This window comes from Phacochoerus africanus, chromosome 8, assembly GCF_016906955.1.
Source record: "Phacochoerus africanus isolate WHEZ1 chromosome 8, ROS_Pafr_v1, whole genome shotgun sequence".
Classification (NCBI taxonomy): domain Eukaryota; kingdom Metazoa; phylum Chordata; class Mammalia; order Artiodactyla; family Suidae; genus Phacochoerus; species Phacochoerus africanus.
The window spans coordinates 64184976-64681479 of NC_062551.1; the positions used below are offsets into that span (position 1 = coordinate 64184976).

The 496504-nt window shown below is 61.2% G+C and overlaps 3 protein-coding genes across 6 annotated transcripts; 2 read left to right on the plus strand and 1 right to left on the minus strand.

The window, feature by feature from the left end:
* The first annotated feature begins 135249 nt into the window (after positions 1 to 135249).
* On the plus strand, positions 135250 to 136636 carry ACTRT2 (actin related protein T2). Its single transcript, XM_047793248.1, has one exon. The coding sequence runs from the start codon at positions 135435 to 135437 to the stop codon at positions 136566 to 136568; it is 1134 nt and encodes a 377-aa protein (XP_047649204.1). The 5' UTR covers positions 135250 to 135434; the 3' UTR covers positions 136569 to 136636.
* A 28770-nt stretch (positions 136637 to 165406) lies between these two features.
* LOC125133314 (protein transport protein sec31-like) lies at positions 165407 to 173560 on the minus strand. Its single transcript, XM_047791423.1, has 6 exons — positions 173350 to 173560; positions 172876 to 173028; positions 172243 to 172341; positions 169378 to 169853; positions 167314 to 167450; positions 165407 to 165812 (listed from the first exon to the last, which is right to left on the minus strand). Exons 1-6 carry the CDS (start codon positions 173558 to 173560, stop codon positions 165752 to 165754), a joined length of 1137 nt encoding a protein of 378 aa, XP_047647379.1. The 3' UTR covers positions 165407 to 165751.
* A 1354-nt stretch (positions 173561 to 174914) lies between these two features.
* On the plus strand, positions 174915 to 482609 carry PRDM16 (PR/SET domain 16). Of its 4 annotated transcripts, none has more exons than XM_047791184.1 (17): positions 174915 to 175179; positions 273774 to 274123; positions 329342 to 329392; positions 437760 to 437894; positions 447907 to 448009; positions 454137 to 454350; positions 456093 to 456240; positions 456706 to 456859; positions 461105 to 462521; positions 465174 to 465261; positions 467852 to 468021; positions 468548 to 468625; positions 473571 to 473740; positions 474122 to 474296; positions 477803 to 478042; positions 478905 to 479079; positions 480273 to 482609. In XM_047791184.1, exons 1-17 carry the CDS (start codon positions 175143 to 175145, stop codon positions 480405 to 480407), a joined length of 3840 nt encoding a protein of 1279 aa, XP_047647140.1. In that variant the 5' UTR covers positions 174915 to 175142; the 3' UTR covers positions 480408 to 482609. The 4 variants fall into 4 exon arrangements, with proteins under 4 accessions (XP_047647140.1, XP_047647141.1, XP_047647143.1 ...); XM_047791185.1 differs by having other exon boundaries at positions 465177 to 465261; XM_047791187.1 differs by lacking the exon at positions 478905 to 479079 and having other exon boundaries at positions 480273 to 480416.
* Positions 482610 to 496504: the final 13895 nt, after the last annotated feature.

The window sequence follows — 496504 nt, forward strand, 5'->3', positions numbered from 1 at the left end:
TTTATGTGAACTTGTTTTGTGTGGATGTATGTTTTCATTGCCCTTGGATAGATATCTGGGAGTGGAATTAGGTCAGGTGTTTGTCTCTGTCTAACTTTTTAAGGAGCCGTTGGCCTTTATTTTTTGTCGTTTTCTCTTGTGCTAGATTTCTAATTTGGCATTATTTTATCTCTGGGCTTTGTAGCACTGATGTTGTCCTCTGACTTCTATCATTTCTGTTAAGAAGTCTGCTGCCAGGAGTTCCCGTTGTGGCTCAGTGGTTAACAAACCCGACTAGGAACCATGAGGCTGTGGGTTCAATCCCTGGCCTTGCTCAGTGTGTTAAGGATCCGGCATTGCTGTGAGCTGTGGTGTAGGTCACAGATGTGGCTCGGATCCCATGTTGCTGTGGCTCTGGCATAGGCCAGTGGCTACAGCTCTGATTGGACCCCTAGCCTGGGAACCTCCATATACCACAGGAGCAGCCCAAGACATGGCAAAAAGACAAAAAAAAAAAAAAAAAAAGAAGTCTGCTGCCAGTCCTAATAGTTTTCCTTTGAAGGCCTTTTTTTTTTTTTTTTTTTTTTTTTTCAGTTCTAGAATGTCCATAAATGATTTTTTTATAGATTCCAAATATTTGGTGAAATTTTTCCTTTTCTCAAATAGTCCTTTGTTAAGCCTTTTCTGATAACTCCAACATCTGGATCACCAGTGGATCTGTTTCTATTGCCTGTTTTAACTTTTGATCTCTTGGTTAGCCTAGTGTATTGGTTTCCCCAGGCTTTGTAACAGATCACCACATGCTGGTGTGGGGAGTTTACTTAAAACAGTAGTATCTTACTCTTTCACAGTTTGGGAGGCCAGGAGTTCAAAATTAGAGTGGTGACAGGTCTGTACTCCCTTCAGAAACTCTAGGGGAGGGTTTATCCTGGCCTCTTTTGGCTTCTGGTGGGTTTTTTGGCCTGTGACTCCTCTCCAGGCTGTGTGTCCTTGGTCACATGGCATGCTCCTCTTCTTGTGTGTCTGGAATATATGTAGTCCAGAGATTAAAGCTATACTATCAGGAGAGTTTTCTGCTGCAAGCTACAGCAGGAGGGGAAATGTGTGATGCTTATAATAAATGGAAACTTGAAATTATTTTCATCCTGGGCATGAAGTAGTTATTTCTTGGCAAAATTGAACTGTGGCACAAGTGATTCAACTACCAAAACTTGATTGTTTCTGTTTTCTCTAATTTTTTGAGAAGTAAGTTGATGGCAAATCATGAGCATATTTTAGAACTATGTCTTAAGTCTGCAGGGGAACATGGAGACACACTTTGAGAGCTGCATGACCCTGAGGAGTGACTGGGAATTCTCTGGCCTTGACTTCTTCATCTAACTACTTCACTTGCTCTTTCCAAGGTCATGTACAACATGGCAAGATGCACATTCGTGCTATCAGCAGGTGTCCTGGGCCCCAGATGCCTCTGTCCAAGTCATGGCTGCCCTCACAACTCACCTGTGCCTCAGTTTCCTTTACTCTCAACTGGGGATGTTAATACACCTGCTCACAGGGGATTGTGGGGTTGAAATATGGGCAGAACCTTAGGAGAGCAGGGTCTGAATACATGGTAACCAGCCAGGAAAAGCTAGCAAACAGTTTCTGCATAATTCCAGGTCCTCTTTTTTCCAGACATCCAGAATTTCCCTTCAGAACTGCCAAACCCATCTATGTCATTCCTGATGACCTGCCGTGTGAAAAGGAACCCATAATTTTTTTTTTTTTTTAGCTGTACCCAAGGCATGCAAAATTTCTGAGGCCGGGGATTGAACCCATGCCACAGCAGTGACAATACTAGATCCTTAAGCCACTGAGGCTCCAGGGAGCTCCCGGACTTCGATAATAATGGAAAGAGTTAGAAAAGACAAAAGGCATGTAAGCACCAGCCGGGTTGCTGGCTTGGGAAGGCTCCAGCCACTTCCACCACCTGCCTGGCTGCCATCCAGGCTGCCAATCCGTGGTGATGTGCCCTCGACTGGTAACCCCCTCCCCAGCTGCCCTCCCCCAGGCGGCTAATTACTTCACCCTCCCTAATCGGTCTATCTTAGCGGTGATTTTAACCACAGGAGATCTTCAAGGTGTGTACATGGACTCAATCAGCGTCCATCAGGAGATCAGAGCTGAAACGAGAGCCCCAGAGAGTCCCAGGTGGAGCCTGGTTTTCAGCTCCCACAGGCCAGTTTCTTTCTTTTTGGCCTGAACTTGGGGTCCCCAGATTCTCAGAAACACCCAGGATGGGGGTGAGGCCAGCAAGGCATTGAGGGTCTCATTTTAGAGACGGCTGGGGACAATCACTGGACATGCAAAGGCCCAGTCTGTGTATGTGTCAGGACTGCTGGGCTATCTGAGGATTAAAAAGTAAGCCCTAAATTCTCCCCATAGCACAGCAGGGGTGTGTTTCTGGCTCAATCACTGTCCCTGGGGGCTCCTGAGTGGGAGTCCCAGGTGGCCTTGGGGACCCAGGCTCCTCCTTGTGCAACATATCACCTGGGGGCTTTGCTTCTGCTACATGAACCAGAGGAGGGAGCAGGGGAGCCGGGGGCCTCGGCTACCCCACCCCAATCCTCTCTCCTCCCCTCCCCCACCTGGATTGCTATTGGTGGGACCCAGTCACGTGACCCACCACAGCTTCCTGGATTGGGAGGTTGGAGGGCACAGGCTGGGGTGCTTGGGGTGAAAAATAGATTCTGCCTCTGTTTGCTTTGTGCTTTTAATAGGAAAGACCTGCTGTTCAGACCTTGAGGACGTAAATGTGGGGCAGCCAGTTGGGGAGAGGCTGGGCGTCCAGGTTCCCAAAGAAGGAGAAAAGCCTGAACCAACCAGAAATGGGCGGAACTCTGTCCACCTCCGAATTCTTAAGTTGAAGCCCTGGACCCCAGTATCTCAGGATGTGGCCATATCTGGAAGGGGGGTGTTCATAGAGATGCATAGTGTGTTAAATGAGGCCGTTAGGGTGGGTCCTGATCCAAAGTGACTGGTGTCCTTTTAGGAAGAGGCGATGAGGACGCAGACACACGCAGAGGGATGGCCCTCTGGGGACACATGGAGAAGAAGGTGTCTGCAAGCCAAGGAGAGAGGCCTCGGGCGGAACCAACCTGCCAGCACCTTGCTCTCGGGCTCAAGAATTATGAGAGTCGATGCCTGCTGTTCCAGCCACCTTTGCCGCTGTGCTTTGCTATGGCAGCCTGAGCAGTTGAAACACGGTCGAGCTGTCAAAAGGCTGAGCCCGCTGCCCCCATTGTGAAATGTGTGTCCTGCTCAGGTCCGCTACACACTTGAAAAAACCAGCCGCTCTTCCTTCGGACGGAGAGTTTAAAAGAGGACCCCGAGCTCACGGATGTGGGTTTAAAAGAGGACCCCGAGCCCACGGATGTGATGCGTAAATGGCACCACCTCCTGGAGAGAGTGCCCTCAGCCTGGTGAAAAACAGGTGTCCTCCAGTTTATGTGTCTCACCTTGGGGGCTGCTTGTTGTTCGTAAGATCAGGAAGCGGATCCCTGCAGGTGCTTTCACGTGACTGGGGGAGAGTCATCAGGCCGCTCTGCCATTCTGCCTAAGCTCCCCTGGCCACGCAGCATCCCCAGCTGCGCCTGGCCCAGCCCTGGCGCCCACCCAGCCCAGTGCCTGGCTCTGCTCCATCTTAGAGCTTAGGAAGGGGCCTGTACATGGTCACGTCCCTGTGGCATTTGCTGCCTGGATGAAAGAGTCACACACAGTGTTCCTGACCCCAGACTTTTCTCCCTCCACCCTGGTTCCCAGTGATCCCATTGTCCAACCACAGAGCTGGCTGGCTGGGACCAGCAGCATCTCTGTCCAGGGAGAAAAGTGTCTGGGGCAGGGGCTTGGGCCCAACCCCTGATCCTCAGGACGCAGCCACGTCCTCCCTGGAGCCTGGTTCTTGCTCTGCCCCCGCCTCTGCCCCGGGACTGCCCAGAATCCAGTCTTCTTTGTTTGTACCCAGTGGCCTTTTGAGGACTGAAGAAAACTGCATATCCCCCACTCAGGGCCACCAGGACTGTGCCAGTATCCAAAGGCAAAGCCCTGCCTCCCGGAGACCCCTCAGTCCTGGGCATGTCGGGTGGGCCGGTCACTCTGCATCAGCTTCTCCGGCTCATTGACCCACAGGCTGTGGGCTGGGCCCCTTCACGTCCTGTCCTCTTATCTCTGGACACGTTCTGGAGCCCAGAGCAGCCCCAGGCACTCGGGGGGGGCCGTCCCTGTCCTGGGCTCTGAGGAGGGAAGAAGCCTTTGTGTGGCTGGCTCCTTCCTTCCTTTGGGTCCAGCTAGACATCACCTCCTCAGAGTGAAGCTGGCCCATTATTCTCTCACCAAACTCTGCTCATTTCCCTCTCAGACTTAGTACAACACATGCAAAGTAGCTTTATTCTCTTCACTGCCTCATCTTCAATCTTATTTCATGACTGTGGGCTCCATCGTTCTGTTTTTCCAGCACTCTCGCCAGCACGGAGTGTGGGGCTGGTGTTCCAGCAGTATCTGTGGAGTGGGGGCATGAACTCTGCTCTGCCTTGGGTGACCGTGATCTGGGTTTGGCTTCTCAGGAAAAGGCATCACCCCAATCAAGTTCTAGCACATTGCCATCTCCCTGGAAAGTTCTCTCCTTCCTTTGCCGGCAATCTTCCCCACCCTCCAGCCCTGGCAACTCTGGATGGGATTCCTGTCACCACAGATGAGGGTTGATTCTTCTAGGGTTTTACACAAGCAGAGAACAAGGATGGGCTCATTTGGTCTGACTTCTTTCTCTCAGCATAATTGTTTTGTGATTCATCTAGGTTGCAGCGGGTATAAATAGTTCACCCTTTCCACTGCTGGGTAGTGGTTGTGTGTATCCAGACATCATTCCATCCTATACATGGATCCACTGTATCAGCGGATGTTCATTATGCTTAGATACTTTGTATTCACTCTATGTATCCAGCAATGTATCCATTGTCTATAACCATCCATTGTATCCATTGTATGTATCACCCCATAGCCATTCACATAGTTACTGTATTCATTGTTTGTTTGCATTCATTGTATATATATCCATCCAGATGCACTGTATGTGCCCGGTTGATTGTATCTCTGGCATGTATCTACCATATCCTCACCTGTTATATCCACTGCATGTATCCATCGCATGGATGGAACCCAGGGCTTCTTCCAGTCCCTGTGGATGGACTTGTGGGTGGCTTCCATGCAGGGCTGCTAGGAATACAGTGACCTGGAACACTCCGCTACTATGTCTGTGGGTAGACACATGTTTTCATTTCCCTGGTAAATAACTTAGGAGGGGAAGAGCTGGGTCCTAGGGTAAGTTTAGGTTTAACATGAACGGAAACTTCCAGCCTCTTCCAGAATGTCTGCGCCGCGTTAGCTGGGTTCTGGTTGCCCCACATTCCCATCAGGGCTTCGTGTCCTCAGAATCTTTGATTTTAGCCATGCCGATGTTTCATTTTATTTGGTGTTCATTGTTTTTCTCATCTGCTTTTGAGCAGGATCTGAGTCTCCTTGTCCTTCTTCATTGGCCTCCTCGCCCCACACACCTGCTGGCCAGCAAAGTGCCTGGCTGCGTGGAGGTGATATCAGCGGGAGGAAGGGGCTGGCCCTGCTGTTGGGGGCTCCCTCCCCACCAGGAGCTGAGGCTCGCATTCAGGAGGTGACGCCTGGGACCGTCAGTAGGCCTCCTGCATGGAGGAGGCAGGGATGATGCTGAGCCCAGAGGCCACAAAAGACTGACGGATAATGGGAGGAGGGGACCGACTTTGGTGGGGAACCCGTGTGTCCTGCCCAGGCCCAGGGCCAGGCGGGGTTGTGCTAGACAGTCTCTGACCCGGTTCTCACCTTTCCTCAGCGGGGAAGTACAGCTCCAAGGTCCAGGTGACAAAGGCAGCCTCGGAGCAGATCATCTCGCTGGTCCGCGGCCTCGTCCATGGGTACAGCGTGTGGACGCAGGAGACAATGAGGAGGGCACGAGCCGGCCTGGGCAGGGCCCGGCTGGGGCGCCATCTCACTTGGCCCAGGACTCCGGGGCTTCGATGGATTGGCTCAGAGTAGCCTGTGGGCCGGGCTCTGCTTCCTGCCCTGAAGGGTGTAGAGGCTTCTAGGGGAGCGGGTCTGGGGGGTCCCGCCCAGGGGGATCTTGGGGCTTTCCTGGGGGAGGTCTTCCCACTCCATGGACCATTCTAGAGAAGCTGTGGCTGCCAGGCTGTGTGTGCCCTGGGGGTGGGGGTTGGTGAGCGAGTCACGCACCTGTAGCTTTATGCCCCAACTGGAAGCAGGCCATGAGCCAAGGTCAAGAACAGCAGACCTTCACCAAAGACCCTGCAAAGCAGGGGGCGAATTTGGGCCTCTGCTCGGAGTTTCATGTCTGCGGTTTAGCCCAGGCCCCAAGCTAATCCCTAACCACAGGGGCCCATCTCTCCTGCCCCACCCCCCCCAAAACCGGGTCCCCAGCCGCGTGGCCATTTCATCGTTTCTCTCTCCTAGACCCTGGGTCTGGGGACTTGCCTTCATTAAGTAATGATGATTTCAGTTTCTCTTTCAAAAAAAACTAATCAGAGACATCCCAGCTGCCAACGGAGGTCTGATCGGCCGCGATAACCAGCGTGCCCACACGGCGGTGATAGGATTCCAGCCCCGAGCACGGAAACTTGACATTCTCGACAGCCTGGAAATGGAGGATTTCCGTTCGGCTTGTGGTAACACCAGGGCCAGCTCCAGAGACCCCCGTCTCCTGCTTTGCAGCAGCCCCACTGTCGGGGGCCAGCTGCGGCCGAGCAGCCTCAGCAGTGGGGAGTCCTGCCCTCTGGGGCGGGCTCAGTCTCCCTTTCCCCTCCGCCCCTCCAGGAAGCTTCCAGAACCCCCCTTGACTCTGACCCTCGGGCGGTAGGCAGGAGAGCCTGGGCCCCAGGCCAGCCTCCTCTGCTCCCCCTTCGCCCGGGGAACTCACTGGTTCTGAGCTATCATGCCCTCTATCGCCTTTGTGTGAAACGTAATCCAGAAAATGCTTTCGTGGTAACCTTATCCATCGCAGCCCGCGATAGCATCTCGCGGCCCCGTGACAGGCAGGAACTCGCAAGCATGGAGTTAATAATGCAGACTTTCCAAAAAGGAGGCTGGCAGAGGGAGAGCCGGCCGGGAATAAAGGCGGCCGATGTGGCTGTAATTGGGACCATGTGAACTTCTCGGAGGAGGATTAGGGGGAAGAGACAGGCCTTGCCCGCGAAGATTAGTTTCAATTAGACGGGCTGGAGGCGAAAGGCCGGGCTCGATGGAAGATTAAAACAAGAAGGGGAAAGTTTCCGCGGCGGTGGCTCCGGGCCTGCAGCGGCCCGCGAGCTCCGCTAATTGAAGGCAAAGCATGCAGGGCGTTCGGAAGAACTCGCGTTAATTGATTCGATGCTGGCTCTGCTTCGAGGCCTTTCCCCCGCTTGCCCCACCCCCTCGCCCTTTGCAGATCTTCATTTGTGCAAACCACTTGGGGTGCTTGGGCTGCTGTGCCTGGCCGTCAGGGGGAGAGTGGAGGGCTGGGGTCCTCAGGCCACCCTGGCCTGATACCGCCCATCGCTCGGGGCTCCGTTCTGGCCGGCAGCCTCAATGCCAGGACCCAGAGGGCAAGGAGGGTGTGTTCCTCCCTTCCCTCCCTTTTTCTTTCCTTCCAAGAGAGGCAGAGGTCCCCAGACTGACTCTGTGCTCCCCAGAGGATCCTATGCACGGTGTCCCGCATCCTGGCCGGGAACCGGGTGTGGCCGGGGTGCCCGCCTGCATGTCGGGGGAGGGCCAGCTGCCTCCTGGCACTTCTCCGGGTGCTGTCCTCAGGTCTTCCAGTGTGTAGTGTGCGTGTGTGTTTTATAAATCCTTCCCATTGTAATGACAGCTAAATTATGGAAAATGCATTTTCACAGCTGGCGAGAAAAGCCATTAGCATTAATCAAGGACCCAGGCTCGTTGGGGATTTGCGGCCGAGTGTGTTGGTGAAGTTACGGACATGCTAAACAGTCATTAATGGGATTCGCTGGAGAGGGAGCTGATCGTTCATCTCACATGGCACTTGGGAGCCTCCTTGCTCGGGGCCGAGGGCTGAGTTCACTGTGGGGCACCTGGAGGTCAAGGTCCCCCACTTGTTTCTTGGGTGAGGGCTTCTGATTGTGGGGGGCCCACCCACAGCGAAGGGTCCCCTTTGTGTTAGGAGCAGGGGATGTCATCCCAGTGACGTCTGTGGCCATCCTGGTCCCCAGCAGGTGTCAGTGGAGGCCATCCCTGTCCTGGGGTCCGTGGGGCCCACTCGCCGGATATGAGGCCAGGAGCCTCAGGGTCCTGTAGGTCCTGGCCTCCCAGTTCTTACAGCCTCGGACCTCAGTGCCCCCGAGAGCCCGGCCCCCGGGCACACGGAAGGTGCTTGGAAACACCAGGGATGAATCGGTCTAGGCAGGCCATTGGCAACTTCTAGATTCTTGAGTATTGGCTACATTAAGGCACTGTGCTGGATTGACTTTGCCTTTTTTTTTTTTTTTTTTCTGTTTTGGCTGCCCGGCAGCGTACGGGGGTCCTTGGGCCAGAGATCAGCTCTGAGCCGCAATTGTGACCTAAGCTGCAGAGGCAGCATTGCCGGATCCTTTAACCCACTGTGCCAGGCCAAGCATAGAACCTGCATCCTGGCACTGCAGAGAGGCTGCTGATCCCGTTGTGCCACAGTAGGAGCTCCTGGGAAGATTTAAAAAAATTTTAATTTTGGAAAAATTTCTATTAGCAGAAAAGTTCTATAGAGTGCAGAGTTCTTCTCTCCACCTCCTTCAGGACCCTCCCTCAAACTCAGCCCTCCAGAGTGACTGCCAGAGAGACATCGGAGGACCCTGGCCGGGTCTCCTGGAGACTGTCTCGGCCGTCCCACGTGCCCCTCTGCTGCGTGTGAGCAGACGTTACTGGCAGACCCTGGCAGGGCTCGGCACCGGGCCCCTCCTGACTCCGCTCGGAGTTACCAGTCATCATCCTCCCTCTGTCTCAGCAAAGGGGGGGATGGGCCATGCGACATCAGGGGGCTGTTGACCTGGAGCCCCTGGTTGCTTAAATGCTGTCCTCCAGGTGTATCCTCTGGAAGGTCAGCAGCCGGGGCATGGGGAGTGGTTACTAAGTTCCATTTCTTGTGTGGGAGGTGTCAACACGTGGCGTTTCTCAGCCAGAAAGATCGATCCCTCCCCCTCCTTCCTTCCTTCCTCCCTTCTCTCTCTCTTTCTTTCTTATTCATGTGCATCAGCAGGAACTTGTGGGTCTATTTTATACTCTGTTAAAATGCAACATCATGTTGCTTCTATTGTGGCTCAAGTTTTCCAGCTTCGGCTGTTGGAAGCTTATTCAGCTGAGCCCTGTGTTTCTCTGACATGCCCAGCACTTTGTCCGAGGCCCAAACGTTTGTCTTCCTTCTTCTTCTCTGCCCTGTGGGTGCGCCAGGTACATCTTGCGTTTTTCTCCATCCCAGACTTATAACCGTCCAGTTCTCCAAAGATCCCTGGTTCCTTTATTGGAAAATGAATTAGAAAAACCAAGATCTGGATGCTGAGGTGCTTGCAGCCGATGGGGTGTCACTGCCGTGCCTCCGGGCAGACGGAACCAGGTTCATCACCCGTATGCCCAGCTGTGTGTCCCTGTGCAGGTGTGCTAACCCATGTATTCACACCCCGGACACCAACCCATGCATCCATGTGTGTGCTCCCCTGTGAGCACGTGTGCATATAGAGCCAGCAGGTACATATGTGTGTGCGCTAACACTGTGTGCACATGCTGATTCATGGTTAAATGTGTGTGCGCTAACCTGTGCATACATGTGTGCTCCAATTCATGCATACGCAGGCCTGCATATGAACCTGTGTAGACACATGATGTATGTTAACCCTCGTATGCATGTGTGTGGACGAATTCATGAATACACACACATCCAGAGCTGCCATGGTGGTGTTTAAAGGGCCGTGGAGAGATTTGGGTTCGCCCTGAGAGAGCTGGGGACGGGCGCAGTCTGGTACAGTAAGGGACTGAGGGTGGAGCACCCCACTGGGTCAGGGAGATGGGGGTCTAAGCTGCACCTTACAGGTGCAGAGGAAGAGGTGAGTGTGATGGCAGGGGGCAGGGGGAGGCTCTGAGCAGGGAGGGCCAGGACCAGGAAGACCCTTTCGGGGGTCCGTGAGAGGACCCGTTTAATCTTATGAATGAGGGTTGAGCGCATGGTCTCAGGGAGGTGTCCTGGGTCCTCTGAAGCATGTCCCGCCCTGGAGGCTGCCCTGGCCTGGGGGGCAGGCTCGAGGGGACACTGAGGCAGGTGGGGTCTGCTGCTCACCTGCCCTAGAAGAAGAGGGACTGGAAGAGCAGGCTTCCAGCAGAGACAGAGGATCAGACTCGGCCTACAGGCTGCCCAGAGGTGGGGGGCTAGGTCCTTGGTGCTTGGGTTTCCCCCTGGGTCCCCCAGGACCTGGCAGAGGCTCAAGGGGTAGCAACCTCCACTTCTGGGGTAGCCAGCTTCTGCCTTCTGCTGTGCTCCATGGGGTGAGGATGGGGGCAGTGTTGGGGCACAAAGCCTGCTCTGGGTGCTGGTTCCTGTGGGAGGGGCTGCACCCTGAAATCCTGGGTCTGGGAGGATCCCAAGTACCCCTGGAACTCAGGATCATCTTGAAAGCCGGGCTGGGGGTAGGGGGCAGGTGCCTGAGTTGGGGCCGCCCCTGCTCCCTGGGTGGCCTTGGACAAGCTGTTGGATGTCTTTTGCCTCCATTTCCTCAAGTTGGGGGGGGGGGTGTAAGTCTCCCACCAAGCCGCCCGCTTGCAAGGGGGCGGGAGGGGGCAGAACCAGGTGGTGTGAAGAGCCTGCAAGCTGGTGATGGCTCAGTTTTCTCTCACCACGAGGAGTTCTGCAAAGGCCTGGAGGTGTGTCCTAGCTCCATCTGGCTGGGGAAGGAGGAGAGGGTCCCCCAGGGCTGGCTGGTTCCCACGTCCCCATCACCTGGCCCCGGGGGGGCCTGGGATGGCAGTCACATCTGGGGAGGTGGGTGTCGAGCCTCAGCTGCCCCACCAGGCCGCCCCCTCCCAGCACTGCGGGATCTGGATGGGACACAGCCGAATGCACAGGGATGGCTGCAGGCTTGCCTGTGGGTTCGGGAGGTCGCTAGGCCCACGTCTCCCGTGGGGACACTTCTTCCCTCCTGGGCGGTGAGGTGGGGACGGCATGGAGGAGGAGGTGGCAGGCAGGCACGGGTCGGCTGATGGCTGTGAGCTGCATTGAGGCCCTGGGCATGGGCTGGAGTCAAGGAGACCCCAACATGAGGCAGGGGAGAGCGGCATGACCTCTACAGGCGGGGCCCCTCCCTGGAACACTGCCCCCATCGTGCTGACTAAAGAGGGTTTCTCCGGGTTTTGTTTCTTCCTCACAATCTTCTAAAATCCAGCAAAACCAGACCAGTCACACAGGGCTCCTTCCCATGTTTTGGGCACAGACAGGCGCAGAGAGGGCTACCGGCTCTTGTCACCACTGGCACAGGTATTGTTTCTGTGCTAGGAGCCGTTTCCCACCCCAGGAGTGCTGGGAATGGGCTCAGGTGGGCAGGAGGCCAGGGGCCCCAAGGGGGACCCCTCCATCTGCAGGAGGAGATGAGGGTGGGGGCATGGGGAGGGCTCACAAGGTGCCCACCTGTCCTGGGCCAGGCATCCTAGCTGGGAGGTGTGGGGAGCTGGCCCTGCTGGGTCCAGATGTCTTGGCTTTTAGTGATGTGGCCCTTTCTTCTGGGCTGGCACTCACCCAGGGGCTCTGGCTCAGAGAGCTTTCTTGGGCCAAAGACACCCCCTCCCTCCAAGAGTCAAAGTAGACCCCCCTGACCCAGCCTTCCAGGGAGCTGTGGAGGGAGCCCCTGGTCTTGGTGGGCCTGCCAACTGGGGCTGGGGCTGCCCAGAGCCCTCAGCACAGCCTCTCTGTACCGGCCCCCCCTGTCTCCTGCCAGCTTGGCTGCGGCAGGCAGGGCCTGTCCCCTGAGCACCTGGCTGTCCTCCACGTACCCCATCCCCCACCTGCCAAGGGACCATCTTGCTGGAGCTGAACCCGCTGGGGAGGGTGACCCCGCAGGAAACCCCCCCGCCCCATGAGCACCTCCCTGACCGCTTGCCCAGAGCCCGGAAGGTGAGGACCCCCCCACACACACACACTTGGAGCCTGGAGGTTGCGGGGAGCAGGGGGCCCCGTATCTGTGCACAGGGTCAGAGCACGTGGGCGGGTCCGACCTGTGGGACAGGTGTTTTCTGGGGCAACGATCGCCCCGGTCTGACTCTCCATAAACTTGGGAGGTGAGAGCCGGCTGGCCTGGGGGAGCATTGATTTTTTTATCAGGCAAGAGTGAGATAGGAGGCTCTGCCGGTGCTGACGCCCGCCCACCTCTGGACCCCCGCGTGGGGGAGGGTCGAGGCCCCTCACCCGTGTGCACGAGGCCAGGAGCAGATTTCATTTGCTAAATTTAGTGTAAACTTTCAGGCGCAATTGATCAGGGATTTTAAAGGTTCTGTTCATTCGGTGCTAAAACAACAGCGTGTCAAGCTCCAAGCTGCAAATTCTTCAAAGTAAATGCCGCAATGATGAGCTTGTTAGCCAGAGCCGCAATAAATCCCTGCTCCCGGGCTGCGAGCCGCTCCGGGTGCTGTGGATGCAGCTGATGGCTGGGTAGGGGTTGTGGCCTGGCAGCCACCGCTTCCCCAGGCGGTGTGCCCTTCAGCCTTGGGATGAGGTGGCAGAGCTGGGGTCCCCACCAGGGCCCCACGAAGCACTTCCCAGCGAGGGGAAGCCCCGCGCGCGAGAGGGCTTTGGAAAACCCGTTTCTTGTGGGCTGGGGCCCAGACCCTTGGGGAGGTGAGGCCAAGCCTTCCTTCTGTGGGTGGGTATGGGGGTGCTGCTTGGTGGGGGGACGGCCAGCAGGCAAGCCTTCCGGCCGAGACAGGCCACCTGGTGGCCACAAAGGGGCAATTGCCGGGGCTTTGGTCTCAGGGCATCTGGGGCCTGCAGGCCCTCGATGGGGCGCCTTTACCCTGGGGCCTGTATCTGACTGCAGACCTGGGCAGGGTTCCCCACTTCTCTGCTGCCCCCCATCCCACATGGCCCCCAGCTCCCCGAAGTTTTGATGAAGTTCGTGACGTGGGCAGAGGACTGTTTGGGTGGGAGAGGGAAGGGGAAGCCAGGGTCCCGGGCAGTGAGGGCCAGCCCAGCTGCGCTGCAGTGGCCGGCTAGGGGCCCTCAGGGGTCACAGAAACAAGCCGGAAAAGTAGCACCGTGGTGACAAACCCAAACCAGAGGCACCCCTGGCTGTCTGCTCCGCCTCGAATCTGCGCTGGGAACCAGGAAGGACGGGGGTCTTCCTGGGGGCGGCCCACACCATTCCCTGGGCCCCCAGTTGTGAGTCCTGGATCCCCAACCCCGAAGGAGGCACTGAGGATGCTCGAAGCCCAGATCCATGTCTCTTCAGACACAGGCTATAGGGAGGGTAGCTGGGAAGTGGGAGGGGGCCGGGAGGGGGCCGGGAGGGGGCCGGGAGGGGCTGGAACAGAGCCGGCGCCGTGTCCGGGCAGTGGGATCTGAAACCGCACCTAAGGACAAGAGCCCAGGAGCCGGGGCCGCCCAGGTGCTGCAGGCACAGGGTGGGGGGCACCGAGGCTGAGCTAGGCTCCATTCGAGGGGCAAACCCCGGATCCCACCGGAGCCTTTCTGGCTCCTCTCCGAGGCCCCAGCAGCAGCCCAGCTCTGAGCCCATGGGGTGGGGGCAGCTCTGGGGGCTGGGCTGCTGATTCCGGCCTGTTTCCCCAGGAAGGGAACGGATATCAACAAACTTCCATCCCAAGATCAAACCGCTTCCTCCCCCGGCCCCCGGCCCCCTCCCCACCAGTATCCGTCTCCCTCCTCCTCCCCCCACCCCCAAGCCCCCTCCCCCCAGGCCCCCTCCCCCTGCCTCAGCACCCCTCTTGCCCTCCCCCCACCCCCAAGCCCCCTCCCCCCCAGGCCCCCTCCCCCTGCCTCAGCACCCCTCTTGCCCTCCCCCCTCCCCCGTGTACTGGTGGGGGAGCTCAGGAGTAAGGAGGGGGGTTTGAAGGTGTGGGGAGCCAGGCTTGCCTGATGGGCTAGGGGCTGCCCAGGGCCTGCAGTGCCCTCAGCCAAGGCCATGCCCCCCAGGAGCCCCTGAAAACCCCATCCAGCAGAGGCCTGGCTGAATGGGGCTGGACTCTGAGTTCCCATCCTCAGGGCTGGGCGGCCCTGTGGGGCTTGGCAATGACCTCATGGCGGTGCCTTCTGCCTGTGAGGGTCACAGTCACGGGCCACTTGGCACAAACTGCTGGATCCTGAAGCTGGTGACGGGGATCCTCTCCTTAAAGCTTGCCTCCTGGACGCGCCCCCCTCCTTCGGGTGGGGGTGGGGGCAGACTCTATCATCTCCCTTGCTGGTCTTTCGGAGACCCCCAGAGGGAAAAGTCAGGGCCGGGAGGGCGTCCAGGCACCCCTGACCTGAGACTTTACTAACCATGGGACCAGAAAACGCTCAGTGTGAGGGCTGCCCACGGAGGCTGGCTGCTCCGTGGGCAGCCACTGGAGCCTTGGTGCCGCTGGCACTCCTTTCCTCTCCAAGGGCCAGCGGAGGGGCCCAGAGCTGCACCAGGGACCTGTGGCTTAGCCCCTCCATGAATGTGCTCCTGGGGGAGCTTGTGCCTGGTGATGCCCAGGTGATGGGCACCAGGCAGTCCAGACCCAGAAGAAGCCTCCGCCGGGCCTCTTCCTGGGTGGTGTCCTGTTTGCCAAAGCCAGACCCTACCCTCTGCACGCTCCGGGCACAGGGCGGGGGCCCCAGGAGGCTGCGCGACCCCTTTGGGGCTCAGGTTCTGAGCAGGACTGAGGCACACTTGTCATCGCAGTGGGTAGAGCCACGCACTCCCAGCTGAGGGGCCATGGACAGGCCGGGGTGGGCAAGGGGTGAGTGTGTGTTGGGGCCCTGGGAGGACGCAGACCTGGGCACCTCTGCTCCTGGTCCTGCCAGGGGGCTGTGTCCACAGGAGGCCCTGAAGGCCTCTTCACAGCTCTGTCTGCCCAGGGCCACAAGGGCACTGGTGCCAGGCTGGGCTTCAGACCTAGTGGGCTGGGCCTTGATGGAGTAAGGGAAGTGGGGGCAGGGCTGTGATGTGGGGGTGCTGGAGAGGGAGGCTGGGAGGAGGAGAGAGACAGAGACATTCGGAGAGAGGTAAATAGACACACAGAGAGACAGAGACACCCGGAGAGAGACAGACAGACAGGGAGAGAGAGACAGACAGGGAGAGAGAGACGGACAGTGACAGAGGGCGGGCAGGGCAGGGCAGGTGCCAGTGGTGGACCCGCCCTCAGGGTAGGCCAGCCCCTGGGGCTCTCCCTACCCCCCTTGTTCTGGGGCTGGGGCTCTGGAGGCTTCCCTAGAGAGGTCGCTGCAGACAGCTCAAAACCTGAGTGCCAGGGAGCCTGGAAGGCAAGGGGTAGTGGCGTGGGGGGGTTGGTTGGCCAGCCCCTTGTGCCCCAGGCCTGAGTCCGGCTGGCTGTCTGGCCCTGGTTCCTTGAGGCAGTGACCACTGCGACAGTGACCTCAGCCACACCTCCTTAGAGGGAAACTCCACTGGGAGCTCGGGATCTCCATCCCCGCCCTGTCTCTCACCCCCACCCTCCCGGGATGTTCTGAGCCCCCCTGCAGAGGAAGCCCAGGCTCTGCGGGGGTGTGGGGGGAGAACCCTCCCAGGACCTCCTCACTCCTCAGTGACACAGCGCTGGCTGAGTCCCCACACCAAGCCTGCGTCCCCTGCACATCACAGGGGCTGTGGGTCCAGCTGAGTGGGCATTGCCGTGGGGGGCTCACAGGCCCACGGCCCCTGGGCCCAAGGCCGTCGCCTGCCCGCAGGTTGACGGATTAGCCTGGCTGCCCGGCCCCTTCCTATGCCGGGAAGAGACGGCTAGCTCTGTTTATTTAGACTTTTCCTAAAGCTGACAGCTTGAATCAGGCTAATTTACCTGAAGTATACCAACCGACCTTATATTTATTTTACGATATTTCACCAGCGTAACCCAATCCCCACCCTCTCCTGCCTTGTTTACCGCGGCCCAGGGCGCATCTGTCTCCCATACTGCCCCACGGCCCTTTGCTTCAAGGGCGCGGAGAGGTTTCCAAATGGGGGTGCTGGGGCGGCAGGCTGGCGGCCATGGCGGGGGAGGGGCTGTGCGCCTCTGGACTCAGGTGTCTGGGCGCCTTGTGAGCAGGGGGAGGGGACCAGCATCGCTCCCGAGTGTCCTGCTGTGCATGGGGCTCTGGGGTGAGCGCTCCACTGCCCTGGGGTGGACCCATTTTGCAGAAAGGAAAGTCCCTCACCCAGAGTCAGGCATAGGCCACCCCAGAGCCAGATGCCAGCCCATGCCAGGCTGCCCTGGAAGAGCTGGCTGGCTCATGGAGTCCCACTGTCCAGGCTCAGGGCCCTGGCCAGCAGGCTGGCATGGTTCCTGAGGAAGAGGGTGCCCCAGGGCAGGGGCCAGTCCTGGGAGCGCCAACTCAGGACACGGCTCTGCAGAAGCAGAGAGGTCCACGCAGAGATCCTTGTCACGGGGAGATCCTGCTGGGGGCAGGGACGGGGACCAGGTCCCTCCACCCCCACGACATGGCCAAGGCCAGAGAGCCGGCGGAGGGGAGGGGCCAGGCCCTGGTGGCTGCCGTGCGCTCTGTGCACTCCCCCCGGGAGGGGCCACGGCGGCTCCAGGTCATACATCTCTGTCAAAATCTCTATGAATAAATTAACCTTTTTAAAGATTAGTGCACTCTAATACTTCAGGGGTTTTTAAACAGAACAAATGCTAAAAATATTTTGACAGAGCTTGCCGCGTTCGCACACAGCCCATCAGCAGAGGCCGGACCCCAGGCCCCCTCCAGGGGCTCGTCGCCCAGCGGAGCAGAGCGGGGAGGGTGCTAACCCCAGGGGCTGAGAGGGATGGGCTTCTCACGGCGGGAGCACCTGTCGGGGTCTCTGTGAGGACGGGAGGGCCAGCACTGCTGCCATGGGCCTCGTGGTCCTGGCTGGCCAGGCTCTTCTCGCGGGCCCGGAAGAGGCAGCTTGCATCTCCCCCTGCGGCTGAGGTCAGGGGCGGCCCAGGCTGCGCCCAGCGTGTGCAAAGGCCTGGAGCTGGGAGACCGGCTTGGGGGGCATGGGTGGGGACTGGGTGTGGGCTGTGGGTGTCTGTGAGCGGAGGTGGGTGGGGTGGCTGAGCCGGGGAGCAGAGCAGCTGGGTGTAGGTTGGGGAGTCTGGCTCTCGGCTGGAGCCCAGGGGAGCCATCGAAGCCTGTGCAGGACGGGAGGACAGGACAGAGCCAGGGGGAGGAGGCCTGGGGAGAGCAGAAGCCCAGGCGGTCCAGGCGAGGCCACGAGGCCTGCTTTGGGAGCAGCGGCGGGTGGCGGGGGGAGGATGCCCTGACCTCGAGGCCTCTTTTTGATCCATGGACATCTTGCTTTTTCTCTGCGGGTCCTCGGCGCCCAGAGCCAGGCTGGCCCACAACAGGTGCTCAGGGGTTAATACCGGGGTCAGAGTGGGCTGGGCCCACGTCCCCTGGAGCCAGGGTCCTCTGCCCCCAAGCCCCCCTGCCAGGGTCCCAGGACCCTAGGGCTCCCAAAGGCCCTGGGATGTGGAGCTGGGTCCTTGCTCAGATGGGCACGGGGAGGGGCTGCTGGCTGGCAGGAGTGTCCACCCGCCCCCCCCTTCCTCTGTGGGCTGGGGGCTGGGAGGGCTCAGGGGACTGGGTCCTCTCCTCACTGCCAAGGATGCTGCCCAAGGACTGGGCTGGGTGGGCGGTGGGGGGCGGCTCTGGCCTCATGCCTGCACCATGGGGGAGTGGCCTCTGCCCTCAGGAGCCTGAGGACCCCTGAGGGCCCTCCTCCTGCCAGTGAAGCCTCCCGGGCTCTGCCGCCTGCATTTCAGTCCAGCTCAGCCCCGTCCTGACATGGTCATGACCCTCTTGCAGAGGAAGTGAGGCTCTGGGCCTCACCTGCTGGGGGGCAGTGGGCTTGGCCTGGGTCCCCCTGTCCCCCACCTCATGGCCCTGGTGCTGGCCCTTCCTGGGTTTGGGGGTCTTCTGGAGACCGATGGTCCTCCCCACACCGCCCCTCACCCCTGCACACCCACTTAGCTCTTCTGCCTTCATGGCCATGCCTCTTCCTCCAGGAAGCCTGCCCTGGTGCCCCAAGGCTGAGTTCGTTCTGCTATACCTTGAGGACTTCCAGGCCTTCCTCTTGGAAGACTCCTGTCCTGGGCGTGTGTTCTGGAGGGAAGCCTTGGGTCTGGTCACTACCCAGGGCTCCTCTGGCTACAGTGAAGGACATCCGTCCGGAGTAGCCGGCCAGAGCAGTCACGCGCCTGACCTCCGCGGGGAGGGAAGGAGGCACCGTGGGGTGGAGGGCTTGGCCTTCCTCCTGGAAGTGTCAAGTGTTTGGCTTGGGGAAGATTCCTGGGCTTTGCCAGGTCCCTGGGCAGTAGTCCAAGGAACCACTCCCCGGCGCTGAAAGGCCACCTTGCTGGGAACTTGACCTTGTGTGAGATGCCCCAGGCTCCGCCCTAGGGAGGTTTTTTGAAAAACATGGTACTCCAAACAGCTGCTTTATTTACAAGGTGACGTGAAATCAGGGAACACAGTTTCCGGGCTGCTCCAGGGACTCTCCAGCCCCCGATACCTGATCATCCCCCGCTGCTCGGACACAGCCCAGGAGTGGCCTTGAACCTGTGTCTGTCTGTCTGCCTTCTGGTCCGTCATCTGGGGCAGAGCCTGGGGTTGGGTTCCTCCCTTCTCTGCAGGTGCCCCCAGGGGCCCTCAGAGTTCCCTCCTCCAGGATCCTTGTCCGTGTGGGTGCCAGCCCTGCCCACTCTCCCAATCCCACCTCCTTTAGGAAGTCCTCCAGGGAGCCTGAGGCCAGAGCGGAGCTCCTCTCCGAGTCCCTGCACTGCTCGGGGGCTGCTGACCTCTCTGTGACCCCTCCATGCCCCTCCTCGGCTGCACCCCCCGAGAGGATGGCCACTTTCCTCTGGCCCCCAGCCTTGACCCAGACCGGGACAGAACGGGGACCCTGGTTCAAGGATGGGGGTGCTGGGGCGGAGTTCCCGTCGTGGCGCAGTGGTTAACGAGTCTGACTAGGAACCATAAGGTTGCGGGTTCGGTCCCTGCCCTTGCTCAGTGGGTTAAGGATCCGGCGTTGCCGTGAGCTGTGGTGTAGGTTGCAGACACGGCTCAGATCCAGCGTTGCTGTGGCCCTGGTGTAGGCCGGCAGCTTCAGCTCTGATTAGACCCCTAGCCTGGGAACTTCCATATGCCGTGGGAGCAGCCCAAGAAATGGCAAAAAGACAAAAAAAAAAAAAAAAGGATGGGGGTGCTGGGGGGATGCCCGCCTATGATCACTTAAGGTCAGCCCTCGACACCCACGCCCACAACACTGCCCTTATATTTGTGCTGCCTGTGGAGTTGGGGCCTGCAAGCCAGATCATGGGCTGTGCTGGGCTATGCCAGTCCGTGCCGGCCTGTGCCTGGCAGTGCTGGGCTGTGCCGGGCTGTGCCAGGCTGTGCTGGGTTGTGATGGGCTGTGCTGGGCTGTGCTGGGTTGTGATGGGCTGTGCCAGGCTGTGCTGGGCTGTGCTGGGCTGTTCGGGGTTGTGATGGGCTGTGCCGGGCTGTGCTGGGCGGTTCTGGGTTGTGATGGGCTGTGCCGGGTGGTGCTGGGTGGTGCCGGGTGGTGCTGAGTGGTGCTGGAGTGTTCTCTTGGCTCCCTGGCTTCTCAGCTCTGCCTGGGGTGACAGTCGCTCCATGCTGGGGTGATGTAGGCTTAGCAACACCTGTAAAGGGCCCGCATGGAGGCTTCATTTGTGACAAACACAAAAATAATTTCATCCTGAGTTTTTATTTTATTTTATTTTAAAAATGTATCAGGGAGTTCCTGTTGTGGCTCAGCAGAAACCAACCTGACTAGTATTCATGAGGACGTGGGTTCAATCCCTGGCCTCACTGGTATTAGGATCTGGTGTTGCTGTGGCTGTGGTGTAGGCCGACAGCTGCAGCTATGATTCAACCCTTAGCTGGGGAACCTCCATATGCAGCACCTGCAGCCCTAAAAACAAACAAACAAACGAACAAACAAACAAACAAACAATGCATCAAATACTTTCATATGAAAAATGACCAGAATCCTCTGGACGGGCCTTTGGTGCCAGGGACTGGGGGTGGAGGGTTTGTGGTGACTGCAGTGGGGCCGGCAGAAGGAACAAATGAAGAAAAGCACAGACGGCAGCCCTGAACAGCTCAGAGCAGGAGGGAGCAGCCAGGGTGGAGGTTAAACCAAGGAGGCTTCTTGGAGGAGGCAGCTTTTATGCTCAGGAGCAGCTAGAGTTTTCGTCTTCTTATCTCTGCTGCCGTCTCCTTCCTCCAGGATGTTTCAGGCCCAGGATGCAGAGGGAGAGCCCTCGGCTGCCCTTGTGGCCAGAGATGCAGATGAGGACCGAGGGAGGTGGACAGTCTGGCTGAGGAGGTCAAAGGCACCGCAGGTCAGGACAGGGCACAGGACAGGGGACAGGACGGGGGTCCCCGAGGGCCAGTGGGTGTCCATGAGGGGCGGCCAAGAGATTCTTGGGTCCTGAGGTTTCTGCTCCTGTGATGTCATGGTTTGGGCTCTGTGGGCGCATGTTAGAGTGACCAGTGAGTGTGAGCTTCCTGCCAGCAGTGTCCTGCCCACTCAGCATTCCAGAGATGGGGACACTTTGTATCTCAGGCCCTCGGGGCATAGGGCAGCGTTTCTTCTCTCAGGGGCCCAGGGATTTTCCGCTGTTCATGTTCGTAGGATGGGGATATGGTCTGGGGGATTCTGGGTCAGGGAATGTCTGGCTGGTTCTGCTCAGGCCGCCCCGGGTCCGTCCCAGGCTGATGGAAGCTCTGCGTCCTGTGCCTGGAGGCAGGACCGCATTTTCCTGACCCATGGGCTCTGGGTGGCTGCCTGGGACCCTTCTAGAAGGAAGAGCGTGGTGGGTCCCACAGGGTGGGGTTCATGGGGGGTCCGGCTGGCAGCCCTTTCACCCAGCCCGCCACCCCCCAGGACTGACACAGACGCATGAAGTTCTCACAGAAGGTACTTCCACAAACTTTGGACCAAATCCGGCCATTCGCCTACAAGGACCTTTGTTTACAGAGCCTCCCTCTCTGGGGCTGGTCAGGGGTCCACACACTTTCTAGAGTTTATAGGTCTATTATTAAATTTAGAGCTGGCTGCAGTTTTAATACAGAGTGAGAGCAGCCCCCCGTGGCAGGGGGAGTCACAGAATTCGTTTGAGGGTGACTGCCAGCCACAGTTTGCAGCAGTCGCCCCCAGAGATGGTGGGCTTTCCAGAACTCTCTTGAAAAGCCGCTCGGCAGCTTCCTCTCTCCCGCGGCATCTGCCGTCCTGCGCACAGCCTCTAGGTTCCTGAGACTGAATCTGGGAGCTCTCGGGAGTTTCATTCCCAGATGCTCTTGGCTTTCGTCGTTGCGTTTGGGCCAAGCTGCCCCATGACTGGCCTCCTTGTCCTCGTGCTGTGGCCTGGCGGCTGAGAGGTGGCCGTGACCCTCTGGGGACAGGGCAGCCGGTGGGCTCTGACCACCCTGTCCCCACGTAGATCTCTGTGGAAATGTGACTGTGGTTCTAAGTCAGGACCCATCAGATCTTTGCAGTGTGGGTGAGCCCTGGGCGCGCGTGGCCATAGGAAGGGGCTCGAGGGGGCCCAGGCCGTGCTGGTCTCGAGTGACGGCTGAGCACTGTCTGCTCCCTGTACGGCCCACATCCAAGCCCCCTGGGGAGCTGCCTGACTTGGGGTGGTGGGCGGAAGGCGGAGCGTGGCTGGAGAGGCGGGTGGACAGCGGGAGCGCTCCATCGGGCGCTGGCCAGTGCTGCTGGACGCTGGGCCCAGAATGCCGACCCCCAGGACCGGGCTGCAGCCACAGCACCTCACAGCAGGGAGGAGCGTGGCGGGACCGGCTCCCGGCCAGTAGGGGGTGTTCCCCGCCTGCTTTCCCGGCACCTCCGCTCAGCCTGCAGCCCGCCGCCCGCACCTCGGCGCAAGCTGGGCACATCTGGAAATGTTTGATTTGATAGAGTGTCGCTTTACATTGCAGAAATGAGCGTAAGCGGTTTTTTGACCCACCAAGTGAGAAATGTGATCTGGGTTTTACTGCCGACCCTTTAAATAAAAAACAGATCGCTTATTAAACCATTATCTATCGGGGATGAGGAGGGGCCAGCGTGGACATGTGGGGTGCACGGGGAAACGGATGAGGCTCTGTCTCCCGGCTGGGCGGGTGAGTGGGCGGGCACAGGCCACGCAGGTCACTCCCCGGGGATGGGGTTGTGGGGTGCTGGCACCCACTGCCTGCCCGTCGGCCCCTGTGCCAGCTGCTGGCGGAGGTTTGCCCGTTTTCGTGATGGAGGATTATGGCCTGGCTACCACTTACAGGATCCAAAATTGATGCCCCCTCCAGGCAGGAGGGGCTGATGGGCCTCTGTGGCTTGTTCCCAGCCCAGGAGTCCCCATGGCCCGGGCAGAGGGCTTGGGCCTGGCTGTGCCCAGGGGCCCCTCAGAGCCACGCCTGCTACTGAAATGGGCAGACACAGGCCCTTCCACTCCTGTGGGGTCTCCCAGGGATCTTGGCCCTTGAGCGCTTTGCTCTCAGGGAACCGTTGTCATATCTGGGTTGTGGGGAGGGGCGCACAGGTGGCCAAGGCCCTTCCAGGCTGCAGGCATGTCTTAACAGTGGGCACCTGTCCCCTCCCCTGCGTGCTCAAGCTGGGGGTCCTGCCCCACCCGCCGTGGTCCTCGCTTCATGGGCCCCATGTTTGCAGACTTGGAGCCAGAGGCGGCATCAGGGAGACGGTCAGGCTGGCTGGTCGGGGGGCCAGGGTGACACAGGGAGGACAGCGCTGGCTTGTCTGGAGAGCCAAGGCCCAGGGGACCGCAAGAGATCAGGTCCAGGGAGACAGGGCTGACCAGGTGAAGTCGGGGGCAAGGTCTGAAGACAGAGGCCGCAGGAAATGTGGAAGAGGCCAGCTGGGCACTGCCCCAGGGTCTGCTATGTGGCAGTTCTGTAGGGGTCTGGCAAATCCTGGGCCTGGGCACAGGCCCCATGGACCACTGGGGACAGAAGAACGTGAGATGACGCCTCAGCCATGGGCTGTGGGACCCTGACGCTGAGAGCTGCCTTGGTGGGGGGGAGGGTGGACTCACTGAGAGGGCAACCCCCGGGGCTGGCTGGGTGACGGGGGCGCATGGCTGACGCCTGGGAGTGCTGCTGGCTAATTACTTGGGGTGCAGAGCCTGGAGCTTGGGGAGTCTCAGAGAAGCAGGAGGGAGCCACGCTCTAACCTGGGGACAATGCTGCCCTGGGGAGGCTGGAGTCGGGGATCCAGGGTGGCCAGGGCTTGGTCTCAGGATCAGGCAGGTGGGCAAGACAGGAAAGGAAGTGGGCCGAGGGCGTCGAGAGGCCCTGCAGTCTGGACCGTGGGGGGTGGTGCTTGGCACAGGTCAGCCCCCGTGGGGAGTGTTTATCCAGCTCCTGGCTTGGGCGCTACCGGTCAGCGGGGGTGTTCACGCAGTCTGGCCTCCAGGCCAGCGGCCTCGGTGGGACACACATGCAGAGGAGGAAAGGGAGGCCCCCAGAGGTCAGCGACTGTCCCAGGGTTGCCCAGCCAGCAAGTGACAACCTAAAACTTGGAGCCACAGGGGTAGGGGCTGGGCAGGATCTCAGGGGTCAGGCATCCACACTCAGGGGCTGAGTCCCACCCCGAACAGTGTCACTGCTGGGGCAGGAGGGCAGCAGGGAGGAAGTGGCCTCTGTTGGGGGTGGGGGGCAAGGTCACAGGCACCGCCTTGGGGTCGTGGGGTCCTCAGCGCCGCAGTGCCTGCATCCATGGGCTGCGCCTGCCTCGCCACGGCCTGCTGCCCACAGTGGATTGGCCAGGCTAGATTTATCTCTGCTGTCAAGGCCAATAGACAGATGGCGCTGCCCTGTTGCTGTGTCGTTAGAGTGACAGCGTGCTTGGGCACACCCCTGATGTATGGGCCGACACTGCAAGTGGCCGGATGCACGGCCGTCCCCGCCCCAGACCTCGGGCCGCTCTTGACCTTGAGCGGGGTCTCCGGCTGCAGCGGGGTGGGTGAGGGCTGCCTCTTGGCGGCCTGGGGGGGCCTCCAGGCTGGCGGCAGCCGCAACTCCGGGTCTCCGGGTGTCAGTCGGGATGTGGGGCTGCACCTGACTCAGCTGGAGGTGGGGTCCTAGCTTGGGGGCTGCTGGGTCCCTGGGCTCCGTCCTGTCCTCCGCAACCCCCCCTCCCCCTAGCCTGCCCTGGCTCGACCCATGTGCAGGGTTAAGCCCTGCAGCAGAGTCAGGGTGGATTATTCCAATCAGAGTGTGTCCATGTGGAGAGAACTTGTGTCCAGGGGCTTCCAGGCCCTGTTTGGAGACGTCTCACTCCTTAAGGATGGAAACAGGAGACACCAGGGGGTTTTGGTTGAGAGAATCCTGGTGAGGCTGGTGAGGGGCCATGCAACAGCTTGTTCAGCATCCGTATCAGGAGGGAGAGCGGGCATCACAGGGCAGCAGCGGGGGGGTGGGCGGTGGACAGCCTGGCAGAGCGGCCCCAGGCCAGGCAGGGGGCAAGGACACATGAGAGGCCTCCCCCCTAGGGCGGGGGAAGCAGAAGCAGCTGAGAGACCAAAAAGTCCCCAGGGGGCTCTCACTGCACAACAGCCCCCCCCATCCCCCCTTCCCCATGGGCCCAGGCAACCCTGGACCATCCTGGGGCCCGAAAAGGCTGAGCCCAGAGGGAAATCCCAGCTCCGCACTGGGCAGGGCCTGGCGACGCTGGGCAGCAGGGGGCTCTGGGGTAATTCTGGGATGTGCAGGAAAGGCCCGGCCCCGGCCTGATATCTGCCCCTGGGAAGCCTCTGCTGGAGCCACATTGCTGCAGCCTTTTTGGGACTGGAGTTGCCAAGGCTCCGGGGGAACAGACCCTGCCCCGTCTTGCTGCAAGGGCCGGGCCCCCGGGGGCCACACAGGCCCTGTACCAGGACCACGGCCCAGCTTCTCTCAGCCAGCCCAGGAGGCTGGGCCTAGGATGGGGCCCAGACAGGGTCCCTGCAGCCCCTCTGTCTTGCCGAGCCCGGGCCGTACAGCCGCCCAAGAAGCCCGTGTTGAATGGAAGCTCATCTTCCTTCCATGTGTGAAGAGGCCCCAAGATCTGGGGGCTGAGCCTGCAGAGACTGGATCCCAAACCAGGCAGTGCCGTCGGCGGGCCAGCGCTGTGAGCTCCGAGGGCACTTGACACGCGGCTTCCACCCTCCAGTCTCACGGGGGGACCTGGGGACGTGGGGCATAGCCGGCTGCGTGGGCCCTGGCTCTGCCCTGTCCTGCCCGGTGCAGCTGTCTCGTGGCCCCAGCACTGGTGGGTCCTGCCCCAAAGCACCTCCCGCCCTCCCCGCCCTCCCTGCCCAGCAGCCCTGGGTTTCATTACCCCTCAGCCCCGCCAGCCCCGGAAAACCCCCCAAATGCAGCCCATCCCTGCGGTGTGATCCTATCAGGCCTCGCTTCCTTCATCTGGTTTCCATACTTCACAGCTATGCGGGCAGGAGTCGGAGTCAAGTGGACGCCATGCAGCCTGACCCTCCCCTCGCCAGACCAGGGACAGCTGGCCGGGTGCTGCCGGGCAAGGAGCCCCGGGGCCCAATGCCCCCGCCCCCCTGCATCACTGCGGACCTGGTGCCTGCGGAAGAGACAGCGATGGGGCGGGGGTGCGGGCGGCCTTCCTTGAGCCTCTTGGGCCACGTGTACAGCTGAGCTGGACATACATCACCAGCCGGCCCGAAAGGGGCTCGGGTCGGCCGCCCAGATCACAGCTCCCGTCACCCGGGCTGGGGGGGCACCTTGGGTCAGGCATTCCCACCCGTCCGCCGTGGGCACCTTGATTTACTCTCCCTGCCCCTTTAACGGCCTCCTCGGGCTGGGCTGTGCTCCCCTCCCTGCCCTGCGCTGCCCCGTGCGGCTGAGCTTGGGAAAATCTATTACCGCCGAGTCATTAATCTGGGGCTGCCGCCGCGGGCGCTTGCGGGCCCTCGATTTAATGGGCTACTTCCTGAGCTCCGGAGCCGTGCTGCTCGCCTCTCTTGATCAGCTTTGTTTAATTATCAAAATATTTGATGCAGAAAATTGACATTAGTTCTGAAGGCTCTGCCCTCCTCCCCCCGGCCGGCTCCTGGCGACACTGAGTGCCTCAGCTGCTGAGCCCCTCGCCTCAAAATAGCAAGGGGGCCGCCCACTCCACGTTGGGTCAGGTGGCCGGGGAGCTGCCCCCAGAGGCGGGGCGCGGGTGGGGGGCCGCCTGGCCCTGCCAGGACCCTGCTCTGGGTGCTGGGGCTGCTCTCGGCCGAGCCCCACACCCCTCCCCCCGTTTCTGCCGAGTCCTGGGTGGCAGGGGGCCAGGGTGGGCACTCCCAGAGCCAGGGGCAGCCATGGGGAGCGCTGGGGCTGGGACATGCGTTCATGCTTTCCTGGGCCATCGTGGGAGCCCCTGTCCGCTTCTGTGCTAGAGCTGCCACGGCACACCTGAGCCGGGTCCCTGCCCAGGGCTGCTCCTCATCGTGAACAGCAAGTGGCCCCGAGTGCGAGGCGGATGGTGGCACTGGGTGCCCACCGGTGTGTCCTGCTGTCCGGGTTGTGTCAGCCCATTGGCGGAACCCCGTGGGCACCTCCTGGGCAGAGGTCAGGTCTCCTCGAGAGCAGAGCTCCTCCTTGAGCGCCAGGAAGGTCCTCTTGCCCAGCCGTGTGGGCATGAGCCTGAGGTCTCCGGGCTCACGCACCATCTGTTGGCTGTTTCGCCCCTTGGAGGCTCAGGCTCTTCCCTGGCACACTCTGAGCCCAGAGGTTAAAGGCTTCTGGGGCGGCCGGAGGTGTCCTCTGCATATTTTTCATCTGCGTTCCAGCCCCCATGAGCAGTTCTGTGCCTCGTGTGTACCACACGCTCAAGTGAGCCCCCTGTGCGTGCCTGCGGGAGTCCTTGTATGTGCCTTCCTCTTGTGTGCATGTGTGCCTGTGTCCTGGGCACATGCACAGAGGGTGCCCACACGCTCCCATCCCGGGCTGACCCAGGGCGGTTAACGCCATCCTCAGGGAAGCCCAGTCCTTGGATTCCCATGGCCCCACCCCCACTGCCTGCTTCCTGGGTTAGGGTCCATTTGTCTGTCTGTGTGGGTCTTTGCTTCCAGGGGGCATTGGCCACTGGATCTGGCTTCCTGGTCCAAGTGGTCACGCTTAGGAATCTGCACTCGGTGTGGGGGTGGCGGGAGCCGCGACGAACTTTGAGCAGGGGCTGGCGTACCAACAGGCAGGGGGCAGCTGTGCTGGTCCAGCCTGGCCCACAACCAGGTCAGCAGACCTGAAACTCATTTCTTTGCTCATGGTCCCTCGGTCTTGGGTACACCGGCCAGCATTTGTGCTTGAAGACGGCTTATTTTCCGATGTCAGATTATTTTCAGAGCAGAAAGCAGTTTCAAGGTTGAGAAGATACCATTATAGAAAACAAGTGGCAGTCAAGCTCAGACCGTGGGCTTCACGTGCGATCGATGTCCCCCGGCGAGGCCCAGGGCGGGGGCTGCGTTGCTGGGAGGTGGCGTGGTGATGGCTCAGGCCCACTGGCAGCACATCCAGGACCGTGTGGCTAAGAGCCAGGGACCAGGAAGGGCAGGGCAGCTGACTCAGGGGGCCCGGCCCCTCGGGTAAAGCCCCTCAGGCGGGTGTTTGCACCAACGGGCTGATGGAAGCTGAGGAAGAGCTGGTGTCATTTCCCGCCAGGAGTCGGAACGATGCTGTCGTCTGCCTTCCCTGGCACCAGCTGGTGGTGCCCACTTTCTGGGTCTCCCGGCAGGAATCATGCCCCTGCCTTCACCACTGCCACGTGTAGCCCTGCCGCCCATCAGCCTGAGACCAGATGCCATGTGTCCTTGGCCGCCTGCACACCGGGGGCTCCAGGCAGGTGTTTCCAGGAGGAGCCCCGTTCCCTGGGCTCTGGGGACAGGATTGAGGAAGAGCCCATTTTCTGCACCGAGCGGACGATCTTTTTAAGTTGATTGAAGTATAGATGAACAAGGTGTGACACTTTCTGCCGTACAAAAAAGTGACTCAGTCACACACACATACCCATTTTCCCTCAGAGTCCCTTCTGCGTGGACAATTTTTCATTAAAATATTTCTGGGGGTTTTTGCTGACTTCTGCGTGATGGGGGTAGTGGGTTTAGGGGAGCCCTGATGCTGTGGGCATTCGGCGGGGGGAACAGAGCCAAACTGGACCATGAAGGTGCACAAGGAGCCTGGGGCGATGCCTGGACACGCTTGGGACTCATTTCCTGAGCTACCAGGACGCAGCACCACAGGGCGGGGGCTCAAAATGAGGGAAACGGATTCTCACAGCCTGAAAGGAGGGTGTGGCCAGGGCTGGGCTCCCTCAGAGGCTCCGGGCCAGGGGGTCCTCCTTTGGCCACCTCTGGGGCTCTAGGTGTCCCTGGCTTGTGGCTGCCTCCCCCCAGCCCCTGCCTCTGTTGTCACGGGGTTGTTGCCCCGTGTCTGCTCCTCCTCTTATGGGACACCAGCCATTGGAACAGGGCTCATCCTAAATGCAGGCTAACTGTGTTGTAGGATCCTTAACTAATTGCCCCTGTGACACCTGGTTCCCAAGCAAGGCTGTATTCCTGGGGGTCAGGTGGACATGGGCTCGGGGGACACTGTTCAATATGCCACATGTGGGCAGCTGTTTCCTTGTTTTTAGGGAGGAGTCTGGCAGGAAGGGCAGTCTGTGTGTTGACTGGCCTGGAGCAACAGAGCTGCCAGCAGAAGTGCCAGGCTTGGTGCCACTGCTGCCTGCCGAGGGCCCAGGGCCCACGGGGGCTGTCTCCAGTGCTGAGAGATGCGGGGTCTGTGGGGGCCAGGAGGGGTCATGTATCTGGACGCCTGGCAGGGGCATCTACTATATTCACACACAGAGCCCACGCTTAGCTCTTGGTTGACCTGGGTGGGGGAGGTTGAATGGACCAAGGGAGGAATAAGCATGGTGACGACCTGCCATCCCCACCCCCGGCCCCGCAGTCTCTGACCTCATTATTCTGCACGAGCTTGGGGGCGGAGGGCAGGCAACCGTGGAAATGCCCACAGGGGCTCTACATTTTCCCTGCTGGCCTGGCGGGGGTGGGGCGGCATTTCCACAAGAAGGGCACCTGCCCCCATCCCCCCCCAAGCTTCTCTCTCCAGCTCCCAGAGCGACACCCCAGTGGCCAGGACAGTTCGGCCCCTCCCGGGAGCAGAGGCAGGGGGCCGCTGCCCTGGGCTGGGTGTGGGGGGTCTTTGGGTGAGGCAGTGGGGTGCCTGGGAGTCTGTGCTTGTCTGTCCTGGGGAGGGATGGCCTCTGTGGCCACCTAGGGGAGGGCCGGTGGACAGTGCTGCCCTGATGGTCTGGATCCACGGAGCCAACTTCCCCTCACGCCAGCGCTGGTGCCCAGGGTGATGGTTTTCGTGTGTGTTTGTTTGTGGGCGGATGTCGTCACAGACCAGGGCGGAAGTTGTCACAGACCAGGGTGGATGACACAGACCAGGGCTGCAGGACCTGGACCTTCCCTGACACTCACGTTACTGCTGCCTGGGGACTCATTTTCTGTGTGGCCACCTGCTGACCCGGCCAAATACCAGTTTCAGCTGTCATGCCACTGCCAGCCCCTTGCTGTCCTTTTCCCAAGGTCCCACCCTGGACCAAAGCCACCACCGCCCCCACCCCAGGGCCTGTCGTGCAGCCTGGGGTGGCCCAGCGCCCTCTGCGCTCCCCTGGACCCATCCTTGGAGGTGCTGTGGTTTCCCCACTCCCCTGTGCCCTGGTGTGGGTGTAACCCTCACCCCCCGGCAGACCCACTGACCCCACAGACCCTGCCTCTCAGGCTAGAAATGAGTTTCCTGGGTAGCGTTACACGGGGGGGGGGGGGGGGGGGGGGTAGAGAGTGGGGGAAGGGGGACCCGGCACACCTGGTCCCCCACAGTCCTGTGCCCCCACAGCTGGCACCCCCTGGGATGGCACCCCGGGGGCGGTGGCCTGCCCTCACCCCCAGTCCCTTGTGCCAGTTTGAGGGGCAGGGGTGGCATGGCCAAGGCTGCCTCCTGGCTGCTGTGTCCTTGAGGTCAGTGTTGGCCTTGGTCCTGGCCCAAGAGTCCTCAGTCCTTCCCCCAGGCCTCGGGAAGCCAGTGAACAGACCCTCTGGGCCCCCGCGCCCTCCCACCTCTGCATGGGGCTCTGAACACTCACGGCTGGGGGAGGGGCAGTCAGGTGGAGCTCTCCCCCCCCACCCCCGTTCTCTGTCCCCTCAGCTCCGGGTGTGTCCTCCTCTTGGGACGCTCTGACAGGTCCAGTGAAAGAGCCTCATGTCAAAAATAAATAAATACATAAACAAATACAAAATAAAAGCAAAAATGGGAGTTCCCATTGTGGTGCAGCAGTAACGAACCCGACTAGTATCTATGAGAATGCAGGTTCGATCCCTGGTCTCGCTCAGTGGGTTAAGGATCCCGCGTAGCCATGAGCCGTGGTGTAGGTCACAGACGAGGCTCGGATCTGGCTTCGCTGTGGCTGTGGTATAGGTCGACAGCTGCAGCTCCGATTCGACCCCTAGCCTGGGAACTTCCATATGCTGAGAGTGCAGCCTTAAAAAAAGAAAAAAAAAAAATACAGAGACCTATGTCCCTTCAACAGAAGACTTGGGGTGAGAGGCACTCTGCTTATTCCACTAGCCCATGGGTAGCTCCCCCTTTCCCCATGTGCTGTGGGTTCCAGGGAGAGGAGCTAGAGCCACCGCCCAGGGGTCAGGGTGACCGTGCTGCAGTGGGGAGTCACCCCTTCTGGGTTCCAAGCTACTCCTCTCCAGCCGCACCTCTTCCCTCTGTGACATTTCTTTCCTTTGTTTTTTGTCTTTTGCGGGCCTCACCCGTGGCACATGGAGGTTCCCGTGCTATGGGTTGAATCAGAGCTGCAGCTGCCGGCCTACACCACAGCCACAGCCACAGCTGCTCGGGATCCGAGCCCCATCTGTGACCTACACCACAGCTCACGGCAACGCAGGATCCTTAACCCACTGAGCGAGGCCAGGAATCGAACCTGTGTCCCCATGGATACTAGTCAGATTCGTCTCCAGTGAGTCACGAACAGAACTCCTGTGGGACATTTCTTTACCCCAAATACCGCTATTTCTCACCTGAGGTCGTGACCCTTACTGGTGACCCTGTGGAAGGACCCTGACTCATCTCTCCCTCCGTCCTGTGAGCCCCGCAACGCCCCCCATATCCCAGGATTGCCCCTGCCCCAAACGCCCCTCAAGACCTTCCCGAATTCTTGGTAGGCCCCCACCCTGGAGCCTGGCACAGGGGTCTCCATCCCTACCCTCCCCCCTTGCATTAGCTGAGGCCACAAGTCCCTCTCGCTGCTAGCCCGCTATCCAGCTGTCATCTCCCCAGGCCCCCTCCCCAGACCACTGCTGGCAGAGTCCCCTGTGTAGCTGCCACCTCACTCGACCCTGTGGGACGCTTAGCTGTCCACACTGACTGGCAGGGCTCAGGAGGATGCCAGCCTCCACTCAGCTGGGCTCCGGGGGCTCCATGGGGCCCCAGCTGTCTCACGGGCTGATGGGCCAGCCTGGCGGATGGCAGTCTGTCCTGGCTGCCCACGGCTCTGCCGGGCACAGCTCCACCCTCCTGGCATAGCTTTACTCCCTGCTCAGATGCTGCTCCTGAGCGGGATGACCTGGGCGCCCTGCTCTGCCCTTAAGCCCCCTGTGCACGCGCTCACCAGCTGGCCTGCGGGGTGGGCCCTTATGCGCGAGGACTCTGTGCACCCCATGTGCAGGCCCACCCAGCCGCTGAGGCAGGTGCTGTGTGAAGGAAGCCCCGGGACCAGAAATGACAGCATCCAGACGGGTCCCATGGGAGGGGCAGCCCTTTCCAAGGGGCAGCAGGAGAGCAGGTGTCCCGAGGGAGGGTGGTGGGTGTCCAGCCCAGGTGGGGCTGGGGCAGCCTGGCCGGCAGGGATGGTCTGCTCATGTTTCCTGCTCAGCAGAGCGTGTGAGCTGCCCTGGGATTTGATGAGAAGCGGGTGTGAGCAGAGGCTGGGGTCTGCCCCTCTGGGGGCGGCGGGTCTGGGCTCTGGGACCCTGTCTAGTTTTGCTGCACCAGGTGCTCACCCAGAGAACCCACTCCTTGCCTGTCCCTGTGCCTTGAGGCCCAAGGGGTCGCTCATCTGTGCTGTGTGCAGAGCGCCCCACACTTAGCTCGGAACAACACAGGCCGAGGGCCTCGGTTTTCCGAGGTCAGGAATCCAGGCTTGGCTGGTCTAGGCTCGGGGTCTGTCCAGGCTGTGCGCTCATCCAGGGTCTTGACTGGGACGAGCTGCTCCCCGCTCCTTCCAGGCTCTGATGGCCTTTACTTCCTTGCTGCTACAGGACGGATGGAGGTCCCTGTCTTCCTGCTGCCTGCGACCAGGGGCCACTCCCTGCTCCTAGAGGCCGCTCGCAGCCCTGGCCCGCGGGCCTCTCTCATGGCGGCTCACGTCTCCAAGGCCAGCGGGCTTAGTTGGGTCTTCCTTACCTAATGTCACCTCACAAGGGAGTGGCTCCTGTCGCCTCTGCCATATTTTATTGGCCAGAAGCAAGTCACAGTTCTGTTTGCTCTCAAGGAGAGGGGGTAGCGCCAGGATGTGACTTTGGGTCTGTCAGCCACCCCAGCAGCATCCCCAGAGGCCAGACGAGTGAGGAAGCCCTCTCTCACCGAAGCTGCATCCTGGGAACAACAGCCAGAGGGTCGGGGGGAGGCGGGACTGGACCCAGAGATGATGGGTCAGAGGTGGGAGGGCAGCCCCCAGGCTCCTGCCTCTTCTTGCACCAGATGGCCCCTCCCCTGAGGTCAGATGTCACCTGTGTCCCCAGCCCCCAGGACACAGCAGGGCTGTCATCAGTGCAGAGTGGGGACAGTGCCAGACCTTGTTCCAGGCAGGTTGGCCGTGGTGTCTGAGGCACGGTCTCTGCCTGCCGCAAGAGGCCGTGACCGTGAGGCCTCCAGGGCTTGGGAGCCTTCTCTTGGCCCCCCCACTTTGAGGCACGGTGGGAGGCGGTGTGGGGGCCCATCTATGCCCTGAGTCAGGGGCAGGGCTTCCTGTTTGGCCGCCCTGTCAGGCTCTCTCTCAAGCCTCCAAGTCCGTCTCGGGCTGAGACGAGGGGTTGTTTCCAGCTGAGGGTCAGGACACCTGGGAGGTCCCGGGGGCTGTCGGGTTCAGGGTCCCGAGGGCTCCTTTGGGGAAAGTGTTTTTTAGGCAGCCTTGGGGGCCTGCACAGGGAGGAGGGCAGGTGGGTGCTGCCGATAAGGTATGGGGATATCCCAAATCGGGCAGACAGGGGGGCCTTCCTGTCACCTGCCCCTGCCCTGAAGGCAGTGTTGGGGGGGGTCTACCCTGACTGGTGTGGATGGTGCAGGCCGCAGCCCTGACCTTAGGCCCAGCAGGTAGGTACCCAATGCAGAGGTCGCACTGGCCGTCAGGGCTCGGGTGGGTGGTGGGTCCTGGATGCTTGAGGTCACCCCAGTGGGTGGCTTTGAAGCTGAGCCCCTGCGAGCTCTCGGTGTGGGTGAAGAAGGCACGCGTGTGGGCCCTTGGGACCCCACGTGGAGATGGCAGGGGCATAGGGACCGAGGAAGGGACCTGGGAGGGTCGGCCGGGACAAGAGGGGAGGGCAGGAAGCCATGGGAGCTGGGGGCCAGGCTGCGAGAGTCAAGGCTGTGTCAGAGGCTGCAGCAGTCGAGGCTGTGACAGTCGGGGCTGTGGCAGTCGAGGCTGCGGCAGAGGCTGCCATGGGGTTGCCAGAGGAGGGAGAGGTGGTGGTGGGACTGGTGCGGGAGGCCCCCATCAGCCCTGCCAGGGCGGTTCTGGGCTGGTGCTTCTCCCATTCAAGTGCTAACCAGGCCCGACCCTGCTTAGCTTCCGAGCTCAGACGAGACCGGGCACGTTCAGGGTGGTACGGCCGTAGACCCGGGCTGGTGGTTCTGAAGGCCCGGCTGGAGGCTGGGGAGGGTGGCGGGCAGGGCCGGGGGCCGTGAGGGACCCTGCCGTGAGGAGTCGTCCTTAGCCCTTTCTGGGTGAGGCACTAATGGTCCAGGAGGGACGGTCCCCTGTGTGTGGTTGGGGTAGGGGTGGACCCCTGCCCCCAGCAGCTTTAACTGGGAGCCCGCCTGAGGCTTGCACCCCAGGCCAAGGGGGTGGGGACCAAGGGTCTGAGCCCCCAGCACAGGAGCAGCACCCTGTCCTCTGGGGGCGGGGGCTTCTTTGAACGGGACCTCAAAGGGCTTCAGGGGGGTGGGAGGGGTGCGTCTACCCCCCACAGGGACATATGCCCCCCACAGGGACATGGGGCTGGTGGGGCAGCTCCCCAGAGGTTTATGCAGGGACTTCCGGCCGTGGAAGGGGCTCCCTGGCCCAACTGGGCCTGGGTTTCCGCTCTTGGAGCTTGCTTTGATTTCTACTTAAAGTGTCACTGCGTGGAGCCCCTGGGGGGCTGTCCCCTATGCTAATAGGGCCATGCATATTCCATGAACATGTCAGAGGGAGGCTGGCTGGTGGGTAATGAGCCCGGCAGGGGTCCCAGGCTGCCCACGATCCGTCACTGTCCAGCTGGGCGGGAGCCACGGGTGTTGTTTCTGGACTTCAGAGCTGCCCCAGGGACCCGGATAGACACCTGAGCAGACCCGCCCCACCTGGGCAGCGGCTGGGACCGGCCTTGGTCCAGGAAGCCAACCTGGTTCCACTCCCAATACAGCCTCCCTGGCCATGTGACTCACAGCTGCTCAACCCCTGAGCTTCCACGGTCTGCAACAACTCGTGCCCCACAGGTGGGCTGCGAGGAGGAAATCGGGTCCACCTCCAGGCTCAGTCCAGCCCTGGCATGAGGAGGGGGCACGAAACGGTGCTATCTGCACTGCCTGCGGAACCCCCAGTGTTCCAAGGAACACAGTTCGGGAAGCACTGTCCACATGCCTGATCCCCTGCAAAGCGGAGAGGAGATGGCCTCCGGGAGAGGCAGCTTGGAGCCACAGGGACACACGGCCATGGTCCTGGCGGGGCCTGGGGGCGCCTGGCGGGGCCTGGCAGGGCAGCCCCTCTCTGGGCCTCTGAGCATTTCCTGTGGGCTCCCTGCCCTTTCCTATGAAGACAGACCGGGAACCTCTTCTGTCTCAGGTGAGTCTTGGGCGAGGGCAGCAGGGGCCCCGGGTGAGGGCTGGTCTGTGGGAGGGACCAGGGCTGGTCCCTGCTGGTCCTCCAAGCAGGTGCATCCTGTGAACAGCGATGTCGTGGTTGGTGGCTCAGGACGCTGGCAGGGTCTCCAGCCAAGGGCCGTGGGTCCCCTCCAGGTCGGCCGGCCTGGACCCGCACCCATCCGCTCTAGCCTGGGTGCCCAGGGCCAGGCCTGGGTGCCCTCCGCTGCCTCTCTGTGCCCCATCCATCCTTAGTGCGTCTGTGCTGCTCTGTCCCTGGGCTCCTGGGACTGTGTTCCTGCCCTGACCCCTGCGATCCTCACCTCTGGGAAGCGTGGCACGCTGGCCAGACCAGAGCTGGGGCTTGGGGTGGTCTTGGGCAGCGGTGGGTGCTCCCAGCACCCCCGGGGCCCAGCAATGACCAGGGCATCTGGGCTCCACCCTGCTGTGCCCTGACGCCAGGCCAGGCACCGAGGCTCCCTTCCCCCAACCTCCATACCCGGCTGGTGTGTGTGGGGTGAGCTCAACGACGAGACTGGGTGGGGGCCTCTGGGGGCCCTGGGGTGTGGTGGGTCCTTCTCCGTCTTTTTAGGCCCGAGTGTCCTGACGTTTGGGATGCGAGAAGATGGGAATCTGCTTGGTTCCTCCTGTCTGCAGAGAAGGCTCCGCGGCAGGAGGGCAGCACGAGAGGGTGGCGGGGGCTCTGGGTCCGGCCGTGGGCGCTTCTTGGAGGGCAGGAGTCGGGGTGCTCTCGGCCTCGGGGCATTATGGGGAGAACCGGCCACATGCTGCCCTTCAGGAACCTGTCCACTGAGGCCGGGATGCGGGAGGAGAAGCAGGTTCCTCCCTAGAGTCTGGGGTGCATGCCCTCCCCTCTCTTCCAGAAGTTCTGACACGGGGGGGGGGTCCAGGGATCTAAGACGAGGGAGCAGCTGGACTTTGGGTAAACGTGAGTCGCTTGGGGTATGAGGCTGCTTGCAGGGCTGCGTGGGACGCAGTTAATTGACGTGTGCCGTCAGCCTGGGTTTTATCTGCCACCTGAGTTGGGACAGTGCCCTTGGGCCGCTGTGACCCTGGTCCAGCTGCCTGCATTCACACTGGGCCCGTGTGAGAGGCGCCCCCTTGGCAGCGAGTGGCCGCCATCCCTGGGGAGGCTCTACCCCTTCTCCTGGAGGGTCCCGTGGAAGGAGGGCCTGTGCATCCCCTGCTTGGGCCGGAGGTACAGGAGGCCTTCTACGCGGGTCCAGGTAAGGGTGTTGGGGGCGGGGGGCGGGGGGCTGCAGAGCTGGAGGCTGGGGCAGCCGCACGGGCTAGGAGGGCTCAGAACCACACTAACCGCTCCTGCTCGGCCCCTCCCTGCAGCCTCATGCCAGTGACTGGGTCCCCACAGGCCTGGAGTCAGGTGGGTCCCCTCCCCTGACCCACGGTTCCCAGTAGGGGGCAGGGAGGCCTGGGCTGGGTGTGCTGGAGGCACCAGCCCATTGAGAGCTGGCTGGTTCATATCCCCTCGTAAAGGGGACCCGTGGGCTGGCCTGGGCCCTGCTCCCTGGGCCACCCGCTGCCCAGCGGAGGGGCTGGGCGTGGGCAGGACAAGGGGCAGCCCACCCACCGGCCTGCCCGGCAGGGCCTCAGTGCAGGCGCCACGAAAACGCCTCGGCTGCTGCCGATGGGGATCAGAGTGGAGCTGGGTTCCTGAAGCCCTTGCAGCTGATCCGTGGAGGCCAAACGTCTCCGGGAGAGAAATATGGAAACAATTACTCTGAGAGCCGTCGTTTGAGTAATTCCCAGAGAGACACCAGGGCCAGTGCCTTTCCAAGCCTGGTGCACGGCGCCCTAATGAAGCAATTAAGGCAAGGGTCCTCCGACTTTGATCTCGATGGGGTAATTTTTACAAAAACATCACGGAGTGATAGATACCCATAACTCAGGGTCCTTAATTGTACTTAATTTGTTTGGAATACGAATGTGCATTTAATTAAACCCCAGCTCGGCCCGCATGCTTCAAGCAGGGCTGTCAAGGAAAATTAAGACCCAGTTTGCTTTCAAAGTTACTGGTTTTTATCAGGCAAGGACAGCGGTCTTCGAACAGAAGGTTAGAGATAATTAGGCCGAGAGCTGCAGCCGAGGAACGAGGAGAGAAGGCACCACGGCCAGGGGTGCGGGGGGTGGGGAGGGGAGGCTGGTGGGCAGCAGGGACCCTGCACGCTCCAGACCCCGAGGGCAGGGAGTCAGGGCTCTCCGGGAGGTGGGCAGCATCCACAGCGGGGTCTGCCCAGGGAAAGGCCTGCAGGGCGTCTGCTCCCCAGCGTCCTGTCACATGCGAGACCTGGAACATGGCTCTGGAAGGCCTGGAAGACCCAGCCTGTCTCCCTCAGATAAGGTGGGGAGGCCTAGAGCCAGTGAGAGCCTGGTGTCCCCCACGGCCCCCCAGGATGGTGGTGCTGGCCCTTCCCCTCCCGTCCGTTCCCGCTCCTGCCTGCTGTCCGTTGCGCCCTGTCCCCAAGTGTCGCCTCGCCTGGCCTTGCCTGAGTGAGTGGCCCCGCCTTCCCTGGGGAAGGTGTCGCGGGCATTCTGAGCCTGGTGCTCCGTCTTCAGCGTCGCCCCTGGGCTGAGGTGCAGACGAGAGAGGAGAGAGGGTGGCTTGACGGCTCCGGCCAGAGAACCTTGGCCGCAGCTGCTGACAGGGAGCGAGGCCTCAAGGGACCCTGGTCTGTCACCGTGCTGCTCCCACTCTGCCGCTGCCTCCAAGAGAGGGGGGGGGGGTTACATCAGGGGCCCCTGAAGAGCCAGCCCCCGCTCCAAGTCCCTGGGAAGGTCGCCCTGCTTTGCTGGCGGGCAAGAGGCTGGGCTTGGTATGGTCACTCTTACGGACGCCTCGGGCTCCAGGCACGGGCCTCCAAGGGCCAGGGGCCCATCCTGCCGTGAGGCTCACCCAGAGCCCTCGCCTCTCCAGTGGACCTTCATGGTCAAGGTGCTGATGCCTGTCGGGGGCACCTGTCTGTCAGGAGCGAGGGTCCGGCTAACGGTGAGCCTGCAGACCCGCAGCGACCCCGGAACCTGGCCACAGTGATGCCGCAGCACCGACGGGGCACTGTGTGTGGAGTGTCCAGGCCTGTCACTCAACACCTCGGCCGGGGCTCGGGCTCGGACGGCAGGGAGGCGGGAAGCCTGAGATCCAGGTGTCCCAGGGCTGGTTCCTCCTGAGCAGGCGAGCGAGGACCTGCCCAGGCCTCTCCCCTGGGCTCTGGGGTGCTGGTGACCTTGGGTCTCCTTGGCCTGTGGACACATCACCCAGCTCTGCGTCCCCTTCTCACGGCGTCTCCCTGTGTGTGTCTGTGTAAAATCCACTTTTTGGAAGGTACCGGTCAGGCAGGATTCGGGTCGGCCGAGCCAGTGGCATGTCATCTTTAACGGTACCTGTCATGCCCCCAGTCCCCAGTGAAGAAGGTCACGTTCTGAGGCCCGGGAGGTGGACTTTGACATGGATTTGGGACCCGGTTCAGCCCATCACAGTGTCCACAGGGGTGGCCGGGGGATCACGCGGGCTGCTGCGTTTCCCGGGAGGCACACGGAAAGTTCATTGGAAGCGTTTCTCCTCTGCCAGGCATCTTGGCACTTACGTCTGTGTAACCACGTAATTCTGCCCCAGGCTGAGCCCGGGGTCCTGCTCCCCTGGGGTCCAGCCAGAAGCACAGACCCGGGGGCTGTAAGGTAGGTGTCGGTTCCAGAGTGCTGAGGGCTCCGCAGGGGCCTTTTGTGCGACCCAGGAGCTGCAGGAAGACCAGAGTGGGTCATCAGACCTCAGGAGCTTGGACTGGAGCCCACGGGCCCGGGTGCATCTCTCTTTTGAGCAGTGGGTACTGTCCCAGTGCCAGCTGCCAGCCTCAGCTTTGTTTGTGGAACGACTGTTAGGTCGCCGGGAGCATCTGAACTGGCAGAGTCCAAGGTTGCACGCCCGGGAAGCGAAGGTCCTGGGTCAGCGGGTGTGGATGTGAGAAGAAGCTCTTCTCTTTTTGCCTCGTGGTTCCTGGACCTGGAGTCTGGCCTCCGAAGGAGCAGCCCTGTGCCTTGCCTGTTGATTTAAGACATGTCACCTTTCAGGGTGAGGCAGTGCAACTGGCCCCGTGATGGAGGCGTCACCAGGCTTGAGGTGGCGGGGCCCAAGAAGGGGAGGCAGAGCCACTGCCTCTCTGCTTTGTGGGCCCCCTGCCTGGGCCAGGGGTTGCTGGGCGGGGCTACGATGGCCAAGGGGCCTCAGGGCACCTGCATGGCCAGCTCCGAGGCGTTGTCGGCGAGGAGGCAAACCCCGATCCAGTGAGGTCCATTTGCTGCTCCGCTGCAAGGGAAGAGGGGTCCAGGGTGAGCACCAGATGCCAGCGGGTGGCACGAATTCCCAGGAAAATGCGCCACACGGGGCCCTGGGTGTGGCTTCTGCTTCAGGCAGGTAAGTCTCACGGCCGAGGTGGTGAGGTTAACCTTGGCCTGAAGCCCGCATCGCAGAACCCGCGCATCCTCCCGGTTGTGGCGGTCGCCGTGGGAAAGTGCCCCACACTGGAGGCTCAGAGCAACAGTCTGGAGGCCGGAAGTTGGAAGTCAAGGTGCTGCAGGGCCAGACTCTCTCCTAAGCTCCTGGGGAGGGTCTGTCCTGCCTCGCCCTGCCTCAGTGGCCCCAGGTCTGCCTGGGCTCGTGGCTGCGTCACTTTAGTCTCCCCCTTGTCATCACCTGGCATTTTCTTCTTCTTACAAGGTCACTGGCGTGTTGATTAGGGCTCAGCCTGATGACCTCAGCATGGTTACCTCTGCAAGGACCGGCCCTTAAACCATCAGAGTCACAGGTCCTGGGTGTTGGGGCTTGCACGTATCTTTGGAGGGGACGCATTTAGACCCACAACGGTCACCCTTCCTGCCCCATGGCCACCCTGTGAGGGACCCTGAGCCAGCGCCCACGAGGCTGGGACACGGCCCCAGTGGTTCTGTCTGCCTGGATTCTGAGCGCTTCCTCTTTGGCAGGTGCCCTCTGGAGTCCCTGCTGGGCATAGGCACCTGCACGCCCTGTGCTCGCTCCCTCTGGGCCCCCATACCCTCCTTCTGCCTCCATGACACCATCTTCCTGTTTCTAAGCCCAGGTTGTGCCAGGCGGCCACTGGCCCATCTCCGGAGTGGGCGCACATCCTGCCTCTGGCCGCCTCTCTGTCTCAGTAACTTGGCCTGTCACACGCGACGCCGGTGTTGGCAGCAGGATGGCCTCCCCTCTCCGTTCAGGACAATCCCAGCAAGAGCCTCATCGCCCCAATGGACGTCCAGCCGGTGAGAGAAAATAGCTCAGAACCCCCTGTAAGCCTAACTAGTGTTTTGTCTTCCATCAATAGTCATGAGCAAATCCTCGTGAAGCCGTGGGTGTGGGGCCACATCACAGGTCAGGGAAGCACCCAGCAGGGGTCCGACCGTCTCTCCTCTCCACGTCTCTGTGCCTCCCTGACCAGCTCTCGCTCCCAGACGGCTTCCCACGTGGTGGCTGGCTGGCGACGCTGTGCCTGATGTGCTAACACCCGGTGCCTCTGAGGTTGGTGGCCAGCCGTCGGGTCTGGGGCGCAGCAGGGGCCAGGCGCTCTTCCTCAAAAGGGGACTGGCTCCTCCTGGTGGGGGGCTCTTTGCACCCTGACACCCTGCTCCGGCTTCTTGGGGAGTCCAGGCAGCCTCTCTATTTGCTATGATACTTCTGAAGCTGTGGGAGCCCCCACGAGCTGAGGTCAGCGGAACTGTGTGTGCTGCAGCCCGGGGCCCACAGCCCTTGCCTTGGGCCCCGCTCAAACCTGGAAGGCTTCAGGGTGGCCCTCAAGGCAGGGGCAGCCACAGCGATGGGGGTGCGGCTTCCTCCCCACATGACGCTTCTCTCCCCAGGCTCAGACAGCACCTGGCCAGTGGCTTCTGCCTCGCTTTGCAGGACAGCGCTCTAGCCCAGGGACCCCAGAAACCTCACTGCGTGCCTGACCCTACGTTTTCCTGAGGTGGGCACCTACCCTCTGCTGCACGCTGGGCTTATTCGTTCATTCAGGACTTTAGCTAACTTCCCATCACCAGGGTCAGCGGACACCGTGTCACGGTGCCGGTGGACCTCGGGGGGCCGAGATCTCTGTGGACCAGATTATGCAGCAGGTGGGAGGTTAACGTGGGTTCACAGTGGGATTGTAAAGGGGCCATCCCCGCTGCCGGGTGGGAGCAAACGCTCGGGGACACGAGGACATCGTGTTGACCTCATCAAGAGCGCGCCGTCTGGGCTTTGTTGATTTCCTCAGTAGCGCGTCCACATCTGGGACATGCGGCCGGCTCGTCACGGGACTGAACTGAGGATCCGGAGCAGAGGTTCTCAGGCGGGGCGACCCTCCTCTGAGGGACATCTGGCAGCGTCTGGAGTCATTTTTGGTTGTCACAACTGGTGGGGGGAACTCTGGCACTTAGTGGGGTAGGAGCCAGGATGCTGCCAAATGCCCTGCAAGGCCCAGGACGGCCCCTCCGTGGGGAATGGACACAGCTGTGGCTGGGAGTTTGCCACCTGCTTGTCGGGCATCCTTCTCCGAGACGGGCTGTCCCCCAGCCCCTGAGGTCCATAGATCCCACTTGGAGTGGACGTGGGCTGGCTCTTCTGTGCCTCCTGGGCCTTTGGATGGTGGGTATGGTGGTGTTTAGGGTCCCCAGGAGCCTGGCGTGTCTGTGGGCCTGTTTGCTGGGCATAGCCCACCTGCTGGCAGCCTGCAGGTAGGTCTCCGGGGGCAGGTGTGGGGGAGGTTCAGGGTTTGCTCTTGTGATGGTATTCCTGGATGCTTCCTCAAGGTGCCCGCCTGCCCTCAACCTGGAGATCAGATTGCGCATTGACCTCAGGGGACGTGGTGACACCTCGACCCTTTGGTGACGACTCAGGTCAGAGAGATGTCCACGTGTGGGGATTGAGTCCCATTTCCTCAGACCGTCCACTGCTCTGTCCCTAGAGACGCCGGGACAAAGCAGCCGTGACGAAGGGCACTAAGCATCCTCATCATCACTCAGTCCCCGGCCCAGAACCTTGTCCTTCTCACCAGAATTGGGACCCCGCCTCAGGGAGCGTGGCCGGCTGGAGGGACCCCTCCCCAGAGAGCTCCAGGTCCTCACCCTGGGACCTGGGGACGTGGCCTTTCTGGCAAAATCTTTGCAGATTAGCCCTTCCTGTTGTGGCGCAAAGGAAACGAATCCGACTAGTAACCATGAGGTTGCGGGTTCGATTCCTGGCTTCCCTCACTGGGTTAAGGATCTGGCATTGCTGTGAGCTGTGGTGTAGGTCACAGCTATGGCTTGGACCTATCCTTGCTGTGGCTATGACATAGGTTGGCAGGTGTAGCTCTGATTCAACCCCTAGCCTGGGAACTTCCATACGCCACAGGTGCGGCCCTAAAAGAAGAAGAAGAAAAAATCTTTGCAGATGGGATTGAGGTCAGGTTTTTTTCGCTTTTTTTTTTTTTTGCCATTTTGGGGGCCGCTCCCGTGGCATATGGAGGTTCCCAGGCTAGGGGTCGAATCGGAGCTGTAGTCGCCAGCCTACACCACAGCCACAGCAACACGGGATCCGAGCCGCGTCTGCGACCCACACCACAGCTCACGGCAACGCCGGATCGTTAACCCACTGAGCAAGGGCAGGGATCGAACCTACAACCTCATGGTTCCTAGTCGGATTTGTTGACCGCTGTGCCATGATGGGAACTCCGAGGTCAGGTTTTTGACGCCAGAGACCACCCTGGACTATCTGGGTCCCCCCAAACGTGTCCTTAGAAGAGGGAAGATGGGTATTTGATACGCGGAGGAGGCGGCCCCGTGAAAATGAGCGAGCCCCCCTCCCGCCGCCAACCTGTGTCTTCCCCAGGCAGCCCCGGCTGCGTGGGGTGTGGGCTGCAGCGGATTCTCAGCTGGGCTGCTGGCTGCATCGAGACCACATCTGTCCACCAGTCACCAACCTCATGAGGCTGCTTCGGCCACCACAGCAAGTCCACGTCCCAGGCAAGAGAAACTTTCTCAGGAAGAGGCTGAATCAGCATCGCAGCCCGTCTCTGGAACAGCGCCTGAGCAACTGGCTCTGATTCCCTTGAGGGTTTGTAGCAGCTCCTTCCTCCTCTTTGGGCGTTTCGGTCAGGAGGGGTCAAGACCCACCTCAGGTGGGACCCAGGCACGGGTGGGGGTGCGGCTGGACCTCGAGGAGACCGGCGACAACTCGCGAAGCCACGCCCCACGAGTGTCCCGGGTCTCCCACGACAGAGCGGCTTCTCTGGCAGAAGGTGGGTTCTTTTCCTGAGACGCAGGGGCCGAGAACTCTGTCCACGTCCATCCAATCGTCCTGGCTCCACTCCTAGGGCCCCGATCTTTCCCAAGGAATTCTGGGATCTTCCTAGAAGAGGCTCAGTGAACCCTGGCATCTGTTAGCAGAGTCTTCCGTGTGTTCATAAATGTGGGTTGTTTGCTGGGCTTCATCCCTGGATTTAAAAGAAGTGAGATTATGTCCGGCCAAGGGGAACCGGAGCTCCTGGCTGGCGCCCCAGACCTCGGGCAACTGATCCCAGCTCTGCCCACTCTCTGCAGCGGCCACGCCTTCCTTCAAGGTCAAGTGAGGCCACCCCTTGGTCCCCAAGGCACCGGCTTCAAAAGGAACTGAGTCATCATGAGATACAGGTGACAATTTCATCAGCTCAGAGGCCACGGAGGGGCACCAGCCGCTAGGGGCCCGTTATCCTCGGCAAGGACCCGGCCACGCTCTCCCAGAACCCCCGCGATGGCAGTTAGGGCCCTCAGGTCACTCCTGGCTCTGTGTCCAGGCAGGAAGAGGGAACCGCCCTGTGTATTTCAGCAGAAGGTGACATGGGGCTGGTCCTCTGAATAGGCTGAGGAGGGCAAAGGCAGGAAGCAGCCCCGCCCCGGGACCCAGGTGGTCTTGGTGCGGGGGGCTGGGGTATTGCGGGTCCGTGGGCCAGGCCGTCGCGGGGGGGTGCCTGCATGACCTCCCCCTGCCCCCGTGCCAGCCTGGCTCTTGCTCCAGGCTTTGCGGGCTGGTCCTTCTTGCTGTTCAGAGTCCGGTGGTGCCTTGTCCTCAGGGCGGGCTTCCCTGACCGGCCACCCCGCCCAGCCCGTCTGACCCCAGCCCGCTTGTGTTCACCTTCCTCCCTTTCTCTTGTTATTGTCTGGGTCGAATCTGCACGAAGCACCTGTTCCCCCCCCCCGCCCCCGAAGGCGGTGTAGGACACCCCACAGTCACCTCCCTGATCGCTTTGCCCTCATTTACGCTCCAGGGCCTGCGGGATGCTGCCCCCCCACCTCTGCCCCGCAGAGCGCTGTCCGCCCGCGGGTGTGCTTCTTTCTCGTGTGCTGGGAGAGTCCTTGGTCTCTGGCCGCTGGAGGGAAGGCTCTGTGACTGCCGAGCCCTGTCTGCCTGGTTCTCTGCAGCACCCCCAGGACCTGCCTCTGCGCCTGGGGCCTGGCCTGTGCTGCGGGTGGTGTTTGCTGAATGCGCGGATGTGTGGGGATGGGAAGAGGAGGAGTGTGCGTCCGGCAAGACTTTGGCCAATGAGGTCAGAGGGCAGGAGAGAGGCCGTTTCCTCCTCAGCGCCCCCCCCCCCCGCCACCGCTGGGGGGTGACCAGGCTGTTGCTATTTCCCTATCTCCTTATGGCTGCTGGCCCTCAGCCCTGCCGCCCCCCGTACACGGCCCCACATAGCCTCCTCTCCCTGTCCCTCTCCCGCAGGCCTGGGCCACCTCTGTCCTGACTCATCAAGGTGGGTTTGGGGGTGGCTCCCAGGCCACAGCTGACCCTGTGAGGCTGGAGGGGCTCTCATAGGGGAGGCAGGGAGGAAGCCGCCCGGGGGGGACCCCACCTCTCCCAGGTGCTCACGGAGGATTCTTGGACTGGAGGGGTTGGACGGTGCCCCAGCCTGAAGCCGGGTGGGCCCTGGGTCCAGGGGGGCAGACGAGCTCCCGTCTTGGGGCACCGGCCGCGGGGAGGGGAGGCTGCGTGGGAGTGTCTGTCTCTGCCCGGGGCTCTCCCGGGGCTGAGCCCTCACACCGTAATCCAGGGATTTTCCTGGCGTGTCGTCCTTAATAGATGCTATTACGCCTAGAGTCTGATCTGCTGGTAATTACCTTCGTGGGCTTCGTCCTGAGCCCTGGCGATGCTGTAGGGCTCCACTTGGGAGACTTAAAACAGTGATTACTGGCAGCGAGCGTTGCTCAACTGCTGAGTCCCGGTCCCGGGAGTACGGGCGGGACCCTGGGAATCCCACGTCTACCGCGCTGGCTCCGCGAAGGACTCGGGCTCAGGCCTCGGCGGGGGCACTGCAGACCGGGTCCAAACGTCGCGTGCCAGGGCTGTGTCCGGCCGGGCCCAGGGCCCACGGGCTGGACATGCACCAAGAGCCCACCCTGGACCCAGTGATGCTGCAGGTGAGAGCAGGTTTCCTGACTGTCACAAATGCACCCTCTGCTGGGGGTGTTGATGGCAGGGAGGCGGGGGGAGTGGCAGGGGACGCGGGAACTCTGTACCTTCCCCTCAACTTTGCTGTAAACCTAAAACTGCTCTTTTTTTTTTTTTTGGGCCGCACCCGTGGCATATGGAGGTTCCCAGGCTAGGGGTCCAATTGGAGCTACAGCTGCCAGCCTACACCAGAGCCACAGCAACGCAGGCTCCAAGCTGCGTCTGCGACCTGCAGCAACACTCACAGCAACACCGGATCCTTAACCCACTGAGTGGGCCAGGGATCGAACTTGCGTCCTCATGGATGCTAGTCAGATTCGTCAACCGCTGAGCCATGGCAGAAACTCCTAAAACTGCTCTTTAAAAGTTTATTTTTAGGAAGACTATCTTGGGGTCACGAGGCCTGTTTGTCAACCATGAGTCTGGCAAAGTCTCGGTGAGCTAGCAGCCGAGTGGCCGCCTGACTCAGGTCTGGGGACAGAGGAGCTGTTCCTGCAGAACTGGCCCGGAGGCAGGGGGGCATCGAGGAGCCAGGCGTCCACCGGGCAGCTCATGACGCTGCGCCAGCAGCGCCGCCCTACCCTGCAGGCCGCCCTGGCGGGGGAACAGGCAGGAGCCACACTCTGCCCCCGCCAGCTGCTCCCCTACCCACGACTCCAGGGTGAGGGCACGAAAAGAAGTCCCCAGGGGCAGCGTCGTGGCTCTCAGAGTCCAGGGTCGCTGTGGAATCTTTGTTAGTGGTGGGGCATACATCTTTTAAATTATAAATCGATAAATAGTTAATTCAATAATAGAACTCTCTTGAATATTTCATGCAGCCGCGCACCGCAGCGCTCGGCCTGGATATTGATGGAGCGGCGGCGAGGAGTCGGGGTCGAACTTCCCCCAAAGTCCGACCTGCGCGGCGGGTGAGGGCCCCTCCCCCGCCTGTGATGGCGCGGCGTGTGTGTGACGCCTGCAAGTGACCCTTGGGCGGCTGGGCTTCATCCCCCACAAACCAGCCGCCCAGAGGATGGATGGGGTTCAAGGAAAAGGAGGTGCTCTGGGTGTTGAGTCTCCCCGAAATTTATGTTGATGCACTGAGGCCTCGTGCCTCAGAACGTGGCTGCACCTGCGTCTTTAGGGAGATAATTAAGATAAAATGAGGTTCCCCTGGGGTGGGTCTTAATTTCACAGGACTGATACCCTTGCAAGAAAAAGAGATTAGGACACAGACACACACAGAGGGATGGCCATGCAGGGATACAGTTCGAGGAGAGAGGCCTTGGGAGGAACCAGCAGGACTGGGAGGCGGTAAACGCCTGCCGTTTGAGCCGTCTGGTCTGTGATACTCTTACGGCAGCTGCAGGACGCTGATGAGGGGGCGCTGAGGCCCCTCTCGGCAGCCCCACCTCTGTCTGCAGTGCTCAGCCTGGACCATGTCCCCTAGGAGACCAGGCCGAGGTCCAGGGAGTGATATCCCCGCCCCCGGGGATCAGTGGAGAGTCTCAGCCCGCCTGCCTGCCCGCATCCCCGTCGCGTCCTTGCCCAGACTGTTCCTGGGTGGCCCGGGCTGGCTGAGGACAGAAAGTAACCGCCGGACACAGAACAACTTTGAGGGTCAGAAAACCAGCGTCGACGCCAGGCTCGTCTGTGTTGAAGGGTGCCCGCTGCCCCTGGGCGGTGTGGCTTGGGGCCACCTCTGAACGGCAGGATCCTCTTCTGTAAAACGTGCCTTCACCACGTGCGGCATGAGCGTGGGCTGCATGGCTGTGGGTTGGGGTTGTTTCTACTGTCACGGTTGTCCTGGGGTCCTCCTGCCTGGACCGTGGTCTGGGGGTGGGCTTCAGCCAGGAGGAACGAGACCCATGGGGCCTGAGCCATGAGCGTGTGGTTCTGGCCCGACGATGCTCTTTGTAAGTCCTGGTGCCAACGTGGCCCCAAGGACCAGGTCTGCTGGACCTGGGCTTTGCCCTGAACGGAGTGCATGGGGCGTGGAGGGACCAGTGCTGTAGGTTGGGTGACTTTCCAGAGAAGGCCAGAGGCCCTGGGTCAGCCTTTCTGGGCCCCGTGCTCTGAGCCCCTCACAGCTGTGATGCTTGGGGTCCCGGGCACCTTGCGATGAGACCTCGTTGGCTTTTGCTCACACACTCATTTATTGCCTGCATCCCCACAAAGCTAGGCAGCCCCGGGGCGGGGGAGGGGGGGCAGGCCTGGCCAGAGCCTGGGACATCCTGTGTGTCCTGTAAGCTAAGAAGTGGGCGGCCACTCTCTGCAGACGACCACGCTGGCTGGAATTTGGCCTTTTGTCCAGTCAACATCTCTGGCTACTGGCCTTCCTGGGTCCTTTGCCCACATGGTTTGGGTGGGGCTGGATGGCCCCCCAGCTCAGGCTCAGAGCACCAGACAGTGTGCCTACCCCTCGAGCTGGGCTCTGGCTCCTTGGGGAGGAGGGAGAGGGCGGGGATGCTCAGGGGGCTTCTGCTGAGCAGACTGGACCGTGGCTGGGTGCGCTGGTCCAGGCTGGCCTCGGGTGGCTTCGTGGAGACACCCAGGCCTGGCTGCTGATGTGGGGGCAGGGCCCTGACCCTGCTGTGGGGCACGGGGGTTGGTGCAGGCCAGGAGCTGGGGACAGCCTGCTCTGGGCACTGAAGCCCTGGACCCGCCCTGCTGCCCTCTGTGTGTACCCCCTTCACTCCCCCACGCTGTGTCCTCCCCGGTCCCAGGGAGCTGGGTTGGTACGGTATTCAGTAGGTGCCACATCACTGCCCGGTGCATCTCCTCCAGAGCGTCCTGGATCAGCGGGGTCTGAGCACTGGCCCAAGGCCTGCAGGGAGCCAGCATCTCCCCTGCCGGCCTGAGCCCCAGGAGCCCACAGAGCTGCTTCTGCTAAATTACCGTGGCATTTGCTGGGCTCCCTCGTCCCTGTGGCCAGTGGGGACCCGATCCTGGTGGCAGATGTGACCCTTTCTCTGTGCACACGGAGAACAAACACAGCACAGGACCCGGGAGGCCTTGGGTCCACAGCCTCGTCCTCTGGCCCCAGGGCTGTGATTGCCCGGGGACCTGTCGTGTCCCCAGAGATGGTGGCAACCCTCCCAGGTGCGGGTGGCCTGGAGCGGATCCGTGTGCTGCGCAGCCACCGCGTGCTGTCACCCCCGAGGCAGCCCTGCCTCTGCGGCCTGTTAGCGCTGCTGACAGAGCTGGAACAGTGACAGTAGATTAATATCTCTTTAATCAGCCAAAATGAACATGGCACGCTGGTGACAGTCCAATTTTCTGCTAACAGATTGTAGCCCATCGAAACCCAGCGCTCAGCTGATTCTTATTTCTGCTGGAGATGATTCAGTGAGGGAGGGCCCGCCAGCGCCGGCCCCGCCGCCGCCTCGCTGTCCAATAAATCTCGCTGCCGCGGCTTCCTCACCCACCTGTCAGGCGCCCGCCGCCTGGGGACAGCACGCGCCTTGGCGGCCGCTGGCATTTAGAGGCCGTGGCAGAGCTGGGAGGCGGGCAGGCTGGCCTGATGGCCTTTTCCCCGAGTGTCTCAGAGGCCCCAGGGGGGCGGGAGCACTGGGCCGTGGGAGCCTGTGCCCGCCTGTGGGGTCCAGGACCTTGTGTGACGCTCCAGCTCGTGTGACTCTCCAGCTGCCCCTCCCAGAATGTGGGAAGTCCCTTCTTGTCCCTGTTTTCTCTGCAGCAGGTGGAGAGCAGCTCTTGCCACGACAGCTCGTCAGGGAGGGTCTGGCGGCGTGGAGGGTGGCTGCTGGGCGGGGCAGGCAGCACCAGAGCCAGCCTCCTGGGGACGTGACCCTGGGGGGCCAATGGCTGCTTCTGGTGGCGCCTCCCAGCGGCAGTGTTCACCCCGGCGGAGGCAGCGCTTCGCTGAGTGTGATGGTGTCTCTGGCGTGGTCCCCATACCCGCCGGCCGCCCCTCGAAGGGCAGCTGGGCACACACAGCCAGTCCTGGAGGCCGTGCGTTGCTTCGTTCGCCTCAAGACCAGGTTCCCGGCAGGTGGTGGCGGCTGTAAACGCCCTCCTGGTGGCCAGGACCGCGGAGCTTCCCAGTGTTCATGTCTTAATTACACACTTCCTCTGCAGCCCTGGGTGGGGAAGGGAGGGGGTCTCCTGGGGGCTGGATCCAGGCCTGAGTCACAGGGAGCCCTCGCAAGGGGCTGGCACCATTCAGAGCCCAGCAAACGCCCCCTTCAGAGCCTTGCCGCTGCCATGAAGACTTTCTTAAAAAACAAGACAAAGCAAAACAAAATGGAATATGAAAATAATAATTAGAGGTCCCACTTCCCGCATTTCTCAGTGAAGCTGAAGTGGAAGATGCTGGTACCCACACCCGTGGGCACAGGCAGAGGGGACGATGGTGCCCCGGGCTCCACCCTGCCCACCCCAAGCAGCCCTGGGTCCAGCCTAGGGATCACCCCTGTCCGCCTGAGGCAGCCCAGCCTCTGCTTCTCTTGTGCAGCATTGTCCTGCTGCTCTGGGGCTGGGAGGACGGGGCAGGCTGGGTTCTGCCCATAGATCCACGGGGCAGTCTGGACCTGCTCACCAGACCTCGGCTGACCAGGGAGGGCAAGGGAGATGGAGCTCTGGCAGCTGCTCAGGCGCCTCCCAGACCCCTGCTCCTTTCATTTCCTTGGCGGACACTCCCTGAGGCCACCTGGGCTGCTGTCTTCAACCACGTCGCCCTCCAGCATGGTGGGGAGACAACACAGGAAGAGTGACCTCCCGGCCATCTGTCCTGAGCATGCACAGCAGAGGCCATCAGGGCAGAGAAGGCCAGAGGGAGGCACTCATACCATTATCACCCCTTCCCATGTCCAGGGCAGACATCACTAATCAAATGCCACACCCCTTTTCCTTGAGGAGCAGAGTCGCTCCCTCCCCTTGGGTGAATCGTTTTCCAGGATGGCTCTCGCTGGGTCCTGCTGGACAACCTGCCCTGTGTGGCATCCCTGGCACCCAGCTGGGCCCTCCCTCCTTCAGAAGCCCAGAGCTTGATGCTACAGCTCTGTTTCCTCTGCCCAGCAGGCTATGGGTCCACACGGGGCAGCACATCACACCATCAAACCCAGACCTCAGGGCACTAGGCAGCATGTCTATGTGGCCCACTGGCTGGTGGACAGCAGCCCCCACACCACACGGGCCCCACCACGGCTCTCCCACCGCCCCTCCAGGCCATGACGTCCTGCCCCAGCAGGGTCAGGGGTTTGCCAGGATCACTCGTCTTGCCCACCCTGTCCTTGAGGCCCCGCCTCCCTTTACAAGCTGAGGTCTGGGGACGAGGGACCCCGACGGCCTTTCGGGCCTCCTCCTCCCTGAGATCCTGGAGGGTGAAGGGTGTCCCTGGTCACCCCTGCATGGCTGCCAACGGGACAGAGCTGGCTCTGCCAGGGGGCGGTCTCATGGCAGCTAGGCCCCACTTGGGGCTCCCTTGGCCAGGGCTGTGGGTGGGACCAGGGACAGGTGGAGGGGGAGTGCCCAGCCCCTGGCACTGAGACACCCAGTGCACTGGCCTCCAGCCTCCTGGGACCACTGCCTTCCTCAGACTCGGGGCTCAGGGTCTTAGCAGGGCCCAGACCTGGTAGGACTTGATGCGGGCAGCTCAGGACCCCCAGCCAGAAGGGTGAGAGCAGGAGAGAAGCCGGCGCTGGAAGACGAAGCCATGGCACCGTCATCAGAGGCGCCGGGGCCTGGGGTCGGGGCGACGCCTGGGGTGAAGGGGGGGGACACACCTCCCTGCTTCATGTGCCCCTCCCGATTCACCGGCATGGGCTCCCCTGGGTGGACCTTCCAGAAGCCAGAGACACAAGTGCCACCGCTGCTATCTGCACCCATGCAGGGGACAGGGAGCTGGAGCACGGGCCCATGGCTGCTTCCTCTGATGGACAGAGAGCCTCGTAAATGGTTCTAGGCCTTTCTGGCTGTGGCTGGCAGTGGCTCTCCTCCTGCCCCCCAGGGCCTCCCCCAGGAAAACCAACCAGGAAGAGCCTCAGGCCAGCCTGAGACCCTCTGCTTTTGCTGCCTGTCCCCTCCCGGCCCCGTCCCAGCCCCCTGCCTGCCTGAAGCATGTTCTCTCTGGTGTCAGGCCATCTGCTCCAGGACACCAGGCCGCCCTCCTCCCAGGCCAGCGTCTTGTTCCCACTCCAGCTGTGTCTGCTGGGCTCCTCCGGGAAAGCTTCCCTGAACTCAATGTTTCCAGCATCCAAGGGTCTTTCCCCGGGGGCAGGCGGCTCAGGTGGCCGGGAGTGACCGGGAGTGACCAGGGGGTGGGGGGGTCCTTCCACACCCTTTATCTCGCCTGAGGATTTATTCTGCGCAGGAGGCGATGGGTCCTCTGGCCGGGGAAGCCCTTTCCAGGAGCCGGACAGAGGGGTGAGAAGGACAAGCCCCAGCGCACGGCACAGGGACACAGACACCATTCACGGGCATGGCTATGCAGCCATGTACACACGTGTGCACACACACATGCGCATGTACAGATGAGAGCATTCACAGGCACACTTGTGCTCCTGTTCTCAGATGTGTACACGCATTCACACATGTGCACACACATGGAGGGCCGTCTGACCCTCAGGCAGACCGCATGCCCAGGCCCCCAGGCTGTCGGCCCGGGCAGGGCGGGGACAGGGGCGGGGGGCTTGCTTGAGGGGCAGTCTCGGCCCATGCGTGGGTGTGAGGGGCCCCAGCTCCGTACATTTGCGTGTGAGTGCGGTGTGTGGGGAACCACAGCCCTGCTTTGGGCGTGCACGCTGCACACGGCTACGTGTGGCATTTAGTCACCTGCGTCCACACCTGTGCTCAGGTCCCAGAGGTGGCACTGAGGCCACGGCCACCCTTGGCTGGCAGGTGGCGGGTCGGGGCTCTGTGGGCCTGAGTCCCTCTGCGGCCGTGGCCCCGAGTCACCTCGGAGACGGGCCTCTCCCCACCCCACCCTGATCGGGGGCGGCAGGGGCCGCGTTCTCAAGGCCGATCCTGACCCCAGGGCCGCCTGCATTTCCTCGGCCCCGTCGCGCGGCTGACAGGCTGGCATTTCCCGTCCTGTTTGCTCTTTTTTTCTCCCTGTCATGTCGACAAGCACAACCGTGTTCTCTGACAGACGGAAATATCAGCTCTCCAGCTTGGGGACAAAGCAGCCTTTAAACTTTAACGAGAGGCGTTAATGGAAATAAAATGTAAAACGCCCCTTCGAAGGTGGGGTTTCTGTTTTATCAGAGAAAAAGTGCCCTAAATAATAAATAAACGACGTGTGTTTTCGTTCTTTTACATGCGTGAATATTTAAAACACGCAAAAATGTGGAGGCCGCATTTTCTGGGAACAAAAGGAAACATTTCTTTAATTCCCAAAATGAATAAGTAAAGACACCGTGGCGGGGGGCGGGGGGATGCATATTTAACGGCTAGCTGGGGTGAGGGCTGCAGGCTGGCCCACTTCTTGGCGTTCAGCGTCCGGTCCAGCCTGGATGGTGGCCCATGGGGTGGTCCCTGGGGTCAGGCCCAGCCCCCCGACAGCCGTGGAGCTCTGGCTGCAGTGCCTGCTCCCCAAAGACCGCGGGTGCCTCCTGCTCACTGTCTGCTCATCTACTCATTGCATGTTTTGAAGCCCCAGACACACTCCCTCCGGCCTCCTTCTGGCCTGGCCGTCTGTGTTTCAGGAGCACTGGACACCCCTCGTCTGTCCAGTGTCTACTGCCTACTTGAGTGTCGGGTCATATGAGTTTCGGGAGGTGGCCGGCACGACACAGCCTGGCAGCTGGGACCTTAAAACAGCAGAGGTTTGCTCTTTGCCGGCCGTGAGCCCAGAAGTTGGAAATCGAGGTGTCCGAAGGGCCACGCTCCCCGCAGAGGCCCCAAGGGTGGAGCCTTCTTGCCTCTTCCAGGTTTCAGTGCGTCCGGACGTCCCAGGGCTGTGGCCGTGTCACCCCAATCTCTGCCTCCATTGTCACTTGGCCGTTTCCCCCGTGACTGTCCCCTCTTCCTGCAAGGACACTGGTCCTATTAAAGCCAGGCACACCCTGCCCTCATCTTGAGCGGACTGTGTCTGCAAAGACCCTGTCTCCAAATCCAATTGCAGGGATTTGGAACGGGGCGGGGGAGGGGAGGGCATCCCCACACTGTTTGTGGGGACAGAGTTCAGCCCCCGACACCAGTGCTGGTGAACCCTTCTGGAACCCCTCACGAGCAGGGAGCCTGAGGCCAAGGGGACAAAGAGAGTTGCCTGAGGTCCCACTGCCCAAGGGTGGGCTGTGGGGTCAGAAGGCTGAGGTCTCTGCAGGGGGGCTTGCCTGGGATCTATTTCCATTATGTGGACACCCCGTATCCTGCGTCTCGGAAGCGGGGGCTAGGGAAGCGGGATCTTGGAAGCTCTAGGGAATCCATTTGCAGGACCTCGTCCTGCTTCCTGGCGCCCTTGTTATGACCGGGACGTGCTGAGGGGCCGCCCTGCTCCCGGCCTTTGCAGAGACGTCCAGGCCGATGAAACAGACGTGTCCACGTTCATCTCAACATTCTAGTCTTTGCGACTCCCAACAGCAGGTGGCGGGAGCAGCGGGGACAAACCTGGCTTGTTTTGTGCCCTTGTCCTCGCTGGGTGACCTGGGGAAGCAGGGCGGGTTCTGACCCACTTTTCTCGTCTGAACACTGCTCCCTGCCCACCACCAGTGGCCGTCTCTGGGTAAAGGGGAGTTGGGCTGACAGACCCACGTTCTGAAGTTAATGTGGGCTCTGTCAGCATCCCTTGGATCTTTCCAGAAGACAGGGGCATTGTCCTGGCGCAGTGCAGACCTTGTGCCGCTGCTGAGACTGGCAATCCCACCTGGACGCTAGCGCCTCGGCCATCTGGTTCCTGTGGTGACTGCAGGAGAGGGAGCCCAATGGTCCCTGTCCTGTAGAAGCCGACGGCAGGGCAGAGCCGGTTGGGCCCTTGGCCAGTGCGACCCTCGCTCCATCCCAGGTCCTTCTGGGGTCATCCGGGGCCTGTTGACCTGCATGTCTGCTCTGCTCTGGGACCCACAGCCCCCGAGCCCCAGAGCTGCTTTTAGCGATGATTCCTTTTGCTTCCCGTGCGGAGGTTTCACGTTGTGGCCACTCAATTATTCATGGTCGCAGCCTCCGCGGGACGGCGAGGCGGCGGGAAGGTTCCTGGTCTGGAGAAGCCTTTCTGACGTCCAGGCATTAATTTTTAAAGCTGCTCACGGGGGTGCAGCCTGAGCTGCAGCCCTTTCAGCCCATGGGGAAAGTCCGGCCAAAGGGACAGTGTGGTCCGGGTCTTTGTGACAGAGGTGGCCCAGGCGCCATCGTCCCAGGTCAGAGAGAAGGCCAGGCTCCTGGGAGGAAGATGATTCCAGATGCGAAGCAAACTGGTTGGAGTGGGAATTCCCAGCCAAGGGGCTGCTCAGCCAAGGCGGGAACGTGTCCCCGATTGTCACATGTGCTGCCCCCCCCCTGCCCCCTCAAGGCAGGAGAGAGCGGGGTCGAAGGGTCCCAAGCCGGGAAAGGAGGTGTGTCCTGATGGGGTCGCCCTCCGAGAGGCTTTCTCAGGACGTCGCTGGGTCTGAGGCCTGGCCAGGCCCCCGGGCAGCGGACAGCGGCTCCTCAGTGACCCTGGCGAGCAGGCCGGCGCAGAAGCTGCCTGGACGGCGGGGAGGCAGGCCCAGACCGTTCTCATTACGGCCAGAGAGAACCCTGTGCAGCTGTAACACTGACGACGCCATTTATTTCAGCAACACTGGGGCAAAACACCTTTACAATGTTGTTTTATGTGCTACGCATGCACCATAAATATTTCCATAAAAACATGTATTAAAATATAAAAGTAGGCCCCTGGTATGAAAGGCAGGAGGGAAAAAACCCACAGCAAAGCCCACGTGACTGCGGCTCAGGGAGCAGCTGCGGTGGGGTCTTCCCTGCGGTGGGTGCGGAGTGAGCCCCCCACTCGGCCTTGGCCTCCCTCCCACCATGTCTGGCTCTCCCTGTGCTCAGGGTCGGGGGACATCCCCCAGCCCTCACAATACCTGGCTCCGCCTGGCCTCTGCTCACAGCTGCCCTCCTCAGGCCCCCGAGGAGGCTCCCTCACGCCAGCCTTCCCATCACGGGGGCGGGAGGGGGTACTGTGGCCGGACTCAGGGGTCCCCCAGACCATGTCCATCCACAGAGCCTGGGCCTCTGCACGAGGCATGGCTCTACCAGCTGTAAGCACACTGGTTAACTCACTCCACAGCCACCCTACCTGGAAAGTTGGCACAGAGAGGTTAAGCAACTCTCCCAAGGTCACACAGCCAGGAAATGTGGGAGCTGGGATTTGAACCTGGCTCCTGACCTCTAAGGCCCCTGCGGACCCATTATTGCCAGAGACGTGGCCCCTCCGGTCCAGCTCTGACCCCGGCAGGTGTCCCTCCTGTCCCCACGAGAGGGTCTGTGCCGTCACTGCTGCCCTCTTCCTGACTGTCCCCTGGCTCCAGGCCCCTGGTGAGTCCCGAGGGGCCGCGTTTCTCTGCCTGGGGGCTGGGCTCCTGCCCGTGGCCGTGAGGCATTGCCCACAGGTTTCTGGAAGGGAGGCTTGGACTGTGGCCATGTTAGATGCATTTTTGGGGGTGAGATGGGGGCGGCTGATGGAGGGAGGGGTGCTGACCTTCCCTCGCTGTCCTCTGGGCCCTGGCTTTGGCATTGGAGAGCTGAGGGTGACTTTTGCGCTGGAGCCCAAGGTGGGAGCAGAGGAGCCTGGGGTCCAGGAAGAGGGACGAGGACAACCAGATGCTGAGGGGAGCGCGTGTCCCCAGTGGCTGGGGATCCGTGGAGGGAGGGGAGGGCTGGTCGCCCACGACGGGGACAGCTGAGGTCACCAAGTTCTTGGCAGTAACAGACTCAAACCCATTTAGAAACAGGACAGAATAAAGAGTAGATGTGGGGGTACCGCCATGCCCCCGCTCCCGGTTCTGTTTCTTGACCGGGGCCGACTCAGCCTCACAGTCGAGGCCCAGCTGTGGACCTCGAGCTGGTGCCGCAGCCTCAGGAGCAGGGGCAGAGCTGGCTCTGCAGGGAGCGTCCGGGCCTCCTGACCCCGGCCCTGTCCCCGGGGCCCAGCGTCCCCTGGAGCCCCCTGGTGGTGAGTGGCCGCCTCTGCAGCCGTCTGCGGAGTCCACCCCAGGGACCCTCCGGGAGCTGCACTCCCTGGGCTCCTCCAGACGGGGTGGCCAGATTTAGCACTTACAGACCCAGGACCTCAGTAAAATCAGAGTTTAGGCTAACGAGGAATGCTCCACTCTAAGTCTGTCTGTATAATATTGGGACATAGTTACACAAAAATTTTAAGTGTTGCTGATCTGAAATTTGGAAATATCTGGCAACCCTAGGGTGAGTGTCCAAGGAAAGAGTGGTGAGAAGAGTCCTGGACCCGCCCCGGAGACCCGTGAGGGAGCGCCCAGGCGGCGCCGCCACCCAGGGCCAGGCGGGGGTGGGGAGACAGGCTCTAGGCCGCCGGCTCCCCCGCTGACCCCCGTCCCCTGCCCTTGGGGCTTCACCTGGGCTGAGGGAAGGACCCCTGGCCTGAGCCCCCCCGAGGAGGGTCTTCCTCTTCCTGAGCCAGAGCTCAGCCGACAGCCCCGGGATGACATGGAAGACAAGCTGCCCACGGGGACCCCTCACCCCCAGGGCCGGGCCCTCTTCCTACAGGAGTTCTCCTGGGCCTCGGCGTCCTCACCTGCCAATGAGGTGGCCATTGTCCCCGCCGTGGAGTCGAGGGGACTCTTGGCTTGCACGGCAGCTTGGAGTGACCCAAGTCGTCCATCTGGCTGGGAGCCTGTTATTTTAGGGTGGGAAATGTCACACAGGGCCTTACATCATCAATCTCTTTGTTCATTTATAGAATTATTTCATGCGCTTCTCTTCTTGGGGCAGGTTAGTGGCTAAACATGCTGTAAATGGGAGCCTGGGATTATATCTAGGTTTTAAAAGCTCATATGGAGTTAGATCTCACGCATAACTTTTTAATTTGGGGGGTGTGAGAGCTGCGTTTCCTTCCAGGGGACCTGGTGGTGACACGGAGCCCGTGTCTCGGCACAACCCCAAGTGCATGGCGGCAAGGAATTTGGGGGGCCCCCCAGATGGCAGGATTCCCAGGTGAGGGCGGAGCTGCTGCTCCTGGGGGTGGGGGGCGGGCTCCTGTGGGGCCACGGGATTGAGGACGGGTTGCCCCAGAAGCCCCGCCCTCAGGTCCAGGAAGAGGGCACCCTTGGCCCCCGCAGGGCACTGGCCTGTCTGGGTGGCAGGGGTTTCAGGGGGACAGAGTCTGCTGTGAGACCTGCGGCAGCCACGCCCCTGGACCCCTCCTGATGTCACAGGGGCTCTTTCCCAGGACGACAGTGAAGTGCGGTCCTCAGTGGGCAGCATCTGTGCTTGTTGAGCGTTTTCTCTGCCGGGCACGAGGGGAAGGGGCCGGCCAGTCCCAGGCGCCACGTAGCCATGGAGCAGCCCCCCCCTCATGGGAATGTCCTGGGGACAGGCGGGGCTTGGCACACGATGCCAGGGGTTGTCCATGTGAGGCTGGAGGCTGGGGCTGTGCCTGGGGCGCGGGGGTGTTCCCTGGCCACCCTAGAGGAAACAGCTCCCCAGAAGCAGCTCGCTGTGTCTGTGCCGTGGGGTTTCAGCCTCGAAGGGAGGGAATCCTGGTCCCGATGTTAAACGCACGAAGGGGCATCCCAGCACCTGATTTAACGAAAGGTGAACGTGCCCCTCGCTCCCATCTGAGACGGGGGCCCCCGGAAGGGGGGTCTGGCTCCAGCTGTGGGGCTCGCCTCTGGGGCAGGGGCGCGCCTCACCTTCTCGGCACGTCCACGAGCTGTCCCGTCCCTCCCCACGAGGACGCAGCAGCACGAGTGTCTCTGATTGCACGATCCCGCCCCCTTTAAGGACAGGAAAACGCAGTCTCTCCTTTTTGCGCCAAACCCCGACTCACGCTCAGGCGCCCGTCCCCTGCTACCTAATTTATAAAAGTGACCTTGCTGAGAGGAAGCCACACACCGTCCTGGGCCACGCAGCATCCCGGCCCCGCCGGCCGGGCTGCGACGGGCGGGGGCCGGATGGCGCGGTGCCCTCTGCGCACCCCGGTGTCGAGAGCGATTCGCCACGCCGAGTAAACCTTCTTAGGGCCGTTACGTTTCCTGGACTGTTTTACAGCAAAAGGCGGTGTCAATGTTATGCTTTGAAACATTTAAGAAACAACAGTTTACGGTCTCAGATCGTCACGGTTTGGAAGAGACCAAACACTGCCCGCGCCTCGGCCAAATTGATGTTTGAAATTCAGGAGAAGCCCCATCATGTTACAACAGGAGAGAATGTCCCGTGAAGAAAGAGCCCAAATCACTCCAAGATGTTTCGGGTTTCACGTCTCCCGCTCTCTGCGGAAACGCGTCCGTGTTCTCAGGCGTGGAGTCAAAATACACAGAAAGGGGATATTTTTAGACAAGCACATTCGGAATCAGATCGCCGACTGCGGGGCTCACGGCCGTCTCCGGGGGTGGATGCAGCCGTGCTTCCCCCGGGGTCCCGAGGGTGGGTGCCTGGCGGCGGGGCTGGGCAGGAGCCTGGCTGGGCGGCCCGGCCCTGTGGTGACACGGGGTCCTTCCTCTCTGGCCGTAGAAGCGTTTCTTGCCATCTGTGTCCAGAGAGGCTCGCTCTGCTCCGGGGGGCCCCTGTCCCACCCACCTGTGTGCCCCGCGTGTGGGGAGCCCCGAGGAGCACGTGCACACCTGTGTGCAGGTCCGGTGTGGGGAGGGTCTGCATTTGAGTCGGGCTGCCCAGCAGGGTCCCGTGGCGACTTGCTCGGCCGGGGGGAGGTGGGGACGCAGCTGGACGTTGCCACTAATGCACCGGCTTTGCGGTGCTGCCGGTGAGACAGACCGTGTTTTCGTTCATAATCGGAACAAACACGGCGTGAAAATCATCAAGAGAGTATAAATACGGCCCCCGAGCTGTCCTCACGGAAACACTGCTGCTTTAATTACTGCGGTAATTAATTTGAGCCCCACGGCAGAGATTGGAGGCTGAGACCAGAGCACTGCTGGCTGGTGCAGGAACACATTGCCGCTTCCAGGGGGTCGGCCCATGATGGGGGGCAGCCCCGCGCCCCGCCCTCCATCTCTCCTCCAGGGGCCACATGCTCCACGTCGTTCCAGGGAGAATTCCAGCCAACGCCGCCTTTGTGGGCTGGATCGCTGCTCCGTGCAGGTGTCTGGCCCCAGACGGCTCTCCCCAGACCCCCAGGACGCCTGCTTGGAGCCCACAGCCAGCATCTGTCCCCAGCTCAGGGAAAACCTAGGTGAACACAGAGCCCCGAGACCCCACCCTGAAGCTTGGGGGTGGGGGTGTCGATCTTTACATTCTAGGCACGTGGCTCGGGGACAGACCAAGGGTCGGTGAGGGACAGCCTGCCCCACGTGGTGGCCCTGGCCGTCAGGCTTGAGGCCACAGCTTGTAGCCCAGGGTGAGACTTTGTCCCCAGCCCTGAGCAGTGGGTCACAGGAAGGCTTGCACTGGACACAGGGACATCTCTGGTGACCACTGAGGAGAAGGTTCTGACCTGCCACCAGGAGAGGGGTGGGGAGGTGCCAGTTCAATGCTCAATGTAAAGACAAGACAGGCGACCTCTGGGTGCAACTCTGCGTATTAGCGCTCGAGGCCGGCACCACAAGCCCCGCAGGTGGGCGCCTCAAACGGCAGGATTCGCTTTCTCTGGGCTCTGGAGGCAGAACGTCTGGGGTCCAGGGGTGGGCGGGCTGGTTCCTCCCGAGGCCTCTCTCCTTGGCTCGGAGATGCTGGCTCCCCCGTGTGAGCCCAGCTCTCCCTTTGTGTACGGACGCCTGTCAGATGAGACCAGGACCCGTGCTAGAGACGCACTTCAGCTTGATCACCGCTGTAAAGACCCATCTTCAAATACGGTCGCAGAAAGTGAGGTCCTGGGGGTTAGGACTCTAACATCTCCCTGGGGACACGAGTCAACCAGAACAATGCCTGCTGTGTGACACTTGACGTGGGCTTGGGCTGCCAGTTGCTCCTTGCTGATCTAAAATCCAAACGTCGCTGTGCCTCCTGCATTTCTTTGCCCTTGGAGCCCGGCCTGGGCCCTCGCTCCCACCGGTGGCCCCCCCACGATGCATATCATGCCCTGAGGGGTGGGGGGGCGTGGACCCTAAAACCCCTGGGGCAGGCAAGGCCAGACCTGGCTTCCTTGAGGGGAGCTGAACCCCTTTATCTGGGAGGAGCCGTAGCTGGAGAAAGAATGAGGTGACTTCTGCAGGTCTGCCCTTGACCCCGGCCCCCAGCACACACACACACACACACACACACACACACACACACATGAGCACATGAACACACACCAGCACACACGAGCATGCGTGTGCCTGCAGGGCCTTGAGGAGCTCCCGGGAGGATCTCGGGGGCGCAGATGAGCTGCTCCAGGGCCCTAGGGAGACGTGGCCCCACAGGTCGGATTTTGGATTTTGGTGAGGGGAGCGAGGGCCAGTTCTGGGTATGGTTTAGGGAAAACACAGGGTCCAGGCTCCAGTTCACAAGGCAGAGGTGGAGCCGGGGGGTGGGGCTGGGCCCCGTTTCCCCACGTTCCTCAGGGAACCCAGCCTGGCGTCGACTAGGGCTGACCACGAGGCTGGAGCCCTGCGTGGGGTCGCGGCTGCGGGGCACGGGGTGGCCCGCTGGTGACGGGATGACTGTGGGTCGGGGCCCTAATGGCATGGTGTAAATGGGTGTGAGTGTCACGGGGCCCAGGGGGGCCCCCCTGGCTGCGGCTGCCCCGCCCCCCAGCCGGCAGGTTGGAAAGCTTCAATGCCAGAGCGCTTTTCAGCTGAAAAACCTCCGACGTATTAACTCTGCTCCAGAGCCAATGCGTCTGTTATTTATGCTACTTTGATCTAGAAAGCTGTTTGTTTACATTTTATTGCGTTATAAATCCTGGGTAAGCAGGCATGATATTTTTATGACGCCCACTGGGGGCTGCCTTGTGTGAGCATCCAGGGTGGGGAGCCTCAGCTCTGCTACCAGGGTCTTCCCTCGCAGCTCCTGTTTCTGCGGATCCTCTGCACGCATGCGGCCCACAGATGTGTCTCCCGCAGAACATCTGGGCTGGGGGCGGCGCTGTCTGCAGACGTGGCCCAGGAGCCCCGCGGGCCTCAGCAGCCTGCACAGGCCTGGATGGAGGCCGGTCACCTGCAGGGCGGCTGCAGGACAGGTCCGGGCGGGGGCTGCAGGCCACCACTGGGTGGCTTGGGTGGGGCCGTCTTCGTGGCTCCTGGACGGGCATGGAGCAGGGAGATTGGGCTTTCGGCTCCAGCTCAAGGGCATCCATCTCCTGAAGCAGAGATGGGCAGCAGAGCCCCCTGGGTGCCCGTGGGCAGGAGGCAGCCACGGCTGTTCACACCCAGTGGACACTGGGTGCCTGCTGCAGCCCAGGCCTGCACTCGGCTGCAGATGCTACGCCTTCCACCACTTGCAGACCAGTGTGGGGGGCACAGAGCAGCCTGGGGGCACCTGGGCTGATCTGGGGCCAGTGGGACCCTGCAGAGGCAGGATATGAGGCCAGGCGTGGAAGAGTGAGTGGGCTTCCCCTGGGGGAGGGCAGGGACCCACGGGTGTGAGGGCTGTGGACAGTTTGGGAAGGTAAGGGCCCCCTGGGGCTGGGACCCCAAGGAGGGAGGGCAAGAGGGAAGGTCCCTCCTGGTTCTTTGGTGTTGGTGGTGGTGGTGGTTTTAGGGACGCAACCGAGGCACATGGAGGTTCCCAGGCAAGGGGTCTAATAGGAGCTGTAGCCGCCGGCCTACACCACAGCCACAGGAAGGCCAGATCCTTCACCCCCGAGTGAGGCCAGGGATCGAAACTGTGTCTTCATGGATGCTAGTTGGGTCTGATACTGTTGAGCCACAACAGAAATCCTTGTCCTGGTCTTTTCTTCACTTTACTTCAAAACATTTTTTTATTGAAATATACTTGATTTACAATATTGTGTTAATTTCTGCTGAACAGCAGGCGATTCAGTTACAGGTGTACACACATGTATACACGCATTCAGTCACACACATGTCACATTCAGTTATAGACCTACACACACCCTTTTTTTGTGTTTTGGCCCTGATGGCTTCTCACAGGACGTTAGATGCAGTCCCCTGTGCGGTTCAGCCCTCCTGCCACTTTGTTCTGGGCGGTTGGCAGTCTGGGGGCAGAGGCGCGGGGACAGGCCTGAGGGCTGCTGGGTGCTCACCCGCCTGTGGTCTTTTGGGGGGGTGGCCGGCTTTGTTGCTGGACTGTAAATCCCCCGAGGACCCGGGCTCCATCCCGTCCAGTCCCCAGGACTTAGCTGTCAGACCCGCCCTTGGGGCCGCGTCGAGGCAGCAGCAGCAGCCAGCAGGTGAGCGTGTGGAAAGAAGTTGTTGGTGGGTTAGTGCTTCGGTGCTGGCAGTTAGAGAGTGGCCGACGGGGCCTGCTGAACGTGAGGCCGTCAAAGCCGATGCTATAAACCGCTCACCCAGGGAGGGCATGGCTCGGGGCTGGGCGTCCTCCACCCCAGGGGCTGCTGCTTCCTCCGAAGGCCCCCGCAGCCTAAACACGAGCTTCCTGTTGGCTCCTTGCTGATCCTGGTCCCCGACCCCAACCTCTGCCTTGGGCTGGCCTGGCCTCTGCGTGCCCCCGTCTCCCCATTCCACGTGCCAGCTGCTCAAAGCTGGTCTGCCCTGTGCTCTGAATCAAATCTCAAGACCCACTGCCCGGGAAACGGGACTGAACAGCCCTGGAGGCTGGAGGCCGAGGTCAGGTGTGGGTGGCAGTTCCTCCAGAGGCCTCTCTCCTCTGCGCGCAGACACAGTCTTCTCCCCAGGTGCCCGCAGGCTGTCCCTCGGTGCGTGTCCCTCCTGGACCTGAGAAAGGTCTGGACTCTACTCTCCACCATGTGCGGGGATGCGGGGCATCGTCACAGGACTGGGGAACACAGGAAGGACTGGGGACACAGGACATGGGGCCCTGGGGCAGGAGTGGAGGATGACTGGGGAGGGAGGGCCCCCGGGTTGTCCTGTGGGATTCCAGGCCTGAGGGCACACAGGTCACCCAGCTAGCTACTCCTGTGGGTCTGTGGCTTGGTTCAGTCCCCGAGCCCAGGCAGAGGGCAGTGTGGGCACCCCAGGCCAGCTCTTAGCATGAGCAGGGCCACTGCAGGACTGGGACAGCTCTGGGGCGTCAGAGGCTGGTGTTGGGGGCGCAGGGGGGTGTTGGGGGAGGTGGGCAGAGAAGGGCAGGTCTGGATCTTTTTGGACGGCAGGGCCCTGGACTCCAGCAGGCCCACTGCGGGTGAGGGCGCCGGGGCCGGGGCCTCCGTCCAGGGCTCTCCTGGGCAGCTGGGCTCTCCTGTCAGGTCCTCCAACCTCCACTGGGGCGGCTGGGGCTCGGGCAGGGGGCCGCCTTCTGTGCCTTAAAAGATTAATAGACATGACTTTTCGGTTTTTGACCTGCAGGAAAAGGAGCAGATAGTGTGGCACCTACACCACCCACTGGCTGCCCCCTGCAGCATGAGCTGAGTTTGTCACCACATGGATGCCTGGTTACCCCCCATTCCCTGAGGGTCCCTCGCTCCCTGGGTTTGCAGAGGCATCCGATCTGTCCCGAACCCGCCAATCCAGGGTCACAGGGAAGGGTCTTGCTGCCTTAGACATGCCTGCCCTGCCCAGATGCAGGTTTGTCTTGTCACGCCCGCTGTCCCCCTCTGAGGGCCTGGCATCCAGCTGAACCCCAGCCTGCAATCCTGACTGGGCAGGGAGTCCTGGGCCACGACACCACCCGCCTCCCCGTCTCCCCCGCCCGCGGTGCTGAGCCTGCCGGTTTCCCACAGCTGCCCAGGGCCTTCTGGGAACTTGGGGTCAGGGTGCAGGTGAATTTGAGGGCTGGCGACCGGGGGGTGAGTGCTGACCTGCCCTTGCTTCATTTTTGTTTGTTCTTGTTTTCTTTTTTGGCTGCACGGGGCTCCTGGGCCAGGGATCAGATCCCAGCCCCCGTTTCTGCCTACGCTGCAGCTGTGACAATGCCAGCTCCTTGAACCCACTGTGCCGCGTGGGGACTGACCCTGCATCCTGGCCCCGCAGAGGCATCACCGATCCTTTTGTCTACAGCAGGAACTCGCCGACCTGCCCGCGTTTTAGTCAGTTGGGAGACACGTGCCAGGCACTTCCCTCCCCTGGACTCAGGGTCCACCGGCTCCCAGGACTCTGCAGAGGAATCGCCAAGGTCAGGTGTGCAGACGGGCTCAGCCTCTTCCTCCCCCCGCTGCCGCTGCCTCCGTTCTCAGATGCTCTTCGCTTCTGTGGAGCCACGAGCTGGGGTGTTTGCTTCCTGAAAAGGGGGAGCTTGTTCTTCTGGGCTCCGGGGTCCCTGATCCCCGGCAGAGGCCTCTCCTGGGGGCCGTGGTTCTGGAAGCTGCTGGGGCAGTGACGACCCTGGGGCAGAGAAAGCGGAGACCGTCTAAGCCTTCTCAGAGCAGAGGGAGGCGGGCACGAGGTCCTCCACCAGCAGCAGACATGGGCCCGGCCCCCAGGTCTGGATTCCTTTGGCGGGGGGGTCTGTTCCACACTTGACCTTCTGGAGGGAGGTTAAACCACAGCCAGCCCCAGGGGGACCCTCTCTTCATCTTTTATGCTGGAAGATTTTCAGGTAGAAGAGACAGATAAACCCAACAGGGTGGGTAATGAAAAAGAGGATGGCCTGGGTGGCACATGTGTCTGTGACCTGGGACCGGAGCTGCGCACGTGCTCATTGCATGCGGGGCGGCTGCAGGCGCCGGGCTCCGACGTGTCCTCGGCTTTCAGGAAACTAGGACCTCAGAGCAGGTATCGGATGAGCTGCTAATGCCAGAGGAGAAGCGGAAAGCATGCTCAGGGTCTCTGTTTTACGGCTGCTCTCAAAGTCGGAATTGGCCACTGTAACCCAATGCCATCTCATCAAAGGCGCTTCCAGGATGGCCGGGGTGAGTGAAAGTCCAGACAGATTTGGCTGCGGGGGCTGCAGGCAGCGGCCCTGCACCGGCCCTCCCGGGAGGAGCGGCAGCGTGACCCGGCGGGGCTGTACGGTCGCAGGCGGCCGGGGCCCCCATGCCGGCCGTGGTCCTCGGGACCGCTCCCCATGCAGAGGCCCCCTCCCTGTGGCTCTGGGGCAAAAGCCTTGTGACACTCTGGGTGGGCCTGGCTCTGTCACTGGCACCCTTCCAAGGGGACCCTGGCTGGGCTCCTTGTGGGGATGGGGCCTTCCTGTGCCAGGGCATCCCTGGCATCTGCCATGGGCTGCATTGCAGCCCCCCAGTGTGTACCTTGAAGTACCTTAGAATGTGGTCTTCCCTGGAAAGAGGGGCTTTGCAGATGAGCCAGGGAACATGGGATCTTGGGGTCCTCACCCAGTAGGACTGGCGGCCTCGTAAGAGACATTCTGGACACAGACACACACAGGGAGACGCCGGGATAAGGGGACGCAGAGCTGGGTGATGCGTCCTCAGGCCAAGGAGACCCAAGGTCACCAGCACCCCAGAGTCCAGGGGAGAGGCCTGGGCGGGTCCTCGCTCACCAGCTCAGGAGGAACCAGCCCCGGGACACCTGGATCTCAGGCTTCCGGCCTCCCTGCCGTCCAAGCCCTGGCCGCGGTGCTGTGTGATGGCCTGGACACTCCGTGCACAGCGCCCCTTCGGAGCTGGCTGCTGCTGTCACTCCTCAGGGCCACTGAACAAGGTCCGAGGGGCCATTCAGGGCAGCATCTTGGGCCCAGTCCCGGGAGGGTGTTGGGAGTGCCCAGCCTGGGGTGGGGGATCCCCACTTAATTTGCTGCGTTTCCTGGCTTTATGACACTGGCCCTGCCCTGGTCATCCAGTAGGGGCTGACCCCATGCATCCCACCCTAGCTCAGAGGTCAGACTGGGCTCTGGGCACACGGCCAGCAGCTGACACCCCCTTGCTATGGCTGTTGCTTTGCCGAAGGGGCACTGCTCCTGAGAAGATGGGGGGGGCATCATGGTCCCCACCCCCCACCCTCGTCCCCACCTTCTTGGTACCTGGGCGCCTGAGGGGGTGGGCAGTGGGCACTGAGTGCCTGGAGTTGGCCACAGGCTCTCGGATCTGCTGCTGGTTGGGTTTGGCCGCCAGGCGTCACTGCAGGTCTCAGCTTCTCTCGCTGGCCACCTGTGGGTGCTGTGTCCCCTCCCTGTGCCAGCCTCCTGGCCTGGCCCCCCGGTCGCCCCCTGTGAAGAACCTCCTCATCCAGCCCTGCCCATCTCCCACGTGACCTAGTGGCTGGTCTTCCTCGACTCACCCCACGAGTGAGCCACCCGCTTTCCGCGGGGCCACTCTCCGCCGCCCGCCCTGGCACCTCAGTCCCCACCCTCTGCTGCAAACCCGGGCAGGGCTATTAGGGGACCTCATGATCTTCCAGATTTTGCCACAGACACAAAAGCGTTCAGCGTTCATGCGATGGGGGTGACATCATGACACATCAGCTGATGGGGACCCTGCCCCCAGTCTTATCACCTAGCGGGGGGCAGGGCACGCACCCATGGCCAAGGTGCAGTTTACAGAAAAGAGGGTGGCGCTGGCAGAGGGGCGGGGAGGCCACTGCAGGCAGAGGGGCTCTCATGGCCAGGGAGTCAGAGGAAGCAGGCCATGGACACGTGCCAGTCTAGAGCCAGCGGCTCAAACCCAAAGCACGGTCTGGGACTAAATCACCTGAACTCTGAAATGGCCTTGTCCTTCCAGAACCGACGATTGAACGAGATTTGCTGAAAGACAGCTTCACGGCTCTGCCCACCTGACGTTTCCTTGGCCTGACTCTTGTGCCCAGTGATCCGTCTACACCTTCTGATGGGGGAGGGGCGGCCGTAACCGCAGGCCCGGAATCTGAGCAAAGCCATCGCTGTGTTAACCCAGGTGGAAGATTAAGCGGCCGGGAGCGTGTTCGGGAGGGGACAGAGCCCCCTCTCTTCCTGCCCCGCACTTTGCGCTGCACCTCCTGCGAGCCTGGATTCATTCCCCAGGAAACGTGCCACGCGGGGGGCCGCCCCGGTCACGTGTTTTTACAATTAGCTTTTCTCTGTACACCTGGGCTGGGGCCTCCAGAGGGGCAGAGGGGCCAGGAGAGGGGTGGGGGTCCTGTGGGCAGAGCACACACCCTCCTCGCAGGGCAAGAAAGGCGGGGAGGGAAACCCCAGTTTGGAACAACAGGCCAAAGGCACCCCCTGCCTCCAGCCCCGGCCTTCATCCCCCTGCCTCCGGCCCCAGGCTCTGTCCCCCTGCCTCCGTCCCTCAGCCACTGGGGGTAATTCCTGATCGGGCAGGTCCGCAGGGCTGGCTCCTGTGTGAATCGGACCTTTATGCGCGCACAGCGCTTGCCAGGGAGATTCATGGGCCCGGCGCCCTTGGACTCCAGGTTATGAATGGGGCTCAGCCATTTCCTTCTCATTTAATTTATCATCGGTGCCGTCTTTCAACGCCAGGCCCAGGCTAGCGATATTGGAATGTGGGCCTGCACAGAAATACTTCTGCAGCAGGACTCAGCAGAGGACAGGAAAGGAAGCTCAGCGCCAGCTGCCTCCCCGGGCAGGCTGCTGCGCAGGGCGCTGGGCAGGCCGCTCCGAGCCCACTGCATGGGGCAGAGGTGGCATGGGGAGCAGAGGTGCCCGGAGAGCCGGTGCCCCCTCCCCGCCCGCGCTCACTCAGAGCCTCGGAGCAAAGCCCCACAGGTGCCAGTTTCCGAGAGCGCCACCACTGTCCTCTGGCTTCCTGCCGGGCAGACGCACCACCGTCGCAGGACGCGCATGGCTGTGCTTCGCGCGTGTCCCCTGGGCTTGAGTGTCCCTGCTGGTTCGGGTTTCAGAAGATTGGAATTCCCGCTGTGACAGAGACGTGGAGGAGGAAGAAAGGGCCACGTCCGGCTGGAGGGGAGCACTTCGGCCTCTGGGAGAGGCGGGGCTGTTCAGAGACCCCGCGAAGGGACTCTCGGACTCAGGCAGGTCCGGGCTCGCCCCTCGGCGTTGGTGGCAGTGAACGCTCAGGTGACGGGACCCGACGTGAGGATGAGAAGGAGCCTCAGGTCCCTGGATTTCCATCTCACCATTTCCGCCTGGTCCTGACCCTCCGTCAGCAGCTCTGGGGGCACTGCCCATGCATGGAAATATTGTGTAAAATTACACCTGTGCATAGACCAAGCTAACAAGGGGCACACAGGACGCTCCCCGTCTCACCAGCCCTCTGATTTCTGCCGCCCGGAAGAGCCATTTCCGCTCCTCAGACTTATATCTGCATTGGCCTTTATTTATTTTTTCCTTTTTTCGAGCACTCCCACGGCATTGCAGAAGTTCAGGGGCCAGGGATCGAACCCACAACACAGCAGCGACAACACCGCATCCCTAGCTGCTGGGCCACAGAGAAGCCCCCCATGTACCGTAATTTATGGTTTACACGGACACGTCTGAACCTTCTATCACACAGCGAACGCTTCAATTTTACTAATGTCTTGTTGCCCTTGTGCTGTCACAGGATGAAGCCTTAACCCTCTCCACACCCCCTGTCAGCCGAGCCCCTCCACGAGTTTTCACCACATCGGCGGTCAGGATTTACTTTCTCAGGAACGTTTGAATCATATTCTTTGCCAAGCCACATAAGGAACTATGATTTCATTTCCTTTCTTTTTTCTTTTTCTTTCTTTTTTTGTATTTTTAAGGCCATACCCGCGGCATATGGAGGTTCCCAGGCGAGGGGTCTAATTGGAGCTGTGGCCGCCGGCCTATACCACAGCTGCAGCCACGCAGGATCCGAGCTGCATCTTTGACCTACACCACAGCTTATGGCCACATGCCAGATCCTTAACCCCCTGAGCGAGGCCAGGGATCGAAACCGAAACCTCATGGTTCCTCGTCGGGTTCATTTCCGTTGCGCCACGACAGGCACGCCTCCTCGCTTTCTTTCTTAAGCAGCATTTTAACTTGCCTGCATTAGCAATGGCCTTATATTTTCATTTGCATGGATTTCTGTGCAGCCGTCCCTAACGAAAGATCCATAACGTCTCTCTAAAGACGGCCAAATGCGTCCACTCTCTCTGCGTTTCCCTGACGTGTTCATCTGTCCTGGAGCTTCCTGGATCCTCTTTGCTCTCCTCTCATGTGGTTTTGGTTGCTCGTTTCTTATTGTTTTACATGGGCCACGTTGGGGAGTGAAAACGGTGTCATTACCTCTGCTGGGAGACAGGGGTCAGTCAGGACTGTCCTATTTCACCAGGACACAAGTTCACCTCCTCTTGAGTCCACCCGTGCCGTGGTTGTCATGGGATGTGCTGTGGCCATCTTGGGTCACATTCTGGCCTGGGAATTTCTCTGCTTCTCCCTGGTTATAAATTCCTTGTTTCCTGGATCCCATTCCATCTTTTTGTTTGTTTGTTTGTTTGTTTGTTTTTTTTTTTGGTTTCTGCCCTTGATTTACTGGAGCTAATCCTCAAGCAGCTTTCTGAGAAAAGGCTCAAGGAAAGTACATTTTTGAAGACTTTTAGCCTTTGAAATTGTCTTTGTTCCATCAACACGTTTGATGGTGTGTTGGCCTGGATCCTGGATCCTAGACTGAATGCTTTCCTTCAGAATTGGCAGAGCTTTGCTCCACTGGTGCCATCTCCCCCAATCCTTTGTATGTGCTCTGCTTTCCCTCTCCCGCCACGATGACCGCTGCTGATGCTCTGTCCCGGGCAGCGGAATCCTCAGCCCCGGCCCCTCCCTGCTTGCTTGGTTTGACCGCCTGATCCGAGGCTGGACTCCTGACTGAGCTTCCAGATTTTAATCCTGTCTCCCTCTTTCCCAGGAGGAGGAGTGTGGGCTCCTGGTTCCATGCCTCTGACTTAACTGTATGACCTTCGGCCAGTCACTCTAATGCTGTGTGCCTCAGTCTTCTCACCTGTAAAATGGGTAGTGGACAGGGCTCCCCTCTCAGGGCTCTTGGGGGTTAATGGAGCTGGTCTGTGCGATGATGATGATTTGAAGTGGGCTTTCCCTCAAATTGTTCCCTCAAGGCACTTGGATATTTTTTGTCTTTTTAGGGCAGCACCTGAGGCATATGGAGATTCCCAGTCTAGAGGCTGAATCAGAGCTTCAGTTGCCAGCCTACACCACAGCCACAGCAACGTGGGATCTGAGCCGAGTCTGCGACCTACACCACAGCTCATGGCAACGCTGGATCCTTAACCCACTAAGTGAGGCCAAGGATCGAACCTGCAGCCTCATGGATACTAGTTGGATTCATTTCCACTGAGCCATGATAGGAACTCCCAAGGCATTTGGATATTAAGATGACCCCAAAGGAGGGAAACTGCGGGGGCAGGGCAGGTGGACCTCCTTCTCCGGAGTCACTGTCACTGCTGGTGGCAGGGCCCCCCAGCTGCTGCCTTCCTGGCTATGCCACGCACCTGTGACCCAGCCCCAGTGCAGAGCAGACTCACCCTGGGGCTGCTCTGCTGGCTCCCTGGCTGGGGCCGTGCGCCCACATGTCTTGGGCTGCGTCGGGGGCCGAGGTCTTCCCCGGGGCTACCCAGCGAGTTCGGGCGAGTCGCCTCCCTGCTGGCCTTGGTTTCCCCGTTCAGGATGGGAAAGGCATGACTTGCTGACCCCCGAGGGCCCTCTCACCTCTGCCCTCTGGATCGGGCGCCCTGTGGGCCGTGGTCACAGCAAGGGTCCCTCCAAGGTGGGCCCTTTCTCTCCCCGAGGACACTCCCTCGTCATCACAGACTTCCTGGCCCCACCGACCACGATGTCTCTGCACAGACAAACCTCACCTATTTCTCTCCGTCCTGCCACTGCCGCTCCCGAGCCACCCTGAATGCGGGGCCGCTATGCTGGTGCCCTCCTCACCCCGCTCTCGCCTTGGTAGGGCACCAGCCTTGAAAGTTCCTGATTTATTGTCTTCGAAATGACCCACAGCTGGGGCTGCATCTGCTGGCCTCGCACAGACCGCCTCCTGCCCTGGGTTTGGGACGGGCAGCCACGCGCACTGGGCTGGTCCTGTGGAGGCTCCCGGGGGCCGCTGAGCCGTGGGGCCCATCCGTGGGACCATTATCTTATGGGGAGACATGAGGATGGGCTGACCGACAGCTCAAGCCTGGACGTGGACTCTAATGCCCCCCTGACTCTGGACATCCACTCTCACGGGCCCTTAGGACACCAGTGTGGGAGCCACTGGCTTCCATCTGGGGCAGGGTGCCAGCTCTGGAAAGGAAATGCAATCCACAGTGAGACAGGGACGCGGAAAGAGACAGCACCTACGTGTAGCCACCATGAAGTCCCCAGGTGGTGTGGGGCTTGTGGTGACAGCCCCCTCTGGCTGTCCCAGGCCACACTGGGCACTGCAGCACCTCGTGGCTGATGCTGCTGGGCCAAGACCGCCCCTTGCAGACACGCCTCGGATCTCGCTGAGTGAAAGTGACCCATTAAACAAATAAATGCTTCTTATTTACAGACCCATCCCTCTGGGACCTCCGTTCTGTGCTGGGCCTGTGTGCCCCTTGGTTGGCCCTGTCTGGAGAAGCTCTGGGGAGTGGCATCTGCCTCCAGGAGAGCAGGGGCACCTGCACCGCCGGGCCGTCCACACCCACTGATGCCCACTTCTGTCACTCCTTCTACAGAGTCAAGGGACACTTCGTCCCCATCCAAGCCCCAGGGGGCCCTGCAGAGGGGACCTCAAGACCCCCAGCTGGGGCCTTCACAAGCAGGATCAGAGCTGAGCACAGCCCTTGGCCTTCGGAACAGGAGCTAGAACTTGGCAGATATAAAAGTTCTTTTGGAGTTTCCGTGTGGCTCAGTGGGTTCAGAATTGGACATAGAGGTGGTGAGGATGCGGGTTGGATCCCTGGCCTCCTTCAGTGTAGGTGGCAGATAGGGCGCAGATCTCATGTTGCTGTGGCTGTGGTGTAGGCTGGCAGCTGCAGCTCGGATTCCACCCTTGCCTGGGAACCTCCATATGCTGCAGGTGTGGCCCTAACAGAAAAAAAAAAGAAAAAAAAATTCTTTCTTTCTTTTTTTTTTGGCCTTGTCACAGCATGTGGAGGTTCCTGGGCCAGGGATCGAACCTGCACCATAGCAGTTACCCGAGCTGCTGCAGTGACAACACTGGATCCTGCTGCTTCACAGAACTCCTAAAATGCCTTTTTAGTGTCTTCCAATCAAGGGTGCGTGTGTGGAAGCAGGTGAGTGTGCGAGTGTGAGGGTTTTGTCAGCGTGTGTGTTCCTGTTGGTGTGACTTAGTGCATGTTAGTGTGTGTGTGTGTGTGTGTGTGTGTGTGTGAGAGAGAGAGAGAGAGAGAGAGAGTTACCCTGGGCGGCACCTGGCTCTCCCCCAGGGACCCCTCTTGGCACAGACTGGTCCGGGGTGTGTCCCGGGCGCTCTCTGCCAGGCCAGGGGAGCGGGTTATCTTAGAGGCAATCTGGGGAAAGCATCTCTGCCGATATCTGACATCTGAACACCTTAGCTGAAGCCTTAATAACCGCATAAAAGGCCTATATTTTCTCTTAAGACTTATTTTCTTATGAAAAAGAACGTGTGTATTCCCACCAGTGCGCAGAAGGGCCTGGCCTGGGAGGCCAGCTGTGAACCCACGGCCCCCGTGAAGCCTGTGGTCGGGATGGGGCTGGGGAGGGAAGGGGTCCAGGGCCGGGGAGTGACCAGCTCCCAGGCGGCTCAGGAAGGCTGCTGCCCCAGAGCTTGGGCCCCCGACAAGCACAGGGGTAGAGGGCCCGTCCATCCCTCTCAGGTGGGCCGCCCCCTCTGCAAAGTGCAGGCCCAGACCCCCGGCTCCCCTTCCAGCCTGGCCCCCGGTTGGGGAGCAGCCCAGGCCAAGGAGGCGGTCATTCCTGGCAGGTCACCCCCACGGGCACCCCTGGAGGGTGGGAAGCGGGTGGAGACCTGGGATGAGTGGAGGATCACGCGGAGGGTTGGAGCCCGGGAGACACGGAAAGTGCCGTGTTGGGCACGTGGGAGGAGCGGGCTGGGAGGCAGGGCCGGACCTCGCCTGTGGCCGTTCCCTCTGCAGGGCCGGCCCCAAGGACCAGATGGGACCCTCCCTGAGTCACCCGGGCAGTTTGAGACCACAGAGCAGCCCGGAGGGCTGTGTGGCTAGACGGTCATTAAGAAGGCGTCCACGCCTACAAGCAAGAGGCCCCCAGACAACCAAATGAAGCCCAAGTGAGGTGCCTGCCGGGGGGCTGAGATTCATTTCCTGGCCAGAACGAGGAGGCAATGGGACAGAGCTGGAAACTGGTCCTTTCCTGGCGGGGCTGTGGCCTCAGATCCCTGCGTCCCCTTGGGCTCCCTCACCCTTGGGGACAAAAGCGAGGAACACCTGACCAGGACAGCGGCTGCCCTGCTGCTGCCCACTGACCGGTCTTCAGGGGGCCCTGGAACCCCCCGTGGGCGGGACGGGCCCAGGGCTCTGCCACCTGGGGCAACTCTGGTGGCTGTGAGTCACCGCTCCCGGAGTTGGACTAACGCGGGGGCGGCGGGGGGGGGGGTGGACCTATAGGGCAGCCGTGGCTTCTGTTTCTGATAGAGCCCTGGGCACCTCGATTTAATGGATTAGTTAAAATGATGTGAAAAAATGGATCTCTGATTTATGACCTGCAATTTTTTGCTGACTGCGGCCTGTTTTTCCAAGCCCTGCGTTTTACAGTCTTGGGCACATAAGGCCTTTGTTGTTTCTCTGATTTTGCCCTCAGGGCTCATCCTCGCACCCTTTGCCCAAGGCCTCTCCAGACCTTTAAAACAGGAAGTTTAATTTTATAGAATTAAAAAAGAGAAAACGGTACTTAATTATCTGGCTGTGAAACAGCACTGCCCTTTCTTAATTTTAGGAGCTAATAAAATACCGTTCCTGGAGTTAACTACCTCTGGTCCAAGCACCTACAATTCTGGCTCTTTGGATAGAATATTTTATGAACTGTTATATATTGCACTACGGTTCTTAAGCTCTGCTATGACATATTTCGCTCAAGATTTATTAGGAATTTTTATTTAAAACAATATATTAAATAGGGGAGAAAAAGTAATCTTAGGTAAAATTCAAATATTAGCAAAACATCACATGGACCAAAAGCTCTTTTGTTGGAAGTTGTTCCCCTTCCGCTCCCCCCACAACAGAAACCCCCCCCCCCCCGCCCACTCCCTGCCATAAAACACAGTTTGGGACACAAGGGCCAACAGCTGCATCATTAATTCAACATGGCCTCCAACCTGACCCCAGCCTGGGTCAATGTCAAGGTCGGCTGCTACTTAAGTGACTTTATGGGACCAGAACAATGAACGGGGCCCACCAAGACCCCCGGAGCCTTCCTGGTTTCCAGCAGACTCTGATGATGTCCACAGGCCTGTGCTGGGCCCCCCAAGGTCCCCTGAGACCCCCGCCCAGAGGCTGACCCTCAGCCTTCCACCCCAGAGGCCATGAACTCGGGGACCACCTGCTCTGTGTGTCCTCAGCCACAATCTCACTGGGCGTCTTCTGTGCTCTTGGGGTCAAGTCGTCTCTCCCCTGAGTGGCTCTCCCTCACCCACAGAGGCCCTGCTGTGTGTTAGCTCCAGAGTCCAGGTTTGGTGAGGCTCAGCCTTGTCCATGGGAAGGGGGCCTGGGCAGAGCCAGGGCCCCAGGGGCAGGGGGCTGAGACCCCTCGGGGAGCAAGCCTCCAGCGTCCTGCACCCATTCAGCCGAAATTCAAAGGCAGCATGTAAGAAGGGCTCCACGGGCAGCCCTTCTGAGCCTGGGTCCCCCAGGCCCCACCCTGACACCAGCCCTGAGTGGGGTGGGTCTCTCTGGGAGAAGGCCACATGGGGGCTTAGAGCAGCATCCAGGCCACTGGAGGCTCAGCCCGCACCCGACAGCCCTCAGGGGCAAAGCAGCCTCTCACTCCCTGGGCGTCCTGGCAGGGGTGGGGATACTTCCCAGGCTCCGGCCTGCGCTCTCTGCTCTCCAGGCAGCTGTCCACTCAGCACCAGCCACTTGCTCAGGATTGAGGGCCAGCCGGGGGCGGGGACGGACGAGCCCCCTCCCCCGTGGACTGGACAAAAAGCCTGATCTTTACAGCTTGTGGTTAAACGTGATGAAGGGAACCAAGCTGGGGGCAACAAGCGGGGGGTCCGTAGGGGGCCTTGACTGGGGCCTGGATGCCTCGGACAGGTAGGTATTTATGTTGAGACCCCACGGTGGCCCCGGGGGGAGATGACCAGATTGTGGGGGAACCTGAGAGTGCAGAGGCCAGGAGGCAGGTGTTGGCTGGGGCTGAGGGTTTGGGGGTCAGAAGAGCCCCCGGGGCAGGTGTCTAGGTAGCCCCGCCTCCAGCGGGGCCCTTCCCAGGAAGGCAGCCTTGTTTGCAGACAGGCGGCCCCGGACGGCACCTGCTCCCCCTCCATGGTCACCAGGTGACGGGGCAGGCACTCAGCCACTGCCCAACCCACCTGAACGCTGGCAATTAAAAGCAATCATTGTCCTCAATTACGGAGATCGATGCTTCCGAGACGGCCTCCTTGCCAGCCGTGTGCCTACCTGTGAGCCGTGTGGAGTCAGCTCATTTGTGGGCATTTGGGAGTTTGAGCAAATAGCAGTCTTGAGCCTTATGGGTCCCCTCGAATCTGTCTGCGAGTTTTATTGGCCTCTCACCAGCCTGCTCAGACTCAGCGTGTTGCTGCATATTTCATAAACACCAGCAGGGCCATCTCTGTACAGCTGGGTGTGGCGCTGGCTGGAAAGCGGCCCCAGCTGCAGGGCCGGCTGGGCTCCACTGGGGCTGGCGCTGGTGGGCACAGGAGCAGGGCTTCCATGCTGTCCATGCCAGGCTGCACCCCGCTGGGTCCCTATCCCTGCCAGGCACACTCAGCCAGGGACGCCCTGCCCGTGAGCCCGGTGGCCCCTCTCCTCTTATACCCATTGCTCTGGGACGGAATCTAAGCGCTAAACCGGCCATGCTCCCAGGACTGGCAGGCACAGCAGGTGTGTCAGCCGTGGGGCTGGGACCTGGGGGACATCTGAATGCAGGTGGTTCCTGTCCTGGGATGGATGCGGTTCCCCCCATTCACGTCCACCCAGAACCTCAGAATGTGACCTTATTTGAGTTGGAAATCAGGGCTTTGCTGATGTAATTTGGATGCGGTCCTGTTGGATCGGGGTCCCCCAGTCCATGAGAGGGTGCATGACGAGGCGGCGGGGATTGGGATGACATGGCCACAAGCCCAGGGACGCCCAGGCCTGCCAGCGGTCACCTGAAGCTGCAGAGAGACGAGGCAGGGGCCTCCCTGGGGCCTCCAGAGGGAGCAGAGCCTACGCCTCCCCAGTACCTTGCCTGGGGGTTTCTGGCTTTCAGGGCCGGGAGAGAATTCATTTCTGTTGTCTGCAGTGACTAGGTTTGCAGTACTTTGTCACGGCCGCTCCAGGGACCGATCAGAACTCCACACAGACTCAGAGCAGGTGCCGGTCTTAGCGCACACATTTTTGTGATCTACTTTTGTTTCATTTTGCAAAAGAGGAGCAGGTGATTCCCCCAACCTTGAAGTAGAACTCTGCTGTCTGTCCATGAACCACTGGCCCCTGGCTCGCTGCCCGTGCCCCAGGGGTGCCCAGGGCTGTGGCACAGGAGTGATCAGAAGAGGCTCTGCAGTCACCCAGGCTGGGCTCGACTCCCAGCCCCACTGCTCTCCATCCTGAGCAGAACCTGCGCTTCCCTGGGGCCTCCCCGAGGGGCCACCTGCTTCAGGGTGCTGGGAGCACCCGAAAACTTGGGCTTGCTGCAGAGCCCGCCTCCACAGGCGTATCATCCGTGGGCTCCTGCTTTTGGAGGCCGGAGGGTCATCTGGGCTGGATTCGTCAGCAGGGGGCGGGTGTGAGCTCCTCCTTGAGGAAGACACTGGATGGGGGGGGGTGGGGAGAGCAGGAGTGGGGGCCTGGGGGAGACACCGGCAGGGCAGGGTAGGGAGCAGTGCGGAGGGGGAGGCAGCTGGATGGCAGAGGAGGAGGCTGCACACCCCCCCACACACCCCCGGCAGCCCCCACACACCCCCGGCAGCCAACACAGGGCAGCTCTGGCTGCCCCACCTGAGAGGGTTCCCCGCCCAGAGAGCGGGGGGCTCCCATTACCGCCGAAGTGCTCGGCAGGCCTGCCCACCAGCCGGAGGGACCCGCAGGCCTCAGTCAGAGCTCCACCTCGTTTGGGGGCAATGACGGAGGCTGGTTTTGATTTCACTACAACCAGCTCCCCAGAGTCTCCCCGATCTATTTAGGGCGACCTGAGCCGAGACGTGCCTGTGGGCTGAGACAAGCCGCTGGTGATGCCCTGGAGGCCATCTTCAAAGTCCAGCTCGGATGGAAACAGGACCCGTGACCCCAGGCAGGGTGGGCGGAAGGAGCAGGGTTAGTGCCATCGGGGGCCCTTAGCGAGGGGTGAGGAGGAAGGAGGGTAGCAATAGGGGAGGGGGCGGCGGGGGCGACTCTCTGCCCTTCGGCGGAGGAGCCGAGGGTCCGGGGGTATCATCCTGCCTCAGAGATGTGCGGAGGCAATCACAGCGCAGCCGCGGAAACACGGCTCGGCCGGATCTCGCTGCTGGCTGCCTGCTTCCGTCAAGGTCAAATTCGTGGATGGGAGGGGAGGTGGTGAGGTGGGAGCTTGACGCGGGGCTTGGAGCTGTGGGCAGGGAGATACCTGAGTGGGGGCTGTTCATGGCCCTGAGCTGCGGACACCCACCAGCAGGAAGAGCTTCTGGGCGCCCCCAGCGAAGCCCCCAGGACCCCCCTCCCCGCCCCCGCCCAGCATCTGGAATGTGCTCTGTGGTCCAGAATGTCAGTGCAGCTGGGAGCTGGCAATGAGACCAGCAGCCGATGGCGGCCATGTCAAAGCCCATATGGAGATCATTACTGCCCACGAAGCTTGTTTGGGGCCTGAGTGTCGGAGGTGACAGCCTGTACTGCCCAGGGTGTGGGGGATGGTGCGGGGGAGGGCCGCTGCAGGCAAGGGCGAGGCTGGGCAGGAGCTCCACCAAAGCCTGGGCAGAACCCCGGCTCCCATGGGATGGGGTTTCCCTCGGAGCTCCTGGGCTGCAGCGCTGGGTGCCTGAAGCTGGGCGCGTGTGAATAGGAAGGAAGGAGAGGGGACTGTGGGGGGGTGGGGGCAGCCCCTTCCGAGGCAGTGGGGTGCACGTGGCCCTGCTCCACCTCTGGGCCAGGCTTCCTCCAGGCCTTCTTTTCTCTGTCCACGCTTCTACCCACGTTGTGCTCCTCTGCCTCCCAGCTCCGCCTCTGCAGCCCAGCCTTCTCTGCCTCCCCTCTGCCTCTCTACCCGTTTCCTCCCTCTTTTCCTCTCTCCCCCTCCACCTGCCCCTTGCCTCTCTCTGTCCCCACAGCTGTGAGGCAGGTGACCAGGGTCCATGAGCAGGTGGCCTTGGGCAGCCAGCATTGCTGCAGCTGTGGCAGGCCCGGTGGGATGGAGCGGGAGCTGCCGAGGGGCAGACGTTCCTGCCAGGGGAAATCCTTGTGCCCAGAGTCTGCCGAATCCCCTGGCTCTTGCTGGTGGGGCTCACAGTGCTAGGCTCACCCTCCGGTCTCTCCTCCAGCGTCTGTCAGTACCTCAGGCCTCATAGCTTTGTGTCTATGCCTCAGGGAGTGAAAGGCAGATAGGAGAAGGGCTTCTGCCTACAATAATGGCAGATAGATAATCCAGACCAACCGTCCCACTGAAGACAAGAACAACCAGCTTAAATCAGGTCTAGGTGGCTGTGAGAACTAGTGGGACACAAGTGGGAGCCAGTCAAGGGGAGCCCAGCACAGCTTCTCCCTTTGGGGCATCTTACTGGGAGCTTTTGCTCGTCATCTCATTGCCAGAAACTGGACGAAGATCCTGGGCTACAGTGTCTCCTCCTTCTTGTCAGACACAAATATCTGTCCTCTGGAGGAAGATAATGTAATCCTAAGCCTCAGATTATTTTTAGTTATTTTGTAAAATTCACAACAGTTTGGTAAGCAACAAAGAGGAAACTAGATACAGGTGGAGATAAAACAATTAAGTGAAACCCAAGAAAATGACAGGAAATGTCAACAGACCCCCCCCCCAGGAGCTCCACATATTGAGAGTAGCAGACCCAAACATTAAACTGTCTATGATCGCTGTGTTCTAGGAGATACATGGGTTAAAACTTTATCAGAAAGTTAAAAACCACAAAAAAAGGAACCAAATGGGAAATCAAGAACTTAAAAATATGATCATTAAAATTAAGTCCTGGATATGTCAGACCACAAATTAGACACAGATGGAGAGAGAATTAAAGAACTGGAAGACGGATCAGGAGAAGAAATAGTCTGCAGCTGGGAGAGAGAAAACCGTGGAAGATGCAGATGAGAATTTCAGACGCGTAGGGGATAAGCAGACTTCTACAGACTTCTAGCTGAATCCAAGAGGAAGGGGAGAGAGAGAAAGAACAGAGAACAGAGAAGAAGCGATATTTGCTCAGGTGATGACAGAATTTTCTAAAATTGACAAAATAATCCAATCACAGATTCAGGGAGTTCGACAAGCTCCAAACAGGTCTAGGCAAGTTGAGGTTGTGGATGTGGGGGAGGGTGGTGGAAAGATGGTGGAGCAATCATCATGGGTGGGGTACCCTCTCCATCGACCTGCTCCAGAACGAGATTGCCTTTCTCCCTCTCTGTCTTCCCTGGACCGTCTTAGGACACCACCAAAAAACAAAGAACAAGAGAAATCAATAGATACGTGTATAACTGATTGCCTTTGCTGTACACCCGCAATGAACACAGCTTCGTAGGTCAACTGCATGCCAATGAACTTTATTTAAAAAGAAAACAACAAAAATAAAAACGAAAAAGAGAAACATCTGGAGGGAAATCAAGAACAAAGAGAAATCTTAAAAAAAAAAAACAAACGAACAGAAAATAAGACCCATTGCTCTCAAAGGAGCCACGATTAGACCTAAAGCTAGCCAGCAGACGCAATAGAAGCCAGAAGACAATGAAATAATGCCTTAGCACTTTGAAGCAATATGGCTGTCTATCTAGAATTATCTGCACCGCAAAAGGATATTTCAGGAAAGAAAGCCAGTAAAGACTGTTCTAGACAAGCAAAATTTGAGAACTTGTCACCAGTAGATGCTCACTAGAGGGAAACTGAAAGCTTCAAAAAGAATGCTGTAAATTGTAAACCTATGGCTGAGTTTATATATGAATACTGACCATATAAACATACATATTATGTGTATGATTAAGATACATAATATCAAAACCTATAAGGGGCGGGTGTGAAATGGAGCTAAACTCTTCTATCCCTGGGTTGCCCTAGAAGGGGGTAAAATGCCACGTAACATTCCACATTCCAGTTTGCTCGGCCAAAACGGATGCTGTAATCGCTTTCGTTAACTGCTCAGTGCATCGAAATATATGATGACTAATGAGAGGGACGGAGTAAATTAAAAAACCAGATCAATCTGGAAGAATCAAGAAAGGGGAAGAAAAGGCGCATAGATTCTTCAGCCAATAGAAAGTAAATGGAAAGATATATTTACCTCGAAATAGATCATTTCTTTCCTTAAACGGAAATGGATTAAATGCTTTAATCAAAAGACGAGGCTCATCATGCTCAGTAAGAACAGCACCCCAATGCAGCTTGTCTTATCCCGGTGCATTTTTGCAAAAGAGCTACACAAACAAAATCCAAGTATAAATGGCTTATAAAAGCCATAGTCCAGAGGTGAGGCTACGAGCAGGTCGACGTTAAAAGTGGAAAAAAGACATGCCAGAAGTACGGACCTTAGGAAACTGGAACAGCCACACCGAGATCAGATAGAACAGCCTTCAAGGCAGAGAGCATTACCAGAGAGGGAGATGGGCATTTTATTTTGGCAAAATGTTCAATTCAGGAGTTCCCATTGTGGCTTAGTGGGTAACCAAGCCAACTAGCATCCCTAAGGATGCAGGTTTAATCCCTGGCCCTCCTCAGTGAGTTAAGGATCCGGCATTGCCGGGAGCTGTGGTGTAGGTTGCAGACGCGGCTTGGATCCGGTGTTGCTGGGGCTGTGGTGTAGGCCGGCGGCTACAGCTCCGATGCGACCCCAAGCCTGGGAACTTCCGTGTGCCGCAGGTGTGGCCCTAGAAGTAAACAAACAAACAAAAGTTTGATTGACTCTGAAGATATGTGGATTCTTAGAGCTTATCCACCTATAGTAACATCGTTCTGTAATAACTAAAGCAAGAACTGATGGAATTAAAAGAAGAAATGGACAGATTTACAAATAGAGCGGATCCTGACACAAATCTCTCAGTAACTAATTGAACATGTAGGCAAAATATCCTGAAGGATGCATGGAAGATTTCAGCACCATCAGTAGCTTAACCGAATGGATGTGGGTTAAACCATGCCCTCCAAATGCCTTTATGTGTAGACATAAATTACACACGAAACATGTAAATATTAAGTTTATGCTGGCCCATGACTCAAGTTTCAAAACATTTCAGAGGACCAGAATCATGTGGATTTAAATTAGAAATAAAAAACAGGGAGTTCCCGTCGTGGCTCAGTCGTGGTTCCAACTAGGATCCATGAGGATGCATGTTCGATCCCTGGCCTTGCTCAGGGGGTTAAGGATCTGGCATTGCCGTGAGCTTGTGTGTTGGTCACAGATGCGGCTTGGATCCTGCGGTGCTGGGGCTATGATGTAGGCCTGTGGCTGCGGCTCCGATTCAACCCCTAGCCTGGGAACCTGCATATGCTGCGGGTGTGGCCCTAAAATAGCAAAAGAAATAAAAAATAAAAAATTTTAAGAATCCTAAAAAACATTCATCCAGTCAAAATCATCCATGTATAAAAATAATGTAACTTGACTAAGCTTAGATTTTTTTTCTATGCGTGAAAAATTGGGTTAATATTGTTAAAATTAATCAATGTATTAAGCGGATAAATGGAATAGAGTGAAAATCAGCAAAAGCCTATGACAAAATAATATCCACCCACAATTTTGAAAAAATTAGCAAACTAGGAAATGAAGACACCTTTCTATTTTTTTTCCTTTTTAAAAAATTTTTATTTATTTATTTTTGTCTTTTTAGGGCTGTACCCACGGCAGTTGGAGGTTCCCAGGCTAGGGGTCCAGTTGGAGCTGCAGCTGCCAGCCTACATCAGAGCCACGGCAACTCGGGATCAGAGCTGCATCTGCAGCCTACACCACAGCTCACGACAATGCCGGATCCTTCATCCACTGAGCAAGGCCCGGGATCGAACCTGTGTCCTCATGGATGCTATTCGTTTCGCCTGAGCTGCGATGGGAACTCCGAAGGCACCTTTCTTAACCAAAGCAAATATGCAAAACCTCCAGCAGATATCACCCGTGACATTGAATTGTTGAAAGGTTTCAAAGATTGGAAAAAAGATAAGAATGGCTGTGACTACAAGTTCTATTACATCTGGCCAGTGCAGTAACACAGGGAAAGTGATTTACGTTATAACTACTAGAAAGGAAGATGTATTTTTGCCATAATTTACTGGTGATAAGATTATGCAAATGAAAATTCTCTAGATTTATTATGAATATTAATAAGCTTAAAAACATTTCTCTAGACATGAACAACAAACAGAAAATTTTAAAGTTGTGAAGTTCCCCTTTATGATCTTAGCAAAAATAACAAATGCCGCGTGATGAATATCGTGAAAGATACGCAAACTTTATCACAGGACACCGTGCACCTTCAGAGGAATTAAGGAAAACATGAATTAATTAAGGGACGGATCAGATTCATGCCCTGGAACACGCAGGTGGAGGCTAGGCACCTATAGATTAATTTGCATAGTCAATACAACCCTGGTAAAAGCCCGCCCATTTCTCTGTGGAATTGTATAGCCTAACTTTAAAATTTGTAGGAAAAGAAATCAATGAACTTGGAAGAGCCAAGCCGCTTGTGAAGAACAAAGCTGGCGTTGTGGCCCCGCAGGTAAAGAAGCCTCACCAAGCGCAGTCATTAAAGCATGGGGTGTCGTCGTAAGGACAAGCGGGTGAGTGTCAGAGCACGGACACAGAGCCGCCCCCGGTGTGGACACCACCCATACACAATACGTGGCACAGTCCTAGGACCCTGAGCCGGGTCAGGAGAGAGGAGGTGCGGTGCACGAGGAGGGCAGCGCCCGCACCCCCCCGGACGGCTTCCCACGGGCAGCCGAATGGGAGACGGGACTGGACACAGCACTGCTTCCTCATGTCCATCCCTGGGCAGCCGCGTGGGCTGGAGCCCAGTGGGGGGATGCTGCCCCCACCCCACCATGAAAGCTCACGAACTGCAGCATCTTCCGCCCCCGGTGGGGGGATCCGCCGAGTCAGGAGACTCGTGACTGCTGTCTGCCGGAAGCACGGCCGGCCATGAACAGGCACATGTCCTGTGACAAACATGTATGTGGTGTCCCCGGAGCTGTGTGCTGGCCAGAACCCAAGGGCACAGTCCACTCTCCCCCTGGGAGTGCAACACAGCCAGGCCCCGTGGGCCACCCTCTGCCCTCTCCCAGGGGGACTGTCTCCATCCCAGCCAAGCGGGGTCGCCATGGGGATCACTGGGCAGAGAAGGACGCTGGGTCCTGGGACTGACGTGGTGAAGGGCAGGCCAGGGCGATTCGAGAGTCCCGAATGGCCAGCGTGTCACAGCAGCATCCCCGGGTCAGCAGGAGGGGCCACGCACGGGCTGCTTTTTTGCGTGGGGCCGAGGAGTTGACCAGTTGGCTGGCAGGGAAATACATTATGGAAGAAATTCACTTGAGAAATATCAAGCTTGTGGCCATTGCAGTTGCTCGTTCTGCTTTAGGAAGAGTTGAGCAGAGATGTCAGAAAGAAGGAGGTGCCAGTGGTGGTTAGTGAGCAGGTCCAGGAAAGTCAGATGAGGGGGGACAGATTTCCTCTCCGGCTGGAGGATCCATCCGAGTGTCTGAGAGATGCCCGAGGGACCGCCATGGGCTGTGCTGCAGGGCCCACCTGCCGCCCCGCGGCCCCGTGAAGCCCGGGGGGTCCCCCGCCCGGTTGGGACACTCAGGGCAGGTGAGGTCAGCCGTCCAAGGCCCCTGGGCTGGAGGGGCCCCAGCGGACTCAAAGGGAGACGTGGACACTGTGTTTGGGTGTTTTCATTCTTTTGGATTTTGCTCTAAGTGACACATACCAGATGGGACATTTCATTAGAAATCACTGAGCCCGAACCTACTAACCAGTGTTCAGTTAAAAACATCAGGGAACGTGATGAAATTTTAAACCCACAGCTATGAAGGAGGGGACCGCGCCTTCCCTGACCAAGCCTTAGCGGGGCTGGGCAGAGTCTCCCAGGCCAGCCTGGGTGCCTGACCTCACAGAGGGCATGCCAGCAGCCAGGCGTCTGTGAGCGGAGGCCTGTGAGTGCCGGCAAGTGGGCAAGTGGGAGAGGCTGGCGCGTGGATCCCTGTGCAGGGGAAGCTTGCAGGTGGAGGCGGAGCTGCATCACGGCCAGCCCTCGGATGGACCCTGGCTGCCCTCCCCCGGCACCTGGGGTGGGGGATAGCTGCTTCCTGGAACTGCTGCAGGTGACAAGATGGGGTTGCCACTAAGACTTCTGCCAAAGAAACATCACTCCCCTCCTTCTCACTGGCCATTCCACCTGGCCGAGTGGGTGCCAGCAAGGACCCCCAAAAGGCCCCTCAGCAGACCTGCGTTCCAGGGCATCTGTGCCACATGGGCTTCCCCTCTCGGCTGTGGCAGGTGCTGGTGTTGGCACTGGAGTTGCAGCTGCCCGTGGGGTCCACAGGCTCTGAGCGGAGCCAGAGAACCTGCACACGTCGGCCTCATCATCACGGTGACAGAATCAGGAGGAGGGAACAGCAGGAGGGTCGAAGGATCCCAGGCGAATGGGGGGCTGGGCCACCAAGGGTCACCTGCCACCCATCTCCTGGGGCCTGGGGTGACCCGCCTGTGAGCTCCTGCAGGACATCCCTGTTCGGTATAAATGAGGTTTCCAGAGAGACCCAACCCCCTAACCCCTTTTTATGTCAGGTAGTCTGCAACATGCCTGGTCAGCATGTGCCCAGTGCGTGCCGTCCCTTCCCTGTCTGTGGGACACTGGCCTTGGGTTTGGGCCCCAGGTCCTGGGTGTCTGTGGACATCCTCCTTCCTGGTCTGTTTGGGGCAAGAACCCCCGTCCGGGGCTGGGGCGCCGGTGCCCGTGTCTGTTGAGCTTCTCTCTGTGAATCTCGAACTGCCGTCCAGGCGTCTCTGCGCGGAGGAGGCTGGGTTGGCAGCCGTGGTGTGAGCACGTGCTTGTGACCTCCAAGGAACTGCGCTGCCGAGACACGAACATCATGACCCAGGGGGACGACTGGCGTTTCAGGGACTGCAGGTACCAGAGGGACCGGCACACAGGCAGCTGGGCCCCGGCTCTGCCCCGCGTCTCACCAGATGCCACTGTGGTGGCTCCCACGGCCCGAGCCGCTGGAGGCTCTGGAGGCCTGGCTGGGCTGTGATCCTTGGAGACCTCCCAGCCCTGTTTCAGAGGACAGCGCCCCCCCCCTTCAGCGAGCTCCCATGTTAGGTGCTGAGCAGCATCCCCCTGAGTTTATGTGTTGAAGCCCTAAACCCCAGGACCTCTGAGCGTGACCGTGTTTGGAAATGGGGTTGATGCTGGGAAAGTGAGGTCCACGGGTGGCCCCTCACTCCGGGACTGGGGTCCTTGTCAGAAGAGACCGGGACACAGACACACACGGCGGGGCGGGGGGTGGGGGGAGGATGCAGGGAGAAGGTGCTGTCTGTGCGTCCAGGAGTGAGGCCTGGGGAGGGACCAGCCCCGCCCTCGCAGCCCAGCCTCCAGGGCTGGGAAAGGACCAAAGTCTTGGCTGGAGCCCCGTCCACGATGCTTGTGGGGGCAGCTGGCCGGGGCGTCCCGGGCTTGGTATCTCTCTGCTCGCTCCTCCAGCACAGCCGCAGGAGGAGGCTGGGGAGAAACGGGGCAATAAGGTCATGTAATGGGAGGAAAGACATCTGGGTGTCACTGTCGCCGAACAAATATTTGCTCAGCACTTTCTAGAGGCAAACGGCAGGGACGCAGCCCTCGGCCGGCGGAGTCCCGGGCTATTAATGGAATTAATAGTCACTTAGAGAAACTAACGAGAACACATGTGACAGTTTGGATTGTTGCTTAGCAAGCACTCCCCCTCCCTCTCCTGCAGTGAACGCTGGGCCGCGCCCTGTGACTCCTCTGGCCACGTGATTTGAGCAGAGCCCTCCTGCTCGCCTGCTGGACACATGCCCTGATGAGCACGGGTCCGGGGTTCACGGGTCCTGCAGCCCGGGCCCCAGAAGGCACCTTGCCTGGGCCTGGCCGCAGCCCTGGGCAGAGCTGCCCAGCTGGACCCAGTGGGGCTGAGCCTGACCTCTCCAGCTGCTGACTGGCCATGAGCATGGGTGCCCGGAGCTGGGAGAGACGGCTTTGGGGCGCTTGGTTCCACAGCCTGAATATGGCCATTGCTAACCAAAACCGGTCTGCCGTGATTTTGACCTTGGGCAGGAAAGGCGACGTGGGGGACGGAATCTGCCCCGGGTCTATCGGATCCCGAGTCACTTGCAGAATGAGCACATGCATCTTCACCACATCGTAGGATGTTACAGGGAAAGGAAGCGGCCTTGCTCTGGGCTGTGTACTGGCCAATGACAGCTGATAGACCCAATCCGGCCTCTGCTCTCTGTTCGGGAATGGACCGTGATCCAAGAATAATTTTTACATTTTTAAAAGGCTGCAAAGGGAGTTCCGTTTGTGGCACAGCAGAGACGAATCCTTCTAGGAACCATGAGGTTGCTGGTTCCATCCCTGGCCTCGCTCAGTGGGTTAAGAATCCCGTGTTGCTGTGGCTGTGGTGCAGGCCGGCAGCTGTAGCTCTCACTCGACCCCTAGCCTGGGAACTTCCATATGCCGCAAGTGTGGCCCTAAAAAGCAAAAAATAAATAAAATAAAATAAAAGTCTGAAAAGAATGCAGAATAGTTCACGATGCATGAGCTTCACATGAACTTCGAGCGTGTGTCCATAAAGTTTTATTGGAACAGCCACACCCACTTGCTGGGCACCACCTGACACGACAGCCAAGTCAAGTCATTCAGGCTCACACAGCCTAAGCTGCCACTTTCTGGCCCTTTATGGGAAAACCGTTTGACCCTGAAGAAGAGGAAGTCTTAGGGTGAAAACCCAAAATGTGTCATCTTACCCACGGGGAGCACAGCTGTATCGTGACCCCGGAGCAGAGCGAAGAGGGGCTGAAGGGTGTCTTTCACCAATGTGCTCAGGCAGCTGGTGTCTGAGGCGGCTCCCTGCCCAGCTCAGTGGAGTCACAGCTGTTCCAGCCCCAGGAGGCGAGTGCAGGCTTGATGCCCGTGCTTGTTTCTGTCACCTTGGCATGAGGGTCCAAACCTTCCTACTTACCCACTGTGTTCCTTCTTTCCATGTCCTCCATCAACCACGCACTCCCTAGACACCTTCCTTGTGCTGTGGTCTGTGCCAGACCGGAGAGGCAACACTGAGTAAGGCGGTTATCCACTCACACACCCATCCACCCATCCACCCATCCATCTATCCATCCATCCATTAGTGCATCCATATACTCATCTATCCATTGACCCACCTGTCCATCCATTTATCCATCGTCTACCATCCACTATCCATCCACCCCTCCGTCTATCAACTCCTCTATCCTCTCATCCATCTACCCCCTCAGCCACGCAGCCACTCATCTGTCCATCTACCTGTCCTCCGATCCATCCACCCCTCCAACCACCCACCTACCCACCCCCCCATCCATCATCCAACCAACCATCCATCCATCATCCATCCTTCCACAGCTTCATTCAGTGACAATTTACCCAGAGGCCATTTACCAAGTGCCATGTTGGCTCAGGGATATGGTGGTGAACAAGCAGATGAGTCTGTGCCTTCATGGAGCTCATGTCTTGCAGGAACAGAAATAACCTAGTCTATCGTTACAAAGTATGGTGAGAGAACAAGGGAAAAGGAGCAGGAAGTTCCGAGGATGCAAAGGGAAGAGGCCATTCTGGGAGGGGCTATCAGCCCAAGATGTGCAGTTGAGGAGCAGAAGGACGCTTGGGGGATGAGAGCTGGCCATGGGGTCCTGTGGGGGAGGGAAAGCAAGCAGGGGGACTCTGGAGGGGGCCTGCAGTAAGACAAATCCCCCCAGTGCCTGTGCTCCGAGCCCCTGCTGTGGGGCGTGGAGGCTGGGGACATGGCTGACCCAAGAGTGCCCCCAAGTTCACGGGGACCAGAATCTGTGAACGTGGGCTTATTAGCACATACGGTCTGCAAGGACGTCCTGAAGTTCAGATGAGGGCGTCGGGCTGGCCCTGACCCGGTGATGGCTGACCTTATAAGAGGGACAGTCAGGCCCACATGTCGCACACAGTAGGACGACGTGAGGAAGCAGGGATCACGCGGCCCCGCCGACCCTTTGACTCCAGACGTCTGGTTCCAGAGCCCTGAGGGAAGACATTTTCGGTTTGCAGTGGTTTGTCACAGCAGCGCCCGGACGCGAACCCACCCCCGGCCAGGCCCAGCCTACCGACACTCCCGCCTTCCAGTCTTCTAAGAAAATCTGCTCCTGGGGGGCCCTTCCCCCACCGTGACCCTGCAGCCCACCCTCGAGGCCCTGCCAGGCCTGGCCAGCAGGTGGGCGGATGAGGGCTCCCTCTGGACAGGAAATTCCCCAATGGAGGAGTGGACACGTGGGTAGCATTCGGGTTCCCACTCGAGGGGGGTGGCGTGTAAGATGATTAGAGGCCGGAGAGCTTGCTGGAAAGCAGGCGCTGGACAAAACCGCTTATCAGAAAATTCGAAGTGGCCTCCTGTGACGGCTACACGGCCCCGTGATCTTTCCCGGCCTGGGGACTTCCTGGCCAGCCCCTGCCCAGCTGCTACCTGGTCCTGGTGGGGCTGAGGGGCGAGTGGATGGGTGGGCAGCTGCGTGGTCATCGTCACGGAGCCTCTGCCACCGGGAAGCATGGCCGCAAGCAGAGACCTGACATTCTGGGTGGGCGTCTGACTCACGGGCCGGTGTCTCAGGGTTTGGCCTGCCGTGGACCCCTCATGGCCGCGGAGGGAGGGGACCAGTGTTATTGGAGCAAGTCCCCCGCCTCGTGGGCCGTCGGGGAGGCCTGGAGCCTGGAGGAGCCACGGCTGTGTCTCCATGGGGCAGAAGGGTGACCGCCAGGCTGTCCTTGGCCAGGCCCTCTGGCAGTGAATGCCCAGGTGGAGCCAGCCCCTCCCTCCAGACGCACAGCCGGGCGGGGCTCACGCTCCCTCTGAGGGACCACCCAGGGACCAGCCCCGCAGCCGAAAGGCAGGAGAGCCCAGGGCCCCGGGGTCCAGCGGCAGGCAGTGGCCGTCTCGGGGTTCTGGAGCTGTTCTCTCGCTCTGGGGGCTTCCTCCTCCTGCGTGTCCCCGTGTGAACAACATCTGCTCTTGGGATGGGAATTAGTGAGGCTTTAGCACCTCTGGCGGGTCCAGGCCCACTTCAGGTTTGGGAAGAAAGCTCGGACCCGTGTGGTGTGTTCACTCTGGGCTGCACCCCAGGATCCGGGGTTCCTTAAGGAAACGGGGCAGGTCAGGTGGCAGGGGCACCTGCGCAGCCCGGGGTGGCACTGACCGGGCTCAGAGGCCCTGCAGGGGCCCCCTGGCTGGATCCCGCCACCCCGAGCCGCCTGCGAGGTCATGCTGCTCCCGTCTGGAGGGCCACGTGCTTGACCCGGGTGCAGAAATAATTTCATGTACTACCCGCGTCACACACGATGCTGCGAAAAGGAGGCTGCTTGGAAACCCCTCCCCGGACCCTCCTACGCCAGGTGAAAGTCTCGGTTTGGAAGGAGGATGTTTTTTCTTGGCACGAGGCACTTTCTCGGAGCGGCGAGGAGGCCCAGCCGCCCTTATCTTTGAAGCCTGTGTACTTCACGCTTATTAAAATCCATACCGTCCATTAGCCGGTCACGTTTCCATTTTAATCAGCTATTGATATACGGCCTGTGCTTTTATAGGAGCAAACACATTTCCGCTCTCCGTGCCCCTTTGCAGCCCGGGGGCAGGCGGGTGCGCGCGGCCGCGGGACGTAAATGTTTATTTACTGCCTGCTTCCTGATTGAGAACATGCCTGGTCCACGGGCCTCAGATGGTTTCACACGGGAGACGACGGCCGCTTCCTGTTTTCCAGACACAGCGCACTGGTTTTAAGGGGCGTAATGAATGCGAGGTATTGTGGGCGTCATCGCCGCCCGTGCCCAGCCGCTCGGGGGGCAGCGCGGGGCCTGCAGGCTTTCTCGTCTATTCGTGACTTCGTTCCTTTCCGGGGGCAGGGTGCTTGTCACTGCTGGGCTGTGTCCCCCGCTATCTTCCGGCTAGGAAGGATTCCTGTCCCATGGGCTTGTGCCTGGGGCAAGGGAGGCAGGACAGGTGACCTCCGAGGTGTCCATACCCGGGAGGCTTCCGGGACAGGGGCCCCAGGGGTTGCTGCCTCTGTCCCGTGGGTCCCTGCCCCCGGAGGCCTGGAAGCATCGGGGATGGGGGCCCGGCCCCTCCCCCCTCCTCGCCGCCTACCTGCCCGCCGCCCAGCAGCCTCAGCCCCGGCCGGGCCCCACCGCTGACTTGCTTAGAGCCGCAATTGACCCACGCCCTTGGCAGCGGCTCTGCGTAAGGCACGGGGAGAAGGAGACCGATGAACCCGCTCTGGCCCCTCACCGTCGCGGTGTGGACGGGGCTCCTGGAGGCCAATAACGGGGTCCGCGTTTGGTGGCTGCGGAGGAGCCCTGGTCACGTGGAGGGTCTCTGCCGTCCATGCTTGGGTGGCCAACCCTGACTGTGGTCCATGCCCCAGGAGGCTCTGGCCGCATAAGTGGAGGGACCAGGGCCTCTCCGTCCACCTGTGCCCCGGTCGCCCAGCTCCTTCGTGCTGAAATCCTGCTTGTCTGGACATTTCTTGGCAGGAATTAGCCTCGGCTACAAGCGGGCTTGGCTCCAGCCATCCCTGGGAGGTGATACCCCCCCATTTGTAAACAGTGGCTTCACGAGTGGGGTCCAGGGTGACGCGCGCTTGGGCGGCTCGGAGGAGGGGACTCAGGTGACACACTGAGGGGACGTGGGCTGAGCTGGCGAGGCTGAGGGGCCCGAGGCTGGCTGGCAGGGCCTAGACCTGGAGGCACACAGGCCTCTGCACCCAAATGGCTTCCGGCCATGTCCCGACCTCCGGGAACCTGGGATGCCCCGCGGCCTCAGGGGTGGCAAGGCTGGCTGAGTTTTACTTCTGCAGAACCAGCTTCGTTTCGGCCCTAAGTTTGTTTCTACACTACTTGGTGGTTTGTGGGCACACAGAGTCCTGCTGCTGAAACAAGTCCGAAGTCCGGGTCTGCTCCCCATGGGGGACCTGGGCTCACTTGGGATCACACAGCAGAGGGAAGGGACCCCGACTGCCAGTCTGGGGTCCGACTCCGTGGGGGTCAGGGAGGGCAGGGGCTGGGTGCAGGGACCCCCTCTGGGCACTGGGGTGGGCAGACAGGCCCACGGGCACCCCCCTGGCCACCCAGCGCACGACACCAGGACCGGGGAGCCCCGGCCGCGGGTCGGGCCTGAGTCTGTGACGGGAGCTCCATAAAACGCCTTCTAATGAAAGTAACACGGGGCGGAGGGAGCGGGCAGCCCTCACGCGGGGCTGCGTGGTGGACAAATGTGCTTGTGAAACCTGTAATGAGAGACATAACAAACCCCCAATCCTGAGCAAAGCTGTCGTTAAACCCCTTAATGACAGCGGTCTTTTCTCTGGTGCACCACACGGGGCTTTATGAAGCCTTGGCGTGGCGGGAGGGGGCAGGGCAGAGGGGCAGGCACAGGGGTCTGGAAGGGGCCTTTCCCGGGCCGAGACCCCAGAGCCGCTGGTGCTGGTGGCTTTGTCTGAGCCCTGAGCCGCGGACCCTGGAAGGCAGACCTGCAGCCCCCGGGCCGGCAACCCGTCTGGTGGGTGCTGGACCGTCACTTGCAATCGAGAGCCCTAATTAACGCTCTCGGAGTCTTGGGGGCAAAGGCCCCTCCCTGGCCGCCTTCCTGAGTGGAGGCACACCCGTGGGCAGGCCCAGCAGAGGCTCAAGCCCTCCTGGGGGTGAAACTCCTGCCCCGTTGGCTTTGACCTCTCTAAGGCTGGAGCTGGGGTCACAGAGCTCCCCTGAAAGAGCAGCCCCCCAAAGTGCTGCCTCCCTGGGTTGTCCCCAAGCCCTGCTGGTTCTAGGTGGTTCTAGGTTTGGAGGGGCTGTCTGGGGGTGCTCCTCGTGCTCCTTGTCCCCAACATAGGGCTGGGTTCTGGTTATGCCATCCCAGCTGTGTGACCTTGAATGACTCCCTTGCGCATGCATGGAAGTCTGCAAAAGTGCTTCGTGTTCACTGTCCCCCTGACCCAGGGCCTGGGACAGGGCTCGTGGTCCAGTGGTGACGGCTGGGGCAAACCTCACCGCCACGGTCCACCAGACCACAGCCCAGCCTCGTGGGCTCCAGGGCCGGCCCTCCTCCCCTCCCCTTCCGAGGTGATGCCCTGCTTTCTCACCAAAGCACATGTGTGCCTGTGTGAGGCTGTAGCCTGTGCTCACACACGCATGCATGACACACACACACACGCACGCACGCACGACACACGGATGTGCAGGCACACGTCACACATCCTGTGGGTGGCCATGTCCCGCTCCCCGTGCTCACGTCCACCGTCCCTGAAGCCCTGCTCTCCAGTTTGGGTTTGAGGGGCTGAGGGCTGAGAGGTGGGAGGGTCCCGGGCCAGGCTGGACCACAAGCATCCCTCACTCTGGCCACAGACCACAGACGTGACTGAACTTGACCTTGGAGGCAGAGGCCACCTGCTGAACGCCTGAGGAGGTGCCGCCTCTGGATTTGTCCTTCTTCTATGTGGTGGTGGGAGGGGTGTGGGGGTATGGGGCCACCAGAAGCCTCCCCCCCCACCTCCCCACCTGGAGCAGCGGGGCATTGAGGCCGTGGGGCCAGGAGAGCAGCACCTGCCCCACAGGTCCTGGGAACAGCCGGCCTCCATCAGCATCTTCCCCGCGGATGCCTGGAAACCAAGCCTCCCAAAGACCCGACAGATGCTCACAGGTGGCCCCACAGGAAGGGGGTCTCTCCTGGGGCTGGGACACACGGGCTGGCGCGTCGGGGTTTCCCACCTGGTGGGGTGGGGTTGGAGTCATGGGTCCTGGGCCTCCCAACCCCACTGAGCACAGAGGTTCAGGGGAATGTGGTGGGCAGGCTGCCGCCTGTGGCCCCACAGATGCCCTGGATGTGGGCTCCTTCCGACCGGCAGCTGGAAAGAGCCCGCACCTAGGGGTCACGGAGGGCTCTCCCATGGGCTCAGGGGCCCCGAGGACGCGTCCCCCCAACCCTGCCAGAGCCTGAGGCTGAGCTGGCGGGAGCGGAGCAGCAGGCAGCCCCGGCCCAGATGACTGGCCTCCCTACCAGGCATCGTAACACAGACGGAGGGACCCAGGTGCGGAGAGTTTAACGGTCTGTGACCTGCCGCCCACTCTCGGCTGGGTGTTAATGGCCAAATGTTTTGCAAGTAAATTACCAGAAAGAATTATTCCTGAGAGGCAGAGGTTTGTGGGAAGGTGTGAGGGGAGTGGACAAATGGCCAATGTTTGTGCCCTCCTGCCACTCCTCCTGGCAGAGGGCACGAGGCCCGGCCTGCTGCTGTGGCCCCAGGGGAGGCGGGGGGTGGTGAGAGGGCGGCGAGTCTCCCTGAGGACCCCACCCCAGGACCCTTCCTCCCTCCCTCCGGGGAGGCCTGGAGTGAGCAGCCGGTGGCCTTGAGCCCTCCCACGTCCTCCCTTGGCGGTGCTGGGCAGAACCCAGCCCGGCTCCCTTGGAGGTGGTCCCGGAGCAGTGAGGGCAGGGGGCTGCCGTCTTGACCCAGCACGTGCTCTGACTGCATTTTAAGCATTGTGTGAAGAGCCCCCCCAGGTGACGCAGGGGTTAAGGATCCGGCGTTGTCACCGCTGTGATGCAGGTTCGATCCCTGGCCATGGAACTTCTACATGCTGCAGGTGCACCCCCCCCCAAAAAAAAGAAAGAGAAAAAGAATTACATGGAGGAGAAGGTCTGGGCCCCACCCCCACTCGCCCTGAAGAAAAGCTATAGCTGCAGGTGGTGTAGATGCAGCCGAAGACCTCAGGAAAGCCAGGGGCGCTGTCAGGACGGACTGGCTCTCCTCGGGGCCCTTGGAGGTGGCCTACAAGCCCTGGACCCGGCCTGAGAGCAGGGTGCTCAGGCCCGAGGCTCCCACACGGAGGCTCCCAGGGGGCGCGGGGCCGGGGGCAGACTTGGCCAGCGAGTGTCTGTGACCTAATTCTGGACACCCTGACCCCGGGGATGGCTGGTGGGCAGCCTGTATGAGCTGCCACCCAGAGGCCATCCCGAGAGCGGTAACCAGCCCTGGGCTGCCGCTGTCACGAAGTCCCTCCTGGTCACCCAACCTGCCCCCTCCATGCCCAGGGAGTGTGGCCGCCAGCGCTATTTCCCTCCCAGGCTCCACAGCCCACGCTCCGTCCTTGGAGCCTGAGACCCCGTGGGAGGGCTGGGACCTATCGCCCGCCTAAACTCTGGGAGGGTGGGGTATGGGTCATAGAGGGAGCGCCAGCTGCCCGGGTCCTGGGCCCCCCGGGCTCTCAGCAGTTCTGAGCCTTGTTGCTCCCATCTGTGACGTGGGGGGGGCACCGCTCTAGTAAGTGAGTAGCAAATGACATCTGATGAGAGCCCCTCGCCGGGTGTTACATGAGGGCCAGTCTGAGCATAGCGCCCATGTGTGTTGTCAAGGGGCTGTCCCCAGAGGCCAGGTCCCCGAAGGCTACCTCGGAGCTCTCTAGAGCTGGGCACCCTCCCTGGGCCTAGATGGGAGGGGGCATTGCTGCGGCGCTTGGAGGAGGTGGTGCTCTGGCTACTGCAGCACCGGGGCCACCAGGCGACGCCCAGCCCTGGGGTTGGGGTCACGGTCCTCTGTGTGCCCAGGAGAGAAGCTGGCCCTGCAGGAGACGGGCAGTGGGGTCAGATGGCTGAGAGCCCCGAGGCCTCTCTATAAGCTTTCCCCAGACCCTGCACCCTCTGCGGCAGCCTCGCCTGTGTCTTTAAGACGCTAATGGGCCCTCTTAAAAAAAATGACAGTTCGCTTGCACACTCACAGGTTCTCGTCCGACACCAGCAGGGACTCAAAGATATTTTATTATTTGGAAACTCCATATAGGGAAGGCAGCCTTGAAAGTCTGTCATTGCTCCAAAACCCACACCTCCCCTGGGAGTTAATTATTTTCTTAAAATGCAACTTGTACTGTTAGTTTAAAACATTCCAACTGTGTTCACACTCTTTAAATCTTCAGTAAACCTTAGAGTTTAAATCACTTGCAGATAAGAGTAATTCTATTAGGGAGAGGGGTCGGACGCTCGGAGGAGGTGAAATCGAATGGAATAAAAAGGCCATTGACTGTGGGCACCACAGGGCGCCTGCTGCCCTTGCCCAGCCCAGACCCGGCTGCCCAGTGCCCTGGCCAGACCCCTCGCGAGGGCAGAACACAGGCCCTCGGGGCTGGACCGGCGGTGGCGGGGGGGGGCTCCTGCTGGCTGAGGCGGGGCCGCTTCTGCGGTGGAGCAGGACACTCGCCTGGATGGGGAAGAGCCACAGATCTCTGCATGGCCCTGGGGTCCCATGTGGGGCCGGCCGTCTGGGGTGGGCGGCCAGGGGGTCCGCTCTGGCTCCGTCCCCACCCACCAGCGCCTCTGGTTGGAGGAAGCCTCTGCTGCCCGGGGCTTGGCAGCCGGCTGGATTATTACCGGGGACCCGTTCTCTTTGCCAAGGCCTGGCTTGAGCTCGGAGACACTCAGATGACAACGCACCCAGAGGCCTCCTGCCAGGCAGCGTGACAGGCCCTTTCTTCACTCTGGAGGCCTCCAGAATTCTGAGGGGTCTCGGGGACCCCCTGGGCTCTCGCTGCCCCTCTGTCCTCCCAAGCCAGGACCCGTGTCCCGCTCAGAGACGCTGCCCATCACATGAGCTGCCCAGACAGTCACCAAATCCTCCTGCAATCCTTCCTCCTCTGCCAGCCACGCACCATGAGGATTTGGGGCCTCCTCTTCCTCCCAAGCCCTGTCCGTCCCTGTCCCAGCCCTGGCCACACTAGACCATTGCTGCCGGGCCACTGGTCACCTCTCCGCTGTACTGAGACCCGACCCCAGGTGGGCTAAGCCGCGCCATCCTCAGGCCCCCAGGCCCCGCACAGAGCAGGCCCCGAGCAGAAAATGCAGCATGTGCTGGTGGAAGGTGGGTGCCCAGGAGCTGGAGGGGACAGTGAGCTGAGCAGTGTGGGCATTTGCGTTGGGCTGGGAGGTCCATACACAACTCAGGGTGGCTGCGGCTGGTGGGGTCCACAGATACCGCCCCCTTCAGTCGTTGAATCCCTGGGCTGCTGTGGGGAGGCCGGGAGCACTGGGAGGGCATGGCAGGGTCTCCCTGGTTCCTCTGGAGGTCTGCCTGGCAGGAAAAGAGACCAGAACCTGCCCAGATGCCCCCCTACATCCCCCCCAGGGCCTCCCACCCAGTGCCCCCCACTTTGCTCCCAGAACCAAAAGGACCACGAAGAGGCAGAACGGCCTAGGGCTGGACACACAGTGACCAATGGGCTCTGAGAGGGAGGAGCTGGGAGCTGTGGGGGGGCAGGAGCCACAGGCCTTAGTGTGTGCGCATCAGCCAGGGTGTTGAGTGTCTGAGGGGGAGTGTGTGTGTGTGGACAGAACAGAGGTGCTCACTCCTGCCTGAGCCTGGTCCCCACTGCAGTGTCCGGGTGTCTAGCCAGGCCGGAGAAGGAAGGACAAGGCCATGCCCAGGGGACAAGGGGCCGCCCTGACCTTCCACTGTTGCTCAGGCCTCTGTGGGGCCCACGCTTCTGTCTGCCTGGCCCTTCTCCCCACCAGCGCCACGCAGAAGGCCCGGGAGCTGAGTTTCCCAGACCTGCCCCGCCCGGCGCCGCACCCCCACCCCCGGCCCCTGATTCTCCTGCACCCCTTTTCCAGCAGCTTTGCAGCTGCTTCAGGACAGGGGTGTGTTGGCACCTGGCTGACTCGGGCTCCGGCCTTGAACCCTTGAGGCCCATCCTTCTGGTTGGGGAGGATGCGTGTGCTGGCTGCTCTCCGGCTTGCACACCGACTGGACTGCTCCCGGCGAAGGAAGGTCGGGCCGAATTCTCACGCCGCAGAGGGCATGTTCCACAATGGACACGCTGCTCTGGGCGCCTGGCTGGGGAAACTGGCTGCCCAGCAGCAATGGCCTTGGGCAGAGGTGTCCACCCCCTGGGCTCGGTCTGGGGACTCTGAGGCCAGGCTCAGGCTGGGCCATGGCGGACACCACCTCCCCTGCTTCCTGGGGACGTCCCCTGTCCCCCGTCTCAGGTTGGGGGGGGTTGTAGGGCAAGTTACATGGCCTCCACGCCCACCTTGTGGTCCTCAGACCACCTCACCTCAGAGCTGGGGGCTGGGCTGAACTTGGGCTGCAGGATCCACGTTCTAAGACCCTTGAACACTGGATGAAACGGGGTTCACTCTGGCTGTCAAGGGCCAGCACTTTGCCCCCATGGGATTCTCCCCGGGCCCCCCAGGAAGGAGGCAGCTCTGTGCGACGAGACACCGTCACTGCTCCACGTGCCCATCCAGGGTAGACCTGGCGTGTCTGGCCAGCCCGTGCAGCCCTGCTGGACACCCACTCGGGAGGCACCCGTGGTCTGGTCTCGCTCTTACCAAATAGCAGTTTGATGAGTTAAGTGTGAGAGAATTAAAAACAACCCGATTAAATTTCCTTTATAAATACACATGGGTTTGAAAATCAAGGAGAAAGCGGCTTTGGGCTAATAAAGTGCCGCACGCGTTTTCCCACAAGTGTGAGGGGAAGGTGGCTGACAGGTCCTCAGAGCCCCGCCGTCCAGGCCCAGGGTCCACAGCGAGTCTAACCTTTCCCCCAGCCTGGAGGTGGTGCAGACGCGGGGCTGGGGGAGCCCCCCGCCCACTAACAGCCACAAGAACGCCAACGCCCCTGGGCGCCCCCTCCACCGGACCACCTCCTCCAAGGCCAGCAGCTGTGGCACTGGGGACACAGGAGAGCAGGCGAAGGCAGGGACAGGGGTGTGCAGGGGGCCTCCTGGCCTGCAGGAGGGAGGGGGAGGGGCAGCTGGGCACACGGCGCGGGGGTGGGGTCCCGGCCTTGGAACGTTTGAGGTCATTGGAAAGGCAAACAGAATCGTTAACAGCTCCAAAAATAACCCATCAAGAGTGAGGTTCCCGGGGCTCCTCCCAGCAGTGGAGGGAGGATAAGGGGGGGGGCCTCTACTGGGGTGCCCTGGGCAGGGCCTGGGGCTGGCCTTGGGGACGCCCAGGCTCCAGCACATATCCCCTGGCCTGCCTGGGCTCCATCCATGAAAAGGGCCCGCTTGAGAGCCGGTGGGCGGCATGCTCATCCGTTCACGTGGTTGCTTCCTATGGGAGAGGTTTGGGGGCTGTGCACTGCCACATGTCAGGCACTGTCCCAGGTTCTTTTATAACAGATTTGGGGGCTCCATCAGGTGCAGCTGACATGGGAGGAGCTTCACTATGTAAAGCTGGTGATTGGTCAGCTTTGACACAGGTGTGCGCCTGCGAAACCGTCACCCTAACCAAGACCGAACTCAGCATCACCCCAAAGTCCCCTGTGCCCCACGGTCCCCTCCCCTCCTCGCCAGCCCCAAGCCCAAGCTCTGATGTGGGTCCTGTCCCCCCCGGGTAGCTGGTGTTTCCTCGAGCTTCATACAAATGGAACCACGCAGGACGGATTCTCCTCAAATTGGAGGCGTGTTTCTGGAGCCGTCCTGTTGTGTTTGTCAGCCGTTCAGTCCCCTTCATGTTTCTCCAAGTGTGAGGGCCCGTGACAAATTCAGCTTTCCTTCCTTCCTTTCTTGCTTTTCTGCTTTTTAGGGCTGCACCAGCGGTATATGGAAGTTCCCAGGCTATGGGTCAAATCAGAGCTGCAGCCCAGGGACAACGCCAGACCCTTAACCCACGGAGTGAGGCCAGGGATTGAACCTGCTAGTATCCTCATGGATACTAGCCAGGTTTGCAACCCACTGAGCTTCAACAAAACTCCGAATTCAGCTTTTTTTGCTTTTTTTCTTTCTTTCTTTCTTCTTCTTCTTTTTTTTTTAATGGCCCCACCTGCTACATATGGAAGCTCCGAGGCCAGGAGTAGGAATTGGAGCTGCAGCTGAGGCCTCTGCCACAGCTATGGCAACACCAGGTCTGAGCTGGATCCATAACCTACACCACAGCCACAGCCACAGCAATACCACTGAGTGAAGCCAGGGATCAAACCTGCGTCTTCACAGAGGAAATGTCGGGTCTTTAAACCACTGAGCTGCAGCAGGGACTCCTGACGAGTCTCCATCTCCCTTTCGCCTTTTGCAAAGGCATCTTCCCTGCGGGTGGAATCCTAAGCTCATGGCGGGTTTTCCTCCAGGACCTTCTCCACCGTCCTCTCGCTGGCATTGTTTCTGATGGGGACTCTGCCATCACCCTCGTTGCTGTGATTCTGTGTTTCCACAGGCAGCGTGCCTTTTCCAAACATCTCCTCACTTGCGACTTTTCAAAGGTCCCGGTGTGCCTGGTTTTGAATATATTCTCTTCCTGTGTGTTAGATGATCAGACGTTACAACCTCTGTCTTCCAAATGAAACGTACATTGTTAAGAGAGGCAAAGGAAATCCCATCCCGTTCCACTGTCCCTTGCCTGGCTCGCAGGTGTCACAGACACAACCTGGACCATTGCCACCTAGGTCCAGTGCCTGAGCCCACAGCTGTGGTGCCAGCCCCAGCCAACATCATCCCACTTTGGGGCAGCAAGAGAGTGTGTCCCCTTGGCCCTGACTACAGACGAGCAGGCCTGTTGGGCCCACTGCTGTCTGTGCAGCACATGCATGTGGACAATTTCTAGCTTTTATGGTGAGATTTTCTCTGCTCTTGCGTCCTTTCAGCACCACCGTCTGCTGAGACTGAGCTGGACAGAGGTGCGGCCATGGTGACAGCCCTCTGGGGAGAGTCAGAGTGACACTGGCAACCAGCACCAGCCCGACCAGACAGCCTGCCCCACCTTTGGGCCACAGGGCTGGAGAGATGAGGGCAGAGGGCCTGGGCCCTCTGCTTGCAAGGCAGCCTGGTGGGCAGGCGAGGCCAGCTCTGCCCTCCTGGGCTCACCTGCTTGGACACCCTGGGGCCCACGCAGGTGGACAGTGGTGAGCAGACCCCTAAGGGAGGCTACAGAGCCTGGATGCTGCCGGGATGCAGGTGAAGTTAGGGACAGCCTCATCTGGGTCTTTGATGGTCAGCCCCTGTCTGGGGGCTGGTCCAGGGGGGCTGGGAGAAGACCCACTGCAGATGGGGGCTCCACTGCTGGGTGGGCAGAGGCCAGCCTCTGGGGGGGGGCGGCTGGGACGAGATGCTCTAAGCCCCCTGAAGGCAGCGCCAGCCTGGTGGATGCCCCCCTGCCCCCGGCCCAAGTCTTGCTTTTCCTTGTTGAAGCCTCGCCTACCTGGGCCAGCCCGGCCCAGCCCTGGAGAATCCACCCCAGCCAACCCCACGAGCAGCCTCTGTGTGAGCACGAAGCCTTTTTTTGGGGCTGAGCGGACTGCCCCTCCCCGACCCGCTGGGTCCCTTCCAGAGACGGCGAATATATGAGCCTGCAAGTGAAGAGGCATCTTTGTTTCGTTAATTTTGCCCGTTGGAAAACTCCGGTATTAATATTTATGAGAAATGACCTAATATCCACACCGCCTGCTGTGTGTTTGCTTAACATATTTAATGTGATTTGGGGGCCGTGTTTACTTTTTAACTGCCTCGGTGAGGGGGGCCTGACCTCCCCACCCCGGCCCCCCGGCCACAGAGGGAAGGCAACGTATTCCCTCCCAGGCCACCAGGGATCACCTTTCAAGGGCCTTGGAGAGGCGTCCTGGGGACCCCGCTCAGCCTGGCCCTCGGCCCTCAGGAGGGGCCCCGTGGAACAGACGTGTGATGGGGGGCGTCCAGTGGGCTCTGCAGACGCGCCATCCCAGCCTAAGCGAGGCACACGAGGGAAGGTGGATTTCTCCAGGAAAAGAAGAAAAAAAGGTTGAACGCGTTCTGAAAATAGCTCCTCGGGCTGTTCTAAGACAGCAATTTAAATAAGTGCTTTTTTCTCCCTGTTTCTCTTGAACGTGAAGGTAACTGTCCCCGCCCTGAAATAGACGCCAGATGTATCACAAATTGATTTTTTCATAACTTCCTTTGTGTCCTGCATTAGCTAATGCAGTGCGTTGGGCCAGCCCCATGGGGCTGCAGGGGACCACGTGCCTGGCTTGGGCCTTTCGATCTGACGCCAGGAAGGATGGGTTTGGGGAAGAAAGTGGGCCTGCGTGGCCCGAGTCCCAGCTCTGCTGCTTGAAAGCTGTGTGACTTTGGACAGGCCGCTTTACCTCTCTGAGCCCCAGGTCCCAGGGTGGGGATGAGAACAAGAAGGATTTCGGGCCCCGGGAGTTGTCGTGAGGGTGAGAAACTGCACCTGGCCCTTCTGCCAGGTGGTCAGACTTGTTTCCAAGTGGCTGTGGGGACGCGGGTCCAGTTTCTAGCAACGTTGCTCAGAAATCCCTAATGGGTGCTCACAGGGGCCGGTGGTGGCCGTCCATCCTCACTGGCCAGCCTGGGAGATGCGTCCAGGCAGAGGCTGATGCCTGGGTTCAGCCGGCCAATCGCCCTGGAGAGACCAAGAGACAGATGAAGTGGGGCTCTGGGCAGCGAGTGGCCACCATGGTGTGGCCACACTGGGGTGGGCCCACACTTCCAAGGTTGCAGACGACAGATTTGCCGGGGGCCACATGGGAGCTCCAGGCACGGAGGTCTCTGCAGAGAGATTCTGGGTACTCTCGCTGGGAGACCCCCGTCCTGAATGCTGGCCTGATGAAAGTAACAGGGGGCCCCTGGAGCAACCCCTCCCATGTCATGAGGGGCTGGGCACAGGCCATACTCAGTGAGGGTACAGAAATGACGCTGGAGGGTCAGGGGAGGGGTCCACGACCAGGTGGGAGATGCACAAACCCACCAGCGTCAGAGGCTGAAGTCCTATCCCAAGGGCCCAGGCAGGACCCTTCCCGGGTCCAGGCGTAGACCTGTGCTCTCGTGCTGTTTCCGAGAGCACTGAGGCTTGGAGGAGTTACCCAGGTGGCGCCCAAACTCCCAGGCTCGCAGATGCACCTGCTCGTGACGTGGCCTCAGATGGAAAGCAGACGGGACTCCCCATTCCTGTCTGGGAAGGACCCTGCTCCAGCGTGTTGGTGAAGGTTCTGCCCAACTCCCCACCCACATCCGGCCACAGCCGTCCTGACGCCCCGCCCGGCTTGGCCTGTGGGGGAAGCGCAGCAATGGGAGCCCACCCAGAGGGCCAGGCTGAGAGGAGAGGTGGGGGGACTCTGACGGGGGGGGGTGCTCCAGATGCCAACCCTGGGCACTTGTCTGAACGTGGCCCCCACGCTCTTCCGCAGAGTTGTGCCTGTGGCCTGAAGACATGGCTCTTGCCCTACGCATGTGAGAGGCACGGCCAGCTGTGTGGGCCTGGCCCCAGGGCCTCCCGGGAGAGGACACAGCACGCGTGATCAATCAGTCCGGCGCTTCCCGACATGCTTCTCGAGTTACACGCCACAGGGGTGATGTCATAACGGCCGCCAGCCGGAGTCAGAGGAGAAAGGGGCCCCTCTCTTCCAGACCCGAGCGCCAGCCCAGGCCAGCTTCTCCGTGCATCTCAGCTCCTCCCCTTGGCCTCAGAAAGGAGGGCCAGTCCTGGGACCTTTAAGTCAGATTACGGAAATGAGGTGTGCTTGCGATAGAGAATGACAATGCTTAGAATAGCAAAAAGAAATAGAAAATAATCAGAACCCCACTCCATTATACTGGCTGCTAGAATCTTCCATCACATAGCTCTATTTACCCACCCAGCTGCTCCTCATCCATTTGTGCAATGCTCCATGCACCCACCCATCCAAACATGCACCCATCCGTCTGTCCTTCCTCCTGTTCATCCATCCATCAGACATCCAGAAATTCACTCCCATTCATCCATCCACTCCCGCATCCTTTCTTCCATCTGTCCATCCATCCACCCACCACCCATCCATTTATTCATCCACCACCCATTTATCCATCCATCCAACATCTGTCCATCCAATATCCACCCATCCATCTATCCATCCATCCAATATCCACCCATCCACCCATCCACTGTCCATCCATCTATCCATCCATCCATCCATCCATCCACCCATCCACTATCCATCCATCCATCCACTATCCATCCACCCATCCATCCACCCATCCACTATCCATCCATCCAGCCCGCCAGCCAGCCATCCACTGTCCATACATCCACTATCCATCCAGCCATCTATCCACCCATCCATCCATTCATCCACCCATCCATCTATCCATCCATCCATCCACCCATCCACTATCCATCCATCCATCCATCCAGCCATCTATCCACCCATCCACTATCCATCCATCCACCCATCCACTATCCATCCAGCCATCCACTATCCATCCATCTATCCATCCATCCATCCATCCATCCACCCATCCACTATCCATCCATCCATCCACCCATCCACTATCCATCCATCCATCCATCCATCCACTATCCATCCATCCATCCAGCCAGCCAGCCATCCAGCCATCTATCCACCCATCCACTATCCATCCATCCACCCATCCACTATCCATCCAGCCATCCACTATCCATCCATCTATCCATCCATCCATCCATCCATCCACCCATCCAATATCCATCCATCCATCCACTATCCATCCATCTATCCATCCAGCCATCCATCCAGCCAGCCAGCCATCCACTGTCCATCCAGCCATACCTTGGTTCATCCATCTACTTATCTCTTCACACAACCTTTCTTCCATCCATCCGTTCATTTATCCATTCATCTTTTCAAACACCCTTTCTTCTTGACTGGACCCCTAGTTTGCTCAGACATGTTTTCATAGATTTGGCATTTAAGCAGGAAAAAAAGCCAATCACAAAATAACGTGCCAGCACTGGGGATGACAGTGGGGACAGTGGGGCACCTGCAGTTTTGTATTCACGGCTGTATGTGAGTGTGTGTTTGTGAAAGCATGTGAATGAGACTGCAAGAGAGCGTGTGTGAACGTGCACAAGCATGTTCGTGTGCGATCAGGGAGGGGGCTTGTGCCGTGACCTTGGCAGACATAGGCATGAACTCTGCCTGGGCCTCCCATGGGCACGCTTGGTGCCACCTTCGCCTGGGCCTCCACCTGTCAGGACCCCTGGGAGCTGCCCACTCCCTGCTCCGGCCTCCTTGCTCGGGCGTGGGGCATATCCAGGGTGAAGGCGGAGGATGGAGTCTGTGCTCTTCACAGGGTCCGCTCGCCCACACATGGTCCATGTTAGCTGCCCCCCCATCTTGTGTCCATGAAGCGTCTGGCCCTGGTGGTCAGTTCCCACCCCCACCGCCAGCCCACCTCCACTTCTAATTGGGCCGCAAAGCCATTTAATGGTGTCTGCGCGGCTGCAGGGCTGCTCGGGGCAGACAATGCGCTATTCATGTCCAAACAGAACACTAGCGATTGGGCTAATATCTTTAAGCTGAAAAGCAAGGCTTAATTGGAACAGATGCTGCAAATTCCAGTGTAAGAGGCCAGCTCCTATGTGATCAAAACCAGGTATGTGCCAGGAGTTCATTTTAATAGTGGCTTTTATTTTTTTATTGACATATACAAAACTCACTAATACTCTGCACCAAGACGGCAATGGCCTCGTAGAAAACCTCACGGGTGAGAGGCCCTTGCTGCAGAAAAGATGACCCACGGTTTGGCCTGCCATGTCCTGATGGACGCTCCCTCCTCTCTTCCCTGGGCTGAGGTTTCAGGCCTTTCCAGACCTTGGGGTCCACCCCCTACCCCCCCGAGCATCTGCCTAGTCTGCTCCAAGGCCACGGGTCCTGCAGATGTGCCTCCCCGTCCAGATACTGGCTCTTTCCCAATCCTGCACAGCTGCCCTGCAAACCCCTGCCTTTGCTCGACAGTTGTAGCTATTTCAAGAGGCCTTCTGCTTTTAATATCTTAGCTGAGTCTTCAAGTCCAGGAGAACTTTCCTGAACCAAGGATGACAGGCTCACACTCAGCTTCCGCTCCGCTGCCGAGCAGATGGGCTTTATTTGCCGTGCCTTCAGCTTTTGCAGCGAAAGATGGCAGTCTCAAGGCTCCCAGCTCCTCCTGGGACTTGGGCAAAGCCCATCTCCCTGCTGGGCTGAGGAGACTTCGCCTGCCCCATCCCACCAGGGAGACAGCTGAAGGCGAAGAGTGAGGCTCAGACCAAGGCTGGAGCCGCCCAGCCCTGTCCAGAGCCTGCCTGACCTGGCTTATCCAGCTCCGGAGACTGCCTCAGGTCCTTACTACGCATTCCCATTGTAAAAGCTAAAATGAGTAGGACGTCCTGGCCAGCATGGGCTCGCATTTGCGGGCACTTCCCAGGCCTCACGGGAGCAGTTGGCAGGATTTTTCTGAACAAATGTCTCAGGAAGAAAACTTGACTTCAGGTAGAACCCAAGCCTGCAGACCCTGCCATCCACCCACACACCTACCCATTTATCCATCCATCCACCCACCTACCCAACCATCCATCTACCCATCCATCCACCCTCCATCCATCATCCACCTACCCACCTATCCACCTACACAACTATCCACCCAACACCCACCCATCCACCCACCCATCCATCTACCAATCTATCTACCAATCCGTCCACCCATCCAAACACCACCCACTCATCCATCCATCTGCCCACCCACCCATCCATCCATTCATCCACCCATCCATCCATCTACCTACCCACCCATCCATTCTTCCGCCCACCCACCCATCCATCCATCTACCCCATCCACCCATATATCCACCCCATCCACCCATTGAAACACCACCCACCCATCCATCCACCCATCCATCCATCTAAAATCTACCCATTCAGTCAGTACTCACTCAGCTCTCACTAAGTGTCCAGCCGGTGCATGGGCACATGGGGCAGTTTTTCTTGGGCTGGTGCTCAGGCTACAGGGTGGTTGGGTGGCCAGTGGCTGGTGGTTCAGTGGAAGCCAGAAGGACCAGGAAGTCCGTGGGTAAACTTTGTGTGCGCACAGAGGCGAGATGAAGAAGGGTCTTCCGTCTGGGGCTGGGGCCGGCCCCTGAGGCCCTTCCTACAAGAAAGGCTCTCCCCATCCCAAGCAAATCCCCCAAGAAATCCCTGGTCGGACTCAGGGCTCTGGAAAACCTCCAGGTAATTAGTGGGCAGAGAGGAGAGGAGCTTAACACCCGGGGAAGTGAGAGTCAGGGACCATTAACTGGGGTGGCCCAGCCTTCCTTCCCTGCCCTCTCCATAGCCCCCGGCCAGGGAAATGCAGGTCAAGCAAGACACCGGCCCTCCCGTGACCCCCACCCCCACCCCCTTAGGTTCCTGCTGTGGGAACCTGGGCCCAGCACTTGGAGAGCTGCAGGGTCCTGCTGCCAGGCCCTCCCTCCTGCCTAGGGTCATGGCAAAGAGGGGGCATGTCGCCATGACCACCGCCCATGTGGCCCACCCTCGGTCTGGCTGAGTGACAGCTCTTTAGCTCGGGAGGCCTGGCAGAGCCGTCCTGGGCCAGCTCGCCCTCTGCATGCCCGGCAGCAGGGATCCCTGGGGTGCAGGCAGTGAGAGGGACCTGGGAAGTCCCTGCAGACTGGGGAGCAACGGCCCATGGATCTGGGTCAGCATCCAGGTCCCTTCCTCTCCAGACACAGGTCGTCCCCATGGAAGGCACCACAGGACACAGCCTGGGGCAATGAGCACATGGTGTCCCAGAGGCTGCGACCCCAGGGGTGAACCCTGGAAGGGGTCTGGAGGCGGCTGCCTGGAGAGGTGTGGCCTCAGTCAGGCTGAGAGCATGGGGGAGTGGGCTCCGGGGAGGGATCTGGGGCTTTCCTAGGTCTTCGGTCCCCTCCAGGCACCTCCAAGGATTTTCAGAATCGCGGACTCTTTCCAGCGTGGAAAAATGTATGAGAAAGACAAGCCAATGCCCCCCATGCACACCACCACGGCCTCTGTCACACTTGTCCCACAGGCCGCTCCAGTTCTGTCTCCGTGTGTGCGTACCCTCTGGGGCCAGGTTTGCCTCCCACACCCCTGTCCAGCTTCCTGCTGCCTGGGGGGGCGTGAGCTGGTGTTGCTCCCCTGCAGGAGGGAGGCGCTGGGCTGCAGTTGCGCTGCCGGGTGACAGCTGTCCTGTTTGGTGGGTGTGAGCCCCCAGCCCCCGCACTGGGCTCACCCTCTCTCCTGGGCAGACCTGGGACCTCCCAAGACTCCGTGCTGTGAACGGAGCTGACACAGAACCTTCTCGCAACGGTTCCTTGACACATATGCATGAGCTTTTAAGGGCGTGGCTGCGGGCAGGTGCATCCTCACCCAGGGAACTGCCAAGTCGCCTGAGGATGTGGCACCAACACCAGTGTTTCCAGCCACCTGTGTTGTCCCCAAGGTCACCAGCACGGTGTCTACCTTAGCGGGAGGGAGGTGGTCGCTGCACGTGTGTGTTGGGGGGCAGCTGTCACTCCTGCTTTGACGAGCAGCTCCCTCAGGGCTGGTAATTTGGAGCATTTCTGCCTGGGGTTCCTGCCGCTGTAAGAGCCCCTTTACCCCATTTTCCATTGGAAGGCTTTGCCTTGTACACTTTTTGCTGTGTTTTTAATATTTATGTATTTACTTTTTACGGCTGCACCTGCAGCATATGGAAGGTCCCGGGCTAGGGGTGGAATCCGAGCTGCAGCTGCCGGCCGGCACCACGGCCACAGCAACACCAGGTCCCAGCCACATCTGTGATCTAGGACGGATCCTTAACCCACTGAGCAAGGCCAGGGATCTCACCCGCATCCTCAGGGACATTATGTTGGCTTCTTAACCTGCTAAGCCACAACGGGAACTCCTGGTTGCATTTTTTTTTTTAATGACCATTTTATTAAAAGACAACATACGTAACAGAAAAAACACAAAAGCCATTACATGTGCAATTGTGTGAATTTTCACCAGGCTGGCTCACATAGGTATTCAGCATCTGGATGGAGAAACAGAACGTTCTGGAACCTCCCGAGCCCCCTTGGGTCCTTCCGGTCCCCAGCCCACTTCCGGCACCAAACATAGCGTCCATCCTGACTTTACCTCAGGGGATTCCTTCTGCGTTTCTGAACTTCCCACTCCAGGAGTCAGGCGGTGTGTTCTGTGCGTGAGAAGCAGCTTCCTTCCTTCCTGGTTTCCTGCAGGAAGTGACCTCTGGTGGGTCCTGGTCCCTCCGAAGCATCTTCTTGTTTAAATGAGTGGTTTGCTGAGTCGTCTGCAGTCTTATCCACATCCTGGATGCGCCTGGGGACACTCCTGTGTGCCACCTCTATTGGCGTCAACCTGCAGTGACCTTCGAGCCAGGTGTGTTTCTGGTTCTGTGGCTTTTTTCCGCGGTCCCTCAAAGCCTCTGGCCCAACATGGGCCCCCCTGGCATGCGGGGGCGTCCCTGTCGCTCCCCAATCTGCCAGCACTTGCCTTGTCCTTCTTTCCAATTTAGCCAAAAGCTGGGAGAGCGCTCTGTGGTCTGAATTTGCATTTTCCTGAGGACTGAGAAGCCGGGGACAGCTTCGCACCCCTCGGCTCTCTGCTCCTCTGCTCTGAGACATGCTATGTTTCTGCGAGTGTGCCTTCGAGCCTCCCTGGTTTGTGCCCGTTCCTTGTGATTCCAGAGGATTCCTTTCATCAGCTCGTTGCTGCAGGGGTCCCGCCCCAGGCTCCAGCATCTCTTTCCTCTCATCATCATGTTCACTGTTCGGTTTATTAACCTTTTCCTCCTGGTCAGTACCCTCGCTGCCCTGTTCAAAGTCTTGGCCTGACGAGTCACCAACATTTTCCATGAGACCCTCGAGAAGCTGTGTTATTTTTCCTCTCTTAGTTAGAGCTGCCCTCCTGTTAGACTACACATATTTTTGCATGGTCTGAGGAAGGACCAAGTTCCTCCTCTTCCGTCCTTTCTTTCTTTTTCTTTCTTTCCTTTCTTCCTTCTTTCTTTCTTTCTTTCTTTCTCTCTTTGTCTCTCTGTTTCTTTCTCTCTCTCTCTTTTTTTCTCTCCTCTCTTTCCCTCTTTCTCTCTCTCTCCCTTTCTCTCCTTCTCTCTCTTTCTCTCCTTCTCTCTCTCTTTCTCTCTCTATTTCTCTCCTTCTCTCTCTCCTTCTCTCTCTCCTTCTCTCTCTCTTTCTCTCCTTCTCTTTCTCTTTCTCTCTCTCTTTCTCTCCTTCTCTCCTCTTTCTTTCTTTCCTGCCTGACTATCCAGCTGACCCAGGACCACTGATCAACCGCCCCCCCCCCTTTCTGCAACCTCATCTTTTTCTGAAGCAGGTGTCTATAGGTGCAGCTTCTGTGTCCGAACTCTGCTCTGCACCACGAGCCTGTGAAGGTTCGGATGAAACCAGCAGGGGCCAGTCCACTGTGAACAGCGACGGTGAGTGAGTCAGGTCCTGGGCTGTGGAACCAAGACCACACACTCGTGGCTGAGAACACCCCGCTATCTCCGACCTGCTGTGGGTCAGGAATTGGGTGCAGCCTGGCCGTTCTCCGTCCAGGGTCTTTCTGACACTGTCGTCAAGGCATCGGCTGGACGGCGCTCCTGGCTGAGGCTTGAAATCCTCTCTGGACCTCGTGGTTGTTGGCAGAGGTCAGGTCCCTGTGGTCCCCTGTGGTAAGGACTTTGCTTTCTTGCTGGCGGGCTGCCGGGGTCTGGTCTCAGCGCTGAGCCATCGCCACGTGGCCCCTCCATCCTCAAAGGCACGATAGAGACTGTCCTTCACGTCTGGTGTCTCTCATCCACCAGAACGACCTGCTCCCCACGAGGGCTCACGCGAGGTGGTGAGGCCCCTGGAGGACGGCGCTGCTGCCTGGGGATTGGGCTCCTCCATCATCGCTGCGTTGAGTTCCCATTGGCATCGCATGGGTAGGATGTGCTGGGGGCGGATGACGGGCCTTCTGCCGCTCCCCGGACCCGGGAGGGACCCACGTGGCTGACGGCCTGGGCTCTGAGGTACATAGGGAGCATCAGTAAAGTCTCATGCACGGGGAGATCCATCCGTCCTCGCAGCAGTGGAATTGCCTGCTGGCAGCTCAGCCACCGATGCCCAGGCGTTACCGCCCAGCCACCTGCGGCCGGTGTGGCCACAGGGTCTACGGACGGGTCAGCCCGGAGGTGAGAGGACAGCTTCTGAACCATGTGCTCCAGCACCTTCTAATCTTCCTCATGGCCTCTGTCCTGCGTAGACGCGTGGTTCTGATTGCTCGGGTCCCGCCCTGGGGGTGGGGAGGACAGAATAGAAAGAGCCTGACTCCCCACCTCGCCCCCCAAGGGGAATGGCCTCTCCATCCGAGGGAGGTTAAGCCTGCTGTGTTCACACGCTGCGTGTTTGACTTTTTTGTCAAACGCTTTAAACCGAAGCCTAAATCACACTTGGGGTAACTGACAGGAATTAAACTTTCCAGTGGTACACGACTTGCACTGCTCCGACAAATCCAGTCAGGTGATGAGATCTGGGTTTTTATTTTGCTTTGCTGGACTTAATTTTCGGCTGTATTATTTGCGTTTTTGTTTTTGTTTTTTTTTAAATTCTGATCATCAGTGGATTTAGCCTAGAATTTTCCCTTCTTGTCCTTTTCAGAGCTTGACTATCGAGGTGATTTTAGTGTAATCCAGTGACTTTGGAAGGGTGTTTCTTTGTTAATATTTTTGGAAATTGTTTAGAATTTGAATTGGATTGAATATCCCGGTGACTATTTTCTAAAATGCTATGATTCTGATGGTGTGTTTCATGGCTGCACCTGTGGCATGTGGAAGTTGCTGGCCGGGGATTGAATTTGAGCTGCTGCTGTGGCAACACTGTACGTTTTAATCCCCGCGCTGGGCCAGGGATTGAACCTGCACCTCTACAGCAAGCCAAGCCTCCGCCGTCGGAATCTTAACCCACTGTGCCACACTGGGAACTCCTTATGTGCGTATTTGGAATTATCTTAATTTAATGATAAAAGGTTTTAGTTTTGTCTTTTTGCCATTTCTGGGGCCGCTCCCGTGGCATATAGAGGTTCCCAGGCTAGGGGTCTAATCGGAGCTGTAGCTGCCAGCCTACACCACAGCTCACGGCAACGCCGGATCGTTAACCCACTGAGCAAGGGCAGGGATCGAACCCGCAACCTCATGATTCCTAGTCGGATTCGTTAACCACTGCGCCACGATGGGAACTCCCCAGATAAAATTTTTTGAAGATATTTACATCTCTTGTTTGGTAAGTTTCTTTCTTCTTTTTTTAAACCCAAGTTCTGGCCTGCTTTGGATTTGCCAGCATTCCCACCAACGTGCTTTTTCTCTTCCAGGATTCAAGCCACTGCCGTTGGCTGGCACGTCTTCCTCTTCTTCTCTAGCCTGTGACACCCTTGCCATTCAGACTGTGACACTTCAGATGGGCACAACTTGGGGATTTTGAAGACTGTCTGCCAACTTGGGTTTGCTTTGTTTTCTCGTGATTTTCTGTTTAAAACATTTGAGGGGAAATACTTCGAGGCTATACCAGTATCCTGTTTGTCCTTAAACTTTTACCTACCTACTAATTTTAGCTTTTACAGGTAGAACCTGCCCATAGCAATTATTTCTGTGGTTTTCTAATGGGGATTTTTAAATTTCCGTCCCTTCGTTTGACTTGTATTCACTGAAATGTGTCTGCAAGGAAGAGGTGCCTGTTCCCCACGTGCAGTTATCTCTTTAATCATTTGTATAGGAACCCACGGATATCTTGCCCGCTGAGCTTTAATCTAATGCCATTGCTGTTTATTATATCCTCAAATTGTTCCAAGTTTGGCCATCGAAACCTCTTTGGATTGGCTCCTGTGTCCTTTAGGGATGCGTGCCCCTCCCCATTTCTTCAAGATTGTTTTGACTATGCTGGCTCCTTTGCTTTTGCACGTGAATTTTAGGATGAGATTATCAATTGCTGTTTAAAAAAAGCCAACTGGGCGCTCCCGTCGTGGCTCAGTGGTTAACTAATCCAACTAGGAACCATGAGATTGCGGGTTCGATCCTTGGCCTCACTCAGTGGGTTAAGGATCCGGCGTGAGCTGTGGTGGAGGTCACAGATGTGGCTTGGATCCTGCGTTGCTGTGGTGGTGGGATCCAGTGGCTCCAATGAGACCCCTAGCCTGGGAACCTCCAAATGCCGCAGGAGCAGCCCTAGAAAAGACATAGAAATAAAAATAAAAACCATTTAAAAAACCAACTGGGAATTTGATAGATTTCATTGCATCTCTGGATCAATGAGGGGAACTTTGCTATTTTCACAGCGTTAAGTCTTCTGATCCGTGAACATGAATCTTTCCATTATTTAGCTCCTTAGTTTTTTCTAATGATGTTTTGGAATTTTTTTTCTTTTTACTGCCAAGCCAGCGGCATACGGACATTCCTGGGCTAGGCATCAAATAGGAGCTGCAGGCTTATGGTGCAGCCACAGCCACACCAGATCCAACCTGCATCTGGGACTTACACCAAATCCTTAACCCACTGATCGAGGCCAGGAATCGAACCCACATCCTCACGGATGCTATGTTAGGTTCTTAACCCGCGGAGCCACGTGGGAACTCCAGCCATGTTTTAGGCTTTTCCGTGTGCGTGCCGTGAACATCTTCTGTTCAGTTTATCCCTCAGGACTTTGTTCTTTTGGAAGCTATTATAAATGAAATGACTTTCTTGGCTTCACTTTCCGATAGGTCATTGCCCGTGTATATATAGAAATAGAACTGCTTTTTGTATGTTGATCTTGTATCCAGCAACCTGTTCAGTTTGTGTCTTAGCTCTAAGAGATCATTTATTCCTTAGGATTTTCTGTATATAAGACCATGTGAGTAAAAGTGTTTTGCTTCTTCTCCAAACTGGATGCTTTTTTCTTTTTCTTGCCTAACTGCCCTGGCAGCTGAATAGAAGTGATAAGAGCTGCCCTCCCTGTCTTGGTCCTGATGTGAGGGAAAGCTCGCAGGGTTTCAGCATTTAGTGCGAGATCAGCCATGGATTTTTCATAGATGTCCTTTATCAGCTTCCGGGTAAAACACACATTTTCCAGTGCGCCAATTTAATTCGCGTGTCGCTTCATTTACTGTACGGCCTTAGTATTTCTCTGAGGATGACAACAGCATCTTAAATGATTACAAACCAGTTAGGATTAATATCAACTTCATCCCCCCCCCTTTTTTTTTGTCTTTTTGCCATTTCTTGGGCCACTCCCAAGGCATATGGAGGTTCCCGGGCTGGGGGTCAAAGCGGAGCTGTAGCCACCGGCCTACGCCAGAGCCACAGCAACGCAGGATCCCAGCCGCCTCTGCAACCTACACCACAGCTCATGGCAACGCCGGATCCTTAACCCACCGAGCAAGGGCAGGGATCGAACCCGCAACCTCATGGTTCCTAGTCGGATTCGTTAACTGCTGCGCCACGACGGGAACTCCAACTTCATTTCTATAGTCTATATAAAGTGTGTTTTCTTATATGGTTCTGTTCCCTCCCCCATTTTGTGCCATATTGTCATAAAAATTATTGTTGTATAAAGTTTTCTCCTTAATCAAATAGAAAAAGAAAATAGTTACAAACAAAAAATACATTTATACCATCTTTTATATTGATCTTTGTCATTTTCTTTATAGGTACTTTTAATTTCTTGATATGGATTCAATTTACTGTATAGTGTCCTTTCATTTCAACCTGAAGAACTTCCTTTAGTGTTTCCTGTAGGGCAGATCTGCCAGTTATAATTTGCTTCACTCTGTGTATCTTAGCGTGTCTGAAGTTCTTCAATTTTTTTTACATTTTAAAATTTATTTTTAATTAAAGTGTAGTTGATATACAATGTGCCGATTTCTGCTGTACAGTAAAATGACTTAGTTATATATATTATAAATACAACATATATAGTATATAGTTCTATATATACACTCCTTTTCCATGTATATATAGAACCATATAAACATTTTCCTTTTCTTATATTATCTTCGATTGCGGTCTATCCCAAGAGGCTGGATTCAGTTCCCTGTGCGGTACAGTAGGACCGAATTTCTCGTCCATCCTATAACTGTAGCAGTTGGCATCTACTAACTCAAACTCCCAGCCTTCTTCCTTTTCGGAGGCAGCTGTTCTGGATACAGACTCCTGGATGGTAGTCTGTTTCTTTCGGTGTTTTGACTTCAAGTTTCTGATGGAAATTCAGCTGCTGGAAATTTCTCCTGGAGAGTCAGCTTTTCTCTTGCTGCTCTAACTTGGCATCTGTCCCTGTTTTCAGCAGTTTGATTGTGACGTGTCTGAGGGTGGAACTCTCGGAGTGTGTTCTACCTGGAGCTCATGTAACCTCTTTGATGTGCAGATTAATGTTTTTCATCAAATTTGGGACCATGGTGGCCATAGTTTCTTCAAATTTCCTTCCGTCCCTTTGTCCCTCTCCTTCTGGGATTTTCTGTATATGTATGCGGAGATGCTTGACGGTATCCTATGGATAGCTGGGGCTCGGTTTGTTCCTTTAATTCTTTTTTCTTTCTGTTCTTCAGAATTAATCATCTTAATTTATCTAAGTTCGAGTTCGTGTTTGTTTGTTTGTTTTCTGCCATCACTAATCTGCTGTTGGTCCCGTGTAGTGATTTTTTTTTCATTTCAGTTACTATAAATTCAACCCCAGAATTTCTGTTTGATTGTTTTTTTAAATAATTTTACCTCTTTGTTGATATTTTCCATCTAGTGAGCTGTCATTCTCATGCTTTCCTTTAGTTCTTTATACACGAATCCCTTTAGTTCTTTGAACAATTAATGGTAGCTGATTCAAGTCTTTGTCTAGTAAGGCCAATGCTTGGGCTTCCTCAGGGGAAGTTTCTACTGACTGCTTTTTTTTCTTCTTCTTCTTTTTTTCCCCCACACTGTGCAGTTTCTTTGCATGTCTTATAATTTTTTTTTTGTCAAAAAACGAACATTTTAGATATAATGTGGCAATTCTGGAAATCAGATTCCCATCCCTCTGGAGTTTTTGCTGTTTCTTTATTTAGTGGCTTTACTGAACAAATTCTTTTTTTGGGGGGGGATCTTTTTGCCATTTCTAGGGCCACTCCTGCAGCATATGGAGGTTCCCAAGCTAGGGGTCTAATCGGAGCTGTAGCTGCCAGCCTACACCACAGCTCATGGTAATGCTGGATCCTTAACCCACTGAGCAAGGCCAGGGATCAAAATGGACAGCTCATGGATACTAGTCGGATTCATTAACCACTGAGTCATGATGGGAACTCCCTGAACAAATTCTATAAAATCTGTACTCTTTGTCACATGTGGTTACTGAAGTGTCTGCTTGCTTTGCTTAGTGGTCAGCGAATAGCTGGACAATTTGGACAGAGATTTCCTTGAATAAGTCAAGGAAACAATAAGTCTCTCAGACTTTGCTGAAAGGGCATCAGGGCTCCCTTCAACTCTGCCTTGGCCTTCAATTCCTCCTTGTACAGAGTTCAAGGTCAGCCCGAGGTTAGGGGTTAGGGCCTTCTCAGACTTTTCCTGGGTGTGTGCCCACCCTTGTGCATACACGTGGCTTTCTAGATTCCCAGCAGTGAGCTAACACTTCCTGCTCTGGTGCCTGTCAAGTTGCTGTTTTTCATGGCTATTGCGACCGGCATGCACTGATTTTCAGGCCACTACGCTGTTGGGAGGAGGGATGGAGTAGGCAAGTTAAGATACTGTAAAGCTCCCGGTTCCAAGGACTCAGCCATTTGATTGAACTAACTATTTTCAAATTGTTGGAGGCCTTAGATGAATTTCCAGAGTTCTAAAAAAAAGGTGGGTTTTGACACGTTCTGCAAGCATTCTTGCTTTTGTGGAGCAGCAGGGTTCGGAAGATCCTAACTCCACCATCCCGGGAAATGCTTTTCTTCAGTCTTTAAAAATTTCTCTCTCAGTTGAAGTAAAACCTGACAACCTTCCTTGCAATTCTGTGAGCTGCTGGGTGGGTTTTGTTCGCATCTGTTCCCTTCAGTGAGGGTGTGTGGGGACCACAGCTTTATGCAGAAGTGTCGGTCCAAACACGTGCCCCTTAGGTGCCTACAGGCTTCCCCGCTCCTGGGAGCCCATTTTGAGGCCCTTTACACCAAGACCAGCATCTGGGAGCCAGCCCCGGGGCCGCCCCAGCGTTAGCTCACTTCGGTGACCATCTGGGGTTGTGTTGCTCATCTGGGGGCCCCTGAAAATTTCCACTACTCCTCTGCAAGCTCAGCTCTCCATCTAAAAGGTGTGCATCTTACGTGCCTGGCATTTCTAAGCTGTCTTCTTTTGTCTTTTTTTTTTTAAGCAGGAGTGTTCTCAGGTTATCATGATTGGACTCTTCCCGGGAAAAAGGGACACCCTCTAGGTAAACACTCACATAAACACACACGTCTAGCTAACGGAACGCAACAGGGAGAAGCAGGGACCACCCAGAAGCTGTGGTGAAGACTGACAGCATGAGGGTCTTGCAAGCAGAGGAGCGAGTCTGACCTGGGCCCACGGGTCTCCAGGACTGCTTTGTCCACCTCTGGCCCCCACTGGAGGCTTAATGTGGGGGAGGGAGTGTTGAGGGTGCAGCTACAGCCAGGGCTAAGGGACCCTCTGTAAGCCCAGACTCTCTGTCCACCCACGCAGGGACCTAGTCTTCCTGCAGCAGAAGCCAGGAGCCTCCGGGACATTCTAAGGCCCCAGGAACCTCCTCCTGGCAGCACTCAGAACTAGTAGCAGGTGCATAGACCAAAGTTCCGTGGGAAGAATGTCTGCTCACTACAGCAGGTGCCAGGAGATGTTCAAGGAAGAGTTAGAGACTGAATGTTTGTCCCCCGGCCCCAACCCAAAGCAGCATATGGTGGGATCCGAAACCCCCTGGGACGGCATCAGGACGCGAGGTCTCTGGGAGGTCATGAGGTCATGAGGGTGGAGCCTCGGGAATGGGATTAGTGCCCTTATCTGAGGGACCCCAGGCGTTGCCACGGCGGCTCCGGGGGTTAAGAGCCCAGTGTCGTCTCTGTGAGGGTAGGGGCTTCATCCCTGGCCTCGCTCCGCGGGTTAAGGATCTGATTGCCGCAGGCTGTGGCACAGGTTGAAGGTGCAGCTCGGATCCGGTGTTGCTGTGGCTGTAGTGTAGGACCGCAGCGGTAGCTCCGATTCAACCCCTAGCCCGGGAACTTCCTATGCCACAGGCGCAGCCATAAACATTTTTAAAAAGGGGACTCCAGAGAGCTCTCCCACTTCCTCCTCCATGTGAGGGCGCAGTGAGAAGGCGGTCTGTGACCCAGGCGGTGTGTCCTCACCCGACACCGAGTCTGCGGACACCTTGACCTCGGCCTCAGACTGTGCAGAGTAAGTGTCTGTTCTTTACAAGCACCCTCCCCCCAGCCCCCCAAGGCTGTGGCCTTCTGCCAAGTGGTTCAAGCTAAGAAAGAGGGGGTGTCCTGGGAGAGATCAGGAGGAGGCTGGGACCCTGGAAGCCAATCTACCTGTATAAGGGACTCTGGGAGCTGGCGGTGAGGGCGACCACTAGAGGGGATGGCCGAGGTCACGCCTTTGGTGAAAAGATTGAATCTCTCATGGGTTCATAATCAAGCGGGGAGAGAGGTGTAGACCAAGGCCAGGATGGGGGCTTGTTCAGAGGTTGAGGTTTTCTTAGGGAAAATATTTGGAGATACCCAGTCATCAGGATGTAATATCTCCCTCAAATCCCAGCATTTGAGTGTGTGTGTGCGCATGTGTGTGAATATATATATATATATTCACATAATTCCACTTTTCTCTTTTTTCCCCTGCTTTTCCACCACTTAGTAATTTTTACAGAAAGCAGGAAAGTGGCTGGGATTAAGCTCCAGGCGTTGAGGTGACTGGGGCCCTATCTTCACTCAAGTCTGATTGTGAGAGCGATTGCTCAGAGGACGGCGGCGGAATCGCTGGCGCCCAACTTCCCCCTCATTATCAGGGCATCAGCAGGGACCACAAGGCCCTGAGCACTTACCCACGAGCAGGTGTCTTACTTAGTGCTTCCTGGGCACCGTATCGTGTCATTTAGACCTTTCAGCCTCCTGGGGTTCCCATTATTCTCAACACTTTGCAAGGAGCGGAAGTTAAAGAGGACAGGAGCACGCAGCTCCTGGCCCAGGGCCACTCAGTTGAAGATCCGGGATTTGAACCTAGGGTTTTCTCTCTGAGGTGCACGGTGGAATCAACAGAGCTTTTCCTGACACATTTTTCACGGGGACATTCCAGTCACCCAGTCACCCAGCGGCAAGGATCTATCTGCCCACGGGTTCTGTGCATCTGTTCCCCAGACAGGCGCTGTGGCTTTACCAGGGACCATTGGTCTTTATCAGGGACTCTTCATGAGCAAAGCCTGCGGTGGAAGAGCAGAAGCAGGGCAGGGAAAGTGCCTGTCCCTTGAGGTCTCGGCAGAGTCTGGCAGCAGAAGGGCTTGGGCTCCGGAAGGTAAAGTGCGCGGCGGAGACCCAGCTCTGCCCTTTTCTGCCTCTGCAGTTGCTGGCCAGGAGGCTCCCTGGACGGTACATGAAGTCAAGGGCAACTGGAAGCAATTCTCTGGAGAAGGAGGTACCGGAACCCCTTAGCACCCAACACGCAGGCCACAGGGAGATGGCGCCATCGATCCAGGAAAGAGGCTTCGAGTGGGGCCCCCACAGCGCCCCCTCCATTCCACCCCCTCCAGCTCAGCGTCGCCTGCTGGGTACAGTCAGCTCACCTTATCCGGCCCCAGGTTCTTCACGCCCTGGTCTGAACGTGTGGCAGTGTCTAGAAGAAGGTCAGAGAAGTCGACCCAGCCCCACAGCCACAGGGGGTCTCAGGGCTACAACGGACAGGCGCCCCCTTGCTCTGGATTTCCTCCCTTAAGCCGGGGCCCCTCCTGGTCCAGCTGACTTGACTAGTGAGGGGATCCACTAGACGTCTGGGGCCTGGCTCCTATGCCTTTCAAGGTCATCGATACCTTACTTGCCCATTCACAGTTAAAAGTGGACGTTGGGGAGCTCCTGTGGTGGCGCAGTGGAAACGAATCCAACTGGGAACCATGAGGTTGCAGGTTCGATCCCTAGCCTCGCTCAGTGGGTTAAGGATCCGGCGTTGCTGTCAGCTGTGGTGTAGGCCAGCAGCTATAGATCCGATTAGACCCCTAGCCTGGGAACCTCCATAGGCCGTGGGAGCAGCCCTCAAAAGACAAAATAAAATAAAATAAAAATAATAGAAAAATAAAAAATAAATAAAAGTGGATGTTGGAAGACCAAAGCTCATACCAAAGATCTCCAGGGTCATGTGAGTGCCGGGCAGGTCCCTGCCTACCCCGCTGCATAACAGCAACCCCCCCGCTGCCCCGCCCCCGCCCCCGCCCAGGACCAGGACCAATGATTTCTGCTGGTCCAATGGTGCGCTTCCGTGTCTGCTGGTCTCCTGGTACAAGGAGGGGAGAATAACCAGACGGAACTGTCCTCGATTCCTTGGGGCCCTGGTGGAAATGTGTCCTCCTGGCCACCACAAAGCCAAAGGTGTGGGGGCTGGAAACTCCATCCGAAAGTGAGTCACGGGTGATGGTGAGAGGGACGCTGCGTGGCTCCTTGGCTCTGAGGCCCCTGGGTGCGACTAGCTGTGGCTGCAGCAATGCAGTTGTTGGCAGCTTAAGGAGACCCCATAAATGAAGGAAGGACGAGCCCTCCATGTTCACAGAATGTCACCTCTGAGCCAGTATCTAAGCTGCATCACAGGGCCGCCTTCCGCCCCCAGGCTGCCGGGATCTGGATGGTGTGTCACGTGGGAGGACCGGAGGATCCATGGTCAGAGGCGACGTGGTCCACGACTCCTTAGTGAGTGAGACACTCTGAGTGCTTGTGCCTGAATGGGTTGACATGCAGGAAAAGCCAGCTCCTACCTGGAACACGTGTCATCCCAGCAGGATGAATCCTGGGCCTCCCAGCACGAAACGGTTCCCTGTAAACAACTGGCCACTGAGGGATGCTGGGGTGCCGTGACAGGGACTTAGGGTCCGTCCTGATACCAAGAGGTGGACACAGAGCAAAGGCAGAAATAAGGAGTCCTTGGGGTAGCTTCAAACTCTGTCTCCATGGCTACGCCCTGTGAGCCCAGCGCCCCGAGCAGAGGTGGTGGACGGAGGCTGCCTGAGGACCGGCCACGCCTCCTGTCCACGTGGCTGCTCCATGCCCCTGAGCCCATTGCCAGGTCTGTCACCTGCCCTGTCCCCAGAACTCCTTGTCCCATCGTGAGCTGTTTCCTCCCTCGACTCTGAGCAGCTGACACAGCCACTCTCCACTGCCTGCGAGTCTGTGCAGATCCCTGGACCACGCCTCTCTGCACCCAAAGCTCTGCCCACGAGGAAGCCCCTCCCCATGCCCTCCTGTGCCACCTCTGAGTGGGGCAACACCACAGCAGCAATTCCTCTGCAGCTGGCACTGTGCTAAACGCTGTGTTGCGTCCCCCAATTCCCGAGTGGAAGCCATAACTCCTACTCAGGTGGTGATATCGGGTGGGGGGGGGGCGCGGCAGGTGAGCAGATTCAGGAGGTCATGAGGGTGGACCGCCTGATAAGAGGATGGGGAAACCAGGGCACCTGTCCCCCCACTCCGGTCCCCACCTGCCATGGGGGGCGGGGGGAAACACTGCAAGAAGGCAGGCTGCACTGAGGCAGGAGGTTCAAAGTGGGGGTCTGACCCAGGAATCTCCCTGCCAGGATTTGATCGCAAGGAGCAGGTGCAAAGACGTATGTACCGGGATGCCCACCGCAGCGCTGGCCGTCACTGCAGGAAGTTACCCACTCTCCGGAGGCCAAGTGGATCACTTCAGGTAAGCCCACGCTCAGAAAACCCCGCATTTGCCCATCATTCTGCGGAGATGTTCGCGGGCTCCTGCGAGGTGACAGTGAATCCGGAGGGTGTTCGCGTGGGGTCCTGCCGCCTGGCTCCCTTCCAGCTCAGCCACAGGTCGGGGGCCCGAGCCAGGGCATTAGAGCCACCTGACAAAGCTGCAGACCTTGGGCTGTTTCAGAGGGGCCCCTGGGCTTTCCGGGGGCATCAAGCTTTCCCTGTGCCCCGTCTCCAGCAGCCACTCGGCCACAATCTGGTGGGAGGACCCCGGCTGTGGCTGCATGCACAGGGCGGGGGCTGAAGGCGAGGGGACCTGAGCCCTGGCGCTTGGCCCATAGCTCAGTCTCCCAGCTGCCCCCACCCAGTGACCCCAAGCCTGCCACCTGCAACCGCATCCCCTGGCGGTGGGTGTGCTGCTCCCCACCCATCCCCCACGCAGACCTCTGTAATCGACCAGGTCGAGGCTGAGGGGGAAATGCCGCAAGTCAGAGAGCCAGTGTGTGGGGTGAGCAGACAACTGGGGGGTGACATGGCTCCTGTCCCAGGGCCCCCGCTCCATGCTGCTCCCTCCCCGCGCCATGCTGGAACCTGCTGCCTTGTCCCTGGGGTCTCAGCTCACTGGTGACACCCTGACCATGGGATTTAACCCGTCCTTCAGCCCAGTCTGTCCATTTCTTCACAGCACACTCCTGCTCTGACACCCTCTGGACGGGTAGTTGTCATCTCCCCCCCTCAGTGTCCCCAGCTCACTCAGCCCCACTGGAGACTCGGGAGAGTTGGGGGATGGTGGGGAGGGTGTGGGAGACCACGGCCTCGCCCCCACTGTCTTTTCAACAACATCCCTGAGGCCTCGGCCACTGGAGGACACGGGCAGGGAAGGAGGTTAGTCCCGCGCTGTGGGCCAAATGGGGAGCAGTGCTGTCCCTGCGTGCGGACCCGGTCCTGGGCGCCCGGCCTCCGCCTCGCTCCCGGGCCTCTCGGTCGGCGTGGCTGGCTAACCGAGCTTGCTGATAGCTTGGGAACGTGGTGATAAGGGCTGAGCAGGGGGAATGGTTACCTCCTGGCTCTTGTGAGAATCACCAGGGTGGCTGTTTCAAGTGTCTGCCCCCGATTTTCCAGCGGTCCCTCCCTTGGGAGTCTGGGCAGACAGGCAGGGGCGTGGCGGCGAAGGGGGCCGCTTTCCATTTTTAGGTTGAATTCCTTTCTGGAAAGCTGCAGGCATGTCTCTGGCATGAGTGCCCCGGGGCTGGGGGTGTGCAGCACTCTCCCTGGCCAGGCCCCCCGTGGCTCACGTTCCTCCTTGTCTGCCTCCTTCAGCCGGGAACGGGTGAGTGCCTGGACCCCAGGGTGCCCTGCGTTTGAGGCTCCCATGAGGGAAACACCAGCCACGAACATCCCACACCACGGAGCTCAGGACCGCCAGCAAGTGCCTGAGGTGGGCGCACACAGGTGGGATGGCTGGGTTCGCAAACGCAAAATCAGGATGCCCAGTGAGATCTGAATTTCAGAGAAACGGGGAGTGCTTCGTGCCAGCGAGCCCCCCGGCGTGCGCAGCCCCGCCTCGCCAGCGGAGGCTGATGTCAGAGAAGCTGCCCCTGGGCACGCTGGGTAAGTGGCCACATGGGTGAACGCTGGGGGGCAAGCTCAGGGGATGCCCCCAAAGGCGTGGCTCTAGACGCACTGTCCAGAGACCGCCATGGGCGCCAGCCTGAACCCGCAAGTCCAGCCACGCAGCCACCAGCCGCATGTGGCTACTGCCCACTGGCCTGGGGCACTGAGCCTTTCATTCTACTGTGTGTCAGGGAACATGGTCACAGGAGGCTGTGGCCATGCCACTGGACAGCACAGGTATAGGGGTGGTCCCGGAGGCCCCTCTGAGCTTTTGTGCAGACATCTGGAAATCTGGAGGAAATTATCTCCCAACTGGGGAGATGAAGCCCCCCCCCCAACCCTGAGGAACGGGGGGAAGGCCGGTGCTGGGACCAGGGGGCAGGGGAGGGAGATAGGAGGGGACAGCAGGCAGGTCCAGCCCCCCTCAGGCCACTGGACACAGTCTGGACGTGCATTCTATTCCTAGTAATGGGTCAAGCGGTAACTCCACCAGCTGTTCTGGGCATTTTCACCGTCCTTCCGGCTGTGGCTTCACCCTGCCCGTCTGGGGCAGTGGGTTTGATTGACTGCTTGCTGTGCCCACCGACCCGGCTGCCGTGTCCTGATCCCCGAGATGGTCGTCAGCCTGAAAGTCCCAGAGAAGGGGACTTGGGGAGGAGGTTTCTTGGCACCAGGCCAGGAAACCCCAGGGGTGGGAGGCACCAGGCTCTCTGCTCAGACTCCCCCCCTCCCGCCCCCCGCCCCCCGCCCCCCGCCAGACTGCAGACCCTCCATTCTGCTCTACGCTGGGCGGCTTCTCCCAGGTACCCTGGAAGGTCTCCTTCTTGACAGGGTGACAGCGGTTAAATCTCGTCCCCAGCCTGACACCCTGTATCTGTTGCCAGTTACCCAGGATCTGACGCTGCTGGGGGACAGTGAGTCGATGCAATGAGTCCGAGAGACAGCCTCCCTCCCAGCCCAGGATGCTGCAAGGCCTCTGCCACCCGAGCCGGGGGTGGACTCTGAAACGAGACGTGGCCTCTTTGAAAAGGAAGTTCTTTAAATTCTCTTAAAAAGAAAAAAAAAAAAGTCAGGACAGAAAGATGGCTCATTTAAGAAGTCAAACTGGTGGGTGTGTTTCAGCCCCACGGACGTTTGGAGGCGGCGGGAAAGCTGGTGTGTCTGCGGGCTCAGAGTGCGCGGGGGCCGACTCAAAGCATCTCCAGGAAGGGATACAGCTGAAGAGATGCCTTTTTTTTTTTTTTTTTTTTTTTTTTTTTGCTGTGCCCATGGCTCATGGAAGCTCCCGGGGCCAGGGATCAAACCCGCACCATAGCAGAACCGGAGCTGCTGCAGTGGAAACTCCAGGTCCTTAACCTGCTGAGCCATGCGGGAATGCCTTTGTCACCCACCAGGGCATGTGTGTTTACACAGTGTCAACAGATGGACGCATGTTGTAGCCACGTAGCTCAGACCTCTGACTGTTATTCCGTGAGGCTTCCTGGGGCTGTTGTAACAAAAACACCACAGCTGGGGGCCTTAAAACAACAGGTATCTGTTCTCTCACGGTCTGATGAGAGCCAGAAGCCTGAAATCCAGGCTTGGGCAGGGCTGGTCCCCTGGAGGATGGGAGGCCGAGTCTGCTGCAGGCCTCTCCCCAGGCCGGGGCTGCCCGCAATTCCGGCTCGCCAACGCCTCACCCCAACCCCAGCTTCCATCATGTGGCCCCTCCCTGCGCAGCTCTGTTTCTACGTCTTGTGAGGACACATCACAGGACGCAGGGCCCATCCTAAGCCAGTACGACCTCCTCTCAACTCATCCAATTGCATCTGCAATGACCGTATTTCCAAATGGGGTCACGTTCTGAGGTTCTGGGGGGTCGCGAATCTTGGGGTGATGCTGTTCATGCCACAGCCCACAGGTTCACACGTCCTCCAAAGGAGCACAGGTTTGCAGTGACTCCAGTCTCTCGGGATCCATCTCCTGGAGGTCTCTGTCGCCTTCCTGACACAGGGATCGGGCTGGAGGGGGGGCGAGACTGGCGGATAGGGGGCTCCCTCCCTGGATGGACCCTGGCCACACCCTGAAGGGGCCAGCAGAAAGAGTGCAGCGGCCGGGCGGTGTCTGAATCCGGATCCCTCTGTCCGGACAGCCCAGTGGTCTGTGAGCCCCTCCGCTTGGGCTGTGGTCCTGGGAGGGAAGCCAGCTCGCCCTGGACAAAAGCCCCTCGCCTGGAGGGGAGATCCACGGAGATGATAAATCACATTCCCCCACGTCTGGCTTTCGGGGACCCATGCCTGCCCCTTAGAGCCAGAAAAATGTCCAGAGCTGGCTGGAAGCAGCACGTGGTAAGAAGGTTCGTCCCCGAACCCTGGGCTGGCAGCCTATCACCCTGCCCCCACCCCGAACACAAAGCCTTTTCTTTCTCCAGCTGGAAACGCGCACAGCCCATGAATGCAAAGAGCTCTTTCAACATTAGATTTTAAATTATTTGAATTAAATCTGGGATCCTTCCGGGCCCCGTGCTCTCCTGGTTATTTATCACCGGCTAAATGCACAGGTCTGCCGAGCACCTCCGGGGACTGCCCTCACTTAGACGCTGCCTCTGAAATGTTATAAACTATTTAAAACCGAAAGCTGGGCCGCGGCCGGCAAGGGGGGGTGGGGGGCGCACACTTCACCCCTCCCAGCTCTTCAGGAAAACAGCGACCCACCACTCTGCACACTTGTTCATTTGCTCCGCTTTTCCTCTGGGTAATCACTTTAATACACTTGAAAATAAACCTTGTCCCCACTGAGGCAGGGTGATTTTTTTCCCTATTTAGCAAACATTGATTTTTTTCCTCCTCCGGTGTCCTGCCTGCCCGAAACTAACAAGCCTCCTTTGTTCCCGCGCCCCAGCCCCGCCCCCGCCGCCCCCGCCGCCCCCGATCCCCCCGGCGGTTCCAGCGGGGCGCCAGCAGGGGGCGGGAGGCCTCTTTTTCGAGGGCCACGCGGACGGAGAGGGGGATCGGAGGGGGCTCGGAGGAGGGTCGGGGAGGCTCCGAGACCCCTGCAGAGCCTCACATGGTGCAGGGGGCGAGGGCACCCACGATGTCCAGGGTGTCCTGGGGCAGGGCGCAGCATCTCGAAGCAATAGGAACCTGCCGCACTAGTGCTCCGGGTGGCCCCGGCTGGCCCAGGGAGGGTGCTAACGCCCATGTCCCCCTCCCCGATCTCCCCAGAGGGCCACCCTCCCCCCACCCACCCCGAGCCCCCCTTAAACTCCAGCAGCGCCCTGAGCCCCAAGCAGAAGTCCCCGTTCCTTCTGAGCTGAGGAAAACGGGGCCAGGGTGGTTGTGCTGGGGTCCAAGCTGCCACTCGTGACCCTCCACCCAAGGTCAGTGCCCATGTGGGCAGCCTCCAGGACGGCCCCTGATAACTGCACCTCCGGGCACCTGCGCCTTTAAGTAACCCCTCCCTTCGTCCGTGCTCAGAGGACTCGGGTCTGACCAATAGGAAGCGGCAGAGTTGAGGCGCCGCCCTGCAGAGATTAGGTTATAAAAGAAGCTCCTGTGGGGGTGTTTCCACCCCCCCCCCTTGCTCTCTCTAGGGGACCATAGCCCCCACGTCGTGAGGCTTCACGGGTGTGTGTAGAGGTGCTCGTGGTAAGGACCCCGGGCCTGCTGGCAGCCACATGTGTGCCCTCCTCTCCCCTCCAGCCTGCAGATGAGACCGTGGCCCTGGACCAGCTTGACCCCACCCTCCAGGGAGGGGCCAGCTGCACAGATTCCAGACCAGAGAGGCCATGAGATAAAACGTGTGTGTGTCGTGCAAGGGCCTCCGTGGGGGGTGGGGGTGGGGTCCCCGTGTGTGTGTGGGGGGGGCGGGGGGGGGGGGAAATCCCTGGTGTGGAGTCCTCCCCAGGGAGCCCAAGGAGACAGGTACAGCAGGTATTGCAGTTCTAGCCACGCCTCCCCTGAGTTTCCACACCGTGGTTTTATGACACCTGGAAAGGAGGCAGACCCTTTAGGACATGCTCCATCCTTCAAGAATGGGGTCTCGGACCCCAGCATGTTGTAAACCTATGCATCCTTCCCGGTGTGGTCCTGAGTCAGAGTCCCGCCCCACCACACACCACGCAGGTGTCAAGGGATGTGCAGCTTCGTTTGTGACTGTTTAGAAAAAAATCTGAAAAACCTCAATAACTGAACAATTGTTCAATGGAAGAACCTCGGTAGGATTGTTTAGATGACTTAGGTCATGGAGCAGCCCTGAGAAGTCAAGGCCATGCTCCACGGGCTGAGGGACAAGGGCCCCCGGAGGGCAGGGCAGAGCACAGGGCTGCATCCACTCTGCAGAAAGACCTGTTTCTGGATGTGTCCCTGGGTACATGCGCCTGGAGCCCGTCTGGAAGTCTCAGACCCAGCAGTGACTGTGGCCCCACCTGCAGAAGCCTCAGCGGAGTGGGGAGGGGGAGGGGTCTTCTCCATCACAGTTTGTTGCCTTGCTGCTTCCCGTCCAAAGCCTATTCCCATTGGAACAAAGTCAGAAGCGTGAAAGCAAGAGGAATGGCATGTGCGAGGGCCGTCACTCTCCTGCCCCAACTGATGGAGCCCCTTGGGCTCGTCCAGCGGTGGCCAGAGGCCAGATCCAGGGCTGCCTCCAGTCTGGCCCCCTCTACTGCCCCCACCCCGATGCGCCCACTGTACATGTGCATCATCTGAGAAGCAGACGTGACCCCAAGTTTTCCAAGTCCAGGAGGGAGGACACTGCCCGTGAGCCTGTCCCCTGGCCTCTGGAGGTAGGTGAAGACCCTGGACGTCCGGCCCTCTGGCCACCTCGCCCTCCTCCCTCCTGGGTGGCCTGGATCTTGGCGCACCTGGCTCTCTCCCCCTCTTGTGCGTCCAGGCTGTGGGCGAGGCTGAGGCTGAGACCCCGCCAGTGGAGCGAGTGCTGAGCCATGCGTGGCGTGGCAACCTTGCCCGTGGGGTCACGCTCCCGGTCTCTTCCGTCCAGGGACAGACAGCCCTGCTACAGGCTGTGTTTGTGTCTCCCTCAGCTCCTGTGCTGAGGCTCTGGCCCAGGCGACGGCACCTGGAGGCCAGGCCTTAAGTCACAAGGGGCTGTGATGAGATTTTTGCCCTTGAAACCTGAGGAAGAGACGCCAGTGCTCGTCCTCTCTGCCCATGAGGACGCAGCGGGAGGGTGGCCTCTTCCGCCCAGAAGCAGGACTGCTCCAGGAGCTGACCCTGACTGACCTTGGATGTTCAGCCTCCAAGGCTGCGAGGCGTAAGCACCTGCTGTGTGAGCTCGCAGGGCGGCCGAGCTGCCCAGCGCGCCCCTGGTCTTTAGACCATGCTGCCGGGGCATCGGGCGGATGCTCTGGCCTGTCTGGACCACGCCGGGCTGTGCCGGGCAGGCCAGCCAACGCGCCTCTGTACCCAGGAGGAGGGATTGGAGCCCATGGCTAGCTGTCCTGATGGCCGACACCCACCCGACATCCCTGTCAGGTGAGGGGTCCTGGGGGGCTGCCTTTCGCAGCCTGCTGTGGTCAGTGGCCCCTCACACAGCCTTGGAGCCGCTGCTGGGAGCCCTGTCCTGTTGGATCCAGAACCTGGGGCCCCAGAACCTCAGTCTTGGGGTTCCAGCCACACCTGTCCCAGGTGAGGGACCACCTCTCTGCCCAGCACGTGCCCGGGGGCTCATCGCCTGTCCAGGGAGGCCTGCTATGTCTCCTGCAGGTGGGGGGCTGGGCCATGCTGAGCCCCCTCCCCCCACCACAGAGTGTGTGTCCTCCAGAGCTGCGATCGGCCTCCGTGGCATCGCGGCCTAGACGCTCATGCAGCTGGATGGCCAGCCCATCACAGCACCTTAGGCCCTGGGTGCCCCTGCTGCCGGCCGCGGCCCCCCCGCCCCCAGCCAGATAGTAAGCAGAAACACGGGAGAGGGCCCGGAAGGGGGCTCCACCCAAGGCTTCAGCAGGCAGGACAAAGGCCAGTTGTTACTTTGGAAGGCAGTGACTTGGACCTGTCATAGCACCTTCAGGAGGTGAGGTGCAGGCAGGGGACAGGGGAACAGGGAAGGTGGGGATAGGTGGGGCCGGTGCTGGGGGACTAGGGTGCGAGAGGCTGACAGCTAGGGCAGGGACCCTCTGACTCCCACCTCATGGACCTGCAGTGAACAGTGGCTGCGCTTTTGCCCCCCTGCGAGGGGGACCCCTGACCTCTAGGCTCCTGGAGCCCCCAGGGAAATGCTGGCATCCTGGGCGGGTCCTGGGCTGGGGGCAGCAGCAGGAGGCTGTAGTCCCGCAGGGTGCCTCTGTGGGGGAGCCGCCCTGCCTGGCTGACCTCCGCTGAGGCATCCAGTTGGGGCCTCAAGAGTTCCCTCTTAGAAGGGAGAGGGGAGGGGAGCTCCTCATTCTCCCACCATCACTGCCCACCCCCACCAGCTCCCACCCAGAGGAGTATGAACGAGGCAGATCGGGGGCCCCACTGAGACAGGTGGGGGGGATCAGCCTTAGATCCTCTTCGGACCAGCCCTGGGGGCACATGGCCCCTGAGCCACCAGCACCCCCGCAGTCTAGCGTTTGACCAGGAGCCCCTGGAATGCAAGAGAAACCTGCCATCAACCAGCAGTGCCCGCCCAGGATCCAAATGCAGGGCTCCGCCCAGCCCCTTCCCAGCTGCCCGAGCAGCTGTGACCCTGGAAAGTAAGGCAGGCAAGGTGCAGCCGTGGGCAGGCGGGGTGGGACAGGGAGGGTTGTAGGTCCCACCGTGGAAGCACAGATCCAGCAGGAGAAACCGTGGGAGAAGTCCAGGTGCACCTGCAGGATGTGGAGATGTGACAGATACGGGCGGTCTGGACACGGCGCTGCGCGAAAAAAGTGAGAGGTCAGACGTGGGTAGAGCACGTCCCCATTTGATTTTGGAACTGAAAACCCCCAAGGAGCGTTCCAAGAGAGCAGGTGGGGTCCAGGGTACTTTTGGTCTGCTTTGTAATGCTTTTCTTGTGCTTTCCAATTGTCTCCAACAAGCAGCTATTTTTAAAAGTTTGAGAGTTCTTGCTGTGGCATCTTGGGATCGGTGGCGGTGTCCCTGCAGCACCAGGATGCAGGTTCCATCCCCGGTTTGTCACAGTGGATTGAAAGGGTTCAGCATGGCTGTAGCTGTGGCCTTAGGTCACACCTGACAGGATGTGATCCATGGACCGGGAACTTGGCTATGGGGCAACCAAAAAGGACAAAAACCAAAACAGAAGAAAAAACATCCCTGACATTTTGTCAGTGCTCAAGACCAGGGTCCCGCGAGAGGGAGGGACAAAAGGCAGGGGTGGCGGTAGCTGGTGGTCTGGCCTCGGGCTGCCCCGCCCCCCAAAACAGGCCTGCCTCACTCAACCACATGGTGGGCCTGCGCCAAGCGATGCTGAACCAAGGACAGCGGCACCAAGGCCGCCCTACTAAGCGCCCCAGGGCAGGTCGGCTCGGTTCTGATTCCTTCCTCTGTGCCACAAACACGGACTTGCACAGGCTGGCCAGAGTGGTCCAGGCCTGCCCCGTCCAGTCCAGTTCAGGGGGCCAACCTCTTGGGAGGCGGAGAGAGGAGTGACCCAGCTGGCTGGAAGGGAAAAACAGAGCCGCCAGGACTCGCGGGTGCCATGCTGACAACTATGGGGACCCAAAATGCGCTGCTGAGGCTCAAAGGTCACCACAAAAGGAGGTGGACAGAGAGGAGAGAGGATTTGCAGTCCAGCTGCTGAGATGGGCACAGAGGATGGAAGGGTGGGAGGGGGAGGGAAGATAATTAAGTAGGAAGTTGGATGGAGAGATGGGGGTGAATGAGTGTGTGGGTGGATAGCAGGGTGGGTATATGGACGGATGGAGGGAGGGGCGGAGGGATGGAGGGAGGGATGGAGGGATGGATAAATGGATGGATGGGTGGATGGGTGGATAGAGGGATGGGTGGATGGGTTGTGGATGGAGGAATGAACCGGTGAATGGGTAGCTGGGTGGATGGGTGGGTAGATGGATGGGTGGATGGTTGGGTGGATGAGTCGTGGATGGATGGACGAACAGGTGGATGGGTGGATGGGTGGATGGATGGACGGATGAATGGTGGATGGAAAAACGGATGGGTAGGTAGGTAATACAAGTTCCACCTCACAGATGCAAAGGGGCTAGCTCCCAGGAAGAGTGCTCCTCTGGGAATGCCTGGAAAGAGAGGTGGAAGAGAAGCCATTACTGGGGGCCTCCCTGAAAGCACCCACAGCCTCTGGACTCCCACAAGTTCCCTCCAACACAACCACCATTCTCTGGCTTGCTAAGCTGTGCCATCTTGCCTTCTATTGAGTCGCCCTGTTCCTTCAGGCTATTGGCCAACACTGGACCAGGCCCTCAGCAAGCAGGATCTGGCCACCAGATGTCAGCCAGCACTAGTGAGCCCAGTCTGCTGGGCACTGCTTGGCTGAGGCTCCAGGCGCCAGTGACAGATGGGAGGAAGGACGGCGGGACAGACTGGGCAGCCCCGGCCCAGCACGTGGCCCCGGCTCAGTAGCCAGGGCAGTGGAAGCAGGGCTAGCCACTCCCAAGTCCAGGGCTGCCCAGCAGCTGTCCAGCTCCCACTGAGGGCGTGGAGCTGGGGAGGCTCTGCGGGGCGCGGCTGCTGGAGAAGAAGCAGAGGGAGAGCCTTCCCGCGCAGGACACAGGCGATGCCCTTCGGAGGGATCATGGCGTGAGCTTTGCCCACGGAGGGAGATGGCGTTGCAGCCGGTACTCCCATAAATTTATTCAAGCAATTTACGAGGCGAGGCCGCATGGTGTGGGGGCGGGGCAGCCCCAGGGAGGCTCCTAACAGGTCTGGGAGAGGGGGACGTCCCCCTGTGTTAACAGCCACACGCCCCTCCCAGTGAATGCTCAACAGCAGAGCGACTCTGTCACGCGAAACCTCACATCCACTGAAGTGGCAAGGACAGCTGTGGCCGCTGACGGGGACGGGGACCTCGCCGAGCTACACGTGGCCCCTCCCAGACGTCCAGACGCAGGTGGCTGGAGGGATGGAGGCGTTTCTGCATCCCTCTGGCCAGAGAGTAGGGACGAGGGCTGGGGAGGGGCTCCTGGGCAGCCAAGCGCCACAGCGGTGGAATTTCTGTCTTGCGCTGGGAGGGCGGAGCTTGAAACCAGCACACATGGAGTAGCTTACAAACCCATGGATTTTCTCAGTGGCCACATGGTGTCACCCCCAGAGTACCCCCACTTAGTTGCGGGTGGGGTCTTCAGAGACTTCCTGCCTCTGTCCAGGGGATGGACAATCCGCCAGTCGGACCAGACCCTTAACGCTGGGCCAGAAGTTTTCCCGGCAGCAAACCCAGAGGTGCAGCAAACCCAGAGGTGCAGCAAACCCAGAGGTGCAGCCGGGGAGCTGTGTTCCTGGCTGGGGTCCTTTCTCCCAAGTGCACCGAGAGGAGCAAAGTCGTGTTCGCTTCCTGGGGCCGCTCTGCCAGGCACATGGTACCCCATGGCCACACTATGTGGGCGGTCGGGAGGGGCTGGGGTCCCCGACCCGGGCAAAGGCTGCGCATCTCCAGACTCAGCAGCAAGAGTGAAACACTGGGAGGGAAAGAGGTCCTTGGATGGCTTTGATCGGAACCACGGCCCTGACGGCCACCGGCTTTCACGGCTCTGTCCACTAGGGTCTGAGCTTGTCTGGGACAGGCAGGGGTCACAGAGGGACAGAGAGCTGCAGGTCTGGCGGTTGGTGGAAGGACCTGGACCTAACCTGCAGGCCATTGAGCACACGGGCCTGCAGAGAACAGGGATGAGGCAGCGTGTTCTGGTGGGACATGCAGGGCGGGATAGGGGGGCGCTGGCCGCGGGACATGGGACATTGCTATTGCGTGTGGTCACAGCAGCGGGGGGCAGTGTGGCCTCAACACCACCACCCCACTGGTCAGTCCAAGCCTCGTGTAGCGTTTGCCCCCTCCCCTTCCCCGTCCCCCCGTGGATGCCCCAACCCCGGCCGGCCCCGGGCCCCTGGGACACTCCAGTGCCCCAACCCAGAGTCTGACCGCTCCACCCATGTGGGCCCCTTTGGGCCCAGATCTAGAAACCTGGAGGTCTCGTTCCTCCTGATTCAGCCTGGAGTGTTTGGCAACAATGAGAAAGTTCTAGCAAAGCCCAAGAGCCTGAATGCCTAGGCCTCACGCAGTGCAGGTGGGCCAGAACCCCCGAGACACCACGTTCCACTTAGCCTTTCATCCAGCAGCCTCCGGGCACGCACACTCCCCTAAATGTGGGACCCACCCTGCGTCTCGGAGGTTCCCACGGCACGCTGTGGTTCTGGGCCGTGCAAACCGGGGTGCGGGCCGTGGCCCCAGGGTCCATGTCACCCCACTTCTGTCTGCAGGTGGCCTTTGGGGAGAATTGCAACAACGCCCAGTCCTTACTGATGCCCCCAGGCTCAGCCCGGGGTGGGGGGCGCCACAGAGCTGCCATCACGCGTCTACACCACACGTCTATAGCGCACGCCCATACCGCGCCTCCGCACGACACCACTAGCACACGATCGCTTTTTGCTGGTGGGATTAAAAGGGTCAGCAGCACATGCAGGGGGCGGGGGGGAGCTGGAAGGGAGTGAGCCCTCTGGGAGAACGTTCTGGAGGGAGGGAGGAGCTGGCCTGGGGGGGTGATTTTGGATGGGCCGAGAGGGGAAGAATTTCAGGTTAGTGTCTTATTCTCCAAGACCAGACCCACCCTCCTTGAGAGGAAAAGTATCCCTGGCTCCCAGGCAGGTCCACCCGCTCGCCTCCCTTCTCCCAGCTGGAAACCAGCCCAGGGGGTGTGTATGGGAGGCTGGAGTGGGCACCTCTGCCTGGCCCCTGGTCGGCTTGGCTCAACCACAGCCCCACCAGCCCCCTGGCCTCGCTCTCGGCCTCAGCCCTGGTGACCAGCAGTGGGCTTGGCCGACTGTGTGACAGCCAGAGACAGAGATGCCTGGGCACCGGTTGGGGCTGCCCCCTCACGCCCCTGCCCCGTGAAAACTTGGATCCCCGTCCTCACAAGCCATTGTGTCCCCAACCCCGCAGACCGCTGGGTGTTGCTCATGCCAGCACTTCTGGGGCTACACGGAGCAGTGAGGGGCCCTGACCTCAAAGCCAGAGCAGGGACACGTGTGCCCAGAGACAGAGCCAGCAGGCCCAGAGGGCCCCTGCTTATCTACCCCATGAGACGGAGTCCGGGCTCATGGGGTAAAGAGAAATCCCTGAGGGCTTCCTGGAGGAGTCTGCCTTCAAACGTTCTACGTGCCTGCTGTGCTGGAGCAGTGGGCATTGCCCCTCCAACCTGGACCTGTGCCCGGTGAGCAAAGGGAAGCGTGTTTGTCCTCCTCCAAACAGCAGTTCCCTCCAGACAGGGCCAGAGATGCCAGATTCACAGGCTGGCCCAGGCTGGCCTTTTTCTCCCTCTCTAAGGCTAGTAGGCCTCAGGCTGGCAGGCTCACCAACACTGCCCACAGGAACTGCTTGCCCTCCCCGTGGGGAGGTCCAGAGGCACCGGCGCCCAGCCCCTAAGGGCTTCTGATGCCCTGGGCACAATCGTTGCCTTGGCTGGATTGTTACATAGGGGAGGTCCGCCCTGAAAAGGCCCAGACGCCCGGGCTTCCTGAGGGGAGTGGGTCTCTGCGTGAGGATGGAGAGCTCCCGGGGCCCAGCCGTCTGCTAGCCCTGCCCAGGAGGCTCCCAAGAACTGTGGAACCCTGTGCCCTCGAGACTTCCAGAGCAGCCCCGTGTGTCACAGAGCGGCCCGCGAGGCTTCCGTCTTTGCTTGGCTGAGTGCAGATGAGGATGCTGCAGACATGTTTAACCCTCACGTGTTAGATTCTCCAGCCGTGATTTTTGACAATGGTTCCGGGCTCTGCAAGGCGGGGCTGTCTGGAGAGATCGGTCCCCGCCACGTGGTCAGCTCCGTCGTGGGGCACCCCAAGTTCAAGATGCCTTCGACGGGAGCCAATCAGAAGAAGTACTTTGTGGGGGAAGAGGCCCTGCACAGGTACGAGGTCTTGCACCTGCACTACCCCATTGAACGAGGCCTGATCACGGGCTGGGATGACATGGAGAAGCTCTGGAAGCACCTCTTCGAGTGGGAGCTGGGGGTCAAGGCCAGCGACCGGCCAGTGCTCATGACCGAGCCCTCGCTGAACCCCAGAGAGACCCGCGAGAAGATGGCCGAAGTCATGTTCGAGGGCTTCGCCGTGCCCGCCTTCTACCTGTCGGACCAGGCGGTGCTGGCCCTCTACGCCTCGGCCTGCGTCACGGGCCTGGTGGTGGACAGCGGGGACGGGGTCACCTGCACTGTCCCCATCTTCGAGGGCTACTCCCTGCCCCACGCCGTCACCAAGCTCTACGTGGCGGGGAGGGACATCACGGAGCACCTCATGCGGCTGCTGCTGGCCAGCGGCAGGGCCTTCCCCTGCGTGCTGGACAAGGCGCTGGTGGATGACCTCAAGGAGAAGTTGTGCTATGTGGCCTTGGAGCCGGACAAGGAGCTGTCGCGGAGGTCGGAGGACGTGCTGCGGGAGTACAAGCTGCCGGACGGGAACATCGTCCCCATCGGGGACCAGCTCTACCAGGCGCCCGAGGCCCTGTTCTCGCCCGACCAGCTGGGCATCCAAAACCCGGGCCTCTCCAAGATGGCCTCGTGCAGCATCACCAAGTGCGACGCCGACATCCAGAAGACGCTTTTCGGGGAGATTGTGCTGTCCGGGGGGACCACCCTGTTCCAGGGGCTGGACGACCGGCTTCTCAAGGAGCTGGAGCAGCTGGCTCCCAAAGGGACCCCCATCAAGATCACGGCGCCGCCCGACCGGTGGTTCTCCACCTGGATTGGCGCCTCCATCGTCACCTCCCTGAGCAGCTTCAGGCAGATGTGGGTCACCTCCGCAGACTTCAAGGAGTTCGGGACGTCCGTGGTCCAGAGAAGGTGCTTCTGAGGGGCCCCACGCGTGGGGCGGCTGCGGTGGGAAGCGAGCTCGCGGCTCGGCCTCTGCAGGATGTTCAATAAAAGGCAGAAGGGTGCAGCCTTTGGCCTTGTCGGGCTTGGTTCTTTCTTGGTGGCACTGGCATGATTTCTGGCTGGGGCTGGGGGGTGCCTCTCTTTGCAGTGGTCTGCCCCTCCACCCCCCACGCTCCCCACACCCTCAGCCTCTTTCTCCGGAGAAAGCCCTGGGCTGTGACTTGAGCGTCCAGCTGCAGTCTGTGGCCAGAGCAGGGCCTGCCCAGAGTGCGATCCCACAGCCGGGAATCTGCCCTTAGACGGGTGGGGCGGGGGTGGGGGACGCAGCCCTGTCCTGAAAGTCGTGAAATCCCCCCGCCCCGGGAAAGCATCGGTGGGCATCTGCCTCTGTGGGGCCAGGGAGCCGAGGGGGATGACTCCCGCCCTGAGGGGATGGCCGAGGGCTGGAGCAGAAGGTGCCGAGGGCTGGGGGCCCTGCTCCCCCGGGGGAGTTCAAGACTCACTGGTGATTATGGCGGTGTTTCTGTTGGCTTGTACTTTCAAAGACGCCGATGGCGTTGTTGCGGGGGGAGAATACTGGAGGCAGAGTTATCGGCCATCAGTGAAGTCACATTTGAATAAATTAGGCAGAGGGAATTTTCACACATGATGGGGTGGGATTCTCTGAAAATGTTATTGGGGGAATGTCCAGAGATTCCTTTATGAAACGAATCCCCTTTTCTGTTAAAGAAAGCAGCGGCTCTTTCTCGCGTACGTGTCTATGTACACATATGTGAACACATGTTTTTACGGGGTCTGAAGCACGTAGAAAGAAGCCACTGCGGGTTGGTGGGGGAGGAGGGGATAAGAGGTCATGGGAGGGGGGGGGGTCTTTTTAGAAAATTGTACTAAAGAAATGCAGCCTGAATGAAATAAACCCGTCTGTCTGAATGGCGTGTGCCTGTGTGTATTTGATGTTTTTGCCCTGGTAGGTCCTTTCCCAGCCTTTTGCCCTCAAAGTCCCTGTGCCATGTTTGCAACGCATATACTGTTATTGAAAGGTAGCAGAGTGTTGAGTTTTTTAAACAATTTTTTTTAATTTCTGTGTTTCATCGGCATATGTAGACCGTTTAGGTTTAAGGGAGTATACGCCATTCTGCTGTTTTGTTCTCTCTGTTTCTTTTGTCTTACTTTTGAAACCATGCCCTACGGGGCGCACAGAAACTGGAACATCCTGAGCTTGCCTTACGGCTCGTGGAAAAGCTCTCCGCTGGAAGCGGCCTGCACTGAGTGAGCTCACTTAACCGTCTTGTTGCCAATTGCATCTCCATAAGCTCACGAAGCCCAAACTGTAGGAGGTTTGCCAGAGTAGTTTGCAGGAACCTGGAGTCAGCTGGGTCTGGTTGAGGGGAGCCTGCTCACCCTGGCTGGGCCCGCCCACCCGAAAACTGCCCCGAGCAGGTGTCCTGCCAGTGGCTTTTAATGTCCAAAAACTGCCCCCTGATCACGCGTCCCAGGAGGAAGCAAAGACTCAGATACGCCTGCCCTCCCTTTTCTCAGCCCTCCAATCACCTTTCCCCACGCGTGAGACACCCTGCTTCTTTTTATTTTTTGTCTTTTTAGGCCCACACCCGCTGCATATGGAGGTTCCCAGGCTAGGGGTCAAACAGGAGCTGCAGCTGCTGGCCTCCACCACAGCCACAGCCATGCCAGACCCGAGCCGTGTCTGCGACCTACACCACAGCTCACGGCAACGCCGGATCCTTAACCCACAGAGCGAGCCCAGGGATCGAACCCATGTCCCCATGGATACCAGTTGGGTTTGTTATGCTGAGCCACTATGGGAACTCCGACACCCTGCTTATTTACCCTTGGCCTCCAGGAAGGCGGATCTGAGATTGGCTCTCCCACCTCCCGGATCGGCTGCCTTGTGAATAAAACTTTATTTGCTGCACGTTTCAATGACTCAGCATTGGGCTTGCCATGTGTTGGGCAAGCCACCCCGGCTCTGTAAACCCTTCCTGCGGGTTCCCCGAGCATTTTTTAGGATTCCCGCTTCATTTATTGATAGGATTTTGAGTGTATTGCTTTGCACTGATTTCTTGGTGATGGCTCTGGGTGAATACCACCGGCCGCTGGCGATAACGTTCTTAGCACTTGGAATGAAGGGTGTTTGCCTCCCTTTCCCCTCCCAACTCCGACACAGAATGGTCTTACGTTCTTCCTTCCACTCTCGAGGGATTTCAGAAACTCATGGCACGAGAGGGGGATGTGACTAACCCGTGTCATCTTGCCAGTTCTGGAGTTCCGAGCTGCCTCTGGCAAAGCTTTCCTTTTTGTCTAGAGAATGTCCCTTGGAGATTCTTTAAGGGTAGGTTTGCCGGCAACAGATTCTCCTCATCTTCCACCGTTTGAAGGTGTCTTTACTTCCCCGTCATTCTTGAAGGATATTTCCACTGGACATAGAGTCCAGTTCCCCATTTTCTTTGAGGACATGAAGAGCGTGGTGCTGGTTCCTCGCCGTGGCCTCTGTGGTCTCAGGTCAGAAATCTTATTATTCCATTGATGTTTCCCTAGAGGGAATGTGTTCTCTCTCCCTGGTGGCGTTTAAGAGTTTTTCATGGTCTTCAGTTTTTAGAAGTTTAATCGTGATGTGTCTTGGGATAGATTTCTTTGGGTTTATCCTATTTGGGATTCTCCAGCCTCTAAAACCTGTTGACATGTCTTTTGTGAAACGGGGGAAAGTCTGTGCTATTCTTTCTTCCTATGTTTTTAAGGTGCACTCTCTTTTCTCTCCTCCGGGGTCTCTCAGGATACAGAAGTTTGTGATTTTTTCTCACAGGCCCCTAGGACTTTGTTCATTTTCCAATCTGCTTTCTCAGTTTTGGGGTTGGGTAAATTCTAGTCACCTGTCCTAGAGGCTGCTGGTTCTGTCCTCTGTCATTACACTCTGTCTTTGAGTCTCTCCAACACATTTTTTTTTTGAGTTGTATTTTTCAGTTTGATAACTTCCACCTGGTTTTTCTTTTTAATAACTTCTAATTCTTTGCTGAGCGTTTCCACTTTTGCTTTTGCCTCAAGGGAAGTCATAATTGCTTGCCGAAAACATTTTTATGTTGGCTGCTTAAAAGCCTTTACCCAGATATTTCCAGCAGCTGATTCACCTCCATCTGCTCCAACAATCACATCTGCTGATTGTCTTTTCTCATTCACGTTATGATTTTCCTGCTTTTTGGTATGACGAGTGATTTTCTATTTTACTGTGGACACTGCAGATACCTTGAAATTTTGCATCCTGTTTAATCTTTCTGTGGCAGGCAGTCTCCCCCATTGAGGTGGTGCATGAGGGCTGGTTGCGTGGGTGGGTGTGTTCAGTTTTCTGATGGGCCCCTGACCCCTCCCCAGCAGCAAGGCTCTACTCAGGCCCACTAACCCTTCCTGAAGAAAGTGGGCCCCGACTAACACAGCCTCAACACCTCTGACTGGGGGTGAGTTATGCTCTGCTCCCCCATGACAGCAGAGGAGGGAGTGTCACCCGGACCCACCCACTGCCACCTTCCACCTTGTTCATGCTGGGTGGGGCCAAGGGTCAGGTCCCCGCTGGGCCCCACAGACTCAAGGACAGGGGTGAGGTGGTGCTGACAAGACTCTGCTCATACCGCCTCACCCAGTCTCACTGCTGGTGGTAGCACTGGGGCTCAGTTCCTCTCTGGACCAACACAAACCCAGCAGGGAAATGGGGGCCCCTGGAGGTGGGCCATGGGCTGGGGCTGGGGTAGAGTGCTGAGTTAGATCAGCTCCTCACCCTGCCCACTGAGGCCACAGGGGTGGCTGTGGTATTTGGCTGTTGGCTGGAGGAGGGAGGCCATCCCCCAAGGACACTGCTAGGGGGCCCTGGCCCCAGTGGGAGCAGAAGTCACCTGGACTGTTCTGTCCAGTCCAGGACAGAGAGTTGGGGTCTGCGCCTGTAGGGGCTCTGTGGGGTGTACGTGGGAGACGGTAAGTCCGGGGGTGCCCCAGGCCCCGGCCCAGCAGCCCGCCTCCTTCCCACCTTCCAAGCGTCCCCGTTTGCTTGTCGGGTCACTCCCAGGGCTTCAGTTAAGGGAGGACCTGGACGTGGCTCCCAAGGAAGATCTTCGTCTCCTCCCATTGGACCAAAGGCCGCGGGGCTTAGAAGGGCCTGCCCCCCACACCCTCCTCACAGGGCCACACCTGCGGCATGCAGAAGTTCCCAGACAAGGACCGAACCTGCGCCACAGCTGTGATCCAGCCGTGACAGCACTGGATCCTTAACCTGCTGAGCCACTAGGGAACTCTCAGGGTCACCATTTTGCAGGAGAAAATGTCAAGGCTCAGGGGCTGTGACCATCCAAAGCCACACGGGGTGAGAGCACAGCCCGGCCCAGCCTGGTTCCCAGCCCAGGGTTCTTCCCCTTTGCACACTTCATCTCCACCAAGACTGTGGGCCCAGGGGGTCCTGGCCTTGACCCCCATGTGGGGTTGGCAGAGCACCCACCAGGAGTGACCCCGAGCCCCCTGTGCACACTGCCCACCCTGGCGTCACGGTTTCCGCTGTGAGGGTCTCCTAGGCCAGCCCTGGACGAGCCTCAGTGTCCCAAGCGGGTGAGCATGTGGGGCATTAGCCATTTGGAGGGTCTGCGGCCACTAGAGGTGTGCCTGGAGTGCCAGCCCTCTCCTGGACAGTGTCCAGGCACAAAGCTGACCCTCCATAAGCCAATGTGGTGCCACACAGCACTGTCCCCTGGCCTGGGCCCAGTCCCGCTGTCCTGGGAGGCAGATGTCACTCCAGGGTCACAGCTGGCTGGGCTGCACTGGGCCGGTGGAAGCTTGTGTGGCCCCAGAAAAGCCATGTGGCTGCTCTGAGCGTCAGCGCTCCTGTCTGTAATGGGGTGATGTCACCCCTTCTTCTGGGGCTCACAGCTGCCCTCCTGCACCAGCCTCAACATGGGGACCATGGGAAACAGGTACTGGTCCCAGGGGAGCCCCTTGAAGGAGTGGGGGTGGGGCAGGAGCTTCTGCTTGTAGGAACAGGGTGCCCGGCCCCAGGGAGGGAGGGAGGCCCAAAAGAGCGGGGCAGTCCTCGCAATCACAGCATCTCTGCAAATGCCAACCGCCTCCCAAGTCCAGGAGCGGAAGACCAGTTGTCCTCCCCCGCCCCCCCTGCCCCCCCAACCCCTATCACCCCCCAGCCCCCCAGCCCCCCCCCCCCCACCGTCAGGGCAGGCCTAGCGGACCAGGCCGAGGCTCCTGCTCAGTGAAACACAGACACATGGGGCTGGGGGAGCCCGGTCCACCTCCCCTCCCCAGGAAGGACCCTGTGCAGCAGGAGCGGGAGCTTTGTCCTAAGGTGCTTCCCTCAAGCAGGGAGGCCGGCCCCACAGCTGGGACCAGAGTGCTCACGTATTCACCCCACAGGCCCTCCGAGTTCCAGGCAGGCTCCGTGTGCTATGGCCCTACAGGGAGGGGCCACGCGTCCTGTCCCCAGGGCTGTCCACGGCTGCCGAGGAGAGGAGGGGCCGTGAGCAGATGGTGAACCCGCGGCCCCATCATGTGCTGTGAGGGGCCCCTCAGTGTCCAGGTGCCAGACCAAGGCAGAGCAGGGTTTCCAAGTCCACCACCAGTGGGCCCAGCACAAGGACAGCCCACCCCGAAGCGTCAGTGACCCGGAGTCAGGAGCGGTTTCCACTGTGTGCAGTCGCCGAGTACCCGTGCAGACCAGGGCCTGTCCAGCTTGTGGGTGCTGCTGAGCCCCCGCTGCCAAAGGCCCTGCCCACCCCAGACTCTGCCCTGAGGTTTGAGTACTCGCCTGGGACGCTCTGCCTGGGCCTTCAGGCAGAGGGCCTGCCTGGAAGGGCCACTGGCTCCCTGCCCCGCAGGAGGCCAGCAGACCAGGACAGGCGGAGCCTCCACGTGGCCCTTCTCCCAGGTGGGGCCAGGCCTGAGGCCAGACGCCAACAGCTGAGTCAGGGGGCTGGGGGTCGCCTTACCTGCCACCCCCGTGCTCCCCCCACCCCTGCCCTTCCCGACGTGGGGATGGGGCTCCTCTGGCCCCAGGACAGCGGGATCCCAGGCCTCCTGCCAGCACAGGAACTTGTAAATAAACGAGGTACATGACTGTGGACAGTTTGGATATTATGTGGCTCGCCGACTTCCACACGGGAGGAATTTACGGGCGCTTAAGGGTTTAGCCTCGCTCTCCAGGAATCCGACACAGACAGCGAGAGAATCAGGGCTGCTGGTGGAGCCGGTGCTGCTGGGAGCGGGGCTGGGGACAGACACACAGAGCCAGGACCCTCTCCCGGGTGGGCCATCCTGAACCCTCCCCCCCCCCCCAGAAGGCACAGGAGGCGGGAAGTTCTCTGATGGGGGCATAGCCGCCCTTGGAACTGGGCCTTCGGGGGTGGAGAAGGCACCTGTGGGCAGAGGGGCTGACGCCCTTGACCCTAAACAGGTGTGTGCTTGACTCTCAGGCTGCTGGAGGCCCAGCGAAGAAAGATTCACGTGGCGCCCGGTCCCGGGCACGTGCATCTCTATGTGGGTGCAGGTCCGTGCATGCGGCCCCAGGGCCCTGGCCCAGAGGGAAGGCAATGGGGTGGGGTGCTGCGGGGGGGCCAGGCTGGGAGTCCACTCGTCCCCCCAGGGGCCGAGGTCATGGGGGATGCTCGTGGGCTGCACAGAGCCTGCCTGGTGCTTTGGGAGATGACGCAGAACCGAGGTGCTGGGGGCAGCGAGCCTGGGGGTTCAGGCAGGAGCTGGGAGCCGGCCAGGTGTCAGCCCAGAGAGGCCGAGCTCTGAGGAACCGTGTCCGCTGCAGCCCCCGCGACCATGTCCTGGGCTCAGGGCTGAGCGGGCGCCTGTCCCGGGAGAGCAGGAGTGTTTGAAGCTGCAAAGAGGAAGCGGGGCCCAGCGGCCAGGGCTCAGGGCAGTGCCAGCAGGACCTGAGAGCCACGCTCCCCGGCCCCCCACCTCCTGCCCACCTGGCCTAAAGCAGGACAGACAGAGGCAGGGCCAGGCCAGGCCGACCAGGGCTATGTTCTGCTCTTTCCATTGTCCTGTCTGCTGCGGGCGGGGGGGTCAGTCTGCAGAACGATAGGCATGCACTTGGCTGGTTGGGATTTGATGGTGGGCTTCCAGGTATGGCACCCTGTCCTGGCCAGGTCCCAGGGGCTCTGGTGGCCGGCGTGCTCATGCAGGGGCAGTGGCTGCAAGCAGGGACCTGGCGCCCTGGGAGATCATCACTCTTGGTTTCCTGGGTGCCAGTTCTGATCCCAAGAGGTGACCTTTAAGGCAGGTCCCAAACTCAGGGAAACCAGGGGGGCCAGGTCTGGTTCCAGCCTCGTGGTTTTGCTAAAACTGCCCTCCTCCAAGGGCCCCCCCAGGTCCCCCCGCAGGCCCCGTCACAGCCACCTTTGCAGCCAGGGGCAGCACTGTTGCCTGCCATGTCGTTTTGTCAGCAGGCACACCTCCCCCCCCCCACCCCCCCCTGCTTTCAGCCTGGCCTCAGCTCCCATCTTGCTGGCAATGCCCAGAGCTGCATGGTCCAGTTTCCCGTGTGCACCGATCCCGTGGGGGGGGGCTCTGTCACCCGGTGACAAGGCCTGACGTGGGGACAGTGCACGTATTGTATGGCCAGCCCTGGCTCCGCCCTTGGAAACTTTAGATGCCGCATCCCTGGTTATCGCGCTCACGGCGCAGGGCTGGGCTCTGGCTCACACAGAGACATGATCATTTTCTCGCATCACTCAGATCTCCCATTCCCCTTGCCCCACCTTTTGGCGGCAGCAGCCAGAGGGAGAGGGAGGCTGGGCTGTAAGGACCCAGGACCCAGGCCGCTGGGGCGTGTCCGGGGCCCACGGGGCTGCAGCCAGGGCACCAGGCGCTGCTCAGGAGGGACCTGGCTGGGGACATGGACACAGAGTCAAGCATTTCCAGGATCTGCTCCCCCCACAGTTGTCTCCCGACCCGAGGCCACAGTGCTGGCCAGGGATGACGCTGGACAGAGATGCAGTCAGAGGGTGGAGGCAACCCCACGGCCCGCCGCCACCCCCGCTGGCCAACTCTGCTCAGAGGTGACTGTCCTGGCCCCGGCGTGGGGGGCTCCATCCGCCGCCGCCGCCAGCCTGCCCACGGGGTCAAGGGCCACGAGAGGGACTCCACCCCGTGCCCCGTAGGGAGGGGTGCTGGAGGCCAGTGCACCCTCCGCGGCCCCGCTTCAGGCCTTGCTGAGAGGCGTCAGCCCGCGTAAGCGGATACCTCCCAGTTATGCAACCCGGGGTCGGCGAGGATGGGCTGCACTCGGCCAGCCAAAACAAGCACCGTCCCGGCTCCAGAGTGTGAAATTGTTGGGCCGAATTAAAGGGAGGCCAGGGAGGCGGGGCGGGGGCCGGACAAGGATTCCAGCCTCCAGGAGACAGGCCTGTGCGGTGAGGTCCCGCCTGCCCTGCCCGGGCCAGCCTGCCCCTGAGGCCACCCCAACGCCCTGGGGGAGAATGGGGTGGGCTTCCAGAGTCTTGTCCCCTCCCCCGCCAGACCAGGACGTTTCACACACAGCCTTGCGTGGGGTGGGCGGGGAGATCTGGCCTCCCTTTCTGAGCCCTAGCAGCCCTCGGAGTGCAGTCCGTTTACACAACACTTGCTCATCCAGCAGCCGCTCAGCGCCGGGCCAAGTGGGCTCTGGAGGCTCTGATAGGAGCCAGGCGGCCCTGAGTCCGGGTTCCCAGCTGGGGGGGTGGGGGCTGGAAATGCACAACAGTCAGGTGCCACCTGCGATGGAGGGAGGACAGAGACCCTGCTGCCCTTGCCAGCAGGTGCTCTGAGCTCCACTGGGGCCTGGAGCACGGAGGGCCCCAAAACAGGCCTCATGAGGACAATGTGGGGGCACCCAGCTGCCGTGGGGGAGGGGGCCCAGCCCAGGCTTTGGGTGAGAGGATGATGGGGAAGGCCCGGGAGGGGGGCAGACAAGAGGGAGCACGTACCTCGTTCAGGGCCGCCTTTGCGTGGGGACAGCACCCCCTTTCTGGCCAATGGTGCTGCAGGCCGAGGAGGAGGCATTGCTTCCCCCAGGGTGGGGGCGGCGCCTGCAGGGTCAGCAGACGGAAGGGGAGGTCAGGGCACCTCCTGTGGCCCCCCCACCCAGGCTGGAGCCCCCCAACCCAGGCTGGAGTCCCAGGATGAAGTGGTCCCGGCCACAAGTGGAGCCACGAGCCTGCACCTCCGTGGGAGCGGGCGGGTCGGGAAGCGGAGCTCTCTGAAGACAGAAGAGGGAGGGCGGGCCCGTCCAGTGGCCGGAGGGTGGGCCTTTTGTCTCATGGGAGCTGGGAGAATGTTTCCCATAAAACTCAGCCCCAGGAGCAGCCGTCGGAAAGTGGAAGTCAGACTACAAAGACCTGGACCTACTGGCTGCGGCCCGTGCTTGGGGCCGCGGTGAGGCGCTTGACCAGGAAAACCTGTGCACCAGCGGGCGCTCGTTTCTAAGGCCCGTGGCGAGGGAGGGGCAGGGACCTGCCGGGACCACTGAGACCCCCGCCCAGGAGGTCCCCGCCTGCGTTACTCCCGCCCTGATGACCGAAGTTCCGCGAGGAGCCCGGGACGCCCCACGAGCCCCACCAGCACCCCCGCTTCACTGTCCACCCAGGCCTCTCGGCTCCAGGCCCGACCACAGGGGACAGACAGACCACAGGGGACAGAGGACCACAGCTAATCACTCCCTCCCCGGTCTCCACGGCCCGGGCACTCAGAGTCCAGCACCAGCCTCTCTTCAGGGAGCAGACTGGCGAGTGGCCCAAGCAACCTCTGTTGTTTTGGCAGAAAGAGGGGCGCCCAGAGCACAGGCCCCTCCTGGACCTGCAGCTGTGGGCGAGGGGCAGAAACGCACCCACATCCTGGTGTCCCGCAGGAAGTGACGCGGCCTGTGACACACTTCCCACGTGTCTGCAGGAGTCCTGACGGCCCAGCTGGGTCCACTTGCCGAGGCCGCAGCACCTGAGCTCAGGTCCCACCCTGGCGTGGACGTCACTGTGAGCATTTTGTAATGAGGCCGACCCGGAGTAAAGGGCCCCATGGTGGGCCGCGCCCGATCAGTCGAAGGCCTGCCAAGAACCAAGGGGAGAGGGCGGGAGGGCATCCTGCTGGCAGACCACCCGTGGGCCCAAGCTGCCCAGTTCCCAGGTCTCTCCACACGCAGACTCCACACACACACACACACTTAACCACACACACACACACACCCCACACACACACCCCGCTTGCGTTTCTCTGCAGGACCCTGACCAATCAGATCGCAGTGGAAAATGTTTATGATGTTCGGTTCAACGTGCCTTCTGCTCAAAATCCCCCCTGCTGTCAAGCACGCCCCACAGGGCAGCGGTGCCAGGGATGACCTGGGCGAGCCCAGGGCCTGAGCCAGCAGGGCTGCCGGCCCTTGCTCGGAAGTGGGAGCCTGCGTGTGGCGGTCAGGCAGGGGTGGGGGCGGGGGCTGGGGGCAGGGCTTCACTGAACGCCGCTCGCCCACCTTCCACCTGCTTCACTCGCCACTTCGGGTGGCATCCTAGCTGCGGGCATTGAAGACACATGGCCTCGTCCCTCCCCGGCCCAAACCCTCCCATCTGCACACAGATCTCTGAGGGCGCCTGTGCCTGAGGGTGATACACCCGGAAAGTGGCGTCCGGCCCCCAAGGAGTCCAGGGAGGGGGCTGGGCCTCCCCAGGACCGTGGAAGCCCATCGGGTGCCTCCCAGCCCCCATGGCCCAGTGCCCACAACTTGGATGCAAACCTCACACCACAGGGGGTGGTCCCTGCTTCAAGATATAGGAGAGCCCTCGCTGTTCTGAGAACAGTATGAAGTGTCAAGCCTGCGGAACGCAGAAACAGACCTTAAATTTCCACAACAAAACCGCAGCAAAGCCAGATGCGGGGCCATCCCTGACGCTGTTGGAAGCAGCCCATGGAACAGAACTTGCTGGGGGCTGGGCGAGCAGCTGAGCTGGGCAACTGCTTTGCCTGGTGGCTCTTCAGGGACCTGTGGCTGGGCCATGACTCCGGCTCAGTGCCTCTGAGGACCCAGTGGCTCCTGCCCCCGAGCCCCAGTCCTCTCCGCCACCTCCTGCCTTTCGAGGGTCCACCAGACAGGAGTGGGTGTGCGCTGTAGGCTGCGGGACCACATACACAGATGCACATGCAGACACACGCATGTGCACACATGCGATGTGCATGTACACACATGTGCACACCCAGAGAGACGTGTGCACACAGCACGCCTGCAAACATGCAGAGGCGCACACACACACACACACACACACTCAGGTGCACACACACCGAGTGGGCCCTGCAACAAGTCGCCTCCACAACCAAGTCGGCCCGGACTCCGCCAGGCCCGTGACCGCTGTGTCCTGCCAGGCAGGTGAAGGGCCTGAGGTTTGCAGGCCAGAGACACGTGACGAGCTGGTGACACTGCAAACACGACTCCTTGGCCTGAGCCTTCTGCAGAGGCAGGGTTTCCAAGCAAGCCTGGGGCAGGACCGGGCCATGGGCATCAGAGCAGCATGGGGGCCCCCAAGCTGACGCAGCGGCCCCTCCCATCTGGCCCTGAGCACACGGTGGGGTTCCCAAGCGTCAGCAGGTCAGGTCAGGGATGGGAGCCCACGGAGGAGACAGCAGACTTATTCCGACCTGATCACGGGTTCCCACCCCGGCTGCCAGGGAGGAGCGGGCGGCGGGAGGGCTGCTGGCTTGGATGAGGGCAGGAGAGGCCGGGAGAGGAGGGGGACAGGTGCTCATCCTGTGAAGGTGGAGGGGCTGCGGGGCCGCAGGGGGACCAGGAAGAACCGTGTCAGGAGCAGTAAGCATGGCCCCTGCTTTGTTTTTCTTCCATCGAAAGTTTCCAGGAGAGAGGAGCTTGGCACAAGGTCTCTCCTCGAGCTGGGTGTCGGGGTTGAGCTGGGGCGCCTGCCCGGGCTTCCTGCCCAGGATCTGAAGGGGAGCGTCCCTGCGCGTCTCCCTTTGGCCCATCCAGTGGGGCTGCTCGTGGCCACGCGAGGGGGCTGAGCCGTGGTCGAGCCGTGGTAGAGCGGGGCTCCCAGGCCCTGAGCCGCCCCGGCGGGACGGGGGTGGCCTTCCCATTTCACCACTCAGACCACTCAGGAGGCATCAGGAGCCTCCCGTCCAGAAGCTACGTGCAAAGACGGAAAAGAAACCCAAGGCCGACAGGGGGAAGTGACGCTGGGACTTTGCCGTCCTGTGGGCTCTCTCTAACCCCGTCCAGCCGGCCCCTCACCCACCGAATCTGAGTGCGGCCAAGTCGGCGACGACTCCAGCATCTCTGCTGGGGATTACGCGAAACCAACATCCTTCTCTCCGCAAGGATTAGGCAACCGCTTTTATTTAAATGCTTCTCTCTGTGTGTCCTGAGCATAAGGAAACCTTTGGCGCCAAACCTTTGGCTGGAGGACAGAGGCCTTTTCACAGGCTAGAGCCAAGGGGCCAGATGAAGCCCCTGTCCAGCACCGGCCCCCAGATTAGGGTCCTCACTGGGCAGCTCCCGGTCTGGGGTGGGGTGGGGGGAGCCGATCGGCTTCTGGAAGCTCAGGTGGGTCAAGGAAAGGTCGCAGGGCTATCTCCTGGTGACGCGCTGCAGGGGCTGGACCTGGGGCCCCAACGAGGGCCAAGGAGCCCCTCGGGGGCTTTGGCCACACCCGGCAGCGCAAAGCATAGGGAGCGCCCAGAAACCACGCAGAGGCGGCTGAGGGCCTGGGGGCGATGGCACTTCTGGCTGCCTCTGAGTGGGGGCTGGTTGTGTGTGCCTGGGGTCCCTCGAGGTCGCATCCCAGAGAAGCTGGACTCGGGCAGCCTGGCTGGGAGCCTGCAGCCAGCAGGACTCAAGGGGATGCTTCCGGCTCTTGGGTGGCCGGACACCCTGCATGGGGCGTCTGGGGCTGAGGGAGGACAGGGAGACCAGCCCCCGGCAGCTCCAGGTCTCAGCAAGACTGATCCCAAGGGCCTTCCCCCGAGTGGGGAGGACCTGGCCCCAGGCAGAGAAGGGAGTCCTCACCCTGCCCATCCCAGTGTTAGAGGGAGTCCCCCCTCGACACCTAATCAAGTCCCCTTTGTACCTTCCATCCACGGACCTGCTCTCCTGCCCACTGCCTAGAACCTCAGCCACCCTGCTGTGCTGGGTCAGGTCTGTACTGAAGTCTCTCCCTGGGGGGGCCACAGAGAGACTGTCCTGCTGGTAAGTGTCAGAGGCCATTTCTCTGTGACCCCTCAGGCCCCAGCCTGGAGTGAGCATCTCAGCAGAGGGCACGGGGCCATTGGGGCCTCCTGGTTCCCCGCACGAGCAGTCTTCCCCGCTCCCTGGGCACAACAGCTGCATGTAAATGGGTCCCCTCTATGCTGTGATGCAGTCTTTCTGGGGACCGGCCCTCACTCAGCCTTCGTCACTCTTGCTCTTGTTCCAGGTACATTAGTGACGCAGTCAGGAGCCCAGGTCCGAGGCCATCTCCTCGGGCTCAAGGCCACCTGGACCCTCAGTGGCACACGATGGAGAGGCCAGCTGGGCTCTCAGCTCCGTGTTTCCTCATCAGCCCAGCGGAAGCCCTGGGACCACCTCTGGCCCTGGACCGAGAGACACGCTGCCCGTTGAGTGCTGGGCACAGGCTGCCTGTGGTCATCACCACCGTGGTGCCCCCAGCCAGAGGACAAGACTCGCAGGAATGCAGGACCCCGCCCGCCGGGCTTGTATGCAGTGAGGGAGCGGGGATTGACCCAAGACTCACTGAGCTCAGATGCATGGCTTTGCAATGGGTGTGTGTGTGTGTGTGTGCATGTGCATGAGAGGTGCCAGGAAAAACCATAGCTCTGAGCCACTTGGAGCTGGGCAGAAACCTTGCTGGAAGCGCCCTCCGTGGCATGGCCTGGCAGAGCCCCCCCGGCTCAGCAGAACCTTGGGGTCCGTGCCTTCTGCTGGCTCGGAGCTGCCCCGCAACCCTGTAGGTTGTAGGAAAGAGCAAGTCCTGGGCTCTTGCCCGTCGAGGCGAGTGGGTGTCACCCAGTGGAGTTGCCAGGGGCTCGCACCCTGCAGCGCAAACCCTGCACCTTCAGCTCACGTTCCTGGGCGCCGGCAATGGTGCCCGTGCTCAGGACTGGCCCTCGAACCAGCTGTCATACCTACTGTTTCCTCCAAAGATGAACAGACAGGTCAATCACTGACCACATCGAGCCCGTGTTTGTCTCAGACGCACAGTTTTACCAGTAAGACATGATTCCCTGCCGAGAGAGTCATCTGGGAGGGCGGCCCCAAGGCAGTGACAGCTGAGCTGAGTCGAGGAAGAAAAGCAGGAGGTGACAAAGTGACGGGGGCAGGGGGGAGGAAAGTGCCCGAGGCCGAGGGAACACCTGACTGGCCGGAGTCTCACCTGAGTCTGCTTCTCTCTGTGCAGCCTGGCCCAGAGTCTGCGCCCACCCCGGGCCCCTACCTTGGTCTGTGAGCCTGTGACCCTGGCTTCCTCACGGCCGCCGATGGCTGGGCCGCCAGAGACCCCAGTGTCTCCTCTCTGTCCCTGTGGGCCCCCCCTTGGCCCACTGTCCAGGTGGCTGAGAGCAGCTAAGACCCAGGTAGTCAGGGGTCCAGCCCTTACCAGCTCTGTGATGGCATGAAGGTGACCTGGTCGCCCTGAGACTCTGCTTCCTCTTCTGTAAGATGTGGAAAATCCAGACAGTATAAGAAACTGGCTGAGAGACAGGCTGGGGGCTCAGACGGGAGAGGGCGAGGGTGGAAGCCCATTTTACTGCTGGTAACAGTGGGGCTTGCGTCTTCTGCACTTGTTGGAACAGCCCCACGAGGGCTAGTCTGAGCCCCAGTTAGCAGAGTTCGAGAGTGTGGGTCCCTCATGGTTCAAGGCCACTGCCCCTGGCATCTCCCCAGTGTTCAAAGCCTGGAGAGGCCAGCAGCCAGGGGCCCTGGGCTCCGTCTGCGAGGGGAGTCAGGGTTGGAACAGGGGGATGGAGAGGAAGCAGGGGGAGTCTTCTCACGGTCTGGGACCAAGCTGGCACCAGCTGAGACTCCCTGGGGCCGCCCGGTCCCTTCAGCAGCTCCACCTGTGAGACCCCAGGGGCGCGTGTGCCTCGACAGCCCCCAGGCTCCAGCCCCTGTGCTGCGCAGGGCGTGTATATGTGTGTACGTGTCCAGTGCGTATACACATTGTGTGTTTAATTTGCTCCTGTGCTGTGGGTCTCACGCGGCTTCACGTACTTTTTCATCAAAAGCAGGTTTTTAAAGACCTGTCCACCTGGCAGGGCCAGTACTCAGACCGTCGTCTCTGGCTGTTCCATGGCTTTTCCTCCCTGCACCCCAGGTGCCATCCACTGTCCCCCAAGACGGCATCCTGCTGGACCTGGGGGCAGATCTATGGAAAGAGTGACCGATAAGAGAGCGAGTCCACTAAGCTCTGCCAGTTCCGCTCTCCCCTTGCAGGACGGGGGTCCCTGTCCCCCCCAACACACACCTTCCCCCACACCCTCCCCCCCACACCCTCATCTTCACCCATACCCACCCCCACACATGGAACTATTTGACTTCCAAATGTCTGCAGATTGGCTGGGGGGGGGTGTCTTAAATTTGCATTTGTCTGATTCCCATCAAGTCTGAAAAATCTCCCTGTGTCCCAGCTGCTGAAGTTCGGCCTCCTTGGAAACGTTTCGGCGGAAGCCCGTCCTTTCTACTCAGAACGCATCACCCAGTCGTCTTAGCTGCTCAGGCTTCTCCCTCCATGCTCGAGCCTTCCCCGCCGCGGCCTTCCCTAGAGAGACAGCTTCGGTTTGGATTTTTACATCTGTTTAAATCTTTAATTCCGATGGAGCCAAACCCCTCGTTCCAGCTACAGCGAAAGATACCGGGTCCAGCGTAAGAAGGTCTTTATGCCTTAAGACGACAATGTCGCCTCCAGCCTCCTTCCATGAATAAAACCGTTGTAAGAGTTCCCACTGTTGTAAGAGTCCGACCACAGGAGTTCCCGTCGTGGGGCAGCAGAAACGAATCCAACCAGGAGCCGCGAGGTTGCGGGTTCGATCCCTGGCCTTGCTCAGTGGGTTAAGGATCCAGCATTGCTGTAGCTGTGGTGTGGGCTGGCAGCTACAGCTCTCATTCAACCCCTAGCCTGGGAACCTCCATATGCCATGGGTGCGGCCCTAAAAAGACAGACAAAAAAAAAAAAATAGAACCTGACTACAGCTGCTCAGGTCACCGTGGAGGCACGGGTTCAACCCCCAGCCCAGCCCAGTGGAGGGTAGGATCTGGTGTTGCTGCAGCTACCGTGTAGGTCACACATCTGCAGCTCGGATTTAATCCCTGGCCTGGGGACTTCCACATGCCATGGGTATAGCCATACAAAAATCGTAAAAAGCAAAGAAAACGCAGTTTTCTCGCTCACACCTAGGGCGGATCCCCTGGTTATTTCGTTATTCTTGAGGTTGTTTCTGTGGATGGACATTAGCCGGCTGCCCGTCGTTCTTTTTCTTTTTCTGTTGTCTTATTCTATTTTTGTTCTTACAAATAGAGGTAGGTCAAGTCCCTCCTTGCCCTGTTTGGGTGCCTTATTTCTTGTTGCGTCTGACTGAGGAGGCAGGACTCTTGAACCCCACTGAGCAGGAGCCGAGGGGCAGCTCTCCCTGTGAGGGACCTGATGGCCAGGAGGAGGCTTCCAACGCCATGAGCTGAGAACCCTGCTCCAGGTCACTTGAAGACCCCCTTCCCAAGTTAAGAAAGCTCCTTCTCACTCCTAGTTCTCAGAGAGACTTTAGGAAGATGGGGCGTGCTACATCTCCACCAAATTCTCTTTCTGCTCCTGCTAACTTTTTCCTTAGTCCATCAGTGTGTGTTGATCAATTCTGAATTTCAAGCGTCTTTGCATTCCAGGGATAAACCATATTGGATCATGATGTATCTTTCTCCACGTTTTATTACAACAGTGTTCAAATACATAAAAAAGCTGAACGTCAGCATGAACAGCTACACGGCCACCATTTAGATGAAAATTTAAATGATAAAATGTACTGAGATCTTATACCATTTCCACTAACATTTTACTCAGTTGCTTTATCACGTATCCATCGATTGGTCCATCCCTCTATCCATGCAATAATTAATTTTATTTTTTTGATGCATTTCAAGGTAAGTCGCAAACTTCAGCTCACTTTCCCCTAAATACTTCAGCAGGGATATCCTTAACTAGAGTTGAAATTCCTGCAAGGTCCTTTTTATTTCTTTTGCAGTAAAATTTACATACAAAAACTTTGCCAAATGCACCCACCCGTGTGACCCAATCCCAGCAGGTATAGAAATCTCCGCGAGCGCCACCCCAGATGTAAACGGAGCTCTGATTTCTGTCACCCAAATCGCTTTTCCTTGCTCCGGGACCTCACATAAGCTGAGTTACGTGGTGGGTACCCTTTTGTGTCTGGATTCTTTCAGGTGAGGCGAAGGTTTGGGGGTTCACCGTGTCTTTGGTTGGATGGGCAGTCCAGCTGCAAGGACCCCAGTGGCCAACATGCCAGGGTTTGATCACCCATCTTCCCACTGATGGGCATTGGAGATGGTTTCACATCTCAGTGTTATGACTCAAATTGCTGCGAACATTCTTGTGTAAGACATTCTGTGGACACGTTTCCTTTCTTTGGGCGGACCCAGAAGTGGGATTTCTGGGTCACGGGTGGTTGTGTGTGGGAAGAAAACACCCGATCTTTCCCCACACACCCCATCCGCACCGGGATTTCTGGCTGCTGCTGCTTCTCGCCAACATCTGAGGTTCAGTTTGTGCAGCTTCAGCCACTTTGGCCCGTGTGTATTTGAAAACCACGGTTGGATCCAAGCAGCTGATATTTCAGTCAAGACTTTCCTCTCTGTGTTTCTGGGGGGGGATGGGCACTCCCCTCCTTTCCCTTTGTTGCCCTGACCCTTTGGAGAACCAAACCAACACCTGCCTCTCAAAATGAAACAAGTCGTCCTACCCTTTCTGCTATTTTCCAGAGAAATTGATAAGAATTATCTGTCTCTTGAAATAACACTGTCAACTGTTGGCATCAGGCTCTTTTTTGAGAAGGGTAAGAACTTTGATGCCCATTTTTGATCTATTTAAGTTTTCTCTTTCTTGGGCCAGGCATGGCCTTTTGAATGTTCTCAGAAACATGCCCACTTTGTCTCAAAATCTTCCTTAAATTCCTTGCTGGATATCTCAGCTAGACATAAAGAAAGACCTGGAACTCACCAGGGCCAGAAGATCAGAGTCCAGAGTGGCACAGCAGTGGGCAGGAGGCCTCCCAGGAAGGGGCAAGTCTGGGGTGGGCTCTGAGCTCCAGGACGCCCCCCACCCCCAGTGCTCTGCCCTCTCCCCAAAGTTGGAATAACTGAAGGGGGGGGCAGTTTCCCCCAGAGGGAAGGTCAGAAAGACACCTGCTCTTGGTAGCTCTGAGGTCAGTGTGAACCCCTAAAAGCCTCCTTGGGGGCCTCACCTAGGGAATGGGTATGTCAATACCTGTCTCAGGTGTGTGCAGAGCACAAGGTGGACTGGTACCTGCCACGGCTATGTGCAGGGGACAGGGTAGATTGTGACACCTGCCTCAGGGGTGTTCTGGAGACAAGGCAGATTCAGGGAGAGGCAGGTGAACATCATACCTCGCAGCAGGTGTGTGTTCCATCATTTATTTCCTGCCTTCCTCCCTCGGGAAATACAGTAGTAGGGAGGTTGTAAGGCTTTCATTCCTTTTTTTTTTTGTCTTTTTGCTATTTCTTGGGCCGCTCCTGCAGCATATGGAGGTCCCCAGGCTAGGGGTCGAATCAGAGCTGTGGCCACTGGCCTGCGCCAGAGCCACAGCAACGTGGGATCTGAGCCGCGTCTGCAACCTACACCACAGCTCACAGCAACGCCGGATCGTTAACCCACTGAGCAAGCGCAGGGATCGAACCCGCAACCTCATGGTTCCTAGTCGGATTCGTTAACCACTGCGCCACCACGGGAACTCCTCATTCCTCTTTTTAAAGTACAAAGGGGCAAGTCTCTGGTCATAGAATTCGACACCAGGGGGCCCTGAGTGGGAGGCCACTGGGAGCCTCACGGTACTTCTCAAAATGGACCACCTGCCCCAGACAGGTGTGAGGCACTGTGTCTCTCCGAGGCTGTAACAGGTGTGAGCACTGTGTCTCTCCGGGGCTGTAACAGGTGCATAACTCCTCTTGGCCCATGAGGGCCCCGGTTCTCTGTCTGGAGAGAGTTTCCAGGCTGCAGCACAGGGACGGGAAACTGAACGGAGCCCAGAATTCCTGGTGAGTGGAGTTGGGTTCAGCATCTCCCACTTTTGCACAACTGGTGAAATTCAAATGAGGTACATAGAGTCGCCAAGAGCCTTGTATCAAGACGAACTTCCCAGCTTGCATAATTGTGCCCAGGTCATGTATAGTGGCAAACACTATGACAAGGGGAGCAAAGAGTTACTGAAACTCTGTGGGCTCCTCTGCAGCTTTTTGAGGCATGAAATACAAGGAAGCAGGACGGTATGCCCCAGGACCAAGAGAAAACCCAATGACTAAGAATAGACTCAGAAATGATGTACGTGATAGAAAAAGAACAAATGAATGTTAAAGCAACGGTTGCAAGTATAACCCGTCATAAAAGGACAAATCATAAATATGGGGAGGAGGAAAGTAGAAGAGAGAGACAAAACCCCAAATAAAATTTGCTTCTTTCAGATATGAAAAAATACATTGTCTGAAATGGAAAAATATCCTGAATGGGATGAAGAGCAGATTAGATGCTGTGGAAATTTTTTTTAAAGGAAAAAATATCAATGGGCTCTTTTAAAAGAGCAATAGAAATTATCCAAAGTTATACGCAGAAAATAACGACTGAAAAAATGAACAGGGTTGGGGTGGGAAATAAATTAGAAGTTTGGGATTAAAGACACACGCTACTATATACAAAATACATAAACAATGAGGCCCTACTGTGTAGCACGGGGCACTATAATCGATATCTTTTTTTATGCTACACCTGAGGCATATGGAATTTCCTGGGCCAGGGAACAAACTCACACCTCTGCAGTGACCCAAGCCACTGCACCATGACTGGAACACCCCAATATCTTTTTTTGTTGTAGTCCTTTGTCTCTTTAGGGCTGCCCTGCAATATATGAAGGTTACCAGGCTAGGGGTCGAATTGGAGCTGTAGCCATTGGGCTACACCACTGTCACAGCAGCGTGGGATCCAAGCCACCTCTGGGACCTACACTACAGCTCACAGCAACACCGGATCCTAAACCCATTGAGTGAGGCCAGGGATCAAACCCATGTCCTCATGGGTACTAGTTGGGGTCATGGATACTAGTTGGGGTCATTAACCACTAAGCCACAACGGGAACTCCTCGACATCTTGTAATAACCTGTAAAAGAAAAGAATCTTTAAAACAATGCGTGTGTGGGTCTGACTCACCTTGCTGTGCATCTGAAACTAACGCAACCTTGTGAATCAGCTGCATTTCAATTTAAACAAATGAACAGAGCAACAGTAATCAGGGGGTAATAAGCAGCAGTCTAACAAATATGTCATCAGTGTCTGATGAGGAGAAAAAGATGAACAGGAAAATATTTAAAGAAATTACTGCTGAAAATATGGTTAAAACAACAATGGTGTTGTAAACTCACATATCCAAGGATATCAATAGACCCAAGCAGAGAAGAACCAGGAAGAAAACCATATCAAGTGTGTCATAATCGAATTGCTAAGAGACAAAGGGGAAACCTTACGAGCAGCCAGAGACTAAAAGCTGTATAATGTACAAATGAACGAAGACGTATTTCTCAGAAACTACGCAAGCCAGAAGACAATGCAGAGTCCTTCGAAGCACTGAAGGAAGAAAACGCTCAGCCTAGAATTCTGTACCCAATAAAAATGTCTTTCAGATAAAGGCAAAACAACTACTATCCAGGTAAAAACTAAAATTGAGGGAATTTATGGCCAGCAGACCAGCACTACAATAAATATTAAATCACATTCTTCACACAAAAGGAAAGTTATGCCAGATGGAAATATAAACCTACACAGAGAAGACTATTAGAAATGATACATATAAAAGAGTGCTTAATTTACATTTTAAATTAATTTAAAAACTGGAGTTCCCGAAGTGGCTCAGTGGTTAACGAATCCGACTAGGAACCCTGAGGTTGCGGGTTTGATCCCTGGACTCGCTCTGTGGGTTAAGGATCCGGCGTTGCCATGAGCTGTGGTGTAGGTTGAAGATGCAGCTCAGATCCTGCATTGCTGTAGCTGTGGTGCAGGCCGGTGGCTACAGCTCCGATTCGACCCCTAGCCTGGGAACCTCCATATGCTGCGGGAGCGGCCCAAGAAATGGCAAAAAGACAAAAAGACAAAAAAGAAAGAAAGAAATACATTTCACAATAAAGAAATCAGTTCTTCAAGAGGACATGACGACCTTTTTTTTTTTTTTTTTTTTGCTTTTTAGGGCCGCACCTGTGGCATATGGAGATTCCCAGGCTAGGGGTTGAATCAGAGCAGTAGCTGCCAGCCTATGCTATAGCCACAGCAATGCGGGATCCGAATCGTGTCTGCGACCTGCACCATGGCTCACGGCAACGCTGGATCCTTAACCCATGGAGCGAGGCCAGGAATTGAACCCGCAACTTCATGGATGCCCGTCATTTGTTTCCGCTGCGCCACAACGGGAACTCCGAGAGGACATGCTGATTTTAAATGTGTGTGTACCTAACAGCAGTAAATACGCATTCATTCCACATGCACATAAAACAGTCACCAAGAGACAGTATTCTGGCCAAAAACAAGTCCCACTACATTTAACAATATTAAAATCATATAAAGTATGTTTTCTGACTACAAGAGAATTAAACTAGAAGTAATAGCAGATGATATCTGGAAATCCCCAAATACTTGGAAATTAACCAACAGACTTTCAAATAACTCATGTGTCCAAAAATAAATCACAGGGAGGTCCCGTCACGGCTCAGCAGAAACGAATCTGACGAGCATCCATGAGGATGCAGGTTCAATCCCTGGCCTTGCTCAGTGGGTTAAGGATCTGGTGTTGCCAGGAGCTGTGGTGTAGGTGGGTCCTATGTTGCTGTGGCTGTGGTGTGGGCCGGCAGCTACAGCTCCAATTTGACCCTTAACCTGGGAGCCTCCGTATACCATGGGTGTGGCCTTAAAAAGACAGATAAATCAATCAATCACAGAAGAAATTAGAAAATATTTTAAACTGAATAAAAGTAAAAACAATGTTTTAAAACTTGTGGGATGCAGTTAAGCAGTTTTGGAGGAAAACTTGTAACATTAAATTTTTATATCAGAAAAGAAGAAAATGTTCAAGCTTAATGTATGCTCCCTCTGCAAGAACTATAAAGAGAAGAAAAAAAGTGAAATCCAAAGTAAGGAGAAAGAAATACTAAAGTTAAGAGAGAAAAGCAAGAGTTCCCGTCGTGGCGCAGTGGTTAATGAATCTGACTAGGAACCATGAGTTTGTGGGTTTGATCCCTGCTCTTGCTCAGTGGGTTAAGGATCCAGCGTTGCCATGAGCTGTGGTGTAGGTTGCAGACGTGGCTTGGGTCCCACGTTGCTGTGGCTCTGGCGTAGGCTGGCAGCTACTGCTCTGATTCGACCCCTAGCCTGGGAACCTTCATATGCTGCGGGAGTGGCCCAAGAAATGGCAAAAAAAAAAAGAGAGAGAGAGAGAGAGGAAATCAGTGAAATAGAAAGCAGAAAACAATAGGAAGAATCAATAAAATCAATAAAAAAATAAACACCCAATAAAACCCGTTCTTGAAAAGGTCTGACCAAACTTGTCAGGAAGAAAAAAAGACACAAATTATCAATGCCTGAAATAAAAGAGAGGACATCACCACTAAGCCTACAGACAATAAAAGAATCATAAAGGAAAGCTTTGAACAACTTTATGCCAATACATTTGAAAACTAAGGTGAAAAGTACAAATTTATTAAAAAACACACTGCTGCTCACTTAAGAAGAAACAGGTGCAGTTAACATATTTATCTACATAGAAAATCTAAAGGAAACTACGAAAAATCTCCAAGAACAAATAAGTGAGTGTAGCAAGATCGCAATGCATGAAAGATCAATGTACAAATATTAATTGGACTTCCACATACTAACAATTAACAGCTGGAAACTGAAATTTTAAAAAATTACAGAAGAATAAAAAAATGACGTATTTCTCAATCAATTGACCCAAAGGAGAAAAAAAGTGTAAGGCTCATATCCTGAAAACTACCAAAGAGGGAAATAAATTAAAGAGGGTCTAAGTTAGTAGAGAGATATATACCATGTTCATGGATTGGAAGGGTCGGTATTGTCAGAATGATGGTTTCCTGAAATTGATGGATCTAAGGATTCAATGCAGTACCAGTGGGGGAGAAAATCCCAGAATGATTTCTCATAGAATTGACCAACTAGTTTCAACGGTTATGTGGAAACACAATGCACCTGAAGTAACCTAATTAATTTTGTTAAGAGTTGGAAGACTTGTCCGACATCCTGAGGCTCGTTGTAAACCTAGAGGAAGCAGGACGGTGTAGTACTGGCGAAAGAATGGATATATACAGATCGATGGAACAGATCCATGCATATTTGGTCAATTAACTTTTGACAAAGTTGCAGAGGCAATTCCATGGGGAAATCCTAGACTTTTCCCCAAATGATGCTGGAAGAGTTGGACACTCACATGCAAAGAAGTGAACTTTAACCCTCACTACACACCACACACACACACACACACACACACACACTCAAGACATATCCCAGAACTAAATGGAAGAACGGAAACTATAAAACTTTGAGAGAATACACAGTAGAATATCTTGGTAGCCTTGGTTTGGGCAAAGGTTTTTTTAAACATGACAAGAACAAAAGTACAAATGATACATTTAAAAACTTTTAATTTTAATTTACTGAAATGAAGAGATTTATTGTTCAAAAATACTGGTGAGAAAATGAAAAGGCAAGTCAAATCCTGGGAGAACATATTGATGGGTCATATGTCTGGGGAGGAGATGCTGGATGATAAAATATCTGGGGAAACAGATGCAAGGCTCCTGCCAAGGAGGAGGATGCTCGCGGGCTGGTACCCAAGCCGGGTGTTCTGACCCAGCACAGCTGAGTGTTCTGAAGTTGTACTAAGCACAGTCTAATCTTTTAGTGCCTTCTCACCTTCCAAGTGTCCAAGCCTCTCAACAGACATGCTCAGTGGCCAGGGGGTGCTATCTGGGCTGGACCGCCCTCTCTCCAAGCTCTCCCATCACAGGCGGCAAGGTCTCTGATCACCACCGAGAGACAAAGGGGGCAGGTGAGCCCATGGCCCCTCCCTCCCACCTACCTGAGCAGGTCAGCCTGTCTGCCAGCCCATGGACCCCACCGTGCTGGACCCCTGTCCCCTGGTCTCCCGGTGCCACCCACCAGGAGTGCCTCCGGGAGGGGGGTCTCTCCCCTTGCTGGGCAGGGCTGGGATGAGAGGCAGCTGGACCAGTGGTTGAGGTGCCTTTGGAAGAAATCCACTTTCCAGGCTATGTGGTTATTCTGGCAGAATCTGGAGAAAAAAAATAACCGTTGCCTTTATAAGTGAGTCAGCTGATCATTTTACAATTCTTCCCCAAACCGACTAAGCCATTTTCACAACAAAAAATGAGCAAAAAATGTAATTATTTCAAGGTGTCCTTCACCTCGAACTCACGGGAGGCTCACAGCTTAGGGGTTTTAAAAAATGCATATATTTAAAGCAAATATTATTGCAAATGACTACTCTGTAATTTGGATTAATTGCTTTTGGTTTTTTCTGGAAATAAAATCTTTAAGGCAAGCCCATAAAAACCCTGGAGCCCCAGGCAGTTGCTCCCTGCAGTGCCTCGTTTACAGAGAGCCTGAGGCCACCCCCAGGGGACTTTGCTGGGTCACGGAGTCCCCTCTCAGGCCACAGAGCCTGAAGGAGACTATGCCCGCCCCGCAGAGCCCGCAGCCCAGGACACCCCTGGCCCACATCACAGTGCCTGGTTGCACAGGCTGAGATGACAGCCTGTGAGCCTCAGGGATGGTTCCAGCACCCTATCCCGGGACGCTCCCAGAAGGGCCCGGCCAGGTTCATGGTTACTCTCTCTGCAGGGGGAGGTCAGAAGTCCAACCAGGCCCTGCTGGGTCAGCTTCAGGGACATACAGGGACAAGGTGCCAATGTGAGGCTGGGAGGGGCCGGACTTGGGTTGTGCCCATGGCCGGGGCCGCATGACCCGAGTGGCTGTGTGCCGGGCGGGAGGAGGGAGGCTGTGCAGGCAAGGGGACAGATGGGAGACTCTCGCACCCCAGTGCCCCTCCCCAGGGCTTCCTGCCCACCTTGGAGCATTCTTGGACTCCAGGCTTTTCCCGACACAGGAGCCCATCACAGGGAGGGATCTCAGCAAGGCTGTGGGTCAGGGGAGGGGGGGGAGTATCCATTTTTAGGAGAGAGTTGGCAGAGCATGTGCAACGCTGGAGGGACACCAGGAGGATGGAGCAGGGGCCACCCAGAGGTCCCTGAAGACCCTCGAGAGCAGTTTCAGCCAAATGAAGGGCAAATGGGCAGAGTGTCTGGGGGAGCAGGGCGCGGGTGTCACATGGTCCCCGAAAGCCCATCCTCTTGTTCTGAGCAGCCACCCTGAGGTGGGCGCCACCTTCCCTGTTCTGGGTCCTGCCCCCGGGGTGTCACGGCCAGGGGAACAGACGGGAACCTGTGCGTCCTGCAAGTGCCGGTGGCCAGAGGGCAGGAGAGCAGGTCCTCTGTAAACAGCCCGGGGGTGGAAACAACAGAGGGTCCATCCAGGGCCGGAGGGAGGGGCGAACGAGGCGTGTCCACCGCGCTCCGGGGTACCGGGCATCCCGACGAAGAAGAGCGACACAGGCCACGGTGCTCCGTGCAAAAGCCAGACGCGGAAGGACACACCGTGTCTGAGGCCACTCATGGCAGGTCCCTGGCGACGTCAAATCCACGGAGACAGAGAGCACAGGGTGGGGGCCGGGCTGGGGGAGGGCCTAGGGAGTGTCTGAGGGGGGCAGGGCTTCAGTCTGCGAAGAAGAGAACCTTCTGGAGTTGGATGGTGGGGGATGGTGGCACAACGGCATGGTGCTTGGTGCCCCTGAGTTGTGCCCTTGAAGGGGCTGCGATGGCGACTTTTACGTGGAGAATCCTCAGCCCTTGACACCCATCGGCCACCTTCACCCCAGCGGGGGGCGCTCTTCTCACATTTGCGGGTGAGGACCCTGGGGCCCACACAGGTGTGAGCAGCGCAAGGGCACAGGGAGGCCCTGTGGGAGCCGGGCCGCCAGGCTGCTCTCCACCCCACCCCCCAGCCTCGGGTGTGGAGCCCAGAACCAGAGCCCCCCACATATGAACCAACCAGGAAACTGAGTCACAAGCTCAGAGTGTGTCCTAGTCCCATAACCTGAGAGAAAGAAGCTTAGACTCAGAAACCACACTGATATTTAGAAAATAAAGTGTTTTATTTTGTTTGTTTGCGTTTGTCTTTCTAGGGCCCCACCGGTAGCATATGGAGGTTCCCAGGCGAGGGGTCAGATCAGTGCTGTAGCCGCTGGCCTACACCACAACTGCAGCAACACCAAATCGGAGCCACATCCGCGACCTACACCACAGCTCACGGCCACGCTGGATCTTTAACCCACTGAGCGAGGCCAGGGATCAAACCTGCGTCCTCATGGATACTAGCTGGGTTGGTTTCCCCTGAGCCACGACAGGAACTCCTAGAAAATGGAGTTTAATTTAATGCCCATCTCACACATGCAGCGTGACCAGGAGAGGCTCCAGGGAGGTAGTGACGGCTGATCTGGCTCTTGAAAGACAGATAGGAATTCGTTCTTGATTTGAAATATTGTCACAATTACACAGCTAATATACACCCCCTGGAGAAAAATTGAAACACAGATAGGCATAACAGAGGAAGAAGTTATACTATCCTGAAATCCCATCACTTGGAAAACTGCTATTAATATTTCAGTTTGCATTCCTGAAGCCCCAGCCCTCATTTCAGGGACAAAGAGGCATCGGGTCTGCAGTCTACACAGCCGCCCATTGTGCGGAACCAACAGACTTCATGCATCAGGTCTTTTTTTGCTGGGATCTTCCGTGCAGGAGGCTGAGGGGAACTCACTGGCCAGGACCCAGGGACACCTTGCTCGGAGAGGCTGGACCCCATGTGGTACCAGGCCTGGACCTAAGAGTGGACACAGCCTTTCTAAAATAGCCACAAAAGCCCCTGGTTAAGATGGCAGATTAAACAAACGGAACAGTGCTCGCGCTGCAGACCCCAATTCGACCACAACGGAGAGACGTAAAAAAGATGCCCACGAGGCGGGGATGAAGGGGGACCCATGGTAACTGCTCATGGACGAGAGAGAAGCGGCCCTACAGGGCGAGTGAGAAAGGTGAGATTTTTCCAGATTGGGCACAGAGAGACCCCCTCCCATCTCAGGATCAGCCACAGAAGCAGCCCTGGACAGGGGCGCACGAGTGACGGTGAGGAAGAGGCTGCTGTGAAACAGGTCAGTCGGGAAGTTTGAGTCCTAGGTCCCCCCACCGCCCCCCCCCCCGCCCGCCACCAGCTGCCCCTCCCCCAGAGCTCTGCCCCCTGGAACGCAGGCAGCCTTGACCCCGTGCCGGTGGCCGAGATCCCTGTCTTGACCCCAACGTGGTCCCCAGAAGACTGGCAGCCAGACCCTTGCCTCCATCCCTGGGAGTGGATCGGTCCCTAAGGATGGAGTCACCCAGGGTTCCCAGGATCACCCTTCTCAAGGTGAATCTCAAGGGCATCCAGGACTTCCAGCTGAGAGTCTCCCACGAGCACCCAGGCCCAGAGCCGGTCTGCGGGCTGGCTCTCCTCTCTTCGCCTGCCGAGATGTCACGGCTTTTCCACAGCTGGACAGCCACCCGTCTGTGCTCTGTCCCTCTGGATCTGCCTATTCTGGTCACTTTCTCTCAACAGCAGCAGACGGCATGTGGCCTTCTGGCTTCTCTCCCTGGGTGCCATGTTTTCGAGGCCGTGGCAGGTGTGGGGCCTTCATTCCTTTCGGGGGCTGCGTAACAGGCCAGAGTTTGGATTGGCCACATTTCCCAGAGCCGCCGCTGGTGATTTTAATGCTCTGTGCTCATTTCAGTTTGAGGAAAGCGTCCACAGAGAGACTCACATTTCTAGGGCTAGTAGGTGTCCGGGAGATGGTTCACACCAAAACCTGGGGGGTGGTTTTCCGGGCTGGTTGGAAGGGGGTGCAGCTAGGGGAGGGGCCACACAGAGGGCTCTGAAGAAAGTGGTCGCGTGCGCAGGCTTCACACAGGAGCTGGGGCCAGAGCTCACGTTTTTCCCTCCCAGGTGTGCACATGTGGCTTATACACTCACCCATCTGTATGTTCATTTCACAACCGAAAACGCTTTACAGAGTTCCCACTGTGACTCAGCAGGTTAAGAACCCAACATAGTGTCCATGAGGATTTGGGTTCAACCCCTGGCCTCCCTCAGAGGGTTAAGGATCTGGCGTTGCTGCAAGCTGCAGCGTAGATCACAGATGTGGCTCGGATCTGGTGTTGCTGTGGCTGTGGTGTAAACTGGTGGCTGTAGCGTAGGCCGGCAGCAGCAGCTCTAATTTGACCCCTAGCCCAGGAACTTCCATATGCCACAGGTAGGTCCATAAAAATTAAAAGAAAAGAAAAGAAAAAGCTTTAACATGAAGATAAAGATTTTTAAAGTACATATTCAGTAGTGATTTTTAAATAATGGATTTATTGAGATACAGTTCACGTAGCATGACTTTCCCTGTTTTAAAGTGGGCTTTAGGCGTTCCCGTCGTGGTGCAGCAGAAACGAATCCGACTAGGAACTATGAGGTTGCAGGTTTGATCCCTGGCCTCGCTCAGTGGGTTAAGGATCCGGTGTTGCCATGAGCTGTGGTGTAGGTCGCAGAGGCCTTCAACTTCTGCTGCTTTGAACAAATTCTTCAGGAAGCTTTAAGAGTCAAGTCAGAACCTGCGTCTCGAAAGCAAAGGCTTGAAATGCAGTCTGTGGAGCTGAACCTGTGGTCACCGTCACGACGTGGGGAGAGACCTTTCTCAAGTCCTGGGCTGGGCAGAGAAAACGAGCAACGAGGATGCCAGGTCGGCTTTTCTTACTCTGCCAAAAGCACACACACAAAAGGAAAGTCACGAACCACTGATTTGATTGGGAAGGCAGCCTTCAGCAAATGACATCATGTGAAGTACATAAATCTTGGTTTGTATGATTTATTTATGTTAAGAAATCCACATATGATGCTGAGTTTTCAATGGCTTTGTTTAAGTGATAGTTTTTCCTTTTTGGTGAAAGTTAGATCGATGATAAACAGCCCCAGCTGTAAAAATTAAAGGCGGAGGTGAAGCCAAGGTGATTATTACACAAAAAATCCGAAGGGGGGGAGCTTGGCCCCTCTCTCTTCTAAAATGAAAATTACCCTCTGCCACAACGTGCCACGAACAATTACCTGCTGTTTATTAATTAACCTCTTTTTAAAGTGCCGCATTTCTGCTCGAAACTGCTATTTCTCTAATGTGAAAACGGGCTCAGTCGTGTTTATTAGAACAACTGTATATCCCATGTGGTCCAGGCTCAGTGCACATGTTACTGACACGTATATTTGTTCAAATGACACATTTCATGATTGGAAATTTCTTCCCAGAAGCCCGGATTCTGAGCCTGGCTTGCTTGACACGTTGGCCCCAGACGGTGCCCCAAAGGCACAGCCTCCCTGGGGACAGTGCTGGGATGGTCACGGCCTGAGAGGGCCCTGACCCCAGCGACAGCTGGACTCTGAGGCTGTCTTTCGGGACACAGGAAATAAACGCCTTGGTGGTTGGCAGGAGCATGTGGGGACCCAAAGGCCGGAGCCCCCTGCGGAGCTCACACCCCTGGTATCGAACCACACGGAACCGGGAAGGTCCCAGGTGCACTGGGATGCGGCCCAGAGGTGGGGGTGAGCTGGGTGACAGCCAGCACCCCGCCTGGCACAGGAGGGTGCCAGGCTCCATCATAGGCAGGGAACCCCACGGAGAGGCCCATCTCTCCAGGGGGCGCTCTTTCTGCCACCGGCCCTGCCCCCATCGTCCTGCTGAGCCCCACCACCAGAGCAAATCAGCTTTCCTTTTCCAAATCCTGTGCCACACAGCAGGGGACCTGGGTGGCTTGCTGGCTGCTGCATCCCTGCCACTTAGGTGCTGCCTGCTGAACGGAGGGCCGCCCTTTGTGAGTCAGGACAAATGAAGGACACGGCGCTCAGGGCCAGGCCTGGAAGGTGGCCGCCGCCCCCTCAGTCTTCCCCTGACAGTCTCTTTCTCTCTTTTTTTTTTTTTTGCTTTTTGTTTTTTTAGGGCCGCACCCGCAGCATATGGAGGTTCCCAGGCTAGGGATCCAATCAGAGCTACAGCTGCCGGCCTGCACCACAGCCTCAGCAACACAAATCTGAGCCGCGTCTGTGACCCACACCACAGCTCATGGCAACGCCCGATCCTTAACCTGCTGAGCAAGGACAGGGATCAAACCCGCAACCTCATGGTTCCTAGTCGGATTCGTTTTCTCTGCGCCACAATGGCAACTCCCCGCCTCCCCCCCCCCACCCCGACCCAGGTCACTTTCTACTTACTCAGCCTCTTCATTCATTATTCCTTCCCTGAGCACCAAACACACTCCCAGCCTTGGGCAGAGCATGGGGCCCTTGGTGCGGAGGTGGGTGGGGCGGGGCCATGAGATGCCCTGGAAGCCGCAGGTCTTCACGCTCTGCTGCTCCCGTGTGGAAGGAACGAATGATGTTAGGTCTACAGCAAGATCTAAGGGCCCTGGCCTCTCAGTGGGCAGACGCTGGCCCCGTGAGAAGTCCTGCTGGCAGATGCCAGGAGACCAGCCGGCCCTTGGACAGCCTCCAGTCTGACCAGGTCAGGAGGGTGGGGCCCGACTCTGGGAGGTTGGGATCTGCAGAGGAACGGGACACACAGCTCCCAGGAGCCCCGTCCTCCTTCCTGGCCCGACTTGCCTCTGTGTCCTACAGGGAAGCAGGGGGCTGCCCTCCAGGCAAGGGGCCTTGCTTCCAAGAGAGGAGGGGTCAGAGGTCCTGGGACCCCCTGCCTCGGTGTGTGTGGGGGTTCGTCCCCACTTTAACAACCCACAGAGCTCCTAGGAGGTGCCAGGCCCTGCATCTGCAGGCAGCTGTCCCCACCAAAGCTGCTAGTCTACCTCTGGATTATATAAAAGGAAATGGGGGTGCCTAGGAAGCTGGGGTGGGAGGCTGACGGAGGGCCCCAGGTGAATGGGGAAGCAGTGGGCTCTGACTAGGCTCAATTCCTCCTGTCCCCTCCCCCCAACCCCCAAACCATCTGCCTGCCTGGGGTGGGGAGCAGGGGAGGGATGCTGTGCGAGTGGGCACAGTGCCCTTCAAGCCCTCTGCCGCCCCCCACCCGACACGCCCCCTCACTGTAATTCATCATCAGAAGGGCTGCCCAGGACAGAACTGCCAGCATTGCCCTTGCCCGCCGTCCCTGCACACGGTCGGTCCTCAGTGAGGTCCCTTGACCTGCCTGAGCTGCAGGGCCCTGTGTAGGTGAGTCCCTGCCACTCTCATCACTGGCCTGTCACCTGGGAACCTTGCCTGATGAGAGAGGGAGGGTGGGGGATGGGGGAGGGAGCCCCGCCGTCCGGAGGTGGCAAAGCCCTGGCAGCAGAGCCCAGAACTGCCTATGCCCTGCTCCCTCTGATAGCCCCAGAGTTGTGGGCTGGGCGCTGGGAACAGGAGCAGGTGGCCTTGCCCCAGGGGACAGGAACCCCTGACTGATTCCATCAGCTTCGGGTCACTCAACACAAGAGGTAATTTCTTCCCTGCCTGGGGCGGTCTGGTCTCTGCCCTTTCTTGCTGGTTCAGAAAGCCACCTCCATTACTGGTTCAGGAGCAAGTAAAGGGACCTGGGGAGGGTGTGTCCACTTGGCACTCCACCCCCCCCCCCCCCCCCCCCCCCCCCCCCCCCCCCGCGCAATGATTCTCCTCCCGTTGGTCGGGCCCAGAAGCAGAGGGCAGCCTGGATGGTGTGAATAGGCCGTGCCCCTCCCCTGGCTCCCCCATCCCCTCCTCACCACCCAGGGGGGCAGTTTCAGGTGGTCTCTAAGCTCAGGGTCAAGCCCCAGGGCCCCTCCCCAGGGCCCCGCCCAGGCATGCCCCCCACCCCGGCTGGAAGCTTGGGGAGGAGAAGGGCGGGGCCCATTCCCTTCCTGGGGCCCAGCTGGAACCCGGGCTTCTGTGGCCTGCCTGTCCCCCCTCCCAGCTCAGGCACCCACCCTCTGAGAGATGTGGGGTGCCGGTGGTGCCACCCCGAGAGCTGGGGCGTGTTGCGTTAAACCTCCCTCCTCAGTGCCCCAGTGGAACCTGAGACAAGAGCCCGAGGCCAGCAAAAGCCCGTCCTGGGGCGGAGAGGCCCTGGGCGCCAATCTGGACCCTCGCACCTCCTTCCCCACGCTCCCTCCAGGGTTGGGTGGGGGAAGGGCAGGGAGGGTGGTGATGGCTCAGGAGCAGCTTTGGGCCCCTTCTGGTCTGGGCACCACCTCTGAGCCCCGCCTGCACGATGGGGCCCGAAAGGTGGGCAGCGCTGGCTCTGTCGGGCATTCCCCATCGTCCCCTCTCCCAGCCAAGCCCCCATCAACCCTGAGCGGGGCTCAGCAGTACCTGGCCCTGTTCACAGATGGGCAAGTTGAGGCTTGGAGCGGAAACCCTCCGTGGTAGCTTCTCCACGGCGACCCCTGCGGAGGAGCCGGCGGGACCAAAAACGAAATTTGGTTTCCGAACTAAGGGGGTCGGCGGGGTGGGGACCGGAACCAAGTCCCAAGGACGCGGCAGAGGAGGTGTGGATCCGAAGGCGAGCTGGTGTGGGGAGTCCGCTCGGTTCCCGGGCGGCCTGGCGGTGTGCTCCGCTCTGGCGCCCCTGGGGACCGGGAGGGCGAGCTCCCACCCAGAGATCCCTGGGACTCGGAAGCCGGGGAGGCGAGGCGGCTCGCCGTGTTCGTTGTTGTCGGGGACCCGCCGGCCGGGAGCCGGAACCGGGAGCGGGCGGAGACGGTCGCGTCCACGCGGGCGGCGTTCCGGAGCGACCACGATGCCACCTCTGCCGCGCGGAGCCCTGCCCAGGCCGCGGGGCCAGGATGCTCAGGGGAACGAAGTTGCTCCCCGAGTGCGCGGGCGGGTGGCAGGGAGTGCGGGCGGCTGAGGGTCCCCTCCCCGGGCGGCCCTGGCGACTGGGGCACCGCGTGAACGCCAGGCTCAAGAGGGGCGCAAACTGGGCGCCGGACTTCGTGAGCGGGTTTTAAAAGGTTCGGGGAGGGAGAGGGACAGCGTGGGAAACCGATTCCGTTTGCTTCTCTCCGCGGCTGGATCCCGCGCGTGGCTGCTGTAACCGCGACTCAGCCGCTGAGCCCGGGCCACTGTTCCCGAGGCCTGGGAAGGGCTTGCTGGACTTTCCTGCGCTTCCCGGGGTGCTGGTTCCGCTGGGATATGGGGGCCAACTCTCACCTGGCTCAAAGGAGGGAGTTCAAGCCCCCCACCTCAATCTCTTAAATTAAAAAAAGAAAACAACACTCACGATTACACCCCCACCCCCACCCCAAGCACGCGCGGCCCCCAAGTGCGGACTCACAGGTACCTGTGCTCCTGGGAGACGGGCGCGGCCCAGCCAGGATGCAGATTCGGGCAGAGAAGTCACCGGCCCTCCCAGGAGGCTGCCCGCTCAGGAGAGTGCTTCCTCCCGCCCAGAAGGAAGGAGGCTTTCCTACATCTGGGGTTTGTGCGACATTGGCTACACGGTTCGCATTCCTGGGGAGTCGTGGTCGGGAGCGTCCCCAAGCCTCTCTTGAAGCCACTCGAGAACCCAGGCAGGGGTGTGGGTGTGGGAAGGCCTTCACTCTGATCTGCGTAGGGAGCAGCCTTGCCACGTGGCCTCTGAACTCGCTGGGCCAGAAATGAGGGCCTGCGTCCTTTTGTCCTCCAAAGGTATCTGGGTCACCGTGAGTGTCGCTGGGCCTGGGGTAGGATGAGGGGCAAAAGGGGGCCTGAAATATTAACCCCAGAGTCCAGCGAGGCTCCTGTGACCGGGTCCAGAGCTGCGGCATGGTGTGGGGGGCAGCAGCGGCTGTGGGCCAGAGCAGAGGCCAGGATGGGGAGGAGAGGGCTCTGCGGGTTGTCTGCGCCCCCACCCCTTGCGAGACCGAACCCTGCTGTTCACCCCAGGCTGGAGACCTCCGCCGTCCCTCGTCCCCGCTGGCTCCAAGGCTGGGCGCTGGGACCATCTCCCTGTCCCTCTCTGTGCGGTAGGAACCAAGCCGGCTTGTCCCCAAGCATCCCTCGGGGTCTCCTTCTGTTGCTCTGCTGGGAGCCACATCCACCTAGTTCAGGGCAGAATCTGCCCGCAGAGGGAGACCCTTGTCCCCACCTGACTCAGGCCCCAAGTTGGGGGTGGGACAAGGACTGGTGGTCTGGACCTGCTCCGGGCCTCTCCGGGCCTCAGAGAGGAGCCCTGGGGTAAACTAAGGGAGCTTTTATTCTCTTAACTACTCCTTTCTGAGCAGGAACTGGAGGGTGAACAAAATTCGACCAGGAATCCTGCAGAGTGGGAGACTGAGTGCCCGAAGCCGGTGGCCAAGGGGGCGCAGCGGGGGAGAGGGGCAGCGGGAAGCCGCCCAGTGGGTCAGTGCGTCTGGCCCATCGGCTGCCTGCTCCCACCTCCCCGCCTGGAAGTTCACAGAGGGGCTCCCTGGATCCGAGGGCCTGGGCGGGGCAGCTGGAGGGCTCTGACCCTGCACCCCTTCCTGGCGAGCAAAGGGACCCTCTAGCCCTGCAGTGTGGACATGGGGAGTGCACGATGTCTCTGTGTGGTTCCTCGGGAGCCTCTGGGCTGGGGACCAACCCGATGCCCTCAGGGAGGCTTATCACAGCTCCCCCCGCCCCCGAAGGACCAACCTCACTCTCTCTCTCTCCTGAGCCCAGCCCTTTCCCAAAGGAGTTCATCTGATCTTGGGTCTCCTGCTGCAGCTCCCTGCTTGCAGGAAAGGCTGGGAGTGGGCTGAGCTCCGAGCTGAAGTGGTGGTGAAAGGCCCCTTTCCCATCTGTCTGTCTCCCAAACCCCAGCGGCAAGTCTGTCCCCAAACCCCACAGCATGTAGAGCACCTCTGTGCAGTCAGCCCACGCCTCCGCAGCCTCGGCCGACCTGACAGAGCCAGGAGCCCCGAGGAGGGCAACAGGGACGGGGCAACCTGACCCCCTAGCAGTGCAGGGTTCCCCAGCTCGGCCTCTACTGGCCACACGAATCCCCAAAGCTTTGCTCAGCTTGAAAAATGCCTTTAAACCTTTCGGGACCATTGAAACGAAAACAGTCGCTGATTCTCCCTGCGCCCAGCCTGTTTCCCCAAATCTCCAGATACTGGGGGCGGGGCGGGATCAGGGCTGGGCGCCCAGGAGGACCTGGTCTGTGGTCCCCCTGTGTGCTTTTGCTCCTCAGGACTTCCTGAGGCCGGACCGCTCTTCGTCAGGTCTAAGTCTCACCACGCGGGGGCAGGGCCTGGCCAGGCCAGGACCCAGCCTTGGCCAGGGCCATGGCCTTGGGGACAGCTTTCCCCCTTCCCCCTTCGCCAGCTGCTGGGGCTGTTCCGAGAGAGGGTCCTGGGTGTGTGGGCCCCTCAGCTGTCTCCCTGGTAATCTTTGATCTCTAGTCTACCCCTCCCTGGCAGGCCCTGAGCTGTAGGCCTCCCACCCCCCAGGGCCCCGGGGAATGGCAGAGAGGAGACAGTATGGCCAGGCCCTCTCCCCCAAGGCACCTGCCCTCCTTTCCCAGGCCCTGGCAAGCGTGCAGTCCCAGAGTGTGTAGGGTGTCCTGGCCCAGCAGGGGCCAGGGTTCCGTGATGTTAATCACCTCTGGAGCTGAGAGAGGGAGCGTGGTGGGGGCCTGAGGGCCTGAGGGAGCTGGGGTAGCCCCCACCCCCCCACCCCCGAGGCTGGGCCTTTCTCACCTTGGGTCCCTGGCAGCCTCCAGGCTGGAGTGGGGGTTGGGAAGGGGCTGTACCTGCAGCTGGGGCTGCTTGGTGGGGGTCATGGTAACCCCCAGGCTTCCGCCCTGACCCGGCTGGACTGGGAGGATCCTGGCAAGGGGTTCGAGGGGTTCCGAGGCCTGAGCGCGACCTTGTGTTGGTGTTTCTCTGGCCAGCACCGCAGCCTGGATCTGGTCCCTGCTGGAGCCTGCCTTGGCTGCTTTAGGTGACAGGTCCAGCGCCAGGGGCTCCAGCTCCCACTGCTCCTCTCCAGCCGCCCCCCACTCGCAGCGCCCGCCCTCCCCTACCCGGCATGAGGGGCTGCTCAGCCCATCAGGACCTGCAGCCATGTCCTAGTACCCCCGCGGGGACGCCTCTCCAAGCCACCTGAGAGCCTGGCAGTAAGGCCCAGGGACCCTCCGAGGCCAGCGGCAGTCCCTGAGGAAACAGCTTCAGGATGGGGGACTGGGCGAGGGGGAGGGGGCGGGCGACCGGCCCTCGAAGGGCCGCGGGTCGCAGGACGGAGCCCCCAGGGAAATCGGTGCAGACACGGCGGGCAACACTCACACAGGGCAGGAAACAGCAGAGGCCGCGGGCCGTGGGAACCAGGGCGGGCAGGGCGCGCCTTCTCCGCCGGGGGCGGCGAGCGGGTGCAAGACTGGACACCCCTCGAGCAATGGGGGTAACATCCGGGTTCTAATCCCGGCCGGGAAGCGGCTGCTGACTTCGGAGAGGCGAGGGCGGAAGGCCCGGCTCACGGCCGCCGCTGGCTTCAGCGAGCCCAGCTCCGTCGGGCTTTTCCTCCGCGGCAGCGTCGGCCACGCGCCGCTCGCCATCGGGGGGCCTCGGGGTCAGCTCCTCGGCCACCGCCAGCTCACCTCTTTTGCGGCAAGGGCGCGGGGCTCCGGACGTGGGTCCCCGCGGAGCGCTGCTGGTCTCCCAGCATAACAAAGGGGAGGGGCGCGGCCCGGAGCCCACCCGGGGCGGCGGAGACCCCGCGCGGCACGTACGACCTCTCCCCGACTCGGGCTGAACCCGCGGCGGCGCCAGGTCCCGCAGCCTGGCAGCACCCTGGTACTTGAAAGGGCGAGGGGGTCAGCGCCTCCGTTTGCTTCCAAGTCCTTCTCGAATCCCAGACATACTCACAGAAGCAGCGATTCTCACAGTCCCCGCCAGGCCCCTGGGCCCGGACGCCCTGCCTGCGCCCAGCCCGCCCCTCCGCGGCCGCACCTCCGAACGTGAGGGCTTCGGAGCAGAAGAAACACCCAGCAGCCTCCCACCGGCGCTGCTCCACCTGCTCTTCAGGCTCTCCCGCCCCGGGACGCACCTGGGCCTCGAGAGGCGAGGGGGGAAGTTTCCCCAAGAGGCTCGTGTCGCTCCAGGTGGCCCAGCTCGGAGGCTCGCGCGCCACGGGGTACTCACCTGGGGCCGCGGAAGCAGGAGGGCGCCGGCCGGCCCAGAGGGCGGCGAGGGACCGGTCGGCCGGCGATCGAACGGCTACCCCGGCGCCGCCTCCCCGGGGCCCGGTGCGCTGCTCCCTGCGGCTCCGCGAGGGACCGAGGGCGGCGGGTCCGAGTCTCGCCCGCCGGCCGGGGCAGTGGAGGAGCGCAGAGCTGGCGGCGCTGCCACTGTTGTTTTTGAGCCGCGGAGCCCGAAGCGAGAGCGGTTGGGTGGGGGCGAAGGGGAGGGGGCGGGGGCCAGGGAGGCCCGCGGGGGGCGCGGGGCCCAGAGGGGGCTTCGGAGGAGCCGGGTTCGGGCGATCGCGGGCCAGGGGCGGGGGCGGAGGGGAGAGACGGGAGGAAAGCAGGCTGGAGCGACGGTGAACGCACAGCTTTTTAATGAGCACTGAAATGCCCTAAAACGAAGCAAACCCAGCCAGACCCGCGTCGGAACTGTCGGCGCGTTTGCCCCCAAATCCAAGCAAGTCTCGAGGACAAACGCAGCCGCCGCTCCATCTTCGGCCCCAGCTGGGGCGGGAGCAGCAGCGCGACGCGACGCAGGGGAAGGGGGGCATAGTCACCTCGCCTCCGGGGCCACCTGGGTCCTTTTAAAGTGTCCGGGGTGCGGGCCCCGGGCGGGAGCGCCGAGCACGGAATGTTTTCTTAAAGGGCCAGTTCCGAGCTGCGCCGAAAAGGGGGGGGGAGGGGGCGGGGGGGGGGAGATAAGTGAGGCGAGGACCGAGAAGGCCGCGGAGAGCCCCCCAATCCCGCGCCGGGGCGGCGGCGGCGGCGGCGGCGGCGCGACGATGAGGATGATGAATACATTGCAAAGTTTTTTTGGCCCCGGCGAGGGGTGTCAGATTGAGTGCTCTGTGCGCATGTGCGAAGGTGTCCAAACTGACAATGCTGGGGAGATGAAGATAGTGTGTAGCTGCTTCTGGACTCAAGGAGGAGGAGAGAGATTCCGCGAGCCGACACCATGCGATCCAAGGCGAGGGCGAGGAAGCTAGCCAAAAGTAAGTCTCCCGCGCTCGGCCGCGCCGCGCCGCCGGGCCCGGGCCGCGGGGCCGAGGCGCCCGGGCCAGGGGTGCGCGTCGGGGCGCGGCCGGCGCGCCTCCGGCTCTCGGCCCCCGGATCGGCCGCGCGGCGGCCCGGGGGCTGCTCCGCCTCCCGCGCTCCGGGGCGGCCGGGCCCGGCGCGGAGGCTCGGGGCGCCCGGGCGGCGCGCTCCCCGAAGGCGCCGGCCCCCTCCTCGCCGAACCCCCTCCCCCCCCCCGTGTCAGGCGCTCGGGCCCGGGAACCCGAGGCGCGCGGTGGGGGCCGGGGAGGGGGGCGGAGGGGGAGGGCCGGGGGTGGAGGGAGCGAAAAGCGAAAGTTAGCGAAAAGTTGACGCGAGGGGAGAGCAACTTTTTCCTCCTCGCTCGCTCTCTCCCTCTCTCCCCGAGTGGCTCTCAGTCCTGGTCAAATCATATTCCGGGCTTTTGAAATAGTGGGCGCTAGAGCACCGCCTTTGGCGTCCGCCAGCCGGGCGCAGAGGAGGGAGACCCCGAGCCAGGGAGGGGGCGGAGGAGGGGGCGCGGGCCGGCGCCCACCCGGCCCCGCGGGCGCGAGGGCAGGGCTGCCGATGGCAGGACAGCCACCGCCACTGGCGGAGCAAAATGGAGACGCTTTCCTGGGCTCGGAACTGTGCTCGCGAAGTTCCTTCCCCACTGGTGGCCCGTGCGGCGGGCGGCAGGCGCTCCCCCGCGACTCGGGGAGCCCGCGCGGCAGCCCGGCGCCGGTGCCTCGGCAGAAGGGTCCCTACCGGGCCGCCTTCCTCCCCGCCGCCGCCGCCGCCGCCCCGGCCCCGCTCGGACCCTCCCGCCGCCGCTCGCCTGGCACAGCCCCGAGGCCTGACGGGGACGCGGCTGCCCCGGCGAGACTGCCCGGTCCCCGCTCTTACTTTCTCTTTCGCTCCGTCTCGGGCCGAGCCCCGGGCTCCGCGCACCCAGCCCGCCGCCGGCCGGGTCCTCGCCGCCGGCCGGGCGCGCGGGCCGCCCGCACCACCGCCCGCCGCCCGCCGCCGCCGCCGCAGCGCCTGGGGCTGCCCGCGCGCCCTCCGCGTCCCGGCCACCGGCGCCAGCCGCTGCGAGGCCCGCGGGCCCAGGGCTGCGGCGCGAGAGGCGGGCAGGTGGGGGCGGCGGCGGCGGCGGCGCCGCGGCCCGGCGAGCGCGGCTCCCGAAGCCCGGCCGCGGCCCGGCTGCAGCGAAGCGGCGAGCGCCGCCCCGGAGCGTGGTCGGCGCCTCCGGCTCCCGCCGCCCCCTCCTCCGCGGCCGCCGCGCACCCGTACGAGGGGCGCCCGGCAGCTCCCCTTGGGAAGCCCCGCGGGCCCCCCGGCGGATCCGTCCGCGCCTCCCGGGCCCGGCCCGGCCCGGCCTCGCAGCGCCCGGGGCTGAGCCCCCGAGCGGGAGCCCGATGGGCGCGAAACTCGCGGCAGTTTTCCGCAGAAGGTCTCCCGTGTGGGCTCGGTGCGCAGCCGACTCGGCCCGACAGCAGCCCCCGCAGTCGTAGGCCGCGCGGCGGGCCCGCCGGGGAAAAGCAGCTCCCGGCGCCCGCAGGGCCGCCCCGCACGCCGTCCGGGGCCGTTCAGGGCCCCTCGTGGAAGCTCCCGTTTGCAGCCAGGCTCCTCTGCCCCGTGCTCTTGGCCTAGGCCTCCCCTGGCTCCTGTGACCTCTGGCCCCTCTTGGTGCGAACGAGGCCCCGCGTTTGGTGGCTGGAGCGGCGGGCTGGGAGCGCCGCTACCTGCCTGCCGGCGGGCACGCTGTGCTGTCTGCGTGCGGGTGTGCGTGTTCGGGTCTGTTTGTGCACCGAGCATCGGTCAGGGTCTCGCTGAGGCAGGGCCCAAAGCTGGAGCGGGAAAGCGGAAAGCGGCCGGATTCTTGCTGGGCCTTCGCTGCAAGCGAGAGGCCAGCTCGGTGAGCTCAGCAGGGCTGGCGAAACGTCTGGGCGCCCCATGCCCAGCGGCTGCCCATCTGGCCCTCAGCTCTGTGTGCCCCACCCGAATCAGGTGGGGAAGGTCACCCGCAGGCCACGCTCAGGCCCTCGAACGGGTGCCTGGCAGCGACCTGCAGCCTAGCGCAGAGGCCAGAGAACTGGAGCCCAGGGTAGGGCAGAGCCCAGGGCTCCTTTTCCTGGGAGTCCTCACTGAGAAAAAGCCAGTGTCGAGCAGGTCCTTCAGGCCCAGGCCCAGCTGGAGCCCACGCTGGGCCCCACAGCTAGGACAGCTGCTCCCCAAGAAGGTGGCCCAGGCCAGCACAGGAGACCTTCGGCCTGCCTAACACAGAGCACAGGAGCCACTGAGGAGTTTCCTGTCATTGGACAACATTTTAGGCAGATGGGGACTCGACTCTGTTACCTGGATCTGAGGCAGCAGAGCAGCCCCAGTGCCACCAACGGTCCCTCCCTCTCCAGGCTACATCCCCCCGCAGGGTCAGAAGGCTGCTGCGGGAAGGGAAAGCGGGCATGGTTACCAGGCCGGGGTGCAGGACTGGGCTGTGCATGCAGCATGTGCCCAGAGTGGAAAGCCAGGTGGGGGGCTGTGACCTCCTGACTCAGAGCTTGGGGGGCTGCCCCAGACGGTGCCTCTGGGGCTCTGATTTCGTTTGTGTTTCCCCAGGACCTCGCTCCAACGGGGGGGTGGTCTCTCCTGCTGAGTCTGTGTGCTGGCATAGCTGGGAGCACCTTGGGGTCCACACTGGGGGCTGGGAGTTGAGCTTGGAAGAGCAGAGGCCGCCGGGGTGCTGGGGCCAGGGCTCCACATCAGCTGCTGGGAAACCCCATCTCAAGCTGAGCCTGGGAAGCCTGAGCAGAAGGAGGACGGGGTCGGGGCCAGGGTCCCCTCAGGGGGCTGAGCATTGCTGGCTTGTGGGGCGTGGGCCGCCCCTGCCCTACATGTAAAAATGAAATGCCACACAAAAGCTTTGTGTTTCTGCCTGTGTCGGGGGCCGGGAGGACAGGTAGAGGTCAGCACAGCCATGGCGCCCTCCTGACCTCACCACCCAGCCGGGGTCCCCGAAGGAGGAGGACGTGCCCCGGGAACCCTGTCCTTCCCAGAGCCCTGCGGGAGTGCCCGCAAGCCCTGATCCCCGTGGAGGTGACGGACCTGACTCCTGGACACCACATATTTCAGGCCCAGGGAGAGTTTCCTCCAGACAGCTGCCAACTGCCACCTAGCCCCGGGGTAGGGTGGGAGCACTCTGTCGGGGGAAGTGGTGTGTGTGACAGGGCGAGTGTGGGAGCCTGGCTGCAGGCTGTGCTCCTGCTCCCCTTCTGGGCCTTCTCCCCAGCAGAAGCAGGCCAGGCTCCTGCTCTTCTGGGCCCTGCCCTTCTCCTACTGGGGGGGCGCCTGCCCCTTCCACCAGCCCTCTTCCCAGCGCCAGGACAGAAGCCTCCAATCTGGACGCCTGGTAGGGCAGCAGCGCCAGGAAATGTCCAGCGGGAGTTTGGCGACTCGCCCCGCTTCGGGCGAAAACGCGGAGGCTGCAGTGGAGGGGCGGGGTGCAGGGCTGGCGGCCAAGGCCAGGTGCCCCGCGGCGCTGCTCGATGGCCCGCTGACTCTGCCTTGCCTTGGGCCCCGCGGGTGTGCCTGGGCGCTGAGGCCTGCGGGAGGGGGAGATGCCAGGTCCTGTCCACGGAGGGACCTCCAGCTGGGCTCCCTGGGAAAAGCACTCGCTGCGCCCCAGGGTCCCCTGTCACCCCAAACCAGCTCTGAGCCGCCCTGTCCCTCCTGTTGCCCAAGGCGGGAGCAGGTGTGGCCCGGGCTTCCTTCCCGACCCTCCCAGCCAGCGGCTCCTGAGCACGGGGTGTCTGCTTCTGGGCAGAGCGCAGGGCTGGGGACCCAGGTCCCCGTTTTTGCTGAGCCGTCTGGTGCAGGCGGTGCTCCGGCCAGGGCCTCCCTCCACGAGCCCCCGGAGGAGGTGCGCCAGCTCGCTGGGCCGGTGGGCACCATTAGCCCCCTGTTTTATTCAATTAGGAGGCAATTAGGGATCCTTGGGGGCTGGGCTATTAATTAAGGTGACGTATAATTAGAGTTTCAACAAAAATTATCCAGGATTAAAAATCTTTTGAATAATTTCGTTTAAAATTTTCAAATAGTGTCGAATACAATTTATCAGGTTTTGAATCAAACCCGTGTAACAAGTCTTGGACGCTGCAGCCCACGTAGCAGGCGCGGGAGGACAAGGGACAGCTCGGCCGCTGTCGCCGCGGGAAAGAAACTTCGCGAGGCGGAGGGAGCCGGCCGGGCTTCGCTGCGGGGCGCAGACGGCGCGGGCCGGGGCGCGGGGCCTGGGAACCCCGGGCTGAGCCGATGGTTGTCGCGGCTCGGGGGTTCTCCGCACAAAGTCGCGCCCAACTACAGCGCGGCGAGAGCAGCGCCCGCGTCTACACCGCGCAGCTGGTCCGTGGAGGTGGCTGCGCCCTAATCTCAGCGCAGGCTTCCTCTCCAGGGCCGCAGTCCGAGCCCAAGGGTCTCCGCCTGCCCCTCTTGGCTTCCTGGACGGAGAAGGTTGGGCTCCGCACTGCAGCCGCTGACCTAGCCAGGCCCCCGTGCCGATCGAGGTTGCTTCGCGGACCTGGGCCCCAGGGGACGCGGGAGCGCGCCCACCTGGGAAGCTGGGTCTAGGTCGGGGCGGTGCAGGGTGGGGGTGGGGGTGGGGGGGTGCAGAACCGAGACCTGGGCGGGGGCGGCGGTTTGGCTTTCTGGGAGCGACCGACCCGTAAGCTTGGCGCTGGGGCCGGTGCATTGGCCCACGCACCTGCGGGGAGGCCCGGAGCGGGCTGCAGCCTGAGCCGCTCCCATGTTTCTGTCCCCCCCGCAGCCTCCGGAGGTGCCGGAAGGCGCTCACGGTCCATCTGGGAGACATGACCCCACGCCCTTTCACTGACCCTGAGAAAGATAAAGTGGTTAGCTGGCACATTTTTCCGGGTAAGAAACCCAGGGCACAGAGAGGTCAAATAACCCTACAATGTCACACAGCAGGCTAATGGTGAAACTGAAGGGTACTTCAATGTAGCCCTCCAGGGCTTCTTGTTAAGCACACCCCTACCCCCCAGGGCACTGCAGGCTGCAATTAATTCCGAGGATTTTCTTTTTCTTTTTTTAAATGCTCAGGGTTTAGGCATTTTCCCAGGGCCAATGGTCAGCTGGTAACAGGTCTGTTCTTTAAAAGCAAATAAGACATCACTGTGCTTAGAGCTGGTGAATGCAACTGGCTAACTTGTGCACTCAGCCCCCTCCAGACGGGGTTCCTCTTTGCCAGGGACTGCTCTGCCCACATGGGCTGGCCGGGCAGGTGTAGGACGGCTGCAGTGTTGGCCAGGGTCGGCTTGCCTGCACCCCCTCACGCTTGTCCCCTGAGCAAATGCAGGAGGCAGGCGGTGTGGGGACCTGCCGGCTTGCCCTCCCCACCCCCCCAAATCCGGAGGGAAGGATCCCCGCCCCTCCCCTAGGCAGTCAGGCTCAGGTGGACCGACCAGCAGGGTGGAGGGGCTGGCGGCGGCAGTCCCAAGTTCAGCCTGAACCGGCTGCCGAACCTCTAGTCTGGGCACCTCACAGGCGGTTGCAGGGCCTCGGTGGCCATTCTGGGCCAGGCCAGGGCCCTCCCGGGTCCCCGGAGCAATGGCGTGTGGCCTCTTCCGCTGCGACCCTCTCCGTTCTCAGCGTTTCAAATCCAGCCTTCCTGGGTCTGGAGGTGCTCTGGCCAGGCCGGTGGCCTCTCCCCAGACTCAGAGAAACAATGCCTGGGACCACAGAGAGGGAGTGTGCAACGGCCTGAGATACATGTTTGTTTAATAGTTAACATTCTGCAAAAAAAAAGAAGAAGAAGGAAAGTCAGATTCTGGTGAAGGCTTTGCTTATTTTATATCCACGAGAACTATTTCTGTCCATGAAAATTGGCTTAATTATATCAATGGAATGTTTCTTTTTCAATTCTGTATGCAATTAGTCCATCTTGCCGGCTGCAATTTATTTTAATAAAAAAATAAACCAGTGGTGTGTTCAGTTCCTCGTCCCCTGGGGACAAATGCGATTGGTGTGTTTAATTTCATTAACTACAATGCGGCCTACTGGAAAAATGTATAAAATCAGCTTTATACAGCTTAAACACTGGCATTTGAAACAAATCATTATTGCATTAGCTGTCACACTGGTAATTCTAGAATCTAAGGAAAAAAAATATATTATGGCTGTTTTTATAACCCTTTGCAAATGCACTGTTAAAATAATTTATAATCATTTTAAAACATAGCTGGGTCCTGGTGAATATTTTATCTCCTCCAAATAAGGCTCCGAATTACGCCAGGCGCATTTTCCATCTGACACGGGTGCCATTTCCAACCCCAAACACGCATCTTGCAGGGCGGGGGCGGTGGAGCCTCGCTTTAGACAAACCTGAGGGCTGTGGGGTCACGTTTTCATCCTGGGCTGACCGGGCTCTTGAGCTGGAGGAGTTGAACTTCGCCTTGGGACAGGGGGACCTCAAGAGGCTGGTGCTGCAGAGCCCAGAGGGCACCCAGCCTTCCCCCTCCCCTCGCCCCCCAGGTGGGAGGGGGGCCCACGAGCAGGCATTACAGGCACAGGAACAAAGCCACCGCTGGACGGTGCTCCTGGGCTCAGGCCTGGGGACGTGAGGCCAGGAAAGCTGGGGAACCAGGCCTTCCAGACCCGTGTTCTGAACCTGCGTGAGGATTCTAGAAAGGGAACTCGGTCAGGAAATTCACCAGGCTCGGGCCGCTTCTTGGGGAGGGTGTCTGCGCCCCGAGTCCAGCGAGGGGGCGTGAGGAGGGTGTGCCCCCCCCACCCGGTGTGTGTTGGGGTCTGTGTTGCCCGAGCAAGGTCAGGCCCAGCCTGAGGTGGGTGGCAGGGGCTTGTCCTCACTCCCGCAGGTGTGTGTGGCTAGAGACACTCAGAAGGATCCGCCGGGAGGGATGCGGGCAAAGCCCAGGGCTCCCCGCCTGGCAGACCCTGACGTGAGACGAGCTTCGAGGAGATCTGGGTGGTGCCCATGTTGCCTAGCGGGGGCGGGGTTAGGGAATGCATCTGGCTGTTAAGGGGCAGGACACACGGGCTCTGCCTCTGAGCCTGCTGTCACTGTCCCTCTGCTGGCACCGTGGGCTTCTGGGGGGCTGTGTCCCTCCCACCTCCAGGTAGTGCCAAGGGGCACGGACCGGAAGAGAAGACCGCAGGCAGCTTGGTTTGAGGCCGGGGACCAGGGCTGCTGTTCTGCCAAAGTGGGGAGGAGAGGTTCCCAGACCCGGGGGGGCTCTGGCCACATCCAGACCCATGCGCCCCCTCCCCCTGCCCTTTAGCCTCCTGACTCACCCGGGCAGATTTAGGTAGATTTGACTTTGAACGTGAAGTTGATGTTCCGTCATGAGTCTTCATGTGGGGTGAAGGCGAGGCGTGAGGGGGGCACGGGCACCTGCTCTTGGGGTCTGAGGTCCCCTCCTGTTTCTCCTGGGGCAGCTGGAGGGGCGAGGGGAGGGCCAGGCCGGGTCTCTCCAGAGCCAGGAGTCTGGGGATCAGACAGCGCTGCTGTGACTCCAGGAGCCCAGGGTGGTTATCGGGCGGGAGGTCTGCTTTCCATCCAGCTGAGGAACAAGTGGCTTTGTCCCCTTTCCTCCTTCAGAAAGGATGACAGAGCTGAAGGCCACGTGCCAATATCAAGGCCGTGCCCGCGGCCCCTGGACGCTGCTCCCGAGGCTGCACGGGGCCCTCGCCCTGGAGTCGGCAGGTGGTTCTCAGGCCCAGAACCCATGCTCTGTTCCTGCCAGCTCCGGGCTGTGCTGTGACCTCCTGCCACACCCACCTCAGCTCGTGGCCACCGGATCCTTGCCTTTGAAGCCAGGGAAGGGGGGCCTTCTGGGAGAGTGAAAGTGAGTTGTGACTCTGGGGAGGGGCTGCGGAGTGTGGACGTGCGGGTATTGATTGCGCCTCGTGTGTTTCTTCTGCAGCTGCAAGCAGGGGTGCCTGCACAGAAGGTTCTGGAAGGGAGTGTGGTGTTTAGGGAGGTGATTCTGCCTGGGAGGTGAGGGCCTGGGGCCGGGGAGGGGGTTGGGCGCCAAATCGGATCTCTTACAGAGCCTTGGTGGTGCCTCCTGGGCCTGCTGGGGGAGCCTCTGCGTTGGTCTTTAGCCTCCCGTCTCGGGGAGCAGGGAGGCTGCAGAAAGGGTCCACTCCGATGTTTCGACTTCAGCCGTCCAGCTCCGCCACAAAACAAAATGCACACAGTCCTTCGCTCTTGCTTTTATTTTCAAACTGGGGAGAGCAGGCTTGGGGTCTGGGCGTACAGCCGGGGGCTCGCAGGGAAAAGGCCAGTCCCTCCCCCAGTCGCCTTCCCGGCCCCTCAGCCAGGCTCGCAGCTACCTTCGGGGTTTCAGCAGCTGTTGGCATCTGCCGGCTCTTTTCTCATCAGAGGCCTCCCCCGTCCTGCAGGGCTCAGGTCTCCTGTTTGTTTTGGCTGTTCTGTTCCATCCGTCTGGTCGTCTCTGCACCTCGTCCGTGGGTCTACCCTATGCCCGGCCCTGAGACATGCTGAGGGTCCCTGGCAGCTGTGGGGGCTCGCCTGGGGCCACCCATGGGGAGGGAGGTGGGGTCCACGCCGCTGGCCATGCGGTGAGCCTGGGCGGTCACAGACCCCCTTGGGCTTCACTGGCGAGCAAGTCCTGCCCTCGTCTGGGCCTCTGGGTGCAAACTGTTCAGGAGGAGAGGGGCGGCAGGCCGTCCACCAGCACCCATGGAGACCCCCAGCTCTCAGGCCTCGTCCCTTGCCTCTGTGCTGATGTGGGGGTCGCTGGGCCCACAAGGACCTTCTCTACGTCCGATTGGAAAGGCCAGGCGGGGCATGGGGAGGGAGGGATGCGAGAGAGGAGGTCTCCGTGTCCGTCTGCTTTGGGGAGAGCCCCTCCCCCAAATTCCGTGGCTGAGATGACGTGGCCGCAGTGTCGCTCTGGTCCTGGTGCAGACAGGCCCCCCACCCCGGCTTTCAGCACCAGAGTGAAACTTTTGGGTCCCCCTGGGATGGGCGGGGACCGAGTGTGACGGGGACCCTTTAATCCCACATCGGTGTTCTGATGCGGGCAGTCAATACGCCGAAATACGGGTTTTCATAACAGGCCCCCAGCTAGCTGCTCCTTCTAGCTGTGTCTCTGAGCATTGAAAAGTGAGCATGTAAACATTTGTATCTGCTCAACCGGCTGTTGCCGGCTTCTTCGGATCTGCTGGGTCGCATCGGTCCCTAAAACATCTAAACAAAGCCTGAAGCTCTTGCTTGCAGAAGGAGCCCCAGTGATGACCCCACGGCAGAGCTGCCGAATCCCGGAGGCGCCCTGGGGTCCCCCACCCGCCCCGCAGCAGCCCCGCCAGGGCCCCTGGGGCTCCCCGGCACCTTTTCACCCTCGGATGCTGCTTGCTCACGAAGTTTCCGAACGAGGCCGTGAATGGCCCAGAATTCATATTTTTGCCACGCAGGCTGCTTCCACCCTCGGTTCCGGGAAAGAGATCTGATTGGGTCCTCGCTGGGCTGGAATCAGCACTCCCGCTTGTGCTGCCCTGACAGCCATGCCCAGCCCCCAAGTTCGGACGTGGCGGCCGCTCGCCCCTCCCCCCACTCGCAGCCCTGTGCTCGGCAGGGTGACGGACAAGAGTGGTCCTGGGTGCTCTTTGTGGGGTGTCGGTGAGGAGGGGCGTGCCCTGCTGCCCTCAGGCCCGGGGTCCCTTTCGGAAGGGAGCTGGGGACACAGAGAAGGGCTATTGCTCGGTGAAAATCGAGCTGTTTCAGGCTGTGCCACCTTCCTCTTCGCTGCCACCTGCTCGCCCCGAGATGCCTCCGTGGGAAGCCTGGCCTTCTGTGCGGATCACGCTCAGACCTTGCTCCTGCAGGAGCCCATGTGTTCCTGAACGGCCGGAAAGCCGGGGAGCGCGGGGCTGCCAGAGCCCACACTGCTCGAGGGAGACTCGGCCCCGGACCCACATCCTTCCTGGGGGCAACACGCGGAGACGGTCTCGGGGAGGCTGCGGACACGCCCAAGCCTACGCGTGTGCTGTGCGGGCACACTTCCGCGGCGCCCGTGTGCACGCCTGGCTCCGCCGTTGCCACGGGATGCTCCCTCAGGCCGCCTGTTGCGTTGTCAGCGACGGCGCATCTCCCCGTGCCCTGGGGCTTTGCCCCCGCTTCTGCCGCCCCCCCCCCCCCGCCCCCGGCCCCTCAACTCCCCACGGCGTCTGGAACGGGCTGCGGCAGCCGGCCTGGCCTGGCCCAGAGCCGCTTGCAGCTGGTGGTTTTGTGAGAAGAGACGGGGAGAAGTTCAAAGGTGCAGCGAGGGGTGAGCTGCGAGCACTTCCCTGCGGCTTATGAGGCCCCAGAAGAAACAAAGCGGAGCGGGGGCTGTTTAGATAATACCCCGGGCCCTGGTGCTCACATTTAGAAAAATTAGGCCCTCTTGAAAAATGACAGAATTATGCTGCCAGTGTCAGGTTCCGAGATAATGATGTGTCTGTGTGTGAAAATATTAAATTGCAATAACACGCCTGCGAGTCCCTCTCTGAATAGAGTGTTCAGTTCCCAGCGGGGGCAGAACACGCAGCTTGTGACTGACGGATACAGACGATGTCCTAAACCTGGGGAGGGGCTTCGCAGGCTCGTCTTCTCGGTCGGCGGCTCGGTCTCAGCGCATCCGGCCATCCTTTCCTTTCATGCAACAGCCCGATGCTGTGGCTCGTTATGTCTTTATCACGTGAGCAGGAGGAAACGCGCTCAGAGGCAGCTCCGTGTCCCTCTGGAAGGGACTTGACGCGACTCTAAAAATCAGCCCCACCCCGGGCTGCCCTCCGACCTCCTAGCATCCCCGCCGTCCGGCCTGCTGACGCCCGGTTGGAGAGCACCCTCCGCCGCTCCTCCACCAGGCCTGGGCCGTGCTGCCCAGCCGGTGGGCGGCAGCGGGCGGGCGGGGGGGGGATGTTCTCGCAGGTCCCTATCCAGGGAATTGGGGTCTGCGGGGTTCTCCAGTGAAACCAGAACAGCAACAAGGACAGCCGGGCCGAGGGCAGGGCCTCCTGGGTCCCCAGAGCCCGTGGCGATGTGGCGTCTCTGACCGCGAGCCGGGCGGTGGTGCGGCGGCCAGCGAGGCTGGGGCTCCCGTGCGTGCGTGGGGGCCTCCCGCGGGGAGGGGTGGGGTGTCGGTGGCCGCACGTCTGGCAGGGCGTCCTCACGAACAAAAGGGCTGGAAAACCCGTGGAAAGTAAGAGCGCTCAGAAATTCCGGGCAGATCGCGGGCCCAAGGGGGGCTCTCGTTTCACGGCCGGGAGGGGCCCCCCCGGCTTAACTTTCTCTCCATCGAAGGTGTTACTCTCACCCCTCCGCCCCCCGAGGTTAGATAAAGCCCCTCCAGGCGGCTGGTGCTTATTGAATGTCATCTGCTAATGACGGGCGGCTTGGGCCAGGCCCATCGTGGCCGCACCGCTGGTCCCTGCAGCCGGCAGCCCCCGGAGAAGGAACCAGCCTTCGTTCCAAGCTGGGTCTCCGTTTACCCGGGGTTTTAGGTTCTCTCTCGATCTGGTTCCAAGGGGAGGGGCGGATGGCCGCGGCGGGGCGAGAAGCCCGTTACGGCAGCCCAGGGCCTTGCTGCTCCCCCGGGAGATCCCCTTGGCCCCACGGACGCGGCGTGGCCAGGGGAGGGGCAGGAGGGACGCAGCCTTGAGTTTCCGGACAAAGAGCCCCTGACTCTTTATCCAGCGGACAGAGATGAACGCTTGGCCTTGCCTGCAGGGCCTGCAGCCGGGGAGAGGTGCAGAGAAGCCCTGGGTCTCGAGGCCCCCCGTGGCTTGGTGGGACTTGGGCCTCCTGGGAAACCGTGGCCGCAATGCCGCTTTCCCTCCTGGGGTGGTGGTTGCCAGCAAGTGGGCACAGAGTGGTCGTGGGGTGTGTGGAGGGGCACCGCCGGGGTCAGGGCCATGGTGACTTGTCTCTTCAGGAGGCCCTGACCTGCCCTGAATTTGGGAAAAGCACCACTCAGCCGAAGCAACCCCTCCCTGCCTGGTCCAGGGATGGAACAGGGGCGACAAGGCCAGGGTGTCCGGGGGTGGAGCAGACACCCCAGTGAGTATCTCCAGGCCCATCCCCGCAGCTCCTCAGACTCAGAGCTGAGCGCCACCAGCCCCAGGCCTGGGGAGGGGTCGTGGTTTCACTCCCCCGATCTGGGGGGACGAGGGGCTCCCTCACCTCAGTGGGCCACCCTGTGGGCCGGGCGTTGGCACTTAAGTGGGAAGGCTTAGGCCACCGGGCACAGGGAAGGTGGGCAGGGCTCTGGGGAGCGTGGTGGGAGCCTGTGGGGCCTGCCGTCTCCAGGAGCAGGACCCCGTGGGTGCAGGATGGCACCTCCAGGCCAGCCGGACCCACGACAGGGACCACGGCCCGTTGGCTCTGGAGTCACCCTTGGCCACAGCTGAGATGGGCGGGAGGTTCCCCATAAGCAGGGGCCTGGGGGCGAGCAGACCCCAACTTGTTGAAGGGGGGAGGGCTGGGGTAGCAGGAGCCGGTCTCTTGAACCTGGTATCGTTACTGCTGATATTCTCTGCAGGAGGGAGGCAGTCCTTACTAGAGGCTACTCTGGGTTTCTGGAATTTTCTTGCACCCAGCAGAAGGCAGATTTGGGGGAGGGTGGAGTAGTCTCCCCTGAGCCTCTGGACATGACTTGCGATGAGAAAGCTCCTCCAAATGACATGGTGACGAGTGGGGAGCTGTGAGGGCAGGTCTCCACGCTGTGCGGTGACCGGGCCTGGACGGAGGCGCTGGGCCGCCATCGAGCAGAGGGTGGTGGATTGTCTGTGGTGGCTTGCGACGCTCTGCTCTGTGTGGCCCGGGCGGGTATCTCTGTTGGGCTTGGGGGCCCTGCCACCCACTTTCTGGAGGAGAAGAGCCAGAGGCTGCGGCAGGCCTCCGCTGCGGGCCACCCCGAGGACTTACTCAGGGAACTACGGGGTCCTGGGGCTTTGCGGCAATCCGTGTGTGCACACACTGGCACAGATGCACGTGCACACGCGTGTGAGGCACATGTTGTACCTTGCGTGTATGTAGCCCACGTGCGACACAAGGGCCCGAGTATGCACGAGTGCACACATGTTACATGTGCACCTAGGTACGTGTGGCTGACACACACACAGATGCACTTGCACACGTCACGTAATACAGTGCATACACGCAGCACGTGCACACACACGCACCCAAGCACAGACAGTTCTGAGCCCGAAGGCACAAGTGCAGGCACTGACTCGGTTTTCAGTCTCGGGTGATTCGGGAGACGGATGCCTCGATGTGCAAGATGAGGGTCCACATTCAGGGGCCGGGCCTGTAGCCGGAGCCAGAGCTGCGGGAGGCGGGACACGGAGTCCAGACACTAGCCGTGGGCTCCCTGCAGGAGAGGGGGTCTGGCATCTGCCGACGGCGGCGGGGTGACGGGCCTCTCCCTCCTCTCCGTGGGCCCTGGGGTGTGGGGGACCTTCCCCCAGGGGTGGGACGGGCAGTGGCCTCCAAAAGCTCGGCCCAGACGGGCTGGATCTGGTGTCACGCAGGCCCAGGAGCAGGGGCGCAGGGTCCCCTCTGGCCCTTTCAAAGGGACATTTGATCTGAACCCTGGGGCCCAGTAAGGAGATTCCTGCGAACCCCGCGCTGATGGAGTGGAGAGCGCTGAGCGGCTGGAGAAAGAGGCGGCTCTGGCATGGGGCCCTCTGCGGGATTATCTGCCCCCCGGGAGGCGTGGAATGCCGGGGGCGCGGGGCCACGGCCAGAGAGCGCTCCCGCAGGCCGCCGATAGAGCTGGCTGCTTTCAGCAGCTCTTCTGTCGCCGAAATTTGAGGTGCGGCCCCAGAGTGGAGGCCGCTGGCCCGGGACATTTGAGCCAGGGAGGCTCCGTCCCGCTGCCCTTCCCCTGGAGAAATGGAGTCCAGAACACGTCTGCAGCTGCCTGTAGCTGGGGCTCCTGCCGGCTTCAAAAAACTGGGTCTGGAGAGACCAGGCAGCATCTTACTCCCAGACAGGGCTGTGCACAGGCCTCCCCCGGGATGGCCCGCAGCTGCTGTGGGGGCGGCGGGAGGCACCTCACCAGGCCACCGGGCCAGTAGCTCTCGGGTGCCTGTTCTCGAGCTGCTTGGGAGGCCTGCGGGATCCCGCTGCAGGTGCCAGCCAGGCTGTGGGAAGCTTGGGGTTCGTTTCCACCCGGCACCCAGCCCCCTTTCCTGCCCCGTTTCTCTGCAGTCATCCCCGTCTTTGTCCGTGGACGTGGCACAACCAGCTTGGGCTGGTGCCCAGGACCCACTCCTGACTCTAGAAGGTCGGTCCAGGGAGCACTGCGGCACAGAGCACACTGGTGCGGGGGTGCAGCCACCCGAGGGACGTGGGCGCCCTGGTGGGACCCTGTGCTGGGGACTGAGGGTGTTCTGAAGCCGGGGCCAGGGGCATCTCTGACTCAGTGAGTGGGAATCACCCGCAACCCAAGGATGCACTTGGCCTTGCTGCAGGGCGGGGCCTGGGAGGAGCAAGGGTCAGGTGCACCTCGCTGTACGGGCTCCAGACGGCTCCCAGATGTGGGGAGGGAGGAGGGGCTGACCAGGGCAGGCGCTGGACGGCTCCTTCCTGACTCTAGAACCGGGTCGGGCTGTCAGGGCTAGGCAGCATGGACTTGGGGCTCCCGGGACCCCTCCTGAACTCCTGTCCCCACCTTCCACCAGCTGTGACCTGAACTATTTAGCCTCTCTGAGCCCAGCGTTTTGACCTGTCACTTCTGGGGCTGTGGTTGAATCAAGAACCAGCCTGCCTGTCCCTCCTGGAACTTGCCTCCTGACCCTGCTTTTGCTTGGACCCCAGCGCCACGGCAGGAGCCATGGCAGGTGTTTTCTGTGGATCTGCAGGAGCCTTGTCAGGACCCCTGCCCCCCCACCAAACCTGTGGGGCCCCAGGTGGGCACAGGGCCCGAGCTTGGTGCTCTGGACACGTGGCTTGACACATGTGGGCTGTCATGTCTCTGGGGCTCTGAGGCTTTCTGCACCTGGCCACAAACCTGCGAGTCTGGGCACGGAGCCGGTACTTCCCGTTAGCCCGATCCAGGGGGGTTAGAAGTGTCCAGAGGCACTACTGAAGGGGGGCCTGGGGTGGCCAGGCAGCCACCTACTTTGGCCCCTTGTTTCTGCACTTTGGATCCCTTTCTCGCAGGGAGGACCTCCAGGGAAACTGAGACAGGCTCAGGGAATGCTCATGCACACGGGGTCTTTGTAAACTGTATGGCGCTTGCCCGGCCAGGCCCGCGTGCAGGGTGTCACCACCAGGGCAGCTAGCCTGGACTCCAAGGTTGCTGCTTCTGACCCCCCGGCTCAGCATCCTTTCAGCCTGGAGTTGTTGCTGCAGCCGAGGTGTCTCGCTGCTGCAGGGATTGGGCCTCCCTGTCAGGAAGGCTTCCCCAGGCCCAGGCCACCCCCTCAGCCGTCTCCCACACCCTGGGCCCTGCATACCCTCGGAGCAGAGGCACCGGAGCCCAGAGAGCGAGCCTGGCTCCTGCCCGCCGGCCTGCTGCCTGTCCTCCTCCCCAGGCTGCATTTTTATCCGGACACGCCGGTCCTGGTTGGAAGCAGGAGGCCCGAGGATTGGAACCCGCGAGAGCAGGGCCTGGAGCCTGGGCCCAGCAGCCCGTCCCATCTGGGGCCCCAAACCAGCCCCGGCCACCGCCGTCCTCTCCCCACAGTCTTCTGGGGGGAGGTTTTGCCAGGGTCTTGCGTGGTTGGGGCTTCCTTTTGGAGCTAATGGAGGGTTCTTGGCGTAACTGTCAGAGCCTGCCTTCCTTATTTATTTATTTTTATGAAGTATGCTGTTAATTAGGCGAAAGATCTGCACAAATGCGCTCGCGCCTGGAGATTTCTGAGAAAAACGAGAACCCTCCTGAAATTTCCAGTAGTGAAGCAATTAAGTGACGGAATTCCGCAATCCAAACACTGCATCCCTCACCTCCGAGGAAAGGCGGGGGCGCGGGGAAGAGCAGAGGGAAGCGGAAGCCGAGGTCCGGCCGATGGCAGTTCTCAGACCTGCACCCTGTGTTTGCAGGTGGGACTGGCCCCCCGCGGCGGCCGGGGGTGGCGAGGTGGGGAGTCCTGCCCGGGCGCGCCCCCCCCCCCCCGGAAGCACCGGCTCCTGTGGAGGTAAAGGCAGGGTGAGGTTTGCTTCTTAAAGAAGCCGCCCTGGTTGGCCTCCCCCCGTGCGTGTGGGGGCCCACCCGTGGGGGCTGGGGCCGCAGGGCAGGTGTCTTCCCACAATGAAGGTGGATGGGGAGGGGGCTTCACGATGTGTGGCCCGGCCTCAGCAGAAGGAGACCCGGCTCAGGTGCTGGGGGTGCCCTCTGGGGCTCGGCTGTCTGGGTCAGTGTGCCATTCACACAGGGGGGTGGGGGGCCCAGCAGGGAGCCGCTGTCCACATTGGGGTCAGGTCAAGGGCCCTTCCTGCACTTGGCAGGCAGCTCGGCCCCAAATGAGGAAATTCACATTTTTGGGGTTTGTGGGAGGGAGTTTTTAGATCACAGGAGATTAGCCAACTTTGATTTGGGTTTGGATTTTTTTTTTTTTTTTTTGGCACGTGAAAGCTTAGGCAGGAATGCCCCCGGGGCTGTGCCCTCCCTCAGATGTTACACATCCGACCTCCCCGGGCCCCCTGTCCAGAGAGGCCTGCAGCCCAGCCGGGGCTGGACCACTGCTTTCAGAAACGCTGGCTGGGTCGCGCGTGCCGCTGCACATGGTTTTTAGCAGGACTTTTTTTTTTATTTAAAAACAACCTTGAGATGCCTTTGGACGAGGCTCTGGTTGTTGACGAATCAGTTTCCCGGGGAGGAGGCGGGTGTCTGCTGGCGGCGCTGGGGTCCGGCCTCCCGCGTGCGGTGGAGCCAGGATGAGACTGACTTTCTCGGTGAGCCGCTTCCTCTGCCCCCCGCGAGCCCCCCGCACCTTGGCCTTCGTGCTGCCGTCTCTTCCTCCCCTCGCCTCGCTTTGTGCCGGCCTCTCACCTTCTCAAGCCAGCGGCCAGCTCCTCGCAGGACCGGCTCCTCCGCCCCTTCTCTGCCACTCCAGCCGCTTGACCTTGGCCGCTGCTCCCGGGCAGAGCGAACGCGCGGCTTTTGCTCGGTGGGAGGCCAGGCTCTGGTGTTTCTGCTGCATTAAATCAGGGACCCGTGCCGGGCGGCGGGCCGAGTCGCTGAGGATGGGGCAGAAACACCCCTTGTGGCCTGGGCCCCACCTGTGTTCCTATGTGTTTGAATAAACTGAACACTGGCCTGTGGTTCACGTCGGAGCAAGTGGAGCTACGAGGGGCATTTTCGGGTGTTCCCCCATCCCCCCCTCCTCCGGCGGGTGCCTCCTCCTCTGGGTGAGAATGTGGACAGGGCAGTTTTGGCCAGAAGACGTGGAGGCCATGGCCGGCGGTGCCCCAACACTGGTTTCCAAGGCCCGGCTTCCGTGCTGCCCACTCATCACGTGGGTGCCCCCAGGCCCCCTCTCCCCACGTACACCTGGAAGACAGGTGTTTCTAGGCTGCATGGCACCCAGTCACTTGTCATCACACCCGCCCTCCCGCTGTGGGGCTGTGGCCTGCGGGAATTTCACAGGGGTGGTCCCACCGCGGCCCGATGAAGGTGACCTGCATGGCGCGGCCCCTGTAGTTCTCTGCACCCCTGACCCCTGCGCCCTGGCACCCGCCTAAGAGCCCAGCCGAGCATCAGGTTCTGAAGGGTGTGGGCTCCGGGCCTCCCCTGTCCAGCCCTGGGTCCCTGCCTGCCAAAGCCACCTCTGCCTGGGCCCTTATCCTCTGGGAGCTGGTCCATCGGCCTGGAGCATTGCCATGGGGGGTGGGGAGGTGGCGGGAAGCCCTCCGAGCACAGCCGCTGCCCACTTCTGGTCCAGGAAGAGCAAGATGCCCAGGGCCCTAAACCGCACGCTGTGCAACTGGCCTTTTTACACGACTTCCAGTCATCGAAGCAGAAGTGCAGACCGGACGCCCCTCGCCTGTGTGTTCGGGGCAGCTCTTCGCCGTGTCGAACCCGAATGCCACCTTCATCCCGGGGCCCCAGTCCCCTCCTCGGGGTTTCTCCTGACACAGAGGAAGCAGGAACATGTGCGCATGGGCTTCCCACAGCAGCCCGGCGCCTGGAGAGCATCCGCGGACGAGGACTTGATCCGGACACCCAGTCAGTTCTTCAGCGACGATGGCCGAGCTCCCTGGAGGCGACGTCCAGAAGCCAGCCTTCCGGGCATTCGTGGTCTAACCAGGCCAGCGAGATAGGAGCAGCCCCCAATTCTAGCCTGGGGTTCAGGGAGTCCGGGCTCCCTTGTGTGGACAGACAGTTAGGGACCTGGACCTGTGCCAGACGGGCCTGGGTTCAAATCCCACTCTGCCACCTCCCGGGGACCTCTGGGCCTGGCGTCCTCGGCTCTCAAGTCGTCGGCTCTCAAGGAGGCTCTCAAGCCTCCTTCCGAGAGGCTGTGGATGCACTTACCGGCCTTAGGATGGCCCAGAGACCTCACTGCCATGGGGGCGGGGGGACCCAGGACAGCCCGCGTAACAGTGGAAGCACCTCGGGAAGAAGTGGTTTTGCCCAAAGGAGCCAGGCCAGACCCCTGTGCTGCCTCCCCGCAGGCACGCGTCCCCCGGAGAGGCAGGCCAGGTGTGCACCCTGCTGGGGCTTCTATGCCAGTGACACTCTTCCTGGGCTGTGCCACAGGGCGGCCTTTGGCGACCCCCGGCTTTGGGGGCCTGGCCGCTCCCTGCTCCCTCCCAGGCTAAAAGCCCCCCTAACGTTGGCCTCTGGCTGAAGGACTCTGATTGAAATGAAAGGATCTCTCCCTGTAGCTGCATCTTGGGGGCAGCTGGGGCATCTGACACCCGTTTCCAGGAGCAGCAGCAACGTCCCTGCTGGATGGGGGCGGGGGGCACAGTGCAAACAAGGCTTCGGGATGCTCCCCAGTCCGGGGGTGCCTGCCTCTCTGCTCCCAGACGGAGCAGCCTCCCAGGCTTCCTCCTGAGCCCCGGCTCCCAGACTCCCAGGCCTGGGCTCTCAGGAAAGGCCCACACCACACTGGCAGTGGCAGCCTCTTGTGCATGGATGTCTGGGGTGGGGGTAGGTGCGGGTCAAGGAGGCCTGGACATGGCCGGGCGCAGGGTGTAGTTGCAGGACTCTGGCCCCACCCACACCCGCCCTGCAGTCTGGGTTCAGGCGGGGTGCTGGTCACGGGACTCGGGGTAGATGGGAGGCCAAGGCCCAGGACGAGGACAGTGGGAGGCGGAAATCGTTGGGGATGTGGCAGCGCTGGACATCTCACGGCAGGGGGCGGGGGGGACCACGACGCCTGCCTCCCCATCTTTGAAGCCCCTCTCCCTGTCTCCTCCACTTTCAGAATTGCTCAGACAGGTGTGGGAGCCGCTGAGAGAGGCTGGGGCCATGGCCGAGTGTCCTCCCACTCATCCGCTCACGGGGCCACGTGCCACGCTATCCCTGAGAGAGCCTGCCGATGCCCCCCAGTGTCCAGGGGCCAGCAAGGGGCTGGGGGGGCCTGGACGCCCCCAGAGAGGGGCCCAGGAGCACTTACCAGCCCTGGATCCTTCGCGCCCCTCCCTGTCGTCCCTGCTGTGGACACGAGGGCCGTGTGGTCCCTTCTGCAGACACAGGGGATGGTGCCTTCCCTGCTGTGGACACAGGGCAGGGGCTAGGGCTGCTCCTGCTCTCAGGGGTCACAGGTCTATGGAGCCACCACGTGCCACTGCTGTCTGAGCCCTGCGATCAGGGCAGGAGAGGAAGGGCTGGTCCTTGGGGACCTGCCTTTGGGGTGAGCGTGCTGCGAGGTGGTCAGATAGACGGCAACTCAGATGTGAGAACAGCCCAGAAACTCTCAGGCCATGAGGAGCGGGGAGAGCTGCTTTGGGCAGGTGGTCTGAGAAGGCCTTCTGGGGAGGGGGCGTGGGTCCTGACTTACAGGACCAGACTGAGGCCCTGCAGGCCCTGGCAGGCGGTCCCAGGCCCTGCAGGGCTGTGTGTGCGGCGTCCCCTGGAGTCAAGGACCCCAGGCCCAGAGGCCATGCCAACAATGAGCAACGGGTGGTTCAGTCATTCATCCCGTGGTTCTGGAGCCGGGTGCAGACCCTAAGGGCACAGGAGAGGTGGCCCAGTGGAGACGGTGTGCTGTGAACCCCGAGGCGGGGATGCTGTGTGCACCTGGGGTTCAGCCGCCAGGAGCAAAGGTGCCGACTTGTCCCAGGGCACATCCTAAGCCTGTCCATCACCCCCCGCACCTGTGGACCCCAAGCTGGCCCCCGGCAGCCCAGGCTCTGTGGTCCTGGGCCAGGAGCTGTCTGGGAGCTTCGTCCAGAGTTCCCTTTTCATTCCCGGGGTAAAAAGGTGCCGATTAGTTTTAGAAAAGCCTGACGCTCACCAGCTGTGGTCAGCGAGTGGGAACTAGACACGGAATCAGGACGGCTGAGCCCCCACCCGGGGCTTCTGCCCATGGTTCTAGAGGAGTTTCATGTTGGCTGCTGCCTGGCGGGGACCTCCCTGTCCCCCAGGCAGCCCCCTGCCCAGGCTCTGCACCGTGAGGTGGGGGCCTATGCATTTTGGGATCCCAGGCTGTCTCCAGTTGTCTCGAGGGGGCTGTTCTGTCTCTGGGCAAAACCTTCAGAACTCAAGGAAGGTGGCTCAGGGTTGCAGGTGTCACCGTCTCGGCAGCACCTTTGAAGTGGGTGATCAGCGTGATGCAGCGTGGGGTGGGGGGTGGGGGGTGGCTAGAAGTCGTGGCCGACAGGGTCTTTTTGGATTCTCAGAGGGAATTTTCCTGCCTCTGGAACTGACTGCTTGGCCCTGTGACAGCCCGGAACCAGGAGTGAGCCATGGTGACGGCCCCACTGGTGACTCCCCTGGGACGGCTCCTGCCTGGGGGGCAGGCCGGGGGGGATTCTCACTCACCCACGGTCCCTTCCAGGGCCCTGGTGAGCCTGGCATCAGAGGCGGGCAGCGTTAGATGCGGTCGAATCTTGGGGCACATGTCAGCTCTGCCTGGACCCTAGTGGAGTAACAGCCAGTGCCAACGAGCTTCAACACCGAGGGTGGGGGCTGCGGTGGGGTGAGGAGGCAGGCAGGGCCCCCCCAACCTGCCTAATCAGGTGGCTCAAGGTAGGAGTTCTTGGTAACTTTCCCTAAGCGTTGAGAATTTTTAAAAGTCACCACGGAATGTGGACTTCTGTGATTCTGCGGTCAGGCCGCTGTGTTCCAGGAAGTGCCAGACAGAAGTGGTGACTCTGGCTGGTGACCTTGGTCTGGGGAAAAGCAGTGACCACAACCAGTGTGGTCTGTGGCTGCTGGTGACCTAGAAACCCAAGTCTGAGTGCTCCGGGCAGGAGGAACTCACAGCGCCAGGGCTGGGAGCCGCGGGGAGCCGTGGGGCACTCCTGGGGGAGAACTGAACAGTGGGGGTCCCAGCCTGCCCTTCCACATCTCCAGGGCAGCTGGGATTTTCAGAAGGGACCGTGTCCTAGAAGCACCTCCCCGTTAAGCAAATGGGGGGCTGCAATCTCGCATCTCAGATGCTGAGTCCATGCATTAGCGGGCGGCTTGGGGAAGCGAGGGCAGCCATGCCCAGGAGGGTCAGGGCTGGGGGGACCCTGCAGAGTGCTGTCACCCCCGGGGGCCCCGAGTGGCGATGGGGAGGTGACTCTCATGCTGGAACCATCCACTCGTTGGCGTGAACAGACTGGTTTAGTGGTAAACACGGTCCCTGCTGAGCCCAGCTGACAAGGAGCACCGCGCCTTCCGACACAGGGGCCGATGGCTCCTGCCCACTCCTTCCCATGGAAACCTGCTGGCTGGTGCTGTCGCTGCAGGGGCTCTATTCCCCCCTCCCCCAGAACCCCACAGGCCAGGAAGGGCACAGGGGACGGGTCTGCCAGCAAAGCCTGTGTCCTGCTCTGCCCCTGGGTGGGCAGTGCCAAGGTACAGAACCTGTGGTGTCTTACGTCAGCATGGGGAATTTTCTGCCAGGACCGGGGCGAGAGGGGGCCTGGGGTCTCTGGGACCCCTCTGCCTCTCCAGGCCCTTCCCACAGCCTCATGTTGCTGTGCACAAGTGGCCGGGCCCCACTCGCTGCCCCTTCGGGCCCAGGGAAGTGAGGGCCCCAGGGGCCCCCAAGGGTCACCCTTCCTGGGCGCTGGCCAGGGTGCTGGCAGGTGGTCTGGGGTCTCCCACTGCCCTGTCTGCCCATTCCTGGTGAGGCGGCAGCAGCCCTGGTCCCTGCAGCAGGTCAGCGTGGCCTGAGCACCATGGCTACCCCTCAGAAGAGGCCCGGGCTTGCCTCGCGTTTGCAGGGGAAGCGGGTAATTGAGAGTTGGGGTATTTTCGGGAGTTGGGGTGTGTGGGGGACAGCGGTGGCCAGGTCTCAGCTGGCCAGGTCTTCAGTACCCAGTCCCCTCACATGGCTCGAGGGCTCCGGCCTCCCTAAGCTAGAGACTCCCCAGCAAAGCAGATCCGGGAGGACCTGGAGTCGGGGAATGGGCGGTGGTTTCTGGACAATGACAAGGCCCTGAGGCCAAGCGGGAGCTCTGGGGAGGGAGGATGGATCCCGGACCCTCCCGTGGGTAGAACGGGACTGGCCCGTATGGTCACCGTGGCCCCGTCTGCTGCTCGGCAGGTACATTTTGGACCAAGGCCGGGCTCGTCTTCTTTGTCCAGACAGGCCTGGGGGACCCTGTGTCCCCTTGAGACTGGGCCGGCCCTGCAGGTGCCCTGGGCAGCGGGGGCTGGGGTGGGGAGGTGACTTGGGGGTGTGGACTCACCGCTGGTGGTGTCCAGGGGCTGCCTGGCACTGTTGCCCACTCCAAGGTCCCTTCATCTCAGCAGAAGGGACCTGGTGGCAGGCATGAGGGGTCCAGATGGAACCAGGTCAGGGAGGAGGCGGCCAACCCCCTCGCTGCTCGCTTTACAGTCACCCACTGACCCCGGTCCCTGGACGGTCCCACATCCCTGCCAAGCCCAGAGCCTGCCCTTCCTCCCCACCTGGGCCAGCGTGGCCTGCGGCATCTCAGCAACTGTGCCCCTGGACCCGTCCATTGTTGGGGGCTGTGGACCTGGCCCTACAGTGCCTGGACCAGGCTCGGGTGCCTGGACCAGGCTCGGGACCGGCTCCGCCGGCTCGGGCTACATGGGGTCCCTTGCTGCTGCGCCCCCCCCGCCCCGTGTCCTGGCTGAGTCGGACCACCAGCCAGGAAGGCGTGGGGTCGTGGGAGGGGCTGTGGGCTCAGGGAGGAGAGGGGTCTGCTCTCAGAGCCCACCCCTCGCCAAGGCCGAGCCGCGCACCTGGCCGGGCTTCCCCTCTGGGCCCGGCCCCTTCCTCTTTCGCCAGCGGCGGGCACCTTCCCAGCCCCCTCAGTCCCATCCCTGCCTTCACGCCCACGGCAGCCTCCCTCTCCTGCTGCTGGACCAGGAAGGAGGCTTGGGCCCAGGGCCGGGGAGCCTCGGAAGCTTCTGGAACAGGCAGCTTGGCCTCCGAGCCGGTGAGTAGGCGGAGAGGCGGGTGTGCTGTGGGGCCTGGCCTCCTCGGTCCCCGCTGGCCTCCGCTGTGGGCTTCCCGGCCGGTCGCCCTGGGAGAGGGCCGCCGTCGCCTTGAGACCCGTGGCTCCTGTTTGCTGGTTATCCGGCGCTGCCTTTTAGAAGGGCCCCCAGGTCCCCTGCGTGCTCCTCCGCCGGCCGCCTCTCCACGCTGCCCCCAGCCCTTCCTTGGCAGAGATGCGCCCACTCCCTTCCCAAAGAGGAGCAGCCTGCGTGCCGCATGTCTGCCCGTGGGCGCCGGGTGTGTGTCCCTGGGGACCGTGAGGCCGGGCTGGGGTCAAGGAGAGAGGTCAAGGCCGGGTCGCCAGAGCCTCTGGAAGTGTCAAAACACAGGGTCTGGCTCGGCTGGAAAACCTCAGGATTCGGACGGGTCTTTCCTGGGCTGTGTGACCTTGGGCAAAGTTTCCGACCTCTATGAGTCTCCTTCCTCATCCACAGGGCAGACGCGAGGATGCTTACTGGGCAGGGTGGCCATGAGCTGCAGGCTCCCCTGGGCCCTGGCGCGCCAGCCTCCACAGCGGGGCGGGGCTGCCCTCTCTGCCCCCCGCCGGCACCCCCCTCCCCCCACCCCTGAGTTAGTAAGCGGGTAGGAGCCGGGCAGGGTCCTCCCACCTCACAGATGGTGATGTCAAAGCCATCAGCCTCCCTACCCACCCCCGCTGCCGCCCCCCAGCGGACCCCCCTCCTGGCGCTGCTGCCCCAGGAGAATTTCTGGGGTTCCTAGTGACCTGGTTGCTAAGCCTTGCTGGGGCGGGGGGCGGGGGCAGCCGCCACAGGCCCAGTGGCAGGTGGAGTGGGGGTTTGAGAAAGTTCCTCTGAGCAGCCAGGGACCACCAGGGAGGGAAGTACATGTGCCTGCCCCCCCCCACTGGCAGAGGTGCCCGGAGTGGTCGAGGCACATGGCTCCCAGGGAAGAGGGCAAGCAAGGACGTTTGCCCACTCTGGGTCTGCTGCAGCCACCATGGCAGCGTGGGGCTGCGGGAAGACCTGGGCGGGGGTCCTGCTGCATCCGCCCCAGGGCCTTCTTCTCGGGGCCCGTCCTTGTGAGACGCAGGGGGGGGTGTTCACCCCCAACTCTGTCCAAGCAAGACCTCGGATTCCCCAGGGAGGGCTCTGACCTGGTCCTCCCGCCACCAGGTCTCAGGAACGCCCCCCCTCCCCCCACCGGGTCCCCCCGGCCCTGGAGGTTTAGAAACTGGCCTGGCCTCCTTCACTGCCTGTGCTCGCCGCGTGGGCGGGGGTTTCAATGAAGCCAGGGGTCCTTCGGGCTGGCGTGGGGGACAGGAGGCTCTGGGGGAGTGAGGCTGCGACAGCCCCACACAGGGTATTTTTATCACTGCTGCTTTTACAGGACAAAGTGTTTTGGTCACAGCGTGGTGATAAGCCAGCACGATCGTGGTTTCTCAGTTCATTTCTTTAGCTTTAAAACTATTTCTAGGAGTTCCCACTGTGGCTCAGTGGGTTCAGGACCCGGCGTGGCCGCAGGCTGCATAGTAGGTCATAGATGCAGTTCAGGTCCTGTGTCGCTGTGGCTGTGGCTAGGCCGGCAGCTGCAGCTCCAATTCCACCCTGAGCTTGGGAACTTCATGTGCTGCAGGTGTGGCCCTTAAAAGAAAAGAAAAACCAAAACCAAAACCAAACCAAAAAACTATTCCCTATAAAAAAGAAACTCCCGTACTCATAACCTTTACACTCAGAGCTGCCAGCCTCTGCCACTGGACATTTCATGGTTTTAAGATTTTAGATTCAGAGGGGATCCCCAGGTGGTCAGGGGAATGGGGCGGGGGGGGGCTCCCGAGGCTCCTCCCCCCTCACAGGTGTGGTCAGTGCTGGGTACAGTGGCGAGTGGAGGGCAGGCAGGGCCACGCCCGCCCGCCTCGAGTCCCGCGTGCATCTTGCCCTCAGGACGGGTGTGCAGGTGCAGAGGGTTCTCCACGCAGAGCACGTGGTCGGAAGGCGCGGAAACTTCCAGGCACCTTAGTCTAACCGTGCCACTGAGTTCTGGGGGACACTGGGGACCAACAGTCCCCGGGGAGGGGCACCGCCCCAGCCGTTGGGAAGGCTGCCTGCAGTGGTAATAAAACCCAATGGCGATCGGCTTCTTCTGTGACTGTTTTAAGTTCTCTGCCTGTGTCCCTTCTTGCGGGGCCGAGGCTGGGCTGCCCCCACCTCCCTGAACCTTGTGTCTGGGACCTGGGCTGTTGGGCCATGAGGGCACTGCGTGTGCGCTGAGAGAGCTGGGGGCAGGCGTGGTGACCGGGGTGCGTGGTAACTTTGTGCCGTGGGGCGGGGCCACCTCTGCAGAGACAGGCTCTCTGGGATAGCACAGGTCCCTGTGGGCCACCTGCCCTGCTCCCTGAGGCTTCTCTCTCATGGAAAGGGGCCCTGGGACAAGAAAGTGGGGATGGGGGAAGGGAGACGGTGCCCATTGAGGCAGGGACGGCGGGGGGAGCTCTGTTGCTGGTTCTGGAAGAAGACCCCAGGGCTGGCTCCTGTTGGGGACCCCTGGGGGCCAGGGGCAGAGGGCAGGGGGTGGGTGAGGGGAGCCAGAGACCTGGGCCCTGGCGTGTAGTGGGCCATACAAGGAGCCAGCGAAGCAAGGAAGTGGCTGCTCTCGCCCCTCAGCTCCCCCAGGCCTGTGGTTCTCGCCACGAGAGCTGGCCCGAAGCAGCACCCTCACTGGGGTCCAGGGACGCCCCACAGACGTCCATCGTCCTTGGTGGATGGGTGCCTCCTGGGAGGTGTCCCACAGGCCTGGAGAAGCAAACAGGGTGGCTCTTCTGGGGCAGGTGCTCTGAGACCCCCCAGCTGCCCCGGGAGCCCCCGCTCACCCTGCAGGCTCAGGGAGCACCCTTATACCATTCCCCAGAGGGGGAGAGAGGCCCGCCTGGGTCATTTTCAGAGGGCGGGGTGGGGGAGGGAGGGAGGTCCTGGCACCTGTGTCCCAGCACCTGCCGGCTTGGGCTGATGGGCGAGGAAGGTGACAGGTAAACGTGGTCCCCGCCCTCCGAGGGGCTTGGTTGGGAAGGGGAGAGGCCACCAGTGGTGCGCGTGTTGGGCTGGAGCCCCTCCCAGAGGCGAAGAATGAGGCTGAGCCTCGGAAGGGGAGGAGGAGCTTGCTTCAAGGTGACCTCAGGCACTTTGTCACATGCTGACATTCTGGCCCAGAGCTTCCAGGAGGGGGGCGGGGAGCATGAACCACAGGGCCCTCAAAGGGCTGGGACCTGGGCCAGAGTCCAATGGGAGCGACCACCCTGAGTGGAGGGGCTGCCCCATTGGCGGGGGATGTGATCAGAGCAGAAGGTGCCTCCTGCTCAGGGGCTTGTGCACCTGGGCACCTGGGCAGGCCGCTGAGGGAAGCCCCTGGTCGTGCCCCTTTGGCTGAGGAAACGGAGGCTGTGCCTGATGAGCCCAGCCCTCCCCTCCCCGCTGGCCAGGACGAGGCGCCGACACACTTCCGAGAGGTGGTGCTTCCAGCCAGCGCACCTCGGCTAATCACCAGCATCGTGGGAAAAGCCTGCGCCGAGGGCCGAGCGGCAGTGCATTGTCTGGGGGAGATTAGAGCTCCAGCGCGGCATTGTCTGGGCAGGGGATAAATCTTCGCGCTGTCACTCAGATGCTGAATTAAATCCCCCCGCGCTGCTGAAGGGGCTTATCTGTGCTGAATGGTGGCCACACCGCAGCGTGAGCGGACGTGTTCGCGAGCCCTGTCCTGGGCACCTTCGGAGCCGGTGCCACCGGGGAGGGGCAGTGCTGGGAGCGAGGGCTCTGCCCGAGGGCCCTTTTCACCACGGGACTCGCGCCTCACCCACCGGCAGAGGAGGGCTGGAGCCCTGGGGTCCCCGGCAGAGCCGTCCAGGGAGGGGCCCCGAGAGGCTGCATGCTCGGCCAGGTCAGGGGGTGAGCCGGTGGCAGGAGAGGAGCTGGGGGGTCCTCAGGGCAGCTGGGGCTGAGAAGGCATTGACCGAAGCCCCCCAGAACTTTCAAGCGAAGCCACCACACCCCCGGCCCTCCCAAGGCCCCACAGCCTGCATTAACCTAGCGGTGGCACCCTCGGCAGGAGCAGGGACCCCCAGCTGGGTGACATCTTCAAAGTACAGTGGCCCTGCTGCCCTGTCTGCACCCGTCACCCGAGGCAAGAGGGCAGGACCGAGGGACAGTTTCCAAACACCTTTAGTCACTGGGCTCATTTTAACCTGAACCTCACGGGGCCCCAATTTCCAAAACAGCTCTTTGGGGGAGGGGCGAGCGCGCTTCCCGGGGTCCCCAGAGGCCTTGGGGACCTCCCGGGCCACAGTGCTGTCAGCCCCCCCAGGGTGATGCCCAGCTGACAGACACAGAACTGCCCTGGGCAGTATGTCCAGGCCCCCAGGCAATGGTGAGCTGCCCACAGCCCATCCTCCTGCAGGGCGGGGAGAGCACTTGCTCTCCCCCGGGCCCCTCCTCGTGGTCTCGGATTCTCCGCCGGGCCAGCTGCACACAGAGCAGTCGGAGAGGTGGTCATGGAATGAAGCAGTGCCAGGAGGGAGGCTGGCCCTGCGGGCACCTCTGGGCAAGGGCGTCGGTGGAGAGTGCCTGCCGTCAGCCCCCAGGACCTGTCCCCGGCTGCATCCAGCTGGCGGAGATGCGCTGGCACCCGTCCTGGAGGGCACTGTCAGATTCAAAGCACCCTGCGTGTTGGTCTCGCGTGTTGGTCTCCCGTTTTGGAGGAAGTGCCGATAAGTCCCCTGTGCTGAGCGTGACGCCCCATGTCCTGGCGCTTCGAGGCTCTGTCGCAGGGGTTTCGGGATGTGATCCCCTCCTGGGCGGAGGGCCTCAGCCATCGCCTGAGCAGGCAGGCTGGTGCCTGCTGCAGAATGGCCTGCGCTGAGAGCAGAGCAGGGCCCGTGCAGCAGGCCCACCTGCAGAGCACAGCTGAGTCTGACGCATGCAGAGTGTTCTAGAACGTTCTTTCCCACCGGCTCCTCCCCTTCTTACTTTAGATGAGGTCCTGCCCCACTGACCAGTAACTGTGGACGTCGTGGTAGCCTGGGCTTCTGAAGCCCACAGCGAACTGGCGTGTGCACCCGATACGCTGTGTCCTTCAGAAGAGAAGCCACCGGTCATGTCTGTGTGGAGGTGACACCCTTGCGGGGTCTGGATGGGTTTGTTCCACCCGTCTTCCCTGATGCCAGGGGCTGGGGCTGCAGCAGGACTGCTGGGTGGCTCCGCCCCCTGCCCCCGAGCCCACTCCAGCTTCCTGGGGCCCTCTAGAGCACAGCACGGGGGCACAGGGGCACGGGGGCGCGAGGTGGGGGGTGTGGCGGCTTAACCCTCCAACTGTCATAGTCCCCCCAGCACTGGAGGCTGGAATCTGAGATCCAGGGCCGGTTCCTCCACGCCCCCTCTCGTGGGTGCTCACACAGCTGTCATCTCCCATGTCCCCACCTGCTCGTCGTCCCCTGCATGTGTCTGTGTCCTGATCTCGCCTGACAAGGACACCTGTCGGGTGGGGTTAGGGCCACCCACATGACTCCATTTCCCTTAGCCACCTCTGTAAAGGCCCCAGCGTCCAGTGCGGTCACACTCTGAGGGCCTGGGGTCTCGGCTCCCGCACACACACTTGGGGTCATGGTTTGCCCCCACGTGATGCCCTTCCCTCTGTGCCCACCTGAGGCTGTACTTCCTTGGCCTCTTGGGCACCATCACCTGTGACAATATTGATAATATCCCCTCTCACCCGAGACCAGATTGCAAAGGGACCCTGCATCTCGCAGGCCCCTGGCAGGGGGTGAGGCACGAACCCCACACTTGGGGGTGTCCCAGACGCAGGGTCCAAAGCGGCTGGGCCCCTGGGCAGCCCCGCGAACAGATGTTCCAGGAAGGGGCAAGAAATCTTCAATTAGCACAAATGCGGCTTTTTGAAAGGCCAAGTGCGCTTAAAAGAGGCCTTGAACCTGAGAAACGTCCATGGAAATCAGGGCTTGACTGGAGAGCACAATTTTTCTCATTTTTATGGGGTTGAGCCTTTTCAATAAGATTTCAAGGGAATAAAATCAACAGGCCCCAGGAAATTTGCATACGGCTACTTAACATCAATTCTGTATTTTTTTTTTTTTTTAAGAAATAAACACATCCTCGAACCTCCCCATCCGCAGGGCGGGACTTGCCCTGGGAGTTAACGTTCAAACCTTTACAATTTTTCAAAACCCAACAGCTTTCCATAACAAAGGGCAAAATTCACAAACAAATTGCCTTCCTCCTCTCCCGAGGCTGCTCCTTGGCCGGGTGAAGGCGTGTTGACAACACACAGCTCCTTGGGTCACCGCTGAATGGCGGATCCCACGGAGACAGAGTCCCCTGAGGGCTGCTGAGAACAGCGCGGCTCGGGGCCGAGTGCAGCTCTCCCCTGGGTCTTTTCAGAAGATCAGCTAACGAGTGGCATTGTGGGGACCTGGGAGGTGGCCTCCGGGAGGCCAGCCGGGCTGTGCAGTCAGCTGGAGATGGGTCCTTGCGGGAGGGCATCAGGGTTGCCCTTCTCGAGGCCCGTGTTTGCTGCGAGCGCGTGAGCCATCCCAGTACCGGGGGTCCGACGGACAGCTCCGGAGGGGCCGGGACAGTGAGGGTGCCTCCCGCAGGTGGGCCCCCCCAAACAAGGCCTGGGATAGAGCCCTGGGGACAGCGGGGGCGGGGGCGAGGATGGGAGAAAAATGCCTCTCTCCTGGGCCAGCCCACCTGTCCAGGGGTCCAGAAGGGTGAGATGGCCCAGCCGACCTCAGAAACCCTCAGCCCTGTGAGGAGAGGGAGGCAGGATCAGAGCAGGGGAGACGTGCCGGCTGTGCCCCCCCGTGGGTACCTGGTGCTGGCCTGCCGACCCCTCCCTCACATTCGTGGGCACAAACTGGCGGCCTCTCCCAGAGCTGCTTTCTCTCCTCTGCTCCTGAATCCTGGCTTCTCCTCTTGCCGGCGGACACCTGTCCTAAAGTCTTCCTCGGAGCCCATGCTCCCCTCCCTACGTGTGACCGTGACCTAGCAGGTGCATTTCTAGGCTGTGGACCCCCTCCCCCCATGGCTTCTTGTTCCTCCTGCCACCTAGCAGCTCCCGGTATTCAGCAGGTGCTCAGGACATGCTCCTGGAAGGCATGGATGAGCGATGGGGCGGGTTTCAGGGTGAGGGCAGTGGAAGGAAAGGCAGAGGCTGTGCAGGGTGGGGGCAGGGCGGACTGTTCTGGAGCGCTGGCCCCGGAGTCCTTGGCTCAGGATTCCCTGGGCGGGACAGGCTGCTCGCCTCCCCAGCCAGCCCCCCAGCACGGAGAGCAGGAGGCCACTGTGGGGGCCACAGGCTCTCCACGGTGGAGCGGGACCCCGCGGAAGCCACCATGCACTGGGTCCCGGGGGCTCTGCCCTGGAGAAGGCCACTCTCCCTCACCTGCCGACCTCCCCAGCCCAGGCGTCCAGGCCCACCCCGTCCCCAGGGTAAAGCCGCATCCCGTGTCTCTGTGTACTGGCGGGCCAGCGCCCACTGCCGCTGCCCTGCCCCCTGCACAGCCCTGCCCGGTGCGGGGGCCTGGCTGCTCACCTCTGGCCTCAACACCCCATGTGCCCACTGTCCTTTCAAAGACAGACAGGCGCCCTGGTGGGCAGCGCATCCCAGGAGGCTCTGGGTGCTGTCTGGGCCAGCAGCCGGTCCACAGACTCTTCTGGAAGCACAGTGGTGGGCAGTGTGCTTGGGCCCGACTCGGGGCGGAGTGGGCCCTCCCACGGCCACTGGTCTGGGCCCCAAAGGGTTAAGGCGCAAGTGCGGGGGCTTTGTTCCGGCTTCTCATCAGTGTCACCCGCGGCCTGTCCCCAATCCCTTCCTCATGACCATGATTAGGCCGCACTGGGATGAATAGGCCAGGCGATTCCTATGGAAACCTTCAAAATGCATTCCTGGGCGGGCTCGGCCTCCTCAGTAATTACATTCCTAGCTCGGCCCACAAACAGCATGCTAATTAGCCCCTCCAAGGGGCTGCAGGTCCCTTCCTGAGAAAAGGGCAGGAGCCACTTCTGTCCCAGCCCTGCCCTGCCCCTCCTCTTCCTCGGAAGGGACGGAAATGGAAGATGCTGGGCGGAAGGTCCAGGAGGGGGGCCTGCCAGCCCCCCAGCCCTGCCTGCCCTGCCTTCTGTGTTTCCTCAGGGAGCCCCCCTCTGCCCCCATGGTGGGGGGGTGGCCTGCGTGGAGCTGCTGTCCCCAGGTTTCCCCTGGCGGGGTGGGGGCAGGACCCATCCCGGAGGAAAGCCCAGTCAGCCCCTTGCGTGGACAGAGCCGTCCTGGGGGCACGGGGAGCGGGGAGGGGGGAGCCACCACCAGCGGGCAGGGCACCAGGCTGTGTGTGCCTGCGGGATGATGACCCGTTCAATGCCTGGAACTGCTGGGCTCTCTGGGCAAAGGGGGTGCGACACAGAGCCTGGGGGAGACAGGCTGGGAGGGGCTTGGCGCTGGGCATTGGTGCCCTGGAGAAGCAGGATGGGCCATCAGGCCACAAGAGGGGCTGGGAGACAAGGGCCTGCCGGTGGGGGGGCTGCATGAGGGTGGCAGCTGCCCTGGTGGCTTCCAGGAGGAGAAACCCGAGCCTGGTCCTGGCTGTCAGATCACCTGGGCCCGGGACAGAGAGTGGAGGGGCCAAGTAGGTGCAGGGGAGGGGCTCCCGGGGGGCAGCGGGGAGGAGCAAGGGCAGGCAAAGTGGGGGCTGGGGTGCAGGAGCTGCTACAGGGCTGCTGTGGGGTGTGGGCCGGGGGACCCCCCCAGCTTTCTGTTCTGAGCCGCCATTCACTTAGCTGGGCCCATACAGAGGAATAGGTCCCAGCCCGCTGCCTCCGAGTCCACAGGGTAGGTAGAACTGTCACTGGACTGGCCCCCGTGGGCCCCACTGAGCTGGGCCTGCAGGTCCAACATGACCGGTGGGGCAGGCTTGGCCCCTGACAGCTTGTTCCTGTGGCCGGCTGAGCCCTGCCAGCCTGGCCGATGGGAGCAGACTGGGCACGAATCCCTGTCCCAGCCCTGGTCAGAGGGGTGGGATGGCTGAGTGGTCGGGGGGTGGGCCCTGGGTCAGGTGGCCCGGGGTCAAGCCTGGCAGTGTGGCCTGGAGCGGGCAGCTCAGACCTCTGAAAGTCGCAGCCGCGGGGGCGCTAATGGACCCTGCAGCTCTAGCCTTGGGGGTGTGGGGGGCCCAGGAAGCAGGGCCGTTTCTCAGGGCCTTGGGGTGCGTGGGGGCTTGGCCGAGTACCACCTTGTGCTTAAGAGCAAAGCGCTCCTTGTCTCTTGGGGGGCCGGGTCGTCCTGTGAGCTCCACAGACCCCCTGCTGGGAGGGTCCCCGCTCTGCTGGGCTGGGGGTTGCCGACTGGCTTTGACCCCAGCCTGGCCAGTGGGCAAGGCACAGGGCTGGGTGCAGGCAGCTGGCCCCGGGGAGGCTCTGGCTCGCGGGTCTGGGCCCAGGTGGTTTAGAGGGTGAGGCTTACGCCGGATTACCGGCCAGGATTTGGTGTCAGTCTGCTGGACTAATTCTAATGTAAATAGAGCAATCCTTTAAGTATGTATCATTTTAGGCGCATGGAGCTGCCGATATCCTTCCCGCCAGCCACTCAAATGCCTGCTGGGTCCAAGTCTCTGGTCTCAGCCCATTTCCCCATGGGCTGTGCTTGTGGTCAGCCCTCTGGGGATCAGGATAATTATGGGACGCAGCCTGGGTGGATTTTCATCCCCTATTGTCCTCCTGCTGGACTGACACCTCAGAACCACCTTCCCTTGTCAGGGACACACATGATCCCCGGGAGCGCTGCTGGCCAGACCCCACGTGCTTCGCCAGGGCGCACAGCCCCCGGCCGCTGGCCAAGCGCCAGCCCATGGCCACGCCGCCCCGTGCCTGTGGCTCCTGTGCTCGGAGGCGGGAATGTCTGCCGGAGCCACAGAGGCACGGGTCCCACCGAGGTGGCCTGTGAAAAGGAGTCCAGGAGCCGCCGAGCGTGTTCCTTGTTGGGGATGCACGCACGGCATGCAGGGTGCTCGCAGAAGGGCAGGATCCCGGAGGCCACGGCCAGCGAGCGGTCTTGCCTCCATGCTCCGGACGTTGGTGTCTCAGTGAACAAGCCCTTCTCTCTCCACGACCCCCCTTCCCTCCCTAAAGTTTGGCGGCAGCTTATCTGTCTGTCAGGCCCAGTCCTTCTCCCGGGGGTTTTGTGGACGGTGTGAGGTTGGGATCCAAGTTCACGTGACGTGTGGCCTGGGGGCCACTCTCCGAGGCCGGGTGTGGAGGGACTGTGTTAGACTCTGTGGTCTGAGATGTGACCTGCAGGGTCACCCCTGCGACAGGCTGAGAGTCTGTACCTGTGCGGGTCTGTAGGAGCGCCTGGCCTGTCCAGGGGTCAGCCGGCCCCTGTGCAGCCGATGCTTAGTGCCTGGCGGGACTGCTGCTGTAACCGCTGCAAGCCAGTAACAGGCGTGAGGGTGGGAGTTGACTTTGTGTGGGGCCCTGAGTCCACCCTGGGACGGCAGGGTGGCCAGAGGGTAGCAAGGCACAGAGAGGTTGTACGGCCCAGTGTCGTCACACAGCCTCACTGCACTCACAGACCTAGAAGCTACAGGGCCTCCAGGGCAGCTGCTCCAGGCCGGACTGAGCTGCCAGGAAGCTGGGGGCTGGGTCGAAGATGCCATTTCCCTAAGGAGAGGGGCAGCTTGAACAAGAGAGTCAGAGGCCCGCAACCCCTCATCACCCCAGGATGACCACACATTGTTCCAAAAGCTGAAAGACATATTTTTATTTTTTTATTTTTTGTCTTTTTAGGGCCGCACCAATGGCAGATGGAAGGTCCCAGGCCAGGTGTTGAACTGGAGCTGCGGCTGCCCGCCCACGCCACAGCCACAGCCACCGTGGGACCCGAACCGCATCTGTCACCTACACCACAGCTCACGGCGATGCCGGATCCTTAACCCCCTGAGCGAGGCCAGGGCTCGGACCCGCATCCTCATGGTTCCTAGTCGGGTTCATTACCGCTGAGCCAGGATGGGAACTCCAGGAAAAACTTTAAATTGAGTAAAATAAACTCCAGTGTGTTGAAAATGCAGGTGCGTGCCTTGAGGCTCCCCAGAAAGGCTGGGGGACTTCGCCCTCTCTCCGGCTGGCCCAGCTCTTCCTCGTCGAGCGGCCGCATTTACTGACCTCATCCGTGTTTGTGGGTGGGTGGGTTACCAGCTTTACCCAGATGGCGTGCTGTGGGCACGAACTTGGATGTGTTACTGTTATTGTTATTGTTTTCCCGTTGGCCAAGGGACGGCCCCCGGGGGAGCAGCCACGTCCACGAAGCCACCAGGGCCGCAGGGCCGCGATTTCCTGCCTCCACGGCGCCAGCGCTCAGTGAGCCTCTCCAAACAGCTGCTCAAATGATCCGCTCCACGGAGCTCCCAGAAGTCAACTGTCTTTTAATAACTGTCTGATACTTAACGCTCCCGGGGGCCTAGTGACGCCTCATAAGCCATTAGACGGGGCCTCGGCCAAGGATTAATTGAGCGGCAATTAGGGGAATGGCTGCACATCGGGCGGAAACTGCTCATCAATGAACACGTGGCATTCACGGGGGCGGGGGGGGGCGGGGGGGGGGGCGGGGGGGCTCCCCGTCTGAGGTCCTGAAGTCAGTCTCCAAAGCCGAGCATCCCTCAATACCATCCTCGGGGTCGGGGGCATCTGTGATGGGAACCGGAGCTTTCAGGGGAGGCTCGTTGTCTCGGAAATGGGCTCCCGTGCACAAGGCAGTGGCATCGCCGGGTCCAGGCGCAGGCGCAGCCCCCAGACTCATCCGTTTCCGGGGTGGGTGCCCGAGATGGTGGCCTTCTCTCCCTGCTGCTGACCTGGCGCACACGGCACTGTCTGCACGGTGGTGACGCCTGCGGGACCTCCGGGCAGCTTTTCTTCACTCCTCACCTCATCACCCGCCTCCCCCCCCGCCCGCCCCGGGTGAAGGATGGCTGGGGAGGGCATGGCTGACCGGCCCGTGGGCACGCGGGCACGTGGCTTGTGCTGGGCAGGGTCAGGCTGTAAATGTGGTCGGTCCCACCCGGGGCCCAGGTCCTGGCTGGAGCCCACGGACGTGCCTGATGACACCCAGGGCCTCTGCCCCCCTCGATCCGGCCTCTTCTTCTGCTCTTCCGAGAGGCCCCTATGCCCCAGGAGCCCCTGAGTTGGAGTCAGGGGACCCAGAGAAGCCAGAGCTGCTGGTGCTCAGCTGAGAAGGGAGGCCCACACCCCAAACTCTGCAGCTTCTTCTCACCCTGGGAACCCTGAGGTCCCCCAGCCATCCCGGGTGGCCCCGAGCACAGGGGTTATCAGCCTTTGCCAGGCCAGTCCACCCTCCGTCTAGCCCGGAACCCACAGGCGAGGCAGCCCCCACCCCCACCCCCACCCCGCCCCAGGTTTCTGCTGGGCAGCAAGCACCTGCCGCCTGGGCCCTGTCCTTCCCTGATGACACCCAGGCCAGGGCCACTGGCCAGGGAGGGGACACCAGTGTCCCCTCAGAGCATGACTCTGTGCTGGGTCCTGGGCCTCCTCAAGGCCCAGCCTCCACCACCTCCACACCTCCTCCCAGGTGCCCCAGAGCTGTGCCGACCGAGCCTGGGGGGTGAGGGGGGGTGTTCTGGGGCCCCCCGCCAGGAGTTCCTCTGACCCACCTAAGGCTCTCTGGTCTCCATCACATTCGAATTAGCATATTTCAGTGGACAACTTTGGATCTAAAGTTGCCTCTTCTCAAAGAGTCCTGCGAATTGACATTCAAGGGAGATGGCTCATTTTTGTTAGGGTGTCGCAGTGAGCTTGGTGTGAGTTCTCCTTCCTCTGGAGGGGTATATCTGAGCTGTGGGGGTGCCTGTGGTCCTGGGGGAAGGTTCCAGACACAGCAGGCTTAGCACCGCTTTAACTGGGAGCCTGAGCTCCAAGCAAGGCAGGTCTAGGCACCATCACTTCCAGAGAAGAACCTGGGGGTGGGCTGTGTGGGAGGCGCAGGCCAGGAGTTGGGCACAGGGGGGTCAGGGGACAAGAGTGGCTGCCCGGTCCTTGCCCTTTTGAGGCTCCGGGGGGAAGATGCATCAAATAAGGAGTGGCCAGAGATTGATGGTGTCTGGGCAGGAGGGTGGCAGTGGACTGGCCAGGAGGTGACCTGGGCCAGCAGGTCTGCTGCCTGTGTGCTGGCCAGGGGGCACTTGGATGGGGCTGGCTGTGCCCCGGAGGGTCCTGAGCATCTGAAGGGCAACCATCCCGCCGTGTTCCCCCCCAGCCCTGGGCCCCGCTGGCTGCAGCGGGAACCCTGTGCCTGCGCTCACAGCCTGCCCTGCCTAATCCCCAGGACAGGTGGATGGTGGAGGCGGGTCTGCACAGGCGCGGGGTGGGGGGCAGGACAGAGGAGGTTCTCCCTGGGGAGGGAGGGGGCGCTGAGGGGAGGAATCTGCACACAGGGCAGGGTTATTGCTGAGAGAGCTGAGAGCGGCAGGGCAGGGACCTGAGTGCGGGACCTGGGGAGGGTGGGGGTGGGGGGAAGAAGAGAGGAGGCGGAGGGGGAGGGAGGAGGGAGGGAGGGGGGAGGGAGAGAGGCAGGAGGAGGGAGGAGGGGAGAGGCAGGAGGAGGGAGGAAGAGGAGGCAGAGGAGGAGGAGGGTGCTGAGGCTGAGGCCGTGGAGCCCCGCAGAGGAGGCGGGGCGGGTGCGGGGCGCACCCCCTCGGGGCGGCGGGGTCCGGCTTTCAGGTGCGGCCTTTTGTCTGCGGGCCCCGAGCTCGCCTGTCAGCCCCGCCGTCAGAGGCCTAATCTTTTCTTCTTCGCGGGCTGAAAAGGCCCAGCATCACATCAGGCAACATACTGCTGCCTATTCTCCTTCCCCACGGAACCCAATCACCGGACAGCGCCGCTGCGATTCGCTCCCCAGCCCGCCCTTTGTGGAGGTGGCCGCCTCGGCGCGGCTCGCCCAGCGAGATAAATCATGTACTCGAAATTAACTTGCATTGAAAGGGAGGCCGGGGAGAAAGGCTGGTGGCCGGCGCGGGCGGAGCGCGGCCTTGATAAATGTCAGCGCCGGCGATTTGGGGGCTGTGATTACGATCTTATCTGGGCGGGAAGAAAATAGAAGGGACTTTAATAAAACTCCGGCCCCGTGCGTGGTCCCCAACTCGGGACGTGCCTTTATTTCCTTGTCATTTCTTCCCCCCGTGTTTTTGGGGTGGATCAGAAGGGAATTCCAAAAAGGCCTTCGTGAAAGGCCAAGTGGGCGCCGGGGCATCACTTGAAAGGATTAAGCAGCCCTCGGGAAGCCAGCGTTTCTCCTCCGGCGACAAAGGGCCGCGAGGGCCCCCTTTGTTTGCAAGTTCCCTGGCGCAGGAAACGCGGCCCTAGCGCGAGCGAGGCTGTCGTCCTCGGGGTCACCTCCTGGCCTCCACCCTCTGCTGCTCCGCAGGCCGCAGCGCCCTTTAGCTGCGGGCCAAGTTCTTCTCACATAAAACGAAAGTGAGCCCCGCGTGCGGCTGGGCCGGGAGGCGGCTCGTAAACGCCCTGTGCTCGCGGCTGCTCGGGAGCCGGGAGCCACGCTGCCCGCTTTTATGGACCTGGCCCCTCGGGCTCAGTGTTTATTTTTGCTACCGATGACTTGAGGGCCGGCTGCTCAGACCCTACGCCCGGGGCTCTGGCCGCCGACCGTCCACACTGCTGGCCCCCACAGGCACGTCCCTGGAGGCAGGGCCGGCGGTGCCGCCCCTCCCCTGCGCCTGGGGGGCTTGGAGAAATCACGCTTTATTGATGAACCCCTCTGAGGTCCGCGAGACCCCTAACGAGTCCTACAGGGAGGCGAAGGGCGGGGCGTTGTCCTCCGTGGGGACCAGGGTGGCCGGCAGGGCCTGCTGCGGGAAGGGACCCTGGGGGCTGTGAGGTCCGGCTCAGCTCCGCTCAGGGCCCACTGCTGGCTCCAGGCTCAGCAAATCGTTAAGAAGCTGGGGACGCTGCCCAGCTTCCAGGTGGCTTTCCAGAACCAGGCGTACCTTCCCTGGTGCCCTGAGCCCTCGGTGCCTGGCTCCCGGGGGTTCGTCTGCACAGTTGCACCCATTCCAAGGCCAGAGGCCCCTGGAGAGGGTCTGGGTGTCTGAATTGAAGAGCAGAGTCGGCTGCGCCTCCCGGGGTCCGGCCTTGGGCGGACGGAGGGAGGCCGGGCGGGGGCTGAGTGGAGGGCAGGGCGGAAGGGGGGATGCCAAGATGCAGGCTCTGTCCCTGGTCTGCTCACCGCCTCCCACCCTGCGTCTGAGCCACAGAGAGAGACTCAGCCCTGGGCACACACTAGGTGCGCAGTAAAGGCTGTGGGAAGAAGGGAAACGAGGGAGGGAGGTGGGAGCAGATGGGCGGGTCTCAAGGCGGGCGGCTCACCCCACGCCACTTGGTTCACGAAGATTCCTTGTTCTGTGTGTTGTGGGCCCTGAGTAGCATCCTGCTCCCCACGGGGCAGCACCGCCCCGCCCCCCCGTGCGGATGCCCAGCGCCCTGTGCACTGCGGTGCCCCCGCCCAGGGCGAGGTGGTCTGCGCTGCGCCCAGCAGTCCCCGAGCTCAGGGGCCCGGGAGCTAAGGAGTTATATTTTGACTGGAGACTATTTCCTTCTCTCCTCCTTTTATTTTAAACACTCTGGATGCACAGGGACAAACTCTGGAGTAGTCCCTCCGCCTGCCAATGTTTTGTTTGATTTTGTTTTTAAATCTCAAGTAATGTGTGGAGGAGGCGCAGTAACAAGTTTGCCAGGTTTTTAAAATGTAGATTGGCTTTTAGATGTTCCTTCGAAATGTCAGAGTGTCGGTGTTGTTTTTCTACAGCAGCGTTTACGCCCACGCGAGGGCACACGCACACACATACACACACGCACGCTCACGCGTGCAGACACTACCATGCATGTACACACTGACATGAGTATGCTCCCGTGTGCAGACCCTAACATCCACGTGTGCAGACTCACACACATGCTCACACGTGCAGACACTACCATGCATGTACACACTCGTACACACCCACGCTCACACTTGCAGACACTAACACACATGTACACACTCACACACACATGCTTACACGTGCAGACACTAACGTGTGTACACACACACACAAGTATGCTCACGTGTGCAGACACTAACATACACATATGCACATTCTGACACGCATGCTCACACGTGCAGACACTAACATGCGTGCACACACACACAGGTTCTTACAACCACACTCAGGGAAAACTGGCTGCCTTCTGTCCCTGGACACACGGCCCCCACTCAGCGCCTGTCCCCAAGCCTCGCCTCACCAATCAGGCACCATTCCCGCCTCCGAATCCCAGGGGACAAGAGGCAGAGCCCAGATGTCAGGAGTGGAGAGAGGGGGGGCTTCTGCAGACCCTGAGAGGCTGGGTGGGCGGCACAGCCCCCAGGTGAGACGAGGAGCCCTCTGCACAGCTGGCACCGGCCCCTCCCTCCTCTGTCGCCCCTGCGAGGTTGGCGGCAGCAACCCTGTGCCTGGGGCGTGGCCTTCACAGTCCAAGGCCTTGGGTTCTCAACCCCAGCAGGGCCCTTCCTTGCTGTGTGGCCCTGGGTCCGTGCACCCCTGCATGGGCTGGGGCTGGGGGTCGAGGGTCGGGGGTGAGGAGGGTGGTGGGAGTGGCCTCCTTGAGCAACTGGGGAGACGTGGTGGGGAGCATGCGGCTAACGGGACCCTGGTGGGAAGGCTCAGAGCCCCACGCAGCCATCCCGGGCGGGGCAGAGGGCTGTGAGAACGCAGTGTAGACACCCGTGGAGGGTGGGGGTGGGGGGGAGGAAAGTGGCAGATAAAGCAAATACCCCAGCTCCTAAACAAACCCAGCAGGCCAGGGCAGATGACAAATGACGGGATTGTGTCAGCTTGAGAGCAGATTGGACTAATGGCATGCCGGCCTCTGCTCTCCGAGGATCAATATTCCATCAGGCCGGCCGTGTGAGTCGCGCTCCTGAGGACAAAGGGGGCGACCAGCGGTCACCTGCACACGCTGCCCCCAGCGCCCCCTTCGCCCTGAGCCCACACTGGGGGGGGGACGGGGACCCCACCCCCAGCCTGAGCAGGGCCAGCTGCCCAGGGATCCAGGCCTGCCTGCCCCTCCTGGCTGCCCAGCGTGCTGGAGGGGCGCCTGGGCTGCTTCACTGCCCCCCCCCCCTCCTAGGCAGAGGCTTCCAGAAAGCTCCACCTGCCTCTTCTGTGGCCTTTCCACCTTGTGTCCAGCGCTGGGGAGCCACTGTCCTAGCTGGTCTTCCTCAAGGGCTTTCCAGCAGCCTCCCTGCCCTGTGGCTCCCGGGAGGTTGGATCCAACTCAGATGCTAACTCCAGACAGGTGTGTGGCCGGCCCCCCACCAGAGGACACCAGGCCAAGTCCTTCTCGGGAGCCGTGCAAGGGCCGGTCCCAGGCCTCAGGGCACCCTTGTTCTCTAGAACGTCACCCCAGAGAGGCCCGCTCCCTGCGTCCCTCCCACCCGTATTGAGTACCTACTGTATACAATTCAAAATCAAAGCCAAGGACGGAGGTTCGTGCCAGCCGTGTGGGTGGGGCCGTGCGGGGGCAGGGAAGGATGGGCCGTCTGTTTCCCTGGTCTCATCCTGTGCAAATTTTACCAAGATGATGGCTCTCCTGGAAGCCACCGATCCCGCTCCTGGGCAGCAGGCCCTGGTCTGGGCTTGGTCCCTCTGGAGCAAGGGCCCTCGTCTTTCCTGGCCAGGCCGCCCCTGCTGCCTGGGACAGAGGCTGCCTGTGGGGCCTCAGCCCTGGCTCTGGTTACAGACACCGCGTGGGCCCACCTACCTCAGGTCGTCCCAAGCCGAGGCCAGATCTGACGGGGGTCTCCTGGGCAGGGGGCTGACCTGGGGCGGGGCAGGTCAGGTCAGAGCAGCTTCTCCCGGCCCAGTTGTGTTGTCCAGCTCTGCCTGGGGATCAGGCCCTGGCAGGTCACTCGGCTTAGGGTTTGGACCCCATGGGCTGCCCCCCTCAGTCCCAGGGAAGGTCAGCATTGCTTCGACTGGCTCTTACACAGCTCGGCACCAGATGCTTCAGAACAAACGTGTGGTCTGGGAGCTCGGCCACCCATAGCCAGGGCCCAGGCCATGGCCTGGACGCCACTCCCGCCTGGGCCCATTGGTGTTCTGAGCGTGGGAACAGCGCGCATCTGTGCCGGGGTGGGGTGGCGGGGGAGACGGCGCCTCGATGTGTTTCTGCCCTTAGCTCCTGTGGCCTGGGCTCTGCTCTAACCCTCCTGGCATAACCGCTGCTGGTCTTTCCATCGTCTCACCCACCTCTGTGAGGGGGGCCCGGGCAGCAAGGTTAAGGCCATTTCAACTACGCTTGTGGCCCAGGGGTGCGCAGGGCTGGCCCGGGGTTCCTGCGGTCGTGGCCGAGGCCGTCCTCAGGAGAAGGAAATCAGATTGGACCGTGCAGGCCCGGGGCCCACTGGAAACATGGGGAGGCTGGGGAGCCAGAGCAGGGCCAGCCCCCAGTCCTGCTCCAGCATCGCCGGTCCCTCCAGGGCAGCGAGGGACAGCCGCAGGTCTGGGGTAAGCGTGAGGGCCCAGGTGGGCAGGGTGCTTGGTGTCACCTTGTCGCCGGCTGCCACACGGGCCGTTCCACGATCTCTTTTCCAGCCTCTCGGGTGTGATTCGTTGAGTTATCCAGACCAGAGAAGCCCGCTTTTTCTCCCTCCTCCGCGCGGGCATCTCCAGCCTGGGGCCCAGGGCTGGGGGCACGGGGAGCTCCCGGGTGATCTGGACGCACATGGGTTTGGGCCTGGGCAGGGCTGGCATCGGGGAGCTACAGACCAGCCACTCCGACTCCTTGGGGGGCTCATAAACCCGAGGAGCTCATAAACCCTGGTCCTCGGGAGCTGGAAGCACATTCCTGAGCTTTCCTTCAAAAACCAGGAGGGTCCAGGTTGTAGCGTGGTGGCCTCGGACCCCCCCCCCATGGGAACGCAGCCTTCCAGCCGTGCTCGGATGTTCCTAATTGCTTTGTGGCCTGTGTCTGGGCCACTCACTCGCTGAGGCCGACCGACAGGCCGCGAGCTGTCCCGGGGACCTCAGGGCTCACGTGGTCTCAGCCGCTGGGCAGGAGAACTCGAGGGCCAGGGCGCTGAGGGACACGAGCACCAGGCCCCCAGGGCAGGGCTCGGCTGGGTCACGCATGCACACCTGTGTGTGTGGGAGCGTGTGCGTGCACTGTGTGAATGTGCACGTGGGCATGTGCAGGGGTGCAGGCAGGAGGGCACGAGCAGCAGCTCTGTGGCCGCGTGGCACAGAGGACGCCCTCAAAAGAGAAGCCCTGGGAGCCCCGCTGGGCCTGCCCGGGGCTTGGAACCCCTGAGTTTGCTCAGCTCTCAGCAAAGGCGAGGCCGACGGGACGGGCTCCGGCTGCACGCTTGGTCGGCCTAGGAGCGCGGGGGGTGGGGGGCAGACAGCCCTCGGCCGCCCCTGCTCTGTTCCTGGTGCCTCTCTCGGGCTGAGGGCCTTGGAGGCCACGCACGCTGCCCTTGTGACTTTGCCTCTTTGCCCATCGATCGGCAGGGCCGGCGTGGACGCCCTGCCCGGCAGAACCTCTCTCAGCAGCCGGCCGCCTCTCTCGCCCACAGCAGGGCTTCCTTTCGAGGTGCGGGTAGAGGAGAGTGAGCTGCCCCTGCCTCTCGGCTGGGCGTGGAGCGCCGAGCTCGGCCTGGCGTGGCACAGTGGTGGCTCTTTGTGTGGCCAGGCAGGTGACCCGGCCGAAGGCTCAGCCCTCTGGGGTCTGGTTAATTACCTTCCTCCAGACCCTGGCTTGGAAAGTCACTTCTCTGAAAGGACACAGGGAGGGGGGGCTCTGGGCTGGCCCGGCCTCCCTGTGGGCATGGGCCAGGCTGGGGCGGGGGTCGCAAAGCCTTGGCTCAGTGGTCGCAGAGGCAGGTCCCTAGCTCCTGTGCCCTGGGTCCTCTCTGCATCCCCTGGTGGGACTGGGCCGGCCTGCGTGTTGGGGACGGGGTCCTGGAAGCCCGGGGCCACGCAACCAGGCTGGCAGGAGGCTGAGGCTTGGCGCTCAGGGACCCCGCAGGAGCGGAGGGGGTGCCAGGTTTTCGCGCCTGCACAGTGAGGCTCTGATGACTGATCCTTTCCCTTAATGTAAGCCGTGGAGTTAAGTGTTTGAAAATTGTTCCAGAAGCTGAGAAAGGCCTGCCCTCTGGTCACGCTGGATCGTCTCTTACTTAGCAGCTGACAGGCCCATCTGCAGACCGCGGGGGAGGGCGAAGGCTGGGGGTGGGGCTGCACCCCCATCCCGGCAGCCCCCAGAGCTACGGGATGGAAGGACCCCTGCCCTGCCTGGTGGTCTCGGCTCCTGTCCAATCTCTGGGAAGGGGAGCAGGGGGCCCACCTTCCTGGAATCTGAGCCCCACCAGACGGTTGGGGCTGGTGGCCCCTCCCCCAGGGCTGGGGGACCAGGGGCACGGCCCCCGTGCAGGCTGGCTGGGGGCTCACAGGGGCTTGCAGCCCTCCATCAGCCGTCCTTGGCCTGGGCTCACACGTTCTTCCCTGAGCCTCTGGGAAGATGAGGCCGGCCAGCCCCTGCCGCCCGGCTCTTATCAGTTCACAGCTTGAAATCCAAGTCCCTAGGAGGATGGATTAAATCTGTAGGACGTCTCTCGCTGGCCCTGTATCGTGTTGATCCACGAAGATCGTGTGTCCCCCCCCCCCAAGTCTGGAGGCTGCCCCTCCCTGAGACCTGGACGGTTCCAGGGACGTGTCTGACGCTCTCAGGCTGTGTTCAGGGCTCCAGTGTCCCTGTCCAGCCCCAGCTGCCAGGAGGTGGACACAAAGTCTAGCAGCGAGGAGCCGTGTGGAATTCTGCAGGCGTCCAGGGCACCTGCCTGGCCGGGGGTGTGGCGGGAGGGTGGGACGGATGGGAGCCGAAGGGCAGCTGGGTTTGTTCACCAATGGAGGGGCTGTCACACTCACCAAACCCCCCCCCCCGCCCCGGGGGATCCTTGTCCTCTGCTGCTCATGAGTGACCCCACAGGGCTGTCGCCGTCCCCTCGCAGCCCGAGGAAGGCCAGCTCGCTGTCAGCTGGAGGGGCCACCGGACGGCCCGAGTGTCACCCAGACCTCTGACCACCAGCCCCTTCTCCTCGAGCCCCGCAGACCCCTCGGAGGACGGGGCGGGCTGGGGCCTCCGGAGCCCTCAGTGGGAAGAGCCCGGGTCGACGCTGGAGGCTCTCCAGGAGCCGTGGGCCTCGTGGGGCTGACCCCAGGTGGGCCGAGCCGGGGGCCCTGGGCAGCGGGCCGAGCCTGGGCCGGAGCAAAGGGAGGCCACGGCCCCGGAGACCGTTAGGGCTGACTTCCCACTTCTGCGGAGAACTCGTTCTGTGTTTAGATTAGAAACAGGATATAATAAACTTGTTAACATGTCAGAATCTCGTGTTGGGACAACATAAGTGGGTGTTTTCTCCTCTTTCTTTCTGTTGTGCAGGAAAATGCTGCAATTAGTGCCCGGGCTCTGGAGGCCGGGCTGGGGGTGGTGGAGGCTGCGAGCCGAGGGCCCGGGGCCCGGCCTCCCGCCAAGCCCACTGGCCCCGGGGCCTCCGCTTGCGGGACCCGTTGTCCCTGGAGCCCACCTTCCAGCAGGGCCCGGGGGCAACAGTAGCTCCAGCACCAGCATCTGCCCAGGAAAGTGACCCTGGGGGTGGCGGGAGGACGTTATTTGTTTTTAAGAAAGCCTTTTATTTTAAAAGCTGTAGGTCCTGGAGGAAAGCAACATGGAGCTATTTTCAGGAATGGGCTCAAAAAAAGATCAGCTCTTAATTAAAACAAAACACAGTCAGATCAGGCTGTAGCCCAGAGGCCCCCAACCGGAACAAAACCATTTCTGTGGGGACCTGTGGGGATCTTGTGGCCGCTGGCCTGCAGGCCCCGCTGCCCGCCGCGTGCAGCTCCCAGGCCTCGGCTGGGACCGGGGCGCGGGGACAAAGGGCAGCAGTGAAGAATGACCGGGGCCTGCGAATGCCGAGAAACAGATGTGAGTCTGGACGGGCCCGGGGACGGGGCTGGGTGGGGACCAGAGCAGGACCGAGCACAGCCACATAGCCTCGGGGACGGCGGCCCAGCCCGGGTAGCGCCCAAAGGCCACCCGGAGGCCAGGTCCTGTCCCCACGGCGCTGGAGACCCCTGGAAGGCGAGGGCAGGCGGGACGCGGAGGGAGGAGGGGCTGCAGCCACGTCAGTAACCTCAGTGATGTAGTGAGTGAAACATCGTGAAAAATGAAAGCAAATCCCGCTCTAATCTCCCCGAACAAAGGCCTTTCAGTGGGACCAGAGCTGTGCGGGCGGTGGGTGTCTCCAGATCTTTCATATTAAACATGCACCCAGCGGAATATGGATCCTATTAGGGGAGCCTGCTCACCGCGAGCCCCTTCCCTGCGCATGCAGAGGCGGGCCGGGGCCGGGGCTGCGGCCAGGAGGGTGGCACGGGTAGCACTGCCCACCTGCTCACCTCGCCCGCCCACCGCTCCACGCAGGGTTTGGATCCAACTCCTGACCCCTCGAGCCCGACACTCTCTTTGCCGATCGTGGTCCGTATCTCATGGCACATCCTCGGGCCCCCGGGGGTGCGGGGACCGCAGAGGCCCCGAGCCCAGCACATCGAGGGTCGGCCGGGTTCTTTGGGAGGGTCAGCTGTCTGGCCGGAGGAGTGACCTGCTTACATCTTCAAGAAGTCTCGACCGTCCCAGGGCGAGGGGGCCTCTCAGAGGAGCCGCCGAGCCCAGGACCCCTTGGCCGTGCTGAGCAGCGTGTGGAAGCGTCACGGGTTTGGGCAAAATAAACACCACTCAAGAGCCGGCCGCGGAAAGAAAGGATCATTATACGAGTGAAAAAAATGAACCATCTTGACTCAACAAACACCACAGTCCCGCCTTCTTCCAGACTCAGACCCTCGCCACCAAAAACAGCCCAGGAAAGGAAATCAAATTTAGGGGTTTCCCTTACTGGCCAGCATTTTTAATTTAATAAGGGTGGAGCGATGCTGTTGTATTTTATTTTATGTCTACTTTGAACAGGTTGAATCTTCCTGCAGGGCCCTTGACGGCGGCTGCTGGGAATGAGAACCATCCCTGGCCTTTTGCAAATTCAAACCAGGCCCCCCGCGTCCCAGACGCTGGAGCCAGGGGGGCCTCTGGAAGGAGGGGGAGGCAGGAGAGCCTGCGGGGCGTCGGGGCCTGGGAGGGTGCAGGGTGGGCCGAGCCCTGGCAGTGAACCACGTGAAGGAGGAATCCGCCCTTCGGCCCCTCGTCTTCGCTGCCTCAGCCATGCGAGGAGGGGGTCCGCCCGGGGTTCGTGCGTCGGCTGTGGCTGCTGCCCACATACGGTCAGGGCTCCCCAGGTCTGCCGCCTCCTCGCCTGCAGGTCCCAGCCCTGCATCTCTTACCTCGAAGCTGGGCCTCGGCCCGCAGCCCTGCTCTGGGCGCCAAGCGCCTCCCCTCCCACCTGGAGCCGGGGCTCTGCGATGTTACCTTGCCCCGTTCCAGGACCCCGTGGGCCTCCATCGCAGGGGAGCCCGGGAGAGCTGGCAGGACGGTCATGGGAGACTGTGGTGGGTGGAGGGGCTGAGAAGAGTGTGCCTTGAAGCACCTGGCAGATCCAAAAATCCCCAGGCCAGGTGTGGGTGGAAGGCTGGGCAGGGGGTCTTCCTGGAGGAAGTGCCTCTCTGTGGCACAAGCTCCCACCTTTCTGTCTACGGCCCTTCTGTTCAGAGGGCAGCATCTGGCCCCCTGGGGAGGCAGGCTCAAAGTGTCCCTAGGCCATGCGGATGCGGCTAGAACAGGGTCAGCCCAGTCCAGGCCCTGCCACGCACTCGATGGGGCGTTGGAGGCCACACGTCCAGTTCGGCCAGGATCCGGGGACGAGGCTGCTTCGGAGTGGATTAACTCCCCCGCCTCTCCTCATTTGGGGGCAAGAAAAGAACTCACGTCCTCAGCAGACGGAACAAGGCAGCATCTGTGAAACGCTCACCCAGTGTGGGCACCTGGTCACGGCCATGGTCACGGCCACAGTCATGGCCGAGGAGCCCCTGCCTCCAGGGCGGGCACGGCTCAGCCTCCCTGGGCTCCTTTATGGGACTTGGTCTCTGAGGCGGCCTTTGGTGCCCAGGCTGGGGCCGGGGCGGGGGGCCGGGGGGGGGGGCTGTCTTAGCATCAGCTGCGGGCCCCGCCCCCTGGGGCTGGCTGCAGGGGCCGGACCCTCTCTGGGGAGCATCTTCACGGGTGACCGCTGTCCTGAAATAGACAGCAGACCAGGCAAGACAGAGCCAGCGGCCACAGCTGAGCCCTTGGGCCAAGGCCGCCCCAGTGCCCTTTATCAGGGAGGAAGCGGCTGGCTGTATTCCAGGCCCAGGCAGGCCACACCCGTGGGCAGGGGAGGAGGCCTGAGGGTGGAGGTAGCGGGCAGACCAGGCGTGTGCCCCTGCTTGGCCTCGTGGCACCACGGTGATCCTTTCAACCCTGGGGGGACCCTCGCTGGCTGAAGCGCCAGCCCCCAGATCCCCATCCCCGTCCCCAGACGGACCTGCAGGAACAGAAGGAGCCCTGGAGGGAGGCGGCACTGCCCACGCGCCCGCCAGCATCCCCACCTGCGCTCAGGCCCGCCAGCGTCCCCTTCCCCAGGGCCCGGCCCCTGGCGTTCGCTGCAGCTCTTTCTGGAAAAACCTGCTCAGAGACCAAACCAAACACAGCCCTGCCGAGCTCTCCTTGGCCAATGGCTCTGACATGTCTGCCTGGCTCGAGCACCTCAGCAGCCAAAGGCAACAGGGCCCGTGATGGGAGCCTCCTGGCCCCGCACCTCCTTGGGGAGGCCCGCTCCCCCCACCCCACCCCCAGCCAGCAGATCCCTGGGGCCAAGTCCAGGCTCTTACCACCCAGCCTGGGCCGGGGGTCGTGCGCCTGAGAGGCCCCCAGAGCTGACCAGGAGCCCAAGCCTGCTGCCCACGGACGAGGGTGGAGGGAGAGGGTGGTTGCCCTCGGCGTCATCTCTGGCAGGGTCTGTTCAGCCCCCCGGGTCCCCTGGGCCCCCTGAGGTGTGCACCGCCAACACCAGCTCAGCGGAGACTGAGGCCCCAGAGGTGAGGCCACTGGCTCCAGGCCACTCAGCTGCTGCCCGAGGCGCCGAAGGGCAGAGTGGCCTGCGCGGCCAGACACCTGCTGGGGAGCCTCAGACCCATACCGCCTGTGGCAGGTGCTTGAGGTTTCAGGGAGCTGCGCGATTTAGGGAGCCGTCCTGTGGGTGCCCTGGACCAGGCAGGCTTTTGCGGGAAGAATCGAGCAAGGCTCTCCGGGTGCCTCCCCTGGGGTATGAGTCCCGGCGGGCCTGGCATTCGTGCTGCGCTGGGTGGACGTGAGGGGCACTGACCCCTCCGTAGCGGGCCCCTCAAGCAGGCAGGGCACCCAGGCGAGGCGCGGCCGAGGCGCAGGGTCCCAGCTCTGGCCACTCGTTAGGGGCTGAGCCCCTTTGTGGGCCCCCAGCCCCAGGCCCGTTGCTGTCAGCGGCTGTTAGGGGCATAATGGCGAGTGTTAGAGCCCCAGAGCAATTAACAGGCTGCTTAATTAGCAGGAGGAATTTAGAGTCCGAGTGGCTGATCTTCGCTTAAAGCCGTGCAGGCGGGCAGTTATCTGATTATGCATTGATCGCTGGCTCCCTCCCGAGGCCACCCTCTCCCCTCGTTGCATCTGTGAATGTACAACTGTTTGAATGTTCTCACTCAACTGTCTCAATCAACAGGGAGGAGCGGGCCCATTGTGGCCGCCCTTCCCGGCCCAGCGCCTCCGGCCGGTGGAGGCAGCAGCCGGTCCCCGGCCCTCACCCGGACAGCCTGGCTGTGCCTGGCAACAAGGTCGGCCCGGCCGGGCCCCAGCTGCCAGCATGTGTCCTTCTCCAAGGGCCTCTACTGGGGCCAGGCGGCTCAGCTGCTCCCTGGGCTGTGGGCACAGGCCCGAGGAGACCCATTGTGCAGATGGACATGGTGAGGCCTGAGGGTCCAATTTCAGCTTCACAGTGAGTGACAGGCCTGCACCCTGCAGGCAGCATTCAGATTCTCTTGCCTTCATGTAGGGGGGCGTTCGGAAACGAGGCGACCTGGTACCCGGTGTGGCCTTGAAGTCCCCAGGTGGGCCTTGGGAGGACAGGGTGCTGGTTGGCACGCTCTTTGGGAGACGGAGGGTTGCGGGGGCAGACCAGTGGCCCCAGCCCTGGGCCGCAGTGCGGACCCTGTGCTGTCGGGAAGATGTTTCTGGAGGGGGGAGGAGGTGAAGCTCCCGGCCCAGATGGTGTGGGTACAGCACGTGCCAACGCCCAGAGGCATGGGGTACAAAGAAAACCGTGTGGCTGGTGCCTAGGTCGGGTGGAGCGCAGGTCCTCCCATGTCAGGCCCAACACCTGCTAACAGCCCCCAGAGCCCCCACCACCACCACCGCCCCGCCGTGTGCCCTGGCTGTCTCTGGGGGGCTGGGAGCTCAGAGACCCCGGGAATCCCTGGCGCTGCAAGCGGGCAGCATGGCAAGTGGGCCCTGTGCACGGCCTCCGGGACTCTGTCCTGCACCTCCGCTCAGCGCAGCCAGGGCCGGAGCTGGAGTTTGGCCGTGGGAACAGGGCCGGGCGCTGGTTCCAAAATGCAGAGCAAAGGCGGGCGGAAAGAGAGATGGAGGGAGACAGGCCCGGTGGCCTCTTCGTTTGCAAAACTCAAAATAGATTTCAGCTTCGTGCTTTTTAAAGACAAATCTCTGTGCTCCTCTGCGGTCCTCGCCTGACCCTCCTGGTTTCTGGCAGGGAGCCTCCTGCGATTTGGCATTGGGAGGTTTAGGATGCATAACAGCGGTGCACACACTTGGCCAAAAGCGGATCTGTGCTGGCTTCGTGAACTTTGCTTTTCTTGTTTGCTACATCGGATATCATCTAACCCAGACGATGCCCCGTGAGATAGACACCCCCCTCCCCCGCCAGCGCTGGGGGTGCAGCCGAGGACTTGGCTCTGCTGCTGGCAGGATCTCTGTGTCTGGGGAGAGAGGATGCTGGGTTCCAGCTCCGAGCAATCCGGCTTCCTGGGCGCTTGGGGAATCTTCGTCAAGCTCAAGTGATTAGACCTGGTGTCTGGTTTCATTTTGGAAGACTTGCTGCTGAGCAGATGCATTCCGCCTGTGCAGTGGTACAGGTGCTCCAGGCCGCTGCTGTCCCTCTGTGCTGCGGACCCTGCCCCTTCGCAGGCCAGGGGCAGTAAGCGGGACGTGGGTCAGGGCTGGCCGGCTCCACTGGGCAGAAGCGGGCTCGCCTCTGTGAGGGTGGACGCAGCCGGGAGGTCCAGGGAGGCTGCTCGGCCCTGGCTGTCCTCCTAGGAGCCCAGAAAGCTGGATGGGGTGGTCGCAGGGAGGGGACCCTGCGCCGAGGGTCAGGCTCTGGACCTGGCCCTTATCGGGAGCCTCCCGGCATCTGGGGTGCTTCCCCCGGCTTCCTGCCTAAATTGCTAATTCCTGAGCAAAGGGCTGGTATGTTTCCGTCCACTTCAGACGGTGCTTGAATAAAAGCCTCCTGTCCCTCTGGTCAGCCCCACCGCTGAGGGATCAAGTCCACGTTTCATCTGAGAAAAAAGCCCTTCTGAGTGGTTTAACACTGAAAGAAAGATCGGTCTGTCTGCCGAGCTTGCTCGGCGTTCGGTGGAAGAATTGTCCTTGGAGAAAAGGGAGGCGAAGCCCACCCAGCAGGACAGACGGCGATCCGTTCACTGCCCCCGACCCTGGGCGCCTGGTGCTGGGAAACTCGGGGCCATGAAGCCCACTTTGGTTCCCATTTTGTCCTGTGAAACAGACTTGAGGCCATCCTGGGCTTCCTCTTTATTCTTTCTCTCGGATCGTGAAAGTACACGTGTGCTTTGGAAAATGAAAGCCACAGCTTAGAGGCATATGAGGATCCTGTGGCCCGGCCTAGTGACATTCCGCCGTGGTGACGTTCCGTCCTGCAGTGGGGGTGGCAGGCTCAGGCCGGGGCGGGGGGGAGGGGGTGGCCCGCTCTGGGACGCAAAGGCAACAGGCCACATAGTCTGGGGGGAGCAGGGGGCAAAAGGCAGTGTCCTTTGAGGTGGTGAAGGTCAGCACATCTGGGAACTCACGGGTTAAGCAACGGGTTGGTCAAACGCCTGTGGTCGTGCGCCCGTGTGCGCAGGCCCGCGTGTCTGTGCTGGGGACCCCGTGTGAGCACAGACCCGCCAGCCCCTCATCCCCCAAAGGCCTCCCTTGCCAGTAACAGTTATCTCGCCGGAAGCTGGTCCCCCGCCCGGCCGCACCCTCTCTGGTGCGCGTCTGCAGGTGCAGGGCTGGCTGGGCCTCCCGATCCCCGGCTGGGGAGGGTACCAGGAGGCCGAGAGCCCTGGGGTTCTGATTCCCAGGCTGAGCTCATCCCCAGCCTGGCCGAGGCCAGACGAGGCTGCCTCCCCCACCTTGCTGTCAGCGAGCCCACAGTGGTACGATGGTATTTTCTGAGCAGTGATGGTACCCGGCTGGCCTTGGTTCCCGAGTTGGGCTCCGGGGGAAGGAGCTGGACAGACAGAGGCCGTGTTTGTCCAGAAAATGCCCTGTGGGGAATTGGGGCTCTGCTTGGCCTCCACTTAGACCCAGGAGGAAATGACCGCCCAGCCTAGCCTGGGAGTCACGGCCATTGCTGCCAGCCTGGTGCCCTGGTCTGGAAAGTGGGAGGGCATGTGAAATGAGAGGGGGGTGGCTGTTATTACCCCTGCTACTTCCTTCTTGGCGTGGGGGCCGTCTCTGTGACCTGGCGGGGCAGGGGGGCACGCGCGCACGTGTGCGTGGGTGTGTGACAAGTGCAGAGCAGCAGGTTCAGTGCACCGATGTTTTTGAAACACGTGTAGACCCGTCCTGATGCCCAGGGCCTTAGTGGCAGATTCCCTGTCTCTCCTCGGCCCTGGCAGGACCCAGAGGCCATCTGTGCAGCTTGGGGAGGGGGGCTAGGGGCGGGGAGGGGCAAAGGGGCGGGACGGCTCTGCAGGCACTGGGTCCCAAACCCTGCAGAACGAAAACTCCTGGAAGAAAGGAAAAATTTGGTTTAGATTTGTCCTGCCCCGAGCTGGTGAATATCTCCTCACTCTGTGCTGTGTGTACCATGTACAGTATACGTGTGTACGTACGGTTTGTTCTGTTCCAATGCATGGAATTTATTTAACATAATACGTGGCATTATCGTTGGGAATTAAGGATCATTATTCTGTGAAAACAATGACCAGGGAGAAAGACAAGCCGGCCAGCGGAAGAGGGAGCCAGGCCCGGGCTCGCGGAGCGCCTGCCGTGCCCTGGCCTTAGGGCCCTGGGCGGGCAGCACCCATCTGCACCCACCAAGGGCCAGTGGGGCTCACGTACAGAGAACCTGCTCTGGCAAAAGTGTTTCCAGAACGACTGGAAGAGAGACTGAAGGCAGGGCGACCCCAAACCACACCTGCTGCTGCCGCTTCTCTGAATCGCAGGGTCCCTGGGGCCCGTGGACAGCCAGGCTCTCCCCGGAGGCCCCAAGGGTCAGTCCACACCTGCCTATGCCCACCTGTCAGTGTGTCCTGGGCAAACCGCAGACAAACGCCAGACGCAACATCAACCATCCCGGTCCCGGGAACAGGGGGCTGAGTCCCTGCACGGTCAAGAGCTGGGCACATGCTCAGGCTTGGAAACCGAGCCACCTCGCCCCCTATAGCCACCCCAGGGGTCATTGTCCAGTGTCCAGCCCCCCACTGCTGATGAATGCCCGCGTCTGGGACTTGACATTCACTGTCCCTCCCCTGCCTGTCCCCCGCCAGCCTGCCCCTGAGGACCCTCATCGGCAGCATCTGAATCTTCGAGAGCCCGTTACAGGCAGGTCCCCCCTCCCTTGTGTCGGGAGCCAGGGGCCTGGGGTGCAGCACTTTCGCAGTTCACGGCAGCTTGTGGCTCTCACGCAGCTGGGCCCCTCAGCCCCCTTCACCCCCTCAGCCGTGCATGAGGTTATGCAAATCTTCTCGTGTGCTTCTTTCCAGCCTTTCCCTGGATTCCTTGGGGGTGCTCAGAACTGGCTGACACATGGGGCCGGGGGAAGGTGTGTGGCGCCGGGGGTGGGGGGCTCGTCCTGCTGGGAGGCAGCAGGGACGCTCTGTCCCTCCAGACCACCTGCTCCGTGTGTCTGCACCGCTCCGGGCTCCTGCCACCCGCGCCCACCCCAAAATTCTCAACAGCTGCATGTGTGTCTGTCTTCTCTGCCCCACAGAGCAAATACTCCAGCTCATCCTCTTTTAAACGTGTCATTGTCACTGTCCAGTTTTCTCCCGCCTTCCCCAACCTGGGGAAAAGCTTCGGAGTCACTTTTTTCCAGTTAAAAAACCAAAGCTTTATTTTGTAATCTGTTCCATTTTTTGGTGATGGTTAAAGGGATGGGAAAATGTTATGGTTTTTTACATCCTTCTCATTAGAAATGTGGTGTCTCTCCATGCAGTCAAGGTTTCCCTTTTTCTTTTTAAGGTTTTTCCCTAAAATTTTGTTGTTTTTCTAGCGTCCCGACCCACTTCCTATTCGGTTTATTTCAAAGATTTTTTTTCACGTGAAATAAAACTGTTCCCAGTGAAAATAATTCGACCTCTTACATCCCTCTTCTGCTTCCCAGGCAGAAAGTAAATGTAATGACAGTTCTGGAAATAAGAAGCCGAGATTCGATATTCGGGAGCCCTGGGACAAGGGCTGGCTTCCTGCCCCACGCTCCGTGCCCTGCTCCTCGCGGCCCGTGCCGCATGTGAGCGCCGTGGGGCCGTGGCTGCGGCGGGTGTAGCTCCCAGCCATGCAGGTGCCTCGGGAGGCCCTTGGCCCTGAGCTCTGTCCCCCAGCAGGCCGGCAGCCCTGGGGTTCTGGGCGGTTCTGGGCCCTCCCTTCCTGGTGAGAGCATGGCCCTTCCTGCTGCAGGAACGAAGGCCCTCCCCCTCCAGCCTCGCCCCTGTGGCCCACGTCCTAGATAAGCCTGTTAAATTAGCCCCATAATACTTAAAATGCTAGTCCATTTCATATGTAAACAATGACAATTTTTTTTTCAAAGGGTTTAGGGTTTAAATTAGTTTTTTTAAAAAACCCAATTACTGCCATTTAATTTGGAGGAGAGAGTTCTTTATGTGCTAATTATATAGTTGGGGAATGAGCAATCAGGGCACAATGGGGCATTAAGGGCACTTTTTAAAGGTTTAAACTTATTTATCCGACTTTGGGGCTGGGTCTCCGCAGCCCGAGCAGCCCAGGAGGCGGGCGCATGGAGGGTGAATTTTGGAACCAGGACGAAGGGCCACAGGGCCACGCAGGGGAGACAAGCACCCAGCCGTCGTGGCCTCTTACTATTTCGACCGTGTTTGCGAGGCGTTAGAACCTGGACCGGGGCCCTGGTCCCGGCCCAGATGGGTCTGCGTCCAGCAGGCAGAGGCGAGGAGGCTGCTGAGTGAGGGCTGGACAGGAAACCTGGGCCTGGTCTCCGCAGCAGCCTGGGCCCCGAGGGGCTTGCTACCAGACGCCCTCCTGGTACATTCTAGAACCTTCCACGGCGGCGGGGTGGGGACGACACACACACCCTTGCATCGTGCATGGGTCACCACCTTGGACCCCACATGCTGGGAAAGCATGGGGGAGCTTCTCCACCTGCCCCCATCACAAGCCCTGCCTGCCTGGCAGATCTGGCCTCCCTGGTGCCAACTCGAGCCCGGAAGGTTCTAGACCCCATCGTAACTGCTCCTACGAAGGGGAGGTTGGTTCTTTCTCAACGGAGTTTATCTTTGAAGCAAAGCATCCTCTGCCCATTTCCTGGTGGGACGGGCAGGTACATCAGCGTGGGAACTCCCTCCTGAAAGCTTTGACGGGGCTGCCCAGCCAGCCACGCTCCCGGGGTCCCTGCCTCCCGCAAGCGCTGAACACTGTGCCTCTGCCCCAAATTTATGCAAAAACAGGCCTGTGATTAGCACCGAGCTGGGCTGAACTGCCTGGGGAGGGTGGTTGTTTACAGAAGACACCACATGCGCCCTCCCGAGGGGCTGGGCAGTGGTGATCGGAGGCCCTCGTGTGTCCGACCGGTGGGCGGGCAGGCCGCCACGAGGCTCCAGGATGGCAGCCGTGGTGGCCCTCCCCGCACAGACCACCGGGGCACCCTGACTAGGTGCTGGAGGCGAAAGGCCCTGAGTGCTTTGCAGGCCTGGCTTTCCTCGGCTCTTGGTACTCGGCCCTCGGGTGGGAGCCGCTGGGCCTCCCCAGAGTGGGGCTTTGCTAAGGCTGGTGCGAGGGTGGGGTGGGGGGATCCTTCCACTGAAGACACACAGGGCAGAGCCCTCCTTAGTCCTGCGCAGCACCCAGTATGCCAGGTCCCTGGGAAGCCCCAGCCGTTGCCTTTGACACCCTGTAATTTCCACAGCACCCACAATCCCTGCACTTGCTGACTCCACGTCGCAGAGAGGCTGGCAGCTCCCTGAGCTCTTCCAGCCCGTGACCCCACATCCAAGGGGCCAGCACCCCGGCCCTCGAGGGCCTGCATCAGGCCGCGGTGGGAGAGGACTTGCCGGCCAGGGAAGCCCAGACCCAGAATCTTCCCAAATGATGGGAATTGTGTGGGAAGGGCCAAGGAGGCCAGCAGCGGGGGAGGAGGCTGGCAGTCAAGCAGGCTCCCGGGAACATGGCACGCCTCCTGATTCTTAAAGATGAGGGCTTGGCTGGCAGAAGGGCTGCTGGCAGAGGGCACAGCCTGAGCAGCGGCTGGGAGGTGGCAAAGACGCACGGATGGTTGGGGCTGAGGGGCAGTGCTCTAAGGGACCCCCGGACAGGACCTGGGGTTGGGGGAGGCTCATCCCAGCCGAGGCCAATGTCAAGGGCGGCTGGGCTGTGCCGCCCACCCCTCCCCTGCCCCGGCCCGCGCGGCGGGAGGGGCAGGACCTGGACCTAATTGGCCCGACGAACTCAGCATTGGCACCTAGAGTGTCCAAACAGGGAAGATTAAACTTAAAGCGATTAGAACTTACTTTCTTTTTCAAGACATTAGCTGGTCAAAAATGACAAAAATGTCCTTAAGCCGAGATGAGGCAGAGGCAGGGGACAGGCGGCCTTTTGTTCCGTGGAGGGCCTGACCGCGCAGCCTGCGTGGGGGTGCCCAGACCCACCTCCCCGCACGCTGGTGGGGGGATCGGTCGAATTAACGGGGGATTAGACGGCCGAGCTGCCAGGCGCAGGGGAGCTGCCGGCCACCCACCGGCCAGGGCCTGGGTCCTGTGTCCACCCTGGAGCCTCCCGCCGGGTCATGGGGGAAGGGAGGATGGGCGTCTTCCGGGCAGGGCTGGGTTGCCCGTGTGTTTGGGGGGATGCAGAGCACCCCAGAAATCTGGGTGGGGCCCCCAGAGCTCTGGCTCCGCCCTGCCCAGGAAGGAGCCCTAGAGCCTGAGTCCCTGAGTCCTGTCGTCCCCAAGTTGCCTCCGAGGACCCCCACCCAGCCGGGCCAGGGAGTGCAGGTGGGGACCCTGGGGAGGGGACCTGGGGGCAGGGTGGCCCGAGAGCGGCCCTTTTCCTGCGCCCGGCTCTTCCTGTCTTGCAGACACCGTCCTTGGGCCCGGCATTTTCTCAAGAAAAGAAAACATGGCCCCCATCTCTTATCTGAGGACAAACAATGAGATCGCGCCGCCGGGAAGGGGCTGTCCCAGTGCGTCCAGGGCGCCAGGAGCCCAGCAGCCACTGCCAAGGGCCGCAGGGCCCAGCCCGGCGGGCTCTGCACTCCAGCCGCGCCCTCCCCCTCCGCGCGGGCAGGTGACACACCAGCTGCGAGCCCGGTAACCGGAGCCCACCTGATGCAATGCGCCCGGCGTGGCGTGACAATTGAAGGGTCTCGTCCCTGGCCTCCTTCCGAGCACTGGCATTGTGGCCCCAGCACCCCCCGCCCCGCCGGGGCTCCGCGTAATTGCAGGGTTGGGTTACCCCAGGAAACAGGGTGGGCCTTGTTCAGTCCAGCCTGGAGCCCCGTGCCGCCCAGCCCTTCTCTGCTCTCCCCCTGCCCCCCCTTTCTGGGACCCTCCTCAGTGCCCTCCATGGGCCCAGGCAGGACGGGACCTGGGGAGGGGCAGGGGCCCTCTTGGGGTCCTGGGGGGTGAGCCTTGAGCACGAGCGTCCGGGCATCACCTCTCATTTTCCAGCAGCTGAAACGAGACGTCCAGGTGCAATGAGGTTGTTTTGCTTGTATTGTCCTGTATTGTCCGGGAGCCACAGGACACCGGCGGGGCGGGGCAGGGGAGTGACGAGGGCTGGACAGGTGGAGGTGCTGAGCACCGCTCCCTAGGGGTCACGCACCGTCTCATGCACTCAGCAGGCCGGGGACCTCAGCTCTGGTGGCACCCATCTTACAGACAGGAAGTGGAGGGCCAGGCATTTGAACCCAGGCCTGGCGTGTCCAGGAGCCCCACCTCCCATGGCTTTATTATCACTGTTCCGCAGGGTGGCATACTGGGGAGAAGCCAGTGCCAAGTTTGGGGCATGGGGATCGCCACCTCTGCGAGTCCGCAAGCTCTGGTGGGCCAGCTCTGAGGACCTCGAGGGGCCCCAGGCCATAGACACTGGTTTCTCTGTGCAGTGGCTCCGGTACTGGGTGTGGACAGAAGAACAGGCCTATCGGGCACCACGCACTCCTGGCAAGCACACTGCGGCCACCTTGGGCAGCCCGCCACTTGTACCCCAGACTGTCGCGTGTTAGGTGTGGGGCAGCCCTGGCGTGGGGGGTGCTGGGGCTTGTTCACGGCCCTCCCCCTGGCCCCAGTCATCTGGGGAGGTCTGCGCTGGGGCTGTTGCAGGGGCGGCCCTGACTCGAGGGCCCTTCCCCAGGGCTGGTCAGCAGGCAGATGCAGCTGGGAGGCCCAGGGGAAGGAGTTTATCCCATTTTACAGACGAGGAAACCGAGTCAGAGAGAGGCTGCTGGGCAGCACAGGCGCAGGGAGCCCAGCCCAGCCTGGGACATGTGGCTCAGACCCGGGACGGCACCTGCTGCTCGCGGCTCCCAGCCCAGGCGCCCAGGGCCCGGCGGCAGGCCCGTATCTCAGCCGCACCCTCGGGGCCCCCGGGCCCCTCTCCCCTCTCTCTGACCTCGCAGCCGCCCTGCCCGAGAGCCAGTGTGTGGGGTGGGTCACACGGTGCAGATTTAGACGCGAGCCTGTCGTGAAGGGAGTGAGGAATGCGAAGCTGGCCCTCCCTCCTGCAAAGCCTCATCATGTGTGAGATAAGTTCTCGGGACAGTGGTGGCCGCCCAGAGGACACTACTGGTGCTGTCCCAACCACCCAGGCAGTGTCCTTAGGCTGTTTCTCTCAAAGGTCCCAGAATGTTCTAGCAATGAAGCCCCTCCCTCGAGCACCTGGCCCACTAAGCCAGGGAGGTGCTACAAGTCAGCTGAGTCCAGGAGGGGCATCTAGGAGGGCTCCCTGGAGGAGGTGGCTTTGTGTGGCTGGAGGAGGGTGGAGATTTCCTGTGACAAACGAAGACTCTCTGGGAATCAGGTTTCCTGCAAAGTGGGTCCATGGAAACATCCCCAACACAGACGCAAACCCCGCTCCACAGCAGCCCCTCCAGCTCTCCTGCTGCGAGCAAAGCCACCAGCCTGGGGCGCAGCACCCCAGCTTTTCTGGTGTGGGCAGCTCTGCTGGTCTCTGGGCTGAGCCGTTCTCAGGGCGCTTGGGGGGCAGGGGCTGCTGGCCAGGTGGGCAGCGGGAAGGCTGGAGCCTGACGGGCCTCAGTGTGTCCAGGGCAGCGGGTTTGGGTTCTTAAACCTCTTTCCCAGTAAATCTGCCCCCCCCATCCTCTACATCAGGAAACCCATAATCCGGGGCGTGGGGAGAAAACAGGCTGAGGCCGTGTCCCTCCCGGTTTTGAGCAGAAACCAGAGGCCCTGCTGTGGCTCCTCGGGGTGGGGGGAGACTTTAGGTCCTCTTGCCTCGTCGCTAAGGGGACTGAGGGCCAGGCCGTGAAAGCCATTTGCCGAGCCAGCCCTGAGGTCCTGGGCCATCGGGCTGCCCGGTGAAGGTTTGGCCTGAGGCTGGCCCCCAGGAATGCTGGCCAGGACCCCTTCCCCCATCCCGTGTCGCGCTGAACCAGGGCTGCGTTCCCAGCGCTACCCGTGCCCTGGACCGGCTGTCCCGCATCCGCAGGGCGCAAGCGCCCCCGCAGCGTCTCCTTGAAGGTGTGACGTCCCTCCCCGCCAGCAAGCCCACACCGGCCTTTGCGGCATCCCCCGCTGCTCTGTGGGGCCTGCGCTCAGACGCACGGAAGCCGGGGGCAAAATACGGTGGGAGAGCGGCCAAGGGGGCCTGACCTCCTGTCACAGCCCTTCCTTTCAGAAAACACCCCTCGGGAGGTGGGAAAGGCGCAGCCTGGAATGTTCTGGAATGTTCTGAAGGCTTTCCTCCTGGCCCAGCAGGTGCCAAGACTTCCAGCTCCATGTTGGGTGTGGGGGGGATGTGGCTGCTGGTTGCTCCCTCGGGACACCTTGGGCTGAGCGAGCCCGGGTTGGGGCTGGCTGGTGGCTTTGGGATGTTCCTCTCTTGCTTTTTCCTGGCCCTCTTGTGAGGCGCAGGCGGGACGGGGGCCCTCCCTTGTGTTGCCCTCTTACCTCCCCCTCGGCCAGTTTTCCCGGTGCTGTGGGCGTTCAACTTTGACCTTTGGGATGAGATAATGGGGCTTCTGTTCCCGGGCGGCTTCGGAGCCGGCGCCCAGAGACGCGCGTCCCCCGGCGGCGAATCCGAAGACCGCGCCTTCGCGTTTCTCTGCATGTCTGTGGGGGGCTGACTGGCACGCGGGGGTGGGAGGACACAGCCACCCCTTGCCTCCTCTGCTTGGCACCACGGCTGGCATCCTGGGCCCTGACCTCAGTACCGGGGACTCTCCCCCTGCCCCACTGCAGCCCTCCCCGCCCCCCGCCCTCGCCCAGCAGCCCATCCATTTCCGTGAGGACCCTGGAAGAACAGGGCCAGGACGCCCTCAGTGACCCTGGGGTGTGGGACTGATGTTTAAATCATGAATCACCTGCCCCTTTGCCCAAAGCAGGCAGCAGATTGATGGCAGACGGCTTGCTGTGCAAATACCGTCACCCAGCCAGGCGATGGAGGGGACGAGCAGTTAGCCAGGGGTGTGGGGGGGTGTCCCGCTGGGGCCCCAGACCTGCCTGACCGCCTCCTGGGGCAAGTCCCACAGCACTGGGTGTTGGGAGCACCCAGGGGAGGGCCAGCTCGCGGTCACCGTTTACGCCGTGGCGATGGCGGTCCTGGAGGTCAGCGGCTCTGCCGTGGTTCACGTCATCCCTGCTGGGCTATGATTTCCCTGGTTGATGTGAGCAGAGGACCTTTTCTGAAGCGACCACCACCCCCCACCCCAGCCCCCCGCCGCCCCCACCGCCGCTGCCGCCGCCCCTGGTATTAACGGGAGCTGTCCCCATCACAGGACAGAGCTCCTGGGCTGAGTGTGGTCGGGCAGCGGGTGGACGTGGGTCGGCTGCCCAGGGCCCAGCAGGAAGCCTGCCAGGATGCCCGTGCCTCCCACGCCCCGTCCCCTCCACCGAGGAGCCCGCGCCTGACTTCGAGCCCCAGGGTCCGCCCTTAATTACACGGGCTCCAGGCCCCTCCAGGAGGCCTGCCCGGGAGTCTCCCTCCGAGAAAGACCGTGGGCTGCTTGTTTTTGACAAAGTCATTAGCAAGACCAGAGTTTGGGGCCGCATGTTAGGAAGGAGGCTCTCGGAGGTGGTTCTCTTATTTTAGAGCCCACGTAGGCAGCACCCGAAGTGTCCCCCTCGGGCGGGTGAGTCTCCGGATGGCGCTCCGGCCTTCTAGCTTTGTTTAGGAACCTGGTTTTTATTAAATTTAATTGCTTCCTTTTCTGGCCTTAAATCAAGGGTGGCCTCAAAGCAGGGACAGCATCAATTTAATTTAATTACTCTGCACTGCGGCCTTCCGAGCAGAAACGTGGCTACTGGGGGCTCCCACTGGGCCCCCAAGTTGGGATGAGCTGGGCAGCCTTGGGGGGGTGCGGGAGAGGGCTGGGTGTGGACCCCAACCTCCACGACCCCCGCCCGTCTCTGCTGAGCACCGGCCGGGACTGCCGTTTTCACTCACTTATTGGTGTGTTTATTTTTCATTTGCCATTAAAACCACGTCGGCTCTCTAACTCAGGGGCAATTCATTAAGGGCCATTTATCTTTCGCAGCGATATTTCACCAGCACAGCCCAGCTCGGGGCTGTAAAAATCGAGCTGGCGTGGACTCTCTCTGAGGCCGTGAAGCATGCTTGCTGCTCACACACGCCCGGAGTGGGTGGGGGCCACACCGGCCACCTCTCCCGCATCCCGAAGCCCTGCAGCCCATCCGGTCCCCGCCTCAGGTTCGGGAGCTCAGGGGCGGCTGCATGATGGGGCGGCCTGAGCGAGGCTCGTCCGACTCCATCGCTGCAGAGAAAGCCTCCTGGCTTCAGGGGGCAAAGCCGAGCAGCACCACTTGTGCTTCTGCTCTGATTTTCACCCCTGTCCTGGAAATCTGGCGACAAAGGCGGCCTCGGCGGCCGTCTCGGGGTTGGGGCGAGCGCGCAGCGCGACGGGTCCTGCAGGAGGGGCTCCCCGGAACCGAAGCAAAAACACTGGAATTATTAAGATGATTTGTTAAATAATAGAAAATGTTTTTCATTTCCCAATTTCCAGCTCTTGCTAAAACCATCCTCCAGCTGCCTGCTTCTCATTCTTTAATATTTAGACTTATGGGCCAATTTGAGGGTATTTCCTCTTTCTGCCATGATTAATGCTTCCATGAAACAATGTCATCACAAGTCACCTACCTACCCTGTCAGCCCGGCATCAATCTCGCTGGGCTGGGCGGTAATTTACGACTGGTGCCAGCAATTTGCAAACCTAATGGGAGGGGGGACGGGGAGGAGGGACGGGGAGCCAGCTCCCAGCTCTGCTGTGCCGTCTGCGGCTCGTCAGAGCCCCCCCATTAGCAGAACAAATGGTATAGAGACCAGACATCGTCTCCAAGGCTCGATAAATATTTTATCAGCCGTAATGGAAATTGTCAAATTGATCTAATTGTACAATACGTTATCAGTGAGCTATCAGGGCCGGCCTGGCCTCTCCCCGAGCCCTCCCCCCGCCCCCCATCTCTGAGAATGCAAGTCAGGAAGTGGAGGGAGGATCCGACACGGTGTAAATAACACCCTGGCCACTGTGGCCCTTTAAGGGGATGATAAATTTTGTGGAAATAAATAGCCTTCCTCTGCTGTGCTTGGCTAGTCCTGATTTTGGAGAGCTGGAGGGAGGCAGGGAGAAATAGAGGAGCCCGAAAGACAGAGGTGGCAGGACTTATCTGAACTTTCCCGAGACCTGGGATCCACTCCCACCCTCTTCCCTCTGGGGTGGCGATGGCCCTTGGAAGGGGGTCACGCATCAGCCGAGCAGAGACCCCGCCTGGCCCCAGGCGGCCTGTGAGGAAGCGTGTGGCACGGTGGAAGGGGCCGTGTTTTCCTGGCCCTGGGGAGCCGAGAGGTGGCCCTTGGGCCCAAGGGACATGCAGTTCCTTAAATCCGGGGGGTCACACTGTGCACTCATCACCTGGGGGGGGCAGGCATGCACACCTTCAGCCTGCAGGAGCAGGAGCGGGGGCAGGGAGCACATTGCAAGGCAAGCTCAGAGGAAACCGAAAGCCTTGGCAACCCCACCCTGGCGCATTCGTGGGTCCCGTCCTCCAGGAAAGGGGTGGCGGGGGTGGGGTGGGGTGGAACTCGGGCGGGTGGCGGTCAGGCGTCTTCACAGCCAGGCCAGACCTTCTGATTTCTAGAACAAACAGCAATGTCTTAGACCTGCAGCCCATTTGCAAAAGCGAGTGAAAACATGTGTGAGCAAGCGAAGGACTCACTGCCCAGCTGAGCGTGGGAGCCCTGCCCGGGGCGCTGGGCTCGGGGCCGGCCTGGCCGCAGCCCCTCCACGGCTTCCCACGTCCCGCATCTCACTTTCAAAACCGCGCCCGGAGGTTCGCGTAATTATCTGCCAGCCGAGCTGCAGCCACGGATGGCATGCGGAGGAAACGGCCTTGGTGGGCGGGCCCTGGGTTGTCTCCTCCAGTGAGGGTCGATCGGGCGCGGGTGGCGGCGCCAGACCCCGAGCCGCCGTGCGCGGGCGCCACCCTGCAGCACATGCTGCGGCCGGCCGGCTGCGGGCCTCCTTGGCGGCCCCCACTCCATCGGTAGCAGCTTCTACGTTGGGGAGTCCTAAACACCTTCCCGGATGCAGGCTCCGGCTATGTTTCTCATTAGATCACACGCGCACGCACGCGGAAGCCTGCACTCTGTCTTTTCAGCCGCCTGTCATTTTAAATAAAAATAAAAAGAGCGGTGTCACGGGCCTTGCGGGGCCCCGGCTGGGGTGAGGCCCTTTCCGGACAGGTCAGGGTCAGCCCCTGTGGCCCGTGGGCTCCGGTTGCACCCACCGTCGGGTCCTTGGGGGAGGAGCGGGCCTAGGGCTGGGCATGGGGCTTCCCTGCCCGATGGCCAGGGCATCAGGACGGGGTGGCAGTGGCGTGGCTGCCTCCTCTGCTGGCTGGCGTCAGCCCATCCCTCCACCCCCCTTCTTCTCGTGGAAGAAAAGGGCAATGGTGTTTGAAACCATTTTTGATTCTTTCTTTGTGTGAACAGCGAAGTCCGGGGCAAGGGCGGCCACCCAGGGCTCTGAAGCAGTGAGTCTGCGTGGCGGTGGGGGACGGCTGCTGCGCTGTGTCCCCAGGTGTCGGCCCAGGTCCTCACGGAGACATCAGCCAGTCTGTTGTAGGGACGGGTCTCTCCCAACAGGTTTGAAGACGAGGGCTTCCTCCCTCACTCTTTGGCTCCCCCCCAAACTCGCCAGGACCCCTCCTTGCACTGCAGGCCTCTGCCCACTGTGGTCCCAGACCGTGGACCCACCAGGCTGTGTCACTGTGGGAAGGTCGCCTGAGCCCTGGCTGCTGGGTCCACCTTCCTGTGACCTGCAGGAGAGGCCTGGCGGCCACTGCCCTCAGAGGAAGGTGCAGCGGCCGAGTCCCTTCCAGATGGGTGGGTGCTGTGCCATCACGGGGTCAGCCTGCGCTGACCGGCGGTCCTTGTTGGATTTCTGCTTGTTGGATGGCAGCGGCCAGGCCAGACCAAGGGCTCTGGGGAGGCCTGTGGGGGAGCCTGGCAGACGGCCTGGGGAGCCGAGGCCCCAAGGCTGGTGGTCAGAGGTGGCGTGAGGCCCTGGCCTGTTGGCCACCCCTGCCAGGTGGCTTTGCTGTGCTCTCACTTACAGATGGGGAGGCCGAGGCCCTTCACCGCAGGGTCCTATCCACATGCCCGGGCAGCTCCCAGCAAAGGGCACTTTCCTTTACCCAGATTTTGTGAGTTCCGGGAGGCGCCGGGACGGTCAGGCCCACGCGGGTGTGTCTGGGTCTCCCAGGTCAGGTGTCTGCTTAGGGGGAAGGCAGGGCAACCTCTTGTCGCTGAGTGCTCTCACCTGGGTCTTGGCCCGAGGAAGGCGACCCCCTGGAGGACTGGCAGTCTCCACATCAGACACTTGTGGAGCTGGGGCCCCCGGGACCCCACGCCCCCTAGCCTGCCGTCCTGCAGCTTCTCCCCAGGTCTCCTCTCCCCAGGGTCACGTGAATCTGGCCACGTTCGGGGCGCCCTTCCTCTTGGTGGCAGAGTCAAGGCATCGAAGGCCCTCAGGGCAAAGCCTGAGGCCTGCCACCCCCTCCCCCGCAGGTGTTGCTGGCAGTGTCCCTGGCGGTCAGGTCCGAGGCAGGAGGGGGCTTCACCCTGCGCTCCAGCCCATCCCCCCCTTATGTCGCACCTGCCCCCTCCGGAAGGTAGATCTGGAGGCAGGGCCGGAGCCTTGAGCTGACCAGACCGGGAACCGGCTGCAAGGGCATGGGTCTCAGCCACGCAGGGCTCCCGGTCACCTCATTAAGAAAGTGCAATCCGTCTCACCGGGGCCAGTCAATGATCTAATTTGTCTGAGTCCCTGTTCCCTGTCGCCCAGCATGCGGGCCGCCCCGTCCCCCAGGGGTCGGGCTGCCATCCACATGGTCTCCAGCACCCCCCTGGCCCCCCCGGGTTGGGGAGGATTGACCACTTCCTGGGGGCCTCCTGGGCCCCCAAGGATGGGGCGGGACAAGGATGCAGGCTTCTGAGTGACAGGGTTTGGTGGGGGGCCATTCAGACCCCCCCAATACACACACCGAGGGGAGTCCTGCCCTTACTGTCCTGCCCCACCCCTCACCCTCTTCACCTCCTGGGGCAGGCACCGATTTTGTTCTGAGTCAGGGGGCCCCTTGGCCGCTGCCCCCCGCTCTCTGAAAGAGGCCCCCGGGATCCTCAAGAGCTACATCTGCCGATTCCACCAACCAGGGATTGCAAAGCTTTGAGAAAAAATCCCCGAAAGTTCCAAAGAGCGAAGCTTGACTCTGCCGCCCTCTAAGCACGTCCATGTCTCAGGCGCCACCCGTAACTGGGAGGCGACTCAGGCGGTCTGGGCACATCCACACCCTTTTATGTGAAGGACCTGAGCGCCCGCCGAGCTTGCTGTTCACGCGGTTCCTGGATCCAGTCCTCCGCGGGCACGTGGGTCATTCGAGAACATCCTCCTGCAGGACGGCTCCGCTTTACCGCCGTGTGAGGTCTGCTGGGGAGGACGGTGCGCGTGTGTCGACATGTGGGCGTGTGCACGCGTGCGTGTGGGCGGCGGGAGGCCGCATGGCCACACCAGAGAGTCCCGGACCGGCGAAGGAAAGGAAGCGCCTGTGCCTGGGGTGACATCGCTGCTGTCGCTGCTCCAGCAGCGAGATTCGGGCCAACTCGGAAATGCACAGGGAGACCTGGGGCCTCCAGGCGAGGGCCGGCCCACACGAGGGTACCAGGAGCCAAGGGTCACCTGGACGTCCCTCCCTTCCTGGTCTTTGCTGTCCTGTCCCTGTCCCTATGAGCACTGGGCTGCAAGTGCTGGCATCGGTCGCTAGGACCCTGCTGTATCCTGGTGAGGGGTGAGACCCAAGTCCGACCTTGGGTGAGGCTGCCCAGGCGCGTCTGGGTTCACAGGACCACACTGCTGCCTGGTGGGCTGCCGGCCATCGGAGGCTGGGCCCCAGGCTATGGGCAGTTCCTCGGCACGCGAGGGGTCCAGGCGGGCCACTGCCTTGGTTTCTGTCTTTGAGCCCCGGGCATGGGCCAGGAGCAGAGGCCTGAGGTTCGAGGATCCTCCAGCCAGAGCCAGTGGGTGTTTACATGGATGCAGTGGTTCTGCTTCCTGTTCCATTTGTATGATTCCTCTGTTCAGACGCTGATTACCTGGCCAGACTCTGGGCACAGTCCCCTGCCGCCCCGAGGGTCCCCGATGCTGGGCTGGCCCGACCCCGCTCTGCGAAACCGATCTTCTGCTCGCCTTCTGAGCCCCCAGTGGAGAGACCCAGACGGGCAGCCCTGGCCTCCGGCCTTTGAGCGGGTTCTCCCTCCGCCCTCATCCCTCGCCCTCCCAGCTCCAACTGCCTTCACACAGGCCCAGCATCGCGTCCTGCAGTTCATGCAGTTGTGGGGCGGAGGGCAGCGCGGCTTCACAGAGGGGGAGCCCCAGGGACATGAAGGGGTGACAGGGTGACCTCAGGGCCCTGGGAGTGGGCCAGGTGCCAGAACAGAGCAGTGTCCCAGATGGAGGCCCGATGGGGTTTCCCTCTCGGGGTGACCCTCACCAGGCAGCCCTGTAAAGCCAGCCCCCGCCCCAGCAGGCGGCCCCCCTCTTTGGACCTCCCCTCCCCTTTCCAAAGGGCTCTGAGTGTAGCATTCTGGATCTGGGTCTAGGAGCTGCCCCCTGCCCTCTAGTGTGCTGGCTCTTTCCTGGGCCTCCGAGGCACCTGTGGATGCAGGTCTGCAAGCTCAGGTGGGCTGTGGTGTGTCCTGGCCCAGCCCGCCCAGAGTTCTGGAAGTCTCTTTCTGCTCAGAGCATCCTCTCCAAAGGGCTCAGTGACCCGCGTTTGTTGGGACATGTGGGGGGCGGAGGGGCAGCTCCAGGCCTGGCTGCTCGGGAAGGCGGGCAGGTGCAGGCCTGCCCAGCTCTGCCGGGCGCCAGCCATCAGGACGGGCACCCCTGCCCTTGCCAGCTGCCACCAAGGAGCCTGCAGCCTCCTGACACCCCCTTGTCCTGAGTCACCCCCCTGCCTGGTGGCTGGGCAGGAAGGTGGCCGCACGTGGTAGAAGGCCCCTGTCTCTGGGACACCAGCAGTGTGCCTGGGCCTACCAGCGCTGGGGAGGACGGGCCAGGCAGGGCGGGCTTGGGGCGGGTCCGCCATCATGTGCTCTGTGGGCCCCACGTGCTGCATTTGCGTTCTGCTTCCAAGTTCGTTCAGCAGCTGTGGGGACAGGGGCACAGGGGTGTACACTTTTGCCCACTGAGGGAAGACCCCGCCAGCCCTGGCCCCACCCACCCGCAGGCCTCCATGGCAGACTTCCCTCTTCTCCCTCTGAGCCTCCCTTCCTTCGGATTTAAACCCCAGATGAAAGTGCCTCGTAGGCTTAACATTCCCTGAAAGCTTAAGAAGCACCTCTGGGGTCACTGTAAGTGCCAGGTTGTTGGGGACCGTTTTGAAGCGGTGCCATCTACTGACCTGAACTCTGGGGACATTCTTCCCCTGGTTCCCCACCTGACAAATTGCTCTTGGGGGTTCAGTGTGTGGTGGGCGGTGGGAAAGTCAGGACCCACGAGGGGGTTCGCCGTGATGACCACGGAGCAGCTGGAACATTCAGTTCATATGTGAGCATCCAAAGCAGCCCCTGGGGCTTCTAGAAGCGTCTGAGGCAGCTCTGAGGGCAGAAACCCGCTTTCCCATCAGAGCAGGAAGCTTCTAGGGCCGCTGGGTGCAATGACCTTGAATGTCCTTGAAAGGGCCAGGCTTCTGCGGACAGGTCCCTCTGTCTGGGTCAAAGACGTCACGTGTGAGATGGAGTTTTCCAGGAGAATCCTGAGGCGGGTCCTCCCTGGGCAGCAGGGGAGCTGTGGAAAAGGGGCGGCCGAGGGTCTGGGGGCTCCCTGCTCCCAGGGCTCGGCCCTGCCCGAGGCCCCACGGCCCGGCTCCCCCACCCCGGCTGCCTGGCTCACCTAGAGTCCTTCCTCCAGAAACACCAGGAACTGGCTTCCCTGAGTCCTGTTTCCAGTGGCCTTGGAGCACCGAGGGGTTTTGAATGCTCCACTTAGGTTTGGTCTGTGAACCCGACCTGGAGCCGGCCCACGTATCTTGCCATCTCTTCTGTGGCCAGTGGGGGGCATGTCTGAGTGATTCTGGGTTTCGTAGCGTAGTGACCCCCTGAGAAACGAGCGCCACCCGATTCCTCTGGGTTTGGAACCGACACACGTTTGGGGCTGCACCACCAGCAAAGAAGGTCACACTGGGTCTGATCACCTGGGTGACTCCAGCAGGTGCTCATACCTGGAGGCCAAGTGGCCCGCGGGGTGGGGGTGTTTTCTGGGGCTGGGCCTGTTCTCGCGAGGCCCGCAATGTCCACCCCTTGACCTGCCCATGCATCAGTCTATCCAGAGAGGGGTCACCTGAGAGCAGGCTCCACCTGGACGCCAGGTGGCCAATAACCCCCTCAGCTGAGCTCCTTCCTGCCCAGCATCCCCTCCTGCCCTGGCACCCAGAGGGGTCTTGGCTGAGCACCCGCTGCTCACGGGACTCTGGGGATCCTTGCCCACTGCCCTGATCTCCTGCGACACCAGCGCCCGCAGCGTCTCCAAGTCCACCTGCCTTACTCACCGCTGGTCCAAGGCCTCTAGAAGCATTTAGATGTTTTTCAATCACTGGGGGGGTCATGACGCTCCCCCATGGGCTCTCCCTTGTGGATAAAGCATTGGCTTAGGGGCCAGTAGGAAAGGACTTTCATTGGACTCTGCTGGCATTTGGGACGTCCCTTAAGCCTTCCACACTGGGTCCCCTTTGGGCCATTGGGTCTCCCGAGGTTCCAAAGTCCTGGTGTCACTTGCCCCCAATGGTCTGTGTCTGTGAGTCCCAGGGTGCAGGGACACTGTGGGGTAGGAGGGTCAAGAACGCGGCCTGGCCAACGTCACAGCCCCTCTGGGGGGAGTCTGGATGCTCCCAGCCAGTGGGGCTGCATGCTATCCAAGGTTGTGCCCACAGCCTCGAGGTCCAGGCTGTTGGCATGGAACTCCACTTTATGCCAAGACGTTGTGGGATTTTGTTTCACCAGGAAGGGAGAAACTGCCAATTCATATAAATTAACAACTGGTCCAACTTAATTGCTGAGGAGGGAGAGTCCTGCCTGGGGCAGCAAGGCTGACCCTGCAGCTCTGGAGACCTGTGCTCTTCAAAATGTGCTCCGCCCGGTCCCCTCGGAAGGCAGTTCTAGTTCCCGCGGGGCCAGGGCAGACCGATGCTGGGGATTGGCCGGCGTTGGTCCTTGGCGTTGGCCTAGCGCTCTGCAGGGCCAGGAGCCCACCTGCTTCCTGGGCTCGGCCGCAGGTGGATGAGATGCATGTGGGGGAGGGGCCTGCATGGCAGGGGTGGGGGGTATGTCCCCTCTAGACGCTCAGCACCCAGGCTCCCCCGGCCTACATCCCCCAAGGGATGGGAGCCCCTGAAAGAAGACAACACACCCCAGACAGCCCTCCCACAGCTGCAGAATTGAGCGCCTCACCGCGCAGGCAATGTCTGCAGCCCCGGGAGAGCATTATCTAAGGGAGGGGCTTTGGGGGAGCCAAGGAAGCTCCCTGAACTTGTCTCCTCGTCTGGTCTGGACACACAGCCCCAGGCTATATGGGAAGGAGGCCTGTACCCTCTGGCCCCTGCAAACGCCCTCAGGGAGCCTGGGCACCCTTGCCCTCTGCCCCCAGGGGCTCTGGGCACTGCCCCCACCCCCCGGACTTGAACTCACACACATGGGAGAAAAAGGCTGGTGAAAGGCAGCTCACAATCATGATGATTCAGCTGGAGCTGGACCTTGCTCTCTAACCCCCGGGGCATGTGAGGCCGTGGGAGAGGCTGCCCTCGGGCGGGAGCTGTGACTGTGTGGGAGTCAACCCTTCACCTACTTGTGGTGCCATCGTCACCAGAGCCTTGGGCTGCTTGACACAGCAGATGGGGCTGTAATGTAGTTCCCCCACCAGGCACTGGGCTCAGGGCCCCGGGCACCCTGTCCCCCTGTTGGGTCTGGAGAAGATGGCCGTGATCTAAACCTCTCCAGAGTCTGGGCAGCAGGGACCAGAGCAGGGGCCTTTCGGAGTGATTCTGTCTTACCCATCCAAACTTTCACTCGTCTCCCTAGCCATCCATCCATCCACCATCCACCCACCTACCCACCCACCCACCCATCCATCCACCACCCACCCACCCATCATCCATCCAACCACCATCCACCCACCCATCCATCCACCCACCTACCCACCTAACCATCCATCCACCCACCATCACCCACTCACCCAACCACCCACCCATCCATCCACCATCCACCCACCCATCCATCCATCTATCCATCCACCCATCCATCCATCCTCCCGTCTTTCTGTCCTTCAGTCCATCCGTTTGCCCACCTTTTACCCATCACCCATTCCTCTACCACACATCCTTCGCTCCATCTTCTCTTCTGTCCATTCACTCTTGGCTCCATCCACCCATCCATCCGCCCATCTCTCTTTCTCCCCATCCATCCATCCTTCTTCCCATGCGCTCACCCTTCCATCTTCCCACTGAGAAGTGCTGAGGGCCTTAACCTGCTCCAGCTTGTTAACCCTCTAGACAGGCACCATTTGTCCCCATCTCTTGGAAAGAAACAGAGGCTCAGAGGGTCAAGGAGCAGCTGGGAGTCCTGCCTCGACTGCTCTTTCTCCAGCGGGCACTTGCTGTGCTGCCTTCTGTGGCCTGGGGCACACTTATTGATGGAGCCACGTTTCCCCATGGGGCCTCGGAGAGCAAGGACCAGGGGCCTCCAGGGCTGTGCGGTTTGTGGCCCACCTGCCCCCTAACCCCTTGGACCAGGCCCCCTGCAAAGAGACCCCCCAGGTCAACAGGGCTCAGCAAGAGTGCCAAGGCCACAGTCCTGAGAAAGGGCCGCCACTCCCAGGAGGAAGAGGCTCAGGCCTGTCCTCTGTGTCCCCTTTCCTCCTGTGTCCCCTCTGTCCCCTGCCAAGCCCAGGGCTGAGCAAGGTACCGGGAGCTGCCGCCAGGAGAGGCCCCAGTGGAGGCTGTTTCTAAAGGGTATGTAGTCAGGAGGGGCCCGGAAATGCCAGGTCAGAGGGGCTGACCAGGCGGCCTGAGGCTGATGGCCAGGCCAGGCCAGTCCAGAGCTGCTCCCGGGGCAGGGCTCGAGTCTGCCTCTTCTCTTCCGAGGGGGCGAGGGCAGCGTCCCCTCCCCAGGCCTTGCCTGTCAGGGCTGCAGGCCCACCTTCTCTTCCCACCTCCCCTCCTGGCCTGCACACCCTGCTGCTCGCAGGAGGGGCAGAGCCGAGGGTGGAGGCTGTGGGTGGCCCGGGGCCCGTGGGGACAGGGAGTGAGGAGCCGGGATGGGAGCGAAGCCAGAAGCAGGGCGGGTGCCAGACTGTGTGTGCACACGTGTGGGTGGACGTGCATGCATGTGGCCACGTGTGTTCACGGATGTGCACGTGTCCAGGCTGCACTATGCCAGGCATGTGGCCCGTGTTCAGGGGAACAGAACGCACAGCTGTCACCACGGCTGGCTCTCCTGGCCCGGAGGCTGCACTCCCTCGCGCGACGTGGTCACCGGGCTGGACCAGCGCGGGGCTCACGTGGGAACCGCGTCATTGGCTATGGAGGACACACACAAGAGAAGGCCCTCGTGTCGCTTGGAGGCCGGTCCTCGGCGCTGGCAACAGCTTCTCTCACTGCTGTTGGGTCCCAGAGAGGCTGATTCACCCTCCGGAAGAGGCAGTCCTGTTTGGATCGAAAAATAATTAGCAGGGCTTTAAGTGGGGGTTTCAAGTACACATTTAATTTACGCTGATTAACAGTCATATGCTAAGTAAACACCAGCTGAATATTAAACTGTCACCGCTGAGAAGCGTGGAATGCATGGTTAGAGAGAAAACTGTAAGTCTACCGTTTCTATAACTGGCAATTATATTAATAACATATGCAACCCCTGTCTCACAAAATTCAAATTAATACGTGCGCGTCTGCGTGGAGATCCACACTCCACGCTTCGGGCTTCACATGCTGCCGGGGAGTCTTCCTTCCCCAGCTCCGCGGCGAAGAAAGTCACAGCTTCCGAAGCAATTAGGCTGATGAACAACATATAAAATCCGCCACGCGATTCCGCGCCCGTTCCGATCCCGTCTCTGGACCTGGGGGCCCTTTGTGTGTCTCTGATGTCAGGGCCCCGCGTCCCACGACGGGTCCCTCGAGCCCCTGTGCTCGGCCCGGGACCCGCCAGGGCTTCGCCTGTGCTGAGTCCCTAGGACTTGCCCGGCCATCCACTGCGGTGTCCCTCAACGGGCCGATGGGGGCCGTCACTGCAGGCTGGCGCCCCCTCCCTCAGGGGACGGACTTTCTGGGGGATGCTGTTGTCCCTAGAGGGCTGGCATTCATGGGAGGGGACAGAGCCTTCTGTGCTTTCTGCAGAAGCATTTTGACCCTCAGGGAGAGAGGCCACAGCTCCAGGATGGGCAACCCCCCAACCCCGTGACCCCCTGGCTCCAGCCTCCGGCGGCTGACAGGGGCTTTGGCCCCCTGCCCCAATTCGTCCCTCTGGGTCCCAGCTGAGCCTTCCTCGTTCTCAAGTCCTCTAGCACCTACCCACTGCGGGGTCCCCCTTTCACCTACGTGGGGCCATCTCAGTGCCTGCCGAGGCCGAGGGGTCACACAGAGCAGGTACAGACGCGCCCCCCAGCTGACACCCGAGGGGACTGGTGTGGGTGATGATGGCCAGGCGGGGCTGGGGAGGGGCTCTTATGAAAACTGCTGGAAAATTGGTCCTGGCAAAAGGAAAAGGAACCCAAATTCTGGCTTTAGAAAGCCCCTCAAATGCCCCAAATGAGTCTCTCATTGGAGTGGGCGGATGGCGGTCCTTCCGACTCTGCCATCCCTCATAGAAACACTGCTCCTCCCCGACCCCACCCCGAGGGCCCCCATGGCCCACGCGAGTCGGCCTGGCTCTGCGGCAGGTGGGCCCGGCATGCTGGGCTGCCGCCGACCCCGCAAATTTCCCAGGAGGGGCCCCAGGAGAGCCTGCGGCTGGGCTTCTGGGCTCTAGCTCAGCGGCCAGCCCAGCCGGGGCAGGTGGTGGGCTGGGGGCCTGCGGCTCCTTTCTTGGAGGGTTTTAAAGGAAAGTGCACAGGAGACGGACACGCAGGCTGCAGGCCTTGGCCATGGCTGCTCCGCCTGCCGCCCTGATTAGCATCTCCTCTGGGGCCCTCCAGCTTTGGGCTCTCGGATGGCGCCCAGGTTTCTCAGTGATGCCGTCCTGGCTCCGCCGTCGTTGTGACCGCAAGCACCTCCACGCGTGTCCCTCCCCGCTCCTGCCAGAAAGGCGCAGCCCCTCCTGGACCCACCGGTCCCCCCGCGGGCCCCTTCCTAGGGCCTGAAGAATGAGGTCACTGCAAGCCGCATGGTCTCCCACTTTGAGGAGCTGTGCTGGCTTTGGGGGTGGTAGGGGGGGAGCAAACGGTTGTCCTTTATTTTACTAAAACCTCGGCGACCCGGGGATTCGGTGAGAGACCAGCCGGGCCTGGGCTGCCCGGGACCAAACGGGGTTGGGGGGGGCGTTCTTTCCGTCCTCTGAGCCTCGTGGTGAGGAGCGCTGCCGCCTTATCCCTGTCTTCCTCTTCAGAGGCGGTTGGCGTAATGGACTCCCTTAAATTAATAATGCGTAGAAGGAGATTTACAACACATTGCTAAAATATTGTCTCTGCCTTTTATTCATGCGTTTGTCACTGTGGCCTCTGATGGAGGGGCGCAGAGGCGGGATGAATAATGACAGAGAAAACGCTCTGTCATAATCCAGGACCATTTGCAAATTCATCACCAATATTCCTGGAGCAGGAAGACAGAGGGATGACAAATACCCCGAGGGGCTAATAGATCTCCTGGGCTCCCCCCCACCATTTATTCAGGGAACCCATGATCGACCTGGGCCGCCATGGAACCAGGGCTCCAGGGCGACGGCTGTGCCGCCCCCGTCCGGCAGGGGCCGATTTGAATGTTAACTGTGATCAGTTTGCTTCGGGGTGACTGGGAGGAGAAGTGGGGGAGATGATTTCTGCAGCAAATCCCCCGAAGTCTGTCTTTGCAGAGAGGGAGACACAGCAAAGGAAACGTTGCTTCTATTTTGGTGGCTGGGTCTGCCTAGGGCAGTGACCACTCTTAAAAGAAGAATTGGCCCAAACTCAAATCCCTCCCCACAAAGAGGCACAGAATGTGCTTCTGTCTTGGAGGGGCTTGCCTGCTGCTGTCTCTCTCCTCCCGGCCAGGGCCTGAGCTCTGCCCTTGGGTGGGTTTTGACTGATGGGAACGGGGCTGCAGGAAAGGATGCGTCTGGGGAGGTTTTTCTCCCACCAGGCAGGGTGGGACCCGTGCAGAGCCCCAGTGCTTCCGCCATCGTGGGACCCATCACTTCAGCTCCTCCCAGCCCCAGGGGACAGCAAGCGTTGGGGGGCAGAGGAGTCTCAGGTCAGAGCCATGTCTGTGTGGGCGTCTGTCCCATACACGTGGCCTCAGGGACCCCAGGGGTAGGAGTCAGCTCTGGGTCAGTCTCCAGCTGGTTCCGAGTGTCCGGAGCAGGACCAGTGAGACTTGGGGGTCTGATGCCGTGGGGTCTGCACGTCCCTGCGTCTCCAGCAGTGACGGGGGCTGGGGGTAGGCAGCCCAGGGCTCTGAGAGGCAACTGCCCCCATCCCCAGAGCTGGCCATGGTCACCCAATCTCCCAGGCTGAGGTTCCGCTCAGGACAGCTTCCCAGTCAGCAATGGCTGAGCCCCCGCAAACACTGGACCCCCACCCCCGGGCGGGGGGGTGGCTACAGTTGGCAGATGGAGAACTGGGATCCCCAGTCACATTTGAATTCCAGACAAACAGCACACAATCTTTCAGTGGACGCACGCCCGAGCCCTGCCTGCATTGTAAGATATTTATTGCATTTTGTATACTGTATTTACAGTGTTTTATCCGGCAGCCCTACCCCCAGGCTCCAGGCCCTGCTGCGACGCCACTTGAAATAGACTGATGTGGGGAGGGGGTCTGCTTCCCACTGACCCCAGACTCGGCCGCTTGAAGGGACCAGGTGCACCTGTGCAAAAGAGAGAGGCTGGATGACAGGTAGAGAACGAGAGTGCAGGGCAGTCTCGGCCTGGGGGCTGCAGAAAAACCCGTGGTTTGGGGGCATCTTGGGCCTATTCCATGGGCAGAATACTATGGCCCCACCAGACTCCTCCCGAGAAGTCCCCAAGTTTGATGGCGTGGGACACCCAGGGGGCAGCCTCCGGGATGGTGGCCCTGCAGAACACTCCCAGGGCCTCTGGGGGCCCATCAGCTTCTGCACTCTCCCATACAGATGTTACCATCAGTTGCAACATGTTTTTAAAACATGAGGTGGTCCCGTCGTGGTGCAGCAGAAACAAATCCAACTAGGAACCGTGAGGTTGCGGGTTCGACCCCTGGCCTCGCTCAAGGGTTAAGGATCCGGCATTGCCGTGAGCGGTGGTGTAGGTCGCAGACACGTTTTGGATCCTGCGTTGCTCGGATCCTGTGGTGTAGGCTGGCAGTGGTAGCTCTGATTTGACCCTTGGCCTGGGAACTTCCATACGCCATGGGTACGGCCCTAAAAAGCAAAAAATAAAGAAATAAAACCATGAAATTACACATTATGAACATAATGAATACTTACTGCAGAGAACACTGAGACATAGTTGGAAAGGAAAGTCGCACATCCCACGGCATGGAGATAGCACTTGGATACGTTTTCAACCCTGTGTGTGCGTTTGTCTTTTATAACTAGATTTATGCACATAATTCTATAATGTACCTAAGTTACGTAATGTATGTGTGTGTCTGTGTGTGTGCATGAGTACACAGAAACACACACGTAAATTCCCTCATAGACATAACGTATCACCTGGGATGGTAATTCCCCCAAATCTTTGGCATCTAAACGTGGCTGTTCTGTGTCAGTGACAGCCACCAGCAGCCAGACGGAGAAGGCGCCTCCTCTCCATGTATGGATCCACCTTCTCTACCCGCGGACTCCATCACGCGCCCTGAACACACAAGACACAGTAAAACTTGTCCTCAGGGGGCCCTTTTTCCAGAAGAGGGAACCAGACCCAATTTGGATCTTGAAACCTGTCTCTGTTGAAAATGTACGATGATTATTTAAATGAGAGGCATTTAAAATTTTTTTCAGGTTTGTGTTTTTTTTCCTCCTGTACCTAAGATTCATCCAATCTAATACTTTAGATTTGGGGCTGAGTCAGTTGGACTTTAAAAAACCGACGTCTTCCGGGAGTTCCCATCGTGGCTCAGTGGTTGATGAATCCGACCAGGAATCATGGGGTTGTGGGTTCAATCCCTGGCCTTGCTCAGTGGGTTGGGGATCCGGCGTTGCCATGAGCTGTGGTCTGGGTTGCAGATGTGGCTCGGATCCTGCGTTGCTGTGGCTGTGGTGTAGGCTGGCGGCTACAGCTCCAATTGGACCCCTAGCCTGGGAACCTCCACGCGCCACGGGAGCGGCCCTAGAAGTGGCAAAAAAGACAAAAAAATAAAAAAAATAAAAAGTTAAAAACCAACATTTTCCTTAAAAGCTCAGAAGGCACCTGCCACTCCGGTCTGGGGAAGCAACAGCCTGGCCACATGATGGGACGGGCGCCCAGTGTCTGGGGGGCGGGGGTGTCAGCGTAAGGGTTTGTTAGATGCTTTTCTTTAAACATCGCAGGAAGTTAGCCCTCTGGCCTGCAGGAACTGGGTCCCAGGCTGCAGCCCTCGCCACCGCCTCAGAACAGGACACACTTAGACTGAAGACTTGTCTGTTGTTTATCTGAAACTCAGGGCTGACTGGGGTCCTTTATCCACTGAGACGCCCCCTCCCCAGGCTGGCAGCCCCCTCCTGCAGCTGAAGGTCTCACCCAGCACCCGGGCTGGGGGCCCGCCGGGGTCAGCCCCCAGGTGAGGCTCCGGACCCTGCCTTCGGGGCCCCTGGGCAGGTGGGAGGCAGCGCGTGCTCGGGGTCCTGGGCTCCTGCCTTCAGCCCATCTCAAAATCAACTGCTGATGGGTCGGCCTGAGACGCCACATCACACACCCTCCCTCCCCTGACGAGACCCCCGACCATCATGCATCCGCGAAGTGCCTACTGTGTGCACAGCCACCCGAGGCCTCTCAGAGGACGCGAAGGGGCCCTCGAGGATTCCCCCGCCCTCCCTGAGTAAAGAAGGCTGGAAGGAAGGAGGCAGAGAGCCACCTGGGGCCCAGCAAGCAAATAGCATCCACCTTCCAGATGCCCAATGGCAGGGGACGCACCAGACAGAGCTGGGTCAGGACGCCCATCCTGGTCAGTGTACCCCTGGGGGACGGCAGATGACCGCTCAATAGTTACTGACGACCAAAGAGGCCCCTCTGCAGGAATCGCCGATAGAATTCGCCCGCCTCTACTCCCGGGGTTAGGGTTTGGGTGAGCTGAGCTCAGAGAGGTCAGTCTCCTGCCCGAGGCCACACAGCCAGGACGAGGCAGCCCCCGGGGGGCTGTGGCTTTCCCGCTTCCCTTTTCCTCTCCCCGGGATGGTGTTTCCCTCCCATTTCTGAGGCCCTCAACGGGAGAGAAAACGCCGTGATAGGGCAGCCGCGTTCCCATCCCTGACGACCCAGAGGGGGCGAGGGAGTGGACTTGGTGGGTTGGGATTGGGGTCGGGGTCGGGGCTAGGGTGAGGGTTGGGGGCCCCCGAACCCTCGGGGGCCTTTTCTGTCCCAAGAAGCACAGGGGTTAGTGGGGCCCCGCGACAGGTGAGGGAGGCACGCGGGCGGGGGGCCGGCAGGGAAAGTTCCAGCAGAATCGGGTGGCTTTCAGTTTCTCAAAAGACGGCGAAGGCTGGCTTCAGCTCGAGCCAGAAACACACACCAAGTGCCCGAAGGGCTGGGGGGAAGCTTAGTGGAAACTTGGCCGCGGGGCCGGCGAGGGCGTTTTGTTTGCCGGTCACAGGCGCGCAGAGCGCAGACCCAGGGTTTCCCACATCTTGTCAAAGGGCCGCGTTTCCTCCCTGCTTTCGCCTCGGCTGATTAGCCGCTCGGCAATGGCGTGAGGACATGTGGGGGGTAGGAAAATGGGGGTCCCTTTGGAAAACCTCTTTGTGGATGGGTCGGGGATGGGGAGAAAATGAATAGTTATAAGCTCATTTCCATAGAAACTGTCTCATTATCATGCTGGCCGCCCGCTGGAGCACGCAGGGCTTCCTGCCAGCAAACGGGGCCACAGTTAAGTGTCCCCGGTCCGCCCGGCTGCCAGGGAGGCCGGGCAGAGAGATGGTCCCCAAGCCCGCCGGCGCAGCCGGCGGCGGCCGTCAGCGGCTCTGCTTTCTTGAGAGAGCAGACGTCTGCGTGCGGGTCTTTCCGGGCGTCTTCGGAACCTTCGCCCCGCCCCGGGTCCCCAGCAGAGGCAGGTCCGTTACCAGGTCACCGAGGTGGCCCCGTGGTTGTCCCTGGATGCGGCGTGAGCGGGCCTGCCAGGCGCCCTGAACAAAAGACGTGGGAACTATTGGGTTCAAAATCACTTCCCGGGCTGTGCCTTTGGTCCCCTCGCTCAGAGGGCACTTTGTCAAGGAGCTCCCGGGCAGCAGACCTACCCCGCGGCCGTGGATGGGGTCCCGCCTCCTCAAGGGGTGCGGAGGGGCCGCCCTGGGCCTGCAGCCGACCTGGCCACGCCTGTCTTTGCCTCCGGTCTGTCCTGCACGCGGTCCCCCTGTGCACGTGCGTGTGTGTCGCTGGGGCTGGAAGGGGCGGGGGGGTGGGTGGGGGGAAGCAAGTCCCTGACTTGCTGGGTTTCCTCCCAAGGAGCCCGGCGGGGAGATGGCGAAGGGGGGGGGGGGCTTGGGGAGCCACGTCCCCCACACGGGCTTGTTTGTTCTGTTCGGTTGTGATGCACTAGCGACACCCGTGTCGTTTTAACCACCATCGGTGCGCAGTGCGCCGTGTCCAGCCCACTCCACGGGCGGAGCCGTCCCCGCCGTCTGTTCCAGAACCTTCCCATCGTCTCCAACAAAACCTCGGTCCCATGCACCACCTCCCCCCACCCCCCGTCCCCTCCACCCCCGCTCCGTCTCTTCTGCTTCCTGTCGTTGAGGATGTGCTGGCTCCTCTCGAAGATGAAACCGCGGCGACGACCTGAACCCGCCGAGTCGCCGCCCGGGCCACCGTCTCTACGTTTATTCCTGGTTTTGTGAGCGGTCTGTTCGGACAGAAATCACCCTGCCCCTGGGAAGGGGGTCATTTAGGGCCAACAGTGGACACTGGAAGGCCAGCTGCGCGGGAGGACGCACACCTGCCCAGGAGACACGAGACGAATAATGAGGAAGGTGTAGACGCGGCCGGCTTGGGTCTGAGCCCGCTGCCCGCTAACGCCAGGGCCAGGGAGAGGTCCAGGCTGGTCAGGGACTGGCCTGGGTGTCTAGTCCTTCAGGGTTTGTAGTTCTGGACCCCCCGGCAGTGGGAGGTCAAGGGTCAAGGGTCAATACAGCAGGGCCTCGGGTTCTGTAAACACAGCTTCTAGGAGGAGGCAGGGGCACGCGCGGGAGCCCTGAGCGCCGGGCCACCGGTGGTTTTCGGCTTCGTCAGCTCTGCTCAGCCCCTGCCGGCAGCTTCCTCAGCACAGCCCCTGCGTGTCCAAGCCTCGCGTCCACCCCTGGCCTGAGCAAGCCCCTTGACCGCGGTGCCCAGTGGGGGCTCAGCTAAACACGTGAGGCAGAGTCTGTCGGTGAGATTCCCGAGCAGCTTATTTCCCCACGTGCCCCAGACGGGCCGGGGCGTCAGGGAGCAGCCCTCCTCATCCGGAGGCCGGGAGTCCGAGATCCAGGATCCCAGGCCTGGTTGCTGTGGACCTGGGAGGGGGAGGGTCTGCCCAGGCCTCTCCCCTGGGCTCCGGGTTGCTGGTCACCCTGAGGCCCCGTGGCGGGCGGACGCATCAGCCAGCCCTGCATCGTCCTCACCTGGCGCCTCCCCGCGCGCGTGTCCGAATCCTGCCTTTGATAAAGACGCCAGGCCTGTGGGACAAGGGCCACCCGAAACCTCAGCTTAATTTGCCTAATTGCATCTGCGATGACCCAGTCGCCCCACAACGTCACGCTCTGCGAGGCGGGGGCTTAGGAGTCTGGTGTGGGAACTGGGGGGACACGGTCGGATCCACAGCAATAGATGCCCGGTGCATCCTGCATGCACCTGTGCTCCCTGGGGGCCTCGGGGAGCGGCCTGCCCGCCCGGCCCTGGCTCCTGCCGCCTGAGCACGTTGCGGGCGCCTGGGTGTCCCCATTCCTGTGCAGCCAGCTCGCCGTCCCCTCTGACACAGCTGTGGGGGGCGATTCATCTGTGAGTGTGACACTCTCCCACCATACCTGCCCCCCCCATGTCGCCTACAGACTCCAGAGGCCGCCCCTCCCCCAGAGAACTCTGTGCTGGCCAGCAGCTCAAGTACAATGTGCGACTAACACAGGCGATCGTTCTGTCCCGTGGTTTCTAAGGTTTGAAAAGTGATTTGGAATAATGTTAGGTTGTCCCGGGATTGGCACACAGTGTGATAGGAATTCGAAGAGACAGAGCTCTTTAAATGGAAGGATTTTGCTGCCTTGCTTCTAATGTTTAGAAACACGATCAGTGTCGGCCACGGAGGAGGCCCACAGCTTCCCGGAGGATGTCTGCGCACAGGCTGTCAGGGCCTCGAGGGTCAGGGCTGCGGAGCCGTGGCTGCTGTGCCACCAGAGAAAGGCTTCCAATCTGCAAAGTGCACACCTGCCCTCGGCCTCCCTTTGGCCAACCCGTGATCCCGCGAGCAGTCTGCTGATCGGACAGAAAACTTCTCCTGTGTGTAGTCGGTTAAGGGTGTCTGGAAAGGGTGGCTTTAAAACATGAGGAATTGCAAGCTAAGTGCTGGTGGCAGTCGGTGGCCTGGATGGGGGCGGGGTGAGTGCAGTGGCCTGCAAGAGAAATGAGGTCACGGCCCAGTGTTGGTGGTGCAGGCCTGGCCGTGTGGACAGCGTGAGAGGCAGGGGAGCCATTCCAGAGGAGGGGCTGTGAGGGGGGCCCTGAGGAATGGGCCCTGGGACCTGCCTTCACCCTCTGGTGGGCTGCCCAGCTCCCAGGGGGGTCGGTTGGGTGGGGTGGGGGACAGGTCAGCCCCCATCTTAGGGACCCTGAGGGGTCTGCTCTCCCTACCTGGTGTGTTGGGCCACGGGCACAGGTCTGCTCCCCAGCCATGCAGGGCGGGGCCTCTGCCCTCCCGATGCCACCCCCTCAGCCCTCGTACCTGTGACACAGGGAAGAGCTCTGTCCCTGCCAAGCCGCTGGGTGCATGAGGAAACGCTCGACATTGCTCGAGGCCTCCTGGGGTCTGTGGAGAAGCTCAAGGGTCTCTTCTCTGCTCAGCCCTTCCCGGAGGCGGGTGGGTAATATAGAGCCCCTTGCGGGGGCACCCACCTGGGCTCAGAGGTGGGACTCGCCTGGACTCAGGGATGGGGACCCACCTGGGCTCAGGGGTGGGGCCTCACCTGGACTCAGGGATGGGGGCCCACCTGGGCTCAGGGGTGGGACTCAGCTGGACTCAGGGGTGGGGGCTCACCTGGACTCAGGATGGGGACCCCGCTTCCTTTTCCTGTGGCTATGCCACAGGTGTGTGGAACACTCAGCAAAATGCAAGCTGAGGAGAGCCTGCAGAGGGGCTGCAGGGGCTTTCGGGGGAGGGGCAGGATGGCAGGATGGAGCCCCTTAGCCCCTGGTCCTTCCTGTGTCTGGATCTGAGGCTTCCATGGAGCCTCACCTTGCTTTCCGTTTGGCTGAAATTCATTAACTGCCAGGAAATCATGGATTTCCAAACCCAGCTCTTTCCGTAGCCTTCCGCTTAGCAGAGAAAATCAAATTGATGCAAAGCAAGTAACAAGAAACAGCTCTCCGAGAGCTCGGCTGAGAAGCCGGCCGTCTGCTCTCCCCATGTGGCTGGTGGCGGACGTTCCGGGGTTGCTTTGCAGGCACCCTGGGGTCCACGCCCAGGGTGTGACAGTCACTCTGCGCTTCCTAAGAGCACCTGTGGGTAATTCTTAAAAAGAGAGTGAGTCCCAGGCTCGTGGTGGGCCTGGCTGCCGTTAATTAAAGGGGGCGTTCACAGGGATAGAGCCCAGAGAGATGGTGTCACGGTGGCCTGTGGCCTCTCCTCAAATGAGCATGTGCCCCTGGGGTGGAAGCCCCTGCGCATCACCAGGAACTGGGGGCTCTGCTGGGGGCGGGAGCTGGGCAGAGCCTCCCCGAGGGTTGGCCGGAGGAGGTAGAAGGAGGTGGTTGCCCTGGGCCAGGTTCTTGATCTCAGGGACCTCAGGTCTCCCCGCGAAGTGGGACAGTCACCAGGCCAGCCGTCTTGGGTGCTAGCTCTCCCGGCGTGCTTAGACGCCCCCGGCCTGGGTGAGTTCCTTCCCACCCCTCCCCATGGTGACCCTGTGAAGCAGGTGCCGTCATTACAGTGCCTTACAGATGCTGCCAGAGGCCCAGAGACTTGAAGTCACCTGCCTGAAAACACACAGCCCAATGCAGTAAGTCAGGTCAGACACTCTCTAACCCCGGCTCCATCCGGCTCTACTGCTTCCCTCCTCGGGGAGGCTCACAGAGAGCTGAGGGCAGGTGAGAGAGCCTGGTTGGCGCTGGTCTACACCACACAACTACTACTACCAGCAGCGAGCTTAAGAAGGAGGTGTTCCAAGGATCAGACAAAAGGAGACTCCCCCAGTCCTCCCCCCACCCACCCGGGGGCCTCCATTCTGCATGAGAAGCCCTTGCGTCCTCTTTGTCGAAAGGAATTTCCAAGGACAGCCCATCCAAAGCCAGCCACCCCTTGGCTGCTCCCAGGGGTCCAGCGGGTTGAGAGACAGGCCCTGGGGATGTGGTCAGAGGCGGAAGGAGATGGGTCAGGTGCTTGTCCCCAAGGGGTCACATTAGTGCTGGGGGGGGCGGTCCAGATGATCCGATGGAGGCACAGAGGGGATCTGTGGGCTTTTGGGGGGGGGCAGAATGGCAGGATGGAGCCCCTCTTTGCGCCTCCGTGGAACCTCCCCACCGCCCCCGCCCCGCGTCTGCTAGGAGCTGGCACCCCCCTCACACAAGTGAACACAGGGCTCTTCCAACCTCGCAGGTGCCACGATGGAAGGAACAGGTGGAGAGATGGTTGAGGCTTGTGAATTAGTTGCTAATGAGGAAAATTAGGAAATTTGCCGAAGCATAAAAAATGAGAAGTTCAGAGAAAGAAGACAAATGGGTCGGAGTTATTCCCGCCCCGCCCCCAGCCCTACCCCGTGCCTTCGAACTCTGATTTAGACCAGGCCAAGGTACAGAGCGGACGGCTGGGTTAATGGGAAGAAATTGGCTTAAAATGTAGAGATGATTAATTGGATTAATGCGCAAAAATGGTTCAGGTGGTGTCAGGGAGGGAGGCGTGGGCAGTGTTTCCTGGGCCACCTGTCACCCGCTCCTCCCGGGTCCAGTGCCCTGCAGACGTCGTGTCCCTGCGCCCCCTCGGCCTCTGACAGGTGGGCCCCGCCGATCCCCTCTGCAGAGAGGCTACGGAGAGGGGGTGTCTTCGGGCCAACGCAGAGCCTGGGGACCTGCCCTGGTCCTCTTCCCATTCCGCCCCCCCCCCCCCCGCCCCGTGGGCCAACCCCCCAGGATCAAGAACCTGGAATAGGACCATTGTGGGGAAACTTAAGGCTGCTGCGGGTGGGGCCAAGCTGGTCTTGTAAGAAGGGAACCGCACAACTGCCGTGCGAGGCCCCGTGAAGGGCTCCCGGCCCCACCGTGCCGGCCCCCACCCCCTTTGGACGCGCCTCTCCCGGCCTCACTGGCCCCTAATCCAAGTGGGGACGTCCATACCACACTCGGGGCTTTTCTGCTTCTCTTTATCCATGAAACCCACGGAGCGCGTGAGCTGCAGGAAAATCAGACTGCAAGGCCCCATGTGGCTCAGAGGGTTCAGCACCCAACATGGCGTCCCTCAGGAGGCGGGTCCAATCCCTGGCCTTACTCTGGGGGTTAAGGAGCCTGGTGGCCGCCAGCCATGGTGTAGGTCGCAGGCTGGGCTCGGATCTGGCATCGCCGTGGCTGTGGCCGGCAGCTGCAGCTCTGATGCGACCCCTAGCCTGGAAACGTCTGTACGCTGCAGCTGTGGCCCTAAAAAAGAAAAAAGAGACTAACGCAGTTGAAAGCAAAAAAAAAAAAAAAAATCAGATTTCTAAGGTGTGTCCACATAGTCCCGCCATTCTGAGTACGTGTGATTAGAAAATATTCTTGTAAAGCTTCAACCGCACCAGCCTCACTGAAGGTGCCTCCCCGCCAGCCGTCTTAGGGGCATCGGGGACCTTTGCAGGGGGTCAGAGCCAGCGCAGAGGCCCATTAGGCCCAGAGCTTGGGCCTGGCTCCGCCCTGCAGGCCAGTCCTGGCTTCTCAGGGTGTCTGCTTCCTCATCCACAGACGGAGCGGGGGGGTGGGGGGGATGCTGGGCCCCAAAGCTGGGCTGCATCTGGGGAACGAGTAAGGTCACTGCTGTGAACGTCCTGGCTGGCCCCCCTAGGCCAGGAGGGCGACAGAGCAGAACCACAGCCGGGGAAGAAAACCCTGCCTGGGCCCTTGGGCCGGCCCCGAGGACCCCGGGGATGGGAGGGAAGGGCCGGGTGCCTGCTCCAGCCGCGGGCGCCGCTGCTCGGGCTGCGGGTCCCGGGCTGGCCCCGCTCGGGTCAGCAGCGCGCTCAGGCCTTTGTCAGGGTGATTAATAGTGCCGGGGCCTGTCGTTAATTCCAGGCCTAATGACTGCGGCCGGCGCGCTCCGAGTAATCGGGTGATGTATGTGGGGTGCGCCCACCTCATGGCAGAGGTGAAAATCATTTCGACAAGTCAAATATTGTCACAGGGAACAAATGGCTCTCCCTGTTAATAAAAATTAATGAATTTTTTTTCGCGCTCTCTTTTTTTCTCGCCACTGGCCTGCTAAATGAAGCTGCAGCGAGCGGAGCTGGGGGACGGGCTTGGCCGAGTCAAGCGCCTTATTTGATGGTTAAAAGTATAAACGTCTTTATTAGGGCAGAAAGCGGCCGGAGGGCCAGGGGGGTTGGGCGGTGGCCGGAGCTGGAGGCTCCAAGGGGGGGGCAGTGGGGGCAGGTGAGCAGCCCCCAGGGGGTGCCGCTGGCCTCCCTGGCACAGAGGATGGGCGCCCCCAGCCGATCCCCCCCCCACCCCCGCCGCCATCAGAGCCCATCACTGCCCAGGCAGCACCAGGAAGGAGAGCAGAGCAAGTCGGGCACAGGTGACAAATCGAGGGGCTTCCTGGACCCTGAGAGCCGGGGCACAGGAAGGCACCCCATGCCCACGGGGGAGCCCGGTGGCCCTGAACCCCGGTCACCCCTCGAGGGGGCTTAGCCTGAGCAGCTCCCCGCCCCTGGTTGGGGCCAGCACAGGGCAGGGAGCCTCGAGGGTCGGGGAGCAGGGGTGGAGGGCCCTCATCCACCACCGGCCACCCCCTCTTCAGGGCTGGAGGCAGATGCCCACAGAGGACGCCTCCTCCTCCCAGTTATCACTCTGAGCAGCCAGAGCTGCTGTGAGGCCGCACACAGACGTCCAGGAGGAAAGGGCTTTGCCTCCTGAACGTCTGACCAACGGCGTCTCTAAGCAGGGCCGTCCCCTCCCCTCCCACCTGGCCCAGAGCCCGGCCTGCACCCCGACGGGAGCCCAGTCCCACCGGGACTGCAGGAGGCGGAGGGAGGCACTGGACAGCTCTCGTCCTCCGGCCCCTCTGTCTGGGGTGACACTTGTCCCCGTGCGTGGCCTGTGAATGGAGCCGCCGGCCGGTCGTTGGGAACTCAGGTGACAAATGGATCTATACAGCGTGTGGTGGCCGCCGGCTCAGCCTGAACCCGTTCCTCCTCTGTGGCTCCACCCAGACGAGAGGGAGACACAGCGGAGCATGGACACCGCCCGCCCGGGGGCACCCTCTTCCCTCCATGTGCCCTGTGATGGCTCCCGGGACGGCAGCCCCAGCCCCCCAAACCCTCTGCACCCCCCTGGCCCGCGGTGAGCAGAGGGCTGTCCAGGCCCAGGTGACCGTCCCCACCTCGGCCCTTGGTGTTGGGTGCCATCCCCACCCACCCGGCCGCCTGCTGCCCCCCACCCCCTGCGCCTGAGTCCCCTCTGGGTTCCTCCTCCCTTCCTCCTCCTGGAGCAAACCTGGCTGAGCGGGGGGCACCTGAGGACCCTCCAGCACAGAGGCGCCCCCTGCCCCACAGCCGCCAGGTCCTGCTGCCGGCGTAACCTCTGAAGCCCAGCGTGGTTGAGCTCCCCTCCACCCACAGCTGGCCCCCAGCCCCAGAGAATGAAGTCTTATTTGCTGGGGGCCTCCGAGGCCAGCGTCCAACAGAATGGGGTCCCCGTTGTCTGAGGAGGGCATGGAGGGATGCTTGAGGGGCCGGAGCCCCGTGGTGCCGAGGTCCTGCTGGACCGGTGCATCCCTGTCAAGTGCCGGGCCCCTGACGATCCTGCAGTGACGGTGCTGAGCTCGGCGTTCCCCGTGGGGGGCATGCTGGCATTTTGAACCTCCAGGCAGAGGCTCAACTGTGGGGGTGGGGCTGAGGCCCAGAAAGCCCCCGAGGGTGTCCTGGAACCAGAGTGCGTCTGTGTTTGTAGGACCCAAGGCCAGCCGGGCGGGCGAGCAGGGAGCTGGGGTCTGGGTGAGGAGCTGACAGCGGGGGGCAGCCTGAGACCCTTCTCTCCTGGGGGTGCACGTGCTCAGAGCGTGCTGCGGACTCAGGGCCTGGCGTGCCCATGTTCCCGGTCACAGAAAAGATGGAAGCAGCCCCAGTGCCATGTCAGGTGATGGATGGACGTGGTCTGGCCCAGGCACACCGTGGAGCACAGTTCAGCCTTGAAAGGGAGGAGACTCGGGCGCCCGCTGCCACGTGAGGAATCTCGGGGACGGTGCTCAGCGGATCAGCCAGACCCAGAAGCACAAGGTCCTGTGTGGCCCCTCTTCTGAGAGGTCCCCAGAGGACTCAGACCACAGAGACAGAAAGAAGGGGGCGCAAGGAGAGGGGTGCGGGGGAGTATTCACTGGGACAGAGTTTCAGTTTGGGGAGATGAGAAAATTCTGGAGGCAACGGACACCCAGTGGCCTGAGTGTGCTTAGTGGACCGTGCACTTAAAAATCACGACGGTGGGAAATTTTACGTCGTGCCTTCACTTCCGTCTTTAAAAATGCGCACTGCGGTGTCCCCGGATGCAGAGCCCACCTCCCTCGATGTTTGGGGGGATTGGGGCCCGGGACCCTCTAGCGCATTAGTGACAGGGGAGGTGACGGGCAGGGGACCCCCCCTGCTCTGCCTCGGCTCACACGGTGCTTAGCGCGGGGGCCAGGGGGAGCCGGCTGTGATTTAGAAGACAAACAGTGTGATTCCAGCAATCCGTGGGCTACCTCGCTGCCCCCAGGGCTCGGGGAAGTGGTGTATTAACCAGGAGTAAAGGAAAGGAAGAAAAAAAGGCCAAATCACATCTCTCTGAAACAAAGAGGCTTTTTACCAGGAACAAGCCTTGATAAAAATTACAGTGGCATCGCGAGGCATTCAGAGCCTGCCCGGGGCGATGGAGGCAGCGAGGGGGGAACGGGGATGCGGGGCCTGAAACAGGCGGGCTGGCGTCCCCCGAGCATTGCGCGGATAAATAATCGTCTTCGAATAATGCACCGGCTTTAAGTAGGGCCAGGTGGTCCGGGCGGCGGGCAGAGCCCCCGCAGCCCTGTGTCAGCCCGGCTGGAGCTGGGCGTGCAGGCTGGGATGTCCACAGGCTCCGGGAGCTGGCTCTGTACTGGGCCGGCTGGGCTGCATGCTCTCAGAGCTGCGGGCGGCCTGGGAGGTGAACGTGACCTTGCACTAGGCTGAGCTCGGCAGCAGCTGGAGGACCGTGAGGGGACCTGCTGCCTCCTGGGCTCAGGCTCCACTCCCAGCAAGGGCCCCTCCTGGGCCTTCCTCCTCCGGGCCTCACTTTCTTCCTCTGCACAGTGGGTAGCCGGTGCTGTGGCCAAACAGAACAAGGGGCAGGCAGGGGCTCCGTCAGGTGGGCAGCGCCCAGGGTCACATTCCGTGGCTGGTCGGGGTCCTCCAGCCTCGCTCTCCTCTCCTTTGTGTCTGTGACAACGCACCTTAAACCGAGGCCTGAAACAGCAGACTGTTTCCTCACCTGGCTGTCTTCCCCCACGCCTTCCATCTGTGTGTCTCTCCACGTGCCTCTGTCCCCTCGTCTCAAGGGGACACCCGCCGCCTGATCAGGGCCCACCCTGATGCCCTCATCCTGACTCAGTTACATCTGCAAAGGCCCGTTTCCCAAAGCAGGTCCCATTCACAGGGACCAAGGGTTGAAACAGCAACCTATCTTTGGGCGGGGGGGGAACACCGTTCGAGCCACAACAGTCGTGGAGCTGTGCCAGCCACCCCGATCCGCCGAGTCCGAGACCTGGCTCTGCCGATGCCAGCTCGGTGTTTGAGACAAAAGAAGTGCCTGCCTGTGACAGTGGCCAGGAAAGCGGCTGCGGTCCTGTCAGGACGGAGGAGGAGGAAGGCAGCTCTGTCGGGGAGTTCCCGACCTGGCGTCCTCACGGGAGTGGCCGGGCCGGAGCGACGAGCATCCCAGGCCCTGGTGACAGCTCACGCTGTCGGCCCCGCCGACGGGTCTCGCTGCTGAATGGCCCTCCCTTCCTCGTGGGCCGGGCCCCGGGTGTGGGCTGGGACTCTGAACGGCGACCGATGGTTATTAATATTTAGCGTGTCTGCAGGACCATCTTTCCCCCGTGCTGTTGATATGCTCCGCTAGGAACAGTCCCGCCCTCCTCTCTGGGCCAGCGGGAGGCAAAGGTGCCCGCGGTGGCCACGGCCCCGGGTGGCTGGGTCAGGGGGCAGGACCCCGGGTGGCAGTGGCTCTGGCAGGGGCATTCCCGGAGTCAGGGCTCTGTTCCTGTCTTCGAGCCGGGGTTGCTGCAGTGCCTGGGGCTGATGAAAAGCTTGACGACAATAGCAAGACTGAGCCTGTCAACTGGTGAGTTTCTAGCAAACTGTGTCCACTCGTGGGGCTGCAGCCGAGAACACGATGCTTCCGCTGAGGAGCGGCTCCCCCCGCCCGCCTGTTGCACTTGAAAAGGTGGCTGCACAGAATCCGCGTTAGAAAGAAGGGCCACCCAGTGGCTTCTGTAGACTTGGCTCATTGGAGTGTGCTCGTCCCTCTGTCCCTCTGTCCCTCCCCAGCAGTGGGTGAGGTGGCCCTCGGGACAGTCCCAGGTCTGGGGATTATACGCTCGGGGGCCGGGGAAGCTTTCTAGTCTCTGAAGGCATTTCTCTCCGCTTGAGTCAGGAAGTAAAAGAATATGACAACCAAACTCACCTTGTTTCTCCAGAAAGGCTCAGGTGGAACGTGAGAGGGCTGGTGGGTCTGCAGCTGAACCCCAGAATCACAAACTGCCCGCCCCCACCCCCCCACAGGCTGGACCAAGCAGGCCAGCCCACGCGGCGGGGGCGGGGGGGACAGAAGCCCTGAAGGAGCAGCAAGAAATCCGGCCTCCCTCCACGAGGTGGGGGCTGGGCCGAGCAAGCCCAGGTCTTGTCTCAGATTGACTGATCAGACCCATGCTTCCTGTTCACCGAGCTTCATCCCCAGGGAGGAAAAGTCAAGAGTTGGGGGGAATGGGTTCTTGCCTTCCTCCTGCCACATTTCGAATTGTCCTCAAGGCTGGAGTTCCCGTCGTGGCTCAGTGGTTAATGAATCTGACTAGGAACCACGAGGTTGTGGGTTCGCTCCCTGGCCTCGCTCAGTGGGTTAAGGATCCGGCGTTGCCGTGAGCTGTGGTGTGGGCTGCAGACACAGCTCAGATCCCATGTTGCTGTGGCCGTGGCGTAGGCTGGTGGCTACAGCTCTGACCGGACCCCTAGCCTGGGAACCTCCGCATGCCGCGAGTGCAGCCCTAGAAAAGACAAAATAAATAAACAAATTGTCCTCGAGGTTTCCTCGCCCCATCCACTTATCTGTCCATCCATCCATCCACCACTATCCACTATCCTTCCAGCCACGTACTGATCCACTACCCACCATCATCTGCCAGGCACCATTTCCATCCATCACCCCCCAGCTACCCATTTATCCATCTCCTTACTTGTCTTTCCCTCCACATTCCCCTCCATTCTTCCCTGTATCTATTCCTCTCTGAACCCCTCTATCCATCTGTCCACCCGCTTAGCCACTCGTCTGCCCGTCCACCGACCCATCCATCCACCCATAAATTTACCCATTCCTTTCCTGTGTGTCTTCTGTGGACACGAGGAAGGCCGTCCCTCAGTGCTGGACACTTTTCTCACTGCAGTGAGAATGTTGAGTCGTGTCACACGGGGTCTGAGAGCTTTAGATCAAGTCATCGTGTGAGTGACCTGTGGTGCCCCAGTGGCTTCTGCAGCCTCTCCTGGACGGTTTTAGAGGTGCGTGGCCTTGTGGCCGACCAGGGGTGTGTCCCAAAGTCCCAGTGCTGTGACGGGCACTGTCCCTTCTCCACCACCACAATCCTCTTAGAAGCTGAAGTCAACAGTAGCTTGTAAATACTGCTTTTTTTTTTTTCCTTTTGGCCATGCCTATAGCATGCAGAAGTTCCAGGGCCAGTGGTGGAACCCGCTCCCTAGTAATGACACTGACCACCGCAGTAACGATGCTGGGTCCCGAATCACTAGGCCACCGGGGAGTGCTTTATAAATGCTGCTTTGATAGCCCTGGTGAAGTTGATGGTACCTGGTCAGTAAAACCTCCAGGTGGCCTTGGGGAGGTGTGCCAGGTCCCAGCTGGCCTCTCCCTAGGAGCAGCCTCTGTCAGGGGTCCCTGCTGTTGGCTTGTATGTTGCGGACTTCAACCCTAGCCCCACACAGATCCTGGAGGGGGGGGGTCACCTCCTGAAGATGTGTGGCCCCATGTCTGGTGGCCTCTATGTAGAAGGCTTGCGTTGAAAAGGCTTGAGAGGTCTGGCCAGGCCTGGCCTCACCAAGACACAACAAAGCATTTCCTGGACAGTCAGTGGGTCCCCTCTGCTGACAACGCCAGGGGAGAGAAATGCTGGGGGATGCTATGGCAACTTCACCCCCAAAAAACTTAATAAAAGCGAGCAGCTCGGGTCTGGGGCTGCCCCATGGAGGCCACTCTGCAGGCTGGGCAAGGACTCTCCCATCCTTGGGAGCCCTTGGCAAACCCGTACGGAGGCGGCGGTGGCCCTGGGTCCGTGTGCAGATGCAGCCGGTGTGCAAGGTGGAATGAATGCAGCTTGGGCCCAGCTCTGCCGGACGCCGCCTCTTTAACAGAGATGCCTTCCTTCAGGTGTTTCTGATGGAGAACAAGCAGGTGCAGGACGAGCTGGAGTCACGCACACATGAGGGTCAGGCTCGCCTGAGGATGGCCGCTCTGCTCCGTGTACTAAGTGGTGCATTTTTCTACTCCTTGCAACAGGTCAGGGATGCGTGAGGCTGGCTGTGTGGGTGGACTCTGGTTTCCAGGGTGAGCTCTGGGAGGCTGTAAGGGGACCTGCCCCCCCGGCCAGGTGCAGGGTCAGGGCTGCCCCCTGCCGAACCCCCACACCGAGCCCCTGCCATGGTCCTCACTCTGGCTTGTCCAGCCCTCTGGGGTGCAGGTGGAGCTGCCTGGGGGTGGGGGTATCGTCGTGCCCAGGGACCCCACTCAGAGAGCCCCCAAGCCCCGGAATCCAAGCTGCTCAGTCCCCCAGCCCGGCCCTCTCAGCTGGCCTCCGTCCAGGAACCCGCAGCTTTGCACTGTGGCTGCCCTGCTTCGGGGGCCTGTCCCCTGCTGCCCAGGACGTACCCTTCAGACTGGACTTACCCCTCAGGACAGTGCTCTGGGGTGGCTGGACTGTGTCCCGTGGGCAGTTCTGGGTGTGGAGCTCCCTGGACACCTGGGCCTGACCTGCAGCCAGACGCAGTCTGGCCCCATCTCCAGAACACTCCCGTGTCCGCCTCTGACTCCCAACATCCTGGGCTCCTTCAGACAAGGGGCCGCACTGCAGATCAGTTTCCAGCTCAGTTCAGCATCGTCCTTACTCTGTTTGACTCACGAGGTGTCCCCTCAGTGCCCAGTCCCCCCATGTCCTCGGGTCTGGCATCGTCGACTCTGGTCACGTCTTTGCCAGGCAGGCCGCGGGTCTCCCTCAAGAAGCCCCACTCTTCTGAGAGGTTCAGGGGTCACCAGGTGCAGGATTGCCGGGGAGCTCCTGGTCCTGGGCCTTGTGGGTCTCCAGGAAGGGGACAGCTTGCAAAATGAGAGCGACCCCACCCAACCTGGGCCCGTCCCAGACTGAGGAAGCGGTGCTCTTGGAGAGAGATGTGGGCGGCCAGGGGCTCTGGGGAGCAAAGAAGCAGGAGGCCACCAGACGAGGCGCAGTTGGCCTGCCTGGCCTCACAGGGAAGGGCTGAGCATCCCAGGTCCATAGCGTGTGGGCATGGGCCAAGAGCAGACAGGAGCCGACCTTGCCAGCACGGAGGCAGGGGGGGCCCAGATCCCCTCCCCGAGCAGCTCGGCTTGTGGGGCTGGGGTCCCTCTTCTCCTCTCTCTTCTAAGGAACACTTCCGCCCTGTTTGGGGGCAGGAGCATCAAGCTGACTAAGCACAATCTCCTTGGGACCCAGCACCCCGGGGTGATTGCTGGGTGAGCCCTCACTATGGGAAAGGGGCGTCAGGTTTACAAGTCAGACGGCCTCGTCCCGCACCCTGCATGTCCCCCCATCCCAGCCACATGTCATCCCGCAGGAGCCTCTGCAGCCACTCTGCCCTTGTGTGATGCTCACACACCCACTTCCGTCTCTAACCTCAAATGATGAGGGTGAGACGCAGTGTAACCAGAACGGAACTTCGGGCCTGGATGCATTTCAGTTTTACCCTCAAATGCTGCCCCTGTGCTTTGTGTGGCAGGTGTTTCTCTTTCGGGAGGAAAGGGGGGTCTCGGGGGCACGGGCCGGGGGAGGCAGCTGTGCCTGGCCATGTGGGCAAAGCCCGGCTGACAGCGGGCAGAGCTCACCTCTGGGCCCAGACAGCTTCCTCCGAGCACACTGCCCTGTCCCTGGCCCCTCTGCCCTGGTGGCTGTGGGGTGACGTGTGGCACCCCCACCCCAGGTGAGAGGCTCCAGCTGGATGAAGAAGGGACCAGGGGGCGCCTGCAGGCCAGGGCTTGGGGTTGGGCACCAGCACCCCCAGCTTGACGCCTCCTGGATTCCTCCGTCAGGTTTCAGGGTCCCAGCAGCCCGGTGGAGCCTCCCAGGAACGCCCAGGTTTGGGTGGCTTGAGAGACCATCTTTAGCCCCCACTCCCCACCCGGGGTCTGCACTCTTGACAGCCTCCCTAAGGGGCGGGGGTCAGCACCCAACCTGCTGGGAGGGCAGCATGCCGGCTTTTTAGGAAGGAACATGGGGAGTTCCTGTCGTGACGCAGTGGTTAACGAACCCGACTAGGAACCATGAGGTTGCAGGTTCGATCCCTGAGGCCTTGCTCAGTGGGTTAAGGATCCGGCGTTGCCATGGGCTGTGTTGTGGGTTGCAGACGCGGCTTGGATCCCGCGTGGCTGTGGCTCTGGTGTAGGCTAGCGGCTACAGGTCCGATTGGACCCCTAGCCTGGGAACCTCCATATGCCGCGGGTACAACCCTAGAAAAGGCGAAAAAAGAAAAAAGAAAAAAAGGAAGGAAAGAACACGGAAGCATTTTCTTCAGAAACAGCCAGTCTTCTGAGAAAGACGCGATGTCGCGTCCACCCCAACCCTTGCCGTCTCCGCAGGCTGCCTTAGGACACCCCAGGTGATGGCCCCACAGGGGGGCTTGCTTCTCCTTGTCCCCGGGGGTCTCGGGGCGAGATGAGGGATGCCCTCCCTGCCCACGGGGCCGTGGAGGCAGCGGGCTGGACGCGGACCTGCCGTCAGGGTCATTGCCTCCACTTGCACACACTCACACACCCAGACACGGGCTCTCGTGCACTCACACACTCACACGTGATCGCACTCACACCCAGACATGGGCTCACATGCACACTCGTGCTCACACACACCTGGACATGTACTCACGTACACAATGCGTTCACACGTGATCACACTCACACACCCACTCATTCCTGGGTCCTGCAGGCAGCCCATCAGCTCCCCAGGGCCTGGAATGCTCTAAGCCTTCTCCTACCCGCCCCCAACTAAGGAGAAACTGGAACAAAACACATATTGTGGCTCAGAGAAGCCCCTCATGCCCCCCCCCCCCATGGATCCAGGCTGAAATCTGCCCCGTTACAGGGTTAGGAGCAGCCAGGAACTGGAGCTTCAGGGAAGCGAGGTCTCTACACCCCCTCAGCATCCGCCTCGCAGACTGCTGCTGGCTCAGCCACGGCAGGGCCGCCAGCCCGTGGGGACCATGCTCGACGGACCCTCCACTACCAGCCGGCTGGGCACAAAGGTGCTACCTGGGGGCCTCCCCTCTCTGCAGACCCCGAAATCCTGGCTGTACGTTTGCTGTTGCGGGGGGGGGCAGAGAGGTGGCTCCAGTTCAGGGAGCTGGGCCACAGAGGGCAGAGGCTGCCACCGTGCAGCTGGAGGAGACCCAGCCCTAAACTAAAGGTTGGGGGGGCAGCGCAGGTGAGGGCGAAGGTCAGACCTGGGTATAGCTGCGTCTGTTCACTTCCCGGACCCGTTTATGAGACCAAGAAACCAGCACTCCCACGTCAAATGGGGTGTGACAAGCCTCCAAATGAGGTTTTGGCATGAGGTCCATAAGAGCCCCGGCAGGGACGTGGCAGCTGGAACAGGTGCGCTGTGGCCTGAGCACCATGGCTGTGGCTTGGGTGGCTCTGCGGCTCTCCTACTCCTCCCGCCGCCACCTGCACCCTCCTCCCCTGCTTGTGTTCCTTGGGTTGGTCTCCCAGAAGAAGTCTGGGAAATGACAGGCTCGGTCGTGACCCCCAAGCCTGACACGAGCACAAAATCCCAAAGCAGAACCTCGGTGTCCTGACGTCCTGACGAGTAAATCACAGCGCGGCACAGCCTGCGTTTCCAAGGTCATAAAAAGCTCCTGTTCTTGGCGCTGCATTCTGACTTTCCAGAGAGTTCTGGCTGGGAAGGTGCTGCTGGGCGCAGGCCTGGGGGGCCCCGGCCGGGCGCTGACACCCCCTCCCTGGGAATACCCACCAGCTCAGGGCCCGGGGGCTCCTGCTGGACCACAGGGCTGCGGGATGTTCTTTCATCCAGCCTCTCTGTGGCTCAGGGACCCGGGGCGGGGGGAGGGGGTTGGGGGGACAGTTTGCACGGGCTCCAGCCTTCTGCTTTCTCTGGAGCCGTGGGGGCTGCTCACCGCACCTCATTTTCTCCGAATGTTTTCCGCACCCTCACGGGCCTCCTCTGAAAGAAGACCCTTCCCCCCTTGGCCCCGGCCCTGGGGGCTGTGAGTGAGACTTAGGTTTTCCTGGCGGCTTCAGGCAATCACTTAACCCCCGACGACCGGCGACCGCGGCGGGTGGGAGGCAGGGCGGCCCGCAGCCTTCCTTTAATCAGCAGGAAACACCACCTTTCTCTCCGAAGCAGTTTGCTTGGCCAGTAAATTAAACATGCCCTTCAAGCGTTGATTTTCCTCCAGCAGACGAGGAGTTTGGGGAAGTAGAATTCAAACAGAAAAAAACAAAAAGCCGAGACCGGGGCCCTGCGGTGGATGCAGCCGGGATAGGGCGCGCCCCCTCCTCTGCCCAGCAGCCCTGCCCAGCAGCCCTGGGCTCCGGGTCGTCCCCGGGGCAAAGGCATCAGACCCTGGAAGGGTCAGGGAAGCTCTGCTCAGTCACCAGGTCACGTGGTAAGGTGGTAAGGTGGCGGGTTCATCGCCCACCCTACCCGCAGCTCTGGGAAGGGAAGGGCCCCGCTACCCGGCTCTTTCAAACCGAAACAGCCTCGGGTCTTGAGGACGGAGCTGCAACAGCTGCCATTCTGCTGCTGCAGTTTTGAAAGTATCCTACGAGTCAATTAAAAAAGGAACCGCTGGCCTCTTAAAACAGAATAATTACTTCTGTGAATGCTGCTACATGAAACCAGTGTTATCCCTGTGATTCTTTCTCCAAGACTTCGGTTTCCTTTGAAAGAAAACATTTTGTTACTTCTCGAAGGGCTCTGTCTGCCAGCGGCAGGGGGACTGAGGCTTGTCCTCCTCCAGCGTTCTGTCTCCCTGGAGACGGCCTTTCACCAGGCGACGTCAGGGAGCAGCGGGCGGGCTGGCGAGAAGTGGGCCAAAGTGACCACAGCGTTTGGGTCACTTTCTAAGGTTTTCAGGCCAGTGCGGAAGGAGGCCGGGGCGGAAGCCTCTGGACCAGAGGTCAGCAGGCCCCTGCTGGGAGCTCCCCGGCCCCGCCCCACCGGCCCCGCCCCTCCGCCCCTCTCCTTCCGCAACTGCATTGAGATGGAATTCACGTCGCAGGAACATTCACCGTTTCAATATGCATACGTCCGTGGCGTGGGGCACCCTCACCACCTCTCAAGTTCCAGCACCTTCTCTTCCCCCAAGGGAGACCCTGTGCCCCCCTCCCCCAGCCCCCGCCAGGATGGATGCCCCTCGTTTGCCTTTTCTGGAGTTTCCATGCAGACGCACAGGACACGTGGCCTTCTGTGTTGGGCTTCCTGCACTCACCCTGAGGTCGGCAAGGCTCGCAGTGCAGCAGCCCAAGTCACATTCTGTTGTGTGGACGGACCAGGTCGTGGGACGGGTTTCTCTCCTCTGTGGAGGGACCCTGGGTTGTTCCCACCTCGGGGGGCACGAGGGTCACACGGCCGGGAATGAGCTCCCAGAGGCCCCTCTGTTTTCAGCTCTCGGGGCTGATGGCCGGGAGAGGAGCCGATCTCCTGGCCGTGGGCCTGCTTGTCCCCCTCCCCCATCCACTTTCGTTACCTCCTAAGAGGGATTCTCCAAGGCACTGTCTTGGCACCGACTGCCTCCTAGGCTGGACCCCGGGGAAAGGCCCGTACTGCACAGACAAGCCGGGGCCCCTGTACTCAGCCCCGTGACCTGCTACCCCTCTCACGTGCAAACGACCCCGTAATAATGACCTCAGGGGGCCTCCGTCCTGACCTACCATGAGGTCGTCGGGACCTTCCAGGACCTCTCCCCAGGGCCCACCCGGCCCCACTCAGCCCCAGAGAGCAGCCCAGGCGTTGGGGCAAGTCCCACAGAAAGCCGGTTCTGAGTCCTCCCACCAACCTGGGGCTCGTCCCTCTCCTAGTTTCCAGGGCTGCAGACGCCAGCGGGAATGGGCCCAGAACAAACGAGTTGGTGCCCTGTGTGGGCTCCTCAGCTGCCCCCACTGCCTTTCCTCCTGGCCCACGACGGAACGGGCCCGTGTGTCCTTGGCCGCCGCCTGGGGCCCCAGGAGCCCCAGGGTTCCCCACTGTCCCCAGAGCGCCAGCTGGAAGGGTCCCTTAGGAGCCCCCGGCAGGGAGTGAGGGCCGCCCGGTGAGGATGAGCAGAGGCCGTGTGCCCCGGGCAGGGGTGGTGGCCCGGCAGCCCCTGGGCCTCTGGCGCCTCCGTTCTCTCCCGTCCCTCGTCACCTGGTCCCCGAGCCTGGAGCCTGACACTGCGTTGTTTCCCCAGGTGACGGCGACCTCGTCAATAACATGTACGGCCCGGACCCCGACCTGCTGGCCGGCGAGAGCGCGGAGGACGAGACCGAGGACAGCATCATGTCCCCCATCCCCATGGGGCCGCCGTCCCCCTTCCCCACCAGCGAGGACTTCACCCCCAAGGAAGGCTCGCCCTATGAGGCCCCCGTCTACATCCCCGAGGACATCCCCATCCCGCCGGACTTCGAGCTCCGGGAGTCCTCCATCCCGGGGGCCGGCCTGGGCATCTGGGCCCGGAAGAAGATGGGGGTCGGGGAGCGGTTCGGCCCGTACATGGTGGCGCCGCGGGCCACGCTGAAGGAGGCGGACTTCGGATGGGAGGTGAGCGGCGCGCGGGCGTGATTGATCGCGGCCATTTAGCTGGCGTGCAGGCTGTTTATAAAGCCAGGGTGAGCCGGGCTGCCCGAGGCAGGAGGCTGGGTCGGAGAGAGCGCTCGAATGTCGCGTTTCCCAGGCTTGTTTTATCCTGCAGCTTACACGACGCGGCTGCGAAAACAGCAAAGGGCCTCGTGAACGCCTGGCAGCCCCCGGCGGCTGCGCCCGCGCTCTTCCCGGAAATGTGTCTTTAATGAGCTCATGTCTTCAAACGCCCCGCGTTTCCCGTCTGGATCTCGGGCGCTAAGGCCGCAGTCTCGGCAGAGCCTCGGAGCTTAATGGCCTCTCCCGGGAAAGGACAGCTCCCGAGGTGGGGGCCCGGCCCGGCAGGGGCAGCTCGTAAAACATGCCCGGTGGCCACGCAGCTACCAGACGCCCCGTGCACGTCCACGCCAGGGCCTCCTCCCAGAGGGCCCGGGCAGCCAGCTCCCCGAGAGGAGCCCCACGTCTCAGATTGGGGGTGCAGAGGGGGGGGGCGTCGCGTGGTTTAGATTCCCCTGAGGGTCTTGGCCTGGCTCGGTGGTCCTGGGGCCCATGTGAGGCTGGTTAGGAGGGGTGCTTGGTCCCCAAAGATGGCCCTCCCCCGGGAGGCATCCTGCTCCAGCCGCAAGGGACACTGGGCCCCAGTTTGGAGGGCTCTCAAGGTGGTCTCATGAGGACCACAGGCCCCACGAAAGTGCCTTCCTCTCTGGCCTGGCCTTTCTGCCGGCCCCACACAACCGATGCTTAGTGGTGTTTTTGGCAGGGACCCTGCCTGGCCAGAAAATGCAAATGCAAACCCAGATTCCTTCTGGGTATTTCACAGCTGCCAAAAGTGCTTGGATGGGGGTCAGTCTCGGATGGGGCGAGCCATCCAAGGAGGGAAGGGGACCCCGTGTGGCTGACAGCCGTTTTCCCAACGGCAGGCCAGGGCCGTGAGGGTCGGGGGCACCAGCTCCCCCACCTGCTCCGTGGCCTTAGAGAATTTTCCAAATGGTGCGTGCCGCTGTGTTCTATGCCCAGCAAGGGGCGAACTGGGGTCTGTCTGCTCCCTCACAAGTCCCTACAGTTTGGAAGGCTGTACTTTGTGCTCCCACTGCTCCCTAGAGACCCCTGGACCCCGGGCAGCCCTTGAGCCTCTCCCCCAGTCCTGTCGGCTTTTGAAACACTGGCCGAGTCGGTGGGGGACAGGTGCGTCCTACACGTCGGGCACCCCGACTCTCCAGCAGGCAGGTGGAGTGTGGTGTGTGGTAGCACACGGCCGGTGGACACCGGGGAACACAGATGCCCCCATCGGGGGCCCAGCTAAAGCCCAGACTCTCTAGCCAGCTTCAAAGCGTAGGTGGAGGGCGGGTTGACCAGATGGACAAAGGAACAGGGTCCTGGAATTGACCACAGAATGGGGGGGGCAGTGTGTCCCTGCTGTCCCCAAGCGGCTGACGTGGCGCGGGTGCCTCTCAAAGTGGGGTCACCTGCAGAACGGGCTGGCCTGCTGGGGCGGGTCGCGTGCTCTTGGGAGACATGCAGGGCCCCGGGGCGTGTTTCCAGGTAGGCGGTTTGGGCTGTGCGGTGGCTTTGTGAGGACAACCAGTCCTGCACTTCCCGCCGGGCTGTGCCGGAGGAATTTAGGCGCGTTTGTGTGACGTGCCAGAAAGGCCTGGACTGTTTAGTTAGGGAGGTGGCTTTAGGTGATGGAGGGAGCGTGGTGGTGACCTCCAGGCTCTTGGCTCCCGTCTGCTCTTACGCGGCCCCTGTTTGCTCAGTTTTTAAAGAAACAGCCCCTATCACCGTGCCCCGCAGGGCAGGGCCTGGTACCGCCGCGGCTGTTATCTGCCCGTGACTGTTGACTTGGCTGTTATTCGTCCCCCGAGGACATTTGGGAACACGCCCCCATGGCACCTCCGGCCTCCGCCGTGGCTCCATCCCGGGGCTGCCACCTGGCCGCCGCCTTTCCGGCCAGCACTTGGCGGCATCTGCCCACTGTCCCATGTCTTCCAGTCGTGTTCCAGACACACAGGCCTTGTCTCTCTGACTGTTTCCTTGGCGAGTTCAGGCCCCCGCCACGGACCCTGGGAGGGTCTCTGGGCTTCGTGTCCTGCTGTCCTGTCCACCATGGTCGGAATAGCCGTCTGTGTCACCATGTGCATGGTCGTGGTCGAGCACTGAGGGCAAAATCCAGCGGGAAGGAGGGGGAGGAGGAAGCAGGCACCCCGGAAATTCCAGGGGAACCCAATTCTGCCTGACATAGATCCGAGGTGGAGCAGGTGTCTTTCTAGCTCCTTGGACCCCGGCAGCGGAAGTCAAACGGCCTTACTCGTATCCTGAAGCAGACTCTGCTGTATCACTTTCTTTCTGTGCCCTCCCCGAGTGTGACAGCGTCCAGGAGCGTGGCCATGGCTGTCCCTTCCCGGGCAGGCCTGCCCTCGCCGGTGCTCTGCCTGCAAACAGGGCCTAAGATCAGGAGCGGGAACCCTGGCTCCAGAGGCCGGATCTGTCTGTGGTTCTGGAGAGTGGAGGGGCCTCGAGGGAACCCGGGTCCCCGGGGAGGCAGCTGGACCGCGTCCGGCGCCCCTCGTGCCGGCCCTCTCTGCAGTTTGCGTGGCCTCCGGTTACTGACGCAGGCAGCAAATGGCATTTTAGCAAAGACGGCCCCTGAAGGAGGACCCCGGCCGGCTTTGGGCTCCAGGGCGGAGGGGGGCAGGGGCGGCTTCGTGCCCTGGCTGGGCTCTGGAGCGTGCTTGCTCCCCTGGGGCCTGGGGTGGGGTCCAGCGGGAGAGGGGGACCCAGGGGGACACCCTTGCGGGCACAGAACCAGGGTCCCGCTGGGGGGGGGGCGTCCAAACCGAGGTCACACCGTTATTCTTACGGTCATCTCACGACACCGCGAAAGTAATTTCCTTCCCACTTGGAGAAGAGAACTCCTCTCCTAGACCATTCCACTGAAATAAAATCAAAAGGTCCATCTCTTTTTCTCTTTCTTGGGGTGGGCACGGCACGGTTCTGGCGCGGTTCTGGTGACTCGAACCTCTGGCAAAAGGGCTCCTGTCCCCGGCTGGGGCAGGTGACCTACCGCCTTTAGGGTCAAGGTGGTAGGAGCATCCTTTTCTCAGGTAGAGTGTGCGTCTGGAACATTCACGGACTCTGCCCCCCACCCTGGGTGCTTTGGGGCCAGGGAGTGATTCTCTGTCATTTTGGAAGGACGCACACCCGTGTCAGACGTGTCCCCCAAAACCCCGGACCCGGCAGCCATGTCCCTGGGGACAGATGGCGCATGGGGTGAGCGGAGGCGGTCTGCCCGGGAGGCTGCCCAGCTGCGGCCCCCCTCCACCCAGACCCAGCCTGCCCGCAGCCACCGCTCACCGGCCAGCATAAATCACCCCGTGATTGCATTTCATCGCCCTGGGGTCTGAAAAACAATGATTTTGATCATTTGTTGAGTAAATCATGACATTTATCATCGTGCTGTTTATGTTGCTAATTAAGAGATGGCTGCGAGAGTGACAGCCCAGAGGGGACGGGCTGGGGAGCGGCTCCTGGGAGGCGCCACCTGCCCCTGAGGCAGCGCCCTGAACCCGGGCCTACAGCGGGGGGCCTGCAGGGCTGAGGAGTGCCAATCCCCCACTCCCTCCATGGGGAGGCGGCAGGCGCAGTTTTTCACCCGCAAGTGCCCAGCTCTGCTTGTTTCTTGGTTGAGCGCCTGTCTCCCCCAGAAGCCAGCTTCTCCGGGGCCGAGAGCATTGCCCAGCCTGTAACTGGCTCTCAGCATCCTGTGTTTAAGGAGCTGGTGGAACATGTTCACACCAAGCGATGGGGTTTCAGTGATCTGAGAACTTCCTCGAGTGGGTCACCTCATCCCCTTGGCTTTGGTTCCTGAATATGAATGTACTTGTTTGTTTGCTCAGTCAATAAACGGCTGCGTCTGGCCCAGGGCCTGTGGGAAGCTCCAGGGTCACAGGGGAGGTGGCCCCTCTGGCTGCCCGTCTCTCTAGCGCTGCTGTCCCATGGCCCCCACCCCAGCTCCTCGAGGTCCCTGGGCCCCGCCTTTGGCCAGGCCAGGCCCGCCGGCCACCCCCTGGGCCACAGGCGGCCGGAATATCGGGGGCGGGCACGTTCCAGGCAGAAGCTACTTCCCAGGCTGCACACACAGATTTGGAGGCATTTCTGTAACTGGAAGACTGAGTGACTCCGCCTGGCCTTGGAGAACGTACACCCTGTGCGCGCTGGTCCCTCCATGTGTTTTAGCCACGTGATGTTTGCCTTGCTGAGGCGGGGGCCGAGCATCCTCATCATGGGAGGGCTATTTCTGATCCTCCCACGGAAAATGATGAAGCTCAGTGGGGAGTCTGTTCCCTGGGGTGTCGGGGTGTCAGCACAGGGGGGGCTCGGCCTCTAACTTCCCCAGAGCCTCTGTGACACACACGTCAGATCACAGCCGAGACTCTCCAAGGACCCAGAAAGTGTTCCCAGGTCCAAGGGCTGAGGCCAGTTCAGCACGATGGGGGAGGGGCAGATTCGGCCCGGAGCTCCCCGGGGGCGGGGGGGCTGGTCCAGCGCCCTCCTGCCCTGGCCAGGAGTCACACGGAAGCCCCATGCTGCAACCACATGGCCCCGATCGCAGCCTCCCTCTCAGCCTGGGATCCCCGTCTCCAAGGGGACAGGCTGCCCATCTTTCTTCTCCTGCGTCTGCTCCCTCACGCCCCTGCCTCAAGGACCCTGTCCTTTTTCTGCTGAATGTGCCCACACCTGGAAGTCAGCAGGGATTCACGAGCGCCTGCAAGGCTCCAGGCCCCCAAGGCCATCAAGGCCTGAGCTTGGGCAGCGGCGACTCCTGTTATAACCAAGTACCTGCTCCCACCTGGACCATTTCCCAAGGCTCGTGGGAATGGGCTTCAGTCCCCAGTCCCTGCCGCGTGACGACCAGACGAGGCACCCTTGTCCACCTGGAGACAGCACATGCTTACCTGTCACCATAAACACCCTGGATGCAGCCGGTGGCCCCAGAAGCGTGAGCTTCCCAGCCCCCGCCCCCTGCCCCCTGCATCAACCTCCCAGCACTGTGGGCTCTGCTCCGGCCCTGATGGGGAGAAGGTAACCAGCACCCCCATAGCCAGCCTGGCCACTCCCGGCCTTCGGGAGGAACACTCGTCCTGCAGGGGAGACACCGGCAATGGCCAGTCACTGGTCTGGACCCACGGGCGTTTCTTTCGCCAGCAACCCCTGTGGCAACACAGCTCACGCTCAGCCCCCAGGCACCTATCTGTGCCCCTGAGCTGCCAATAGCCACGGGATCCCGGGCCCTTTCAACCCAGCTGGTCCTGTGGATGGACCCCTGGCCTCCGGAGGGGCTCAGGACCCCCACCCCAGCGCTGCAGGTGACTCTGAGAGTACGGTCCCCCAGCCTGGGACGGGATGTAAGCCCTGACCCTGGGCAGTGTCTGCCGAGTTTGCAGAGGAAGCGGTGACAACTGGTACTCGAAGGTGCTACCCGGGCATCCGATACCTGAGAGCAGAGGTCTGCCTCCGAAGGTCTTGCACGGGAATCACCTGGAGAGTCAGAAATACAGGTGCCTGGACCCCAGACCTGCAGATGCCAGGCTTTGGCCAAAGGGGGGGACCAGCCATGCCTGTGTGCCTAGGACCGTCCCGGTTTTGAGCCCAAAGTCCCCAAAGTCCTCCCTGCGCGCTAGATTAGGATGTCCTGCGGGGTCCGGACAGCCGGTCCAGAAAGACCCCAGCATCCATGCCGGGGCCCCTGGTGGGAGGAGGGCAGCCGGGAGCCTGACGGCGCAGAGGCTCCCAGGAGGACGGCTGCCCTCTCCCGGCGCTCACTCCGCCGTGGGGCCCCGAGTGGGGGCCGATTTGGGCCTAGATGGCTGGGGGCATTCAGCTACTCAGCCAACAGACGAGGCTACTGCAGAGATCAGCTGTCCCAGAGCCCCCCGGGCAGCCCGCGCCGGTGGCCGTGCTCCAACCCACAGGCACCCGCTTCCCACGCGTACTCTCCCACGCACGGCCCGTGTGGGGACCACGCCCCCGCCTCCTCCCTGCATCCTTCGCCCCAAAGCCGGCACTGGGTGTGTTCTCCAGGCACGGGGTGGGGGGGGCACACCTTGGTCCTTCTGATTTGGCTCTTAGACCGTATCCTGTGTTTACTCTTGGAATCCCAGCCGTGGGGAGCGCGCCGTGGCTGGGGGCGGGCGGGCTGGTCTCAGCTTCAGAGTCCGGATCCAGGACCACCTGCTGGTCTGACAGCCTTGCTGTCGGGGCTCCGTATTCTTAGCCCCAAACCCTGCCTGCCCTTTCTCTCGGTGGCACCAGGACATGCTCTGGAGCCTTCCCGGCATCTTCCGGCTCCCCAGAGACCAGGAGCACAGCAGAGTCGCTCTCAGCTTTGACCTCCTCTGCCCGGACGGCTAATTCATGCCTGGCGTTGGTTTCCATCTGCCTTGTCTGGAGTTTTATTTTAGGCCTAGAAACATCGCGGGGCTTCTGCCCCCACCCCCACCCCCTTCCCGCAATGGTTTTCTGAATGCATTTAGCGGGCGCAGCATGTATTCAGAAAGACTCCAGAGTCCTGAGTCGCGCTCAGGGAGTGTTCACACCTGTGCAAACAGCACCCAGGTGAGGGCAGGTCTGGGGGGCCTCTTCGCGGGCCGGCAGCCAGGGACTGGGGTTCGAGGCGAGGCAGCCCGGGCGTGCCTGCGCAGAGGGGCTGGGACGCCGAGAGCCACGCGGGCCCCTGTCCCCAGGAACTGCTCGCAGCCCAGGTCCTCCACCATCCCTCCCAGGCACCATGACATAAAAACGTCTGGACGTTTTTAGCCCCAGCAGGCCGTGAAATCCTGCACTATCTTAGGCCCAGCTCTGAGGCGCGGGTGTATAAGGAATTTTCGGAAAAAGGAGAGAGGATGACTAAGAATACCTCCTGGGCAGTCTTGCTTCCTTAAGGGGTAATAACTCAGCCGCAGTCCACCAGAGGGTACTTTCTTTAAATAGAGCCTTCTGATTCACAAGCGAAAAAGGAAATAAATATTTTCTTTTCATATTCAAGAGACGTCCATGAATACCAATGTCTTAAATGGTATTTCACCATCCACATCTCACACACACCCGGTCGCACACTCACAGACACATGCTGATGCCAACACGCACACCCACTCACACTCATGCAGACACACACGGGCCCACGCACTCACACCCGCATGCTCACACTCACACAGACACTGACACACAGACACATAGACACACGCTGACACCGACACGCACACCCACGCACATTCATGCAGACACGGACACATGCGCTCACACCCGTGTGCTCACACTCACACAGACACTGACACACAAACACAGACACACGCTGACACCGACACGCACACCCACGCACATTCATGCAGACACGGACACATGCGCTCACACCCGTGTGCTCACACTCAGACACTGACACACAGGTACATACACACACGCTGACACCAACACGCACACCCACTCACACTCTTGCAGACACGGGCACACGCACTCACACCCGCGTGCTACACACACAGACACTGACACACAGATACATAGACACACGCTGACACCGACATGCACACCCACTCACACTCACGCAGACACATGGGCACATGCACTCACACCCGCGTGCTCACACTCAGACACTGACACACCGATACACAGACACATGCTGACGCCGACACGCACACCCACTCACAATCATGCAGACACACACGGGCACACGCACTCACACCCGTGTGCTCACACTCACGCAAACACTGACACACAAACACATAGACACACGCTGACACCGACACGCACACCCACTCACATTCTTGCAGACACGGACACATGCACTCACACCCGTGTGCTCACACTCAGACACTGACACACAGGTACATACACACACGCTGACACCAACACGCACACCCACTCACACTCTTGCAGACACGGACACACGCACTCACACCCATGTGCTCACACTCACGCAGACACTGACACACGGATACATAGACACACACTGACACCGACACGCACACCCACTCACACTCTTGCAGACACGGACACACGCACTCACACTCAGATGCTGACACACAGATACAGACACATGCTGACACAGACACACACCAACACAGGCAAGCACACTCACACTCACAGACACACACTCACACCAGGAACAATGGCCTGCCCTTGCCGTGGGAAGGCTGCTTGTGAACCAGAGAGGTGGACACAGCTCCAGGGCTGTCAGAAGGTGGTGGGCAGGAGGGAGGATGGGGGGATGGCTCCCCCGGGGTGGAAGCTCAGCCTCCCGTGGGCCGGGGCTCAGCCCCCTGCTGCTCCCAGGAGGCCGCGGGAACGGGCGTGTTGCGTCTCTCCCCCCACCCCCCGCCCTTCTCCTGAAGGGAAACGGGGACCACGCAGCAAGGGACCATAACAAAAGCCCCCAAGTCCCTGTGCTGGCAGGACTGGCGAGGCCGGCAGGTGGGCCTGGTCACTGCTCTGTGCCCCAGGAGCCAGGACCAGAGGGAAGGCCTGGCATTCATTAAGCACCTGCTGTGTGCACACGTCGGCCATGCAAGGTGCTTTCTGCTCCGTGGCCCTCTTTCTCTCTGAAAGCAGACCCCCAATCCCAGGTACCCCGCTGTTTACCATGTGGGACTCTCCTGACCCCAGAGGGAACGGCCAGACTCGCTGGAGTCAGGACTCTGTGATGGCCGCAGGGGCCTGGCGGGGGTGGGGGAGACGTGTTCAGGCAGAAACGGCAAGGTCCCCATCCCAGGCGGTCTGCCCATAAGGTGCCAAGTCCAGACCCCTCCAAATCCAAAAGGGATCTTTTCCCCCAGCTCACCTCAGGCTGGGGTCTCAGGGAGCTGTGCTCGTGCCCAGCCCCCCAGGCACGTTCAAAATGCAGAGTCGGGGCCCCAGCCTTACCTAGTGGATTGGAATTCCTGTGCAGGGTCCCCAGGAACCTGCATTCTAATTAGCAGGGGAACGGGGCAGTGGGAGATCTCCATTCCTGAGTGGAAGGGGCTTACCTGGGATTTCTCTGCCTCCGCCCGTGCTCCCCCCCCACCACTGCAGGAGCCCAGAGAGACATCTCCCTGCAGGTGTGATGACAGGTAGCAGCAGAGTCCTTGACCACAGACCTTGTCGGGCTCAGGGGTGGGAGTGGGGGTGACTGAGCAGCTGTCCCATGGGGGAGGGGAGCCAGGGTGCCAGGAACAGCCTGGCCACCCTGCTGTCGTCCTGGTGGAGTTCTGGGCAGCAGGTGAGGCTGTGGAAAGGGCTCTGGCAGGATCCCACCTCCACCCCGTATAGCTGGCCATCGGCACTGCTCTCCGCGGGCGGGCAGCCCCGGGAGACTGGCCAGCGACGTGACCCCCTGCTGAGGGCACGGCAGGGAGTGTCAGGGTTGGGGGAGCGTCCCAGGTACCGACTGTCTGTGTCAGGCCTGGAAATTCCTCCCCCTCCCGGAGCAGGTGGGAGCTCCCAGCCTAGAGGGAGGGGCTCCAGCAGGGTGGCACTGTGGGCTGGCACAGGGGTAAGGGGCGAGACTTGGGGCCCCCAGGCAGCACCCTCCCACCCGACGCTTCCCCCTGACGTTCACGCAGCCAAGGCGTGCTGAGAACAGGCACTGGGCCAGCCCATTGCCCCACGCACCCCCAGCAATGAGAGTGGCCCCCAGCCCAGGGGGGCACGCTGCCCCCACCATGCTGTCCTATGGATGATGGTCCAGCCCTCAGCCTCTCTGGGGGACACCAGTGAGGACCAGAGTGACACAGGCATAAAGTGGCCTCCTCCTCTGTCCCCACAGCACCCTCCTGGTGAGGGTGGCTCTCAGGGCTGTGCCCGACCTGCTCTGGGGCTGACCCGCCTTCCCCAGGGAGGATGTAAGGGGTGGGACCCGCCGCTGAGACCGAGCACCCGCAGGGCCGAGCGCTTATGTGGAAAGATTCTTTCCAGTACTTTCCCAGCAGTGGCCTCGTGGAGGGCAGAGCGGGCGGGCAGCTACCGGCAGGGCGGGTCCCTGGGATCCCAGTACGGCTTTAGCCGGCCCGTCGTCCACCCCCTCCGTGGCCTCCCTCCCTGCCGGGTCAGCCGAGAGTCCCCGTTGTTGTAGCCATAAAAGGTCTCCCTGGGTCATGGGACAAGGGCGTGGACCTCCCAGCAGCCCTGCTTATCAGAGCTTCTCTCGAGCAGGGCATTTTTGTGGGCTGGTCACTCCTGGGTCAGGAATGTGCTCTCGGCGTGTCACAGGCCACCTTGGCCTCCGCCAAAAACCTGGGTGATGCAGCCGCTTGCCGCCCATGGAGGGGCAGCAGCCGCTGGAGGGTCCACCTGCAGGCCGCCCTCTCCCGCTCCACTCAGGCCTGGCATGGGGCTACCTCCGCTCTTGAGGGTCCCGTCCGCTGAGCACAGAGATGCGGCAGGGTTTGCTCTGCTCTCAAGGCCGGGTCAGCCCAGGACAGCCTCCCTCTGGGTGAGAGGTCAGCCTGGGCACACAGCAGGTGGCCCCTTGGGCACGGCTGGAGCCAGCATCCTAGAGCACCGCGGACCTCACCCCGCCTTCACGTCGTGTAGGGCCTCGTGCATAAAGTGGCCTAGCGGTGACGTTTTAGTGGGTGGGCAGGCTGCACGTTGGGGTATGTCTCCCCCTCTGGATCGGCAGATGCTGAGACAAGGACGGCCCTGTGGTCACAGGGGCCCCATGCCAGTCCCTCTGGCCTGCACCCGCCCGCCTGTGCCACGCAACCCTGTTTCCAGGGAGTTGGCTTGAAGAGAAGCCAGCCTCCACTGCCGCTCCTGGGGCAGGTGTGGGGCCCGGCCGGGCGGCCCTTCTGTCCCAGCTGCACCCTCCGTGGGGCCAGCAGGGATGGCCCGGGATCAGCAGCCCCGTGTCCGGCCGCGGAGTCCATGTTGTCTGCTTTCAGTCTGCGCTCCTGCCTCCTGGGCTAAAGCCCGGTTTAATCGCACATCCCATTGTGTCATCCGTGTTCAGTCCTGTTCAAAAATACCTCCATCCACTCCTTTCCCATTTAGATCTTTCTGAAGTCCATTCCGGCTCATCAGCACAGTCATTTCGGGAGCAGAGCTAAGATTTCTGCCATTTAGGCCCGCGGCATTGTCTGTCCCTGCGGCTGCTGAGATAAACCCTCATCCAGAACAAAGTCGCAATGACCTTTTACAAGTAGAAGCAGCGCTGTTTCCCTCCAGACTCATTTATCAGCTTTCCTTTCAGCCCGGCACTCAGCGAGGCCGCGCTCTGCCAAGAGCGGGGGTGGAGGGGATTAGGACGCCTGGCTGGTCCCCGCTCCGTGGTACCTCCGGGTCTGTGTCTACGGGCATGGGGGCCGTACGTGGCCCCGGGGAGGAGGGGTCGCCCAGAGACAGAGACAGGTGTGCGCCAAAGAGGGTGGAGCCTACAGGTGGCCGAGCCCCTCCCCTGGCCTTCAGGCCACAGCAGAACCTTGAGGACAAGGTGTGAGTCAGGCTGGACAGGCTGGGAAAATAGGGATGATGAAGTGGCTGCAGCCCTGAGCCCTGGGACAGCAGCGCCCACCTGCACCTCCTGGCCCCGGGCTCCCTGGGCCCAAAGCTGGCTGTGGAGGCCGCTGAGCTCCAGAACCGCACCAGGCTCCTGGGAGCTGGGTAGCCCCCTCTCAGACAGCCACTTCGTGTACACGCTGCAGAGTGTATGTGTGTGTGTGTGTGTGTGTATGTCCTGGTGCCAGCAGGTGCTGGCAGGGGAGGCCGCTCCCAGGCCGGACCTTGCTCGAGTCAGCACAAGGACTGCTTCGGAGCTGAGGACCTTCCCAAGAGGGCGTTTGTAGGAGGTGCCCTGGCTCCTGGAGCTCGGATAACACTGGAGCAGCCTGCGGAGGGGCCTCAATGAGCCTCACAGTGTGTGTGGAGCCACAAGGCTGAACAGCTGGTATGGCCCCAGCCCAGGGGTGCCCCCTTCTTTCTGGGGTGCAATTGTGGGTGCTGGCCCAGGGGTGACTCCTGTGATGCAAAGCCTCTTCCCCCCAACCCCCCGCTCTGGGCTACCACACACCTGGGCCCTGTGGGCAGGGATGGTGGCAGCAACGGCAGCAGGAGACCCTGGAGGGCGGCAGCGAGTGACCAGAGGGCAGTCATGGCCCTGAAGAGGGTGCTGCCAAAAAAGGCTCTGGGACATCATGGGGTGGGGAGGCGCTGGGGCCTGCACGCAGGGCCCGCACGCAGGGCAGCAGGGCTCAGGTCCTGACCCAAGAAGGGGTGTGGCTGGAGGACGCCCCCTGCTGTCCATGGCTACCCTCAACGTCCACCCAGAGCTGTCCTCCTGGGATGACCGGGGTGGACCCTGCTTCAAGTCTGAGCCCCCGAAGGTGACGGGTGCCCTCGGGCATCCGGTGCTGCAGCCCATCTCCTGCCTCCCCCCCGCCCCCGTTCCTCCAAGGGACGGCTGGGCTTGAGCCCCAGCGGATAGGTCTTGGGGTGTCAGGCTGCCCCCAGGTTAGAGATGGAGCCCCTCGAGTTTATCCCTCCACGGGGGCAGGGGGCTCGCCCTCGTCTTTCCAGCAGGGACTCATCGGCGACAAAGCCTAGCACACAGTGTGGTGTCCCCCGTGGGGCTGGTGTCCAGGGACAGGGAGCCAGTTGGCTCTTCACTGCACCTGAGCTGGGGCCTCGGGCAGACGGGGGGCCTGGCTGCCCTGGTGGTGCCCTGGAGGTGGCTGGAGTCTCCGAGGACCTGCTGACCCCACCGTAGGGGGCTCTCTCTTAGACTCAAACTGTGTTAAGAAGAGAACTCGAGGTGGCCAGCGGGTTCTGAAGAACCAGCTTGGCCTCCCTGGCAGTGTGCCCGGCTCCCCCCAAAAAGCAGCCGGCACTGGGGTGAGCAGCCCCAGGAAGGAAAACCCCCCAAGGAGATGGCCACTCAGAGGCTCCACTTCCACAGCCTTTTACTGGAGCCAAATATTCTATAGGAAGATGTGCCTACAGCCTTTTGGTATAGACTTCAATCCTGACCAAGTGACAGATGGGAGAGCACGAGTGACCAATAGGGCGGGGGGGTGGGCAGGAGAGGAGGAGAAAGGAGGAGAGAGAGGAAGAGGAGGGGGAGGAGGAGGAAGAGGAAGAGGAGGGAGGAGGGGGAGGAGAAGAAGGAGGCGGAAGAGGAGGAGAGGGAGGCAGGAAGGGAGGAGAGAGAGCTTCGTCCTCTTCTTCTACTTTCTGTCCTGAGTAGTGCGCGCTTCTTGTCGGCGCCGATCTTTAGCATCTTCGGCTTCCTCTTCTGTCTCTCCGGCGGCGTCGGCCGCCGGCGGCTGCGGGCGGCGGGCGGGAGCTCCGGCGTCGCCGGGAGGCGTGGCGTCTCCGCCTGCGCCGAGCCGCCCCGCGGCGGCGTCCGCGGCGGCCGGCGGGCTGCGCGGGGAGGCGGGGACGCACGGCGGGCGTCGGGGCGGCGCCGCCGGCGCGTGGGCCGCCGTCGGCGGCTGCCTCGGCGTCAGGCGGGCGGCCGCGCGGCGGCGGGCGGCGGGGGCGGCGCGCTGCGGCGGCGGGGGCGGGGCCGGCGGCCGCGGCGGCGGCGGGCGGCGGGCCGCTGCCAGCGGCGGCGCGGGCGGCGGGGGCCGCGCCGCCGCCGGCTGCCGCGGCGGCGCGCCCGCGGCGGCACGACGCGGCGGCGTTGCGTCGGGGCGCGGCCTCGGCGGCGGCGTGGGGCGGTGCGGCGGTGGGCGGCCGGCGGGGGCGGCCGCCGGCGGTCGGCGGGTCGGCGCCGCCGTCTCTGCCGCCTCGGCGCATCCGCTGCTGCGGCGTGGCCGTCGGCGGGCGGCGTGTGCGGCCTCGGCTGGCGTGCGGGGGCTGCGCCGCCGGGGTGACCGCACGCGTCGGCGGCCGCTGCGGCTTGGCGGCTGCTGCGGGGCGGGAGTCGGGGCTGTCGCTCCCTGCTTGTCGTCGGGCGGGGTGGCCTGCTGCCGAGCGTGGCGTGCGGCGGGGCCGAGCCTCCGTGAAGTCTGCCGCTGCGGCGCGCCGGCTGACGGCCGCCGCGGCAGGAGGGACGGAGGGGTCGGCAGGACCTCGTCTATCGTTCGACTCCTCCTGGCCTCGTCGGCGGCGTGATGCGTGGTCGCCTCGTGCTTGCTTCGGGGTCGTCCCGCGTGCGGCGCCCGCGGCGCCGGCGCATGCCGCGGCGGCGGCGGCGCGGGGCGGCCGCGGCGGGGGGGGACGTGGGCGAGCGGGAGGAGGAGGAGGGGGCGGAGCGCGGAGGAGGGAGGAAGAGGAGGAGGGAGAGAGGAGGGGGAGGAGGAAGAGGCGGCAGCGGAGGGCAGGATGGGCCTGAGCGGGGACGGGGTAGGGAGCAGCACAGGGAGCAGGAGCCTCGCTGCCTTCGTCCGAGGATGGAGACAGAAAAGGGGTCTGTCTTGCGTTTTGCTAAAAGCCTTCAAAGGCCACGGGGGTTATCGCGGGGCTGCCATGCCAAAGAAGTGCTTCTCACGCCTGGAAAGGCGGCATCGCCGCGGGCATGATCCGAAGCCCGTCCAGGGCCGGAGGACGCGTGGGGCAGGGCTGAGGAGTGGGTCCCAGCCTGCAAGGAAGCCACTCACGTGCAGGAGGCCGTCTGAGCACCGCCGTCCAACTAAGCTCCCGGCGCCTCCGGCTGCTCCCCTGAGCGTGCTGGAGCCCTCGGGCACCTGTCCCTGATGCGGTCTGGCGCGCTGGACTCGGGTGGTCACCGGGGCTGCTGGGTCAGCCTAGAGGACATGGGATGGCCACTCAGAACGGCAGGCCCTTGAAGGGCCTCACGGGACCGCAGGTGGTGGAGGCTGGTTTTCTGGCTGCTCCCTGGCAGGCCCGGCTCCCTGACCTCAACCGAGCGTGCCTCACTTGGACAGACACATGGTCCCAAACAAAATGAGCCCAATTCCAACCAGGCCCCGACTGAAGAGGCTCCTGCTGGAGCCCGGGGCCATGTAAGCCCAGGACGACGCCAGAATCCTGACTGTCGAGGGCCTGACTTGGACTGACTTCCTTGTTTAATCCTCCCTGGAGTCTGAAATATGTTAAAGACGGGGTCACCCCGCACGGCGGCCAGTCGCGCCTGCCCTGGACACGGGGCTCCTTCCCGGTCCCAGCCCGTGCCATCCTCATGCCGTTCCCAGCACCGGGCAGGCTGTCCGTGCCGGGATTGGCCGAGGAGGCAGATTCTGCAGCTGGACTGACTGGGGCGGGGGTGGGGGGAAATGGCCTGGACGGCCAGCGCCTCCCGCTGGCTCGGCCTCCGCCCCTTCATGAATCCCTTCCCGACCCACCTGGGCTGATGCCCTGCAGGCCTGGGGATGAGCGGGGAGCAGGGATCCAGCGCCTGTGTGTTCCCGTCACGTTCACGGCAGTCGCACGTCCACAAGGCAGGGACCCCCGCCCTCCACAGTGAGGGCCCACTTCCCTCTGGGCACCAATGTCCTGGGCCACTCTCTTTGCCATCCCAGTGCCCTGTGCCTCTGGGGCAAAGGGTGGAGGTTAAGAGAGCATTCCAGCTGCCCCTGCCTCAGAGAGGGAGCACACTTCCCTGGGGTGGCCACCCCGGCTCCAGGCCATCCGCCTGGTCCTCGGAGGCAGAGGCCGAGCCACTGCCTCTCGGGGTGCAGCTTCCTGAACCTGGCTGCCTGCCAGGGGCCAGGCTTTGCCGCTCCAGCAGCCCACGTTGATCTCAGGGTCCCAGCCCCGGGAGGTGGCTCCCCTGGAGGTGTTGTCCCCCCGCCACGTCGCCTCCTGGAGGACTCTCGTTGGTTCCGTTTTACAGAAGGGAGACCGCGATGTGGCCAGGTTGGCTGGTGGTGCTGGTGGACAGCTGCCCCCTCGGACGTCAGACTCCCGCACTCCCATCCTGGGCTGGTTCACGTCACCTGTGTCTAGTAAAGGGGTGTGTCCTTCATACTGGGAGACGCTGGGAGGCTCAGGGGGACTCAGGGAGACGCTGGGAGGTGCTGCCAAGGCTGCCCTGATGGTTCTTGGCGCCGAGGGAGCCGGGACTCAGCTCCTTCTTCATAAGGTGCCTTCAGAGTCCTGGGAGACCCATCTCCTGCGCTGGCCGTGAGGGCGACGTCATGCCCATTGCCGCAGGGCAGGCAAGGTGTGGAATGGCCACAGCCAGCCTTTCTTGGTTCATCTTAAGCCTCGGGTCTGTTCCTGAGGTTTCCTAAGAGGCAACGTGCAGGTTCCTAAGATGTTGGTGGCACAGAGGTGGGGGCCGTGGACACAGACCCAAGCAGCGCCCCCTCTCTGGGCCCCAGTTTCTCCACCTGTCAAGACAGTATGCAAGAGCCTAGTCCTGAAGGCACCCGTCCTTTGAATACTTTGATCTTTGAGGTGGGGCGTGAAGCCCTGGGGAGGGTTTTCTTTGCTGGATCCGGGGGTGGGGGTGATGCCTACTTTTTCATGGGAGGCGCCTCCACCCACAGCCCGGCGGTTAGAATGTGCACAGAGCAGTTTTGCTCCGTCCACTGGGGCCTGACGGCGGGTCTTCTCACGCAGCTGCCTCCCCCGAGGACACGCACGTCCTTCCGGTCGTCTCCTCGGACACAAGGGCTGCGTGAGCCGGGCGGCCTGAGCCCGTGGACTCGTTCCCACCAGAGTCTGCTCCCTTTCCAAGTCTGTAAGGCCAGCCCCTCCTGTGGGCGGGGGGTCAGCTTCGGACCCGTGGGCGGCTCGTGATGGAGCCCTTGGCCGAGGTCCCTCCTCGAGCAGCTCTGCTTCCCGGGCAGGCATCTCGTCTGAGCGTCAACCGGCCTTGAGCCCTGGGGCAGATGGAAGCACGCCGCCCTGCTGGCCTCCATCCTGCGGGCGAGGGAACCGCATCCTGGACATTTCGCAGAGGAGGGGCCTTCGGGCATAACGGCCACGCCCGCACTGCTTCCTCTGCTGCTGGCTCAGCAGTGATGCGGTCTTTAGACTTAAGGCCGTGACTGCCCCCGTGGGCCTGGTGGGTCCCTCCTCCCAGCAGTTTCCGAACGGGCCCAGCGAGGGAGGAAATGGGCGAAACGGACCTGAAGTGTCAGAACAGAGCCCACGTGACACATCAGGAGGCGGCTGCCTCTGTGACCTGCGCCGCAAAGAGCCCTCAGGGACAGGGCGGCTGCGGCCAGCTGGCACTCTCAGCCTGGAGGCTGGGGGTCCCAGGTCCCAGGGTCCCCAGGGCTGCCTGCCCTCTGCAGCCTCGGGGAGGAGGGGTCCCCGGCCTCTCTCCGGACCGGGGGGCTGCCTGAGTGTCCCTAGAGATCCCTGTTTTGGCTTTCACCGCGCTCTCCCTGTCTGCAGGAACGCATCCCTTTCTGCAAGGACCCCCGTCACCCTGCTGAGGGCCCCGCCTGCCCCAGGGTGGCCTCGTCTTGGCGGACACATCTACAGGGGTGCTCTTTGCCTCTCTGGTCACATTAAGACATGCAGGGGTTCGGACTCTGACCCATGACCTGGGGGACATAATGCAACCTAAAGGGACCCTCAGACATCAGCTTCCTGACCTGAGTCATTCCCAGGTGCCCCACGTGACAGGAGCCGGTGCTGGCACTTCAGGTGCCGGGGTCCCTGCCGGAATGGTGCCCAAGACCTCCTGGCCCCGTGTCCTCACGGGACAGACACCAAGAGAAACGGTGTCTGGACTGGGAGCGCGAGGGAACGGGACCTGGGAAGGGGTTAAGAAACGTGACCTGGCTAAAGACCCAAGTCAGAGCGGGAACTGCACAGAGCCAGCGTGCTTAGCCAGTTCCAGCATCGGCTTGAAGGTACGACGCGTGACATAAACATTGGGGTTGGACTGGCCACTCTCGGACCCCCGCTTTGTTTGTGTGGGTGTCAATTAATGTGTGTGTGAGTGCGTGAATTGCACATGCATGTGTGTGGGTGTGTGGATTGCGCGTGCGTGTGAGTGAATGTGAGCGTGTGTGAGTGAGCGCCTGCGAGAGCCTACGATGGAGGCCCCAGGGCACGTGGATCCCGCTGCTGCCTTTCAAGGCTTTCTCCTCCAGCAGGAGAGCTTGGCTGGGGGTGGAGGAGGAGGCAGGGACACCTCTGAGGGGCGCCGTCATCGGGCCCACGCCGCCCAGGACACCGCCCAGGACGCCGAGGCCGCTGCGGGAGCATCTGAAGACCCGGCCGCGCCCCGGCGGGGTTGGCGGGGGTGGGGATGCTGGCCACCTGCTCTGCCCAGGCTTCGGTCTGCGAGGCCACGGCCGGCTCTGCGAGGAGCGGTGTCCGCCTTCCTGTGGCCTGCGCCCCGGTCGGCCGGGCGGCCCCGCGCTGTGCCCCGAAGTCCAGTTCAAAAGAAATGGTTAAAACCAGGCGGCCGGCAGAAGGCGGGGGTGGGATGGAGGCCCAGTGGTCGGCTAATGGGAGAGGACCGGCCTCTGCGCCCCAGACAAGGGGGAGCTGGGAAGGCCCGGCCAGATGTCATCGAATGAGTTGAAGTCAGAAGCCCCCTGCATGCAGGAAAGCAGGAGACGGGAAAGAAGGCCCGGGTAGAATGTGGCCCAAATGAGGCCCCGGGAAAGGCTCGGCTCCCTTTCCTGCCGAAAGAGAAGCCCAGCTGACTTGTGTGCGGCGGGGGCGGGGGTGCTCTCAGAGGATCTGCTTACCCGCAGCGGGTGGTGATGGGGGGACTGGCAAAAGGGGCCTTGGAAACCATCCCCAGGGCCAGCCGAGGGGCGACGGGGGCACAGTCACCAAGACAGTCATCAAGGGCTCCGGGGATCGTGGGCTGAGGCCCCCACCCCGCCCAGGGCGCCTGGCCCAGTGGTTGCTCAGGTCAGGCGGTTTTTCCATCTCCACCTAAAATGCGGCCAATTGTGTGTGCAAGAAATATATCTTCAGAGTTGAGTTGGAGAAGAAGAATATCGTTGGAAGGAGCAGGGAAGCCATGCTCCTGCTCATGCACATGGACCAGCCAACAACCTGACCGGCTGAAAATAAAGGGGAGGGGAAGGACCCACAAGTTATGTGAAAATTAAATACCTGAAGCGCTCTGCTCAGTAAATATTTGTTGAATCCGCACATTAATTAACTTTCCAGATGAAATTTTCCTAATCCATTTTTAAAAGAGAATAAGGATTAGGAATGGAGGCGGATCTGATGCTGAGGCCGGCCTGGTGGCGATGAAAGGAACGGTGTGTGTGAGGTGTGGGGGCTGGGCCCCTCCCCCGGGGGGAGCCGAGGCCAGGCGTCCCGGGCTGGTCCGGCCCCCGATAATGGCCCGTCCGCTTGCTAGACAGAGCTCCGCGGCCAGGTCGCCCCGCTGAGCGTGGGCCGCCTTGCCGGCGACCAGCCGGACTCTCCACATTCCGCACAGTGAACCCTTGGTGGGGCTCTGAAGGCCTGGGGATGCCGGGCCTGACTCCAGGCTGCAGGACTCTTTGGAGAGCAGCCTCGAGGCGCCTGCCCGCCTCCCCGTCGGGTCCGGCTCGGCCCTGACCCGCAGCCCAGTGATGCTCGCTCTCCCCAGAGCTTCAGGGACAGTTTACAGCGCCCACCTCGTTCCCCTTAGTGGTGGCACCGCTGTTCCACTTTTCTCAGCAAGGGGCCTTGTCGGGGTTACAGAGCTGGTGATGGGGGCCCTCAAGAGCCCACTGAGCCCCCCAGACCTGGGTCCGGTCACACCCTGTCCCGTGTGGAGCCCGCAGGTCTGTCCTGCCAATGCAAGGGTCCCAAGGCGTCGGCGCCGGCCAGCGGGTGCCTGGGAGGGGAGTGGGCTGTCGGTGCCGTGGCTTCAGTTTGGGTGACACCGGGAAGCCGGCTGTGCCACTGCTCAGCGGGAGTGGAGGGGGCAGGCCTCCTGGTGCCCCTGCAATAGCGAAGCCCATGCAGGTGGCCTCAAGGGGCCGAGCCTCACACTCCTGGTTCTGGAACCATCATGAGCTCCTCAGTGTCATTATGGTGCAGGCACGTTTGACGGTCTGATTTTCTCTGGGTGCTGGGGAGAGAGCACAGGCATGCTGGCCTCCTGGGCCGAGCGGGGCTGCTTCCAGGAGAGGCCGCTGGGTGGGGGCGAATCTGTGTCCTTGGGGGGTGAGCCAGCACCCAGTTATTCTCAGTGAGGCACCGGGGGTCCCGTGTGTGCCTGGCGTTGGTAGGGTGGGGGGCTCAGCGGGGCAGCCCAGCGGCTCATCTCAGGGCTGGCAGTGCCTCAGGGCCTGCGGGGCGGAGACCTGGCTGCCATCTGGAGTGGCAGGTGTGGGCTGCTTTTCCTGCGACCACCACCTGTGTCCCGAGCGGCAGGGAGGAGAGGCGGACGTCGCTGGACGCGGGGTCCCGGGGCCCGAGGAGAGCAACAGGCCTCTGCTAGGGCTCTGCGGCCGCGACGGTGTTTCTGTGAGTGAGTTTGAGTCCTGGTCTCATGCGCCCCAGTCACAGAGAGGAGAGGAGGGAACCCCCCTATGCTGTCTCCTCGCCCGCGGGGCTCCCTTCAGGGGGTCGCCAGCCTGGAGTCTGGGCCAGGACCTGCCCGAGAGGCTGAGCAGCCCATGCGGGGTGCACGGGAGACCACCCCACCCGTGTGTCCCATCAGGCATCAGCTTCCAGGAAGGCGGGCCCAGCGACGGAAGGCAAAGGATGCTGGCGGTGGTGGTGGTGGCGGCAGAAGCGCCTTCGGCAGATGGCTGCATCCACCCAGGTGCCAGGGCGCCAACCCCACCAGCTTGCAGCTCCAAAAGAACTTCCCAGAAAGCGTTCTCATCCAGCACGTGCACCTCCTTTTCACGCCTTGCAAAGAAGCTCACAAGCGCAAAACGCCAGGCCATTTCAGTGGTGCCGCCGCTCCGTGGGTCCCCACTGTGTGAGCTCCCTGGACAGATGGGCCCAGCCAGCTTCCTTTCCTACTGCAGCCTCTGTAGTCCCTGATCCCCGTGCCCTTGGCCTCCGCCCGCAGCTCAGAGGCCCAAAGCTTTGCTCCAGGGAGGCCAGTGCATTTCCATCAAAAGCTTCGGGAGTTCCTGTTGTGGTGCCGCGGAAATGAATCTGACCAGGGGCCATGAGGTTGCGGGTTCGACCCCTGGCCTCGCTCAGTGGGTTAAGGATCCGGCATTGCTGTGAGCTCTGGTGTAGGTCGCAGGTGCAGCTCAGATCTGGTGCTGCTGTGGCTGTGATGTAGGCCGGCGGCTACAGCTCCGATTAGACCCCTAGCCTGGGAACCTCCATATGCCGTGGGTGCAGCCCTTAAATAAAAAGACAAAAAAAAAAAAAGCTTCGATGAGGAAGCAGAGTGCATCGAAATTCAGGGGTGCAGCCAAGCTAATGTAGGCGTGGACGCTGCTTTAAGGCAGTGGCTCCAGGTTTGGTTACCGTCTTGTAGGCAGCGGAGGCCATGAGTCCCTTGGCGTGATGGCTGGGCCTTATGGCAGGGTGGCCCCGAGACCTGTTTCCATGGCCTGGGTTCGAGTCCAGGTTCTGCAGTCAGTTAGCTGGGTGGCTTGAAAATGCTTCTCCACCACACTGAGCCTGCAAAGTCCTGGCTTCTCGAGCTGTTGCAATGACTGAGCCGGGTTGGGGGGCAGTGTCCATCCCAGCACCTGCCCAGTGGGTCCCATATTCAGAAGGCCAGTCCCTCTGCAGCCTGTGTAGGGACCCCACAGTCACAGTCATGGTGTCCTCCCTCGGGGTGTCACCCTTAAAGGGTGCAGGGGGCAAGGGGAGTGACCCCATAAAGGCCTGTCTGGCTCTGTGGCCCCGTGAGCCCCAGGGACCTCAGTGGGTGCTGTCTCAGGCCGGGCAGGATGTTTTCTGTGCTGGACGCCACCACCACCACCCCCGACTCCGACGGTGACACCCAGGTGTCTCCGGTCACTGCCGATGTCCCCTGGGCAGTGGGATCCCCTAGTCGAGAACCTCGGGGCTTAAGTGGCAGCCCGTGACCACCGCTTGCTGGCTTCCTCCTTTGGAACCGTCTCCTGTCCTCCCAGACCATGGCTCTCTGCCAGGACCACGTGCCCCCCAGGCAACCTGGAGGGCCTGCAGGCTCCCGGGATGCCCAGGTGAAGCCAAGTCTGGCTCTGCCCTTTTGGGGCCTCTGTGCCCTTCCTGTGCGTGTGTGCCCTTGCCAAGCACCAACATCAGGAGAGGCAGCATCAGGGGGTGAGCTCGGGACCAGGCGGGAGGTCTCAACCTCATGGCCCCTGCCCTGGGCATTATCTCTTCTTTATTCAGAGGGTCTGACCTGAGTAAAAGCCCGGTTTGGGGGCCCCCAGTCCTGAGGCTGCCATGCAGGTGGCCCGGAGTCCCCTGAACAGGGACAAGCCTGTGATCCAGCTGCCGGACAGGAGGCGAGGGTGGCCAGGAGGCAGGGGCGGGGCTCCGAGGGCACGAGGGACGTGGCAGCCCGGGTGGTCTGGACACCCGGCGGCTTCACCGCCAGGACTCCCTCATGGCGGCAGAGACTCTTGAAGGAAGCGGCCCTGTGGTCACACAGGTGGGCGTTGAGGCATTCGTGCAGCATGAGGTCGGTGGGCGACTTATTTGGGTTCGGGGCCGGGCTTGGGGCAGCGACTGTGGATGTAACCCTGCAGGAGTCCCCACTCGCGTGCGTCTTGGGAATCCCGGACCACTCAGCGGGGGACCCGCGGGGCCCCTCTCGCGGTGGAAGGGCTGATATCTGGTGGCACATGGGAACCTCTGAATGTCTTAGTCAAAATATGGGAAAGTTTTGGTTCCTTTGATGAGAAAAATGAATCGTTGATCTGGTGCAGGCTCATGCCGGAGTCAAAAGGGACAAGAAGCTAGGGACCGGCAATAAATCTTAGGATGGGACTTACCAAACATGGTCACACTTCAAACTACGGGAGTCCAGACGATGCCCTGTGTCCAACAGCAGGGAAGCCAGGCCTGCCCTGGCCCGTGCCCGTCTGCACGGGCCCGTCCCAACCCCCACACCTGCCCAGGCATGACCTTGGACACACCAGCGCCCTCCCACCCGGCTCCCTTTCCTGGGGGGGCGAGGCGACTTCCACGCTGGGCATGGGGTGATGGGGGGTGTGAGGAGTGGGTGCATGTCCCACCAGAACTTCAGCTGGAGGCTCCACAGGTGCCGGGGAGCAGGGCACCCAGGTGGGCTTCCTGGGACCCCAGGTCAGGAGGCTCTGCCAAGGCACCGATGGCTTTGGCCTTGGCACTGGCTGTTGACCCCAGGAGCCTCGGCTCCCCATCCCCCATCCCCTGCCCCCCCGGCAGGGCCTTCCCTGTGGTCTGGGCCGTGAATGTGTCTCATAGCCCAGGACTGTCTCCAGAATTTTCCAAACTGGCAGAGTAAGGGGATCTGGCTAAAGCTGAAATTCTAGAAAAGTAGCTGCACCCAGCTGCCTTCTCACCCTCCAAGGCTATGTGAGGAGTCCCAGAACGTGGGCAGTCCTTCATTGTCCTGCCCGTCCGTGAGCAGAATCCTTATTTCACATAGAAAATCATGTAGCACTTTTTAGAGACATTTTCGAGAAGGACTGGGGACACTTGGAGGTGACTTTCTTTCTCAACTACAGAAAATCCGCAATCAGTACTTCCCACTGTGGCTCAGTGGAGTTGGTGGCCCCCTCGGGAGCGCTGGGAAGCAGATTCAATCTCTGGCCTGGCACCGTGGGTTCAGGATCCAACTTTGCCACAGCTGTGGTGTACATTGAAACTGTAGCTTGGGTCTGATCCCTGGGCTGGGAACTCCATATGCTACGGGATGGCAAAAAAAAAAAAAATATATATATATATATATATGGATGGTTTACGTCATCTTATTAAGTGAAGAAAGAAATTCATAATTGTATGTACAGTGTGCTCTGCTTGGAAAAACATGGGTGATCATGGATATCATATCCTATCTTAAAAAGTAACGCAGGGAGTCCCCATCGTGGCTCAGTGGTAACGAACCCGACTAGTATCCATGAGGACGCAGGTTCCATCCCTGGCCTCACTCCGTGGGTTAAGGATCTCGCAGTGCCATGAGCTGTGGTGTAGGTTGCAGATGCGACTCAGATCTTGTGTTGCCCTGGCTGTGGTGTAGGCTGGCAGCTGCAGCTCTGATTCGACCCCTAGCCTGGGAACTTCCACGTGCCAAGAGTTCAACCCTAGAAGGAGAAAACAACAACAAAAAAGTAACCCAGGAGTTCCCATTGTGGCTCAGTGGGTTAAGAGCCCAACATCGTGTCCATGAGGATGGAGGTTCGATCTCTGGCCTCACTCCGTGGGTTAAGGATCTGACATTGCCACAAGCTGCAGTTTAGGTCGCAGGTGTGGCTCGGCTGTGGTGTAGGCCTGCAGCTACAGCTCTGATTCCACCTCTGGCCTGGGAACTTCCATATGCTGCAGGTGTGGCTGTAAAAATTAAAACAAACAAACAAACAAACAAACGTAACCCAGGTATGAATACCTAGGACATGAGCGCGTTGAATTATTCTGCCAGGAGACAAAGTTTCATATGCTGTGGGTACTTCTGCAGTCCATCTTCAACGTAGTGGGTTTGCGGCCAGCTGGCTGCGCGGACAGTGGGGCTGGCCTCCGGGCGCATCGTCTCTGTGGCCCGTCCAGCTCTGAGCTGTGGCCGTGAGGCCTGTTCTCCGTGTGGCAGACGGGGAAGTTGAGGTCCAGGAAGGCAGTGTGTCCTGCAGGCTCAGGAGGGGGCCGGGCGGGCTCAGAACCTAGACTCTCAACCAGAAGCCAGAGCTGTAGGTGGCCGCGTCTCTGGCACAGTAGGAGATTCTCAGAGGCTCACAAGACCGTGTGTGTGTGCGTGTGCGTGTGTGTGTATGCACCCCATTCTGTTCTGATTTCAGGAGCTTAAGCCACACAAAAAAGCTGATAAAATACAAGACATGGTCTAAAGTACAGAGGCTGTGCACTAAGTCGAAGGCATGAGAATCCAAGAGAATTTGCAGCTGACTGTGCGTCCTGGGTTTGCGGGGCGGGAAAGGGGTCTTCTCGCCTCCAGACACAACTTTGTTGATTTGAGTCACTGTTAGATGAGTGTTCATTCCCCGGCTGTATACCCCTTTATTCACTTAGGTGTTTGTTGGCTTATTCTTTGAGTGTGTATGGGTTTATTTACTCGTCTGAATTTCCACGTTTTCCTTCACCTGTCCACTTCCTCCTTAAGTGTGTGTTTAGAGGTTGCCTCCTGCCAGGTACCGGCTGGTCTCCCTGAGCCTCCGGGTCATGTCAGCGCTGCTTGCTTTCTAAGTAGAACAATCACAAGTGAGTGTGAGTCGCTCCCTGGCAACGTCGCCCACCTCAAGCCCGAGATGAATAAAGGGTCGGTTTGATTGTGCGCCTCTTCTAAGGGCCCAGTTCGCCAGTTTCAAAAGCCCTGGACTGGAGCTATTTTTAAATGAGCTGTAGGCAGCCTCCTAAGAAAAGACGGGTTTGGCTTCAAATGCAGTCTCCTGGATGAGTTGGGAGTTTCAGTGGATTCGATGTTGAAAACAAGTTTGGTTTGGCTCCACTGGTCCTTCTGCTCCATGATGGCTGGACTTTGTTCCCGAGGGTCAGCCTCGTCCTTGCTCTTCTGGGGGCTGCCTGAGGCCATTCGCCACAGCAGTGGGAAGGCAGGGCTGGCTGCTCTCTGTGCCCACTCCCCCCGCATGGCCTCTTACGTCAGCATCTCAGCCACCAGCCAGCCTTGGTTCTTGGAGAACAATAAACCCACAGGAAATGGCACAGGGTGCCTCTGTGGTGTGCGCTTGTGTGTGCAGGTTGTGTGTGTGTGTATGTGCTTCTGAGTGCATGTTGTGCCTCTGCATGTGTGTGTACTGGTGTGTGTGCTTGTGTATGTGCTTGCATACATGTGCGTGCTTGCTTGTGAATGTGCTTTTATGTGTGCGCACATATGTGCATGCATGTGTGTACCTGTATGTGTCCTTGTGTGTGCACGTGTGTGCTTGTGCCTGTGTGCATATTTGTATGTAGGCTTGCATGTGTGTGCATGTTTGTATGTACATGTGTGTTTGCGTATGTGCGTCTGTGTGCGTGTGTGTGCTTTTGGACATGCATGTGCGTGCCTACTTTGTGTGCTTGTTATATGTGTGCATGCCTGTGCACATTTGTGCACGTGTGCCTACTTGCATATGTGCTGTGTGTGCACCACGCCTGGCAGCGCGGGCCGGGCGTGGGTATGCAGGCGGGGAGGGCATGCGTCTGAGGCCGCGCGGCAGTGGGCAGAACGGAGACTGGTGACCGAGAGGACGGTAAATGGCTTCCCTGAGAATGGCCGAGCCCTGCGGACTGATTAGTCCTCGAGTTGCCTCTGGACGTCAGTTTGGGAGTGACAGTAACAAGCCTCCCGAGGGCTCCGCTAATTTGCACTCCATTCACCACCCCGTGAAAACCCATCAGAGCCACGGAAGAGCTGCGCGCGCTCGACCTCATTCAATGGGGGATCCGCTGGGAAAGGGGCCAGTTTTCACAAAGCCCAAAAGAGCAAATTGGCGGAAGCTTTGTTCTTCCTTCGCCCTCTGCTTTTGTGCCGTCCTGCACTAGTTAAGCTCCTCATTTGTCCCTGCCGGGGCTCAGGGCTCGGGTCACCCTCGGGCTGCCTTTTCAGGTGATCTCGACGCCCCCTCCGCCAGCCCGGGGGGAAAGTGGGGGCAGGGCGGCCTGGGGAGGGGCCACCGCAGGCATCCGGGAGTCCCAGGCTCGGGTGGGGCCGGGGCTGGACCCCCACGGGGATCCCGAGGCAGGCGGCTGCCATCCTCATCGGTGCCCCCACCCCGCCCCGGTCCCCGAGGTCCCGGTTGGAAGTCCGGGCACTTCCGGAGCCCCGAAGGATGGGCGGAAGGGCGACGTGTCCTCTGGCCCCAAGTCGCCGCCGCCTTACTCACCGCGGTCTTGGGCACCAACAAATTAAAATTAACGAGGCAGTGTCCCTCTGGCTCCCACCCAGCGGTTGCTGTTCCGTGGCCCCTTCGCCTGGCTTTGTCCCCCCCGGGGCTCCGTCCTCTCCCCAAGCTCGGCTTCAAAGGAGCCGTTTTTCTGCATCCGGCTCAAGAAGGGGGACCCCCCCACACATTCCTGGGGTGGGGGCCGGGCACTGGCTTTATTGCTGCCCCCGGCACTATTTTAAAAAGCACCTGCCAACAGAGCTGGGGGCAGGGACCCTGGAGGGACTTCCTGGTCACGGGACAGGGTCCCCTGAGGAAGGAAGAGGTGAGCTCTCACCCACCTGCCCCACGCCTCCTTGCAGGCCTCACCTGCCGAAGCCGCTGCGATCGCCGCCTCCATGGGCAGCACCTCGTTTGCCAGAGAAGGGGACGCCACCGCCAGTGGCGCCAACAAACACACACTCTCAGATTCCCCAACTTAGCCGGTGATAGGGTGGGAAAAGGAGAGAAACACCCAAATCTTTATAGTGAAACACAGCAAATCCATTAAGCCATATTTGCAACCATTTTTGCTTAATTTCCTGACACAACCCCCGGCCTTTGCTGGGGCGGGATGCCTGGGTCCTGGTTGTTTCCGCTCGGCCGCTGTAATGATACAACCCTGACGACGTCATTTGCCCCTCGGGCTTGTCACTGGCTGGGAAGCCACAGGTTGGCTGGGGGTGCCCTGCCGTCCAGCTCTGGGGGTGACCAGCTTGGCCCCCTCTAGGGAGCCTGCGTTCACCTCCCTGGGGAGCGGGCACCTGGACGTCCTTGGCCTTGGGCCCCTTTCCTCTGAGGCGTGTGCACTGGTGGATGCCAGCCTTGCCCACAACAAGCCCTGAGCACCTCACATCCCAAACAATGTTTGCAGGACGCCAAGAGACCGAGCAGCCCCGAAAGCATCCACACCCTCCAGGTGGGGAAGGGGTTTCCAGGAACCACGTCCGCCCAAGGTCACCCACAAACAAGGTCACAGCCAGGCTGTGGAACAAGACTCTCGAGGCCCCCATGCGGCCCTCCCACCAGGCCTCGCTGCCCCCCATTAATCCTGCAATTCCAGATCGTTATCAAGGCCGCTGGCCTGGTACATTAATTTGGAAGCATGCAGAGCAGGGGGAGTGGCCGGCTGGGCCGCGCCTGGACACGTCTGAGTCCCGTGATCACCCGGTCAGACGGTCTGGGAGCCAGGGCCACTCCATGGCAGCCCCCCTTCGGGACGGTGTACAACTGGCCCTTGGGGAGTAGGGGCATCCATGTGACATAGTTCCCATGAAAATATATTACTGGGGGGGGCATGAAAGAGGAAGAGAGGTTCCCTGTTCAGCAGGCGTCTTCTTTCCTTCTCCTATGGGACCTAAACCAGAAACTTCCAGACCTGAGACAGGCCAACACCTGGTGACACCTGGCCCACCTATCTTCTAAGCAAAAACAGTGCCTTTCTCCATCCAGAGGGGAGCTGTGGTCAGACATGCTGAGCACTGAGCCCCAAGCCCCTGGCAGGAGTGACCACAACACCACCACGCGGTGGCCAGAGCAGCAGTCCCGGAGCAGGGGTGCCCTCAGAGGCGGGCACCGTCTGCCTGCTCTTCATCCTCTTGGTGTCAGGCCAGGGCCGGGCGCTCCAGACGAGACACTGTGGTCTGGGAAAGGGCTGCAGCAATCTTGACCTTGGCTAAGGGAAGCCTCGCCCGAGCGTGCTCTGCTGCAGACCTGCCCCTTCCCGGCAGGTCCTGAGACAGCGGCAGGCCTAAGCCTGGGGCCACAGGACAGGGTTCCCTGAGGAAGGAAGGAAGCCCCTCACCTCTTGAAACCGATTCTGCATCGGTGGTTGAAGGTGTCCACTTTGGCCATCTGGGCTGTCATCCGAGGCCACTCAAGGACATTGTCCCACCTGCTCAGTCCCGGCATTCATCCTGATGGTCAGTCCTGAGCCCAGGGGAGGCATCTTTGCTGCCCCTGACTCCTCCAGCCTGGGCTCAGGACCGATCTGTTACAGAAACAGGTGTGTAGTAGCTGAGCAGGGGGCACCGGCGTGGGATGGGATGATACCGAGCAGAGCAGGCCAGGGGGTTGGCAGCTGATGCTGGACAGCGTGGGGGGTGGGGGTGCCTGTCTCGTGGCAGCTCCACAAGGCCCAGACGCAGTGGTCCCTTCGGGGGCGTGCTCTTGGCCAGCCCCCTCAGGACAGAGGACCGTGTGCTCGAGAGGGTGGGAGCTGGCTGGCCCGGCAGGTGCCCCCAGCCCAGTGGCTATGGCTTGCTGTCCCTCCCCGAGCAGATGGGGGGCCTAGACCCCTCCTGGGGCCCTGTCCTTGGGGGACCCTTCCGAGGGCACCTGCCCCTCTGTGCTGGTGGCTCCAGTGCCGGGCCCCCCTCCTGCCCACAGGGCGTGGAAGGGTGGCCGTGGCCGTGGCCTTCCCTGCCAGCCCTGCCCTCCGCCTCGGGGTGCCCTTGGGCCCGCTGCTTCCCCCGGCTCTCACGGATTCTGCCTGTGTCCGCACCCTCATTAATCAACGTCAAACACGGCACCAGCAACAAGGGCCGCATTCTTCCGCGGCCCCTCGGCCTCACACATCCCATTGTCCCGGCCGATTCAGATGGCAAGAAAACAGCCCATGCAGCACATAAAAGAGATGAGACAAAATGAAAAGAATCGAGGGAGAAAAAAGAGGAGGCATTTTTCCCCCTGAAACACTCGAAGAAATACTCGGCAATGATAATTTAAATTATTCATACATTTATGAAAACATCCATTGAAAAGGGGAGTGTATGATGCTCTTTGTCTGTTTTGCTTGTCTCTTGTTTGGGATTAATCTGTACTGTAATCCGGGCCGGCCGTGCCCCCTCACAAAGGCCACACTCTCTTTCCATGGGAAAAATGTTCCAGCACATCCTAGTGAAAAGTCGGGGATATTTGTGCTGAGGTGGCAGTTGCCAGGCCCTCAAGACGCTGGACGGGCCGTGTCCAAATAGTGTCCGGGGAACAAAGAGCACGCAGCGGTTCTCACGTCTGTGCCCGCGCAGCGGCACATCAGCGCCACGGGCTGCGAGCCGGCCGGCAGTGGCTGCTCCGAGCATGCGTGTGGGTCCCAGCCGCACCCCCCCGCGCCCCCCCTCCCCCAGAAGGCGCATCCGTGTGCTTTGCAGACAGCCGCCTGGGAGGGCGGTGCGTGGCCACGCTGTCCCGTGGACCTGTGGGTGCCAGAGGGTCGCGTGGCCCACAGGGTCCTGGGCCCAGCCTAGGCGGGTAGCCCCCGCGCCTTTCACAGAGCCTGTGGGTGGGCGTCTCGGTGTCTCCCGGGGCCCAGAGGGGCAGCCGTGGTCCACACTGTCCTTAGGCCACGTCTGGCCTCGTGGGATGAAAGCCCAGACTCAGCCTTAAGGCTAAAGTCGGTGAAATGACTCTCGATGTCACAGAGGGTGGGACCGTGGCCAGCGGCCATCAGCAGCCAACGGGAGCCAACAGATTGCTAACGGTCAGTTCAGGGATGAGCGCCCACCGTCCCCCACCCCCAGCCGCCCGGCCCCTCCCCACCCCTTCCAGGGCCGCTGTCCCCTGGCAGCCCCAAGCCCTGCCTGGGGTGGCGCGGGGCCCTGCACGTGATTAACGCCGGGGTCCCGCGCTGGTCCTGCCTGGAGAGCTGCAAGCACGGGAGGAAGGACACCCAGCCCTGCCCTGGGGACGCCATTCTGGGTAGCGTGCCCACCTCCAGGCCTCCCACACCCAAGTTCCCGTATTTTCCAAGCTGCACCCAAAACGGGCCGAGGCCCGACATGGGTTTCTCCCCTACGCGGGGTCTCACGAGGAAGCTGCGGTGTTTGGAACTGAGGGAGTTGTCCGACAGCAATTCGCTTTCCCTGGAAATGACCCCGAAGCGCCTTGGCTCGGTGGGCGCTGTGCCCGCTCGCCCGCTCGGCCCGGCGCCGGGGCTTGGTGGGCATGGCACCGGGGACACCGAGGCGGCTCCCGGACGGGCGCTGGGTTCGGGAGCCGCACCTGGCTCCTCTGGACTTATTTGGTCTGGAACGGGAGCAGGGCGTCCGGGGGAACAGCCCTCCTGGCCAGGTCTGGGTTTGCGGCTTCTCCGGTTTGCGCCCGGTCAGAGCCCCGGAGGAAAACCGCTGCCCTCTCTCTGCTCCTTAGCAGGGACGACACCACCTCCCAGGAGTGGCTGGGACACCGGCGGCCACCTGGGACCTCGGCAAGGACGTGGCTGGTGCCAGCACCCGTTCAGGCTGGTGACTCCTGAGCGGAAGCATGTGCACCCGAGTCACCGCTCCTCTGTCACCAGGTCCCACGCCGCTGGTTTGCTGTCACCGCGGTAAATGTGGGCCTGTTCTCGACAGACAGCCCGGTTTCCCCAAGTTCTCTGTGCTCCGCCTGGGGCTGGCTGTGTTGCCCTCTCTCCCGCCTAGAAGCATCAGCCCGCCGCCGGGCTCCCCGCTGCCATCCCCTCAGCAAGGTGTCGGGGGCCCCCTCGGCCACACCGCCCCCTTCCCCGCCCCCTCTCGTCTTCCTCCGCCACCGACGTCGGGGTCTGGGAAGGTAGCCAAATGCCACTGAGGACACTGGAGCAATAAATCATCCTTCGTCCAACATCTGCAGGCCCCGGGGGCTAGCCCCTCGCTGCCGCGGTCTCCCCCACCCGGCCCCCTCTGACAAAACACCTATTGTCCTGGCCGAGTGAAGAAGACTCGTTTCCACTTACAAAGGGCCTCTGAAGCCAAGGCGCGGACTGCCGGAGGAGATGCCGGCTCACGGCGGGGAGCCCCCCGCACGGTCTTTCTTCCTCCCTGGTTCCTGCTTTTCCTCTCTCGCGGGGGTCCCCCAAAGCCTTTCATTCCGGCTTCATATTCACATAAAGACATCAAGAAAAAAACCCAGCAGAAAGAATTATTAGGCATGGCTGTCAAACGCTTTATCAGAAAAACGGGGAGGGGGGACCGGTAACCCTTTGCGTGCTGGCCCGACAGCCTTATTCCCAGGAGACCCTGGGGACCGCGCGACCCTGGGGACGGGACCCCGGCCCACGCCACACACGCGTGCGCATGCCCCCCTGAGGGCTTGCACCCGAGTGCACGGACACAGGCGCGTTTGTCACCGATGAGGGTGAGTGGGTCTGCTTCCCGAAGCTCCGCCCTCGGTCTGAAGGTCCTGGCCCGCTTTCCTCAGGAAGGGATGCTCTGGCTCCTTTCCCTTTGTTCCAACCTGCAGGCGAGGCCTTCTTCCCTCTCTGGCCCGGCAGGCGCCTCTGCCCCTTAACCTAAGTGCCCGGGGCTCTGCCCCCCTTGGAACCGAGGGGTGGCTGCAACGACCAGTGCCCTGGAGGCTGGAGGCCAGGCCTCTGGGGGGCATGCCGGGGCAAGGGTGCAGCCTCCATGCACTGGCTCAGAAACAGATAACCCAGCTGGCTCTTTTGGAGTGTGTTCCGTGCTTGGGAAAGGTGGGGGCTGCCTGGCGCTTGAGCCTCGATTTTCTGCTCCCTACCCCCCACCCCACCCCACCCCCCAGGCAAAGGGCTTTCTCACCAGCTCACCCGACAGTTTTGCAACCTACCCAATTCTAAGGGCTTTCTGAAGGGGGGGCAGCGGCCCTGGGGGCAGCTCTCCCGGAGGAGGGGTCTGGGCCGAGAGGGTCCCCCAGGTCCCAGGTGAGCTGCAAGGCACGGGTGTGTCCACAGCCTGCAGCCACGAGGGCCCTTAGAGTTGGGGGTGAGGGGCACCCCGGGGCGGGCAGGGCCTCAGGATGCGTTTTCCACGCAGCCTCCTGGTGCACAGAAACCCAAAACCGCATGCCGACAAACGGCTCCCTCGGCAAACATTTTTATTTCCAATTAGCAAAAGAAAAATTGCTAATTTGCTGCAGTTGGACCGGGCTGACGTCTCAATCTGCAGAGTGTCAGCGCAGTGAAAGGAAATGTTTCACACTGTGCCGGCGAGAGCGGGCCTCTCTAAAGAGGGTCAGGGCAGCGGGCCCAGAAACCAGATTGACTGGCCACAGCGCTAAATTACTCACACAAGACACACATTGTCTGCCGTGCCAGCTCCCAGAGGACCTGCTCTCCGCTCTTCCCCCTCAGAGCCGGGGCGGGGGAAGGGGTCCGAGTGTGGGAGGAGGGGGCGGGGGCCGGCGTGCCTTCGGTGGGGCAGGCTCGTCCTCGGGGCCGGGCCGGTTAATGATTGCCGGGCCCGTCTGTGCGGTTTGGGGGCAGGACGGTGACGGTGCCCCAGCGCCCGACCGCAGCCCTGCACCCTGGAGATGCGTGCGAGATAAGGTCCCTACCGGAGTTAATCACTGAACCGGCCTGGGAGAGGGGCCGGCCCGACACCGCCCACCAAGGCAACCTGACCACCCCCGCCACTTCCCCAGGGAGGAGCGGGACCCCCCCACACCCGGCCCCAGATCTCAGGCACTGTCTCCCCCACATGGGAGATACTGGGGGGGATGTCCCAGAACAGCTGACCCCCTCCGGGTCTGAGGACCCGGGGTCCACGAAGTCGGTGCAGAGTGAAGATCCAGGCCAGTGGGGCCCTCGGGGAGGCAGGGGCAGCCGTGCTGGCCGCAGATGTTCAACGCTGAGGAAATAATGGAGGTCTCCTGAAACCCATTGACCACATAACCCCGGACAGGAGAAGCCCCAGGCGGAGCTCCTGCCCGCGTCCGCGCCCTCAGCCTCATCTGGGCAGGTGGTCACCAGCGCCCACGGGTGTGGGGGTGCAGGCACTTTGGGCTGCGTGCGGCCCACACCGGCCGTCCATCTTCCTCTGTGTGGCCAGGCTCCCCGCCAGTTCACGTGTGCGGAGCTAGTCTCGGCGCCTTAGCCATCAGCTGGGGCAGCCCACGGGCCTGATCCGGCTCACACGCACCGACAGGGCCATCCAGGGGGTGCCTGCAGGCCTGCCTGCATCCGGTCAGCTCGGCGGGCATGGAGCCTGGTCCCGTGCAGCCTGGAACAGCCCCCGAGCAGCACCAGCTGCCTCAGGCTGAGTGAGCCAGGACCTGCTGCCAGTGCCAGGGCTCCACGTCCGCTGCCCACCGGGCTGCCTGTGGTTCTCCCCTGCCTGTTAGGCCAGGTGGATGGGGACCCCTGGAATGGTCCAGAAGGGCCCAGCCTTGAAGCAGTGCCAATGGATGGAGTCCCAAGGCAGCCGGGCAGGTGGGAGCCCAGAGATGAAAGGGGATCTGGAAGCACAGAGGCCGCGTCTGTGCGCCTCTTCGAGGCCGATGCTCCCCCTGCCCCACCTCCCCCAAGAAGGTCCTCACCGGGACCTCTTAGAGACAGGCCACCTAGGCGAGACAGGTCAGCAGCCTGGCCCAGCCCAGCCATGGGAAAAACCACCAGGCCCCGGCGAAGCCAGCATCTGTCAGCCACTGGACACTCAGCAGTTCGAGCACCCACGCTGCACCAGGACGCAGGGCCTCTGCCATCAAGTCCACCAGACTCGATCTGGGGAACAGCCTCTGACAGCCCAGAGGTCCCTTGGGTGGACAGCGGTGATGGCTCAGGCAAGGACCGGCCCTGGAACGGCCACTGCTGATGCCGGCTTTAGGCCGCCATGTGCGACGGTGGCGTAGAAGGAGGCGCTATAGGAAGTGTCCAGGCAGGGCCCCACTGTCTCCATCTAGAGAAACAGCCTCTGGTGGACTGAAGCAGAGGCCTGGACTTGGCTCCGCCCAGTGCCCAGTGCAGGCTCCTGCTGTGTGGTCTCCGACGAGTCACTCGACCTCTCTGAGCTGCCTCGCCATGCAAGGGGGTAATCGCACCGCATAATGTATGTGGGACTTTTTCAGCAAGATGTGAAGAGCTGCCTGCACGCGTTGTCTTTGTGCAAATAAGGGAAGAATGCCTGGGCCCGCGTCGTCGTAGGAACCCTTTGTCCCGAGTGGACCCCGTCTGTAAGCACTGTATTTTCTTCAGTAAAAATAAAGAGTGACTGCCCGCGCCATCAATCATGGAAACGCCTGGCCTCGGATATACAAAGCGCACGGCGCTGTTCCCAAGGAGCAGAGGCAGGCCGGGCCTTCTGCATCCGGCCCCTTCCCACTCGGCCCAAGCTGGCCAGAGCCTGGGCCCATGGGACTTGCGTGCTCACAGACACAGCACAGGCCTCCCCCCACGCGCACACACGCACACGCACACGCAGCCATGCACACGTGTGTCCTTCCCGGGGACTTCGCCTCCCCTCCCTCGGCTCAGGACCTGGGAGCGTCTCTCTGAGCTGGCTGGCGGGGAAGCCTGCGCTGGGAAGCCTGGCCAGGAGGGGGTGACCGTGGCTCATGGCTCTTCTGTTCTGCGGACCCTGGGTCTGCTCCAGACCCCGGAGACCCCACTGTTCCCCGATAGAGCCTGCGGACCTGCAGCTGGAGCCAAGGGAAGGAGGGTGGTCGCAGGTGCCTCGGCGGCAGGTCCAGGACCTTGAGCTCAGGAGGCCCCTCCCCCACAAAGCAAGCAGCCCGGGTGGACGCCGGGGCCACAGAGGCCAGGCCTGCAGGGGGTGGGCGGCCCCCCGCCTGCGGCCCCAAGGCTCCATGCAGGCCCAGGGCAGGGGTGCCTCCTTTTCCTGGGAAGGCCCCTCTGCTTCCCTCCACTATGAGGGCTGGGGGCTCTCCGCCTGTCGTCCACCGTCCCCCCTTTCTCCACGGGCTCAGGAGGTGGGACACTCCAGACCCCCGTGGAGCAGGCTTGCCTCCCAGCCCCCGTGCAGGGCAAGGTCCCTGGGAGAGTTTACAAACGACGATGCCTGGGCCCTCCTGGTCCACGCCATGGCATCCACGAGAGCAGGGGTGGGCCCAGGCATCGGCATTTTACAAAGCTTCTGGATGTTTCCAGTGTGGGGCTGGGGTCGGGAACCAGAAGCAGAGCTCTGGTCCCCAGCGCTGTGGCTACAGCAGGTTCTGTGCCTCTGACCACACCTGCCCATGACACCCCAGCTGACAGTTTCCAAACCCCGAAGCTTGGGCATTTGGCATCCAAAGGGAACTTGAGAACATGGCAGCTTGGCCACCCAGGGTCACAGCCCGGTGCTGCTGCTTTCACGGAGGGAGCCCGAGGGCCATTCAGATCAGCCACAGAAGCCACAGCTCCAGGACCCAGAGCGAGCGGGGCCACAACAGCACCCGCCTGCATCCGCCAAGTGCCCAGATGAAGCCAAAATGACCCTCCCTGCCTCTGCCGCTGCCAAAATCAAGGCCCCTTTCTGCAGTTAGGGGATTATCACGCGAACTGAACACAGCCTGGTCTAATCGTAACCAGGGTACAGCTAATCACAGGGCTGACTGCGGAGACGCTATTGATTTTTGTGGAAGCAAATGTTTCTCACGTTTATAACACCTGTTATCTCTGACTAATAGAAGCGACTCTGATGAGCCGAAGTTCATCTCTTGTCTGGGCTCCATCCGGGCCCAGGAGGGCGGCACCCCGCACAGGTGCTCAAACGCCACATGCTACGCTTTCGAACAATCGTGACAAAAGCGAGAGAGCCAGTCTGGCCGTTGACGTTTGTGGTGTTAAATCCATCACGAAATCGCTTTCGTGGATTTTTTCCCTTTGGATCAAATTAAACTCATCCAGAGCTTGCTGTTCTTCTCGTGGGACGCAGGAAAAAGAGAAAAAAAAGAAAAGAAAAACTCCATGCATTTGAATATTCAGGCCACGCCTTAATGTCCCGATGCTAAGAATCTAAGAATGAACTTCTCAGTAAACCGGAGACGTGGTGGGGACGTCACACGGGCAGCTGCGCTTGGCCGCGGGACATCGGATGTACTTCCAGAATAAGGCCCCACCCCCACCCCCACCCCCACTTCACGCTCTGAGTTTCTATCTCATGGCTTTTCTCAGCTCTAAATGCTTTGAGCGAGTGGGTGACAGCGGATTCTCGGCCCCATCAGAAGCTGTTCCTCCATTTCCAAAGATGAAGATAAAAGGTGTCACTTTGGAAAATTTTAAATATAATAGAAAATCCATTGCACCAATCAAGAGATTTGTCTTTCAGAGAAGCTCTTGTGCAAGGGAAGGAGGCAGTAATCCATCAGCCTGCTCTGCCCCTCAAATAGATAATCAATTTCCCTGAAAGCATCAATAATCAGAGTGGACATTTATTGCCCCTCGGATGGTTTATCTTTGGGGCTGGGGACAGCAGGGCCATGATGAATACCAAGTCTGCCAGGGAAACACAATTAAATGCCACGAGGATAAAGGATTTTATATCATGTGCAAAAAAGCAATCAAATTCATAATTGAAGTCCATTGCATGAAATCGGCCAGAAATAAATATCACACCCCAAAGCCTATCACTGAGCCCCCTGTGAGCGGTCAGGCGACAGTGTTGCCGCGACAGCATTTGTTTATCCCTCTGGAGGCTTGTCGCTCCCCAGGTGACCCGGCCTGCCGAGGGGCTCTGCACCCCGCCTCGTGCACACGCTCGGGGCCGTGGCCGCCGCCTTTTCTTCTCTTCGTGGAGGGAAAAGGTTTTCCGGGTCTGAAGTGGCGTAAACCTGCGTCGGGATCGTGCGCTCGGGGACACTGAGGCAAAGGAGTTGGTGGACCAGGGTGGACAGTGCCTTATCCTCGGGGCAGGTGGGGACCGCACCCGCGGTGACCCTGAGCTGGTCCAGCGAGAGCTCTGGAGGGACCGGTAAAACCCTGGACCTGGGTCCGTGTCTGTTGCAAATTTGCTGATTTCTCATTGGACGTAGTCTGGGGGGGGGGGCTCCAGTGAATGGGGTGCGGGGACTCCCACTGGGGTCAGAGCCACAGGGCTAAAAGCCAGGAACCAAGGGTTGTTGCCTTCCCACCTGGCGCTGGTTCCCCGGGGATGGGGGGGGGGACGTGGCGGGGGCAGGTTTCGGTTCGGGTCTGTTTGGACTTGACGAGTCTGATTTTTGAAAGAACCTTGAAAATGTGAGTGTTTAAGGTCACACAAACTTGGCAAAAGGAGGCTTTTACTTTGGAAGGGAAAAAGGCATAAAGGGCATTTTGGACACAAAATAGCTCTTTAAAACAGCATTTTGATGAGTTAAGTATAAATAAATCAGAAACACACGGATTTCATTTCCTTTAAAATACCCGCGGGCTCAAACACTAGCGGGAAAAGTGCCTGGTAACGGCGGTTTAGGATTTGGACAAACTCAAATATTTTGAAGAGGTTTCTGCAGTGTTTGCACCCAGGTCTCCTCGTCTGCCCGGCCTTCCGTGGCCCCGGCGGCCTCTTCCCCCACCTGCTGTAACGGGCGCGCCTGTGTGTGTGCGTGTGTGCACACGCACAAGAGCTCGCAGTCGAGAAGAAGAGCAAGCATGACTAGAAAAGAGAGGAGCCTGTGAGACCTAAAGCCTTCTAACTTTCTTCTGAGATGGAATGGGAAAAAAAAAGAGAAGCCTGAGAATCGCCCCTGACGGAGCCGAAAGCCAGCGCCATCCATCTCAGACGGGCCCTGGAATGAAGTCAGGGAGGTCTGCTCGCTGCCCGAACATCTGGGCTGCAAGCGGAAGCCCAGCTCCGCCCCCAGGAGTGTGGCATCTGCGGACAGAGCTCCTGGAGCCCCAGACGTGCGGACGCCGCAGAGGCGGCCACGGGCCCACACGCACGGGCGCCGGGCGCTGCAGGGCCGTCCTCGCCTCTGGAGGGACAAATGGAATGGGTGCAGTGCTTTGCCTACATCTGTGCCCCAGGGGTGCAGGCACTGCCCGCCTGGACCCGTGCTGTGGCTTCCTTCAGGGGGACCGGCTTGCGGGGCATGGGCGGTGCTGGGCAGGCAGGTGTGTTCGAGGACACTTTGGTGAAACACCAGCTCCCACCTTCAGGTGGCCCAGGTGCCAGGAAGGCCAACTTCTTCCCCGTCCAGAACTCGAGGGTGGTCGGCGGGGAGCTCTCCCAGGGATGGCTGGTTACACGTTTTCGGGAGCCCTAATAACTAAACACAGATCGGAGCTTAGCGGGAAGGTTACTCAGAGTCACAGAGCGTGCTGTGCTTTTACACACTAATAAAGTTTGGGGCTTCCACGGGGAGCACGGAAGGGCCCGGGCACACGCAGCACGGTCACCCCCAGCGCGAGACCCTCTTGGTCCGCCCCAGGCAACCGGATCTTCAGACGGGCGGGGACGTGAGCCTGGCTCTGAGTCCTGTGCACCGTGCGCACCCGCAGCCTGCAGCCGGCCTCTCTCATCTGGAACGTCTGGCCCCATCGCCGCCGCCGCCGCCGTCTCCGCGTCTCTGAAACGGGACTGCTCGCTTGGAGACGTCAACAGGGGAGCGGCCTGCCGAGGCCGCCCGGACCCATCTCTCCCCGCAGTTGTTCCTCTTGGCTTCTGATTAGAAAAAAAAAAGCAAAAACAAAGCATGTGCAATTGATCCTCAAAGTTGGATTTGGAGCTTTTCTGCAGAACTGGGCTCAGAGTGTTTAATGACAAGGTTCCTTACGGATTGGCCTCTGCATTTATAATAAAAATAAATATTCCCTCTTCCTGATGGGAGGGCCAGGCCGACGGCAAAGGGGAGCTTGGATGCAAGAGGAAGCAACTGGAGACGCTGAAAGGCCGCGCACGTCAGCCCCCGCCGCCCGTGGACGGGCCGGGCGCCCTCACGGACCCCAGGGACGGAGGACGCTCCGGGCCGAGCCCGACACCCCTCGTCCTTGCGCGGCGTTGGGCTAATCAACGTCCAACGCCTTGCCTCTTTAGGGCCAGCACAGAACAAAGCCTCAAATGACTCATTACACAGATACAGTGTCTTTTGCTAATTGGATTGGTTAACGTTAGTTAATAAAGCACTTTAAGCATAGGCTCGCAGCATCAAAGAGGGAATTCATACGTTTCATAATAGGCTCATAACTGTCGGTCATGACTAATCAGCCCCGCCGCGTGGACCCACCATCCAACCCTCTTCCCAGGCCTTGGGATGGCTGGTACAAATTGATGCCTTCACGGATGCCTCGTCCCCCTCGGCTCATGCCCCCTCCGCCCCGCGAGGGCTTGGCAGTGCGTGCCGACCACAGCCCCGGTGGCGGCTTGGGGAGTCCATCCTCGAACGAAAAACGAAGCCCTGCTATTTCGATTATTTATGAAAGAGCCTTTGGTTAAGCGATTAGGAACAGGAACCGGAGTCCCGCATCCTTGTCCTGAGGCCAGAGGCTTAGCTGTGTTACGCAGTGACCCCGGGCGAGCTCTTTGACCTTCGCAGGCCTCAGGCAACTCAGCTGGAAAATTGGGTAAAAAGATTGTGGCGTCTCTCAGGCACGAGCTGCTGAGTGGAGGTGCTCGGGCGCAGACGGCGACAGCCCGGCGTGCGGGGACAGGACCGCCGCTCGCGCTCACCGCCGACGCCAGAGGAGATCGGGACCCAGGGACTGGTGCTCCGGGCCCAGCTGCGGGACCTGGCCGGGTCACACGCAAAGATCGAGAAAAGCTGAGCCCAGGGGCTCCCCGCATGGGGCTTGGGGAGGACAGGGGAGCTCGCCGCCCCCTCCTGGCTCCAGCACCCACAGGCGCCCAGCCGGCCAGGCTCACGCCTCGTCCAGTCCTGTCTCGAGAAGCGGCCTTTGCTGCGTCCCAAGTCTTACCGTTCCGTCCAAGTAACACCTCTTAACGTTGGAGGAGAACCAGTTGAGAGAGAGACCTGGCCGGGAGGCTGCCCCGTCCGCTGGCCTTACCCATTCCATCTGCCCACCAGGGCCGTCCTTCTCGAAGAGCCTCCAGAGAGGGTCTGTCCGAGGCCGGGGGCCTCTCCCGGCCACTGAAGCCTGGAGAAGCCCAGGGTCTCCAGGGAGGCAAAGTGAATCAACACAGAGGTGGCTGCAAATTGTCTGCTTCCGTAAATGACGCGTCTCGGGTGCGGGGCTGGGGGAGGGAGGTGGCCAGAGGTTTTCTGCTTCCACCTGCTGGTGACTCTGCAAACGGGGGGCAGCCCCACCCAGAGGAGTCCGTTCGGTTCACGCATGTGCCGTGGTCAAGACCATTCAACCACACAAAACAACCAAAACTGCGGGTGCGGCGAGGGAGGCGTGGGAGTGTCTCAGACAGGAAGGGGTTGGGTGGGGCCCTGGTTTCCGCGCGTCGGACCCCGCGCTCTGTCCCTGCGCCCCGTCCACCCGCGGTGTATCCCCGCTCCCAGGGCCTCTGCCAGGTGGGTCTCCCGAGACCACGGGCCCTCCCTCTGTCTCTCCTCCTCCTTCTGTCTCCCTCCTCTCTCTGTCTCTCTCTGTCTCCCCCAATCTCTCTCTGTCTCTATTTCTGTCTCTCTGTCTGTGTCTCTTTCTCTCCCCCAGTTTTCTCTCTGTCCCCCACTCTCTCCGGATCCAGGCTCTGCTGGCCGCACCCCCACAGGCAGTGCTCCCAGACCTTGTGTGGTTCACAGCCTGGCAGACCTCAGCTCTCCTCTCAATCTTTGGAAAAAGCAAATAAATTATGCTGCCGAACAAAACCCCCCACTCCAAGAATAGAGTTTTAAGAATCCGACCGGGTCCAAGAACGCCTCTGAGGAGGCGGTCCACATTTGCCCAGGGCCACGGTCTCCCAGGCACGGGCTGCCCGGACAGTGTTCCCTGGCAGCACGCAGCCCGCGGGGCCCCCAGACAGCCCTGGGGACACACACGCTCCCAGTGTCCTCTCTGCCTCCCGCACAAATGGGGTCACTTTTCTGAGTCTATCCCGCAGGCAGATGGTGACCTTGTCATGTTAAACTGACAGGCACGCTGCACAGCCAGCGAGCATCAGCGTCACCTCCTGCCTGTGGCCCAAGCCTACGCCGGCTCCTCCTGCAGGTCCCGCGGGTGATGGGCTGGGGCTCCCCCACACCCCCGCAGGGTCTGTGGACTGGGTTCCAGCTGCCCCTTCCTACTTCTGGCAGGAAAGTTGCAGGAAAACCAGCAGGACTGAGGAGGGAGGGAGGCAGGCAGGGCTGTTCCCGTGTCCTGAGGCTTTGGCTGCTGGGTGCAGGCCCCGGAGAGCGGGGATCCAGAACTGGGTTCTCAGACCGGCTTGGGGGGGCTGACTTGACCTCACGGGGCCTGTGATGTGTTAGTTAGAAAGGGGGGTGCAGACTAGTCTCACGCTCCGTGCAGAAGTCAGCGGGTGCTGTGGTGTCTGGTTTTCGTGGGCGTTCGCCTTCTCTGTACCCTGGGGGTGGAGGTGGGGGTCGCTGTGGCCCAAGGAGAGACAGGCACATCACCTGCAGCTGGTGGGGATCCCTGAGTCATCACATAGTGAATTCAGCAGAGGACTCACTCAGGCTCCCGAGCTGAGGGTCTCAAGAGACAGGACTGCCCCCCGACACCCTGCATCCCATCCCTGACCATCCATCCGGGTGGCTCTCCAAAACAGTGGCGAGGGCAGCATGGGACCAGCCTTCAGGATGCCCCAGCGTCCTGCGGCTATGACCCCCACCCACACATTCCTCGGCGCCCCAGGCCAGAACCCCAGTGAGCCGGGCCCTCGGCCACCAGACCTGCTTCCGGGAAGGGCTCCCCTCCCCGGGGGAGGCCAGACATCCGGGGACGTCGAGGGGCTGCAGGTAGGACCTCCAAAGGGTGTTTGGAGGTTTCCTTCCTGACGGCTCGGAGGGAGCACTTCTTGTTGGCAAACAAACAGGAACGAAAAGAAAGAAAGGCCAGGAACGGAGTGGTTTCAACCTGCTCCCAATTTCACACCGTCTCTTCCTGGCAGGAGGCTGCAGCTGAGAATGCGGGGCGGGGGCTGGGCGGCGCCGCAGCTGTTCCGGATCAGGTGTTCTTGGGAACCGGCTCCCTGGCCGGGGTCTCTTGGCCACTAAGCAGAGCTGCTCGGGCTCGGGGTGCTGTCTCTGCACAGCCTCCGTGGCCACAGAGTCTGCTCCAGCCTGTGCCGCCTCTCCGAGGACCAGAGACTGCCCGCCTCCATCCTGGGGACGCCATCGGGCCTGAGCCAGGTGGGGGAAGGGGAGGCAGACACACACAGCTCTGCAGGGGACCAGGCAGGCAACGTGGCCGGTCTGGGGGGCCACCGGCGATCCCTGCGGCATATTCTTTATTTTCATAACCCCTGAAACACATAAGGGTCCTCTTAGCTCACAGGCCAGGGGCTGGGTTTGCCCTGCGACCCCCCTCCCTGCTGTGACCTGGTACCCCTCCTGCCCTCCTCCCTCCCAGTCTGCCCCCGCCCCGGGGATGGGGTGGCATCTGAGCCTCGGGGGAGGGGGGGGTCCCAAAACGAGAGGTTCCCTCCTCAGCAGCAGCCTCGCTGGGTTCTTGGAAGCAGCCTGCACCCCACACCCCTTGTCACGGGGGTTGCCACGGACAGCATCGTGCCAACCGCCGAGGCGCGTGAGGCTGGGTTGCAGGGCCACGGGTACCAAGGGCTCCCTGTACGGCCCTGGGGCCCCTCCCACCGTGCGGAGGCCTGGGGGTGGGGGAGGAGGTCCTGCCGATGCCCCACTTTAGCCGGGCAGCCCCGAGAAGCATCCCTCGGGGCGGTGGCCTGAGCTGCAGGCGGGCTGGCCTCTGGGACCCTCCCCCGTTCCCTCATGGTCAGGGTGCTGGGCCCTGAGCTGGAGGTGCAGGAGCGGGGCCCACGGGGTATGCTCGGAAATCCGAGGCGGGGTGGGGGTGGGTGGGCTGGCCTAGCTGTGCTGGCTCACCCGGCTGCCCACCCCCCGCCCCCAGCACGCCCGGGCCCTGGGGGCCCCTGGCTGCCCGGCCAGTTGCCTGGATGCTGCGAGATTCCAAAGGCTGCGCATTTTCCACAGCGGATCAGCGCGGAATTCCTCGGCACAGCTGTTGCTGTAATTGGGTCCCATTAGGAAAGTGTGCGGTCTTGTTTGGCGGCGCCCTGCCTCCCAGCGCCCCCACGCACGGTGGTCCCGAGTCAGCGCAGCAGCTGTGACCCAGCCCCGGCACCCGGGCTCTGCGCCGGCTCCTCGCGGCCGATCGGAAACATTCTTTGTGGGAGAGAAAGAAAGCACAGCTCCCTTTCATCGTCTGTCCCTCCCGCCTCCCCACGGCCCCCCACCCGTTCCCAAACACAGCCTCCCAGCCCCCGCTCGGCCACCTCCCAGCTGTGTGACGTGGGAGGAGCCCCTCAGCCTCTCTGAGCTCTGCGGGCAAATGGGGACTCCTGGAGACCGTCGCGCTCACGCCAGTCCTCGGCAGGGCGCCGGGTTCGCCGATGTCACCGTCGCTGCTCCGTTGCTGCAATCGGGAGTCGCAACCGCGTACCTCTGGCTTCACCAGCTGTGTGGGTTTGTAGATCCAAAAAGTGAGAGGGTCCTCAAATATCTGCAGAGAGACCACGTGGAGTAATTAAAGGGGGAGTTAGATGAGGCCAGAATTTGACCTGGGAAAGACCTTCTGTCCCCAGGTCTTTGTCCCACAGGCACGGTGACCACTGGTAGCTGCCTTTTCACATGGTGTCCCTTTTCTGTCCCTGGAAAGCGCTGCCTGACGTTGTTCACAGAATTAAAACTCAGCTCCGTGTTGACAGGTGGGGCGAGGCTCTCTGACCCTCCCACCTGCAGGTTATTAAAGGCCACCCCTGCCCCCAGGAGATGGGGCGGGGTCGCGTGTCGGCCTCAGCCCAGGCTCGCGCCCCCCGCCTCCCCCACCTCGGGTCTCGCATCCTCACCCGGGCATCCGTCACGCAGCCATCGCCGGAGATGTGCGACACCCCGTGTTCACTTAGGATTATCAGGGGTCGTCTTAGCAAACGGCTTCTCGATGGATGGGGTCCAGTTGAAGTGCGTTAGTACGATTCTGTCAATATGCAGGTTTTCCTGTAACAGAAAAGGATTGAGAATAAAAGACAAATGCGCCTATAGAACTGATAACTGACCTGCGATTGACTGTCCCCTGTGAGAGACGCCAGGGAGCAGAGGCACCCGTGCTGCAGCGGGGTCCCCGAGGTGGCTTCTCGGAGGGGCCATCATCCGGGGTCCGGGCGAAGTCTGTGTACGGCCCGCAGTGGTCCCAGATGTCAGTGGGCAGAGCCACCTCTGGCTTGCAGTGGCAGAGCATAGCGTTGGCTTCAGAGAACGGGGAGGGAGCCCGGCGGGGAAGCAGGGGAGGCAGGTCCCGTACACGGCTGACACTCTCTGGGGATGAGCGAGCTCCTAGGGCCACAGAAGGATCAGCTGCACGTGGACACTGGGTTTTCAGAACATGAGAGAACATTCTAAAAAATCCAGCCAGCATATGTGAAGGCCGTCCTCCCTCCAGCCCCAAGTGGCTGCTGGAGAGTGGGCACATGTACCTGCCAGGTACCCTGCTTTTGAATTGGCTGAGCCTGGAACCTCAGCTTCTTGAAGCGCTCTCGAAGGCTCCCGTAGGCTGGTGGACTTGCAGCATTTGCTGTTAGCTTGTCTGGAGTCCTGGGGGTGAGTCGATTCCAGGAGTGACCCGGGAACGTGCCCAGGGTGGCTGTGACTGTTGAGTGGATTTTCTCCTCCGGGGTCTCGTCCCCTGGCCTTTCGGTGCCAGGGTTACAGAGGAAGAGCTGCCCTCCACCAGGCCACGTGGCCCCAAGGACATGGACTCTGTTGATCTCCAGCCCCCCTCTGGGCATAGCTAGAGGCCCCAGGTCATCTCCTAGGTTGGACAGAGTAGCCACCAGCCCCCAAGATCAGAGAATTGCCCTGGGCACGGGGCCTGGCCACCCTCTGCCTGGATGACCCAGGCCACGCTGAGGGGGGCTGCCCTCCCCCCAACTCAGGGCCGGGCACCAGGAAGAGTGGCCAGGACAGCAGCTCAGCAAGCCCTCCGGGGACGCGTCCCCCATTCACTGACCGCTTCCTTCTCATAGATGCCGTCTGGGGTCTGCTGCTGGTTTTCCGCTCAGACCCAGCTCTGCCTTTGGAGCTGCTGGTCCAGGAGGAGAGGGAAGACTGGCCAGAAAGGTTGGGAGAGCTTTGCAATGAGCATGTTCCTTCCACCTGCAGCAGGAAAAGCCCCAGAGAAACCAGGGCGAGGAGCTGGGGGCCACAGGCAAGGCCACTGGAGTCTCACTTGCGTCCCCAGGTGCCTGCCTCCCCTGGGACAGCTCGGCCCCCCTGCCCCGGGGACTCTTCTGCAGGGCCTGAGCCCCCACCTCCCACCCCGGCTCACACACTGCTCCCAGGTCCTGGCCGCCTCCTCCGGAACCCAGACCTTGGCAGGAAGCACAGGCATCAGATCCAGGAGCCCAGAGCTCTGCACACCTTTCTCCTGCTCTCCAGGGAGCATGGCCAGTTCGCTGAGCCGCTTGGCTCTCGCGAGGCCTCCGGACACACCAGCGGTACCCTTTCTAAGCAGAGTGACCACTTGTCACGAGCCATCGGTTGGTGCCACACTTGACCTGCTCTTGTGACTGATGTGAGTGCCCTCTGGGGACAGGGTCTCAGGACAAGGGCCTGCGGAGACCCAGCTGGGCTCAGCCCACAGCTCACAGCTGGCAGAGGAGGCTCTCGGGAGCCAGCGCCAAGGCTGCTGACGTGCGTGGACCCAGCAGCCTCTTCCTGCCAGTCTCTGCCTGGTGGGCACCCCCTCCAGTGCTCTCTCAATGACCCAGGCCACGAGCATGTTGTCCTGTGCCCGGAGCTCAGCTGGACATGGCACCCCTGGGTAGGAGCTCCCGCTGGGGCCAGGACAAGAGGGCAGGGGCTCCCAGGTGGGGTCAGGGCCGGACCCAGGCTACCCCCTTCAGAAAGTGGTGATAGAGGGAGTTCCCTTCATGGCTCAGCAGTTCACAAACCTGACTGGGATCTGTGGGGATGTGGGTTTGATCCGTGGCCTCGTTCAGTGGGTGGGGATCTGGTGGTGCTGTGAGCTATGGTGTGGGTTGCATACGTGGCTTGGATCCTGCGTTGCTGTGGCTGTGGTGTCGGCTGGCAGGTGTCGCTCCGATTAGACCCCCAGCCTGGGAACCTCCATGTGTCGCAGGTGCGGCCCTAAAAAAAGTGAAGAAAGACAGAAAAAAAGAAAGAAAATAAAGAAAAAGATAGAAAGAATGGGAGGGAGGGAGGGAGGGAGGGAGAAAGAAAGGAAGGAAACAGTGACAGAAAGGGCCAAGCAGCGTCCAGGGTGGGCCTGGAGACCCGCAGCGGCCCAGTGTCTGCAGAGACCGTCTCAGGCCTGGGGGAGGATTCGAGCCTTGGTTGGGATTGCTCAGCAGAGGTCAGAGTCCCGAGCTGGAGGTGATCTGCAGTCTCGTCCCTCTTGAAGGAGACAGATTTGGGGTGGTCCAGGCAGAGAGGGCTCCTTGCAAACCACCACCCTTCCCCCGACACCTGCAGCTCCAGGGAAGGTGTCAGCCCAGGCCCTGCCCCAGCTCCGCTCACGTCCCCCTGGCGTCCAACGCAGATGACAAGGCAAGGTCACACTGAGGGCTGGTGGAGGAGGCCTGTGGCCCAGCCCTTGGGGGGGCCTGGACAGCGGTGCTGCTTGGGTCAGGAGCTGGCAGGAGTGAGAGGCCGGGCCTCTCTAAGGGCCTGCAATTCTGGGTCAAGGACCAGGGGCTTGCCATCTGTTGGGTGAGCGTTTGCTGTGAGGTCCGCTAAGGCGCTGAGCTGTTAACAAGGTGGCTTTGTGGAGTTCCCTGGCGGCTCAGCAGGTTAAGGATCTGGTGTTGTCACTGCTGTGGCTTGGGTTCGGTCCCTGCCCCAGGAACTTTCCTGTGCCATGGGCACAGCCAAAAACAGCAACAAGGTGGCTTGTGGGTTGGAAGGGGGCTGGGGCTGGGGCTTTGCCCTTATTTCTCTGGGCTCTGTCAACACCAAGCACGGCTGCCGTGGGAACCCTGCTCTGGCAGGTGCCTGGGTGACGGGATCAGGGGCCAGGCAGGTCCACCCGGGGCTGGCTGCCTTTGGTCATTCCTTGGTGAAGTGGCTGCACAGCCCTGCCCGCAGGCCCCACTCACGTCAATCCCCGCAGGACCGGCAGCCACCACCTGACGCCTGTGTCCCCCCTTGTGCCGGCTGCGCCCCCGTGGGAAACTTACGCTGCCTCTCTGAGCTCTTTCTCGTCTGTGAAGATGGGGACAACAGCTCTTCCTCAGAGGCTTAGTCTGTGTTTAAGGCCTCAGGGGAACCCAGCGTGGCGCCCGGCCCTCTGCTTTCTCTCTCTCGATGGTGTCCCTGTGCATCGCCGCTGACAGCCCCCAACTGATGGTGGGGAACTGGGGCCCAGCCGCTTGACCTCTGGCCCCTGGTGCCCCCCCAGGGCATGCCAACGCACGGGTAGACAGAGCAGACGTAGCCACTTAGGGACCAGGGCTTATTTGAGGGAGCCTGCCCTGCCCCATCCTGCACCCCCCCTCACGCCCGCCGGCCCCCGTCTGGCCACCTTGCTGGCACCTGCATCCATTCTTGCCCACAGAGGCAAACCAAAGCCCCGCCTGCATCTGAGCGTGCCCACGGTGGGGCCTGTGCAGCCTCGCCACTGCTGATGGCCTCTCCCCATCTTCTGGGCCAGCTCCACTGCCCTGGCATGTGCCCGCCGGCCGCAGCCCCCGCCCCTCCTCTGCTCCCCTGCACCCCTACCCCTGCTGCCAGAATCTGGCTCCCAGAAGCTCCGTGGTTCTCCGCAGGCGTCAGGGGGCGGTGGGGGGGGGCGGTGGTCTCTGTGGCTCACGTCCACGCTGGAGGAGCCGGTGGGCTGGAGCTATGGGCTCTTCCCCAGACCAGCTGATCCTGGAATCCCTGCTCCTTTGAGATTTAAAAAAACAAAAACAAAAAAACGAAAAAAACGTGTCCAGAGCACCCTCCATGGGAGGGCAGACCAAAGGGCAGCTCCATGGCTGCTCTGGAAGGAAGCTCAGAAGGACACCTGGGACAGACCGACCCGTACACCGGGGAGGGGGCGCTGGAGGCAGGGCTCATTCGCTCCCCCAGCCCCCCATTCCGCAGAGGCCAAGGACAGACGGACGCCCAGCAGCATCGGCCGACCAGGCGGGGTGTCAGCCGAGGGGCGCGTGCCCGGGGCCAAGAGCAGCCAGCGGACAGCCTGTTCTCGGCACAGCTGACAGCGGGCAGCCCGAGCACAGAGAGCTGGGTCTGTGCGAGGCTGCCCTGGCCAGGAACAGCCACCTGCCCGCTCACGCTGAACAGGCCCTGACCCTGCATGGAGGCCAAGAGACACGGCAGCCCCCGCTCGCGGGCAGGCCCCCACTCACAGCATCGGGGGAACATCTGGGAGAAGGGGGGCGCGTCTAGATAGCACCTGCACGGGGTCTGGGTATTTTGTTGGCCAACAGGAAAGGTTTGGACTGTCAGCCAGGCAGAGCTGGCTCCTCCCTGGGGACCCGGTGGGGGGGCCTCCCAGTGCCCTGACTTCGGGGTCCCAAGTGGGGGCGGGGGGCGCTGGGACATGCCTTCGGGGCAGGCGGAGAGCTCGGGCTGGGAATGTAAGCAGCGGGCAGAGACCTCAGTGCGCGGCAGCTGGGCCCTCGGAAGGAGCCGGGGCCCTTCTTCGTGCCATACTTGCCTGTGTAAATATTTCTCTTAGGAGTAAAGAGACTCTCCATTCACGGGGTAAAATCTCACTTGAAAGAACTGAGGAGTATCTGTTTAGGCATAAAAGCTAAAAACAGTGTCCAAGGCGCCTTTCAAAAAAAATCATTTCTGCAGCGCAAACACCACCGAGCTGAGGGGTTTTTTTTAAATGCAAAAAATAAATAAATATTACCCGCTCCCAGTTGAGAGCTCAAGAGTTTGTGTCAACACCGGTGGGGCCTTTGCTCCGGGAGCCCGAGTGGGAGATCAGCTGCCTTTCTCAGTTCCTGTCGGAGCTGCCAGGGGACACCACCCAGCCCGCGGCCAGGCCCAGCGGGGCGGGGGCCCTCCGGGGAGGGTCTGGCCAGGGTTCAGGTGCGAGTTCCGGTCAGAAGGGTCGGCGTGCGGCCTCTTTCCCCTGGAGGCACCACCCGACAGGCCTGTTCCTCCAGCATCGGGAGGCCGGGGCCTGGCGCGGCCTCCACCGCCGGCAGCCCTTTGACCTTTGCCCAGCTCCGGAGCCTGCGTGTCCTGTCGTCAAGCCGGGATAAGGAGCGCTCCGGCCCCGATGGGGCTCCAGCAAGAAGGAAGGGGGCCCGCCTTCAAGGGGCCCGGATGGCACCCCCACTGTGAGATCCTCGGACTGCCTGCTGCCCGGCCCATCAGTGCGTCACTGCGGCGTTTACACCAGGGGAAGCGGCCATCACGGGAGGACTTTTGATCAGGTCAGAACACGCGGCGAGAGGAGCTTTCTTTAAAAAGTCCGTCCTCCCAGAAGGGAGGAAGCACGCGTGCGGCTCTGGGCATTCTTTGCAGAGGTTAAGACCCACTTGGAACCGGGCGTCTGCTGAATTCTGATTGGCAGGTCATTGGGCCCAGTTGGGTCCCCATGGAGCTGGGACTAAACCCTCTGCAGAGGGCAGGCGGCCTGGAGTCCAAAGCAGTGGACCGAGAGGGGTCACCAGCCTCAGAGAGAGTGTCCCCCCGTCTCCCAGGGGTCAGCAGATGGCCTCGACCGGCACAGACAGCCGCGACCCCCAAGGAAGCCTGTGACCCCACCTCTGGAGGTTTCTTCGAGGGCTGGGGCCTTGGAATCAGCTTTGGGCAGAAAAGGTGGCTTCGGCAGTGACAGCGAGGAACAGGCTAGAGAGAGGTCGGTGCGCAGAGGCCGAGTCAGTGGTCAGTTAGCGAGAGTGTTTGGTGGCCTCTCGGACCCCAGGCCGGAGCTGAGGGGGCTTCACCCGCTTGCCTCTGGCTTGGGAAGCCGTGCGGTCGGGGCTCCATCTGGGTTCCCTCTTGTGGGTGTTTTCATGTGCTTTGCTAACAGCTCATTTTGAAGGGCGAGAACCCTTCTGGGATCCGTTTGTGACACTGACCAGAAAGCCGAGGCCCGCGGGGGACACGCCAGAGCCCCAGAGCTGTGAGCGTACGGATGTCCATGTCCTCCTCTGGGCTGACTTTTCAGAGAACAGAGGGGATTTATTTTAAGAGTCGAAAAAAAAGATGTTTTGAGCAACCCCGCTCGGCTCCATCCTGGCACCGAGACCCACGAGAGAAGCAAATGCTCCAGGTCAAAGCTTTTTTGGCTAAACCACTTAATCAAAACACACCTAATACTTCTGCCTGGTGCGGAGACGGGCCTGAGAGCAGAGACAGCCGCTGCCAACAGCCGGCTGGCCAGCGGCGGGGCTGCCGAGGGCCCAGCGAGCGACATAAAGAGGTTTTTCAGCAAAGCGGCGGCCTTGGTGGGAAGAAGGCCGGGCAGGGGCTCCAGGAGAGGCGCGCGGGGCGGGGGTTCTCCCGAGGTCAGCGGTGGGGGAAGAGACGGGGTGATGGCAGGCACACCTGCCAAGGTGGGCTGTTGCATGGGGGGGGTGGGCAGAGATGGGGCTGCCAGGACCACGTCCTGAAACGATGCAGACCCACCCCCAGGAGGGTGCTTCTCTCTTCGGAGCCCCTGGCGGAGGGTCAGGCTTCCTCTGAAGGGGTGTTGGCCAGGCGTCGCTGAACGCCCCACCTCTACCTGCATCTTGCGACGGGCGGGGCTCCATCCTGCCCCCCTGTGGTCCCCGCTGTGCTTCAGAGCAGCCCCCCGGGGCCGGCCGAGGGGAGGAGCAGTGAGAGACCCTCCTCTGCCTGGTCCCTCCCGCCCCCGCCCTGTGCTGAGTCCCGCAGTCTGTCCCATCGTCTCTCTTGCACTGTGTGTTGTGCCGGCATCTTGACTTGACCTTTAGGGACAGGGTGGTTTGAACGCCTGCCTCTCCCCCGCATCTGCGTGCAAGCTCCCGGGCAGGTAGAAGCCGTCCCTGAGCCCGGAGGGAGAGAAGGGCCTTGACGCAGCCTGACCCCTGGGTTTCCCAGCTGCTCCATCCCATTGGGCCACCTCGTAGCCTCTGATGAAGAACAGTGGTCCTGGACACCTGCAGCCTGAGGCCTCTGGATGCAGCTGGGCCCGGACAGAGGTGGCTGAAGGGCCAGCGAAGATGTGCAGAAAGGCCTGGAGGTGCTCGGGGTGTGCCCAGGCTTCAGAGCACAGCGGAGAGCGGCCACTGGCCAGGCTCTCCTTCGGAAGTTTCTCCTGCTGGTTTTGGGCCGAGGGTTTCTGGACGAGTTAGCAGTGGTCCTTGTGAGTGCCCCCGACTCGGGTCAGGGAGCTTGTGGGAACCAGGATGCAAGAAGGGCCACCCGCCAGGCTCCCCGCTGCGGGGACGCGGCCTGTTCCTCCTCAGAGAGAGGGGCTGCTGGCCTGGTCTGCAGCCCGAGCGGCAGTGCAGCTGCTGGGAGGCCACCTCTGGCCTGAAGGACCTCTGACACCCAGGGAAGTGCCCACGGGGTAGTCACCCCGGGAAACTCCCAGTGCCTGTAAGACCACGTGCCCCGCCTGCAAACCTCAGAACGTGTGGTCATCACACCTGCCGCCACCCCCTGACGGGGCTCGGCAGGAGCGGAAGAGAGGACAGTCGAGCCACCAACGTCACAGTGAAGACGGGCCACCGGAACCCGGCAGGCGTGGCGTGAGCCCCAGCAGAGTGGCTGCGGGCAGGGCGGCTCCCACGGGGCCGGGCACGGAGGCGTTGGAGACCAGAGGGCTTGAAGTGGGGACGCGGTGCCAACGGGCCTCCCGGACTGGCCCTTGGCAGAGAGATGACCGGCACCAAGGGGGTGAGGAAGCTGGGCGCTGGGCAGACTGAGGCCATGAACCCCCTCCCCCAGCAGAGGAGCCCCTGCAGCGTGCGGCCAGGATAGGTGCGGGGAGACGAGGTGCCCAGAGGCGAGGCCCCTGCCACGGCGATGCTGGCCGGGCTGGGAAGGCCCAGCCCGGTGTCAGCCCGGCCTTTGACTCACATCGTGACCCTCAAACAGTAAACGCTACCAGAGACGCGCCAGCCCACCGCCCTTCCTCCCAGGAGCCCCGTGGGGTCAAGGTGGCCTGGGGTCCGGGGAGGCCTGCACAGAGCACAAGCCCAGGAGCCCCACGGCCAGAGCCGCGGGCAGGTCCAGCCCTGACAGCTCCCTTGTTCCCCAAAGGCGGTCTCTCCCTCCACCCAGAGTCAAGTGCAAGTGCGGCTCGTTACCACGGGTGCGGCCGTGTGGGCGTGGAATCATCTGGGCCCCGCTGAGAAGGCCAGCGTGTCATCCTCCTCCGACAGTCGCCTGGGGGGCAGTCAACACTCCCGCCGGGGCTTCGTGGCCTCTGCGTCTCTGCGGCAGTGTCCCTGAAGCCCCTTCCCTGGGGACAGTCACAGCAGCAGGATGATCGGAAGTGGCGTCTGCAGGATCTGAGGCTCTGGGTCCTGCAAGGTGGACATTGGGTGGGGGCCTCCGTTGTCTCTCACGAGGGGACAGGACCCAGGAAGGTATTGCTGTGGGGCGTGCACCCCCTCCCGTGGTTTTGTCCCGGGCCCTGGAGGCTGCGCGCCTTGGAAAAATGAGCACAAGGTTTTTCTCCCTCTGGTTCAAGCCAGCCCTTTGTGGGGGGGGCAGGTTAGTGGACCACAGGCCTCGGGTCCCACCCACGGGCCCCCATCACAACTTTGGCCGTGATGCTGACGGAAGTCTCTGTCCTGCTGGGTGACCGTGTCTGGGGCGCAAGCCCAGGCAGCCTGCACCCCGACTGTGCCCCTTCTTCCTCCTCGGGGAGCCCGGCGCCTTCCCGGACTCCACAGGCTTTCCTGGGAGCCAGGGGGTTGGCTCCTCTCCCCTCCCCTGGCCTCCCTCTCGGCTCTGGATTGGGGCACAAAACACAGGCAGATAAAACGGTCAGCAAAGCAGGGCTCTCAGCCCCAGTGGCTGAGGCTAGTTCGTACCCCAGGGCCTGTCCAGCCTGGGCCCAGCAGGAGAGACTGCCTAGTGGCCCAGCCCTCCGCTGGCCTCGCTGGGGAGACCTTTCTGGCGTCTCTGTCATTTGTCTCACTGCCACATGCTATGCGTTCACTCCTAGCTGCATTCCAAACCACAATTTCAGAATCTATTAACAGAAACATAAAATCCCCAATTGGTTAGAATTCTCAACATTTTAAAATATGACTTATTATTATTACAGCTGAGCCCGGGCAAATCCGCCAGCGTTTCGGAGCGCAGCAGCCCCGGTGCCCTGACCTGGCCTGCGTGGGCACCGGCGGGCACTCTGCCCCACGCCTGTAATGTGGAAAGGCAATCGTGTCGTTTTAAGAGGAGGAGAAATAAAACCCCTGGACTGGACACCAGTTCTCTTTTTATTTTTCAAATATTAGTTTCCATCTTGGTGTCTGTTCTTATGGAAATGACATTAGAATTTATGGACCTTTCCGAGCAGGATACTTGTGGTCCAGGAGGGAAAATCCCATTTATACAACTGATTTGTCAGTTTGCTTAGCTTAGAAAGCACCCTGGGACCCGTCGCTGAAACGCCACCCCTCCGGAGTGGAAGTCAGTGGTTTTAAGAGGAGACGCCAGCCAGGCAAAATGCTACGGCCCTTCTCGCCGAGCCAAGGACGGCTCCAAGTCGAAGCTGTTGGGTGGAAGAAAGCTCCAGAATGGCTGGCACTTTCTCTCCTCACTGTCCCAAGCCTGTGTCCAAGGGCAGAGGGGCAGGCAGGACTTCCTGGCTGGCGCTGCCACCACCCACTGCTGGGGGAGGGGCTCACCCCAGGGCGTGTCCGGGACGCTGGCGATGCTGCCTCTCTGCCTGGGCCTGATTTCCTTGGAAAATCTCCCTCCAAAAACCGCAGAGAAACGCCCCCTTCCCAGGAGTCTGGGCTAAAGGGCCAGCTAGAAATGGTGCCACCTCTGATTTGCCGGACAGAGAAAGCAGAGGGATGGTAGGTGTCAGATCCCCCTGCCCGGCTGGGTCCCTCAGCAATGGCCAGGCCTCTGCCCTCCACTCTGGCCTCCTCTGTGGTGGCTCTCCTTGGGGCCTGGAGTGGCCGAGTCCCCGGCTGGACTGTAAGCCCCAGGCGGGCCGGGCGGTGCCCCTTCCAGCTCACCCACCCGGCTGCCCACCGAGGGGCCAAGTTGTCTCCCAGCAGAGGCCACTGTGTTGCTGGTGGGACACAGAAGGGATGGGGGTTGTGTCCCTTAGCCACCCAGACATCTCTGTGTCCCTCCGAACCCCCCCAAATAGTACATGCAGGTCTATACCCGGTCACTATAGGACCAGGCTGAGCTCCACGGGGAGTTCGGTCCCTGCAAGGACCAGCTGCCCCCCCCACCCCGATCCCGCCGAGGGAGGTGATGTCCCTATGCAACCAGCAGGGTGACGCCGTGGGAACAGAGGATGCGGTTCTTAGCAGAGGGTGGGCTTCCTTATGATGGAGAAGTCACCCGGCCTCACCCTTATTATTTCAGGGGACGCTCGCTCTGCCCCCGCGACGTAACCCATCGCAGCTTGAGAACGGCGCAGCGGCAGAAACTAACCACCCTTCTCCAAATTGTTTTGCAGCACATGCTGACCGACGCAGAGGTGGCGTCCCAGGAGGGCTGCATCCAAAAGGTAGGAGACAGTTCTGCTCCTTCACCTCTGTCGCCAGTGTGCTGGGTGGGGCGTCCTCCCTGAGAGCGCGGGCGCAGGACGGTGACTCCCCAGGGGTTCAGACGGATGCTCGTTGTCCTCGCGGAACGTCCTGATTCTGGAGAGCGGAGGCGAGCCCCGCACTGCTGTGCTCCAGGCCAGGCAGACACGTGGAGATAAATAAATGCAGCTTGTATTATCTAACCGTCTTCACTGGGTGCTCCCGCAAAAAGAACAGAGAGAGAAAAGAGCCTGATTGACTGCAGATTCAACACAGCCTCTTGCTGTGTTCAGCCTCCAAAGAGGCTCAGGCACGGCGTTAAATAAGCAAATCAGGAGGTGAAAGGAAAAGGGTCAACTTGGCCATGGTCCTCTAGGGCTGGGTCACAGCCGGTCGACAGGCACGAGCTCCAGAGACCCGGAGAGTGGACCAGGCTCAGAAAAAGACACACAGCCCAAGAGGAAAGCAGGCACACGGGCAGCTGTGTTCCTGGGTGTGCACGCCGCACGTGGCACGGGCAGTGGGGGTGGGACTCGGACGTCGCCTCCAAAGCCTGGAGCTCGACATTCACAGAAACTGGGCCATCCAGGCCATGCATGTACATGTGCACACCCCCCCCACACACATGTGCACACAGATAGACGCACAGTTGCTGTTTTGGTATTTCGGGTCTCCTGGGAGCATTATGAGAGCATTCTCGGAGTTCCCGTTGTGGCTCAGTGGTAATGAACCTGACTAGTATACGAGGTCTCGGATTCGATCCCTGGCCTTGCTCAGTGGGTTAAGGATCCGGCGTTGCCGTGAGCTGTGGTGTAGGTCGCAGACGTGACTTGGATCCCGCGTTGCCGTGGCTCTGGCGTAGGCCAGCAGCTGCAACTCTGATTCGACCCCTAGCCTGGGAAATTTTTAGGGTCTAGGGTGCCGCCCTAAAAAGACATTAAAAAGCGGGGGAGGCAGCGTTCTCTCTCTCCTAGCTTCAAACACCACCCAGGCTGATCGGAGCGAGTCTGTCTTCTCCTGGTACCCAGACAGCGTTGAGAAGCCTGTGTGGGTGGCTGGGGCAATGCATGGGTGCAGGGATCCCGGAGCCGTGCTCACGGGGAGCTGTCCCCTCCCCTGGGAGGTAGAAGCCAAAGCCTGAGCATGCATTCTCGTCATGGTGAAAGTTCCTTTTTAGGTCTGGACACAGAAAGAGCTGTGGGCCAGTTCTGCCAAACTCTGACTTTTCCCCTGCACCTTGCTGGCTGGTTAGAGCAGGGGCGTCTGGGAGAACTGCCGTGGGGAGGGGGGGAGGCCTCTCTGTAAGGGCTGGGGGCCCTCTGGCCAGGGTGAGCCCCAAACCGTGCGAGGGGGACACTGCCTGACCTCGTGGTGCGCTCGCAAAGGGGGACCTCTGGCCCAGTGGGACCGTCTTGTCTGGGCCGAGCTGGGTCAGTGTCCCCTGCCCGTCCCACTGCCCCAGGCCCGAGCCCTGGCTCTGTGACAGGTGTGGGATGGCTCCTCACCAAATCCTCCAGCGCCCTTCCCCCTCCTGCCTCTGGGAGCACGTGTCTTCTCCAGGGGTGACGTGGCTGGAGCAGCTTCGAGGGTTGCCCACGTTGCAGAGGACCGAGTGTGCTCACCCCACCAAAAGGAGCTGCAGCCAACTTGTCCCTTAACTTCTGGAGAGAACATGGCGTCGCCACCTTTCCCACCAGGAAGCCGTGGATGGTGGGCTGACACCAGGTGGGGGGCAGAGGTGGCCCAGCCTGGGGTCAGGGGTCAAGGCAGAAGGCCAAACGGCCGGGTCTAACGTAAAGGGTGTGCGGAGGCGAGTGATGCTTTTGACCCGTGTAGCCCCCGTGCCCTGCACCAGGGCGTCTCCTGCCTGGCTCCTCCTTCCTCCTTTACAAGGGACAGGGCCATCGGGCCTGGGCGACCGTGGTCCAGACGCCTTCTGAGCTCCTCAGGGGGTGGGTGCATTGCCGCCCGGCCAGGGACCCACTCACAACTGCCCAGGTTGCCACAGGGTCCCTTCAACCTGAGTCCCCGGTAGGGCCGTCAGAGGGGTGCCCACAGAACCAGATGGGACCCCACAGCCACCCAAGCACCAGGGAGGCAGCGCCAGGCCCCAGAGCCGGAGGCGCCTGGGCCGGGGTCTGTCTCTGAGCTGGTCTGGGCCCCAGGGCCTGGCAGGCTCGGCTCCATGGCTCCGCCACTCCCACCAGCCCCGTCCCCACACCCCGAGGCACTACCCCGGCTGCTGAATCCCCGGACGTGTGTCAAGTGCGGTGGGTAGGCCCCCTGCTCCGCTGGTGGGTGATGGAGCCTAAACCTGGTATCTGGACCCATGTGGTTACCGCCCCAGGCAGGCAGGGATGGAGGGGCTGAGAGACAGAAGTTCAAAGGCAGCCAGGGTCCCGCGTCGGGGCCAGGACAGGCAATGCAGGGCTCCCTTGACCTTCTCCCCAGTAGAAGGTCGCAGGTCACTAAAAGGTGTGTCACCTGCAGCCCGGAGACACATAAGCTTATCACGTAAGAGACCCTTTCGAAGGACTAATCTGGCGAATTCCTTGGTAATGCGCAGCCCTGTGGTTGAAGACTTTGTGTCGGAGTTCCCGTTGTGGTGCAGTGGAAATGAATCCGACCGGGAACCATGAGGTTGTGAGCTCGATCCCTGAGGATGTGGGTTCGACCCCTGGCCTCGCTCAGTGGGATAAGGATCCTGTGTGGCCGTGACTGTGGTGTAGGCCGGCAGCTACAGCTCTGATTCAGCCCCTAGCCCGAGACCCTCCAGATGCCGCGGGTACAGCCCTAAAAAACAACGACAGTAACAACCGAAAGACTTAGTGCCTGGCGGAAGAGGGCCTCTCACTCTCCGACACACACGTCTGGAAGCCCAAACATCCAAGAGGGACGTGGAGCCAGGGTGGCCGCGGCTTGGTCAGCGGGCACCTGACTCTCCCTTATTCCATCTTTAGGTTTAACTGAGCCACACTCGCTGCGCTGTACAGTCATCAGAGATCTGTGACTAAAGCTGATTAGGTCGATCGCGGGATCGACCCAAGAGATGCAGAAGTGGTGATGTCTGGTAGGAAGCAGTGCTAATACATTCTCGGTATCGAGGAGCCAGCTTGAGGCAGGGACTGTGGAGCCCACCAGGCCCAGGGAGGCTGCCAGCCCCTAGCCCTGGAGGCGATCCGAACTCGCGCCGGAGTGACAGCGGCCGCAGCCTGTGAGCGAGCGGCGCCAGGCTCGGCCCCGCCCCTGGGAACCCTTCATCCCCCCAACCCTCCTGCGACCCTCCCTGCCGGCCCTCTTGGCCCCGCCCAGTCCCGGCCCCCCAGCCTGGGCCACCTCCCCCTGCGCATCCGTGCCTTCCTGCGCCGGTCCCCACGTGCGCGCAGCGCAGCCGGGAGCACCCCTTCTCCGGCCCCCACCTCCGGGCGCTCTGGCTGTGCCCGCGCGCGCCCGCCCGCCCAGGTGTGCGCCCGCGCCGCCCCCCAAAGTCACTTTGGCTGCAGGTCGGCGGCAGCGCCTTTTCTGGCGGCCGAGCCGGGACCTGTGGGGCTGCGCCTCCCAGCCACTCTATTTAGTCTTCTGTTTACTTAGAGGGAAAGCCCTGGGCTCCTGGAGAGCAAACAGCTGCGGGAGATAATCTAGCCAGTTGTCCATCCATCACTCGGGTCGCCTGGCTCCCTGGAGAGCCCGGCGGAGCCTGTAATAAAAAGGCCGGGCGAAGAGGCTTTGGGGACAAATAAAGAGCCGTGTTAAGGGCCGGCTGAAAATGGATGGAAGACATTATTAAGACTCAATGGCCGTCTTATCAAAATCCAATAGGATAGACATTTGGCAAAAGGCTTAAATTTATTCTTTGACTTTCTGGAGGGCTTGAATTTATCCGTTAACAAGAGTGTAGTCCACCCAGGGAGATGGTATCAGCAGAAAGAATTTTGATTCAATCTCTCTGGTGCTACGAGAGGGGAAAACTCCCGGCCCCCAACGCCTCCCATTGTCCTGCTTTATCTTGTTTTCTTTGACCGTCTTGAAAAGGAATACGGTACACACGGGAGAAAAGGCAGAAGGAAGTGACCTTTCTCTTTTTTTACATTTTATTTGTCTTCTCCCCTTGTCTCTGCCCGCGCGCCCCCGCCCCCGCCCGCGCCCCCGCCCCCACCCCCGCGCCTCCAAAAACGTAAATACATAAATCAGCCTCAGTGGAGCTGGGACCAGCCCAGGAAAGCGGCTGCTTCCGAGCTCGGCAGATGCGAGTGGCCGAGTGACCGACCTGTGCTCCTTAAAGGCCTGCAGCCCAGGGAGGAGGCAGTCGCGCCGGGTCCGTGACCTCTCCCTGCCGTTATGGACAAAATGCTGCAGGTCGTAAAAGCCATCCGACAGCCCAGCCTGGTATGGTCCAGATAGGGTGATGGCCGGGTCATGAGTATAATTGGTAAAATGATTATTTGGATGTTTGGAGCACGGCCTGTCCCCCTGGGCGGTCGTGTGTGCCTGTTTTCCACGGCCTGGCGCAGGCGAAGTGGTCATGGGCGCCCTGACTTGCCTGCGTCCCTCCCGGGAGACCCAGGGGCTAATCAAGGATGACTCCCCAGAACACCCCGCAAGCCTGGGAGGGGGGAACAGAGACGGACAGGTGGCTGTGCCGCAATTACCGGAGGAGACCGTACGTCCAGGGCTGAGCCAGGCAGTGTGACCGAGCGGTGCCTTCGGGGCTTTGGCCTCACCAGCTTTTTTAAATGCCACCCCCCCCCCAAGCTCCCAGGCATGTGTGATCAGCATTGCTGGCTGTGGTTTGTTTCCTTGGCATTGTTTTCCCCCTGGAGGCAGCAGAGGTGTCTTCCAGGTGGCTGGAGGGCAAGGAAGGGGGATGGGGGGAGGATTGGGGCTGGACGGAGACCTGGGGACATGGGCCAGCCCCAAGGCCCTGGGACAAAGCGCAGGAAGCTCTTGTTGTCTCGGTCAGCCGATCTTCCTGGGACTGGAACAGGCTTGGTTGTTTCTGTTCCGCTTTGCTGCTGCCACTGAGGTTGGTTTTCAACATCTTTCCCTTTACCTCCCGGCCAGCAAGGCTCAGGAGGCACCAAGGTGCTGCTGTACTTCAGTCGCCATGTACCTACAGCGCACGTTGCTCCTGAGACATCACAGCAGAGCCCGAGCCTCGGGGCCCCGCACTCACCATTAATAATTTGCATGCAGGATCGGTTATGTCTTTATGAAATCAAAGTGTGTTTAGCTGCCACGGAGAGACAGCTCCAAGTTGATTTTGATAATCTCGGGCTGAATAGACTTGCTGCGTTCCAGTAAGCCCCGGACAAAGGCTGGACAGCGGCTGAAAGCCCTTCCGAGACTTGCCTCCCCCTCCTTTGTTCGGAGTTGCTGATAAAAGAACCAGGAGTCCATTAATTCAGTGAATGAACATATAGTAAAGTCAGCCCCTCTTGAGAACAATAATGTTGAGGTCAGCTTCGGTTGCCATGGAGACTAAGTACTCCTAAGAAGTTGGCATCCTTGATTTTGCTGAATCAAAGGCTGCAGAGTGGAGAGGTGTAATGAGGCCAAGGCACCGCCTCCACCGGTCCCCCTTCCCGCGCTACAGCTCCGGGCTGGTGGCCTTGGGGACCCTCAGCTGCCTGGGGACCAGCCCACCGCTGGCTCTTGCCCCTGCCCCTCCCGGGAGGCCGCAGTTTTCACAACTGTTGGCTTATCTGAAGAGGCCCTTAGGCGTGACTCCGGTGGCCCCGGGCAGAAAATCAGACCTGAGGGAGAGGCGGCAGCCTGGAGGCTGGTTGCCTCCACCCCAGCCGCTGGGGTGGACTCTGCCCTCTGGCCACCTCGCAGCACCTGAACTTGCCCCCTGGGGGAGTCGGTGGCCCAGCAGCTCCCTCTCAAGCAGATAAGGGTGATTAATGGGCCAACAGCCACCGTGAGGCCGAGGGCACACTCTGGGCAGCTCCAGGCTGAGCGACGAGGTTATAAATGCAAGCTTTTTGCATTTTGTCCCCCCAACAATTGAGCTGATTTTCTTCCTCCCCTGCCTGCACCCCCACCCAAGGATCCCCGGAATCAGCTTAAACCATCCGATTAAGCTGGGGAGAGATCCAGGCAATTAATTTCCTTCGCAGTAATTTATTGCTGGCTGGAGAACTGCCTGTCTGAGGCCCGGTCTTAGATGGACTGGCCTCGGCCTGGGGGCCAGGGGCTCAGAACAGGTGTGTGTGGGGGCACGTTGTTCAGACTGACCCACCCAAGCCTGAGAACCTTGCGGGGCGGCGGGTGGGGAATGAGAGGCAGATTTTTCCTCTTTTTGGAGGGTGAGAAAGAATGAAGGAGCTGGGGTTTCTTTCTCACCCTGCAGCGTCCCCTGTGAAACCCGGACAGCTTCTGCGCTGCAGCTCGGGGTAGAGGTTCTGGAGGAGGGAGGTGGGGATGAGGGGCCAGAGCCTTGCGGTTCAGGACCCCCTCTTGGGGGCTCAGCAGCAGCTCCCGGCAGGGCTCCTGGGAGCCGGTGACATGGGGACACCTCTCTGGGGTCAGCCCCTCCCCCACCCTCCTGACATTTCCGCCTCAGGCAAAAGAGCAGACAAAAAAAAAAGCCACCAACTGCAAATGACAGGTTCAGAACCTGAAAACAGGCATCACCCAGAAGGCAGACAAAGGGGCGGGCCCTCCTCACCAGAGACCCAGGGACCGACCGGATGCATCGGCCCTGCCTGCCCACCCTCAGCCCTCTGAACCTGGCTCTGCCCTGGATGGTGTGCCTTGAACTTGAACTTCGGCATGTCGCTTTCCTCCCCCGCAAACAGGGAGGTAACCACAGTTTCCAGTGCCCTGCGTGGTCTAGGAACGCAGGTAGTGGCTGGGCACAGCTCTGGGCGCCCGGCCTGCCGAGTGGATGCCGGCTTCTGTGGCTGCTGTTGCTGGCGAGGGCCAGGGGGCCAGGCCCTCTGGCAGACACCGGCCTCCAGGGCGGCGATATCGCCTCCTGCAGCGGGTCGGGGGGGGGGGGGGTCCCAGGCAGGGGCCCGCCCGCCTCAGCCGCCTCCTCCTGGGAAGCGCACCAGCACCTCGTGGGGTCCGGGCGGCCCGGGCGGCGGCGCAGACGCTGCTGGGGGAGCGGCTGGGCGAGGAGGGCTCGCCGGCCCCAGAGTGAAGAGGATTTACCGTCTGCATTACTGGCTTTATAGGGGCCATACGGCGTCAGTAAACTCTGTCATCTTAAGGGGGGCACAGTGGCGAGTTAATTAAACTGCGCCGCGCTGTTAAGAGCGAAAAATAGATCAGCCCAAGGCCCACTTGGTGTCGCCCGCGTCGAAGGCAGAGGCCGCGCTGGCTCAGGCCGCGTCCTCTCCCGCAGCAGCGCCGGGAAGCCGCGGGACTCACCTTTGCTCTGCTAGCCCCGCCGTCGGGTCATTGGTGTGCTTCTTATCTTCTCAGTGGAAGGCCGACTTCTGGTTTTACACACACTCGGTGCCAAGGTGGCCTGCCAGTACCAGGGTCAGAGGCGGCAGCGCATGGGTGCTCTGGAGCCCCGGGGGCCCTCCCGCGCCCGGTCGCCTCCAGCTGTGCCCACTTCTCTCTCTGGGTGCAGGTGAAACACCCAGGCCTCTGGAGAGAGGCGGCTTCCTGAGCGCCCCCAACCCCCGCCGCCTCTGATGGGTCCCTGTGACGGTCCTGGGGGCCAGGCCGTGTGCCTGCTGTGGGCACTGGTTTCCAGGCAGGCTGCTGGGCAGGCCCTTGGTCCCAAGAATGGGGCACAGAAGCTCCTCTTGCTTCTCGTGGCCCAGAGCTTGGAGGGCCTCACCTTCCTAGCAGGGACGGCATGTGGGGTCTCTGGGGCCCCCCCGGAGGAGGAGACCTGTCAGGGGAGCGGGGCCCTCCCCCAAGGACACAGGCTCCCCACAGCCTGCTGTCCCCAGGCTCAGGATGTGGCCCAGAAGTGTGTGTGGCGCCGGCGTGTGGGTGGAGGACCCCGTGGGGCCAGTCAGTGCCTGGCCCTGAGCCCCCAGCCTCTGCCCAGCTCCCAGGGAAGCTTCTGGGCTCATGTTGCCATGGGCTGACTGTGTGCTTAGCCTTGTGCTGAGGCCTGGTGGGGCAGCGGGGGTGGGGGTGGAGAAGAAGGACAGCAGACAGGGGGGTGGGGGTGGGAAAGTGAAATTGGGCCCCACTTGCCCCCAACAAGGGTGTCCCCTTTGAGCACAGGCCCCGGGAGCGGGCACTGCTGCTGTTTGGACTGCTGCTGGGGTCACCGTGGTCATTACAGAGAGCCTGCCAGGCTCGTCACACACATCCCCCCTGCTCCAGGTACTGCTATTCCTACTTTACTGCATAGAAGAGTAAGGCACAGATAGTTTGCTAAGGCCACACGGTTTGATGGCGAGGCTGGGGAGTTGCCAAGCCAGCCACGAGACTCCAAAGCAGGTCTCCCGAGTATTATGCTGTCTCTGGCCCTCCAGACATAAAGGCACTGCTAATCCAGGCCCTTCAGGAGCTAGGTTCCGAGTAGCACTAAGTGATAGCTACAACTGAGCTCAGAGAAAGGCAGGGTGGGTTGGGCTGGAGTAATTGGAAGTGGGTGTAAGCAGTCGGCTAATGTGAGGATAATGCTGTGTAACAAACCACCCCCAAACCCTCAACACTTCAAACAACACTTGTTGCTCCTCACACATGTTCAAGTTGGCTGATGCAGGCTGGGCTCAGCTGGGCTTGGCTCCAGGCTGATGGCTGGGTCCAGTCTGGGTCCAGTGTTCCCCGTTCAGGGCTCTGCTGGCCATGTTGTTCTGGCAGTGATGGCAGAAGGGGCGGGACAGCAGACGTAGTCATCAGGCCTGGGCTCAGAACGTGCCCACACCCACGGAGGCCAAGCGCATAGCCACGGCCACCAGCACAGGATGGGAAAGCCAGCTCTCCCTCCTGGGAGCAGGGCAGAGGGTACGGAGACAGGGACAGTAATGGGTCAATGGCAGTGGGCCTCCTGGAGGAGGTGGCCTGGGAGCTGACACACGGCCAGGGGACAGGCTGAGGTAGGGAGTCACCTGAGGTGTGTGGGGCCCCCTGCAAAGCGTGGAGAAAAAGTCGGAGTAAAATCCCAGCCTGCTACCCTCTCGCGGCCTGTCTACGGGCACAGCCCTCACCCCGCCTCGCCCCTTCCAAGCATCTCGGGGGCACCTCACCCTTGAGAATGACCCTCTCACCCCTGAGGGAGGCTCCGATCTCGGTGCAGAGCTGCCAGCAGAGAGGCCAGGTCAGCTGTGGGAGCCGTCCTGGTCCCCGTGTTGGGGGGATTCTGGAGCACCTGCCTCTGGAATGTTCATCCTTTGGTTGATGTTGACTCGTGGGTGGCGAGGCCAACCAGGGCTGACAGGATAAACCAACCCTCCCCACCCCTAAGGCGGGGGCCCTCAGATAATCAGCAATAAAAAGAAGGGTTTACTGTCAAGCCAGGGAAAGACGGGGGACATTTAAATACATAGTATTAAGTGAAAGAGGCCACCTGCCAAGGCCTCATGCCCTATGAAACTCTGGAAAAGGCCAGACTCTGGAGACAGCGAACAGATCAGGGGTGGCCAGGGATGGGGGGTGGGGGGCGGAAGCGGGAGCACAGAGGGCTTTAGGGCTGCGACGCGCCTCTGTGTGGCGCTGGGATGGTGGCCATGTGACATGGTAATGGTGGCCACGGGCCAGGATGTGTTTACCCAGACACCCAGAGGGAAGCCCTGTGTGACTCAGGCACTTGCGTGACCGCGCCGCCCGCACCAGCACGTCAGCTGGAACCAGGGGCCGCAGGAGGCGAGGCGATCAGGGTGGGGGCTGGGGGCCGGTCGGGGGCTCTCTGGACCTTCTACTCGTGTTTCTATAAACCCCGAACGGTTCTGGACAATGACAACTAATGCTTTTTTAAAAGCAACCTTCAGACATTCCCCCGGGGCCTGGCGGTTAAGGATCTGACGTTGTCACTGCTGTGGCGTGGGTTCGAACCCTGGCCCAAGAACGTCCTCATGCCTCAGGGGCAGCCACAGGTGGGATTTTCAGAAAATGGCACGTGGAAATCCAGTGGTGACTCAGCCGTTTGAGAATATTCCATGTGGTGTCCGTCTCCGGCCTCGCTCGGTGGGTTAAGGATCCAGCGTTGCTGCAAGCCGCGGCGTGGGTCGCAGATGCCGCTTGGATCTGGTGTTGCCTGGCCATGCTGTACGCTGGCAGCTGCAGCCCTGATTTGACCCCTGGCCTGGGAACTTCCATTTGCTGCAGGTGTGGCCGTAAAAAGACAAAAAAAAAAAGGACGTTATACACACGCATCTTATATAATGTACATATGCACATGTAAGGACATACGTAACATGAAAAGGCTGGAGGGAAACAGCAAAAGTCACAACATCATTCTTAGCAGTGATACAGTGGGCGAATTTTTAAACTGATCTCCATATGGGGTGTTTTAGTTTCAAATAGTTGAACTCACATAAAGTGCTTATGTGGCTCCTGGCAACACATAAGTGGCAAAGGACTTAGTCCTGCAGTGGCCGTGACTGTGGTTGGTCCCCAGGGAGCCTTCCCGCCGTTCAATTATAAACCCCGCGTGGTCCAGGGCTCCCCACCTTGCCTTCAGGCGGGCGCTGTCAGCGCTACCCACCCCCTGGTCTGCCTTCCTGGACCCAGGCAGGATGAGCCTTCTGCCCGCCCAGCGGGGGGCGAGCTGGCTGGCCAGTGGCCATGAGAGATGAGGGTTGCTTCTGCTCAGCGGCCAGCCACCAGGGCGACACTCTCCAGCGCTCTCTGTCCTCAGACGCCGGAGCCAGCGGTTCTGGGTAGATCCCGAGGTGACGAAGCAGGGCCGCCCTGTGACTCGCCAGGGCCTTCAACTTTGGCCAGGCCTGTGCCTTTCGGAGGCTGTCACTGGAACACAAGGTCACTCCCCCGACTGACTCGTTTAGGGCCTTCCTGGTGCTCCATCGGCTCTGCGTGGTCTCAAAACCCCTTCCCACCCTCCCTCACGCACCGGTCCACAAACACGGACCGAGGACCTACTGTGTGCAGGACGCTGTCCCAGGTGCTGGAGACACAAGGCTGGGTTCCACCAGGTCTCTGCCCACCGTTGCAGTGCTGAGACCCGACATCTGCGCAGATGGGTGGCCCCAGCCTTTGTTCTTGGGGTCCGGTCCCCTGGGATCACCCAGCTGCAAGCTGCAGGTCAGACACTCCTCCTCATGGCAGGCAAACTTCCAAGAGCCTCTTGTGCCGTCTGCTCTGTTCATTTCAGGCAGAAATGCCCCCATCTTGTCACATGGGCGTGTCCCTGTCCCTGCAGATCGGAGACACTACCGTCATTTCTCTGGGCTGCCTTTGTGTCCCTTACTAGACGGGGGGGGGGCGGGGGGGCACGTTGTGAGGGTGACAGGTTGGTGCCAGAAGGAGTGGGATTCTTAAAGGAACATATTTGGCGGGAGGTGGCATTTTCTCACTTAATGTTTCTTCTCCGGTGACCTTGTGCTCCGGCTTTCTGACGGTTCACCGGAGCCCTTGCCCCCCCGACAGCCCCTCCTGGCAGCCAGCGCCGTGCAGGCAAACCTTTTCGTCTCACCCGGTTCACAAGCTGTTTCTCCAGTATCGTGTTGATAAATGAAGTCATAAAAGGCAAGACTGATTATTTCGTGTTGGAACTTTGCCTCTGTCGTTTCGGAGCAGTGACCAAGATGCAGAGTCTTAGCCACAGACAGGTTTGCGTTGCCGGGATGGAAAATTATCACGTCGAAAGAGTCAGATGTGGGCTTCACCGTGGATCAGCTGAGAGCAAGGAGAGCGACGCGGAGACGAAAGATCGTCATGGAGTCCACTTCTGCAGACTCACCCCGGATGCCAAGGCGCTGGGCCAAGCTCGTGGGTCTCAGTGTTCCTGAGGGCGTCCCATGGGCCTCGGCCAGGCCGGTGCCTGCTTCTTGCCGCCCAAACCCGGGGCTCTGGGTTCCCAAGGCCCCAAAAGGGCAGATAATTATCGGAAGAGAATCTGAAGCGTGGGCACCCTGGAGAGCTGTAAAAATAAAACGAGGAGGAGGAATTTTGAATAGATTTCCTCTCTTTGTATTTCTGTTTTGGACGAGAAATGCAGAGGCAGAATGAAAAGGAGCTGGCAAGGTAGAGAAAAACATCAAATTCGCCCTCGGAAGGTCTGGATCAGCGGCCACTCAGGGGGCCAACGGGCGTCTTCGCCCCGTGGCTGCCCACGTGTGGCCTCCAGGAGGCAGAACCGGCCCTGGAGGAGCCTGTGTCTCTCGAAGCTCGTACAGGAAGCGGGCCCGGGGCGGGGGAGGCGAGGGGCGCTGAGCGGCAGCTCCCAGGACGGGCTTCTCGCCAGGTCCTTGGTGGGCGGGGGACGAGGCTGGGCCCGGGGCGGTGCCTGGTCTTCCGTGAGCCAAGTCAGAGCCAGGAGACAGAGGCCACGTCTGTGTGCTCCCTGCAGTGTCCTGGGCCTGGCGGAGGGGATAGCTTAGGTCACGCCTGGAGAAGGTGGGGACCCCACAGCAGCTTGTCGTCCTCCCTGGGGTTCAGACAGGCGGACTCACCACCTGACGCCACACAGACCGTGCATGGCAGGGTCTTGCTCCCAGGGGCGCCCAGCAAGTCCTTTTGCAGGCTGGCCTGCTGGCCCGACCCCTGGGGCTGTCCACGTGCCTAGGGGCTCCAACGGGAGGCGTGTGTCCCCGAGCCAGGGCCAAGTGTGGCCCCCGGCCCGGGCCAGCTCCCGCCGTCTCTCCAGGCTGTAGCAGTTCTGTGTCCCCTCATCAGTGCAGCAAATGCCCCCTGGGAGCCCCTCGCCTGCTTCCTTATTAAACACCTGGGGGTGCTCTTTCATCATCACCTTTTGACCCCCCCGTGTCTCTGTAGTCCTCCCCAACGCTGTCTCCTGTCCTTGGGGCCCTGGTTTCCCCGTGTGACACGTCAGCCCCCTCCCTAGGAGCCTCCATGACATGGTGGGAGGGGAGTTTGTGCCCCTGGCCCCCTTTCTGTACCCTCCTGCTCAGGGGGAGACTCTACTCTTCCGGCGGGAGGAACCGCCTGGGCTGTAGGAGTGGGGGTTGCCCTGAGCCCTCAGGGAGCACTTCCTCAACTGTCCCCAGCCCTGTGCTTCGGGGGTGGGGGGGCAGGGGTACAGGCAGACACAGCCGCAGACGCTGCCTAAGTGCACAGGCTGCCCCTTGGCTCGGCCCCCTCCAAGCTGCTCCAGAGCCCCCGTGAAGGGCTATCCACCCCTATCTGGGGGCTTCGTGGTGGACAGGACTTCTGAGAAGTCAAAAGGCTCTGGTAGAGGACAGTGTCATTTCTCAGCACCTGAATCACCTCCTGGAGCCGATGATCGCTCCTGCCTCGAGGGTGTGCTTCGCGATTCCGGGACTTCGCAGAAAGGGCCTGGGGCTCAGAGCGCGACCCGGCGATGGCGGGGATGGTGCTGAGAATGACGGCATTGCTGGGGTGGTGGCGATGGCGGTCGTGACGCGGGGGACGGAGAGGTTGCCCGTGGTGATCGTGGAGGGGACAGTGACAGTGACGGGACGGCGAGGATGACGTGCCAGGGGTGGCGGTGACCGTGATTATCACAGCGGTGGCGATGGTGATAGTCGCGGGGGTGAGGATGACGGGGGTGGAGCCACTGGCCGTGGTGGTCCCGGCGATGGTGGTGCTGATGGCGGTGGTGACATGGATAATGACGACAGTGATGGAAACCGAAGCTCCCAGGAGAGGACGTCCAACCCCCAGAGAGGGAATCAGACCCCAGAGTCCCCAGGACTGGCCTCAGCATCGTGCATGTGACCTGGGGCACGTCGCTTAACCGCTTGGGGCCTTGGTTTCCGACCTGGCAACACGGGGCAGCCACTCTGTGCCCCCGGCTCGAGGGCCCGGTCCGGAGCCGAGGCCTGGAGGAGCGTGCTGGCGGGCACCTCGCCAACAGGAGGCGGCCCTGGAAGAAAAACAACAGAAAGAGACGGAAAGAAAACTCGTAAATGCCCTTCGCACACTGGCCCTCCCAGGTGCCCTCTCACCCGGAGAAGCGGGCCCTGGGGAGTTAGTAAGAAATACAGGACTTCCTGCAAGATAGCAAGTGAATTGTGAGCCGTGAATTACTTTCTTCCTTTGAAAAATGATGTAATCGGGTCAAAATATTTTTGCGTTTCAAACACTTGCGTTCCTTTGTCCTCGGGGCTGACATGACTCGGTTTCCATGTAGCCGCACAATGTGTGGAAGCATCTTTTAACTGCCAGACGGCCCTTCTGATAAGCCCGCCAATTCATAATGTGGGTTTGGGGAGCTGGCAGGGTGAGAAAGCAGAGGCCTTTGGAAGGCATATTTACACAGCAGCCAGAGGCCCCTCTCCCCCTCCGGTAAACAGGGCCCGGAGCTCAGGCTATTGAGCGCCGGGCCGGGCGGGGTCTGTACACAGGACAGCGCCCGCACACCCGCACTCCGCACCCAGCTGGGCCCTTGTTGGCGGGGGCGGGGAGGGGGGGACCTGCCCGGGCACCCCTGGAGCCAGACTCCTGGGTGACATGTCTGCCCCTGCAGGTGACAAGCTGAGGGCTGTGGCAGCCTGGTCGGCCTGGTCGACGAGGAGGCAGAGTCCGGGAGAGCTGGTGTTTCCTTCACAGCCCCGCCCCCCGCCCCCAGCCCAGCCCAGAAACCTCCCCGTGGGGCGGGTTTGCTCAGCTGATGGTGGGTCTGGGCCGCAGGCCGCTGGCTTCTTGGTCAAAGGGAGGCTGTCTGGCTGCCATTCTGGGCCACGAGGCAGCAGGACAGCAAGGGAGTGTCCCGTGCCCGTCCCCACACCTCCCAGCTGCCTGTGCCCCCCCGTGCGAAGCCGGATCAAAGGCTCACGTGCAGGGTGTTTTCTGGGGCAAGAGTGAGAACTGCCTGAGCTTTGCTGGTTCCACTGGCGTTTCTTCAGGCCTTTAACACTGGCTACAGTGGGCTGGCTGTGGGGACGACCCGCCAGGTGAACGGGAGCCCATTCTGCAGTGAGAAAACGAGGCACAGAGAGGGTCGGTCACTTGCTTAGTGTGGCACAGCTGTGGGGTTGGAGCCGGGGTCTGAGCCTGGTCGTCTGGCTCTGGGCTCCTAGCCGTACAACCGATCCTCCTCGACAGACAGGGTCTCTGCTCCAGCCGTGTGCCCGGCAGACTTGTGGGCCCTAGACTCTGGAGACGCAGGGAGCCCTCTGTTAGCGCAGGGGGACACAGGCAGCAGGGCAGCACCCGTTTGCGGGTTGGCAGGAGACCTCAGCGCAGAGCCAGCTGCGAGGAGGTGGTCTCGCGAGGACCCAACAAATCGCGGAGGTGAGGGGGACCCGCAAGTCCAGGTTGGAGCCTCCCAGTGCCCCTGCCCCCCCACCCCGCCTCTGCCCCCTGCCAGCTGCTCTCGGCCACCCCGTCCCCAAAACAAGATGATAAACCCTGTGCCGAGGGGTCAGGAGGAAGGCGTAGAGTTTGCAGAGAAGCCACAGAGCCAAGCCCCCGAATCACGCGTGCTGACTCAGGGAGCCAGGCAGTGACGCCCTAACGTGGCCTCCATGACAGCAGTAACAATAACAATAACCGCAAAGCCAGGGGGAGCGCCGGGCTTGATCCTCTGTCAGCCGCGGCTCAGAGCCCTGCACGCCCTCGGGGCTCCCGGGTGCAGGACGGTCAGCGAGACTCAGCCGTCCCCTCGGGCCCTGGCCTCGCTCTGCCTCCAGTCTGTCACGGGGCCCCAGAGCCGCTTCGGTCAGTTTCAGCGGCTCGAAGGCCCAGTGATGAGAAGACCGTCCCGGGAACGCGGCTGGTTGACAGGGACCAGCAGGACAACCTGATGGCATCAGAGGTCCCGTGTCCCCGCTCCCCCGGATTTGTCGCCGGCCTCACCCCAGGTGTGGGAAAGTGAGGTCCAGGCTGGAATTCCAGGACAATCCCAAATATGCGGGGAACGCAGCTCCCCTTCAGGGCGCCCAGGCCAGACGGGACCACCTGGCGGCTGGTGGGAAAGCTGCTCGCCCGGCCCCGGGCACCAGCCTGCCCGCTGCAGACCCAGAGCCAGCGCGCGGCCACCGCCTGACCACTGGGCCTCTGTCCCCCAGGCCTGAGCCGCCTCATCCGGCTCCACCAACGGAGCCCCAGAAAACCAGCCGGAGCGCCACCAGCAGTGGGTCCCCAGCATTCACTTCCGAGACCCTTGAGGCTCCCCGCAGACACGGCCTGCGGTTCCTCGGGGCGCAGCAGCTGTTTCCCCGCAAAGCTCGTGCAGAGCTGCGCGGTAAGCCAGGTGAAGGAAGCGGCTCTTAAGCAGTTCACGTGAGAAACATGAGGACCTTTTCCGCGTCCTTTGGGAGCGTGACTGCTGGCCAGACGGCCGTGGCTGGTAGGAAGCCAACATTTGTCCATTCCTTCCCTGGCTCAAGGGACCCGTCTGGTGGAGCGGGCATTGACCCACGCTGTCCCCAGTACTGTCCCCAGCATACAGAGGTAAGCCCCCTCTGCAGACCAGAGTTCCCGGCCCAGGGTGGTGAGGACTTTGCCCAAAGCGCCCACGTGGCCGAGCTCGCACGCCGCCCGCCTGTCCCCACGGCCCTCAGCTGTTCCCTCCGCTCACGTTTCTGGAGGCCGTGCTCCTCGCGGGGCCGGGGGGGCTCGGCCCGCACCTGCGTGTGGCCAGGCCCTTTCCCAGGGAGCCCCTCCCATCAGTCTCGTTCTGCTCAGGAGGTTTTACAGACAGCCATGCGCCGGGGGTGCACAGCGTCTCGTCCCACAGTCTGGGGGCTGGGCAGGTTCTGTGGCGGAGAGGCCTCTCTTCCCAGTTTACAGACGGCTGCCACCTCCGAGGCCTCCCGCGGCATGGGGGCGGGGGAGCGAGTTCTCCTGTCTCTCCTTCTCCCAGCGCCAAGCCCACCGTGGGCCCCTCCCTCACCACCTCCCGAAGGCCCAGCCTCCCAACCCCATCACAGCAGGGACTAGGGCATCAGCACGTGTACGGGGGTCACAGGCCTTCAGCCCCGAAGACCTTGCCAAAGCACATTAGACCCAACACAAAGCAGTAAAAACATGAGCACTCACGAGCCATCAGAAGCACCGCAGAGGCCGCACCGCAGGGGCTGCATGATGGGGACACAGGCGGGGGTCCCTGGGGCCTGGGGCAGGGACAGGGCAAGAATTGAGACCAGGGAGTTCCCTCTGTGGCACAACGGGATTGCGGACGTGTTGGGCGCACTGGGGGTTAGGGCTCCGGCATTGCTGCCGCTGCGGCTGAGGTCATGACTGCGGCTTGAATCTCACCCCTGGCCCAGGAGCTCCCTATCCTGCGGGGCAGCCAGAAAAGTAGAGAAGAATTGAGACCTGGGAGGGCAGAGCTGAGAGCGTGCCAAGCAGAGGGCATGGCAACTTGAGGACCCCAAAATGCAAGGAGGGCGGTCAGGGGAGGATGGGGCTCTGGGTCCCTGCACAGGAGTCAGGGGGTGCTGGGCGGGGGTGGGGTAGATTTTGGCAAGGGAAGGAGCAGGGGTGTGACATGTGTTTGGGGTATTTTAGGGGGAGAAGCGTCAGTGTGTGGGCACCAGGGGCCCAGAGACACCTGCTGGGGCCGCCAGGTGGGGGTGCTGTTTGCAGAGGGAGCTGGAGAGGGGAGCGGGTGGGCAGGTGAACGTAGGAGGTTGTCTTGAGGCACCTTACACCTGAGATGCCCAGACATCCCAGAGTGCATCTGAGCAGGGGGCCCCAGGGCTGGGGTGACCCTGGGGAGTGTGGGGAGCGAGCTCAGAGTCGGGGATGGTGGTGGTGGAGAGAGGCAGGGAGAGCCGCGGGCACGCATGGAGCTGAGCAAGACCGAGAAAGGGGGCAAGACCCACTCGGTCTGGGACCGTGGGGCCACCTGCCTGGACAAGGGCAGGTCCAGGGGAGGGTGGAGAGGGGCCGAGTCGCCCTGGAGAGAGGGGTGAGGTCGGAGGGGCCGGCCTCCTGGTCTGGGGCCCCAGTGTGACAAGTACAGCAGCGGCTCTGTGACTTGACTCTGAAGCCCTGCCCTGGGGGCAGGTGGGTGGCAGCATTTGTCCCTGGGAGACAGGTGACAGCGAACCCGCTGGAGGGGACTTACGATCCAGCCTCCGTGCAGCATGTGGTCTGTCGTCCCTGACCCCGCACCCCTCCCCTTGGCTCCAGCCCAGGTCAGGCCACGTGGGCACTGTTCCCCAGGACCCCCTAGTCTCGAGTCTGGCCCGGGAGGCGGCGGCGCTGAGTCAGCAGGAGTGGCTGGGAGCACCGGGCATCATAAACGCGTCTTTAATAACTATTTTCTTCTTGCTGCTTCAGAAGCTCAGAAGCAGGCTTCGCCCTTCAGCTGTTAATGAGAAGTTAATAAAAGTGGCATTTTGTCAAGGCTGGCCCTCTGACATCTTAATCTTGATTAAAGAGACGCAAACTTACCGGGAATGGGCGGGCCTGCGCGGCACAGCCAGACGCCCGGAGAGGACCTCTAGCACCCCAATCCGCGAGAACAAGTTGGGGGAGCCCCTCTCCCCCCAGAGCCCCGGAGAGGAGGGGGAGCAGGGTAGCCCCCTCCGGAGAGAAGTGGAGAACGGGGGGCGGGGGGGACCTTCTTCTCGTCTCTTTCCTTTCTCCGGAGCTCAAAGTCCCCAACAGCCGCATCAAGTCTTTGAAAGGGAACCACTTCGTGGCATTTAGCGCGTGTGCGAGGCTGTGCCGGCGCCACATCGACCTAGATCCTGGCACTTCTTTCAGCCTCGAGGAGACCCCACGCCCCCCGCGGCCGCTCCCCTCCCTTGGCACACGCCTGCCTCTCTCTCCGCGTGCGGTCTGCCCGCTCTGGGCGCTTCATCCAAGCGGAGTCGCGGCCGTGACCTTCGTTCGGGTCTGAGGGCTTCCATGCGGTACCGTGTTTCCGAGCTTCACCCACGGCCTCACCAGTGTCGGTCCTTTGGTCTTTTCTGGGCTGAGTACTAGTCCACGGCGCGCACAGACCACTGTGTCCTGCCCCGTCCGTCCGTCCGTCCGTCCATCGGCAGGAGACGCTCCACCCGCGCTTGCGAGAGCCGCGGTGGGCACGCGTGTTCTAGGGTCTGCTTGAGGCCCTGTTTTCCATTCTCGGGGGCAAATACCTGGAGTGGCCTCCGGAGTCCTAAGGTGACTCCGTGTGACTTTTGGACAAACCACTAGACTCCTTCCCCAGTGGCTGCCCTGCTTTACACCCTGGTGTCCACACTCTTGACTCGGACCTGCTGGGAACAAGAAAGGGGTTCTCGGGGTGGCCAAAGGGCCACCTGCAGACCCCTGGGTGACCGGAGCTCCTGTTCCCCTTTCTATAGATGGGGGCAGAGCAGGGTACAAGCCCCTCCATCTGTGAGGAGAGGCCAGCCCCTCCATCAGTGAGGCATGGGTGTGGCAGTGAGGCCCAGCCTGGCCCACAGGGAGACCCCCCTCTCTCATAGGATGAAAGACCTTGACATCTGTCCTAAGCAAGTCCTACATGAGGCCACAAGGCGGTTTTAGGTCCTGCTTAGATCGGGGCCCGGTTCTCCTGCAGCTTATAAATGATGTCCATGAGAACAGACTGACTGGCCCTGACCCTAGGACACGGCCAGCAGGCACCACACCCCAGCTGGCTGGGGCCCCAGGCCCTCTAACCACGACCAGTCACTGCTCCCATTTGCACACGTGTGTGACACGTGGTGAGCAGCCCCGGGTGTGAGCCCGCCAGCGTCATGGCCACGTGTTCCTGGCAGCCCCGGGTCTTGGCGGGGCCACCGGACCACTTGACCCCCCTGGATGCAGGCCCGGCCCCGCGGCAAGCATCAGGTGGGGTGTGCGTGGGCAAGTGTGTTTGTCATCCGCTAATCCACCAGGGAAGGGGACAGGAGAGTCTTTGTCGGTCTCCGAGCAATTAGGATAATTAAAAAAGAAAGCTTATTGGGTAAACATGCTCTCGGATCCTGACCCCTTAATTAATGGACGACGGGGGAAATCGCAGCAGCGGCAAGATAATTAACACGTGCCTTTCTAAGAGCCGTTGGGCGGGTATCGGAGGCCTGAGGCACCTGGCCGTGCAGGGAGGTGACGGTGACGAGACGACGAGGATGATATGGGGGCGGGAGCTCCGTCAGGGGCACACGGCTGGGGCGGGGGCCGGGCAGCCCCCGCGGGGGACGGACCACAGCCCCCTCTACCCGGGCAGGTTGAGGAAAGCCTGACCCTTCGTCTCCAACATCGGCTTTAAGCAAAGAAAAGCCTCGGCAGAAACCACGGTGCCCACAGGGCTCACCTGCCCGTGTCGTCGAACAGGGCGGAGACGGCCTAAGACACACCGAGGGCCCCAAGAGGACCTGCCACCTCCCGGCCCAGCCCAAGTGTCCCCAGGGCCCCTAGAATGGCCTCCTAGTCCTAGAATATGGAAGGTGCAGGGTCGTCAGCCGTGACACGGCCTGGCTCCCGCCCGGTGCCTCGAGGGAGGGGACCCCCAGGCTCTGTGTCCCACCCCAGCTGCTCTGCCCCATCTCTGGTTTCATCCTGTCCCGCTCTGAGGCTGCCTGGGCCGGGGTGGCGGTACTGCCTCCTGCTGGGGGAGACCCACTGACCCCTGGACCTCCTCAGGGGCGCAGAGGCCCTGGGGCTGGACACTCCCCCCACCCCCGTCAGGTGCATAGCCACCCCCCCTCCTTGACCCACTAAAGGCTCCACCCAGGGGGACCCTTTCCCAGCAACCAGCCTCTGCTAGACTCTTGGGAAGTAGGGCCTCAGAGTGGGGTCTTGGGCATGTTTCTCACTTTTTCGGGGGAAGCAGGTGGAGGTTTTGGGTGCAAGGGCCTGGAGCGGCTGGCAGCGGACAGATGGCCTGATAGACAGGCCTGGGGAGGCGCTGGCGTGGCCTTGCTGATGTCCCACCCGCCCCATCAGTGCAGGGAAAGTCCTCATTTTTAAGGGCATCGGCCAGGCAGCCAGGCCCATCTGGGGTCCTGGACTTCTCAAGGTCAGAGTCAGTCCTCTATGGCGGCTCCCCAAGAGGAGGGCACTGAAAGCAGCTGCCTCCCAGCCCGAAATTCTTCTGCGTGGCCGCAGAGCTGGGAGGCGCCGGCCCCAGAGACTCCCCGATGGCCGCGTGGCCTCGGAGAGCAGCGACCAGTGCGAGTCTGGGGTGAAGAAGTGACTGTCAGGTCACTGCCGACCGAGCCCAAGAGCGCCAGCAAAACGGTCACCCCGGCGAGCCCTGCCTGGTGAGAGGCTGTGGTCGCCCAGGTCCTGCAGCCGCTGGGCCAGGGCCGGGCTCAGGCCCTGCTGCCAGGAAGCCTTGGCCTCAGAACTGCCCGTGGCCGTAAATCAATTTGCCACCCATTGAATTGGCCAGAGACGAGGCCAGCAGGGCCCTTGGGCTGTGTCTCTCAGCTCTGGTGCTGGTTCGAGGCCAGCCCACCATCACGGTCAGCTGGAGGGGACCCGGGGGCGGGGGGGTGGGTGTCAGGGAAAGTGTGCTCCTGCCTCAGAGGCCGAGCAAGACTGGCTTCACCTCTGCCCATCTCAGGAGCCCCAGGCGTCTCCTCTGCTCTGCCCCTCAGCTTCCTCAGAGTCCTCCACCTACAACTCCGTCCCGCGAGTGGAACGGGCTGGACCAGTCACCTCCTATTCTCGTCCCCATTACGTGACAGCCCTGGTCCCTGTTGTGAGACTAGCTCCCAGCCCCACAGGTGCCCTCACTGACCTGTTAGCTTTTCAGGGGCAGCAGTCTGCCCAGAGCAACCCAGCCTGGGACACAGTGCCCTCCTGGGCTATGGGAGGACAGCAGCTTCTGGAAGCTTCCAGAGATGGTCAGTGTTCAGTGCTTCTGCCTCGGGGCCCCTGGCTCAGTTTCCCTCCAGGCAGATTCCACAGGGATTGAGCGTCTGTGGTCGGGGTCCTGTCGTCAGCTGGCATCTGCAGGACCCGCTGCAGTGGGTACGAGCCCCTGGCGGCTTGCACTGAGGGTCCCCGGCCTCTGACCAGGGCTGGGTGCATTTCTTCTGCGGTTCTCAGGGCTCAGGAACAGACCCCGCAGCATATGGAGCGCTGGGCTGTGCGGGCGGCGGGCGCCCCCGGCTGTCGGTCTCCGCCGGACCCTGCCACTCCATCCACGTGGGTCTGGCCCCGAGAGCTGGTGGCCGGCTGGGCTCACAGGAGGGGCTCGCCAGCGTGGGGCTCAACTCCCCGCAGCCCACAGAGCTTCCCCTTCACCCTGGGCTTGGGTGCGGATTTGACGTGTTGGCTGCATGTCCTTAGTTTTGCGTTAGTGGAGGGAGGGTCAAAAGGCCCTGGTGCGAGGCTGGACTGGGGGAGGCACCAAGCGGGGCTTCCATGGCCGCTGCCTTAACATGGGAGTGGGGGCCACGTTCCAGGAACAGGTGGGCAGGGCGGCGGCTTCCTCCTGCCCTGTGCCCCCACCCTGAGGGACCACACTGGCTCCCCCCGGCCTGTGTTGCCCCCTCCGCACCTTACCCCCCCCGCACTGGGTCTGCAGGGCATAGGGTGGCCCCTGTCCCCAAACCAAGGGACCCCACACGCAGTGTGAGACAGACCCACAGTCAACAGGCTGCCCTCAGCCCAGGGAGGTGAGGCCCATGGCATTCCTGGAACGGGCCTGCTGGCCCCACCCTCTAGACTGGGTCCGAGGTGGGGTGGGTCCCCCCCACGTTGGTCCATCTACTTGTCCACTGACCACACTTTTGTGTGCCTGTGTGGCCCTGTCCCCCACCCCCCACTCTGGGGGTCACCCTAAGTCAGCAGACAGAGCAGGAGCTCAGGCACCGGGGGCAGGGAGGGGCCATGAGGCAGGTGTGGGCGGGACTTCAGAAGCTTGGGGAGGCCAGGTTTGCTAGATGCACAGGGTGGAGCAGAGAGTCCTCAGTTACTGTGCGAGGAAGGGTGTTCCGCAGGGGGACAGAATGTGCGAAGGCTGGTGCCCAGAAGAGCGTGGGAAACAGCACCTAGGAAGTCGCAGGTCACTGTGGGAGAGGGCAGAGCCACAGGAGAGGCCTCAGGGCAGCTGTGGAAGTGGGGACACCTGCCATGAGCACGTGGCCACTCTCCCTGGAGCCTGGGTAAGGAGGGCACCTGCCCAGGGGGGCAGGGGGCTCTGGTTGCTCCCTGGGAGCAGCAGCAGGTAACAGCATGACCTGGGCAAACCGTCAGGGTCTCAAGGACCCCCAAACTCAAGGCAAATAGGACAAGTGTCAACCATCAACAAGGGTCTTCTCCATTGTCCCAGGTTCTCTGCTGTGTCGTCCGAGTCCCTTGTTATAAACCAGGACTCCGATCGACTTTGGGAGGTGGTCAGAGCAGGAGCCAAGCCCGCGGCGCCGAGTCACCCTCTCCTGGGGCTGCGACTCCCACCCTGGCCCCAGGAGTGGGGGCGGGAGAGCCCCTAGAGCCAGAATGTGCCTTTTGGGGGGTGGGAGGAGCCATCACCTGGGCCTGAGCAGATAGCCTGGGGCCGCTGCTGCCCGGAAGGCCACAGGGACCCGCACAGGAGTGTTGCCTTTGGAATGGAAAGAGGCAGAATGCCCTCCGGAAGCAGAAGGGAGGCCTAGGGCAGGACTTGGGGGTGGCGGGCAGCGTGCGGGCCTGGCAGCTCCTAAGCCAGGTCTCACCCACCTGAACCCTGGTTCTTCTGAACCAGGTGAAAGGGGCTCACGGGGTGGGGGGGCTGCCTCCTTGGCGTCCCACTGTGGTGTGCCACCCCAGTACCTCAGGGGTCAGAAGAACAAGGGGGTTCCGCCATGGGGGGGGGCTTTGAGGGCAGCGGGGGTGAGCAGGGCACCCCATCCGCATCTATTGTGACCCTACCCAGGATGGCCTGAGAGCCCTCTGACCCTCGTGTGTTCCAACCCCACCCCCCGCCCTGGGCGAGCATGGGCACGTGTGTGCACGTGGTATGAGGCACTGGTCCGGGAGCATGGGTGGTGGACAGGGCACGTTGCGCACGCATGTGCCCTGGTTGCACACGCGTGAGTGCGTGTCCCGAGCACAGCGCCCTCACCACGGACACAGCAGTGGGGATGGGAGGAAGGAAAGAGCCACTATATGTGAAACAGTCCCATCGCCGTCTGGTTCATAAAGTAGGATCCGGGTTTTAACTAATTGAGTACATTAAGTAGAAAGTCCCCCAGAAAGAAAGGAGAGGGGAAAAAAAGACGAATACCAGACACTTTTCAAAGCTTCTTTAATAAAAAGTGCATTTGGGATTTGAGCGTAATGGCTGTCCTTGCTTGCCAAAACCTGTCGCCCTGGCAGGTAACTTTCATCCCGCGAATCTGAAATGGTACCTAAATGAATTAGCAATAAAATGGACTTGGACCGAGCAGTGGGGACCTCCATTAATCTCTGGTTAATCACTAAAGAGGTGCCACTCACTTTTCTTAAGAAATCACATTTTTCTCCCCTTGCTGGCGACCAGATTTCATAAAGTAACATATTTCTAATGAAAGGTCTCTGCTTGAATTAAACCCTGAAGGTTTATGCAGATTTCGCGTTTGATTGCTGCTGGCATGGGCTCTTAGCCGCTGCGGAAGGAAGGCCTTCTCTGAAAGGGCCCCAGCGTGCAGTTCATAATATTCTTTGAAATAAAATAGTGCACTTGTGCTTAGTGGCTTTAATCAGCCCTGACTTTTGATAGTCAAACAATAGCTAATTACAGTAACACCTGCCTTCCAGGCCCTGTCACGCCGGCTCCTGCCGGAGAGCGGCCTTGTGTCTGAGCTGCGTGATTATTACCGACTCTGCACAGAGCAGCCCTGACATTCAGCAAGTTTGGTCGCCAGTAGGAAAGGGTTATTTGGCTGCCGCATGGCTGGCTTTTCCATGACATGCTTCTCCTTTGTGTTTTGGGGGGTGGGGGTGGCGAGGTCGGGGAGGCCAGGAGAGCAGGACCGGGCCTGGGCTGGGGCGCGGGGGGCCGGGGGCCAGGACTCCACCAACGGCAGAGGGGCTCCTTCAGGTTGGAGAATTGGACACGGGAGACCCCGAGAGCTCGCGGGCGTCCTCGGCCGGGCGGGGACCCGCACGTCCAGGCCGGGGCCCGGCGATCCCGCTCAGCAGCGCCGGCGCAGCTCCCTTGGGCGAGCGTTACTTGCAGCGAAGTGTGCCCTGGGGCACGGGGGACAGGCCCAGTGGAAGTCATCAATTCTGGTCTTGTTGAAGTCTTTCTTTTCTCATTAATTTTGCCTGGCAAATGAGCCCGAGTTTTCCAGAACCCAGCCAAGTGAGGAATATCCGCCTGTTTGCCAGCCGTGGGCCTGAGGAGCCTGTCACGATTCCTGGGAAGGAACAGGGGACGGGGGTTGCGGTCCCGTTCCCCAGGCCCCTCCTCGCAGCGAGCCCTTGCTGGGCCCCTGTGGCAGGACCCCAAGGAGTGACCGGCAGAGGATGAGGAGGGTCCAGCCTGGCCCATCAGGGGGCAGGTGCAGATGGACGGCGTCAGACGTGCCGACGGTGGGCTTGCCGTGACCTTGGGCCCCAGCACCCCCTCCTGCCGCAGGACGGGCTCTTTGGGGGACAGCCTTGGACACGGCAGGGGACCAAATGGCGGAGCAGGCCCCACCCACTTTCCAAGTCCCAGGGGGCCTCCTCCTGCTTCCCTCGAGGAAGGGTGCTGCCAGCCCCAGGCCTTCCTCCCGCAGTCGGGGAGACCTTCCCTGGGCGGGACGCAGGAACAGGGAGGCAGAGCCACCGCAGACCCTGTGGGGAGGGAGCCCTGCACAGCTGGAGCCGCCAATCCGGCCGCCCCTGGGGAGGCCCGCGGCTTTCTGCCCAGGACTGAGGCTCCAAGGTGCCCCGAGCCATCTGCAACGCGGCCAGGACCTGGCTCCTGTTGGCCTGTGGTCGGGCGCCGGGGAGGGTGCGGCTTACACACACGTGAGCACACGCGTGCCTGCGGGGCGGCCGCCCGGGTCCCTCTCAGCTGCGGGTACCGTTTCCGCTCTCTGGCTTTGGTCTCTGGACCCTGCACCGTGTTGACAATTTACCCACAGCCAGGACTTGCCAAAACCTGGAGTTGAAAAGGCTTCAAGGAGGCAAAAACAACTGGAAAGCTGTTTTCTGTTACGGCAGGTTTATTTTTCCTTGCAATTATGTCTGACTAAACGTCTTTGTGCAGGAAGCACTTCCCCGAGAAAGGCCTGATTCATCCCGGCCTGGACGGCAAGAGTGGCGGCCCCCGCCTGCCCTCCGGCCCTGCTCCTGGACGGGAGCTCCCTGCTGTCGGCCCTTGATGGGAGCTCTGGGCCCGGAGCCGCCACGGGGTGACGCCCCAAGAGCCACATACGGGGAGGGCGCCCGCCGGCCTGGGGCTCCGTGAGCCTGGTCCTATAAGGGGGCCACTCTGAGGCTCAGGGGTTCAGCAGCAGGGCCTGCCCGGGGGGGGGGGGGGTCCAGTTTTGCACAATCGGCCTCGAGAAGCTGCTGCCAGCCAGCGACGCTGATTCACCTTGGTGGGGTGCTTGGTGGCCCTAACGCTTTCAAGGTCGGTCCCCAAGCTGACTCCATTCCTCAGCCTGCAGGAAGCTCGGGGCTTGGGCCCCAGAGAAGGGCAGACCCTCAGCAGGGTCAGCGGTCTGGCCCCAGTCCCCGAGCAGAGAAACGCCCCGTTCTCCCTCCAGCCCCCGGGAGGGCATGGCCCCTACCCAAACTATCCCTCCGCGGGGCCTCCCCTGCTGGGGCCCCAAGGCCGGCCTGGTCAGGGAGGAGGGCGCGTGGGCCAGCGGGGCCCGGGCCAGTCAGGCTCAGCACTGAGCCTGCCATCCTCCAGGCCGCCCCTGGCCCGCCCCGGCGCTGACCCCCGGCCTCGGGGCGGCATCTGCCTCTCGTCTCCCCTGTGTTTGCCGCGCTGATCAGTGTGATTGATTATCTCTGCGGCCACAGGTTGGTAATAAAGCCTTTCTGAGAGCCTCTCGCATTTCCTCGGGGCCCCGTTGGCATGACAGGCCTTGACACCAGCCATTTGTCACCTGCTGCCTGTGGTCACCGTGCACGGTGACCGGTAGACAGACAGGAACCAGGCTGGGACGGGCCTTCAGGAGGGGCTGGCCTGCGGCCCGGGGCGTGGCGCGGGCCAATGGATGGGGTCTGCCCGCTGTCGGATCCTCCAGAAGTTGGGGGCTTCCCCTCCCCATGGCTGCACTGCCATCTGCCCTGCTCCCAGGGCCGGGGGGCGGCACGGACCCCCAGGAGCCCTGGGCTTGTGCTGCCCCTTCCACCAAGCCCCTCCCTCAGGCTTCTCCTCCACACGTGGTCCCCAGGAGCACGGGGACGGGGAACCTCTGGCTTTGTCTCTCCCTTTTGGGGAGACAAAAAGTGGGTTTATGCGATGAATCCACTGACGCCCTGGGGTGGCCTAGGGACAAGGTGGGTGCAGACCTCTCAGACCGTGGGGCTTGAACACAAGGGGACATTGACCCCACATGGTCCACCGGGTGTCCCCCGAGCTGGGGTGAGTCCCTTCACACACACGTGTGCGCACAGATGCGTGGATGCCACCCTCCTGAGGTCACCGTCCCATGCTTCTGGGAGCTGCCCGTGAACAAGACTGCCAGCAGACCGGGGAGTCGTGTCGTCCAGAAAGGAGAGAGGCCGGAGCAGGGCTCAGGGGACATGGACTCCGGGGGCCTCAGGCACCTGTTCTGAGGACGCAGACCTCAGGATGCTGCTCTGGGGCCATGTCCTCGCCCCGTCCAGACGCCCAAGGCTCCGGGAGAGCCAGCTTCTCCTTGCTCACCGTCCTGGCCCAGGTCCTGGCCCGCACTTCCACCATAGCAGAGAAAACCCTTCGAGGGCCTCCCCCGACACCCGACTTCCTCCCCCGGACCATCTCCTAGGGAGATGGCCTCGCCCGGGACCAGGACCACCAGCCTCATGCTATGTGGCTGCCTTACGGGGACGTGGTAAAGAACTTGGCCACCAGCAGAGCAGGACTGCGGGTGAGATTTCACATCCCAGCGGGACGTGTGGCCCTCAGTCGCCCGCAGTGCCCCCGGCGGCGTTGGACCCCCCCCCCAACCACACAGCACAATGGTCAGCAAGCACAAGGCACCAGGACGGCCCCGTGCTGGGCACAGGATGGCAGCCTGCGGCCCACGGTCACGTCAGCGACCTCAAGGAGCCAGGATGCCCGGCGGCCAAGGACAGGCCACCGGCTGTGGAGCTGTGGCCGGATGACCCAGCGGCGTCTCAGTGCAAGGCCCATCCTTAAGATCTGCGTTCTCAGCGACCCTTAGGACACTGACCTCTGGGGGATCTTCCAAAGGCATCAACCAGTGGAGCCCACAGTGCATTTCCAAGATGTGTTTCAATTCAGAGAACGTCCACTGGCCGAAAAACAGAGACGTAGGAGGGAGCAGTGAACCCAGCAGCCCAGACCCCCTGATGTCTCGCTGGCTGGGCTCCCCAAAGACCTCAGGCAGGAGCTGTTACAGCACACCCCCACCCCGTATTTCCCGCCCCAGAGGTTAGAGCTGCGGCGGGTCCCGGGAGCACTGGGCACCATGTGCTTTCCCTGTGTCAGCGTCACAGCCTCTCGCTGCCGGGCCCGGGGCGGGGGCTCGTGGCCTCGAAGTGTCTCTGCGCTGCCTTCGCAAAGAACGCAGGCCCGGACGTCACTCTGGGTCTGGCGCATGAGGTGGGACGGAGCCACGGGAACCTGCCCCCACCAAAGGGCCGATGGTCACAGGGCCCCACGGGCCGGCTCGTCCACCCAGGAGCATTGCACTATCTCAGCAGCGCCTCTCCAGGCTGGCCTCGGCCTGGGGGCAGGGCAGGGACAAGGCGAGGAGGGCACAGGTGATGCAGCTGGAGGCCAGGCCTGGGCACAGCTGCTCAGGTCACATCTTTCGGGAGAAGGGCAGGCAGTCCGAGGGCCGCGGCTGGACCAGCCTGGTCAGGCAGACGGGCGGGAGCTGCCTCTCACGCAGCCTGGGCCGGGCCCCCCGCCCCTCCCACCCTCGCCCAGGCCATGGGCGGGCTTCCTTCTGACCTGCCCCGGTCGGAGGCCCCTTTGGTTCAGAGCCCTGCCTCCAGTCAGTGGGACGTAAGAGCCTCTGAGAAGAGGCCTGAATCTGCTGGCTTTGCCCTTCCGGCTCGAGAGGCGGGTCCAGCAGGAGGCCCTGCAAAGCAGAGTGAAGGGTCCCGCAGGGAGGGGTGGGGGCCCGGAGGGAGGGCAAAACAAACGGGGCCTCTGCCCCCTGCGCAGCCCCCCCAAGGGGAGCCCACCCAGAGGCCCCGCACAGCCTGGAGCTGAGGTCAGGCGGTCGGGGGAGGGGGGCACCCGGGGAGGTGACAGGGAAGCCAGCCTGTCCCCTGAGCAATGTCATCCGGAAGGCCGACCCACGTGGAAGCGCGGGGCCACCACTGCAAGGGGCGGGTGTTTTCTCCATCACATCCCCAGAAGAGCCCGAGCCCAGTGAGGACAAAACCTGTGGAATCTTGAGTCTCTTAAAAGGAATACTGACCCATCTCCCCATCGCGATGATAATACATACGCCTTGTGAAGCAGGTGGGCAAAAGCAAGGTCGTTTAAATACGAAAATCAAAATGACCCAAGAGTCTTCTGCTGATCCATAAACACCCAAGTTACAGCGAAAGATTTTCACTTTTACCAGCAGCGTGAAGCGAGGGAGCGGCCACCGGGCTCGGCGCATGTGTGTCCGTGGTCGGGGGTGTGCCTGCAGGCGTGCCAGGTGTGGGTGCCTGCAGGTGTGTGCAAGGGTGGTGGGACACGTACACACACACACACACACACATTTATCAAGTCTGAGTACCCACACCCGAGATCCACCTCGGACGTGGCGTGGGCTCCGTTTCGTCCGCTCCCCTTTCCATAAGATGCTGCCCTTCCTTCGTTCCGGTGTCTGCGCAGCGGTCAGTGGCCACCGTGTAGCAACATGAGATAGCCGGCTGGACCTATGACCTTCTCCATGGATGTCACGTGGGCTCAAAGGCTGGCTGACTCACCTGGGCAGGTGGATCTGGGAGCGTGGGAAGGCTCCGTGTCGGGTTCATCTCTTGGATGCGGAGGACGTGGTTTTCTCTCAGTCACCCCCGCCCCCGCCCCCAGCCCCCAGCCCCCAGCCCACATCACGGAGCAACCACATCAGGACCTGGGGCTCCCATCACCCGGCTCCTACCAAGGGCTGTGCCTTCGGTCCGCACTGGCACCATCTAAAACCTTCGCTGAGGTCTGAATACAGGTGCTTAGCTTTGAAAGAAATAAATGCTCAGCAGAAGGAAGCGTGGGCAGGACCCGTGCCTGGGTCAAGCAGGAAGCAGGGTCACTGGCCTGCCCGCGGGTCGCAGGGTTTGCTCTCAGAGCCCGAACACATGCGGAGCCAGTTCCCTCAGGCCGGGGAGGGCAGGAGAATCGGGGGAATCACTTGGAAACCAAGGGCGAGATTCTGAGGTCCGGCTGAAATCGCCGCGGTTTCTTCCCAAATCCCGGGAGGGGGCAGGGAGGCTGGCTTGGGTGGGGGGCGGCAGAGGGCATGCTGCCACGCGCTCCCCCACTTCCTCGCGTGCTGCCAGCAGACCCCCAATCCTCTCCAGGTCTAAGTCACACATCTGTGACGTGGAGACAATGCTGTCTGCCTCCCGGGCTGTCAAGAAGGGGCAGTGATGTGACGGGGAGCCCTGGGCCAGGCTAGGGGCTGGAGGCAGAGAGGGCATGACTGGCACCGCTTGTCAGGACGATGCTGCCAGGTACCCAGAGTTCTCATGGTGGATTTTGCCCTTCTGTCCTGCTGGCTCCCCTCTGCCTCTACCTGAGACCCGCCTGTGGGACCTGCCGGTATAGACCGAGGGGCTGGGGCTGCGGCCGCGTCAGCCAGGAGCCCCTGGGTAGGACCTGGGGTGTGTGCAGTGTCTCCCCAAAGAGCCACGTCGGAATCACCAGGCTGGCTGGTTCCGGGCCCCCGGAGCCCGACCTGCCCAGTGTAGGTGCCCAGCAGATACTTTCCGAATGAAAGCGCTGAGCTGGGAGGGGGAGTGGGTGCCCTGGGAACGTGGTCCTGGTGCAGGGTCTGTAGCAGAACTTCTCCAGGGCCGCCGAAAGCCCCCCGGGGCACAGACCCGAGCCTCCCGCAGAGTTCACGCTTTTCCTGTGCCTTCTGTGCGGCCAGAGTCCCTGGGAGGCGACCTTAAGCAGAGGGCTCCATCTTTCCAACCAGCGTCTCTTCATGTGCGTTTCATCCACCCCGCATTTGCAGGGTTCCAGCTCCAGCCCCTGGCGTGGAACCGCCAGCTCTCTTACCAAGGAAGCCCCTTCGGACTTGCAAACAGAAAGCATCTGAAACCAGTATCCAACTTGGCTCTCCCCTCCTACCTATAAACAGGCTGATCCGTGAGTTCTCAGAATGTTCTAGAGGAGGAATGTGCTTGGGGCTGGCTTTGGCACGCAGACATTTCCATGGCGAAGTCGGGAAGGGCCAGGCTCTGGCATTTTCCCCAGAGATGCAGGCTGGGTCCGCTCAGGTCCGCCTGGGAGCTGGGCGGAGGCTCCTTGACCCAGAGACCTTGCCCCCAGCTCTGGGCTCTGGCTGGTGACCGGCCATCCTGGGTAGTCCGGACCTGGGGATGCCTAGTGGGCTGGATGGCTCCCTCAGCCCTGCCCTCCCAGCCGCCACAGGCTGCTCTACACAGTTCACCCGTGGAGAGGGAGGCTGGCTCCTGCGAGGGTGAGGAGGGGCTTAGAACTAGTAGCCGAGAAGCTTGGTGATGGCCAAAGTCCCTGTGGTCCCCCTGGGCCTGGTCTTGTGTCTGGAAAACACCGGCCACAAAAGCCAGCCTGTGGGACCCGGAGGCCTGCCCATCACAGGCTCGGTTATTGCCGTCTGAGCGGCTGTGTGTGAGTCTTGGTGAATCTGGATTCATCCCCTGGGCAGGTGGACTGACCACACACAGGTCCCCAGGCTGCGCTTTATCCGTCGGAAGTTTGGGGGGCTGGGTGTGCCGAGACGGGGGTGCCTTTCCTCCGAGGCCCAGGCAAGGTGGCGGTGGTGACGTCCCCTGTCTTTTCTACTCTGTTTCCCAGGATTCTGGGTCCACTCTCAATGAGCATTACCCAGGCTTCGGAACGCACCCTGCTAGAGACCAGGTGACACGCTAGGGGACCGACCAGGTGGAGGGGACCTGGGTCAGCATGAGTGGCTCAGGGCTTCCCACCCCGCCGCCGTTTGCTGGAGGCATCTGGCCCCGTGGTCCGGGCATGGCTGCCCACTGGCCCCTAGAAGCCACTGCAGGGGGCCATCCCTGCCAGGGAGGTGCCAAGGAGCGTCCACCCAAGGCAGCAGGAGGCACGGCACTCGGGTTCTTGGGGTGACCCTGGGATGGGAAGCCACCTCCCTGCCTGGCACTGCAGGGTCATCTCTAGACGCCGAGCTCGCAGGGCCCGGCCGGTGGGACCCAGCCGCTTGGTGTGGCAGGCGGCCTGGGGGCTCCTGGGGGTGGTCAGGTCTCCCCCTGGCAGCCAGGGCCCGGGCCACCGAAGCTGGGGTGAAGGCGCCCTCTATCGCCGGCTCTGTGTCGTCTTTCCTCCAAAGCCCAGCAGCCGGGAGAGCTTCTGCGAAACCAGCATCATCGAGCTGCCCGGGTTTCCCCAGACATGATCTGCCTTTTGGGAACCTTTAAAATAAAGAGTCAAGCGTTTCCAGCTCCCGTCTGACTTTTAATAGAAACCGTGTGGTTCTTGAGGCCGGAGTGTTTTCAGAGCGTTTCGACGGCTGTGTTTACCTGGGGTGTGTGTGGGGGGGCAGCGTTCTCCTGTTCAGCGGGTTTTCCTAGAAAAGCGACGGAAGAGGCAGCCGAAGGGATGCGTTTGCTTCCCCGGGCCTGGAATCCCGTCCAGAGCCAAAGCCCTGCAGAAAGCCCCGGAAACAGCTCACCTCCCCGGTGCACCCTTTCTGGCCCGGGGGCCTCCGGCTTTTCGGAGGTGGCACAATAGGCGACCAGAGGGAACGAACGACCCTCAAGGCGTTGCTTTGCTTTCCGAGCTCCGGCTCCGGAGAACACGTTTCCTCTCCAGGTTCAGACCCGCCTTTGTGTTTAGACATCGTGTTCAATAAGCGTCTTCATGCTCTACTGGGGTCTGGGTGGAGTCTGGGGTTGGGGTTTGGGTTGGGGGGCTGCTTTCTTTTCTCTTTCCTTCCTTCCCCCCCCCAAAAATGTCTGTTTTCCACCTGAGGGCAAATGTAGGATTTTTTTTTTTTTCCTCCAAAGCAATTTATGCTTCTGGTGACTCACTGTGGGGACAGTTATGCCTTGGAGCATCGGGTCTGGTTTTCCTGGCCGGCCCCACACGTGGGTCTGGCTGGACGGACAAGCCCTGTGGGCAGCGCTGGGCCCTCGAGGGCTCCGGGGTGGGGGTAGTGGGTATCGTCAGGGCAGGACTCACAGGGAAGGGGGCACCGATGTCCCAGCGGCAGGACAGCCTGGGAGGCGCAGGCTTGGGGTGGGGGGGCTTTGAGGAAATGAACCAGCTGCCTTTGGGATCCCCGTGCGCTCCTGAAATTCTCCACCCTGGAGGACCAAAACCAGGAGTGCGTCAAGACCCCAGCAGACAAGTCCTGCCACTGTGGGCGCCACTGAGCAGCCTGAACCTTGTTTGCAAAGCACGCGGGTCCCGTTCACCCCTGGGCCACCCCAGGATGGGGCCTTGGGCTGACAAAAAGGACACCACCCAACCCAACCCGCGTGGATTTGTGACAGCCCTGTGAGAGCGTCGCCAAGGCTCAAGGGGTGAGTGTCGTTGGCTGGGCTTGTACGAGTCCCGTGCTTGGGAATCAATTTGCAAAAGGATGGCCACGGCCTCGGTGACGAGGGCATGGGGCCTGGCCTGAGAGAGGAAGCCCCACCCCACCCCCGGGAACCCGGGAGGGGCTGCTGCGCCTGTCGTCCTGTGTCCGGGGTCCCTGTCCCCCTCTGATGCCAGGCAGTCAGGAGAAGCAGTCCCCCACAGAGACCCTCGGCTGGGGCAACAGTCTCGACATGGACAGTGGTCTTCAGACAATTCATGGCCTTGTGATGGGAGGTGGATGGTCTGCCCTGGGCTGGGGAGGGAGGCTTCTAGCCCCTGCTACTCGAGAGGGCCTTCCTCCAGGGAACATCAAAGACGACGCGTGAGCCACGCAGACGCAGCGCCCTGCCCAGGGCTGAGGGCAAAGGGAGGAGAGGATCAGAGCAGGCTCGGTGTGTGTGTGAGGTCTGGTCTGTAGCTGCTGAAGGATGCTTCTGTGCTTAGTGTGCCCAGGTGGCACACGGCCCTGCCCCAGAGCCACGCACTCCTGGGGGCATCCTGGGTCTGGGAGGTGGATGCTGGGCAGTCTTTCCAGCCAGTGTGCTCCCTGCAGGCGGAGCACAGAGCCTGGGTTGTGGGAGGCGCCTTGGATGGTGTAGGAGGGAAGCAAGCTGGTACCCTGGGCCCGAGTTTCGGCCATCCCAGCGTGTGTCCTGGTTAGGGGCCCAGGTACGTCAGCAAATTCTGCAAACCAGGGTGGCTGTGGGCTGTGAACTGCAGCCATCCAGCTGCGTGTGGCTTGGGGCACCTGTCCCCTGGCCCAGTCCCACGGCGGGGAGCTCCCGTCCCGCCCAGCTGGCCACCTGGACATGCTTACTGCCTCTCCAGGTGTGGCTGGGAAAGCAGCTTGGCCCCCCTGCCTGCGCCCCATGGTTCCCCAGCTTCTCCTTTGGGTCCTTGTCCGTGTTCACCTGATCCCTGTAATTCTGCGTAGTGTTCCCAGGCCACAAAGTGACCCCAGCGCAGCTGGTGTCTGGGCCACTCTCACAAAGCTCCGGGCAGAAACTCCCCTGTGCTGGCACCACTGGGCCCTGTCCCCGTCCCACCCCTGGTTGGCAGCGCCCGGGTGTCACGGCCCGGAGCCCTGCGCGCCTGGCCTCTCTCCTCACACTCCCAGGGCAGCGGGCGTGTGGTCAGGTGGGCAGGGGAGGTGCCCCTGGACACAGGAGGGGACGCCTGCCCAGCCTGCGAGGCGGGCCCTCGGGGTAGAGCGTCAGGCCACTGCCACAGACTCTGCAGCCCAATCAAGCATTGGGCGGAGCGGCCCCGAGGCGTGACGCATCAAAAAAGAAATAGCAGAGCACATTTGAAGAGCTCAATAAATTGATCATGTTCAGATGAACCTTCACCCTCATAACGATGGGACCATTTAAATGCTAATGTCATTTTTTAAAAAGTCAATTACAGGAGTTTTAAAGGGCGGAGTCAGCACACTGTGCCCCCACCACCCCCTGCTGCAGGCCGGGCACTGGAGCGTGCTGGTCCCCCGCAGGGCACACCTCTCACTGTGGTCCCTGCAACCGAATCTCCTTGGTTCAGATGCCAGAGGTGCCCTGGGTCCGGTGGGGAACGGGAGCAGGCGTGGCCAGGCGGGCAGTGTTTGTGGCTCCGCGGCTGCAACTGCTGTCCGGCCGCGGCGGCCCTACCTCACCCCATCCCACCCCGCAGAACCCGCGGAAGAGACCTGGGTTGGCGACGGGAGCCTTCTGGAACATTCCAGAGGGGCTGCCCAGTGCCCCTCCCTGGTCTGGGTGGGCTTTCTTGCCTGCGCTGGGCGGGCCGAGCCCTCTGGGGGCCCCCGTGGCCAGGAGGGGGGCGCGGGGGGGACACTGAAGGGTCTGGGCATTGCGTCCTCCACAGGGGCCTGGGGGTCCTGAGAGCGTGCTCACACCTCCACGCCCCCAGTTCCTTCCACTCCAGCAACACCAGCAACGCCAGGGACGCTGTCTGACCTGTGTCCATGTGGGCAACCTTCTTTGTGCTGGACATGCATCTCTCGTGAGAGGGAAGCAGAGGGCTGCCGGCTTGCCCACCTGCAGGAGAAAAGGGCTGGGGCTCAGAGCCAGTCTGCCCAGGCCTGCAGGAGCCACACAAGCAGAGGCAGAGAAGCCAGGAGGCCGCCGGAAGGTCCCTAGTGTCCCCTGTAGTAGCCACACCAGCCTGAATCCCCAGGGAACCAGCCGGCCTTAGCCTCAGGGAGAAGAGCATGAACTCGCTGGCGGTCCAGGGCCTTGGTCGTCCAGGATTGACCCGTGTGCCTCAGGCTCCCAGCCCAGAGCTGTGAGCAGCGACCTGCGCTCAGCTCCTGGCAGGTCCCCAGCATCCCATGGGGCCTGGGGCTCTGGGGCGGGGCCGAGGCACAGCCTGGACTGGCTTTCGGCCCCCTTTCTGCTCTCCTCCACTGGACTGGCTTCCTGAGCGTCTTCTGAACCCCAGGGTCTCCGCTGGGCAAGTACAGGCCACAGCCCTGGGCACCAAGGTTGGGGCTGAGCCTGGTTAGGGTGAGTGGGTGGGGCCTGAGCAGGTACGGGCATAGAGCCAGCAGCCCTGGGGACCAGGGACTGAACTACATACCCCTTCTCGGCCCTCCGCACCTCTGAGCATGGACAAGCGGCCCTGAGGCCTGGTCCCAAGGGGCCTCCCCTTCGGGAGCCGAGTCAGCCTTCCCCATCCCCCACCCAGGGCCCAGACCACCCTTCTCAGCTGCAGGAGGAAGGTGGGCTTCTTCTCCTGCATTTGGCCTGCCCCGCACACTTGGGGTCTTTAAAGTTCCAAAGTGGGGAGGGCCTGTTGGGGGAGAACCGGCCCGCTGCCCCTGGGGCTGCCTCTGCAGGGCCGCGAGGCAGGGCACTGAGCTGGCCCGCGGCCTGGACGCCACCACTCCACCTGGAGACCCCCATCCCTGCCCGGGATGGTCTGGAGCTGGTGCTGGGGGCTTCTCCCCCGCTCGCTGGAGCTTTGCTGCAGGGCTTCGGGAGAGACCCCGGGAGGGGAGGGAAGGCCGTCCGTGCAGTCCCGGGGAGGCCCCTGAACTGGGGGCCGTGGGTGGAAGGGGCAGGGCTCCTGGGCCAGTGGTCTCAGGACCCAGGGGTGTGTACCTACACTGTGTGTGTGTCAGGGTGGGTGTCGGCCTGGAGCCCGCAAGCCTACAAGCCCCCACAGACCGACCCCAAGGATATCCAGCTCGGCCACTCAGCTTCCGGCCTGGCTGTAGGAATCTGTAGGGTGGGGACCTCCCACGTGGCAGCTGCATGTCCCGGAGATAGGGCTCCTGCCGCGCAGGTGCCAGCAGATGCTTGGCTAAAAGCTCACAGGACGTGGCCTCCATGCTGTCTCTCCGATGCTCCTGAACTCCGCCCCCGCCCATGCTGCCCCCAGCCCAGCCCGGTGTGAAAGAGGCCTGTTCGGGGCCCACAGTCAGCCCCGAGTTCACCCCTGCAACCTCTGCACAGAGTCCCCGAGAGCTCAGGGTCCCGGCATTGGGCACAGGCGATGGGAAGGCTCGTTAAGAGCCCAGCACCCCTGAGGCCCCTGCGCGTGTGTGTCAGCCATCTCTTCCCCGCGATGGAGGGTCTCAACATCCCCATTTCACAGAAGGAGAAACCGAGGCGCAGAGAGAACTTGCCAGGTTCCCACGGGGCTGGGACGGCACGCTGACAGCCAGAGCCTGGCATCCCCGAAGGGGTGCTGCTCCCCCCTCCCCCCTTCCTGCTTTTCACACCATTTCTGATCCCAGACCCAACACGTCTGGCGGCCCCTCCGCAGTGGGGACAGACCTGGGGGGATCACACACCTTTGCCCCGAGTGCTGGCCCTTCTGATGGCAGCTGCTGGCCCGAGTCGGCCCCGCACGGCGGGGGAGGGGGGCGCGTCGGGCTCCAGGAGGGCTCCGAGCAGAGGAGGAAACTCAAGACGGGGGCTGCAGACGGCGGCACACTGCAGCCTTTTCTGAGGCAGCCTCCAGGGTCCCTGAAAGGGGGGAAACCTGAACTTGGCCACATGATACTGCGCTGTCTGGGGAGGCCCGAGCTGTCTTTCAAAGAGCGATAGTTACGGAAATTAGTGGTGCAGAAATGGATCCTCATCCCTCATCAGGGGCCTTATTAACTGTCCCACAAGGTGACGGGGCGGCCCGGCCCCCTGACTTCAGGGCCTGGGAGAGGCCAGCTCTGCCCATGGCCGCCCGGAGACGTGCAGGATGGACACCCTGGACGTGAGGTCCCAGCGGGCTGGGGGGCGATCTCACTCCTGCAAGGGTCAGGGGTCACGAGGCGGCGAGGAGGCGGGTCTGCCGTGGAACGTGACCCCGGCAGCCCGGTTTCGGAGCGGGGGTGACACAGCCTCCCAGACAGAGGATGGCCCCAGGGGTCAGGGGTCCCCACAGAAGGGCAAGCCACACGCCACCGGGAGCCCTGGACCTCGCTCCGGCCCCCGCCTCCCGAGCGTCGTCTCTCTGGGGGTCCCAGGGCAGTTCCAGGAGGCGGGGGAAGGCTTGGGGGTCCAGAGGTGCTGTCACATTTGCTACCGTCCCAGCCCGGCGTCTACAGGCTTGCCTTGGTGCCCTGTGTCCTCATGCAGACCGACCACCGGTCGGCACCGGGCAGGATCCCCAGCCACCTACTGCCTCTCAACTGAATCAGTGCCCATTTGAAATAAATAGGTTCCAATAAGGGCCCCCCATGTGGCACGTGGAGGCTGCGGCTCTCAGCATCACCTGCAACCTTGCTGTAAATGCAGCTTCTCAGGCCCAGCCCGGGCCTGCTGAGAGGGGCACAGGGGTACAGCGGCCACATCCACCACCAGCCCCGCCGTTCCAGGATGAGGCATGGTGGGTTGGACAGAGGACCGGCCCGGTTCTGCCTTCTCCCCAGGGTTCTTCCCTGTGGAAGGGAGCAGGCCTCCTGCTGCCTGGGACCCCCCCGGGACACCCCGCCCCTTCGCAATCCTCCTGGGCCTGGGTCACCCACCCCACAGCTGGCATGTTCCCACAGGGGCTCCCGAGGGGCCCAAACATGGACTCGGCAGCAGAGCCCAGTGTGAAGGGACACGATTGTCCCAGAAAGGCCGCTTCAGGGGCCAGTAAAGCTCTCGGCAGGATGCTCACCTTTCAAGGTCTTGCTAGTGACTTTCCACACACGATAGATTTATTGAGGGCAAGACCTGCGGCGCTGTCGTCCACTGGCAGCGCCAGAAGGAACAGTCTGTGGCCGAGCCCCAGCTCTGTTACTCAACACCCGCGTTATTGCCCCGCGAAGCCAGACCCAGGCGGCAGGGAGGTGACGGGCTGTGCGGGCCTCTCCAAACCCGCTCATTTTTAGCCCCTGAGAATCAAAGCGGAGTCCAGCTCCGGCCGGGGAGACTTTGATCCTCCAGCCCGGCCTGCAGTGTCTCCACCCACGGGAGGCAGAGGGCATGAAGAGATAAACAGCACTTGAGCGAGCTGAGTCCAGCGGGGCTGCTCCGCTATCGGCCTCCCGAGTGTTGAAAAGGGCTCTCTTGGCGAGTAGCGCACACGTAACCTTCACCCTTGACCGCGGGGCCTGGTGGAAGATAAGAAGGGGGTGTCAAGAGGGAAAGGGACGGCGACAAGCTGCCCGCTCCCCTAAAAGAGAGCAGAGGCGGACGGGGCAGGAGGGCTGCGGGGTGCTGGGCAGAGGCGGCGACGAGCCTGGGCTGGGGTCCTTCACCGGCGCGTTGGTGGGGATCCAGACCGTAGGCGAGCGGTGGAAAAAATTGTACCCCAGAGTATCTTCGGGATGCCTGGCGGGTCTGGCAGCTGAGCGGTGGGGGGCACGGGGTGGGGGCCTACAGGGCGCCGGCTCGCCCCACTCAAATCATCCCATATGGGGGCGGTGGGCTCCGTCTGAGTGTGAACACCGGCGTTGGCACAGCCTCTGGGCAGCCGTCTTTCCGCAGGTGATTACACGCCAAGGAGGCTCTGATGCTGAGGCTTTCCCAAGAAGTGGTGTCCCCACGAGGCTGGGGACCAGATCCCATTGACTGCATATCCCACCCTGGTGCTGATGTGGGGCCGGGGCCCAGAGGCCTTTGAATGAAACCCTTGCAGCCACCAGGAGACGAGAAGGGTCTCGTCCAGGGAGGGAGGGGCCTCAGCCAGCTGGCCCAGGGGGCCCTTTCCACCTAGCAGGCCAGTGCCCTCCCCCCCCCCCCAGTTCTGGGGACAGAGCTATGGTAATCAGGCCCACATTTGCATCCGCATCCCAAGCCCATCCACGGCGTCGGAATGAAACCTTTGAAAATCGCCACGGACACTGGTTTTGATAATAGCGGGTGGGTAAAGGTTGTGCTGCCCCCTGCGCGGTGATTCATCTGTCTGTGAAGCAGGACGAGGTGGTAATAGGAAGGAGCTGATCGCCGGGGGCAAAGTGGGAACGCAAACTCATCAGAGGCGGCAAACCCGGGCGCCGCGCCGTTAAATAGAATTCCATTATTATTTCATAAATAGAGAGATTGAAGTGCCCCGGCCAGGAACCGGCCATCACAGGGGGCTGCGTTTCGCTCGGCTCATGGCTAGTATTTGTTTTGAGTAAGTGGTTGTCTCGGCTAATGGTAGGGTGTTTCGTGGTGAAGAGCTTGTTGAGCGGGATTTATGGAGAATCCGTGCGCTGTTTGTGCGGGACGCCCAGTGGTCGCCAGGAGATGGGAGTGGGCGCCGCCGCCGCTCTGTCTCTAGTGGGTTTTGAATCATCTGGTTCATGTCACCCCGGCAGGTGCCAGGGTCTCTGAAGGGCACCACCCACCGCTCCCAGTGGGTGCTCAGAACGTGGGAGTGTGCGTGCACGTCCTGTGATGGGCTCTGGGCTTCTGGTTCCCGACGAGAACCTCGGCTGGACCATTTCCCTGCTTCTCTGGGGACCAGCCACCCCTCTCGTGGGCCCACCGGAGGGAGGCAGCAGGTGGCGAGGTCCAGGTAAACAGGTGAAGCGTTGCAGGTGGAAAGCATTTCCCCGGTGGGGCAGACCCTGGCTCAGAGGCTCCGTGGCAGGGCTGTCTCTGGGGTAGAGCGGACCGTGACCCACGGGGCTGCTTCATGTGGAGGAAGTGGGTAGCAGGCTGGGCCCTCTCTCCATCTTTGTCTCTGCTCCTCCCTCGGCAGTTTCAGAAGCACCCCTGGAGGTATCCAGCCTACAGCCAGGTCCCCCCTCCCCGCTCCCCCACAGGGTCTCAGTGGACAGTGGCAGGACCCCCCGCAGGCCTCTGAGTTACCCCCACAGATCCATGTAAGCCCACGGGACCAGAGCCCAGGCCCTCTGACCTCCATGGTGTCCCGGGGCTCATTCCAGGTGCTCTCCTGCCTGTGGGGCCAGGGCTGGCCTGTAGGCAGCCACCTCCCTGGGGACCCAGCTCTGGCCACCTCCCTGGAAACCCTGTGCCCAGCTGTCTTGGCGTCGAGTGAGCTGCTGATGCCAGAGGCACCCCAGTGCGTAGAAGGCCAGGCCTGGCTGCTATGGGTACAACAACTAAGGGTGGTACTCGGGATGGACAGCCGACAGTGGGCAAGAGAGCGTGACCCCTCCTGGGCTCGGGTTCCCCTCTTCCCGTGAGGACAGCCGCTCTGGGGACAGAGAGGAAGGTCTCACGGCCACGGGAAAGGGCCGAAAGCTCCCCTCTACCCTCCACGTTCCCCTGAGGGGCTCTTGAGTTGGGGTCCCTTGCTGACCCCTCTGCCCCTGCTCGGGCCCCGGAGAGTGGGCGCCGTCGGGGAGGGGAGGAGGGCCCCCTTTGATGCAGGTGTGCAGCCCCCACCCTCTTTAGAGGTAGCCCACGCGTGCGCCCGAGGAACAAAGGGCCCCTTCTCTGTCACCTCGGGGCCAGGCGCCGCCTCACCGGGAGCCCAGCAGCCCGGCCTCCACCCCGCCCGCTCCAAGACCCGCACTGCCTCCAGCATGGCCACTCACCCACTGGAGGCTTTGTCTAGTCTGGCTCTCTGGGCATTCGGCTCTTTTTTCTCCAGACTCTTCCAAAATCCTGAAGACACCGCTCAGGCAGCCCCGGGAGAAGTAAATCCCCATCCTCGGGGGAGAGCCTCTGTCTGTGCCCACGGCGACAGGGGCTGCGGGCAGCTGCGGGAACTGGAGCGTGACCGCGCCCCCACAGGAAGGCTGGGCAGCAGCCGCGGCAGGTTCTGCAAACCACACAGAAGGGTCCGCTGGAATCCCAGTCCCGCCTCCCCCCCTGGAGCCCGTGGAGTCGGGGCTGAGAGCCCGTCAGCTTGAATGGAGCTCAGCCTGGTGGACTGGCTCCCGTGGTCAGAGGTTCTTGCCTGATGGCCCCATTAAGATGCCCTCGGGCCCCACACAGGGATGCGGGAGCCCTAGTGCTCCTAGAACAGATGTGCTCCAGGTCAGGAGGGTCCGAGAGGGACCTTGGAGGAGGGGGCACCTGGTGTAGCCCCTGCAGAATGGAGGGATCTGGTCAAGCAACAGACGGGCCTGCAAGGAATCTGCAGAGGAGGTGGGGGTGATGGGGGCACAGAAGAGGTGACGGCGCACCGAGGGGGGTGGCCCCGGGGCTGGGGAATCCCGAGCCAGGTAACTGGATGGGCGGCCTGAGCGCGGGAAGGGCCAGAACCTCCAAAGACAGGGCTCAGGAAGGGGGTCAGTGTTCTTTCAGGAAGCATCTTTTCAGGTGTCACCCCACACCTTTTTCTCTTTCGTTTTTTAAATCAGTTGATTTATGGGGCTGCGCCCACCCCTGCTGAGCAGCAGCGACCCAGTCACACGTAGGCACACGCACACACAGACGTGTTACACACACATTCTTTTCCTGACATGACCTTCCATCACCTTCCATCCCAACTCGCTGCGCTGCACAGCAGGACCCCGCATTAAGCCAAAAGGCAGGAGGACAGTCGGGTGGGGCGGACTTGGGACTGAGGCACTCGGCTTCCCGCCGACTCCGCGCACGGCTCCCAGCCCCTCCCTGCCCCGTCCGCTCGCCGCCCAGCGGCCGTGCTCCGGGGGGTGGCCTTGTCCGCTCCGGATCCCTCACCTGCCCTCGGGGCAGCCGGGGGTCTGCAGGACTGTGTCCCGCTCCTCCCTGAGGCCCCATCCAAGTCCTGGACCTGGGAGCCCTGTCCACATCCGTGGGGGGATTAGCAGGCTGGACAGCGGTGTGGGGGTGACCAGGCAGGCGGTGTCAGAGGGGGTCACGAGAGCCAGCCCGAGGGGGACCCCTGCGGTGACCACCCCTGCCAGGCAGAGGGGCACCGGGAGGGAGGCAGAGAACGGCTGCCCCCAGGGGGGAAGGGAGCAGAGGGACATGGACCAGGAGGCACGAGAGAAGGAAATCCAGGGTCCAGCGCTCCAGTGTAGAGAGAGGCCCGGTGGGAACAAGGCCCAGCTGCGTCCGAGCCTGGCCAGCAACCTCCACATGACCTGCTGGCTGGAGGGGCTGCGGGGTCCGAGGGGCCAGGAGGGAAGAGATGCAAGGGGGTTGCGTCTGGGATTCGGGGAGGATGCAGGGAGCACCCCCAGCCCCCGGGGCTCGGGGGCGAGTGTAAGGCGACGTAGCATCTTCTGTCCTTTAGGTGAGTCGGTCTGAATCAGCTATTAGGGGCCCCTAAGCTGCTGGGGGCGTGTCCCCCTCACCTCCCAGCCCAGCGTCCTCTCCTCTGATCCCACTCACGTCATTTATACCATCCGGCACCCAGGTCCCCCCTCCCCAAAGGTGGGAGCTCGGGGCAAGGGGACGTCTGTGATGAGGCACGTGGCCTAGGACCTTGCTGTCCCAGGTGGCAGCCACGAACCAAATGTGGCCTCTGAGCTGTGCAGTGTAGGCAGCAGAGCTGAGGCATCAAATTAAGGTTCCGTTTGATTCCAGTTCACTATCAGGGTAAATGGCAACCCCACTGGTCAGGGCCACGCTGGATGGTGGGTCTTTGTGTCCAGGCAACCCGTCGTAGGCCACCACCACGTGGCCGTGTGGCTCCCATGTCCCATGGGTCCCCACTGGCGCACGGCAGCTGCTTCCAGTGTGAGCTGGAAGGGCAGCCGGGGCTCCTCGGGGCAAAATGCCTCCCACAGGAGACCTGTTTTCCAGCCGGTCTGTCCGCTGGGGTCCAGAGGTCCTGCATGGACCTGGGGCCCGGCGCTGGGGGTTCGTGTAGAAATGCGTGAGAGGCCATCCCTGGAGCTGTCAGGGCCACCGAGCAGCTGTCAGGGCCACTGGCGGGCTGCTGCTGACGCACCTGGGCCCAAAGTGGTCCTTTCACCTCACTGGCCGGCAGGCCTTTCCCATGGCGTCAAGTGTCTCTGCCCCCAGCGGAGGTTCTGACTACGTGTGTTATGGGCTGGCCCTCCTTCCTGTCCAGCCAGGGCCGCCTGGGGATGCAGGGTCTGCACGCCGTCCGCCTGAGGCTCCTGCTCCCACACCCACCCCAGCGAGGTGCCGACTGCCACTGTGGGCAGAGTGCCTGAGGCCTCTCGGGTTCAGATCCTTGCCCCGCCGCTCTGTGAACACACCTGCTCCTCCAGCGGGGCTGGTCCCCTGAGGGCTGGGCGGTGCCCTGGACCTTGGGTGCATGGGTGGCTGGGTCGTCCGATTCCACCAAGGTCAGCGCGTGGTCCCCAGAAGCCTCTCCAGTTTCTGCTGCTGTCGCTGGTCCCCTCGGTCACGGGCCCTCACCCACGCATGCGCGTGGGGCACACTGGTCTGTCCAGGGGTGGGAGGCGGGCCGCTCCCCAACCGCATCCGTCTCCCCCCGAGCCCATGCTGTTCCCTGAACACTGCCAGCAAGGACTGTCCCCGCGGGGACCCCTCCCAGTGCCTCTTTTTCTGCACTTACTCCCACAGCTAAAGTCGTGCCCAGCCCCCTTCCACCCAGCGGGCTTCTCAGGGACAAGGCCGCAGCCACTGACCCCAGAGCCTGAGCCCCCCAGGGTTCAAGGATTATGTACCAATGAATGAGAAAATGAAAAAAAAAAAAAAGCTTTTAAGTTTGGATCTAGAGACAGGGACACTTGGCCTCAGTCACTTTAAGTGGCCCCTTGATCATCGGTCCCTCCATGGTCTCTGAGTTTTCAAAGGACAGCATCTCAGGTACGTGGGTGCAGCCTGACAGGACCGCGAGTCGCTGTGGCGGGGCTTTCTCTAGGCCTCGGCTGCGACATCCCCGGGGCCTGAAACGTTAACACTGGTCATGATGGGCGTGTTTGCCAGTCTACTGAGTCACACCGGCGCCCGGCCAGAGCCTGGGTGCTGCCAGACTGTTTGGTGGGTTGCTGCTTAGCCCAAGCAGAGCCACGTCCCACACTCGCCCCACGTCCACGGCACCCCCCACACCCACGTCACACCCAAACTCACTCCGTGTTTCTGGCTGCGCCTCGACTGGCCGCCCGAGGGTCCTCGAGACCCAGGATCCCAGCTGCCACTGGGGTGATGTGCTTCCCACCCGCAGAGCTGAGGCTTCAGAGGGGCTCGAACCCCTGGGACGTGGTAGAAAGGCGTCCTGACCCCAGTTCAGAGCCCCCCCCCCGCCAGGGAGGGCATCTGGCACGTGCCCAGTCATTGGGTGCACGCAGGGGTAACTCTGGTCACGGACGGAGAGCCCTTCCCCTAAGCGAGAACACAGGGGGTGCCCACGTGTGCGTAGACAGCAGACTCCATCGTGTAAACTGTGCAAAGTCGCGAACGATGAGCCCCTGCTCCCAGCGGACACCTGGGGCGGCAGGTGTGCGCCTAGGTTCCTGCCAGCTCTGGTCACCGTGTTTTCGCCTGCCAGGCAATACCTGACTTGCTTCCTGTGTTTGTATTTCAAGACCCGATTTTAATATAAAACGTTGACTCACTTGCGCTGCAATCACGGCCGTTGGCACCTTTGCTCCCGCCAGAATGAAGCTCAGCCCATACCCGGATACGTGTGCGTTCAGGGGTGACAGGAAGGCCCCACAACGGTTGATCTGGGGTCACGAATGCGCGTTAGCCAGTGAAGAGATTTGCAAATATGAAATCTGGGCAGAGTGAGAGTTGCCGTGTACATGTAAACACATACGGGCCTGTGTAGCTCGCCTGGGATGTGTGCAGATCCCTTTTGGTGAAATACAGCTAGTGTGCCATAAACGTGCCCCTTTAAAGGACACAACTGAGGAGTTCCCGTCGTGGCGCAGGGGTTAACGACTCCGACTAGGAACCATGAAGTTGCGGGTTCGTTCCCTGGCCTTGCTCAGTGGGTTAAGGATCCGGCGTTGCCGTGAGCTGTGCTGTGGGTCGCAGACGCAGCTCGGATCCCATTGCTGTGGCTGTGGTGTAGGCCAGTGGCTACAGCTCTGATTAGACACCTAGCCTGGGAATCTCCATATGCCGCGGGTGCAGCCCTAGAAAAGGCAAAAAGACAAAAAAAAAAAGGCACAACTGAGTAGATTTTCATATATTATGACTATAGTGGTGGAACCATCGCCACCATGTAATCCTAGAAATCTTTCCTCCCCGAAAAGAGACCCCAGACCCTTTGCAGTCACCCCTCCCCCAGCCTCTGGAAACCGCGAAGCTACCTTCTGTCTGCGTGCGCCTGTGTGGGGCGTGCGTGTCAACGGGATCCGACCATATGGCCTTGTGTTGCTGGCTTCTCTCCCCACACTAAGGTTTTCAAGGTCCGTCTACCTCGCAGGGTGTATGTGTCAGGACGTCGTTGCTTGTCGGGGCTGGATAACAGCCCTCGGTAGGGACGGGCCACCTCATCCGTCTCTCCTTCCAGCGATGGCCCACGGGTGCTGCCCACCTCAGGGCGAGTGCGACAGCGCTGTTGGGGTCCTGCACGTACATGTTCGCGTGGCCTTCTGTTTTCATTCCTCCTGGGCCTGTACCCAAGAGGGGCCTGGCTGGGCCATGTGTGACACTGCACTGACCTTTTTGAGGAACCGTCAGCTGTTTTCCGCAGCAGCTGCCCCGCATCAGCTTTCTGAGAGCCTGGTGCCCGGTGCGCGGTCCCCACGCCCGCACTGACGCCGTCTGGGGTGGCGGCAACCTGCAGGTGCGACACGGACCCCGTGCATGCTGTTTTTGAGGAAGCGGTAGGAATAGCAGGAAGCCACCTTTCAGACACTTGGGGACCGTGTGGCAAGACTTGGGTGGGGGCTGTCACGTCTGCAGGAGCAGCACTGCCTCTGGACGAGCAGGAAAGGAAGGCCATTTTCCGCAGCGCTTTCTCAAGGAGGCATAGTGTGCCGAAACCAAGCCAGATGCCCATGCATGGCACGCATTTATTCACGCTCACCCTGCGGGAGACATCGGCCTGGCCTGGCTCTGTGAGGGAGGGGCCCGGTCCCGCCACACTTCTAGGTGGTCCCCTGTGTCCTTGGAGACAGCGTGAAGGACACGGCTGCCCCCAGGATGGGTCTGATGGAGCCTGACACACACTCCCGTCCGCCCCCTCCTCCAGCTGTCCAGCAAGGCCCAGAATTCTCTAGTGAGGGCTGGGGTGGCCTCAGAGCACAGGGTCCCTCCGAGCCTTTGCCCTCTGACCCCTAAAATGGACCCTTCTGGAGAAGGCTCATCCCAACCCCGCATCCCACACCTGGGACGCTCTGGGCTGGAAACCCTCGGCCCAGGAAGGCCACCTGCATTCCAAGTAGCAGTTAAGCATTTTGGTTCTTTTGTGCAAGAATATTTCCATTAAACTTGACGTGGGACCCGCCCGGAGGAGGTTCCCACAGACACTGAAACAGCAGCATTCCAGCTGAGAGGCGCAGGGGCTGCAGGGAACCGCGTGCTCTGGCCACGCACGGTGAGACCCAAGGGGTGGGCGCCCGGGGGGCGGCCCAGGCCTCTCCACACGCAAGGCTGGCATCTGGTCGTAACGGTCCAGGGCCTGGGAGGCTGCAGGTGTGTAACCAGGTGTAGGCAGAGCTTCTGTTCCTCTTTCTGTCTGTTTGCTCCTGGCATCTTGCAAGTAGCCCTGACTTTTGCTGGGATTCCTCAGGCAGGACAAGCTTCCGGTGTGGCTGATCATCACAGCAGCGACAGCGTGAGGTCAGAGCCCGCCTTCTGGGCCGGGAAGGGGAGGGGAGCGCAGAGTGGGGGACCCCCCACCCCTGCCAAGCTTTGCTGGGCCCCCCCACAGGGGCCTCCTCCTTCCAGAACCCAAGTAACGGCACCTCTTGGAGCAGAGCTGGCATCCAAGACGGGGAGAAAATGCTTCTGGGTTGGATGTACAGGTGCCCGCCTGTCATCCTTCCGGCTTGTTTACTGATTTACCCGCAGAGCCCTTTGCTGTGCCCCCCATCACCCCCGCCATGCCAGGCGCTGGGTTAAGCTCAGGAGCGAGTTCGTCTGCTGTGGCTTCAAGTCCTGCCAGATGCAGAGCCAGCCCAGGCCACGCGTGCGCGACGCTGAAAGGGTCAAAGTCACGGTGCAGAGGCGTCCGGTGCTTCTGGCCAGCTCGGTCCTCCTAGGTCCGCGCCTCCAGCCGCTTGGGAGCCGAAAGGAGTCACTTCCCCAGCTGCCAGACTGTGGCCCGCGTCCACCCTGGGACCGCGGGGACGCACGTGGAGGGGGCGGTCCAGCGCCACAGGCAGGGTAATCCCGATTCTGACAGCGGCCACGCAGCCCTTGCCGTCTCACTGAAGGAGGCCAGGATCAGGGCACGTGCTCTGGCAATTCTCCCCGTAAAAGAGCTGAGTGAAACTCACGCAGCCTGTCTGACCTGGAAAACCCGGTGGTTCAGGCCCTGGTGCTTCTGGGAGGCTGGACCTTCTCTGCGCCTGGACACAGCCATGTGGTGACGGGACGGTCACAGATGGCGATTGTCGCTGGAAAACCCCCAGCACACAGACACGGGACGTTTGGGAGCAGTTTTCAATTTTCCACAGGAAAAAGGTCGCCTGTGAAATATCTGCACTTTTAAAACGGCCTCGAGAGGCGATTCACACATTAGACATAATCCACCAGTTGCAAGGGACCGTTCGGGACGCTGTCCTGTGTCGCCGTCACTCAGCCTTGTGCAGGCGTCTTGCTCTGAGTCGTGCTGAGTGACCTGCTCCGAGGGAGGGGTCGCCTGCAGGAGCCCCCAGAGGGGACGCGACTGCGCCACGTGGCGCTCAAGCCCGAGACCACCCTTCATCCGCCGACAGGATCCACGTGGGGCCCGAGCAACCTGACCCCTAGCGAGAGGCCCGGGGCCTGGGCCTCACCCTCAGGGCGTGTGCACACGCACGTGCAACGTGCGGATTTTACTTTACTGTCATCGTTTTCCACATGGAAGACACATTTCAAGAGGCGAAGCCGTGATTCGGTCACACACGCACTTCCACATTGGCTTGAGACCTTGCAGCACAGCTCAGGCCCTGGACACTCGGCACCAGGACCCCGGGCTGGGGCTCGGCCCTGCCCCACCCGCTGAGGGCCTGGATGGTTACACCCTCACCTGTAAAGTGGGCACCGTGACGGACCCTCCACCATGGTGGTTCCAGGGGAGCTGAGGGACACAGTTCAGGTGAAACCTGCTCAGAGGTGAACCCAAAGGCAGGAGCTTAACCTCTGGGCCGCAGGGTCCAACCAGCCACCTGCCCAGGGAGACCCCTGCCCCAGCCATCCTCCCACAGCCACCTTCCCAGTTCAATGAGGGGTCGGTGGCCGGATGGAGCTGTAGCACCCGCCCCGGCCCCAGCTCTGACTGTCTCAGGCTTCACAGCCCTGGGGACTCTGAGATGCCCAGGGGACCCAGCCAAGCCTGGTGGATGAGGCCAGCTCTCCAGGGATAGAGCAAGGACCAGCTGGGTCCCTGGGTCCAGGACCCACGCCTGCCCCTCCTCCACAAGCCTGGCAGCAAGCCCTTCTCACCCAACGGGACCTGGTGTGACCCCACCCAGACGCCCTCCGCCTTCCCCTCCCCCACCCTCTCGCTCCTGCCCTTCAATTATTTGGGTGACTCCACAGAACCTCAGATGAGGTCGCCCCAGGGAGGAGGCTCCCAGTGTGTGCACGACGCCTGTGCCAGGGTGTGCCCACGGAGGCACGCGTGTGCCGGCCCCGGTATGGGCTGGCCTGGGCTGCATCTGGCCTGAGACCCAGCCCCGGCCCGTGTGCGAGGGTGAGGGCGGCATGGCGGGAAGGGTTAACCCGCCCTGCGGGCAACGAGTCCTGCGCAGGGACCAGTCATCCTCCCTGCTAATGAGAACCAGGCCTCCTGCAGCAGCCCCGCGGTGTGAGCAACGCTCCGGCTCCTCCGGGGACTCATCTTTGTTGCTTTTCCCAAAAAGTAGGCGCGGTGTGTCTGCATTTTCTCTCTTGCTTTCTTTCACTTTTGGAAACAAACAGGAGGAGCCAAGTCCAGAGAGAGAGTCTTTATTCCTTCCCCAAATCGCCTGGAAGCCTGCCCCGCCGATGGTGCCTGCCTGCTCTGCCCTGTGCCCACGGCTCCAAGGCTTGGTTCAGGCTCCGGGAGCCCCCGAGTCGGGTGGGTCAGAGGTGCAGAGAGCAAAGCATCATCAAAGACCACTTACCGCTCAAGACCTGGCCTTGCGTGGCAAGATTTGTCTTCATTTAACCCTCACCTGAACGTCTAACTGAGGGCAAACTGAGGCAGAGAGAGGACAAGAACCTGTCCCCACAGGCGGCACAGCCAGGAGGGCAAGCAGGAGCCCGACACCAAGGGCAGACCCAAGGCTGCTCTCTCCTTTCAGGGAAGGATCTGGGCTCCGTCCCACTCCTGCTCAGGGAAGCCTGGTTTCACCAGCTTTCTTTCCTTGTCTTTTCAGGGCCACACCTGCAGCACGTGGAAGTTCCCAGACTAGGAGTCGAATCGGAACTGCACCTACAGGCCTACACCACAGCCACAGCAACGCAGGATCCAAACCTCGTCTGTGACCTACACCACAGCTCACGGCAACACCGGATCCTTAACCTGCTGAGCGAGGCCAGGGATGGGATCTGCATCCTTCTGGCTCCTGGTCGGGTTCATGACCGCTGTGCCGCAACGGGGAGCGCGGGTTCACCAGCTTTTTACTCACTTCGTATCTGCCTTGTGGCCAGAACACCCTTGCCCCTGGGTCCAGAGGGGCTTCAGAGCCACCGATGTCTCTTCTAAACAGCACCCCGCCCCCCCCCCGCCCCGTGGGCAGAGACCATGTCCTCCCACCGTCCACTCCCTCAGAGGGGCAGCCATGGCGCTGATTCACAGGTCCGCTCCTGGCCAGCAGTGTCCAGCCCCAGAAGCCAATGGCAGGTTCAGATCCCCCCTTGGCCACCCCGAGAGGCCCTGGGCTCCCATCCTGACTTCTGTCTCCTCTTGCGTGAATCGGGGGGATGCCCAGGACCCCTTGTGTGGTCGGGGCTGGATGAGAACGTGTGTGAAAGGGCCTGGGCTCAGCCCTCAAGCCGGCAGCAGGCAGCAGCAGGGTGGCAGGCACCCTCGGCCCACCAGTCTTCTCTCTGTTTATTCCCACGCCCACCCCGTGTCAGTGCAGGGCCCAGCAGGGAAGCCATCGGGGTGGGGAGCCGCAGGCCAGAGTGTGACAGCTGGGGTGCAGGACCCCAGGACTCCACAGGACAAGAGGCTGCTGCCCACCCTCCTCCAAGGCCAGTCTCCAAGGCCTGGCCCCACCCTGGCCCTTGCTGGCCACACACACAGCCCCAAGTGCCCGGGTCCCAGGCCTGAGCCGTGCCTGACCTCTGCATTGCTCTGCCCGGGGAGCCCGGCCAGCGGGTCTTTCGGAAACAGAGCCTCCGTCCTCCTCTCCGAAGCCCACCGACGGCCAAGCCCTCCCCTCTGAAGGCTGGAATTTCAAACTTACACAAATATTCCAATGCTTTTCGAGCATGTTCCAGATAGACATTTATGTTGGCGGAGGCAGTATTTTCCTTTTATTGCTGTTATGAGATTCAACATTTTTCCAGAAATAACTTCTGAAATGTGTCCCTGGATTTTGAACACGTGTGATCCTGACGTACGGGAGACAGGCATTTCCAGACACAGGGGTGCACATGCGTGTTCACCCACGGGCACGCTCAGCGTGCCTGGCCTGCAGCCCGCAGGCCCTGCCTGCGTTTGTCAGGGGAGGGGCTTTCGGGGGTGGGCTTTCTGGGGAGGGGCCGCGCTGCCTGCTGAGGGACGCAACAGGCCTCTGCCCTCTGCCCTGTGCCCCGGCACGTGGCTGCCCGTCCGAGGGAGTGGACGGTGGGAGGATGAGGTCTCTGCCCACGAGGGGTTAGACCAGAGAGCCGTGGCTGAAAAGGAGCTTAACTGCGGGCTGCCTCTGAGACACACACTCAGGGAGACCCACGCTGCCCGCGGCATCGCCGTTCCTCGCAAGGATGAGTCATCGCTGACGCCGTGAGTCCGAAGGGGAAACACAGTATCCACGAGCCCAGCGCTGAATTCACAAGAAGCCCTGGGGAGGAAAGAGCCCGCTGCTCGTGAAATTTGCCATCGCTCCGGGTGGGTCAGGAAGGGAGGCGCATCTCGGTGGGTCACCGCGCCCTGTCCCTTGGCCCCCAACCCCGGCGTCCAGGTGAGAGGAAGGAAGTGGAAAGAAACACGAAAATGCCAATGGAAACTTCCCCCCCCCCCAAATTAGAACTCACGTATTCGTCCCCTTGCACCCTGCCAAGCCCCTGGCCCCGGCTGGGAGCTGCACGGGCCCCAGGCTAACCCCCCACCCCGGGGGGGGGGTGCTGGAATCGCTTCCCAGGGGCTCCAAGCCGGCAAGCTGCTGACCCCCGGCAAACCCCGATCTGCCTCCTGCCCCGGCGGGTCTGGGATTTGCGAATGTGTGAAGGTATTAGCTGCCAGTTATAACTGGAACACAGCCTAGAGGCCTCGCTCCTCCAGCAGGAAAGCTTGTAAGGCAGCGAGTCTGGACTCAGCCCAGCATTTAGAAACAGGAAGAATTAATAGGAGAAAATGTGCACCCTATTAGCACTCCTGGCTGGGATTTATGGCCGGGGGGGTGTGGGGGGGGACACGTCGGGCGGTTGCAGAGTTTTGTCCACTCGAACACAAAATGTAAGTAAGGAGTCACCCCGGGTGAGACCCCGGAAACACGGTCCAGCAGCCCGTGTCCGGGGGAGGTGACCCTCTCTCTGTAACACGCCTCCCCCTACCCAGGGGTGGGGCCGCCCAGCAGCCCAGCGGCCCCACCGTCGTGTAAATCCAAGGACAGAAAGCCCAGGTCCCACGTGGCCAGGAAGGTGGTGGGCGCAGTGACCAGGATGTCCTACGTGGTGGGAGGGGTGGTCCCTCGGGGACAGGAGGACAGCGTGTTGGGGCCCTGGCTGGTGCAGGGTCGAGGCTTCTCTGAGCCCAGTCGTGACTTGCCAGCACATGGGCTGATCAGATGACCGGGAGCCTGCGGGTCAGAGGCGGCCAGGACCAGGATGGAGAGGGTGTCTATGCCCCCCCCCCCCGATCCCCGTGCCCAGTTATCTTGCCCACCATCGCGGGAACGCGCTCCTCCGTCCGTCTTTGTTAATGAAGGAGGGCTGAAGGTTGCGATGTTGTTTTTCCCCCGTCGCCCCCGTGGCCAGCGTGTTCTCAGCAAAGTGCCCCCTCCTCCTCGCCTCCTGAGCTCTTTGATCTTCGGGTTTGGGTTCAGTTGTGTCGTTTTTTGCAATTAGCAGCCTGGAGGGAGGATGGCCCTGACCTGCGGCCGAAGTCTGGCAGACAGATGGGGCAGGAAACGGGGAGTTTATTTCAGCCTGCGCCCCAATTCATCTTGGATAGATTACAACAGTAGCAGCTCCGAATGTCTTCATAGCTCATTGATGATAAAGCGATGGTAACATCACACAAGAAGAGAAACGTGCAGATTAGCCATATCCGGGGAAAGACGGATGGACTGAGTGCGGGGCTGCTCTGGACAAAAGCCCCTCCCTCCCTCCCTCCCCCGTCCCCAGCCGTCAGGAAAGCCTGCTTGGGGGGCGGGGGCGGGATGGGCTGGCAACCTCAGAGGTAGCCTCGCTCCCTCCCTCCCTCTCTCGCCTCCTCTCTCTCTCTCTCTCCACCCTCGCCCTCCCTCCCTCTCCGCGCATTCTTTGCCTTTCCAAGTTTTTGAAAGTCTGCAGGGCGACTCTGCAGCAGCCCAAATAAATCAAGCTGCCATGGTTACTTTGCAGAAGGTTGGGGGATTTATATTTGAATTTCAGGAAGAGGGGCGCATCCATCACCCTGGAATGCCGCATCCATAGATTTTCAAGTTTGTTTGCATTATTATGGGGGGGGGGTTTCGGTGGAAGCAGCGTTTGGAATCAAACCAGGGAATCAAACCAGGGAGGACGGCGAGGAAGAGCTTCTAGCTGAAGGACATGGGCACATTTATAAGCCATCAATAAGAACCATTAAGACCTGCGGCTTTCTCTTTGTTCTTTTTAAGAGGAAACACTTAGCAGTTGTTGTTCTTTGTTGTCCTTTTTTAATGAGCCAAGAGAACATTGCGGCTGTCCCAGAGCAGCCTGGAGAGGAGGGGCCACAAGCTTTGTCTTCTGCGTTTTTCATCCTTTTCCTTTCCATGAGAACTGACAAGAAATCCCCCCATGAAGGAAAGCCGATCTGCCCGGGCTGGTTTCAAAGAGCTCCAATTTAGGGCATCCCCAGCGACTTCACTCCTAATCATGTTTTACTTTCCCGGTACCAATCGGAGGACTGCCCCCCCCCCTCAGGTTTCTATTGATTAGAGCCGGCTCTGAGGCGAGGGCGGGGGCCGGGGGAGTGATGCGTCGGCCGGCGGCGGCGGTGGCCCTGCCCGGGGAAGGTAGCCCGGGACTTGAATGACATCTCAGGGGACAGTATCAGACTTCCAAATTCCTTTCATCCATCAGATGAGAGAACAAGCCGTGGCTTTCAGCCGGACAGCGGCTGCGGCTCTCCCCGAGCGGGCGGGCTCGGGCCACACAGATAAAGCGCGTCTCCTGTTCCTTTTCAACCGTTTCAGGCCGGAGTCGTCTGTCACTGACGGAGGGCGGCTGGAGGCGGGCGGGACCTCTCGGCTCTGATTAAAGTCGCAAGTTCAGGGCCAACGGCGGAGCTCTCCAAAGCCCTTCCAGCTTTCCTCTCCCGCCGGGCCCACTGGGTTTGCCCCGTGCCGTCGCGGGGTGGGGAGGGGGCAGCTGGCCTCTTTGGTCCAGAGGAAACCTCCCTCTCCCAGGCAGGGGATCAGGTCCAGCCTGAAAGAGCTCAGATCCCTCGGGCCTCAGGTGCGCATCCATCCAGGTGCCAGGGAAGAATGGGTGCTTATTAAATACCAACGATGCGAATACCAGCCAAACACTGGGAGGGAACCACGAGAGCGAGGAAGTGCGACGAGGAAGGGAGCTGGCAGTGCCCGCGGCAGGAAGCGGTGACACAGGTGGTGACACAGACACGCACAGGGGGCTCCCCAGGGCCTGGTGCCAGAGAGCGCCGGGTGCCCACTCCCTGTGATTCCTCACGGCTTGACAGTGCGAGGGGCGGCCAGACCAGCGCTCTGGCCCGTGGCCGCAAGGCGAGGTTGCCGCCGGGCTGGCTGCTCCTGGACGGTGGCGCCGGCTCCTACCCGGGGAGTAGGAGGAGGTGGGGGAGAAGGGTACAGGGGTGAGAGGTGGAGAAGGTCGTCCCCCAGGTGACAGGGACAGACGACCAGGGCGCCCGCTTCTTGGTGCTCTGGCTCCATCACGAGGCCGAGTGCGGGCCTGGGCGCACAGGGTCCTCGGTGTCAGGGGTGGGGTGCTGGCATGTCTTCAGGGCTGGGTGTGCGTGGGCTCCTCGCAGCATCCTCTTTCCTCCAGACCCACCGACCCTTCAGGACCTGGCTCTCCATCGCGGAACCGCCCCGGGGCCCATCCCTCCTGCTGCTTCTCTGGGACCTCTGATGGCCCTGGTGCTCTGGGGAAAGCCCTCTGAGGGCAGGCCTGGTGGCTGACCCAGGGGGCCCCGCGCCTGCCCGCGAACCCCGGCCGTCCCCTCCTCCGCCCGCCGCCAACGCCCAGAGTGACGCACGGCACTCCCGGGATTATTTCCTTTTAATGAAGACCCCAAAAAGTTTCCAACGGCAAAATGACAGGCTGGTTAACTTTATATCCCAACTCCAAAAAGATACATTTTCCTCTTTGTAATGCACTAGTTAGTGGTTACTGGCACATTACATTAACTAATTTGAGCTCGAATTATCAAATTTGCTCATTGCTGCTAGCGCTAATTCGAAACCTTACAATAAAGACGGTTTGAGAGGCACATGAAAGCACACCACCCACGGCGGCTCCAGGGCCCAGCCCCGGTGCAGCGCACAGCAAGGCTCGCAGAGGGCTGGCTAATTGCAGTCATGAGCCCGGGTTGATTGAAGAAAATTATACCCCAGTTTTTTACTACAAGTTTTTTTTTGTGTGGCTTTTCTTAAATTATGCGGTGAAATTCAATTACAAGGGAAGAGACACATGCAGGACTTTTAATAACTGGAGCAAGAGCATCTTTCCAGCTTCTTTCTGCTCCGTCGTCCTGGGCTATGAACCCGCGGTTCTCTCAAACTCGTGCCTCCTCTCAAGGATTCAGCGTGGCGTGTGCATACGTGCGTGTGCGTGTGTGTTTTAAGAAAATTATCGGGTCCACATTTGCTTTTTTTCATGTCATTTTTTTCATCTGATTCTTCTACAATTTAAACCAGAAGATGTGGGAAGGGAAGTGTCAAGACAGTGTGTGGGTATGTGGTGTGTGGGGAGGTGGGGGGACGAGTGTGTATCATTTCTGTTCCAACTCGGGGTTCCTGGCCCCATCCTTGCCAGACAAACACTCATGGCCTTGAACTCCCCCTCAAGAACGGCGGCGGGGGGCGGGGGGTGGGTCTCAATAACCACATTTCCAAATTACCAGTAACAAAAGTCAATGTATACATTCCGGGCGTCGTCTGGATGTTCCAGGCATGCCAAAAAGCAGTAGAAGGTGCTTCCCCCAGCTCCTTGAACGATCTGTGACAAGAAAAAGTCCTCAAAACGCCGGCAGAGCTGCCGCAGCTGCCAGCCCTCACCCCACTTTCCCTGGAAAAACGCAACTGTGAACGAAAAAGAGAAGCCCCGCTCTGTGGTTAATTCATTTACCCTTTTAAGGCCACAAATGGCGACAGACAAGGCGGGGCCCCGTTCGGAGTTCTGACCCCACTGTCCCGCCTGATGTCTGTGGGGGAAACCAGGAGGAGAGGGTTCCTCTAGAGCACATGGGGGGCGGCGGGGGGGGGATGGCCGCCGTCGGGGGTCCCGGGGCCCCCAGGGCCTCGCCCCGAGCCCCCCACCGCCCCATAGAAGGACAGCGGGGGGAGCCTGGGTCTGGACTCGAGCAGCCCCCACCACCCCGGCAGTCAGGCTCGGCATCCGAAGACGAGTCAGCAGCGGCCATTCTTTCCTTCTGACGAGCGCGGCCTTTATTCTGGATGGTCCGGCCTCCTCCGGCCTGGGAGGGCTGGCCTCCTGGTCCCACCAAGAAGACCTGGCCGAGGGACACTATAGGGGGGCAGTGGGAAGCCCCCCGGGGTGCATGGGGACGGGCGCCTCGCTGACGGGCCCTTGGCTGCAGGGGTGGGAAGGGGGCAGGGAGGTCTCTGAGCACTTGTCAGATGCCCCAGCCCCATGGCCAGGTGGGGAAACTGAGGCCCAGGGATAGGGCTTCCCCGGTGGGGGGCAGGGACAGCTGCCACTCCGGGTGAGGGAGGGCTTTTCCTCAGCTCTCCCCAGCCACCCACGGGCACGAGAAGCCATCGTCCCTGGGCAGGGACCTGCTTCTCCCAGGGCTCTGGGCGGCTCCTGCACGGAGCTATGCATCTTCTGCCCTCAGTGCAGGAAGAGGAGACAGGACCAGCTGGGTTGGACCGAGGGACCGTCCCACCTCTGCACCGCCCCGCAGAGGGCCCGGGGCAGCCCTCGTCCCCGTCGGCAACGCGGCCAAGAGTGGCAGGTGGCCGTGAAGGAGGGAGCAACAGGGCTGGCCCCTAGAGGAAGGTGCACAGCCAGGTACCACCCTGGAGAGACCCACTTCCTTTTTCCTGCGCACAGCAGGGCAGCGTGTCCACCGTCGCCCTCTACTGTCGCTTAGCTGCACTGCAGCGCCTCGGGAGGATGCTGCATTAAAACCCAAACGGACCAAGACAGGAAAATAAATTGTTATCTGTTCGGGACCGGACCCCACCCGTCCCTGGGACCTGAGGCGTGAGGCACTGGCTTTGTGTGGTCCCACTCAGAGGTGGGGGAGGGTGTGCGTGTGTGGTCACACGTGTGCGGGGAGCGTGTCGGTGTGTGAGGTGAGCGGGGATGGGTGTCTGCGAGCCCGCGGGCTGGGGCTTCCTCCAGGGGGGCGCAGGGCCTGGAGACCCAGGCACCCATGTTCTTGAGGAACCACCTCCTTTCTGGGGGGCCCGTCCCTGTTATCATCACCGCAGGGCACGGCGTCTGCACGGGTCCGCCTTGACCCCGAGCCGGGCAGAGAGCGGGCCTTGCTGGTGCCGACGGGCCTGCCTGTCCCCAGGACGAGCTCACGTTGTGAGCAGCCCACCACCCTCCGACCGCGCCAAGGGCCTCCTGAGATAAGGTCCAGCCCTTGGACCTCCATCGATCGCTCCAAGGCTTCTCCCCAAGTGCAGGTGGCTGAGGGCCCTGCCCGCCCAGCCCAGCCCCCCAGGAGGGGAGAGCTTCTGAGCCCACCAGCCGGGCCCTCGAGCAGAGCCGGGTACCATGGGGCCCGGGTGGGGGGGGGCGGTCACAGTGCAGAGGGCACCGTGCTGGCCACCTCCCTGCGTGCACCTCCACTCCCCCAGCCAGGCGGGGACCCGCCCAGGAACCAGGTCCTCCTTCCCCAGGCACCTTTGTCTCAGCTCCAAGAGGGGCCAGGTCAGGGCGTGGCGCTTGTCACCTGCCAGGAGGCAGCAGGGGGCCCGCGTGGGACACTCAGGGGTGTCACATAGGAAGAGAAGGCGGGAAATCAGGGGAGGGAGGGTTGAGGGCAGAAGCGTGTGGAAACATGTGGAAGCGTCCACCACGAGGCCTGCACAGGGTTGGGGGGTGGGGGCACTCTGTGTGTGCGTCCGCCCACACGTGAGTGGTGGGGGGTGTGCGGGGCGGGGAGCTCGTGTGTCCGCAAGATGGACGCGGGAGTGAGGGGCTCTGTCAAGGCCGCGCGCTCACCAGGGCGCCTGCAGAGCTTAGAGGTGGAGGAAACAGGGCCTGGAATAAACGGCCTGTTAAGCAAGTTATATCATTTTCTTCCCCTCAAGAGCCTATAAATCTCACGCTCCTTGTAAAAGCAGAATTTGGAAAGAAGTGTGACTCCTGGGCCGACCGGGCTGCAGCCCCTGCGGCCTGCGGGCAGGGCCAGAGAGGTCTCTCGGCGGCCCCCCTCCCCTCGGAACTGGGGGTTGGCAGCCACCGCGCCCGCCACGCCCCACTGTGCCCTGCAGCCACCAACCCCCAGGCCGGGGTCCTAGAACAGTGCTTCGCCCCCAGGCGCCCTCCTCTGATGGGGCAAAGCTTCTCTTTACCCAGAAATCAGCCCTTTAGCCTCTCTGTTCACCTGCCTTCATTCAGAACCTTGCCCTGCAGGGGCCTGGGGAGAAACAAACGAAAATTCCATTTTATTTTTTAAAGCAGGGCTCATGGTGTTATGGACTCTCCCCTTGCTGCCTGTGCTTCTGTTACCTAGCAGTGGCTCCCCTGTGTTTCCAGCCATTCTGAGAAACACACTCCTGGCGGCGGCAGGGTGGACAGAGCCCTGGGTGCCGAGAGCAGGCCTGGCGCGCGGGGGCAGGGCAGCCCCGTCTCTCGGGAAACTTGACTGTGGGTCCGTGTCTGGCTTCCGAGCATGACCAGTGGGGAGGGCTCGTGTGCCGGCCTTGGGGCACCCTGGCATCGCACGGGGCCAGTCCGTGGTTGTCCGTGAGCTTCTTATGGAGAGTGGCGGCCTTAGGGGAGGGAATGAGCCCCCTTTCCCGGGGGGCTTCCGTGGGGGCCTCTGGCGGGACTCAGCTCTCAGGAGTGTCGGCCCCTCTGCCAGCAGCCCAGTCCCGCACGCGTGTGGGCTACAGGACATCAAGTTTGGGGGAGACAAGACATCTGCCATCCCCGAGGCAACTTGGACAGTCAGGCCCACCCGGCCTTGGAAGGATTTAGGGGGGAACAGAGAGATGAAGCTGCACCAGGTGGGCTGGGAGGTGCCTCCGGGTTCTGAGCCCGAGCCGCACACACAGCCGGAGCTGGGGCATTAGCTGCCCGTCCCCTGCCCTGCCTCCCAGGAAAGCCTCCCGCTCCCCCAGCCCCGCTGTCCTGAGGGACCCCGCCCGGGGAACCTCCAGGGGGACGGGAGGTGTTGCGGGGCCGGCCTCCCGCTGTAGGTGGAGCCTCTGAGCCCCAGGCCAGGGAACCCCTGGGCCCCCGCTGCCGGGGCTGGAAACCAAACGTACCGAGTCATAAAAACCCCATCAGGGGCGCACAGGCTCCTGGGCCGCGGCTCTTTCCAGCAGGCCTGATTGAGCTTAATCCAGAGCAGTAAAAACTGCAAGGCCCCAGATCCCAGAACTGCGTCAACAAAGAGGGCTTTTTCCCGGAGTATTTACAGCTTCTGGCGTGGCCGGTAACAATGTGATGGCTTATGTGCGGGTGTCAAAGGGCCTTTTCAGCCTGGAGAGCTCCCGACGGCCGGCCGCGCACTCCGCGTGTCCCGGGGCTGCAGGGCCACGGGCAGCGCTGGGTGGGGACTCCAGGAACGGCCTCGGCTCTTCTCAGGAAGCGGAAAGGGACCGGCCTGCGGGGGACAAGGTGGGGGTCGCCATCCCCCACCCTCTCTCTGGGCGGCAGGAGGTCTGTAGCTAAAGGATGACCTTCCAGTCCCAGAAGCCCGGGGGGTGGCCTCACTTGGACACTCGGCCCGAGAAGGGAGGCCTGGCATGGACTTAGTGCAGACAGGACCCCCAGCCCCTGGCCGCTCTGACAGGGGGACAGGGCAGGACTCGCCCGGCAGGGCCTGGGGGGACCTTAGAACCCCTAGGAGGGGACTTGCTTTGCGGGGCTGCCCCCACCCTGTCCAGCCACTCTCCTGCTTCTGTGCCCATGGCCGCCACGTCCTCCCACCCCTGCCCGGCACCCTGACCATCCTGGGCCCTCACTGTCACTGTCCCAGCCTTTACCATGCTCTCCCCTCTGTCCATCCTGGCTCCACGTTGCTGCCAGGCTGGGGTGGGGGCCGTAAGGCACAGATGTGACAGGTCATTCGTTCTCACCCTGGGAAGAGACTCGGGTCCGCGTGGCCCTGGACGACAGCCAGGCAGCCTCACTGGGGCCGACGGGTCACCCCCAGACATGGCCTCCCAGCTGGGCAGCTGGACCCACCCAAGCACAGAGGCCCCAGCACATCCGAATCCATGGGGCTTGTCCCCTGGGTTCCCAACCCAGTGCGGGGTCAGGTGTGGACACATGGCCAGCCTGTGTGTGACTTTGCCCAGCGTGACACGGAGCCTGGACCTGGTGGTCAGCTGAGCCCTGGGCCTGAGCCCTCGGAAGGCCTTCTTGGGGAGGGATGCGACACAGGTCTGCACGGAGGCAGCCACGGGGAAGGCCCAGATCCTGGCCTCTGAGGCCCCCTCCCCCATACACAGAGGGGAGCCACGGCTCTGGAGGGGTAAGCCCCCCGGCTCCCCCCACCCGGAGCTGGCTCTCCCCCTCCAGGTCCTGCCTCCCTTTCCCTTGAAGCAGGTACCCCAAACCCCAGCCCCCCTCTGAAGGACACAGGCAGTGTCTCTCAGGAAACCGCTCACATCCGAGAGCTGCAAATGCCCTCGTGTTGGAGAGCCGCATGGGGGTGGGGGGGTCGGAGGACACCCCACGAGGCGGCCCTTCTGGTGGGCACAGCCGCAGCACAAAAAGCAGGGCCTCCTGGGGGTGGGGGCCGTTCCCTGCGTGGAGGCGGGGCCCCTCCGACTCTGCCCCGGGGGATAAAGGACACCATTTCCAAGCCAGGCAGGTTCTGGGGAAGGTGGATGGGAGGACACCGCTGGATCCGGTGCAGGGACCGCGGTCAGCTCGGGCCGGGGGGGTGCAGCCAGGATTGGCCCTGGAGTCTCCGCCCTTGTCCAGCGGCCCGTTAACCGAGGCTGATGGCCGGGGTGGGCCTCCCCCGACATCGTCATCCCCGCCTCCGCACGCCCATCTCCACATGCAGGTGCTGCCCTGGGAGCTCATGGGGGAGCAGAAAGACGGGGCCCGCCCTACCTGGGAGCCAGAGCCCCGGGCAGAGGTAGGACCCAGACGACCACCTGTTCTATCGCACCCCAGACGGGCCCTGGACCACGGTCTCTCCCAGAGCCCGCAGGCTCCCACACCTCCCGCCGGCCACCCAGAGGCCGCCTGATCTCCAGGCCAGGGGAGAGAGGGGGTCTCCTGCTCCCACCAGCACCCCTCCTCGGCCTTGCTGGGTCCGGTGCCTCCTCAGTCTCTGAGCAAATTGCTCTCTGCCCCCGGAGAGGCAGGGGTCCACAAAAGGACCCGGCACAAAAGGGGTCCATGCAGGCCCAGTTGGGGGTCTAGGAGGGACGGAACCCAGAAGCCCCCCAAGGCCGGGGCGGGGGTGCTGTCTGAGGCCCTTCAGGCAGGTCCCAGGATGCTCTGCAAGTTGATGGTGGGAATTTGAAGTGCTTTTTGTCTGCGAGCCTTGCTTTTTCTTCCCGAGCTGTCACTCAGCAGTCCCCTAAACGCCCTCCCAGAGCCTCATGAGATTCCAGGGACAAGGAAGCCCAGATCTACTCAGAGGAGGAAGAGGTGACACCCCCGCCCCCGGGCAGGTCCGGGAGGCCCTTCCTGGGGCAGAAGCTCTGACCTCCCACCCAGGGGCACCCCCCCAACCCCGCCACCTGTCTGCCTCCCTGTCTCCACGGACATCCTCCCTCTGTCCCCTCGTCCCGCCCCCAGGATCGCGCAGCCTGGAGTCATCTTTCAACACCCCCATCCACACAAGGGCAACAAACTCGGCGGTCCCGGCAGGAATTCTGTTTATCCTGACAATAAGTTATCTGACCCAGGATCTGGTTACTGACACCGCGTGTCGCCCCCAAGGCTTGCGCTGCGCACGGCCGCCACGCCCAGACATCTGGGCCCACAAGCCAGGCCTCGTTTGGGAGGACACGTGGAGGTCTAGGCTGGCACCGAGGTCCCCAGAGGCACTGCAGGGGCACCGTCGCCCGCCTCCTGGAGCGAAGGACAGTGACAGGGTCAGGGCGGCCCCTCCTGGGGTCTTGGAGCTGCAGGAGGGACCCTGCTTCTCAGCACACCCTCTCAGGCCACCCCCGCAGCCTGGGTCTCCACAGGTGCTCTGTTCCCCCCACTTCACCCACAGCTCAGGGGCGGGGGCAGGGTGCCCAGGGCATATGGTCCCTGAGCCCACTGCCCAGAAGGACATTTCGTGTGAGAAAATGAGCTGGAACCCCCTGAGGCTCCCTGGCGACTCCCAGGGAGCAGGAGGGCTCTGGGGCGAGGCTCCAGCAGGACAGCCTGGGGCCACCTCTGGGGCCACGACTAGGGCCTTGGGGGCTGGTTCTGGGGTGGGCTGAGTGTGCCCTGGCCAGTCCTGGGGAAGCTCTGAGATGCCCCCATCTTGCACCCGCCCCTGGCTGCCAAGGGACCGTCTCCTTGTCAGCGTTTTTTAACCTGTTGGCCTGGGCGTCACATCATCCGTCATGGGGGCTCTTCCGCGAAGGGTGGGGTGTTTGCCTATCTCTGGCCTCTTCCCACCAGATGACGGTGACAACCAAAACTGCCCAAAACTGGGCAGGGGAGGCCTGCCCAGGTCTTCATCCCTCCCCCCGGCAGCTGGGCTCTCGCGAAGGCTCGTAGGAGACATGCAGAGACCCTCCCGGTTCAAAGGGTGGCAGCCTCGGTATCCCGCCCGGTGCTGACAAGACGCAGTGGGCCCCGTGTCACCAGGGTCCTGCCAGACAGTACGGTCCCTCCTCTGGGACAAAGAGGGTCCCAGGCAGAGATGCTCTCTTAGGGAGTGGGTTTTACTGGCCCTGGAACCAGGCCAGGACGCTGGAGCCCCGGAGAAGGGTGGGCTCTCGGGCAGCAGTCTGAGCATCCGAGTGTTTCCCTCCGGTGCAGGGCGCTTGGAGCGGGTCCCCAGCTTCGCACTCAGGCCGGGAAATGTGGAGAGAGGCGTGGGGGAGACCCACAGGTGCTGAGCCCGCAGCCCCTGCCCTTCTCCAGCACCCTCTCCCTGCCCCCCTCTCCGGTGGGAACATGAGTGGTCCACCCCTCCCAGCCCCCATCCGCCGCCTCTGCCCCTTGTCCACCAAGACACCAAAATGTCTTCCCTTAAAGCCTGGTGTGGACGCAGGCTTGGGCGGAGCCAACACAGCGGGGTCCAGACTGGATGTGGCTGCCGTCCCAGGCGGGGCCGGGGCACACATGGGCACGGCGTGGCCTCGGGAGCACCCATCACACAGCCTAGTGACTGGCCCCCTGCCTGGTTCCTCCGCAGCCCCATCTGGAACCCAGTGCATTTGTTCCTGGTGGCCGTGTCCTGGGGGGATGGGAGGGCAGGTGGCTTTGGGGCTGGCCCCCAGCTGTGCTATAAGGGGGGCCGGAACGCGCAGGTCTGTGCACAAGTTGGGCCACAGTCATGGCGTCCAGGCCATTCTGGGCTCAGGGTTCTGGGCTGGCAGGCAGATGGGTGATGGGTCTGAGGACAGGGGCCGTCCCCCTGCGTCTTCCTGTAAAGGGTTAAGCAGCAGAGCAGGGCCCCTCGGACCCACCAACCCACCCCCTCCCTGTGCCCATCATGTCTTCCGGTCTGGATCTAGGCATCAGGTTCGTGGAGAGCTGAGGGGACGGCACCCTAGCTGGGGGCTGAGAGAATGGGGACCTTGCTGGTTGTCCAGGCCTGTTCACGGGGCCTGGCAGGGAGCAGAGGGACCCCTGTGTGTTCAGTGTAGCCGAGGCACTGGACACGCATCAGAACTGTCCTGACTTCCACCTAAAAGGGAACCCAGAAAGAGGAAGTGGCTCCCCGGAGGGGTCCTCGCAGGAGCCCTGTTTGCCAGATGTTACAAAGAACCAAAGGCTGGGGAGGCTCTGGGGCCAGTAGCCACCAGTAGCCCTGCTGGCCGGGCCAGGCGCCTCTGAGAGGCCCCAAGGGAGGATGGGCACTCCCGGGCCCAGGGGGACCCTCGGCCATTCCACTGCCAGCGGGTGGGTGGGAACTGTTCAGGCTGGAGGAGATTCAGCATCTGCGGGGAGGGCACCTCCAGTCCGCGCAGGACCCGGAGAGGCTGAGGGTGAGGGGCAGCCAGAGTCCTCCGTGCTCCCGCCCCCCAGGCGCTCCTTGGGGTCTGCGCTGGGCTGAGCACAGTTCCTCCGAGGGGGGCGGAGATGCCCTGTGCTGAGCTGGGGAACCGCAAAAGTTCCCAGCGGAGGCAGGTTCGGGGCTCACTGTCCCTTTAAGAGCGCGAGCCGCCTGGCTGCCAGCATCTCTGGTTCCCGTGACAAGTGATGACGGGAGGGTCTGTCCCGAGAACAACAGCTAGAATTCTCAGCCAAGAGGGGTTAAGGATGCCTCTGAGACTCAGGCCACCCACTTCACCTTGGACTTGTCAAGTTGCACGGCAGCGCTTAACCCCTGCCTGGCCAGAGCCGAGGGCCAGCCGCGGTGACCTTGAGCAGAGGGCGCTCGTTCCAGCTTGCAGACGCCAGGTCTGCCCCTCGCCTGGCCTCCTTCACGTCCTCACTTCATCTGCTCTCCAGGCAGGCCCTGCAGCCCAGATCTTTCACAGTGAAAGGCGCGGCGGTGCCTTCACCTCCATCCACCCTCACGGCGGTCACTGCCCGGTCCTGGGGCCTCAGACATGGCCTTGTCTGCCAGCAGCCCCAGCCCCCAGCCCCAAACCCCAGGTCAGAGCCCCCAAAGCACCCCCTTTGCCCGCCTTCCAGCGGAGCAGATGGAGCTGCGTGGAGAACTCAAGTCAGGCAGAGGAGGGGTGTTTAGAGAAGCCCTGAAGGGGACCCCACGAGACCCTCGGCGCTCTGGCCAGAACAGAAGCCTCCCGCGCCCACGGATGTGCTGAAGAGGGAGCCACTGGGAGTGCAGCCCCACCCCCACCCCGACTTTCTCACCTGCGGCTCTGGGCAGAAATTAGAGCCAGCCCCCGTGCCTGCCTGGGGTCAGGGGGCGAGGAGATAAGAGCCGCCCGTTGTGCCCAGAGCTTGGCTTTCCGCGCACAGGAAGTGGGCCTGAATGCGGGAGAGTGGCGCTCGGTGGGGGTGGTGAAACCCCAGCCGGGTTTCATCTGATAAGGGGGAGGCTAAACCCACCCACCCTGAGAGCCCCCCGCCCACCCCGGGCACAGAGGAGCCCACCCCTGCCCGCCCGTCTGGAATGGGCCCGGCCGGGGACCTTCCCCGGGGGTGGGGGGCTCTCACCCTGACCTCCACCCCCGCCCCAGGTGGGCTTGTCCCCACCACCCAACGCAAGGAGGCTTAAGGAGCTGCCTGACAACCCCCTTTATCCCAGGGTCCAGCGATTAGGACGTGGCCACTTTCTCAGAGGGCATGACCTGTCCGTGGGTCCCCCGAACTGGACACCCTGCCCAGAGGGGTGCAAACACCCCCGCTGAACAAACGAATAGACAAGTGAGTGAACAAGTGAGCAAACATCCCAGGCTGTTTCCAGGCTCAGCCACCACAGATGCGGTGACTCAAACCGGGGGGGGGGGGGTGCTCCGCGGGCTCCCTTTGAGAAGACAGCCAAGTCCCCTAATTAGCAGCCGGGCGAGATCCTGCGCCCGGGATGCCAGCGGCCCCTTGGTGGGAACGGGCAGAGAGGCCCGTTCTCTGTTGCCCGGCACCCTGGGCCCAGGCGTTGGCACAGGCTGGGGAGCGTCACCCCTGGGTCCCCTGTCCTGGGCTCGGGCCGCTCTGTTCTGGGCTAATTGGCCTCATTAGCAGTCTCCCCTCCTCGCAGAGCAGCGCGAGCTGTCACCCCCGGCTCCCCTTTCCAAGGGGCTCTGGGTCTCCAGGCATGGGGCCTTTTCTTAGCTTGACACAGATGTCCCCAAGTCTCGAAGAGGAGGGAGGGTGGCCCCCGTGCCCGGGCAGTGGCTCAGCCACATCCCTGAAAAATAAAGCCTGGCCGTGGGGCTGGGCAGGCACCTCCTGGGCAGGGGACCGATGGGAGCGTGCCCCCCCCCCGGTCCCCCACCCGGGTGGACCCACCTGTGCCAGGACTGCCTGCCCACCCCGTCCCGCCTGGCTGCCCCACCCCCACCCACCCGTCCCCTTGCTTCGGGGGCTGCTCCCGCTTCTGATCCGGGAGGTGTGTGCGCTTGGAAATTGTAATTAGATTCTGCCTCACATTGTGTACTAGTTCCCAAGAAAATCATCTATTAATTGATTCCAATTACTCTTAATTGTTTCTCATACATTTCAATTAGGCAGCCCTGTAGTTACAGGCAGGAGCCCGGGCTTAGACAAGCAATCACGGGGCCTCTGCTGCAGGGCTCGGGGGAGCCCCACTGAGGGCTCAGGCTGCAGGACACTGCCAGGCCAGCCCTCACTCCTAAGGCCCCGGCACCCCGAGCTGGGCGTGGAGCCCCATCCTTCCTCCTGGGGCCTCAGAGCATCCTGCCTCTGTGCTGGGCCCTCACGGCACCTGCCCATCCCAGGAGGAAAACAGGTTCTGGGGGCCACAGGGCCACCTGGCCTGTGTGACGAGGCCCCAGCCGTGACATGCCCACGGGACGGGGAGAGGGGGCTAAGGGGATGGTGTCCTGGAGCTTCCGTGAGGCTCAGTTTGGTGGTTTGGGACTAAGGTTTTTTCCTTTTCTCCTGTCCTGAATCAAGCTTAAGTATTAAGAATTGGGGTTTTTATTGCTGTAAGTCACACATAACTTCGCCGTTTTCATCATTTTAGGGTGTGGAGCTTAGTGGCCATTAGTCCCCCAACCCTGTCCTGCAATATTCACCTCTCCTTCCAGAATGTTCCCCCAGAGGAGACCTGGCACCCACTCGAGTCCCTTCCTCTGTCCCTGCCCAGCCCCTGGCGACCACTGGTTTACTCTCTGCCTGCATCCCCCACCCTGGACGTTCCCTGTCGTGGAATCCCACCCCGTGCCGCCCCGGTGACGGGCTTCTCTCTCCCAGTGCCGCGTGTCCGAGTTTGGTGTGGTAGGGTACCACCCTGCTGTCTGATGGACCACATTCGATGACCCGTTTAGGAGCTGGATGTGTGGGTTGTTGTGAGCAGAGCTGCTGTGGATGCCTGTTTTCAGTCCTCTGGGGCATGGAGGTAGGCGTGGAATGGCCAGGGGCTGTGATCTGCCTATGAGAGCCGGTCCCCAACCTGCAGGGTGGCTCGGCTCACCATCGTTTGATTAGATGGTGGTGCGGAGGTGATGCGCATTCAGTTTTGATCTGTGGTCGTCTCCCGCGTGGCGCTAGGCGGCAGGTCCTCTCTCGTGATGCTGGGCAGCTCGGATGCTCCCAGTCGGCCCCACGGTCATGAAGGTCAGCAGCGGATACTTTTACCACCGTTCTGCTCCCAGCCAGCCCGGCTAGTTTTCTCAGTCAAGACAGCATCCAATCAATGGCGTGAGATGTTTCATCCTTGTTGATGAAACGGGCCGTGTGAGAGAGGATTTTGGCCACCGGGAGCGAGGGGTCTGAGCATGGTCAGGGGGGCTGGCTAAGCTGGGATGTTCGGTAGGTCAGTGGGTGTGTTGCGTGTATTTTTGACTTGGGGTATTTCCACCTACAGTGGGCTTCTCAGGCCGTAACCCCACCGTAAGCCGGGGAGGATCTGTGGGCAGAGTGGCAGAGCCCCAGCAAGCTGGCGGCAGAGGTGGCGGGCAGGAGGGCTGCACGGTCCCGAGGAGGTGGATGTCTGTCCTTCCCGGATGCTCAGACACCCTTGGGTGGGGGCTGGAGCCAGCGAGGCAGGAGCATCAGCCCCCTGCCCCGGGCAGGGTAGGGGTCCGGCTCGTGTGCTCACAGATGCAGCGCAGGGGCTGGTCCCCGCAGGAGGAAGGCTCACAGGACCGGCCGCAGCCTGGATGGGGAAGGAGGGTCCTGGGGCTGTGGACTCTGGAGAACTCCCTACTACCCCGGCGCTTCAGGAGAGTATGGGTGGAGGGTCCAGACCCAAGCCCCTAGATAAGGGAGGAGAAACATGCCCCCCCCCCGAGCGCCTTCCTCCAACGGCTTCTAGAAGCTTCTCTCTTCTGTCATCTGGAGCCACGACGGTCCAGGTCACAGGTGCCGAGTCCCATGGACTAGGTGCACGTTTTATTTATAAGCCATGGGACTAGGTCACCCAGAGAGGTCCGTGGGCCGCGACAAGGCTACCACCCGCAGGGCGCAAAGTCCCCAGCGCTCCAAGCCCCCAGCGCTCCGTGCAGAGGCCAGCAAGGAGGCTGGGTTCCAAGCACCTTGTTGCAAAGGCAGGTCCCACTGGGGAAGCTGGCCTCGCAGGCAGCCCTTTCTCGGGGCTTCCGCTTTGGCAAGTGGATGAAAGGACGTTACTGAGAGTGACGAATGACAAACAACCTCGGAGGGTCCATCTGTCAAGGGCACGGTCTTCACCCAGTCACAGCCCGGGCGGCGCGTGTCCGAAAGTGCTCTTACCAAGACCCTAAACCGAGCGGGTTGTGTGCTCTAGCGTCTGGCTGGCCAATCCAAACAAATAAACAGGACTTCAAAGAAGCGGAGCGGGTCATAGGACATCTGAAATCTAACCTCTGGCGGAGGTTTAAAAAAAACACACCCTTGGACATAAATCTGCAAGTAAACTTTCCAAAGAAAACCAGCTCCTTCCTGCAGAATGCGCCGCCGTTGCGAGCTCTGTGCCGCGTCCTGGTGGAAAAAGCGCCAGCTTGGCACGTGTGGGGAGGGTCAGCACAGCCAGGCTGCCACTGGTCCGACTTGCCCACTCCACCCGGGTACCCCTGCAGCCCCAGGCAGGTCTGCGGGGCTCACAGGGGCTGTGCAGGCCAAGCCGCTGCGTGCTGGGAGTGGAGAGGCTTGTGTTGGTCCTGGGGCCCCGGGCCAGCACCAACCTCCTCCTAGCCATCAGAACCTGCCTCTCCCTGTGTCTCCCTGGTGGAATTCCTGGCTCCCGGATCCCGTGGGACAGCATGCAGAGGGGGCGTGACCTGTCTACCCACAGACATCCCCAAGGGGTATGAAGCCAGCCACGCACCAGCCCCACCTCGCCCACCGTACACTTGAGGGTTGTGGCAGGACAAGGAGGACAGAGGGTCTGACACGCACAGATCATGGCGGGTGCATGTGCACGTGTGTGCATGTGTGTGAGGGCACGGGTGCCTAGGGGGTGTCTGCGCGTGCCTCCATGAATGTGTACATGAGAGCCTGGTGCACGGGTGGGTGTATGTTCACGTGTGTGCACACGTCCATGTGTGTGTGCCCGTGGGCACACCCTGCTGTGAGGTCTAACTGCGGAGAAAGGGAGGCAGGTCCGCCTGAGCACAGGCACGTGTATGTCCCCGCTGCTCCGCGCCCCCTGCACCTCCACCCTGATGGCACCCGGGCGGCCTCCCTGAGCCTGCAGCGCCCCCCCGCTTTGGGAGAACAGTCCTCATTTGAATTCTTAGGACCTTGATTTCTGGAGCTGTCGTGGGGGGCAGAGCAAGCCCCCAACCAAGCTGGGTTCCCCGGATACCCACAGCCTCCTCGACTCCACGCCCAGGGGCTCTTTGCTCGAGGCCCTCCCAGTGGAAATGCCAGGGGGGAGGGGGCAGCCTGCCCACTCCAGGGCCTGGGCACTGCCGGGCTGGCACAGTGAGCCTGTGGACACACACAGCCCTCGCGGCTCGGGGGGGTGATTCTGGACACTTTTCCGTTTGTCCGCTCTGCCGGGGTTGATCCAGTTGATCCAGTTGATCCAGGAGATAGTTTCTCACGGATTTGTATCCGCCCCTCCCAGCACCCAGGATCTAGGGCCCGACCCCACCCTGGGCTTTGGTCCTTTGGGAAGGAAGGAGGGGGGAAGAGACAAAACACACACACAGGCTCACACGCACACATGCATACACACCTGCACACAGGCTCACACGCGAGCACACATGTACACGTGTGACTCGCACACACAGAGCCATGCAGGCACATGTACACGCATGCACACACACAAATGCACACAAGGCCCAGGCACATGCACACACGTGTGCATGTCACAGAGCCCCACGATCACACGGACACATACACGTAATCTTACGCGTGCACGCGCGGAGACACACACTCACACCCAGAGCTGCGTCTTTGGGAGGGTCTGGCCCCAGCCGTCACTTCTTCAGTTCTCATTCTTCCAGAGAAACAAACAAACCCAATCCCCTTGTGGGGGCTGCAAGCAGCCTTACATGGTGTTTCCAAGGGAGACCCCATGGGGGGGGGGCTCTGTGACAAGGAGAAGAGGGCAAGTCCCCTTGAAACACAGGGGCTACCCTGGGCCTCCAGGAACCCCTCATCACCCCAACTTTCATCCAGAGGCTCCTTTCAAAGTGGGGCGACTGGAGGGCTGTCTGTCTGTTTGTCTGTCTGCCCCAGGGGAGCGGTTCCTGACTCTGCCTGGTTGGGCTCTGGCTCCAGCACCAGGCGGGGCCGCTCGGCTGGCTGGGGAAGCACCCGGAACCCAGGAAGCCAGGGCCACTGTGCCCTTCTGGGCTCCAGATCCAACCAGGAGAGGAGGTCTCGGGGCGTGGACGGGGCCAGGACGTGTCCTCTCTGGGCAGGACGCACGCCCTGCTCTCCTGGCACCGCACTGGGAGCTGGCGAGGGCCGACAAGGGTGCCCTGCCCGACGGCAGCCGCTTCTGCCCCTCCTGGGGGGCTGTGCCGAGCACCCCCAAGCCTGGGAGAGCAGGAAGGCCAGGTTCTGAGGGTGACCAGCAGCCTTGGGGCCCTTCTGTCTCGGGGGATTTGCACCCTCGAGGCTGTTGATGGGGCGGGGGGGGGGCTCCTGAAGTACTGGCCCCGCTCTGCCCTTCCGGGCCCTGCCTTCCCAGGCATGCGGGAGTGTCTGCCGATCTTCTGCCTCCCGGAGGACAGTTTCCTGGCTTCACGGGGCACTGTCCCCCAGGGAAGAGCCCCCCCCTGGGGACAGGAAGCACCCCATACTTCTGCCTCCCTGACTCCTGCCTGCAGTGACACCCAGCAGGCCTTGGAACACCGATGCCGTGGATGTGTGAATGGATGGACAGATGGACAAGAGGCGAGCATCCCGGCTGGTCAGCTGGGCCCTACAAAGTGCTCAGCAGGGTAGAGAGGGCCCCTGCCTCCACAAGCAAATCCCTGAGGGCTCCCTGGAATAGGTGCTGCTCAGGCTGGACTTAGAGGACCATGAGGCTTTGTCCCTGGCAAGGAGGCCAGACAGGTGGTGGTAAGGAGGGGGCTTCAGAAAGACCACCTTGCTCTCACAAGGCACCACTGCCTCCCGCAGGGACAGTGGAGGTGACCGCCTCGTCAAGGGCCCCAGCGGAGGGGAGGCCCAGGCCCCGTTGATGCCTCTGCCCCAGCCCTCTGAAGAAATGTGCCCGATGGGGCTAACCCCCTGCACCTGCCCCAGCTGCTTCCCCTGCTGCCGAATCAGCAGAGAGCCGTCCACGCACAGAATCACCCCCGGCCGGGGGGCTGAGTCCCAGGAGCAGAGAGTCTCCCAATGGTTCCATGGGAAGATGTTTGCTCGTCTGGGCAGCAGGCCGACGCTGGAAAAGCTGCTGGGTGGGCCCAGGGACCATATGCTGCCAAGCGTGCCCCTGTCGGTCAGTCTGGAGGGCAGACAGCCTTGCTCCAGGGAGAGGCGTTTGCAGCCCCGCCTCTGGAACCCTCCATCCAGTGTCCTCGGGGATGGAGCATGGTCCCCTCTTTGTCCTGATGGAAGGGGTCTAGGGGATCTGGATCCGGGCTTCCCTTGGGGCCCAGGCGGGGCGGTGCCAGCCGTGCTCTCGCAGCGCACCCTGAGCCCAGGTTGCGGACGCTCCCTCGAGGTTGCTCTGGCTTCCTCTGTCCCAGAGCCTCCTCCAAGCCCCCCAACAGACTTGGTACCTGCCTCTCAGGGCAAGCCCCGCAAGCGTCCGCGGGCCCTCAGCATCCAGGAGAAGGGGCTGTGGGCCGCCGCCTCGTCTCCCCTCCGCCTTCCTCCTGGGACTGTTCAGGGAGAGACGGTGTCAGAAAGAGCAGAGCGTTTACCTGGTCACCATCTCGGGAGGGGCAGCAAAATGCCGGCCAATACCGACCTCCTGCTTCTCCAGAGCCAGCGTCACGGATCAGTGCGTCCGGGGGTATCTGCGACATTCCCAGGGAAAATAAAACAATTATTTTTGACAACTCGCATCAATACCATCTACATTTTTTCCCCCGCACGCGCTCCCCCCTGCTCCTCGGCCATCGCTCGAAGCTCGCCTGTGTCTTCAGGAAACAGCCGGCAAACTCAATAAGCCAATTGTTAGTTCCATCGATCTTATTTGGGGGCCTGAAAATTCAGTAGACAGCACAGTGTTAAATTATTAACTAAATGTTTCCACTCGCCGGGGACGTGCTTCTGTAAAGACCATCGCGATGGACAATGGCCTCTTTATGGAATTAACAGCCGAAGGGACCGATGGGATTGGGGGGGGGGGACCGAGGGACACAGTGGGGAAGGATGGCACCCCGTGCCCTCGAACGGGGCAGAGGAGCAGAGCCCCGGACTGGGGATGTGCGGCCACAGGATGGAGCCGCCCGGCCTGCCGCCGAGGAAGCCAGCGTCCACTGCAGGACCTGGCCAGGCCCCCCTCACGTCAGACAGGGACCCAGGCTCGGGAGCGGCCCTGGTCGAACCCCACGCTCTTGTGAGCCAAGCGGCCCCACCTGAGCCTCGCCTCCCCTTTGCGGAACAGGACAGGCATCCAGGTGCCATGAGGACATCGAGAGGTTCGAACGAGTCCTTGGGTGCGAAGGTTTGGGCAGTGGCCGACCCCCAACGGAGCTGCCCCCCAGCGGGCGTGTGGCGGCCACAGAGGCAGCGACGGGAACTCTGCCATCCTCTGCAAGCCCACCAAGGGCTGAAGACCCAGGAGGAGCCGGGGACACAGCTGTTTCCTCAGGGAGCTTCCAGTTTACTGAAGGAGGCTGCCTCCGGTGGGAGTTGGTGGGGGGGTGCCCGGCCAGTGCAGCCCCCCAGAGAAGCAGACAGATTTGGGGGAGCCAGGATGTCAGAACACACCCGCGCCTTCTCACTAAAAGAGGGGGAATTCTGCAATTCAGAACCAGAGTGGGCCCCACTTCTGGCCAAAGGCCTGAGGGTTGTTTGAGGGCTACAACACCCCCAGGGGCTTGGAGGACGGCTCCAGGCCAGCGCGGCCCCCGACTCCCTGACACTCCCCGCTCCGAGCCCCAGAGAAGCCCTGGAATCCTCCGTGCACACCACCCTCTGGAGTCTCAGGGCTTCCCCAGAGAACGCCTCCCTCCTGCAGGCGGCCTGCTGGGCCATGTCCACAGCTGGGGAACCTGCTGGAAATTCTGCAGCAGCAGCAGCACTAACAGGCCATGCCAACCCTGTTCTCGCCATTTACCCGCGCGTCTCATTCAGCGGACACCACGGTCCGCACGGTGGACTCCGTCCCTATTGTGCGATCGGGGACCTGAGCCCATGAGGGGGTCTAAGACTCGCACAGTCTTGCACGCAGTCCATGGCGGGGCTGACTCAGACCCGGGCAGCCGGGCAGGGCCCCTCATGTGGGATATGTGATCACAGGGTCTGTCCGGGTGTCTTTGCCATGACCGCAACCAGGGCCGAGGCAGAGGGCACGTCCACCCCTCTGACCCCTCCCAGCCAGCACTCCCCAAGGGCAGGTGGACAACCATCGTCCTCTCTCCTCTCGCCTTAGACAGTTTGCCTGCCTTTGAACTTCATACACGGAGGCTCCCGCAGGCTGCCCCCCTGTGCAGCTTCTTCTGCTCCACATAACGATGTTGGAGTTGCATACATGCGGTTGGGTCTGTCAGAAGTTCGTTCCTTGCGCTCAGAGAGAGGTACCCCACGCTGTGGGGACATCACGGGCTGTTTATCCACCGTCCTGCGGGTGGACTTTGTGGGTTGTCTCCAGATTTGGGGGATTATGAGTATAGCTGCTGTGAACATTCACATACAAACCGTTTTGCCGACCTGTGTTTTGTTTTCATTTCTCTTGGGTGAGTTTCCTAGGAGTAAAATTGTTGGGTCCTTAGGATAAATTGGCCAAGTGTGTGAAATGTTGCCCAGCTGTTTTCCAAAGTGAGGAGCTACTTGCATTCCCACCAGCAATGGTCGAGTGTTCCCGTGGCTCCAGGCCTCGCTGGCCTCTAGTGCTGCCAGTCTTCTCGGGTTTAACCATTTTAGCAGCGTGTCATTGTGGTCTCAGTAGGCCTTTCCCTGGTGACTAATGAAGTTGAGCGTATTTTCATGTCACACGCCTATTAGTCTTGGGTGACCCTGCTTTTGTGAGATGCTTGTTCAAGTCTTTTGTCTGCTTATGTATTGGATTATTCGTCCTTTATTGATTGATTTTAGGAGATCTTTATATACTCTGGAGACAGGTCCTACTTATTTATATGTATTGCAAATATTTTCTCCCAGTATGGGGGTTACCCTTTTATTTCCTTCACTGAGTTTTTTAATAAGTGGATGTTTTAAAATGTTGTGTGTTTAGTGCTTTTATAGGCTATTTTTGCCTTTTTTTTTTTCTTTCTGTCCCATCTCCTATCCTCTCTCTCCTTCTGGGACCCCAGTCATACCTACAACCAAATAGCGTCCCACAAGGGACAGGTCACTTTGGCTCTGTTGACTTCGTATCAATATGTTTTCTTTTGGTTAGACCGAATAATTTTTTATACATCTGTCTTCAAGTTCACTTACCTTTTCTTCTGCCATCTCCAGCTTGCTTTCAACAGCCTGTCCAGAGACCTGTTCATTTCATGCATTGTACTTTTCAGTTCTAGGATTTCCATCTGGTTCTTTACTACCTTTCCCATGTCTCTGTTGGTGTTTCCTATCTACTCATTCTTTCTGGTCATATTTTCTTTTAAGTCTTTGAACACATTTGCAGTTGCAACTTTAAAGTTTGGGTCTGCTAATTCCACCATCTGGGCCTTATCAGAGACGGTTTGTCTTTGACTAATTTTTTCCTTGATTAGGGGTCATGCTTTCCTGGTTCTGTATTCATTTAGAACTTTTAAAATTTTTATGGCATTGGCCATTGTAGATGACACATGGTAAAAACGCTAGATTCTGTGATCTTCCTCCAAAGCATGTTGGGTTTTGTTCTAGCAGAACAATCGGTCACCAGCTGCTTACCTTGAGCTCACCTTATAGAAGCTTGGCTAACACCTGGTGAGGGTGTGACTATTTCAGTTTTGCGTGCAGTTGCAGGAGGGAAGCTTTACTATTCCCGCACAGCCCTCAGGCTTCTGATGGAACATTAACAATGTTCACCAGGCCCATCCAAGTTGACGAGACTCAAATTCCAGATTCTCTCCCCGCTATGATGGTGGGCAGCAGCCGAAGTCTTTGCTCAGCCGTCTCAGCCTTCAAGCTGTTGTTGCCCTTCCCTGGTCTTCTGCAGTCTCCCCCATGCGTGGGCAATGCAGGAGTGAGGCCAATATCTGGGGGGCTGGAGGTACACTGGGGGGTCACCTGTCTGTGGCATTGTCTCTCCAGGATTTCCTCCTTCAACATCCAGATGCCCCATCAGCCTCCAACCCCTGCTGCCTCTGTGCTGTAGACTGTGGCTTTCTGCAGGAGTTCTAGCTGCGTCATGCCAAGTGGATGGGGTGGGGCCTCATGGGAAAAGCCAGGTAACTGTGGGGTTCACCAGTGCAGTCCCTCCTGTCGAGGCTTTTGCTCCATCTCTAAGCCCTTCAGACCTTTTTAAAAAACATTTTGTTCACCAAGTATAATTGTTACCTGCAGGAGGTGAGTTGGGCACAGGCTGCTCTGGCCTCCCTGGAACTGGAGCCCCCCAGGTCCCCGCAAGCACATGCCAGTGGCCTTGTCCCATCATCCTCAGCGCAGCCCAGGGAACGTGGCTCCCATTTTATAGCTGGCAATGCTGAGGTTTAAGCCGATGAAGATCCTCCCCGAGGACCCCCAGCCGGTAGCCAGAGGACTCGGGTCATGAATGCCAACGAGCTGATGGCAAACCCCGTACCCTTCCAGCTGTTGATTCTGAATGGGTCACACGGGCGCAGCGGGACCCCCATTCTGCCACCCTCCGGTCCTCCGTGCTGCCTCCCGGAGCTTGGTTTTCCTTGGCGGCCTTTTTGCTCCACCCGGAGCTGCTCGGTCCCCCACCCCAGGCTCCCGGGAGCTGACAAGAGCCCCTCAGAGGCCATGTGGCTGGGGGCCAGGGTCTCCCCCATGCAGGGCCAGCACGAGGGGCTGCCTGTGAGCGGGAGTATAAAAGGGGCATTGAGGGGCGGGCTCCAAGGAGACTCATTCTCCACCAGGGCCCCACAATGTGCGCTTTGTGAGACCAGGCGGGGCCGGGCTGAGCGGGAACTTTCCTTTTTCTCCTACGGAGAGATTATTTAATTTAAAAATAATTGAATGTGGAAAATGTTGGATATGGAAACTGTTTATCAGGCTTCCTTTTTTGTTTCTCCCGCTGGCTCTGCCCCGTGGTGGTGAGTGGCAGTGCCCTCCCCAGCCCGTCAGCAGAGGTGTCTGTGCTTTGAGTTCTGCGTGGAGCGGGTGGCAGGCTTTGGTTTCTCCAGTGACGAGCCCGGGCTGCTGATCCGGCTGCTGCGACCAAGGGGGCTGAGGCGTCGGGGGTTTTGCGCGGGACGTGGGGCTTGCCTACCTGGAGGTGGCGTCTGTCTGAGCCGCAGTCAGAAGTCCTAGAAGAGCTGCCAGCAACCCCACTTGCACCCAGCAACCCCGCTTGCCCCCAGCTGGACCCCATCTTGCCTCTTCAGGGCCTGGTGTCCCCCCTCCCACTCCCACACTAGCCTGGGGTCTCTCTTCTCTCTCCTCCACCCACCCCGGGATCCCAGGGGCCAAGCAAGATCCACCCCTCCCTGAGATCCGCCTCCGTCCGGGTCTGCTCCCTGGGCCCCCAGGCACATTCAAAACGTGTCCACTGTCCTTCTGGACACGTGCACACTGCATCTTCTCGCGACAGCCTCACCCTCGCATGCTTTGAGGTGTGGGCTGGTGGCTCCAGGAGGGAGAGCCTCCCTCGGACTCTGCCAGCCCTGGTGTCCGGCCAGCGCCTGGCACACCTGTGGAAGTGGCCGGACGGGCCGAACGTTTGATCCGTCAATTAAATTGGCGCTGGAGCAGGTCCCGCCTGTCACCTCTGCGTGGCTCTGCCCCTCTCCCTGAGCCACCGTGTTCTCATCTGATATGGCCTGTGATGTCTCTCTCGGGGTTTGTGCTGCAACTGGATCCTTGGAGGTCCTCAGGCAGGGGGGCTTGAGCCAGGGCCCGGGGTGGGAGGCACGGGAAACATCTCACAGCTTCACTGTGACCTCCCTGGGGACCTCAGAAGACCCAGCTCTGAGTCTCATCCGGGGGTGTGGAGGGAGCCCAAGACCATGGCCCCAGGAAAGCCGAAGGCGCTGTGGTGGCTCCCGGGGCGCTGGCGCTCGCAGGGTGAATCTCACGCGGGGTTCTACACGCACCAGGCAGCCAGGAACCCAGAGGCTGAAAGGGGCCTCAGCTCCTGTTCCAGGGGGAACCAGGCCAGGGAGGGAGCGACTGAGGTCCCACGGAGAAGGGCTTCCCCCCAACTTCTGGGAAGTCCATCCTCTTGCATACCCAGGGCCAAGCTCTGCACACAGTGGGTGTGCACGTAGTGTCTGTGGGGCGACACAGGAGGTGGCAGGGGCCAGCCGGGGCAGGACAGCAGGAGGGCTGAGCCACCCCGTGCTGGGCAGGGCTTCAGGCAGAGGTGTGGGCAGCTGAGCCCAAGTCATGGTGTGGCAGGGGGTTCACTGGCCGTTTTGTGAGCTGCTGGTGCCCACAGCAGACAGGCAGGTCTGCGCTGAGGAGCGGACCCGAGCTCAGGGTGCTGGTGAGAGTGCATGCAGCATGCTCCAGCCCCACCCCGAAGGCCCCAGCACTCTCCATGGGCAAGCCCTGGCCCCGACGGCCATGCGGAGAGAGGGCAGCGCCCCGTCCTGCACAGCAGCCTCTCGGCTGTCTCCTGGGGCCGCAGGGTCCTCTGTGCCAGGCCCTGGCTTCCCCGGAGGATCTGGGCCCCGGGCTGCATATCTCAGGGGCCCATCCCACCGAGACCAGAAGCAAACTGCAGGTCAGGCTGCTCAGGCCTCTGGGGGATGGAGGGCCCTCCCCCACCAACTTGGGTCAGCCCAGAGGGTAGAAGTGGAGGGATCCCCAGGTGTTTCTGAGCTGGTTTGTGCTGTGTGGGGAGCCCAGCATCTTGCTCAGGCTCTCCCAGCCGCCTGGCCCCCACCGCCCTAGAGACAGGGCCCAGGCCTGCACTTCTGGGGGCAAACGCTGGCTGCCTGTTCGGGCCCCTTTTTAGCATTCAAGTGGAGGCCAGGGCAGAAGGGAGCAGAGCGGGGCCAGCAGGAGGGGCAGTCTTCAGCGCCATGCCTCTGCTCTCGGGCCAAGGGCGGGGACAAAGAGTCTCTTCATCAGGGCAGTGGGCACGGCCGCCCCCACCAAGGCGGTCCTAGTGTGTGCGGCGGGGGGGGTGGGGGACCCTCCACTAGCCCTCCCCCGAGGGGTTGCTCCTGTCCAGGAACTCAAGGACCCCCTCCTGAGAGGTGACCTGCGTGTCAGGTGCCCCCAAGCCCCATGCAGGACCCCTGACACCAGCCACTGGGTTCTGCATGGGGACAGTGTCCCGTCCACGGGGCCGGGCGCTGCGTGCAAAAGGGTAGAGGAGAAGCCTGGGGGGCCTCGCACGCGTCATCGCCAGAACGCTGACTGCATTTCGGGAGCTGGACCTCAACACATTTCTGCCCCAGTCTGTCGGCTCGAGCCCACCGTCCCCTGGCCCTGCCCTGCCCCCGCCTGTGTCAGGGCCCGATGGCCGGGCTGTCTGGACGCGGCATTCCCAGACCTGCTCGCTGGCTCCCAGCAAGGGTCCCTCGCCCGCGGGAGATAAGATAGAGCCGTGTCGGGGAGGAGGTGCCGACGGGGCCGCCCCGGCACGCTGTGAGTGACAAAAGCGGCTTCAGAAAGGTGCTGACATGGCCACCGCATTTAATGAGGTCATCGCCCAGGCCGCGGCCCCTGATAACCCAGAGGTCAGGCCCCAGCAAGTGGCGGCCACGGGAAGCGGGCCGGCTCATTTCAGCCAGTCATCCTGAGCCCAGCGGGCACCCCTGACCCAGGACGGCCCTGGGTGTGCCGTGAGGGAGGGTGCTGGGGGGGGCGGAGACTCGGGCAGGGCCCTCTCCTGACTCCCAGGTCAAGGGTGGCTCCGTCTCTGGGGGTCTTCCGTGCACCTGGAGGTCTGTCCTGGGAGGGGTTGGGTCTCTGCTGCTCATAACGCGCGGGGGGCCTGAGACCTGCCAGGCGCTGTGCTGGGCGTGGGGAGCAAGGGGCCTAAAGCCAGAGTCCCCAGCAGGCTGGGTCTGGGGCTGCTCAGGCGCCCTCTGCTGTGAATGTTTAGCTCGGCTCAGCGTGGCCAGCACCCACTCTCTTCCTGGCCCTGAGCCCTGGGCAGGGGTGGGGGGCAGAAATTGGGGCCTGCACCCACTCCAGGGGAGGACACAGGTGCCAGGCTCTGCCACTGTGGAGCTGGTGCAGTCTGGGCTGGTACAGTTCCAAGGAGCACCTTGACCGCTGAACTCTGAGTGTCCACCCCGTCTCCGGTCTCGGTCCCCCTGTGTGGCCGGGGACTGTGGTCAGGGACCAGGCTCTGTGAGCCTTTGTGTGTGAAGCTCCAGCCCAGGCAAGGTGTGTGTCTGTGCGACAGTAAGGTGCCAGGGGCCTGGGGTGGGCTCCTGGTGGGGGCAGGAATGGGCAGAGGGGCCAGGGAGCAGCCCTCCCTGCTGGACTTCAGGCACAGCTGGGTCGCGTCCAGGGCTTTGAGGTGACCCCCCCCCCAGGAGCCCCCATGGCAGGGCCCACGTGGCTGGCCTGGGGTCCAGGGGCCTCAACAACGTGAAAGCAGAGTCAGGCTGCTCAGACCGGCCGCTCAAACCGGCCGCTCCGGCACCAGACAAGCACTCTGCGTCTGGGAGGCCTCTTCCCGAGGCAACGCCAACCTTTCCTCCTTCTGGGCCTCAAAGGCATTTTGTGCCCTACAGGTGGCTCTTGGCCAGTCCTGGCCCTTCCAGGCCCGCAGCCCCAGTCCTTGCAGGGCCTGCTCTGAAGGAGGCATCAGGGCTCCACTTCAGCTCTGGTTATTCCGAAGCCTGGGAGAAAAACAAATCAGAAAACCGTTTCCCAAAATAGCCAGCAGGGAGCGGGAACTGTCTGTGCCGCCGCGGGGGTGGGGGTGCAGGCTGGCCTCCAGGACCCTGGAGCTGGCATGAGCTGCCTTCCAGAGACAGACCAATGGGCCTTGTGTGCTGGGAGGGGTGCCAGTTTGCCCGACACATGTGGTGTTGTGTAGGGCAAGTCCACTGGCCAGGGGGTGTCTGAGCACTGTGGGGGTCGCCTGTCCCCCCCGCCAGGGTCCACCCCAGCTCTGACCAGCAGCTGCTTGCATCCCAGCCACATCCTCAGCCTCCAGAAGATGGGCAGGCAGAGGGAACCCAAAAAGGGCTTGGCACACAGTGGCCCTCCTGGCCTGCCACTTGGAGACGACGCTGCCCAGGGCAGGTGCTCTGCAGACCCAGCTCCAGACCTGGACCCAGAGAGCACACTTGTCCGGGCTGGGCTCAGGGAGAACACAGTGCCCGGGGGCCCAGGAGCCCTGCGGAACCTCGGCGGGTGCTTGAGGGGAAGCAACGCCTGGCATCAGGCGGCCAGACTCCGCCAAGGGGGTCTTCACCCCGGAGGGCACCGCCGCGTCCCATCCGGAAGCTGTGGAGGGTTGGGAGAGGTCCAGGATGCCGGCTGTCCCTCGTTTCTGGCTGGTACAGTCCCGAGGTGCACCTTGACCTCTGACTTCAGATAAGCCTGGTGAAACATGGTTTTACGCCAAAATTCAGCAGACTGTTTTTGTCTTTTATTCATCCTTCCCCACTTCGGCCCTGGAGGGTCTGGGCCCATCAACCTGTGTGTCAGGTGTGGGGCGGGCAGGTCCCTGCAGGTGGAGCTCCAGTGCCTCCAAACCTGCTCTCGCCTCCTCCCCAAACACAGGGGCTCTGAGAACCATCCTGCCAGCTTCATCTTCAGACAAAACGAGCCTCCCGCCCCCGTGAACTTCGGCTTTTCAGCCAGGGTTGGTTCTTCCTCCTGAGGCCTGGCAGCTGCCTCCAAACCAGAACATAGCCCTTGGTAGGACCCAGCTACCCAGGGCGGGGTCCCCAGGGGCTGAGGAGGGACCTCACTCTCCTCATCCAGCACCAAGGGCCCCTGTGCCCAGAACCCTGCCTGCTGTGCAGGTAGAGCTGTGCTCGGCCACTCCCTCTTACCCTGTCTCTCCCCCTCCATCTCTGTCTCTCTCCCCCTCTGTCTCTGCCTCTCTGTCTCTGTCTCCCTCACCGCTGCTCCCCGCCTCTCTCCGGCCCACTTTGAAGGGTTCTGGCCCCTGGGAGAACTCAGCCTCACACTCTGCGTGAGCAGGGGGGCCCCAGGGTGCTGTGGCCCAGTATCCATCCAGGCCCGAGGGTGGCCCAGCTGTGCCAACATCAGCCTTGCCCAGATCCCCCTTCCCAGACCCCAGGGGCCCCTTCAAAGAGCAGGATGACCACACACTTTGCGTCCAAAGGGGACATTTTTGGGAGGTGCTGTGCGCGTGGCCATCCTCCGGGGGGCACCAGCGAATGGGGGGCCCCCCTCCTCAGAGCCCCCCCCGCCCCCCACCCAGGGGCTCAGGGTGGTCGCTCCCTTTCCCCGGGCGGGTTTATTTCCGCCTCCCTCCCGCCCAGCGCTGCCAGCCCCTGCACACGTCCCATCACAGGGCCGTGCAGGGCCGTGGTCTCCGGCGGGGCTGCCGCTTTTAATTGCTTTTCTCCCCCTGGATGCTCGCGCCGGCTCCTTCCCCTGCGCCGCCGGCCCCCGCCCTGCGCGGGCTGCGCGTTGGGGGGGAGCAGATTCCGGTAGCGTTTCCGCCTCTCCCTCCACCGTTTCATTTGTTCCCTTTTCCTCTCCCTTTCTTCTCCCTCCGCGGGCCCAGCCTCTGTGATTAAGCCTTGAGGTCTCCCGCTGCTTTTAATAGCCTGCGGGCTCGGCCATCTGATGAGAGAGCGGCCGCGCAGCTTGCTTCTGAACACTTGCTCTGGAATCTCCTAATGCCCGGTATTAATCATGACTGTCAAGCCATTCAGGCCCTAAATACATCCACCCCGTATAAAATTATACTCAACAGAAAAAAAGAGGCCAGGATTGGCTGCATATTGAAAACAGACATTAGGCAGCCCCCGCCCCCACCTCGCCCCCCACTCTCAGGGCCCCCACCAGGGCCTCTGCCCAGTGTACGGAACAATAGGCAGCTCGGGGCGAGGGTCGGGCCCCAGTCGGGACGCATCAAAGTTGCACTTCGCGTGCAGAAGTGAGCAGGGCGGGGGGCGGCGGCCGCCTTCGCAGCGGCGGGGCCTGGGGGCCTGGGGGCCTGGGTGCGGGCAGATGCGGGCTCGTCCCTGAGAGCTGAGCTGAGTGCTGTTGGCAGGCAGCGTCCGAGGTGCAGCCTGAGCCAGGAGGGGGCGGCCGAGCGGGCACCCGGGCCCCCAGCCAGGCCCCCCCCCCGCCCCCCTCACTCTCCCTCCCAAGCTTGTCGAGCTTGTCGTAAAAGTTAACCGGGTGTGAAATGCTGCTGAGTGAGGTGTAAAAGTTTACGAGGGCGGCCATCTCCTGCCATCTGCTCAGGGCAGGGGCTCCGCTCACCTGCACAGCCGAGTCCAGGGTCCCCGCAGGGGGAGGGGAGGCCCAGGGCACCTCTGTCACACCTTGCAGGTGGCCTGCCCCCAGGTACCTGTGAGAGCTTGGCGGCCCTCTGCGTTTGTCCTGGGGTCTCCCCCAATTGCCTTCGGGGGTGTCCCCCATGGTCAGGCACTGATGCTTCGTGCAGGTGTTGCTCGAGCCCAGGTGAGGTCCCCATCGGTGGGTGGCCCGGCCCCGTGTGGACGCGGTGGGATGTTCTAGTCGGCAAAGCGTCTCACCCTCTGCTCTCGCGTCATCCACGTGGCCCCCCAGGAGCTTTTATTTTTTTGAACCAAAGCGATAAGCATTTTATGAAATACTCAAGAAACAGTACTTATAAAAATAGGAAAACCCTTAGGCAGGAGCATCAAACTCAAATCCGCTCATTCTCTGGCAAAAAGTTCTCCCCAGATGTCGTGTCCACAAGAAGCAATGTTTAGATGACTCTGTTTGGGCCAACTGGCCCACTGGTACACTCCCAGGCTGGTTTGTCCTCAGCTTTGCTTCATTGGTCCAGGGCTAGTGGCTGCTCCACGGAGCCTGGGGTGTCTGGGGGACGTCAGCTGGCTTTTTGGAAGTGGATGCCCAAAGCATCGGCTGCTGGGATTTGGGGGACGGCCAGGCTTGCAGGGAACAGCGGAGCTGGTGGCCACGGAAGCCCGGCTTCCTTCTGTGCTGCCCGGAGTTGTCCTGTCCCCTGGCTGAGTCAGCAGCACTTCTGGAGCGGCCAAGGGCACCCCTGCAAGCCAGGGGAGTTTCTGGAGGCCAAAGGGGGCCTGGGGGCCCCACACAGATGAGGCCCAACCACCAGGTCACAAGAGATGGGAGCCTGGCGAATCCCAGGCTCTCGGTGGCCCTCTTGCAATGTCCACACTCATGAAACTGATTCCTGGTCGAGGGGCCTGTCCCCCGAGAATCCCGTCAACACCTTAAATGGCTGAGCACGGACGCAGGGTTGGGTGATCAGGTGTCCGAATTCCAGGACATTGGAGAGACTCCAGGGACAAAGGAACGTTCTGTCCCAGCACCTGCTGGGACCAGGACCCCTGAAGCCCTGGGCCTCCTCCAGCAAGTACCGTTCAGGATGAAGGCAGGAGGTCGTGGTCTGACCCCGGGTGTGCCGGGCAGCACCAGGACCTCTTGATGGCGCAGGCCTTGTGTGCGGAGAGCAGGTGGGTCGCCAAGGGCAGGTGGGTCGCCGAGGTGGGACGAAGGTCCCGACTGGCCAGAGGGGGCATCTGGAGTCTGGGGAAGCGTGGCCGAGCGTGACCAGAGGAGCCGGGCAGGAGGGCCTCGGAGGTCCAGCCCGGGACAGGCAGGCCGGAGGGGAGGTGGCTCTCCCGGGAGTGTCACCAGGAGCGAAGGCCACCTTGCAGTGGGACCAGCCTGGGGCCAGCTCGGGGGACTGGAGCGAGGGCTTCAGAACTCCCAGACCTGTAGGTGTGAGAGGCTCAGTGCCCTGGGGCCCGGGGTACCAGGGCTGGGGAGGGGCTGAAGCTGGGGGTGGGGGGCATGTGGGTGGGAGGCCAGCAAGGGTTGGGCAAAGGGACAGGGCCAACTGCAGGGACACACTGCACATGGGCTTTCCTCTGAACCCCCTCCTCAACTCGGTCAACTCTGTCCCTGGGGGGTTAACAGCCCGGCCAACCCGCGCCTTCACTCCATCCCTGTAGCTGGGCAGGAGCCACTCGCCTCTTTCTTCGTCCAGCACACGAGGGCTGAACCTTGCTGTCCAGCCGAGCCTCCCCGGGTGTGCCTGAGGCCATGTGTGCACCCAGGTCTGGAGGCTGGAGCCCTGCCCAGAGCAGCCCCTTCCCCACCCGCAGGGCAGCGGGTGGGCCCGGGAGAGGACGGCACAGCCGGCTCTCGCCCACAGGAAAGAGGTTTCAGAGGTTTTTCTGGCAGCAGCTCTTGCTTGAAGGGAGGCGGCTGGGGGACCCTGATTGCAGAGGATGTGTTTGCACCACGGTGGACACAGTGGACGTGCTGGGCATGCTGTGCTGACCTCACTCTGGACCCCTTACGAGCTGCCGCCAAGTGGGGGCCCTCAGCACCTCTCAGATCACGCAGAAGAGGACACGGGCGGGGGAGGCTAAGGCACTGCACCCATGCGCCCGAGCTGGCCAGGGTGCCTCGGCCGGCCTCCTGAGCTCCAGGCCAGGAGGTGTCTCTGGAAACCAGGCTCCTGCCCTTCCCAGAGTCTCTCCTCCTCCGGCCCCCAGCCGTGCGAGCCGAGAGGAACGTGGGCGCAGACACTGAGCAGAGCTCCTCCGGGCACCTCCGACAAGAACAGTCAGTGATGAGGTGACAGCTGCCACCTACGCCTTGAGTCAAGTGCGGTTCTCAAGGCCCAAGACCTTCCGCGTTCTTCTGGACACAGGGCGGGGCTGCATTTCCCGCGACGCCCCTGGCGACATGAGCAAAACTCCCCGAATCTTGAGCAAACAATCTCCTTGCCCACATCAGCGTGCCACGTGCAGATGGGTCCTTGCGCCAGCCCCGGGCAGGCCCGGCATGCCCGGTGTTGACAGAGTTGTCCAAGTCCCCCAGCCCCTCCCCGCCGCGCCATCAGCTCTCAGCCAAGAAGCTAAAGGTGAGAGAGCCCCCTGCCAGCGGGACCAGCTCTGGGCAGACGCGAGGGGCCGTCTGTTTCATGAAGTGCGGCTGCTGTCTGATCAGCCGGAGGGGGCCCCTAGGGGCAGAGGGAGGGGGAGGCGATGTTTGAAATCCTTGCTGTCCTGCAGGGACCATGGCGAGGAGGAGAGGCCCAAGGAAGGAGTCCTGGGCTTCTGCTGCCCCTCGCCTGTCCGCGGGGCATTTAGAAATAAAAGGGGCATCAGGGGAGCCAGCTGTCTGAATACCGGCTGCGTCCAGGGGCCATTCGTGCTCTTGGTTAATCCTTGGATCAGCCCCTGGTTTCACAGCCAAGCTCGCCAAGGGCAAGAAAACGGAGAGATGTGGGCAGACGGGTGGCTGGAGGTAGAGGATCCAGGGGCTCTGGGGGCACTGCCCACTCTCCCTGTGCCCAGACTCTCCTGGAAGCTGGGCCGCCCCTGCTGAGAAAGTCCCCCAATGGCAGGGGTGCCCAGGGAAGGAGGCCGCTGCCCTCGCCAGGTGGCTGGGATGCTGGGTCATCCCACAGGTGTGGCGGCTCCGCTTTCCACCCTGCAGCCTTGGCCCCAACACGCCGGCCGGCGCCCGACCCAGAGGCGAGCCCACAGCTCAGCTGCCTACGCAGACCAGATGGGAGCCCCGGGAGACCCCCGCCCAGCAAAGTCCTCCATGGTCCTTCACTGGGGCGCTGGGCGCAAACCAGTTTGTGCTGCGTAAACAGCCTGAGTCCGGAGGACGGCCGGGTGCCTGGCGGCCAGACCGTGTTCCTGTGTCCCCGCTGGGCTCCCACCGGGCTGTGGATGAGGGGATCTTGGGGTCAGGCGCAGCCAGAAGCCAACTTGGAGGAAAGGGGGGTCCTGCCCCCCGGAAGCAGCTTTGCTCTGAGTCTGGAGCCTGCATTTTCCGAGTGGATAAAACACTCTCTTCCAAGGATCCTCGGCGGCTGCACCCACCAGGGGGAGGCCATCTCCTCCTAAGACGCCAGCCCACGCTGAGCTGAAGAAGCTTCCCTCCAGGGGCTTGGGCATCAGCCATGGTAGCGGGACGCCGTCGGCCTGGCAGGACTGAGAAAACCCACCCGGCCCCTGGGCAGACCCCACCTGGCTCACCAGCAGAGCCCGTGGCCCTGCCCAGCCCGGCTTCTCCTGTCTGGATCCTGGAAGCCAGGTGTCCCCTACGGGTGTCCCAGCCAACACCACTGGGAGCGGTGCAGGTGGCTTTCACAGGAATATCTCCGCTGGATCCATTCGATGGTTCACTCGCACCTTCCCAGAAGCCCGGCGGTGAGGGCGGCCTAAGCCGTCCGCCTGCAAGGCCGTGACCTCCGACCCGTGTTCTCAACCACAGGCCATTCTGCCCTTCAGGGGACGTTGGCCGCACCTGGGGACGTTCTCATCTGTCCCTTTGGGAGCTGGTGGGTGGAGCCCAGAGACGCTGCTCCACAGCCACTGTGCCCAGGGCAGCCCGCCGCAGGGCGAGCTCCCCACGCAGCCCTGAGCTCAGGAGCCCGGCGGAGGCCGTGTCTTCCCAGAAGGAAACTGCTGACACTGCTACAGGACAAGGACAGAACTGCAGACGCAGAGCTCCTTCGCTCAGCGGAAGATGTGAGGGCAGGGTCCACGTCCCTGCGTCCCAGCCTCGTGCACAAGTCTGTCCCCAGGGCCAGGGCAGGGATGGGGTCCCCTTGCCTGGTCCGTGTAGACAACACAGCACGGGCAGTGGGTCCTGTTCCACCGTGGAAGGCACTTTGTCCCATGTCTCTGAACAAAGGTAAAAGTCATCATAAAACTCTGGTCCCGCCTCTCGCAGGCTCAGGCGGAGGCGAAGGCAGAAGAGCCCAGTCGCCAACTGCCGGCCCCCAGGTGCATCGCCCTGGGTGGAGGCCAGGAGTGACCCTTTCTCACTGCCCCCCACCTTTGCCAAAAGGCCGCAAACACCTTTAAAAGTGTGACAACAAGGGCGATGAGGCCCCAGGGGCTGCAGACCAGCTGGGCGCCCCCAGAACAAGCACCGCAGCGCTGGGACGCGTAGTTCCAAAATAGCTGGACCCAACAATAGGACATGGCGTCTGATGGCCCCTCGTTCCGATGTCTGTGTCACGAGGTGTGCCGATTCACACCCGACGAGGAGATGCGTTCACTCTAACCTGACCCACTTCCAGGGGGTGGGCGTCCTGGTGCCCGGAGGGGAGTGGGGCATGCAGACCTGAACAGGAGCCAGCACCCCCTGAGCAGTCAGGGGGACCTTCCTGCCACCGCAGCTCACATTGACAGCTCATACTTGCACCGACGGGTGCAGCCTCCGTTTGACCCCTGGAGTCTTTATAGACGCTTCTCTTTCTTAAACTCAGAGTCGTTTTCTAGGTTCAGGGGGTCAGGGACACAAAACCATCCCTGGAGCGGCGGGCGGCCAGCATCCAGGGAGAGCGAGCGCCCCTTTCCCCCACGTGTTAAGGTTCACAAAAGCGGCGCCCCGACCACGTGTCTCAAGGCCCTGGAGGAGGCGCCAACAGCCAGCCCGCCTCCCTGGCGGGGCTGTCCACGCCATCTGCAAGAAATCTCTCCTCGCAGCTATTCTGGAGTTCGAATTTCACTCTCCACTCCACCTGTCATCATGGTTTATCCTCACCCGTTTTCACAGCTCCATCTCTTCGGGTCTTCCTTTAAAGGATCTTTAGCAAATTGCTGGCAATCTTAATGTTTTGTCCCCCGGAGGAAAGAAAAAAAAGAAACCTCGTCCTCGGTGTGACTGAAGGAAGCAGCGGCAGCCAGGAGCCTGGACAGGAGCCCCGTTCACATCACGAGCCTCCCAAGAAGGGCTGTTTACGGCAGCAGACAGCGGCCTCAGATGTGGAATGCGGACGGTCCCAGAAAACCAGCCGTGTGCATGTGCCTTTGTCCCGGCTGCGACCGCGTGCAGCCAGCCCGCCTCTTGGAGTCTCATGGGGTCCCTGCGGTGGCTCCACGGCCGAGAAGCAGCAGGCAAACGTAATTAACTCCATGCACGCCTGTTGGCAGGGCCGTGGTCCCCTGTCCCTAATTGTCATGTATTAGACTCAAGCATGTCTTTTATCTCGTTGTCGGGGACATGGCATTTAAACGATGACCATATGTGGGTGGACTGGGGACTCCAGTCCAGGGAGGTTCTCCCGTTGCTGCCAGACTTCCAGGCAAGGGCGACCAGTCCCCTTGGGAAGCAGACGATTCTCTGTTCAGGGCCCAGGGAAACCGTGCTCGGGGGTGGGGCAGGCCCCTCTCCAGCGGGCACGGGTCCGTGATGGGAAGCAGAGGCCGGGAAGGGCCGAACAGCTGGCAGTCACCTCAGTCACGGAGCCCCCTCTCCTGGTCCTTGGGCTCTTGGACTGCAACTCAGCCGGGCAGAGGCGGGTCAGGCCTGAGCGTGAGTGTGGGATGGCAGGAAGGGAGGGTTGGCTCCTGTGGGGTGAGAGGGAGGCCGGCGTCCCACCCTAGACCACGGCATCCTCGTGGGGTCCTGCGGAAAGCGAGGGAGAAAGACCTGAGTGGGGCTGCCGGGGCAGTGAGACAGCCCCAGTGTGACAGCTGGTGACAGCCGGTGACGTCAGCACCCCCCCCCCGGGGCCCTTGTGGATCAAGCTGCTCTGTTTTTCCCAAGTGGAACGTCCCTGAAAAGCCCCCAAACAGTGCCACATGTGCGGGTGCCGACCTGGCAGGGAAAGGAGGGCACGGACCACGGCCAGGGATCCTGGGCACTTCCATCTCCTCCTGCGGAGCTTCTGTGCAGCAGAGTGAAGACACAGACCTAACAATGACGGCAGTGTCTGTGGAGCCGCGTGCCACCAAGCCGCTTGAAAGGCTGTTTTAAAGTGGGGACAGTTGAAGAGAGTGTTCCTGTCCCACATTTCAGCTCTGACCCTGGGGGATGGACAGGCCAGGCCCCCCCCTACCATGGCCCCGCTCCGGCCCCCACCCCTCACCCATGCCTAGAGCCCAAAGGGAGTGGGGGGTGAAGTACGAGGGTGGCAGCGTCTCTGGGGATGATGAAGCCACACGAAGCCAAGCGGTTCAGAGCCAACACGGGTTACCCAGAGCTTCCCAGTGTTCCCGGCAGCTGGGGAGCCCCTGCTTCAAGCACACAGCCAGCACCTCCCAGGTCGCGTGTGGCCCAAGAAAATCATTGTTTGGTGAAGGGAGAAAAGTCTGAGCAAGGTCTGTGCACAGCCGCACGCCAGTCTGTGGGCGTCCAGACCTCACCAGGGACAGCCCTGAAGCTCCCCTGGGTGTGATATCTGCCAGACCATGACTTCTTCGAAGGCGGGGACAGGGCCGTGCGTCCTGGGCTCTGGGGGTGAGAACACAGCCGGAGGGGTTGGCCGGCCTGAGGGATGCGACGGCCAGAATGGGTGTCTGTCCAGGACACGGTGGGAAGTCCCGCCTCTGGGGTACCCTCGCCCTCCCTCCCCTCCAGGCATTTGTTGTGCAGATCCTAATCTTGTCTGAAGGCTCCGTGACCCGTGGGGACGTGGGGATGCAGGGCCAGCCCACCCTGTGCACAGGACACCCTGGGAGTCCTGCCCCTGAGAACTGAGGACACACAGGTGTGCACAAGACACAGATCCCACGAGAAGGTGGCGGGAACTCGAGGACATGCTGCCGTGAAGGCTGGGTGGGGGCACCCTGGAGTTGAGGGGTGAGTGCTGGCAGGGAGGCGGGAGGTCCCAAGACCAGCCTAGGGGTCACTTATGGAAACGAGGCTAATGACACAGCCTTACCTTGGGTTGCAGAGGGTGTTGAGAGCTGGACTTAAGAGAGGGGGTGGGTGTATGGATGGATGGATGGACGGATGGATGGATGGAGAGATAGATAGATGTAAACACATGGGGATCTTTCAAAGGACCAGGAGCATACGCCTTCAGGACTGTCCGGGACGTGGGGCCTTGAAAACCCCACAACTTGCAGCGTCACATTCAGGGCCCAGGGAAGGGCCCTGGCGACTGCTCCCCAAGGAGTGGACAGGGACCCCTGAGCTTCACCGGCTCCGGCGCCAACGGCAGGTGCCGCAGACCGGCCCCTGGGAGCGCTAACAATGTCTGTATCAGCAGGTTGCCCACCCCGTGGGCAGGTGTCCAGTTAATTGCCATCTGTCCACTCTTTTCCATTGACAACTCATTTATCCACCTGCGTGAGGCAGACCTGCCATGTCATCCTTAATTAAATGTCTGAGGGAGGCTTCGTTTCTGGGGAATCCCTCCCACTGCGGAAGGCGTCGCTGGGCCGACGGCCCCAGAGCTCTCAGAGCTGAGGAATCTGGCAGGGCCGGAGCAGCGCGGCTCAAAAGCCCACCCAGGCCTCTCCAGGGGCCACTCTGCCCCTGGGGAGCAGGGCGATTTTTCTGGGGCCCTGAGTGTCGGTCACAAATGTTTTCATTCCTGCGAGCGCCATCCAGGCTGGATTTCAGAAGCGTGAGACCCCCTGAAGGCCACCTTCCCAACCAGCCCCCATGGGGCAGGAAGGACCACGGCCACCTGGCAGGATGATTGGGAAGCGGGCTCGGAGCCCAAAATCCTTTGGAGGAAGAGGAGAGGAAGAAAACACAAAACCCACATCCGTGCCCGCCCGCCCGCCCGCCCGCAGTAAAACCACCCTGCTGAGAGTAGATGCCCCGACCAGGGACCCGTCTGACAGACGGGGCGCCGTCCCCCTGACTCCGTCAGAGGCCTTCAGAATGCGAGCAGTTCCTCCATCTCCTTTGTGGGCGGGCCTAGAACCCCCCAGAGGAAGGGCTCCAGGCCCCGCCCCCAGCCTGCTACGTGGGGTCACGCCTCCACGAGCATCAGGTGAGCTTCTGGAAGGACAGAGCCGGCACATCAGCCCCAAACCCACCACCTTCTCTCCCAAGTGGCGTGGGCACTTGTGTGCCTGAGACGCTTCTCCTCCAGGTGGGAGGTCGGGGGAGGGAGCGGGGTCCAGTGGCTCTTCAGGGGCACCTGCCTGCCCCTTAGGTGAACCCCAAATAGCCCTGCATCACAGCCCCTGCAGAGCTCCGCTTGACCTTGTACCGGGAACCCAATGGGGCATCCTCGAAGCGCCCGGCGGGTCAGCGTGGTGGGTCAGGGCCCCTCACCTGTCAGCCACACCCACCCATCCAGCACCTTCTGGAGAGGTCCTGGCAGTGGCTTCTTTTCCATTTCAGCCTAGGCATTCACAGAAATGTCTTCCTTCAGGACGTTACCGCCCGGGGCCACTGCGGCCCGCCCCTTACCCCAGCAACAGCCTAGTAATGACCCTGTGCCCCTGCACGCGGCCCCCTGGTGCCAGGGCAAAATTAAACCAGGCTGATGGCAACATAGCTATTTGCTACCCGGGCGATTGCTTCCTCCCCTCCCCCAGCTGCCCAGGAGGACAGGTGGGCCTTATAGAAACCAGAGCTAGGGCATAGTTTCATTATCATGGTCCAGAAGCTGATGTGTGGGCCACCCCCCCTCCCCCGGCCCCCGACAAAGACACTTTTATTGCTTCCTAAGGAAGTGGAGTGCTTTAGTGCGGCCCAAGGTCCGTCACAGGTGCCGGCCGTTTTTCCCACGCCCGCGCACTGCCGTCTGACCCGTGCAGAGCATCCTCAGGGCAGGGCTGCGGTGGAGACTGGGAAGAAAAGAGCACGCAGCCCTCCCCCCACAGTAAACCGGGTGCGTCTCGGCAGGGGGCTTGCTGGTGGGTGTGGCAGTGCAGGCTGGGAGGGGCCTCCTGGAAGCCACCCCACGTCGCAGCACCGGGGTTCCACGTGGGTCCTTCTGGGAGCATTTGAGTTGCAAGGGCCCCGGAGCTCCGCGCCGCCCTGAGGACCTGGGGTGGCTGCTCAGTGGGGTGGGAAGGGGGCTCCGGGCAGGTTCCGGGAAGGGAGCGTCGGTCCTCCCCTGCGCACTCATCACGGGGCCACAGACATCCCCAAAGAGCCTACTGCGCGCCACCACCGAGGGGTCCACCCCGGAGCGGTTGACCCTCCGGGGGTCCGGGAGGGGAAGGGGGCGTGCCGCTCTGCTGGGAGAAAAGGAGGGGCTTCCGGGCAGATACAAGTGCGCTTGCTTCCTCCTCCTCGGCGTTGGGGCGGGCTGCCCACGCCCCGAAGGTCCCCTCACTCCGCCGGCAACCCGAAAGGGAGCAGCCACCCTGTGCAGGAGGAGGGGCCCTGGGGCCGGTGGCGTCACTGAGGTTGGGCACAGAGAAGAAACACTGGGGCTCTGTGCTGGGCAGCTGGCAGCCCCCGATGTCAGCCCTGATCTCAGCCGCAGGCCAAGAGGTGTCAGGGCCGGCACAGCCGCTGCACTCACAAGTCATAAATACCGCCTAAGTGGCTCCTGTCACCTCGCCGCAGCCTCGTTTCCATCTGCAGCGGCCAAAGGTGATTAATGAGAATTATCATTAACGCTAATCAGAGCCGTTTGGAGGAGGCTGGGGTGGAAGGAAATGGCCTTTGTGGGGCTTCGGAGGCCATGCTGAAGAGTGTGTGCATGCGTTGTGCACGCGCATTCTCATGCATGTGCATGCACAAGCACTGCACACATGCATGCATGCACACATGCATGCACACGCACGCATGCACACGCTCATGCACATGCACGAACACATACGCACGCATACACCAGCATTGTACACAACACATGCCTGCACACACTCCCATGCACATGCGTGCCCCACACATAGGCACGCACATGCAAGACCAGACTCCAAGGCGGGCTAGAGGAAGGGGGTCTTGCTGATGGGTGGAGCTAGTCCTAAGAACAGCCCTTGCCTCGTGTGAAGGACGGGCTCCAAAGAGGCCAGTGAGCCGACTGCCGGGAACTCAGGCCTGGACAGCACAGCCCCGCCAGCTGGAGCCAGATCTCCCTTCACCACCAAACCAGCATGACTTAATGTGCTCGGCAGCGATTCACAGACCCAATGCGCTTGGCCAAAACCCGAAACGATGCAGGGGAACACAGGGCCATGGTCAAGTCCTCATTCGGGGTGCAGGGCAGGGGGCATCTCTGGGTCCCGTCTTCTCCATCCATCGGTGCCCAGTCTGGACCCCTGCGCTCAGTCCACGCCCGCTCCTGCCCCATCACACGGGGGCCACTTTTTCCCGCCCGTCTCCGAGGAAGTGGCCGCCGGGGCTGCGCAGCGGCTTTCCCTCCCTCGCATCCTCGCGCGGGGGGGGGGGGGGCGTGTGGCTTAAAGATACAAAGTGTCCTTTTATTGGAAATATCAATTCAGAAAGGGGCTAGTAGTAAGCTGAGAATATTTGGATAAACTTGACAGCCCTTAGGACTAAAAAAGACCTTTTGTTCCCTCCAAGAAAAAGGCTGTCGCACCACCCCGGGCTCGCTGGCACCGGTCCAGAAAAAACTGAGGTCGGAGCAGAAAAGTGATTAGGGCGTCTCATGAAAGATCTTTACTGCAGGTCAAATGTTTATTATTATTTAGTTTATTTTTTATTAGAATGTGTGGTTCTATCCTATTGCAAATATCAGGCTGTAACCGCGTCTTCGGACACCGAGTCTGGCCCAGCCCAACCTCTTGGGCACAAAGGGAACGTTGTGGCCTGTGGTGGGCGTGGGGGCAGCCCCCGCGTGGTTTTCCTTTCGCTCTGCTTTGTCTTCGAGATGTCAGCTAGCTTAAGAAGGAGCAGGCATCTCCTGTGTTTGCCCTCCAACACGCAGTGGGGTCCCTGCCGCTTAGGGATCAAGCTGTCACAGGCAGGGGCCGGCCTCTTCTCCTCCAGCGGCAGGAGGCTGGCATGTGGATCATACCGTGGGCACGGTTTGGGTGGGTCTCTGCCAGCAGAGGGGAGGGAGGAACACAAGCTGCTGCCGGGAGGGTGGGGACGTGGGTGAAGCTGCCCTTCGGCTGACCACCAGCCCCAGGCACAGCAGCCAAGTGGCTTATGAGGGGCACGCCGGGACCCAACGGGGCTGCCAGCCCACCCCTTCCCTGAGAGCTGCACCCATGAGTCCAGAAACGAGTGGCCCTGCGGGTCCCTCACCTCCTGGCTGTGTCTCCACTTACTGGCCCCCTAAAGGGACTAAGTTATCCTTAAGGGGCCCATGAAATCGCAGCTTTCCAGAAGCCCCGCAAGATGAAAATCAGACCCAGTTTGGTCCCCTTCCACCCAAACACATGGGAAGGAACAGAGCCCGTCCAACTTGGTCACTGGAGGAGAATGAGCTGACATTAGGTGAGGCGGGCTTGGCAAAGCAGGGCTGTTACTCCCTCCCACCCCCGAAGCGAAACCTCATTACTGTCTGCACATGAACCCGTCAGGAAAACAGCCTAGGCTCTGAGTTCTGTGTGAATTCAGGAATCTCTCCACTAGCCTCTGCAGAAAACCCTGGGATAATGGATTTTCTCCCTGGTTGCGGTGCAGGGACCTGGGTCGTGGGCGTGGGTTGCAGAGCTGCTGGGGGAAGGGGCAGAGGGGTTCATGCCCATGTGTCGAGGGGATGCAGCGAGAGTGGACCCGACAAAGCAAGCGGTCACCGTAAGCCCACATCTCCATGTGCCACCACCTCCAGAGACAGTGGCCAGGGGGCGTCACCCTGGACTCCAGGCAGGACCTGACGCCATGAGCCGAGTCCTCAGTCTCAAACGCCATGTGGAAGAAATACATCTGACTCCACTCCAGCCCTACAGGGCATCACGCCGGCGAGCTGCCTGGGGCTGCCCCCAAACCACACCCTTTTGCAACAATAAAACCTGTAGCTTAGAACCCACCCAGTCAGAGGTTCGTTTTCGAATACACCTCGTCCTCGGATTGTACCAGCGAGATGCCCAATGTTCGACTTTACGTGTCAGCTATTGATCGTGGCTCCAGTGCATGCCTCAGATTTTATGCAGGTGATGTTTTCAGAGAGAATTTCCGCTCCACCGTAGGATGTATGCTTAGATGTAAAATATTGACAAAAGTCCAAGTCGTGATGCGTTTTAAGGTAATTACGTTAGTTAGGCATTTGTTTTTCGTAACAACGGTGACAAAGAATTAATGGCGTGGGAAGGGAGTGCACTTATTTTCAATGTTTCAATTCTGTTTCAGTTTTCATTAATTTTTTTTTAAAAGTAAAGTGGATATTAAATAGAAACAAAACAAAACAAAACCTTGTCTTTGAAACAAGCCACTTGGGAAAGAACCAACAAGATTATTTTACTTAAAAGATGATTTGACAAAGGTTGTCACTGGGAGCTCCTGCTGTGGCTCTGCAGGTTAAGGACCGACGTTGTCTCTGTGAGGATGTGGGTTCAATCCCTGACCTCACTCAGCGGGTTAAGGATCCAGTGGTGCTGGGCCTGTGGTGTAGGTCACAACCGTAGCTCCGATTTGACCCCTAGCCCGGGAACGTCCATATGCTGCAGGTGTGGCTGTGAAAAGAAAGAAAAGAAGTCACTGTTTGGAGAGAAGACGGAGCAAAGATAACTTTTGAAAAAGTACAGTAGCCTATGTTTAGAGCGTGAGAGGTGAAGGAGAGGAGGTTTGAGGGACATTTGAATCTCCTCACAGAGGCAGAGAACCTTCTAGAAAAAAAGCCCGGGCCCCAGCAGAGGAGAGGAGCTGTGTGCTGTTTGGGGAACATTCCACACCTTCCATGGATGGCTAAGGACCAATTGTCTGCCCAGAGCAGCCCCAAACCTGGCCGGGTGGGGCTGGACAAAGCACCAGCCGGGAGGTGCCAGGTGGGACGGCTCTGCATCACATCGAAGACCGGACCTCCATCTGGAGGGAGCCCCGGAGGCTGACGACCAAGCGCTGGGGGCCACCGCTGGCTGGAAAGACTTCTGAGCAAAGCCTTCCCGACCCACCACCGCTCTGAGCGGCTGTGCCGGAGCCAGGGATGCAGAGAGAAGAAATGGAATTGTCGCCCCCCCAGGGACAGCGCCCCCGCTGCCCCCACCCCGAGGAGGGAAGGGGCCGTCTCACACACACGCAGCTCCTCCTCTTGAGAGAGCTCCGGTCGGGTCACCTGGGAGGGGGCCCCACTCAGGACCGAGGCCACCTGGGGGGGCGTCCCCTCTCAGGACCATGGCCACCAAGAGGCTCTGCTTCAGACGGGCAAGCGGGCTTTATTCGTGTCCCGACCACATGAATAGAAAGCGAGCTGCCAGAATAAGTCATACGCAGCTCATGCAAGAGAGGAAAATCAATGCGTCCTCCGTCCCTTGCCTTTTTCCAAATGAGGAAAATGCGACCACAGAATCCACACAGAAAGACCCCATTAAAATGTTCCGAGGCTGTTGAACACCCCCATTTAAATGCTGGGTAATCGGCTGCATTGTGCGGCCCCTGGAGAGGCTGTGGGGTTGGTGGGTGCCGTTCAGAACCATTTGTGTGATCTAAATGCTTGCGATTAGATTTTTCATAAACCGTTTCAATTCTATTTCCTGGGCTTGGATAGATGTCTGCACTTGGCTGGTGTGGACCCGAAAAGGACCTAGATGATGTCATTGTGGGGGCATACTCTTAATTCCTTTAATAGATTTGGGCATAGGTGACTGCCTGTCGGAACCGGCTGGAACACAGGGGGCGGGGGGAGGGAGGGAAAACTTTTGAATTTAACTGGTTCCGTTTGTCATTCTGGACCGATGTCGCCGTACTGCTGTCTCTGAATTATTTCCAAACTTGCCGGTCTGACCTAGCCTGCCCATGGCCTGGGACGGAAGCCAGCTTTGGGTTCCCAGGGCGACAGCCTAGGCTGAACTCGCGTCCAAGGGTAGACCTGGCGTGGGGCTCAATGGCCGTCTCTGAGCACCAAATGGCCTCTGGCCCGGGTGACAGCACCTGAGGACTGGGAAATCCAGAAGGAGAACCTGGGGTCCAGGAAACCAGCCTCGCAGTCCTGGACTCTGATGCTGGGAGGGTGGAGCACAAGAGAGAGGTGAGCTGGTTGGGTTACAGGACCATGGGGGCCCCCCAACTCAACCAGCTGGACAACGGCCGAGCTCTGGGCCCCCCTGGAAAAACAGGACTCCTAGGAAGTGAAGCCATTACAACAAACTTTCAAAAGGAAAACCCAAACTCTATAAAGCCTGTCTCTATAAAGCCAAAACCACAGCCCGCGCCTGGGCCAGCACTCCCGTGTGTGGTACCTAGGCCTGCTGGGGGAGGAAACGGGAGCCGGCTTCTAGCAGGACATCCAAACACCGGGAGCTCTTACCTATGGCCATTTTTGTCCATCAAAGAGAGGCAAGAAACGCTTGCTCTGGGGTTTGGCAAAGTATTTGCTTAGACTCAGCCCAGTGAGATTTGAGCTATTTGCAGGAGCTGTTCTCAAATCATGAGGCCCGATACCGAAGGCGATGAGTCGTGGAGCTTCTCCAGACCAAGTCCCCTACACAAGGGAAAAGGATGAACCTGGAAAGGCTGAGTCAGCGGCAGGGGAGGCACTCGGTAGAACCTGGCTGGGCGCGTCCTGGCCCCTCCAGAGCTTCCACGAGCCCCACGGTGTGCCAATCCCACAGGGTGCTGAGATGGACAAGCCAGCCTGGCCTCTGCCCTGGAAATAGGATGTTGCCGTATGGACCTCAGGGACAGTTACACTGCAACACTGTACATGGGACAGATACAGGATCCAGGAAAAAGTGCAGCTCTGATGTCCAGAGAGGCAGAGGGGTGAAAAGGAGGGCTTATGCGTCCTTCAGCAGAACCCGCGGAGGAAAGAGAAGGAAAGATGAGGGAGCTTGTAAGGAAAGACTCTTGGGCGAAGGCCTGTGGAATGACGGGGACGGTCCCAATGGTCTTAAGGTGCCCGGTCGTTCTTTATCCCACAAACATTGGCTGAGCACCACTGTCACCTGGCTGTGGAATCAGCCAGTGAAACCTTTAAAGCCCTCATCAAGCAGGGGAGGAGAAAGTCTGCCATCGTCCTCACTGTGATGGGGCAGGACCAAGAGCCCCTTGGAGGCGTCCACCCCGAGGCGTAGGATCGGGGCAGTCCTCTTGGAAGAGACATTCTTGTGTTCTGCCATCTCTACAAATCCTGGTGGAGTTTTCCTTATATCTTACCTTGGGAGTTGGAGAAAGCCAGCCATTAATTCACCTGTCCATCCATTCATCTATCCTACCATACAATCATCCTCTTATCCATTCATCCACCCACCCACCCATCCACCCATCTGTCCATCCAACCATCCACTCTTCTGTCCATCCATCCATCCATCCATCCATCCATCCATCCATCCATCATCCACCCATCCCTCCTTTTTTGGAGTTGTTTAGTGCCCCACATGAACACTTGTCCTTGGTCCAGCTCCAGGGACGCCTCAGTTGCTCCTTCCCACCAACTTCAGGTAAAGCAGAGGTGAGAAGCTCAGGACCCACCAGGATGCATGGTATTGAAAGGGGCAAGATGGACAGCCAGTGCTCAGTGTCCAGCTGGCCTGCCCCTTGGGCTCTGCAGGTCACTTCACTGCTCTGTGCTCAGTTTCCTCATCGACAAATACGGATCCAACCGAGGCTCCCGCAGGGAGGTGAGCATCTAGTGCCTGGGTAATGAGACTCAGCAGCCACTGGCGGTGAGGGCAGCGTTGGCCGTCTGTAGGGTGGTGGCCAGAGGGTTGCCTCCTCTGGACCATGAGTGTGGTGGAAAGACCCCTCCGACAGGCTCCGAGGGGCCGCGCTCTGCACATGGCACACCCCCGCATGGCCACATCTCTGCGAGATGCATCTGCACACCACTCCCAGGTGCAGCCTGTGTTGACTGTTGTCCTCGGTGGCGGGGGCGCCCCAGAGGGTCTGAGGGTGAGGAGGCCCTGGGCTGAGGTCGTGGGCTGGAGGGCACAGAATCCCAGCCAAGGGACAGAGGCGGAGTGAGGAGGCCCCGGGCATCCTTGGCGAGCCTTTCAGCCTGGTGTTTGGCTCCCACACGTGGGGCTCTTTTCTAGCAAAGAGAAAGTGCAGGCAGCCCCTGCCTCCAAGGCCTCAGGGAGCCTGCTGGCTATTTTTGGAAGCCCCCATCCCCCAATTTGCAGCAGATTAGCCATTGTGGGAATTCCTCCTGCACCTGCTGGGGGGAGTCGGGGGGGCTGCCCCGTCCACAAGCTCTGCAGTTTGTCACCATCAGCGTGGCCAGAAAAAGGTTATGAATGTGACACCTCCTGGGGGCCTCGCCTCGACTCAGCGCAGGAACCGCTTCCTGTGGGCAGGCCCCGGGCTCCCGCCTCGCCCGGGCAAGGACGCTGCCACAAGCCTTTGGTTTTGAGTGTTTGGGTTTTTTTTTTTTTTCCAATCTTTTTTATGATCAAGACACAAACACCAGTGTGTCACTTCAGAATGTCACAGCTGAGTCTGCAGTCATGTGCAGACTTTAGGCTCAGAGACTTCTGCTCTGGACCCAACTTCAAATCAAATCAGGGTTTGAAAAGCTGTTTGGGTTGTTAGCGATTTAACCACACTACAGCCCAGGGATCGGGGCAGGCCTGCAGCCTGTAGTGGGGGCCAGGACATGGGCGGGGGTGGAGCTCGCAAGGGGGGTGGGGGGTGGGGGACTTTACAAACCAGACTAGGATCTGAGGGGCTTCTCTGCGCCGAGAGCCTTCACCTGTCCAATCTATCCCAGGTGTTGGCACATGGATGGCGTCTCATGACTCTGCCCTGCCCCAGGCATCCAGCTTTCTGGTTGGCCCCCAGGGCCAGTAGCTGTCGGCTGGACCCCATGTGAGTGTTTTCACCCCAGGCAGAGCAGAATCTCCATAAGGCTGCACAGGGCGAGGCTGGGACTGCCTGCTGGCCTTTGCAGGGAGCTCCCGTGGGATGGGGGCAGGTGGCCCCCACAGACGTGCGTGGGTCCCTGTATTTGGCGCTGGGGTGGGAGGACAGAGCAGGGCAGGGTGTTCACAACCAGATTTTACACCTGGATTATTCGAGGTCAGAAATCTCTGCAGGAATCTTCTGGCAAGGAGCTGCCTGTAGGACACTAGCTGTCTCCTAAAAGTCGAGAGAAAGGGGGCCGGGGGTCGGGGCTGAGGGCCGGGGGCCGGGGGTCAGGGCTGGGGACCAGGGGTTGGGACCAGGGGTCGGGAGTCGGGACTGAGGGCTGGATCTGCCATTGTTTGGGGTCAGGTTCAGAATCAGCCTGGAATCCTGGCTTTGACCAGGTTGTCCACACAGTGGCTGCAGTCCCATCTCAGTGCCCGTGGAATGTGCCCCCAAAAGTGCCAAAGTCTGCCATCCGTGATGACGCTGATGATGACACCTCCAGGGACCTTGCCACCTGGGAGGGGCCAGAGCAGCCAGCCACCCTCCTGGGGGAGGGGCCCGGCACGCCTGCCATCAGCCCTGGCTCAGCAGCTGGCCTGCGCCTATGAGGAGGGCCCCTGCTGCTGCGGGCTGAGGCCAGGCCAGGACTCTCTGCAGTGACTGGAGGCTCTCTCTTTGGGGACACCCAAAGGACGTCCAGACAATGGTGAGAGCCCCCCCAACAGGAGGACAGAGGGATGCTTGAAGGGAGACCCACAGGATGAGCCTCTCCTGCCTGCTGCCAGGCCTGGCTGGTCCCTCAGGGCCCCAAGCAGCCCACTGGAGATTCCCAGCCAGCCGGGAATCTGTATTTCTTACCCACCTGGAAGACCCCCGACCCAGAAAGGGACCTTGCTCTGACCAGCACGTCCTGAACCTGCACTGGGCCTAGCCCCCGACCTGGCACAGGTCTGAAGAGCAGGTGAACAGAAAGCAGCCAGGAGGCAGCAGACGCCCACAGACAGGGGCCACAAACAGCTCCCCGCAGCCCACGCACCCTTGAGCAGGCAGGGCTCCCCTCCGGAAGTCTCCAAGGAGCTGCCGTGGCCAAACCAGGCATTCCGTACCACACACCATCCCTGCCCGGAACCGCAGGTCCCCACGGAGCCGGAAAGCAGGAAAGAGGCTTTCTGGTTCCAAAGGGGAAACTGAGGCAGGAGCCCAGACGACCCCCACATTGTCAGATTCAGCATCCGAAACATCGAGGCTGGAAGGGCGCCTGTGGTCGGAGTCCAGCCTCCCTTGGAGCACCTGGGGGAACTGGCCACCGAGGCCCCCTTGAACCCCCTCAGGGACGGGGTGCTCATCCCTTTGCGAGGCCCCTCGCCCAGCCACAGGCTGCCCGTGGGGATGGCCCGGCTCCCGGTCCTGAGGATTCAACCGCCACCACTGCCCGTCTTCCTGAGGGGCTTCTGGCTCTGAGCCAGTCTCTCTCAGCCCTTCATTTCCCCACAGACCTTAGCGCACTAGTTTCAAACACCTATTTCTGATGTGTGGCTGGTGACACACAACCTGCCAACTTGCCATGAGGGCCAGGACACCCGCTCGGAGGAAGCGGACCCCCCACTCCACTCAAGCCCACAGCCCGGAGGCTCGGGCCACTCCAAGGGCTGGGGACCCTGGGCACAGCCCGCACAGCCCCACGCTGGCGGCAGCCCTCCTCTTGCGCCCTGTGTGCCGGTGGCGAGTCAGGCGTGTAAGTCCCGCTGCGCCCGGGCCAAGCACCGCGTCAGATCGAAACTCTGCGCCCACCGCATCTCACCCTCCGGGTTTCTGCAAAGTGCACGGACGCGTGCAGCCCCAGCCTGGGAAGGAAAGAGGGAAAAAGGCCAAGAAATAAGAATCGGGTGTTTGGTGGGAGGGGGTCTGTGAGCCCCAGCAAGCGCCATGGCACCTGGGGTGAGGATTTGGGGGGAGCGGGTTTGCGAACCCGGGGGTTACACAGCATTTGGGTGAGTTCTGGTCTGATCTTTGAAGGCATCTGTGGCCCCAAACACAGGGGCCTGGGCTCAGGGCAGGGGCCTCGCCAAGCATCAGCCTCCCCACCCGCCACAGACGCTCCATCCCGGCCGTGCGTTTGGTCTCTGAGATGGAGACCTGGCCTTGATCCCACCACAGCCCATGCACCCCTGGCCTGGAACTGTGGGCGGTGGCCATTGACAGCGGCTCTTCCCAGCCACCACCCACCCCCTCTATGAGCTTAGGAGACAGGCTGGCCTCCATCTTGGAGGAGCAGCTTCTAGAAGCTGCCGCCTCCTCCCTCCCCCACCTTCCTCCCGGCCCCAGCCGGTGACGCGCCTGCCGGGCCTTGGGTCTGCCCCCCCGCAGCGGGCTGCACCCCGCCATCATGTTCGGTCTTACCACCACTGAGCCCATAATGAGGGTCAGGACGGAGGATGTTTGAGCTCGTCCAGGCTCCGCGTCCACACCCGGCAGAGGTGTTTCCAGAACACCCTCCCCCACCTCCTTCCATCCCCAGAATGGACTTTCGGCTTGAGCCCCTCGTGGATGCCATGCATCGGAACCACAGTGTGCGTGCGTGTGTGTGCGTGTGCTTGTGCGTGTGTGTGTGTGTGTGTGTGTGTGTGTGTGTGTACACGCTGGGTGCCTGTGGATAGGACAGCCCCACACAGTTGGTGGCTGGGCGCGTGGCTCTGAGTCAGCCCTTGGGAACTCAAAGGGGTCAGGGTGAGAAGGAGGAGACCCGTCCCAAGGGCAGACACCGCGCCCAGGCTTCTGCCGAGCCGAGTGGCCGCAGCGGGACGCAGGGCTGGGGGTGGAGGCAGACTCCCCGGCCGCTTCTTCCTGCGTGCTCGTGCTCTGAACCCATTAGCCAGCCAACCCCAGACGCGGTGGCATTCCCACCAGCTCGCACACCCCAGACGGGCCTGGGGCTGGCAGGGCCCGTGAAATGTGAAGAACCAGACCGGCAGAAAGCCCATAAGGTAGAAGTGCAGGAAACCTCAACTGATGTGCAAAAAGAAAAAAAAAAATCATCAGGGTTAAGAGAGCTTTTCTAGCCCTTTGGTTTATAATGCAGCATTGCTGGTGGGGGCGCTTCATGAGCTGGGAGACCGGCGGGGTGGGCGCGAGGGCTGGGGGGCCTGGAAGGCCAAGTGGGGAGCGGACAGGAAGGCAGTTTCCTTTGGAGCCTGGTCCCCGAGGCTCAGCCCCAAACAGCCCAGAGCCAGGCTTTAGAAAGCCCTCAGGTAAGGGGAGCCAGACTTCGGATCTGCAGAGCCCCAGCCCTGAGGCCAAGGCCACAGCCGGCGGACGTCACCCTCGGGGATGGAGGAGGCGAGGAGGCGGGCTGGACCCCCTGCTTCCTTCCATCCACCCCTCAAGCCCTGAGCGGGGGCTCCTCACTCACCCTTTCCTCCTCCGTCCTTTCCAGTGGCATTGGCCTCCCAGCTGAGGCTCTGAGCACAGGCCGAGCCGGGCCGCGGGCCCCGCCAAGCCGGACAGAGAATGACCTTGACCTGACCTTATGGGCCCTGTAACATCTCATTCCAAAGGAGGCGGGAGCGGAGCTCCCGTTGTGGGAGTCGAGGATCCAGCATTGCTGCAAGCTGCAGCATGATTTGCAGATGCAGCTTGGATCCTGCATGGCTGTGGCTGTGGTATGGGCTGGCAGCTGTAGCTCCAATTCCGACCCCTAGCCTGGGAACTTCCATGTGCCACAAGTGTGGCCCTAAATAGCAAAACCCAAAGAAAACGAAAAAATAAAAGAGGCGGGAGGGGGCCCCATGGCTGCCCAGGCCTGCCCTCTGGATCGCAGAAAGCAGACACAGAGACCCTCATGCTGGTCCTTGCCCTGTCCCAGCTGGGCTGGGGCGGCCCTGCTCCCGGGGTCTCCGTGTCCTGTCCCATGACATGGACAATAACGAGCCCGCCTGGGAGGTCCGGGTGGTGAGCAGGGGGTGGTGCTGGCACAGAAGAGGCCGGAGCCCACGCAGCTCATGGTGTGGGCTGCGCAGAAGCCCAGCTTGGCCACCATGGAGACATTCTGGGAGAAGAGCAGAGACAGGAGGGGGGGGCAGAGGGAGGCAAAGGCTACCCGCTTCTCCTCTGCTGGAGGCAGGGACGGCACCACCCATCCAGGCCCCAGGCAAGAAGCCAGGTCTTCAGCATCCTGCCCGCCTGGCCAAGGCACGGCCAGGCTCCTGTCCCTCCCACTCCAACACTGAGGTGTGCCCCACGGGGCTGGAGTCCCCTCAGAGCGACATGGTCCTGGCATCAGGTGGGGCCCCACCCCCCAACCTGGCCCTTCCTGGCAGGTTCAGCAGGATTTCTTGTGCCTCCCCTGGAGGAGGGGTCAGCAGCTCCTTGAAACCTCTCAGAGGTCGAGTTTTAGTCTCCTTGGAAGGAAGCAATCACCCCAGAAAGCCCGCCAGGGGTCCCCCGAACTTTAGGGGCCACCAAGAAGTACCAGCCACCCTGTGAAGGTCCGGAGGGTCAGGGACGGGGGTACCAGGTCCCCTGAGTGGAAGAGCGCACGTTTCCCAGGACTGGCTGCGGGCCGCAGAGCGGGGCACGCTCTCACCTGGCAGGGGGCCTTGGGGGGCTTGTTGCCTCTGAGCCCTGGGCCCTGCGCCCCGAGAGGGACAGGGACAGACTGGAGGCCCCAAGACAGTGTCTGTGAAGGGGACCACCAGCCATGTCCACGTCCAGACGCATTAGAGGGACCTGGCGCTGGAGCCATGGCACGGGGGAGGTGGAGAACGTGGGCCGTGTCCAGGTACCTGCAGGGCCGTCCCATGGGGGAGGGGTTTGTTCTGAGAGGGATGTTTGGGGGAGGGTCTGTCCAGGCCAGTTCTTCCCAGTGATGCTGTGGGGTGGGTGAGCGGCCCAGCTCTCTGGGCAGCCACGTGCAGGTATGGAGCTGCTCACGCATTTAGGCCAGGCTCAGGTGTGGGCACGGGTGGCCGGGATGAGCCTGGAACCTTCCAGCCATCCTGCGGGGACACAGAGTCCAGCTGAGGCAACAGGCCGTCCCCGTATCCTGGCTTTTCTTGCCATCCACCCCCCAGCCCCGAGGCCTCCAAGAACCTAGAAGTCTTGCACCCTCTCTGGGCGACAGAGACGCAGGAGAGCCCACGCGCTCACAGCATCATTGAGTGTCTCCTTGGGCCCGGGCAGGGTGGTCCCAAGAGACACAGGCAAACAGACAGAGACAGAGAGACAGCCACCCCCACCTGCGGAGATGCTGGGTGGGGGACACAGGGGCCCTGGGTGGGGGATCCCTGGGTCTCGGCCAGCCGGCCCCTCTTCCTCCCTGTGCCGGAGAGGCCTCCTTGAGTGGAGGTGCCACTAACCACAGCTTTGCTTGGTGGGTCTTTTTTGTGGGTTTCCTACAGTTGGGGTGGGAGGTGAGAGGAGGGGCAAGTGAGAGGCGTTAGTGCCTGGGGAGGGGCCTCTCCCGTGTGGCCTGCGCACCCCCAGCCCCAGGCCTCCTGCTGCAGCGAGAGCAGCCGTGCCCCCTTCACCCCCCAGCAGCCTCAGGTAGCCGAGGACTGGGAGGCTTGGGCGGGCAGCTTCCCTGCGGCCACAGTATCCCGGCCCTCTGGCCACTCTCCTGTCTTTCGGAATTAGGGCTCTTTGGCTTAAGTCCCCAAAATCGAGGGTCCTCAGAACCGAGGCCTCGGCTCACAGCCCCTTCCAGGCCAGCTCTGCAGCAGCCGCTCCCACAGGAGGGGCTGCCGTGGGCTCCAGGGTTGGGGGGGGCAGAGGTGTGCCCCTTACAGCAAGGCAGCCGCCTCCCGAAACCTTGCTGACTCACAGGCCAGGTGGGCCCTTGGCCATTTAGAAACTGTTCATGGGCATTCGGGGTTACGGAGGCTCAGGGACCCTCCCTTCCGGGGTCCTTACCCGGGGTGGAAGCCACGGGGCCTGGAGCCAGCCTCCTGTCTGTGCTGATGTCACTGGTCCTTCTGACACCCTGCTCCCATCATCCCTGCCCACCTGGACACACCTGCCAACCAGGACACGCCTGCTTACCTGGACATACCTGCCCACTAGGACACCCCTGCCCCCCTGGACATACCTTCTCACCTGGACATCCCTGCCCACCTGGACATACCTTCCCACCTGGACGCCCCTGCCCACCTGGACATACCTTCCCACCTGGACGCCCCTGCCCACCTGGACATACCTGCCCACCAAACATACCTGCCCACCTAGACATACCTGCCCACCTGGATGCACTGCCCACTGGATAATCCTGACCATCTAGACACCCCTGCTCAACTAGACATACCTGCCCACCTGGACACCCCTGCCCACCCAGATTCTCCTGCCCATCTGGACACCCCTGACCACCAGGTCACCTACTTCCTACTCCCAGCCCTAGGTGTGGCGGTGGCCTCAGCCCCTCTCTCCCTCCCAGCCACCTGGCGGCTGCCCAGGAAGCTGACCGAGGTGCTGTGGCCTCCAGGGCTCTGGATTCAGGACCCTGAGCAGAGGCGCTGGGAGAACAGGTGGGAGGGACCCTGCGTGCAGCTTCCACCTCAGAGCCGGCGGCTTTGGGGTGCCCCCCGCCTCCCGCCCCCTGCCGTCGGCAGGGGCCGGCAGTCAGGCCTTCTGGTAAATGACCCGCTCGGCAGGGCACACGCCAAGAAGCTTCCAGCCTCTGCCTATCAGAAGCGCGTTCAAAAAACGCCACCACAGCCAGGTCCTCAGCGCCAGTGCAGCCCGCGTGGCCTCTGAGGGCTGAGAGGCTGGGCGTCCGTGTGCGCCACTATCAGATGGAAACTTCCACTTTTAAGAAAAGCAGACGATTTTCCTTCTCGCAAGGCAGTGTGCAGGCTGCGGTGAGCATGCACATACAGGCTTGCACACGTGCACACACAGGCGTGCACACACACGCGTGCGCACAGGCACATGCAGAGCCAGATGCAAGTGCAGCCACACCCCAGCCACACCTTCACCTTCAAGACCGCTCATCTCCAGCCCACACCCAGGGCTCTCAGCAGAAGGCTCTGCTCTCGGACTAGCAGCCTCTGCTTTCTCGCACAGTGGTACTTCTATTGCCAGGCCAGGGCAGCGATCTGCTCGGTGAGAAAAGACAGGGCGTCGGGCTCCCTCTGGGCAGTTCCGGGGTGTGGGCGGGCCAGGTGGGCCTCACCGATGCCCAAGGGTCGCTGGTGTCTGAGCTGAACTGCCCTCCTACTCTGAGCCTGAACAGCAGGCTCCCTACTGGGCAAATGCAGAGCACGGCAGCTCCCGTACCCAGGATGCCTCTGATCTTTCTCGGGTTTCTTTCTCATCGGGCAGATCTCCGAAGACCTGGGCAGCGGGAAGTTCTGCGTGGATGCTAATCAGGCCGGGGCGGGCAGCTGGCTCAAGTACATCCGCGTGGCATGCTCCTGTGACGACCAGAACCTCACCATGTGTCAGATCAACGAGCAGGTAGGTCCTCGCACGCGGCACCTGTCTTTGGGGCGTTGGCACCAAGATGGATGGGAGTGGGGGCGCCAAGGTGAAGGGTTAGCCGCGCCTCTTCCAAGCCCGTCCCGCAGCGGGGGGGCTGTGTAACACTTGGCCAGGGCTGAGTTTCCGGGAACTTGGTGACACCCCATGAATGCACCATCAAAGCCTTGGCTTGGCGGCCTCGTCCAGGGCTGACGGGGCTTGAGATCTGAAAGATAATGGTTTACGGGAAGAAAGGCAGGCCGAGCCGGCAGGGTCTGAGGCCGAAGGGCCCATCGTTTCGACACATGCCACCCCGTGGGAGAACTGGAGAACCGGACCCCCTGAGGCGAGGCCCCCAGCTGCCCAGACCCCCGAGAATCGCTGCGGCAGCCCAGCAGCCTGCAGAGGAGACCAGCCTGTTTGGGAACAAAATCCCATCCCTGCTGGGAGCCCACTGCTGCTGTTCTTGAGCTGTGAGGGCCTGACTCCAGCCCAGGCCCCACCAGGGCCCAGGAACACCTTGGCTTCTGCTGCCAGGCCCTAGAAGGCTGAAGACCCCCCCTGCACTCTGGACCCTCACTCACTCCTCCATGTCCTTTGCCGGCCCAGGGCCACAGGCATCCCCTGTCTGAAGCCGATCAAGACAGAAGATGCCTCATGGGGCTTCCTTCCCCCGGAAGGCAGCGTGTCCCCAGGGCCGGGAGCGCCTCGAGGTTGTCTTGGAGTACAAGTTTGCACATGGCCCCCGAGACCCTGCTCAGAGGCCCCCCGGGCCCTGCTGTCGCCATGTCCCAGAGCACGGACTCCCCAGGACGCCGGGCCGGCCCTCCCATCCGGGAAGTTGGCTTTCACCTCTACCTTGGGGATACTCATGAGATTTTCATGTGCACAAAGAGGCCACCACTTAAAAAAAAAAAAAGTGTGTGGAGACCACAGAAAAAAGGGTACAGCTCGCCTGTGCCAACCCTGAAAAGCAGTTTGAGGCTCTTGAGGGAAGAGTTTTGCGTTCAGAAGTGCCAAGCGCACATGGCCACGAGGCCCCGGGACCCGCCAGAGCCGCTGGGCTCAGCCCGGACCAGGCGGCCCTCCCCCGCTGGCCACCATCTGGGGAACTCGAGGTCCCCTCTGCGGCCGAGGCATCTCCAGCTTTTCGCTGAGAACCCCACGTTTGGAAAATAAGGGCGTTTCAGATTGGAAAATATATTGCAGAAATAAAGCAAAAGCAGAGTCCTAAAACAAGACGATGAATAGTCCAATGGTACTTAAAATAAACACCCCACCCCCACCCCACGCTTTTCCTCGTGGATGGACATGAAATGCGAGCACAGCAGAACTCGGTTTAAAGCACGTGGAAAGATGGTCCTTCTGAGGCCCTTTCTTTGCAGAGAGCCTGTGTTCTTGGTTGTGTGTCTGGAAGCCGAGCGGCAGTGGATAAAACACCGGGAGGCTGGGACCAGGACCACACTTTTGTGAGATGCAGAGTTTAAAAAAAAAAAAAAAAAAGTAGGCTCTAGATTTTTTACTTAAAAACATCAATGTTTGTTCGGATGTTTAAGCCAAACGTAAGCAGTGAAGCAGGCATCTTTCTGTGGCAAGAGCTTTTGAAAAAGCAAGCAGACTCTCAGCTTCTCCGAGAAACTCGTCTTCAAAGTCTTTGCTTTATTGTTAATATTTCAGGTGCACTTTTACTTCAGCCCCACACGGGGTCTGAGTAGAATTAATTGCTTTGCAGCAAGCCCTGCGTCTCTTCGGGACCAGCGGACAGGAGGGTTTTCGCTGGGGCAGAATAATAGTCCTGAACTTAGGGGGTACCTTTCATTTAACCCCGTTTTATCGCCCGTGCTTCTCCATCTTAGAGGCAGAAACATACCTGGTTCTATTGCTTAAACCCAATGGGATTTCAACATTTCATCCTCACCTGCTGGATATTTTTCTGCTAGCAGCCTAAAAATAGGAGATTCCTTGCCCCCATTTTAGCTCCCACACTAAGGACCAGGCTTCTCGTTTGAGCAAAAGCAACAATGGAATGTCCTGAGGCAGCGAGATTCCTCCCTCTGGGGCGTTTCAAACCCTCCATCCTCAGCCAGAGGAGCCCGCGCTCTGCCTCCCTGGACCATGTTGGGGAGGGGGGGCGGTGATTCCGCTGTTACCAGGCAACCGAGATTCCACTGATGTCCAAACTTCACTGCGTGGCAGTGACCTCCAAACGCCCAGAAAGGCAGGAGCCAGGAGGCGCAGATCTCAAAGCAAAATGGGCCGTCGTGGGATTTTCCTTTGAGAAATTAGTACAATTTTACATTCTAATACTGATAATAGCGAAACTGCCCTGAGAAACACACAGACCCTCAGTGTGTGTGGGTTTGCGTGAAGCGAATTATAGGAAGACCTTTTTGAAAAGGAGATAGTAGCTTTTGAACTATTTTTTAGACAGTCCCTCTCAAAACCTGGCTTGGGCTTCCTGTCAGGAAGGGTACACGGCTGCAGTGGAAGGCCTTTCTGTCCCCCAGGCCTGACCGCTGGGAGCTCGGCTTGCTGCACAGCCACCAGCCCGGGCCTGTGTGGAGCTGGAATAAAAACGCCCCTGAAATATTAGTAATAAAGCAAAGATTTTTGAAGACAGGCTTCTCTTTGAGAAGGAGACATTACATGATATTAATGGGGTTTCTCAGATTTCCATAATCCCAAGAGTTTCTACCTGGATTTCCTGGCACTCAGGGTACCTCACACACACACACACACACACACACACACACACACACACACACACACACCCGCCTGCAACCCAGCACAGACGTGGAAGGAAGGAGCCTGAACCGAGGATCTGAGATCTATGAAACAGTTCTGGGTTTTCCAGACAGGATTTGGTAGCCAAGTCACTTCAATCAGAAAAGCACTGACCTGAGCCCTGATTCCAGAGGGCCAGGGAGGGCAGGAAGTGGCTCCCCAGGGAGACGAGGCAGCTCTCGTCCGGCTGCCGGGGGCCTGGCCTCCCAATGGTCCTGTGTCCTCCGGGGAGACCCATATGGGGCAGCGGGCTGAGGCCAGGGAATCTGGTCCTTTCAGCTCCTCAGGCCTTGCGGGTGTCCAGATGGGCTGTGGGGTTCTGGCCTCTGGCTGCACGGTGGGCACTCGGGGAGCCCAGACACCGGGCTATGCAGCCTCCCAGAGCCCCGTCCAGCCAGGCCTCATTCTCCTGGGAGCCACTCGGGCCCCTGACCACATGCCCCACACCCAGCTGCATCTGGCACAGCCCGGGACCTCGGTGCAGACGAAGGGGGCATGTGTGCTCCTGTGTGGCGTTTCTGGCAGGGGAGCCTGGAAAGAACTTGCCAAATGTCCCGAAGTTTCCCCAGAGTGCCCCCCCCCTCAGTGTGCAGGTGTGCAGCTGTGCAGGCACAGAGTCCAGGTACCCCTCCCTCCCAGACAGGGCCACGGGAACCCAGCTGTCTCCCCCCTCCCCAGCCATGGGACCGCAGGGCACTGTTCACGGCCCCTCCAGGCGCTCATCTGTGCCCCTCCTGGAGCCCCGGGGCTCTGAGCGGTGGGCAGCTCCTCCACCTGGCTCCTTGGGCACCAGCCTCTGCCCTCCTGTGTGTGGCTGTGGGTGGGGACCCTGGGGCAGCAAGGACCAGCAGGGCCATGCATTTCCTCCTGCACGCAGGGAAGGCAGGGCCCCGGAGCCTTGGTCCTCCTTGGGAGGCCAGATCCCCCTTCCTCCCTGCGACTTCGCGGCTCTCCCCTCCCCCAGCAGCCTCCAACTCCTACTTGACTTTGCAGAAACCCAGAGACGCTCCGGTCCCGCCTGGGTGGTTCTTTCTCCCACAGTTATGAGCGAATGGGTTGGTGTGAGAGGTTTCAAGAGACACAGACAGGCTCTGTTTCTGGATGTCTCGATGTTAAGAAAACGAGAGCTTGGAAGTAAAATGCCCACGAGCAGCAGCAGCAGCAGCAGCAGCACAGGCAGGGAGAGACCTGGGCAGGGCCGCCTGCTCCCCTGTTCCCATGTCGCCACAACAGGGCAAGGATGTGGGTGGCAGGAGGCCGGGTGGCCAGTGGGCCTGAGGATGGTCCCCTGGGGTGCTGGGGTCACAGGCATGTTGGGGAGCAGGACTGGGGCCTAGGACCCCCAGCGCCCCTCAAGAGGGGCTGCAAGCCCCCCTGCGCCCCCCAGCCCGAGGCCGGGCAGCATCCGGGAAATGCACCACGGCCGGCACATTCCGTGGGCAAACGAGGGGCTCGGCCTGAGCGCGGGGGCCAGTCTCCCCGGAGTGGAAGCAGACAAAGGCGGGTCTCCCCCGCAGAGCCTGTGAAACAAAGGCACATTTCATTAGCACGCGAGCCGGCTGATAACCACGTCACGCTCGGCGAGCGCCTGCGCTTGTTTCTAATGAGAACCTGGTGTTCCCAGCCGGGCTCAAGGCCTTTTCTTTTGCTTTCGTTTCCTCTGCCCGGCGTGCACCGCCCCCCATACCCGGCACCCCCGCACCCCGCGTCAGGGCGTGCCACCTGCCAGGGTCGGGATTTTAAATGGCAGGCCCCTGGGGCCACTGCCAGCCGCGCTCTGCCCTGTGGCCCGACGGCCCCTCTGCTTTCATCCCCCAGGATTTCTGAAATGGAAGCGCCTCAATGGATGGGCCGGTTTCAGCGGCAGCTTCCAGACAATTACAATTTTCCCTGTGAAAATGAGAAGGACGCGGGCAGTGTGTGTGCGCACTTCTTAACCAATTTCCAAAAGGCTTTGAAACCAGAGCAGGTTTGTTTTGAGTCAGAAAAAAGCTGTTGCATTTTCATTCTTTGGAGCAGACTGTCCCTCTTTGGGGCAAAGACTAAGGTACAAATTCAATGTGTCGTGACCGTCCCGGCATCTACCAGCATTTATATTTCCTCCCTCTTAATTAAACGGAATACGTTCTTAGAAGAAGCCATTCCAGAATGATGAAGACAATGTGATGGACCGATAATATACACATATAGTTAAATCCAGGTCCAAACAGTATACTGTGTATTTCTATAAATACAATAACTTAGAGATAATGTGATAATTTATAAATAATACATATTTATGTAACATCCAGGTAAAAACAGTACAACATAGAAAGAGGTAAGGATACAGGTGTTTTATCGCGTTGAGCTGCTGGGAAGATGACAGAATGCAGAGCAGCAAAACGGAACGACTGAAGCACACACTGCTTCAGCCACGCGTGGGAACAGGAGACAAGTCTGATGACAAGCCTTCTCCCCTCCCACCCGGCGAAAGGAACGGCCTGCCTGTGCCTGGAGGCTGCGGGGGGCAGGGGGGCAGCCAACCCCGAGCAGCGGTCCCCTTGCCCCTGCTCCGGAAACAGCCGCAGCCAGAGAGGGCCAGGGGAAGGAGCCCTCGGTGAAGGCAGGGCAAAGGGAGATGGAGACCTGCCTGGACCCTCCCTGCTCCATCCCGGAGCAGGGCCTGGGCTGCTTTCCAAACTCCAAAGGCTCAACCCCTCAGCCAGCCTCAGGACGCCGGGGTCCACGCTTCCCCTGAGAGAGATGGGCCTACGTTTGGGAACAGTGAGGAGTGAAGAGACACAGTGACTTTTCTAGAGGTCCCAAAACGCTGAGGCAGCGTGAAGGGCCAGCTTGCCGCTTGGGGGGGTCCGGAGGAGACCAAAAATGCCCTGGGGACCCTAGGATCAGCATCCTCTCTCAGAGGGCGGACTGGCCCCTGGGCCACGTGCTCTGCAGCAAGCTCTTAGAACAAGTGACTCTCGCTGTGCGCCCCCTGTCGTGCAAAGCCCCTTGTACAAATTCACGCACAAGCAAATTCTGAAATCTAGGGTGGAGAGATGTTGACGCTTGAAGATAAAGCACCATGAGAGAGGTTTCACCTATTTTTCACAAATACTCCTTTGAAGCGTCTCAAACGGGTCTGAAAGAAGGAAGCCATTGTCCGCGTCTCCTTCCTCTCATGTTTTTAAGAAAACCGCGTGCTCCGGAGGGTGGGGGGGTGGGGGGGGACACGGCTGCAGCCTGGATTCAAGCTGCTGGCCGGTCATCTGCCATCACGTCGTTTCTACCCAGCGGAGGTTGGACTTTTGCACCTCTTTAAATTTTTAAGTTCTCAGATCAAGCAGGGATGAAATGGGGGAGCTTGAAGTCTTCATGTTTGAAAATAGGACCTGTCCGGATGAGTTGATTTGGTATTAGACACAAAAACAAACAAACTTAAGGAGAAAGTCACCCAAACCGACAGACGTTATAAATCTGGCCTATTTGTCTTAAAGACCATGGTTGGGGGAGATAAGAAGATGGCGTTGATTTTCTTAAGAGGCTGGGTCTCCGTGACCGCGGTGGGCGCGAGCCTTTCCCGGGCACTTTCTCGGTCTTTTGTTGAGAACGTGGCCACTTAGCGGTCCCGGAGCTCTGCTCGCGAACCGGGACCTGTCTCTGTGTCCAGAGATGGATGATGGCCCAAGGGAAAGAGACTGGGCCGGGTGCTCACTACGGTGGGAACTCGAGGCCCCGGCTCGGTGTCACGGCCCACGTTCAATAAAGTTGTGGCCGTTACACACAGGTGGAAATGCTGAACCGCGGCTTTGACTTGGGGTCAGGTCTGTGTGGCATTGGTAGTTTTTAAAAACCGTCTGCGCACACAGGTACGGGCGCTAGTGACCTCAGCGGCTGCTGGGGTTCCTCCCGTCTCAGATCCTGAAACCAGAAAGAAAATCCCAGCTCCGCCTCCCCACACAATCCAAAGGCCACCGGTGTCAACGGTGTCCTGTCGCGGTGCCGCCATTTAGAAACTGGATTTGGTACTCAGACGCCGAGCCTGTCAACAAAAGCGCTTCTTTCCAGACTCCCGCTCTGAGCCTGGGAACCAGAGGGCCCCCAAGGCCGGGTGCCTTCGGCCCTGAGGCTGCCTTTTCCCTCTTGCGAAAATCCTCGGGGCTCAGCCCTTCCGAGATGCACACCTGGCCCCCGAGGCTGGAGGCAGATTATGCACCAACTGGAGGAATTCTTGCTGCACTAATAGCTTACTGCAGGCCGCCAACACAAGGGGCCTGGCTCCGTTCAGTGCGCAATTTGTCATGGCCTAGAAGCCAGAAGACCGCCCAGGCCTGTCCCACCTAAGCCCGGCCTTTGTCCCAGGAAGTCGCTTGACCCCGCAGACCAGGAACCACAACTCTCTCTGCGCCTCTTGCTGATAAGGCCTCAGTGCCACTGGGAAGCGGTGGTAAACCCCGGGGCTTTTGTGTGGACCAGACGCCCCGTGGGGAACCCTGCGCCCTAGGCAAAGGCGGCAGAGGCCGACCGGCCGCGTTTCAGCAACGTCTGCGTCGTCGTTGTCGTCTCTCCTGGTGACCGCCTCGCCCCCTCCTCCAGGTGGGAGCAGGTGCGGGACACCCACCGGCCCCCGGCCCCGCCCCGGCCCTGCGATTAGCACTAATAGCGATTAATTCCCTCTGCCGCTCAAAGTCCAGGGGGCCGCCGCCGCTCCGCCGGCTCCGTGTCCTGCGCTCCCGTCCTGAGGGTCCCGGCCAGGGAGGGGGCGCCCGCTGCGCACAAACCTGCCGGCGACCTGCACGCTAACCCTCCGGCGGCGGCGGCGGCCGGGGAGGGTCGGTTCCCCCAGAGGCCAGGCGGCCTCCCAGGGGTCGTCGGAGAGATGAGCCGGCAGGTCTCCGAGAGGGTTGGGGCCTGCGGAGCGGCCCAGAGGTCGGGCCCCCTGCGAGCTGGCAGGGACGTGGGGGGCGGGACCCGGCAGCCTCTCCACCGCGGGCGGGGGGGGGGGGCTCGGGGGGGCTCGGAGGGGGCTGGGGGGAGGGAAGGGAAGGAGTCAGGCGACCCTAGAAGGAGGGTGGGGGATCCCCGGAGACCCGGTGGCCTTCTGTAAGAGCGCGGGATCCATCGGGAGCCCCGTGGCCCCCGGAGGTGGGGGTGGGGATGGCGGGGAGGGAGGCGGGCCGCGCCGGCCCCCCGCAGCCTGGCGGCAGCGGGACCCAACAGCCGGGCGGCGGGAGGATGCGGTCGCCGCTGAGTGTCGCCCAAGGAGCCCAGGACGCCAGGTCAGAGCGCACCGCCCGCCCGCCTCGTGCGTCCTGGGCCCTCGCGGCGCGCGGCTGGGGAGGATGCTGCGGGCGGGTCCACATTGCCCTCTAACGGGGACCCTCGAGAAGCCGCAGCCCGAGCTCACAGTCGAACCGGCCCACCCCGCAGCGTCAGCGGGCGCCTTCAACGGGCAGCGGGCGTGCGCTCGCTGGGTGCGCTCCTCAGCGCCGGATGAAAGTGCGTCCTTCTCCTCTGAACAGCCCCTGCCACACCGCCCCGGAGGTTCAAAGGCTCTGCCGGGTTTTGCTGGAGGGTGGGGTGCAGTTTGGGTCAGATTTTGAAGCACAGCTGGAGTTTTGACCTTTTTAAACAGTTATTCAGCCACTGTGTATTTGTTCAGATAAAATAATGCAAAACTGGGATCTTAATAACAGTTCATTGCAGAAGTAAGGGGCAGTTTCTATTCTCCTTTTTAAATTTGCCATCATTATCTTAGACACACCAGGGAATAATTGCCAAGAGAAGTTACCGAGGATTGAAGAGGCAGGAACTCTGCCCTCGGAGATATTTGTGCAGGTGAATGTTCTGCTGGGCACAGTTCCACTGCCCAAGTGTTGAGTGAGGCGTCTGGGGACTCGGCGTGGCTCTCTGCCTTTTGAGAGTGCATTGGTGTCGTTCTGGAGTTGGTGGAGCTGGCAGTTTGTGGGGCCGTCCACGGCTGGACGTGGGGGGGGGTGGTCAGGAAATGCGGGCGCACAGCCTTCCAGGCGTTGAGGGGGAGAGGAGGAGATGAGCAGACGGGTGTCCAACTCAGTCCCTGGGGCACCTGAACCACGTCCAGCAGCGGCTGGGATCCCAGCCTGACACTCAGCCGCCAGGTCCTCCAGGGGAGGGTGGTGCTAGAGGGCCTTGGGCGGGAATGGCCTGGAGAAGCCTCTGCCTCCAGGTCTCCCGGGGCCGAAGGGTCTGTCTTGGGTCCTGCTCTGGCCTCCCCACCAGTCCTGGGGCTGAGTCTTCCGGTTGTTGATAGAGCGGAAGAGAGACCCAAACACCGCACGCCAGCGTGCGCGGCAGCAGAGAGCCTGTGAGAGAACATCCCGCGGTCTGACTTTAAGGTGCAGGGTTCCTGGTGTCAGCCCTGCTCGCATGAGGGGTGGCTGCCCCCACCCCGAGGAGCTCCTCCCTGCTCTCCAGAGAGGGTGGGGGCTCCTGGCAGGGTCTGGAGAAGTCCCTGAGCTCCATCCCCCACGGCTCCCTCATGCTGCCCTGCTGAGTTGCTAGAGTTTTCCACCTTGGCAAGCTAAGGTGCTGCTCCGAGTCCTAAGGCTAGCCCCTAGCCCCCAGAGTGTGCTCCAGGCTGCAGACCCTATCCTGACCCCCACCGCACCCCTATCCATTTTCAAGGGTGTCCCCCATCTCTGACCGCAGATGGCTGCTGGCACCAAGCTTGCGGTGGGCAGGGGCTCCCCGTCACCTCCCCTTGCATGCAGTGTCCCACCCATGTGATAGTCACTCCTGCTGTCCTGGCCCCCGGAGCCTCTGTCTGGGTTCAGAACCACTTTCATAAGCATCCAGATTCACTCTCGACCCCCGAAGACCCCCCCTCACCCCAGGCAGCAGGGTGCCTTGTGTACCTATTGACGGAGGACTCCTGGAAGCCACCCAGGCTCCTGTATTTCCTGCTAGGACACGCCTCGCTTGGGAACTTTGGGGCTTCCTCACGGATTTCAGTTTGCAACCCCTTTATCAATATCCAAAGTCTGGATAAAACAAACAAAAAATAGACTCCAGTCCTTCTGAGCATATTCTGCCAAGTTCCAAAGGGGAACCTCTTCGCAGCAATTAGAAGGCCGGTCCAGTGCCCGGCGGGCCAGCCTCCCCAAGGAGCCGTGTCAGTGGCATGGGGGCTGGGCATAGACGGGGCGGCTTTTAAAGCAGCAAGGATCAAGACGCTGACCCTCTCTCTCTGGTTTCTCCATCCTAGATTTATTATAAAGTCATTAAGGACATTGAGCCAGGAGAAGAGCTGCTGGTCCATGTGAAAGAAGGCGCCTACTCCCTGGGGACGGTGCCCCCCAGCCTAGACGGTAAGCCCCCAGCTGACAGTCGCAGAGGCCTGAGGGCTCCCGAGGCCTCTTGTCGCTCGGTGCCCCATGGCAGGGGCCGGGTGTCCCCCAGCTGCTGCCCACGGCCTGCCCCTCAGACCCCGGGGAGGGGCCAAGCCGGCACTTTCCTAACAGCTTCTCAACCTGAGTGCGTTGCTCTCTCCCTCGGGTTGTACGGGCCGCACCCTGAACTCAAGACAGGACCAGGGCGTCAGACAATACGGGCGAGTGGGTGTCATGCTGCCTCACATCTTTGCTGCGGTCAGAGTCCCGCGGGATGTTGCAAACTGTGTGATTATTATCAGCAGAAGCAGCGTGGTTTGCTTTCCTCGCGCCCTAAAAACAAACAGGAGTTCCCTGGTGGCTCAGTGGGTTAAGGAGCCGGCGTCGTCACTGCTGTGGCGCGGGTTCGATCCCTGGCCTGAGAACGTCCACGCGCCAGACAAGCAGACCCCATTTTGTTGGGAAACATTCACTCCAGAGCGCCGTGCCCGGGGAGCATTTTGGTCTCGTGGAAGGGAGAGCAGTGACCTCGAAGGCACCTGTGTCTTGGACAGCAGTGCCCGTCGGTAGTTAAAGGCAAACGCCCACGAGAAATGCAGAGAGAGGGTGTCTTTGATGGAGAAAAAGGCGAGGCTCTGCGGGGCCTCTTCCAGCAGGACGGCAGCACGCGCCCCAGGGTCCTCTCCTCTCGGCTGGTCACCAGGCATTTGTCCAGTAGGCACACTTCAGGCCCCTCTCCGCGGACACTTGAGGCAATCCCAGTCTCGTCCAGGCTGGGATTCCTGAAACACAGGTTTCCCTTCCTTCGTCCATGCTGCTGAGCAGTATGCCCGCTCCCCTTGGGGCTCTGGGGCAGATTTAAGGCGCAGAGGGAAAGTCGTTGGAGGAGGCTGGCCGCGGAGGACTGGCTGGTCCCTTAGCTCCCTAAGTGCCCCACTGAGCAGATGGCACCTCGTCTTTGAATGAGACCCCACACGTGGGCAGAGAGGCAGTCTGTCCTTTGCCATCTGGGGAGCTGCTGGCTCTGCTGGAGAAGAGGGGAAGTGGGGTTTTCCCTTCCGTCTCCCCCCCCCCCCCGCTCCCCTCCCCTCCCCTCCAGACGCTCCAAGGCCATGATCAGTGCCACCAACGGCAAGGTTCTGTGAGGAGGCCCTCCTATGGCACGGCTCTGGGAGGGCCGTTGGCTGAGCAGGGAGCCTGTGCTGAAATGAGCAGGAAGGGTTTCCAGTCCCCATCGTGGACCATGAGCTGTTCCCAAAGTGACCTGCCCGGAAGGACAGTTCTATGAGACGGAGTCGATGCAGCCTCCCCTTTAGACTTTGGTTTTAATTAACCGTCAAGAAAAGCAGAGGGCGGGAGTCCCTGCTGTGGGGCAGTGGGGCAGTGATCCAGCTTGTCTTTGTGGAGGCACGGGTTCAAATCCCCAGCCCAGCGAGGTGGGTTAAGGATCTGGAGGAGGTCGCAGCTGCGGCTCAGATTCCACTCCTGGCCCAGGAAACTTCCAAAGGCCGTTGGTTTTGGGGGGAAAAAAATAGCAGATGGCTGAGCTCTGGGTCTCAGGGGCTGGTTTCATTTTATTTAAAATAATTGTTAAAAAAGGCCTGTGGATCTTCGGTAACACAAAGAACTCGCAGATAGCAATGCCTTCCACCCAAGGAGCGCACTCGGCCGCGGGTTTCGTGGACGCGACGCAACATGTCTGCCTTCCTAAAGGTGTCAGGAACCTGGATTCCTATTCCCCTGCCGACCCCTGATCTTAAATAACCTGGGTCTACATTTTCCCAATAATTGATCGAACATCTGCGGCTGGTTGCTTTCCGCACATAACAGTCCAACATCAGATATTTGACTTTCTACCCTCTTTGCTGTCAAGATTGCGCCGTCACCTCCCAACAGCCATCCCCCACCCCCCAGTTAACTCCAACTGGCGCAGAGAGAAAATGTACAAATGTTCCTAAGATAATTATCATAAAACATCTCTCATCCCAGCCCCAGCTAAATGCAGCGGCCCCTTATCACTGCAGGAATTTGGAGTGGGCTCTGGAGGGCTTTGGAGCCTCCAGTCTGGTGGATTGGCATGTAGAGGCCACATAATTGTGTCCCCGGGTCCCTGAAGCCATTAGGCACGGATGTCTTTTGCTGTTGTATTCCTGCTCCGCCATGAAAAGTTACTGATGGAACTTCCAATAGACGAGTAAGACGCAGACTTGACAAACAAGGCATGGGGCCACCGCGGCCTTGGTTTGGTTTGGTTTAAGGAGAAGATGCAGCATCTGCCCGTGGCCTCAGTCCCCCAGCCCCCCTCTGCCCCCCCACACGCACTGAGATGAAGAGAGGTCAGTGCTGGATCACAGTTCTGCCACCCTCGTCGGGGCAGGGCTCTGCCAGGACAGCGTTGGGTGTCAAGGGAGAAACGGGGGTCCCGCCTTGGCCAGTTCACCGGGGGGAGCAGCACCGGTCCTGCGGGTCTGGTTCTGGAAACGCTCTTTCAGAGCTGCCGCTTTGTCAAGAAATTCAATTCCAATTTTCCTACCAGCGATGCAGAGCAGAGGGAGGGCACTTTCAGATTCATGAGTTCCAGGGACTTTTTATTTTGTTTTTACTCTTTCAATAGAGACGGGAGAGATTTTTCTTTCAGGAGAACTTCTTGATCTTGAGGGAAAATAAAGAAAATCATTTCCATTCAAATATGCCTTTTTCTTCTGAGGAAGGCTCAAAATTATTAACTTTTCCCACTCACCAAAAAGGGCAAGAGGATGCAGTGTGTTGTGTATGAAGCATGAGACAGATAATCTAATCTAATATAATATAATATAATACAATACAATATAAAATGTAGTATAGTATAATATAGCATAAAACAATACAACACACTGTAACACAAGGTAACATACTCTAGTATTTCTTTAAAATGGAATTGCTCGTGCTAGAAAAATGAAAACCTCCTTGCCCGCGCCCAGCCTGCCCCAGGTGTTTGTTCAGTGCCAGCCTTGCCTGCGTAGATGGTGCTGAAACACCTGTCCACATAACAGCAGGGTGGGCGAGGCTTGGGCGTGTCCTGTCCCCAGTTCCATCCTTCCACCTGGACACACCTGGGTTGCTGGTGGGATGGGACATGCAGGAGAGGGTGTCTTCCATGGCTGGCACTCTCCTTCACCCCCAGGGCGCCTTCAGGTGCTTTCAGAGTGAGAACTCAGCTGGATTTTCATTACAAATCCAAATGCCGGATCCAGGCTGCAGAAGTAAGCTGGATGGGTCCTGGATGGGTGGGGTGGCCCTTTCTCTTGTCTTTGATTTCAGATTTCAACTTTGGTGATTGTTCTTTGCTGGGGGCGGGAAGGGCCAACGCAAACTGGCATTTCTAACTTCAAGATGCTGGTGGGAGGACCTACCAATCACCCCTGCTCAGCCGTATCCCAGCCCAGGAAATCAGAATAAAGCCCCGAGAGCAGTTGTGTGGAGTCCGTCTATCCAGCTCCATTCTAAAATGGTGTTCTATTTTATTTTATTTTATTTTATTATTTTTTTTCCTTTGGTCTTTTTGTCTTTTCTATGGCCTCACCTGTGGCACATGGAGATTCCCAGCCTACGGGTCCAATCGGAGCTGTAGCCACTGGCCTCCACCAGAGCCACAGCCACGTGGGACACGAGCCGCCTCTGCAACCCGCACCACAGCTTCCGGCAACGCCGGATCCTTAACCCACTGAGCGAGGCCAGGGATGGAACCCGCCACCTCATGGTTCCTAGTCGGATTCGTTAACCACTGCGCCACGATGGGACCTCCGGAGAGGGTGTTCTTTTTTGAAAACTGTTTCACTGAAGGGTGATTGACAGCGTCATGTTGATTTCTCCTGTACAGGAGCGCGCGTGTGTGTGTGTGTGTGTGTGTGTGTGTGTTGTCTTTCCCGTTCTTTCCCAGGACGGTTTATCCCGGGACATGGAGTGCGGTTCCCCGGGCTCTGCAGCAGGGCCTTCGCTGTTCACCGTCCTCGATAGACGAGGTTGCGTCTAAAAGGCAACCGGGACCCAGAGGAAAGGGATCCACGTTTCTAAGGACAAGGGAGGCCTGTGGGGAGGTGACAGTGGGTCCCCGCTCGCTGTCCACACTGGGTGCATTTCTCACATCCTCAGTGGAGACTTGGAACTCTGCCGCCTGCCTCCTGGGCGCCGGGCAGAGCAGGGGTCCACTTACACGACTCAACCACCTTCTCTCTGGGGCCTGGGCCGCCCGTCATTCCCCCCCACCCCCGGCCCCCAGCCCCTGTTTACCTGTTGCAAAGCTCAGGGATCGCCATGCCTTCAGTATCCCCGTTGTCTTCACAGTGGGCGTTTCCCTGAAGAGCGGGTTCGTGCTCCAGTCCCGATGTAAAGGCAGCCTTGTAGTCCTGCCCAATGACTGCTTTGTAATGTGCACGCTCCTCGGCCACCGCCCCCTCCCCCGGGTCATGTTCAGGTTCCACGCCGGCACCCGAGGCCTCCACGGGCTTCGCCTTAGAATCCCCTCTGACTTCCATCTCCGGTGGGCCGTGGCCCCACCGCCTCCCCGTCCTTCTGCCCAGCAGCTCTGCCCTGCGGGCCCTGTGTTTTTAGACATTTGCTCAGAGGTCCCTGGCACAGCCGCCCTCCCTGCCTCCTGTATCCCTGGCTTTGGTGAGAACCAGCTGGCCCTCTTGCCTCCTTCTGGTCCATTCTGTGACTCAGCCTGCATCTGGGGCAGGTCCAGGGCTGGCCTTTCCAGGATATTGGGGGCAGAGCTGCTGCACCGCGAGTTGAGCTCAGGTTCTGGGTGTTGCAGTGGGGGTCCCCAGACTCTGAGCATGAGCTGCTCTCCCCCACCCACTCGTGTTTTCCTCCAAATAAGCACTTTTTGGACAGCAGCCTCATGTCAGCCAGCAGGCAGGGATGCCCGAGGAGGTGCCCCCGCCCAGTCCTTCCCCAGCCCAAACGGCCAAGGTTGCCGAGCTGCCCCCTCCCTCTGCACTCCAACACCAGGAGGGGACAGAAGGACCCCCTCTTCCTGTCCCCACCTCCCCCACCCCCCAGCCCCTGCACCGCAAGGGTCAGGCCCTTTCATCAGCTCACAGCCCGAGGTTAAGGTTCTGCTCACTGCGGGCCCGGAGGTCCTTGTTTATGGGACACCCACACCCACTCACCCCCACACACAAATGCACACATACCCATCCACACATTCACACAAACACGTGTATACGTAATCCACACACAAATGGGCGTGCACACCTTCACGCAATAACACATGGTCAGTCACACACACGCGTGTGTAAACTTAACATGCATGGCGTGTGCACATGTAACACGTGTGCACAGAAGCATAGCCATGCACATGTGCCAAGCGTGCACACACATTAACACACAGATGTGCAGCCAGGCGCACTAGCGTGCACACGTGTGCAAGTGTGAAGGTAGATGGGTGTGCATGTTTTCACACCTGCAGCCACTGACAGAAACATGTGTCCCAACACGCATACGAGAGCGGATGCACAAAAGTGCCTGAACATCCCGCGAGGCTGCGCTGGCGAGGAGGCAGCTGTGTGAATATCCCCTGCACACATGGCTGCACCCCCACGCATGTGGGGCACATACGCATTGACACAGCCACGCACACGCACCCACATCTTGCCATTCACTGGTCCCCGGGCCTTTCGTGCAGGGTCTGTGCAGACCGGGTGATGCGGGTGGTCCTGGCAGGGAGGGGCTCACAACAGCTGCCAGCCTGTGGGGGGGGGGGCCTGGAGGCCGTCGCCGGGGACCCGCAGCTCCCAGCCGGTTGGCTTGGCAGGGTCTCGGGGCGCTGCCTCCCGTTTGTGTGTCTCACCTTGACCTTGCGGTTTACAACACACGTCGGAGCCCTGTCGCCTTTCTCGCCTAATACGTATGCCAAGCGCCTGGCCTGGCTTCCTTCTCTGCTCTCGAGACACAGGGAGGCGCCCAGTGCTGCTCAGTGCCTTTTCTGGGGCAGATGCGGGTTCCGGGCAGCCCGGGGGGGCAGGGGGTGCGGCGGGGACAGTGGCATGGGAGGCGGCCTGGGGGATGGGGCTGGGGCTGGGGGTCCGGGGCCCCGCCCACCTCCCGTCCTCTCTCCCTGCAGAGGAGCCCACCTTCCGCTGTGACGCGTGTGACGAGCTCTTCCAGTCCAAGCTGGACCTGCGACGCCACAAGAAGTACGCGTGCAGCTCGGTGGGGGCTGCGCTCTGCGAGGGCCTGGCCGAGGAGCTCAAGCCGGAGGGCCTGGGCGGCGGGGGCGGCGACGGGCAGGCCCACGAGTGCAAGGACTGTGAGAGGATTTTCCCCACCGAGTACAGGTGCTGCTTCCCACCCCCCCCCCCACGCCGGAGCCACCCCAGATGTAGGGCCGGGCCCTGGGAGGGGGCCCTGGGAAGAGCAGAGGTCAGCAAGGGGCAGGCGAGTGTCCCCTCCAGGGCAGCGCGGCTGGGGCAGGTTCCCTGGCCCCTCTCATCGGCCGTTGGGAACAGAGCAGGCCCGTGAGCTGGTGGTAGGGGCCTGTGTGTTCCCGGCTCTGACCACGACGACCAGGCCCCTGGTCAGAGCCCCCAACCGACAGAGGAGCCAGGAGTCACCGGGTCGAGCCGCCTCTGGCCCTGCCGTTCTGCGGTCAGGGCCGAGTTGTGGAGACAGACGGGAAGGCAGTTAGGAACACAGGCCAGACCCTGGGAAGTGCAGGGGTCGAGCCCCCGCCGTCTTCATGGGGAGGCCAGACCAGGCCGGGGGCTGCTGCCCAGGGGGTTCGCAGACCCTCTGCACGCACACACGGCTCCTCAGATGGTGGGCAGGAGCAGAAAGGGGCCACCCAGGGGTCTCCGCACCACCCTCCCCGCCGGGCACCAGCCTCTGCTTCCAGGAGACTTCACAGACATGGGCGCATATGCCAGGCCAGCTGTGGGACGACGGCCGTGGGCCCCCCCGCCCCGGCCCCAAAGCCAGGCGGGCATCAGGACCTGGAAGCTGGGGCCCTGGGGACCGGTGGGGAAAGAAGCGGGCCACGCGGGCCACCGTGATTACACGCCCAGCGCGCACCCACCCCTCCTCCCGCCTCTGAGAATTTCCTCCAGGGCAGCCCGGCAAAGTCAGAGTAAGACCCCATCAGGCCACTAACCGGCTGTGGGATTGCCGGGAATTGAACGCCAATCCCAGCACGGCTCCCGGGGGACCGGAAACCCTCCACCCTGAACAGATGACTGAGAAAATAAGAGTTTGGGCAAATCCCGACTGAGGCCCTCGGCGGTCAGTGCCGCTCAGAGGGTCTGTGTTTTCTTTACATAAACACATAAATCACAATTAACAGCAGGGAAAAGACACAGTCTGCCGGGTGCTCGGAACCAGGCGTTTCTGATCTGAATGGATGGCTGGGCCCTGATCAACGGGCCGTGATGTATTACCGCTTCGCTCATGAAGATTAACGGTCATACCTGGACGGGGGGGGGAGGCGGGGTGTCCCCTGAGAGGAGGGGCCTCCAGGCCTCCTGTTCCTCCCAGCGAGACGCCCCTTCCCCCGGCCGCGCCGGCCGCCCTTAGCACCTCATCACCTCTCGAGGCGACCCCTGCCCCCTCCCCACCACCTCCTGCTCTCTGCCTGGCTTGGTCCACCCGCCCCCTCAGGCCGCTCAGGGGTGGCCCTGGGGCTCCTGTGCCCCCACTCTGGGGCTCACAGCGATGTCAGAAGTCTCTGCACCCCTTTTTTCTTAGGCCCAGGGTTAGGGTCAAGGTGAAGGCGGTCCTGAGGGGCAGCCAGAGTGTGAGCTGGGGTCCCGCCTGCCTCTGGATGCCGGGGGCGGGGGGCCTTGGGTGAGAGACAGCCCTGGCCACGCCCGGGATCCTCCCATCAGGCCGTGCCTGTCCGTCCAGCCCGCTACCCCATCCAGCGAGGAGGTGGACAGACGGTCTAGCAGGCTTTGCTCTGCTCTCTGAGCAGGGAGCCGGCGGGGGGCGGGCGGCTCCGAGGGGCTGCGGCCGGGTTGGGTGGAGGCCCTGCCCTCCTGGGCAGCGGGGAGGGGGCCCCACAGTGACCCCCGTCCACTGTGCTCAGCTTGGAGCAGCACATGACTGTCCACACGGAGGAGCGTGAGTACAAGTGTGACCAGTGCCCCAAGGCCTTCAACTGGAAGTCCAACCTCATCCGCCACCAGATGTCCCACGACAGCGGCAAGCGCTTCGAATGTGAAAACTGTGTGAAGGTAACGTGGCCCTGGGCACCTGTGCCCCGACTGCCCTGGGGCTGGGGCGGGCCCCACCCCCACTGGAAAGGTGCAGGTGGAATGGGGGACACGAGCCCCAAGCCACTCAGAGAGGAGACGGGGTGCGCTGGGCCACAGCTGGCGGAGGCCTGAGCGAGGCCAGACCTGGGGCCTCCTCGCTCCCGCTGGGAAGGACCGGCCGCCAGGTGGCAGAGCACTGCGGCCCAAGAAGCTTGCTGAGCTCCCACCGCCCGCACCCTCCTGGCCACGGTCCTCCCGGGAATCACTGCTAAAGAAAGAGTCAGGGCGGCCTGACCGCTCTCCTGGGGCCGCACAGGGGTCTCCGCTCCCGCAGAGACCCCTCCACCAGGCTCCACGCGGGGGCGAGGCCCGCGAGACCCCATGGGGGACCAGAGCCGGGCCCTGGGGAGCAGGCGGGGGTGTGACACGAGGGTCTGCCCCCAGGTCTTCACGGACCCCAGCAACCTGCAGCGGCACATCCGCTCCCAGCACGTGGGCGCCCGGGCGCACGCCTGCCCCGACTGCGGCAAGACCTTTGCCACGTCCTCGGGCCTCAAGCAGCACAAGCACATCCACAGCACCGTCAAACCTTTCATATGTGAGTGCACCCCAGCCGGGCCCTGAGGCGGGTGCTCTGAGGGCCAGGCCAAAGCCTGAAGTGCCCAGGCCCTTCCCCACGCACGGGACCCGTCTGTCCAGAAAGCACGTGGTGGCGGCGGCGGCTGCGGCAGCGGGCGCCTCGGCCGCGAGAAGCCCGGCCCGGGTGCTGCCGTGTGTCATCACTTTACTCCCACAAACCCTCCTGTCCTGGGGCTCGTCTCCTCCTGCTCCAGCCTCCCTCCCCTGCCCTCCTGGGCCTGCTCTCACTTACCCTCCAGCGGTGGGAGGAGGGCAGAGGCGGTGAGGAAATCCAGAGTCCCGCAGAAGGAGCCTGAGCCCACCGCCCCCCCGCCCCTTCCTCTCTCCCCGCGCGCACGGTCCACCCTGAGTCCCAGGAGGTGAGATGATTCTGCTGATGTCCCCCAGCAGCCTTTGGGGAGCCCGGGCTGTGTGCCCGCACTGTTCCAGGCAGCACCGGACCCCTGTCCTCGTGGCACCTACCTGCTGGTAGAGGAGACAGAGGCCAAGCCATACAAATAACAAGGGCACACGTGGCAGGCACATCGCCTGGGGTCGGGGTTGGGGCAGGGTCAGGAGACTTTCCAAGTGCCCAGGTGGGTGCTGTCCCTGTGCAGAGGCCAGCCGGTCCGTTGGACGAGAGGCGTTCTAGCAGAAAGCTGGAGGAGGCAGGGGAGCGGCGGGGGCACTGCCTGCAGAGGAGGTGGAGGAGACGGGCTTGTGAACACAGAAGCCTTGAGGTTGGGGTTGGGGGGGCAGAGTCATAGGACCGGGATCAGGGGTCACAGGGGTCAGGACGGAGGGACCCAGAGGGCCAATGCAGGGCCATGACCCAGACTCTCAGAGTGTGGAAGGAATGGAAGGTTCCTCCCGGCCTGACATTGTGCTGAGTCACCGTTTCCGTCACCTCACTGCTGTCTGCATTTACACAGATCTGCAGAGTCCTCATTCACACCGGCGTGCGCGGAGCCGTTGTTCACACAGATGGTGCCCAGTCCCCAGTCACACCAACACAGCAGCTGAGTGGTCGTGCCCAGGGGATTGTGCTGCGTCATCCTTCATACCAGCACTGCGCGGGGTCAGCCACACGCGGTTGTGCTGAGTCATTGTCCACACACACGACCTCAGAGCATCCTTTACAATCTCGTGGAGCAGGGGCCACACCACGTCCAGCTGAAGGAAACTGGCAGAGAAGGGCACAGGCTTGGCCAGGTTAAGTGACCAGGCCCTCGAGGCCAAGCTGCCGAGCCCAGATTTCAGCTCAAGGGGCCCGGCCCCGGACCCCAGGCTGGGTGGCCTGGGACGTCTCAGATTCCCTCGCACCAGTGTCAGCAGGGGTCACTCTGGGAGCTTGGACAAGGGTCTGGGTATGTCACCAGCATGGGGGGTTGTACAGGTGCTGGACCCCTGCCCCGAGGAGGCCATGCTGACTGGCTGGTCGGGCCTCTGTCAAGTAGCCAGGGCTGTGCGCCTCTCCTGCCCACTGCCCTGAGCCCAAGCTTCCAGCTGTCCTGCTAGAGATGACCAGACCCCAACCTACCCGGTCAGCCAGGGCGCAAAGGGAGAGAGCTCTGCTTGGTGTAACCGAGCACCTTCCTGGTGTCACCCCCTCTTCTCCCAGCATCTCCTTCACCTGCAGGCCCTGGAAGGAGCGTCTGGGAGGGGCCGAGGGGGGGACGAGCGGGGTAGGAGTGGGGGCTGGGGGCCAGGACTTGGTGACTGGAGGTGCTGGTCCTGTCTCCAGGATGAGCGGCCAGCAAGTCCCCCTGCAGGAGGCGTGCCGGGTGTAGGAGGTTGGAGCTTGTCAGGAAGCTTAGAAAGGAAATTGCACACAGGCTCCCAAGTCACTGCTTTTCTGGGCAGGCACGCGCGTTAGCGGTCTTGTTGGACTGTGCTAATGAGTAAATTCTGGGAATCTCAGCTCATCAGGAAGGGTCCGAGCCCACTGTCTCCACCGCCTGCCCAGGCTCCCCGTGTGGATAGGAGGAGCCCAGGGCAGTCTGGGTGGGCCCTGTGGCTCTCGGCAGCTTCCTGCCTCTTGTCTCTGCCCCATTACTCACCTTGGACCTTAGCTTTTTTTTTTTTTTTTTTTGTCTTTTTGCCATTTCTTAGGCCGCTCCCACGGCATATGGAGATTCCCAGGCTAGGGGTCCAATCGGAGCTATAGCTGCCGGCCTACGCTAGAGCCACAGCAACTCGGGATCCGAGCCACGTCGGCAACCTACACCACAGCTCACGGCAACGCCAGATCCTTAACCCACTGAGCAAGGTCAGGGATCGAACCCTCAACCTTGTGGTTCCTAGTCAGATTCGTTAACCACTGAGCCATGACAGGAACTCCGGGCCTTGGCTTTTGGCTGAAGGGGTAAAGCCAAGGAGAAAACCCCAAACTTGGCCAGACTGCACGTCTGAGACTGCAATGCAAACTGTAGACACTGGACGTGAAAACCCGCCTTTTGCATATCCTCCTGCCCATCACAGAGCATCCTCTGGCCCTCAGTAGAGGGTGTCAGGCTCAGAAGGGAAGCTGCAAAGCTCCCCTCCTGGGAGCTGCCGTCGATGGGAGCCTGCTTGAGGCCAGTTTCCAAGCTCGGGATGGAAGCAGCATTCACAGGGTGCCACAGAGCCCCGCTCTGGGGACAGGGTATCGCAGAGCCCTGCAGGGGGCCTGGGGTGCAGCAGAGCTTCCCTATCTGGCCAGAAACCCCGAGCTGGGGCGCGGCCTTGCTTTCCCAGGGCCGGCCGGGGGCTAGCCGGCGTTCACGGACCCTCTGTGCAGCGGCACCTCGGCATCTGCTGCTGCCCCAAAGGGCAGGTGGGATAGAAATGAGGCAGCGCTCTGCTCCTCAGCCTGGAAATGTCTGGCCAGACAACCGGGAAGGCAGAGCTGTTAATATAAATAGATACTGTGATTAAGGCCGGCCGTGGTCTCGGGGCCAGGGCTCCTGCTAGAAGAGCACGACATCGGGCCATGCAGGGTTTGCAGTGAGCAAGAAACACGCTGAAATCACTGTTTCTGCTGGGGCCACATTGAGGAAGCAAATTGTCCTGCAAAGAGAAACACTGTGCATGTGCACGCATGTCCGTGTGTGCACACGTGTGTGTGTTCTGCGTGCATATGTGTGTCTGTGCGTGTGTGTGTGTATCCATATGCGTGTCCATCCGTGTGTGTGTGTCCATGTGTGTCCCTCCCTTGCTGGTTAGAAAAATAGGAGAAAGAAAAGCTGGCGATTTGCCACTGCTCAGTTTGCAGGCCTTTGGGCAGTGGCTGAGGCCGGGTCACCGGGCCTCTGGGTCCTGGCATTGGGCTCCGGCCCCACGACCCTCTCCCGTGAGGAGCAGAGGCGGCCTGTCAGCCAGGGCCTGGTGCTCCTCCTCATCCCGGTTTGGGGAGGGTTTGGGTTTCTCGAACGTGGCCCTGCCTGGGGCTCCCCTCGCTCCTCCATGGTCGGGCTGTCCCCACAGAGCCAGGAGCCACGCATGCAAAGCCCAGACCCTGAGACTAAGACGCCTGCGCGGCTGGTCACACCTGAGGCCTCCCCATCCTGGACGCAGGTCGCAGGGCCCGGGACAGAAAGCGGAGGGAAACTGAGAGCCTTTGAAACCCTGGAAGGGGGAGACCTACGCTGGGGGTAGGCGTTTCTCCTTGGCCCTGCTGGTGCCACTGCAGGAAGAGGACAGAGTCCCGGGCAGCCTGGTGCAGCCACAGATGTGGCCGAGCGCCGTGGCTTTGCCCGGCTCTGAGAGCGCTTTCGGAAGACCGTGGCCCCACCTGACCAAGTTGTGGGGGCTAGGAGGGAGAGCCACACCCCACTTTGCAACAGAGAAGGGTGAGACCTGCCAGGTCGGCCCGGCGATGCCAGGGAAGGGTGTCCTTGCCAATCCTTGCTGGTCACTGAAGGCCAGTCCAGGGCAGGGCACACACGCGTGTGTAGTAGAGGTGCACATGCTCGTGCACACATGTGCGGCCCAGGGGCCCGCGTGTACAACATGCACGTGTGTGGTACATGTGTGTTACATGTATGTGCGCACATGTGCCACAGACAAGCGTGCACACGTGAGCACATGGACGCCCACAGGGCACGCATGCTGACCCCCCACGTGCGCACACCCAACCGCACAGCCTGCCCCGTCCTGGGGGCCAGAAGCGCCGCGGGGCCCAGGCCGGGCGCCGCAGGGTCCCCGTCCGTTCACAGCCGCCGTCTTTGCTTTGCTGACGTTGCAGGTGAGGTCTGCCACAAGTCCTACACGCAGTTCTCCAACCTGTGCCGGCATAAGCGGATGCACGCCGACTGCCGCACGCAGATCAAGTGCAAGGACTGCGGACAGATGTTCAGCACTACCTCGTCCCTCAACAAGCACCGGCGCTTCTGCGAGGGCAAGAACCATTACCCGCCGGGCGGCCTCTTCGCCCCGGGCCTGCCCCTGACCCCCAGCCCCATGCTGGACAAGGCCAAGCCCCCCGCCAGCCTCAACCACGCCGGCCTGGGCTTCAACGAGTACTTCCCCTCCCGGCCGCACCCGGGCAGCCTGCCCTTCTCGGCGGCGCCCCCCGCCTTCCCCGCGCTCACACCCGGCTTCCCGGGCATCTTCCCCCCGTCCCTGTACCCCCGGCCGCCTCTGCTACCTCCCACGCCGCTGCTCAAGAGCCCTCTGAACCACACGCAGGACGCCAAGCTCCCCAGCCCCCTGGGGAACCCGGCCCTGCCCCTCGTCTCTGCTGTGGGCAACAGCAGCCAGGGGACCGCGGTGGCCGCAGGGCCCGAGGAGAAGCCGGAGAGCCGCCGGGACGACGCCTATGCCGCGGCTAAGCTCAGGCCCCGGGGTAGTGACCTGTCGGACGGCAGCGACTTCGAGGACATCAACACCACGACAGGGACCGACCTGGACACGACCACAGGCACAGGCTCCGACCTGGACAGCGACGTGGACAGCGATCGCGACAAGGCCAAGGCCAAGGCCAAGGCGGTCGAGGGCAAGCCAGAGCTTGCAGGCGGCATGGTGCCCCCCGGCGCCCCGAACAGCGTGGGTGAGGTGCCCGTCTTCTACTCGCAGCACTTCCTCCCGCCGCCCGAGGAGCAGCTGCTGACGGCCTCGGGCGCTGCAGGCGACTCCATCAAGGCCATCGCCTCCATCGCCGAGAAGTACTTCGGGCCTGGCCTCGTGGGCATGCGGGAGCGGAAGCTGGGCGCGCTGCCCTACCACTCCGTGCTGCCCCTCCAGCTCCTGCCCAGCTTCCCCCACTCCCTCTACCCCTTCACGGACCGCAGCCTCGCCCACAACCTGCTGGTCAAGGCCGAGCCCAGGTCTCCCCGCGACGCCCTCAAGGCGGGCGGCCCCAGTGCTGAGTCCCCCTTCGACCTCACCACCAAACCCAAAGAGGCCAAGCCCGTCCCGCCCGCACCCAAGGCACCACCCGCCCTGGCGCCGGGCGAGGAGCAGCCACTGGACCTGAGCATCGGCAGCCGCGCGCGGGCCAGCCAGGGCGGAGGGGGCCGGGAGCCCCGCCAGAACCACGTCTATGGCGAGCGCAGGCTGGGCGCCGGCCAGGGGCTACCCAAGCCGTGCCCGGCGCAGCTGCCGCAGCAGCCCTCTCTGCACTATGCCAAGCCGTCGCCCTTCTTCATGGACCCCATCTACAGGTATTAACATGCCCCGCCCTCACCTGCGTCCCCGCAGGGGCCACCGCCCAGTGGGCAGCGGGCAGCAGGTGGTCCTCGGCGGGAGGGCACGCTCACTGGCTCCCCCAGCTTCGTCTCTGCCTTTGCGGCTTCAGGAGGCGCCTCAGCTCTCAGGGTCCACACCTGGCTTGGCCCTTTCCTAGGAGGGCCCCTGGCCAGGCCCAGGTTGGGAGGCCAGGCAGAGTCACCTGGGCACGCCGGGCTCCCTCTCACTGACAGCCACGGGACACCCCGCCTCCATCCCTGGAGCCCCTCCTGGGCTCGCCCTAAACTCCGCCCCTGAGGCCCACCCACTGGCGTCTCAGGCTGCCGCCTGGGCCCGCTCTGCCTCCCACAGCACACAGACCCCAGCTCTTCCCTCTGCTCAGGCGTCTCTGCCTCCCTGGGGCCGCTCTGCGGCCCCCACCCCTCCCCAGAGCCACAGCCAGGGTTTCTGGTGGCCCAGGGGACACCAGAGGAGAAGCCACTGGTCCCCAGAGGGAGGAGAGGAAGGAAGGAAGGAGAAAGTTTGGAAGTTTGCAGAAAACCAGCGTCCCATGTCTCTGGTATCCTCCTTGAGAGGGGGGGCCACTGAGTCCCCTTCCCAGTTGTTGGGCGGGCTGGGACCAGGTGGGCGGTCTTTGAGCAGGTGGTCAGACTGTAATCAGGTGGGCAGCTTTGACCAGGTGGGCAGTCTGTGACAAGACGGACAGGCTTTGACCAGGAGGGCAGGCTGGGACCAGGTGGGTGGGCTGGGACCAGGTGGGCAGTCTTTGAGCAGGTGGGCAGGCTGTGACCAGGTGCGCAGTTTGTGACCAGGTGGGTGGGCTGTGACCAGGGGGGCAGTCTTTGAGCAGGTGGGCAGCTTTGACCAGGTGGGCAGCTTTGAGCAGGTGGGCAGTCTGTGACGAGAAGGGCAGGCTTTGACCAGGAGGGCTGGCTGTGCCCAGGTGGGCAGTCTGTGACCATGTGGGCTTGTAAGGTAAGAGGGATCTGACCCCCCCCAACTCATGTCCCAGGGGAGAGGGGCCTGTGCAGTGGGCGGGCCCGGGCGGGAGGCCTGGAGGTGCCGGCAGGCCTGGTGACATAGCCAGTGGTAGAAGCCCAGGGCTGAGTGTGAGACGGGCCCTGTGCACACACATGCGCGTGTCCACGTGGTGTTTAGGGAGCATGGGAGCACGTGGCCACCTTGAGGGCTTGTGTGCCCGCTGTTCCCTGGAGAGGAACACACAGTGAGGCCCCCTCTGCTAGAGGCACACGTGGAGGAAGTGCTGTCAGCCTGAGGCAGAGCTGCCAGCGAGGGGGGCGGGCCAGCTCCCACTCTGCCTGGTGCCCCCTCTGGTCCCCACCGGCCAGGCTCACCCAGGGCCCTGGCCGGCCCCTGTCTGCAGCTGGTCCTGTTTCCTGGCATCGTCATCACAGGAAACATGAAAATGGCCCACTGGGTGTTGCTTTGAAAAAATACCACCCACGGAGAGTTCGAGAAAGTGGGCTGGAGGCTCGGCATCTGCTGACAGCGGCTCCTAGGTGTCTGGGGTGAACGTGGCCATCCAAAGGCCCAGGGGCCCCCAGTTAGAATAAGGGTCTCCCCCACCTCAGTGTGCCCTGAAGCTCCCTCCTTCCCCGACCTGGCTTGGTGGCATCACCTGTGACCACCTACACTCCATAGGCTGCACCTGCCACTGGGCTTCCCTGCAAGGCCCTGTTGTCTCCTTGGAGCCACCCCCATCCTGCTCCACTCGAAGCCCCCGCCGGGCCCCTGGGGACAGAGCTGAGCATAAGAGGGACAGGGACAAGGCCTGCTGGACAAGGCCCGGGTCAGACAAGGCAGCAGGTCCACCGTGGCTGTGTGATGGCCTGTACACAGTGGCCAGGTTCCCAAACCGTGCTTTGTAGATCTCGACTCCCGCGGGGAGACTGAGGCAGGCTGATCAGGAAATGGTGAAGGGAGTGAGGGGAGGGGCCGCTGGACTCTGCCAGCTGCCTCCTCCATGTATGCCAGACAGCGGTCCCCTCATTTGGGGAATGTTCTGGAATTGTCATCACCAGCAGCTCTCTTGAGCTTTTAAGTAGACTCTGCCCAGCTGGCTTCCCCAGGGCCAGAAACCTTCTGGTCACTCACGCTTACCCACCCAGCCGGGCAGAGCGCCCATGCCAGGGGCTGGGAGCGACGGGGAAGTGGGTGTGCAGGCAACAGCCGCCGTCTGCTCCACGCCATGCTGCAGGGGAGCCCGGGACCCCGGCAGGCCTGAGTCCTCCCAGGGCTGGGGCCCAGGTGTAGAGGCTGGGGCAGGGGGGCCTTCAGGTAGCAGGTGTTCGCCACGTGCCTGGGGGGCCTGCAGTGGGGGGGGGGCACTGAGGAGACGCGGAGGGGTCCAGACCTGGGTGCGCTATGAGGAGCATGTGCTCTGTAGGCAGCAGGCCGGGAGGCTCGGGCGGGCAGGCGTGTGGGACGTGGTGCCAGCATGGGGCTGGGGGCATGGAAGCTGGGCCACCGTGGTGAGGCTGCCACCTCCTGACCGATGGGGCAGAGGTGGGCACCCAGAGGGGCCGGAGCCACTGTCCCCCCACCCCCCACCTTGCCCAGCGCTGGGCGGCTCGGTGGGGTCCGTAACCCTCTGTGCTGCTGTCCAGCAGGGTGGAGAAGCGGAAGGTGACAGACCCCGTCGGCGTCCTCAAGGAGAAGTACCTGCGGCCGGCCCCGCTGCTCTTCCACCCCCAGGTGAGGTCCCGGTGGCAGCCCCGAGGCCAAGCCACACACCGCAGGTGCACCTGCGCGTTCCGTCCCCTCAGACCCACGGGTCCCGGTGAGGCTGGGCAAGTGGGGCTGAGAAGGGCCAGGAGGGGAGGCGGAGGAGGGCCCTCAGTGGGGCAGCAGCCCTGTGGGCCTCTCGGAGGCCAGCAAGGACCTGGCCCTCAGGGGTCCCTCTATAAGGGGGTGGGGGGCATCTCAGATGGCAGGCATCCAAGAACTCTGAATGCAGAAGGACTGGACAAGAGAGAGCAGGGGGTGCGGACACCACAGGTCCTCCCGGTACAAGGGTCTCGGGTGTTTAAGGGCCTGAGGGTGGGTGTCGAGGGCAGAGGGTCCCAGGGAGGGGTGGGCAGGGAAGCGCCCCCCCCCAGGGACATGGGGGGCTGTGAGGCCACCTGCCAAGACTAGATTCGGGGTCTGGGTTAGAGAACCCCCAAGTCCAGGCAGTGGCCACAGCCCGTGCCAGGTCTGCAGGCAGTCCTGTGCCCCCCAGTTCCCTGCCCAGGTGCCCACCTCTCCCTGCCGCTTGGGGCTCAGCCCGTCCCCAGAGCCTCAGGCCTCCCCTGCCCCAGCCCGGGGGCCAGGGCTGAGCTGTGGGACAAGCCTGGACCCAGACTCCAGCCCGGCCATTGTTCCCCTGCATTTCCCGCCCGGGACAGGCCCCCGGGCTGTGGAACCTGCGCCCTGCCTGGGTTCACAGCTAAACTTAGTGCCCCCCATTGTCTTGCTGGGGCCTCAGAGTTTGGTTAAGAACTTCCCCCGACTTCCTTGGGACCGGCTAGAAAAAGCGGGCTGGCCAGCCAGGCACATCCTGTGTTTGTGTTTGTGTGGGAGCTTGTGGGAGCTCCCCCGGGAATATTGGAACAGTCGGAGCTGGCCAGGCAGGCTGGACCCACCCAGGCCTGAGGAAGACGGGCTTGGCAGGGGGGTGGCTGCCCATTGTCCTTGCCGCCCAATCCCCCCCGCCCCCCACTGCCACGGCCACTGCCACCTGTGGGCCCAGAGCCAGGGGTGGGAGAAGGAGAGACCACCAGTGCGTCACCTGATTGTTAAAGAGTCTGCGGTCAGGCCATCACTCGGACAGAAGAACCCGTGGCCCCTGCAGAGTCCGGGCGTCACTACACAGAGTTGTCAGCCTCTGCTGGTCAGCTGCCTGGTGAGAGGTTGCCAGGGCCTTTCATTTCTGAGGCCCGACATCCAGGTGTGCAGCCCCTGGGGTGCAGGGCGAGGCGGTCCTGCCAGGCCACTGCCCCTCCCCATCTCTGGGGCTTGGCATGGTGGAGAGTGCCAGGACACCCCAAGGCTGCAGCTCAAACCGAGACCCCTAGGCAGATGGGCAGCAGTCTGTGTACCCAGGTCCCACCCGCCAGGCCCTGGAGTGGCCAGTGAGAAGCTGGACAGCAGCTGAGGGGCAGGGCAAGTCCATCTGTCCTTCCCTGGGGATGGGTCGGGCTGCCCACAGCTGGAAGTGTGCATCTGAGAGGGGAGCGTGCCCGCCCCACGGAATGGCAAGGTCCGAAGCCCTGCAACTGGGCAGAGCTGGCCAGGGCTCAGGCAGCAGCCCAGGGACAAGGGGGCCTCAGCCATTAGGGTGGACCCCGTTCTCTATTAGTTAACCCTTTTCTGGGATTTTATTTTAACCAGCTCCTCGGCCCCCCCACCCACACCAGCCTCAACCCTGAGGGCCTTTGGGCATAATAGAAGCTGCTTCTTTTCTGGTCTCCCCCCAGTCTAGCTCACAGTGGGCCCTCTGGGATAGGGGAGAAGTGCCCCGAAGCCTGTACAGCCCCCTCCCCTCTCCCGGGCCCAAGCCCCAAGGCCTCGAGGCAGGTGCAGCCTGGGATTCTGATAAGAACCCTGTCCACCAGGGGGAAATGACCAACGCCAGGGAAAGGTGGCTCCCTGCTCCTCGCAAGGCAAGCCCTCGGCATCTCCAAGGAGCAGAGAGGCAGGCCCTCTTGTCCACGTCTCTGTGTCCTTGCCATGTCACGTTGGCTCTGTCATTTCAAACAGCTGTTTAGCAGGATCTCGTTGTAGGCGGTTGAAGTTCTTTCTAGTACTTTGTTTGCAATTATGACCTGCCGCCACTAGGTGGCAGTAGTGCCGCTGGCTCTTGAGCCATGTTTTCACCGGAATCTCAGGTGATCATCTTCGTACCTGAAGGAAAAAAATTAGATGGAAACCTGTCTTTAACCCAAAGCAGCCGCCCAGGTGTGCTGGCCGGGGCTCGAGCACGGCCTTGCCAGCTTGCTTCACAGCAAGCGGCCGTGTCATTGCCAGTGTCCGTGGCCCGTGTCATCTCACCCCGGCCGAGGCTGGCTGTTGGGGCCGGTGGCGGTTGCCCCGCCTGGACCTGGCCGCAGACAGTGCAAGAATGCAGCCCAGCGGCCAAGAAGCCGGAGACCACGGGTTCCAGGGACGCCCTCCTCGTCCTGGCGGGCCCGTGACCCGCTCAGATAGACATCCAGGACCCCCATGTACCCGTGGGGCGGGGCCACCCTGGTCCGGAGACGGGGAGGCCCGGGGGCGCCCTGCCACCCTCCCGCTCTGCCAACAGGTGTCAGCCATCGAGACCATGACGGAGAAGCTGGAGAGCTTCGCGGCCCTGAAGGCGGACTCGGGCGGCTCCCTGCAGCCCCTCCCCCACCACCCCTTCAACTTCCGGTCCCCACCCCCGACGCTCTCGGACCCCATCCTCAGGAAGGGCAAGGAGCGCTACACGTGCAGGTGAGACCCGGGGAGGGGGCCACAGGTCGCAGTGGCCTGTGAACCTGCACTTCCAGGAAAAAGCTCTGAGTCTCAGGCAGGGTGCAGTGCGGTGGCCACCCATGGCCCGGGTCCCCTCGCGGTCACTCCCTGAAAATGGGCATGGGCCCCACACCGCGCTGTGCTCCTGTGAGAGCGGAACCCGCAACCTTGGCCGCCGGTCGGAATTCGGAAGGCGGGAGGCTGAGGGCGCTGGTCAGTGTTTAACCACAGCCCTGGGTCGGGGATGGGGGGGGAGGCAAGCCCAGCACCGGGAGAGACAGGTCAGCCCCCGCCGCACAGGCCTGTGCAGGCCGGTCCCTGCCAGCGTGGCCTGGGCTGGGCTCCGGCTGAGGACCTGCTCTGCCCAGTGGTGCATGTCCCCCCCAGCTCCTGTGTGGAGCTCAGCTGGGCCCGGGCTGCGGAGGGACGGGCCACCTGCCCCCGGGACGGGAGAGACCTGCCCCGAAGGCGCCTGGGCCCCTGACCCAGCCCCCGCCCCCCCCAGGTACTGTGGCAAGATCTTCCCGCGATCAGCAAACCTCACGAGACACCTAAGGACACACACCGGGGAGCAGCCGTACAGGTAGGGGCCCCCAGCTTGGGTGGGAGCAGCAGGTGCGGGCCAACCCTCCCTCCCCACCCACGGGTGGGGCCAGGTCACTCCATGGGCCCCTCCCTCCTGGCCCCACAGCCATCCCGCACCCTGCGGTGTTGTGAACATGAGGCTTCTGGAAGGTTCCGGCTTGATGACCTCGGGAGGGTGATCGGGAGTGGCCTCCCACCTGCCACGGGGTGTGGACTGGAGCAGGAAGCCGGGCGGGAGGTCTAGCTCCCTGCACCTCGCCGCCACCATCGGCCATCGGGCACCGCTCACCTCACCCCGGGCAGGGCACGGGGCGAGTGCCTCACACCGGGTGGGCCTCAGAGGAAAAGGCTCCGTGCAAATCCAGGTCCCACCCAGGCTTGGGGCATCCTGGGAGTTCGCTAGGTCCCGGATAGAAACCTCATGTGCCCCCCCTCACTCCTCGGGGCCTGGGCTCTGCCTGCAGGCGCGGGGGCAGGGGGGGGGTCACTGCATGTCACCTTCCAGCTGTAGTGGGGGCTTTGCCCCAATTTAGAGATGGGGAGCCCGAGGCTCAGAAACACCCTGACCCACCCGGGTCCGAGCTCACGGCTGCACGAGCTGACCATTCTGGCCCTTCCCTCAGTCTCTGGCCCATTAGTCAGGCAGGAGAGCAAGGGTGGTGCCCGGCTCTCAGGCACCCCTCCCGGGGCGGGGGGCTGAGGGTCCCAGGAGTTGGTGACCATGAGGCAGATGGGGAAACGCTGGCCCAAGGCCAGGTCAACATTCTGAGGCGCATCTGGCGAACAGCAGCCACTGGGAGCGAGCATTTGGCGTGGTTTTAAGTGGGCAGCGTGAGGGTGACCCACTGACCCCGAACATCGGGGGTGTGTCCCCACCCTGGGAAGAGCAGCCACCGCGCTCGGTCCTGGCTGGGTCGGCTCCATCACCAACCTGCCATCTGCCCAGCGCCCCCTTTGCTCTCAAAAACTGCCTGACAGTTTCACAAAGGCTGGCTTGGCCTGGCTCCCTCACCCAAAATGAGCCGTGTTTTCTGGAAGGAGAACTGCCTTCTGGACAGTGTTGCGTGAAGAGCCCCAGGGGTCCGGGGCCGTGTTTATAGGAGAATTTAATTATCATTGATTTCTTTAGCTCTTTCCAATCTGTGATTTCGACTTGCATAACTATAATTGCTCTGAAAGTTTGCGCTGCCAATCCCGACTGTGCCTGGCTCCAGGCAGCCCCGTGATGAGGGGTCTGGGGCCTGTGACTTTGCCTTGACGTCACTGGGGTTTCTGGACCCCTGGGGGAATCGAGAAGCCTTGAGTTGGAGAAGGAGAAGGTGCAGGTCCTTGCACACAGGAACCCGGTGCTGGCACAGGCCAGGGCACGCCAGCCACGCTGATGAAAACCACCTGCCGCCTGCCTGGTGCCCATGCGTGGGTGCCCGGAGAGGCCGGCTGGTGCGGGCCGCTCGCACACAGGAGGGAGCAGGGCTCCCCGTGGGCCACTATTCCTCTTAAGTCCTGGCCTCGGCGCACCCACAGCCACTCAGGATGTGTCTCAAGCCCCAGTGCGAGCAGGGCAGACCCTTTAGCGTGGCGAGCACAGGGGCGGTCACACCCCTGCCCGGGGCGGGGTGGGGGGCAATGCCCTGGCAGAGAGATTGGGTGGAGCTGAGTTCTTCCAGCTGCAGTGTGTGGAATTTGTGGCGATTTGGGTAGAGAGATGTAAACACTGGCCGAGGAGCGAGGCGGGCTGCTCCCTTCCTCTGTCCTGGCAGCCGGGCTCCAGGGCTCCTCCGGCCGCTGCCCGGGGGTGGGTGCGTCCACTCTGATGCGCTCTCTCGGGCTGGCCGGGGGCTCCTGGCGGGACCTGGGATTCGGCGTTAAGGATGCTCTGCCGTGCGTTTCCTCCCTGGCTCCCTGTCCTGCTGACTGAGCGAAGCCAAAGCGCCCAGCAAGGTCCTGTCACCATCTCCACGGGGCCACGGGTGACCCACACACGTCCTCTCTTTGTTCCCTCTGGGGCTGGGTTTCAGACTCTCTCCTCCCCTTCCCCAGCCTTTACAACCGCCAAGAGTGCCTCTCCCTGTGACGGCAGCTGGGGTCCCGCTGGGGCCTGGGGAGGACACTGCCACCCCCCAGGGGCCATTTCACCCTCCCCACACAGTGCTGTGTCTCCAGGGCGGCTGGCTTCCCCGGGGCAGTGGCAGACGCGGTCACAGCAAGGGCCTCTCCAGGCCCTCCGCCGTGGCTGGCCGGCCCGCAGCCTCCCACTCCTGGTGCAGCCGCTGGTGTGTTATTTTATACAGCACGGCCATAAATTTCACTAGCCACTTGTCAACTTAGTTACAACGCAAATCCCAGCTGCTGGGGGGAGCCCTGCTCCCTCGCAGTCCTGGGCTCCCCAACGCCCTAAATTTGAAATGCGCTTCTCCGGACCATTTATTTCAATTAGAACCAGGAGGGGGCCAGCGTCAGGATGGGTGACCACGTTAAACGTGTGGCCACCCTCTCTGGGCCGCCCACCCTGCAGAGGTTGGAGGGGAGCTCAGCCCTGTGACCGAGCGCCCGACCCTGACTTGTTTGCCATGTCGCAGTCCCACTGCTGGGTGATTCTGCACGGCTGCCAGCCTGGCTTGTAAAAAGTCCCTGCATTTCCAAGGAAACGCAAGCGTTCGCCCCACAGGCCACCCTGGCACCCCAGGGGCGAGCGGAATTTCTGTAACTTCTAGGGCATGTCGGGGGCAGAGCGGGGGGTGGGTAGCTAGACAGGACAGGCTGGGAGGTCAGTGTCCTCTTTTCTGGAGCGTGGAGAGAGGGGTGCCGGCTCAGGGGGTCCCCAGGTGTCCTTGCTGGCTGGACGCCTTCATCCCCGTGGGCTCAGAAAGACACGGCAGCCATGCCTCCCAGTGCAGGCTTGCAGGACATGGGTCCAGGTCACGAATGTCTCAAGACTGTGGAAGGACTGGCTGTGACCAAGGCCTGATGTTCCAGGAACATCCCAGCAGCCCAGAGGCAGCTCCACTAGTCCAGCCATCTGGCCCCAGGCCAAGGGTGGTTCCGGAGGAGCCTGAGGAGTTCGTGTCTGGATGACAGGTGGCTCTGCCTGGAGGAAGCCAGGGTCAGCCCCCATGTTATCCCTCAGGCTAGGGGTGGGAAGAGGAACGGGGAGCCTCTCGGCTTCCCAGGGCGGAGATGCATCAAGCTGCCGCCCCTTTGAGCAGGGAAAGCTCAGCTCACGGGGCCCCAGCAGCCAGTGGGGGCCTTAGGCTTCCTGCCTCGGGAGCATGGGTGGGTGACCAGACTCCTGGGCAGGACCGGCCTCTGCATGTCACATCGGGCGGGTGCCTCATGCTGGGCAGCCGGCAGTGGGAAGGCCACTTGTACACAGCCCCTGCCGGCCTGGCCCTGGGTGGGAGGGCTCCCCGGTGTCCTCAGGCACGGCTGCATCCACATGACCCAGTGCGCGTGACCAGTGCACTGTGCTGGAGTGCGGCCACCAGCCCCTGTAGGAATGCCAGGCTCGGTCCTTAGGACAGGTCTGGCGCCTTCCAGCCAGGCTCTCTGGGTGAACTTTAATCTCCCAAGCCCTGGCACCGGCTGCATGGACTCTGTCTCCACCAGCCAGCCACCCGCTGCGCTCACCTCTCTGCTTGTTGCTCTGTATCCTAGACAGCCTGTGAGTGTGTAGACGGTGCTTTAGTGCACCTGTGCCTCTGGGGCTCAGACGAGCATCCCCAGAGAGCCGAGACCAGGTGCCTGCAAGTGTGACCTACACATGTGCACACACACCTACAAGTGTATGTGACACACACACACATGCAACTGGAGACCCCTGAGTGGAGTTCTTCTGCCATGACCCAGCTGGATGCTCAGAGCGGGTGGGAGCACCGGCAGTCAGTGGTCCAGCCTTGGCCTGGCCTCCTGCTACCAGGAGGAGACAGGGATACCTGCAGAGCTGGGGGCTGTGGGTCCTCAATCTCCCTCTCTCCCTCCCCCCCTTCCCCCCTCCCGCCCCCACTCCCCTCCCCTCTTTTCTCCGGCCCTCACTCTGGGTTCCCTGTGTGATCTGGGGGACCCAGCCTCCCTCTCCCTGCCCTCCAAGCCTCTACGTGCGAAGCTCGGCAGTGCCCACTTGAGTTCCCGCAGCCACTTCCAGGCAGTAACGCTTTGCTCTACTAAGCTGAGCATGTCGGGACATAGATATTCTGATAGATGCAACCGAAGCATCTGGAGGAAAGAGCGTCTTTTTTCTAGTTTCCCAAGTGCAAGGTGCAGCCTGGCCGCTGGGGCCCTTTCAGAGGGGCACAGAGATAAAAAGCATGCAGGCTGGCAGTACTCTCCATCAAAGGCGTCTGTGTACAGCAGGCGCGGCAGGGAGCCCCCATCACCTCAGGGCAGGGGCCCGTTAGTGGATTGGCAGGCTGAGGCCCCAAGGGAGATGGGGTCCACCCCAGGACCCACTAAGAGAGGGACCGGGCCAGCTCTGCTTGCCCTCCCCATGCCAGGGTGGGAGGCAAGCTGCAGGAGGCGGGTTCGGCCCCTCCTTCCCGGGAAACCGGTCCAGAGCATCTTTCCTGGTGCTCGGCTGCCCCCTTGAGGCCTCAGGGAGCACAACGTCCTCCGGCGGGACGGCCAGGCGCCTCCGCGAGCCTTGGCGCTGGGAGCACCCAGACGCAGAGAGGGCCAGAGATGCTGGGAGTCGCTGGAGGGTCCCAGTGCTGCCCACTCAGGGGCACATCCCCCGAGGGTCCCGCCATCTGGGCACACAGTCCAACGCGATTCGCCCCTGGGGCGGGGCGGGGGGGGGTGTGGGCGGGGCGGGGGGCACCTGCTCCCAGGGGCACCTGGGCCGGGACCACATCCGCGTTCCAGGCTGCCATCCAGCGGCCGCGGGGACGCGCGTGGGCAGGGTCTCCGCAAGGCAGGGGCGGGGCTGCTCTGAGGCCCGTGTCTTCCAGGTGTAAGTACTGCGACCGCTCCTTCAGCATCTCCTCCAACCTCCAGCGGCACGTCCGCAACATCCACAACAAGGAGAAGCCCTTCAAATGCCATCTGTGCAACCGCTGCTTCGGGCAGCAGACCAACCTGGACAGACACCTCAAGAAGCACGAGCACGAGCACGCGCCAGGTGGGGGCCCGCCCCTTGGACAGCAGGGGAGGGGGGGACTCGGAAGATGGGGGGAGATGTGAGGTGGGGGCAGGGAGAGGCGGGGAGGGGAGGGGGGAAAGGAGTGAGGAGAGGAGGACGCAGGAGAGGAGACAAGGGGTGGGGAGGAGGGGTGTGGGGAGGAGGGGGAGGGGAGGGGACAAGTGGGGAGAGGGGGAGGAGTGGGGAGGGGAGGCGAGGGGGAGGCGAGGGGGGGGAGGGGAGGGGCGAGCCAGTTCATCAGGGAGAATCTCCTACTCTTGGGTCTCCCTAAGAAGGGGGTCCCCTCAGAGGCCCCTTGTGCTGGCCAGAGGGTGGGGTGCAGCGGAGGGAAGCCCGGCCCTGATGCCCGGCTCCCCGCAGTGAGCCAGCATTCGGGGGTCCTCACCAACCACCTGGGGACCAGCGCCTCCTCCCCCACCTCCGAGTCGGACAACCACGCACTTTTAGACGAGAAGGAAGACTCCTATTTCTCTGAAATCAGAAACTTTATCGCCAACAGCGAGATGAACCAAGCCTCGACGAGAACAGACAAACGGTAAGAAACCCTATCTGGGACCCAGGAAAGTCTGACCCCCTGAAGGTCACGCCTAGAGCAGGGGCCCCACCTGGCGCCAGGAACCTTGCCCTCTGCCTCGGCCCCTCCACCTGCAGAGGGTGGCACTCAGGGCAGCACCAGGGCCAAAACAGCCAGCAGGGTTTGGCTTCGAGGGTAACAGACGTGCAGCCAGCCAGGCGTCATCAGCCAGCCACCGGCTCTGTGGCCCGAGCTCTGCCCACACCTCTGGCAACTGAGGGTCTCATTACATCTAATTTAGGTGCTGAAGTTTTCTTAACAAGACTGCTGCCCCTTTACACAGACACAAAAAGCAGAAACATGGCAGAATTCACCTCCCGGGGCGTGGGGGGGGGGTATTCCCGCAAAACCGGGGCCCCAGGGCTCCACTGGCAGAGAATCAGAGCCGCCCAAACCCCAGTGTTCTCAGGGCTGTGAGGCTCCCCCAGTCCTGCGGCGGGAAACGAGGCCTGGAGAAGTGGGGTGCCTGCTCCAGCCCGCCTGCTCTCCATGGGGGATCTGCAGCTCAGCGGCCCCAGGGCCCTAGACCCTACCCACCCCCAGCGAGGTGAGAAGGGTCCCGCAGGGCACCCAGCTCCCCAGGGGCCCGCTGCTTCCCCAGGACGGGCTGCGTCACCCTCATCGCTGGCACTCCGGAGACGTGTTCACATGGACATGGCACTTGGACCCTTACTGGCTCCTCTAAGCCCTAAATCCGTGCCCTGGGGAGGTGATCTCTCCTGGCACCTGGATGGGCTCAGAGGCCCCACCCCCCCACGCCTGGCAGTGGAGACCCGGATCCCGGGAGCACCCCTGTCCAGTCTGCAGCCAAGAGTGTATGTCCATCCCCAGCTCGGGGCCCACTGGTCTCCTGGGAACCCAGCCCTGCCCTCTCTCCGGGGTGCGAGACTGCAGTCAGGCAGCACTCCCAGGCTCTGTCTGAGAGCTGTCCAGGGTTCCAGCCATGTGATCTCGGCCTTCAGAGAAAGTCAGGGGCGTGAGCACCTGGGGACCAGGCCACAAGGCACATCCCGGCCCCTAAAGACTTTCCTCTGCCCTGTGGCCCCTGCACCCAGGGCAAAGCCAGGCCAGAGGCAACCAGCAAATGCAGGGCTCCTCCCCGGGGTGGGCACTGGACAGCCCCCCACCAGCCAGGCCTCGGGTGGCAGGCCCAGCTCTCGGCCACAAGGTGGACACATCAGAGGGCCACCGGGACAGAGGAGTTGTCCCTAGAGAGGAGAGGGCACGGCACGACCCTAACCCCATGGAGCGGAGTGTTTCAACCAGGGCCCCCCGGCGGGGAGTGAGGCTCAGACAGAGGAAGCCCGGGCCCAAGCAGCCTGCAGACCTGGCCCTCGGTGGCCTCTCCTGGGGAAGCCCCATCCCAGGAGCCAGGGAGCCCCACAGAAGGTGCCCCCCACATCACTAGGGAGCGGGAACTGCCGTCACAGTTGACATTTCCACTCGTCCACAGAAAGTGGCAGGACGTGGTGCATCCACTGGGGGAGAATTATCGCCCCGTCCCGTCTCTTTCGGTGAGAAGTCAGCCTTCTGGCCCCACAATCCCATGGCCCCCAGCGGAGTTCTGTCCCCAAGCTGCGATGTTGAATCCTGCCTCCAGCACCTCGGTGCGACCTTGATCTCATCTGGAGGCAGGCTCTTTACCGGTATCATCAGTGAGAACAAGGCCTCTGGCGTCGGGGACCCACAGCCCAGAGGACCGCTGTCCTCCTAAAAGGGGGGGTTTAGACGTGCACCCGGGGAGACACCCCGTGAAGACGAAGCAGGGCTGGCTGATGCGTCTGCCCGCCGCGGGGCCCCAGGGTCACCAGCACCAGGGGAGAGGCCTGGGCAGACCGTCCCTCACGGGCTCAGGGTCCAGCGCTGGGATGCAGAGATCTCGGGAGCCTAGGAGAGGTTGCGCCTGCCGGTTGCGCCGCGGCTTCGGGGCTGGATCGCCGTGGCCCTGGGGACACTCCCACACCCCGACTGCTGTTCGAAAACCTGGACACACCCTGCCTAAGGCCGATTGTACCCAGACCCCACACCCTCTCCCTGCTGTAGCCACGCCCCCCACCCAGTGAGCCCGGGTGCTAGACACAGGCCTCCTACCAACGACCAGGCCCTCTGCTCAGGGCAGGGGTGGGGGCACAGAGCCCTGGTCCCAGCGCCCTGGTAGAGGGGCCTATACGTAAAATTGCAGGGCGAGCTCGGGTTTGACTAAAGGACACACAGGGCTTCATGCTGATCTGAGCCCCAGGGCCCAGGGCTCCCCGCCTGCACTGCATCAGCCCTCGGCCTGGGGGCTGTTCTCACGTCAACTGGAGGCCATGGGCGCCAAGGTGGCAACCCCGCCCAAGGGGCCCCACTGCTGAGACCCAGGGAGGGAGGCAGGACCCAGCCCGAGGTTCTTGCTGCTGGTGGACGGTCGTGCGCCTGGTGTCCAGCGGGGCGTCCATGTCAGGGCCCCGCCGTCCCGGGAGGCAGGTACCTTCCCCGGAAGGACAAGAGACAAAGTTGGGAAGGGCCGGAGCAGAGCCATCAGGGCCTCCCCCAGCCCAGGGCCTCACTCGGCTCTGCGCCCAGAGGTGGTGACCTCTTGGAGACCTGTCGCAAGCAGGACCCTGTGTCTTCCGTGACAGACGCCAGCGCATTGAGCAAGGTCCAGGAGGAGGAGGGCTCTGTGCTGTGCCCCCCACCTGCTCTATCCACCTGTTGGACACCTGCCCAGGTGGCCTCAGGCCCAGCCCCCCTGTGGCCCCGTGTCTGGTCACAGACTTACAGACAAAACATGCACACCTGGTGACATTTTCTGAAGGGAACAAGCACCCACGCCCTCACTGCTGCTTTTTCTTCTCAATAACGGGGACCCAGACTGAGAGAGGCCAGCCCGGCTGCAGTGACCTCGAGGGAGGTGGGCGGGCTCTGGGCTGCAGGGGAGCCCCCCTGTCTCTGAAGCCCACTCACCCTGGCGGGTCACACGGCTGACAGCAGTGGGTCCAAAACCCTGGATCCCAGATGCTCCATCAGCAGGGGGGCGGGGCCTTGGCCCCCACCCCGTCCTCCTGTCCTCAAAGGGGCGGACGGGAGGAGTGAGCATGCAAGAGGGCTGGGCCAGCCACCCTCCTGAGCTCAGAGCCCCTCACCCCGAGGGCACCCTTCCTGCAGCGCCGGGACCCCCTCCTCCCCTGGGGGGGCCATGGCTTCCTTCCCTGAGGCCCGGAGTGGCCCACGCTGGCATCGCAGGAGCCCTGCTCTGAGCGGTCTCTGCCCGGCCCTCAGCAGGCATCCCTCGCCCCTTGAATTAGTCGGTCCACAGGGATGGCGGCTGAGGCCACAGGTGGGCACGCCGGCCTGTGGCTCTGAGGGCTGAGTGACCACAGAGGTGGGTCCTGGAAGGGACCTGGGAGGGAGGGCCGTCGGGGAAGGCAGTGGAGCCAGCATCAGCCCCTGGGCATCCGCATCCAATGCCCTCCATGTCCCTTCAGGCCGGAAGTGCAGGACCTGGATGGCACCTCCCAGTGCCCGGGCCTGGCGGGCGGGAAGCCGGAGGATGCGGAGGAGGAGGAGGAGGAGGACGAGCTGGAGGAGGAAGATGAAGACAGTGTGGCAGGGAAGTCCCAGGACGACGCGGCGTCCCCCACCCCCGACCCGCAGGGCGCCTACGAGGACGAGGAGGACGAGGAGCCGCCCGCTGCCCTGGCTGTGGGCTTCGGCCACACCCGAAGGTGGGTACCCGCCTCCGCGGGCCACACGTGATCAGGGACCTGTGTGGGGCGGGGGGGGGGCCTCACTCGCACCTGCGTCCTCCCAGCGGCCTTTCTCCTGCAGGGGCTTCGGTGCCAGGCCTGGGGGTGGCCAGGCCTGAGGATGGAGCATCCGGGCCCAGGCCTCCATACCCCGCCTCACACACATACACACACACACACACATAGACGTACGCAGACACACACACAGAGACACACGCAGACACACACAGACGTACACACATAGACACACACACCGATATACAGACATACCCACACACACACACACACAGACACACCGATATACAGACACACACACACACACACAGACGTACACACACACAGATATACACACACAGACACACCCAGAGAAGCACATACACAGACACCCCCCACACACACACACGTCCCCAGAGTGGGGGAGGAGAAGGCGGAGCAGGAGCTGGTCCTGGACCCCAGGCTGAGTCCGCAGCCACCTGCAGCCCAGGGCAGGGACAGTGGGCCTCCGGAGGGCTGTGCAGGACAGGGGCCGAGCACCTGCAGTTGGTGCCCCGAGCCACTTCCCCCACATCCCGCATTGGGAGCCCGCGCCCCTCAGAGCTGCCCAGACCCCCCAGAGCCCCGGGCGCCCTGCCTGCTGTTTGCTGTGTGCGCACACATCCTCACCGCCTTCCAGCTCCTGCTCGTGCGGCTTCTGTCCAGGTGTCCGCGTGTCCATGTGTCTGTCTCCTTGTGCATGTGGCTTGTGGAGACGCCGTGGCGTGCATGCAGGCACGGAGCCGGCCGAGAGGCGGCAGAGGCCCGGCCAGCTAACAGCAGGCCCCTCTCCCGGTCATTGGTGCAGGTGTGTTGAGGAGCAGCCGGGCGGTCTGTTAGCTTTGGAGCCGATGCCGACTTTTGGGAAGGGGCTGGATCTCCGCAGAGCAGCTGAGGAAGCATTTGAAGTTAAGGATGTGCTTAATTCCACCTTAGATTCTGAGACTTTAAAACAGACCCTGTACAGGCAGGCTAAGAACCAGGTAGGTACCGGCCAGAGCCCACCCCTCGCACCCCCCCAGGCTGGACGGCAGCGGCAGCCGCGCCTCATCCACTGGGGATGGCCTCGCTTCTCCTTGCGGCTGTCCCCCGTCTGCCTGGGGGACACCCAGGGCCCTGGCCCTTTCCCGCCCATGGCATTGGCTAGAGAGACCCCCAAATGACCCTGTTTCCTGCAACCAGGGGTGGGGCAGGGAGAGCTTGAGGGCAGGGGGACACAGCCAGACCTCCCAAGGGCGTGCCCCGTGGTGCTCACGGACACGTGGGTTCCTGTTCTCGAGTCCCCAGGGGGAGGTGTCCATCAGCAGGTGTCCAGCCCTCGTGGCTGCACTGGCCTCTGACCCAGACAGGAGCTGACAGTAGTCCAGGGTTTTCTTGAGGGACGCTGGCACATCGGGGGTCCCTGATTTCAAACTGCAGCTGTGACAGGCTCGGGGGGCCACCGGGCCGACCAGGCACGCCTCTGTTCCCCGGTGTAGGTGCCGCGGGCCCTGCCTCCCGCTTCTCTCCAGCCTGGGGGGCCGGGGGTTTCCCTCAGCTCTGTGCAGCCCACCTGAGTCTCAGCAAAAGCCGTCTGCGTGTCTGTCTGCGTCTCTTTACTAATCCTGTCCAGACCGTGACCGTGGGGACCTCCCCATCCCCCACCAGCTCTGAGCGGCCCGGGTCCCGTCCCCTCGTACCCTGTCGGCGAGGCCGGGATGCTCTCGGCTCTGAAACACTGCACATCGCGTCCCCCGAGCAGCTCTGTGCTGTCACCACAGTCATCCAAACGGGCGCCCCCACCAGGCAGGGCCTGAGCCTTGTCACCCAGGGTTCCTGCAGTAACTGCCAGCCTCCTGGTCCCTCCCAAGCGCTCGCTTGCCTGTGACTTCCTGCTGGTCACCAGGGGGTGTAGAGGCCATTGCGGGGGGTGGGGGGGACGTGCCTGCAAGAGGCTGAGGGAGGGCCCTGGGCACGGGCCCCCGCCGTCCACAGCCCCGGTCCCCTCCGCACAGGCCCTCCCGCACCTTCCTGCGCTGCGGGCCGGCCCCGCACCTCTGCCGCTCCTCACCTCTGGGTCTGAGGCCGGCCGGAGCGGGTGGGCAGCCGGGAAGGGGCGCGGACGGAGGCGTCCTGGGTCTGCAGGGCTCATGCCGCTCACCGCCGGCCCGCGTGGCCTCGCCCTCTCTCCCGCCAGGCGTACGCAATGATGCTGTCCCTGACCGAGGACCCCCCTCTCCACGCCTCCTCCCAGAGCCCTCTGGACGCTTGGTTGAACGTCACGGGAGCCACGCCCGAGGCCGGAGCCTTTAACCCCATCAATCACCTGTGACCGGCCGGGACGGGGCGGGGTCAGAGTCCGAGCGAGGCCACCACGGGCCCCCGACGTCCCCACAGAAATGCCAGCTGCGCCAGGTGGAGGTGCGGCCTCGGGGAGCCGGTGTGGCCTGGGGCCAGGCCAAGGAGCGCCCTCGTCCCCATGCCTGCCCACCCCCCGCCCCCGGGTGCCGTCCTCCCAGTACCACCCACCGCCACCTCCTCCGGTGGAGACTCCGGACACAGAGGCCTTGGCGCCGTGGAGGGTTTCACCGGCTCTGAGAACAGGTCTCGAGGACGAACGGCTTTGAGACGGTCCGGCGAACACCGCCCAGGCGCAGCACGGCGAGCCGCCTGCAGAGTCAACTCCATGGGAGAGGGCGGAATCGGAACCCCCAACAGACGCCGCAGGCCACGGCCGGGCACCCACGTGGTGTCTGCATGGCAGGAACGGACAGCTGGGCGTGCTCGCGAGAGGGGGTCACCCCAGCCGATTTTTATAATGGAAATGACGAGAATGACCCTTTTGGTCACCTTATTGACGACAGAGTCTATTTAAGCATGTGGTTTTAAAAATAGACAGTATTTTTTAAAAAAAATCGAAAAGTGACTTGCAAATTGTTTTTTAAAAGTAATTTTGCATTGCTTTGAAATCTCAGCTTATTTGCAAACCCAAACCTGCCTGGGAACCAGCACTGCGTTTGGGGCGTTCTCTGTCCTGTAGATAATGGAGAAATTTTCTATCCCTGACCGTGTTTGTAAAGTCAAGGCGGTTCTAGGCGCCCCAGGCAGACCGGGGGGGCAGGGCCCACTCCCGTGAGCAGTGGCAGACTGTGCCCTGGAGTCTTAGATGCGGTGTCCTGGGCTGGCCCAAGGCTGGGACTCGGAGAGGTGCCTGCCGTCATGTGACGTGGGATGCGTGCCCGTGGCCGCCACCAAGACCCCCCAATTGTCTGGGGCTGGTCGGAGCCGTGGCTTGGTCCCCGACGCAGAGCTGGGCCGGGCCCTGAGGTTCCCACCCCACGTCTGTGCCTCGGCCGCCCCGTGCCAGCCCCCCTCCCCACCCCCACCGCTCGTCAAACGGACGAGGGGAAGGCAGCAGGCATTCCCGGGGGGCCACCTGGGGCGCACTCAGGCTCCAGACTGCCGAGCAGCACATGCCACCGAGACCCCGGACCCAGGACCCGATAGCCGCTTCGCTCTTTGTGTGGGTTCCTGGCGGGCGGGACCCGGCTCCAGAACGAAGGGCGTCCAGTCGTGACCTACTGCAAAGAGCAGAGACAGCACAGCCCCGTGGGGACACGCCTCCCGGGGACCGGCTACTGCTCCGCTCGGATGGGCTTTAAATTATTCCCGTAGGGGCCAATTTCAAATAATAGTTTTGTTTTTTTTTCCCTGATGGAATTTACCTTAATCTGTATATAACTTGTAATTTTTTCTAATTCATTTCTTTTCTTATTTTATTTCTTCCTTAACAGTATTTTTGGCATTAGACATTCTTATTGTGAAGAAATAATGTTAATATAAGTATCTAGTGAAGGACCAAAACCATGTAATAAGGTTGTGTGTCGTGTGATCCGTAACCAGGGAGTGGGGCGATTTTTAATGTGCCAAATACCCCGCGTCCCCCCCCCCCACGAATCCTGCTGCCCGTTTTCCAGACAATCATGTGTTTTTGTTAAATTTGAGTTTCGGTTGCATTTGCATTTAAGACAAGTGTTCTATTTATTTCCTTTATTGTTTGGAAGAAAGAAGAAGCGCACCCTAACAAGAAGAGAAATTGCCCAAGGTGCCCTGGAACAGGTGTGAAAATACAGACGGTGGTGGGGCCGCTGCGGCCCCCCATCCGGCCGCTCCCCCGGCCTAGACAATCGTGAGCCTGGGCACGTGGGCGTCCGGCCGCAGGGAGGTCCCCCCAGGGCGCCCCAGACCCAGCTCTGGGCTTCAGCCTTTCCCCGATGGCATCAAGGCGACAGACTCGGAACGGCCTGCAGGTGCTCGGGCTGGAAGGTGGCCCCGGGGCGGCCGCTGGCATGAGGACGGGCAGACGCCAGCGCTCACGCCCCCTCGGCATCCTCGACCCCCCTCGGCCAGACCCGCCTGGTGTAGGAATTTCCAGCTTCCCCTTGATCGAGTTGGGACCCCTCTGGAAAGTCCTCCTCCGTTACAAACACCCCATTTCTGTAAACCCAAATTATATGATTCTTCTGGTAAAGAATAAGGTGTGTGCTTTTTTTTGCGATATGATTCTCTCGGTCTGAAACAGGACGCGCGGGCCGGCGGAGGCCCCAGGGTCCGTCCCCAGGGGCCCAGCCCTCCCTCCCGCTCTGGGCTGTCTGTGACTGCCGCAGTCACTCTTTTCCGGCCCATCTCCCTAAGCATTTCCTTCTTTCTTCCCCTCTCCCCCAAGAGCCTGGTTGCCCATTTTAAGTCCTATTTTTTTTCTTTTTGTCTCTGAGAACGATCAGCACAAGCCCGGTTTCTCCTCGGGCCGAGCACGTGGCAGGCATGGGGGGGGTCTGTCCTCGACCCTCTGAGAAGAGAGAACTGTTTCCTGTGCCCGGCGCCTCCATCCGTGAGGCGTCGCCTCGAAGCTCAGCACTGCCCCGGTCCTTCCTGGGCTCCAGCACCAGCTGCCCTCTCAGGCCCAGACGCCTCCATGTGCCAGGAAACCCCCCAGAGCCAGGGAGCCTGGGCCTGGCTGGAGAATCCCAAGACCCCAGCCTCAGAGCAGGGATGTGGCAGGATGGGTCGGCCGCTGTGTCAGCGGGCAGGTGGCCGGGTCAGGGCTGTAAACCAGGGCCCCACTGGGCCAGGCCCTTTGTTCCCGCTGCTACTGCTCCCCGTTTGGGCAGTTCACCCCCAAATGGAAGGAGGCCGCCTCCCTCTCCCCTCCTCTGCCCCTCAGACCCCAGCCCCCCATGGGCCCTCCCCCTCCCATTCCCAGGACAGTCAGGTGGGATCCCGGGCCTCCCAGCCTTTCAGGAGTGGGACCCCAAAGCCCCCAGATGCAAACCCAGGAGCTGTGTTACTGCATCTCAGCTGGAACCCTAGGGTGCAGGCCTGAGAGGGGGGAGCCTGAGACACTGTCCGGCCCCCTCGGGCTTCCTGCCACCAGTCTGTCCAGGCCCTGATTGGCCCAGCCACCCACCCCCCGCCCTTGCCCCACGGCCCCAGAGCCTGGCCCCGGAAAATCCGAGGGCCTTTGACCCGGATTTTGACTCTGTCCTGGCCACTTCCTCACTGAGCATTCGCAAAGCACTTGCCTGAAGACCTATCCCTTGTGTCAGCCTCAAAGGCTCGAAGCACTGGATTGTGGTCCGCCCTGCCCCCTGCCCCCGTTCCCCTGCCCAAGTGACTGAAGTCTACTGAGCTGTATTCACTGTGCTGTCCTGGGGAGGGGCGAGGGCAGTGCCCCCCCGGGAGAGCGCCCCGCAGCGCTGCCTGGGGGACAGACAGGGAGCCAGCCACCTCGCGCCCCTCCCGGCTGGGGACGCGAGGACACAGCTGCTCCTGGTGGGTGGTGGGCAGCCGGGTCTCAAAAGCCATGAAACTGTGTCTCTGTAGCAATGAGTGATACTGTGACCAAGACGTCCTCGCGTTCTTCCAAGGAGCGTCCCTTTTCTTCCCCGGCCGTTCCAGTGTTGCGTTCTTTTCTGCCACCGCTGCGTGGCACCACTTTGGGAAAAAAAGAAAAGCAAAAGAAAAAGCAAAGGAAACGACAAGGCAGCTGGAGTTTCCAAACGTGCAATTCCCTTGTGAACAAAGTAACCCTAAGAGTTTCTTCCCGTGAACGTCACCTCGTCGCCGTCCTCTTCCGCACGAGGGGAGGCTGAGCCCCGCGTCAGAACGTGCGCGTCCCCGGGAGATGCAGACCCGTGCGCATCCGAGTCAGCCCGCGCCGTCGTGACCCTACAGATCTGGTCGAGGCGTTTGGGGTTTTTTTTTTTTTTTCTTTTAAAACTCTGAGTGTTGAAAGAGAAATCAACTGTAAATGTCTGGTTTTCATGTTTTCCTAAAAAACAGAGAAAGCAACCATGGAGAAGGAGGCTGGTGTGTGCCCCACGTCCCCTGATTGTAAATTGCTTCTGTTCTAAGTGAACCGTGCATGACGCGTGTTTAGCAGAGTCATTATCGTGTCTGTCCGTGAAATTTTTATGACAAGGAAAATCTCGTAGATGCACTTACCGAATATGTGATTAGGGTCTATGCCCGCGAGACCGGGAGTCCCCGACCTGCCCACGCGAAGGGCGCAGCTCCTGATGCGGAAACCGCTGCGGAAGGAGAAAAGATACACAAAGACACGAAGGGTAGGAGTCCTCCAGAGCAGGGCTCTGCAGGGTTCACTTCGATGCTTGTGGTGAAGGCAGACGTACGTGCGTAGAGAAGTTTCTTTGAGAAGAAGCCTAGGAGACGCTGATTTTCAGGTCAATGCTGTAGACTAGGGCTGTGTACACATGTAATCTTCCCGATGCGCCAATGAATTTATACATGAGATTGATATGCAATAAATCTGTGTGCTTTTCTAAGCCTCCGAGCCCGCGAGCTTCACTGAGGGAGCGCGGGGGCCCCCGGGGCGGGAGAACCGACGGGAGAGACCGGCGCGGCCTGTGGCGAGGCGACCAGCCCTGGTGGACGGCCCCGCGCAGGCTCCGGCGCTCGCGAAGCCATCCTCCCGACATCACCAGGGGGGCGGGTACCCTGGCTGTTCCCATTTTCCAGAAAAGAACCACCTCAGAGAGGGCACCATCCACCCCGACAGCTTCACAGGGAGAGGGGGCTCTCCAGGGGTGCCCTCCCCTAGCTGTGCCAGTCTCCAGGTGGGTCCACGCTCAAGCATAGTGGCCTCTGGGGGTGCCCTCCGCCAGGGGTGCCCTCTTCCAAGTGTGCCCTCCGCCAGGGGTGCCCTCCCCCAGGGGTGCCCTCCTCCAGGGGTGCCCTCTCCAGGCGTGCCCACCCCCAGGTGTGCAAGCCCCAAGGCCTGTCCCCTGGTTGCTGCCCGCATGGACCCCTGTCCAGGGCTTCCTGGTGGTGGAGCAGCGCATCCTGCAGGACGAGGCCCAGGTCTGCCTCCTCCTTCGAATGGATTCCCCACCAGCCAGCGCCCCCAGAGCCGATGCCCAGAGGGTCTGGGGCTGAGCCAACGCCCGGGGCTGCAGGGCAGCAGCCCCTGCCCCCAGGGCACCCCTCCTCTGAGTACCCCGACATTCCATCTGGGGGCCACCTGCCTTCACAGGGTCCCAGCCCCCCACCTGATTCTGCTCTGGCTGAGAGGCCTGAAGCGGTTAAGCCACAAAAAGCAGATGCTTTCTCCGGAATCAGGCCTTGTGGGGTCTCCCACGGGGAGCTCCCTGAACCTCTCCCCCACAGGAGTCCCCACTCTGCTTTCTGCCAACACAGACATTAACTGGTGTCATTCAGGTGTCCCCTAGGCCTGCAGTCTCCGGGCCAGCCCACCCTGCCCCAGGTCCCCAACTTCTCCTAGGCTCCCCCTCCCTCCTGGCTCCCTCCTGCTGGCAGACCCCCAGGCCCTCTGGATCCTCAGACACAGGCAGGTTAAGGGGCTCCCTCTGCCTGGAGGCAGACACACCAGGCCGAAGGTGGCATGTCTGGAAAACACCTGGCTGGGGGTGTCGGGTGGTGGGGGATCAGCTATGCACAAGCAGCTTCTCTGGGAGGCTGACGTTGGTGCCTGGACTTCCGGCTTCTCCAAGTGGGACTCCTGCAGGAAAGCCCAGCTTTTGGGCGGCATTTCAGTTGCCTGACACCTGCTTATCATCAAGCCCTCCACTGCTCACTCACCTGGCCAATCCTACAGGTAACTTCTTCCCTGCCCTGCGGCCTCCTGTCCATCCCCGCAGCTCCTTGCCCCCGTACATGCCACCCTCACCCACTCAAGCCAGGGAAGCTAGACCCCAGGTTCCCAGGACTCTCACCAGCAGCCGATCCCTAAGCACGAGGTGAGGAGAGCAGCAACTTCCACACACCACGTGGCTGGACACGGTGCCTCTCTGACAAAACGACCCACCCACAGTGGCCCATGGTCCTCCCCCAGACGGCGGAAGAAAAATCCATGTCAAACAGAAAGCAGGCAGCACCCCTTCTCCCCACAGCTTTAAAGAGCCGGGGGCCAGAGTCTCCCCACAGCCCACTTCTCGGGTTCTGAGAACACACAGGGGCCCTGAGCCTCTGTTCACGGAGTCAGAAATTATCACCTGCACTGGATTTGAGGCTTTAAAGATGGAAAGTGCCCTGGTTGATATCTCCTTCCCCGAAGCTGCCTTGAAACACACTCAGTGAAGGCAAGTTTCACAAACAAATGAAGGGAAAGAATGAATGGATGATGGCTGGATGGATGGTGGATGGATGGTGGACGGATGGATGAATCGATGGATGGATGGGTGATGAATGGATAAACAGATGGGTGGATGGATGATGGATGGATGGAGAGGTAGAAAGACAGAAGGATGGACAGAGAAATGGAGAGATGGATGGTTTGTTGGATGGATGGCAGAAGGTTTGCTGTAAGGGCCCTCACTCACTGTGGACCCTGGGACCTCCAGTGCCTCTGGCGGGGTCTGAACATGCTCTGAGGGAGGTCCTGGTGGGGGAGGCCTGGGCTTCCCAAAACAGCAGCTTCCGGTAGCTGCCAAAGAGAAGAAACTGCAGTTGATCTTGGACCAGGATCCCCGGCCCCAAATCTGGGGCGCGGGACCCTTTCATCCTCTTCACAGTCGAGGGACGTGCGTGTCCCCAAGGCGGGTGTGGCTGGGGGACATGGGTAAGCATTTCGAGGCGATGTCCTCCCTGGCGTTCAGACGTCCTGAGTTCTGAAGCCGTGATCAGAGGTGGGGGGTGCCCGGGACCTCCGGGCGCAGAAGGGCTTGGAGGGTCTCTCCCTTCTCAGAGGACAAATGACGTGAATCCTAAAACTGATAAATGGCCCCACTTCTGAAAGCCATTCACCGAGATGGAGGGAGGGTCGTGCCCACCCGTCCCACCCTCCCCAAGCGCCCCAGCAGGGGCAGTCGGGGGCCAGCCCACCCGCCTTTGTTCAGCCTGGCAGCTTCTTTCCATGCCCGCCCCCCAACCAGGGACAGCAGACCAGAGTCTGTCTGGTGATAACCCTGTTGTCAGGGCCTCCGGAGGAAAAGAGCAGAGACAGCAGAGGAGCCAACAAGCGGCTGTCTCCCTGGATCCCAGCTCCTGGCACAAAAGATCAAGAAAAAGGCTCCATTTTGTCTTTTTTTTTTCTTTTGCCTTTTCTAGGGCCACTCCCATGGCATATGGAGGTTCCCAGGCTGGGGTTGAATCAGAGCTATAGCCACCGGCCTGCGCCAGAGCCACAGCAACGTGGGATCCCAGCCGCGACTGCGACCTACACCACAGCTCACGGCAACGCCAGATCCTTAACCCACTGAGCAAGGCCAGGGATCGAACCCGCAACCTAATGGTTCCTAGTCGGATTCGCTAACCACTGTGCCACGACGGGAACTCCAAAAAAGTCTCCATTTTGGAAATAGGAGAGGGGTGGGGAATCAAGGAGCGAAGAAGGCGTCAGTGGGAAATCTGGTTCCTGGGACAGGAGAGGCTCTGAATCCCCTCGGATTCATCCTGGGCCAAGTGAGCCTGTGGCTTATTTGCAGAGACGCTGTTTTGAGAAACTATTTCTCAGGCTTTCAAAAATCAAGCCGTGTCCTAATTTGGGGTACAATGGGCAGATGCAGGCTGGCTTTCACAGGGACAGAGGGACAGAGAGAGGAGCCCAGAAGAACCAGGGGCTCAGAGAGGGGTGCTGGGGTGGGAGACAGCCGCCAGCCTCGGCCTGGTCTGTGGTCCCCTGGTCCTCAGGGCCGCCCGGCAATGCCCCCACCCCACCTGCACCCCCCAGACTTACTTACACCCAGTTTGGGAAGAGAAGCAGAGTTTGCCCTAGAGTCCTGGGCAGAAATGTTGGCATTCCGTGGTTACAAGATGCGGGGGGAAAGCAGGGGGCGCCAGGTACCAGCTGAGGTCCTGCAGAGGGACTGGGGCCTGCCCAAAACACAGGTCGGAGGAGTCAGCTCATCTCTCCTGGGATCGAGCCATGGCCCCTGGACTCCTGAGCCCACCAGGGCTTCGGGCCCGTCAAGAGCAGGAGCCGGCCTCTAACGTGAAGTGAACTGAAAACGCACGGCCTCGGAGGTCTGGGCGCCCCTGTTCTCCGCAGCTTTTTCCCCATCACAGCCTGGGCTGGCCAGAACCCGCGTGTTATCACTGGCGAGTGAGCGTGTAAATTGTGGCGATGAAGACCCCACCCCCCCACCCCTCCCCCACATGAGAACAGGCAAAGGCCATTGATTCCGAGTGTGCACTTGGCAGAGACCCAAAGGCAGCCAGAGAGTAGGGGAGCTTCATGGTGTAAGAGGGGGGCCCCGGTGACCCTGATGGGGGCCGAGGGTCTGGGGGAGCTGGAGGCACTGAACAGAATGGGGGTGCCCCATGGAATTGGTTGGGGGCCCATCCAGCTTTCTCTGGCTCGTCCTGAGTTGGGAGCAAAGACAAAATTTAGGGCAGCTTGGGGTTCCCATCGTGGCTCAGCAGAAACCAATCTGACTGGCATCCATGAGGACGCAGGTTCAATTCCTGGCCTTGTTCAGTGGGTTAAGGATCTGGCATTGCCGTGATCTGTGGTGTAGGTCACAGACGCTGCTCGGCTGTGGTGTAGGCAAGTGGCTACAGCTCTGATTCGACCCCCAGACTTCGAACTTCCATATACCACGGGTATAGCCCTAAAAGACCAAAAAAAAAAGATTTAGGGGAGCTGCCTGGACTGACCAAGCCTTGACCGTCCTGGGCCGACTGTTTCAGGGGTTCGTGTCCACCCCGATCAGAGGTCTGAGTTCTGCTGTGTGTCTGACCGGCTGTTGTCTGTCCCTCCAGTCCCTGGGAACAATCTAGGGGGTGCCTGAGGAAGGAACAGCATGCCTCCGTTAAGGAGCAACCACTGATACCCCAACAAAACTGGTGGCCTGAGTGCCTGCCACCACACCCCCAAAGGAAGCTGAAGGCAGCGAGACCCCTAAGCACAGAGATGGGGAGTGGGCAGTGGGGGCCCAGGCTGGGCTGGGGGTGCCGGCCAAGGGCATGAACAAGCCACTTGGGTGACCGAGCTTACACAACTGTACATTTGTTTAAAAAAAAACATCTAACTGGATACTTTTCTTTTTTAATGGCTGCACCTGCAGCACATGGACGTTCCCAGGCCTGGAACCTGCAGCTGCTGACCTACACCATGGCTTGCAGCAATGCTGGATTATTAACCCACTGAGTGAGGACAGGGATGGAACCCACATCCTCAAGGACAGTATAATGTCATGTTCTTAACCTGCTGAGTCACAACGGGAACTCCTAATTTAAAGGGGCAGTCTTACTACATGCACATTATAGCTCAAGTCCCTTGATTTAAAATAATAATAATTATAAGGGTCCATCCCAAAGCTCAAAGTCTCGGAGGCCTCGAACCACCTTTAAGCGTATCCCAGCCAGACTGGGGAGGCTGGTCACCACCCCCACCGTACCCAGCCCCTGGGCCATCCGCCTGCCCTTGGAGAAGCCCTCCCCCAGCTCGGCAGCTCCCAGTGCGCCTCAGTGCCAACATCTGGGGTGGACCCACCCTACAAGGCTGAGCCCCCCAAGCCCTGCTAGAGCCCTTCCAGCCCAGCCTGTGTGCCTGGTCCCCCTGTCTGGTACCATTCACAGAGCTTTAAACATTCAAGGAGCAGCGTTGTAGACTGTTTGTATACGTACGTAGGAAAAGAGCAACAACATGCTTGAGACGGATAAAGACCAAGTTCACAGACATGGTTTCCTCTGGGAAGGAAGGGGGGGTGATGGGGGAGGGCCTGGGGGAGGGGCTTCCATCTTACCTCCAATGATTTATAGACCCTGGAGGCTTGTTTAACTGCCATTTAGGACAGCTACGAAAGAGAAGCCGTTCTACTTCTTCCTTTACAAAATATATTTCTTTTATTGCTTTTTCTTGCCTTATTGCACTGGCCGGGGGCAGCATTAAATAGAAGCGGTGAAAGTGGACATCTTTGCTTCATTCCAGAGCTCAAGGGGGAAGTCTGTTTTGACCATCAGGTACGATGTCAGGTGAAAATCACCATGAGATAAAGATACTCTCTGCCAGCATCCTTACTCCTATGCTTGTATCGCTGAGATTTTTATTAAGTATGTGATTGGGTTTTATCTTCAACCTATCAGTATCTATCTTCAAGTGATATTACGCCCCTTTATGTGAAATACACAAACTTCACCACGGTATATTTCTGTGCTCCCCTCTCTCTCTCTCTCTTTTTTTTTTTTTTGGTATTTATTATATTTTACTTCTGCACATGTGAAAAAACCCACAAAGCACCAACATTATTTCTGCTTTAAACCGTCCTTAAAAAGAACCTGTTTAAAATACATAGGAAAAAAAAGGTCTGTCATATCTATCACATATTTACACTTTCCAATGGGCTTCTATTCCTTGTGCAGACATGAATTTACATCTCCTATCATTTTCCTTTGGCCCCAAAATCTCCTTTGACATTTCTGGTAGTGCAGCTCTGTTGCTGATGAATTCTCCCAGATTTGTCTTAAAATGTCTTGAAACATGCTTTTGCTAGAAGTGGACATCTTGCCTGACAGCTTTGTTCCTTTCATCAATTTAAAGAATCTTTCCGGTGCTCTTGGCTTGCAGGGTTTCTGATGATGAATCAGCAGTTATTCCTGTCTTCATTCTCAAGATTTTCTACCCCTCGTTTTCAGCCATTTGTTGTGTGTCCTGATGTGTTTTTCTTTGTATTCATGCTGCGTTTAGTTCCTTGAAGATCTTGGATCTGTGGGCTCGAGTTTTTGATCCCATTAGGGACATTTATGGCCATTATTTTTTTTAAACAAATGTTCTCCCCCTCACACATCTGGGCTTCTGATTATGCATGTGGTTAGACTTCTATTTTCTTTCAGATAGGCAAGGCTCTGTTCATTTTTCCCAGGTTTTTCTCTCTCTGTGCTTCTGTCTGGATAATTCATGTTGTCCTGTCTTCAAGTTCACTGAGCTTTCCTTCCATAGCATCTAATCTGTTGTTCATCACACCCAGTACATTTAAAATTTTTCATATCTTGTATATTTTTTCTTCAGAACTTTCATTTGATTCAGCATTACGCTTTCTCTTTTGATCATATTCATTATACATTATACCTCCTCTTTTGATTATGTTCATGGCTCCTTGTATATCCTTAGAATAGTGGTAATAACTGTTTTAAATGCCTTATCTGCTAATTCTGTCATCTATGTCATTCCTGGATCTCTTTTTATTGGCTGCCTTTTCTCCTGGTTATAGGTCCCAAGGTCCTGCTTCCTCACATGCCTCATAATGTTTAATTGGGAGCCAGAGGCTGTAAATGCTACATTGTTGAGCCCTTAGGTTTTGCTAGCCTTCTTTTAAGAATCCTGAGTTTCATGCTGACAGGTAGTTAACTGACTTAGAGGTCAGCCTGGTCTTTTCAAGGCTTGTTTCAAAGCTCTGTCAGGTCAGGTGCAGAACAGCCTTCACCCTGGTTGTAGCTTACCTTACACCGAATACCTGGCTTTCTCTGATCTCCATCCAGTGCCTTGAGGTCCATAAGGCCTCTTCATCCTGGTGGTTGGCTTCCAAGTGTCTCCTGACCCATGTGGAGGCTGGGAGCTCTCCTTCGCTGACTTCCTGGGATCTCACTCTGCACACACACAGCATAGCTTTCAAGCAGACACAGGCTGCCCCACAATGGTTTAGGGAAGTCCTTCTCTGCATCACAGCCTCCCCTCCAGGGATCTGTGCACACCTCCCAGTCCCCTCAGCTTCCCTGAACCCCAACTCTGTCCCCTCAGTTCAGTGAGGCCACTGTGTTCTGCCTCATTCTGCCTCCTAGAAGAAACCTGAGCAGGTGTGGGGCTCACCTCATGGGCTCCTTTTCCCAGGAACCATAATTTTCTGCTCTCTGCTCTCCAGAGTCTAAAACCGTTGCTTCCTATAGTTTTTTGTCCAATTATCTACTGATTATGGAGGGAGCTGCAACATCACCACCAAAATGTCTGCAATGTTTTTTGTTTGTTTTTGTTTGTGTCTTTTTAGGACAACATGTGCGGCACATGGAGGTTCCCAGGCTAGTGGTCTAATCGGAGCTGTAGCCGCTGGCCACAGCCACAGCAACACCAGATCCAAGCCACATCTGCGACCTACACCACAGCTCATGGCAATGTGGGATCCTTAACCCACTGATCAAGGCCAGGGATCAAACCCGTGTCCTCATGGATACTAGTCAGATGCATTGCTGCTGAGCCACGATAGGAACTCCTAATGTTTTAAATTCTCAACTGAAACCAGATACATGCATTTTAAAAAATTATTTACTTCTCTGGAAGTCTGAAACAGTATCTAACTATTAGAGGGGGCCTGGGGCTTGGAGTCAGGCAGACCTTGGCTCTCATCTTGGCCCAGCCACTCACTAGCCAGTGACAAAGCACACACACCTCCCCTCTCAACTACGTGGGGGTGAGGACATCGCCACCAGGGAGTTGCTGTAAAAATTTAGTCAGGTGCCGCATGGGGCCTGGCACACAGTAGGTGCTTAATAGGAGGTGACAACCATTTGCTCTTGAGAGGACAAGGAGGAGTGACCCTGGGCTCCTGCTCAGCAAGGCCACCCCCATCGGCCGGAGAGGCAGCCAGGCCCCCCTCGGCACCCCGGCCCCCACGCCACCCCCACGCCCATCTGCAAACACCACCCGCCCTGGGCCTCTAGTCTCCCAGCACAGAGGAGCCTCTGTGCTCAGGCCCACTCACAGCCACCAGCGACCGCATCATTCGAGGTCAACGAGACCTTTCCAGCTGCCCGCAGGCTGGACTGGGCACCCGTGGGCCCTGCAGTGAGTGATAGGTCAGCCGGATGCCAGAGCCAGAGAAGAAAGGAGCCTTGTGCCCCTTCCCCCACCCCCACGTTGCTTGCAGCCCAAGGAGGGGAGGGTGGGCAGCGGGCACGGCCCATGTGGCCCTGCTAGCCTTGCTCATCCTTGGCCCCGGGCACCTGGGATGGTAAGATCACAAGGCCTCCTGGGGGCTGCTGGCTTCAGGACACTGCCTCTCCAGGCTGCAGCTCCAGCAGCTGAGCAAAAGTTGGCAAGACTCAGAGTGAGACCTCCGGGATGCCCGGGAGCCTCAGGAATGAGACTTCTGCCGATAAGCCCAGACTTCTTTGTAGGAAATCCCAAGCGCCACGGGGTCACTGAAGTTGTCGGGACTCCATGGGGGCCGATCCTCATTTCAGGAGTTCCTGGCAGGCAGTTGAGACTGACCCTACCCTTGTGGGGGCGGGGAGCCGCCCAGTGCAGGCTCCACCCACAGGCCCCAGTGCCAGGAACTAAGGCCACTTCCAGCCTGGCCCAGGCCCCAGCCCACAGTGGGGCAGTGGGGTCCCCGCCAAGGTTCTCATGGGGCAGAGGCGGGGAGAAGACCCAGGCCACTCTCGCAAGGCCTCCGCCTTTATTTCCCCCCCAGCCCTTGGAAGCCGGACAAGCAGGATGAACACTGCCTGGCTGCACAGGTCAAGGGAAGCCTCCTCCAGGCCCGCCAGACGGTGCTCCCCCAGACCACGCGAGAGGGGCCCCGGCCTGTAGGTGAGGGCGTGCTAGCCGCCTGGCACCTGCAGGCTGTTGCCCTCGTCATGGGGCATGGAGAGAGAACTGCAGACACAAGCAGGCAAAGCAGGAGGCTCGGAGAGGCAGGGGCGCCCTAAAGAAAGACTGCGGGAGGGGGAACGACAGTGTCTCCCGGGGCCGCGGCGACAAACGACCACACAGTGAGGTTGAACACAGCGGAGCACAGCTTCTCCCGGCCCTGAGCCAGACGCAAGGCAAAGGCGCTCCCGCTGAAGGCTCCAGGGCGGATCCTTTGTGCCTCTCTGGCATCTGGGGGCTGCTGGCACTCCTCACTCACAGACACGTCCCTCCAGCCTCTGTCTCGATCCACCTCGGACCTCCTCCCTTCTGTCTGTACCCAGATGGCCCTCTTTTTGTAAGGGCACCTGCCAGTGGAATTAGGGCCTGGCCTAATCTGGTAGGATCTTGTCGTAATTACTTCTGGAAGGACCCAGCTCCAAGTAAGGGCACATCTCAGCAGCATCGGGCTCCCTGCGAGGGGGCCCAGCCGCCAGGAGGCCCGTGGCAGGGCAGGAGGGGCCCAGGCACCGTCCAGGGGGCAGTGTGTTCTGTACTGACCTGGCCCACATGCCCTCTGTCCCAGACACAAGGGTGTGAGTCCTGCAGACTTACTGCACTGGCAGCTGAGAGCAAGAAGGGTGGTAACAGCAGCCCTGGTCCTTCGGTCTATGCTGGTCCCTTATAATTCACTCAAGCTGTGTCCTTCCAGCCAACAGCCCTGAGCACAGGTCATCATCAAACCTCCACTTTAGAGCTGAGACAATATAGGCCCAGACAGGTCAAGCCACTTGCTCCGGGTCACCCGTCCCCAATCACAGGCTGAGCCTGCCGAGCCAGGGACATGGCCCTTTGAAGCCCCCAGCTTGGAGGTAGAACCAGCCCCCATGGGCTGGAGGGGCCAGAATAGGCAGGCGCTGGATGGCCAGGGCAAGTGGGGATTAACCCTGCAGTGGAAGTCACTGAGTGGGAGTCAGAACCCCCAGGGCCTGGGTCTCCCCTGCGGCTCCCTCTTGCAGTCTGAGCCCTGTGGGTGTAGTACTGACAATGACCTCTGGAGGGCAGCAGGTGCCCAGCTTTCCCCCAGAGCTGCCCTGAAGCGCTCCATCCACCCAGGGGGCCACAGGGCCCAGGCTTCTGCCCACCAAGGTCACCCACCCCCCACACACAGAAGGGATGGATGGCCCTGGTGGGCACCTTCCTGTGGCCAGCCTGGGCCCTGCCCAGGTGGCTCTTGCGCACTGGTGGGCTTTATCCCACTTCCGGCAGCCAGGCCCCCGCCTCAGGGCAGACCCTAGGGGGTGGGGGGCAGCGAGGGGGGCAGGACTGGGAAGGCCACAGGCATGCCTGGCAGGGTTGCCCTTCCAGCACGACATCTAAGGAAAACGCCAGGCCAGCCTGCAGCAGCCCCTTGCCCTGTACAGACAGCAAGTTCCCAAGGCCGCGGCCCTGGGGGGGCGGGCCCCAGGAGAGGGCCGGCCCACACCCCAGGCTAGACGGTGCCCTGCCAGCTGGCATGTCCCCACACGCTGCCCACTGCACCACCGCCTGGGGTCAGTGAAGGGACAGTGCTGGGCTGGAAGCCCAAATGCACCGCCCAGCGAGGGGTGCACACAGAATCACACCGCTGGCATAACTGGCACGAGCCATCCCTGAAAGGGGGACGTGAAGGCAGGTGGGAAACAGGCTGGCACCTCCAGGGCTGTGCCCTGGGATCTCGGGCCGCACCTGAGTCACCAGGCCCTCGCCAAACACCTGCTGTATTCAGGGCCCTGGGATGGCCATATAAGAGCTGTGGCGGGAAGCAGCTGTATTAGCAGAGGTATGGCATCCAGAAGAAAGGTGAGTGCCCCCTCCTATTTCAAGGAGGGGTTTGGGTCCACTTTGAAGCACCTGGGGGAATAAGCCAGGATGACGAATGATCTGGATTCCGGGTCATCAGGAAGGACAGGTGATAAGAAGTGGATAACAGGGCCAATCTAATCATGGGTCTTGGGAGGTAGTGAGCTCCCCATCCTGGAGGTATCTGAGCAGAGGCAGGATGTCAGCTGCCTTGGTCTGGGTTGGGAGTCAGGGTGTCTGTTTTGGCCCCTCCCCCTACACCCTCTTCCACTGCCAGAGGGCTCCTTCCACCAGATCTGATCACGTTGAATCTTTGCTTGAACCCTGAGTGGCTGTGGTCTTGTCTGTCTCCCGCTGCGGTGAGCTCACTGAGGGCAGAGACCACATCGCAGAGCTCGGGGCTGCATCTCCGATGCCTGCACAGTCGTCAGCCCACAGCAGTGGCTCGGTAAACCCCCAAGAGTAAAGGAGGCAGGAAAGCAGCAGGAGGCGGCAGCAGCGCCCAGACTAGAATTCAGGGCTGCAGTGGGGAGAGCTGGGGAGCCAGG

What these genes read in the sequence shown, in the direction of transcription:
- ACTRT2 (XM_047793248.1), top strand. Translation starts at nt 135,435, where the DNA reads ATGTTTAACCCTCACGTGTTAGATTCTCCAGCCGTGATTTTTGACAAT.
- PRDM16 (XM_047791184.1), top strand. Translation starts at nt 175,143, where the DNA reads ATGCGATCCAAGGCGAGGGCGAGGAAGCTAGCCAAAA. An exon ending in GGCGAGGAAGCTAGCCAAAA is followed by an intron (nt 175,180 to 273,773) that starts GTAAGTCTCCCG and finishes TTGTTTCCCCAG; the next exon opens with GTGACGGCGACCTCGTCAAT. An exon ending in ACCGGGGAGCAGCCGTACAG is followed by an intron (nt 468,626 to 473,570) that starts GTAGGGGCCCCC and finishes CGTGTCTTCCAG; the next exon opens with GTGTAAGTACTGCGACCGCT.
- LOC125133314 (XM_047791423.1), bottom strand. Translation starts at nt 173,560, where the DNA reads ATGGCGAGCGGCGCGTGGCCGACGCTGCCGCGGAGGAAAAGCCCGACG. An exon ending in CGCCGCCCCCGGCGGAGAAG is followed by an intron (nt 173,029 to 173,349) that starts GCGCGCCCTGCC and finishes CATGCCGGGTAG; the next exon opens with GGGAGGGCGGGCGCTGCGAG. An exon ending in CCAGGCCCTGCCCCCGCGTG is followed by an intron (nt 169,854 to 172,242) that starts GTGAGACTTAGA and finishes CGTTCCCCTGAG; the next exon opens with CATCCTGGCCCCGCGGCCTG.